Source organism: Euphorbia lathyris, chromosome 2 (assembly GCF_963576675.1).
Source record: "Euphorbia lathyris chromosome 2, ddEupLath1.1, whole genome shotgun sequence".
In the NCBI taxonomy this organism is placed as follows: Eukaryota; Viridiplantae; Streptophyta; class Magnoliopsida; order Malpighiales; family Euphorbiaceae; genus Euphorbia; species Euphorbia lathyris.
The window spans coordinates 132,725,195-133,301,910 of NC_088911.1; the positions used below are offsets into that span (position 1 = coordinate 132,725,195).

General features: G+C 38.1%; 10 protein-coding genes, 3 long non-coding RNA genes, 2 other non-coding genes and 2 pseudogenes across 28 annotated transcripts; 3 read left to right on the forward strand and 14 right to left on the reverse strand.

The window, feature by feature from the left end:
• Nucleotides 1–32,543: 32,543 nt before the first annotated feature.
• On the reverse strand, nucleotides 32,544–37,972 carry LOC136216885 (uncharacterized). 3 transcript variants are annotated; one of them, XR_010683394.1, is made up of 5 exons: nucleotides 37,721–37,972; nucleotides 37,600–37,647; nucleotides 36,850–36,945; nucleotides 36,656–36,721; nucleotides 32,544–33,211 (listed from the first exon to the last, which is right to left on the reverse strand). It is a non-coding gene; the product is annotated as an uncharacterized lncRNA (long non-coding RNA). The 3 variants fall into 3 exon arrangements; XR_010683393.1 differs by lacking the exon at nucleotides 32,544–33,211 and adding an exon at nucleotides 34,107–34,174; XR_010683392.1 differs by lacking the exon at nucleotides 32,544–33,211 and having other exon boundaries at nucleotides 36,456–36,721.
• Nucleotides 37,973–127,592: 89,620 nt separating this feature from the next.
• On the reverse strand, nucleotides 127,593–129,172 carry LOC136217503 (putative pectinesterase/pectinesterase inhibitor 28; annotated as a pseudogene).
• A 13,684-nt stretch (nucleotides 129,173–142,856) lies between these two features.
• LOC136217504 (uncharacterized) lies at nucleotides 142,857–365,777 on the reverse strand (the record flags this gene model as incomplete). The annotated part of the gene is made up of 8 exons (XM_066004096.1): nucleotides 142,857–142,947; nucleotides 143,152–143,339; nucleotides 143,487–143,799; nucleotides 150,749–150,847; nucleotides 156,700–157,765; nucleotides 203,150–203,860; nucleotides 364,526–365,271; nucleotides 365,407–365,777. Coding segments are annotated over 8 exons (3,585 nt in total), but the record flags the coding sequence as incomplete, so codon positions are not given.
• Nucleotides 181,318–184,779, forward strand: LOC136216889 (steroid (22S)-hydroxylase-like). 2 transcript variants are annotated; one of them, XR_010683395.1, is made up of 7 exons: nucleotides 181,318–181,549; nucleotides 181,951–182,272; nucleotides 182,347–182,809; nucleotides 182,886–183,033; nucleotides 183,407–183,537; nucleotides 183,791–183,913; nucleotides 184,577–184,779. XR_010683395.1 is itself a non-coding variant. In XM_066003432.1 (7 exons), exons 2-5 carry the CDS (start codon nucleotides 182,102–182,104, stop codon nucleotides 183,475–183,477), a joined length of 543 nt encoding a protein of 180 aa, XP_065859504.1. In that variant the 5' UTR covers nucleotides 181,318–181,549; nucleotides 181,951–182,101; the 3' UTR covers nucleotides 183,478–183,537; nucleotides 183,791–183,913; nucleotides 184,577–184,779. The 2 variants fall into 2 exon arrangements, 1 of the variants encoding a protein (XP_065859504.1); XM_066003432.1 differs by having other exon boundaries at nucleotides 182,347–182,499.
• LOC136220234 (putative pectinesterase/pectinesterase inhibitor 28) lies at nucleotides 194,228–202,813 on the reverse strand (annotated as a pseudogene).
• On the reverse strand, nucleotides 234,838–236,624 carry LOC136220235 (putative pectinesterase/pectinesterase inhibitor 28). Its single transcript, XM_066008021.1, has 2 exons — nucleotides 235,611–236,624; nucleotides 234,838–235,526 (listed from the first exon to the last, which is right to left on the reverse strand). Exons 1-2 carry the CDS (start codon nucleotides 236,620–236,622, stop codon nucleotides 234,838–234,840), a joined length of 1,701 nt encoding a protein of 566 aa, XP_065864093.1. The 5' UTR covers nucleotides 236,623–236,624.
• LOC136220236 (putative pectinesterase/pectinesterase inhibitor 28) lies at nucleotides 270,180–271,966 on the reverse strand. The gene is made up of 2 exons (XM_066008023.1): nucleotides 270,953–271,966; nucleotides 270,180–270,868 (listed from the first exon to the last, which is right to left on the reverse strand). The coding sequence occupies exons 1-2, from the start codon at nucleotides 271,962–271,964 to the stop codon at nucleotides 270,180–270,182; spliced, it is 1,701 nt and encodes a 566-aa protein (XP_065864095.1). The 5' UTR covers nucleotides 271,965–271,966.
• LOC136216891 (putative pectinesterase/pectinesterase inhibitor 28) lies at nucleotides 315,261–317,277 on the reverse strand. Its single transcript, XM_066003434.1, has 2 exons — nucleotides 316,348–317,277; nucleotides 315,261–316,158 (listed from the first exon to the last, which is right to left on the reverse strand). Exons 1-2 carry the CDS (start codon nucleotides 317,258–317,260, stop codon nucleotides 315,470–315,472), a joined length of 1,602 nt encoding a protein of 533 aa, XP_065859506.1. The 5' UTR covers nucleotides 317,261–317,277; the 3' UTR covers nucleotides 315,261–315,469.
• Nucleotides 345,916–347,818, reverse strand: LOC136216893 (putative pectinesterase/pectinesterase inhibitor 28). Its single transcript, XM_066003436.1, has 2 exons — nucleotides 346,871–347,818; nucleotides 345,916–346,709 (listed from the first exon to the last, which is right to left on the reverse strand). The coding sequence occupies exons 1-2, from the start codon at nucleotides 347,781–347,783 to the stop codon at nucleotides 346,021–346,023; spliced, it is 1,602 nt and encodes a 533-aa protein (XP_065859508.1). The 5' UTR covers nucleotides 347,784–347,818; the 3' UTR covers nucleotides 345,916–346,020.
• Nucleotides 365,778–368,939: 3,162 nt separating the features above from the next.
• On the forward strand, nucleotides 368,940–369,046 carry LOC136221027 (small nucleolar RNA R71). Its single transcript, XR_010684819.1, has one exon. It is a non-coding gene; the product is annotated as a small nucleolar RNA R71 (small nucleolar RNA).
• Nucleotides 369,047–379,364: 10,318 nt separating this feature from the next.
• On the reverse strand, nucleotides 379,365–379,471 carry LOC136221190 (small nucleolar RNA R71). The gene has a single exon (XR_010684972.1). It is a non-coding gene; the product is annotated as a small nucleolar RNA R71 (small nucleolar RNA).
• A 23,841-nt stretch (nucleotides 379,472–403,312) lies between these two features.
• Nucleotides 403,313–404,475, reverse strand: LOC136219989 (uncharacterized). The gene is made up of 2 exons (XR_010684350.1): nucleotides 403,942–404,475; nucleotides 403,313–403,850 (listed from the first exon to the last, which is right to left on the reverse strand). It is a non-coding gene; the product is annotated as an uncharacterized lncRNA (long non-coding RNA).
• Nucleotides 404,476–442,508: 38,033 nt separating this feature from the next.
• LOC136216897 (putative pectinesterase/pectinesterase inhibitor 28) lies at nucleotides 442,509–445,274 on the reverse strand. Its single transcript, XM_066003441.1, has 2 exons — nucleotides 444,134–445,274; nucleotides 442,509–443,270 (listed from the first exon to the last, which is right to left on the reverse strand). The coding sequence occupies exons 1-2, from the start codon at nucleotides 445,131–445,133 to the stop codon at nucleotides 442,579–442,581; spliced, it is 1,692 nt and encodes a 563-aa protein (XP_065859513.1). The 5' UTR covers nucleotides 445,134–445,274; the 3' UTR covers nucleotides 442,509–442,578.
• A 21,051-nt stretch (nucleotides 445,275–466,325) lies between these two features.
• On the forward strand, nucleotides 466,326–470,836 carry LOC136216898 (transcription factor MYB35-like). 8 transcript variants are annotated; one of them, XR_010683400.1, is made up of 8 exons: nucleotides 466,326–466,668; nucleotides 466,788–466,882; nucleotides 467,220–467,827; nucleotides 467,992–468,033; nucleotides 468,207–468,301; nucleotides 468,870–469,004; nucleotides 469,127–469,411; nucleotides 470,277–470,836. XR_010683400.1 is itself a non-coding variant. In XM_066003442.1 (5 exons), the coding sequence occupies exons 3-5, from the start codon at nucleotides 468,292–468,294 to the stop codon at nucleotides 469,318–469,320; spliced, it is 339 nt and encodes a 112-aa protein (XP_065859514.1). In that variant the 5' UTR covers nucleotides 466,326–466,668; nucleotides 466,788–466,882; nucleotides 467,220–468,291; the 3' UTR covers nucleotides 469,321–469,554. The 8 variants fall into 8 exon arrangements, 1 of the variants encoding a protein (XP_065859514.1); XR_010683396.1 differs by having other exon boundaries at nucleotides 467,220–468,033; XR_010683398.1 differs by having other exon boundaries at nucleotides 467,992–468,301.
• Nucleotides 470,837–480,521: 9,685 nt separating this feature from the next.
• Nucleotides 480,522–484,207, reverse strand: LOC136217505 (putative pectinesterase/pectinesterase inhibitor 28). Its single transcript, XM_066004097.1, has 2 exons — nucleotides 483,068–484,207; nucleotides 480,522–481,213 (listed from the first exon to the last, which is right to left on the reverse strand). The coding sequence occupies exons 1-2, from the start codon at nucleotides 484,077–484,079 to the stop codon at nucleotides 480,522–480,524; spliced, it is 1,704 nt and encodes a 567-aa protein (XP_065860169.1). The 5' UTR covers nucleotides 484,080–484,207.
• Nucleotides 484,208–501,988: 17,781 nt separating this feature from the next.
• On the reverse strand, nucleotides 501,989–509,380 carry LOC136219990 (probable acyl-CoA dehydrogenase IBR3). Of its 2 annotated transcripts, none has more exons than XM_066007626.1 (17): nucleotides 509,112–509,380; nucleotides 508,897–509,031; nucleotides 508,678–508,818; nucleotides 508,440–508,571; nucleotides 508,057–508,242; nucleotides 507,766–507,843; nucleotides 507,474–507,593; nucleotides 506,792–506,890; nucleotides 506,580–506,697; nucleotides 505,684–505,940; nucleotides 505,371–505,565; nucleotides 504,879–505,021; nucleotides 504,482–504,566; nucleotides 504,188–504,397; nucleotides 503,753–503,905; nucleotides 503,091–503,195; nucleotides 501,989–502,459 (listed from the first exon to the last, which is right to left on the reverse strand). In XM_066007626.1, the coding sequence occupies exons 1-17, from the start codon at nucleotides 509,247–509,249 to the stop codon at nucleotides 502,268–502,270; spliced, it is 2,487 nt and encodes an 828-aa protein (XP_065863698.1). In that variant the 5' UTR covers nucleotides 509,250–509,380; the 3' UTR covers nucleotides 501,989–502,267. The 2 variants fall into 2 exon arrangements, with proteins under 2 accessions (XP_065863698.1, XP_065863699.1); XM_066007627.1 differs by having other exon boundaries at nucleotides 508,897–508,988; nucleotides 509,112–509,248.
• Nucleotides 509,381–529,063: 19,683 nt separating this feature from the next.
• Nucleotides 529,064–535,479, reverse strand: LOC136219992 (uncharacterized). Of its 3 annotated transcripts, none has more exons than XR_010684353.1 (3): nucleotides 533,593–535,235; nucleotides 529,898–533,445; nucleotides 529,064–529,827 (listed from the first exon to the last, which is right to left on the reverse strand). It is a non-coding gene; the product is annotated as an uncharacterized lncRNA (long non-coding RNA). The 3 variants fall into 3 exon arrangements; XR_010684354.1 differs by lacking the exon at nucleotides 529,064–529,827 and having other exon boundaries at nucleotides 532,844–533,445; nucleotides 533,593–534,699; nucleotides 534,779–535,233; XR_010684352.1 differs by lacking the exon at nucleotides 529,064–529,827 and having other exon boundaries at nucleotides 532,844–533,445; nucleotides 533,593–535,479.
• Between the last annotated feature and the right edge of the window lie 41,237 nt (nucleotides 535,480–576,716).

Sequence of the window (576,716 nt, forward strand, 5' to 3'; positions counted from 1 at the left end):
TTTAGACATTAAGAGTAAAAATGTTCCTGCATGTAAACATTAGTTATAAAAACAATACATATCCCTATAAATATTAAAGAAATATTTTATAATTTCATACGATACGAGTAAATTTACACTTAAAAACAATAGTGACAAATTTACACTTCCTATGTCTTTTTACCTAATATATTAGTCATAAAATACCAAATTTACTCTATAATTTATATTTTAATAACAAAATATATATTTTTCTATTTTATGTTGTAGCGTCGAACTTATTTATTAAAAAATAAATAAATAATATTTTAAAAATTATCAAAAGAGGAGTGAGAGTATATAAAATTGTAACGATGATTTTTTTATCTTTAATAAATTATATGAATGAAATGAATAAAAAATATATTTTTGTAAATTGTTTTATAAATAATTTATAATTATATTTAATGTTAGTTTAAATATGATACTAAGAATAAATAAAAATGTTAATAAAAACTGAAAGGAATATATATATATATATATATATATACTTCATTTATTTTGATTAAATTTGAAAACTAAAATATAAGTTTTCTTATTTATATAACTAGAGACAATTATGTAGTTTCACATATAAAAATAAATAAAAGAATTAAATAGTTGTTTAAGATAAAATTTAAGGACCTTATAATCACATAATTGATTTAATAAACAGAAGATTTATTTCTTCAAAAAAAAAAAATAAACAGAAGATTTATAATTATAAAATCTTTGCGGGCTATCGGACCTTGGTGCGGCTGGCCACAAGTTCACATGGAAAAGGAACAACGTGTTTGTTCGGTTGGATAAAGTGTATGCGAATGTAGCGGCGATCTATAGATTTCCTGAGGTAAACGTGCTGAACCTCCCTTTTCGCCACTCGGACCATAGTCCTATCCTCGTTAAGCTGGTTAAAGGTCATCGGCCCAAAGGGAATAGACCGTTTAGGTACCTTGTTGCTTGGGACATCCATCCTGAGTTCAGGAACTTTGTTAAGGATAATTGGAAACCCCATTCTAATGTTCTCCTTGCTGCTGAGGAGTTTAGAAGAAATGTGGTGGGATGGAATAAAAACATCTTTGGCCATATTATCCGAAGGAAAAATAAACTCTTAAGGAGGATGGAAGGCATTCAACACTGTTTGGAGATCCGTTTTGACCACAGTATGAATTGTCATCTTAGATCTCTCCAGAACGAGCTGGAAGCGGTCCTTAGACAGGAAGAGCTCCTTTGGTTCCAGAAATCTAGGAAGGCTTGGATTAAGGATGGTGACCGGAACACCAGATTCTTCCACCTTTCTACTATTATTAGAAGGCAAAGGAACCAGATCGATGCTATTAAAGATTCTAATGGTGACTAGATTTATGAGGAAGAAGATATTCGTCGCCTTGCTCTTGAGTTCTATAAAAACCTCTTTAAAGAGGAAGTTGTGGATCTGGACAAAGCCCACTCTGGGGTCACCTTTCCTAGGCTGGAGGAGGAGGTAATTGTTGATGCCTTTCATCCTATCGACCGGAAAGAAATTGATCTTGCCTTCACCAGTATTGGAGCTACTAAAGCTCCAGGGATCGATGGTATCCCTGCTAATTTCTACCATAAACACAGAGCCTTTAATTCGAGAAGATGGACCAGTTCCGCCTTCAATTGTAATTCCCCCTAAATTAGAACTTAAAGAGTTACCAAACCATTTGAGGTACGCTTTCTTAGGCGAAGGCGATTCTCTACCTATAATTATCTCTAACAAATTAACACATGTTCAAGAAGAAAAATTGAAAGAAGTTGTTAGAAATAGAATAGGAAGTATGGGATGGCAAATTTCAGACTTAAAAGGAATTAATCCTAGTATTGTAATGCACAGAATTCACTTAGAAGAAGATAAGCCACCTAAAGCGGATAGGCAAAGACGCTTAAATCCGAACATGAAAGAAGTAGTAAAAAATGAGATTACTAAACTTTTAAACAATGGAATCATTTATCCTATTTCAGATAGTGAATGGGTTAGTCCAATCCACTGTGTACCTAAAAAGGGAGGCATAATTGTTGTAAGGAATGACGAAGGTGAATTAATACCTACGCGAACCACAACCGGTTGGAGGGTTTGTATAGATTATAGGAACCTTAACAAAGCAACTAGGAAAGATCATTTTCCTCTACCTTTCATTGATCAAATGATCGAAAGGATAGATGGTCATACTTTCTATTGTTTTCTAGACGGTTACTCCGGATTCTTTCAAATTTATATTTACCCGGATGACCAAGATAAAACAACCTTCACATGTCCTTATGGAACATCTGCATATAGGAGAATGCCTTTTGGTCTATGTAATGCACCAGCAACATTTCAACGTTGTATGACTGTAATTTTTAACGATTTCATTGAAGACATCATGGAAGTTTTTATGGATGATTTTTCCGTTTATGGAGATTCTTTCGATGCATGTTTACAGAACTTGGATAAAGTTTTATCTAGATGTGAAGAAACGAATTTAGTGTTAAACTGGGAAAAATGTCATTTCATGGTCGACGAGGGAATTGTTTTAGGTCATAAAATATCTGAAAGAGGTTTAGAAGTGGATAGAGCAAAAACCTCATTGATAGAAAAACCCCCTCCAACTACTGTTAAGGGAGTAAGGTCATTTTTAGGACATGCAGGTTTTTACAGACGATTTATTAAAAACTTTTTTGTAATCTCCAAACCACTTACTAATCTACTCATGAAAGACTCAACCTTTGATTTCAATAAAGATTGTGTCAAAGCTTTCGAAGCATTGAAAACAGCTTTAGTCAGTGCACCCATTATTGCTAAACCCGATTGGGATTTACCTTTTGAAATCATGTGTGATGCAAGTGACTTAGCCGTCGGATGTGTTTTAGGTCAAAGGAAGGATAAGAAACTTCATGTTATTTATTATGCAAGTCACACACTGTCAGGTGCACAATTAAATTACACCACAACCGAGAAAGAAATGCTAGCGGTAGTTTTTGCATGTGATAAGTTTAGGTCATACCTGTTAGGTTCTAAAGTTATTATTTATATCGATCACGCAGCTTTAAGGTATTTATTTGCTAAAAAAGATGCAAAACCGCGTCTGATTAGATGGGTTTTGTTGTTACAAGAATTTGATATAGAAATTAAAGACAAAAAGGGAGTAGAACACCTTGTCGCCGATCATCTATCAAGACTCGAAGATGAAAACGGTCCTATAGGTGAAACTATCGGTATACGAGATGATTTCCCTGATGAATATCTCTATCAAATAAAAAGTGTCATGTCACCATGGTATGCGGATATAGCAAATTATCTCGCAGCCAACGTTGTTCCAGAAGGATTAAATTTCCATCAAAAGAAAAAATTCTTTTCTGACGTTAAACAATATTTTTGGGAAGGTCCTTTCTTGTTCAAAACTTATGGTGATGGAATGATTAGGAGATGCGTTAGTGAAAATGAATACGGGTCTATAATGTCAGAATGTCATTCTAGCTCTTATGGAGGGCATAACGGCGTTAGTAAAACAGTGGCCAGGATATTAGAATGTGGATTCTTTTGGCCTACGTTGTTTAAGGACGTCCGTTCATTTATTATTCGTTGTGACAAATGTCAAAGAACCGGGAATTTAGGAAGGAAAGATGAGATGCCTCTCACAAACATGTTAGAAGTTGAAGTCCTTGACATGTGGGGAATAGATTTCATGGGACCTTTTCCCCCTTCTTTTGGTAAAACTTACATATTAGTAGCCGTAGATTATGTTTCAAAGTGGGTTGAAGCAATTGCAACCCCGACAAATGATTCTAAGGTTGTTATTAGGTTTCTTGAAGATATATTTTGTAGATTTGGTTGCCCTAGAGTCATTATAAGTGATGGAGGTACCCATTTCATAAACCGAAGTTTTGATGCACTTATGAGAAAATATGGAGTACACCACCGCGTATCTACGCCATACCATCCTCAATCGAATGGTCAGGCGGAGATAGCAAATAGAGAACTCAAATGGATTCTAGAGAAAACAGTTTCGTCTTCAAGAAGAGACTGGTCTTGTAAACTTAACAATGCGTTATGGGCATACCGTACTGCATTTAAAACACCAATAGGAATGACACCATACCGATTAGTGTATGTGAAAGCATGTCATTTACCAGTAGAATTAGAGCATAAAGCCTATTGGGCTATTAGAACACTTAACTTTGATTTACAATAAGCAGGTAAGAAACGTTTGCTCAACTTAAATGAGTTGGATGAGTTACGTCATCTATCCTACGAAAATGCAAAAATATATAAAGAAAAAGTGAAAAAATGGCACGACGCCAAGATTAAAGTCAAAAGTTTTAACATTGGGGATAAGGTGCTATTATTTAATTCACGACTCCGATTGTTTCCAGGTAAACTTAAGTCTAGATGGACAGGACCATATTTAGTCGTTAAAACATTCGACTATGGGTCTTTAGAACTAGAAGGACCTAACGGAGTTCGCTTCAAGGTTAACGGTAATAGATGCAAAGTTTATTACGAAAATGTTCCAATTAAGGAAATTGAGTTCATAACACAATTTCCTGAAGATTAATTCGTTAAATTTCGTATACTTTTTCTTCATTTTTGTTTTGTTTGAATTTTTATTAGTTTAAATTTTTCAATTTTTAGTTTTATTTTCGTTTTTATTTTTACACATGTCAATTTTATGATTTTTAGTTATTAGATGACTTTATATTAGGATTTAGATACACGAAAATATGTTTAAGTCATGTTTTTAATAGGATTTTAGGTCAATAGTTCGACTAGGAATAAATTCAGTGATTCTCACCCGAGAATTTGGAATTCTCAGTTGAGAATTTACATTTTCAGAATTGTCCAAACAGGTAAGGGATTTTCTGATCTTACCGAGAATAAGAAATGTAGGGTTTCGACGCCTGATTTCCGCAAGGAAATCAGAGTGTCGCGACCGAGAATTGGGATTCTCGGTCGCGACACGGGTGTTTTCTACACCATCAGACCTGATTCTTCTTCATCCTGCAGACACAACCTTTCAAACTCGAAAAATTGAGTTTCTTCAACTTCCAGAGGTATGATTTTATGCCTTTTCGCATCAGAACAACACCTTCTTTCGTCCTATGATTCCTATAAACAAATCATAGAGGTTCAGATTTCTGTTACATCATTTTCTTTTCATCCCTGTCCGACCAAACTTCTGATATTCTAAACACACCATTATCAAATAAGTTACAGAAACATTTTTCGTTCCTCACAAACCATGACTGCCAAACACAAATCCCCCAAACAGATTGCTGCTTCACGCAATAAGCGTCCTGACTTATCAGAACGCTACGGTGCGCTGTTTCCTATTTACAATCATGACGAAGACAGACGCTAGTATAGATTTCGCTATACGTTCTTCTTTGGTATGCTATATATGGACGAGTTCTTAAATACTGAACTCGGGATAAGCGATGACATGAATCGGTATTTAGAGAGATTGGGATGGACCAAGTTCACCCACATGCGGTTTCCTATTATTGGAGACTGGATTCTCGAGTTTTTCTGTACAGTTCATTTCGTGAACAAACGAAGGGTGCGTCTCAGTTTTCGTCGAGATGGCGAAACCTTTACTTTCGGATACCCTGAATTACATGCCTGGTTTGGTTTTCCCCCGAGGGATACAATCAAACGTCATCCTGGCAGAGATATGACATCCACAGATATATGGAGGATGCTAACGAGATTTTGGCGTTTCAATCATCGACTCGCCTACAACCAATCCATCAACTCCAACTCGATGCTGTATCTACATAAAAATCTGTGTCACAATTTGTTCGGTCGCACATTTAGTAGTGTGGTCAAAGATACCGATTTATATGTCCTTGGAGATATATTCCAAGGCAATATAGTTGATACCTCCAAGATTCTGATGGAAGGTCTTGTTGCCGCTTCTCGATCCAAGGATAAGAAGATTGGTTTCGGCAATATAATATGTGGAATAATTCTCGGGACCAAGGGCACTATTTCTGTCCTTTGGAGCGAGGCTGAATCTTTTCCGACTTTGGACTATGAGTTCTTGGAATATGAAGGCCTCGTGAAGAGTATTTTTCGAGCAGGCCCGTATTTTCTTTCTGCACCAGAACGTCAAGCTTTCGTGCAATTGAAAATTGATCGCTATAGGGCTAGAGAAATCTCGATTGATAGGGATGAGTATATAGAATAGTTTTAGTTTATTAGTTCTCATTTTTGTAAATATTTGTGTGTTTTGTAAATACTTTCTTTGTTTTTACGTTTTGTTTAATTTTGTACATATTTGATTCAATAAAAATTTCTATTCATTTGATTCAATTTCTTATTTTGATCTTGGTTAAACTATCCTCAATCCATTTTTAATAAATCTAACTAAGGTTACTTATAGTCAGATACTGATGCTGGTAATGAACTCATATGTTTTTATAACAAATATGTCCATAAATTCATCACATTAATCCATTCATGCTCTGTACCAATCAATTAAGAATTAATAAGTACATGACTTTGTATTTATTAATGAAGATTCATTTAATTTACATGATTAAATGTACATTAATGTTTCATTAAATTCTTATTAAGAGGTAAACCTTTGGTTTTCTTAACTTACATGAATTTGTATTTATTAATGATTCATTATTTTTCCATTAATAAGGATAAACCTTTGGTTTTCCTTGAAATTTAATGTTTTACATTTATGTTTTTAAGTACAGGAACAGTTTTAATAAGGTTCAGGATGTAATTTCTCAGAAAATTACACGAACAGAGTCAAAATGCACAAAAACAAGTCATCAGGGACCGATTCTCGGCCGAGAATTATGAATTCTCGGTAAGTTCAGCAAGACAGGGCAAAATTCAGAGCAATTTGCTCTCTAAAATTGTCGTGTCGCGACCTGTAGGCAGAGTCATTCCGGATTTTTGCACTATTTTTGAGCCTATTCCTATTCCTATTCCTACTCTACCTATACTTAACTCTATCTGACCTTATATATACCTATTCCTTACACAAACCTCACATCACCTCCCTTTTTACCCAATCCCCTACTCTAAACTCTTCCCAATACATTACTTTTACTCTTCCCAATTTATTCTTTACCCTTTCTAATCACTTAACCCTTTTCAACTACCAAATTTCTCATTCAATTACACATTACAAATCCCAAGTCATCTTCAACCTTTGCTCTTCTCTCTTTTCCTCTCTTATTCATCTATTTTTCAAACCCTAAACACCATTAACATGCCTAGAATAAAGCGTGTTGGTCACAAGCCACAAGTTACGGTAGCTAATCGCCTTCGTATACGTTGCGGAGCCTATTTTGACATAGAAATGGAGGAGGAAGCCGCTCGATTCATTCATTTTTCGAACTCAAAGAGGGAGTTTGTGGATATGCACTTCCTTGACTTTGATTCGGTAAGAGAGTTGAATTTCTCCACTCGAATTAATGCTTTCATTGAGACTTTGGGTTGGCAAGCTTTTGTTTTTATGCGTTTTCCTAGCATTACGGAGTATATAGTAGATTTTTGGTCACTTTGACAATGAATAAGAAGAAAACATCAATCTCCTTTAGGAATAATGATGTGACTTACACCATAGATTATGAGGCTATGGGTAATATGTTTGGTTTCCTACTAGTAATTTCCATGACAAGCCTAAGGATTTTGATAATGACACGATATGGAACACTCTTTCGGGTCAAGATTATTTCAACTCGAAAAACACTTCAAGTAAGGTGATAAGAGACAATTGTGTGTTTTTCTTTCACAAATTTCTGAGTTTTTCCTTATTTTGTCGTGTTGAGAGCTCAAAGATTCAAGTTAGGGATTTGTTCGTTCTTGATTGCTTGTTTAAAGGTTTGCGGGTTGATAGCATAGGTATGCTATTTGATAATTTATATCGTGCTTGGGCTACTACCATTCAAGTACCTCTCGGTAATTTTATCACCACTATTGTTTTGGGTGCATGTGGAGAGCTAGCTGATTATGACATGTCTACCTACCATAGCTATGTACCAATTTTGAATATTTCTTCTCTTGAGAGGGCTCACTTGTTGCTTACTTCGGTTCCTCCCGTTTTTATTTCATATGAGTCCCGTATTGCCCATCTTCGTGGCACTATGGGTGGAGGAGCTTGGAGTTCACAATTTGTAGGTACCGAAGGTGGTGAAGAGGAGGAGGAAGCAGACATTGCACCACAAGCACAAGCACAACCCCAAGCACCTCAAGATGATGATCCGGTTGATTTGCGGAGGATTTTGAACCAAATCAATTCACATAATCGCCAAATGAATTTGCGGATTGATGATTTGGTGGAAAACAATATGGTGATGAATGACAACCTCAACAACTTAAGGAGGGAGCACAAGTCTACTCGTCGTCGGATGCTTTCCTTTTTCCGTCATCAAAATGTTGAAACCTCGCCATCTCCGACGGATTCGCCTCCACATGCTTAGGTTTTCTCCACTCTTTTATTCATTTCCTTCTCTTGTTATGTTGTTTTTCAATTTAAGTTTGGTACAATATTTTATCTTTTTTATTATGTTTGGTACAATTTTAATTTTATGTTGGATGATTTTAATTTGCTAATTTCTTTATTATTTCATGTGATTTATTTCGTACTAATTTTTCGTGTTTCATCAATTTTTGCACCAATGAGGACATGATCCAAATTAAGTGTGGGAGGAGATATACATATATATTATTTTTACACGTACGGATAAATGCAAAGAATAAATGTCATCCGATTTACCATAAAAAACATATTAATATTTATTAACAATATTTTCAAATGCAACACTTGTTTTATGAAAATGCAACATATATTGCAACACAATTTAAAACACAATTTATTTAAACTTTCCATTATTTTTCATATGTTTAAAAATATATAACTTATGATTATTTTTAGGTTATCATTATCGTTAGAAATAATATTTCTATACGGGCAACATTTTTGAAATTTTTCACAAATCTCCGATACGATTTTAAGTAAAATTGTTTCGAGTAAATGTATTTAAGTAAATAAATTCTTTATTTCAATCTCTATTTTATATCATGCAATTCATGATAAAATAAATCTTATTTTAAATTTTCAATTAGGTTTATAGGCATTAAATTGAACTAACAATTTTTAGCTCGGTTTGATTTCGTCTTACATTAACACCAATTGAAGTTTTTAAGGAAACTTTAGCCATAATACATGTTGAATTTCTAAGTTAATATAGGATGAATGTGCTATCTTTCTTTTTCCCAATTTTACAATTTCAATTTCATAAATTCATATTAATTAATCAATTAGTTGAAATCTTAACTTTTTGGCCACGATTGAGACCAACCTTATCACAATCGAGGTATGAAAGGGAAGAAAATTAAGTACAGTTTACTTTTGGCCATGATTGCGACCACCCTTATCACAATCGAGGTATGGAAGGAACGTTTAAAAGCAAAAAAAATAAGCGTGTTTAAGTTTAAAGTAACGATTGCGTCCACCCATGGCATGGTCGGTACCTCTTAAGCGAACACAAATAAAATGCAATAAAGTTATGATCAAGACCACCCTTATCTTGGGCGTAACTAAGCAAATAATTAACCCAAATACTTACTCATCTCATGTAATAGTTTAGGTTTTGGGAAAGAAAATTTTTGTACTTTGAAATGCCTTGAGACGAAAGACTCAATAATATGTGTGCTTATATCGTCCCGAATACTTCAATTCAAAATTAAAAAATACAAGACGAATGATATATCACCTTTATACTAGTTAGTTTAATATTTTACGTATAAATTTGCCATGCGAAGTTAGTCTTTTCGGCTTAACTAATTCAAAAAGTAATACAGAGATATATGTTTTATTTTCACAAAGAGATTAGTTAAAGAATAAATTCAGTGAAATTTTGCTCGGGACTAGCAAAAGATTAAGTGTGGAGATTTGTTAAGCCCAAAATATACCTAAAATATCATTATTATTTACATCAGTTTTGCTACAAATTCGTGCTATTTATGTCTGTTTAGCGTACTTTTACTTCTGAATATGTTTCTTTCATGCAAGGTACCTAAATATTTGGTAAAATCCAAATAAGAACGAAAAGAGGATAAAAATAGAAGAAAAACCCTACAAAAGGAGTCAAAGACGATGAAAATCAAACGCACCGAAACGAGGACGAGGACGAAGTCAGAAACGGAGTAAAAACCTCCGTGTCGCGACCGAGAATCCTCCATTCTCGGTCGCGACATGCGTCGACCAACAACTTCTCCCTTCTTTTCAAAGGCTAAAACCTGCTCCCCCATTCTCGGTAAGATCAGAATTTCCAGAAGAGCTATTCGTACACATTCATTTTCAAAGAAACGCGTCCGTTCGATTGGATAAAAACGCCTCTTCGCAGCAGACATGTTCCTTAAACCCGACTCTTCAACATCTATAAATAAAGAGTTGATTCAGAGTTGGAGATATATTGAAGAGAAGATTAGTATAGAATTAATGCAGAAATTCTGAGTCAAACGATTCAGAGTTAGAAATTCGATTTTGTAAAAAAGCAATATGATGTACACACATTGTTTATTAAATAATTACAAACACAGTAGCGTTTAGATTTGTTCATATTAGTTTACATTTTGGTAGTAGATAGACCAATCTCTATTCCGAAGATTCAGCGAGAAGATTTAGTAGAGGATTCGCCCCAGGAGCCTGACAAACTCTAAACGAGGTTCAAGGAAAGGATTGACAATCCGTTCGCTTGAAAGTCGTCGAAAGCTTACATGCTTCTTGTTCTCTGTAAACTTGTATCAAATTCATACTTCATCTAATAAAGTTTATTCTATTCGATAGATTTTTATGTAGCACTTATGGTAAATGATCCGAAGTGAGTTCTGGTGTTTTCATTAATACGTAGTTGAATTTAAAATCTTTACAAGGAAACTTTGTTGAACACTTAGACAAATTGGTATCTTGGATATAAGTATCAATTCGGTTAAGGAAGCAATCTAACTAGTTAGGGGATTGTTGCGTTCAAAGCCTTTTAATTGAATGAGTTCACATTATTACATTTATATAATTTGTATACAAAGTTTAAAGTTGTTTTCTTTGCTTAATGCAAACGAATACATTTATCCACTTTTCTAAAGCACTAAACGTTTCTGTTTTGTAAATTCATCCTTAAATCAGAAGTGATTTCTAACATTCTACATACTCTAGTCTAATTCTTATTCTAGCAATTTCAAAACCAAATCCAATTAAATGATTTTCCATATTATAAACCTTGAAAGTAAATCAAACCGATTTAAAATAAGTTTTCGTTAAAAAGCGTTCCCTGTGGGTTCGATATCTTTTATTACTACAAGCGTATACCGTGCACTTGTGGAAATCGCTTAACACATCGTACGGTCTTCGACTAGTTATATATCTATAATAGATTTGGATTAATTGAATTTAAAATTCTACTTCAATAAAAATTAAAGACCAATAAAAATATATATAAGTAAAATTAGTTACATTAATTAGTATCAACATTAGCTAACTTATACTAAATTGAAAATTTATTATAGGTAAAAATCATTCCTAAGCCCTTGATATTTAATTTTTTTTCTTGATTAAGCTCATGATCCTTATATTTTTATTGATTAAGCCCCTGACCTTTAACTTTCAGAAGCATTGAGTCAATTACTAACAGTTTAGCTAGCGAAACTGTTAGTGAGGAGCCCAATGTGTGTGAAAGTGAAAATTCAAGGGTTTGTCTGAAAAATAAATGATCATAGGCTCAATCCCTAAAACCATAGAAAGTTCAAGGACTTAATTATGGATTTAGCCTTAATTAAAGTTTGTGCTACGTTTACAACTCACAACTTGATGTTTCTAGTTTATGCATCTTGAAACCATTAACATCCTAAGTTAACATTACTTAGAGTCTGTTTGGTTCAACTAGTAGTTGATCGCAGTTACCGTTTGTTGTTACAATTCACAGATTGCTATTAATTGTTTGCTATTTATATGATTATTTATTCAGGAAACTTACAAAATTAGGCACCTGGAGAAGCCCATTTACATATGTAGACCCATTTTATTACATGTTACCTAATTAGACTTTTCACTTTCTACAATACCCATAACACCCATGAACTACCCCATCCTTTCCCATTCTTCTCCTATTGCGATCGGTAACGTCTATTTACGATCGATAAACGTCTGAATAGCGAAGAACACTCCAACTCCGGTGAAATGGCTAAACGGGAAAGAAGAAGGTAGATGAGAAACAGAAGAAGAAGGTATGTGATTTATTTCTTTATTTCTGTTATGTTTGTGTCGATATATGGTTGTAGATGTGTCAAAATATGTGTTGAGGTTATGTATGAGTGTTTATATATACATTGGTGATTTCTGGACTGATTTGTATTGTATGTATGTGAACCATGCTTAGTCGGGGCCAGTTCGTTCCAAAACAACCTGAGAAATATAATTACACGACGATCGCATTTTATGAATCCACATCGCATTTCGTAAATTGCGATCGCATTTTATGAATTTGAATCAGATTTCACAAAATGCGATCGTCGTGTAGCTAAACCCATATCAAATTTGATCGCTTGTGTTAATGCGACCGTCTTGTTTCTTAAACCCTATCGCATTTTACCTAAATGCGATCCAGTAAATCAAATGCGATTATCGCATTTGCTTAATTAGATCACATTTTGAGTAATGCGATGGGGGGTTTTATGTGCAATTTAAATGAAATTATTTAAAATTGTTTGAAGCTTAACTTGAATGCATGAAATGTAATTACAAGTGCCACCGGTGAAGATACAAGTGCCGCCCTCGCAATTGGAGATTATGTTTTACTTTTGCCCTCTAGGCTTGTAATAGAATTAAGGAATTGTTTATACGTTCCTGAGATGTCTCGTAACATTATTTCTATTAGCCGTCTCGTTGACGACGGTTTTTATATTTCAATAAAGAACAATAGTTGCAATTTTTATAAAGATTCGATCTTTTATTTTTCAGGAATATCACAAAATGGGATTTATGTGTTAGATGATAAAACTCCTGTTTTTGCAATTGATACCAAAAGACATAAGCTAGATAATTCAACTTACTTGTGGCATTGTCGTTTAGGCCATATAAAAAAGAGACGCATGCTAAAGCTACATTCTGATGGGCTTATAGATCCAATCGATTCTGAATCATTGGAAACATGCGAATCATGTTTAAAAGGTAAAATGACAAAGATACCCTTTAGCAATAAAGGTGAGCGTGTATCAGACACTCTAGGACTCATTCATTCAGATGTATGTGGTCCTATGTCAGTCCAAGCAAGAGGAGGATTCAGATACTTCATTAGCTTCATAGATGACCATACTCGCTATGGTTATATCTACTTGATGAGGCACAAATCAGAAGCTTTTGACAAGTTCAAATGCTTCAAGAATGAAGTGGAAAATCAATTAGGAAAGAAAATAAAAACACTTCGATCTGATCGAGGTGGCGAATATCTTTCTGATGATTTTCTGAATTATCTAACTGAATGTGGGATATGCTCACAATGGACACCTCCCTATACGCCACAACACAATGGTGTATCCGAGAGGAGAAACCGTACCCTATTAGATATGGTACGATCCATGATGAGCATGGCCTTACTTCCAAAGACGTTCTGGGGCTATGCCTTAGAAACTGCCCTCTTCACCCTAAATCGAGTACCAACTAAATCCGCTAGTTCCATGCCATATGAATTGTTCGTTGGTAGGAAACCTGTGTTCTCTTTCATGAGAGTATGGGGTTGTTCAGCATATGTCAAACGCGTTGCGTCCGACAAATTAGATTCTAAATCTGATAAATGTTTCTTCATTGGATACCCTAAGGAAACTATGGGATATTACTTCTATCATCCAGATGATCAGAAAGTGATCGTATCCAAACACGCAACCTTCTTAGAGAAAGAGTTTCTCGAAGAAACACAAAAGGGAAGCGTGATTGAACTCGATGAAGTTCAAGAGGAAGAAACACCGACTGAAACAACGGAGGCGGTCGAGGTACCCGAAGAAGTCCCATTAGATGAGACTCCAGTGGCACCTATTCGTAGATCACGAAGAGTTCGTGAACTCCCAGTTAGATATGGTTTTCTAGTGGGAGATGATGACGAGGTTCCCGTATTAGACGACGAACCCGAAAACTACGAAGAGGCTCTTACTAGTCCAGATTCTAAAGCATGGCTTGAGGCCATGGATTCTGAAATGGATTCCATGTATACTAACCAAGTTTGGACTTTGGTTGATCCACCCGAAGGGATAAAACCCATTGGGTGCAGATGGATCTTCAAAAAGAAGACTGACATGGATGGAAAGGTTAGCACCTACAAGGCTAGGTTGGTAGCGAAAGGATATCGTCAAAAACAAGGTGTTGATTATGACGAAACCTTCTCTTCCGTTGCTATGTCCAAATCAATCAGAATCATGCTTGCAATTGCCGCTCATTTTGATTATGAGATTTGGCAAATGGATGTGAAAACAGCTTTCCTAAACGGAAACCTGCTTGAGGATGTATACATGATGCAACCTGAAGGTTTCATATCAAAGGATGCAAATAAAGTTTGCAAACTTCAGAGATCCATTTATGGACTCAAGCAAGCATCTAGAAGCTGGAACAAGCGTTTTGACGAAACCATAAAACAATTTGGTTTCGAACAAAATTGCGAAGAAGCTTGCATTTACAAGAAAGCAAGTGGGAGCTCTATAGCATTTCTCATACTATATGTGGACGATATACTGTTAATGGGAAATGACATTGCTCTATTACAGTCAGTGAAAATATGGTTATCCGGTAACTTCTCAATGAAAGACCTCGGTGAAGCAGCCTATATACTTGGTATAAAGATCTACAGGGATAGATCACGTAGACTGCTTGGTCTTTCACAGGCTACATACATTGAAAAGGTGCTAAATCGGTTTAGCATGCTTGAATCGAAACGAGGTAACTTACCCATGGTACATGGAGTAAAGTTAAACAATCATCAATGTCCTAAAACTGATGATGACAAACAACGCATGGCTGTAGTCCCGTACGCCAGCGCGATCGGTTCGATTATGTATGCTATGCTATGCACTAGACCCGACGTAGCGTTCGCATTATCTGTAACGAGTCGTTACCAAGGGAATCCGAGAGACGAGCATTGGATTGCCGTCAAGAACATTCTTAAGTACTTGAGAAGAACTAAAGATATGTTTCTAGTGTACGGAGAAGGAGATCTGAAAATATAAGGATTTTCAGATGCTAGTCATCTCACAGATGAGAATGATTTTAAATCCCAATCAGGATACCTATTTATCCTAAATGGGGGCGCGGTCAGTTGGAAAAGTTCCAAGCAGGGAAGCGTAGCTTTCTCTACGACCGAGTCAGAGTACATCGCTGCTGCGAAAGCAGCAAAGGAAGCAGTTTGGATTAGAAAGTTCATTACAGAACTAGGTGTGGTGCCTGACATTGTCAATCCCATTACTCTGTACTGTGATAACAATGGAGCCATTGCGCAAGCAAAGGAACCACGGTCTCATAATGCATCCAAGCACTACCTAAAGCGATACCACATCATAAGAGAGATTGTGGCTAGAGGAGATGTGAGAATAGAAAGAGTACCTACAGATGACAACGTTGCAGATCCGTTGACAAAGCCTTTAACCCAGAAAGTACATGATCGTCATTTAACTTCTACTGGGATAAGTTTTAGAAACAGGCTTTAGTCCAAGTGGGAGTATGTTGGGGTTTTGTATCCTATAGTCAATTGTTGCAGGATACAAACTTATTGTAAATGAATTGTTCTTTATATCATTTGTTTTAATAAGATATATGTTTTATAACTATATAAAGGCAATCCCTTTTAAGCACTAAATAAAGTCTAATAAAAGGAAATCCGTAAGTTTGTTTAAAGTGATTATAAAGTGTTCATACAAGCATGAAGTGAGACAAAACTTTATAATAAACTAATAAACTTAAAACCACCCCAAGTCAAGTGATATGTTTAGGATTGATATATCACTGTTGAGACTTGTATGTAACAATGTCTTCTGTCCGACAGAAAACTGATCTCACAAGCTTCATATATACAGATATCTGGACAGTTACATAGATCCGATGAAACGTTGTTCATTAGGATTGGGGATCCGATTTGAGATAACAGGATGGGTAGATTCATCCTTCTCAACTGTTCATCTCATTGGTATTAATAGGTATAACTAATCCTCAGACTCAAAGGAATGTTAACTGGTCATCTTGAATTACTGAATGTGAGACTTTGATCCTGTGGTCCCACGATCCTTAACAGAGATGACTCTGGGGTGTGAACTACAAAGGTTGGGTGTCACAGGAAGTAATTTCAGGGTAGTTATACATTGGATTGAGCATTTATCACTCCCGATTAATGGGAGATACATCCAAGGATCGCTTGTGGAAGACTTGACTCTAAACCCTTGCAAGGTGATAGCTTAAGAGTAGAAATATAGATTTCACTTAACCTATCTTTTTGAGTTGACTCGGCCAATAACAAGTAAAATGAACGTCTCGCTATATGTGACTTGACATTAACCATAGTCATAAGATTCAGTTCAAGGATGTAGTTGATAAAGGATCGTATTATACTGTAACTAACACGGAAGGGTTAATGACAGAATCAACCTGTCTTCTTAACGGACTCTGGGGGAATGATTACAGACTTGCCAATAACATATTCTGTACATCATTCCGTTATGCAAGGGATTAAATATAATTCTTGAAGAAATTAATTTAATAGGTTGCATACGGCCAGAAGTAGTAAGGACCTAATGGATCACACATAAGACTTGGAACCAAAAGAGAGATGGATATGATTAATAGATGGAAGCCCAATTGAGCCCAGTAAGCCCAAATACAAGGAGGGGGCCGAAATTTGTATGTATTAGTAAGGGATTGATTTTATTCCATTAATCCTAATTTGATTAGGATTATGAATTAAATTAATTAAGAGATAATTTAATTAGGAGTTTTAATTAGATTAATATTCTCCTATTATTATCCAATTAGGTTATTTATCCTAAATATATTAGATATATAGTGAGATAATAATTAGGAATCCTTTTCCGAATTGGATTCCTATTAAGTAACCTATTCCTATCTAACTAGGGTTTAGATACAAGCTAATATATATACCCCTCCCTATAGTGAATTTCGACTAAGCCATAAGCCTCCCCACTTGTGATTTTCGAAATTGCTTAGAGAGAGAGAGAAAAGAATTCTATTCCCCAAGTTCGTGGACAAGAATTCATACGGCATTCCATTGATTGATTAATCTTATTCATCCCTCTTTCTCTTTGATCTTGTGTTGGTTAATTAGAGGCAATCTATTTTGGTTGTATCTCATAAGGGTTGATTTCATCTTAGCCTCACCGTATTAAACTTTGTGGTTGGAATCTCGGAGAAGAATTGTTGGCGCTTCTTTAACAACGGTAGATTGTTCATCGAAAGGTATTCCTTCTTATCCCTCTTTATATGAAATAACGATTAACGGATTCTATGGTTAAAAGGAAATAGGCTAAAATTTTTATATTTCCGCTGCTTTACCTTAGCCCTAATTTCCTTCAAGAGACTCCAAATGGATGCCAAGATGGTGCGCAAGACAAACCCTCATCGGAGGACTCACCTGAGAACCAAAAAAGATAGCAGATTTGTCACAACTAATCTGCTAACCGGAGATCTGTCCATAGAGCAGGAAGAAATCCTTGAGTGCGTGAAAGTTGGTCAATGATGCCACTCCAAAAATGAGCATGTCATCAGCAAAAAGAAGATGAGAGGCAAAATAATTTCCTCTAGAATAATAAATGGGAGAATAAGTACCCTCCCCCACCATCTTAGCAAGCCAACAAGAGAAAAAAACCTCAGCAATGTCAAGATAGAGGGGGTCCCCTTGCCTCACCCCTCTAGAATAAGAAAAGTAACCCTTTAGAGAACCATTAATCATCACAAAAATACGAGAAGATGCCAGAATGTTTAGGATCCAATCCCTGAAAGTGAGAGAAAAAACAAAGGAATCCAACACAGCCAAGAGGAAGTTCCAATCTAAAGTATCAAAAGCCTTACGAACATCAATTTTTAAGGCCATGTGTCCACCAAAACATTTTTCTGTCAAGCATATTAACTCCCTCAGAAGCTAAGGCAATGCACTGATGAATGCTTCTACCTTTAAGGAAACCATACTGGTTGGGAGAGACAATTCTTGTTGCAATAACTGCAAGGCGATCTGCAAGAATTTCTGAGATGATTTTAAAACCAAAGTTACTCATCACAATTGGACGAAAATTCTCAATGCTGTCAGCTTCAGCAACTTTAGGAATTAGAGCTATAATACTAGAGTTTAAACCAGGCAGGATGCAACCATGATCAAAGAAAGCCTGAACCATATTGCAAACATCCTTCCCTACAATATCCCAAAAGAAACTATAAAAAATTCCCCCAAAACCATCAAGGCCAAGGGCATTGTCAGGATCCATGGAAAAGACTGTGTCTTTAATAGTTTCAATGGAAGGTTTAGAAGTTAATTCCTCATTTTCCAAAGAAGTTACTAAGTTGAGAATTACCTCATTAATTAGAGAAATATCAATATGTTCCCTAGAACTACGAAAGATATTAGAGAAATACTCAATTACATGATCAGATAATCTAACTGTGTCAGAAGTGGGACCCTCATCACCGATCCTCAAATGATGAATACCGACCCAATTTCTTTCTAACTCTAGTAGGCCTTTGGAAAAAAACTAGTGTTCTGATCCCCCTCTTTAAGCCACTTAACATGGCTTTGCTCTCTTTACATCATCTCCTACCGAAGAAGCTGTAAATCAAGGTTGGAGCAGGCGGCAGAAGCAGCACTACTCAACTCCGGAGAATCTCCTTGTTTTGAAATTTGCTTTTGAATATCTACAAGATGAACTTCTGCCAGGTGGATATTAGAATCAATTCTGCCAAACACGTTTTATTCCAATCCCTAAGAATAGGCCTAAGAGTGCGAAGTTTATGACATAATAGTTGTGCAGGAGGGAGAGAGATGTGGGATGTTGTCCAGTGATTATCCATTACCCCCTTTAAAGAATCATTAGTGCTCCACATGGCATAGAATCTGAACTTAGCCATCCTAGGTTCCCCAATTCTATAATGAAGGAGCATCGGGCAATGATCAGAACTATACCTTGCCAAAGCCATGCAAGAGATAGAGGCCCAAGAATCTAAAAAGGCCTCTGACACCAAAGCTATATCCAGACGACATTCAACATGAGCCGTCCCATGTCGACCATTGGACCAAGTAAACCTCTGACCTAAAGTATCAATATCAATAAGATCACAATCATCAATAAAATTCCTGAATTCCCTATAGGATCTAGCAATAGGAGGGGAACCAAGCTTCTCATAAGAGCCCATAATAGCATTGAAATCCCCAAACACCAACCAATTATTATGTGGAAAGGCACAACTATAAAGACAAGACCACAACTCCCTTTATTTCGAAGCCAGGTTACTACCATAGACAAAAGAAAGCAGAAAAGACTTATCACCCATCTGGTGTTGAACAGTAACATGTTGGACATGAGAAGAATGAAGAGAAAGGGAAGAAGCATCCCTAGAAAGAAGCCAAAGAGCCAGCGAATCCTTATCATTCCAGGCAAAGAGAGAAAGACCCAAAGATCTCCAAAACCGATCTGAAGTATCACTAAAACAAACAAGAGGTTCTGCAAGACACAAAAAATCAGGACGATGTTGTTGGCACAGAAGCTTCAGGGCTCGTTGAGTGCAATCATTACCGATGCCCCTACAATTCCAAAATAACATAATCATTGAAACCGCACAGGAGGCTTGCTATGCCGTTTACCACTGACCTCAAGGGGAATATTGTTATTTTTGTGTTTCTTACTTTTCTGGACTTTAGACCAAGTCTTTTCCTCAGGATCATTAACCACCTGCAAACTGTCACTGTTTTTTGAATGCTCAATGATTTGCAAATTAGGAATTTCAGAAACTGGAGGATTGGGGTGAGAGGTTTGCAAACCCAAGATTCCTAGCTCATTATCAAGTTGATAAGATGGAAAGCCAAGAGAAGGAGAGGCGGGGGCCGTGCCAGAATTAGAGTCAAGAATCGACTCACTAATCTTGACTGAACTGTGAAGTGTTGAAACACCTTTCCACATGATTTTGATTTGACAAAATTATTTAAGTATATGATTAAAAAATATTCTAAACACACTAAGTTTAAATGCTTTGATTTATTATACTAATGTGTTTGTTCAATGTTAAGTTACTTGTTTATAAGACACAAATATTAAAAGGCTAAAGGCCCAAAAGAAAGTCAAAGGCCCAAGTCAAAACAGATCAAGACCACTCGGCCCGTGTAAGCAAAACGCTGTCGTTGTTGATAAAACGCAGCTCAGCATGAGAATGATCGAGAAGACCTTCCTTGACTACTTCAGAACAAAGCTGCTGAGTTGAACGACAAAGAGTACAAGACAGCAGCTGAGCAAGAGCAACTTCCAGACAAAGTATTTCCACTTCGGGTAAAGTTCAGAAGACACAGAAAGCTGTCTGGTTGACTTTGCCATAAAAGGAGAGACATTCTGCTGGACTGACCAAAAGCTGCTCATCCCTGACCGAAGACAGAAGATGCAAGAATCTGATTGGCCAACGACACTGAGCGTGTACTGAGTGACAACGACATCAAGCCGTTTCCTTCCAACGGTTATTTCGAAATTCGAAATCACCGAATGCCTCAAGTGTCACTATAAATAGGCCTTTCAGTTGCTTCATTCGATGCAGATCTTCAACTAGCCATTACGCTGACCAAATTCACACTTGAAGTTCTGTGAGAAAAAGCAAAGCAAATACTTACACCAATTTCCAGATTATTGTGTAAAAGTCTAGAGTGATTTCCAATCATCTAAAGTGTCTTAGCAATTGTTGTTTAGGACAATCTTATTATCAATTCTATAAATAGAAAGGAGAGGCTGAGTACTCGGTTATAGTACTCAGTGGTAGAATAGGAGTGAGTAGAGGTATAGAGAAAGGTACTCTTGTTATACTCAGCTTCTAGTTGTAAAAGGTTTGGTGCTCTACCTTTAAAGAGCTCAGTAGAGAATTCGAAAGCTCGGAACGTGTTCCGGGGATAGGACGTTGGCATAGAGGCCGAACCTGGATAAATCTACTGAGTAACTTCTTTCTAACCTTAAACTCCTTTGATATATATATATTGCTTGCTTAAAAACTGACTAAGTAAAGAGGTCATGCTGAGTTGTGTGCATTGAGTATCTGAGTTCAGGAATAGACTCAAGTGCTATCTCCTGACTCAAGGAAAGAAGCTGACTTAGTCACCAGTTGACTAAGCTAGTGTCTTAAGTTCACTCAGCGCGCTGTGTAAACCTTTTTCAAAGAAAAAAAAGTCAGCCTCAACGTACAAAATTTTAAATAGTTCCTATCCCCCCCCATGGAACTAACTTGTTACGTTATAAGGGACCAACAAGTGGTATCAGAGCCTAAAAGCTCACTATGGAAGGTTTAACTACCTTGAGCTGATCCCCACTATGGCTGAAAACAGCACTCGGTTACTCTCAGGAAATCTGACAACTCAGATTCTTCCTGAGGGTCTGTCCATAACTCGGCCTCCCCTATTCTTCGGGTCTAACTATACCTTCTGGAAGAATAGGATGAAAAATTTCATTCAGGCTACAAATATGAGTGCATGGCTATCTATAGTCCAAGGCCCGTTTGTTCCTGTTGAAACTATTGATGGCCAAACGGTTGTCAAATCTGAGACCAAATGGACAGAGGATGATCTCAAGAAGCTACAAAATCATGCTTCGGCTATAAACATGCTTCACTGTGCGCTAGATGCTGCAGAATACAATAAGATTTCAGGTTGAAAGAATAAAGGTGAAAGAATCCAATAAAGGTGAAAGAATCCAAGGTGAACCAGCATATGAGATTGTACGAGCTGTTCGAAATGAACGATGATGAAGGGATCTCAGACATGAATGCAAGATTCACAAACATCATCAACGAGCTCAAGAGACTTGGGAAGATCTTCACTGAGGAAGAACAAGTCAAGAAGATTCTTAGGAGTCTTCCTAAAAGCTGGCAAGCAAAGAAGACCGCTGTTGAGGAAGCTCAAGACTTAACCACCTATAAGTATGATGAACTCATTGGCTCACTGCTGACCCATGAGATCTCGATGAAGAATTTTGAGGTGAAGGAAAAGTCTGAAGACAAGAAGCAAAAGTCTCTTGTCATGAAAGCTGACTCCACTGATGGGAGCTCAACAGACGATGAAGAGATGGCTATGTTTACCAGAAAGATGAAAAGGCTGTTCAAAAAGAATGACAAATATTCTAAGAAGCCTTATAAGAAGTTTGACAAGTACAAAGCTGACTCCAGCGACAGCAAGTACAAGAAGGACAGCTCAAAGCCCATTACATGCTTTGAATGTCATCAAACTGGCCATATCAAGTCAAGTTGTCCCTCGCTGAGAAAAGAAAGGAAGAACGGCAAGAAAGCAATGGTGGCAACCTAGAGTGATAGTGATGATTCATCATCATCTGAAGTTGATGCCACTGAGTCAGCAAAGATTTGTTTTATGGCTGACGAACTTGCTGAGCCATGTGTTTCTGAGCATGCTGACCCCTCCATTGCATCTGACGATGAGGAACATTCAACTGAGGTAATATCACTACCCTTGCTCAGAAATGAAATGGTTAATGCCCTGAGTGACCTCTACACACTTGTCAAAAAGTGTAATAAAAAGGTTAGAGCACTCAGCAGGCGATGTGACGAGGTTGAGGAGGTCAAACTGAGTGACCTTCGATATCTTCTTCAGGACAACTCAGATTTGCATAGTAACATAGGAATTATGCAAAAGTTTGTCTCTGAGGTCCAATCAGATTCTAAGAAACTGAGAAAGGACGTCACATCTATTCAGAACCAACTAAAGGTTCTAAACAAAAGAAATAATCCTCTGAACACTGAGTACCGAAGTACTAGTCAGCATAGATGGAATCCTTAGCGGAATGTCCAGTGTGACTTCTATGGGAAGAAAGGACACACCACAAAGGTGTGCTGGCACGCTCAGCACTAGGGTGCTGACCAGTCAGTGAGACATCCTAAACGGAAGGTCAGCTGTGACTTCTGTGGAATGAATGGCCATACTATCCAAGTATGTCGCCATAAAATAAAATATGATGTTTTACCTGTTGAACCTAACAAGCCAGGACCCAAAAAGAATTGGGTACCTAAAAGTAACTAGTTACATTGCAGGTAAGCCTGAGGTGTGCTGAGAAGTAAAAAATGTGGTATATTGACAGCGCATGCTCGAGGCATATGACTGGTGATGAAACTCAGTTCATCACATTTGAGCGTAAACGAGGAGGAAGCGTAAGTTTTGGAGACAACAAGAAGGGTAAGATAGTAGGGTCAGGAACCATTGGAGGTAATGGGAGAAAAGTTATATTTGATGACACTAGTCAGCGGACTCAAATATAACTTACTCAGCGTAGCTCAGCTATGTGACAATGGGAGAAAAGTTATATTTGATGACACTAGATGTAAAATATTCGAGGGTAAAACAAATGAGTTAATTTTAACTGCCCCTCGTATTGATAATGTCTTCATGCTGAACTTAGAGAAAAAGTTTTCAAAAACTGTATGCTTAGTGTCAAAGGAAGAAAATTCCTGGCTATGGCATAGGAGACTTGGTCATGTAAGCATGGACCTCCTGGCCAAATTAGCAAGAAAGCAATTGGTTGAGGGACTGCCAGAACTTAAATTTGAAAAAGATCAATTATGCCACGCTTGCCAAGCTGGAAAACAAACCAACCAATCTTTTCATAGTAAAAACATTGTCTCAACTAAGCGTCCATTAGAGTTACTACACTTGGATCTCTTCGGTCCAGTCCAGCCGCTGAGCTTGGATGGAAGAAGATTTTCCTTGGTCATTGTAGATGACTTTTCTCGGTACACTTGGATCATCTTGCTGAGTAGCAAGGATGAGACCTTTGAGACATTTTCGAATTTGGTAAGAAAACTTGAAAATGACAAAGACCTAAAACTGGCTCACATCCGAAGTGATAATGGTGGAGAATTCAAGAACCAGCAGTTTGTTGAATTCTGTGAAACCAACGACATTGACCATAATTTTTCTGCTCCTAGAACGCCTCAACAAAATGGGGTTGTTGAAAGGAAGAACAGAACCTTGGTTGAAATAGCCAGGACAATGCTGAGTGAGCATAGGCTTCCAAAGTACTTTTGGGGAGAAGTTGTCAACACAGCATGCTATATTCTTAATAGGGCTCTTGTTAGACCTATACTAAAGAAAACTCCCTACGAACTTTGGAAAGGAAGAAAGCCCAATATTGGATACTTTTGTGCCTTTGGATGTAAATGTTTTATTTTGAATACCAAAGATAGCTTAGCTAAATTTGACTCAAAAGCTGATGAAGCTATCTTTTTAGGCTACTTAACAAACAGCAAAGCATACAGAGTTTTCAATAAACGAACTCAAGTTTTAAAAGAGTCAGTACATGTTGAGTTCGACGAAACTAACCCTGCAGGAAAATATCAGCCGCTGACTGAGGATGATTCCCACTCAGTACCCGCTGATCAAGATTCATCCACTGAGTCATTCCCTCAAGGACTGACCAAAGGTAAAAGTGAACCTAAAATTTTTTTCACTGACCAGCCTACACATGCAGAGATTATTGAAACACAGACAGCACAGGACATCAATCTACCAAAGGAGATAAGGATACCAAGAGGACACTCAGAGAGTGCTATTCTTGATGCCGCTGAGAATACCCTGATGACGAGAAATCAACTCAGGAGATACCTCAACAACGTAGCATTCGTCTCAATCCAGGAACTAAAGAATTTCGCTGAAGCTGAGTATGACGAATTTTGGATGAATGCAATGCAAGAAGAACTTGATCAGTTCAGACGAAATGAAGTATGGGATCTAGTGCCAAAACCAAGAAGCCAGAAGACCATAGGAACAAGATGGGTCTTCCGCAACAAGCTGGATGAACAAGGGAACGTGGTAAGAAACAAAGCAAGACTTGTAGCTCAGGGCTACAGTCAGCAAGAAGGTATTGACTATGGTGAGACCTTTGCCCTAGTGGCAAGGCTAGAGGCTATTAGAATCTTATGTGCATATGCATCCTATATGAACTTTAAATTATTTCAAATGGATGTTAAGAGTGCATTTCTTAATGGAGTTATAAACGAGGAAGTTTATGTTAACCAACCTCCAGGGTTTGAGGACCCTAAGTTCCCAAACCATGTTTATAAACTCAAAAAGGCTCTGTACGGCCTCAAGCAAGCACCACATGCTTGGTATGAAAGGCTGACCAGTTTCCTGCTGACTAGAAATTATGTCAGAGGCAAAGCTGATACAACCTTATTCATTAAGAGAAAGGGGAAAGATACCCTGCTGGCTCAAATTTATGTTGATGATATTATTTTTGGTGCAACTAACGAGTCAATGTGCAAGGAATTTAGCAAACAAATGCAGACTGAGTTTGAAATGTCAATGATGGGAGAACTCAACTTCTTCCTTGGACTTCAAATTAAACAAGGAAAAAATGGCATCTTCATCAGTCAAGCTAAATATGCCAAGGAGATATTGAAGAAATATGATCTTGAAAATTGCAAGCCAATATCCACTCCTATGGGCACTGACACTGTCCTATGCGCTGACGAGAATGGTAAGTCAGTAGACAGCAAATTGTATCGAGGTATGATTGGCTCTCTACTTTACTTAACAGTGAGTAGACCGGACATTTAGTTCTCAGTATGCTACTGTGCTAGATATCAATCTAACCCTAAGGAATCTCATTACATAGCTGTAAAAAGAATTCTTAGATATTTGCAAAGCTCAGTGAACGCAGGTTTATGGTATCCCAACACGCATGATTTCACACTCGTTGGATACACTGACGCTGACTATGGACGAGACAAGCTTGAACGAAAAAGCACCTCTGGAGGATGCCACTTCCTAGGGAGCTGTCTTGTATCCTAGTTCAGCAAGAAGCAGGCGTCAGTAGCCTTGTCTACCACTGAAGCTGAGTACATTGCTGCTGGAAACTGTGTTGCTCAAGTCCTATGGATTAAGCAACAGCTTGAAGACTATGGTGTTCAAACAAAGACAATTGAGGTCAAATGTGATAACAAAAGTGCAATTGGTCTATCAAAGAACCCAATTCAGCACAGCAGGATGAAGCATGTCAGCATCAGACATCACTTCATTAGAGACCATGTACTCAAGGGTGAGATCAAGCTGACCTATGTCCCAACGGATGAGCAGCTTGCGGATATCTTCACGAAGCCACTGGCTCGTGAGCAGTTCAGCATACTGAGAGAAGCCATTGGTATGTTTAATCCTCTTCAGTAAATTCCAGTTCTAAAATATATTCATGCTGAGTGAATTATCATGCTGAATGATTTATGCTATTACTTGTTGAGTGAATAGATGTATGCTGAGTGTTTAATGTTAAATGAATGAATATCACATGCTGAGCAAATATGCGCACTCTCAAACTGAGCAACCAATTACTTAAACCATTCGTTTGTATAAAACTGACTACTCAGAATATAGAACGATTAGGATTCTCACACTGAGTAAATTGATCCGTTGCATTAAATGCAAAAGCACGCATATAGCCACCTAGGATGACGTATGCGCCGAATGTGTCATAAATGCCAGGATTCTTGTCGGTTGAATATCCCAAGGGCAAAACTGACACATGGATTCGATAAGATCCATCTCTCACCTCTATAAATAGTGGGCAAATCCCCACCTTTATTTCTTTACGCTTACAGAATTCTCTGCCATTAATACTTTCTCTCTCAAAAACTTCAAATCCTTCAAATCTTCTCTGCGAAAATGACGAACGTCTCTGTAAACATCTCCGATGCTGGTCACCAATCTACTGGAAACCCTAAGCCTCCTACCCAGCATGATCAAACCAAAGCTACCACACCGAGCAAGCAAACCCAGACTGACCAAGGTACCTCCTCCAAAGGGAAGAAACCTAAGCAACGAACATATACTAGGGTCTATGAGAACGTCAGGGAATACAAGATAGACCACTCAAGGTGGTTCTCGAAAGAATTTGTGGAAACTCTGCAACCATTCTGTGAGTGGATCTCAAAGAATGGCTGGACCGAGCTGTTCTCAATAAGAGATCCTACCTACCCTGACTTGGTGAGGCAATTCTACCACCACCTTCGTGTCGCTGATGACAACCAGGACCGCTTAGTCACCAAGGTGAAGGACAAAACCATCGTCATAAATCCCACCTACTTAGCCAGCCTTCTGAAACTTAAGAATGAAGGAGCCATTCTTAGGAAGTCTGGAGATCAGGATAACACTCGGTACTCCACTACGTTCTGCAAACCTACTGGCCATGCTGGAGAAATCTCCAGTACTTCAATGGGCCAACACCAAAAGATGGCACACTACCTGCTGACCAATTATATCTTCCCGAAGATAAATTGCACCAGCTCAGCGACAAATTTTGAGCAATGCTTCATATGGCATATGCTGACGTACAAGCCCATCAACATGCCAGTATTCTTAATCGCCGGCTTTCAAAGGAGCACTGAAACTCTAAGGCTGGGCTCACTCATCACCAAAATCCTCCTGGACCACCAAGTGGACCTATCGAGGGAAACTAAGGCCCAAGGATCAGAGATCACTGCCGCTGCCCTATTTGCTTTGAAATTTGATCAGCCAATTAAGAAAGCAAAAGGTGCTGCTGATCAAACCGCTGAGGGAACAGTGGTTAAAAAGAGCAGAAGAACCAAAGCTCCCACTGACAGGAAAAGGAAAGCTGTGCAAAGCACCTCTAAGGGAGCTGTTCCTCCTCCAAAGAAACTGAGGGTTATATCTAAAGAACAGATGCTCAGCCCCAACAAGGTCAACCTGAGCCCAAGTCAGCTGAGAAAAGACCTAGGCAAGATGTGCCTGAGGCAGAAGAAAGAGAAGACGCTGATGAGGAATCACTGAGTAAGAAACAGAAGAACTCTTCGGAGTTAAGACCAATTGATGCTCTACCTACTACCTTCTTCGTACCCATCAACTCTCATTATGTCCAGAGTCAAGGAGTTGACCCTGAGCAACAGAACGATGAAGTTGAACTGGATGATCAGTTCATTGACCAGCTAGAAGAAGAATTAGAGGAAGAAGAGCAGGATGATGAGCAAGAACAATCTGACGAAGAAAGTGGTCAGGATGACACTGAGTTAGAAAGTGAAGAGGAAGATGCTGAGCCAACTAACACTGAGTTGGCTGCAGACGAAGAAGCTGAGCACACAAAACAGGACAATACTGATCAGGGAGAACCTTCTCCATCTCAATCAATTCCCGCTGATCCCACTCCTCCAAGGACTCGGGGAAAAAGACGAAGACTTGTAAAGGCACATCAGACTACAGTCTTGGACTTTACTGAAAACCAACCTGAGCTGACCCATGATCCTTCACGTATCAAGCTAAAGTTCTTCAGAAAACCTTCTACTCCTCTACCAGAGCAAACTGAAAAGCAAGCCTCTGTTTCTCTTCCACAGGAACAAGCCGACTTAAATGCCTCTGAAAATCAGACCAACACCGAGCAAGTTCTCAATGCCGCTGCTGAACCTAGTACTCAGCCGACTACGGAAATTCCTGCTCCAGGCAACACTGAACCTATCCCACCTTCACCTACAAGTAAGCTTCAGAATGACTTTGAACCTATCATCAATGCTGCTGTTCAATCACTTCCCAAACCAACAGAACAAGTGCAGGTTGACACACCAAGACCAGTCACTAACCCCGCTGGCACTTCAAATGTTGAATTAAACCTAACACCTCCACCAACTGGTCAAACTGATGAAAGATCATACAACTATCTCACTGCCACTGAGTTTGGTAGAAGGATAATTAATTCGGCGCAGGCCTTGATCGACGACCTTCATCAAACCTCAGAAACTGCTGCTGGGTCTGCCGATAATGAGTCCACTCAGCTCTCACAAGTCACTCAACTTCTCAACGAGGTTCGAGGTCTCAAAGACCTGCTGAGTGTCATGACCAATATCCAAGCTCAACAACCAAAGCAGGAGTCCATCACAAAGCTAGCTGAACTCCAGCTGACTATGGTTCAACACCTTGACTCCCTTCAGGGACAATTCCAAACCTTGTCAGCTACGAATTATGGGTATGCCACTTCAGCTGAAGTCCACCATCTATTCAACCAGCTGCAAACTGAGCAAGCAAAGACTAACGATCAGCTGGCTTCCTACTCTCAATGCTCAGTTGAGCAGATCGGCGAAGCTGTTTGCTTGCTTAATCTAAACAAGGAAGAGATGGAAACTGACCAACTGAAGAAGAACGAAATTCTCCAGTACTCACAACGTACCTTCACCCATATACATCATTCCAACGTCCAGCGTCAGTACTATGACATAGCATTACTGAGAATGTTTCATCAGGCATTTGCTGCGCTAACAGACACCATAACTTGGGTAGGCAAATCACAAGAATAGGTGCTGAGCATGCTCAGCTCATCCAACATCGAGGTTGATAAAGATGTACTGGAAGAGGGTGTCATTATTTTTGATGGCATAAATGCAAGCACCCTCAAGCTTAAAAACATGTCAGCTAAAATTACTGAAGCTGTCCAAACAAGCTCCTTCAGGCCTCCTCCTCCTCCCGATGCTGCCAAAACGGGGGAGAAAGAACAAGCTAGAAGAACTCAGGAAGAGGATGCTATTGGAAGCAGTCAGTAAAAGCCTAAGAGCAAAAAGAAATAGAACTAGCTAGCTCAACTTTCTTAGTTTTATCTTCTATGTTTATTTTGCTTATGTATGCTGACTACCTTAAACTTAATACAATGCCTGCATTAATTTCTCAACTTGATTAAAATCTTATGTGATGCTGAGTTATTATGTTTTATGTTTTGCATCTTCAAATACATCAACCATGTTTATCATTTATAATGTTTGTTGATTGTATGATGTTAACACTGTCTTGCATGCTATAAAACATTGTCTTATAAGACTCATTGAACAACAATATACTCAGCGCTCTTTGATAGTTAAATCTTCCGCTTAAAACTGAGTTAATAGAATATGTTCCATGTGCTGACCTTTATCTGAAAAACTGACCTAGAACTTACTCAATTAAACCTTAAAATGTTTAGAGTAAAACTGAGTCAGTAGCTCAACCCTTACGGGGGAGTTTACTAAGTTATAAAAGGTCAACTATCATGGGGGAGCTCAATACTGAGTTCTTCACTGAATAGTTTTGCCAACATCAAAATGGGGGAGTTTGTTGAAACACCTTTCCACATTATTTTGATTTGACAAAATTATGTAAGTATATGATTAAAAAATATTCTAAACACACTAAGTTTAAATGCTTTGATTTATTATACTAATGTGTTTGTTCAATGTTAAGTTACTTGTTTATAAGACACAAATATTAAAAGGCTAAAGGCCCAAAAGAAAGTCAAAGGCCCAAGTCAAAACAGATCAAGACCACTCGGCCCGTGTAAGCAAAACGCTGTCGTTGTTGATAAAACGCAGCTCAGCATGAGAAGGATCGAGAAGACCTTCATTGACTACTTCGGAACAAAGCTGCTGAGTTGAACGACAAAGAGTACAAGACAGCAGCTGAGCAAGAGCAACTTCCAGACAAAGTATTTCCACTTCGGGTAAAGTTCAGAAGACACAGAAAGCTGTCTGGTTGACTTTGCCATAAAAGGAGAGATATTTTGTTGGACTGACCAAAAGCTGCTCATCACTGACCGAAGACAGAAGATGCAAGAATCTGATTGGCCAACGGCACTGAGCGTGTACTGAGTGACAACAACATCAAGCCGTTTCCCTCCAATGGTTATTTCGAAATTCGAAATCACCAAATGCCTCAAGTGTCACTATAAATAGGCCTTTCAGTTGCTTCATTCGATGCAGATCTTCAACTAGCCACTACGCTGACCAAATTCACACTTGAAGTTCTGTGAGAAAAAGCAAAGCAAATACTTACACCAATTTCCAGATTATTGTGTAAAAGTCTAGAGTGATTTCCAATCATCTAAAGTGTCTTAGCAATTGTTGTTTAGGACAATCTTATTATCAATTCTAGAAATAGAAAGGAGAGGCTGATTACTCGGTTATAGTACTCAGCGGTAGAATAGGAGTGAGTAGAGGTATAGAGGACAGTACTCTTATTATACTCAGCTTATAGTTGTAAAAGGTTTGGTGCTCTACCTTTAAAGAGCTCAGTAGAGAATTCGAAAGCTCGGAACGTGTTCCGGGGACAGGACGTAGGCATAGAGGCCGAACCTGGATAAATCTGTTGAGTAACTTCTTTCTAACCTTAAACTCCTTTGATATATATATTGCTTGCTTAAAAACTGACTAAGTAAAGAGGTCACGCTGAGTTGTGTGCATTGAGTATCTGAGTTCAGGAATAGACTCAAGTGCTATCTCCTGACTCAAGGAAAGAAGCTGACTTAGTCACCAGTTGACTAAGCTAGTGTCTTAAGTTCACTCAGCGTGCTATGTAAACCTTTTTCAAAGAAAAAGAAGTCAGCCTCAACGTACAAAATTTTAAATAGTTCCTATCCCCCCCCTTGGAACTAACTTGTTATGTTATAAGGGACCAACATGAAGTACTATCTACAAGTCACGGTTATTAGGTTTGTCAAACTCTCCTTTGGCAGGAGCTCCTTTAGAGGATTCACCAGTATCAATGTGAACTCCTCTCTTCTGTTTCCAAATCTGAGTAACAGACCTACCTCGGGGCTCGAGAGATCCCATTTCTTTACTTTATGTCAACATGTTCTTCACGATAAAGGTTCCTCCTACAAGCTCCAGCAGAATGACCAATGGAATGGCAAATGGAGCATAAGTCAGGAAGCCTTTCATATTCAAGGGAAATCCAATACATTGAGGTGTCAGTATCCACCGTTAGTTTGTATTGAATTTCCTTAGAAAGCTCCACATCAATCAATATATGAGCATAATGACCCATTTCACCCTCCACAATATTCTTGTCAAAACGAAGGGGCACCCGAATCTCCCTTGCAATGCTTGCCATGATTCTCTTATCCCAGAATTCCCAAGGAAGATTGTAGAATCGGACCCAAACTTGAGCAGATGTGGATTTGTGAGAGTTCGGATTAAATCCTGGGCTCCAAGGAATGAAACGCATAATCCCATGCCTAAGAGCAATGGCACCACGACTCCAACCGGATTGGAGAGCCTCTGCGGACGAAAGAATGATGTGGTAAAAATCTCTACCCAGAGAAATCAATTTCCAGTTAGGTAAATTCTAAGCGTAAACTCTAAGCTTAACTCTTTTTTATGTATGAGGTGGATAAGTGTAACGGTTTCATATGGATTTCCTTTTATTAGACTTTATTTAGTTCCTAAAAGGGATTGCCTTTATATAGTTATAAAACATATATCTCATTAAAACAAACGATATAAAGAACACTTCATTTACATTAAGTTTGTATCCTAGAACAATTGTCTATAGGACACTAAACCCCAACAACAGAACCATCCAGATTTAGCTTGCGACGAAATACCCACAGACATCCAATTTTATTTTTAGCTTCAGTTGTCGGAACAAGTTGCCATGTCCCGTTAGTAATGAGAGTGTTATACTCTTCCTGCATCGTATTTCGCCACTCAAGACTCATCATAGCCTTTGTGTAACAAGTCGGGGTAGGTTGGTCAGTAGAGGCTTGAAGGGATTTAGGGGGAAGCGAGCCGGATTGTTTTCTAGTAACCATGGGGTGATTGGGAGCAAGTAATTTTCTGGGTTTTTTCGCTGAGCGGGAGGGGCAGAAAATATAGGAGTTGATTCATTAATGGGAGAAGGTGAATTAATTTGTGCAGGGCGTGAGTGAGCAGTAGGTAAGTTATATGAGGATAAATCAATGTGAATAGGTGAAGTGGGAAAGGTTGAGAGATTGGGGCGTGAGGTAGATGGGCATGATGTATTGTTGGGCCAAATTAGAGTAGGTGGATTAAAAGGGTATAATGTCCTGATTAGGATTAGTGGGCGGTGTTGTTCTTGGGGCAGTGGGAGGGATTGCAGTAAATGGTTGATGTGTAGCTGGAAAAGAGACTGATACTGGCACTTCAAGCTGATTGGTAATAGACTCAATATGCCCTTCACGTACCAACATTGGGTAGGGAAATTCCTGTTTGTGAAAAACAACATAGCGTGAGATAAATAGTTTATTGTTAAGTAAGTCATAGCATTTATATCCATTGTGAACTTTGCTATAGCCAAGAAAAATACATTTACGAGAGCGTGGAATCAATTTGTTGGAATTATAAGGCCTAAGCCATGGATAACACAAGCAACCAAAGGGGAAAAACATGTTATAGTCAGGAACACTGCCAAATAATTTTTCATATGGAGTGGTATAATTGAGAAGTTTGGAAGGTAACTGATTAATTATAAACATGGCACATTCAAAAGCATAAGTCCAGAATTGATTAGGCAATTTAGCATGAGATAATAAAGAAAGACCGGTTTCAACAATATGACGGTGTTTTTGCTCCGCACACCCATTTTGTTCGGGAGTGTAGGGACATGAAATACGTTGATTTATCCCATTTTTACTAAGATATTCTATTAATGCTTGAAATTCTCCACCCCAATCGGATTGAAAATTAAGAATTGGACGGTTAAAGTATTTTTCAACGAGAGTGCGAAACTTAATAAAGACATTTAACACTTCTGATTTGTATCGAAAAAAAAATAGCCAAGAGAATTTGCTATAGTGATCATAGAAGAGTACATAGAACCTGTAGTTGTCATGTGAAGTAATTGGAGAAGGACCCCAAACATCAGAACATATTAACTCAAGTGGATTAGATACAACAAAAGAAGAAAAAGGAAAGGGAAGGCGATGAGCCTTACTAACACAACAAGCATCACAAGGAGAAACAATATTTTTATTAAGATCAGCAGCAAGATTATTCAAGGCAATAGTTTTCTTAACAATCAGAAAACTAGCATGTCCTAATCTAGCATGCCATAAAGGAAGACTAATATTGAAAGCTTTTATTTCAGATTGCTTTGGACATGGAAGCGACATGGTGTAGAGCCCATTTTTAGTGGTTCCCCGATAGATCTCCTTCTTTGTCTTCAAATCCTTCAAAACAAAGTGATTAGCAAAGAATTCAATGGAAATAGGGTTCTAACGAGTTAAGGAAGAAACTGACAACAAATTGTTAAGAGTTTAAGGAACATGAAGAATATTTTGAAAATTAACAGGAGTATAGGAAATTGAAAGAGAGGAATGACCAACATGAAAAATTGGGATAGAATGACCATTACCTACAATAACTTCTTCAAGGCCATTGTATTCACTGTGAACATGGAGATTTTCCAAATCCGATGTGAGGTGGTGAGTTGCACCTGAGTCTAAAAGCCAATCAGTGGAACTGGAGTGCGAGGTAGCAGCCATATTAGAGGATGGTTTGAAGGAGCCTCTTGTATTACGGTTGAATCGGGGAGAGGGACATTGCCTGGAGATGTGACCATTACCCTTGCAGTTATGACAAACTATTGTGGAAGTATCAAGAGAGGCAGAAATGTTCCCATTTACACGACTAGTCTGTGGAAGTGGCAATAGGCCTTAGCCAAGAGAAGGTGATGAAAAATTATTACGTCCTCGGCCCCTTCCACGCCCATAGGTGCGAGTAGTGAAATGGACAGAAGGAGTAAAGGAGGCAGTTAAATTATCTCGCTCCAATTGTCGTTCCTCAGAAAGGAGAAGACCGGTAAGATCATCGAATGAAATCAGTTCGTGACGAGCACTTAATGCGCGAGTGAAAGGCCTGTAGACAGGACCAAGGCCCTCCAAAATTGCTACAATGAAATCTTCTTCAGCAACAGGTTTCTGTAAAGTAGCAAGTTCTTCATAAATGGATTTGGCCTTTTGGAGATAGTTCGAGATACTATCATTCTCTCGGCTGAGATGAAAGAGACGTTGCTTCAGGTCTCGGATCTGAGTTTGGGAACCAGCAGCATAGGCTTTAGTGATCTTATCCAAGCGGCAGCCGCAGTCTCGGCTCCGACAATCTACGGAATTAAAGCAGGGGGAAGAGATGAGATTATGAGAGAGAGGACTTGTTGATCCTTTTGTTCCCAGGAATCAAAAGTAGGATTATCGGCACCGGTAGATAATTCTTTTGGAGGAATAGCAGAGGAGGAGGGATAGGGGCATTTTGTCCCTATCTTTTAGCGTGGATTACGGTTCAATTATGGACTAAATAAGTGAGTTTAATTACAAAAATAATGTGTTTTTAATAAAATAACAAAATAAAAATAAATTTTATGCTTTTGATCAAATTCTTTTGTTTTCAGTTAATTTCGAAAAAATAAGCGTCAATCTAACTCGGCTGTCGAGAATTGTATTTCACAGGTACAAGCAAAGAAGTAAAATCCACCGACACATGCGGGGCGTCTCTATTAATACGCGAGGCATACAGGAGCAATTTTTCAATCTAAGTTTCAGAAGCTCAAGTACGCGGGGCGCCGAAGACATGATTCAAGCGATTAAACCCCAGAGACTCAATCACGTGGGGCGCACTCCAACCTACACGGGGCGTGGTTATGACCACTAGTTTGATTCTGATCCACACACAATCAATTATCAACGGAATGGGAAAAGACGCGGGGCGCCTGTCTGTCCACGCGGGGCGTGTTCATGACATCAGGCCTGAATCTGGCCCTCATGCAGGAAATTGTCAACGGAATGGGAAAACACGCGGGGCGCCTGCCTGTCCACACGGGGCGTGACCTGGGAAAAATGTAGAAATAATGCAACTTGTGTATTTATGATTCTACCCCCGAGCTTGATGTATAAGTAAGAGTGATTATCACTCATTTCAGTATTCAATTTTCCATGTATTAGAGTTCCTTACACCTTGAGAGCTTGTATAATCCTCCCGTTACTCCGCTGAAGTTCCGCTCCATCCGCATTCACCAAGCTCGAGAGTTCCACCTCCAAGTCCTAAGAGACGACTTTGAGTCCGGTTAGCTAGTCTTAAGGGCCGATTCTTCTTCCCTTTCTACTTCTTAATTAGCTTGTACTCTTTCTATGTACTAGGCTTGGTTGTATCCCATATTTTCGTATTCCATATTTATAATACATGATTTACGATTCCGTTTTCACTATACGTGTTAATGTTTATTGCTTGCTTTGATACTTATAATTGATTGTTGTGTAGGTCGTTTACGAGCTCCGAAATCTATTAGGAATCACATAGGTGTTGCCTCACCGGAATTGACAAATCGGAAACCGTAGGAATTGACACTATTCGTATCAAATTCCTTCGAGAAGAATAACTCATGTTAATGAAAAAGAATATGAAATAAAGCTTTACATATAATTTATTGCATATAATTTCTGTTATCCCCTACTCAAGTAAATCAAACGGTTTTTTTATCAACAAAAACTAGTTGGTTTAACAAATTTTTTGTCACACCTAAAAAAACCATTTAGTGAAATCAATCTGCCAATGTGATTATATATTCCCAATCAGACAACATCCTATAAGAGTAAAATCTGTCCATGATCACTAAACTGAAAGATAAAAAGCAATATCATAAAGATATAAGATACTACCTCAAATATATAATACGTCATTTTTCAAGGTCTTTACAATAAAATTCTTGGATTTCTTCAGAATTCCTACAAGAAAACAGAACATCATTCACAATAGTTAAGAGTTAAAAACATCAGTGCGTAATATTAATAAAAATAATAGAACTATATGAGCTAATGAAAGAACATTCCCCAGCAGACTTAAGTATGACTACCTTCTGAATCATGGAGGCATAGATGTTTCACACAAACAGCTTCAAGCCACTACAAAAGTTGCAAAACTTAAGAGAGTTGATGAGCATCCTTGCTTTCTACAAAAAAAAAACAAAAAATTGGCAAGGTACTTAAGCTTGGAAACATCAAAGGTTTGTAGCATCTTAATATATATTCTACTAGAGATTAAATAGCTTTCTGCCACTTTCACTAAGCAAACTGCATGGTTCCATATTTCAATTAGACAATGAAAAAAAAGCCACAGATATCAAAGGCCATGATCACAAATCTACACAGACCTTAAAAAATTATTCAACTTACCAGAACAAAAGGATATGGAATGAATAACTAATTATATTTTTTTGTTTTTTATCACACTAAAAAATAGAAGCATAGCAAACGGAAGCATATTCTACCTTCTCAATTAAGTTAGGCAGACAACAAGGCAATTAACAGATTTAATAAGCCAGTTATCTCTTAATATCCAAACTAATAGCAGATCAATTTCCAGAAAATTAGTTTTACATTTGATACCCAACTCCTATCTCATGGAGTATCATCCTCAGCAAACATAACCACTTCAGAATGCAAGATGATAAACTAAAACAACAATAACAAAGGTAATCCAAAAATAGTGAAAAATGCTCCAAAGAAATAAACTTGGATTCTTTAATTTCAATATAAAAAGAAATGCAATAGAGACAGTAAATATACTATCATGTAATCTAACAGTACAAAATCGTGTTGTTTACCTCAATAATCTGGCGAAGGCTTGGCATCCAACCCCATCAACTCACCATCTGAGAACCAAGGAAGTATCGCTATTATTAAAGCACAACAACTATTAATTAGCAACTACAAACTATGACTTACCTCATCGAAGTACTGACCACAGACAGTTGGAGAAACCGATTCCACAAGGGGACGGGTTTCGAGATGAACCCACTAGAAATGGAAACGAAACGACGCTGTTGAGACGGACTAGCAGTTCGGAAGATAGAACAAAAGGAGAACGACAAAAACCTGAGAGGCTTTGTAGGAGACGGGTGTTGACTAGAAGAAGAAGAAGAAGAAACTTAAGGGTTGAGAGAGGATCCATCTTTTCTTCTCTGCTGAAAAAGAGAGGCGGGCGTAAATGACCTAGGAAAAGAAAAACTAGTATATATATATATGGTTAATTTAGGGTTTGAAATCCATGGCATTGTTAATCGAATGGTCAGCTACAATTACAAAAAAAAAATACAAATAAATGATAGTAATAGCTACTGTCCAAGTGGTAAAGCAGCTGTTAGTTTTCCCTGAGTTCAAGTGTTTCGAACCACTAACACACCATATTTTTAGTTTTTCATTTTTTTTCAAAATTAGAAAATGTTAACTTTTTGTTTGCTATATTTTTTTCTGTACACATTTACTAAACTAATAAAATTATAAAAAAGAAAAAACTCCATTCATTAATAATTTGTTATTAATGAACTTCATTTTTGTTTTTTTCTTTAAACTTCATTTTTTATATTAATATTATTTGATTGAAAATAGTATTTTGACAAAAATTCTCATCCATGTGACTTCTCTAATCGCACATAGACTCTCAAGCATTAAGCCAAGATATTAAATATAAAGAAATATATATAATTACATATATTATTTTCGTAAATTTATCGATAACTGAAATAAAAAAAATATTTATGATTTTCGGTTTTAAAATGTGAAAATACACTAATTTTCTAAGATATTAATGGTTCAAAATTTTGACGGAATTCCGTCAATATATTCTGTCAGAATGTATTTGACGGAAATAAATCCATCACCCAACTCCGTTAATAAAATGGCGGGAATCTTCCCGCCCAGCTATTCTGACGGAATGAAAATACCGTCAGAATAATCCGTCAGATATGTTGACGGAATCATTTCCGTCAGAAATACCGTCAGCATTGTTTGACGGATTTGTTTCCGTCAGTAAACAGGTATTTTCTAGTAGTGAATGCCTCAAAAAAATGAGGTTGTTGAAAGGAAGAACATAACCTTGGTTGAAATAGCCAGGACAATGCTGAGTGAGCATAGGCTTCCAAAGTACTTTTGGGGAGAAGCTGTCAACACAGCGTGCTACATACTTAATAGGGCTCTAGTTAGACCCATATTAAAGAAGACCCCCTACGAACTTTGGAAAGGACGAAAGCCTAATATTGGATACTTTCGTGCCTTCGGCTGTAAATGTTTTATTTTAAATACCAAAGACAGCCTAGCTAAGTTTGACTCAAAAGCTGATGAAGCTATCTTTTTAGGCTACTCAACAAACAGCAAAGCATACAGAGTTTTCAATAAACGAACTCAGGTCTTAGAAGAGTCAGTACAGGTTGAGTTCGATGAAACTAACCCTGCAGGAAAAGATAAGCAGCTGACTGAGGATGATCCATACTCAGCACCCGCTGACCAAGAAATAGCCGCTGAGTCACTACCTCAAGGGCTGACTAAAGGTAAAAGCGAAACTCAAATTGTTTTCACTGACCAATCTACACCTGCAGAGATTGTTGAAACACAGCCAGCTCAAGACATCACTCTTCCAAAAGAGATCAGAATACCAAGAGGACACTCAGAAAGTGTCATTCTTGATGCTGCTGAAAACACCCAGATGACAAGAAATCAACTCAGGAGATACCTCAGCAACGTAGCATTTGTCTCAATTCAGGAACCAAAGAACTTCGATGAAGCTGAGTACGATGAGTTCTGGATGAATGCAATGCAAGAAGAACTTGATCAGTTCAGAAGAAATGAAGTATGGGACTTAGTGCCAAAACCAAAAAGCCAGAAGACCATAGGAACAAGATGGGTCTTCCGCAACAAGCTGGATGAACAAGGGAATGTGGTCAGGAACAAAGCAAGACTTGTAGCTCAGGGCTACAGTCAGCAAAAAGGTATTGACTACGGTGAGACCTTCGCCCCAGTGGCAAGGCTAGAGGCTATAAGAATTTTATGTGCTTATGCAAGTTATATGAATTTTAAATTATTTCAAATGGATGTTAAGAGTGCATTCCTTAATGGAGTTATAAACGAGGAAGTCTATGTTAATCAGCCTCCAGGGTTTGAGGATCCCAAGTTCCCAAACCACGTTTATAAACTCAAAAAGGCTCTGTATGGCCTCAAGCAAGCACCACGTGTTTGGTATGAGAGGCTGACCAGTTTCCTGCTGACTAGAAATTATGTCAGAGGTAAATCTGATACAACCTTATTCATTAAGAGAAAGGGTAAAGATACCCTACTGGCTCAGATATATGTTGATGACATTATTTTTGGTACCAGTGCAAGGAATTTAGTAAGCAGATGCAGACTGAGTTTGAAATGTCAATGATGGGAGAACTCAACTTCTTCCTTGGACTTCAAATCAAACAAGGGAAAAATGGCATCTTCATCAGTCAAACTAAGTATGAACTTGAGAATTGCAAGTCAATATCTACCCCTATGGGCACTGACATTGTCCTCTGCGCTGATGAAAATGGTAAGTCAGTAGACATCAGATTGTAGCGAGGTATGATTGGTTCTCTACTCTACTTAACTGCTAGTAGGCCGGACATTCAGTTCTCAGTATGTTATTGTGCTAGATATCAATCTAACCCTAAGGAATCTCATTACATAGCTGTAAAAAGAATCCTTAGATATTTGCAAGGCTCAGTGAATGCAGGTTTGTGGTATCCCAATACTCATGATTTCACACTCATTGGATACACTGACGCTGACTATGGACGAGACAAGCTTGAACGAAAAAGCACCTCAGGAGGATGCCACTTCCTTGGGAGCTGTCTTGTGTCCTGGTTCAGCAAGAAGCAGGCGTCAGTACCCCTGTCAACCACTGAAGCTGAGTACATTGCTGCTGGAAGCTGTGTTGCTCAAGTCCTATGGATTAAGCAACAGCTTGAAGATTATGGTGTTCAGACTAAAACAATTGAAGTCAAATGTGACAACAAGAGTGTCATTGACCTATCAAAGAACCCAATCCAGCACAGCAGGATGAAGCACGTCAGCATAAGACATCACTTCATCAGAGATCATGTACTCAAGGGAGAGATCAAGATGACCTATGTCCCAATGGATGAGCAGCTTGCTGATATCTTCACAAAGCCACTGGCTCGTGAGCAATTCAACATACTTAGAGAAGCCATTGGTATGTTTAATCCTCTTCAGTAAATTCCAAGTATAATATGTGATATATGCATGCTGAGTTGATTACCATGCTGAGTGATTTATGCTAAATCAATAACTATCACATGCTGAGTAAATATACATGCTGAGTGTATATCTTAAGCTGAGCTACTAAGCATATGAATTACTCCTTTGCGTAACACTGACTACTCAGAACTTTAAACGTTTGAAATCCTTAACACTGAGTAAAAATCCGTTGCAAAACTTAATGCAAAACACGCGAATTAAATAGCCACCTAGGATGACGTAAGCGCAATAATTAGAATATACATGCGCCGAATGTGTCATAAATGCCAGAATCCTTGTCGATTGAGTATCTCGAGGTCAAACGGCCACCTCAACGTTTCAGATCAACTCGACACCTCTATAAATAGTGGATGATTTCCCACTTTTATCTCTTTATGCTTAGAAATTTCTGGTATTCAAATACTCTTCTCTAAAAATTCCCAAACTTCTCAAACTTCTCTAAGAATCATGACAAAAGATTCTCAGAATGTCTCCGGTGCCGGTTACACCGATAATCGCTCCGATGAAAACCCTCAATCCCCTGCTCAGCAGGAACATAGAGAGACTCCCACCAAGTCTCAAGAAACTAATCAGCGTGACTACTCAAAGGTCACCACACCGAGGAAGCAAACCAAGGCTGACCAAGCCACCTCCTCAAAAGGAAAACAACAGAAGGATAAGGCAAAGAAGCCCGTGGAACGCACCTACTCTCTGGTTTACAAGAGTGTGAGGGGGTATAAGGTTGACCACTCTAGATGGTTTTCAAAGGGTTTTGTGGAAGCTGAGCAACCCTTCTGTGAGTGGATCAAAAAGAACGGCTGGACCGAGCTGTTCTCAGTTCGTGACGCTACCTATCCCGAGTTAGTAAAGGAATTCTATGCTAACCTAAGAGTCGTTGATGATAACCGGGACTATATGGTCACCAAGGTTCGAGGGAAGGATATCTTCATCAACCCTGCTTACCTTGCCTCACTACTCAAGCTGAAAAACGAAGGAGCAATACTTCGTAAATCAGGTGACCAAGATAAAACCAACTACTCCGTTGAATTATGTAAACCTCCTAGTCATATAGGGGAAATTTCGAGTACCTCCATGGGTCAGCATCAGAAGATGGCCCATTACATACTGACCAATTTCCTCTTCCCCAAGATGAATGCACCAACTCAGCGACAAACTTTGAGGAGTGCTTCATCTGGCACATGCTGACCTATACGCCGATCAACATGCCTGTCTTTATAATCGGTGGGTTTCAAAGAAGTACGGGAACCCTTAGGTTAGGCTCCATCATTACCAGGATCCTCAAAGATCACAAGGTGAGTTTGGTTGAGGAAATCCACATGTGGGGCACAGAGATCACTGCAGCTGCACTGTTTGGTCTATTCTACGATCAACCAATTGTGCCCAAGAAAGGGAAAGCAGCCGCTGTCTAGGAAACCGATGGGATGCAGACCCGTAAAGGAAAGAAGGAAAGAAAGAGGAAAGATGTTCAAAGCCCCTCTAGAGACGCTGTTTCTCCACCTAAAAAGCTTAAGTTCATGTCCAGAGGAACTAAGCCCCAAATTCAACAAGGTCAGGTTGGACCTAAGTCAACGGAAAACCTCAAAAGGCAAGCTGAGCCTGAGGTAGAAGAGAAAGAGGACGCTGATGAGCAACCACTGAGGAAGAAGAAGAAGATCTCTTCTGAGTTAAGTCCTATCAATGTAGCACCACTAGGAGTTGTCATTTCTGAAGACTCTCATTATGTGCGAAGTCTTGGTGTTGATATTAACCAACCACAGGGTGAACAAGATGATGAAGAACTGGGTCGTCAGTTTGATAATGAGGAGACCGAAAATGTTGAGGAACATGAGTCAAATGTTGACCAATATGAAACAACCTACACTGAGCAGGTTGAAGAAGAAGAAGCTGAGCCAACAGCAGTGGATCACACTGATCAAAGAGAAACTTCACCTACTGACTCTATTGAGTCCATCCCTGCTGACCCCTCTCCTCCAAAGACAAAGAGACTGAGAAGACTTAAGAAGAAGGCACATAGATCCCCCGTCATTGATCTAATGAGTGACTCACCTCTGAGGGATGAGATCACTGGCCTATCAGATGTGCAGTTTAGGTTCTTCTCTAATCCTATTGAGTCTCCACCAGAGCAACATGAAAAGCAAGCCTCTGTTTCTCAGCCTAAGGAATATGCCGACTTAACTGCTTCCCCAAGCCAAGATGATCCCGAGCAAGTGCTCGAAGTTCCTCCTCCTCAAAATATTGAGCAAGCTAAGGAAATACCTGCTCAGGTCAATACTGAACTTCCTCAACTTCCCAAATCCAGTCAGCTTCAGCCTGACTCTGAGGAAGTAACACATTCTGCCGATCATCCTCTTCCACAAATACAAGTGCAGAATATAATCCAGTCAGCTTCTACTGGAAATCAAAACTCAAGTCCAGCCGCTGATCATGCTGGCACTTCTAACATTGAGCAGAACCAAACACCTCCTCCATCCGGTTCTACTCATACTCCGGCAACTGGGCCAAATGATGATGGATCCTTCTCGTATCTGAATGCCTCTGAGTCTGGTCGAAGAATTATTGACTCAGCTCAAGCTTTGCTCCAGGACCTCCATCAAACAAATATCGATGCCGCTGGGTCAGTTCCTGTTGAGCCAACTCAGCTTTCGTCTGTCACTCAGCTTCTCACAGAAATCAAAGGTCTGAAGGATCTTCTGAGTGTCATGACTTCATTACAGTCTCAACAGCCCAGGCAGGAATCCATAACCAAGCTGGCCGAACTCCAGCTGACAATGATCAATCACTTGAACTCTCTTCAGGGTCAATTTCATTCACTGTCAGCTGCGAACTCAATGTATGCAACTTCTGCCGAAGTTCATCAACTCTTCAACCAGCTTCACACTGAGCAAGAGAAAACCAATCACCAACTCTCTTCCTCCTCCCAATGCTCCATTGAGCAAATTAGTGAGGTTGTACGTCTGCTAAACTTAAGCAAGGAAGAGATGGAAACTGACCAGCTAAAGACGAATGAAATTCTGAAGTACTCTCGAGTTACTTTCAACCACGTGCGCCATTCAAATTCTCAACATCAGTATTCTGACACGTCCCTGTTAAAGTTGTTTCATCAAGCATTTTCCATTTTCACTGACAGTATACACTGGGTTGGAAAGTCTCAAGCATACATCCTGAGTATGCTCAGTGTCGCGGCTATCAGGATTCCACGTTCTGTCTTGGATGAGGGTGTTCCCATTTTTTATGGCATCAATGAAAGCATGCGCAGGCTTAAGGCATTCTCTAAACGCTTAACTCATGTTGCCCTTGACGACACCTTCATTCCTCCTCCTGCCGATGGTGGCAAAACGGGGGAGAAAGAACAAGCTCAAGCTGAAAGAACTCAACAATCAGAGGAAGCTTCAGGAAGTCAGCAGAAATTCAAGGGAAAGGGAAAAGCTAAAGAGCATGAAGCCCAACTCAACTACAAGAAAAATAGCTTGGCTAGGATTGCTAGACTTAGATTTTAAAAGCTTGTAGTCTTTCCTTTATGAATTTTGCTGTGCTGACCCTGAATACAAAACTATGCATGCATCTACTTTTTTAAATTTGACCAATCTTATGTGATGTTTACTTATGTTTTGTTATAAACTCTAACGCATCTTCATTAAATCACTTGTGTTAATTATCTACATTGATCTATGATTGTATGCTGTGTTGATCTATAAGTTGACCTCCTTGATATTGTTGAAACACCTTTCCACAAGATTTTGATTTGACAAAATCATTTAAGTTTAATCCATGATTAAGAGACAAATAAAGTTAAGTGCTTTGATTTAATTGTACTAATCAGTTTGTTCAATGTTAAGTTTAAATATATATATCAAAGAGAAAGACGGGATAAAAGACAGCATGATACTGCACAAGTTGAAGTAAAACACAACTCAGCATCACAGTAGGAAAATAATCTTCAAGAGAAACGTACGAAGATAAAGCTGTGTGAAGATTGGAACTCAGCATCAAAGAAGAGAACTCTGCTTCAGTACAAAGTCTTGTAGAACGAAGCTGACCGAGGAAGCTGAGTGAAAGAAAACTCAGCATGAAGTTTGGCAAGCAAACAATGACAGTTTCTATCAGAGTAAAGCTGAGTGATCAAAAAGACAGCATGAATAATCCGTTAGCTAAAAGACAAATTCGACAACTGTCTGGACCAATATTAGTGGCTTTGAATTACGCAAAAGCCAAATTCCAAGATGCATGGGTCAACTGTTCGTTGCTAAAAGACAACTGCCGCAAGAAAACAAAGTCTGCAGGAAAAAGACAAATCTGACGTCTGGAGAATTCAGAAGACAGGATTGGCCTGCACATCTAAAGCTGACCAGAAGTTTGTCCCCCCAAAAGAGCCGTTTTGGACTCAACAGACAAATCAAATTCAAATGATTTGTCCCTCACATTTCAACTATAAAAGGGACAAGGATTTCATTTGGAAGATTGCCAATTTACAGAAAATTACTAGTGAGAAAGATACAAATTCAAAGCACTCAAAACAAAAGAGAAAGCTTACACCAATCTTCTATTCTTTGTGTAAATGCTAGATTGATTGTTTGTAATCATCTAAAGTGTTCTTTATCTTAAAAAGGAACAAGTGTGTGATCAATTGTAATATTGAGAGTGTACGTGCTGAGTACTTGTTATTTAGTACTTAGTGGTAGAGAAATCTAAGTGCTGGGTTGTAGCATTTAGTAGGAGTTGAGTAGACGAATAGAGGAAGGTACTCTTGCATATTCAACTGCCTGTAATCGGTTTGTGCTCTACCCTTAAAGAGCTCAGTATTGGATTCTGAAAGCCCGGAGGATTCTGGGGACTGGACGTAGGCGGAGAGGCCGAACCAGGATAAGTAATACTGAGTAATTTCTAACTCTCAAATATATATATACATTTGCTTGTGTTGCTTGTAATATTTACTCAGCATATAAACTGTTAGAAGCTGACACTGAGTAAATTGGAGTGCTGAGTTGGAAGCTGACCACATAAGCTGTCTTACATTAAGTTCGGCCAAGCTGACCAAAGCTGAGTTAATAAACTCACCAAAATAATTAAGTCAGCAAGATTAATTAGCGAAAAAAATTGTATTAGTTCCTAACCCCCCCCCCCTTGGAACTAATCACACGGGACCAACAAGTGGTATCAGAGCCTAAGCTCACTACTCAAAGATATAACTATCTTGAGCGGATCCCCATAAATGGCTGAGAACAGCACTCGTTTCCTTCCCGGAAACCAAACAACACAGATACTCCCTGAGGGATTATCTACTAGTAGGCCTCCCCTATTCTTTGGATCCAACTATACATTCTGGAAGAATAGGATGAAGAACTTTATTCAAGCCACAAACATGAGTGCATGGCTTGCAATAGTTCAAGGCCCATACGTGCCATATAAAACTGTTGACAATGAGAAAGTTGTTAAGAGTGAAGCTGAGTGGTCAGAAGATGACCTCAGAAAACTTCAAAACAATGATTCGGCTATCTATATGCTTCATTGTGCTCTAAATCCTGCAGAATACAATAAAATATCAGGTTACGAGTCAGCACATGAGATATGGAAAAAGCTCGAGGTGACCTATGAAGGCACAAGCAAGGTCAAAGAGTCAAAAGTGAACCAACATATGAGATTGTACGAGCTGTTCGAAATGAACGACAACGAGGACATCTCTGGAATGAATGCTAGGTTCACTAATATTATAAATGAGCTGAAAAGACTCGGCAAGAACTTCACTGAAGAAGAGCAAGTAAAGAAAATCTTGAGAAGCTTACCCAAGAGTTGGCAAGCTAAGAAAACTGCTGTAGAAGAAGCTCAGGACCTGACCACATACAAGTATGACGAGCTGATCGGATCTCTGCTGACTCATGAGATCTCAATGCAAAACTTTGAGGCTAAAGAGAAAGAAAAGTCAGAAGACAAGAAACAAAAATCACTTGTCATGAAAGCTGACTCGACTGAAGCTGACTCATCAGACGATGAGGAGATGGCCATGTTTACACGAAAAATGAAGAAGCTGTTTAGGAAGAATGAGAAGAACAGCAGAAGGCCATTCAGAAAAATGACAGATATAAAGCTGAGTCCAGTGACAAATACAAGAAGGACAGCTCCAAGCCTGTCACATGTTTTGAGTGCCACCAAACTGGGCACATCAAGTCAAGCTGCCCAAACCTCAAGAGAGATAAGAAGGGAAACAAGAAAGCAATGGTAGCAACATGGAGTGACAGTGATGAGTCAACATCATCCGAAGCTGATGCAAATGAAACGGTAAACATATGCTTTATGGCCAATGATGCTGATCACTCTCAATCTGAGCAAGCTGACCTCTCTGATGAAACTGACCAGGAGGTACACAATGAGGTAACATCCCTACTTTTGCTTAGAAATGAGATGGTAAATGCCCTGAGTGACTTATATGCACTAACTAAAAAGTGCAATAAGAAAGTAAAGGCACTCAGCAGGCGGTGTGATGAGATTGAAGAGGTCAAGCTGAGTGACCTCCGATATCTTCTCCAAGACAACTCAACTTTGCATAGTAACATGGAAATTAGACAATGAAAAAAAAGCCACAGATATCAAAGGCCATGATCACAAATCTACACAGACCTTAAAAAATTATTCAACTTACCAGAACAAAAGGATATGGAATGAATAACTAATTATATTTTTTTGTTTTTTATCACACTAAAAAATAGAAGCATAGCAAACGGAAGCATATTCTACCTTCTCAATTAAGTTAGGCAGACAACAAGGCAATTAACAGATTTAATAAGCCAGTTATCTCTTAATATCCAAACTAATAGCAGATCAATTTCCAGAAAATTAGTTTTACATTTGATACCCAACTCCTATCTCATGGAGTATCATCCTCAGCAAACATAACCACTTCAGAATGCAAGATGATAAACTAAAACAACAATAACAAAGGTAATCCAAAAATAGTGAAAAATGCTCCAAAGAAATAAACTTGGATTCTTTAATTTCAATATAAAAAGAAATGCAATAGAGACAGTAAATATACTATCATGTAATCTAACAGTACAAAATCGTGTTGTTTACCTCAATAATCTGGCGAAGGCTTGGCATCCAACCCCATCAACTCACCATCTGAGAACCAAGGAAGTATCGCTATTATTAAAGCACAACAACTATTAATTAGCAACTACAAACTATGACTTACCTCATCGAAGTACTGACCACAGACAGTTGGAGAAACCGATTCCACAAGGGGACGGGTTTCGAGATGAACCCACTAGAAATGGAAACGAAACGACGCTGTTGAGACGGACTAGCAGTTCGGAAGATAGAACAAAAGGAGAACGACAAAAACCTGAGAGGCTTTGTAGGAGACGGGTGTTGACTAGAAGAAGAAGAAGAAGAAACTTAAGGGTTGAGAGAGGATCCATCTTTTCTTCTCTGCTGAAAAAGAGAGGCGGGCGTAAATGACCTAGGAAAAGAAAAACTAGTATATATATATATGGTTAATTTAGGGTTTGAAATCCATGGCATTGTTAATCGAATGGTCAGCTACAATTACAAAAAAAAATACAAATAAATGATAGTAATAGCTACTGTCCAAGTGGTAAAGCAGCTGTTAGTTTTCCCTGAGTTCAAGTGTTTCGAACCACTAACACACCATATTTTTAGTTTTTCATTTTTTTTCAAAATTAGAAAATGTTAACTTTTTGTTTGCTATATTTTTTTCTGTACACATTTACTAAACTAATAAAATTATAAAAAAGAAAAAACTCCATTCATTAATAATTTGTTATTAATGAACTTCATTTTTGTTTTTTTCTTTAAACTTCATTTTTTATATTAATATTATTTGATTGAAAATAGTATTTTGACAAAAATTCTCATCCATGTGACTTCTCTAATCGCACATAGACTCTCAAGCATTAAGCCAAGATATTAAATATAAAGAAATATATATAATTACATATATTATTTTCGTAAATTTATCGATAACTGAAATAAAAAAAATATTTATGATTTTCGGTTTTAAAATGTGAAAATACACTAATTTTCTAAGATATTAATGGTTCAAAATTTTGACGGAATTCCGTCAATATATTCTGTCAGAATGTATTTGACGGAAATAAATCCATCACCCAACTCCGTTAATAAAATGGCGGGAATCTTCCCGCCCAGCTATTCTGACGGAATGAAAATACCGTCAGAATAATCCGTCAGATATGTTGACGGAATCATTTCCGTCAGAAATACCGTCAGCATTGTTTGACGGATTTGTTTCCGTCAGTAAACAGGTATTTTCTAGTAGTGAATGCCTCAAAAAAATGAGGTTGTTGAAAGGAAGAACATAACCTTGGTTGAAATAGCCAGGACAATGCTGAGTGAGCATAGGCTTCCAAAGTACTTTTGGGGAGAAGCTGTCAACACAGCGTGCTACATACTTAATAGGGCTCTAGTTAGACCCATATTAAAGAAGACCCCCTACGAACTTTGGAAAGGACGAAAGCCTAATATTGGATACTTTCGTGCCTTCGGCTGTAAATGTTTTATTTTAAATACCAAAGACAGCCTAGCTAAGTTTGACTCAAAAGCTGATGAAGCTATCTTTTTAGGCTACTCAACAAACAGCAAAGCATACAGAGTTTTCAATAAACGAACTCAGGTCTTAGAAGAGTCAGTACAGGTTGAGTTCGATGAAACTAACCCTGCAGGAAAAGATAAGCAGCTGACTGAGGATGATCCATACTCAGCACCCGCTGACCAAGAAATAGCCGCTGAGTCACTACCTCAAGGGCTGACTAAAGGTAAAAGCGAAACTCAAATTGTTTTCACTGACCAATCTACACCTGCAGAGATTGTTGAAACACAGCCAGCTCAAGACATCACTCTTCCAAAAGAGATCAGAATACCAAGAGGACACTCAGAAAGTGTCATTCTTGATGCTGCTGAAAACACCCAGATGACAAGAAATCAACTCAGGAGATACCTCAGCAACGTAGCATTTGTCTCAATTCAGGAACCAAAGAACTTCGATGAAGCTGAGTACGATGAGTTCTGGATGAATGCAATGCAAGAAGAACTTGATCAGTTCAGAAGAAATGAAGTATGGGACTTAGTGCCAAAACCAAAAAGCCAGAAGACCATAGGAACAAGATGGGTCTTCCGCAACAAGCTGGATGAACAAGGGAATGTGGTCAGGAACAAAGCAAGACTTGTAGCTCAGGGCTACAGTCAGCAAAAAGGTATTGACTACGGTGAGACCTTCGCCCCAGTGGCAAGGCTAGAGGCTATAAGAATTTTATGTGCTTATGCAAGTTATATGAATTTTAAATTATTTCAAATGGATGTTAAGAGTGCATTCCTTAATGGAGTTATAAACGAGGAAGTCTATGTTAATCAGCCTCCAGGGTTTGAGGATCCCAAGTTCCCAAACCACGTTTATAAACTCAAAAAGGCTCTGTATGGCCTCAAGCAAGCACCACGTGTTTGGTATGAGAGGCTGACCAGTTTCCTGCTGACTAGAAATTATGTCAGAGGTAAATCTGATACAACCTTATTCATTAAGAGAAAGGGTAAAGATACCCTACTGGCTCAGATATATGTTGATGACATTATTTTTGGTACCAGTGCAAGGAATTTAGTAAGCAGATGCAGACTGAGTTTGAAATGTCAATGATGGGAGAACTCAACTTCTTCCTTGGACTTCAAATCAAACAAGGGAAAAATGGCATCTTCATCAGTCAAACTAAGTATGAACTTGAGAATTGCAAGTCAATATCTACCCCTATGGGCACTGACATTGTCCTCTGCGCTGATGAAAATGGTAAGTCAGTAGACATCAGATTGTAGCGAGGTATGATTGGTTCTCTACTCTACTTAACTGCTAGTAGGCCGGACATTCAGTTCTCAGTATGTTATTGTGCTAGATATCAATCTAACCCTAAGGAATCTCATTACATAGCTGTAAAAAGAATCCTTAGATATTTGCAAGGCTCAGTGAATGCAGGTTTGTGGTATCCCAATACTCATGATTTCACACTCATTGGATACACTGACGCTGACTATGGACGAGACAAGCTTGAACGAAAAAGCACCTCAGGAGGATGCCACTTCCTTGGGAGCTGTCTTGTGTCCTGGTTCAGCAAGAAGCAGGCGTCAGTACCCCTGTCAACCACTGAAGCTGAGTACATTGCTGCTGGAAGCTGTGTTGCTCAAGTCCTATGGATTAAGCAACAGCTTGAAGATTATGGTGTTCAGACTAAAACAATTGAAGTCAAATGTGACAACAAGAGTGTCATTGACCTATCAAAGAACCCAATCCAGCACAGCAGGATGAAGCACGTCAGCATAAGACATCACTTCATCAGAGATCATGTACTCAAGGGAGAGATCAAGATGACCTATGTCCCAATGGATGAGCAGCTTGCTGATATCTTCACAAAGCCACTGGCTCGTGAGCAATTCAACATACTTAGAGAAGCCATTGGTATGTTTAATCCTCTTCAGTAAATTCCAAGTATAATATGTGATATATGCATGCTGAGTTGATTACCATGCTGAGTGATTTATGCTAAATCAATAACTATCACATGCTGAGTAAATATACATGCTGAGTGTATATCTTAAGCTGAGCTACTAAGCATATGAATTACTCCTTTGCGTAACACTGACTACTCAGAACTTTAAACGTTTGAAATCCTTAACACTGAGTAAAAATCCGTTGCAAAACTTAATGCAAAACACGCGAATTAAATAGCCACCTAGGATGACGTAAGCGCAATAATTAGAATATACATGCGCCGAATGTGTCATAAATGCCAGAATCCTTGTCGATTGAGTATCTCGAGGTCAAACGGCCACCTCAACGTTTCAGATCAACTCGACACCTCTATAAATAGTGGATGATTTCCCACTTTTATCTCTTTATGCTTAGAAATTTCTGGTATTCAAATACTCTTCTCTAAAAATTCCCAAACTTCTCAAACTTCTCTAAGAATCATGACAAAAGATTCTCAGAATGTCTCCGGTGCCGGTTACACCGATAATCGCTCCGATGAAAACCCTCAATCCCCTGCTCAGCAGGAACATAGAGAGACTCCCACCAAGTCTCAAGAAACTAATCAGCGTGACTACTCAAAGGTCACCACACCGAGGAAGCAAACCAAGGCTGACCAAGCCACCTCCTCAAAAGGAAAACAACAGAAGGATAAGGCAAAGAAGCCCGTGGAACGCACCTACTCTCTGGTTTACAAGAGTGTGAGGGGGTATAAGGTTGACCACTCTAGATGGTTTTCAAAGGGTTTTGTGGAAGCTGAGCAACCCTTCTGTGAGTGGATCAAAAAGAACGGCTGGACCGAGCTGTTCTCAGTTCGTGACGCTACCTATCCCGAGTTAGTAAAGGAATTCTATGCTAACCTAAGAGTCGTTGATGATAACCGGGACTATATGGTCACCAAGGTTCGAGGGAAGGATATCTTCATCAACCCTGCTTACCTTGCCTCACTACTCAAGCTGAAAAACGAAGGAGCAATACTTCGTAAATCAGGTGACCAAGATAAAACCAACTACTCCGTTGAATTATGTAAACCTCCTAGTCATATAGGGGAAATTTCGAGTACCTCCATGGGTCAGCATCAGAAGATGGCCCATTACATACTGACCAATTTCCTCTTCCCCAAGATGAATGCACCAACTCAGCGACAAACTTTGAGGAGTGCTTCATCTGGCACATGCTGACCTATACGCCGATCAACATGCCTGTCTTTATAATCGGTGGGTTTCAAAGAAGTACGGGAACCCTTAGGTTAGGCTCCATCATTACCAGGATCCTCAAAGATCACAAGGTGAGTTTGGTTGAGGAAATCCACATGTGGGGCACAGAGATCACTGCAGCTGCACTGTTTGGTCTATTCTACGATCAACCAATTGTGCCCAAGAAAGGGAAAGCAGCCGCTGTCTAGGAAACCGATGGGATGCAGACCCGTAAAGGAAAGAAGGAAAGAAAGAGGAAAGATGTTCAAAGCCCCTCTAGAGACGCTGTTTCTCCACCTAAAAAGCTTAAGTTCATGTCCAGAGGAACTAAGCCCCAAATTCAACAAGGTCAGGTTGGACCTAAGTCAACGGAAAACCTCAAAAGGCAAGCTGAGCCTGAGGTAGAAGAGAAAGAGGACGCTGATGAGCAACCACTGAGGAAGAAGAAGAAGATCTCTTCTGAGTTAAGTCCTATCAATGTAGCACCACTAGGAGTTGTCATTTCTGAAGACTCTCATTATGTGCGAAGTCTTGGTGTTGATATTAACCAACCACAGGGTGAACAAGATGATGAAGAACTGGGTCGTCAGTTTGATAATGAGGAGACCGAAAATGTTGAGGAACATGAGTCAAATGTTGACCAATATGAAACAACCTACACTGAGCAGGTTGAAGAAGAAGAAGCTGAGCCAACAGCAGTGGATCACACTGATCAAAGAGAAACTTCACCTACTGACTCTATTGAGTCCATCCCTGCTGACCCCTCTCCTCCAAAGACAAAGAGACTGAGAAGACTTAAGAAGAAGGCACATAGATCCCCCGTCATTGATCTAATGAGTGACTCACCTCTGAGGGATGAGATCACTGGCCTATCAGATGTGCAGTTTAGGTTCTTCTCTAATCCTATTGAGTCTCCACCAGAGCAACATGAAAAGCAAGCCTCTGTTTCTCAGCCTAAGGAATATGCCGACTTAACTGCTTCCCCAAGCCAAGATGATCCCGAGCAAGTGCTCGAAGTTCCTCCTCCTCAAAATATTGAGCAAGCTAAGGAAATACCTGCTCAGGTCAATACTGAACTTCCTCAACTTCCCAAATCCAGTCAGCTTCAGCCTGACTCTGAGGAAGTAACACATTCTGCCGATCATCCTCTTCCACAAATACAAGTGCAGAATATAATCCAGTCAGCTTCTACTGGAAATCAAAACTCAAGTCCAGCCGCTGATCATGCTGGCACTTCTAACATTGAGCAGAACCAAACACCTCCTCCATCCGGTTCTACTCATACTCCGGCAACTGGGCCAAATGATGATGGATCCTTCTCGTATCTGAATGCCTCTGAGTCTGGTCGAAGAATTATTGACTTAGCTCAAGCTTTGCTCCAGGACCTCCATCAAACAAATATCGATGCCGCTGGGTCAGTTCCTGTTGAGCCAACTCAGCTTTCGTCTGTCACTCAGCTTCTCACAGAAATCAAAGGTCTGAAGGATCTTCTGAGTGTCATGACTTCATTACAGTCTCAACAGCCCAGGCAGGAATCCATAACCAAGCTGGCCGAACTCCAGCTGACAATGATCAATCACTTGAACTCTCTTCAGGGTCAATTTCATTCACTGTCAGCTGCGAACTCAATGTATGCAACTTCTGCCGAAGTTCATCAACTCTTCAACCAGCTTCACACTGAGCAAGAGAAAACCAATCACCAACTCTCTTCCTCCTCCCAATGCTCCATTGAGCAAATTAGTGAGGTTGTACGTCTGCTAAACTTAAGCAAGGAAGAGATGGAAACTGACCAGCTAAAGACGAATGAAATTCTGAAGTACTCTCGAGTTACTTTCAACCACGTGCGCCATTCAAATTCTCAACATCAGTATTCTGACACGTCCCTGTTAAAGTTGTTTCATCAAGCATTTTCCATTTTCACTGACAGTATACACTGGGTTGGAAAGTCTCAAGCATACATCCTGAGTATGCTCAGTGTCGCGGCTATCAGGATTCCACGTTCTGTCTTGGATGAGGGTGTTCCCATTTTTTATGGCATCAATGAAAGCATGCGCAGGCTTAAGGCATTCTCTAAACGCTTAACTCATGTTGCCCTTGACGACACCTTCATTCCTCCTCCTGCCGATGGTGGCAAAACGGGGGAGAAAGAACAAGCTCAAGCTGAAAGAACTCAACAATCAGAGGAAGCTTCAGGAAGTCAGCAGAAATTCAAGGGAAAGGGAAAAGCTAAAGAGCATGAAGCCCAACTCAACTACAAGAAAAATAGCTTGGCTAGGATTGCTAGACTTAGATTTTAAAAGCTTGTAGTCTTTCCTTTATGAATTTTGCTGTGCTGACCCTGAATACAAAACTATGCATGCATCTACTTTTTTAAATTTGACCAATCTTATGTGATGTTTACTTATGTTTTGTTATAAACTCTAACGCATCTTCATTAAATCACTTGTGTTAATTATCTACATTGATCTATGATTGTATGCTGTGTTGATCTATAAGTTGACCTCCTTGATATTGTTGAAACACCTTTCCACAAGATTTTGATTTGACAAAATCATTTAAGTTTAATCCATGATTAAGAGACAAATAAAGTTAAGTGCTTTGATTTAATTGTACTAATCAGTTTGTTCAATGTTAAGTTTAAATATATATATCAAAGAGAAAGACGGGATAAAAGACAGCATGATACTGCACAAGTTGAAGTAAAACACAACTCAGCATCACAGTAGGAAAATAATCTTCAAGAGAAACGTACGAAGATAAAGCTGTGTGAAGATTGGAACTCAGCATCAAAGAAGAGAACTCTGCTTCAGTACAAAGTCTTGTAGAACGAAGCTGACCGAGGAAGCTGAGTGAAAGAAAACTCAGCATGAAGTTTGGCAAGCAAACAATGACAGTTTCTATCAGAGTAAAGCTGAGTGATCAAAAAGACAGCATGAATAATCCGTTAGCTAAAAGACAAATTCGACAACTGTCTGGACCAATATTAGTGGCTTTGAATTACGCAAAAGCCAAATTCCAAGATGCATGGGTCAACTGTTCGTTGCTAAAAGACAACTGCCGCAAGAAAACAAAGTCTGCAGGAAAAAGACAAATCTGACGTCTGGAGAATTCAGAAGACAGGATTGGCCTGCACATCTAAAGCTGACCAGAAGTTTGTCCCCCCAAAAGAGCCGTTTTGGACTCAACAGACAAATCAAATTCAAATGATTTGTCCCTCACATTTCAACTATAAAAGGGACAAGGATTTCATTTGGAAGATTGCCAATTTACAGAAAATTACTAGTGAGAAAGATACAAATTCAAAGCACTCAAAACAAAAGAGAAAGCTTACACCAATCTTCTATTCTTTGTGTAAATGCTAGATTGATTGTTTGTAATCATCTAAAGTGTTCTTTATCTTAAAAAGGAACAAGTGTGTGATCAATTGTAATATTGAGAGTGTACGTGCTGAGTACTTGTTATTTAGTACTTAGTGGTAGAGAAATCTAAGTGCTGGGTTGTAGCATTTAGTAGGAGTTGAGTAGACGAATAGAGGAAGGTACTCTTGCATATTCAACTGCCTGTAATCGGTTTGTGCTCTACCCTTAAAGAGCTCAGTATTGGATTCTGAAAGCCCGGAGGATTCTGGGGACTGGACGTAGGCGGAGAGGCCGAACCAGGATAAGTAATACTGAGTAATTTCTAACTCTCAAATATATATATACATTTGCTTGTGTTGCTTGTAATATTTACTCAGCATATAAACTGTTAGAAGCTGACACTGAGTAAATTGGAGTGCTGAGTTGGAAGCTGACCACATAAGCTGTCTTACATTAAGTTCGGCCAAGCTGACCAAAGCTGAGTTAATAAACTCACCAAAATAATTAAGTCAGCAAGATTAATTAGCGAAAAAAATTGTATTAGTTCCTAACCCCCCCCCCTTGGAACTAATCACACGGGACCAACAAGTGGTATCAGAGCCTAAGCTCACTACTCAAAGATATAACTATCTTGAGCGGATCCCCATAAATGGCTGAGAACAGCACTCGTTTCCTTCCCGGAAACCAAACAACACAGATACTCCCTGAGGGATTATCTACTAGTAGGCCTCCCCTATTCTTTGGATCCAACTATACATTCTGGAAGAATAGGATGAAGAACTTTATTCAAGCCACAAACATGAGTGCATGGCTTGCAATAGTTCAAGGCCCATACGTGCCATATAAAACTGTTGACAATGAGAAAGTTGTTAAGAGTGAAGCTGAGTGGTCAGAAGATGACCTCAGAAAACTTCAAAACAATGATTCGGCTATCTATATGCTTCATTGTGCTCTAAATCCTGCAGAATACAATAAAATATCAGGTTACGAGTCAGCACATGAGATATGGAAAAAGCTCGAGGTGACCTATGAAGGCACAAGCAAGGTCAAAGAGTCAAAAGTGAACCAACATATGAGATTGTACGAGCTGTTCGAAATGAACGACAACGAGGACATCTCTGGAATGAATGCTAGGTTCACTAATATTATAAATGAGCTGAAAAGACTCGGCAAGAACTTCACTAAAGAAGAGCAAGTAAAGAAAATCTTGAGAAGCTTACCCAAGAGTTGGCAAGCTAAGAAAACTGCTGTAGAAGAAGCTCAGGACCTGACCACATACAAGTATGACGAGCTGATCGGATCTCTGCTGACTCATGAGATCTCAATGCAAAACTTTGAGGCTAAAGAGAAAGAAAAGTCAGAAGACAAGAAACAAAAATCACTTGTCATGAAAGCTGACTCGACTGAAGCTGACTCATCAGACGATGAGGAGATGGCCATGTTTACACGAAAAATGAAGAAGCTGTTTAGGAAGAATGAGAAGAACAGCAGAAGGCCATTCAGAAAAATGACAGATATAAAGCTGAGTCCAGTGACAAATACAAGAAGGACAGCTCCAAGCCTGTCACATGTTTTGAGTGCCACCAAACTGGGCACATCAAGTCAAGCTGCCCAAACCTCAAGAGAGATAAGAAGGGAAACAAGAAAGCAATGGTAGCAACATGGAGTGACAGTGATGAGTCAACATCATCCGAAGCTGATGCAAATGAAACGGTAAACATATGCTTCATGGCCAATGATGCTGATCACTCTCAATCTGAGCAAGCTGACCTCTCTGATGAAACTGACCAGGAGGTACACAATGAGGTAACATCCCTACTTTTGCTTAGAAATGAGATGGTAAATGCCCTGAGTGACTTATATGCACTAACTAAAAAGTGCAATAAGAAAGTAAAGGCACTCAGCAGGCGGTGTGATGAGATTGAAGAGGTCAAGCTGAGTGACCTCCGATATCTTCTCCAAGACAACTCAACTTTGCATAGTAACATGGAAATTAGACAATGAAAAAAAAGCCACAGATATCAAAGGCCATGATCACAAATCTACACAGACCTTAAAAAATTATTCAACTTACCAGAACAAAAGGATATGGAATGAATAACTAATTATATTTTTTTGTTTTTTATCACACTAAAAAATAGAAGCATAGCAAACGGAAGCATATTCTACCTTCTCAATTAAGTTAGGCAGACAACAAGGCAATTAACAGATTTAATAAGCCAGTTATCTCTTAATATCCAAACTAATAGCAGATCAATTTCCAGAAAATTAGTTTTACATTTGATACCCAACTCCTATCTCATGGAGTATCATCCTCAGCAAACATAACCACTTCAGAATGCAAGATGATAAACTAAAACAACAATAACAAAGGTAATCCAAAAATAGTGAAAAATGCTCCAAAGAAATAAACTTGGATTCTTTAATTTCAATATAAAAAGAAATGCAATAGAGACAGTAAATATACTATCATGTAATCTAACAGTACAAAATCGTGTTGTTTACCTCAATAATCTGGCGAAGGCTTGGCATCCAACCCCATCAACTCACCATCTGAGAACCAAGGAAGTATCGCTATTATTAAAGCACAACAACTATTAATTAGCAACTACAAACTATGACTTACCTCATCGAAGTACTGACCACAGACAGTTGGAGAAACCGATTCCACAAGGGGACGGGTTTCGAGATGAACCCACTAGAAATGGAAACGAAACGACGCTGTTGAGACGGACTAGCAGTTCGGAAGATAGAACAAAAGGAGAACGACAAAAACCTGAGAGGCTTTGTAGGAGACGGGTGTTGACTAGAAGAAGAAGAAGAAGAAACTTAAGGGTTGAGAGAGGATCCATCTTTTCTTCTCTGCTGAAAAAGAGAGGCGGGCGTAAATGACCTAGGAAAAGAAAAACTAGTATATATATATATGGTTAATTTAGGGTTTGAAATCCATGGCATTGTTAATCGAATGGTCAGCTACAATTACAAAAAAAAATACAAATAAATGATAGTAATAGCTACTGTCCAAGTGGTAAAGCAGCTGTTAGTTTTCCCTGAGTTCAAGTGTTTCGAACCACTAACACACCATATTTTTAGTTTTTCATTTTTTTTCAAAATTAGAAAATGTTAACTTTTTGTTTGCTATATTTTTTTCTGTACACATTTACTAAACTAATAAAATTATAAAAAAGAAAAAACTCCATTCATTAATAATTTGTTATTAATGAACTTCATTTTTGTTTTTTTCTTTAAACTTCATTTTTTATATTAATATTATTTGATTGAAAATAGTATTTTGACAAAAATTCTCATCCATGTGACTTCTCTAATCGCACATAGACTCTCAAGCATTAAGCCAAGATATTAAATATAAAGAAATATATATAATTACATATATTATTTTCGTAAATTTATCGATAACTGAAATAAAAAAAATATTTATGATTTTCGGTTTTAAAATGTGAAAATACACTAATTTTCTAAGATATTAATGGTTCAAAATTTTGACGAATTCCGTCAATATATTCTATCCGAATGTATTTGACGGAAATAAATCCATCACCCAACTCCGTTAATAAAATGGCGGGAATCTTCCCGCCCAGCTATTCTGACGGAATGAAAATACCGTCAGAATAATCCGTCAGATATGTTGACGGAATCATTTCCGTCAGAAATACCGTCAGCATTGTTTGACGGATTTGTTTCCGTCAGTAAACAGGTATTTTCTAGTAGTGAATGCCTCAAAAAAATGAGGTTGTTGAAAGGAAGAACATAACCTTGGTTGAAATAGCCAGGACAATGCTGAGTGAGCATAGGCTTCCAAAGTACTTTTGGGGAGAAGCTGTCAACACAGCGTGCTACATACTTAATAGGGCTCTAGTTAGACCCATATTAAAGAAGACCCCCTACGAACTTTGGAAAGGACGAAAGCCTAATATTGGATACTTTCGTGCCTTCGGCTGTAAATGTTTTATTTTAAATACCAAAGACAGCCTAGCTAAGTTTGACTCAAAAGCTGATGAAGCTATCTTTTTAGGCTACTCAACAAACAGCAAAGCATACAGAGTTTTCAATAAACGAACTCAGGTCTTAGAAGAGTCAGTACAGGTTGAGTTCGATGAAACTAACCCTGCAGGAAAAGATAAGCAGCTGACTGAGGATGATCCATACTCAGCACCCGCTGACCAAGAAATAGCCGCTGAGTCACTACCTCAAGGGCTGACTAAAGGTAAAAGCGAAACTCAAATTGTTTTCACTGACCAATCTACACCTGCAGAGATTGTTGAAACACAGCCAGCTCAAGACATCACTCTTCCAAAAGAGATCAGAATACCAAGAGGACACTCAGAAAGTGTCATTCTTGATGCTGCTGAAAACACCCAGATGACAAGAAATCAACTCAGGAGATACCTCAGCAACGTAGCATTTGTCTCAATTCAGGAACCAAAGAACTTCGATGAAGCTGAGTACGATGAGTTCTGGATGAATGCAATGCAAGAAGAACTTGATCAGTTCAGAAGAAATGAAGTATGGGACTTAGTGCCAAAACCAAAAAGCCAGAAGACCATAGGAACAAGATGGGTCTTCCGCAACAAGCTGGATGAACAAGGGAATGTGGTCAGGAACAAAGCAAGACTTGTAGCTCAGGGCTACAGTCAGCAAAAAGGTATTGACTACGGTGAGACCTTCGCCCCAGTGGCAAGGCTAGAGGCTATAAGAATTTTATGTGCTTATGCAAGTTATATGAATTTTAAATTATTTCAAATGGATGTTAAGAGTGCATTCCTTAATGGAGTTATAAACGAGGAAGTCTATGTTAATCAGCCTCCAGGGTTTGAGGATCCCAAGTTCCCAAACCACGTTTATAAACTCAAAAAGGCTCTGTATGGCCTCAAGCAAGCACCACGTGTTTGGTATGAGAGGCTAACCAGTTTCCTGCTGACTAGAAATTATGTCAGAGGTAAATCTGATACAACCTTATTCATTAAGAGAAAGGGTAAAGATACCCTACTGGCTCAGATATATGTTGATGACATTATTTTTGGTACCAGTGCAAGGAATTTAGTAAGCAGATGCAGACTGAGTTTGAAATGTCAATGATGGGAGAACTCAACTTCTTCCTTGGACTTCAAATCAAACAAGGGAAAAATGGCATCTTCATCAGTCAAACTAAGTATGAACTTGAGAATTGCAAGTCAATATCTACCCCTATGGGCACTGACATTGTCCTCTGCGCTGATGAAAATGGTAAGTCAGTAGACATCAGATTGTAGCGAGGTATGATTGGTTCTCTACTCTACTTAACTGCTAGTAGGCCGGACATTCAGTTCTCAGTATGTTATTGTGCTAGATATCAATCTAACCCTAAGGAATCTCATTACATAGCTGTAAAAAGAATCCTTAGATATTTGCAAGGCTCAGTGAATGCAGGTTTGTGGTATCCCAATACTCATGATTTCACACTCATTGGATACACTGACGCTGACTATGGACGAGACAAGCTTGAACGAAAAAGCACCTCAGGAGGATGCCACTTCCTTGGGAGCTGTCTTGTGTCCTGGTTCAGCAAGAAGCAGGCGTCAGTACCCCTGTCAACCACTGAAGCTGAGTACATTGCTGCTGGAAGCTGTGTTGCTCAAGTCCTATGGATTAAGCAACAGCTTGAAGATTATGGTGTTCAGACTAAAACAATTGAAGTCAAATGTGACAACAAGAGTGTCATTGACCTATCAAAGAACCCAATCCAGCACAGCAGGATGAAGCACGTCAGCATAAGACATCACTTCATCAGAGATCATGTACTCAAGGGAGAGATCAAGATGACCTATGTCCCAATGGATGAGCAGCTTGCTGATATCTTCACAAAGCCACTGGCTCGTGAGCAATTCAACATACTTAGAGAAGCCATTGGTATGTTTAATCCTCTTCAGTAAATTCCAAGTATAATATGTGATATATGCATGCTGAGTTGATTACCATGCTGAGTGATTTATGCTAAATCAATAACTATCACATGCTGAGTAAATATACATGCTGAGTGTATATCTTAAGCTGAGCTACTAAGCATATGAATTACTCCTTTGCGTAACACTGACTACTCAGAACTTTAAACGTTTGAAATCCTTAACACTGAGTAAAAATCCGTTGCAAAACTTAATGCAAAACACGCGAATTAAATAGCCACCTAGGATGACGTAAGCGCAATAATTAGAATATACATGCGCCGAATGTGTCATAAATGCCAGAATCCTTGTCGATTGAGTATCTCGAGGTCAAACGGCCACCTCAACGTTTCAGATCAACTCGACACCTCTATAAATAGTGGATGATTTCCCACTTTTATCTCTTTATGCTTAGAAATTTCTGGTATTCAAATACTCTTCTCTAAAAATTCCCAAACTTCTCAAACTTCTCTAAGAATCATGACAAAAGATTCTCAGAATGTCTCCGGTGCCGGTTACACCGATAATCGCTCCGATGAAAACCCTCAATCCCCTGCTCAGCAGGAACATAGAGAGACTCCCACCAAGTCTCAAGAAACTAATCAGCGTGACTACTCAAAGGTCACCACACCGAGGAAGCAAACCAAGGCTGACCAAGCCACCTCCTCAAAAGGAAAACAACAGAAGGATAAGGCAAAGAAGCCCGTGGAACGCACCTACTCTCTGGTTTACAAGAGTGTGAGGGGGTATAAGGTTGACCACTCTAGATGGTTTTCAAAGGGTTTTGTGGAAGCTGAGCAACCCTTCTGTGAGTGGATCAAAAAGAACGGCTGGACCGAGCTGTTCTCAGTTCGTGACGCTACCTATCCCGAGTTAGTAAAGGAATTCTATGCTAACCTAAGAGTCGTTGATGATAACCGGGACTATATGGTCACCAAGGTTCGAGGGAAGGATATCTTCATCAACCCTGCTTACCTTGCCTCACTACTCAAGCTGAAAAACGAAGGAGCAATACTTCGTAAATCAGGTGACCAAGATAAAACCAACTACTCCGTTGAATTATGTAAACCTCCTAGTCATATAGGGGAAATTTCGAGTACCTCCATGGGTCAGCATCAGAAGATGGCCCATTACATACTGACCAATTTCCTCTTCCCCAAGATGAATGCACCAACTCAGCGACAAACTTTGAGGAGTGCTTCATCTGGCACATGCTGACCTATACGCCGATCAACATGCCTGTCTTTATAATCGGTGGGTTTCAAAGAAGTACGGGAACCCTTAGGTTAGGCTCCATCATTACCAGGATCCTCAAAGATCACAAGGTGAGTTTGGTTGAGGAAATCCACATGTGGGGCACAGAGATCACTGCAGCTGCACTGTTTGGTCTATTCTACGATCAACCAATTGTGCCCAAGAAAGGGAAAGCAGCCGCTGTCTAGGAAACCGATGGGATGCAGACCCGTAAAGGAAAGAAGGAAAGAAAGAGGAAAGATGTTCAAAGCCCCTCTAGAGACGCTGTTTCTCCACCTAAAAAGCTTAAGTTCATGTCCAGAGGAACTAAGCCCCAAATTCAACAAGGTCAGGTTGGACCTAAGTCAACGGAAAACCTCAAAAGGCAAGCTGAGCCTGAGGTAGAAGAGAAAGAGGACGCTGATGAGCAACCACTGAGGAAGAAGAAGAAGATCTCTTCTGAGTTAAGTCCTATCAATGTAGCACCACTAGGAGTTGTCATTTCTGAAGACTCTCATTATGTGCGAAGTCTTGGTGTTGATATTAACCAACCACAGGGTGAACAAGATGATGAAGAACTGGGTCGTCAGTTTGATAATGAGGAGACCGAAAATGTTGAGGAACATGAGTCAAATGTTGACCAATATGAAACAACCTACACTGAGCAGGTTGAAGAAGAAGAAGCTGAGCCAACAGCAGTGGATCACACTGATCAAAGAGAAACTTCACCTACTGACTCTATTGAGTCCATCCCTGCTGACCCCTCTCCTCCAAAGACAAAGAGACTGAGAAGACTTAAGAAGAAGGCACATAGATCCCCCGTCATTGATCTAATGAGTGACTCACCTCTGAGGGATGAGATCACTGGCCTATCAGATGTGCAGTTTAGGTTCTTCTCTAATCCTATTGAGTCTCCACCAGAGCAACATGAAAAGCAAGCCTCTGTTTCTCAGCCTAAGGAATATGCCGACTTAACTGCTTCCCCAAGCCAAGATGATCCCGAGCAAGTGCTCGAAGTTCCTCCTCCTCAAAATATTGAGCAAGCTAAGGAAATACCTGCTCAGGTCAATACTGAACTTCCTCAACTTCCCAAATCCAGTCAGCTTCAGCCTGACTCTGAGGAAGTAACACATTCTGCCGATCATCCTCTTCCACAAATACAAGTGCAGAATATAATCCAGTCAGCTTCTACTGGAAATCAAAACTCAAGTCCAGCCGCTGATCATGCTGGCACTTCTAACATTGAGCAGAACCAAACACCTCCTCCATCCGGTTCTACTCATACTCCGGCAACTGGGCCAAATGATGATGGATCCTTCTCGTATCTGAATGCCTCTGAGTCTGGTCGAAGAATTATTGACTCAGCTCAAGCTTTGCTCCAGGACCTCCATCAAACAAATATCGATGCCGCTGGGTCAGTTCCTGTTGAGCCAACTCAGCTTTCGTCTGTCACTCAGCTTCTCACAGAAATCAAAGGTCTGAAGGATCTTCTGAGTGTCATGACTTCATTACAGTCTCAACAGCCCAGGCAGGAATCCATAACCAAGCTGGCCGAACTCCAGCTGACAATGATCAATCACTTGAACTCTCTTCAGGGTCAATTTCATTCACTGTCAGCTGCGAACTCAATGTATGCAACTTCTGCCGAAGTTCATCAACTCTTCAACCAGCTTCACACTGAGCAAGAGAAAACCAATCACCAACTCTCTTCCTCCTCCCAATGCTCCATTGAGCAAATTAGTGAGGTTGTACGTCTGCTAAACTTAAGCAAGGAAGAGATGGAAACTGACCAGCTAAAGACGAATGAAATTCTGAAGTACTCTCGAGTTACTTTCAACCACGTGCGCCATTCAAATTCTCAACATCAGTATTCTGACACGTCCCTGTTAAAGTTGTTTCATCAAGCATTTTCCATTTTCACTGACAGTATACACTGGGTTGGAAAGTCTCAAGCATACATCCTGAGTATGCTCAGTGTCGCGGCTATCAGGATTCCACGTTCTGTCTTGGATGAGGGTGTTCCCATTTTTTATGGCATCAATGAAAGCATGCGCAGGCTTAAGGCATTCTCTAAACGCTTAACTCATGTTGCCCTTGACGACACCTTCATTCCTCCTCCTGCCGATGGTGGCAAAACGGGGGAGAAAGAACAAGCTCAAGCTGAAAGAACTCAACAATCAGAGGAAGCTTCAGGAAGTCAGCAGAAATTCAAGGGAAAGGGAAAAGCTAAAGAGCATGAAGCCCAACTCAACTACAAGAAAAATAGCTTGGCTAGGATTGCTAGACTTAGATTTTAAAAGCTTGTAGTCTTTCCTTTATGAATTTTGCTGTGCTGACCCTGAATACAAAACTATGCATGCATCTACTTTTTTAAATTTGACCAATCTTATGTGATGTTTACTTATGTTTTGTTATAAACTCTAACGCATCTTCATTAAATCACTTGTGTTAATTATCTACATTGATCTATGATTGTATGCTGTGTTGATCTATAAGTTGACCTCCTTGATATTGTTGAAACACCTTTCCACAAGATTTTGATTTGACAAAATCATTTAAGTTTAATCCATGATTAAGAGACAAATAAAGTTAAGTGCTTTGATTTAATTGTACTAATCAGTTTGTTCAATGTTAAGTTTAAATATATATATCAAAGAGAAAGACGGGATAAAAGACAGCATGATACTGCACAAGTTGAAGTAAAACACAACTCAGCATCACAGTAGGAAAATAATCTTCAAGAGAAACGTACGAAGATAAAGCTGTGTGAAGATTGGAACTCAGCATCAAAGAAGAGAACTCTGCTTCAGTACAAAGTCTTGTAGAACGAAGCTGACCGAGGAAGCTGAGTGAAAGAAAACTCAGCATGAAGTTTGGCAAGCAAACAATGACAGTTTCTATCAGAGTAAAGCTGAGTGATCAAAAAGACAGCATGAATAATCCGTTAGCTAAAAGACAAATTCGACAACTGTCTGGACCAATATTAGTGGCTTTGAATTACGCAAAAGCCAAATTCCAAGATGCATGGGTCAACTGTTCGTTGCTAAAAGACAACTGCCGCAAGAAAACAAAGTCTGCAGGAAAAAGACAAATCTGACGTCTGGAGAATTCAGAAGACAGGATTGGCCTGCACATCTAAAGCTGACCAGAAGTTTGTCCCCCCAAAAGAGCCGTTTTGGACTCAACAGACAAATCAAATTCAAATGATTTGTCCCTCACATTTCAACTATAAAAGGGACAAGGATTTCATTTGGAAGATTGCCAATTTACAGAAAATTACTAGTGAGAAAGATACAAATTCAAAGCACTCAAAACAAAAGAGAAAGCTTACACCAATCTTCTATTCTTTGTGTAAATGCTAGATTGATTGTTTGTAATCATCTAAAGTGTTCTTTATCTTAAAAAGGAACAAGTGTGTGATCAATTGTAATATTGAGAGTGTACGTGCTGAGTACTTGTTATTTAGTACTTAGTGGTAGAGAAATCTAAGTGCTGGGTTGTAGCATTTAGTAGGAGTTGAGTAGACGAATAGAGGAAGGTACTCTTGCATATTCAACTGCCTGTAATCGGTTTGTGCTCTACCCTTAAAGAGCTCAGTATTGGATTCTGAAAGCCCGGAGGATTCTGGGGACTGGACGTAGGCGGAGAGGCCGAACCAGGATAAGTAATACTGAGTAATTTCTAACTCTCAAATATATATATACATTTGCTTGTGTTGCTTGTAATATTTACTCAGCATATAAACTGTTAGAAGCTGACACTGAGTAAATTGGAGTGCTGAGTTGGAAGCTGACCACATAAGCTGTCTTACATTAAGTTCGGCCAAGCTGACCAAAGCTGAGTTAATAAACTCACCAAAATAATTAAGTCAGCAAGATTAATTAGCGAAAAAAATTGTATTAGTTCCTAACCCCCCCCCCCCTTGGAACTAATCACACGGGACCAACAAGTGGTATCAGAGCCTAAGCTCACTACTCAAAGATATAACTATCTTGAGCGGATCCCCATAAATGGCTGAGAACAGCACTCGTTTCCTTCCCGGAAACCAAACAACACAGATACTCCCTGAGGGATTATCTACTAGTAGGCCTCCCCTATTCTTTGGATCCAACTATACATTCTGGAAGAATAGGATGAAGAACTTTATTCAAGCCACAAACATGAGTGCATGGCTTGCAATAGTTCAAGGCCCATACGTGCCATATAAAACTGTTGACAATGAGAAAGTTGTTAAGAGTGAAGCTGAGTGGTCAGAAGATGACCTCAGAAAACTTCAAAACAATGATTCGGCTATCTATATGCTTCATTGTGCTCTAAATCCTGCAGAATACAATAAAATATCAGGTTACGAGTCAGCACATGAGATATGGAAAAAGCTCGAGGTGACCTATGAAGGCACAAGCAAGGTCAAAGAGTCAAAAGTGAACCAACATATGAGATTGTACGAGCTGTTCGAAATGAACGACAACGAGGACATCTCTGGAATGAATGCTAGGTTCACTAATATTATAAATGAGCTGAAAAGACTCGGCAAGAACTTCACTGAAGAAGAGCAAGTAAAGAAAATCTTGAGAAGCTTACCCAAGAGTTGGCAAGCTAAGAAAACTGCTGTAGAAGAAGCTCAGGACCTGACCACATACAAGTATGACGAGCTGATCGGATCTCTGCTGACTCATGAGATCTCAATGCAAAACTTTGAGGCTAAAGAGAAAGAAAAGTCAGAAGACAAGAAACAAAAATCACTTGTCATGAAAGCTGACTCGACTGAAGCTGACTCATCAGACGATGAGGAGATGGCCATGTTTACACGAAAAATGAAGAAGCTGTTTAGGAAGAATGAGAAGAACAGCAGAAGGCCATTCAGAAAAATGACAGATATAAAGCTGAGTCCAGTGACAAATACAAGAAGGACAGCTCCAAGCCTGTCACATGTTTTGAGTGCCACCAAACTGGGCACATCAAGTCAAGCTGCCCAAACCTCAAGAGAGATAAGAAGGGAAACAAGAAAGCAATGGTAGCAACATGGAGTGACAGTGATGAGTCAACATCATCCGAAGCTGATGCAAATGAAACGGTAAACATATGCTTCATGGCCAATGATGCTGATCACTCTCAATCTGAGCAAGCTGACCTCTCTGATGAAACTGACCAGGAGGTACACAATGAGGTAACATCCCTACTTTTGCTTAGAAATGAGATGGTAAATGCCCTGAGTGACTTATATGCACTAACTAAAAAGTGCAATAAGAAAGTAAAGGCACTCAGCAGGCGGTGTGATGAGATTGAAGAGGTCAAGCTGAGTGACCTCCGATATCTTCTCCAAGACAACTCAACTTTGCATAGTAACATGGAAATTATGCAAAAGTTTGTCTCGGAGGTCCAATCAGATTCAAAGAAACTGAAAAAGGACGTAACTACCTTACAAAGCCAAATAAGAGGCTCAAATAAAAATAAACCCCATGCTGAGTACTCAAGTACTAGTCAGCATAAACAGCTCATACAGTGTGACTGTTGCGGGAAAAAGGTACACACAAGAGAAGTGTGCTGGTACAATAAGCGGATTGTCCAATGTGACTTCTGCGGAAAGAGAGGACATACCACAAAGGTATGTTGGCATGCTCAGCACAACAATGCTGACCACCCCCAAAGGGTAATTCATTGTGACTTCTGTGGCAAAAGTGGCCACACTATCAAAGTATGCCGTCACAAATTAAAATATGACTTTGCACCTGTTTATGCTAACAAACGAGGACCCAAAAGGAATTGGGTACCTAAAAATGAATAGTCTAAAATGCAGGTAAGCCTGAGATGCGTGGAGAAATCAAAACTGTGGTATATAGACAGCGCATGCTCGAGGCACATGACTGATGATGAAACTCAGTTCATCACACTAGAGCTTAAACAAGGTGGAAGTGTAAGCTTTGGAGACAATAAGAAGGGTAAGATAGTCGGCTCAGGTACTATCGGAGGTAACCATCTATTGAGTCAGTCTCCTTAGTTAAAGGTCTCAAATACAATCTGCTGAGTGTAGCTCAGCTTTGCAAAAGCGGCAGAAAGGTTGTATTTGATGATACTAAGTGTCAAATACTCAAGGGAAAAACAAACGAATTAATTTTAATTGCCCCTCGTGTAGACAATGTATACATGCTGAGTTTAGAAAAACAGTTTTCTAAAAATATATGCTTAGTGTCTAAAGAGGATAACTCCTGGCTATGGCATAGAAGACTTGGTCATGTAAGCATGGATCTTCTTGCCAAATTAGCTAGAAAGCAACTAGTTGAGGGATTACCCAAACTTAAATTTGAAAAAGATCAATTATGTAAAGCTTGTCAGCAAGGCAAACAAACTAAGAAGTCATTTCAAAGTAAAAATATTGCCTCAACCAAGAGACCATTGGAATTACTACACTTGGATCTTTTCGGACCTATCCAGCCACTCAGCTTGGGTGGTAAGAAATTTTCCTTAGTAATTGTAGATGATTTCTCTCAGTACACTTGGATCATCTTGCTGAGTAGCAAGGATGAAACATTTGAGATGTTTACCACATTGATTAAAAAGCTAGAAAATTACAAAGACCTAAGAGTAGCTCATATTAGAAGTGACAATGGTGGAGAATTCAAAAACCAACAGTTTGATGAATTATGTGAAACCAGTGGTATTGACCACAATTTCTCTGCTCCTAGAACACCTCAACAAAATGGGGTTGTTGAAAGAAAGAACAGAACAATTGTCGAAATAGCTAGGACTATGCTGAGTGAAAATAGGCTTCCAAAGTATTTCTGGGGTGAAGCTGTCCACACAGCATGCTACATTCTGAATAGGGCTTTAGTTACACCTATTCTCAAGAAAACCCCATATGAACTTTGGAGAGGATGAAAGCCCAACATTGGCTACTTTCGTGCCTTTGGGTGTAAGTGTTTTATACTCAACACAAAAGATAATCTTGCAAAATTTGATGCCAAAGCTGACGAAGCGATCTTTTTAGGGTACTCAACTAACAGCAAAGCATATAGGGTATATAATAAACGAACTCAGATTGTAGAAGAGTCTGTCCATGTTGAGTTCGATGAAGCTGACCCTACAGGAAAGACAACTCAGCCCACTGAAGATGAACCAAGCTCAGCTTCCGCTGATCAAAATGAAGCCTCTGAGTCATCTATACAAGGGCTGACCAAAGGTAAGCAAGAGAATGAAATAACATTTGCTGAACAATCTATTCCTGCAGAGATTGTAGAAACACCTGTTCCAACCAACTCAACATTACCCAAAGAAATAAAAATTCCAAGAGGACACTCGGAGAAGTCCATTCTTGATGCTGCTGACAACAAGCTGATGACAAGAGATCAGCTTAGAAAGTATCTCAGCAATGTTGCCTTCGTCTCAGTACATGAGCCAAAGAATTTTACTGATGCTGAGCACGATGAATATTGGATCAACGCTATGCAAGAAAAGCTTGATCAATTCACAAGAAATGAGGTATGGGATTTAGTACCTAAACCTAGGAATCAAAAGACCATATGAACTAAGTGGGTCTTTAGGAATAAACTAGATGATCAAGGCAATGTAGTCAGAAATAAAGCCCGACTTGTAGCCCAAGGCTATAGTCAGCAAGAGGGCATTGACTATGGTGAAACTTTTGCACGCGTTGCTAGGTTAGAAGCCATACGAATACTGTGTGCCTATGCTAGTTTCATGAACTTCAAACTATATCAAATGGATGTTAAAAGTGCATTTCTTAATGGATTTATAAACGAAGAGGTATATGTTAGTCAGCCTCTAGGGTTTGAAGATCCAAAATTTTCAAACCACGTTTATAAACTCAAAAAGGCCCTATACGGCCTAAAACAAGCTCCAAGAGCTTGGTATGAGAGGTTGACCAACTTCCTGCTGACCAGGAATTATGTCAGAGGCAAAGCTGACACAACCTTGTTCATTAAGAAAAAGGGTAAACATATCCTACTTGCACAAATTTACGTAGATGACATAATTTTTGGTGCTACTGACGATTCTATGTGTAAAGAGTTTAGCAAACAGATGCAAATTGAGTTCGAAATGTCTATGATGGGCGAACTCAACTTCTTCCTTGGACTTCAAATTAAGCAAGGTAAGAATGGCATCTTCATAAGTCAGTCTAAGTACGCCAAAGAAATGTTAAAGAAGTTTGATATGGAAGAATGTAAGCCCATATCAACCCCAATGGGTACTGACACGGTCCTTTGTGCTGACGAGAAAGGTAAGTCCGTAGACAGCAGGTTATATCGAGGTATGATAGGCTCTCTACTTTATCTTACTACCAGTAGACCTGATATTCAGCACTCAGTATGTTATTGCGCAAGATATCAAGCTGACCCCAGGGAATCTCACTTAATTGCTGTAGAAAGAATTTTCAGATATTTGCAGAGCTCAGTTAATGCAGGTTTATGGTATCCAAATACAAGTGACTTCACACTAATTGGATATACTGATGCTGACTATGGACGAGATAAGCTAGAACGAAAAAACACTTCAGGAGGATGTCAATTCCTAGAAAGCTGTCTGGTTTCGTGGTTTAGTAAAAAGCAGTCATCAGTGGCCTTGTCTACAACTGAAGCTGAGTACATTGCTGCTGGAAGCTGTGTGGCTCAAGTCCTATGGATTAAGCAACAGCTTGAGGATTATGGCATCAAAACAGAAACAATAGAAGTCAAGTGTGACAACAAGAGTGCCATTGACTTATCTAAGAATCCAATCCAACACAGCAGGATGAAGCATGTCAGCATAAGACATCACTTCATCAGAGATCATGTACTAAAAAATGAGATCAAGCTAACTTACGTTTCAACAAATGAACAGCTTGCGGATATCTTCACGAAGCCATTGGCTCGTGAGCAATTCAACATACTAAGGGAAGCTATCGGTATGTCTAATCCTCTATAATGAATTCTATATGCTAAATTGAATGTTGACTGATTGCCATGCTGAGTGATTTGTGAAAATTTAGTAACTGTTGCATTCTGAGTTAAGAATGACATGAAATCACCCTAAGCTGAGTAGACACACATACTGAGTGATTCTCCCTAAGCTGAGTTACTAAAATCCACAACTATCCTACGTAAAACTGACTACTCAGAAATCACAAACGTTTGACATTCTCTATGCTGAGTGAAACACATTTAAAACATTAAATGCTGGCACGCGCATTAATGGCCACCTAGGATAACGTAAGCAATAATGAGAAATCCCATGCGCCGAATGTGTCATAAATGACAGAATCCCTGTCGGTTGATAATCTCGAAGGTAAAACGGCTAGTTCAAAATTTAGGATTCATTAGCACCTCTATAAAGTGGAAGCTTTCCCACTTATCATTCTTTACACGCGAAAACCCTTGGCATTCGAATCCATCTCTCTCAACCTCAAAATCCTTTCAAAAAGTTCATAACAATGGCGAAAACCCAAAATCCTTCCGGTGGCGGTAACAATGATGACCACGCCGATGAAAACCCTAAATCTCAACAAGGTCAGCATGACCTAACTCCAAACAGAAGCCCCAAAACTGACCCAACAACCTCTTCAAAGAAGAAGAAGGATAAGCAGCCGAATGAGAAATTCTTCATCAAGGTGTACCCAAGTGTGAAGAATCATGAGGTTCTTCGATGTAGGTGGTTCTCCCCAAGCTTCATAACACATGAGCAACCCTTTTGTGAATGGATTGCGAAAAATGGATAGGCTGGACTCTTTTCGCTTCCTGGAAAAACCTACCCTAGGTTAGTACGTGAATTCTACTCCAACCTCTGTGTTGATCGAAGCGATGCTGACCATCTAGTCACTCACGTTAAAGGTAAAAAGCTCACCATTACTCCTTCCTATCTCGAAACCTTGCTAAACCTTCCAAACACCGGAAAGGAATTTAGAACCACTAAAGAGAAGCGTGACCATACAGTCACTTTCTGTAAACCTGCTGGACACAAAGGGGAAATACCCAGCACGTGCATGGGGAAAAACCAGAAAATGGCGCACTATATACTTACCAACTTCATCTTCCCGAAATTCAACGCAGCATCATCCGCTTCCAACTTCGAGCAGTGCTTCATTTGGCACATGCTGACCTACACCCCCTTCAACATGCCCGTATTTCTGGTAGGTGCAGCACTATCAAACTCAGGCTGGGTTCCCTAATAACCCGAATCCTTGAAGACCACCAAATCGACGTAACAACTGAAATACAAACGGTGGGAACAGAAATTACAGCTCCGTTATTGTTTCGGTTAGTATATAACCAACCTATCAAGCCCAAGAAGGGAAAAGGGGTCATCGAGGCAGCTCAGGGGGAAGCTGAGGGAGAAGCTGAGGAGGAAGCTAAGGAGGAAGAGGATGCTGAGCTACCTCAGGATGAGGATATAGCTGCAGTCAAAGTTGCTATCCAAACTAAGCAAGAAAAGAAACGCAAGGCAATCCAAACCAGCTTAAAGGATGTTGATGATGTCCCCAAGAAAATTCGGGTTGTCTCCAAAGGGAAGAAAATTGATGCTGACCAAGGTAAGTCAGCAGAGAAAAGAAAAAGGCAAGATGAGCCTGAGGAGCTAGAAAATGTGGAAACCCCGCTGAAGAAGAAGAAGAAAACTGCTGAGCTGAGTCCGGCTGAAGCTATTCCTCTTGGTTTTGCTGTTCCTGATGATGCTCACTTTATCAAAAGCCAAGAAATTGACCTTGAGCAAACCCCAGCTGATCAAGAAGATGATGAAGAAGAACAAAATGATAATGAAGGTCAGCATAATCATAATGAGGATGTTGAGCAACATCAAGAAACTTATGTTGAGCAAGAACAAACAGAGCATGCTGAGCAAGTTGAAAGTCCAGCTGAACAGAATGTGGCAGGTGATGCTGAGCTCCCAGAGCAAGAAATAGTCAGGGAAGGACTCAATGCTAATCTTGGAAGTGAATCATCACTCGATTCCATTCCTGCTGACTCACCTCCTCCGAAGGCCATAAAGTTAAGAAGGCTTAAGAAGAAGGCCTACAAATCTCCAACTATTAACCTCCTGGATGACTCACCTCCAAGGGATGACATCATGGATCTCACAACCACTCATTTTCGGTTCTTCTCCTCACATCCTGAGCCTTCCATACAGGAAAACCAAGCCTCTATTACTCATAACAAGCAACACGCCAAGACTCCAGAAAATCCAAACCAAACCGAGCAAACACTCGAAGTCCTAGCTACTCAGGGAGAAAAGCAAGCTAAGGAAAATCCTACTCAGCCTGAAATGCCTCTCCCTGCACCAACTCAAGACCATGTTGAGCAGGTAATTCTCTCTGCTGATCCACCTCCTTCCCATCCTATTGTGCAGAACATTGAGCAGTCAGCTCCTGCTGCTCATCCATATCAAAGTCCAGTTGCTGACCAAGCTGGAACTTCAACTCATGGACAGCACCAAACCCCTCCACCTGGTGGTACCAAAACTCCGGCAGCTGAGCCAAGTTCTGAAACCTAGTATGCTTATCTTTCTGCCACTGAGTCTGGACGTCGCATCATAGACTCCGCTCAACATCTTCTTCAGGACTTAAACAAATCCAATACCGATGCTGCTAGGACGGCCAATGCTGAGTTCCAAGAACTCCCATCTGTCACTCAGCTTCTCAATGAGATAAAAAATCTCAAAGACTTGGTTAGTGTCATGACCACCATGCAAGCCCAGCAGTCCAAACAAGAATCGATTGATAAACTAGCTGAGCTACACCTTTTGATGGTAAATCACATTGACTCTCTCCAAGGTCAGATCCACGCTCTCCAAAGTCAGCTCAATGCTCTCCCCACAATCAACACATGCTATGCTACCTCTGCTGAGTTAGATCATTGCTTCACCAAACTGACTTCTGAGCTGATTGGAGCTCGTGATCTTCTTTCTTCATCTTCCCAATGCACGATGGATGAAATAAGTGAAGCTGTCCGTCTTCTGAATCTGAGCAAAGAGGAGATGGAAACTGACATGGTCAAGACCAATACCATTCTCCAAACCACTCAAAGCCTGTTTCGCCATGTCTGTCATACAAACGCTCAGCGTGACATCTATGACAAGGCTATCATCAGAATGCACCATCAATCCTATGCCCAGCTCGCAAAAGCAATGTCCTGGTTCGCTAAATCTCAAGAATACATGCTCAGCATGATCACCTCTTCCATTCGAGTCCCAGGTTCAGTTCTCGATGATGGAGTTCCGGTACTTGATGGGTTGTTTGAAAGCACAAAACGTCTCAAGGCATACTCTATCAAACTGACTCGTGCTGCTCTCAATGACACATTCATTGCTCCTCCGCCTGATGGTGGCAAAACGGGGGAGAACAGACGAGATGATGGAACTCAGTAAGAAACAGGTGAAGCTTCAGGTAGTAAGCAGCGAAAAGACAAAGGCAAGGGAAAATTGTATCAAGCTGCCCATAGAAAGTAATAGCTTAGTCGGCTTAGGACTTAGCTTATTCTGTATGTATGCTTGATAACTTGAATATATGTTAAGTATCCTTTCTTTCAAATTGACTTAACTATTTGCGATGCTTATTTATATGCTGACCTGTCTAATAATTGAACAAACAAAATTAATATACTCAGTACTTACTCTAATCATGTATCAAACTGAGTGAACATTTAAACTCTTCTGAAAATTGAAATAAGTCAGGATAAACATGTCATTCTCTAAAAATTTAAAGCCAAGGCAATACATGCAACCCTTACGGGGGAGTAATTTCAGAAGAATAAAATATAATTCAATCATAGGGAATTCCAATACTGAGTTCCATAAATTAAATATTTTGCCAACATCAAAATGGGGGAGTTTGTTGAAACACCTTTCCACAAGATTTTGATTTGACAAAATCATTTAAGTTTAATCCATGATTAAGAGACAATTAAAGTTAAGTTCTTTGATTTAATTGTACTAATCAGTTTGTTCAATGTTAAGTTTAAATATATATATCAAAAAGAAAGACAAGATAAAAGACAGCATGATACTGCACAAGTTGAAGTAAAACACAACTCAGCATCACAGAAGGAAAATAATCTTCAAGAGAAACGTACGAAGATAAAGCTGTGTGAAGATTGGAACTCAGCATCAAAGAAGAGAACTCTGCTTCAGTACAAAGTCTTGTAGAACGAAGCTGACCGAGGAAGCTGAGTGAAAGAAAACTCAGCATGAAGTTTGGCAAGCAAACAATGACAGTTTCTATCAGAGTAAAGCTGAGTGATAAAAAAGACAGCATGAATGATCCGTTAGCTAAAAGACAAATTCGACAACTGTCTGGACCAATAATAGTGTCTTTGAATTACGCAAAAGCCAAATTCCAAGATGCATGGGTCAACTGTTCGTTGCTAAAAGACAACTGCCGTAAGAAAACAAAGTCTGCAGGAAAAAGACAAATCTGACGTCTGAAGAATTCAGAAGACAGGATTGGCCTGCACATCTGAAGCTGACCAGAAGTTTGTCCCCCCAAAAGAGCCGTTTTGGACTCAATGGACAAATCAAATTCAAATGATTTGTCCCTCACATTTCAACTATAAAAGGGACAAGGATTTCATTTGGAAGATTGCCGATTTACAGAAAATTACTAGTGAGAAAGATACAAATTCAAAGCACTCAAAACAAAAGAGAAAGCTTACACCAATCTTCTATTCTTTGTGTAAATGCTAGATTGATTGTTTGTAATCATCTAAAGTGTTCTTTATCTTAAAAAGGAACAAGTGTGTGATCAATTGTAATATTGAGAGTGTACGTGCTGAGTACTTGTTATTTAGTACTTAGTGGTAGAGAAATCTAAGTGCTGGGTTGTAGCATTTAGTAGGAGTTGAGTAGACGAATAGAGGAAGGTACTCTTGCATATTCAACTGCTTGTAATCGGTTTGTGCTCTACCCTTAAAGAGCTCAGTATTAGATTCTGAAAGCCCGGAGGATTCTGGGGACTGGACGTAGGCGGAGAGGCCGAACCAGGATAAGTAATACTGAGTAATTTCTAACTCTCAAATATATATATATATACATTTGCTTGTGTTGCTTGTAATATTTACTCAGCATATAAACTGTTAGAAGCTGACACTGAGTAAATTGGAGTGCTGAGTTGGAAGCTGACCACATAAGCGTCGATTCCCAACTCTCAAGTAAAACATTCTTAGTCAGCAACTGACTAAAGCTGTCTTACATTAAGTTTGGCCAAGCTGACCAAAGCTGAGTTAATAAACTCACCAAAATAATTAAGTCAGCAAGATTAATTAGCGAAAAAAATTGTATTAGTTCCTAACACATTGAACAAAGATATACTCAGCGTTCTCTGATATCTAAATCTTCCGCATAAACTGAGTCAAAAAGAATATGTTCCATGAGCTGACCTATTTCTGAAAACTGACCTTAGACTTACTTGATTAAACCTTGAAATGTTTAAAGTAAAACTAAGTTAGTAGCTCAACCCTTACGGGGGAGTATCCTGAGTAAAATAAGGTCAACTATCATGTGGGAGCTCAACACTGAGTTCTTCAACTGAATATTTTTGCCAACATCAAAATGGGGGAGTTTGTTGAAACACCTTTCCACATGATTTTGATTTGACAAAATTATTTAAGTAATTGATAAAAAATATTCTAACACATTAAATTTAAATGCTTTGATTTATTCACACTAATGTGTTTGTTCAATGTTGAGTTTATTGATTTATAAGACATTAAGATATAAAGTCTAAAAGGCCCATAAGTGAAAGTCAAGCCCAAGTCAACACATCAAGACCTCACGGCCTAAGAAGATAAAACGCTGTCGTATCAAGTGAAACGACGACTCAGCATGAAGAAGGATCGAGAAGACTTCTAACAAAAGCTTCAAGAGGAAGCTGCTGAGTCAAGCGACAATGTGGTCAGGTCAGCGGCAGAACAGAACCAACTTCTAGACAAAGTATTTCTACTTTAGGTAAAGTTCAGAAGGCGCAGGAAGCTGTATGGAAGACTTTGCCATAAATATCGAAACATTCTGTTTATCTGACGAAAAGCTGATGGGCACTCCCGCAGATAGAAGATGCAAGAATCTCATTGGCCAACGAAACTGAGCACGTCTTGAGTGACAATGACAGGAAGCCGTTTCCCTCCAACGGTTATTTCGAAATTCGAAATTACCGGTGCCTCAAGTGTCACTATATAAAGGCCTCTCAATTGCTTCATTCGATGCAGATCTTCAATTAGTCAAAACGTTGTCCAAATTCATACTTGAAGTTCTGTGAGAAAAGCAAAGCAAAACATCTTACACCAATTTCCAATCATTGTGTAAAAGTCTAGGGTGATTTTCAATCATCTAAAGTGTCTTAGCAATTGTTGTTTAGGATAAACACTTTATCATTTCTAGAAGAATAGAAAGGAGAGGCTGAGTACTCGGTTATAGTACTCAGCGGTAGATATAGGAGTGAGTAGAGGTATAGAGGAAGGTACTCTTGTATACTCAGCTTCTATTGTAAAAGTTTCGTGCTCTACCTTTAAAGAGCTCAGTAGAGAATTCGAAAAGCTCGGAACGAGTTCCGGGGACTGGACGTAGGCGGAGAGGCCGAACCAGGATATGTCTGCTGAGTAACATATTTCTAACCCTTAAACTCCTTTATATATTGCTTGCTATAAAACTGACTAAGTAACGAACTCACGCTGAGTTGAGTGCACTAAGAAGCTGAGTTCAGGAATAGACTCTAAGTGCTATCTCCTGACTCAAGGAAAGAAACAGACTTAGTCACAAGTTGACTAAGCTTGTGTCTCAAAACTACTTAGCGCCGCTGTGTAAACCTTTTCTTAAGAAAAGAAGTCAGCCTTAACGGACAAAATTTTAAATAGTTCCTATCCCCCCCTTGGAACTAACCTTGTCACGTTATAAGGGACCAACAATGTCTCCAATTTCATGTCAGCTACTGCCGTAGTTTCGTTTCTACAACTTGAGAAGATAACCCACATTCGAATTTATGATGCTGACCCGGAAATCCTCAAAGCATTGGCAAAAACGAAGATCCGGGTCATAATCAGTGTACCCAATAACCAGATTCTTGCAATTGGATCTTCTAATTCAACAGCAGCTTCATGGATTGGTCGGAATGTTGTTGCTTACTTGCCAGAGACTTTAATTACTACAATTGCCATCGGAGATGAGGTTTTAACTACTGTTCCTTCTTCAGCTCCTTTGCTTATGCCTGCTATTGAATCACTTTATAGTGCTTTAGTTGCAGCAAATTTGCATACCCAAATCAAAATTTCAACTCCTCGTGATGCTTCAATCATACTTGATCCATTTCCACCTTCTCAATCTTACTTTAACCAGACATGGAGTAGTTCAGTAATGCTTCCTTTACTTTAACCAGACATGGAGTATAATTCTTCGAATTAGCTACTTAATCTCTTTCAATTCAGATTCTATATCATACTTGAGCTTAGAATTGAATGAAATGAGATTTCGGATTTCTGAGAAAACATATGATCAAAGTCAGCCAAAAAGTTTGCTCAACACAAAGCATAATCTGAAATTCAAAATCAAGAGAAATTAAGAGAGAGGTGAGAGAAAGAAGAAAAAAAATAAGAAATTAAAGAGAGAGGGAGGAGATGATATATTTGATTTTTATTTTTTATTTTGGGGTTTGTTTGTGATAATTAGATAATAAGAGGGTCAATTTATAAAAATAAATAAATATAAGGACCAAATTAACTCTTTTCCCTTTGACTTTTAACACCGTTAGTCAATTTGGTATGTGTTTGCTAACGGAATGAAGTACATGGTACCACTTTGCAAACTTTTAAACCACATGGGTGTTGTTCGAAAATGAGTGTAACCACAAGGTTTATTTTTGTACTTTTCCCTATTTTATTTTTATTTTTGTTTTTGTTAGTGCAAAACAAACTGTAAGTGCGGGGTTGCACGACCCTCCGCGGGATTAAAATGACGTGTATTCTAAAGACGTCGCAAAAGAAATGAAAACAAAAACAAAATAGGAAAATAAAGATGAATTTAAAGAGAAACAAGGACTTTATAAGTCTGGTCTTACGCGAGGCATACCCAAGGGGGCGCTCCGCGTAAAAGATGTATTTTGTGTGATTTTTCGGCAGAGACTCGGATACGTGGGGCGTAGACAGGGGTACGCTCCGCGTAAGAGGTGTATGTTGTGTGCTTTTTGGGCAGAGACTCGGATAGGCGGGGCGTGCCCAGAGGGGCGTGCCCAGAGGGGCGCTCCGCGTGATCCGAGTTTCCGGCCAATATGTAAAACAGAAGGTTGTTCACGCGGGGCTGGCCGAAAGAGGCGCTCCGCGTGAACCTTATTATTTGAGCAAAAACTTGAAAGAAGATGCACACGAAGAGAAATAACTGGAAAAACGTATATGATACATATAGGAAAAAGGTTTGGAGAATGCAAACCGGTTCTACGTTTATAATCGGAGTAGCTCGACTTTTTGTGCGTGCATGCTTATGGAGTCCAGAGATGCGCGGTTTCGCCAGGTTGTGGAAGAGCTCCGCCTCGATATATTTTCAATCGGTGGCCGTTTACCCGTTGGATTGTGTTGTCGGGATGTTGGATTTCTACCGCTCCGGATGGGTGTGCATTGACGACCGTGTACGGCCCCGACCATCGACTTTTGGAAAGATCTTCACTGAGGAAGAGCAAGTCAAGAAGATTCTTAGGAGTCTTCCTAAAAGCTGGCAAGCAAAGAAAACTGTTGTTGAGGAAGCTCAAGACTTAACCACCTACAAGTATGATGAACTCATTGGCTCGCTGCTGAGCCACGAGATATCAATGAAGAACTTCGAGGTGAAGGAAAAGTCTGAAGACAAGAAGCAAAAGTCTCTTGTCATGAAAGCTGACTCCACTGATGGGAGCTCAACAGGCGATGAAGAAATGGCTATGTTCACTAGAAAGATGAAAAGGCTGTTCAGAAAGAATGACAAATATTCTAAGAAGCCTTACAAGAAATTTGATAAGTACAAAGCTGAGTCCAGCGACAGCAAGTACAAGAAGGACAGCTCAAAGCCCATTACATGCTTTGAATGTCATCAAACTGGCCATATAAAGTCAAGCTGTCCCACGCTGAGGAAAGAAAGAAAGAACAACAAGAAGGCAATGGTGGCAACTGTGGGTCCCTTATAACGTAACAAGTTAGTTCCAAGGGGGGGGGATAGGAACTATTTAAAATTTTAATACGTTAAGGCTGACTTCTTTTTCTTTGAAAAAGGATTACACAGCGCGCTGAGTAAATTAAGACACTAGCTTAGTCAACTGGTGACTAAGTCAGCTGCTTTCTTTGAGTCAGGAGATAGCACTTGAGTCTATTCCTGAACTCAGATACTCAATACAACACAACTCAGCTTGACCTCTTTACTTGGTCAGTTTTGTTTAAGCAAGCAATATATATATTAAGGAGTTTAAGGTTAGAAAGATGTTACTCAGCAGATTTATCCAGGTTCGGCCTCTAAGCCTACGTCCTATCCCCGGAACACGTTCCGAGCTTTCGAATTCTCTACTGAGCTCTATAACGGTAGAGCATCAAACCTTTTACAACTTAGAAGCTGAGTATAACAAGAGTACCTTCCTCTATACCTCTACTCACTCCTAATCTCTCGCTAAGTACTATAACCGAGTACTCAGCCTCTCCTTTCTAATCTCTAGAAATGATAAAGATTTGTCCTAAACAACAATTGCTAAGACACCTTAGATGATTGAATAATCACTCTAGACTTTTACACGAAAGATATAGAATTTGGTGTAAGTATTTGCTTTGCTTTTTCTCACAGAACTTTGAGTAGAATTTTGGTCAGCGTAATGGCTTGATAAAGTTCTGTCTAGAAATGAAGCAACTGAAGGGCCCTATTTATAGAGACGTCTGAGGCATCAGTCATTTCGAATTTCGAAATAACCGTTGGAGGGAAACGGCTTCCTGTCGTTGTCACTCAGTCCTGCTCAGTGCTCTTGGCCAATCAGATTCAAGTATCTTCTGTCTTCGGTCAGTGTTGAGCAGCTTTTAGTCAGTCCGGCAGAATGTCTCTCCATTTATGGTAAGGTCAACTAGACAGCTTTTTGTGTCTTCTGAACTTTACCCAAAGTAGAAATACTTTGTCTGGAAGTTGTTCTTGCTCAGCTGCTGTCTTGTACTCTTTGTCGATACAACTCAGCAGCTTCGTTCCGAAGTTGTTCAACGAAGGTCTTCTCGATCCTTCTTTTGCTGAGCTGCGTTTTGTACACAACGGCAGCGTTTTGCATACGCGGGCCGAGTGGTCTTGATCTGTTTGACTTGGGCTTTGACTTCCGTATTGGGCTTTAAGCCTTTTAGTCTTTATGTCTTATAAACAATTTAACTCAACATTGAACAAACACATTAGTGTAATAAATCAAAGCATTTAAACTTAGTGTGTTTAGAATATATTTAATTTTTACTTAAATAATTTTGTCAAATCAAAATCATGTGGAAAAGTGTTTCAACAAACTCCCCCATTTTGATGTTGGCAAAACTATTCAGCGAGGAACTCAATATTGAGCTCCCCCATGATAGTTGACCTAATATAACTTAGCAAACTCTCCCGTAAGGGTTGAGCTACTGACTTAGTTTTACTTAAACATTTTAAGGTTTAATCGAGTAAGTCTAAGGTCAGTTTTTCAGATATAGGTCAGCTCGTGGAATATATTCTATTTTACTCAGTGTTTAATAAGCATACAAGATGATGTCAAACATTTTGTCAACATAGCATACAATCAACGAGTATTATAAACAGTAAACACAGTTGAAGTATTTGAAGATACATAATAACATAATACTCAGCATCATATAAAATAACTCAAGGTTGGATAAAAGATGCAAGTATTGTATTGAAATAAAGTAGTCAGCATATACAGCAAAAAGAAACATAGAAACTAAAGAGTAAAAAGCATGACTGAGTTAGCCTATTTATATTTCTTCTTCTTTTGCTTAGACTGACAACTTCTAGCAGCCTCCTGCTGAGTTCTAGCTTGAGTTCTAGCTTGAGTTCTAGCTTGTTCTTTCTCCCCCGTTTTGTCAGCATCGGGAGGAGGAATTCTAAAGGAGTAGGTTAAGACCGCGTTGGTCAGTGTGCCGGACAACTCCTTAAGCTTGTCGGCGCTTTCATTGATGCCATCGAAGAAAACAACACCTAGACCTCTTGAGGTATACCGAGTTCAGCTGCGCTGAGCATGCTCAGTATGTAGGCTTGAGACTTACCCACCCAAGTAATTGTATCTGACAGTGCAGCAAAAACTTGATGAAATATCTTCAGCAAGGTTGAGTCATAATATTGACGCTGAATATTGTAGTGACGCACATGGGTGAAGGTCTTTTGGGTAGTGACCAGTATCTCATTCTGCTTTATCTGGTCAGTGTCCATCTCTTGCTTATTCAGGTTCAGCAAACGAACGGCTTCACTAATTTGCTCCACCGAGCATTGAGAGTAAGAAGCCAGCTGATCATTGGTCTTGTTTTGCTCAGTATGAAGCTGGGCAAATAGCATCTTAACTTCAGCAGAAGTGGCATATTAAGTGTTCGACGTTAACAAGGTCTGGAATTGCTCTTGAAGAGTGTTTAGATGTTGAGCCATTGTCAGTTGGATCTCAGCCAGCTTCGTGATGGAGTCCTGCTTGGGCTGTTGTGTTTGGATGGAGATCACAACACTTAGCAAATCCTTCAGTCCTTTAACTTCATTTAAAAGCTGAGTGACTTGGGACAGCTGAGTTGACTCATTGTTGGTAGACCCAGCAGTAGGTTCAACATTTTGATGAAGATCCTTGATTAATGACTGCACCGAGTTGATGAGTTGACTACCAAACTCGGTGGCATGCAGATAGCTGGGTGATGCTTCATTAGGTTGCCGAATTTCCTCAGTGTGACCAGTTGATGGAAGAGTAGGATTTTTCTCAGGGATGACATGGTCAGTGACTGGAAAGGGGTTGTCAATCTGCATTTGGTTGTCTTGTAGAGATGATGGATCGGCAGGAATGATTGTTGTTGTAGAAGTAGGCTGAATGGGTTCAGTGCTGACAGGGGCAGGAATTTCCTTAGTCAGCACAGTGCTTGGAGCATCAGCATTAGCGAGAACTTGCTCGGTTTGGCTTGAAGGGTTGGTAGAAGCATTCAAGCCGGCTTGTTCCTGTTGTGAAGAAACAGAGGCTTGCTTTTCAAGAGAAGCTGGTTGAGAAGAAGAAGTTTGTTTACTGAAAAACTTTAGCTTAAGTGTAGAAGGATCTTTGGTCGGCTTCGGAACAGGAAGATCAATGACAGTTGTCTGATTTGCCTTTACTAGTCTCCTTCTTCGAGGAGGTGCAGTGTCAGCAGGGATAGACTCTACTAAGTGAGGAGGAGAAGTCTCTTCTTGTTCAGCATTGAGCTGGTCAGCTTGTTCTTGTTCTTCATCTGCAGCCAACTCAGTATTAGTTGGGTCAGCAGCTTCCTCTTCACTGGCTATCTCCTCAGTGTCATCCTGACCACTGTCTTCTCCTTGTTCTGCTTCTTCATCATCCTGATCTTCGTTATCTAATTCGTCTTCCACCTGAGTGATGAATGTTGGGGTTTAGTGTCCTATAGTCAATTGTTGCGGGATACAAACTTATTGTAAATGAATTGTTCTTTATATCATTTGTTTTAATGAGATATATGTTTTATAACTATATAAAGGCAATCCCTTTTAAGCACTGAATAAAGTCTAATAAAAGGAAATCCGTAAGTTTGTTTAAAGTGATTATAAGTGTTCATACAAGCATGAAGTGAGACAAAACTTTATAATAAACTAATAAACTTAAAACCACCCCAAGTCAAGTGATATGTTTAGGATTGATATATCACGGTTGAGACTTGTATGTAACAATGTCTTCTGTCCGACAGAAAGCTGATCTCACAAGCTTCATATATATAGATATCTGGACAGTTACATAGATCCGGTGAAACGTTGTTCATTAGGATTGGGATCCGATTTGAGATAACAGGATGGGTAGATTCATCCTTGTCAACTGTTCATCTCATTGGTATTACTAGGTATAACTAATCCTCAGACTCAAAAGAATGTTAATTGGTCATCCTGAATTACTGAATGTGAGACTTTGATCCTGCGGTCCCACGATCCTTAACAGAGATGACTCTGGGGTGTGAACTGCAAAGGTTGGGTGTCACAGGAAGTAATGTCAGGGTAGTTATACATTGGATTGAGCATTTATCACTCCCGATTAATGGGAGATACATCCAAGGATCGCTTGTGGAAGACTCGACTCTAAACCCTTGCAAGGTGATAGCTTAAGAGTAGAAATACAGATTTCACTTAACCTATCTTTTTGAGTTGACTCGGCCAAGAACAAGTAAAACGAACGTCTCGCTATATGTGACTTGACATTACCCATAGTCATAAGATTCAGTTCAAGGATGTAGTTGATAAAGGATCGTATTATACCGTAACTAATACGGAAGGGTTAACGACAGAATCAACCTGTCTTCTTAACGGACTCTGGGGGAATGATTACAGACTTGCCAATAACATACTCAATACATCATTCCGTTATGCAAGGATTAAATATAATTCTTGAAGAAATTAATTTAATAGTTGCATACGGCTAGAAGTAGTAAGAACCTAATGGATCACACATAAGACTTGGAACCAAAAGAGAGATGGATATGATTAATAGATGGAAGCCCAATTGAGCCCAGTAAGGCCCAAATATACGGAGGGGGGCGAAATTTGTATATAGAGATAAGGAATTGATTTTATTCCATTAATCCTAATTTGATTAGGATTATGAATTAAATTAATTAAGAGATAATTAAATTAGGAGTTTTAATTGGATTAATATACTCCTACTATTATCCAATTAGGTTATTTATTATTATCCTAAATATATTAGATATATAGTGAGATAATAATTAGGAATCCTTTTCCGAATTGGATTCCTATTAAGTAACCTATTCCTATCTAACTAGAGTTTAGATTCAAGCAACTATATATACCCCCTCCCATGTGAATTTCGACCAAGCCTAATCCCTCCCCTTATAGTGATTTTCGAAATTACTAATTAGAGAGAGAAAAAGAATTCCCATCCCCTAGTTCGTGGACAAGAATTCATACGGCATTCCATCGATTGATTAATCTTATTCATCCCTCTTTCTCTTTGATCTTGTGTTGGTTAATTAGAGGCAATCTATTTTGGTTGCATCTCATAAGGGTTGATTTCATCTTAACCTCTCCGTGTTAAACTTTGTGGTTGGAATCTCGGAGAAGAATTGTGGGCGCTTCTTTAACAACGGTAGATTGTTCATCGAAAGGTATTCCTTCTTATCCCTCTTTATATGAAATAACGATTAACGGATCCTATGGTTAAAAGGAAATAGGCTAAAATTTTTATATTTCCGCTACTATACCTTAGCCCTAATTTCCTTCAGTGGTATCAGAGCCATCGTTAAATCCGTTATTTCATATATGAAAATATAGAAGTTTTCAATAGGATTGAATAAATATTTATGGTTAGGATTAATTGACAAATAGTTTTGATTAATTAATTCTAAAGATAAATAAAGTTTTGATTAATTGTTAATTAAAACTGATTATGCTTATGTTCCTAATTATTTCGGTTGATAATCGTTATAACAAAATCTATTAGTTTTATAGTTAGGTTGATAAAATTAGTTTTATTAATTCTAAATGATAAAACGGAAATCTATTGTAGTTTTTCCTATTTCTGAAAATCGTTTTAAAATTGTTTTAGAACTGATATATATACATATATATATATATATATTTTAAAAATATATATATATATATATATAACGACAGCAGCCCGAGTCGCGCCTCACGGCGCGACTGGCCGCTGTCGCGCGACTGCTGCCTCGCGGCCGGGCCCGGCTCGATACCCACTTGATTTTAAATGGTTTAAAATCGTTTTATATTAAATGTATATATATGTTTCAGAAATTAATAGTTTTCTGTTTTGATTATCGAATAAAAATTCGTTTAAATGTTTGTTTTTACCAATATGTAAATCAAAGTGTTAAATGAATTGAAATCAAAATAATTGGGACGTGCATAATCAACGTTTTATATGGTTATATTAATCTAAGGATTAATATAAAGATACAAAACGATTAGAAGTAAAATTGGATGAAAGTTAATTTGACGAGTTAATGTGATTAACCTTAATATTACATAAGCCGGTTATGTAATCAACCAATTAAATTTATTTAATTGAGTCTATGCATGTTTGGAGTTATAGACATATTTGGACCCTCTTTTAGTCTTTTGGTATTTTTGAAATAGGGCATGCGCGTCCTGCCTTTCTACTATCTATTGTAATTTCTCCTCTCATCTGATTCCCTTCAATTCAATTGAAGTTTTCTTATAGTAGTATAGAAATTAATATGTAATTTCAAGGCGCCATGGAGAAGACGGAGGACCTAAAGAGAAATATGTAATAGTTAGTATTTCCTTAGGTTTGGCCTTTTATTCCGTCTCTGGCTCGACGGAATAATTTAGATGATATGTCCATAACGCCAATGTATGTGAATGTATGTATGTCTGATGTGTGCTAAAGCAAATCAAGACTAAGTTAGATTATGAGACTTAAATAAAATCCCTCGTTAAAAAGTTAAGTAAATAAGCAAGTTATTAAAATCGGTTGCCCCTCCCTAATATTATAATTCAGCCGGCAATACTGGGGGCCTTTGGGTTGTTGAGCAAACTCAAGCTCGGGGTCTTATGGTAACACCTGAATTATCGAAAGTTATTCTTTCATGAATATGGGGTAATACTTAAATTAGATTATGATAATTGGATGAGCAAACTCATGTTGTCATAAACTAATGGGCAATATGGTTGGGATTAATGTGAATAACATATTAGTTACTAATGTGGTTAGTAACCCAATAACCTAGGAATCACATTCAAGATGTGATTGATTACATGAATCTACCTAACAAATGGGACTAGCTTGTTGAGCAAACTCAAGGTGAAATCTCAGGAGTTAGGATCCTAGCTCACTAAAGGATTTGTGAAATTCTTCGAATTAATATGGAGGACTATTAATTTGACAAAATAGTGGGAGCAATCTGAAATAAATTAAAAGGCCTATAATTTTAGATTGTTATACTTTAAAGCAAATGAATGACATACGTTTACTCTTTCTCACTCTCAGGTTTTGTTTAAACACACACTCTTAAAATCATGACTAAAACTAATCTGCAAAACATTCTTACCGATAACAAATTGAATGGTTCAAACTTCACCGACTGGTTTCGTAACCTCAAAATTGTTTTGAAGTTCGAGAAAATTGGGTATGTACTTGATACATCGATACCCCCTGTCCCTGAAGATGATGCTCCCATCGAGGAAATTGATGCTTATCAGAAGCACAAGGCTGATGATGATCATGCCGCTTGCATCATACTTGCATCGATGACATCTGAATTACAAAGGCAACATGAGGAGATGAATGCCTATTCCATCATCATGCACCTAAAGGAATTGTTTGGGAAACAAACCAGGTGCGAACGCTACGACATATCAAAATTGTTATATCGTTGCAGGATGCAAGAGGGCACATCTGTCATGACACATTGTGTCAAGATGATAGGCTATATTACCAAACTTTCTAGTATTGGATTTGTGATGGACAACGAATTAAGTACCGACTTGGTTCTTTAGTCCCTCCCAGAGAGTTATTCACAGTTCATCATGAACTACCAAATGAATGACTTGCAAACCTCTCTTGAAGAGCTTGCAAACATGCTCAAATCAGTTGAGCCCAATATGAAGAAAGACAAGGCCATACCGGCTCTTGTAATCGAGGGATCGAAGAAAAGGAAAGGGAATTTTCCCAATCCTAAACATCCCAAGAAAGGTAAGAGAGATGTGTCCAAGGGAAAGGAAGTGAAGAAGCCCAAAGGAGAATGCCACTTCTGTGGTAAAGACGGGCATTGGAAGAGAAACTGCAAGGAGTATCTAGCCACCCTCAAGAAGGGAAAAGGCGGTGCTTCTACGTCTAGTATGTTCTATATTGAAATAAATACGGTTTCATTGTCTGAATCTTGGGTACTTGATACCGGATGTGGATCTCATATTTGTACAAATATGCAGGAGCTAAAACAGACTAAGGAACTAAAGAAAGGAAGCATAAACTTGCGAGTGGGAAATGGAGCAAGAGTTGCCGCCCTCGCAATTGGAGATTATGTTTTACTTTTTCCCTCTGGGCTTGTAATAGAATTAAGGAATTGTTTACACGTTCCTGAGATGTCTCGTAACATTATTTCTATTAGCCGTCTCGTTGACGACGGTTTTCATATTTCAATAAAGAACAATAGTTGCAATTTTTATAAAGATTCGATCTTTTATTTTTCAGGAATATCACAAAATGGGATTTATGTGTTAGATGTTAAAACTCCTGTTTTTGCAATTGATACCAAAAGACATAAGCTAGATAATTCAACTTACTTGTGGCATTGTCGTTTAGGCCATATAAACAAGAGACGCATGCTAAAGCTACATTCAGATGGGCTTATAGATCCAATCGATTTTGAATCATTGGAAACATGCGAATCATGTTTAAAAGGTAAAATGACAAAGACACCCTTTAGCAATAAAGGTGAGCGTGTATCAGACACTCTAGGACTCATTCATTCAGATGTATGTGGTCCTATGTCAGTCCAAGCAAGAGGAGGATTCAGATACTTCATTAGCTTCATAGATGATCATACTCGCTATGGTTATATCTACTTGATGAGGCACAAATCAGAAGCCTTTGACAAGTTCAAATGCTTCAAGAATGAAGTGGAAAATCAATTAGGAAAGAAAATAAAAACACTTCGATCTGATCGAGGTGGCGAATATCTTTCTGATGATTTTCTGAATTATCTAACTGAATGTGGGATATGCTCACAATGGACACCTCCCTTTACACCACAACACAATGGTGTATCCGAGAGGAGAAACCATACCCTATTAGATATGGTACGATCTATGATGAGCATGGCCTTACTTCCAAAGACGTTCTGGGGCTATGCCTTAGAAACTGCCCTCTTCACCCTGAACCGAGTACCAACTAAATCCGCTGTTTCCACACCATATGAATTGTTCGTTGGTAAGAAACTCGTGTTCTCGTTCATGAGAGTATGGGGTTGTTCAGCATATGTCAAACGCGTTGCGTCCGACAAATTAGATTCTAAATCTGATAAATGTTTCTTCATTGGATATCCCAGGGAAACCATAGGGTATTACTTCTATCATCCAGATGATCAGAAAGTAATAGTATCCAAACACGCAACCTTCTTAGAGGAAGAGTTTCTTTAAGAAACACAAAAGGGAAGCGTGATTGAACTCGACGAAGTTCAAGAGGAAGAAACAACGACTGAAACAACAGAAGCGGTTGAGGTACCCGAAGAAGTCCCATTAGATGAGACTCTAGTGGCACCTATTCGTAGATCACGAAGAGTTCATGAACTCCCAGTTAGATATGGTTTTCTAGTGGGAGATGATGATGAGGTTCCCGTGTTAGACGACGAACCCGAAAACTACGAAGAGGCTCTTACTAGTCCAGATTCTAAAGCATGGCTTGAGGCCATGGATTCTGAAATGGATTCCATGTATACTAACCAAGTTTGGACTTTGGTTGATCCACCCGAAGGGATAAAACCCATTGGGTGCAGTTGGATCTTTAAAAAGAAGACTGACATGGATGGAAAGGTTAGCACCTACAAGGCTAGGTTGGTAGCGAAGGGATATCGTCAGAAACAAGGTGTTGATTATGACGAAACCTTCTCTCCTGTTGCTATGTCCAAATCAATCAGAATCATGCTTGCAATTGCCGCTCATTTTGATTATGAGATTTGGCAAATGGATGTGAAAACATCTTTCCTAAATGGAAATCTGCTTGAGGATGTATACATGATGCAGCCTGAAGGTTTCATATCAAAGGATGCAAATAAAGTTTGCAAACTTCAGAGATCCATTTATGGACTCAAGCAAGCATCTAGAAGCTGGAACAAGCGTTTTGACGAAACCATAAAACAATTTGGTTTCGAACAAAATTGCGAAGAAGCTTGCATTTACAAGAAAGCAAGTGGGAGCTCTATAGCATTTCTCATACTATATGTGGACGATATACTGTTAATGGGAAATGACATTGCTCTATTACAATCGGTGAAAGTTTGGTTATCTGGTAACTTCTCAATGAAAGACCTTGGTGAAGCAGCCTATATACTTGGTATAAAGATCTACAGAGATAGATCGCGTAGACTGCTTGGTCTTTCACAGGCTACATACATTGAAAAGGTGCTAAATCGGTTTAGCATGCTTGAATCGAAACGAGGTAACTTACCCATGGTACATGGAGTAAAGTTAAACAATCATCAATGTCCTAAAACTGATGATGACAAACGACGCATGGCTGTAGTCCCGTACGCCAGCGCGATCGGTTCGATTATGTATGCTATGCTATGCACTAGACCTGACGTAGCGTTCGCGTTATCTGTAACGAGTCGTTACTAAGGGAATCCGGGAGACGAGCATTGGATTGCCATCAAGAACATTCTTAAGTACTTGAGAAGGACTAAAGATATGTTCCTAGTGTACGGAGAAGGAGATCTGAAAATACAAGGATTTTCAGACGCTAGTCATCTCACAGATGAGAATGATTTTAAATCCCAATCAGGATACCTGTTATCCTAAATGGGGGCACGGTCAGTTGGAAAATTCCAAGCAGGGAAGCGTAGCTTTCTTTACGACCGAGTCAGAGTACATCGCTGCTGCGGAAGCGACAAAGGAAGCAGTTTGGATTAGAAAGTTCATTACAGAACTAGGTGTGGTGCCTGACATTGTCAATCCCATTACTCTGTACTGTGATAACAATGGAGTCATTGCGCAAGCAAAGGAACCACGGTCTCATAATGCATCCAAGCACTACCTAAAGCGATACCACATCATAAGAGAGATTGTGGCTAGAGGAGATGTGAGAATAGAAAGAGTACCTACAGAGGACAACGTTGCAGATCCGTTGACAAAGCCTTTAACCCAGAAAGTACATGATCGTCATTTAACTTCTATTGGGATAAGTTTTAGAAACAATTGGCTTTAGTCCAAGTGGGAGTATGTTGGGGTTTAGTGTCCTATAGTCAATTGTTGCGGGATACAAACTTATTGTAAATGAATTGTTCTTTATATCATTTGTTTTAATGAGATATATGTTTTATAACTATATAAAGGCAATCCCTTTTAAGCACTGAATAAAGTCTAATAAAAGGAAATCCGTAAGTTTGTTTCAAGTGATTATAAAGTGTTCATACAAGCATGAAGTGAGACAAAACTTTATAATAAACTAATAAACTTAAAACCACCCCAAGTCAAGTGATATGTTGAGGATTGATATATCACGGTTGAGACTTGTATGTAACAATGTCTTCTGTCCGACAGAAAGCTGATCTCACAAGCTTCATATATATAGATATCTGGACAGTTACATAGATCCGGTGAAACATTGTTCATTAGGATTGGGGATCCGATTTGAGATAACAGGATGGGTAGATTCATCTTTGTCAACTGTTCATCTCATTGGTATTACTAGGTATAACTAATCCTCAGACTCAAAAGAATGTTAATTGGTCATCCTGAATTACTGAATGTGAGACTTTGATCCTGCGGTCCCACGATCCTTAAGAGAGATGACTCTGGGGTGTGAACTGCAAAGGTTGGGTGTCACAGGAAGTAATGTCAGGGTAGTTATACATTGGATTGAGCATTTATCACTCCCGATTAATGGGAGATACATCCAAGGATCGCTTGTGGAAGACTCGACTCTAAACCCTTGCAAGGTGATAGCTTAAGAGTAGAAATACAGATTTCACTTAACCTATCTTTTTGAGTTGACTCGGCCAAGAACAAGTAAAACGAACGTCTCGCTATATGTGACTTGACATTACCCATAGGCATAAGATTCAGTTCAAGGATGTAGTTGATAAAGGATCGTATTATACCGTAACTAATACGGAAGGGTTAACGACAGAATTAACATGTCTTCTTAACGGACTCTGGGGGAATGATTACAGACTTGCCAATAACATACTCAGTACATCATTCCGTTATGCAAGGATTAAATATAATTCTTGAAGAAATTAATTTAATAGTTGCATACGGCCAGAAGTAGTAAGAACCTAATGGATCACACATAAGACTTGGAACCAAAAGAGAGATGGATATGATTAATAGATGGAAGCCCAATTGAGCCCAGTAAGGCCCAAATATATAGGATTATGAATTAAATTAATTAAGAGATAATTAAATTAGGAGTTTTAATTGGATTAATATACTCCTATTATTATCCAATTAGGTTATTTATTATTATCCTAAATATATTAGATATATAGTGAGATAATAATTAGGAATCCTTTTCCGAATTGGATTCCTATTAAGTAACCTATTCCTATCTAACTAGGGTTTAGATTCAAGCAACTATATATACCCCCTCCCATGTGAATTTCGACCAAGCCTAATCCCCCCTATAGTGATTTTCGAAATTACTAATTAGAGAGAGAAAAAGAATTCCCATCCCCTAGTTCGTGGACAAGAATTCATACGGCATTCCATCGATTGATTAATCTTATTCATCCCTCTTTCTCTTTGATCTTGTGTTGGTTAATTACAGGCAATCTATTTTGGTTGCATCTCATAAGGGTTGATTTCATCTTAACCTCTCCGTGTTAAACTTTGTGGTTGGAATCTCGGAGAAGAATTGTTGGCGCTTCTTTAACAACGGTAGATTGTTCATCGAAAGGTATTCCTTCTTATCCCTCTTTATATGAAATAACGATTAACGGATCCTATGGTTAAAAGGAAATAGGCTAAAATTTTTATATTTCCGCTACTATACCTTAGCCCTAATTTCCTTCAGTGGTATCAGAGTCATCGTTAAATCCGTTATTTCATATATGAAAATATAGAAGTTTTCAATAGGATTGAATAAATATTTATGGTTAGGATTAATTGACAAATAGTTTTGATTAATTAATTCTAAAGATAAATAAAGTTTTGATTAATTGTTAATTAAAACTGACTATGCTTATGTTCCTAATTATTTCGGTTGATAATCGTTATAACAAAATCTATTAGTTTTATAGTTAGGTTGATAAAATTAGTTTTATTAATTCTAAATGATAAAACGGAAATCTATTGTAGTTTTTCCTATTTCTGAAAATCGTTTTAAAATTGTTTTAGAACTGATATATATACATATATATATATATATATATATTTAAAAAATATATATATATATAACGACAGCAGCCCGAGTCGTGCCTCACGGCGCGACTGGCCGCTGTCGCGCGGCTGCTGCCTCGCGGTAGCAGCTGCGTGCGGCGGCTGCCTCGCGGTAGCAGCTGCGTGCGGCGCAGGGGCACCGCTGCCGTAAGGCAGTGGCGTCCCACGTGCCCTAAGGGCTGCTGCCAATCGGCAGCAGCCCGCTCTCGGGCCCGGCTCGATACCCACTTGATTTTAAATGGTTTAAAATCGTTTTGTATTAAATGTATATATATGTGTCAGAAATTAATAGTTTTCTGTTTTGATTATCGAATAAAAATTCGTTTAAATGTTTGTTTTTACCAATATGTAAATCAAAGTGTTAAATGAATTGAAATCAAAATAATTGGGACGTGCATAATCAACGTTTTATATGGTTATATTAATCTAAGGATTAATATAAAGATACAAAACGATTAGAAGTAAAATTGAATGAAAGTTAATTTGACGAGTTAATGTGATTAACCTAAATATTACATAAGCCGGTTATGTAATCAACCAATTAAATTTATTTAATTGAGTCTATGCATGTTTGGAGTTATGGACATATTTGGTCGGTTTTCCTTTAGAGGAGGTGGCTTGGCCAGCTTTGCCTTTGCTCGGTGTAGTGGCCTTAGTCGTTTCAGGCAGACTAGTATGCTTGGAAGGTTCATCGAAACTGGTCTTAGGGTGGTCGGCACCGAAGATGTTCACGGAAACCTTAGTCATAGTTTCAGAGAGGGATCTGGAAGTTTGAGAGTTTTTAGAGAGAGAGTACTTGTGCCAGAGAATTCGGTAAGTGTAAAGAGATAAAAATGGGGATTTGCCCATTATTTATAGCGGTGTGAGGTGGATCTTATCGAATCCATGTGTCAGTTTTGCCTTGGGATTGTCAACCGACAATGATCCTGGCACTTATGACACATTCGGCGCATACGTCATCATAGGTGGCTATTCGCGTGCTTTAGCATTAAATGCAACGGATCTTGTACTCAGCGTTTAGAATTCTAAACGTTCTATATTCTAAGTAGTCAGTTTTATACAAACGGATGGTTCAAGAAGTTGGTTGCTCAGTTTGAGATAACTACTCAGTGCACATATTTGCTCAGTATGTGATGTTCATTCATCTAGCATTAAACACTCAGCATGCATCTATTCACTCAGCAAATAATAGCATAAGTCATTCAGCATGGTAATTCACTCAGCATGAATCTATATTAAGAGCTGGAATTTACTGAAGAGGATTAAACATACCAATGGCTTCTCTCAGTATGCTGAACTGCTCACGAGCCAGTGGCTTTGTGAAGATATCCGCAAGCTGCTCATCCGTTGGGACATAGGTCAGCTTTATCTCACCCTTGAGTACATGGTCTCTAATGAAGTGATGTTTGATGCTGACATGCTTCATCCTGCTGTGCTGAATTGGGTTCTTTGATAGATCAATTGCACTTTTGTTGTCACATTTGACCTCAATTGTCTTTGTTTGAACACCATAGTCTTCAAGCTGTTGCTTAATCCATAGGACTTGAGCAACACAGTGTCCAGCAGCAATGTACTCAGCTTCAGTGGTAGACAAGACTACTGACGCCTGCTTCTTACTGAACCAGGATACAAGACAGCTTCCTAAGAAGTGACATCCTCTAGAGGTGCTTTTTGGTTCAAGCTTGTCTCGTCCATATTCAGCGTCAGTGTATCCAACGAGTGTGAAACCTTGAGTGTTGGGATACCATAAGCCTGCGTTCACTGAGCTTTGCAAATATCTAAGGATTCTTTTTACAGCTATGTAATGAGATTCCTTAGGGTTAGATTGATATCTAGCACAGTAGCATACTGAGAACTGAATGTCCAGTCTACTTGCTGTTAAGTAAAGTAGAGAGCCTATCATACCTCGATACAATTTGCTGTCTACCGACTTACCATTCTCGTCAGCGCAGAGGACAGTGTCAGTGCCCATAGGAGTAGATATTGGCTTGCAATTTTCAAGATCATATTTCTTCAATATCTCCTTGGCATATTTAGCTTGACTGATGAAGATGCCATTTTTCCCTTGTTTGATTTGAAGTCCAAGGAAGAAGTTGAGTTCTCCCATCATTGACATTTCAAACTCAGTCTGCATTTGCTTGCTAAATTCCTTGCACATTGACTCATTAGTAGCACCAAAAATAATATCATCAACATATATTTGAGCCAGCATGGTGTCTTTACCATTTCTCTTAATGAATAAGGTTGTATCAGCTTTGCCTCTGACATAATTTCTAGTCAGCAGGAAACTGGTCAGCCTCTCATACCAAGCACGTGGTGCTTGCTTGAGGCCCTACAGAGCCTTTTTTGAGTTTATAAACGTGGTTTGGGAATTTAGGATCCTCAAACCCTGGAGGTTGATTAACATAGACTTCCTCGTTTATAACTCCATTAAGGAATGCACTCTTAACATCCATTTGAAACAGTTTAAAGTTCATATAACTTGCATAAGCACATAAGATTCTAATAGCCTCTAGCCTTACCACTAGGGCAAAGGTCTCACCGTAGTTAATACCTTCTTACTGACTGTAGCCCTGAGCTACAAGCCTTGCTTTGTTCCTGACTACATTTCCTTGCTCATCCAGCTTGTTGGGGAAGACCCATCTTGTTCCAATGGTCTTCTAACTCCTTGGATGTGGCACTAACTCCCATACATCGTTTCTTCTGAATTGGTCAAGTTCCTCTTGCATTGCGCTCATCCAGAATTCATCTTCCTCAGCATCAGCGAAGTTCTTTGGTTCCTGAACTGAGACGAAGGCTACGTTGCTGAGGTATCTCCTGAGTTGATTTCTTGTCATCAGGGTATTCTCAGTGGCATCAAGAATGGCACTCTCTGAGTGTCCTCTTGGTATCCTTATCTCCTTTGGTAGATTGATGTCTTGTGCTTTCTGTGTTTCAACAATCTCTGCAGGTATAGATTGGTCAGTGAAAACAATTTGAGGTTCACTTTTACCTTTGGTCAGCCCTTGAGGGAATGACTCAGCGGCTGGATCTTGATCAGCGGATACTGAGTGTGGATCATCCTCGGTCGGCGGGAGATATCTTCCTGCAGGGTTAGTTTCGTCGAACTCAACATGTACCGACTCTTCTAAAACTTGAGTTCGTTTATTGAAAACTCTGTATGCTTTGCTGTTTGTTGAGTAGCCTAGAAAGATAGCCTCATCAGCTTTTGAGTCAAACTTAGCTAAGTTATCTTTGGTGTTTAAAATAAAACATTTACAGCCAAAGGCTCGAAAGTATCCAATGTTGGGCTTTCGTCCTTTCCAAAGTTCGTAGGGGGTTTTCTTTAGTATAGGTCTAACAAGAGCCCTATTAAGAATATAGCACGCTGTGTTAACAGCTTCTCCCCAAAAGTACTTTGGAAGCCTATGCTCACTCAGCATTGTCCTGGCTATTTCAACCAAGGTTCTGTTCTTCCTTTCAACAACCCCATTTTGTTAAGGCGTCCTAGGAGCAGAAAAATTATGGTCAATGTCGCTGGCTTCACAGAATTCAACAAACTATTGGTTTTTGAATTCTCCACCATTATCACTTCGGATGTGAGCCAATTTTAGGTCTTTATCATTTTCAAGTTTTCTAACGAAATTTGAAAATGTCTCAAAGGTCTCATCCTTGCTACTCAGCAATATGATCCAAGTGTACCGAGAAAAGTCATCTACAATGACCAAGGAAAATCTTCTTCCACCCAGACTCAGCGGCTGGACTGGACCGAAGTGATCCAAGTGTAGTAACTCTAACGGACGCTTAGTTGAGACAATATTTTTACTATGAAAAGATTGTTTGGTTTGTTTTCCCGCTTGGCAAGCGTGGCATAGTTGATCTTTTTCAAATTTAAGTTCTGGCAGTCCCTCAACCAATTGCTTTCTTTCTAATTTGGCCAAGAGGTCCATGCTTACATGACCAAGTCTCTTGTGCCATAGCCAGGAATTTTCTTCCTTTGATACTAAGTATATAGTTTTTGAAAACTTTTTCTCTAAGTTCAGCATGAAGACATTATCAATACGAGGGGCAGTTAAAATTAACTCATTAGTTTTACCCTCGAATATTTTACATCCAGTGTCATCAAATATAACTTTTCTCCCATTGTCACATAGCTGAGCTACGCTGAGTAAGTTATATTTGAGTCCGCTGACTAGGGAGACAGACTCAATAGTAGGATTACCTCCAATGGTTCCTGACCCTACTATCTTACCCTTTTTGTTGTCTCCAAAACTTACGCTTCCTCCTCGTTTACGCTCGAATGTGATGAATTGAGTTTCATCACCAGTCATATGCCTCGAGCATGCGCTGTCAATATACCACATCTTTGACTTCTCAGCACATCTCAGGCTTACCTGCAATGTAACTAGTTAGTTTTAGGTACCCAATTCTTTTTGGGTCCTTGCTTGTTAGGTTCAACAGGTAAAGCATCATATTTAATTTTATGGCGGCATACTTGGACAGTATGGCCATTCTTTCCACAGAAGTCATAGCTGACCTTCCGTTTAGGATGTCTCACTGACTGGTCAGCACCCCAGTGCTGAGTGTGCCAGCACACCTTTGTGGTGTGTCCTTTCTTCCCGCAGAAGTCACACTGGACATTTCGCTGAGGATTCCATCTCTGTTGACCAGTACCTCGGTACTGAGTATTCAGAGGAATATTTCTTTTGTTTGGAACCTTTAGTTGGTTCTGGATAGCTGTGACGTCCTTTCTCAGTTTCTTAGAATCTGATTGGACTTCAGAGACAGACTTATGTATGATCTCCATGTTATCATGCAAAGTTGAGTTGTCCTGAAGAAGGAATCTGAGGTCACTTAGCTTGACCTCTTCAACCTCGTCACAACGCCTGCTGAGTGCTCTAACTTTCTTATTACACTTTTTGACAAGTGTGTAGAGGTCACTCAGGGCATTAACCATTTCATTTCTGAGCTAGGGAAGTGATATTACCTCATTTGATTGCTCCTCATCGTCAGATGCAATGGAGGGGTCAGCATGCTTAGAGACGCACGGCTCAGCAAGTTCGTCAGCCATAAAACAGATCTTTGTTGACTCAGTGGCATCAACTTCTAATGATGAAGACTCATCACTGTCGCTCCATGTTGCCACCATTGCCTTTTGGCCGTTCTTCCTTTCTTTCCTCAGCGTGGGGAAGCTTGACTTGATATGGCCAGTTTGATGACATTCAAAGCATGTAATGGGCTTTGAGTTGTCCTTCTTGTATTTGCTGTCGCTGGACTTAGCTTTATACTTATCAAACTTTCTGTAAGGCTTCTTAGAATATTTGTCATTCTTTCTGAACAGCCTTTTCATCTTCCTAGTGAACATAGCCATCTCCTCATCATCTGTTGAGCTCCCATCAGTGGAGTCAGCTTTCATGACAAGAGATTTTTGCTTCTTGTCTTCAGACTTTTCCTTCACCTCGAAATTCTTCATTGAGATCTCATGGGTCAGCAGTGAGCCGATGAGTTCATCATATTTGTAGGTGGTTAAGTCTTGAGCTTCCTCAACAGCAGTCTTCTTTGCTTGCCAATTTTTAGGAAGACTCCTAAGAATCTTCTTGACTTGTTCTTCCTCAGTGAAGATCTTCCCAAGTCTCTTGAGCTCGTTGATGATGTTTGTGAACCTTGCATTCATGTCAGAGATTCCCTCATCATCGTTCATTTCGAACAGCTCATATAGTCTCATCTGCTGGTTCACCTTGGATTCCTTTACTTTGTTGGTTCCTTCGTAGGTGACCTCCAGCTTCTTCCAGATCTCTTGCGCTGACTCACAACCTGATATTTTGTTATATTCTGCAGCATCTAGCGCACAGTGAAGCATGTTTATAGCCGAAGCGTGATTTTGTAGCTTCTTGAGATCATCCTCTGTCCATTTGGCCTCAGCTTTAACAACTGTTTGGCCAGCCACAACTTCAACAGGAACAAATGGGCCTTGGACTATTGAAAGCCATGCACTCATATTTGTTGCCTGAATAAAGTTTTTCATCCTATTCTTCCAGAAGGTGTAGTTAGACCCGAAGAATAGGGGAGGCCGAGTTATGGACAGACCCTCAGGAAGAATCTGAGATGTCAGATTTCCTGGGAGAAACCGAGTGCTGTTTTTAGCCATAGTGGGGATCAGCTCAAGGTAGTTAAACCTTTCACAGTGAGCTTTTAAGCTCTGATACCACTTGTGGGTCCCTTATAACATAACAAGTTAGTTCCAAGGGGGGGATAGGAACTATTTAAAATTTTAATACGTTAAGGCTGACTTCTTTCTTTGAGTCAGGAGATAGCACTTGAGTCTATTCCTGAACTCAAATACTCAATACAACACAACTCAGCTTGACCTCTTTACTTGGTCAGTTTTGTTTAAGCAAGCAATATATATATTAAGGAGTTTAAGGTTAGAAAGATGTTACTCAGCAGATTTATCCAGGTTCGGCCTCTAAGCCTACGTCCTGTCCCCGGAACACGTTCCGAGCTTTCGAATTCTCTACTGAGCTCTTTAACGGTAGAGCATCAAACCTTTTACAACTTAGAAGCTGAGTATAACAAGAGTACCTTCCTCTATACCTCTACTCACTCCTAATCTCTCGCTGAGTACTATAACCGAGTACTCAGCCTCTCCTTTCTAATCTCTAGAAATGATAAAGATTTGTCCTAAACAACAATTGCTAAGACACCTTAGATGATTGAATAATCACTCTAGACTTTTACACGAAAGATATAGAATTTGGTGTAAGTATTTGCTTTGCTTTTTCTCACAGAACTTTGAGTAGAATTTTGGTCAGCGTAATGGCTTGATAAAGTTCTGTCTAGAAATGAAGCAACTGAAGGGCCCTATTTATAGAGACGTCTGAGGCATCAGTCATTTCGAATTTCGAAATAACCGTTGGAGGGAAACGGCTTCCTGTCGTTGTCACTCAGTCCTGCTCAGTGCTCTTGGCCAATCAGATTCAAGTATCTTCTGTCTTCGGTCAGTGTTGAGCAGCTTTTAGTCAGTCCGGCAGAATGTCTCTCCATTTATGGTAAGGTCAACTAGACAGCTTTTTGTGTCTTCTGAACTTTACCCAAAGTAGAAATACTTTGTCTGGAAGTTGTTCTTGCTCAGCTGCTGTCTTGTACTCTTTGTCGATACAACTCAGCAGCTTCGTTCCGAAGTTGTTCAACGAAGGTCCGATCCTTCTTTTGCTGAGCTGCGTTTTGTACACAACGACAGCGTTTTGCATACGCGGGCCGAGTGGTCTTGATCTGTTTGACTTGGGCTTTGACTTCCGTATTGGGCTTTAAGCCTTTTAGTCTTTATGTCTTATAAACAATTTAACTCAACATTGAACAAACACATTAGTGTAATAAATCAAAGCATTTAAACTTAGTGTGTTTAGAATATATTTAATTTTTACTTAAATAATTTTGTCAAATCAAAATCATTATGCAAAAGTTTGTCTATGAGGTCCAATCAGATTCTAAGAAACTGAGAAAGGATGTCACATCAATTCAGAACCAACTTAAGGTTCTAAATAAAAGAAATATTCCTCTGAACACTCAGTACCGAAGTACTAGTCAGCAGAGATGGAATCCTCAGCGGAATGTCCAGTGTGACTTCTGTGGGAAGAAAGGACACACCACAAAGGTGTGCTGGTACGCTCAGCACTGGGGTGCTGACTAGTCAGTGAGACATCCTAAACGGAAGGTCAGCTGTGACTTCTGTGGAAAGAATGGACACACTGTCCAAGTATGTTGTCATAAAATGAAATATGATGCTTTACCTGTTGAACCTAACAAGCAAGGACCCAAAAAGAATTGGGTACCTAAAAGCAACTAGCTATATTGCAGGTAAGCCTGGGGTGTGCTGAGAAGTCAAAGATGTGGTACATTGACAGCGCATGCTCGAGTCATACGACTGGTGATGAAACTCAGTTCATCACGTTTATGCGTAAACGAGGAGGAAGTGTAAGTTTTGGAGACAACAAGAAGGGTAAGATAGTAGGGTCAGGAACCATTGGTGGCAATCCTACTATTGAGTCAGTCTCCCTAGTCAGCGGACTCAAATATAACTTACTCAGCGTAGCTCAACTATGTGACAATGGGAGAAAAGTTATATTTGATGACACTGGATGTAAAATATTCGAGGGTAAAACAAATGAGTTAATTTTAACTGCCCCTCGTATTGATAATGTCTTTATGCTGAACTTAGAAAAGAAGTTTTCAAAAACTGTATGCTTAGTATCAAAGGAAGAGAATTCCTGGCTATGGCACAGGAGACTTGGTCATGTAAGCATGGACCTCCTGGCCAAATTAGCAAGAAAGCAATTGGTTGAGGGACTGACAGAACTTAAGTTTGAAAAAGATCAATTATGCTACACTTGCCAAGCTGGAAAACAAACCAAACAATCTTTTCATAGTAAAAACATTGTCTCAACTAAGCGTCCATTAGAGTTGCTACACTTGGATCGCTTCGGTCCAGTCCAGCCGCTGAGCTTGGGTGGAAGAAGATTTTCCTTGGTCATTGTAGATGACTTTTCTCGGTACACTTGGATCATCTTGCTGAGTAGCAAGGATGAAACCTTTGAGACATTTTCAAATTTAGTAAGAAAACTTGAAAATGATAAAGAACTTAAGTTAGCTCACATCCGAAGTGATAATGATGGAGAATTCAAGAACCAACAGTTTGTTGAATTCTGTGAAACCAACGGCATTGACCATAATTTTTCTGCTCCTAGAACGCCTCAACAAAATGGGGTTGTTGAAAGGAAAAACAGAACCTTGGTTGAAATAGCCAGGACAATGCTGAGTGAGCATAGGCTTCCAAAGTACTTTTGGGGAGAAGCTGTTAACACAGCGTGCTACATTCTTAATAGGGCTCTAGTTAGACCTATATTAAAGAATACCCCCTATGAACTTTGGAAAGGACGAAAGCCCAACATTGGATACTTTCGTGCCTTTGGTTGTAAATGTTTTATCTTGAATACCAAAGACAGCCTAGCTAAGTTCGACTCAAAAGCTGATGAAGCTATCTTTTTAGGCTACTCAACAAACAGTAAAGCATACAGAGTTTTCAATAAACGAACTCAGGTCTTAAAAGAGTCAGTACACGTTGAGTTCGATGAAACTAACCCTGCAGGATGAGACATGCACCTGACTGAGGATGATCCACACTCAGCTCCCGCTGACCAAGAAACAACCGCTGAGTCATTGCCTCAAGGGCTGACCAAAGGTAAAAGTGAAACTCAAATTACTTTCACTGACCAAACTACACCTGTAGAGATTGTTGAAACACAAACAGCACAAGACATCAACCTACCAAAGGAGATTAGAATACCAAGAGGTCACTCAGAGAGTGCCATTCTTGATGCCGCTGAGAACACCCTAATGACGAGGAATCAACTCAGGAGATACCTCAGCAACGTAGCATTCGTCTCAATCCAGGAACCAAAGAATTTCGCTGAAGCTGAGTATGATGAATTCTGGATGAATGCAATGCAAGAAGAACTTGATCAGTTCAGAAGAAATGAAGTATAGGACTTAGTGCCAAAACCAAGAAGTCAGAAGACCATAGGAACAAGATGGGTCTTCCGCAACAAGCTGGATGAACAAGGGAACGTGGTCAGAAACAAAGCAAGACTTGTAGCTCAGGGCTATAGTCAGCAAGAAGGTATTGACTACGGTGAGACCTTTGCCCTAGTGGCAAGGCTAGAGGCTATTAGAATTTTATGTGCATATGCAAGCTATATGAACTTTAAATTGTTTCAAATGGATGTTAAGAGTGCATTCCTTAATGGAGTTATAAACGAGGAAGTTTATGTTAATCAGCCTCCAGGGTTTGAGGATCCTAAATTCTCAAACCACGTTTATAAGCTAAAAAAGGCTCTGTATGGTCTCAAGCAAGCACCACGTGCTTGGTATGAGAGGCTGACCAGTTTCCTGCTCACTAGAAATTATGTCAGAGGTAAAGCTGATACAACCTTATTCATTAAGAGAAAGGGTAAAGATACCATGCTGGCTCAAATATATGTTGATGACATTATTTTTGGTGCCACTAACGAGTCAATGTGCAAGGAATTTAGTAAGCAGATGCAGACTGAGTTTGAAATGTCAATGATGGGAGAACTCAATTTCTTCCTTGGACTTCAAATCAAACAAGGGAAAAATGGCATCTTCATCAGTCAAACTAAGTATGCTAAGGAGATATTGAAGAAGTATGAACTTGAGAATTGTAAGTCAATATCTACCCCAATAGGCACTGACACTGTCCTTTGCGCTGATGAAAATGGTAAATCAGTAGACAGCAGATTGTACCGAGGTATGATTGGTTCTCTACTTTACTTAACTGCTAGTAGCCCGAACATTCAGTTCTCTGTATGTTATTGTGCTAGATATCAATCTAACCCTAAGGAATCTCATTACATAGCTGTAAAAAGAATCCTTAGATATTTGCAAGGCTCAGTGAATGCAGGTTTGTGGTATCCCAATACTCATGATTTCATACTCATTGGATACACTGACGCTGACTACGGACGAGACAAGCTTGAACGAAAAAGCACCTCAGGAGGATGCCACTTCCTTGGGAGCTGTCTTGTGTCCTGGTTCAGCAAGAAGCAGGCGTCAGTAGCCCTGTCAACCACTGAAGCTGAGTACGTTGCTGCTGGAAGCTGTGTTGCTCAAGTCCTATGGATTAAGCAACAGCTTGAAGATTATGGCGTTCGGACCAAAACAATTGAAGTCAAATGTGACAACAAAAGTGCCATTGACTTATCAAAGAATCCAATCCAGCACAGCAGGATGAAGCATGTCAGCATAAGACATCACTTCATCAGAGATCACGTACTCAAGGGAGAGATCAAGCTGACCTATGTCCCAACGGATGAGCAGCTTGCTGATATCTTCACAAAGCCACTGGCTCGTGAGCAATTCGACATACTTAGAGAAGCCATTGGTATGTTTAATCCTCTTCAATAAGTTCCAAGTATAGTATGCATGCTGAGTGAATTACCATGCTGAATGACTTATGCTTGCTGAGTAGATATATATATGCTGAGTGTTTATCTTAAGCTGAGCTACTAAGCATAAGAACTGCTTCTTTGCATAACACTGACTACTCAGAATTTTAAACGCTTGAAATTCTTAACACTGAGTAAGGATCCGTTGCAAAATTTAATGCAAGCACGCGAATTAAATAGCCACCTAGGATGACATATGCGCTATAATTAGAAAACACACGCGCCGTATGTGTCATAAATGCCAGAATCTTTGTCGATTGAGAATCTCGAGGTCGAATTGACAACCCAACGCTTTAGATCAACTCAATACCTCTATAAATAGTGGACGAATTCCCACTTTTATCTCTTTACGCTTAGAAAACTTTGGCATTCCAATTACTCTCTCTAAAAATTCCCAAACTTCCCAAAACTTCTTTGAGAATATGACGAACGTTTCTCTGAATATCTCCGGTGCTGGTTTATTCGACAACCGCTCCGATGAAAATCCCAAATCTACTACCCAGCGTGACCACACTAAAGTCACTACGCCGAGCAAGAAAGCTCAAACTGTCCAAGCCACCTCTTCAAAGGGAAAACAATAGCAAAAGGACAAGGGCAAGAAAGTAGTGGAATGCACCTACTCTCAGGTCTTCGAGAGTGTGAAGGGGTGTAAGATTGATCACTCGCGATGGTTTTCAAGGGGATTCGTGGACGCCGAACAACCCTTTTGTGAGTGGATCAAGAATAATGGTTGGACCGAGCTGTTCTCAGTTCGTGATGCTACTTACCCTGAGCTGGTAAGAGAATTCTACGCCAACCTAAAGGTCGCCGATGATAACCGGAACTACATGGCTTCTAATGTTCGAGGGAAGGACATCTTCATCAACCTTGTGTATCTTGCCTCACTGTTCAAACTGAAAAACGAAGGAGCTATACTTCGTAAATCAGGTGACCAAGATAAAACCAACTACGTTCACACCTTCTGTAAACCTGCTGGTCATGTAGGTGAAATCTCGAGTACCTCCATGGGTCAACATCAAAAGATGGCCCATTACATTCTGACCAATTTCCTTTTCCCTAAAATCAACTGCACCAACTCAGCAACCAATTTTGAGCAGTGTTTTATATGGCACATGCTGACCTACACACCGATAAACATGCCCGTCTTCATAATCGGTGGGTTTCTACGAAGTACAGGAACCCTTAGGTTAGGCTCTTTTATCACCCGAATCCTCAAGGATCACAACGTGGATATGGTTGCGGAAATCCACACTTGGGGAACCGAGATTACAGCTGCTGCCCTATTCGGTTTGGCATATGATCAACCAATTGTGCCGAAGAAAGGAAAATGGGAAGCTGTCCCGAACGCTGAGGGGGCAGTGAATCGAAAGGGAAGAACTCAAAGGAAGAGGAAAGCTGTGCAAAGCACCTCTAAAGGAGCTGCCTCTACACCTAAGAAGCTCAAATTTGTATGCGGAGGAACTAAGCCTCAAATTCAACAAAGTCAGGGTGGATCTAGGTCAGCTGAGAAAAGAACTAGGCAAGCTGAGCCTAAGATAGAAGAAAGAGAGGTTGATGAGCAACCATTAAGGAAGAAGAAGAAGCTCAATTTTGAGTTAAGACCTATAGATGCACTTCCGACTGATGTCGTCGTACCTCCTAACTCACATTATGCACAGAGTCAAGGCATTGACGCTGAGCAACAGTTAGATGACTAAGAAGAACAAGACCAATTGGGTGGTCAGTTTGTCGAGGAAGAAGAACTGGATGAACAGTTTGAGGAAGGAGAACTGGATGAACATTTTGAGGAAGAAGAACTGGATGATGAGTCTGATGAAGAAGAAAGTGGTCAGGATGACACTGAGGAAACAGCTGATGATGAGCACCTTGAACCAATCAACACTGAGTTGGTTGACGAAGAAGAAACTGAGCAAACAGCAAATGCTCCCGCTGTTCAAAGGGAAGCTTCACCTACTGACTCTATTGAGTCCATTCCTTGTGACCCTACTCCTCCAAAGCTAAAGAGACTGAGGAAGAAGAAGGCATTTCGAGCACCCGTCATTGACCTAATGGGTGACTCACCGCTGAGGGATGAGATATCTGACCTTACAGATGTACATCTTAGGTTCTTCTCCAACCCTCCTGAGTCTCAACCAGAGCAATAAGAAAATCAAGCCTCTGTTTCTCAGCCGAAGGAACATGCCGACTTAACTGCTTTCCCCAGCCAAAATGATGCCGAGCAAGTGCTCGAAGATTCCGCTCCTCAACACGTTGAGCAAGCTAAGGAATTACCTGCTCAGGTGAACACTGAACTTACTCAGCTTCCACAATCTAGTCAGCTTCAGCCTGACCCTGAGTAAGTAACACACTCTGTCGATCCTCCACTTCCACAACTCCAAGTGCAGAATCCAATCCAGTCAGTTTCTACTGGAAATCCTAACTCAAGACCAGCAGCTGATAATGCTGGCACTTCAAATGTTGAGCAGAACCAAACACCGCCTCTATTCGGTTCTACTCCTCCTCCGGCATCTGGGCCAACAAATGATGGATCCTTTAGCTATCTAAATGCATCTGAGTCTGGTCGAAGAATCGTTGACTCAGCTCAACCTCTTATCGAGGACATCCATCAAACAAGTACCAATGCCGCTGGAACAGTTACTGTTGAGCCTACTCAGCTTTCATCTGTCACTCAACTTCTTACTAAGATCAAAGGTCTGAAAGATCTTCTGAGTGTCATGACTTCATTACAATCTCAACAGCCCAGGAAGGACTCTATAACGAAGCTGGCCAAACTCCAGCTGACCATGGTAAATCACATAAACACTCTACAGGGTGAAATTCATCAATTGTCAGCTGCGAACTCAATGTATGCAACTTCTGCCGAAGTTCATCATCTATTCAACCAGCTTCATACTGAGCAAGAGAAAACCAATCACCAACTCTCTTCCTCCTCACAATGCTCCATTGAGCAAATTAGCGAGGCTGTGCGTCTGCTAAACTTAAACAAGCAAGAGATGGACACTAACCAGCTCAAAACAAACGAGATACTGAAGTACTCTCGCATAACTTTCAACCACGTACGACACACCAACGCTCAGCATGAGTATTTTGATTCGTCCTTGCTGAAGATGTTTCATCAAGCTTTTGCAATGCTCACGGACAGCATACACTGGGTTGCAAAGGCTCAAGCATATGTTCTAAGTATGCTGAGTGCTGCTGATGTCAGGATTCCTCACGCTATTTTGGATGATGGTGTTCCCATCTTTGATGGCATAAATACAAGCACACACAAGCTGAAGGCATTCTCTAAACGCCTAACTAAAGCTGCCATTGAAGACACTTTCATTGCTCCTCCTGCTGATGGTGGCAAAACGGGGGAGAAAGTACAAGCTCAAGGAACCCAGCATTCAGAAGAAGCTTCATGTAGTCAGCAAAGACAAAAGGGAAAGGGTAAAGCTAAAGAGCATGAAGCACAACTCAACTACAAGAAGAAATAGCTTTAGCTTTACTAGGACTGACTAGATGTCTTTTTGTTAAATCTTGTAGTCTTTCCCTTGTGTACTGATAGGGGTAAAAAACCCCTATCTTTGGGTACGGTTTTAGGACGGGTTTTAGCGTTATTTTGTTAATAAGCGAGCAATTCTCGCATTTAAATGCTTTTGTGTGAGTTAGTTAGAAATTGGAAACGTTTTATTTACTTTTCATTGTTTAGGCTCGTTTTATGATCAATTTAGGCAAATCCGGCCAAAATGGCATGCATATTATAATTCCGTTATCTTTTGAAGCTAATTGATCCGTCAAAAGTCGCACCAAACGAAGCGTTTGCTCAAATAAGCGATTGGCGGGTCAATTTAGCCCTTGGGCTAATGTTGTTTGGAGTTTATGTGCGTGTGCAGGTTAAAACATGATCAATTTCAGGCAAAAATCGTGTCTCGGGGACCCCCGGCAGTCGCTCGGCGAATTGAGCATCGACGCGCAGCCCGGGCGCTGCTCGGCGAGCAGCCCAAGCACTGTGCCTGCTCGCCGAGCAGGCCGCCAGGCGCCTGCTCGGCGAGCAGGGGGCTGCTCGTCGCGAGTAGCCCTGCTCGCCGAGCAGCTCGCCCTGCTCGACGAGCAGACCTGCGGGAATTGGTCAAAAAGACCAATTCCGCCCCCACGAAGCCACGATGGACCCCACGTCTTCCTACACCAATAAGGACACGAAAATAGGTCAAAAAGAGGGCTGAGCCGCGTCTATAAATAGGGTTTTTCCAATGTAAATTAGATATCTTTCATTTTTGTAAATTATTTTAGCTTTCCCCTTGTAATTCCTCTCCATCTTCTCCATCTTCCTCAACCTCCATTGAAGCTCCTTCAAAGCTTTTTCTCGAGGAATTATCAAGGCCCGTCCTTAAGATCAAGTCGCCGACTGCAGAGTAAACAGGTTCCCTGAAAGGGATTTTTGTATCTCCTTTTATCTTTCCATGTTTGTACTCTTTGATACAGTTGCCGAACTTGACTTATTGTATCTTGTGACAATTATCTTCGCCTTTAATAATAATTTGGCTCTTGTTTTGTTCTATGATTATTTGTCTAATCTCTGTCTTACGCTTTATTCAATTGGTTTAACTCATTCAAAAGCCCCAAAATCTAGTAGGCACATATTGCGAGCTGAATCTGACCTAGTCAGAGCCTAGGAGATTGACGACCTCTTAGTTGATTAAGCGCCAATTTACTGAGCCTTAGACCTAGTTTCGGCCTTAGGGAATCACGCGCTAGGAACCTCAGGAGGGTAAGTAGGGTTAATCGCCTTGAATACAAGTGACTCAGATTAGGTTTTTATTCAATAGACTTGATAATCTATCTTTATTATTATCGTTCATACCATGTTCCTTCGAATAGTTTCATTAATGAAAGATCAATTAGGGGTAGAGTAACTTAGTTAGGCGTAGAATAACTTAGTTAGAATTAGATAACTTAGCTAGGATTAGCATAATTCAACCTAGGAGTAGATTAATTAAAACAAACAAGCTGAAAACCCCCTAAGCCTAGATAACATCCGAGATCGAGTAGCTCGGTACTTGCAGAAATAAATCCTGTGGACGATAACCTAGACTTAAACCAGAAATTTATTACTTGATAACGACGGGGTACACTTATCCCTTAGTGAGTTCTCATCTCGAGTTAGGTGAGGGCGCATCATGTACTTTTGTTGTGCTGACCCTGAATACAAAACTTTGATGCATCTATCCTTTTAAATTAACCAATCTTATGTGATGCTTACTTATGTTTTGTATTGAATAGTTAATCGCATCTTCACTAAATCAAATGTGCTACTTGTCTAAATTGCTTTATGATTGCATGCTGTGTTGATCAAAATGTTGACCGCTTTTACATGTCTTCTTAAACACATTGAACAAAGAAATACTCAGCGCTCTCTGATATATAAATCTTCCGCATAAACTGAGTTAAATAGAATATGTTCCATGAGCTGACCTAATTCTGAAAAACTGACCTTAGACTTACTTGAAATGTTTAAAGTAAATCTAAGTCAGCCGCTCAACCCTTACGGGGGAGTATACAGAGTAAGATAAGGTCAACAATCATGGGGGAGCTCAACACTGAGTTCTTGACTGAATATTTTTTCCAACATCAAAATGGGGGAGTTTGTTAAAACACCTTTCCACATGATTTTGATTTGACAAAATTATTTAAGTAATGATAAAAATATTCTAACACATTAAATTTAAATGCTTTGATTTATTACACTAATGTGTTTGTTCAATGTTGAGTTTAATTGTTTACAAGACATTAAGATTAAAAAGCCCAAAGGCCCTTAAAGTGGAAGTCAAGCCCAAGTCAACACATCAAGACCATTCGGCCCAAAACGAAGCCGTATCAAGTAAAACGACGACTCAGCGAAAAAAGGATCGAGAAGCCTTCGAAGCAAAAGCTTCAAGTGGAAGCTGCTGAGTTGGACGACAATGCAGTCTGGACAGCGGCAGACAACGATCAACTTCCAGACAAAGTAATTCTACTTTAGGTAAAGTTCAGAAGGCGCAGGAAGCTGTCTCGTGGACTTTGCATTAAATGTCGAAACATTCTGTTTCAAGGACGAAAATCTGCCGTGGACAGAAGATGCGTGAATCCTATTGGCCAACGACGCTGAGCACGCCTAGAGTGACAATGACAGGAAGCCGTTTCCCTCCAACGGTTATTTCGAAATTCGAAATGACCAGGTGCCTCAAGTGTCACTATATAAAGGCCATCCATTTGCTTCAATCGATGCAGATCTTCAATTAGTCGAAACACTGACCAAATTCATACTTGAAGTTTCTGTGAGAAAAGCAAAGCAAATACCTTACACCAATTTCCATATTATTGTGTAAAAGTCTAGAGTGATTTTCAATCATCTAAAGTGTCTTAGAAATTGTTGTTTAGGACAAACACTTTATCATTTCTAGAAGAATAGAAAGGAGAGGCTGAGTACTCGGTTATAGTACTCAGCAGTAGATATAGGAGTGAGTAGAGGTATAGAGGAAGGTACTCTTGTTATACTCAGCTTCTATCTGTAAAAGGTTTCGTGCTCTACCTTTAAAGAGCTCAGTAGAGAATTCAAAAAGCTCGGAACGAGTTCTGGGGACTGGACGTAGGCGGAGAGGCCGAACCAGGATAAGTCTGCTGAGTAATATCTTTCTAACCCTTAAATTTTAAATATCTTTCTAACCCTTACCACTACGGAGTGTAATCGCTTGCGCAGTCTCCCAATTCTTAGACCTTGGGTTTTGCTCGGTATTGGTTGGGAGAGGACCGAGTTGTCTCTCTTGTTGTTGGCGATTCAATTGGGCCACTTGATGCCCCAAATCCCTACAAAAAGCCTCATTGTCAGCAAGACAGGAAGATATTTCCTTAAGGAGATTAATTACCATAGAGTCGTGCGTGTTGCTAGGAGGTTGAGAAGTTTTTCCTCCTTGGGCGTTGGAGAATTGACCCAAACCTTGCTCCTTGTATTCATTATTAAATCCGGAAGGGGGCTTCAACACATTTTGATTGTTGCCATAAGACAAATTCGGGTGTTGGTGTTGAGGCCTCCATCTGTTGCTATTATTATTACAGTGGTGATAAGCATTAGGGTTATGATAGGAGTTATAATTAGAATTGTACCTTGGTTGTCCCCCCTACATAACTTACGCTCTCGGCATCGCCGGCAAAAGGGCTACCGACGTGGCACTCTTGACCATGATGGTCACCATCGCAATGCGAGCACATAAGGACTTGTGCGGATTGTTTGAGGCTCATTTGTGCCATTAAGGCATCTAGCTTCTTATTCATCTCAACCATGGAGATTTTGGGAGCCTCGTCTTCCACGGAAAATGTTTGATGTCGCGAGGGTTCGGCAAGCCGATCTTCATGCTATTGGATGCTTTTTCTTGCTAATTCGTGGATAAGTTCATAAGCCTCGCTTGCCGATTTCCTAAACAAATCCCCACCTGCAGCGGAATCCACGGTTGCACGATTAGTGGGACTTAAACCATGATAGAAGGTACTTACAAGATCATGCTTGGGGATGTCATGATGTGGGCAATTTCGGAGCAACTTTCGGAACCTAGCCCAAGCTGAGTGAAGGGCCTCACATTCAAGTTGCCTAAAGGAAGTGATATCATTTTTCAACTTAACCATTTTGGACGGCGGGAAGTAGTAGGAAAGGAACTCCTTCTCAAGCTCCTCCCACGATGTAATTGATCCCGCCTCCAACGAGTGCAGCCATTCGAACGATTGGCCTGTCAAAGAGAAAGGAAAAAGTTTTAGACGTACAGCCTCAACCGGGACACCATTTTGCCGAGAAGTATCGGCGCACATAAGAAATTTATCAAGATGTTCATTAGGATTCTCATGAAGTTCCCCTCCGAATTGACCGAGTTGTTGGATCAATTGGATCATTCTAGTCTTTATCTCATATGTGTTAGCCGGGATGGCGAGGGCGACAATTCCATTGCGATTTTGTGGTCGGTGCGGAGCTAGGATCTCCATCATTGTTCGGGTGTCGTTTCCCCCTCCATCGGGGACGTTGTTCACCGGTGGGTTGGTTTTGAAGGAAAATAGGCAAATGTTTGGCAGCGGAAATATAAAAATTTTAACCTTTTTCCATTAACCCAAGTTCCGTTAATCGTTATTTCATATAAAGAGGGATAGAAGGAAATACCTTTTGATGTTCTATCTACCGTTGCAATCGAAGTGCCCACAACTCTTACTTCGAGTTCCCGAGCACAAGACAAAAACACAATTCAAAAGCAAGTTTAGAATTCAACCGTATGAAAGCAATCAAGAATAGATTGCCTCTAATTAATCAACACAAGATCAAGGAATAGTGAAAGAGATTAATCAATCGAAACGGAAGGAAGCGGTGAATGATCTCGTCCTCAACAAGGGGTCGAAATTTCTCTCTCTTCGGTAGACAATAGCCTTGGCCGAAATTTACATGTAAAGGGGGTATATATACTCTCTTGTATCTAAACCCTAGTTAGATAGAATTAGGTTACTAAATAAGAATTTAATTCGGAATATAATTCTTATTTATTATCTATAATTATATCTAAATATAAAGATAATAATAATAACCTTTTAGGATAATAATAGGAGCAATTTAATCTCATTAAACCTCCTAACTTATTTATCCTTTAATTAATTTAATTCAGAATCATAATCTAATTAGGATTGCTTAAAATCAAATTAATTTCTTTATGTATTTTATACATAAAAATCGCCCTCTTTACTTACTGGGCCTTAGTGGACTCAGTTGGGCTTCCATCAATTAATTAACATATGTTTCTCTTTTGGGCTCCAAGTCTTATGTGTGACCCATTAGGTTCTTATTGCTTCTAGCCGTATGCAACTATTAAATTAATTTTCTCAAAATTATATTTAATCTTTTCATAACGGAATGAGTACGCGAAATGTGATTAGCAAATCCGAAACATTCCCCTAGAGCTATAAGAAGACAGGTTGATTCTGTCGTTGACCTTTCCGTATTAGTTACAGTATAATTCGATCCTTTATCAACTACATCCTTGAACTGAATCTTATGACTATGGATAATGTCAAGTCACATATAGCGAGACGTTCATTTTACTTGTACAGGCCGAGTTAACTCCAATTAGATAGGTTAAGTGAAATCTGTATTTCAAGTCTTAAGCTATCACCTTGCAAGGATTTAGAGTCAAGTCTTCCACAAGCGATCCTTGGACGTATCTCCCATTTATCGAGAGTGACAAATGCTCAATCCAATGTATAACTATCCTGCAATTACTTCCTGTGATACCCAACGTCTGCCGTTCACACCCCAGAGTCATCTCTGTTATGGATCGTGTTACAATAGGATCAAAGCATCACATTCCATAATCCAGAATCACTAATTAACATTCCTTTGAGTCTGAGGATTACTTATACCTATTAATACCAATGAGATGAACAGGTGACAAGGATAAATCTACCCATCCTGTTATCTCAAGTCGGGTCCACAATCCTAATGAACTCCCTTTCATTGGATCCATGTAACTGTCCAGATATCGAGCCACGGAACTTATGGGCCCTAGTTTCTAATCCTAAGAATTAGAGTCGCCTTAAGGGGAAATCATGACTCTAGAACCTCACGGAGTTGTTCGGTCTATAAATAGTCGTCTTTGCAAGAGTAAATCATTAATTGTATATATTTCATGTTGTTTGTCAAAGGTTATAACTCATCATCACCCTTATCATTCTAAGAGGGCTTGAAATACATGAAAATTATCTCACCCATAGTTTAGGAGTAGTTTATAGTTGTCACCAAAACCCAATCTAAAGTACTCACTGCTTAGATAACGTATAAAATCGAGTAGTTTAATACTTGTAGTTATAAATCCCGTGGATTCGATACCCGATCTTAACCGGATTATTACTTGATACGACGGGGTACACTTGCCCCTATGAAGTAGCATCCAGTAGAGTTAGAGCACTTAGAAAGATCATATCCATAGCCCTAGCACACACTTATCATTATATTTTACCGCTCTACCGGATATGCCCATCAAGTTTTTGGCACCGTTGCCGGGGATTTATATGTTTTTGCAATATTAGACCAAAACGTTTTATTGTTAGTCTAAGCATTATCTTTGTATAAATTTTTTATATACACTTTTACCGACAATATTTTTTGTTGTTCATATTTTCTTTGTTTATTTTTTTTTAGTTTATGCACACCCGATCTCGGAGTGATACTCTCGTTCCTATTGATCTTGAAATTGAACGAACTCTTAGTAGGATTCGGAGAGAAAAGATGGCCAACGTCAACAATGAAACCTGTTGGGGTTTAGTGTCCTATAGACAATTGTTCTAGGATATAAACTTAATGTAAATGAAGTGTTCTTTACATCATTTGTTTTAAATAGATATGGTTTCATAAACTATATAAAGGCAACCTCTTTTACGAACTAAATAAGTCTAATAAAAGGAAATCCCTAAGTTTGTTTAAAGTGATTATAAAGTGTTCATAAAAGTATGAAGTGAGACGAAACTTTATAATAAATTAATAAACTTAAAACCACCCCAAGTCAAGTACTATGTTTAGAAATAGGATTGACATATCACTGTTAAGACTTGCATGTAACAATGTCTTCTGTCGAGACAGAGAGCTGATCTCACAAGCTTCAGATATGCAGCTAGAGCATTGGATGCACTTAACAGTTCAAACTAGTTGGGAAAATTACAATCAATAGTTGTGCTCAAGCATCTAAATGTGATAGCAAAAGCTGGAGATTGGGGGTGAAGTGGGGATAATTAGAGGGGGCATTGGCTAGTTTGTTTATATAATTATAAAAGTAACAGCAAGTTTCAGTTGCCAGACAAGCCCAAATCTTCTCCTCCTACAATTTGTCAACCTACCTATGATTTATATTAAAAAAAAGTAATAAGAAACAGGTGCAGTGGTGGTCCGTGGTAGCCGTTGAATATTTAAAAAGCCAAAGAGGGAGGGTAATTAGGAATTTTTTTCCATTAATATATCTTCTGTCTTTATTTATTACTATCTTCTATGTTTATATAAATTATAGTGATATTTAATATTATTGTAATTCCAACCTTAACTGGATTAGTGAAGTTAAAATAGGTCTTATTCTTGGCTAGATTATTGAAGTTATAATAGGTCTTGTTCCAATCTTGAAAGCATTCCACTTCTCTTAAATTTAGGTTGGATAAAACGTCAATATTGTCATTTGAAATGTGAGCATGTGTTAATTTAGTTTATCAAGTAGAAAATGTGACATATGTATCTGACAAGTCGTGATAATGAACAAATTATCTTTTTAAATATTACTACTTACAGAAATAAAATGACTATCAAGTGGTAAATGTTAAAAGTAACTAGCACTAGCAAATATTGAAGTTTGAGATTTGTGACTGCTGTTGAAGCAATGCGGATAAGCCGTATGATGTTATTCGATTTACGAATCATGCGTTTCATTGTGTGATTTGTTTAACAGTCTCTAAACTAGTTTGAGATTTTTTGTTTCTTTACCATGTCGTTACCATGTTTTTGCCACATACACTTCTTCAACCTACCAAATTTAGAGAATTCATTATTATTTAATAGTATATTTTTAGTTTATTTTGCAATTTGGTTCATGTTCATGTTCATGTTCATGTTATTATATAATATGTAATTATGTTATCTTTTTTTACAGGTATATAATCTACCCTTGTGAAGAAGGGCTAAGGGCCACCAATATCAACGTATTTTGGTAGTTGAAACATGTTGATGTATGGTGTATTTTTTGGACTTTTTTGTACATGAGCTAAGACTTAAGATTACTATAGATTTAGTTCATTAGGTTACTTTTGTAATTATGAATGTACTTTTGAATTTATAATTATTAATATATACAAGTTCAGTTTATATTAATCATATTTTTGTTTATTTATATTTATAAATCTAGAAGTAATTTTACTGCAATAAAATGTAGCTAGTAACGGATCGGAATTCCATCCTAAACCAAGAATTTTAAATTTTTTATTTTTTCAAATTTTATTTTAACAATTGACGGATGTTTATGTCAGAATATTACCTTCTGACGGAAAATATATTCTGATGGAACATATTTTCGTCAATATATCCGTCAAACCTGTTAACGGTTAGTAATGTCAGTCAAAACGTCAAAAAGTGTTGACGGAAAATCCGTCAGTCAACCGTCAGGCCATTCCGTCAGAGAACCGTCAAGATAAATCTTTGACGTGAATTTTATCCACGGATTTCATTCCGTCAGAGTTCCGTCAGTAAATCAAGTTACTGACGGAATTTAGCTGTTTACTGATGGAATATTCCGTCAGTAAACAGTTATTTTCTAGTAGTGATTCTAGGAGCAGAAAAATTATGGTCAATGCCGTTGGCTTCACAGAATTCAACAAACTGTTGGTTCTTGAATTCTCTACCATTATCACTTCGGATGTGAGCTAACTTAAGGTCTTTATCATTTTCAAGTTTTCTTACTAAAGTTGAAAAAGTCTCAAAGGTTTCATCCTTGCTACTCAGCAAGATGATCCAAGTGTACCGAGAAAAGTCATCTACAATGACCAAGGAAAATCTTCTACCACCCAAGCTCAGCGGATGGACTGGACCGAAGAGATCCAAGTGTAGCAACTCTAATGGACGCTTAGTTGAGACAATGTTTTTACTATGAAAGGATTGTTTGGTTTGTTTTCCAGCTTGACAAGCGTGGAATAATTGATCTTTTTCGAACTTAAGTTCTGGCAGTCCCTCAACCAATTGCTTTCTTGCTAATTTTGCCAGGAGGTCCATGCTTACATGACCAAGTCTCTTGTGCCATAGCCATGAATTTTCTTCCTTTGACACTAAGCATACAGTTTTTGAAAATTTCTTTTCTAAGTTCAACATGAAGACATTATCAATACAAGGGGCAGTTAAAATCAACTCATTTGTTTTACCCTCGAATATTTTACATCCAGTGTCATCAAATATAACTTTTCTCCCATTGTCACATAGCTGAGCTACGCTGAGTAAGTTATATTTGAGTCCGCTGACTAGGGAGACTGACTCAATAGTAGGATTACCACCAACGGTTCCTGACCCTACTATCTTACCCTTTTTTTTGTCACCGAAACTTAGACTTCCACCTCGTTTACGCACAAATGTGATGAACTGAGTTTCATCACCAGTCATATGCCTCGAGCATGCGCTGTCAATGTACCACATCTTTGACTTCTCAGCACACCTCAGGCTTACCTGCAATATAGCTAGTTATCTTTAGGTACCCAAGTCTTTTTGGGTCCTTGTTTGTTAGGCTCAGCAGGTAAAGCATCATATTTAATTTTATGACGACACACTTGGACAGTGTGTCCATTTTTCCCACAGAAGTCACAACTGACCTTCCGTTTAGGATATCTCACTGACTAGTAGCACCCCAGTGCTGAGCATGCTAGCACACCTTTGTGGTGTGTCCTTTCTTCCCACAGAAGTCACACTGGACATTCCGCTGAGGATTCCATCTCTGCTGACTAGTACTTCGGTACTGAGTGTTCAGAGGAATATTTCTTTTATTCGGAACCTTGAGTTGGTTCTGAATAGATGTGACGTCCTTTTTCAGTTTCTTAGAATCTGATTGGACCTCAGAGACAAACTTTTGCATAATTTCAACATTGCTATGCAAAGTTGAGTTGTCTTGGAGAAGATATCGAAGGTCACTCAGTTTGACTTCTTCAATCTCATCACATCGCCTGCTGAGTGCTCTAACCTTCTTGTTACACTTTTTGACAAGTGTGTAGAGGTCACTCAGGGCATTAATCATTTCATTTCTGAGCAAGGGTAGTGATATTACCTCAGTTGAGTGTGCCTCATCGTCAGATGCAACGGAGGGGTCAGAATGCTCAGAAACACAAGGCTCAGCAAGCTCATCTACCATGAAGCAGATCTTTGCTGACTCAGTGGCATCGTCTCCTGATGATGATGACTCATCACTATCACTCCAGGTTGCCACCATTGCCTTCTTGCTGTTCTTCTTTTCCTTCCTTAAAGTAGGACAGCTTGATTTGATATGGCCAATTTGATGACATTCAAAGCATGTGATTGGCTTTGAGCTGTCCTTCTTGTACTTGCTGTCGCTGGACTCAGCTTTGTACTTATCAAACTTCTTGTAAGGCTTCTTTGAATACTTATCATTCTTTCTGAACAACCTTTTCATTTTTCTAGTGAACATGGCCATCTCTTCATCGTCTGTTGAGCTCCCGTCAGTGGAGTCAGCTTTCATGACAAGAGACTTTTGCTTCTTGTCTTCAGACTTCTCCTTCACTTTAAAATTCTTCATTGAGATCTCATGGGTCAGCAGCGAGCCAATGAGTTCATCATACTTGTAGGTGGTTAAGTCTTGTGCTTCCTCAACAGCAGTTTTCTTGGCTTGCCAGCTTTTAGGAAGACTTTTCAGTATCTTCTTGACTTGCTCTTCCTCAGTAAAGATCTTGCCAAGTCTCTTGAGCTCGTTGATAATGTTTGTGAACCTTGCGTTCATCTCAGGGATTCCTTCATCATCATTCATTTCAAACAGCTCGTACAACCTCATGTACTGGTTCACCTTGGACTCCTTAACTTTGTTGGTTCATTCGTAGGTGACCTCCAGTTTCTTCCAGATCTCCTGCGCTGACTCACAACCTGAAATTTTGTTGTACTCTGCAGCATCTAACGCACAGTGAAGCATGTTTATAGCCGAAGCATGATTTTGTAGCTTCTTGAGATCATCTTCTGTCCACTTAGTCTCAGCTTTAACAACCGTTTGGCCGTCAATAGTTTCAACAGGAACAAATGGGCATTGGACTATAGAAAGCCATGCACTCATATTTGTTGCCTGAATGAAATTTTTCATTCTATTCTTCCAAAAGGTATAGTTAGACCCGAAGAACAGAGGAGGCCGAGTAATGGACAGTCCCTCAGGTAAAATCTGAGTTGTCTGATTTCCTGGGAGGAAATGAGTGCTGTTCTCAGCCATTGTGGGGATCAGCTCAAGATAGTTATATCTTGCTCAGTGAGCTGTTAAATTCGGATACCACTTGTTGGTCCCTTATAACGTGACAAGGTTAGTTCCAAAGGGGGGGGATATGAACTATTTAAAATTTTATCCGTTAAGGCTGACTTCTTTTCTTAAGAAAAGGTTTACACAGCGGCGCTAAGTAGTTTTGAGACACAAGCTTAGTCAACTTGTGACTAAGTCTGTTTCTTTCCTTGAGTCAGGAGATAGCACTTAGAGTCTATTCCTGAACTCAGCTTCTTAGTGCACTCAACTCAGCGTGAGCTCGTTACTTAGTCAGTTTTATAGCAAGCAATATATAAAGGAGTTTAAGGGTTAGAAATATGTTACTCAGCAGACATATCCTGGTTCGGCCTCTTCGCCTACGTCTAGTCCCCGGAACTCGTTCCGAGCTTTTCGAATTCTCTACTGAGCTCTTTAAAGGTAGAGCACGAAACCTTTTACAATAGAAGCTGAGTATACAAGAGTACCTTCCTCTATACCTCTACTCACTCCTATATCTACCGCTGAGTACTATAACCGAGTACTCAACCTCTCCTTTCTATTCTTCTAGAAATGATAAAGTTTTTGTCCTAAACAACAATTGCTAAGACACTTTAGATGATTGAAAATCACTCTAGACTTTTACACAATGATTGGAAATTGGTGTAAGATTTTTTGCTTTGCTTTTCTCACAGAACTTCAAGTATGAATTTGGACAGCGTTTCGACTAATTGAAGATCTGCATCGAATGAAGCAATTGAGAGGCCTTTATATAGTGACACTTGAGGCACCGGTAATTTCGAATTTCGAAATAACCGTTGGAGGGAAACGGCTTCCTGTCGTTGTCACTCAGGACGTGCTCAATGTCGTTGGCCAATGAGATTCTTGCATCTTCTGTCTGCGACAGTGCTCAACAGCTTTTCGTCAAATAAACAGAATGTTTCGATATTTACGGCAAACTCTTCCAGACAGCTTCCTGCGCCTTCTGAACTTTACCCAAAGTAGAAATACTTTGTCTAGAAGTTGGTTCTGTTCTGCCGCTGACCTGACCACATTGTCGCTTGACTCAGCAGCTTCCTCTTGAAGCTTTTGTTAGAAGTCTTCTCGATCCTTCTTCATGCTGAGTCGTCGTTTCACTTGATACGACAACGTTTTATCTTCTTGGGCTGTGAGGTCTTGATGTGTTGACTTGGGCTTGACTTTCACTTATGGGCCTTTTAGACTTTATATCTTAATGTCTTATAAATCAATAAACTCAACATTGAACAAACACATTAGTGTGAATAAATCAAAGCATTTAAATTTAATGTGTTAGAATATTTTTTATCAATTACTTAAATAATTTTGTCAAATCAAAATCATGTGGAAAGGTGTTTCAACAGACATCTGTGCCTATATTCAAACCCACAAATGGTTCGCTATCTAGGTCTTTAGCTGCATAAATTTGTAAAAAAATGTCAGAATTGGGGTTTCAGAAATTGGGGGTTTCTGAAATTGGGGGAAATTCAAATTTCAAATACCTTGAGTTGAATTGAAAAGTTCAGTGGAGAAGAGGAGTAGAAAAATGGCGGTGGTGGTGGTGGTGAATAGGATACTGGAATTAGAAGCTGCCATTGATGAAGTGAGAAAGCTTTATTTCTTCATCCTTTGGTTCTGGTTCAGCTACAGATTCTTGCATTACTATTTTTTCAGAAAAGGAGAGAGCTTTTTGGGGAAATCTTGGTGGTTTTGATTTTGGGGGGTTTTCGTGAGAGAGAGAGAGAGGAGAGAAAGAAGAAAAAAATAAGAAATTAAAGAAAGATGGAGAAGATGGTATATTTGATTTTTAAATTTTATTTTAGGGTTTGTTTGTGATAATTAGATAATAAGGGGGTCAATTTATAAAAATAAATAAATATAAGGACCAAATTAACTCTTTTCCCTTTGACTTTTAACACTGTTAGTCAATTTGGTATGTGTTTGCTAACGGAATGAAGTACATGGTACCACTTTGCAAACTTTTAAACCACATGGGTGTTGTTCGAAAATGAGTGTAACCACAAGGTTTATTTTTGTACTTTTCCCAATAAAATAAACAAAAATAATTAAACTCATTTATTGGCTCATAAATTACCCAACACACCACCTTCTATGGACAATAATTAAAAGTTCCGTTATTTGTCGTCAAATGTAAATACATCGAAACATAAAAGATCGGTTTAATTAAGAAATTTAAGTCTTGATTTCGAAGTTATGGAATTTATGCAAAGCCAAGGCTCGTATTAAACAAAAGCATTGAGTCCTAACCCACAAGTTATCTCTATAATGAAATTTTAAAAAGCAATAAAATTTGGATTTTTGAAAATTTTATGAGAACTTGAAAGTACACAATTTAACCCGAAATTCTTGTGAAGAATTTTTTGAGCCTAAAAGAGTTCGTACGAGAACTCTACTTCTTTCACAACATTTCGAGAGCTTTGACTTCACTCAACTCATAGAGTTTGCATCTAATACCGGGTTAAGTACACTTATTTTGGTAAGAAGGGTAATAAATGATAAAATGATCCCACTTAGGCTAATTCCTTTCTTAATTATTTTTCTCGTTTTCATTAACCTTTAGGAAGCCCCCTCCAGCCTATTAAACGACTTCTTTGCTAACACCTTTTTAACATTTAACCCTTTTTCCTCTTGTTCAAATACCAATAAAATCAACCGCATCGGAATTACCCGAAACAAACCAAGGCCTTAAAGCACAATAAGTCTTCGAAATCGTTTTTGTGCCGCTCTCAAAATAAAAAGAAAAAAATATATATGAAAATAAAGAGCAAAAAGGCATTCTCAAGCTCTACCCGAGCAATTTCAAGTTTTATTTTACAAGCTTGCTAAGGCCAAAATGGAAAAAATGATGCATCAAAATGGTGTTTGGACTCGAGTTTCTAAAAATGAACCACTAAAAAAGCCACCCACATTACAACCCCCCTCCGAGTTCATTTTTAATATTGCCTAAACCATAACATAGGAGGAAAAACCCGGATGAAAATGCAAACTCAAAGTGACTTCGAGTAAGTATAAAGGAGAGCGCAAAAACACCGACCCACCAAAATTTGAGCGTAAGAGTGAAATCCTTTGGTGAGGTGCAATCGGGTTCTCAAAAGATAATCGATCCCCGTTAGTATTGCCTATTAAGTTTGATCATGCAGGTTTCAAATAAGTTTTGGTCACTCATTCGCTTGCGTAAGTACTTGCCGAAAACTTTTCGTAAAACTTTAGCTTCGAAATCACGCACTTGGTAAAACTAACCGAAAGTTTGTTTCTTAATTGTCTCAATCCCTTGTCTTTCGATTTCTTTTACTTGAGGACAAGTAAAACTTTAAAGTCCGACGAGGTTGATAGAGGCATTTTGTCCCTATCTTTTAGCGTGGATTACGGTTCAATTATGGACTAAATAAGTGAGTTTAATTACAAAAATAATGTGTTTTTAATAAAATAACAAAATAAAAATAAATTTTATGCTTTTGATCAAATTCCTTTGTTTTCAGTTAATTTTGGAAAAATAAGCGTCAAGCTAACTCGGCTGTCGAGAATCGTATTTCGTAGGTACAAGCAAAGAAGTAAAATCCACCGACACACGCGGGGCGTCTCTATTAATACACGAGGCGTACAGGAGCAATTTTTCAATCTAAGTTTCAGAAGCTCAAGTACGCGGGGCGTGTCCCAAGCCACGCGGGGCGCCGAAGACATGATTCAAGCGATTAAACCCTAGAGACTCAATCACGTGGGGCGTACTCCAACCTACGCGGGGCGTGGTTATGACAACCAGTCTGATTCTGATCCACACACAGTCAATTATCAACGGAATGGGCAAACATGCGGGGCGTCTGTCTGTCCACGCGGGGCGTGTTCATGACATCAAGCCTGAATCTGACCCTCATGCAGGAAATTGTCAACGGAATGGGCAAACACGCGGGGCGCCTGCCTGTCCACGCGGGGCGTGTCCTGGGAAAAATGCAGAAATAATGCAACTTGTGTATTTACGATTCTACCCCCGAGCTTGATGTATAAGTAAGAGTGATTAGCATTCATTTCACTATTCAATTTTCCATGTATTAGAGTTCCTCACACCTTGAGAGCTTGTATAATCCTCCCGTTACTCCGCTGAAGTTCTGCTCCATCCGCATTCACCAAGCTCGAGAGTTCCACCTCCAAGTCCTAAGAGACGACTTTGAGTCCGGTTAGCTAGTCTTAAGGGCCAATTCTTCTTCCCTTTCTACTTGTTAATTAGCTTGTACTCTTTCTATGTACTAGGCTTGGTTGTATCCCGTATTTTCATATTCCATATTTATAATACATGATTTACGATTCCGTTTTCACTATACGTGTTAATGTTTATTGCTTGCTTTGATACTTATAATTGATTGTTGTGTAAGTCGTTTACGAGCTCCAAAATCTATTAGGAATCACATAGGTGTTGCCTCACCGGAATTGACAAACTAGAAACCGTAGGAATTGATGAGCCACGGAACTTATGGGCCCTAGTTTCTTATCCTAAGAATTAGAGTCGCCTTAAGGGGAAATCACAACTCTAGAACCTCACGGAGTTATTCGGTCTATAAATAGTCGTCTTTGCAAGAGTAAATCATTAATCGTATATATTTCGTGTTGTTTGTCAAAGGTTATAACTCATCATCACCCGTATCATTCTAAGAGGGCTTGAAATACATGAAAATTGTCTCACCCATAGTTTAGGAGTAGTTTATAGTTGTCACCAAAACCCAATCTAAAGTACTCACCATTTAGATAACGTATAAAACCGAGTAGTTTAATACTTGTAGTTATAAATCCCGTGGATTCGATACCCGGTCTTAACCGGATTATTACTTGATACGACGGGGTACACTTGCCTCTACGAAGTAGCATCCAGTAGAGTTAGAGCACTTAGAAAGATCATATCCATAGCCCTAGCACACACTTATTATTATATTTTACCGCTCTACTGGATACGCCCATCAAGGAGTCAATGTGATTTCCTAATTTGTGACCTTTTAGTAAAGGTAAGATTTGTGTTTTCCATATAAGAAAATTTGTGGGAGTTAATTTGTTGGAGATTTGGGAGGTAACGGAAGAAAATGGGAGAGAATCAGATTGAGGAGTAGAGCAGGTGCCGTTAGCCATGGAAGCGTAACAGAGATTTTGAGGGAAAGAAAAAAAAAGAAACGGAGATAGAACAGAGTTGTTAAACCTCAACAGCTCTTAATACCATGTAGAAATCAAATACTCAGTGGAATTCTCATTGATGTTGGCTAAATATAAAGGTTGTACATGAAGTATCAGTTACATGAAAATAGGAAGTATCAGTTACAACAAAATAGGAAGAGATAAGTTTTTGAATTCAAAATACAAGTGCGTTTAATTCTTGCTTATCTACAGCTTAAAGAGGAATGACTATAATATCCTTATCATTCTGGCCATTCTCTTTTTTTAAAACCTCTAGGAATTGGATCTATTGTGCGGTGTACCATTTCAACATACAGTGGCATCACATTACTCGGATTCATCGAGCAATAGGCTATGAAGCATCGTAGATCATTGTGATCTACAATAGATACTTTGATTGGACTGTCTTTTGCTTGCATAGGCATTCATAAGTCATATAAAGGTTGAATCAACACCTGCACATGTGTAAATTCTCTCTTTTAACTTCTCAAATTTGATTTTTTTTTTGCAAACCGGAGCAACTTTGATTCACCACCAATGTACGTCGTGGTATTTGCTACCTTTTTCCATTTGTCATTCCAAGATACCATACAAATAATAATATATGTAGACATATCTGTGAAAAATGTAGTTTGAAAATGAGTGAAAATGGGTGAAAGTTCATGAAATTGAGTGATCACAATTGATCAAATGCGATCGCATTTATCTCATTGCGACTCACAATTGATCAAATGCGATCGCATTTGATAAAATGCGCTTCGCAATAAGATAAATGCGACCGCATTTGATTAATTGCGATTGATCGCATTTGTTTCAATCAGATTGCATTTTACGATTTGCAATCCGCGGACCCTAAATATGTAACTGTTATATACATCAAAAATTTGAATGAGATAAATCGCATATATGTTTTCATCAACAAGAAAATAAATTACCTTATGTTTAGAGACAAATGTCGCACTGATTTGGAGCAGATGTTGCAAGTGATTTAAAGACAAATGTTTGAGAGTGATTTGGAGATAAATGCAAACTCATGTTATTAAATGGTCTTCTGAATTTAGTATTATTTAAATATATTTTTTAGGCATCCTAAAGTTGTATGTCACTTAAGTAAACTTGTTTATTGGTTATGCCAGGGTTCGAGTAGGATTTATTCATACTTAATATGTAACTATATTGACTAATCTAATCTAGCCCACATTATATTTATATGGGCTTTTATCGAGTTGACTAGGCAAAAAGAATTAATTCTCAAATCCAATCAATCAAACTAATATTTATATTAAAAATAAAGTAACATTAATGTATAGTTATGAACAATAAAAAATATAGCAAACACAAAATTAATTAGTTAATATATATATATATATAAATTAATTAATTAATACCAAATTTGGATAAAAAAGGTAAGAAAATATATAATATAAGAGTGGGGCAGGGAGGGGTAAGCCGAGCTCATATTTTGAGGTAAATCCTAAGTCGTAAACTCTAAACCTAACTCTTTTTTATGTATGAGGTGGATAACGGTTTCATATACAGATTTACAATTGAGCGACAAATATAATAATATGTTCATTAATATATTATTTATTAGACCATTTATAAAATATATTCGTCAACTTAAAAAAACTAAACATGACCATAGGGGAAGAAGAAATTAACATGACGAAATGTTTCTCTATAAATGAAAATAAAAATATTGAAATGTTATTTTGTATTTTCAATAAATAAAAAAATAATAATTAATTAACATAAAATAGTTATTATTGATAACATGGCATTTATTATTATTTTTTGAATGTTGCTAAAATACAAATTCATATTTAAATACCGGAAGAATAAGGTACCCCAGAGGAAGTAATCCAACTATCTCCATCAATAAATTTTCCGACAGAAAATCCGGCAGCCTCTTGAGCAGTAATCTTCTTAACACCCTTCCAAGTAACACTCTTTGATGTATCAGCACCAAGTCCTTTGTTCTCATACTCAGCATAGAAACAAGTTTCGGTTCCATATGTTCCCATCCATGGAGACCATCTTTTTGCATTGATCACATTTTCAATATTAGTGTGCATAAAAATAGTCCTTGAATAAGGATTCCTTGGGCGGCCTAGGAAAGCCGGATTTGTCTCCTTGACGGTGAGGTAGTCCTTTTCAACTGTAATGGTGGAGTTTTGAATGATGAAACCAGTTGTTTGCCTTGTGTCATTCCTTCCTTGTGCTGTGATCGTGCATTTCTGAAGATCAATTGGTTTTCTGATCAAGAACTTACAGTTTTGGAAAACTGCGGCGGCGTCCCCGAAAACCATGTCGATGGTGCCAGAAATTGTGGTGTCACGGTAGAATTGGCGGTAAGTGTGGGTAAAAAGGGAGTTTTGGTAGCCATTTATATGGCAGTTGTAGAAGATGGACATATCAGATTGCACCTTGAGTGCTATTGCTTGATGTCCGATGGCTCCGGCTGTGTTTTCGAACCCGATATCCTTTGCTATGAAGTGAGATCCATTAACAGATGCACCAAATAAATGGAAACAGATTAGGATAAAAAAAAAGAAAAAATATATGAAACATTAAAACTCAAACTCGTGAGCTACTTACAGACTGTGGCGGTCATGATAGGGGCAACACCACTAGCAAAGCTAGCATTTCCAGTGATCTTAGTCTTAGTCGGACCATCTCCAATCAACATGACATGAGTCGCTGCTCTTTTAAAAGTGATATTCTCCTTGTAAACTCCAGCCTTAACCTAAACAACAAAAGGTTCAGTTCTGAAATCAGGAATCTTCTTAATAGCTTCATCAATGGTTTTAAATTGGCCACTTCCATCCTGAGCAACAGTAATATCAGGCTTAATCGTTGCCGGAGTAGCAGTAAGAAGTCTCTTTCTAGCAGGAGAAAGCCACGTCGGCTCGGCAGCCATATTGGTTGAAAGAAGTTTCCGGCCTGTAATTACTGATAAATTGAAATCACCGAGAATAGAAGAAAGTCCGGCGACCATCGCAAGTCCATTGCTTGAAAGCTGACTAGAAGTTAACAAAATTCCCTTCATTTTCTCACCGGCTTTTCCTGTGGTGTTATCAAAGCCATTGATGCAAGTCTGCTGATAAGTAATTGTAGCACTAAGCCAGATTTTGAGGTTATCGAGAAGTTCATCGAGTTTCGTCAGATCAATATCTCTGACCTGTTTAATAGAAACTCGGAGATCTTTAATGGCGGTTTTCATCAATATTTTGCAATTAGCAAGAGCTTGTTTCGACATTGGATCTTTAGCAGCATCTCGCACGGTGGTGGAATTTTCAATTGCCTTTTCAAGAGCTTTAACCGCAGCTTCAAATCCAGCCATAACTAGCTGGTTCGGTGACGTCGCATTTCCGGCGACTTTTGTAAGACTCTGCTCACATGTTTGTTTTTACCTAATACATTAGTCATAAAATACCAAAATTACACTTTAATATTTTAATATATTTTAATAACAATATATATATATATATATATTATTTTAATGTAGTAATGTCGAACTTATTTGTCTCTAAGAATCTGTGGGGATGAGATGAAAAAAAAAATATAATTTTGTGAAAAAAAAAATACCAATATATTTTATAGAAGTTTATAGAATTGGCATGTTTGTTATTAGTTCTGATTCGTGTATTATATTTCTTGCATTTAATTTTAATTACTTAAACTCCTATTTTAAGTCACCAAACTCTCTGTTCTAAGAATCTGATTGTTCTATTTAAATATCAGTGATTTTTTTCTTGTTCTATCCCTGTGGAGACGATAATTTACTATCACTTTGTTACTTGTACCTAGTGCACTTGATAGAGTCACACCTTTTGGGGGACAACAGGTTTTTGGCACCGTTGTCGGGGATAGAAAAGTTAAAGTCGTTGTTTTTTTATATATAATAGTCGGTTCTCACTTATTTGTTAAGTGTGAATTTGTTCAGTCAGAACAAGCAGCCGAAGAAGAAGAACAAGCAGAGGGACAACCAAAAAACACATGGAGGAAAATGTTCCACCCTTACGAATGAAAGAGTATTGAAAGCATTCATTTATGACACATATGTCATGCATCGTGATGTTGGATGAAGAAGAAAATGAATTTGAGATTAAAGCCTCCATGATAAAAAAGAATAGTGTAAGCAATTGTTCAATTTAGTGGATTGCCAAATGAGGATCCTAATGACCATATTTATGATTTTCTTAATATTTGTAATACTTTCAAATCTAAAATGGGTGTTTTTGACGATGTGATCAGGTTGAAGCTATTCTCATTCTCTTTAAAGGACAAAGCAAAGAGGTGGCTCTATTCTTTGCAACCGGGATCCATCACAACTTGGGATCAAATGCTTGGAGCCTTTTTGACAAAATATTTTCCACCTTCCAAGGTTGTTCGCATGAGAAATGAGATCTCCAAATTCACCCAATATGATGATGAGTCACTTCCAGAAGGTTGGGAGAGATTTAAAGAGTTATTGAGAAGAGTACCAAATCACAAGATACCCAAATGGATGCAAATGCAAATATTTTACAATGGGTTGAGCAATGCATGTAAAATTCAAATTGATTTAGTGGCAAATGGTGATCCGGATGAGAGAGGCGGAAGAGTTCTATGACTTGATTGAAAAATTGGTGAGAACAAGACATAAATGGCATTCGAGGAGTAATGGTGGAAACGAGAGGATTCATGGAGCAAAAATTATGTTGGAACTTTCAGAACAAGTTGAAGCATTGTCCAAAAAACTGAAGAAAATGGAAATGACTTTCGGTTGTTCAAAACATACCTTTGAGTTGTGAGTTTTGTGGAGGAAATCATCAAGGCATTGAGTGTGGAAAGAAGAAAAGTGCAAAATTGTATCCAAGAACAATTTTACCTTTTGGGAAATTCTTTAAAGCGATAAGAGAATTCATTTTCTAACACTTATAATTCTGGTTCTAAAAATGATTTCAATTTTTTTCAGGAATAGCCAAAAGACATTACCAGCCACCTTGTTCTCAAACAGAAAGAACAACCAGAAATTGTTCAAAAGTATGCAAAACCTCTACCACCAAAAGAAGAGCACAAATCCAACATAGAGGAGATGATGATGCAATTTATGCAACAACAGCAAAATTCAATCAAGAGCTTGTAGACTTGCATGCAACAACTAACCGACATGGTCATCTGATAGGGGGTCAAAAACCCCTATCTTTGGGTACGGGTTTAGGACGGTTTTTAGCGTTATTTTATGAATAAGCGAACAATTCTTGCATTTATATGCTTTTGTGTGAGTTAGTTAGAAATTGGCTATGTTCTGTTTACTTTTCGTTGTTTAGGCTCGTTTTCTGGTTATTTTAGGCAAATATGGCCAAATTGGCATGTACGTTAAATTTCCACTATCTTTTATAGCTAATTGATCCGCCAAAAGTCGCACCAAACGGAGTGTTCACTCCAAATAAGCGATTGGTGGGTCAATTTAGCCTCGGAAACTAATGTTATTTGGAGTTTTCGTGCACGTGCAGGCTAAAACAGGAACGAGTTTGGGTGAAAGTTGCGTTTCGGGACATCCAGCAGTCGCGCAACGCGTTCTGGGCAATCCCGCTCGTCGAAATTGCCTTTTTAGGCCGGATCGGCCAGCTGGCACTGCCAGCCCATCGAGCAGGCCTCTAAGGGGCAAGCTCGGCGAGCTGGCGAGCTGGCCCTCAAGGGCCTACTCGAGCGAGCTGGCATGGCCAGCTCGCCAAGCTGGCATGGCCAGCTCGCCAAGCTGGCTCGCCCAGCTCCGCGAGCTGCCCTGCGAGAATCAGTCAAAAGATTGATTCCCGGTCCCACAAAGCCACGATTGACCCCACGACTTCCCACCTGCCAAATGATACGAATTAGGTCAGAAAGAGGGCCTGAACCGCATCTATAAATAGGAATTTCCAATTGTAAATGAAACATCTTTCATTCTTGTAATTACTTTAGCCTTCACCCTTGAAGAATCCTCTCCACCTCCTCCATCTCCTTCAACCTCCATTGAAGCACCTTCGAAGCTCCGTCCAACGAGGATTATTCAAGGTCCATCCTTAAGACCTAGGAAGCCGGCTGCAGGGTAGACATGTTCCCTGAAAGGGATTTTCTTATCACCTTTCATCTAATTATGTTTGTACCCTTTGATACAGTCTATAAATCCTAGGCTAATTGTATCCCGTGACAATGTTCTTTGCCTTTAATAATATTTTAGCTCTTATTTTGTTCTATGATCTATTTATTTAATCTTTGTCTTACGCTTTATTCAATTGGTTTAACTCATCCAAAAGCACCAAAATCTAGTAGGCACATATTGAGAGCTGAATCTGACCTAGTCAGAGCCTAGGAGATTGAGGACCTCTTAGTTGATTAAGCCCAAATTGCTGAGCCTTAGACCTAGTTTCGGCCTTACAAGGGAATCACGCACTAGGGACATCAGGAGGGTAAGTAGGGTTAATCGCCTTGAATACAAGTGACTTAGATTAGGTTTTTAATCTATTGACCTAATAACCTATCTTCATTATTATCATTCATACCATGTTCCTTCGGGTAATTGCATTAGTGAAAGATCACCAAGGAGTAGTTTAACTTACTTAGGAGTAGAATAACTTAATTAGGAGTAGAATAATTCAACTAGGAGTAGATTAACTTAATCATAACAACTCAAAACCCACACAGCCTAGATAACACCTGAGACCAAGTAGCTCGATACTTGCAGGAATAAATCATGTGGATTCGATACCTGGACTTGTCCAGATTTTATTACTTGATAACGACAGGGTACACTTATCCCTTAGTCAGCCTCATCGGTGACCGACGCCGCTGAGGCGCGTCAAGTTTTTGGCGCCGTTGCCGGGGATTTATTTCTTCTGCAATATCGAACCAAAGGTTGATTTGTTAGTTTAGGCATTCCTTTGTGAATATTCTTTGTTTATATCGTTTATACCTGTTTATACAAATACCTGTTTATACAAATACCTGTCTATACCAATACTTGTTTATATACGATTCCTTTGTGAATATTCTCTGTTTATATCGTTTATACCTGTTTATACAAATACTTGTTTATATACGTTTCCTTTGTGAATATTCTTTGTTTATATCATCTATACTTGTTGATAGGGGTCAAAAACCCCTATCTTTGGGTACGGTTTTAGGACGGGTTTTAGAGTTATTCGGTTAATAAGCGAGCAATTCTCGCATTTAAATGCTTTTGTGTGAGTTAGTTAGGAATTGAAAACATTCTATTTACTTTTCGCCGTTTAGGCTAGTTTTGTAATCAATTTAGGCAAATACGGTCGAAATAGCATGCGTATTAGAATTCCGTTATCTTTTTGGCTTTTTGGACTAATGTTTTCCGGAGTTTTTATGCGTATGCAGGTGTGAAGTCGGACGAAAAAGGTCGCGGAACTCATCGAGCTTGGATCGAGCATGCTTCGGGCGAAAACGCTCGGCGAGCAGGGCCCCACGGGCCATTTCTGCTCGCCGAGCAGGCCGCCAGAGGCTTGCTCGGCGAGCAGGAGCCTGCTCGGCGAGCAGCGCGCCAGGCGCATGCTCGGCGAGCAGGGGGCTGCTCGGTGCGAGCAGCCCTGCTCGCCGAGCAGCCTTCCCTGCTTGGCGAGCAGCCCTACGGGAATTGGTCAAAAAGACCAATTCCGCCCCCACGAAGCCACGTTCGGCCCCACGTCTTCCTACACCAACTAGGACACGAAAATAGGTCAAAACGAGGCCCGAGACGCGTCTATAAATAGGATTTTTCAATTGTAATTAGATATCTTTCGTTTTTGTAAATTATTTTAGCTTTCCCCTTGTAATTCCTCTCCATCTTCTCCATCTTCCTCAACCTCCATTGAAGCTCCTTCAAAGCTTTCTCCCGAGGAATTACCAAGGTCCGTCCTTAAGATTAAGTCGCCGGCTGCAGAGTAAACAGGTTCCTTGAAAGGGATTTTTGTATCTCCTTTTATCTTTCCATGTTTGTACTCTTTGATACAGTTGCCGAACTTGACTTATTGTATCTTGTGACAATTATCTTCGCCTTTAATAATAATTTAGCTCTTGTTTTGTTCTATGATTATTTGTCTAATCTCTGTCTTACACTTTATTCAATTGGTTTAACTCATTCAAAAGCCCCAAAATCTTGTAGGCACATATTGCGAGCTTAATCTGACCTAGTCAGAGCCTAGGAGATTGACGACCTCTTAGTTGATTAAGCGCCAATTTACTGAGCCTTAGACCTAGTTTCGGCCTTAGGGAATCACACGCTAGGAACCTCAGGAGGGTAAGTAGGGTTAATCGCCTTGAATACAAGTGACTCAGATTAGGTTTTTATTCAATAGACTTGATAATCTATCTTTATTATTATCGTTCATACCATGTTCCTTCGAATAGTTTCATTAATGAAAGATCAATTAGGGGTAGAGTAACTTAGTTAGGCGTAGAATAACTTAGATAATTTAGTTAGGATCAGATAACTTAGCTAGGATTAGTATAATTCAACCTAGGAGTAGATTAATTAAACAAACCAAACTCAAAACCCCCTAAGCCTAGATAACATCCGAGACCAAGTAGCTTGATACTTGCAGAAATAAATCCTGTGGACGATAACCTGGACTTAAACCAGAAATTTATTACTTGATAACGATGGGGTACACTTATCCCTTAGTGAGGATTCTCTGGAATCCGCATCAAGTTTTTGGCGCCGTTGCCGGGGATTTATTTCTTCTGCAATATCGAACCAAAGGTCGACTTGTTAGTTTAGGCATTCTTTGTGAATATATTCTTTGCTAATATCATTCATACTTGTATATATAAATACTTGTTGATATACTATTACTTAAATTCGATCGTTCTTCCAGCGACTATGGACAACAGAGCGTCGAACCCGTCCATGAACGATCTTAACACAAAAATGGACTTCCTTGTGGCTTCATACAACCAAAATAACCAGCCAAGGATACCATTCTGCGAGAGATGCGGCCAGAATCACCCCGGTAGGGTATGCCACATCAACTATTACGTACCTAGAGGTGAGAATGTAAGTTATTTGGGTAATCATCAAAGGTATAATTCTGAACCTTCAACTTACAACTACTACGATCAGGAGCATACACGATATCCACCGGCGCCCTACATGGCACCCATGGATACCCTTCCATGTCCTCATTCTAACTCTGATTTTTATGGCAGGCAAACAGAGTACTCAGAAGGAATAATGACTCTCCTAAAAGAGATATCCGTCCGATTGGCAGCCAACGAGGAGGCATGCAGGACCCTGAGTAACCAGCTCGCCACAATCAGACAAGAAGAAAGGGAATGTCACGAGGCGTTCCTCTTGCAAGAAGAGGCGGTTCAAGCCATCGCCCTAAGGAGCGGCAAGGAAGTGGACACACTCGTGGCACCTCCATCGCAAATGTCTCCGTCACCTCAGGTAAGTAGGGAACCGGAAGTGGTAAGCAACCCCGGTCCCGCATCTGAAACCTCAGCTTCTGAAATAGCTGTAGAAAAAGTGGTTAGGCCTTATGCACCAAAACTGCCATTCCCTCAGAACCAGAAAAAGGCCAACCTAGATAAGAAATTTGCCCGGTTCTCGGAAATCCTTAGTAGATTAGAAATAAACATTCCATTAATGGAAGCACTAGAGGAGATGCCGAACTATGCAAAATTTCTTAAAGACATGTTGTCGAAAAAGAAGAAGTTTGGGGAAAATGAGATAGTGGCTTTAACAGAACAATGCTCGGCCATAATAACCCATAAATTACCCCCCAAGCTTAAAGATCAAGGGAGCTTTACCATCCCGTGTAGGATAGGCAACATGCACATAGATAGGGCATTATGCGATTTAAGAGCAAGTATTAATCTTATGCCTCTATCAATTTTCAGGAAATTGGGGCTCGGAGAACCTAAACCAACAAACATGACACTGCAGCTAGCGGATAGGTCAATTGCACTGCCTAGAGGCATAGTTGAAGATGTGTTGGTAAAGGTGGATAAACTGATCTTTCCGGTCGATTTTGTGGTCCTCGACATGGAAGAAGATGACTCCGTCCCCATTCTTCTTGGGAGACCGTTTCTTGCAACCGGTAGGACACTAATAGACGTCCATGGAGGTAAATTGGTCCTAAGGGTGCAGGACGAAGAGGTAACATTTAACGTTTATGAGTCCATGAAATTTCCTCAAGAACGCTCCAAAAGTTGTAACTTTGTGGATGCACTAATAGATGAATGTGTTGAGGAAGTTGACCTTGATATAAGAAATGCCTCTTTAGAACTCGGTCTAGGTGGTGAGGAATGTGAAAACTCGAGTGAGCCATTTGAAGATCTCCCACCTGAAAAATGTTATTGGGTTAAGGGTAGAAAAAAGGACCTTGATCGTGAGATCAAACCTAAGCCTAAGACCTCGTTAGAGGAACCTCCAAAATTGGAGCTTAAGCCCTTACCCAATAATCTGAAATATGTTTTTCTTCAACCTCCCACAGATTTACCCGTTATTATTTCTTCTTTGTTGACAGTTGAACAGGAAGAAAAATTGGTGGAGGTGCTGATGGAACATAAAGGAGCCTTTGGATGGTCAATCCACGACATCAAAGGCATCGACCCCAAAATCTGCAGGCATAGAATTTTCCTTGAGGAAGAGATCAAGCCATCTGCCCAACCTCAACGACGGCTCAACCCTAACATGAAAGAGGTGGTAAAAGTCGAGGTTATAAAACTCCTCGACGCAGGTATCATCTTTCCGATTTCTGATAGCCAATGGGTAAGCCCGGTTCAATGCGTCCCTAAAAAAGGGGGAACAACGGTAATGGAAAATGAAAAAGGGGAATTAATCCCAACTAGAAAGGTTACGGGTTGGCGTGTATGCATAGATTATAGGAAATTAAACGAGGCCACCCATAAAGACCACTTTCCCTTACCGTTTATTGATCAAATGTTGGAACGATTAGTAGGGCACGAATTTTTCTGTACTTTAGATGGACTATCCGGCTATATGCAAATTCCTGTGGACCCTTTGGATCAAGAGAAAACCACATTCACTTGCCCCTATGGGACTTTCGCATATAGGCGGATGCCTTTCGGATTGTGTAATGCCCCTGCCACATTCCAACGTTGTATGATGGCTATGTTTTCTGACATGGTCGAGGAGTTCCTAGAAATTTTCATGGATGATTTTAATATTGTAGGACCTACTTTCGACCAATGTCTTGAAAACTTGGACCGAGTCTTAGAACGTTGTGAAGACAAGAACTTGGCACTTAATTGGGAAAAGTGCCAGTTCATGGTCCAAAATTGTATAGTGTTAGGACACAAGGTGTCGGGAAAAGGGATCGAGGTCGATCCGGCAAAAATTGGGGTAATTGAGAAACTGCCACCTCCTACCAATGTAAAATTGGTTAGGAGCTTTTTAGGACATGCGGGGTTTTATAGACGTTTCATAAAAGACTTTTCAAAAATCACTAAACCCCTCACTCAATTATTACTAAAAGATGCTGATTTTAATTTTAATGAAGAATGTATGTCTGCATTCAAATTACTGAAAAAGAAATTAATCGAAGCACATATTATGGTAAGCCCGGATTGGTCCCTTCCCTTTGAGTTAATGTGCGATGCCAGTGATCTGGCCGTAGGAGCCTGTCTTGGGCAGAGGGTGGATAAACTTTTTCGCCCAATCTTCTATGCTAGCAAAACCTTGAACGATGCACAGCAAAATTATTCAATAACTGAAAAGGAATTGCTAGCCGTAGTCTTTGTCTTTGACAAATTTAGGTCCTATTTGGTACTATCTAAGGTAATTGTTTTTACTGACCATGCAGCCTTGAGATATCCGATGAGCAAGCAGGATGCAAAACCTAGGCTGATCCGTTGGATCTTACTACTCCAAGAGTTTGACATCGAGATCAGAGACAAAAAAGGAGTGGAAAACGTAATAGCAGACCACCTATCCCGGTTAGAGTCAGATCAACAAACCTTAGAGCACGAGGTAATCAAGGAGGTATTTTCGGATGAAACATTGTTTCGGTACGATCTCTCCCCTGGTTTGCAGACATCGCGAACTATAAAGTCGGTAACATTCTTCCCCCTGATTTAGATGCAAGCAAAAAACGTAAGTTTATGTTTGAAAACAAGCAATATTTTTGGGAAGAGCCATATTTATTTCGATTCTGCACTGATGGCATAATTAGGAGATGTATACCTGAAGAGGAGGTAGATTCAGTGATTAATATGTGTCATTCTAGGGAACCAGGTGGCCACTTCGGGCCAGATAGGACAGTGGCAAAAATCCTCCAAAGTGGGTTTTGGTGGCCACAAATGCATAAAGATGTTAATAGCTATATTAAATATTGTGATGCATGTCAGAGAGTGGGGAATATCTCTAGGAGAAATGAGATGCTTCAACAAGGTATACTCGTGTGTGAGCTATTTGATGTTTGGGGCATAGATTTCATGGGACCCTTCCCCATGTCACACAACAACCAATACATTCTTGTGGCGGTTGATTATGTTTCCAAATGGGTAGAAGCAGAAGCTCTACCCACAAATGATGCTCGAGTAGTGATGAGATTTCTGAGAAAGAATATTTTCACCAGATTCGGGACCCCCCGGACCATCATCAGTGATGGGGGATCCCATTTTTGCAATAGGCAATTTGACATGTTGCTCCAAAAGTATGGCGTAGCTCATAGGGTCGCAACACCCTACCACCCTCAGACGAGTGGCCAGGTAGAAGTGTCAAATAGAGAGTTGAAACGTATTCTTGAAAAAACAGTAGGGAATGCTAGAAAAGACTGGAGCCTTAAGCTGGATGATGCTCTTTGGGCATATCAGACAGCTTTCAAGACTCCAATAGGAATGTCCCCCTATCGTTTAGTTTTCGGAAAATCTTGTCACTTACCGGTTGAATTAGAGCATAAGGCTTATTGGGCGCTAAAATATTTGAATTTTGACCCAAAACTTTCAGGTGAACTACGGCTAACTCAGCTGCACAAACTGGATGAACTCCGGTACAACTCTTACGAAAATGCCAAGCTATACAAAGAACGAACCAAAAGGGTGCATGATAGGAAAGTACAAAAGAAAACCTTTGAAATAGGTGACCAAGTACTACTATACAACTCCCGACTGAGATTCTTCCCGGGCAAACTCAAAAGTAGATGGCACGGACCATTCTCGGTCATCAACGCACACCCCTGCGGAATGGTTGAAATCAAAGGGAGGGATGGAGCCACCCAAAAGGTAAATGGGCACCGCCTAAAGCTTTATCTTGGTAAGAACGATTCGGACGTACAAGTTCTGCGCCTACATGTTAGGGATTATAGCCAGTTAATCAACTGTAGTGCAGCGGAATTACGGTTTAAAATTTATTTCTAATCCCTTTAGTTTGATCTTTGTCCGTTAACCATTGATTGAATAAAACCTTTTGGATCCGTTTAGGGATAAAAACTTACCCGGACTGTCTCTTCTAGAGACGGCTGAAGAATCCACAAAGTAGTAAGATCTCCGTAGTCAAGTGCACGAACAGCTATCGAGCTAAAACCGGTGCTAGCCGAAGAACGGAGGAAGAACTGGAGAGAAAAGGAACTTTTACAAAAATCCCACTTTCTCAATTTTGGTGGTTTTGCCGAAAATCCAAAGTGATTTTCTATGGTGGCCGAATGTGTGTGTTGGTTAATTAGGTTTAGAGTGTTTTAATTTATATATATAGTGTATTCCTAAACCTAATTGGTTTAGGGTTAATTGGTTAATTACAAAACTAATCCAATCCTAATCTAATTACATAAATAAATACCAATAATATTTATTCTATGCAATTAATTATGATTAGATTGAATTTAATTACCCCAATCAAATGAATAACACTAATTAATAAATTGACGTATTAATCTAATTAATTATTCACCGAATGCAATTTCATTAATTTACAAATTAACTAATTACATCCCGCAAACTAATTAATCAATTAAATACTCAACACTAAAGACCATTAACCAATTACCTTGATACAAAGTATCAATTAATCAATTAATTAACCACCAATTAATTACCTTGACATTTTACTGTCAATCAATTAATTAATTCTATCTCTCCAATGTACCGTTCTATAAGTTCTAGCTCAGATGTTCGATGTGCACGATCCTATGGGACTGTCCTTAGCTAGCAGTAGGCTTATGGATCACAGACAGTAAGTGGGTTCTAGCAAACCATTACTGCCCCTAACTAAGACAGAGTTTCAGCAGTCTAAAGATGCAGAGACCCTGTAGTTATCTCTTAACTTCTTTTACCATTTGATATCGATATTATAAACTAGAGGCATGGCGGCTGTCATCCTCTCTGATGTTTATGATATTTCTTGATCTTAAGTAGATTGATGAAACAGATAAGTAAACTACTTATCAGGGTGTGGCCACACACTTATCAATCTCACTTATCAAGTGGCCTGTGATATCATCTCACTATTACATGAGTGGTAATTCCATCACTTCAATATCAATACCAACATGTTCACCTGTTCACCCAATCATACCCGTATTTGGCTTCCTGTTACAGACCTGTTAGGCGTATGTCAAAGTGAACCGGATCCCATATTGATATTATAATGAAATCTGGTCTGAAGATAGTTAGAGACCTACTTAAGAAAACTAATGACACAACCACCATGTAGTTTTCTCGGGCGGATCGATCCAGTCACATGTATACAACATGTACCCATATTCACAACTGACTTATCAAGTGCTATGGCTAGTATCAATTACTACCATACAGTCGTCGAATATACAAGTCTATGGTCCTAATCATTCCCATGATAGAATAGACTTGGGATATGGTTTTACGATTATCAATCAATGGATTCTCTATTCATATTATAGCACAAGATATAAATGAACTAGATTAATGCCTTTATTAATGTGACACAAATACATTTTATAAGAACCAATGCCTATGAACTAGGGCACACCAACAGTCTCCCACTTTAACTAGTTCAAAGCGGGTATTGCCCTAAACACTATAGATCTAGTACTACCAATTGCCTCGGTAAACTGACCAGCGGCATTGTTCTCAGTGTCAACCCTCTACAATGTAATGTCACCGGGTAAGGTGTTACTATCTAAGTATGCGTTTGGATCTCTTGTTTGACATGGGATCCAGTGTTTGTGCTATGGCCTCATTATTGTCACAGAAAACATCAACTGATCTTAGGAGAGTTTGACCTACTCCTAAATCAGTTATGAACTTCTTAATCCAAACTTTTCATCTGCATCATCGCATGCAATGATGTACTTATCTTCCGTCATAGAATCGGCAATGGTTGGCTAATTTAAGGATCTCCAACTAATGGCATCACCATTCAGGAGAAATCTATACCCAGTATGTGGCTGGTTATCATCCTTAAAACCTCGGTCAGTGTAACCTGATATTGCCATTCCTCCTACCCATCAAATACTAAGAAAAACATCCTTGGTACAGTTGAGGTACTTCAGGATTGCCTTGACTATCTTCCAGTGTTCCTTATCGGGATCTGACTGGCACCGACTAGTCATGTTTGGTGCAACACACAACATCTGGCCTTGTACATAACATAGAGTACATGATGGATTCTTGTATATGTACGATGCCTGACTCAAGCCTAGAAGTCGGTTGGATCTAACCTTGTAGATCTTGATCGGCTTCTCCTAAGTCTTTCATTGTGAAGCATTTACTCAACCACTGCTTGATCTGGCAGTGTTAATATATTGCCTCCAATGAACAGTATGTCATCGACATACAATATTAGGAAAGTGGATATGCTCCCACTGAATTTCATATACACATAGGGTTCATCAGAATTCTGTACGAATCTACTTGAAACACCACCTGTATAACCGATTTAGCCTCCTCATTATTTAGAGGATCTATATCGGTTCCTAAAGCATCCTCAGCATAAGCTGCAGGAGTTTGTGAGTCTTAAATCTCAACGAGATCAATATCACTCCCACTGTCTACTTTGGAAAGGAATTCCTTTTCCAAAAGGATTGCAAACCTAGCCACAAATGTTTTATTCTCAGCTGGGTTGTAGAAGTAATAACCCTTAGTTTCCTTAGGGTGACCCACAAACTGGCATTTAACAGATCTGGACTCTAGTTTGCCATTTATCAATTTCTTGACATGTGCATCAAAGCCCCAAATCTTCATGAAGGAAACGTTGGGCTTTCGGCCTGTCCATAATTCATATGGTGTTCCTTCAACTGCCTTGCTCGGTGTATTGTTAATTATATGAGTAGCAGTTTCCAAAGCAAATCCCCAAAAGGAGATAGGGAGAGAAGCTTGACTCATCATTGAGCGGACCATGTCGAGCAGGGTCCTATTCCTCCTTTCTGACACTCCATTCCATTAGGGCGTACCAGAAGGAGTGAGTTGGAATACAATCCCACACTCTCTCAAGAATGAGACAAACTCTTGGCTCAAGTATTCGCCCCCTCTATCAGACCGGAGCGCTTTTACTTTCTTGCCAAGTTGATTTTCTACTTCATTTTTAAAATCTTTGAATCTCAGAAGAGTTTCAGATTTATGTTTCATCAGATACACATACCCATACCGGCTATAGTCATCTGTGAAGGTAACAAAGTACAGAAAACCAGATCTAGCACTTGTGCTCATTGGATCGCATACATCTGAGTGTATCAGCTCCAACAGCTCTATGGCCCTTAAACCAGTCTTAGTGAAAGGCGCCTTTATCATCTTCCCTCTTAAACAAGATTCACACGTGTCATAAGATTGCATGTCGAATGACCCTAGCGCTCCACTAGAGTAAAGCCTAGTTATGCGTTTCTCATTTATGTGGCCAAGACGTAAGTGCCAGATATATGTAGGATTTAGTTCATTAGTCTTAATCCTTTTAGCGTTTATGTTATAGATTGATTCACTATGTTTTAGATCAAGGATATTCAAACCATTTTCTAGAAATGCGGTTCCATAAACAATATTGCCACGATGTATAGAAATCATACCACGTCCAATATTAAAATTAAAACCATAAATATCCAACATAGAAACTGAAATAATATTCCTGCGCATTGCAGGTACAAGATAACAATTTCTAATTTCTAAAACTAATCCACTAGGTATCTCTAAGAATAATCTTCGATCTTTAAGGCCTCTACATGAGCACCATTGTCGACTCGAAGATCCACTTCACCAGATCCCAGCAATCTCCTATTTCTTTATCCATACACATTTGAACAAATGTGAGTGCCACATCTAGTGTTTACAACCCAAGATGTAGAAATAGCCAGATTAAATTCAACAACATAAATACCTGAACCAGAAGCTTCATCCTTCTGTTTCTCCCTTAGCTTTGGACACACATTTTTCCAGTGTCCCTTCTCATTACACTCATGGTAGATATCATCTGTTGAGGCCAACCTCCCTTTAGAAGCTGCGGCCTTCCTAGCCTTGGGCTTGGCCTTTTGGGCCTTCGCTTTGGACTCGGACTTGGCCTTTCCCATAGGCACATTCCCTTTGTTAACCAGCAACACTTCTGGAGTCCTCTTGCAGGATTGCTCAGCAAGTTTCAACATGCCATGCAATTCTACTACAGACTTATCAACGCCCTGCATGTGGTAGTGCATGATAAACTGATTGTAGGATGCCGGAAGTGATCCAAGAATGATGTCGACTGCTAATTGTGCAGGCACTGGTGAGCCAAGCCTTGACAATGTGTCAATAAAACCCTTCAACTTTAGCACGTGTGTGCTAACAGAAGTCCCGGCTTGCATCGCAGTGCTGCACAATGCCTTTGTTGTCAAGTATATTTCCTGACGAGCTTGATCTTGGAACATCCTTTTGAGTTGATCCATAATCTCAAAGGCGTGCTGCTCCATGAACTGTTTCTGAAGATCAGGAACCATGGTACCTAGCATAATGCACGCCACATCTCTGTCATCCTTAACATGTCGGTCGTACCCCGCTATTTGGTCAGCGGTTACACCCCGACCTGCAGGACGAGCTGCTGGTAAGGCATCAGTCAGCACATATTCCTTCGACTCGTGTCTAAGAACTATTTGCAAGTTCCTGGACCAGTCAAGGAAATTAGTCCCTGAAAGCTTTTCCTTTTCCAGGAGTGGTCTGAGTGAGTTGTTGCTTGTTGCAGCCATTTAATTTTATTTTCGTGTAATTTTGATGTGGAGTTTAATCTACGTGGAAAAATTACATTAGCGTTAGAATAAAGGGCTTAAGCCAAAGATCGAATTAACAATCCATTTTAATTCGTTATTGGTGATATATATTTGGCTGTCTTGACCAAGATCCACAATCCATCAATAATCGACCGAGCTAGGGCTCCGCCGTCGACCATTGACGATTTGGTAGGATAGACTATCCAATCCTACACAAGGACTCTTGGTTTGATGGGCTTTATGACACTTAGCATATCTGTGCTTAGGGCCCGCTCTGAGCTAATGCTACCCACGTTGAGTCCAACCACCATACACGTGTTAGCCATACCGAAGTATCCTAACCTTCGACGGCCCACTAATTACTACAGCATACCTGCTAGGGCACGTCATACACTGTAGCACTACTTGGGAGGAAGAGGTGTGAATCTGGAAAGCACTTTTAAGCGACTCAATATTTCATTATCCGGATTAATTAAGTGATACGGCTTTAACATATAATTATCGCGGGTGATGATCTGGTGATCGTTGCTACTTATATTTCATGTTATACTAAGCAATTGTATAATCAAAATAAACATAGAGACTCTATGGGCCTTATAATACATCCTAGTGAAACTAGATATACTATCTAATCTTCACGGGCTTGCTACAAGTCTCCTTGGGCTCCCACCATGGGCTTGGACCATCTGGGCTTCTTCACGACCAATTACAATTTTATGAATAGAACCTATTCTAAAATTACATTAATGAAAGAATGGCACGCAAGCCATATTTCTCAAAATAAATTAAATTACAAACCGACTTTAATTTAGGGCCCACAGAACTCTATAACACATTGCTGCACGGTAAGACATATAAATATAATGCATGATCATGGCATTCCAAAATCATCTAATAATGTTAAGCCGAGTTACTTAGGGTGAAATCGCCAATTTTACCATATGTGACTAAGACCCATAAAGGCCCAAACGGTTAACATCCATTTGTATGCAAAATTACAATTTCGCTCCCACTGAATTTTAGGATCGTCACATATCTAAAATTTAGCCCTCCCAATTTAAACCGGTGTCACGGTCTATTAGGCCAATTTCACAAATTAACTATATTCAATTTTATACAAATTATCAATTCGATCAAAAATTAAATATGCATGCCAATCAAAAATATTTTAATACCAATTAGTTTTTATTAAAACATGTTTCATAAATTAAACGGTATTAGGGCCCTGATTTTATTAAAATTACCCGTGAAAAATTTTAAAGATTAAAATCAGTCCCGTTAAATCCAAAATTAGACTAATTCTGAATTTGACGGACCCGAGACAGCCCCGCGGCTGCTGTCCACGAACAGCAGCCCCGCGGCTGCTGTTGGGCGGATAGCAGTTGCTGCTGTCCGCCCAACAGCAGCCGCGGGGCTGCTGTTCGCGGACAGCAGTCCCGCGACTGCTATTCCGTGTCCGAAACTATTTTTTTTCTTTTTTTAACAAAAGAAACGCTGCTGTATTTTTTTTTTAATTTTAAATTATTCTAAAAACAATTTCATAACCAAACACACCAAAAAATACAGACAGAAATAAAATTGAAAACTTCCTAGAACAATTTCTACACAAGGAATTAATAGGAAATTTCAAAAACTTGATTTGGAAAAATAATAAAACCAAATCATATTAATTTTTCAATCAATCAAAACGGACTAAACCATAGCTCTGATACCACTGTTAGGGATTATAGCCAGTTAATCAACTGTAGCGCAGCGGAATTACGGTTTAAAATTTATTTCTAATCCCTTTAGTTTGATCTTTGTCCGTTAACCATTGATTGAATAAAACCTTTTGGATCCGTTTAGGGATAAAAACTTACCCGGACTGTCTCTTCTAGAGACGGCTGAAGAATCCACAAAGTAGTAAGATCTCCGTAGTCAAGTGCACGAACAGCTATCGAGCTAAAACCGGTGCTAGCCGAAGAACGGAGGAAGAACTGGAGAGAAAAGGAACTTTTACAAAAATCCCACTTTCTCAATTTTGGTGGTTTTGCCGAAAATCCAAAGTGATTTTCTATGGTGGCCGAATGTGTGTGTTGGTTAATTAGGTTTAGAGTGTTTTAATTTATATATATATAGTGTATTCCTAAACCTAATTGGTTTAGGGTTAATTGGTTAATTATAAAACTAATCCAATCCTAATCTAATTACATAAATAAATACCAATAATATTTATTCTATGCAATTAATTATGATTAGATTGAATTTAATTACCCCAATCAAATGAATAACACTAATTAATAAATTGACGTATTAATCTAATTAATTATTCACCGAATGCAATTTCATTAATTTACAAATTAACTAATTACATCCCGCAAACTAATTAATCAATTAAATACTCAACACTAAAGACCATTAACCAATTACCTTGATACAAAGTATCAATTAATCAATTAATTAACCACCAATTAATTATCTTGACATTTTACTGTCAATCAATTAATTAATTCTATCTCTCTAATGTACCGTTCTATAAGTTCTAGCTCAGATGTTCGATGTGCACGATCCTATGGGACTGTCATTAGCTAGCAGTAGGCTTATGGATCACAGACAGTAAGTGGGTTCTAGCAAACCATTACTGCCCCTAACTAAGACAGAGTTTCAGCAGTCTAAAGATGCAGAGACCCTGTAGTTATCTCTTAACTTCTTTTACCATTTGATATCGATATTATAAACTAGAGGCACGGCGGCTGTCATCCTCTCTGATGTTTATGATATTTCTTGATCTTAAGTAGATTGATGAAACAGATAAGTAAACTACTTATCAGGGTGTGGCCACACACTTATCAATCTCACTTATCAAGTGGCCTGTGATATCATCTCACTATTACATGAGTGGTAATTCCATCACTTCAATATCAATACCAACATGTTCACCTATTCACCCAATCATACCCGTATTTGGCATCCTGTTACAGACCTGTTAGGCGTATGTCAAAGTGAACCGGATCCCATATTGATATTATAATGAAATCTGGTCTGAAGATAGTTAGAGACCTACTTAAGAAAACTAATGACACAACCACCATATAGTTTTCTCGGGCAGATCGATCCAGTCACATGTATACAACATGTACCCATATTCACAACTGACTTATCAAGTGCTATGGCTAGTATCAATTACTACCATACAGTCGTCGAATATACAAGTCTGTGGTCCTAATCATTCCCATGATAGAATAGACTTGGGATATGGTTTTACGATTATCAATCAATGGATTCTCTATTCATATTATAGCACAAGATATAAATGAACTAGATTAATGCCTTTATTAATGTGACACAAATACATTTTATAAGAACCAATGCCTATGAACTAGGGCACACCAACACTACAGACAAGCACAGAATGGGCGACCGATTAGTAAGTTGCCTTCTCCACCCTAACTCTTTACACTCGTACTTCATGATTTGTGATGCAATGTTGGAACTTATTGCATGTTTTAGTGTGAGGAGGAGGGGTAGACAAACTTACAAAATTTTAAATTTTTGTTGCGTCGTGTCTAGTTTAGTTTAGCGTTTTTAGGTTTTGTTTATGTTTTTGCATGTTTAGGACCTAAAACCGTGAACCTCCTTCGAATCTAAACTTCGTTATTTGTCTTTGAGGGCTGAGAACCGAATCTAAAATTGCATGACAACTAGTTTAGGCGTAGGACACAACTCTTGTATCTGTAAAAGCATGAGCTACAGTTTGCATTTAGACCCTACTTTTGAAGAAATGCTAAAATCATTACTTAGGTAGATAACTTAAGAATTGAAGGCATGTGATATTAAACTTGAGTTTGGGGAAAACTAATAAACACAAAATTGAAACCCAAAGAATTGTGAGCTGAATTTGAGCCTAAGAGCGAACATCAAAAAGCTCTTTTTCTTGACATTTTTGTGTGAATGCTTTGACTTGTGGAAGATTACAGATTTTGCACCTAATACTGTGTTGAACCTACATGCAATGATTTGAGATGATAAACGATGAATCAACCTCATTAGAATTAATCCTTTTCTTTACCTTATTTTTTTTTCTTTTTCATCAACTCTAGGAAGCCTCTTTGAGCCGACATTTTTGTAGTTTGTAGATTTTTCTTTCGTTCTAACCCGTTTTTGCAAACCACAACTTGGTTCACTATTTAACCTTTGTTTTTGCAAAGCTCGAAATTGAGCATTTGCTTTCCTCTAGCGCTTTACCTTTGTTTATGGCATTTCAGTAGCAAGCCAAAAGGCTAAGAAGTGAATGAGCATCACTACCCCAAAAAGAAAAAGAGAAAAACAGAAACAGAAAAAGAAAAGAAAAGAGACGAACAAAAGGGGAAAAACTTCATTCCCCAGTTCCTAAAAATAAAAAACGTCTCAAGAAAACATCCCAAAAGAAAAAAAAAATATAAATATAAGGGATGAATAAAAAGCTCAGTCACTTCGTATTTGCTAAAGCCATTTTAACTTTGTTTTTGTAGCGCTAGAACTTTTAACCCTTGTTGTACCTTTAACCCTCTAACCACATTACAACCCCAATTAGAGGTTGTTTTTGATATCATCGGAGTCATATAGCATAGTAGAGGAACTCAGATGAACGTGCAAAATCAACGTAATCCTAAGCAAGAACATAAGCCGAGAGTAAACACTTTAGCCACCAAAATTGTGTGAATGAGTGAACTACCTATGGTGAGGTGTTTTACCTAGAGATCCCCTTAAACTCGTTTAATTGAACATGTGTCCATTTGCTTAAAACTATGACCCATGATAATTGAAATGCAGCTTTTGGATATCGTGTCTCTACTTTGTATTTCCGAATGAATGTAATTACAGATGCTCGAAATTGTGTCAAGCACCTAGTCAAACTGGGAAGTTTTCTAGCTTGCTTGTGATGGCGGGTTTAGTTTTTTAGTTTACTTGGGGACAAGTAAAGTTTTAAGTGCGAGTAGGTTTGATAGGGGTCAAAAACCCCTATCTTTGGGTACGGTTTTAGGACGGTTTTTAGAGTTATTCGGTTAATAAGCGAGCAATTCTCGCATTTAAATGCTTTTGTGTGAGTTAGTTAGGAATTGAAAACATCCTATTTACTTTTCGCCGTTTAGGCTCGTTTTGTAATCAATTTAGGCAAATACGGCCGAAATAGCATGCGTATTAGAATTCCGTTATCTTTTGAAGCTAATTGGTCCGTCAAAATTCACACCAAACGAAGCGTTTGCTTAAAATAAGCGATTGACGGATCAATTTGGCTTTTTGGACTAATGTTTTCCGGAGTTTTTATGCGTATGCAGGTGTGAAGTCGGACGAAAAAGGTCGCGGAACTCATCGAGCTTGGATCGAGCACGCTTCGGGCGAAAACGCTCGGCGAGCAGGGCCCCACGGGCCATTTCTGCTCGCCGAGCAGGCTGCCAGTTGCCTGCTCGCCGAGCAGGCCACCAGGCGCCTGCTCGGCGAGCAGGGGGCTGCTCGGCGCGAGCAGCCCTGCGGGAATTGGTCAAAAAGACCAATTCCGCCCCCACGAAGCCACGCTCGACCCCACGTCTTCCTACACCAACTAGGACACGAAAATAGGTCAAAACGAGGCCCGAGACGCGTCTATAAATAGGATTTTTCAATTGTAATTAGATATCTTTCGTTTTTGTAAATTATTTTAGCTTTCCCCTTGTAATTCCTCTCCATCTTCTCCATCTTCCTCAACCTCCATTGAAGCTCCTTCAAAGCTTTCTCCCGAGGAATTACCAAGGTCCGTCCTTAAGATTAAGTCGCCGGCTGCAGAGTAAACAGGTTCCCTGAAAGGGATTTTTGTATCTCCTTTTATCTTTCCATGTTTGTACTCTTTGATACCGTTGCCGAACTTGACTTATTGTATCTTGTGACAATTATCTTCGCCTTTAATAATAATTTAGCTCTTGTTTTGTTCTATGATTATTTGTCTAATCTCTGTCTTACGCTTTATTCAATTGGTTTAACTCATTCAAAAGCCCCAAAATCTAGTAGGCACATATTGCGAGCTGAATCTGACCTAGTCAGAGCCTAGGAGATTGACGACCTCTTAGTTGATTAAGCGCTAATTTACTGAGCCTTAGACCTAGTTTCGGCCTTAGGGAATCACGCGCTAGGAACCTCAGGAGGGTAAGTAGGGTTAATCGCCTTGAATACAAGTGACTCAGATTAGGTTTTTATTCAATAGACTTGATAATCTATCTTTATTATTATCGTTCATACCATGTTCCTTCGAACAGTTTCATTAATGAAAGATCAATTAGGGGTAGAGTAACTTAGTTAGGCGTAGAATAACTTAGATAATTTAGTTAGGATTAGATAACTTAGCTAGGATTAGTATAATTCAACCTAGGAGTAGATTAATTAAACAAACCAAACTCAAAACCCCCTAAGCCTAGATAACATCCGAGACCAAGTAGCTTGATACTTGCAGAAATAAATCATGTGGACGATAACCTGGACTTAAACCAGAAATTTATTACTTGATAACGATGGGGTACATTTATCCCTTAGTGAGGATTCTCCGGAATCCGCATCACTTGTCTATACTTGTTTAAATATTATTATATACCTGTTCAAATGTTGAATAAATTAGGTTATACATTCTTAATCTCTATATATATGCCATACGAACGTGGCGTGTTGTCGTGTAAAAATTTATATTACTTGTTTCACCAAAAACGAACTCATGTAAGACTATATAACATTGTACGATGATACTGTATGATAAACTTGTATATTCGGTAGTTATACTTTCCTTCTTTAAGGAAAACATTTTTATTTATTTTTATTTATCTTTTCTTTTCAGCATATGCATACTCGATCGGCGGAAATACCGTGTGTCCCTCTTAACGTTGAACTTGAACGTACTCTTCGCAGGAGCAAGCAAAACAGGACTATCAAGCCAGACGAAATCATTGAGCCTATCAAGATGGCTGAGACCAACAATAATAGGAACAATCAGAACACTGAACCAGGACCTGACACCCGCTCGATGAGCGAGATCTTAGAGCCTCACCGACACCAGCACCTGGCTGGGATTGTCGCCCCAAATATTTTAGCTAACTCTTATGAGATCAAGTCACGCATAATTCACTTGATTCAGCAGACGGGATTGTTCGGAGGGGAAGTGCATGAGAGCCCAAATGATCATCTGGATCGCTTCTTGATGTGTGCAGACACTGCAAGGACGAACGGGGTTCCCCAAGATGATGTCAGATTGAAGCTATTCCCATTCTCACTAACTGGGCAAGCTTTGGAATGGCTGAGAACATTAGAACCCGGGTCAATCACCACATGGGCAGGTTTGGAGAAGGAGTTCTTATCCTACTACTTTCCTCCCTCGAAGACAGTGATGCTGAGGGGTGAAATTACTTCATTCCACCAAACTGAGCACGGAGCACTCCATGCAGCTTGGACCCGATTCAGAAAAATGTTGCGCATGTGCCCTCATCATGACATACCTAAACATCAATTGGTGAGCGTCTTCTATTATGGTTTGACGCCCACTAACCGAGCTACTGTGGACCCCGCCGTGGGCGGAGATTTGTTCAGGAAGACCGCAACAGAAGCGTATAACATGATCAATGAGCTGGCAAGGAAGAGTGTGCAGTGGCAAGAGGAGAAACTCGCTAGCCCCTCAAGGCAGTGGGTGTTTACTGTGGAAGATCAGGAACCAAACCCGGTTGTTGCGGATCTGAGTAGGAAGATGGATGTCATGTTGGCTAAGTTTTGCCAACCTCCCACATGTGTGCATTGTGGCAGCGACCACCATGGAAAGGATTGTCAAGCAGGTAGCCCTTTTGCTGGAGATGGGGTGGAGATGGTTAATTATGTTGGGGGACAACCGAGGTACAACCAGAACTATAACAACTACAACCCCAACAACAACAACTACAACTCCTACAACAACAACAACAACTACATGAGGCCTCAGCACCCGAACCTATCCTACGGGAATTCAAATCAAAATGTGCTTAGACCTCCCAACGGTTTTGTTCAAGAGCACAGAGAGCAGGGGCTTGCCATGCCCCTGATAGCGCGTAAACGGCTAGGTAGAGCTCTACGATGATATATATTATGATGAGTGTGTTACGACTATGGATGCGATCTTCCTAAATGCTCTATCTCTACTAGACGCCACTACTTAGGGGCAAGTGTACCCCGTCGTATCAAGTAATAATCCGGTTAAGACCGGGTATCGAATCCACGGGATTTATAACTACAAGTATTAAACGACTCGGTTTTATATATTATCTAAGCGGTGAATACTTTGAGTTGATTCGGGGAACAACTACAAACTACTCCTAACTACGGGTGAGACAAATTTATATAACAAAAACTCTACGAAATGATACGGATGGCGATGAGTTATAAATATGACAAACAATGACTCCCAATACATATACGGTTAATGATTTACTCTTGCAATGACGACTACGTGTAGTGTGATCGACCCGTGAAGTACTTAGACTACGTGGTTCCTAGTCAAGGCGTGTCTAATGCTCGGGATCAGAAATTAGGGCCCGTAAGTTCCGTGGTTTGTCAATTCCTACGGTTTCCGGAGCGTCACTTCCGGTAAGGCAACACCTATATGAATCCCTAAAGATAGCCCGAATGGCATCGGAAATCGCGTTCCCCTACACAATAATCAATTACGAGTATCAAAACAAGTAACAAACATCAACACATATATAGAAAAAGAGATTATGAATCATAAATTATAAATATGGAGAATGTCAATATGAAATACAACCATGCCTAGTACATAGGAAGAGTACAAGCTAATTAGCAAGTGAAAAGGGAAGAATCCACCCTCGGAACTAGCTAACCGGACTCAAGGCCGTCTCTTAGGACTTGGAGGTGGAGCTTTCGAGCTTGGTGAATGGAGATGGAACGGAACTTTGACGGAATGCCGGAATCAACGAACAAGCTCTCAAGATGATAGAGTTTTGCTATGTAAACTAAAATCTAAAACTAAGAAACAAGAACTTAATCTATATCAAGAATTGTATATCAAAAGGTGTCCTAAATGAGTGCTAGTCACTCCTATTTATACACATCAAGCTAGGGGTAGAATTGTAATTTCATAAGATACAAGCATGGAGGAACATGATTTTCTACAGATTTCCCATGATACGCCTCGCGTATGGTGGAGTACGCCCCGCGTATTTGCCCATTCCGTCAGAAATCTTCTGCATGTGGACCAAATCCAGATCTTGTTGTCTCAACCACGCCCCGCGTAGACTGGGGTATGCCTCGCGTGGTTGAGCTTCTGAGATTTTATTGCTTGAATTAGGTCTTTTACGTCTCGCGTGGCCTGGGGGACGCCTCGCGTATATGAGTTCTTGGAATTTTATCTTGAAGAACTTCCCATACACGCCCCGCGTATTGTCAGTTGACTTAGAAGATCCTGCAGTCTGACATTCATGATTGAGACATTATTGCTGATCATTGCTCATACGCCCCGCGTGGAAGGTGGGACGCCCCGCGTGGCAATGGGTGAGTTCCATGTGGTGCCTGCGGATAGAGCAATTATTTCTGACAGTGTGTTCCACGCCCCGTGTGGAGGGTGATACACCCCACGTATGTCGGTGGATTTTTCCTCCTTGCTCGTACCTGAAATGCAATTCTCGAGAGCCGAGTTAGCTTGACGTTTTATTTTCTAAATTTACTCAAAATAAAGACAATTAACCGAAAGTGCGGAATTTATTTTTATTTTGTTATTTTTATTAAAATCTACTTATTTTTGTAATTAAACTTATTTATTTAGTCCCAAATTAAACCGTAAATCACGCTAAAAGATAGGGACGAAACGCCCCTATCAAACCTCCTCGGACTTTAAAGTTTTACTTGTCCTCAAGTAAAAGAAATTGAAAGACAATGGATTGAGATTATTAAGAAACAAACCGTCGGTTGGTTTTACCAAGTGCATGATCCCAAAGCTAAAGTTTTACGCAAAGTTTTCGGCAAGTACCTACGCAAACAAATGAGTGACCAAAACTTGTTTGAAACCTCCATGATCAAATTTAATAGGCAATATTAACGGGGGTCGATTATCTTTTGAGAACCCGATAGTACCTCACCAAGGGATTTCACTCTTACGCTCAAATTTTGGTGGGTCGGTGTTTTTGCACTCTCATTTGCACTTACTCGAAGTCACTTTGAGTTTGCATTTTCATCCGAGTTTTTCCTCCTATGTAATGGTCTAGGCAATATTAAAAATGAACCCGGAGGAGGTTGTAACGTGGGTGGCTTTTTAGTGGTTAATTTTTGGAAACTCGAGTTCAAACACCATTTTGATGATCGCACCGTGTTTTTATTTTGGCCTTAGTAAGTTCGAAATATAACTCGAAATTTCTCGGGTGGAGCTTGAGAATGCCTTTTGCTCTTTATCTTTTTCTTTTTGTTTTGAGAGCGGCACAAAAACGATTTCGACAGCTTATGGTGCTTACTTAACAAGGCTTTGGCTTATTTCGGGTAGCTTTGGTGCGATTTGATTTTGTTGGTGTTTAGACAAGAGGAAAAAGGGTTAATTGTTAAAAGGGTATTAACAACAAAATGAGGTTAATAGGCTCGAGGGGGTTTCCTAGAGGTTAATGAAAACGAGAAAAATAATTTAAGAAAAGAATTAGCCTAAGTGGGTTCGTTTTTTCACCTATTGCCATTTATACCAAAATAAGTGTACTTAACCCGGTATTAGGTGCAAATTCTTTGAGTCGAGTGAAGTCAAAGCTCTCAAAAAATTGTGAAAGAAATAGAGTTCTCGTACGAACTCTTTTAGGCTCAAAAATATCTCACAAAATTTCGGGTTAAATTGTGTACGTTCAAGTTCTCGTCAAATTTTCAACTATCCCATTTTTATTGCCTTTTAAGATTTCATTATGGAGATGACCTGTGGGTTAGGACTCAATGCTTTTGTTTAGTACGAACCTAGGCTTTGCATAAATTCTATAACTTTAGAATTAAGACTAAAATTTCTTACTAAAACCGATATTTTGTGTTAACGTCTTTACATTTAGGAAGAAATAACGGAACTTTAATTAATTTCCGAGGGAGGTAGTGTGTCGGAAAAAATTTAAGAATCAATAAATTAGTTTAATTATTTTGTTGTTTATTTGATTTTTATTTTTGTTTTTGTTAGTGCAAAACAAACGGTGAGTGCGGGGTTGCACGGCCCTCCGCGTTATTAAAATGACGTCTATTCCAAGGACGTCGCAAAAGAAAAGAAAAACAAAAACAAAAATAAAGATGGAATTGAAAAATGGACCCTGAAGGTCAGGTCCTACGCGAGGCGTGCCCAGGGGGGCGCCCCGCGTAGGAGATGCGTTTTAAGTGTACTTTGGCCAGAGACTCAGATACGCGGGGCACACTAAGAGGGGCGCCCCGCGTGGCCATTCATTTGAACTTAGTAAAAAGATCAGAAGCTTGGCTACGCGGGGTGCACTGGTATGTACGCTTCGCGTGAATTGTAAAAATAGTGCCAGAGACTCGGCTGCACGGGGCGTGATGGTGTGTACGCCCCGCGTAAGAAATTTGGATTAGTATGGGATTTGTTTTTTCGTTGATTTTAATTGAAGAAGCCTATGAAGGAAAGAATAAACAGATATGATACATATATACAAAGGGTTTGAGGAACGCAAACTGAGGCTACGTTTAGAGTCGGAGTAGCTCGACTTTCTCGTGATGTGTGCATGCTTACGGTGTTTGGAGGGATGTGGCTTCGCCGTGTCGTGGAAGAGTGCCTCCGCAGTATATTTTCAGATGGTGGCCGTTCACCCGGTGGGTTACGTTGTCGGAACCTTGGATGTCGACCGCTCCGGACGAGTGGGCATTAATAATGATGTATGGTCCCGACCACTGACTTTTTAATTTTCCTGGGAACAGGCGGAGGCGAGAATTATATAGGAGGACTTGGTCCCCCTTGTTGAATTCCCTGATTTGCACGTGCTTGTCGTGCCATTTCTTCGTACGTTCCTTGTAAATCTTGGCATTGTCGTACGAACCGAGATGAAGTTCATCAAGGGTATTGAGTTGGAGGAGACGTTGTTCCCCTGTGGCCTGCACATCAAAATTTAAAAATTTCAGAGCCCAATAGGCCTTATGTTCCAATTCCACCGGTAAATGACACGATTTCCACGATAAGGAGACATCCCGATAGGCGTTTTAAACACCGTGCGGTAGGCCCAAAGAGCGTCATCGAGCTTTAGGCTCCAGTCTTTCCTAGAGGAACTAACCGTTTTTTCCAAGATATGTTTTAGTTCGCGGTTAGAAACCTCGACCTGTCCACTAGTTTGCGGATGGTAGGGCGTGGAGACTCGGTGTGCAACCCTGTATTTTTGTAAGAGTTGGTCGAATTGGCGATTGCAAAAATGGGAACCTCCGTCGCTAATGATAGCTCGAGGGGTTCCAAACCGAGTAAAGATGTTTTTCTTTATAAATTTCCCTACCACCTTAGAGTCGTTTGAGGGTAAGGCGACGGCCTCCACCCATTTGGACACGTAGTCAACCGCCACGAGAATGTAGGAGTTGTTATGCGACTTAGGGAAAGGTCCCATAAAGTCTATCCCCCAAACATCAAAGAGTTCGCAAACTAGGATCCCTTGTTGGAGCATTTCATGTTTACGAGAGATGTTCCCGCTCCGTTGACAAACGTCACATGATTTGACAAAGTCTTGGGAATCCTTGGACAAGGTAGGCCAATAAAAGCCACATTGTAGAACCTTTGCCATAGTCCGACTTGGGCCGAAGTGGCCCCCCGGCTTTGTAGTTCGCCATATCGACATACCAAGGTAAAGGTGTTACCGCATAGAGAGTTTCGTCGGGAAAGGTCTCCTTGATCTCCACAACTTCCAGAGATGTGGCTTGCTCACTTTGTAACCGGGAAAGATGGCCGACCACGACATTCTCCACTCCTTTTTTATCCCTGATTTCGATGTCGAATTCTTGTAGGAGTAGAATCCACCGTATCAACCGTGGTTTGGCATCCTGCTTAGTCATTAGGTACTTGAGAGTTGCATGGTCAGTGTATACGATAATTTTGGATAACATGAGATATGATCTAAATTTATCGAAAGCAAAAACTACAGCAAGCATCTCTTTTTCCGTAATGGAATAGTTTTGTTGGGCTTCATTGAGCGTTTTGCTCGCATAAAAAATGGGTCGGAAAATTTTATCCACCCGTTGGCCCAAACAAGCACCTACAGCCAAATCACTCGCATCACACATAAGTTCAAAGGGAAGACTCCAATCGGGTTTTACCATGATGGGTGCATTAATTAGTTTTTCCTTTAGCGTATTAAATGCAAGCAAACACTCGGATGAAAAACTAAACTTTGCATCCTTTAAGAGGAGTTGGGTCAAGGGGGTCGCTATTTTAGAGAAATCTTTAATGAATCGCCTATAAAACCCCGCATGACCCAAGAAACTCCGAATTCCTTTAACATTTACTGGAGGAGGCAATTTCTCAATCACCTCAATCTTGGCCGGATCGACCGCGATTCCCTCCCCGGACACCTTGTGTCCTAAAACGATACAATCTTGAACCATAAATTGACACTTTTCCCAACTAAGAGCTAGGTTAGTGTCCTCGCAACGTTGAAGGACTTTATCAAGATTGCTTAAACAAATTTCAAAGGACGACCGAAAAACAGAAAAATCGTCCATGAAGACTTCCATGAAATCCTCAATCATCTCGGAGAATATAGCCGTCATGCACCGTTGAAAGGTGGCGGGGGCATTACAAAGCCCAAACGGCATCCGCCTATATGCAAATGTCCAATATGGATAAGTAAACATCGTCTTTTCTTGATCCGAAGGATCAACGGGGATTTGCATATAGCCGGATAGGCCATCGAGGGTACAAAAGAATTTATGCCCCGCCATTCTTTCCAACATTTGGTCAATGAACGGCAAGGGAAAATGATCTTTTCGGGTGGCTTCATTAAGTTTCCTATAATCAATGCATACTCGCCACCCCGTTATTTTTCGTGTGGGAATTAATTCCCCTTGATCATTTTCCATCACCGAAGTGCCCCCCTTTTTGGGAATGCATTGGACCGAACTAACCCATGGACTATCGGAGATAGGAAAGATTATACCTGCGTCGAGGAGTTTGATTACCTCAGCCTTCACTACCTCTTTCATGTTGGGGTTAAGTCATCGTTGCGGCTGCACGGAGGGTTTGACTTTGTCCTCCATGAAGATGCGGTGTGTGCAAATGGTGGGGCTAATCCCTTTAATGTCGTGAATGGTCCATCCAAATGCGCCTTTGTGTTTTTGTAACACCGCAATCAATGCTTCCTCCATTTCCTCTGTCAAAAGTGAAGATATAACAACGGGTAAGAAATTAGGAGGTTGCAAAAACACATATTTCAAATTAGGAGGCAAGGGTTTAAGTTCCAAAGTCGGAGGCTCTTCGAGAGATGACTTTGGTTTTGCTTTGCTATCCTGGTCCAAACCCTCGAACCGGCTCCTTGCCAACAGACATTGTTCTATCTCGGAGGAGTATTCAAACGGCTTGTTCAATGGATCCTCATCCAAATGCTCATTACCATCTATTTCTGAAGAGGTTCCCGCAGAAGACCTATCACAAAAATCCTCAACAAAAAGATCAATAGAGTCTACGGAATTTAAAAAATTGCAATCCTCCATGGTATGAGACGGGAATTTCATGGAGTTGTATACGTTAAACTCTACCTCTTCGTCTTGCAACCGTAGGATGAGCTTACCTTCATGGACATCAATGAGAGTCCTACCCGTTGCAAGAAATGGTCGTCCTAGGAGGATCGGTACCGAATCGTCTTCCGCCATGTCGAGCACCACAAAATCGGCGGGGAAAATGAACTTGTCCACTTTCACTAAGACATCCTCCACAACTCCTTTTGGCCGGGCAATGGATCTATCGGCCAATTGAAGCGTTATATTGGCAGGCTTTGGCTCTCCCAAGCCGAGCTTCCTAAAAATAGACAAAGGCATTAGATTGATACTAGCACCTAAATCACATAAAGCTCTACTAAACTCAACATTACCAATCGTGCATGGGATAGAAAAACTTCCTAAATCCTTGAGTTTAGGTGGGAGTTTATTCGTTATAATCGCGGAGCATTCCTCCGTAAGCACTGCCATTTCGTTGTGTTCTAACTTCCTCTTTTTGGCGAGGATTTACTTAATAAACTTCGCATAGGTGGGCATTTGTTCCAATGCCTCCGCAAGTGGGATGTTAATGTGAAGTTTCTTAAAGATTTCCAAAAACTTGCCATATTGATGGTCCAATTTTTCCTTTTTAAGTCGTTGTGGAAAAGGGAGCTTCGGTACGTAAGCCCCAATTGGATCACACACATTCTTATTCTTATCCGAGGAAGTTGTGGGTTTCGGATCCGAACCGGGGTTGCTTACCACTTCCGGTTCGTCACTTACCTTTGGAGCGGTTGGAGTCGCCTTTGGAACTAGTGGTTCTAAACCCTTACCACTACGGAGAGTTATTGCTTGTGCGGTCTCCCGGTTCTTTGGTCTCGGGTTTTGTTCAGTGTTAATCGGGAGAAACTCATGTTGTCTCTCTTGTCGTTGGTGACTTAATTGGGCCACTTGATGTCCCAAATCCCTGCAAAAAGCCTCATTGTCAGCAAGACGGGAAGATATTTCTCTTAAGAGATTAATTACCATAGAGTCTTGCGCATTGCTAGGAGGTTGAGAACTTTGTCCTCCTTGGTTATTGGGGAATTGGCCCAAACCTTGCTCCCTGAACTCATTATGGAATCCGGATGGGGGCTTCAACACCTTTTGATTGTTGTCGTGAGACAAATTCGGGTGTGGATGTTGAGGCCTCCATCCGTTGTTATTATTATTATTACGGTGGTGATAAGCATTCGAGTTATGGAAGGAGTTGTAATTAGAATTATACCTCGGTTGTCTCCCTACATAACTTACGCTCTCGGTGTCGCCGGAAAAAGGGCTTCCGACTTGACAATCCTTACCATGGTGGTTACCACCGCAATGTGATCTGGAGGCTCAATTGTGCCACTAAGGCGTCTAGATTTTTATTCATCTCGATCATAAAGATCTTGGGAGCCTCATCTTCTTCGGCAAAAGTTTGATGTCGCGAGGGTCTAGCAAGCCGATCTTCTTGCCATTGGACACTTTTCCTAGCTAATTCGTGGATGAGCTCGTAAGCCTCGCTTGCCGATTTTCGAAACAAATCCCCACCTCCGGCGGAATCAATAGTTGCACGATTAGTGGGAGTTAAACCATGGTAGAAGGTACTTACCAAATCATGCTTAGGGATGTCATGGTGGGGGCAGTTTCGGAGCAACTTCTGGAACCTAGCCCAAGCTGAATGGAGAGCCGCGCATTCAAGTTGCCTAAAGGACGTGATATCGTTCCTCAACTTAACCGTTTTGGAGGGCGGGAAGTAGTAAGAAAGGAACTCCTTCTCGAGCTCCTATCATGATGTGATCGATCCCGCCTCCAACGAGTGCAACCACTCCAACGCTTGTCCTGTCAAAGAGAAAGGAAACAACTTTAGTTGGATGGCCTCAACCGGAACACCGTTTTGCCGAGAAGTTTCGGCACACATAAGAAATTTATCAAGGTGTTCGTTAGGTTTTTCATGGGGTTCCCCTCCGAATTGACCAAGTTGTTGGATTAGTTGGATCATGCTAGTCTTTATTTCATATGTGTCGGCCGGAATGGTGGGGGCAATGATTCCATTGCGGTTTTGAGGACGATGCGGAGCAAGAATCTCCATCATCGAGCGCATGTCATTGCCTCCACCATTGCGGTTGTTATTCACGGGTTGCACCGGCGGCCTTTGGTTGACCTCGGGTTGGTTAGCTTCATTGTTGAGGTTTGCCATTTTCTCTCTCCGAATCTTATAAAGAGTACGTTCAATTTCAAGATCAATAGGAACGAGAGTATCACTCCGGGATCGGGTGTGCATAAAATAAATAAATGAAATAAATTATAAACAAGGAAGAATGTTGTTGGTAAAAAGTATATAAAAAGTATATATAAACAATTTATACAAAAATAATGCTTAGACTAACAATAAAACATTTTTGTCTAATATTGCAAGAAATTATAAATCCCCCGCAACGGCGCCAAAAACTTGATAGCGCGTAAACGGCTAGGTAGAGCTCTACGATGATATATATTATGATGAGTGCGTTACGACTATGGATGTGATCTTCCTAAATGCTCTATCTCTACTAGACGCCACTACTTAGGGGCAAGTGTACCCCGTCGTATCAAGTAATAATCCGGTTAAGACCGGGTATCGAATCCACGGGATTTATAACTACAAGTATTAAACGACTCGGTTTTATATATTATCTAAGCGGTGAATACTTTGAGTTGATTCGGGGAACAACTACAAACTACTCCTAACTACGGGTGAGACAAATTTATATAACAAAAACTCTACGAAATGATACGGATGGCGATGAGTTATAAATATGACAAACAATGACTCCCAATACATATACGGTTAATGATTTACTCTTGCAATGACGACTACGTGTAGTGTGATCGACCCGTGAAGTACTTAGACTACGTGGTTCCTAGTCAAGGCGTGTCTAATGCTCGGGATCAGAAATTAGGGCCCGTAAGTTCCGTGGTTTGTCAATTCCTACGGTTTCCGGAGCGTCACTTCTGGTAAGGCGTCGGAAATCGCGTTCCCCTACACAATAATCAATTATGAGTATCAAAACAAGTAACAAACATCAAAACATATATAGAAAAAGAGATTATGAATCATAAATTATAAATATGGAGAATGTAAATATGAAATACAACCATGCCTAGTACATAGGAAGAGTACAAGCTAATTAGCAAGTGAAAAGGGAAGAATCCACCCTCGGAACTAGCTAACCGGACTCAAGGCCGTCTCTTAGGACTTGGAGGTGGAGCTTTCGAGCTTGGTGAACGGAGATGGAACGGAACTTTGACGGAATGCCGGAATCAACGAACAAGCTCTCAAGATGATAGAGTTTTGCTATGTAAACTAAAATCTAAAACTAAAAAACAAGAACTTAATCTATATCAAGAATTGTATATCAAAAGGTGTCCTAAATGAGTGCTAGTCACTCCTATTTATACACATCAAGATAAGGGTAGAATTGTAATTTCACAAGATACAAGCATGGAGGAACATGATTTTCTGCAGATTTCCCATGATACGCCTCGCGTATGGTGGAGTACGCCCCGCGTATTTGCCCATTCCGTCAGAAATCTTCTGCATGTGGACCAAATCCAGATCTTGTTGTCTCAACCACGCCCCGCGTAGACTGGGGTACGCCTCGCGTGGTTGAGCTTCTGAGATTTTATTGCTTGAATTAGGTCTTTTACGTCTCGCGTGGCCTGGGGGACGCCTCGCGTATATGAGTTCCTGGAATTTTATCTTGAAGAACTTCCCATACACGCCCCGCGTATATGGTTGTACGCCCCGCGTATTGTCAGTTGACTTAGAAGATCCTGCAGTCTGACATTCATGATTGAGACATTATTGCTGATCATTGCCCATACGCCCCGCATGGCAGTGGGTGAGTTCCACGTGGTGCCTGCGGATAGAGCAATTATTTCTGACAGTGTGTTCCATGCCCCGCGTGGAGGGTGATACGCCCCACGTATGTCGGTGGATTTTTGCTCCTTGCTCGTACCTGAAATGCAATTCTCGAGAGCCGAGTTAGCTTGACGTTTTATTTTCTAAATTTACTCAAAATAAAGACAATTAACCGAAAGTGCGGAATTTATTTTTATTTTGTTATTTTATTAAAATCTACTTATTTTTGTAATTAAACTTATTTATTTAGTCCCAAATTAAACCGTAAATCACGCTAAAAGATAGGGACGAAACGCCCCTATCAGCCCCCATATCAACAGCAAAACTAAGGGCCAATGCAACCTCCTAAGGAATCTGACGAAGTGGTGACTCTCCTGAAGGAGATTTCGGCTAGGCTTGCTAATAATGAAGCCTTCTGAAAGGATCTGAGCAATCAGGTAGCTCAGATCAATAGGGACAGACAGGAAAGGCCGCATGGCTCTCTCCCAAGCACAACGGAGAAGAACCCAAAGATCCTGAGAAATGATTGAGTAAGGGGGAAAAATCGGATTTTCCCCGGTTTAAATTCAAAAGTTGAACAATCATTTAAGTTTGCGTTTTTCCTTTTTATGAATTTTTGTTAGCTGTTTTCATCGTTTCTGTTTCTTTTCATTTAGATTGTCAATTTTTGAACCTCCGTATATGCGTCCTGTTTTCTTTACTAAAAAAAACAAATCGCAGAAATTTGCCCCGGGAGGCCCAGCTCGGGCGAGCTGGGCGCTGCCGCCCAGCTCGCCGAGTTGGCCAGCTCGGCCGAGACGAGTAAGGGTTCGGGATTTTTAAATCCCGAACTAAATATATATATATATATATATATATATAAGGGGGATGAACATTCATCCCCCTTCTTCATCTTCTTCCACTCTTCTCTCTTTTTCTTTCTCACAACCCTAACCCCAAATTTTCGTTTCTAACCCGAAATCAACAAACAAGGTATGGATTCTTACCTATTTTTGATTTCTCACATGATTCTAGGATTAGATTTTAGTTTAGAGCATTGGTTTTTGAGTATTGGGTAACCCTAGGTTTTGGGAATTTTTACTTTTTTTCAAATAGATCAATTGCTTGCTTGTTTTTCTTAATTTTCTTGCAATTTATGACATTGTTATTATCAATATGTGCTTTAGGAATGATTTGAGTTCTTAATTTGTGAGTTTTTAGAGGAATTGCTCAAATTGGGTAAAAACTCCATTGTTGCTCAAAACTCAACTATGCAGTTTATAGTTGAAAACTTGTTAATAGGACCCCTTTTCGCATTCTTAACACTTTTTGGTCGCCGGGCCTCGTTGATTTTGCACGGATTAAGAGTTATGGGTTAATTACTTCATTTTAGGGACCAAAACCTTACATTTTGGTCCCTAAGTCTCTAAACTTCAATCATGTCTATAGGGTGGATATTTGGGTATTTAGGTATGATTATGTGAGTGTATTCTGACTAGTCCGTTTTGGTCTCCTTTCTTATTTTCAGGAACTATGGGCAGAAAAGGCAAAGCCAAGGTTGTTGTTGACAACGAGGCCGACTCCGACATCGAGTTCAGTGACGCCTTGCAAGATAAGTATGGTTCTCCTTTTGGGTTAATCGATGAGAGCGAGGGGAAATTATATGATCGTTTTTCCAAACAAGACCACTCCCCTCGAATCATCATTGACCAAAAGTACTTTGCATCTATAGGATTGGACAAGGATTTCAAGGAAATCCTAAAGTTCCAAGGCTGGTATCACCTAGCCACAAAAAAAAACTGTCGCCTATGATAACTACACTATAGAGTTTCTAAGTACCCTGAAAAAGGAGACACCCATAGGTACTGATAAATACTCCTTCCGACTGAATGGTAGACCTTATCGCCTCAGTGATACAATCATAACAGCTTGCATGGGAGTTTATAGCCCAAGTGATGCAGTCTCGGGTTTTAAAAAACCCATGACTTTGAGCGATGCCTGGTACGAATTGACCGGGTTGTCAGATTATGACTCCAGCACTGTGATGCGCGTGGCACCTAGGTAGAGCTTATGAAATATATATTATGATAAGTAAGTTATGACTACGGATGTGATCTTCCTAAATGCTTTATCTCTACTAGACGCTACTTCTTAGGGGCAAGTAATAATCCGGTTAAGACCAGGTATCGAATCCACGGGATTTATAACTACAAGTATTAAACAACTCAGTTTTATACGTTATCTAAGCGATGAATACTTTGAGTTGATTTGGGAAACAACTACAAACTACTCCTAACTACGGGTGAGACAGATTTATGTAACGAAAACTCTACGAAGTGATATGGATGGTGATAAGTTATAAGTATGATAAACAATGACTCCCAATATATACGGTTAATGATTTACTCTTGCAATGATGACTACGTGTAGTGTGACCGACCCGTGAAGTACTTAGACTACGTGGTTCCTAGTCAAGGCGTGTCTAATGCTTGGGATTAGAAATTAGGGCCCGTAAGTTCCGTGGCTTGTCAATTCCTATGGTTTCCGGTGCGTCACTTTCGGTAAGGCAACACCTATATAAATCCCTAAAGATAGCCCGAATGGCATCGAAAATCGCGTTCCCCTACACAATAATCAATTACGAATATCAAAACAAGTAGCAAGCATCAACACATATAAAGAAGTAGAAATTGTAAATCATAAATTATAAATATGGAAAATGTAAATATGGAATACAACCAAGCCTAGTACATAGGAAGAGTACAAGCTAATTAGCAAGTGAAAAGGGAAGAATCCACCCTCGGAACTAGCTAACCGGACTCAAGGCCGTCTCTTAGGACTTGGAGGTGGAACTCTTGAGCTTGGTGAATGAAGATGGAACGGAGCTTTGACGGAATGGCGGAATAAACGAATAAGCTCTTAAGGTGAAAGAGTTTTTTCTATGTAAAATCTGAATGCCTAAATGAGTGCTAATCACTCTTATTTATACATATCAAGCTAGGGGATAAATTGTAAATTCACAAGATACAAGCATGGAGATACATTATTTCTGCAGAATTCCCATGACACGCCCCGCGTATGGTAGAGGACGCCCCGCGTATTTGCCCATTTCGTCAATAATTCCTGCATGTGGACCAAATTCAGATCTTGTTGTCTCAACCACGCCCCGCGTAGACTGGGGTACGCCCCGCGTGGTTGAGCTCCTGAGATTTAGTAGCTTGAATTAGGTCTTTTACGCCACGCGTAGCCTGAAGAGCGCCCCACGTATATGAGTCCCTGGATCTTTTAGGTTGAAGAACTCCTATATACGCCTCGCGTGTAAGGTGGGATGCCCCGCGTAGGAGCAGTTGACTTAGAAGATCATGCAGTCTGACATTCATGATTGAGACTATTATTGCATACGCCCTGCGTATCAGTGGGTAAGTCCCACGTGGTGCCTGTGGATTGCTCAATCAGTTCTGACTGGATAACACGCCCCGCGTGGAGGTGCATACGCCCCGCGTATGTCGGTGGGAATTTGCTCCTTACTCGTACCTGAAATACAATTCTCGAGAGCTGAGTTAGCTTGACGTTTTATTTTCTAAATTTAATCAAAAATAAAGACAAAGAACGAAAAACACGGATTTTATTTTTATTTTGTTATTTTATTAAAAACTCGTTATTTTTGTAATTAAACTTATTTATTTAGTCCTAAATTAAGCCGTAAACCACGCTAAAAGATAGGGGCGAAACGTCCCTATCAACCTCCTCGGACTTTAAAGTTTTACTTGTCCTCAAGTAAAAGAAGTCGAAAGACAAAGGATTGGGATGATTAAGAAACAAACCTTTGGTTAGTTTTACCAAGTGCGTGATCCCAAAGCTAAAGTTTTATGCAAGATTTTCGGCAAGTACCTACGTAAACAAATGAGCGACCAAAACTTGTTTGAAACCTCCATGATCAAATTTAATAGGCAATATCAACGGGGGTCGATTATCTTTTGAGAACCCGATAGTACCTCACCAAGGGATTTCACTCTTACGCTCAAATCTTGGTGGGTCGGTGTTTTTGCAGTCTCCTTTGCACTTACTCGAAGTCACTTTGAGTTTGTATTTTCATCCGGGTTTTTCCTCCTATGTTATGGTCTAGGCAATATTAAAAATGAACCTGGAGGGGGGTTGTAATATGGGTGGCTTTTTAGTGGTTAATTTTTAAAAACTCGAGTTCAAACACCATTTTGATGATCGCACTGTGTTTTTATTTTGGCCTTAGCGAGTTCGTAAGATGTAACTCGAAATTGCTCGGGTGGAGCTTGAGAATGCCTTTTTGCACTTTATTGTGTTTTTTCTTTTTCTTTTTTGTTTTGAGAGCGGCACAAAAATGATTTCGAGAGCTCATGGTGCTCACTTGTCAAGGTCTTGGCTTATTTCGGGTAATTCTGGTGGGATTTGATTTTGTTGGTATTTAAACAAGAGGAAAAAGGGTTAGATGTTAAAAAGGTATTAACAAAGAGGTCGGTTAATAGGCTCGAGGGGGTTTCCTAGAGGTTAATGAAAACGAGAAAAATAATTTAAGAAAAGAATTAGCCTAAGTGGGTTCGTTTTATCATCTATTGCCATTTTTACCAACATAAGTGTACTTAACCCGGTATTAGGTGCAGACTCTATGAATCGAGTGAAGTCAAAGCTCTCGAAAAATTGTGAAAGAAATAGAGTTCTCGTACGAACTCTTTTAGGCTCAAAGATACCTCACAAAAATTCGGGTCAAAAATGTGTACGTTCAAGTTCTTGTCAAATTTTCAACCATCCCGTTTTTATTGTCTTTTTAAATTTCATTATAGAGATAACCTGTGGGTTAGGACTCAATGCTTTTGTTTGGTATGAACTTAGGCTTTGCATAAATTCTATAACTTCAGAATCAAGACTAAAACTTCTTAATTAAATCGATCCTTTGTTTCAACGTCTTTACATTTAAGAATAAATAACGGAACTTTTAATTAATTTCCGAGGGAGGTAGTGTGTTGGAAAATTTTTGAGAATCAATAAATTAGTTTAATTATTTCGTTATTTATTTGATTTTTATTTTTGTCTTTGTTAGTGCAAAACAAATTATTTTGTTATTTATTTGATTTTTATTTTTGTTTTTGTTAGTGCAAAACAAACGGTGAGTGCGGGGTTGCAGGGCCATCCGCGTTATTAAAATGACGTCTATTCCAAGGACGTCGCAAAAGAAAAGAAAACAAAAAAAAATAACGGTAGAAGTGAAAAAGGACCCTGAAGGTCAGGTCCTACACGTGGCGTACCCAGGGGGGCGCCCCGCGTAGGAGGTGCAAATTAAGCATTCGGAGGCCAGAGATACGGATACGCGGGGCGCACTTAGAGGGGCGCTCCGCGTGTTCCGAGTTTTAGGCCAGTTTGGAAGGCAGAAGTTTGGGCACGCGAGGCGTGGAATGGGGCACGCCCCGCGTGTACATTATTACTCATGCATAAACAGAAAAACGAACACGGAAAGCGGAAATAAACAAAACCAAACACAAAGAAAAATTTTAAGAAGGGAAAAAGAGATAGATATATAAAAAAGAAAAAGAGGGTACAAGAAAAACATAAAAGATAACAAAAACAAAAGAAACATAAAAAAAAAAACGAACTAAAAACATAAACACGAAAAGGAAAAAAAACATAAAACAACGAAAAACAGAAAAACAAATGGAAACTAGGGTGGAGGCAGAGGAGGATGCCCGTGGATGTTGAAATGGGTGAAGAAGGAGTGGGTAAAGGAATCAAAGTTGGCCCTATCCGCTTACCGTTGAGCCTCGGAGGCATCGAGGCGAGCATCGAGGGCGTCGAAGCGTGAGTCAAAGTGGGTCCGATCACGTCGTTGGTTTCCCTCCAAAATATCCAACCGGGCGTAGATGGAGTTGAAGTCGTGGTTGGGGGGTAGACTAAAGTTGAGTCCGAGGTCAGAGTCCCAACCTTCTTTCGCTTGTTGCTCGCCCACCCCCAAACTCTCACCCAGGCTGGAGGCACAGCGTTTGAGGGACTTGAAGGCGTTTTTCTCCAAGTGGCGGGGTTCTAGGTGGCGAAGGCGGTCAAGGGCGGCGCCGCCAAGGGCGGTAGTGGCAAAAATAGTGACAAGATGGCCGAGCCCAAGTTTGGCACGCTTTCGGGTTGGCATGTGATGGATCATAGTAGCAACAAAGAAAGAGAGGTCGAATGTGAGACCGTTGGCGGAACAATACAAAGCCAAGAGCTCGAGCTTATTGACTTTGTTAGACTCAGACTTCCCCGTAAAATAATAGCTGATGAAGAGGTGGAGGAGGTAGAGGATGGGGTCGCGGATGGGGTCGCGGATGTTTCCCGTGTGGAGGTTGGATACATCATAGGTGTCCGAGCCGGTGATAGTGGCCCAGAATTCACGGGCAGTGTCATCGGAGGGCCAATGGGTGGTGCCTGGTTCCGTTTGCTTGGTGAAATGGGAGCGGATCCAGGCCGTGTCAATGGAGTAAGGATGGTTATGAAGGCGGAAGTTGAAGAGGGCGGCCCCGGGGACACCATTAGAGTCAAGGGTGGAGAAGAATTCCTGAACTAGTGATGGGTACACAAGATGGCAGGCACGAAAATGGTCGTGCCAACCAAGGGCTCGTAGATGATCTTCGAACGCATTACCAAGGTCGTAGTGGTCGAGAATACTACGATCGATAAAAGGAAGGGCCATGATGGTGGAAGTAGAGACGGTGAGGTATTAGACCACCTCCGCTTTGGTGTGGAGGTGAAATGGGGCGTTGTATTTTTGGGTGAGTGGTGGTGTGGCTTCCCTTTCGGGTGGTGGTGGTGATTGGTGTTGTTGGGAGCGAGAGGAGCGGGCATGAGTGGACCACGGGGGACGGTCACTAGCGGGTCTCTTACTACGAGTCATGATTTGGGAAGAGTGGGAAGAGTGTAGGAGGAATATGGGGAGGTAGAGTGAGTGTAAGGGAGTTAGGTAGGAAAGGGGGAGGAGTATAAATAGGGGAGGAGTGGGAATCCAAGTGAAATGCGGATTCCTAGAGGGATACGCGGGGCGTGAAGGGGCCACGCCACGTGTATCCCACCGCCTGATCTTATTTGACGTAGAAATAGGCATGGCATGCGGGGCGTGTAGGGAGGCACGCCACGCGTATCACACCTTCTGGGTAAAATTACGTGGGAGAATGGCGAGGACGCGGGGCGTGCCTAGGGGTACGCCCCGCGTGGAAGAAGGAAGTGGAAGCATTTTTGTTTTTGGTTTTTTCAAAGTGTTTGTGAATTTTTATGGATTTTAATTGCTATTTAATGTTTTTATTATTTTAATAAGTAATTAAGAGGGTGGTTAAAGGAAAAGTAATGAAGAGGGAAGTTAAAGAAGTTTGAATTTGAAAAGGTGAAGGGTGATTGGATGTTAGAAGAGGTGGAGTAGAGAAGTGGGAAAGATATTTGGGGAAAAGGAAAGAGTGATGGGAGAGGTGGAAGGGGAAAAGCTGTCATGGGGGTTTGCAATTCGAAACTCCCTCAGGATACGTGGGGCGTGCCCTAGGGGGCGCCCCGCGTGTCCTTACACGTGGCGTTTATTTGGGAAAAGACCTAACGGTCGAAGGTTACGCGGGGCGTGGCAGTGTGTACGCCCCGCGTGGCCGTTATTTTTGGTGGCGAATTGGCTGGACCAAGGACGCGGGGCCTGAAAGGTACGGTGCCCCGCGTAGCCATGTGTTTGAACACACTTAATAGAATCAGAGACTTGTCTACGCAGGGCATACTGGTGCGTACGCTCCGCGTAAGACTTTGGATGTTAATGAGATTTGTTTTTTCGTGGATTTTTATTTAAAAGAAACAAAAAGATAGAAGGGAAAAATAAAGAAAATGGAAAGAAAAAGACAATGCATACGAAGAAAAAGAGAGAAAATAAAAATACGGTAAAAAAAACGGATATGATACATATAAACAAAAGGGTATGAGGGATGCAAACCGAGGCTACGTTTAGAGTCGGAGTAGCTCGAATTTCTCTTGCGGTGGCTTATTGTAGACTGCCCGAGTTAGAACTCGATGGGTCCGAACTTCTACTGTTAAGAAGAGTTATTGCTTGTCCGGACTCTCTATTTTTGCCCCGCGGGTTTTGCTCGGTGTTTGCCGGGAGAGTTCCTAACTACCTCTCCTGTTGCTGACGATTCAAATGGGCTACCCGGCGGCTAAGGTCCCTGCAAAACTCCTCACTATCGGCAAGACGGGTTAGGATATCCTTTAACAAGGAAGTTACCGATTGGCCATGCATGTTGTCGGGAGGCTGAGTGTTCCGACCACCGGGCATGGTTTGTGATTGCCTTAGCCCATTTTCCTGGTATTCTTGATGAAAGTCGGGTGGGGGCCTCAATACATTGTTATTATTGCCGTACGACAAGTTAGGGTGTTGGTATCGAGGCCTCCATCCGCTGTCATTATTATTGTGGTGGTGTGAGTAGGAGTTCAGGTTAGGGTTGTACCTTTGATTGCCTCCCACGTAACTTACATTTTCGGTGTCGCCGGCGAAAGGGCTACCGGCATGGCAATTAAGTCCGTCATGATCTCCACCACAATGATTGCACATCAGGACATGTGCATCTTTGTTGAGGCTCAACTGTGCTATCAAAGCGTCAAGTTTCTTATTCATTTCCGCCATGGAACTTTTTGGAGCCTCTTTCTCCATGTCGAACGTTTGATGTCGTGGCGGTCCGACAAGCCGATCTTCTTGCCACTGTACGCTTTTCCTTGCCAGCTTGTGGATGAGCTCATATGCTTCGCTGGCCGACTTCCTAAACAGGTCCCCACCTGCTGCAGAATCCACGGTAGCACGGTTAGTAGGCGTTAATCCGTGATAAAAAGTACTTACCAAATCGTGCTTAGGGATATCCTGGTGCGGGAAGCTTCGAAGCAACATTCGAAATCTTGCCCAAGCCGCATGAAGGGCTTCGTATTCAATCTGCCGAAAGGTAGTGATGTCGTTCCTCAACTTAACCGTTTTGGAAGGCGGGAAGTAGTAAGAAAGGAACTCCTTCTCAAGCTCCTCCCATGATGTAATCGATCCTGCCTCCAACGAGTGCAACCACTCCAACGCTTGTCCTGTCAAAGAGAAAGGAAACAACTTTAGTCGGACGGCCTCAACCGGAACACCATTTTGCCGAGAAGTTTCGGCACACATAAGAAATTTATCGAGGTGTTCGTTAGGGTTTTCATGGGGTTCCCCTCTGAATTGACCAAGCTGTTGGATCGGTTGGATCATGCTAGTCTTGATTTCATATGTGTTGGCTGGAATGGTGGGGGTGACGATTCCGTTGCGATTTTGAGGGCGATGCAGAGCAAGAATCTCCATCATCGAGCGCGTGTCATTGCCTCCATCATTGTGGTTGTTGTTCACGGGTTGAACAGGCGGCCTTTGGTTGGCCTCGGGTTGGTTAGCTTCATTGTTGAGGTTTGCCATTTTCTCTCTCCGAATCCTACAAAGAGTACGTTCAATTTCAAGATCAATAGGAACGAGAGTATCACTCCAAGATCGGGTGGACATAAAATAAATAAAGGAATAAAGAACAATTTAAGTATACAAAGAATAGTGTTAGTAAAGTATATATAAACACTTTATAAACAATTTATACAAAAAGAATGCTTAAACTAACAATAAAACGTTTTTGTCTAATATTGCAAGAAATTATAAATCCCCGGCAACGGCGCCAAAAACTTGATGCGCGTGGCGCCTAGGTAGAGCTTATGAAATATATATTATGATAAGTAAGTTATGACTACGGATGTGATCTTCTTAGGGGCAAGTGTACCCCATCGTATCAAGTAATAATCCGGTTAAGACCGGGTATCGAATCCACGGGATTTATAACTACAAGTATTAAACGACTCGGTTTTATACGTTATCTAAGCAGTGAATACTTTGAGTTGATTTGGGAAACAACTACAAACTACTCCTAACTACGGGTGAGACAGATTTATATAACGAAAACTCTACGAAGTGATATGGATGGTGATAAGTTATAAGTATGATAAACAATGACTCCCAAAATATACGGTTAATGATTTACTCTTGCAATGACGACTACGTGTAGTGTGACAGACCCGTGAAGTACTTAGACTATGTGGTTCCTAGTCAAGGCGTGTCTAATGCTTGGGATTAGAAATTAGGGCCCGTAAGTTCTGTGGCTTGTCAATTCCTACGGTTTCCGGTGCGTCACTTCCGGTAAGGCAACACCTATATGAATCCCTAAAGATAGCCCGAATGGCATCGGAAATCGCGTTCCCCTACACAATAATCAATTACGAATATCAAAACAAGTAGCAAGCATCAACACATATAAAGAAGTAGAAATTGTAAATCATAAATTATAAATATGGAAAACGTAAACATGGAATACAACCAAGCCTAGTACATAGGAAGAGTACAAGCTAATTAGCAAGTGAAAAGGGAAGAATCCACCCTCGGAACTAGCTAACCGGACTCAAGGCCGTCTCTTAGGACTTGGAGGTGGAACTCTCGAGCTTGGTGAACGAAGATGGAACGGAGCTTTAACGGAATGCCGGAATAAACGAACAAGCTCTTAAGGTGAAAGAGTTTTTGCTATGTAAAATCTGAATGCCTAAATGAGTGCTAATCACTCTTATTTATACATATCAAGCTAGGGGTAAAATTGTAAATTCATAAGATACAAGCATGGAGATACATTATTTCTGCAGAATTCCCATGACACGCCCCGCGTATGGTAGAGGACGCCCCGCGTATTTGCCCATTTCATCAATAATTCCTGCATGTGGACCAAATTCAGATCTTGTTGTCTCAACCACGCCCCGCGTAGACTGGGGTGCGCCCCGCGTGGTTGAGCTCCTGAGATTTAGTAGCTTGAATTAGGTCTTTTACGCCACGCGTAGCCTGAAGAGCACCCCGCATATATGAGTCCCTGGATCTTTTAGGTTGAAGAACTCCTATATACGCCTCGCGTGTAAGGTGGGATGCCCCGCGTAGGAGCAGTTAACTTAGAAGATCATGCAGTCTGACATTCATGATTGAGACTATTATTGCATCTAAGCCCCGCGTGGTGGTTGATACGCCCCGCGTGGTGGTTGATACGCCCCGCGTATCAGTGGGTACGTCCCACGTGGTGCCTGTGGATTGCTCAATCAGTTCTGACTGGATAACACGCCCCGCGTGGAGGTGGATACGCCCCGCGTATGTCGGTGGGAATTTGCTCCTTACTCGTACCTGAAATACAATTCTCGAGAGCCGAGTTAGCTTGACGTTTTATTTTCTAAATTTAATAAAAAAAAGACAAAGAACCGAAAACACGGATTTTATTTTTATTTTGTTATTTTATTAAAAACTCGTTATTTTTGTAATTAAACTTATTTATTTGGTCCTAAATTAAGCCGTAACCCACGCTAAAAGATAGGGGCGAAACGTCCCTATCACACTGCTAGCCTAATCTCTCTTCGAGACCCACTCTTAAATCTTGCACACAAATTTGTAGCACATAACCTATTAGGCAAGAACGAGAGTAACAAGGTCTCTAGCACAGAAGTGCTTGTATTGTGGTGTGTGGCAAATAATAAACCTATTGACAATGTTAAAACCATCTTTGAAGGTTTCCAGAGCCAAACAAGTAAGAAACGCGGCTCCATTGGGCTTGGTTATTTGGTGACCCACTTCCTTGAGGACCAGTTCAAAGGCTTGGTCATTACCGAAGATGGTTTCCATCCTACACTACTTAACGCTAATTTTTTAGGGAGATCTACTTTTCATGCAGTTTTGAATAGGGATCCATCTGCAGGAGCAAGCTCAAGCAGCCAGACACGGAAACGGGCACGGAGACCACCACAACAAAGAGAGGAAGAGCAAGTAGAAGCTGAGGGGGAAGGAGCTGCAGCTGCAGCAGAAGGGTACCAAACGGAGTACCAAGAGCCGGGGGTGCAGGCTCAATTCCAAGCTATGAACACGATGATGGCAGAAATGCGGGATCTCAACCTCCGAACCTTCAACACTATTCAGCAAATGGACCAACGGTTCACTAATTTTGAGCAAAACATGGATCGGAGGCTCACGGGTCTCGAGTACGTAGCGGCAAACTACTATGAGCGCTACAACATGCCATGGCCATATCCCACGGCCGATCAGTAAGTTGTCTTCTCCACCCTAACTTTTTACACTTGTGTTTTATGTTTTTAGATGCAATGTTGGAACTTATTGCATATTTTAAGTGTGAGGAGGAGGGGTAGACAAACTTACAAAAATTTGTATAAATTTTAAATTTATGTTGCGTCGTGTCTAGTTTAGTTTAACGTTTTCGGGTTTTATTTATGCTTCATTTATGTTTTTGCATGTTTAAGACCTAAAACTGTGAACCTCCTTCGAACCTAAACTTCGTTATTTGTCCGTGAGGGTTGAGAACCGAATCTAAGATTGCATAACAACTAGTTTAGGTGTAGGACACAATCCTTGTATCTGTAAAAGCATGAGCTAAAGTTTGCATTTAGACCCTAGTTTGGAAGAAATGCTAAAATCATTACTTAGGTAGATAACTTAAGAATTGAAGGCATGTGATATTAAACTTGAGTTTGGGGAGAACTAGTAAGCACAAATTTGAAACCCAAGAACTGTGAGTTGAATTTGAGCCCAAGAGCGAACATCAAAAAGCTATTTTTCTTGACATTTTTGTGTGAATGCTTTGACTTGTGGGAAGATTACAGATTTTGCACCTAATACTGAGTTGAACCTACATGCGATGATTTGAGATGTTAAACGATGAATCAGCCTCATTAGAATTAACCTTTTCTTTACCTTATTTTCTCTTTTTTCATCTACTCTAGGAAGCCCCTTTGAGCCTGTATTTTTGTAATTTGTATATTTTTCTTTCATTCTAACCCAATTTTTGCAAACCGACACTTGGTTTGTTACTTAACCCGAGTTTTTGCAAAGCTCGCATTGAGCCTTTGTTTTCTTCTAGCGCTTTATCTTTGTTTATGGCACCATAGTAGCAAGCCAAAAGGCTAGGATGTGAATGAGCATTACTATCCAAAAGAAAAAAAATAGAAAAGAAAAAGAAAAGAGACGAACAAAAGAAGGAGAACCCTATCTCCCAGTTCTCAAAATTAGAACGTCTCAGAAAAAAATATGTGAATAAAAAGCTCAACCACTTCGCAATTTGCTAAAGCCATTTTTAAACTCTGTTTTTTTTCTAGCGCTAGAACTCCTAACCTTTGTTGTACCTTTAACCCTCTAACCACATTACAACCCCAATTCGAGGCTGTTTTTGATATCATCGGAGTCATATAGCATAGTAGAGGAACTCGGATGAACGTGCAAAATCAACGTAATCCTAAGCAAGAACATAAGCCGAGAGTAAACACTTTAGCCACCAAAATTGTGTGAATTGAGTGAACTATCTATGGTGAGGTGTTTTATTTAGCTATCCTCTTAAGCTCGTTTAATTGAACATGTGTCCTTTTTCTTAAACATATGACCTGTGATAATTGAAATGCGGCTTTTGGATATCGTGTCTCTACTTTGTATTTCCGAATGCATGTAATTACAGATGCTCGAAATTGTGTCAAGCACCTAGTCAAACTAGGAGGTTTTCTAACTTGCTTGTGATTGCGGGTTTAGTTTTTAGTTTACTTGGGGACAAGTAAAGTTTTAAGTGCGAGGAGGTTTGATAAGGGTCAAAAACCCATATCTTTGGGTACGGTTTTAGGACGGTTTTTAGCGTTATTTTATGAATAAGCGAGCAATTCTCGCATTTATATGCTTTTGTATGAGTTAGTTAGAAATTGGATATGTTCTGTTTACTTTTCGTTGTTTAGGCTCGTTTTCTGGTTATTTTAGGCAAATATGGCCAAATTGGCATGTACGTTAAATTTCCACTATCTTTTATAGCTAATTGATCCGCCAAAAGTCGCACCAAACGGAGTGTTCACTCAAAATAAGCGATTGGCGGGTCAATTTAGCCTCAGAACTAATGTTATTTGGAGTTTTCGTGCACGTGCAGGCTAAAACAGGAACGCGTTCGGGTGAAAGTTGTGTTTCGGGACATCCAGCAGTCGTGCAAGGCGTTCTAGGCAATCCCGCTCGTCGAAATGGCCTTTTTGGGCCGCATCGGTGAGCTGGCACTGCCAGCCCGTCGAGCAGGCCTCTAAGGGGCCAGCTCACCGAGGCCAGCTCGCATCGAGCTGGCCTTCATAGGCCAGCTCGCCGAGCTGGCTATGCAGGGGCCAGCTCGCGACGAGCTGGCCTGCGCAGGCCAGCTCCCCGAGCTGGCTCGCCCAACTCGGCGAGCTGCCCTGCGGGAATCAGTCAAAAGACTGATTCCCGATCCTACAAAGCCACGATTGACCCCACGACTTCCCACATGCAAAAGGATATGAATTAGGTCAGAAAGAGGGCCCGAACCGCGTCTATAAATAGGAATTTCCAATTGTAAATTAAACATCTTTCAGTCTTGTAATTACTTTAGCCTTCAACCTTGAAGAATCCTCTCCACCCCTTCCATCTCCTTCAACCTCCATTGAAGCACCTTCGAAGCTCCGTCCATCGAGGATTATTCAAGGTCCATCCTTAAGACCTAGGAAGCCGGCCGCAGGGTAGACAGGTTCCCTGAAAGGGATTTTCTTATCACCTTTCATCTAATTATGTTTGTACCCTTTGATATAGTCTATGAATCCTAGGCTAATTGTATCCCGTGACAATGTTCTTCGCCTTTAATAATATTTTAGCTCTTATTTCGTTCTATGATCTATTTATTTAATCTATTTATTTAATCTATTTATTTCGTTCTATTATCTATTTATTTTAGCTTTGACGACCTCTTAGTTGATTAAGCCCAAATTGCTGAGCCTTAGACCTAGTTTCGGCCTTACAAGGGAATGACGCACTAGGGACTTCAGGAGGGTAAGTAGGGTTAATCGCCTTGAATACAAGTGACTTAGATTAGGTTTTTAATCTATTGACCTAATAACATATCTTCATTATTATCATTCATACCATGTTCCTTAGGGTAATTGCATTAGTGAAAGATCACCTAGGAGTAGTTTAACTTACTTAGGAGTAGAATAACTTAATTAGGAGTAGAATAACTTAGTTCAAATTAGTATAACTTAGCTAGGAGTAGAATAATTCAACTAGGAGTAGATTAACTTAATCAAAACAACTCAAAACCCACACAGCCTAGATAACACCTGAGACCAAGTAGCTCGATACTTGCAGGAATAAATCCTGTGGATTCGATACCTGGACTTGTCCAGATTTTATTACTTGATAATGACAGGGTACACTTATCCCTTAGTCATCCTCAGTGGTGACCGACGCCGCTGAGGCGCGTCATTATCCCGAAGAACAATTAAGTTTCTCCAAGTAAGATCGAACCAAATCCAAGAGAATGGGTGAAAGCATTCATGCTTAGGAATGGTGAAAAACTGCTTGAGCCAAAGAGAACAACCACAACAGTTGTTCCGACAGAGAACAAATGGATAGAAGAACAACTAGAGATTGTTTAGATTAAAAATAACGTTGTTCTAGCACAAACACGAGTTGTTCAAGAAGTTGTTCCTGAAATCATTCTAGAGAATCTGATTGTTCCTGCATACATACCAAAAATTCCATATCCGGGGAGATTAAAGCATCATCAATTGGAAAAATAATTTGATAAATTTTTAAATTTTTTCATAAAGTTTCATGTTGATGTACCTTTTATTGATGCTTTGATGCAGATGCCCATGTATGCTAAATTCATGAAGGAGCTCTTGGAGAACAAGCAGAAACTTGAAAGTGTGGCCATAGTACAATTGAATGCAGATTATTCAGCAATTTTGCAGAACAAGCAGTCTTTTCCCCCAAAAGCTAAAAGATCCATGGGGTTTTTCTATCACATGCTCTATTGGACATTTGAAAATTGATGCATTATGTGATTTGGATGCTAGTGTAAATTTGATGCCATATTCCATTTATAAACAATTTGGTTTAAGAAAGCCACAATCCACTAAGGCTCTTTGCAACTAATGGATAGATCCATCAAGTACCCTAGGGGAATTGTGGAAGATGTGCCCATAAAAGTTGATAAATTTATCATACCAGTTGATTTTATTATCATGGATATGGATGAGGATTCTCATGTTCCTATAATCTTAAGTAGACCATTCTTAACCACAAGTAGAGCTTTAATAGATGTGCACAAAGGCAAATTAATACTGAACATACATGATGAGAAAGTGGAATTTAAAATGAATGGGTTCATGAAAAAATCTTCTTCTTCTTTGCAAGATTTGATCAAGAAAATTTTTTTAAAAAAGGAAAACAATTTCAGGATACCAAAGAAGAATGCGAGGAAGGTTCAGAGCAAATGCCTGACTTTTCTGAAAACTATTGGTGGAAACAGGAGAACAATCTGGAAAAGCAGCCTACCATAGTTAAATCCTTAGTGGAAGAACAATCACAAGTTATTCCATGGCAAGAAGTGGACGGTTCAGCTCAAAAGGTTCCATATATTAGCCCACCATGTGCATCATTTGTATATCAACCACCATGAAGAGCAGCCAAAACCAGTGTCCGCTCTAAACACCAATTGGAGCATGGTCGAATAAGTTGATTTGTTGTTTTATTTTGTGGAATCTCTCTCTTCTAGTAATGTTTCTAAGTCAAAAAGTCCTCGCATGCATCTTGAATGGATTATTGAAAAGAGAACATTGTCCTTTTATAGGCAGACTTGTCTGCTTGTGCTGTTTTATCCTTTACTGTATGTTATTTTATCTTTTGCTACAAAACGTTTATCTGTTATCCGAGACTGTTTTGTCTGTTTCGGCAGACTGTTCTCAGCTGCTGATTTCTATGTAGTTGCCTTTCCTTTAGTATTTTATTATTTTTCTTGTTTATTTAAACCCACTTTAGGGTGTTGTATCAAAGGAGATCAGAACTCCAATTTCAGAATCATCAATAAGAGAAGGTCTAATATAGACCAAACTTAAGCTTCCTTTCTTCTTGTATTGCATGGTGATAAAGAATGAGTAGTCACTCTACGGGCTGAAGCCAACCTTAGTTTGGTGGATGTAAGTGGTTTTTCTTCCCTATTATATGCAAGAATATCTTTAGATGATTGTTAGGTTGGGTGTTTAATTCATTATAAGTCTAGCTAGCCTATACTTTAGTCGAATAATTACGGAGGAGACTTGGGTTAGACACCAAAAAATACCATCTGACACGCATTACTTAACGATGGAGACATGATTAACTAATGTGCCAAGGGTTTTTAGCTTCACCGTTAAAATGCTTTCGTGTTCTTAATGCATAAGAGTCTTTGTGAGCCTACGTTTTACACTAGTTTGCGTACTCTTAGAAGAATCTCTGGAACATGGGAGACCTGACCTTAGTGAGATTAGTTGAAGCTAGCTTGGATCTATGTGCATGATATTGTTCATTAGGGAGAAATCTGCTTGTTCACTAGCCGCCTGGTTGTGCTTCCAGCCTATCCTCTATTATCCTGACCCACCCTAGAATTACTTTGCATGTTTGTTATTAACTCTGATTCGTGTATTATATTTCTTGCATTTAATTTCACTATACCATAAAACCCCCTAATGCAACCAAATTTGAATTTGTTGCTTGAAAATTGATGCATTAAATGAGTTTATTTTGTTGTATTTTAATAATGTTGCATTTTTGTTGCAATAATCTTCAAATTAGCAAAATTATAAAAAATTATGCAACAAAAATATTAATTGTTACTTTTCATGTTGCTTTTAAGCAAGTTAATACAACAATTTGTTTAAATTGTTACAAAAAATAAGGTAAAATCGGAAAAGCAACAAAATTATAATTGTTGCATTGACATTTAAGTGATCCAATGCAACAAAAATAAAGAAAAACTAACAAATATATAATGTTGCAATTAAGATAATTTATTATTTTATTAATATATATATATATATATATATATAAATATTAATTTTTGAAAATAATTATATAGTATTAATTTTTCGAAACAATTAAATATTAATTTTTTTTATTAATATATAAACTTATAAAAGAAATTTTCTAATTTTTATTAGACTTGGGCATGGGCCGGGCTTTTAATAAAGCCTGACAAGCCCAAACTAGCCTAGCCCAGCCCGTAAGAAATTTAATCGTGCTCGGGCTGGGTTCGTGCCTAAGATATGAATCCCAAACCCGTCCATCCAAACCCATTTATATTTATATATTATAATTAAAATAAATATATATATTATAATTTATATAAATATCATAGCTAAAACTTAAGTTATAATTTATAAATTTATATAAAATAAATAAATAAATAAATATATATATATATATATATATATATATATCGGTCTGGGTCGGACCTGTCTGATGTAAAATTCGTAAAGTTCAAGCTCGTCCAGTTTTTGGCGGGCTTATACGCGCTTGGACCGGGCCGGACTTGGCAATATCACTGTTCATTATGAGAAAAATTAATCGAGAAGAACTAGGGATACAACTGGGTGGGGCAGGGAATACCCGTATCCGTCGGGGCCCCGTCCCGTTTTTTGGCAGGGACGGGAATGGTCCCCGTAGGCAGGTACGGGGCAGGGCCAGAAAATGGTATCCTCGTACTAGTAAAGACCCGACAAGTAATTCCCGTTTATAAATGAAATACAAAAAAATTTACTTAAAATGTAGAAGTGGAATATTGAACCTCTAACCAATTAATACAACATCATACGTCTTAATCATTTGGATTTATTCTATTTCTTGTTAACCATTCACTAATTAAGTAACAAAATTATAATTTTTAAATATTATAATTTTTAAGCAATTGATAAAATGGAATCTTTTATTTTGTTAAACATTCGCTAATCGTCTTCTTTACCCATATCCTCTTCTCCCTTTCTTATTTTCTAGGGTTTAATCTCCACCGAGTCCACTCCATCGCCGCCTCCACTCCACTCCATCGCCACCTCCACCTTGCACACCGCCGTTCGTATCTCCAGTCATTCCGCTTCTCACGGTGCCAGAAACAGGGAGCGGCTTCTCCACCATCGCCTCCACCTCCTCCACCTCTCGATCTCCACCGCGGCCCCCATCTCCTCCACTTCTCACGGCACATGTGATATAATTTTAAAGGTTTTGTCATTTTCCCCCAATATTTGCTCCCTCAAGGTTTACATGTTAACTTAATAAAGCTATGGATAATAATTTATGTTAACTGTGTGAGTGAATCTTTTACTGTTATTTTCAACACTAGTAGCTTCCTATCAATAGATTATACATTTATAAAGGAAGTGTGCAGATTTATTTATTTGTCTAATTTCTCTAGAGATGTAATTAAACTTGTGGGTATGGTTTAATGCTTGTCTAAATTCATCATCTTCTTGTCTATAACTTCTATATATTTTAATGGTTTAATGCTTGTTGGCTATTTTATGTCTTTTAGTTCATATTTCAAGGTTACTTCTCTTAATAACTAACTCTTATCTACTGCTAATTAATTAATTAATTAATTGTGTTTTGAATTGAATATTCAGGTATGGAAACATCTATAAATCGAATTTATTTGGGGAGCCAACGGTGGTGTCTGCAGATCCTGGATTGAATAGATTCATACTGCAAAAAGAAGGGAGATTATTTGAATGTTATTATCCAAAAAGCATAGGTGGAATTCTTGGGAAATGGTCTATGCTTGTTTTAGTTGGAGATATGCATAGAGATATGAGGATTATATCTCTTAATTTTCTAAGTCATGCTAGGCTTAGGAATCTATTAAGAGAAGTTGAGAATCAAACTTTGCTTGTTCTTAATTCATGGTCCGACAATTCTACATTTTCAGCTCAAGATGAGGCCAAAAAGGTATTAAATATTATTATTAATTTAATTAAACCAATACAATACAATCAAATTAATTATATATATATACTGTATAGTTCACATTCAACTTGATGGCGAAACATATAATGAGCATGGATCCTGGAAAACCAGAGACTGAAAAGCTGAAGAAAGAATATGTTACTTTCATGAAAGGAGTTGTTTCTGCTCCTATTAATTTGCCTGGAACCGCCTATAGAAGAGCATTACAGGTATTCTATTAATTAATTAATTAATTTCCTAATCCAGAAAATGAAACTAATTAGTAATTTGTAGTCTCGATTGACCATATTGAAGTTCATAGAGAAGAAAATGGAGGAGAGAATTGAAAAAATGAAAGGAGGATTAGAAGAGGAAGATGATCTGCTTGGATGGGTTTTAAAGCATTCTAATCTTTCTACTGAGCAAATTCTAGATTTAGTGTTGAGTTTAATGTTTGCTGGACATGAAACTTCATCAGTAGCCATATCTTTAGCTATCTACTTTTTGCAAGCTTATCCCAATGCTCTTCAATAGCTAAAGGTAAGCATATCATTAATTAATTAATTTTTGTAATGCTTAATTAACGTTGATAAATCATGATTATTTCTATATTTAGGAGGAACACAGGGAAATTGAAAAAGCTAAGAAGCAGTCAGGAGAGAAGGGATTGAACTGGATGATTATAAAAATATGGAATTTACTGATGCTTATTTTATGGTTCTCTCTTCCAGTTCAAACTCAAGATACTGAAACTAGCCAAGAAGGTATCTGTTTTTCCTTCGTTATTTATGTAACTTCTATTATTGTAATCTAAAAAGAGAGTTCAGTTTACCAAAATAAATAAATAAAAAGGAGAGAGTTCATAGGGCCAACCTAGAATTAGGGAGATGAATACTTTCTTTATTTTCCATATGCTTTAATCAATTATGTCTGATGGCTTCAAGTTCTATCGTTTTTGGTTAAGTTCTATGTGTTTATTTTCTTCTAACTATTTTCTTATTATTTTAACTTTTTTTAAAAACAGATAGATTTTTTGTTGGGTCAATTGTCCTTAGTCGAGTTCCAAAAGTATGAGTCTCTTCATAAGTCTGATTAAATTAGAATCTGATCTGAATGAACTTGTGGTTGTTGGTTCAGAATTAACTCAGGAAACTACATCTTCCATGAAGGAGGATAGTGAATCAAGCACAAAAGAAGAAACTCCTTAAGCTCAAGAGCCCACATTGCCAATATTCCAGAAAATTATCAATTTGAGCAAGCAAATTCAGGTAAGATTTTTCTGTCTTTTGAACTTTCTCAATTTGGTGGTTGTATAAAATAAGGACAGGAAAAAAAATATATCAGTTTTATCATTTCGTTCTACGAAAATTTAGTCCCTTGGATGTTTAAGCTGAATGATTCAATTGAAGTACTTGTTCTCCTACAATAAATTCAAGTAGACTTTAGTTTAGCTGCAGACTTCTGATATTTGTTTACTGATTTTCCTTAAATCTAATGTTTTTTTATTTCCTTTATTTTCAGTCGTTCGAAAAGAATCCCGTGACCCGAATGCATGGCATAGGCGGAGGAGCTGAACGGCTTCTGGCGGCGGGTTTATTGAGGATCAGAATTCCATTAAATCGAAAGTTCTGGGGACGTCTTTAGGTATTTCTCAGACGAACTATTAATTTCTGATGTTCTTTCTTCCTTTTGTCGACCATTATCTGAGATGAAATGACTATATAACGTGATTGAAATATTGTGAATTATTTATGAGTGGATCTAGATTGTGAACCTACTGGTTTAGTGAATTGTTAGTTAAGGTCTATCAAATGGATTTGCTTGGCAGATGTTCTAAGTCAGCTCTAATGCTCTGCTCTTTTTTAACAAAACTATAACAATACCTCTTAACTTGAGAATTTAAAAACTTAAAATGTTTGATTTTTAATTTCAAACAGATTGAAGAAATCAAATGAATTTGTAAACAGTCCTCATTTCCTTTGTTCATGTTCAGTTTGAATAAAAACCGTGTTTGATCTGTTCCAAAATTGAACATCGAATATGTTGTATATTTGTTATTAAGAAGATGAGGGCTAAAACTTATTCCCTCGTTTTGATTTTGTGTGATTCGAAGGAAATCTTATCTTTTCCTTTCAGCATCATTTTGAACTCCCAACCAAGGGAAATCTTCAATCTTTTCATCAATCTTTCATATCCCTGCTTATTCCTTCATCAAAACTTTGGGGTCATGTTTCGTTTGTAATATTATGGTGAATTGTAAATAAAATTTAAAAAGTGCATTAACTTAAATGATTTCTGGTCATGCAGGTCTTATACTGCTTGTCAATCATTCATACTCTTAGCTGATCCTGAGTTGAGGCTTGCTGTCGAGCTTTTTGGTCTAGAGGGACCTGCCTGGGAAAAGGAGAAGCTAACGAGTGACATTGATGAAAGATTGTTGTTTCTTAGAATTTGAAAACTATGTACTGGACATATATTATGATACTCTTATCTTATTTTGTAAGAGATTGTGCATGTATGATTTGGATCATTGTTTGTAAATATATTTGTCATATTTTATATTACACTTTTCGAAATTAGTCAAGATTTGCATTTATTACTTGTTGAAATTATTAAAAGGAAATGCAACAAAAAAGATGCAGATTACAATTATTGCAAAATTCAATTATAAATGTTGCAAAAAGCGATCAAATATGTTGCAAGTTTCACTTAGAATTGTAGCAAAAGCTAATAAATATGTTGCAGATGCTAGTTAAAATTGTTGCAATTTCAACCAATTATGTTGCAAATTCGAACTAAAATTGTTGCAAAGTATAATATCAATGTTGCAATTGAAGCAATATTCGTGTTGCAGAAACTATTAAAATTGTTGCAAAAATTAAATAAATTAGTTGCATTAGATTAAATGCAACAATAATTACATGTTGCATTTTTTTGTAAATTTGTTGCTTTAATCAAAAATTTGTTGCAATTAATTAAAAAATATCCAACAATGGTTAATTGTTGCTATTGTTTATAAATTGTTGCATTAGCAAATAATGCTACAGGAGCACCCGCAACAATTGGATTTTTGTTGCGTTAGGCCTATTTTTGGCCTACTGCAACTCAAAAAGGGGTCTAAGCCAACAATTTCACTTGGTTGCAGTAGGGGTTTTATGGTGTAGTGTTTTAATTACTCAAAGTCCAATTTTAAGTCACCCAACTCTCCGTTCTAAGAATTTGATTGTTCTATTTAAATATCAGTGACTTTTGCTTGTTCTATCCCTGTGGAGACGATAATTTACTATCACTTTATTACTTGTACCTAGTGCACTTGCTAGAGCCACACCTTCTAGGGGACAAAAATACTAAAGAATAAATAAAAATTATAACAAAAACTAAAAGGAATAAATATAGGAATTAAACTTCCATTGAACTATTTTGATTAAATTTGAAAATTAAAATACAAGTTTTCTTATTTATATAACTAGAGACAATTGTGTATTTTCATATATAAAAAATAAATAAAGATATTAAATAGTTTATTAAGATACAATTTAAGGACTTTATAATAACATACTTGATTTAGTAAAATATAGAAAATTTATAATTATTTACCTTTATTTTTTTTTGGTAGAACAATTATTTACCTTTATAAATATACAATAAAATATATAAAAATATATTGAATGATTTTAATGCCAAATATAGAAATAGTAAAAGAAAAAAGTTTTGATACATAATTGTATACTTTTTTTTTTAATATTTTGAAGTTAATTATACTTAACTTATCACACTCAAATTTGTATGTTTTTTTCCATTTAATACCCTGAAATTGTAAACTTTGAGATCATAAAACATTTATTTGCTAATTTATCAAAATGCCAATGAAATTTATATTGCATATCTGATAAATTTAATGTGCGTCAAATCAATAAATAACATCTGGTAGACTTAAAATTTGGAAAGTTCAATTTATTAAATAATAAAAAGTTACAAATTTAATTGCATAATAGGTTCAAGAAAAAATACATAGCATTTTAGATGGGTCATTACATAATTAAGTTTAGGATAAACAATTTATTAGTCTCCACATTTTTACATCACACACTGTTTAATCCTACTATTTTGAAAAACAAATTATAAGGTCCATTTTTTTTATCACCGTCAACCCTTTAATGATTTTGTCTATTTTTTTAGATTTTAAACAAATATATCTTAGCTTTCAGGACAACTATATAGTGCGATGCAAAATGACCTTACTCCTTTATTTTCAATTTGCATGTTTATAGTGAATATAATGGTTAAAAATCTAAAATATATAGATAGAAGGACCAAAAGATTATCAATGATAAAAGATATGGACCTTATAATATGTTTTCTAAAATATGAAGGTTAAACAATCAGTTAGGTAAAAATCAGAGGACTAATAAATCATTACCCTAAATTTTATATAATTAAAATGTACATTTTGTGTAAAAAAACCAGTATATTTATTTAAAATGTACATTTTATATAATGCTTTCCTGCATTATTATTTATCACAATGAGATTTTATTTAGACGCTAAACTGGTTTTAGGCCAACATCTAAAATGGTTAGCCCAAGTTTATTTTAGCTCACATAACTTTTTACGACTCGAATCTGAATGGACTCGAATTTTAATAACAACTAAAGAAGTTATCCTTATTACATTTCGAATTTACACGTTTCATATTGACAAATTGTGAAAAAGGCGCCAGTATAGATGTGAATTGGAAAATGGTAATGTAGTGGTTTACATATCTACTTAAGATAGGAAGAAATGGGGCCCCCTACCTCAATCCTCTCTCCGGAACAAGACGAGCTCTCGATTGACCATTCACTAAAAAGGAGAAAGAGACAGTCGAGATACACTACATTATCAAAAAACAAAAATGATCCGAGAAGTCCAACTACTTCATAACTCTATCTAGGAACTTCCATTCCACTATATCACATGTTTTACTCATATCCAGCTTTAGACAAAACTGACCAACTCTTCCTTTCAACCGCATCTTCATTGAATGAGAAATCTCAAAAGCTAATAAAGCACAATATACGATCAATCTACTAAGGACAAATGCAATATGTGTGTGGTAAATAACATCAGGCAGCACAAATGTTAGTTTATTAGTAAGGACCTTTTATATCACCTTATATAGAACACTGTAAAGACTAATCAATCTTGAATCATTCACTAAAGTGGGTTGTTTTACCTTTTGGAAAAGAGTAATATGAGTATGATTTTTTTTTGTAATTCATCTATATCAATGAATTTCAAAATAAAATCGATCACCTCGTCCCCAACCAAGTCTTAGTTTGCCTGATAAAAAAACCATGTCATCTTATCAGGTCCAAAAGCTTTATTCGGAATTCCTTAATTGTTACCTTCACCTTACTCCGATGATATGGGGGCTACTAGCACTGCATTCCCATCCATCTCTACCCTGCTCGTCATCTTTTGAAATATAGCATCAACATTAGAAGGATTAGATTAGCGAAAAGAGTGGAAAAATAATTCCACATTAGCACTACTATTTTATCATCCCTAGCGAACCAATTTCCATTTTCATCTTGCAGTTTAGAAGTGAATTTGTCTTCCTTAAAGTAGACACCTTCGAATGAAAGAAGGTTGTATTCACATCACCCCCCAATAGCCATTGAACTCGAGAATGTTGCTGCTAGATAACTTCATCCTATAAAAGTAGCTCTCCTAATGCATCAGATTCATGTTTAATTTGGCTTCTAACCGAATCAGTACCCCAATCATTCTGTATATATGCTCTCGCTTCTGCTTAATTTGCCTTCCAATGGGAGGTTTCGTTGGGTTCAGTGGGGGAAACTCTGATGCCAAAGTCAGAAATAATTCCAAGAATAAACTCAAAAGCAGTATAGTAAAGATTAAGAATGCATACCTAATACTCCTTGGGATTGGTGTTTTTATACTAGATTCTCTAACCATATTTGTAGTACATGCAAAATCTATGATTTAGTGCTCTTTAATGTATTTATTGCACATTCTTCAGGCTTGTTAATGAACTATTTAATGGTACTGATTATGGAGGTTCCTAAAAACGGCTTAGTCGTAATGGTGGCGTATCAACCTTAATTGGTGTATCTATCCTCTTTTAGCGAGTCTAGTTCTCACTTGGCGTATGCCTTATTTTCATATCCGAGGTTTTTACCACGTGGCCGTGTTTTATGCGAACATGTCCTTTTATATGTGGGGTTTTACTAGTTTTCCCTAGAGATGCGGATCTTATCAGAAGCCCCCCAAAATGACATTCAGGTCATTTACGACTTTTCACCTTCATGGCGTGCTTGCGCTTTGATTGCGCTGTGTGGGAACATTTTTGTTTGCCATTCAGAGGAAGACATGTGGCACATCTATACCCATTTCCCTAGGTACCAACGCCCTTTCTTTTATAAGGGTGGATTTTCCCTTTATAGAATTCTCACTTCGTATTCTTCCTTACTTCTTACTCCCAGAATTCCTTCTTTTCGCTCTCAGACCTTCATCTTTGATTTTCTCTTTTCATGTAAATGCCCATTTCCTATTGACAACTTCATGTACTTCGTTTGTTTTGAATATGAGTCTAGATTCTTCTGTTGAGTCATCTGAGAGGACTTTGGGTTTTGAGAAGCCCCAAAGGGTATCTCAGAACATTCATCAGCCTCCTCCGGTGACAACTCCGGTCGTGACGATGGAGGCACATAATCCCCTTTCCAGGGAGGGGGAAGAAGTCAGTTCTTCGGCCCCCAAAAAGAAGAAGAAGGGAGCAAACGCTCCTAAAATGGAAATTACCTAGTCAAAAATTGACTTTGAGGTGATTGTCGCCCTGAAGAGTTTGTATCCTTGGCTGCAGGCGGCTGAGTGTGTAGTCCCAGGGCCTTATCACCATCCTGCTCAACCCCAATGAGGTGCTTCACGGTGTATATAAGCCACATAGAAAGGGGATTTTAATACCCTGTCCCCGAAGTGGTAGGCAACATTTGAGATTTCTTTGGAATCCCTATTTGCCAGCTTCGTCCTAACGGGTGGCTAGATATATATCATATGTGATTCGTACCTTGTGATGAATCTAGGAATAGTTTTGAGTCCATGGGTCTTCCATTCCCTGCATACGCTAACCAAGCGTGAGGTGGAAGATCACCTCACCTTCCAACGGCTGTGGGGTTATTCCCGTTTTGACTGTAAGATGTCAAACATCCATAACTAGGGGAGCAAGTACTTTTTCATCAAGGAGGCGAATGGCGTTTCCTTAGGGTTTCCCAGGTCATGGAACTATAACCCTAAGGAACATGCGAATAGAAAGTTCTATCTGAACCTCGAGTTGGAAAGCAATGTGAATTTGATGAGGTCTATCAAGGCCAATTTTTGGACATGCGATTAAGTTTTGGAGTTCAAGAAGGTGGGTGTCCCTCTAGTGGAGATCCGTGATGGCATTCTTTATTACCGTTCTTATAAAGACTTTAGTGAAGGTATGTTTGTTTTCTCCTTTTGCGTATCTAATGCTTTTCATCCTTTGACAGGGACGCGAATTCTCTGATTGCAGAGTGTAGAAAACAAAGAAAAGCCCATGCGGCTCTAGAGAAGGCTAAGGCGGCCTTGAATAAGAAGGAGGGCAAGTGCTCAGCAGCTGAGGTCGAGGTTATACCTTCTGCCAACAAGCTCAAATCTGGGGCTTTATCCATTGGCAAGAAGGTGCCTTTATGCCATTCTCCGTCCAGCAGCACAAGCAGCTCTTCTCTAGTTGAGGGCTTGGTTTCCACCCATTCAAATGTGTCTATTTTGGCACCCACTTCTTATCATTCCTCTCGATTTTAGACTTTATTTTTTATGCTTACATTTTCCATGTCTTTGTAGCTAGAGAAGCCAAATCTTGGCGAATACTGGTGTGCTAAATATGCACAGTCTTTAACATTGGAATCTTACATCATGCTCAATGATGTGGATAAGATGATTCGTCAGATGCCAACTGTTCATGTGAATCGACGAAAATATCCGCCTTCAAGCCATCTAAAGCAAGCCAAGAGAAAAGCTATGCCGGTGCGTATCTTATGAATCTTTCCTTTTAGTTTTTCATTTTTCATTTTTCTAACTCTTTTCTTTTTCAGCTTTTCAACCATCTCCAGTCCATAGAGGTTGGTCTGGTTGAAGGTGTAGCTCATGAGACTCGTGTTAAGGAGCTCGAATCAAAGTAGGCAAATCAGAAAGCAAGTAACAGTGTTGCTCGAGCAATATTGGATTCCTTCGAGGGAAAGATCCACAACCTCGAGGCTAAGCTGGCACAACAAAAGGCTAATTCTGAGAATGTTAATGGTGAGCTAGTCCCTAGAGGCGGCTGAGAAAGGGCGTAAGCAAGATAAAATCGACCTGGAAAGGGCGTATGGTCTTCACGCATACTACTACAGCGAACGGATCTGTTCCGTCGTAAAGAGAGACTATCCGCAGGGCCGGCTGAGCTTCTAGGCAACCTAGGCAATTGCCTAGGGCCCCTAAAAATTAGGGCCCCATATATATTATTATAGTAATATATAGGTTAGTTTGGTTAATTGGTAAAAGAAGAGAGCTGGGATAAATTTGCTACATATATAAGATTTTAAGTAAAAAAAAATTGTCAGTTTCATTTAATGTGGAGATTGGAAAGTACAAAATATTGCCATATTTTATTTTTGGAGGGATAAAAGAGGCCCCACTCAATTGACTAAATGCTAGTAAGTAGATCATTATCTCATCTTTTTGTGTTTGATCAGAGACTTGGAAAAGAAAACAGATTCCATTGTATCAGTTTTCTAACGTTCAAAAACTTGAAAAGACAAGATCAGTCCTTATAAATTGAGTTTTTTACAATTAAATTTCTCTACTACAAGTTCTTCTTTATATTCACTTACAATTGTGCTCAACTATAATTATTCTAATCTGGTTCTCTACAAGTTCTTCTTCATACTCACTTACAATTTTGCTCAACTATTCTAATCTGGTATTATTTGGTATGATATATTATTTGCAGTAAATACAGTAAGCAAAACTTTGCAATCTAATGACATGCAAATTGATATTGCTATTGATAAATTGAAGTGTCTTATTTCCTTTTTAGAAAATTATAGGGAAAATGGATATGCATCAGCTTTAGATTTAGCTAAAAAACTTGCAATTGAAATTGATTCTCATCCGGCATTTTGTGATAAACGTTTTATTAAAAGAAAGAAATTTTTTGATGAAAATCAAGATGATGAGATAGTGAGAACATGTGAGGAATCTTTTCGGGTTGATTATTTTTTGTACATACTTGATCAAGCAATAGCCTCTATGAAAACAAGATTTGAACATTTTTCTTATTATGAGCAAAAGTTTGGATTTTTGTTTACTTCAGAGAAATTAAAATCTTTAAATGACAATGATTTGGAGAAAAAATGTCATGAATTAAGTGATTTATTTGAGCATAATGGACAATTTGATGTTGATGGTTATGATTTATTTTCTGAGTTAAAAGTATTGAAAGTAGTTTTAGAAATAGAAAATGATTCTCCTTTAAAGATACTATCTGTTATTAAAAGAATAAACTCGTTTCCTAATTCTTTTATTATTTATCGACTTTTACTAACAATACCTGTAACAGTTGCGTCTGCAGAAAGAAGTTTTTCAAAATTAAAGTTGATTAAAAATTATTTATGTTCTACTATGTCGCAGGAAAGATTAAATGGATTAGCTTTATTGTCTATTGAAAATGAGACATTAAAGGATATTGAATATAAAAGTTTAATTAGTGATTTTGCATCTCAACGGGCTAGAGCAATTTTTAGATGAATATTAAATTTGTAATTTCATGTATATAAATATATATATATTCATGTATTTGTAAAAGTTGTAAGGTATTCCTCCGCCAAAAGAGAGGATGATATTATACTTAAATACATCTATTTATTTTTATAGTTTTACTTGTATATAAGGGCCAATATTTTATATTTCGCCTAGGGCCTCAAGTAGTCCCGAGCCGGCCCTGACTATCCGGAGCTAGACTTTGAGGATCCAGAATTCAAAGTCCCTTCGATTGAAGAAGCTCTTCATTATGATACCTTGGAGAATGCTTCTAAAGTCATATATGAAGAAATCCTAGCTGCGGAAGATCGAAAAGCTTCGTCGGATGCGGAGGGCGAGACTTCAGAGCTACCCGCCAATAATGTTGAAGATGTCATAATCATTGATCCAGCAGCTGTGGATGCGAAGGATGCGTAAAATTCCACGTCTTTTCAGGTTGAAGTGGACAAAGGCAAGGAAGACTCTGCCACTTCTTGAGACCTTTAAATGTAAACATTTTTGTCTAAAGAAATAGTGTTTCCTTAGTTTTATTTGTAATGATAGCATTCACTTTTATATATATCTCTATTTTTGCTTGTTTTATTCGAATCTGCTCTTTATTCGCATTTTATGTTTCAGAATCTGTTTGTTTTTTCCATGTGTTTGCTAGTCCAGAATCTGTTTTTTAGGATAGGTGGCCAGTTGTATCCTTTGTTTTTGTCTTCCTATCTCTGAGGAAGACTTTTAGCCTTAAAGGCTTTTTTGTGTTATCTTCCTATCTTTGAGGAATATGATTCGCCTCAAGGGACTTTTGATGTTGCAGTTAATAGTTTGTTGTTAATTGTTTGCTATTATTTGATTATTTATTAATGTCTGATAAAATTGTGATGAATTATTAATGTTAGTATGTAAAATCACTAATATGGGAATATTTTAAATTAATCAATAAATAAATTATGAAAAATATGATATATAGATTGATAAAATAACCTAAATAACTAAATAAAAATTAAAAAAATAATTTATTGAATAAAGAAAAATCTTGTTCTTTCGATAATGATAGGAATAACGTTTAAAATGAAACGTGTTTTGTGAAAATAAGAATAATAAATTTGGCAAAATTTAATAAATACAAACAACTTATCTTGAAAAGCTAAAAAATGCTACTATTTCTAACAAAAAGAACAAAAATTGTTGTTTTATTAACCTAAACAAACACTATATTTGCTTAATATGGTTTTGAGTGAAGTGCTAAAAACTGCATCGACAAACATGATTTCCACGTTAAGGTTAAAGTTAAATCGGATTCTAATCTATATCTTAAATATTGATTGACCTGCTAATTAGATACATAACCTGTGCAACTCATGTTATTAAATGCTCTTGTGAATTTAGTATTATTTAAATATATTTTTTAGGTCTCCTAAAGTTGTATGTAACTTGAGTAAACTTGTTTATTGGTTGCACCAGATCGGACTCGAGTAGGATTTATTCGTGCTTAACATGTAACTATATTGACCAATCTAATCTAGCCCATATGGGTTTTGATCGATTTGGACAAGGCGGAGAGAATTAATTCTCAAACCCAACCAATCAAACTAATATTTATATTAAAAAGTAAAGTAACATTAATGTATAGTTATGAAAAATAAAAAAAATACAACAAACGCAAATTTAATTAGTTTATATATATATATATATTAATTAATTAAAATATCAAAGTTGGATAAGAAATGTAAGAAAATATATAATATAAGACTAGGGCGGGGAGGGGTAAGCCGAGCTCATATTTTGAGGTAAATTCTAAGCATAAACTCTAAGCTTAACTCTTTTTTATGTATGAGGTGGATAAGTGTAACGGTTTCATATATAGATTTACAATTGAGCGACAAATATAATAATATGGTCATTAATATATTATTTATTAGACCATTTAAAAAATATATTCGTCAACTTAAAAAAGACTAAACATAAACATAGGGGAAGAAGAAATTAACATCACGAAATGTTTCTCTATAAATGAAAATAAAAACATTGAAATGTTATTTTGTATTTTCAATAAATAAAAAACAATAATTAATTAACATAAAATAGTTATTATTGATAACATGGCATTTATTATTATTTTTTGAATGTTGCTAAAATACAACTTCATATTTAAATACCGGAAGAATAAGGTACCCCAGAGGAAGTAATCCAACTATCTCCATCAATAAATTTTCCGGCAGAAAATTCGGCAGCCTCTTGAGCAGTAATCTTCTTAACACCCTTCCAAGTAACACTTTTTGATGTATCAGCACCAAGTCCTTTGTTCTCATACTCAGCATAGAAACAAGTTTCAGTTCCATATGTTCCCATCCATGGAGACCATCTTTTTGCATTGATCACATTTTCAATATTAGTGTGCATAAAGATAGTCCTTGAATAAGGATTCATTGGACGGCCTAGGAAAGCCGGATTTGTCTCCTTGACGGCGAGGTAGTCCTTTTCAGCTGTAATGGTGGAGTTTTGGATGATGAAACCAGTTGTTTGCCTTGTGTCATTCCTTCCTTGTGCTGTGATTGTGCATTTCTGAAGATCAATTGGCTTTCTGATCACGAACTTACAGTTTTGGAAAACTGCGGCGGCGTCCCCAAAAACTGTGTCGATGGTGCCAGAAATTGTGGTGTCACGGTAGAATTGGCGGTAAGTGTGGGCGAAAAGGGAGTTTTGGTAGCCATTTATATGGCAGTTGTAGAAGATGGACATATAAGATTGCACCTTGAGTGCTATTGCTTGATGTCCGATGGCTCCGGCTGTGTTTTCGAACCCGATATCCTTTGCTATGAAGTGAGATCCGCTAACAGCTGCACCAAATAAACGAAAACAGATTAGGATAAAAAAAGAAAAAATATATGAAAAATTAAAACTCAAACTCTAGAGCTACTTACAGACTGTGGCGGTCATGATAGGGGCAACACCACTAGCAAAGCTAGCATTTCCAGTGATCTTAGTCTTAGTCGGACCATCTCCGATCAACATGACATGAGTCGCTGCTCTTTTAAAAGTGATCTTCTCCTTGTAAACTCCAGCCTTAACATAAACAACAAAAGGTTCAGTTCTGAAATCAGGAATCTTCTTAATAGCTTCATCAATGGTTTTAAATTGGCCACTTCCATCCTGAGCAACAGTAATATCAGGCTTAATCATCGCCGGAGTAGCAGCAAGAAGTCTCTTTCTAGCAGGAGAAATCCACGTCGGCTCGGTAGCCATATTGGTTGAAAGAAGTTTCCGGCCTGTAATTACTGATAAATTGAAATCACCAAGAATAGAAGAAAGTCCGGTGACCATCGCAAGTCCATTGCTTGAAAGCTGACTAGAAGTTAACAAAATTCCCTTCATTTTCTCACCGGCTTTTCCTGTGGTGTTATCAAAGCCATTGATGCAAGTCTGCTGATAAGTAATCGTAGCACTAAGCCATATTTGGAGGTTATCGAGAAGTTCATCGAGTTTCGTCAGATCAATATATCCGACCTGTTTAATAGAAACTCGGAGATCTTTAATGGCGGTTTTCATCAATATTTTGCAATTAGCAAGAGCTTGTTTCGACATTGGATCTTTAGCAGCATCTCGCACGGTGGTGGAATTTTCAATTGCCTTTTCAAGAGCTTTAACCGCAGCTTCAAATCCAGCCATAACTAGCTGGTTCGGTGACGTCGCATTTCCGGCGAATTTTGTAAGACTCTGCTCACATGTTTGTTTATAATCGGTACGGCTGACAAATGGACTGAATTGATTTTTTGGAGATAAATATAAGGTTCATATGTTTTTACCTAATACATTAGTAATAAAATACTAAAATTACTCTTTAATATTTTAATATATTTTAATAACAATATATATATATATATATATTTTATTTTAATGTAGTAATGTCGAACTTATTTGTCTCTAAGAATATGTGGGGATGAGATGAAAAAAAAAATATAATTTTGTGAAAAAAAAATTACCAATATATTTTATAGAAGTTTATAGAATTGGCATGTTTGTTATTAGTTCTGATTCGTGTATTATATTTCTTGCATTTAATTTTAATTACTTAAACTCCTATTTTAAGTCACCAAACTCTCTGTTCTAAGAATCTGATTGTACGATAATTTACTATCACTTTGTTACTTGTACCTAGTGCACTTGATAGAGTCACACCTTTTGGGGGACAATAGGTTTTTGGCACCGTTGTCGGGGATAGAAAAGTTAAAGTCGTTGTTTTTTTATATATAATAGTCGGTTCTCACTTATTTGTTAAGTGTGAATTTGTTCAGTCAGAACAAGCAGCCGAAGAAGAAGAACAAGCAGAGGGACAACCAAAAAACACATGGAGGAAAATGTTCCACCCTTACGAATGAAAGAGTATTGAAAGCATTCATTTATGACACATATGTCATGCATCGTGATGTTGGATGAAGAAGAAAATGAATTTGAGATTAAAGCCTCCATGATAAAAAAGAATAGTGTAAGCAATTGTTCAATTTAGTGGATTGCCAAATGAGGATCCTAATGACCATATTTATGATTTTCTTAATATTTGTAATACTTTCAAATCTAAAATGGGTGTTTTTGACGATGTGATCAGGTTGAAGCTATTCTCATTCTCTTTAAAGGACAAAGCAAAGAGGTGGCTCTATTCTTTGCAACCGGGATCCATCACAACTTGGGATCAAATGCTTGGAGCCTTTTTGACAAAATATTTTCCACCTTCCAAGGTTGTTCGCATGAGAAATGAGATCTCCAAATTCACCCAATATGATGATGAGTCACTTCCAGAAGGTTGGGAGAGATTTAAAGAGTTATTGAGAAGAGTACCAAATCACAAGATACCCAAATGGATGCAAATGCAAATATTTTACAATGGGTTGAGCAATGCATGTAAAATTCAAATTGATTTAGTGGCAAATGGTGATCCGGATGAGAGAGGCGGAAGAGTTCTATGACTTGATTGAAAAATTGGTGAGAACAAGACATAAATGGCATTCGAGGAGTAATGGTGGAAACGAGAGGATTCATGGAGCAAAAATTATGTTGGAACTTTCAGAACAAGTTGAAGCATTGTCCAAAAAACTGAAGAAAATGGAAATGACTTTCGGTTGTTCAAAACATACCTTTGAGTTGTGAGTTTTGTGGAGGAAATCATCAAGGCATTGAGTGTGGAAAGAAGAAAAGTGCAAAATTGTATCCAAGAACAATTTTACCTTTTGGGAAATTCTTTAAAGCGATAAGAGAATTCATTTTCTAACACTTATAATTCTGGTTGTAAAAATGATTTCAATTTTTTTCAGGAATAGCCAAAAGACATTACCAGCCACCTTGTTCTCAAACAGAAAGAACAACCAGAAATTGTTCAAAAGTATGCAAAACCTCTACCACCAAAAGAAGAGCACAAATCCAACATAGAGGAGATGATGATGCAATTTATGCAACAACAGCAAAATTCAATCAAGAGCTTGTAGACTTGCATGCAACAACTAACCGACATGGTCATCTGATAGGGGGTCAAAAACCCCTATCTTTGGGTACGGTTTTAGGACGGTTTTTAGCGTTATTTTATGAATAAGCGAACAATTCTTGCATTTATATGCTTTTGTGTGAGTTAGTTAGAAATTGGCTATGTTCTGTTTACTTTTCGTTGTTTAGGCTCGTTTTCTGGTTATTTTAGGCAAATATGGCCAAATTGGCATGTACGTTAAATTTCCACTATCTTTTATAGCTAATTGATCCGCCAAAAGTCGCACCAAACGGAGTGTTCACTCCAAATAAGCGATTGGTGGGTCAATTTAGCCTCGGAAACTAATGTTATTTGGAGTTTTCGTGCACGTGCAGGCTAAAACAGGAACGAGTTTGGGTGAAAGTTGCGTTTCGGGACATCCAGCAGTCGCGCAAGGCGTTCTGGGCAATCCCGCTCGTCGAAATTGCCTTTTTAGGCCGGATCGGCCAGCTGGCACTGCCAGCCCATCGAGCAGGCCTCTAAGGGGCAAGCTCGGCGAGCTGGCGAGCTGGCCCTCAAGGGCCTACTCGAGCGAGCTGGCATGGCCAGCTCGCCAAGCTGGCTCGCCCAGCTCGGCGAGCTGCCCTGCGGGAATCAGTCAAAAGATTGATTCCCGGTCCCACAAAGCCACGATTGACCCCACGACTTCCCACCTGCCAAATGATACGAATTAGGTCAGAAAGAGGGCCTGAACCGCATCTATAAATAGGAATTTCCAATTGTAAATGAAACATCTTTCATTCTTGTAATTACTTTAGCCTTCACCCTTGAAGAATCCTCTCCACCTCCTCCATCTCCTTCAACCTCCATTGAAGCACCTTCGAAGCTCCGTCCAACGAGGATTTTTCAAGGTCCGTCCTTAAGACCTAGGAAGCCGGCTGCAGGGTAGACAGGTTCCCTGAAAGGGATTTTCTTATCACCTTTCATCTAATTATGTTTGTACCCTTTGATACAGTCTATAAATCCTAGGCTAATTGTATCCCGTGACAATGTTCTTTGCCTTTAATAATATTTTAGCTCTTATTTTGTTCTATGATCTATTTATTTAATCTTTGTCTTACGCTTTATTCAATTGGTTTAACTCATCCAAAAGCACCAAAATCTAGTAGGCACATATTGAGAGCTGAATCTGACCTAGTCAGAGCCTAGGAGATTGAGGACCTCTTAGTTGATTAAGCCCAAATTGCTGAGCCTTAGACCTAGTTTCGGCCTTACAAGGGAATCACGCACTAGGGACATCAGGAGGGTAAGTAGGGTTAATCGCCTTGAATAAAAGTGACTTAGATTAGGTTTTTAATCTATTGACCTAATAACCTATCTTCATTATTATCATTCATACCATGTTCCTTCGGGTAATTGCATTAGTGAAAGATCACCAAGGAGTAGTTTAACTTACTTAGGAGTAGAATAACTTAATTAGGAGTAGAATAACTTAGTTCGAATTAGTATAACTTAGCTAGGAGTAGAATTCAACTAGGAGTAGATTAACTTAATCATAACAACTCAAAACCCACACAGCCTAGATAACACCTGAGACCAAGTAGCTCGATACTTGCAGGAATAAATCATGTGGATTCGATACCTGGACTTGTCCAGATTTTATTACTTGATAACGACAGGGTACACTTATCCCTTAGTCAGCCTCAGCGGTGACCGACGCCGCTGAGGCGCGTCAAGTTTTTGGCGCCGTTGCCGGGGATTTATTTCTTCTGTAATATCGAACCAAAGGTTGATTTGTTAGTTTAGGCATTCCTTTGTGAATATTCTTTGTTTATATCGTTTATACCTGTTTATACAAATACCTGTTTATACAAATACCTGTCTATACCAATATTTGTTTATATACGATTCCTTTGTGAATATTCTCTGTTTATATCGTTTATACCTGTTTATACAAATACTTGTTTATATACGTTTCCTTTGTGAATATTCTTTGTTTATATCATCTATACTTGTTGATAGGGGTCAAAAACCCCTATCTTTGGGTACGGTTTTAGGACGGTTTTTAGAGTTATTCGGTTAATAAGCGAGCAATTCTTGCATTTAAATGCTTTTGTGTGAGTTAGTTAGGAATTGAAAACATTCTATTTACTTTCGCCGTTTAGGCTAGTTTTGTAATCAATTTAGGCAAATACGGCCGAAATAGCATGCGTATTAGAATTCCGTTATCTTTTGAAGTTAATTGGTCCGTCAAAAGTCACACCAAACGAAGCGTTTGCTCAAAATAAGCGATTGACGGATCAATTTGGCTTTTTGGACTAATGTTTTCCGGAGTTTTTATGCGTATGCAGGTGTGAAGTCGGACGAAAAAGGTCGCGGAACTCATCGAGCTTGGTTCGAGCATGCTTCGGGTGAAAACGCTCGGCGAGCAGGGCCCCACGGGCCATTTCTGCTCGCCGAGCAGGCCGCCAGAGGCTTGCTCGGCGAGCAGGAGCCTGCTCGGCGAGCAGGGCGCCAGGCGCCTGCTCGGCGAGCAGCCCTACGGGAATTGGTCAAAAAGACCAATTCCACCCCCACGAAGCCACGTTCCGCCCCACGTCTTCCTACACCAACTAGGACACGAAAATAGGTCAAAACGAGGCCCGAGACGCGTCTATAAATAGGATTTTTCAATTGTAATTAGATATCTTTCGTTTTTGTAAATTATTTTAGCTTTCCCCTTGTAATTCCTCTCCATCTTCCTCAACCTCCATTGAAGCTCCTTCAAAGCTTTCTCCCGAGGAATTACCAAGGTCCGTCATTAAGATTAAGTCGCCGGCTGCAGAGTAAACAGGTTCCCTGAAAGGGATTTTTGTATCTCCTTTTATCTTTCCATGTTTGTACTCTTTGATACAGTTGTCGAACTTGACTTATTGTATCTTGTGACAATTATCTTCGCCTTTAATAATAATTTAGCTCTTGTTTTGTTCTATGATTATTTGTCTAATCTCTGTCTTACACTTTATTCAATTGGTTTAACTCATTCAAAAGCCCCAAAATCTAGTAGGCACATATTGCGAGCTGAATCTGACCTAGTCAGAGCCTAGGAGATTGACGACCTCTTAGTTGATTAAGCGCCAATTTACTGAGCCTTAGACCTAGTTTCGGCCTTAGGGAATCACGCGCTAGGAACCTCAGGAGGGTAAGTAGGGTTAATCGTCTTGAATACAAGTGACTCAGATTAGGTTTTTATTCAATAGACTTGATAATCTATCTTTATTATTATCGTTCATACCATGTTCCTTCGAATAGTTTCATTAATGAAAGATCAATTAGGGGTAGAGTAACTTAGTTAGGCGTAGAATAACTTAGATAATTTAGTGGGTTAGGACTCAATGCTTTTGTTTAGTACGAACCTAGGCTTTGCATAAATTCTATAACTTTAGAATTAAGACTAAAATTTCTTACTAAAACCGATCATTTGTGTTAATGTCTTTACATTTAGGAACAAATAACGGAACTTTAATTAATTTCCGAGGGAGGTAGTGTGTCGGAAAAAATTTAAGAATCAATAAATTAGTTTAATTATTTTGTTGTTTATTTGATTTTTATTTTTGTTTTTGTTAGTGCAAAACAAACGGTGAGTGCGGGGTTGCACGGCCCTCCGCGTTATTAAAATGACGTCTATTCCAAGGACGTCGCAAAAGAAAAGAAAAACAAAAACAAAAATAAAGATGGAATTGAAAAATGGACCCTGAAGGTCAGGTCCTACGCGAGGCGTGCCTAGGGGGGCGCCCCGCGTAGGAGATGCGTTTTAAGTGTACTTTGGCCAGAGACTCAGATACGCGGGGCGCACTAAGAGGGGCGCCCCGCGTGGCCATTCATTTGAACTTAGTAAAAAGATCAGAAGCTTGGCTACGCGGGGCGCACTGGTATGTACGCTTCGCGTGAATTGTAAAAATAGTGCCAGAGACTCGGCTGCACGGGGCGTGATGGTGTGTACGCCCCGCGTAAGAAATTTGGATTAGTATGGGATTTGTTTTTTCGTTGATTTTAATTGAAGAAGCCTATGAAGGAAAGAATAAACAGATATGATACATATATACAAAGGGTTTGAGGAACGCAAACCGAGGCTACGTTTAGAGTCGGAGTAGCTCGACTTTCTCGTGATGTGTGCATGCTTATGGTGTTTGGAGGGATGTGGCTTCGCCGTGTCGTGGAAGAGTGCCTCCGCAGTATATTTTCAGATGGTGGCCGTTCACCCGGTGGGTTACGTTGTCGGAACCTTGGATGTCGACCGCTCCGGACGAGTGGGCATTAATAATGATGTATGGTCCTGACCACTGACTTTTTAATTTTCCTGGGAACAGGCGGAGGCGAGAATTATATAGGAGGACTTGGTCCCCTTTGTTGAATTCCCTGATTTGCACGTGCTTGTCGTGCCATTTCTTCGTACGTTCCTTGTAAATCTTGGCATTTTCGTACGAACCGAGATGAAGTTCATCAAGGGTATTGAGTTGGAGGAGACGTTGTTCCCCTGTGGCCTGCACATCAAAATTTAAAAATTTCAGAGCCCAATAGGCCTTATGTTCTAATTCCACCGGTAAATGACACGATTTCCCAAAAACTAAATGATAAGGAGACATCCCGATAGGCGTTTTAAACGCCGTGCGGTAGGCCCAAAGAGCGTCATCGAGCTTTAGGCTCCAGTCTTTCCTAGAGGAACTAACCGTTTTTTCCAAGATATGTTTTAGTTCGCGGTTAGAAACCTCGACCTGTCCACTAGTTTGCGGATGGTAGGGCGTGGAGAATCGGTGTGCAACCCTGTATTTTTGTAAGAGTTGGTCGAATTGGCGATTGCAAAAATGGAAACCTCCATCGCTAATGATAGCTCGAGGGGTTCCAAACCGAGTAAAGATGTTTTTCTTTATAAATTTCCCTACCACCTTAGAGTCGTTTGAGGGTAAGGCAACGGCCTCCACCCATTTGGACACGTAGTCAACCGCCACGAGAATGTAGGAGTTGTTATGCGACTTAGGGAAAGGTCCCATAAAGTCTATCCCCCAAACATCAAAGAGTTCGCAAACTAGGATCCCTTGTTGGAGCATTTCATGTTTACGAGAGATGTTCCCGCTCCGTTGACAAACGTCACATGATTTGACAAAGTCTTGGGAATCCTTGGACAAGGTAGGCCAATAAAAGCCACATTGTAGAACCTTTGCCATAGTCCGACTTGGGCCGAAGTGGCCCCCCGGCTTTGTAGTTCGCCATATCGACATACCAAGGTAAAGGTGTTACCGCATAGAGAGTTTCGTCGGGAAAGGTCTCCTTGATCTCCACAACTTCCAGAGATGTGGCTTGCTCGCTTTGTAACCGGGAAAGATGGCCGGCCACGACATTCTCCACTCCTTTTTTATCCCTGATTTCGATGTCGAATTCTTATAGGAGTAGAATCCATCGTATCAACCGTGGTTTGGCATCCTGCTTAGTCATTAGGTACTTGAGAGTTGCGTGGTCAGTGTATACGATAATTTTGGATAACATGAGATATGATCTAAATTTATCGAAAGCAAAAACTACAGCAAGCATCTCTTTTTCCGTAATGGAATAGTTTTGTTGGGCTTCATTGAGCGTTTTGCTCGCATAAAAAATGGGTCGGAAAATTTTATCCACCCGTTGGCCCAAACAAGCACCTACAGCCAAATCACTCGCATCACACATAAGTTCAAAGGGAAGACTCCAATCGGGTTTTACCATGATGGGTGCATTAATTAGTTTTTCCTTTAGCGTATTAAATGCAAGCAAACACTCGGATGAAAAACTAAACTCTGCATCCTTTAAGAGGAGTTGGGTCAAGGGGGTCGCTATTTTAGAGAAATCTTTAATGAATCGCCTATAAAACCCCGCATGACCCAAGAAACTCCGAATTCCTTTAACATTTACTGGAGGAGGCAATTTCTCAATCACCTCAATCTTGGCCGGATCGACCGCGATTCCCTCCCCGGACACCTTGTGTCCTAAAACGATACAATCTTGAACCATAAATTGACACTTTTCCCAACTAAGAGCTAGGTTAGTGTCCTCGCAACGTTGAAGGACTTTATCAAGATTGCTTAAACAAATTTCAAAGGACGACCCAAAAACAGAAAAATCGTCCATGAAGACTTCCATGAAATCCTCAATCATCTCGGAGAATATAGCCGTCATGCACCGTTGAAAGGTGGCGGGGGCATTACAAAGCCCAAACGGCATCCGCCTATATGCAAATGTCCCATATGGACAAGTAAACGTCGTCTTTTCTTGATCCGAAGGATCAACGGGGATTTGCATATAGCCGGATAGGCCATCGAGGGTACAAAAGAATTTATGCCCCGCCATTCTTTCCAACATTTGGTCAATGAACGGCAAGGGAAAATGATCTTTTCGGGTGGCTTCATTAAGTTTCCTATAATCAATGCATACTCGCCACCCCGTTATTTTTCGTGTGGGAATTAATTCCCCTTGATCATTTTCCATCACCGAAGTGCCCCCCTTTTTGGGAACGCATTGGACCGAACTAACCCATGGACTATCGGAGATAGGAAAGATTATACCTGCGTCGAGGAGTTTGATTACCTCAGCCTTCACTACCTCTTTCATGTTGGGGTTAAGTCATCGTTGCGGCTGCATGGAGGGTTTGACTTTGTCCTCCATGAAGATGCGGTGTGTGCAAATGGTGGGGCTAATCCCTTTAATGTCGTGAATGGTCCATCCAAATGCGCCTTTGTGTTTTTGTAACACCGCAATCAATGCTTCCTCCATTTCCTCTGTCAAAAGTGAAGATATAACAACGGGTAAGAAATTAGGAGGTTGCAAAAACACATATTTCAAATTAGGAGGCAAGGGTTTAAGTTCCAAAGTCGGAGGCTCTTCGAGAGATGACTTTGGTTTTGCTTTGCTATCCTGGTCCAAACCCTCGAACCGGCTCCTTGCCAACAGACATTGTTCTATCTCGGAGCAGTATTCAAACGGCTTGTTCAATGGATCCTCATCCAAATGCTCATTACCATCTATTTCTGAAGAGGTTCCCGCAGAAGACCTATCACAAAAATCCTCAACAAAAAGATCAATAGAGTCTACGGAATTTAAAAAATTGCAATCCTCCATGGTATGAGACGGGAATTTCATGGAGTTGTATACGTTAAACTCTACCTCTTCGTCTTGCAACCGTAGGATGAGCTTACCTTCGTGGACATCAATGAGAGTCCTACCCGTTGCAAGAAATGGTCGTCCTAGGAGGATCGGTACCGAATCGTCTTCCGCCATGTCGAGCACCACAAAATCGGCGGGGAAAATGAACTTGTCCACTTTCACTAAGACATCCTCCACAACTCCTTTTGGCCGGGCAATGGATCTATCGGCCAATTGAAGCGTTATATTGGCAGGCTTTGGCTCTCCCAAGCTGAGCTTCCTAAAAATAGACAAAGGCATTAGATTGATACTAGCACCTAAATCACATAAAGCTCTACTAAACTCAACATGACCAATCGTGCATGGGATAGAAAAACTTCCTAAATCCTTGAGTTTAGGTGGGAGTTTATTCGTTATAATCGCGGAGCATTCCTCCGTAAGCGCTACCATTTCGTTGTGTTCTAACTTCCTCTTTTTGGCGAGGATTTCCTTAATAAACTTCGCATAGGTGGGCATTTGTTCCAATGCCTCCGCAAGTGGGATGTTAATGTGAAGTTTCTTAAATATTTCCAAAAACTTGCCATATTGATGGTCCAATTTTTCCTTTTTAAGTCGTTGTGGAAAAGGGAGCTTCGGTACGTAAGCCCCAATTGGATCACACACATTCTTATTCTTATCCGAGGAAGTTGTGGGTTTCGGATCCGAACCGGGGTTGCTTACCACTTCCGGTTCGTCACTTACCTTTGGAGCGGTTGGAGTCGCCTTTGGAACTAGTGGTTCTAAACCCTTACCACTACGGAGAGTTATTGCTTGTGCGGTCTCCCGGTTCTTTGGTCTCGGGTTTTGTTCAGTGTTAATCGGGAGAAACTCATGTTGTCTCTCTTGTCGTTGGCGACTTAATTGGGCCACTTGATGTCCCAAATCCCTGCAAAAAGCCTCATTGTCAGCAAGACGGGAAGATATTTCTCTTAGGAGATTAATTACCGTAGAGTCTTGCGCATTGCTAGGAGGTTGAGAACTTTGTCCTCCTTGGTTATTGGGGAATTGGCCCAAACCTTGCTCCCTGAACTCATTATGGAATCCGGATGGGGGCTTCAACACCTTTTGATTGTTGTCGTGAGACAAATTCGGGTGTGGATGTTGAGGCCTCCATCCGTTGTTATTATTATTATTACGGTGGTGATAAGCATTCGAGTTATGGAAGGAGTTGTAATTAGAATTATACCTCGGTTGTCTCCCTACATAACTTACGCTCTCGGTGTCGCCGGAAAAAGGGCTTCCGACTTGACAATCCTTACCATGGTGGTTACCACCGCAATGTGAGCACATCAGGACCTGTGCTGTATTCTGGAGGCTCAATTGTGCCACTAAGGCGTCTAGATTTTTATTCATCTCGATCATAGAGATCTTGGGAGCCTCGTCTTCTTCGGCAAAAGTTTGATGTCGCGAGGGTCTGGCAAGCCGATCTTCTTGCCATTGGACACTTTTCCTAGCTAATTCGTGGATGAGCTCGTAAGCCTCGCTTGCCGATTTTCGAAACAAATCCCCACCTCCGGCGGAATCAATAGTTGCACGATTAGTGGGAGTTAAACCATGGTAGAAGGTACTTACCAAATCATGCTTAGGGATGTCATGGTGGGGGCAGTTTCGGAGCAACTTCCGGAACCTAGCCCAAGCTGAATGGAGAGCCGCGCATTCAAGTTGCCTAAAGGACGTGATATCGTGCCTCAACTTAACCGTTTTGGAGGGCGGGAAGTATTAAGAAAGGAACTCCTTCTCGAGCTCCTCCCATGATGTGATCGATCCCGCCTCCAACGAGTGCAACCACTCCAACGCTTGTCCTGTCAAAGAGAAAGGAAACAACTTTAGTTGGATGGCCTCAACCGAAACACAGTTTTGCCGAGAAGTTTCGGCACACATAAGAAATTTATCAAGGTGTTCGTTAGGGTTTTCATGGGGTTCCCCTCCGAATTGACCAAGTTGTTGGATTAGTTGGATCATGCTAGTCTTTATTTCATATGTGTCGGCCGGAATGGTGGGGGCAATGATTCCGTTGCGGTTTTGAGGACGATGCGGAGCAAGAATCTCCATCATCGAGCGCATGTCATTGCCTCCACCATTGCGGTTGTTATTCACGGGTTGCACCGGCGACCTTTGGTTGACCTCGGGTTGGTTAGCTTCATTGTTGAGGTTTGCCATTTTCTCTCTCCGAATCTTACAAAGAGTACGTTCAATTTCAAGATCAATAGGAACGAGAGTATCACTCCGGGATCGGGTGTGCATAAAATAAATAAATGAAATAAATTATAAACAAGGAAGAATGTTGTTGGTAAAAAGTATATAAAAAGTATATATAAACAATTTATACAAAAATAATGCTTAGACTAACAATAAAACATTTTTGTCTAATATTGCAAGTGTACCCCGTCGTATCAAGTAATAATCCGGTTAAGACCGGGTATCGAATCCACGGGATTTATAACTACAAGTATTAAACGACTCGGTTTTATATGTTATCTAAGCGGTGAATACTTTGAGTTGATTCGGGGAACAACTACAAACTACTCCTAACTACGGGTGAGACAAATTTATATAACAAAAACTCTACGAAATGATACGGATGGCGATGAGTTATAAATATGACAAACAATGACTCCCAATACATATACGGTTAATGATTTACTCTTGCAATGACGACTACGTGTAGTGTGATCGATCCGTGAAGTACTTAGACTACGTGGTTCCTAGTCAAGGCGTGTCTAATGCTCGGGATCAGAAATTAGGGCCCGTAAGTTCCGTGGTTTGTCAATTCCTACGGTTTCCGGAGCGTCACTTCTGGTAAGGCAACACCTATATGAATCCCTAAAGATAGCCCGAATGGCATCGGAAATCGCGTTCCCCTACACAATAATCAATTATGAGTATCAAAACAAGTAACAAACATCAACACATATATAGAAAAAGAGATTATGAATCATAAATTATAAATATGGAGAATGTAAATATGAAATACAACCATGCCTAGTACATAGGAAGAGTACAAGCTAATTAGCAAGTGAAAAGGGAAGAATCCACCCTCGGAACTAGCTAACCGGACTCAAGGCCGTCTCTTAGGACTTGGAGGTGGAGCTTTCGAGCTTGGTGAATGGAGATGGAACGGAACTTTGACGGAATGCCGGAATCAACGAACAAGCTCTCAAGATGATAGAGTTTTGCTATGTAAACTAAAATCTAAAACTAAGAAACAAGAACTTAATCTATATCAAGAATTGTATATCAAAAGGTGTCCTAAATGAGTGCTAGTCACTCCTATTTATACACATCAAGCTAAGGGTAGAATTGTAATTTCACAAGATACAAGCATGGAGGAACATGATTTTCTGCAGATTTCCCATGATACGCCTCGCGTATGGTGGAGTACGCCCCGCGTATTTGCCCATTCCGTCAGAAATCTTCTGCATGTGGACCAAATCCAGATCTTGTTGTCTCAACCACGCCCCGCGTAGACTGGGGTACGCCTCGCGTGGTTGAGCTTCTGAGATTTTATTGCTTGAATTAGGTCTTTTATGTCTCGCGTGGCCTGGGGGACGACTCGCGTATATGAGTTCCTGGAATTTTATCTTGAAGAACTTCCCATACACGCCCCGCGTATATGGTTGTACGCCCCGCGTATTGTCAGTTGACTTAGAAGATCCTGCAGTCTGACATTCATGATTGAGACATTATTCCTGATCATTGCCCATACGCCCCGCGTGGCAGTGGGTGAGTTCCACGTGGTGCCTGCGGATAGAGCAATTATTTCTGAGAGTGTGTTCCACGCCCCGCGTGGAGGGTGATACGCCCCACGTATGTCGGTGGATTTTTGCTCCTTGCTCGTACCTAAAATGCAATTCTCGAGAGCCGAGTTAGCTTGACGTTTTATTTTCTAAATTTACACAAAATAAAGACAATTAACCGAAAGTGCGGAATTTATTTTTATTTTGTTATTTTATTAAAATCTACTTATTTTTGTAATTAAACTTATTTATTTAGTCCCAAATTAAACCGTAAATCACGCTAAAAGATAGGGACGAAACGCCCCTATCAGCCCCCATACCAACAGCAGAACTAAGGGCCAATGCAACCTCCTAAGGAATCTGACGAAGTGGTGACTCTCCTGAAGGAGATTTCGGCTAGGCTTGCTAATAATGAAGCCTTCTGAAAGGATCTGAGCAATCAGGTAGCTCAGATCAATAGGGACAGACAGGAAAGGCCGCATGGCTCTCTCCCAAGCACAACGGAGAAGAACCCAAAGATCCTGAGAAATGATTGAGTAAGGGGGAAAAATCGGATTTTCCCCGGTTTAAATTCAAAAGTTGAACAATCATTTAAGTTTGCGTTTTTCCTTTTTATGAATTTTTGTTAGCTGTTTTCATCGTTTCTGTTTCTTTTCATTTAGATTGTCAATTTTTGAACCTCCGTATATGCGTCCTGTTTTCTTTACTAAAAAAAAACAAATCGCAGAAATTTGCCCCGGGAGGCCCAGCTCGGGCGAGCTGGGCGCTGCCGCCCAGCTCGCCGAGCTGGCCATCTCGGCCGAGACGAGCAAGGGTTCGGGATTTTTAAATCCCGAACTAAATATATATATATATATATATATATATATATATATATATATAAGGGGGATGAACATTCATCCCCCTTCTTCATCTTCTTCCACTCTTCTCTCTTTTTCTTTCTCACAACCCTAACCCCAAATTTTCGTTTCTAACCCGAAATCAACAAACAAGGTATGGATTCTTACCTATTTTTGATTTCTCACATGATTCTAGGATTAGATTTTAGTTTAGAGCATTGGTTTTTGAGTATTGGGTAACCCTAGGTTTTGGGAATTTTTACTTTTTTTCAAATAGATCAATTGCTTGCTTGTTTTTCTTAATTTTCTTGCAATTTATGACATTGTTATGATCAATATGTGCTTTAGGAATGATTTGAGTTCTTAATTTGTGAGTTTTTAGAGGAATTGCTCAAATTGGGTAAAAACTCCATTGTTGCTCAAAACTCAACTATGCAGTTTATAGTTGAAAACTTGTTAATAGGACCCCTTTTCGCATTCTTAACACTTTTTGGTCGCCGGGCCTCGTTGATTTTGCACGGATTAAGAGTTATGGGTTAATTACTTCATTTTAGGGACCAAAACCTTACATTTTGGTCCCTAAGTCTCTAAACTTCAATCATGTCTATAGGGTGGATATTTGGGTATTTAGGTATGATTATGTGAGTGTATTCTGACTAGTCCGTTTTGGTCTCCTTTCTTATTTTCAGGAACTATGGGCAGAAAAGGCAAAGCCAAGGTTGTTGTTGACAACGAGGCCGACTCCGACATCGAGTTCAGTGACGCCTTGCAAGATAAGTATGGTTCTCCTTTTGGGTTAATCGATGAGAGCGAGGGGAAATTATATGATCGTTTTTCCAAACAAGACCATTCCCCTCGAATCATCATTGACCAAAAGTACTTTGCATCTATAGGATTGGACAAGGATTTCAAGGAAATCCTAAAGTTCCAAGGCTGGTATCACCTAGCCACAAAAAAAACTGTCGCCTATGACAACTACACTATAGAGTTTCTAAGTACCCTGAAAAAGGAGACACCCATAGGTACTGATAAATACTCCTTCCGACTGAATGGTAGACCTTATCGCCTCAGTGGTACAATCATATCAGCTTGCATGGGAGTTTATAGCCCAAGTGATGCAGTCTCGGGTTTTAAAAAACCCATGACTTTGAGCGATGCCTGGTACGAATTGACCGGGTTGTCAGATTATGACTCCAGCACTGTGATGCGCGTGGCACCTAGGTAGAGCTTATGAAATATATATTATGATAAGTAAGTTATGACTACGGATGTGATCTTCCTAAATGCTTTATCTCTACTAGACGCTACTTCTTAGGGGCAAGTAATAATCCGGTTAAGACCAGGTATCGAATCCACGGGATTTATAACTACAAGTATTAAACAACTCAGTTTTATACGTTATCTAAGCGATGAATACTTTGAGTTGATTTGGGAAACAACTACAAACTACTCCTAACTACGGGTGAGACAGATTTATATAACGAAAACTCTACGAAGTGATATGGATGGTGATAAGTTATAAGTATGATAAACAATGACTCCCAATATATACGGTTAATGATTTACTCTTGCAATGATGACTACGTGTAGTGTGACCGACCCGTGAAGTACTTAGACTACGTGGTTCCTAGTCAAGGTGTGTCTAATGCTTGGGATTAGAAATTAGGGCCCGTAAGTTCCGTGGCTTGTCAATTCCTATGGTTTCCGGTGCGTCACTTTCGGTAAGGCAACACCTATATGAATCCCTAAAGATAGCCCGAATGGCATCGGAAATCGCGTTCCCCTACACAATAATCAATTACGAATATCAAAACAAGTAGCAAGCATCAACACATATAAAGAAGTAGAAATTGTAAATCATAAATTATAAATATGGAAAATAAATTATAAATATGGAAAATGTAAATATGGAATACAACCAAGCCTAGTACATAGGAAGAGTACAAGCTAATTAGCAAGTGAAAAGGGAAGAATCCACCCTCGGAACTAGCTAACCGGACTCAAGGCCGTCTCTTAGGACTTGGAGGTGGAACTCTCGAGCTTGGTGAATGAAGATGGAACGGAGCTTTGACGGAATGGCGGAATAAACGAATAAGCTCTTAAGGTGAAAGAGTTTTTTCTATGTAAAATCTGAATGCCTAAATGAGTGCTAATCACTCTTATTTATACATATCAAGCTAGGGGATAAATTGTAAATTCACAAGATACAAGCATGGAGATACATTATTTCTGCAGAATTCCCATGACACGCCCCGCGTATGGTAGAGGACGCCCCGCGTATTTGCCCATTTCGTCAATAATTCCTCATGTGGACCAAATTCAGATCTTGTTGTCTCAACCACGCCCCGCGTAGACTGGGGTACGCCCCGCGTGGTTGAGCTCCTGAGATTTAGTAGCTTGAATTAGGTCTTTTACGCCACGCGTAGCCTGAAGAGCGCCCCACATATATGAGTCCCTGGATCTTTTAGGTTGAAGAACTCCTATATACGCCTCGCGTGTAAGGTGGGACGCCCCGCGTAGGAGCAGTTGACTTAGAAGATCATGCAGTCTGACATTCATGATTGAGACTATTATTGCATACGCCCTGCGTATCAGTGGGTAAGTCCCACGTGGTGCCTGTGGATTGCTCAATCAGTTCTGACTGGATAACACGCCCCGCGTGGAGGTGCATACGCCCCGCGTATATCGGTGGGAATTTGCTCCTTACTCGTACCTGAAATACAATTCTCGAGAGCTGAGTTAGCTTGACGTTTTATTTTCTAAATTTAATCAAAAATAAAGACAAAGAACGAAAAACACGGATTTTATTTTTATTTTGTTATTTTATTAAAAACTCGTTATTTTTGTAATTAAACTTATTTATTTAGTCCTAAATTAAGCCGTAAACCACGCTAAAAGATAGGGGCGAAACGTCCCTATCAACCTCCTCGGACTTTAAAGTTTTACCTGTCCTCAAGTAAAAGAAGTCGAAAGACAAAGGATTGGGATGATTAAGAAACAAACCTTTGGTTAGTTTTACCAAGTGCGTGATCCCAAAGCTAAAGTTTTATGCAAGATTTTCGGCAAGTACCTACGTAAACAAATGAGCGACCAAAACTTGTTTGAAACCTCCATGATCAAATTTAATAGGCAATATCAACGGGGGTCGATTATCTTTTGAGAACACGATAGTACCTCACCAAGGGATTTCACTCTTACGCTCAAATCTTGGTGGGTCGGTGTTTTTTCACTCTCCTTTGCACTTACTCGAAGTCACTTTGAGTTTGCATTTTCATCCGGGTTTTTCCTCCTATGTTATGGTCTAGGCAATATTAAAAATGAACCTGGAGGGGGGTTGTAATGTGGGTGGCTTTTTAGTGGTTAATTTTTAAAAACTCGAGTTCAAACACCATTTTGATGATCGCACCGTGTTTTTATTTTGGCCTTAGCGAGTTCGTAAGATGTAACTCGAAATTGCTCGGGTGGAGCTTGAGAATGCCTTTTTGCACTTTATTGTGTTTTTTCTTTTTCTTTTTTGTTTTGAGAGCGGCACAAAAATGATTTCGAGAGCTCATGGTGCTCACTTGTCAAGGTCTTGGCTTATTTCGGGTAATTCTGGTGCGATTTGATTTTGTTGGTATTTAAACAAGAGGAAAAAGGGTTAGATGTTAAAAAGGTATTAACAAAGAGGTCGGTTAATAGGCTCGAGGGGGTTTCCTAGAGGTTAATGAAAACGAGAAAAATAATTTAAGAAAAGAATTAGCCTAAGTGGGTTCGTTTTATCATCTATTGCCATTTTTACCAACATAAGTGTACTTAACCCGGTATTAGGTGCAGACTCTATGAATCGAGTGAAGTCAAAGCTCTCGAAAAATTGTGAAAGAAATAGAGTTCTCGTACGAACTCTTTTAGGCTCAAAGATACCTCACAAAAATTCGGGTCAAAAATGTGTATGTTCAAGTTCTCGTCAAATTTTCAACCATCCCGTTTTTATTGTCTTTTTAAATTTCATTATAGAGATAACCTGTGGGTTAGGACTCAATGCTTTTGTTTGGTATGAACTTAGGCTTTGCATAAATTCTATAACTTCAGAATCAAGACTAAAACTTCTTAATTAAATCGATCCTTTGTTTCAACGTCTTTACATTTAAGAATAAATAACGGAACTTTTAATTAATTTCCGAGGGAGGTAGTGTGTTGGAAAATTTTTGAGAATCAATAAATTAGTTTAATTATTTCGTTATTTATTTGATTTTTATTTTTGTTTTTGTTAGTGCAAAACAAACGGTGAGTGCGGGGTTGCAGGGCCATCCGCGTTATTAAAATGACGTCTATTCCAAGGACGTCGCAAAAGAAAAGAAAACAAAAACAAAAATAACGGTAGAAGTGAAAAAGGACCCTGAAGGTCAGGTCCTACACGTGGCGTACCCAGGGGGGCGCCCCGCGTAGGAGGTGCAAATTAAGCATTCGGAGGCCAGAGATACGGATACGCGGGGCGCACTTAGAGGGGCGCTCCGCGTGTTCCGAGTTTTAGGCCAGTTTGGAAGGCAGAAGTTTGGGCACGCGAGGCGTGGAATGGGGCACGCCCCGCGTGTACATTATTACTCATGCATAAACAGAAAAACGAACACGGAAAGCGAAAATAAACAAAACCAAACACAAAGAAAAATTATAAGAAGGGAAAAAGAGATAGATATATAAAAAAGAAAAAGAGGGTACAAGAAAAACATAAAAGATAACAAAAACAAAAGAAACATAAAAAACAAAACGAACTAAAAACATAAACACGAAAAGGAAAAAAAACATAAAACAACGAAAAACAGAAAAACAAATGGAAACTAGGGTGGAGGCAGAGGAGGATGCCCGTGGATGTTGAAATGGGTGAAGAAGGAGTGGGTAAAGGAATCAAAGTTGGCCCTATCCGCTTGCCGTTGAGCCTCGGAGGCGTCGAGGCGAGCATCGAGGGCGTCGAAGCGTAAGTCAAATTGGGTCCGATCACGTCATTGGTTTCCCTCCAAAATATCCAACCGGGCGTAGATGGAGTTGAAGTCGTGGTTGGGGGGTAGACTAAAGTTGAGTCCGAGGTCGGAGTCCCAACCTTCTTTCGCTTGTTGCTCGCCCGCCCCCAAACTCTCACCCAGGCCGGAGGCACGGCGTTTGAGGGACTTGAAGGCATTTTTCTCCAAGTGGCGGGGTTCTAGGTGGCGAAGGCGGTCAAGGGCGGCGCCGCCAAGGGCGGTAGTGGCAAAAATAGTGACAAGATGGCCGAGCCCAAGTTTGGCACGCTTTCGGGTTGGCATGTGATGGATCATAGTAGCAACAAGGAAAGAGAGGTCGAATGTGAGACCGTTGGCGGAACAATACAAAGCCAAGAGCTCGAGCTTGTTGACTTTGTTAGACTCAGACTTCCCCGTAAAATAATAGCTGATGAAGCGGTGGAGGAGGTAGAGGATGGGGTCGCGGATGGGGTCGCGGATGTTTCCCGTGTGGAGGTTGGATACATCATAGGTGTCCGAGCCGATGATAGTGGCCCAGAATTCACGGGCAGTGTCATCGGAGGGCCAATGGGTGGTGCCTGGTTCCGTTTGCTTGGTGAAATGGGAGCGGATCCAGGCCGTGTCAATGGAGTAAGGATGGTTGTGAAGGCGGAAGTTGAAGAGGGCGGCCCCGGGGACACCATTAGAGTCAAGGGTGGAGAAGAATTCCTGAACTAGTGATGGGTACACAAGATGGCGGGCACGAAAATGGTCGTGCCAACCAAGGGCTCGTAGACGATCTTCGAACGCATTACCAAGGTCGTAGTGGTCGAGAATACTACGATCGATAAAAAGAAGGGCCATGATGGTGGAAGTAGAGACGGTGAGGTATTAGACCACCTCCGCTTTGGTGTGGAGGTGAAATGGGGCGTTGTATTGTTGGGTGAGTGGTGGTGTGGCTTCCCTTTCGGGTGGTGGTGGTGATTGGTGTTGTTGGGAGCGAGAGGAGCGGGCACGAGTGGACCACGGGGGACGGTCACTAGCGGGTCTCTTGCTACGAGTCGTGATTTGGGAAGAGTGGGAAGAGTGTAGGAGGAATATGGGGAGGTAGAGTGAGTGTAAGGGAGTTAGGTAGGAAAGGGGGAGGAGTATAAATAGGGGAGGAGTGGGAATCCAAGTGAAATGCGGATTCCTAGAGGGATACACGGGGCGTGAAGGGGCCACGCCACGCGTATCCCACCGCCTGATCTTATTTGACGCAGAAATAGGCATGGCATGCGGGGCGTGCAGGGAGGCACGCCACGCGTATCACACCTTCTGGGTAAAATTACGTGGGAGAATGGCGAGGACGCGGGGTGTGCCTAGGGGTACGCCCCGCGTGGAAGAAGGAAGTGGAAGCATTTTTGTTTTTGGTTTTTTCAAAGTGTTTGTGAATTTTTATGGATTTTAATTGCTATTTAATGTTTTTATTATTTTAATAAGTAATTAAGAGGGTGGTTAAAGGAAAAGTAATGAAGAGGGAAGTTAAAGAAGTTTGAATTTGAAAAGGTGAAGGGTGATTGGATGTTAGAAGAGGTGGAGTGGAGAAGTGGGAAAGATATTTGGGGAAAAGGAAAGAGTGATGGGAGAGGTGGAAGGGGAAAAGCTGTCATGGGGGTTTGCAATTCGCAACTCCCTCAAGATACGTGGGGCGTGCCCTAGGGGGCGCCCCGCGTGTCCTTACACATGGCGTTTATTCAGGAAAAGACCTAACGGTCGAAGGTTACGCGGGGCGTGGCAGTGTGTACGCCCCGCGTGGCCGTTATTTTTGGTGGCGAATTGGCTGGACCAAGGACGCGGGGCGTGAAAGGTACGGTGCCCCGCGTAGCCATGTGTTTGAACACACTTAATAGAATCAGAGACTTGTCTACGCGGGGCATACTGGTGCGTACGCTCCGCGTAAGACTTTGGATGTTAATGGGATTTGTTTTTTCGTGGATTTTTATTTAAAAGAAACAAAAAGATAGAAGGGAAAAATAAAGAAAATGGAAAGAAAAAGACAATGCATACGAAGAAAAAGAGAGAAAATAAAAATACGGTAAAAAAAACGGATATGATACATATAAACAAAAGGGTATGAGGGATGCAAACCGAGGCTACGTTTAGAGTCGGAGTAGCTCGAATTTCTCTTGCGGTGGCTTATTGTAGACTGCCCGAGTTAGAACTCGATGGGTCCGAACTTCTACTGTTAAGGAGAGTTATTGCTTGTCCGGACTCTCTATTTTTGCCCCGCGGGTTTTGCTCGGTGTTTGCCGGGAGAGTTCCTAACTGCCTCTCCTGTTGCTGACGATTCAAATGGGCTACCCGGCGGCTAAGGTCCCTGCAAAACTCCTCACTATCGGCAAGACGGATTAGGATATCCTTTAACAAGGAAGTTACCGATTGGCCATGCACGTTGTCGGGAGGCTGAGTGTTTCGACCACCGGGCATGGTTTTTGATTGCCTTAGCCCATTTTCCTGGTATTCTTGATGAAAGTCGGGTGGGGGCCTCAATACATTGTTATTATTGCCATACGACAAGTTAGGGTGTTGGTATCGAGGCCTCCATCCGCTGTCATTATTATTGTGGTGGTGTGAGTAGGAGTTCAGGTTAGGGTTGTACCTTTGATTGCCTCCCACGTAACTTACATTTTCGGTGTCACCGGCGAAAGGGCTACCGGCATGGCAATTAAGTCCGTCATGATCTCCACCACAATGATTGCACATCAGGACATGTGCATCTTTGTTGAGGCTCAACTGTGCTATCAAAGCGTCAAGTTTCTTATTCATTTCCGCCATGGAACTTTTTGGAGCCTCTTTCTCCATGTCGAACGTTTGATGTCGTGGGGGTCCGGCAAGCCGATCTTCTTGCCACTGTACGCTTTTCCTTGCCAGCTTGTGGATGAGCTCATATGCTTCGCTGGCCGACTTCCTAAACAGGTCCCCACCTGCTGCAGAATCCACGGTAGCAAGGTTAGTAGGCGTTAATCCGTGATAAAAAGTACTTACCAAATCGTGCTTAGGGATATCGTGGTGCGGGAAGCTTCGAAGCAACTTTCGGAATCTTGCCCAAGCCGCATGAAGGGCTTCGTATTCGATCTGCCGAAAGGTAGTGATGTCGTTCCTCAACTTAACCGTTTTGGAAGGCGGGAAGTAGTAAGAAAGGAACTCCTTCTCAAGCTCCTCCCATGATGTAATCGATCCTGCCTCCAACGAGTGCAACCACTCCAACGCTTGTCCTGTCAAAGAGAAAGGAAACAACTTTAGTCGGACGGCCTCAACCGGAACACCATTTTGCCGAGAAGTTTCGGCACACATAAGAAATTTATCGAGGTGTTCGTTAGGGTTTTCATGGGGTTCCCCTCTGAATTGACCAAGCTGTTGGATCGGTTGGATCATGCTAGTCTTGATTTCATATGTGTTGGCTGGAATGGTGGGGGTGACGATTCCGTTGCGATTTTGAGGGCGATGCAGAGCAAGAATCTCCATCATCGAGCGCGTGTCATTGCCTCCATTATTGTGGTTGTTGTTCACGGGTTGAACAGGCGGCCTTTGGTTGGCCTCGGGTTGGTTAGCTTCATTGTTGAGGTTTGCCATTTTCTCTCTCCGAATCCTACAAAGAGTACGTTCAATTTCAAGATCAATAGGAACGAGAGTATCACTCCAAGATCGGGTGGACATAAAATAAATAAAGGAATAAAGAACAATTTAAGTATACAAAGAATAGTGTTAGTAAAGTATATATAAACACTTTATAAACAATTTATACAAAAAGAATGCTTAAACTAACAATAAAACGTTTTTGTCTAATATTGCAAGAAATTATAAATCCCCGGCAACGGCGCCAAAAACTTGATGCGCGTGGCGCCTAGGTAGAGCTTATGAAATATATATTATGATAAGTAAGTTATGACTACGGATGTGATCTTCCTAAATGCTCTATCTCTACTAGACGCTACTTCTTAGGGGCAAGTGTACCCCATCGTATCAAGTAATAATCCGGTTAAGACCGGATATCGAATCCACGGGATTTATAACTACAAGTATTAAACGACTCGGTTTTATACGTTATCTAAGCAGTGAATACTTTGAGTTGATTTGGGAAACAACTACAAACTACTCCTAACTACGGGTGAGACAGATTTATATAACGAAAACTCTACGAAGTGATATGGATGGTGATAAGTTATAAGTATGATAAACAATGACTCCCAAAATATACGGTTAATGATTTACTCTTGCAATGACGACTACGTGTAGTGTGACAGACCCGTGAAGTACTTAGACTATGTGGTTCCTAGTCAAGGCGTGTCTAATGCTTGGGATTAGAAATTAGGGCCCGTAAGTTCTGTGGCTTGTCAATTCCTACGGTTTCCGGTGCGTCACTTCCGGTAAGGCAACACCTATATGAATCCCTAAAGATAGCCCGAATGGCGTCGGAAATCGCGTTCCCCTACACAATAATCAATTACGAATATCAAAACAAGTAGCAAGCATCAACACATATAAAGAAGTAGAAATTGTAAATCATAAATTATAAATATGGAAAACGTAAACATGGAATACAACCAAGCCTAGTACATAGGAAGAGTACAAGCTAATTAGCAAGTGAAAAGGGAAGAATCCACCCTCGGAACTAGCTAACCGGACTCAAGGCCGTCTCTTAGGACTTGAAGGTGGAACTCTCGAGCTTGGTGAACGAAGATGGAACGGAGCTTTGACGGAATTCCGGAATAAACGAACAAGCTCTTAAGGTGAAAGAGTTTTTGCTATGTAAAATCTGAATGCCTAAATGAGTGCTAATCACTCTTATTTATACATATCAAGCTAGGGGTAAAATTGTAAATTCATAAGATACAAGCATGGAGATACATTATTTCTACAGAATTCCCATGACACGCCCCGCGTATGGTAGAGGACGCCCCGCGTATTTGCCCATTTCATCAATAATTCCTGCATGTGGACCAAATTCAGATCTTGTTGTCTCAACCACGCCCCGCGTAGACTGGGGTGCGCCCTGCGTGGTTGAGCTCCTGAGATTTAGTAGCTTGAATTAGGTCTTTTACGCCACGCGTAGCCTGAAGAGCACCCCGCATATATGAGTCCCTGGATCTTTTAGGTTGAAGAACTCCTATATACGCCTCGCGTGTAAGGTGGGATGCGCCGCGTAGGAGCAGTTGACTTAGAAGATCATGCAGTCTGACATTCATGATTGAGACTATTATTGCATCTACGCCCCGCGTGGTGGTTGATACGCCCCGCGTGGTGGTTGATACGCCCCGCGTATCAGTGGGTAAGTCCCACGTGGTGCCTGTGGATTGCTCAATCAGTTCTGACTGGATAACACGCCCCGCGTGGAGGTGGATACGCCCCGCGTATGTCGGTGGGAATTTGCTCCTTACTCGTACCTGAAATACAATTCTCGAGAGCCGAGTTAGCTTGACGTTTTATTTTCTAAATTTAATAAAAAAAAAGACAAAGAACCGAAAACACGGATTTTATTTTTATTTTGTTATTTTATTAAAAACTCGTTATTTTTGTAATTAAACTTATTTATTTGGTCCTAAATTAAGCCGTAACCCACGCTAAAAGATAGGGGCGAAACGTCCCTATCACACTGCTAGCCTAATCTCTCTTCGAGACCCACTCTTAAATCTTGCACACAAATTTGTAGCACATAACCTATTAGGCAAGAACGAGAGTAACAAGGTCTCTAGCACAGAAGTGCTTGTATTGTGGTGTGTGGCAAATAATAAACCTATTGACAATGTTAAAACCATCTTTGAGGGTTTCCAGAGCCAAACAAGTAAGAAACGCGGCTCCATTGGGCTTGGTTATTTGGTGACCCACTTCCTTGAGGACCAGTTCAAAGGCTTGGTCATTACCGAAGATGGTTTCCATCCTACACTACTTAACGCTAATTTTTTGGGGAGATCTACTTTTCATGCAGTTTTGAATAGGGATCCATCTGCAGGAGCAAGCTCAAGCAGCCAGACACGGAAACGGGCACGGAGACCACCACAACAAAGAGAGGAAGAGCAAGTAGAAGCTGAGGGGGAAGGAGCTGCAGCTGCAGCAGAAGGGTACCAAACGGAGTACCAAGAGCCGGGGGTGCAGGCTCAATTCCAAGCTATGAACACGATGATGGCAGAAATGCGGGATCTCAACCTCCGAACCTTCAACACTATTCAGCAAATGGACCAACGGTTCACCAATTTTGAGCAAAACATGGATCGGAGGCTCACGGGTCTCGAGTACGTAGCGGCAAACTACTATGAGCGCTACAACATGCCATGGCCATATCGGTCGATCAGTAAGTTGTCTTCTCCACCAATTTTTACACTTGTGTTTTATGTTTTTAGATGCAATGTTGGAACTTATTGCATATTTTAAGTGTGAGGAGGAGGGGTAGACAAACTTACAAAAATTTGTATAAATTTTAAATTTATGTTGCGTCGTGTCTAGTTTAGTTTAACGTTTTCGGGTTTTATTTATGCTTCATTTATGTTTTTGCATGTTTAAGACCTAAAACTGTGAACCTCCTTCGAACCTAAACTTCGTTATTTGTTCGTGAGGGTTGAGAACCGAATCTAAGATTGCATGACAACTAGTTTAGGTGTAGGACACAATCCTTGTATCTGTAAAAGCATGAGCTAAAGTTTGCATTTAGACCCTAGTTTGGAAGAAATGCTAAAATCATTACTTAGGTAGATAACTTAAGAATTGAAGGCATGTGATATTAAACTTGAGTTTGGGGAGAACTAGTAAGCACAAATTTGAAACCCAAGAACTGTGAGTTGAATTTGAGCCCAAGAGCGAACATCAAAAAGCTATTTTTCTTGACATTTTTGTGTGAATGCTTTGACTTGTGGGAAGATTACAGATTTTGCACCTAATACTGAGTTGAACCTACATGCGATGATTTGAGATGTTAAACGATGAATCAGCCTCATTAGAATTAACCTTTTCTTTACCTTATTTTCTCTTTTTTCATCTACTCTAGGAAGCCCCTTTGAGCCTGTATTTTTGTAATTTGTATATTTTTCTTTCATTCTAACCCAATTTTTGCAAACCGACACTTGGTTTGTTACTTAACCCGAGTTTTTGCAAAGCTCGCATTGAGCCTTTGTTTTCTTCTAGCGCTTTATCTTTGTTTATGGCACCATAGTAGCAAGCCAAAAGGCTAGGATGTGAATGAGCATTACTATCCAAAAGAAAAAAAATAGAAAAGAAAAAGAAAAGAGACGAACAAAAGAAGGAGAACCCTATCTCCCAGTTCTCAAAATTAGAACGTCTCAGAAAAAAATATGTGAATAAAAAGCTCAACCACTTCGCAATTTGCTAAAGCCATTTTTAAACTCTGTTTTTTTCTAGCGCTAGAACTCCTAACCTTTGTTGTACCTTTAACCCTCTAACCACATTACAACCCCAATTCGAGGCTGTTTTTGATATCATCGGAGTCATATACCATAGTAGAGGAACTCGGATGAACGTGCAAAGTCAACGTAATCCTAAGCAAGAACATAAGCCGAGAGTAAACACTTTAGCCACCAAAATTGTGTGAATTGAGTGAACTATCTATGGTGAGGTGTTTTATTTAGCTATCCTCTTAAGCTCGTTTAATTGAACATGTGTCCTTTTTCTTAAACATATGACCTGTGATAATTGAAATGCGGCTTTTGGATATCGTGTCGAATGCATGTAATTACAGATGCTCGAAATTGTGTCAAGCACCTAGTCAAACCAGGAGGTTTTCTAACTTGCTTGTGATTGCGGGTTTAGTTTTTAGTTTACTTGGGGACAAGTAAAGTTTTAAGTGCGAGGAGGTTTGATAAGGGTCAAAAACCCATATCTTTGGGTACGGTTTTAGGACGGTTTTTAGCGTTATTTTATGAATAAGCGAGCAATTCTCGCATTTATATGCTTTTGTATGAGTTAGTTAGAAATTGGATATGTTCTGCTTACTTTTCGTTGTTTAGGCTCGTTTTCTGGTTATTTTAGGCAAATATGGCCAAATTGGCATGTACGTTAAATTTTCATTGTCTTTTATAGCTAATTGATCCGCCAAAAGTCGCACCAAACGGAGTGTTCACTCAAAATAAGCGATTGGCGGGTCAATTTAGCCTCAGAACTAATGTTATTTGGAGTTTTCGTGCACGTGCAGGCTAAAACAGGAACGCGTTCGGGTGAAAGTTGTGTTTCGGGACATCCAGCAGTCGTGCAAGGCGTTCTGGGCAATCCCGCTCGTCGAAATGGCCTTTTTGGGCCGCATCGGTGAGTTGGCACTGCCAGCCCGTCGAGCAGGCCTCTAAGGGGCCAGCTCACCGAGGCCAGCTCGCATCGAGCTGGCCTTCGTAGGCCAGCTCACCGAGCTGGCTATGCAGGGGCCAGCTCGCGACGAGCTGGCCTGCGCAGGCCAGCTCCCCGAGCTGGCTCGCCCAACTCGACGAGCTGCCTTGCGGGAATCAGTCAAAAGACTGATTCCCGATCCTACAAAGCCACGATTGACCCCACGACTTCCCACCTGCAAAAGGATATGAATTAGGTCAGAAAGAGGGCCCGAACCGCGTCTATAAATAGGAATTTCCAATTGTAAATTAAACATCTTTCATTCTTGTAATTACTTTAGCCTTCAACCTTGAAGAATCCTCTCCACCTCCTCCATCTCCTTCAACCTCCATTGAAGCACCTTCGAAGCTCCGTCCATCGAGGATTATTCAAGGTCCATCCTTAAGACCTAGGAAGCCGGCCGCAGGGTAGACAGGTTCCCTGAAAGGGATTTTCTTATCACCTTTCATCTAATTATGTTTGTACCCTTTGATACAGTCTATGAATCCTAGGCTAATTGTATCCCGTGACAATGTTCTTTGCCTTTAATAATATTTTAGCTCTTATTTCGTTCTATGATCTATTTATTTAATCTTTGTCTTACGCTTTATTCAATTGGTTTAACTCATTCAAAAGCCCCAAAATCTAGTAGACACATATTAAGAGCTGAATCTGACCTAGTTAGAGCCTAGGAGATTGACGACCTCTTAGTTGATTAAGCCCAAATTGCTGAGCCTTAGACCTAGTTTCGGCCTTACAAGGGAATGACGCACTAGGGACTTCAGGAGGGTAAGTAGGGTTAATCGCCTTGAATACAAGTGACTTAGATTAGGTTTTTAATCTATTGACCTAATAACATATCTTCATTATTATCATTCATACCATGTTCCTTCGGGTAATTGCATTAGTGAAAGATCACCTAGGAGTAGTTTAACTTACTTAGGAGTAGAATAACTTAATTAGGAGTAGAATAACTTAGTTCAAATTAGTATAACTTAGCTAGGAGTAGAATAATTCAACTAGGAGTAGATTAACTTAATCAAAACAACTCAAAACCCACACAGCCTAGATAACACCTGAGACCAAGTAGCTCGATACTTGCAGGAATAAATCCTGTGGATTCGATACCTGGACTTGTCCAGATTTTATTACTTGATAATGGCGGGGTACACTTATCCCTTAGTCATCCTCAGTGGTGACCGACGCCGCTGAGGCGCGTCATTATCCCGAAGAACAATTAAGTTTCTCCAAGTAAGATCGAACCAAATCCAAGAGAATGGGTGAAAGCATTCATGCTTAGGAATGGTGAAAAACTGCTTGAGCCAAAGAGAACAACCACAACAGTTGTTCCGACAGAGAACAAATGGATAGAAGAACAACCAGAGATTGTTCAGATTAAAAATAACGTTGTTCTAGCACAAACACGAGTTGTTCAAGAAGTTGTTCCTGAAATCATTCTAGAGAATCTGATTGTTCCTGCATACATACCAAAAATTCCATATCCGGGGAGATTAAAGCATCATCAATTGGAAAAATAATTTGATAAATTTTTAAATTTTTTCATAAAGTTTCATGTTGATGTACCTTTTATTGATGCTTTGATGCAGATGCCCATGTATGCTAAATTCATGAAGGAGCTCTTGGAGAACAAGCAGAAACTTGAAAGTGTGGCCATAGTACAATTGAATGCAGATTATTCAGCAATTTTGCAGAACAAGCTGTCTTTTCCCCCAAAAGCTAAAAGATCCATGGGGTTTTTCTATCACATGCTCTATTGGACATTTGAAAATTGATGCATTATGTGATTTGGATGCTAGTGTAAATTTGATGCCATATTCCATTTATAAACAATTTGGTTTAAGAAAGCCACAATCCACTAAGGCTCTTTGCAACTAATGGATAGATCCATCAAGTACCCTAGGGGAATTGTGGAAGATGTGCCCATAAAAGTTGATAAATTTATCATACCAGTTGATTTTATTATCATGGATATGGATGAGGATTCTCATGTTCCTATAATCTTAAGTAGACCATTCTTAACCACAAGTAGAGCTTTAATAGATGTGCACAAAGGCAAATTAATACTGAACATACGTGATGAGAAAGTGGAATTTAAAATGAATGGGTTCATGAAAAAATCTTCTTCTTCTTTGCAAGATTTGATCAAGAAAAATTGTTTAAAAAAGGAAAAAAATTTCAGGATACCAAAGAAGAATGCGAGGAAGGTTCAGAGCAAATGCCTGACTTTTCTGAAAACTATTGGTGGAAACAGGAGAACAATCTGGAAAAGCAGCCTACCATAGTTAAATCCTTAGTGGAAGAACAATCACAAGTTATTCTATGGCAAGAAGTGGACGGTTCAGCTCAAAAGGTTCCATATATTAGCCCACCATGTGCATCATTTGTATATCAACCACCATGAAGAGCAGCCAAAACCAGTGTCCGCTCTAAACACCAATTGGAGCATGGTCGAATAAGTTGATTTGTTGTTTTATTTTGTGGAATCTCTCTCTTCTAGTAATGTTTCTAAGTCAAAAAGTCCTCGCATGCATCTTGAATGGATTATCGAAAAGAAAACATTGTCCTTTTATAGGCAGACTTGTCTGCTGGTGCTGTTTTATCCTTTACTGTATGTTATTTTATCTTTTGCTACAAAACGTTTATCTGTTATCCGAGACTGTTTTGTCTGTTTCGGCAGATTGTTCTCAGCTGCTGATTTCTATGTAGTTGCCTTTCCTTTAGTATTTTATTATTTTTCTTGTTTATTTAAACCCACTTTAGGGTGTTGTATCAAAGGAGATCAGAACTCCAATTTCAGAATCATCAATAAGAGAAGGTCTAATATAGACCAAACTTAAACTTCCTTTCTTCTTGTATTGCATGGTGATAAAGAATGAGTAGTCACTCTACGGGCTGAAGCCAACCTTAGTTTGGTGGATGTAAGTGGGTTTTCTTCCCTATTATATGCAAGAATATCTTTAGATGATTGTTAGGTTGGGTGTTTAATTCATTATAAGTCTAGCTAGCCTATACTTTAGTCGAATAATTACGGAGGAGACTCGGGTTAGACACCAAAAAATACCATCTGACACGCATTACTTAACGATGGAGACATGATTAACTAATGTGCCAAGGGTTTTTAGCTTCACCGTTAAAATGCTTTCGTGTTCTTAATGCATAAGAGTCTTTGTGAGCCTACGTTTTACACTACTTTGCGTACTCTTAGAAGAATCTCTGGAACATGGGAGACCTGACCTTAGTGAGATTAGTTGAAGCTAGCTTGGATCTATGTGCATGATATTGTTCATTAGGGAGAAATCTGCTTGTTCACTAGCCGCCTGGTTGTGCTTCCAGCCTATCCTCTATTATCCTGACCCACCCTAGAATTACTTTGCATGTTTGTTATTAACTCTGATTCGTGTATTATATTTCTTGCATTTAATTTTTAATTACTCAAAGTCCAATTTTAAGTCACCCAACTCTCCGTTCTAAGAATTTGATTGTTCTATTTAAATATCAGTGACTTTTGCTTGTTCTATCCCTGTGGAGACGATAATTTACTATCACTTTATTACTTGTACCTAGTGCACTTGCTAGAGCCACACCTTCTAGTGGACAAAAATACTAAAGAATAAATAAAAATTATAACAAAAACTAAAAGGAATAAATATAGGAATTAAACTTCCATTGAACTATTTTGATTAAATTTGAAAACTAAAATATAAGTTTTCTTATTTATATAACTAGAGACAATTGTGTATTTTCATATATAAAAAATAAATAAAGATATTAAATAGTTTATTAAGATATAATTTAAGGACTTTATAATAACATAATTGATTTAGTAAAATATAGAAAATTTATAATTATTTACCTTTATTTATTTTTTTTGGTAGAACAATTATTTACCTTTATAAATATACAATAAAATATATAAAAATATATTGAATGATTTTAATGCCAAATATAGAAATAGTAAAAGAAAAAAGTTTTGATACATAATTGTATACTTTTTTTTTTAATATTTTGAAGTTAATTATACTTAACTTATCACACTCAAATTTGTATGTTTTTTTCCATTTAATACCCTGAAATTGTAAACTTTGAGATCATAAAACATTTATTTGCTAATTTATCAAAATGCCAATGAAATTTATGTTGCATATCTGATAAATTTAATGTGCGTCAAATCAATAAATAGCATCTGGTAGACTTAAAATTTGGAAAGTTCAATTTATTAAATAATAAAAAGTTACAAATTTAATTGCATAATAGGTTCAAGAAAAAATACATAGCATTTTAGATGGGTCATTACATAATTAAGTTTAGGATAAACAATTTATTAGTCTCCACATTTTTACATCACACACTGTTTAATCCTACTATTTTGAAAAACAAATTATAAGGTCCATTTTTTTTTATCACCGTCAACCCTTTAATGATTTTGTCTATTTTTTTAGATTTAAACAAATATATCTTAGCTTTCAGGACAACTATATAGTGCGATGCAAAATGACCTTACTCCTTTATTTTCAATTTGCATGTTTATAGTGAATATAATGGTTAAAAATCTAAAATATATAGATAGAAGGACCAAAAGATTATCAATGATAAAAAATATGGACCTTATAATATGTTTTCTAAAATATGAAGGTTAAACAATCAGTTAGGTAAAAATCAGAGGACTAATAAATCATTACCCTAAATTTTATATAATTAAAATGTACATTTTGTGTAAAAAAAACCAGTATATTTATTTAAAATGTACATTTTATATAATGCTTTCCTGCATTATTATTTATCACAATGAGATTTTCTTTAGACGCTAAACTGGTTTTAGGCCAACATCTAAAATGGTTAGCCCAAGTTTATTTTAGCTCACATAACTTTTTACGACTCGAATCTGAATGGACTCGAATTTTAATAACAACTAAAGAAGTTATCCTTATTACATTTCGAATTTACACGTTTCATATTGACAAATTGTGAAAAAGGCGCCAGTATAGATGTGAATTGGAAAATGGTAATGTAGTGGTTTACATATCTACTTAAGATAGGAAGAAATGGGGCCCCCTACCTCAATCCTCTCTCCGGAACAAGACGAGCTCTCGATTGACCATTCACTAAAAAGGAGAAAGAGACAGTCGAGATACACTACATTATCAAAAAACAAAAATGATCCGAGAAGTCCAACTACTTCATAACTCTATCTAGGAACTTCCATTCCACTATATCACATGTTTTACTCATATCCAGCTTTAGACAAAACTGACCAACTCTTCCTTTCAACCGCATCTTCATTGAATGAGAAATCTCAAAAGCTAATAAAGCACAATATACGATCAATCTACTAGGGACAAATGCAATATGTGTGTGGTAAATAACATCAGGCAGCACAAATGTTAGTTTATTAGTAAGGACCTTTTATATCACCTTATATAGAACACTGTAAAGACTAATCAATCTTGAATCATTCACTAAAGTGGGTTGTTTTACCTTTTGGAAAAGAGTAATATGAGTATGATTTTTTTTTTTGTAATTCATCTATATCAATGAATTTCAAAATAAAATCGATCACCTCGTCCCCAACCAAGTCTTAGTTTGCCTGATAAAAAAACCATGTCATCTTATCAGGTCCAAAAGCTTTATTCGGAATTCCTTAATTGTTACCTTCACCTTACTCCGATGATATGGGGGCTACTAGCACTGCATTCCCATCCATCTCTACCCTGCTCGTCATCTTTTGAAATATAGCATCAACATTAGAAGGATTAGATTAGCGAAAAGAGTGGAAAAATAATTCCACATTAGCACTACTATTTTATCATCCCTAGCGAACCAATTTCCATTTTCATCTTGCAGTTTAGAAGTGAATTTGTCTTCCTTAAAGTAGACACCTTCGAATGAAAGAAGGTTGTATTCACATCACCCCCCAATAGCCATTGAACTCGAGAATGTTGCTGCTAGATAACTTCATCCTATAAAAGTAGCTCTCCTAATGCATCAGATTCATGTTTAATTTGGCTTCTAACCGAATCAGTACCCCAATCATTCTGTATATATGCTCTCGCTTCTGCTTAATTTGCCTTCCAATGGGAGGTTTCGTTGGGTTCAGTGGGGGAAACTCTGATGCCAAAGTCAGAAATAATTCCAAGAATAAACTCAAAAGCAGTATAGTAAAGATTAAGAATGCATACCTAATACTCCTTGGGATTGGTGTTTTTATACTAGATTCTCTAACCATATTTGTAGTACATGCAAAATCTATGATTTAGTGCTCTTTAATGTATTTATTGCACATTCTTCAGGTTTGTTAATGAACTATTTAATGGTACTGATTATGGAGGTTCCTAAAAACGGCTTAGTGGTAATGGTGGCGTATCAACCTTAATTGGTGTATCTATCCTCTTTTAGCGAGTCTAATTCTCACTTGGCGTATGCCTTATTTTCATATCCGAGGTTTTTACCACGTGGCCGTGTTTTATGCGAACATGTCCTTTTATATGTGGGGTTTTACTAGTTTTCCCTAGGGATGCGGATCTTATCAGAAGCCCCCCAAAATGACATTCAGGTCATTTACGACTTTTCACCTTCATGGCGTGCTTGCGCTTTGATTGCGCTGTGTGGGAACATTTTTGTTTGCCATTCAGAGGAAGACATGTGGCACATCTATACCCATTTCCCTAGGTACCAACGCCCTTTCTTTTATAAGGGTGGATTTTCCCTTTATAGAATTCTCACTTCGTATTCTTCCTTACTTCTTACTCCCAGAATTCCTTCTTTTCGCTCTCAGACCTTCATCTTCGATTTTCTCTTTTCATGTAAATGCCCATTTCCTATTGACAACTTCATGTACTTCGTTTGTTTTGAATATGAGTCTAGATTCTTCTGTTGAGTCATCTGAGAGGACTTTGGGTTTTGAGAAGCCCCAAAGGGTATCTCAGAACATTCATCAGCCTCCTCCGGTGACAACTCCGGTCGTGACGATGGAGGCACATAATCCCCTTTCCAGGGAGGGGGAAGAAGCCAGTTCTTCGGCCCCCAAAAAGAAGAAGAAGGGAGCAAAGGCTCCTAAAATGGAAATTACCTAGTCAAAAATTGACTTTGAGGTGATTGTCGCCCTGAAGAGTTTGTATCCTTGGCTGCAGGCGGCTGAGTGTGTAGTCCCAGGGCCTTATCACCATCCTTCTCAACCCCAATGAGGTGCTTCACGGTGTATATAAGCCACATAGAAAGGGGATTTTAATACCCTGTCCCCGAAGTGGTAGGCAACATTTGAGATTTCTTTGGAATCCCTATTTGCCAGCTTCATCCTAACGGGTGGCTAGATATATATCATATGTGATTCGTACCTTGTGACGAATCTAGGAATAGTTTTGAGTCCATGGGTCTTCCATTCCCTGCATACGCTAACCAAGCGTGAGGTGGAAGATCACCTCACCTTCCAACGGCTGCGGGGTTATTCCCGTTTTGACTGTAAGATGTCAAACATCCATAACTAGGGGAGCAAGTACTTTTTCATCAAGGAGGCGAATGGCGTTTCCTTAGGGTTTCCCAGGTCATGGAACTATAACCCTAAGGAACATGCGAATAGAAAGTTCTATCTGAACCTCGAGTTGGAAAGCAATGTGAATTTGATGAGGTCTATCAAGGCCAATTTTTGGACATGCGATTAAGTTTTGGAGTTCAAGAAGGTGGGTGTCCCTCTAGTGGAGATCCGTGATGGCGTTCTTTATTACCGTTCTTATAAAGACTTTAGTGAAGGTATGTTTGTTTTCTCCTTTTGCGTATCTAATGCTTTTCATCCTTTGACAGGGACGCGAATTCTCTGATTGCAGAGTGTAGAAAACAAAGAAAAGCCCATGCGGCTCTAGAGAAGGCTAAGGCGGCCTCGAATAAGAAGGAGGGCAAGTGCTCAGCAGCTGAGGTCGAGGTTGTACCTTCTGCCAACAAGCTCAAATCTGGGGCTTTATCCATTGGCAAGAAGGTGCCTTTATGCCATTCTCCGTCCAGCAGCACAAGCAGCTCTTCTCTAGTTGAGGGCTTGGTTTCCACCCATTCAAATGTGTCTATTTTGGCACCCACTTCTTATCATTCCTCTCGATTTTAGACTTTATTTTTTATGCTTACATTTTCCATGTCTTTGTAGCTAGAGAAGCCAAATCTTGGCGAATACTGGTGTGCTAAATATGCACAGTTTTTAACATTGGAATCTTACATCATGCTTAATGATGTGGATAAGATGATTCGTCAGATGCCAACCGTTCATGTGAATCGACGAAAATATCCGCCCTCAAGCCATCTAAAGTAAGCCAAGAGAAAAGCTATGCCGGTGCGTATCTTATGAATCTTTCCTTTTAGCTTTTCATTTTTCATTTTTCTAACTCTTTTCTTTTTCAGCTTTTCAACCATCTCCAGTCCATAGAGGTTGGTCTGGTTGAAGGTGTAGCTCATGAGACTCGTGTTAAGGAGCTCGAATCAAAGTAGGCAAATCAGAAAGCAAGTAACAGTGTTGCTCGAGCAATATTGGATTCCTTCGAGGGAAAGATCCACAACCTCGAGGCTAAGCTGGCACAACAAAAGGCTAATTCTGAGAATGTTAATGGTGAGCTAGTCCCTAGAGGCGGCTGAGAAAGGGCGTAAGCAAGATAAAATCGACCTGGAAAGGGCGTATGGTCTTCACGCATACTACTACAACGAACGGATCTGTTCCGTCGTAAAGAGAGACTATCCGCAGGGCCGGCTGAGCTTCTAGGCAACCTAGGCAATTGCCTAGGGCCCCCTAAAAATTAGGGCCCCATATATATTATTATAGTAATATATAGGTTAGTTTGGTTAATTGGTAAAAAAAGAGAGCTGGGATAAATTTGCTACATATATAAGAATTTAAGTAAAAAAAAATTGTCAGTTTCATTTAATGTGGAGATTGGAAAGTACAAAATATTGCCATATTTTATTTTTGGAGGGATAAAAGAGGCCCCACTCAATTGACTAAATGCTAGTAAGTAGATCATTATCTCATCTTTTTGTGTTTGATCAGAGACTTGGAAAAGAAAACAGATTCCATTGTATCAGTTTTCTAACGTTCAAAAACTTGAAAAGACAAGATCAGTCCTTATAAATTGAGTTTTTTACAATTAAATTTCTCTACTACAAGTTCTTCTTTATATTCACTTACAATTGTGCTCAACTATAATTATTCTAATCTGGTTCTCTACAAGTTCTTCTTCATACTCACTTACAATTTTGCTCAACTATTCTAATCTGGTATTATTTGGTATGATATATTATTTGCAGTAAATACAGTAAGCAAAACTTTGCAATCTAATGACATGCAAATTGATATTGCTATTGATAAATTGAAGTGTCTTATTTCCTTTTTAGAAAATTATAGGGAAAATGGATATGCATCCGCTTTAGATTTAGCTAAAAAACTTGCAATTGAAATTGATTCTCATCCGGCATTTCGTGAGAAACGTTTTATTAAAAGAAAGAAATTTTTTGATGAAAATCAAGATGATGAGATAGTGAGAACATGTGAGGAATCTTTTCGGGTTGATTATTTTTTGTACATACTTGATCAAGCAATAGCCTCTATGAAAACAAGATTTGAACATTTTTCTTATTATGAGCAAAAGTTTGGATTTTTGTTTACTTCAGAGAAATTAAAATCTTTAAATGACAATGATTTGGAGAAAAAATGTCATGAATTAAGTGATTTATTTGAGCATAATGGACAATTTGATGTTGATGGTTATGATTTATTTTCTGAGTTAAAAGTATTGAAAGTAGTTTTAGAAATAGAAAATGATTCTCCTTTAAAGATACTATCTGTTATTAAAAGAATAAACTCGTTTCCTAATTCTTTTATTATTTATCGACTTTTACTAACAATACCTGTAACAGTTGCGTCTGCAGAAAGAAGTTTTTCAAAATTAAAGTTGATTAAAAATTATTTATGTTCTACTATGTCGCAGGAAAGATTAAATGGATTAGCTTTATTGTCTATTGAAAATGAGACATTAAAGGATATTGAATATAAAAGTTTAATTAGTGATTTTGCATCTCAACGGGCTAGAGCAATTTTTAGATGAATATTAAATTTGTAATTTCATGTATATAAATATATATATATTCATGTATTTGTAAAAGTTGTAAGGTATTCCTCCGCCAAAAGAGAGGATGATATTATACTTAAATACATCTATTTATTTTTATAGTTTTACTTGTATATAAGGGCCAATATTTTATATTTCGCCTAGGGCCTCAAGTAGTCCCGAGCCGGCCCTGACTATCCGGAGCTAGACTTTGAGGATCCAGAATTCAAAGTCCCTTCAATTGAAGAAGCTCTTCATTATGATACCTTGGAGAATGCTTCTAAAGTCATATATGAAGAAATCCTAGCTGCGGAAGATCGAAAAGCTTCGTCGGATGCGGAGGGCGAGACTTCAGAGCTACCCGCCAATAATGTTGAAGATGTCATAATCATTGATCCAGTAGCTGTGGATGCGAAGGATGCGTAAAATTCCACGTCTTTTCAGGTTGAAGTGGACAAAGGCAAGGAAGACTCCGCCACTTCTTGAGACCTTTAAATGTAAACATTTTTGTCTAAAGAAATAGTGTTTCCTTAGTTTTATTTGTAATGATAGCATTCACTTTTATATATATCTCTATTTTTGCTTGTTTTATTCGAATCTGCTCTTTATTCGCATTTTATGTTTCAGAATCTGTTTGTTTTTTCCATGTGTTTGCTAGTCCAGAATCTGTTTTTTAGGATAGGTGGCCAGTTGTATCCTTTGTTTTTGTCTTCCTATCTCTGAGGAAGACTTTTAGCCTTAAAGGCTTTTTTGTGTTATCTTCCTATCTTTGAGGAATATGATTCGCCTCAAGGGACTTTTGATGTTGCAGTTAATAGTTTGTTGTTAATTGTTTGCTATTATTTGATTATTTATTAATGTCTGATAAAATTGTGATGAATTATTAATGTTAGTATGTAAAATCACTAATATGGAAATATTTTAAATTAATCAATAAATAAATTATGAAAAATATGATATATAGATTGATAAAATAACCTAAATAACTAAATAAAAATTAAAAAAATAATTTATTGAATAAAGAAAAATCTTGTTCTTTCGATAATGATAGGAATAACGTTTAAAATGAAACATGTTTTGTGAAAATAAGAATAATAAATTTGGCAAAATTTAATAAATACAAACAACTTATCTTGAAAAGCTAAAAAATGCTACTATTTCTAACAAAAAGAACAAAAATTGTTGTTTTATTAACCTAAACAAACACTATATTTGCTTAATATGGTTTTGAGTGAAGTGCTAAAAACTGCATCGACAAACATGATTTCCACGTTAAGGTTAAAGTTAAATCGGATTCTAATCTATATCTTAAATATTGATTGACCTGCTAATTAGATACATAACCTGTGCAACTCATGTTATTAAATGCTCTTGTGAATTTAGTATTATTTAAATATATTTTTTAGGTCTCCTAAAGTTGTATGTAACTTGAGTAAACTTGTTTATTGGTTGCACCAGATCGGACTCGAGTAGGATTTATTCGTGCTTAACATGTAACTATATTGACCAATCTAATCTAGCCCATATGGGTTTTGATCGATTTGGACAAGGCGGAGAGAATTAATTCTCAAACCCAACCAATCAAACTAATATTTATATTAAAAAGTAAAGTAACATTAATGTATAGTTATGAAAAATAAAAAAAAATACAACAAACGCAAATTTAATTAGTTTATATATATATATATTAATTAATTAAAATATCAAACTTGGATAAGAAATGTAAGAAAATATATAATATAAGACTAGGGCGGGGAGGGGTAAGCCGAGCTCATATTTTGAGGTAAATTCTAAGCATAAACTCTAAGCTTAACTCTTTTTTATGTATGAGGTGGATAAGTGTAACGGTTTCATATATAGATTTACAATTGAGCGACAAATATAATAATATGGTCATTAATATATTATTTATTAGACCATTTAAAAAATATATTCGTCAACTTAAAAAAGACTAAACATAAACATAGGGGAAGAAGAAATTAACATCACGAAATGTTTCTCTATAAATGAAAATAAAAACATTGAAATGTTATTTTGTATTTTCAATAAATAAAAAACAATAATTAATTAACATAAAATAGTTATTATTGATAACATGGCATTTATTATTATTTTTTGAATGTTGCTAAAATACAACTTCATATTTAAATAGCGGAAGAATAAGGTACCCCAAAGGAAGTAATCCAACTATCTCCATCAATAAATTTTCCGGCAGAAAATTCGGCAGCCTCTTGAGCAGTAATCTTCTTAACACCCTTCCAAGTAACACTCTTTGATGTATCAGCACCAAGTCCTTTGTTCTCATACTCAGCATAGAAACAAGTTTCAGTTCCATATGTTCCCATCCATGGAGACCATCTTTTTGCATTGATCACATTTTCAATATTAGTGTGCATAAAGATAGTCCTTGAATAAGGATTCCTTGGACGGCCTAGGAAAGCCGGATTTGTCTCCTTGACGGCGAGGTAGTCCTTTTCAGCTGTAATGGTGGAGTTTTGGATGATGAAACCAGTTGTTTGCCTTGTGTCATTCCTTCCTTGTGCTGTGATTGTGCATTTCTGAAGATCAATTGGCTTTCTGATCACGAACTTACAGTTTTGGAAAACTGCGGCGGCGTCCCCAAAAACTGTGTCGATGGTGCCAGAAATTGTGGTGTCACGGTAGAATTGGCGGTAAGTGTGGGCGAAAAGGGAGTTTTGGTAGCCATTTATATGGCAGTTGTAGAAGATGGACATATCAGATTGCACCTTGAGTGCTATTGCTTGATGTCCGATGGCTCCGGCTGTGTTTTCGAACCCGATATCCTTTGCTATAAAGTGAGATCCGCTAACAGCTGCACCAAATAAACGAAAACAGATTAGGATAAAAAAAGAAAAAATATATGAAAAATTAAAACTCAAACTCTAGAGCTACTTACAGACTGTGGAGGTCATGATAGGGGCAACACCACTAGCAAAGCTAGCATTTCCAGTGATCTTAGTCTTAGTCGGACCATCTCCGATCAACATGACATGAGTCGCTGCTCTTTTAAAAGTGATCTTCTCCTTGTAAACTCCAGCCTTAACATAAACAACAAAAGGTTCAGTTCTGAAATCAGGAATCTTCTTAATAGCTTCATCAATGGTTTTAAATTGGCCACTTCCATCCTGAGCAACAGTAATATCAGGCTTAATCATCGCCGGAGTAGCAGCAAGAAGTCTCTTTCTAGCAGGAGAAATCCACGTCGGCTCGGTAGCCATATTGGTTGAAAGAAGTTTCCGGCCTGTAATTACTGATAAATTGAAATCACCGAGAATAGAAGAAAGTCCGACGACCATCGCAAGTCCATTGCTTGAAAGCTGACTAGAAGTTAACAAAATTCCCTTCATTTTCTCACCGGCTTTTCCTGTGGTGTTATCAAAGCCATTGATGCAAGTCTGCTGATAAGTAATCGTAGCACTAAGCCAGATTTTGAGGTTATCGAGAAGTTCATCGAGTTTCGTCAGATCAATATCTCCGACCTGTTTAATAGAAACTCGGAGATCTTTAATGGCGGTTTTCATCAATATTTTGCAATTAGCAAGAGCTTGTTTCGACATTGGATCTTTAGCAGCATCTCGCACGGTGGTGGAATTTTCAATTGCCTTTTCAAGAGCTTTAATCGCAGCTTCAAATCCAGCCATAACTAGCTGGTTCGGTGACGTCGCATTTCCGGCGACTTTTGTAAGACTTTGCTCACAGGTTTGTTTATAATCGGTCGGCTGACAAATGGACTGAATTGATTTTTTGGAGGTAGAAATATGGGGGGCGGAACCTGATTCACCAGAGGAACCGCTACCTTTAACTCCGACGGTTACGGCCACAACCATAGCTACCATAATCAAGGAAGAAATGCCGATCACGGCGATCTTCTTCTTCTTGGCCGCACCGTCTTCGTTTCCGTATGCCATTGTTGAATTGATCTGGTGAATACTTTTTCTGAAAAACATTTGGGGTTTTATAGCTATTATCAGAGGGAATTATTTTTCATTAGAGTTACTAATTATAGCTATTACTAATTAGTTTATGGTTTAAGCTTAATTTAAGAAAAACCTGTTTGTTTTAGCTTAAATTTTCCTTTATTACAAAATCCATTATTATCTTGATTCATCTTTCTTAATTTAATCCATTATATATATATATAAATGTTTTTCGATAAATTTGTTCAAAAATTTAATGTTAAATCATTCCGTCTAAATTTTAATGTTCGTAAAATTGATCTTGATTAAAAACGCTAAAATATCCCTAAAATATCCATTATTTAGTATTTGATCCAACTTGTCAACATTAGGGGTAAAATTACACCATTTTAAATGTTAAGTGTAAAATTACTCATGCATGTAAACGTTAAGGTACCTTATATCTATAAATATTAAAGAAATATATGAGTAAATTTACACTTCCTTAAAAACAACACAGCAAATTTAAATTTTATAACAAGTATTTATAAATAGGGTAAATAAATATAAGGTTCATATGTTTTTACCTTATACATTAGTCATAAAATACCAAAATTACTCTTTAATATTTTAATATATTTTAATAACAAAAAATATATATATATATATATATATATATATATATATATATATTTATTTTAATGTAGTAGTGTGGAACTTATTTGTCTCTAAGAAACTGTGTGGATGAGATGAATAAAAAATATAATTTTGTGCAAAAAAAAATACCAATATATTTTATAGAATTTTATAGAATTACTTTGCATGTTTGTTATTAGTTCTGATTCGTGTATTATATTTCTTGCGTTTAATTTTAATTACTTAAACTCCTATTTTAAGTCACCCAACTCTCTGTTCTAAGAATCTGATTGTTCTATTTAAATATCAGTGATTTTTGCTTGTTCTATCCCTGTGGAGACGATAATTTACTATCACTTTGTTACTTGTACCTAGTGCACCTGCTAGAGTCACACCCTTTGGGGGATAGCAGGTTTTTAGTGCCGTTGCCGGGGATAGAAAAGTTAAAGTCGTTTTTTATATATAACAGTCGGTTCTCACCTGTTTGTTAAGTGTGAATTTGTTCAGTCAGAACAAGCAGTCGAAGAAGAAGAACAAGCAGAGGAACAACAAAAAAAACATGGAGAAAAATGTTTCACCCTTACGAATGAAAGAGTATTCAAAGCATTCATTTATGGTACATATGTCATGCATCGTGATGTTGGATGAAGAAGAAAATGAATTTGAGATTAAAGCCTCCATGATAAAAAAGAATATTGTAAGCAATTGTTCAATTTAGTGGATTGCCAAATGAGGATCCTAATGATCATATTTATGATTTTCTTAATATTTGTAATACTTTCAAATCTAAAATGGGTGTGTTTTGACGATGTGATCAGGTTGAAGCTATTCTCATTCTCCTTAAAGGACAAAGCAAAGAGGTGGCTCAATTCTTTGCAACCGGGATCCGTCACAACTTGGAATCAAATGCTTGGAGCCTTTTTGACAAAATATTTTCCACCTTCCAAGGTTGTTCAAATGAGAAATGAGATCTCCAAATTCACCCAATGTGATAATGAGTCACTTCCAGAAGGTTGGGAGAGATTTAAAGAGTTATTGAGAAGAGTACCAAATCACAAGATACCCATTTATATGCAAATATTTTACAATGGGTTGAGCAATGAATGTAAAATTCAAATTGATTTAGTGGCAAATGGTGATCTGGATAAGCTAGAGGTGGAAGAGTTCTATGACTTGATTGAAAAATTAGTGAGAACAAGACATAAATGGCATTCGAGGAGTAATGGTGGAAACGGGAGGATTCATGGAGCAAAAATTGTGTTGCAACTTTCAGAACAAGTTGAAGCATTGTCCAAAAAACTGAAGAAAATGGAAATGACTAATGTTTCGGTTGTTCAAAACATACCTTTAAGTTGTGAGTTTTGTGGAGGAAATCATTAAGGAATTGAGTGTGAAAGAAGAAAAGTGCAAAATTGTATCCAAGAACAATATTACTTTTTGGGAAACTCTTTAAAGCAACAAGAGAATTCATTTGCTAACACTTATAATTCTGGTTGTAAAAATGATTTCAATTTTTTTTCAGGAACAACCAGAAGACATTACCACTCACCTTGTTCTCAAACAGAAAGAATAACCAGAACTTGTTCAAAAGTATGCAAAACCTCTACCACCAAAAGAAGAGCACAAATCCAACATATAGGAGATGATGATGCAATTTATGCAACAACATCAAAATTGAATCAAGAGCTTGTAGACTCGCATGCAACAACTAACCGATATGGTTATCCCAAAGAACAATTAAGTTTCTCCAAGTAAGATCGAACCAAATCCAAGAGAAGGGGTGAAAGCAATCATGCTTAGGAATGGTGAAAAACTGCTCGAGCCAAAGAGAACAACCACAACAGTTGTTCTGACAGAGAACAAGTGGACAGAAGAACAACCAGAGATTGTTCAGATTAAAAATAACGTTGTTCCAGCACAACCACAAGTTTTGATGCAGATGCCCATGTATGCTAAATTCATGAAGGGGCTCTTGGAGAACAAGCAGAAACTTGAAAGTGTGGCCATAGTACAATTGAATGCAGATTGTTCAGCAATTTTACAGAACAAGTAGTCTCTTCCCCAAAAGCTAAAAGATCCATGGGGGTTTTCTATCACATGCTCTATTGGACATTTGAAAATTGATGCATTATGTGATTTGGATGCTAGTGTAAATTTGATGCCATATTCCATTTATAAACAATTTGGTTTAAGAAAGCCACAATCCACTAAGGCTCTTTGCAACTAATGGATAGATCTATCAAGTACCCTAGGGGAATTGTGGAAGATGTGCCCATAAAAGTTGATAAATTTATCATACCAGTTGATTTTATTATCCAGGAGGATTCTTATGTTCCTATAATCGTAACTAGACCATTCTTAACCACAAGTAGAGCTTTAATAGATGTGCATAAAGGCAAATTAATACTGAACATACATGATGAGAAAGTGGAATTTAAAATGAATGGGTTCATGAAAAAATCTTCTTCTTCTTTGCAGGATTTGATCAAGAAAAATTGTTTAAAAAAAGGAAAACAATTTCAAGATACCAAAGAAGAATGCAAGGAAGGTTCAGAGCAACTGCCTGACTTTTCTGAAAATTATTGGTGGAAACAGGAGAACAATTTGGAAAAGCAGCCTACCCTAGTTAAATCCTTAGTGGAAGAACAATCGCAAGTTATTGCATGGCAAGAAGTGGACGGTTCAGATCAAAAGGTTCCATATATTAGCCCACCATGTCCATCATTTGTATATGAACCACCATGAAGAGCAGTCAAAACTAGTGTCCACTCCAAACACCAATTGGAGCATGGTCGTGTCTGCTCCAAACACCAATTGGAGCATGGTCGAATAAGTTAATTTGTTGTTTTAGTTTGTGGAATCTCCCTCTTCTGGTAATGTCTCTAAACTCTTTTCTCTTTGATTGCATAAGTAGAACATGGTAAACAGATTCTCTATCTTTTGTTAGCATTGAGGAAACTGCTAGTTTTATTTTGGGGGTGACTTAGCATGCAAAATGCACCTACATTCATTCAAATTATGTTGCATGTTGAGCACCTAAATGTTATGTGGCTATAGTTGATATCAATTTTAGTGGTCCCCTGTCTTTGGACCCCCCTAAAAACTTTTGCTTGCTCACATAATGACTTTGTAAAGCCTTATTTTCACTAGTGGAAAAAAAGCCATTTGCATCGGTTTTTTGGGCGATGCAAAAGCCCTCTATGCAAATTCATTTGCATCGGTCGGTGGCCGATGCAAATAGTCGAAGCATTTGCATCGGCCCTTTAGAAGGGCCGATGCAAATTAGACTGCATTTGCATCGGTCCTTTAAAAGGGCCGATGCAAATGAGACTGTATTTGCATCGGTCCCCTGTCTTTGGACCCCTTGTGCAAATTGATATGATGGCTTAAGCAATTATTTTGTGGGTCCCCTAGGCCTGATTCGTTAACTTGTCCTTAGTTGTTTTAATTTCAATTGTTTTGCATTTCTCATATGTGTATTAAACTGTTCAATTTAGTTGTTCCGTGCGACTTTCTGCGTAATAGAACAACATGGCCAAGCTGTTCTGTGCGACGACATGTGTAATAGAACAACCTGGAAAAATTGTTTTATGTCGTAATTTATTTATCTTTTCGTCTGATCTTTTCTATTTTTGCAAAAAAAATGATTTTTTTTGAACTTTAAGTAGAAAATCTATGGATCCTTTAACTTCAATACAATCAATCAATTGAAAAATCCAATGAGCTTAAGCAATTGATCCTTTCAAGTGTTATTCACAATGTTATATCTTGAAAATGAACTTTGGCTAATTTTAATTAATGCAAATAGAAGTCAAAATGCAAATTACCTACTTAAGTGAGCTTTGAGCCAATGGCTAGAAAATTTAAATTGCTTTTATTTCTTCTGAGTGAGCTTGCTTGAGTGGTTAAGTCTAGAACTTGCTTTGGTTGCCTTTTCAAAACCACATGATTGATTGATGAGCACAAAATGATTTGGGCATTAGGTTTTTCCGAACTTAGCTTAAAAAGCCACCCTTGTATTTATTTTATTTCACCATGTTTTAGAAAAACCCAACTGTTGAAACACCTTTCCACATGATTTTGACTTGACAAAATTATTTATGTGAATGATAAAAATATTCCAACACATTAAATTTAAATGCTTTGATTTATTCATACTAATGTGTTTGTTCAATGTTGATTTATTTGATTTATAAGACATTAAGATAAATGGCCCAAATGCCCAAAAGAGGAAGTCAAGCCCAAGTCAATAGATCAAAGCCTCACAGCCCAAGAAGACTCAAAACGCCGTCGTACTGAGTGACAAGGTAGTCAGGTCAGCGGCAGAACAGAATAAACTTGGAGACAAAGTATTTCTACTTTGGGTAAAGCTCAGAAGGCGCAGGAAGCTGTCTGGGAGACTTTGCCATAAATGTGGGAACATTCTGTTTCATCTGACGAAAAGCTGCTGAGCACTGGCGAAGATAGAAGATACAAGAATATGATTGGCCGAAGACACTGAGCACGTACTGAGTGAAAGCGACAGGAAGCCGTTTGACTCCAATGGTTATTTCAAAATTCGAAATCACTGGTGCTTGAAGTGTCACTATAAATAGGCCTCTCAGTGGTAGTTATAGAAGTGAGTAGAGGAATAGAGGAAGGTACTCTTGTATACTCAGCTTCTGTTGTAAAAGGTTTCGTGCTCTACCTTTAAAGAGCTCAGTAGAGGATTCAAAAAGCTCGGAACGAGTTCCGGGGACTGGACGTAGGCGGAGAGGCCGAACCAGGATATGTCTGCTGAGTAACATATTTCTAACCTTTAAACTCCTTTATATATTGCTTGCTATAAAACTGACTAAGTAACGAACTCACGCTGAGTTGAGTGCACTAAGAAGCTGAGTTCAGGAATAGACTTAAGTGTTATCTCCTGACTCAAGGAAAGAAGCAGACTTAGTCACCAGTTGACTAAGCTTGTGTCTTAAAACTACTTAGCGCCGCTGTGTAAACCTTTTCTCAAAAGAAAAGAAGTCAGCCTTAACGGATAAAATTTTAAATAGTTCCTATCCCCCCCTTGGAACTAACCTTGTCACGTTATACAGGACCAACAAGTGGTATCAGAGCCTAAAAGCTCATTGAGCAAGATATAACTATCTTGAGCTGATCCCCACAATGGCTGAGAACAGCACTCGTTTCCTCCCAGGAAATCAAACAACTCAGATTCTTCCTAAGGGACTGTCTATTACTTAGCCTCCTCTGTTCTTCGGGTCTAACTACACCTTTTGGAAGAACAGAATGAAAAATTTCATTTAGGCAACAAATATGAGTGCATGGCTTTCTATAGTCCAAGGCCCATTTGTTCCTGTTGAAACTGTTGACGGCCAAACGGTTGTTAAAGCCGAGACTAAGTGGACAGAAGATGACCTCAAGAAGCTACAAAACCATGCTTCGGCTATAAACATGCTTCACTGTGAATTAGATGCTGCAGAGTACAATAAAATTTCAGGTTGTGAGTCAGCACAGGAAATCTAGAAGAAACTAGAGGTCACCTACGAAGGAACCAACAAAGTTAAGGAGTCCAAGGTGAACCAGCACATGAGGTTGTACGAGCTGTTTGAAATGAATAATGATGAAGGAATCTCTGAAATGAACTCAAGATTCACAAACATTATCAACGAGCTCAAAAGACTTGGCAAGATCTTTACTGAGGAAGAGCAAGTCAAGAAGATACTGAGGAGTCTTCCCAAAAGCTGGCAAGCCAAGAAAACTACTGTTGAGGAAGCTCAAGACTTGACCACCTACAAATATGATGAACTCATTGGATCTCTGCTGACCCATGAGATCTCAATGAAGAACTTCAAGGTGAAGGAGAAGTCTGAGGACAAGAAGCAAAAGTCTCTTGTCATGAAAGCTGACTCCACTGATGGGAACTCAACAGACGATGAAGAGATGGCAATGTTCACTAGAAAAATGAAAAGGATGTTCAGAAAGAATGATAAATATTCAAAGAAGCCTTACAAGAAGTTTGACAAGTACAAAGCTGAGTCCAGCGACAACAAGTACAAGAAGGACAGCTCAAAGCCCATCACATGCTTTGAATGTCATCAAACTGGCCATATCAAATCAAGTTGTCCTACCTTGAGGAAGGAAAAGAAGAATAGCAAGAAGGCAATGGTGGCAACCTGGAGTGATAGTGATGAATCATCATCATCAGGAGTTGATGCCACTGAGTCAGCAAAGATCTGCTTCATGGCAGATGAGCTTGCTGAGCCTTATGTTTCTGAGCATGCTGACCCCTCCATTGCATCTGACGATGAGGCACACTCAACTGAGGTAATTTCACTACCCCTGCTCAGAAATGAAATGATAAATGCTCTGAGTGACCTCTACACACTTATCAAAAAGTGTAACAAGAAGGTTAGAGCACTCAGCAGGCGATGTGACGAAATTGAAAAGGTCAAACTGAGTGACCTTGGATATCTTCTCCAAGACAACTCAACTTTGCATAGTAACGTAGAAACTATGCACAAGTTTGTCTCAAAGGTCCAATCAGATTCTAAGAAACTGAGAAAGGGCATCACATCTATTCAGAATCAACTCAAGATTCTGAATAAAAGAAATATTCCTCTGAACACTCAGTACCGAAGTACTGGTCAGCAGAGATGGAATATTCAGCGGAATGTCCAGTGTGACTTCTGTGGGAAGAAAGGACACACCACAAAGGTGTGCTGGCATGCTCAGCACTGGGGTGCTGACTAGTCAGTGAGATATCCCAAATGGAAGGTCAGCTGTGACTTCTGTGGGAAAAATGGACACACTGTCCAAGTGTGTCGTCATAAGATTAAATATGATGCTTTACCTGCTGAGCCTAACAAACAAAGACCCAAAAAGACTTGGGTACCTAAAGATAACTAGCTATATTGCAGGTAAGCCTGAGGTGTGCTGAGAAGTAAAAAATGTGGTACATTGACAGCGCATGCTCGAGGCATATGACTAGTGATGAAACTCAGTTCATCACACTTGTGCGTAAACGAGGTGAAACCGTTGGTGGTAATCCTACTATTGAGCCAGTCTCCCTAGTCAGTGGACTTAAATATAACTTACTCAGCATAGCTCAGCTATGTGATAACGGGAGAAAAGTTATATTTGATAACGCTGGATGTAAAATACTCAAGGGAAAAACAAATGAATTGATTTTAACTGCCCCTCGTATTGATAGTGTCTTTATGCTGAATTTGGAAAAGAAATTTTCGAAAAATGTATGTTTAGTGTCAAAGGAAGAAAATTCCTGGCTATGGCACAGGAGACTTGGTCATGTAAGCATGGACCTCCTGGCCAAATTAGCAAGAAAGCAATTAGTTGAGGGACTGCCAGAACTTAAGTTCGAAAAGGATCAATTATGCAATGTTTGTCAGGCTGGAAAACAAACTAAAACATCTGTTCATAGTAAAAACATTGTCTCAACCAAGCGTCCACTAGAGTTACCACACTTGGATCTCTTCAGACCAGTCCAGCCGCTGAGCTTGGGTGGTAGAAGATTTTCCTTGGTCATTGTAGATGACTTTTCTCGGTACACTTGGATCATCTTGCTGAGTAGCAAAGATGAAACCTTTGAGACGTTTTCAACACTAGTAAGAAAACTTGAAAATGATAAAGACCTAAAGTTAGCTCACATCCGGAGTGATAATGGTGGAGCATTCAAAAACCAACAGTTTGTTGAATTCTGTGAAGCCAGCGGCATTGACCATAATTTTTCTACTCCTAGAACGCCTCAACATAATGGGGTGGTTGAGAGGAAAAACAGAACCTTGGTTGAAATAGCCAGGACAATGCTGAGTGAGCATAGGCTTCCAAAGTACTTTTAGGGAGAAGCTGTCAACACAGCTTGCTACATACTTAATAGGGCTCTAGTCAGACCCATATTAAAGAAGACTCCCTACGAACTTTGGAAAGGACGAAAACCCAACATTGGATACTTTCGTGCCTTCGGCTGTAAATGTTTTATTCTAAATACTAAAGACAGCCTTGCTAAGTTTGATTCAAAAGCTGATGAAGCTATCTTTTTAGGCTACTCAACAAACAGCAAAGCATATAGAGTTTTCAATAAACAAACTCAGGTCTTAGAAGAGTCAGTACACGTTGAGTTCGATGAAACTAACCCTGCAGGAAAAGACAAGCAGCTGACTGAGGATGATCCATACTCAGCACCTGCTGACCAAGAAACAGCCGCTGAGTCACTACCTCAAGGGCTGACCAAAGGTAAAAGCGAAACTCAAATTGTTTTCACTGACCAATCTATACCTGCAGGGATTGTTGAAACACAGCCAGCTCAAGACATCACTCTACCAAAAGAGATCAGAATACCAAGAGGACACTCAGAGAGTGCCATTCTTGATGCTGCTGAAAACACCTTGATGACAAGAAATCAACTCAGGAGATACCTCATCAATGTAGCATTCGTCTCAGTTCAGGAACCAAAGAACTTCTATGAAGCTGAGCACGATGAGTTCTGGATGAGTGCAATGCAAGAAGAACTTGATCAGTTCAGAAGAAATGAAGTGTGGGACTTAGTGCCAAATCCAAGAAGTCAGAAGACCATAGGAACAAGATGGGTCTTCCGCAACAAGCTAGATGAACAAGGGAACGTGGTCAGGAACAAAGCAAGACTTGTAGCTCAGGGCTATAGTCAGCAAGAAGGTATTGACTATGGTGAGACCTTCGCCCCAGTGGCAAGGCTAGAGGCTATAAGAATTTTATGTGCATATGCAAGTTACATGAACTTTTAATTATTTCAAATGGATGTTAAGAGTGCATTCCTTAATGGAGTTATAAACGAGGAAGTCTATGTTAATCAGCCTCCAGGGTTTGAGAATCCCAAGTTCCCAAACCACGTTTATAAACTCAAAAAGGCTCTGTATGGTCTCAAGCATGCACCACGTGCTTGGTATGAGAGGCTGACCAGTTTCCTGCTGACTAGAAATTATGTCAGAGGTAAAGCTGATACAACCTTATTCATTAAGAGGAAGGGTAAAGATACCCTACTGGCTCAGATATATGTTGATGACATTATTTTTGGTGCCACTAATGAGTCCATGTGCAAGGAATTTAGTAAGCAGATGCAGACTGAGTTTGAAATGTCAATGATGGGAGAACTCAACTTCTTCCTTGGACTTCAAATCAAACAAGGGAAAAATGGCATCTTCATCAGTCAAACTAAGTATGCTAAGGAGATATTGAAGAAGTATGAACTTGAGAACTGCAAGTCAATATCTACCCCCATGGGCACTGACACTGTCCTCTGCGCTGACGAAAATGGTAAGTCAGTAGACAGCAAATTGTACCGAGGTATGATTGGCTCTCTACTCTACTTAACTGCTAGTAGACCGGGCATTCAGTTCTCAGTATGCTATTGTGCTAGATATCAATCTAACCCTAAGGAATCTCATTACATAGCTGTAAAAAGAATCCTTAGATATTTGCAAGGCTCAATGAATGCAGGTTTATGGTATCCTAACACTTATGATTTCACACTCATTGGATACACTGACGCTGACTACGGACGAGACAAGCTTGAACGAAAAAGCACCTCAGGAGGATGTCATTTCCTTGGAAGATGTCTTGTGTCTTGGTTCAATAAGAAGCAGTCGTCAGTAGCCCTGTCAACCACTAAAGCTGAGTACATTGTTGCTGGAAGGTGTGTTGCTCAAGTCCTCTGGATCAAGCAACAGCTAGAAGATTATGGTGTTCAGACTAAAATGATTGAAGTCAAATGTGACGACAAGAGTGCCATTGACCTATCAAAGAACCCAATTCAGAACAGCAGGATGAAGCATGTCAGCATAAGGCATCACTTCATCAGAGACCATGTACTCAAAGGAGAGATCAAGCTGATTTATGTCCCAACGGATGAGCAGCTTGCTGATATCTTCACCAAGCCACTGGCTCGTGAGCAATTCAACATACTTAGAGAAGCTATCGGTATGTTTAATCCTCTTCAATAAAATTCTATGCTTAAATTAAACGTTGAGTGATTACCATGCTGAGTGATTTGTGCTAAATTAGTAGATATTGCATGCTGAGTACAACATGATATGAAATCCTCCATGCTGAGTAGATGTACACACTGAGTGTTTATCTTAAGCTGAGTTACTAAGCACACGAGTAATTATACTACGTAAAACTGACTACTCAGAATACCAAACGTATGACATTCTTAGCGCTGAGTAAGAGATCCGTTGTAGAATTAATACTAGCACGCGCATTAAGTAGCCTCTAGGATGATGTAACGTCATCATTAGTAATAGCACGCGCCGTTTCTCGAAATTAATGTTAGTAATAACTGACTTTCGACGGTTCAAATACCCACCGTTCCATCCAACCTATCAAGCCATCATCAATCATCTATAAATAGTGAACGTTTTCTCACTATTCAATCTCTACGCTTGAAATTCGCACTCGAACCTTCATTCTCTCTAAACTTCTGAAATTCAAATCTTCTTAAAGAAACTCTCAAGAACACCATGTCTGATTCCCAGAATCTCTCTGATGACCAATATGAGGATAATCACTCAGACATCAATCCTACCTCCCCACCTGAGCAACAGTATGTTGATACTCCAGAAGATGAAGCCAATACTGGACATGGTCAGCATGACCAACCCATGGACGAGGTCAGCATTCTGGGTGTTGATCCTCACACTGAGCACTCAACTCCTTCTAAGAAAAAGAAGAAGGAAAAGGGTAAGAAAACTGAGGAAACTGAGGAGAGAACATTTCGATCCGTATATTCCGATGTTGAAGGCTTAGACGTTGTAGCTTCACGATGGTTCTCGAAAAGCTTCGTAGAAACGGTGAAACCTTATAGTGACTGGATATCTAAGAACGGATGGACCAAAATATTCTCCCTAAACGGGCTGACCTACCCAAGGCTTGTAACTGAGTTCTACTCTAATCTGTTGGTTGCCACGGACGATATTGATTTTATGGTCACTTATGTCAACAAGAAGCAAATCATCATCGACCGCTCGTATTTAGCTACTCTTTTAGATTTGAAGGACGAGGGAGCTGAGTTGAGAAGAACAAATGACTACAAAAAGGTTAAGTACACCGATACCTTCTGTAAACCTGAAGGGAATGTAGGGGAAGTCTCTTGCACTTCGCTTACTCAGCATCAGAGGCACGCCCACTACTTACTAACCAACTACATCTATCCAAAGGTCAACTCCACATCCTCTGCCTCCAACTTCGAGCAATGCTTCTTATGGCATATGCTCAACTATTAACCCTTGAATATGCCTATGTTCCTGATCGGGGCTATGCAACGAAGCACTGGAGCACTTCGATTGGGCTCACTCATTACCGAAATCCTTAGGGATTACAGAATCAGCTTTAAGAATGAGGAAAGCATATTAGGGACGGAAATCACCATTGAGGACCTCACTAAACTTGCACACAGTCTTCCTTTTAAATTAAAGAAAGGAAAGGATGCGGTGACTGAAGCTAAAGAGGAAGCTGAGCCGACCGGTAAAGGCAAGAAGAGAAAGGCAGCACCCACACTCCAAAATGTCAAACGCCTAAAAGTTATTATGGCTAACCCATCTCCCGCTGAGTCAATCAAAAAGAAACCTCAACCTACCAAAGCTGCCCAAAAACGACTTGCCATTGTTCAAGAAGCTGAGGATGAACAAGAAAACACTGAGTCACCCCTAAAGAGGAAGAGGGTTTCTGAAGTTACACCGTTGGATGCAATTCCTCTGGATGTATCCGTGCCAAAAGATTCCTTCTTTCTGCGAACTCAGGAATCTGCTGAAAGAACTCCACCTTCAAACACTCAACAAAAACAATCTGTCTCCGCTGAGCAGATGAAGAATTCAATCACTGAGCCAAGAGATAAGTCAATTGTTGACACCACTACTACAAAAACTGAGCAAGCTCAGTTTGAGTCATCTGATCTACTTCCATCCTCAAACCCCTCTAAAGATGGCAGTGACAAACGGTACAAGAAGAAGGCATTCAAACCTCCAGTTTTTGACATACTGGATGACTCACCTCTCCATGAGCCTATTGTAAATCTGACTGACTTGGACTTCAACTTCTTCTCTAAGCCTATTTCCAAGCCCTCACCAGTCAAGGAAAAAGAAGCCTCTATTCCTTGTGGCCAGGAACATGCCAAGTCTGCCGACACCGCTGCTACTAGCTCCTCAAAGCAAGTGATCGATGAACCCGCTGTTCAAGAGAAGGAACATACACTGGAGAAATCTCCTGCTCAGGACAATCTCGAGCTGACTCCTCCTCAAGTCAATGTTCAGCTCTCGACTGACACTGAGCATGTAGACAATGCTACGGCACCACTCACCTCTCTTCTGGAACAGTCAGAAAATGTCTCAATTCCTGCAGTTGACCACAACACTCCATCTGCAACTCAAGTTGCTCAAACTTCACCTGATCCAAAGGACAACTCTACTTCTGGTGTGCATTCAGATGAACAACCACCTGTCGCTAACCAAAACTCAGTTCCTGAACCTTCTCCAACTGATCCTATGCAGTTCTTGACTTCTTCCCAATCTGGGAAACGAATCTTACAAGCTGCCCAAGAACTCATCGCAGAAATACAAAGCACTCATGGAACTGAAACTGAGCACAGTTCAGCGGAGCCTACACAATTGAGCACCCTCACTCAACTCCTCACTGAACTAAAAGGCCTCAAAGAGCTCTTATGTGTGCTGACCGAAATGGTAGCTCAACAGCCAAAGCAAGAGTTCGCTACCAAAATGGCAAACCTTCACTTGCACATGGTGCACCATATGGACACAATTGAAGGGAAACTCAACGCCTTAATTGCCGCCAACTCTGATGTGGCTACATCAGCTCAACTTACTCAAGTCCAAACTGAGTTGACCACAACTCGAGAATTAGTTGGCTCTACCTCTCAATGCACAATCGAGCAAATTGCTGAATCACTTCGCATGCTGAATTTATCAAGAGAAGAGATGCAAACTGAACAGGCCAAGACATTTGAAATTTTTCAACTTGCCAAGGCCACCTATGATCATGTCACACATCAGTCTAACCAATGACACCATTATGACGCTGGCCTACTCAAAATGTACCATCAGTCTTACGCCATGATGACGGACACCATGAGCTGGATGGGTAAGTCCCTTCAGTTTATACTCAGCGTCATCAGTTCTCATATGGACATTCCGGCGTCCAACATGAATAGTGGGATCAAGGTCTTTGACGGGCTCAAGCACAGTACGGCTCAAATCCAGCAGTATTTCGCCCTACCGACTCGTGCTGTTGAGTAGGGGAAGTTTTATGAAGCTGTCCCTCAGCCCGTTGATGCTGGCAAAAAGGGGGAGAAAAGCAAAGATAAACATCCAGCTGGAACTCAGCAAAAGAACCAACATCCTGGTTCCACTTCCACTTTGTCAGTTGTCCCCCCTAGCACTCAACCAAAGCCTCCTAGCACTCAACCTCAGCAACAAAACAAGACCAAGCCTAACCAAGTCTCCTTCAATATTAGGCGATAGATTTTTTTGTGTGATCTTGCTTACTTGCTTATGTTGTGTTGTGTGCTAAATATCAATATAAACGTATCTTCACTAAATCAACCTTGTTATTTAATTTTCTTCGCTTTAATGCATATCTGCTGTGTTGATCTAAATTCACAACTTGTCTCAAAATGTCTTAATTGAACAAAGGATCTAAGGATTCACAAACATTGAATTAATCATATACTTGGCCACTGAGTAAAATTACTCAGCCTCAATTAACTCACTCAGCTAACTCCAATATTCGAACTTAATCTTCCGCTTAACTTTGTATCGAAACTGAGTGAAATAAGCCTAGTCCAAGAACTGACCTAACTCTGAACACTGACTTTAGACTTACTTGATTAAACCTTAAAATGTTTAAAGTAAAACTAAGTCAGCGGCTCAACCCTTACGGGGGAGAATCTTAAGAAGTTAAGAATAGGTCAATCATCATGGGGGAGCTCAACACTGAGTTCCTTATTGAATATTTTTTCCAACATCAAAATGGGGGAGTTTGTTGAAACACCTTTCCACATGATTTTGATTTGACAAAATTATTTATGTGAATGATAAAAATATTCCAACACATTAAATTTAAATGCTTTGATTTATTCATACTAATGTGTTTGTTCAATGTTGAGTTATTTGATTTATAAGACATTAAGATAAATGGCCCAAAGGCCCAAAAGAGGAAGTCAAGCCCAAGTCAATAGATCAAAGCCTCACGGCCCAAGAAGACTCAAAACGCCGTCGTACTGAGTAAGGCGTTAGCCCAGCAACAAGAAGGATCGAGAAGCCTTCGACCAAATAGCTTCAAGACGAAGCTAATGAGTTGAGCGACAAGGTAGTCAGGTCAGCGGCAGAACAGAATAAACTTGGAGACAAAGTATTTCTACTTTGGGTAAAGCTCAGAAGGCGCAGGAAGCTGTCTAGGAGACTTTGCCATAAATGTGGGAACATTCTGTTTCATCTGACGAAAAGCTGCTGAGCACTGGCGAAGACAGAAGATACAAGAATATGATTGGTCGAAGACGCTGAGCACGTACTGAGTGAAAGCGATAGGAAGCCGTTTGACTCCAACGGTTATTTCGAAATTCGAAATCACCGGTGCTTGAAGTGTCACTATAAATAGGCCTCTCAAATGCTTCATTCGATGCAGATCTTCAATCAAGTCGAAACGCTGACCAAATTCATACTTGAAGTTCTATGAGAAAAGTAAAGCAAATCTTACATCAATTCCAATCATTGTGTAAAAGTCTAGAGTGATTTTATTCATCTAAGGTGTCTTAGCAATTGTTGGTTAGGACAAACACTTATCATTTCTAGAAGAATAGAAAGGAGAAGCTGAGTACTGGGTTATAGTACTCAGCGGTAGTTATAGAAGTGAGTAGAGGAATAGAGGAAGGTACTCTTGTATAATCAGCTTCTGTTGTAAAAGGTTTCGTGCTCTACCTTTAAAGAGCTCAATAGAGGATTCAAAAAGCTCGGAACGAGTTCCGGGGACTGGACGTAGGCGGAGAGGTCGAACCAGGATATGTCTGCTGAGTAACATATTTCTAACCTTTAAACTCCTTTATATATTGCTTGCTATAAAACTGACTAAGTAACGAACTCACGCTGAGTTGAGTGCACTAAGAAGCTGAGTTCAGGAATAGACTTAAGTGCTATCTCCTGACTCAAGGAAAGAAGCAGACTTAGTCACCAGTTGACTAAGCTTGTGTCTTAAAACTACTTAGCGCCGCTGTGTAAATCTTTTCACAAAAGAAAAGAAGTCAGCCTTAACGGACAAAATTTTAAATAGTTCCTATCCCCCCCCCTTGGAACTAACCTTGTCACGTTATACGGGACCAACACCAACTTGATCCAAGTCTTTCTTTGTTTAACCCCCAAACTATTCCTTAGCCTTTCACTCTTAGTTTCCAAAAATGTCCCTTGAAGTCTACAAGGCTTGCTAATTAATTGTCTTGAGCTAAAGTTGAAATTTTTTTAGAATGTGTATAATTTTTAACAGTGCTTTATTAGAAAAAAAAGAAAAAAAAAAGAAAAAAAAGAAAAAAAAAAGAAAAGAAAAGCTAAGTCTAGATGACTGTTCTTTGTGCTTTTCCAAAAGTAAGCAATATTCCTATTTCTTCATTGTCTACTTGCACTAACTACTCTTCAACTTACAACTTTACTCAATTATCTTTAGCTTGGTAGTCTTTTTTAGCTTAATATTATCCCTTTCCTACCCATTCACCTAAGCCCCGATTCAACCCTTTTAAGGACCATTTGATTGTGCTTATTTTCAATTCAAAGCAGTAGAGTTTTGGCCAATTTGTAAGCTTATGGTTCTTAATTTCAAATGAAGTATCTGTTGAGTGAAAAGAAAAACACATTAAACCTAAATGCTTTGAGAGACTTGCATGTTTACTCCAGTAAGGCATTCTAATTTCAAGTTGTTTTAATTAAGCTATTTAAAGTTGAGGCTCATTACATGCTTTACAACTTCGGTTGAAAAACAAGAACTTTTGATTGAATGGTTGAAGTTGAAATTGCTTGGTTACTTATCTTTTTCTTGAGACTGAAAGTATCTCAACGTTTTTAGGATCCTTGCATTTACTTTTTCCGGTTCTCTAAAATTGTGTCTACTTTCACATTAGTGTTTCTAGTTTACCTTTGGTGTCTTTTTGTTATGTCTTAGTGTTTGATTGAGGACATGCAAAGCCCATTTTGGGGGTGTTTGATCAGTGCAATTTATACCTATATATTTATGGGATGTAGACTCAAATTAGAAATAAACCAAGTATTGCCCCTAAAGTCTTATAAATTGCCTTATTTGTGTAGGTTGTTCTCTAATGCTTTTGCTTGTTCGAAAAGAGTCAAGAACAGTCAAATCAGGAGAGAGAAAGAGAGATCATGTGCAGCAGGCTTGGGAAGGAGGAATGAGAAGTCCCAATGCTGATACAACAAGTTTCTAAGTCAAAAAGTCCTTGCATGCATCTCGAATGGATTATTGAAAAGAGAACATTGTCCTTTTTATAGGCAGACTTGTCTGCTTGTGCTGTTTACTACATGCTATTTTATCTTTTGCTGTAGAACGTCTGTCTGTTATCCCAGACTGTTCTGTCTGTTTCGGCAGACTGTTCTTAGCTGCTGATTTCTATATAGTTGTCTTTACTTTAGTATTTTATTATTTTTCTTGTTTATTTAAACCCAATTTGGGGTGTTGTATCAAAGGAGATCAGAACTCCAATTTTAGAATCATCAATAAGAGAAGGTCTAATATAGACCAAACTTAAGCTTCCTTTCTTCTTGTATTGCATGGTGATAAAGAGTGAGTAGTCACCCTACGAGCTGAAGCCATCCTTAGTTTGGTGGATGTAAGTGGTTTTTCTTCCCTATTATATGCAAGAATATCTTAAGATGATTGTTAGGTTGGTTGCTTAATTCATTATAGGTCTAGCTAGCCTATACGTCGAATAATTGCGGAGGAGACTCGGGTTAGACAACGAAAAATACCATCTAACACGCATTACTTAAGGATGGAGATATGATTAACTAATGTGCCAAGGGTTTTTAGCTTCACCGTTAAAATGCTTTCGTGTTCTTAATGCATAAGAGTCTTTGTGAGCCTACGTTTTACACTAGTTTGCATACTCTTAGAAGAATCTCTGGAACACGGGAGACCTGACCTTAGTGAGATTAGTGGAAGCTAGCTTGGATCTATGTGCATGATATTGTTCATTGGGGAGAAATCTACTTGTTCGCTAGCCGCCTGGTTGTGCTTCCTGCCTATCCTCTATTATCCTGATCCACCTTATAATTACTTTGCATGTTTGTTATTAACTCTGATTTGTGTATAATATTTCTTGCGTTTAATTTTAATTACTCAAACTCCAATTTTAAGTCACCCAACTCTCATTCTAAGAATCTGATTGTTCTATTTAAATATCAGTGACTTTTGCTTGTTCTATCCCTGTGGAGACGATAATTTACTATCACTTTATTACTTATATCTAGTGCACTTGCTAGAGCCACACCTTCTGGGGGACAAAAATACTAACGAATAAATAAAAATTATAACAAAAAGTAAAAGGAATAAATATAGGAATTAAACTTCCATTGAACTATTTTGATTAAATTTGAAAACTACAATATAAGTTTTCTTATTTATATAACTAGAGACAATTGTATATTTCCATATATAAAAAATAAATAAAGATATTAAATAGTTCATTAAGATACAATTTAAGGACTTTATAATAACATAATTGATTTAGTAAAATATAGAAAATTTTATAATTATTTACCTTTATAAATATACAATAAAATATATAAAAATATGTTGAATGATTTTAATGCCAAATATAGAAATAGTAAAAGAAAAAAGTTTTGATGCATAATTGTATACTTTTTTTATATATTTTGAAGCTAATTATACTTAACTTATCACACTCAATTTGAGTGTATGTTTTTTTTTCCATTTAATACCCTGAAATTGTAAACTTTGAGACCATAAAACATTTATTTGCTAATTTATCAAAATGCCAATGAAATTTATGTTGCATATCTGATAAATTTAATGTGCGTCAAATCAATAAATAGGATATTAGTCTCCATATTTTTGCATCACACACTGTTTAATCCTACTATATTGAAAAACAAATTATTAGGTCCATATTTTTTTTATCACCGTCAACCCTTTAATGATTTTGTCTATGTTTTTAGATTTTAAACAAACATATCTTAGCTTTCAGGACAACTATATAGTGCGAAGCAAAATGACATTGTTACTCTTTTATTTTCAATCTACATGTTTATAGTGAATATAATGGTTAAAAATCTAAAATATATAGATAGAAGGACCAAAAGATTATCAACGATAAAAGATAGAGACCTTATAATATGCTTTTTAAAATATGAAGGTTAAACAATGAGTTAGGTAAAAATCAGAGAACTCATAAATCATTACCCTAAATTTTATATAATGAAAATGTACATTTTGTGTAAAAAAACCAGTATATTTATTTAAAATGTACATTTTATATAATGCTTTCCTGCATTATTATTTATCACAATGAGATTTTCTTTAGACGCTAAACTGGTTTTAGGCCAACATCTAAAATGGTTAGCCCAAGTTTATTTTAGCTCACAGAACTTTTTACGACTCGAATCTGAATGGACTCAAATTTTAATAACAACTAAAGAAGTTATCCTTATTACGTTTCGAATTTACACGTTTCAAATTGAGAAATTGTGAAAAAGGCGCCCGTATAGATGTGAACTGGAAAATGGTAATGTAGTGGTTTACATATTTACCTAAGATAGGAAGAAATGGGGCCCCCTACCTCAATCCTCTCCCCGGAACAAGACGACCTCTCGATTGACCATTCACTAAAAAGGAGAAAGAGACAGTCGAGATACACTGCATTATCAAAAAACAGAAATGATCTGAGAAGTCCAACTACTTCATAACTCTATCTAGGAACTTCCATTCCACTATATCACATGTTTTACTCATATCCAGCTTTAGACAAAACTGACCAACTCTTCCCTTCAACCGCGTCTTCATTGAATGAGAAACCTCAAAAGCTAATAAAGCACAATTTATGATCAATCTACTAGGGACAAATACAATATGTGTGTGGTAAATAACATCACACAGCACAAATGTTAGTTTATTAGCAAGGACCTTTTATATCACCTTATATGTAAAGACTAATCAATCTTGAATCGTTCACTAAAGTGGGTTGTTTTACCTTTTGGAAAAGAGTAATATGAAGATGAATATTTTTTTTTTTTGTAATTCATCTATATCAAGGAATTTCAAAACAAAATCAATCACCTCGTCCCCAACCAAGTCCTAGTTTGCCTGATAAAAAAACCATGTCATCCTATCAGGTCCAAAAGCTTTATTCGGAATTCCTTAATTGTTGCCTTCACCTTACTCCGATGATATGGGACTACTAGCGCTGCATTCCCATCCATCTCTACCCTGCTCATCATCTTTTGAAATATAGCATCAACATTAGAAGGATTAGATTAGCAAAAAGAGTGGAATAATAATTCCACATTAGCACTGCTATTTTATCATCCCTAGGGAACCAATTTCCATTTTGATCTTGCAGTTTAAAAGTGAATTTGTCTTCCTTAAAGTAGACACCTTCGAATGAAAGAAGGTCGTATTCACATCACCCCCAATAGCCATTAAACTCGAGAATGTTGCTGCTAGATAACTTCATCCTATAAAAGTAGCTCTCCTAATGCATCAGATTCATGTTTCATTTGGCTTCTAACCGAATCAGTACCCCAATCATTCTGTATATATGCTCTCGCTTCTGCTTAATTTTCCTTCCAATGGGAGGTTTCATTGGGTTCGGTGGGGAAAACTCTGATGCCAAAGTCAGTAATAATTCCAAGAATAAACTCAAAAGCACTATAATAAAGATTAAGAATGCATACCTAATACTCCTTGGGACTGGTGTTTTTATACTTGATTCTCTAACCATATTTGTAGTACATGCAAAATCTAGTATTTAGTGCTCTTTAATGTATTTATTGCACATTCTTCAGGTTTGTCCGTTAATGTCATTAATGAACCATTTAATGGTACTGATTATGGAGGTTCCTAAAAATGGCTTAGTGGTAATGGTGGCGTATCAACCTTAATTGGTGTATCTATCCTCTTTTAGCGAGTCTAGTTCTCACTTGGCGTATGCCTTATTTTCATATCCGAGGTTTTTACCACGTGGCCGTGTTTTATGCGAACATGTCCTTTTATATGTGGGGTTTTACTAGTTTTCCCTAGGGATGCGGATCTTATCAGAAGCCCCCAAAATGACATTCAGGTCATTTACGGCTTTTCACCTTCATGGCGTGCTTGCGCTTTGATTGCGCTGTGTGGGCACATTTTTGTTTTCCATTTAGAGGAAGACATGTGGCACATATGTACCCATTTCCCTAGGGACCAACGCCCTTTCTTTTATAAGGGTGGATTTTCCCTTTATAGAATTCTCACTTCGTATTCTTCCTTACTTCTTACTCCTAGAATTCCTTCTTTTCGCTCTCAGACCTTCATCTTCGATTTTCTCTTTTCATGTAAATGCCCATTTCCTATTGACAACTTCATGTACTTCGTTTGTTTTGAATATGAGTCTAGATTCTTCTATTGAGTCATCTGAGAGGACTTTGGGTTTTGAGAAGCCCCAAAGGGTATCTCAGAACATTCATCAGCCTCCTCCGGTGACAACTCCGGTCGTGACGATGGAGGCACATAATCCCCTTTCCAGGGAGGGGGAAGAAGCCAGTTCTTCGGCCCCTAAAAAGAAGAAGAAGGGAGCAAAGGCTCCTAAAATGGAAATTACCTAGTCAAAAATTGACTTTGAGGTGATTGTCGCCCTGAAGAGTTTGTATCCTTGGCTGCAGGCGGCTGAGTGTGTAGTCCCAGGGCCTTATCACCATCCTGCTCAACCCCAATGAGGTGCTTCACGGTGTATATAAGCCACATAGAAAGGGGATTTTAATACCCTGTCCCCGAAGTGGTAGGCAAAATTTGAGATTTCTTTGGAATCCCTATTTGCCAGCTTCATCCTAACGGGTGGCTAGATATCATATGTGATTCGTACCTTGCGATGAATCTAGGAATAGTTTTGAGTCCACGGGTCTTCCATTCCCTGTATATGCTAACCAAGTATGAGGTGGAAGATCACCTTACCTTCCAACAGCTGCAGGGTTATTCCCATTTTGACTGTAAGATGTCAAACATCCATAACTAGGGGAGCAAGTACTTTTTCATCAAGGAGGCAGATGGCGTTTCCTTAGGGTTTCCCAGGTCATGGAACTATAACCCTAAGGAACAGGCAAATAGAAAGTTTTATTTGAACCCCGAGGTGGAAAGCAATGTGAATTTGATGAGGTCTATCAAGGACAATTTTTGGATATACGATCAAGTTTTGGAGTTCAAGAAGGTGGGTGTCCCTCTAGTGGAGATCCGTGATGGCGTTCTTTATTACCGTTCTTATAAAGACTTTAGTGAAGGTATGTTTGTTTTCTCCTTTTACGTTTCTAATGCTTTTCGTCCTTTGACACGGACGTGAATTCTCTGATTGTAGAGCATAGAAAACAAAGAAAAGCCCACACGGCTCTAGAGAAGGCTATGACGGCTTCGAATAAGAAGGAGGGCAAGCACTTAGCAGCTGAGGTCGAGGTTGTACCTTCTGCCAAGAAGCTCAAATTTGGGGCTTTATCCATTGGCAAGAAGGTGCCTTTATGCCCTTCTCCGTCCAAGAGCACAGGCAGCTCTTCTCTAGTGGAGGGATTGGTTTCCACCCATTCAAAGGTGTCTATTTTGGCACCCACTTCTTATCATTCCTCTCGATTTTAGACTTTATTTTTTATGCTTACATTTTCCATGTCTTTGTAGCTAGAGAAGCCAAATCTTGGCGAATACTGGTGTGCTAAATATGCACAGTCATTGACATTGGAATCTTACATCCAGCTCAATGATGTGGATGAGGTGATTCGTCAGTGCCAGATGCCAACCGTTCATGTGAATCGGCGGAAATATCCGCCCTCAAGCCATCTAAAGTAAGCCAAGAGAAAAGCTATGGCGGTGCGTATCTTATGAATCTTTCCCTTTAGATTTTCATTTTTTCCAACTCTTTTCTTTTTCAGCTTTTCAACCATCTCCAGTTCGTAGAGGTTGGTCTGGTTGAAGGTGTAGCTCATGAGACTCATTTTAAGGAGCTCGAATCAAAGAAGGCAAATCAGAAAGCAACTAACAATGTTGCTCGAGCAATATTGGATTCCTTCGAGGGAAAGATCCACAACCTCGAGGCTAAGCTGGCACAACAAAATGCTAATTCTGAGAAGGTTAAGGGTGAGCTAGTCCCTAGAAGCGGCTGAGAAAGGGCGTAAGCAAGATAAAATCAACCTGAAAAGGGCGTGTGGTCTTCACGCATACTTGATAGGGGCATTTCGTCCCTATCTTTTAGCGTGGTTTACGGTTTAATTTAGAACTAAATAAATAAGTTTAATTACCAAAATAAGGAGTTTTTAATAAAATAACAAAATAAAAATAAAATCCGTACTTTCGGTTAATTGTCTCTATTTTTTATTAAATTTAGAAAATAAAACGTCAAGCTAACTCGGCTCTCGAGAATTGTATTTCAGGTACGAGTAAGGAGCAAAAATCGCACCGACATACGCGGGGCGTATAAACCTCCACGCGGGGCGTGTGATATCTAGTCAGAACTGACTGCTCAGTCCACAGGCACCACGTGGGACTTACCCACTGATACGCGAGGTGTATGAACCACCATGCGGGGCGTATAAGCAATAATAATCTCAATCATGAAGGTCAGACTGCATGGCCTTCCAAGTCAATAGGTCCTACGCAGGGCATCCCACCTTACACGTGGGGCGTATATGGAAAATCTTCAATCTAAAGATCCAGGGACTCACATACGCGAGGCATTCTCCAGGCTACGCGTGGTGTACAACGCATAATTCAAGCTATTAAATCTCAGGAGCTCAATCACGCGGGGCGTATCCCAGTTTACGCGGGGCGTGGTTGAGACAACAAGATCTGAATTTGGTCCACATGCAGGAGATTATTAACGGAATGGGTCAATACGTGGGGCGTCCTCAACCCTACGCGTGGCGTATCATGGTGCAACTGCAGAAATAATGTATCTCCATGCTTGTATCTTGTAAATTTACAATTCTACCCCTATCTTGATGTGTATAAATAAGAGTGATTAGCACTCATTTAGGTATTCAGATTTTACATAGCAAAACTCTATCACCTTGAGAGCTTGATCGTGTATTCCGTTACTACGTAAAGGTTCCGTTCCATCCTCGTTCACCAAGCTCGAGAGTTCCACCTCCAAGTCCTAAGAGACGACTTTGAGTCCGGTTAGCTAGTTCCGAGGGCTGATTCTTCCCTTTTCACTTGCTAATTAGCTTGTAATCTTCCTATGTACTAGGCTTGGTTGTATTCCGTATTTACGCTTTCCATATTTATAATATATGATTTACAATTTCTGTTTCTCTATACGTGTTGATGTTTGCTACTTGTTTTGATATTTGTAATTGATTATTGTGTAGGGGAGCGCGATTTCCGACACCATTTGAGCTATCTTTAGGGATTCACATAGGTGTTGCCTTACCGGAAGTGACGCACTGGAAACCGTAGGAATTGACAAGCCACGGAACTTACGGGTCCTAGTTTCTAATCCCCAGCATTAGACACACCTTGACTAGGAACCACGTAGTCTAAGTACTTCACGGGTCGGTCGACCTACACGTAGTCGTCATTGCAAGAGTAAATCATCAACCGTATACATTCGGAGTCATTGTTTATCATACTTATAACTTATCGCCATCCATATCACTTCGTAGAGTTTCCGTTATATAAATCTGTCTCACCCGTAGTTAGGAGTAGCTTGTAGTTGTTTCCCAAACCAACCCAAAGTATTCACCGCTTAGATAACGTATAAAACCGAGTCGTTTAATACTTGTGGTTATAAATCCCGTGGATTCGATACCCGGTCTTAACCGGATTATTACTTGATACGACGGGATACACTTGCCCCTAAGTAGTAGCGTCTAGTAGAGATAGAGCATTTAGGAAGATCACATCCATAGTCGTAACGTCCTTATCATAATATATATTTAGAGCTCTACCGGACACTCATCAATACTACTACGGCGAATGGATCTATGCTATCGTAAAGAGAGACTATCCGGAGCTAGACTTTGAGGATCCAGAATTCAAAGTCCCTTCCATTGAAGAAGCTCTTCATTATGATACCTTGGAGAATGCTTCTAAAGTCATATATGAAGAAATCCTAGCGGCGGAAGGTCGAAAAGCTTCGTCGAATGTGGAGGGCGAGACTTCAGAGCTTCCCGCTAATAATGCTGAAGATTTCATAATCATTGATCCAGCAGCTGCGGATGCCTAGGATGCGCAAAATTCCACGTCTTTTCAAGTTGAAGTGGACAAAGGCAAGGAAGACTCATCCACTTCTTGAGACCTTTAAATGTAAACATTTTTGTCTAAAGAATAGTGTTTCCTTAGTTTTATTTATAATGATAGAATTCACTTTTATATATATCTCTATTTTTTCTTGTTTTAATTAGAATCTGCTCTTTATTCGCATTTTATGTTTTAGAATCTGTTTGTTTTTTCCATGTGTTTGCTAGTACAGAATCTGTTTTTTTAGGATAGGTGGCCAGTTGTATCCTTTGTTTTTGTCTTCCTATCTCAAAGGAAGACTTTTAGCCTTAAAGGCTTTTTTGTGTTATCTTCCTATCTTTGAGGAATATGATTCGCCTCAATGGCCTTTTGATGTTGCAGTTAATAGTTTGATGTTAATAGTTTGCTATTATCTGATTATTTATTAATGTCTGATAAAATTGTGATGAATTATTAATGTTAGTATGTAAAATCACTAATATGGGTATATTTTAAATTAATCAATAAATAAATTATAAAAAATATGATATAGAGATTGATGAGCCTTGGCGCAACGATAAACGTTGTTGTCGTGTGACCAAGAGGTCACGGGTTCGAGTCTTAGGAGCGGCCTCTTGCCAAATAAATTGGTAGGGGAAGACTTGCTCCCAGTACACCCTTTATGATATACAGATTGATAAAATAACCTAAATAACTAAATAAAAATTAAAAAAATAATTTATTGAATGAAGCAAAATCTTGTTTTTTCAGAAGATTGAGAGTTTTGAGATCTATCTCTTCTCTTTTATATCTTTCCCTCTCTTTTAGATCTATCTTCTTTTTTTCAGATCTGTCTTCTCTCTCTCAGATCTGTTGTCATGGTGAAGAATTTTTATGAAGATTGAGAGTTTTGAGATCTATCTCTTCTCTTTTAGATCTTTCTCTCTCTTTTAGATCTATCTTCTCTTTTTCAGATCTGGCTTCTCTCTCTCAGATCTGTTGTCATGGTGAAGAATTTTTATGAAGATGGAGAATTTTGAGATCTATCTTCTCTCTCTCAGATCTATTTCTCTCTTTTAGATCTATCTCCTCTCTTTCAGATCTCTCTTCTCTCTCTAAAACACAGGATCAATTTTATAACTCAATTTTTCTCTCTCTCTCTCTCTCTCAATTAGTTATAACTAAATTAACTATAACTAATAGTAGAATTTAAGAAAAGTAAATCTCTCTCTCTCTCTCTCGGCGATGACCAAGGCGATCGTGAAGGTTAAGGGGGATGGGTCGGTGAAGGCAGGCGGCTGGCCTGTGTCGGATCTGGTGGTGGCGGGGCGCGGGCGGGGCAATGTCTCCGAGATCGATGAGGCGTGGGCGGCGGCGGATGATGGGAGATCCGAGGGATCTCCTCAGGGGAGGAGGCGGAGCAGCGGGATTCGGAGGGATCGGTCGAGGGATAGGAGTAGATCGGAGTGGGTGGATGGTGGGGAGGCAGATTCGGCGGTTTCGACGGGGGGTGCTAGGGGTGCGTCGGTGCCGTTGGGGGCTTCTAGGGATGCGGCGGCCGATCGGGGGCTGGAAGGTGTTGGTGCCGCGGCCGCGGCCTTGGACTCGTTTTTCGCGGAGGGACGCGCGTATGATTCCGGAGTTAGAGGGCCGCTTCCGGTGCTTGGGCCACAGGGAGTACCGGCCGTCTCTCCCCAGCAGGATGAGCATGTCGTGCGACTTTCGTTGGCCACGCAGGCCGTGCTGGCCGCGTAAGCCGCGCAAGCCGCACAGACTACGCAAGCCGCTCAAGCGGAAGTTTCCGTGGATTTGGGAGGCCCCTCCTGGAGGGATAAGTTGCTAGGGGTGTCAAAGGAGGATCCCATGATGGAGGTGGATGCTTTTGAGAATGATTCCGGGGATTTTCTCTCTGATTCCGATTCTGAGGATGGAGAGCCTGATAACCCGCTGTGTCCTAGGATCCGGCTGTCCTCAGATGACAAGCGGGTCATGAGATCGAAGTGGAAATTGTCGTTAATCGTCACTGTGTTGGGGAAAAGGATCAGTTTCAATTATTTTGCCCAGAGGATCCAGGCTCAATGGGCAAAGAAAGGAAAGGTTACTATCACAGACCTTGAAAATGACTATTATGTCATTAAATTCACAAGGGCTGAGGATTTCAATGCTGTTGTGAATGGTGGTCCGTATATTATCTCCAATCATGTGTTGGCTCTGAGACCTTGGGTCCCAAATTTTGATCCCCATGATTGCTCTGTTAACAGGATCCTTACTTGGGTTAGGTTCCCGGGCCTACCTCTTGAATACTACAGTGATAGGTTCCTGAACAAGATTGGTAGCCTTGTTGGGAAAGTCCACCATGTTGATAAGACTACCATTGGGGCAGTGAGAGGCAAGTTTGCCAGGGTCTGTATCGATATTGATCTCGCTAAGCCTCTTCTTTCTCAGTTCTGTACTCAAAACAAGGTCTATCATATTGAATATGAAGGTATACACAACATCTGCTATGAATGTGGTATGTTTGGCCATACCCTTGAGGGTTGTCCTAAGAGGAGGAAGGACGTGGAGGAGTTGGTGCAACCTATCATAGGCGAAGCTGAGAAGAGTCAAGGGGAAGTAAGGAGCTTTGGCCCATGGATGCTTGCCAAGAGGCCAGTGAGAAGGAAGCCACGGGCTAATGTTAATGCTAATCATTCACCAGATATCAGTACGAAGATGACTACTCTCCAGATTGCTCCTGAGATCAAGGTCAGACCCCCGGATATTAAGAAGGGGATTGAGACTGGAGTGGACTCAGCTTCGGGTTCCGGGTCAAGGTTCGGTGTTTTGTCTATGGAGGAAGATCAAGACTCGGATCCTTCTGATAAGCAGATTGATTTAAGCATGCCTGGTCTAGAGTCGGTAGAGCATGCCTCTAGTCTGGGTAATTCTATTAATCCTCTCTTTGTCTCTAATGCTTCTGCTAAAGGCAAAGAGATTCCCCAGTCTATCCTGTCAGCTGGGAAGGGTTTGAGTAGGGAGGCGGGTACTCTACATCCTCCTGTTGATGCTCCTATTGGTAAGACTATAGGAGTGAGTAAGTTAAACATGAAGAATCCCAAAGGGAAACCTAAAAAGAACCTTCATGGTTTGAATTCTTTGGATAAAAGGGGTCCTTCTGGGACCGCCTCTAGGCTCTCCGGAGCCCCAAACAAATACCTGATCTAGGGTTTGGGCCTGCGTCTGTAGTCTCCCCCTCTGATGGACTTCTTCGTTTGGAATGTTAGAGGTGCGGCGAGCAAGGCTACCCGCATTCATGTCAATGATCTCATTAAACAGTTTAACCCTTCCTGCTTTGTCCTTCTTGAGACCAAGGTTAGTGGAGCCAAAGCAGATGAGGTGGTTAGAAAGTTTAAGAATTGGAATTGCGTCAGGTCGGAGGCTACTGGCCGGGCAGGGGGGATTTGGCTCTTTTGGAAGCCAGGTCAAGTCAATATTGATATTGTTACTATGGACAGTCAATTCATCCATAGTAAGGTGTGTTACCCGGGTAATAAACCCTTCTTTATTACCTTCGTCTATGCTGATCCTGTTTCGACTAACCGAAGAAGGCTGTGGGAGATCCTTCATTCTTTTAGCTCTAACATGGTGGAGGCGTGGTTGGTTGCCGGGGATTTTAATGACATTGCCCTCTTGAGTGATCAGAGAGGAGGGGGTAATCATTATGTGAACCGGTGTCTTAATCATAAGCAAAGTATGGATATGTGCGGGCTTTCGGACCTAGGTGCTGCTGGCCACAAATTTACCTGGAAAAGGAATAGTGTGTTTGTTAGGTTGGATAAGGTGTACGCTAATGTTGCAGCGATTTATAGGTTTTCTGAGGTCAAGGTACTTAATCTCCCTTTTCGTCACTCAGACCATTGCCCTATCCTCATTAATTTGGTCAAAGGAAATCGGCTGAAAGGTAATAGACCTTTTAGGTATCTGGTGGCTTGGGAGTCTCACCCCGAGTTTAAGGATTTCGTTAAAAGCAATTGGCATCCCCACTCTGATGTTCTCCTCGCTACTGAGGAATTCAGGAGGAATGTGGCTGTTTGGAATAAAAATACTTTTGGTCATATTATTAGGAGGAAGAACAAACTCTTGAGGAGAATGGAAGGTGTTCAGCGTTGCTTGGAGGTTCGTTTTGATCATAGCCTGAATGGTCACCTAAGAGCTCTTCAGAACGAGTTGGAAGCTGTGCTTAGACATGAAGAGCTTCTGTGGTTCCAGAAATCTAGGAAGGCTTGGATTCAAGATGGGGACCGGAATACCAGGTTTTTCCACCTCTCAACGATCATTAGGAGACAGCGAAATAGGATCGAGGCTATTAAAGACGCCAGTGGTGAGTGGATTTTTGAGGAGGAGGACATTCGGCGCCTTGCCCTTGATTTCTACAAGGACCTGTTCAGAGAGGAAGCTGTGGACCTAGAGAGTGCCCACTCTGGCATTTCCTTTCCTTGTTTGGGGGAGGATGCTATTAATAATGCTTTCCATCCCATTGAGCTTAAAGAGATTGATCTGGCCTTCTCCAGCATCGGTTCCACTAAGGCTCCTGGTATTGATGGTATCCCCGCTAGTTTCTATCATAAACACTGGGACACTGTTAAAGAGGGTATATACAGCTTTGTGTTAGGTGTCTTTGGTGGTTCGAACGATATCAGTTTGGTTAATAAAACCCTCCTTGTCTTGATTCCTAAGGTTGCCAAGCCTTCTTCCTTTCTCCAGATGAGACCCATCAGTCTTTGTAATGTCTTGTATAAAGCTATTACTAAGATTGTGGCTAATAGAATCCGGAAGATCCTTCCGGATATTATCAGCCAAAATCAAGGGAGCTTTATTCCTGGAAGACAATTGATGGATAACGTTGTTATTGCCCAGGAGGTTGTCCATTCTATGAAGATTAAGAAAGGCAAGAAAGGGATCGTGGCTCTCAAGCTGGATCTGGAGAAAGCCTATGATAGGTTGAACTGGAGCTTTCTTCTGGATAGTTTAGCCAAAGCTGGTATCCCGGAGAACTGGAGGAATTTGATTGGAAAGTGTATCTCCTCTCCTGTTTTCCAGGTTATGATCAATGGGGATATGTCGGATGAGTTCTCTCCATCCAGGGGTATTCGTCAAGGGGATCCTATGAGCCCCTTCCTTTTTGTTATTGCCATGGAATGATTGTCTCACCTGATCCAAGAGGCGGTGAGCAAAGGGACTCTCCACCCTGTTTCCATCAACAGACATTGCCCCCCTGTTACCCATTTACTCTTTGCTGATGATGTCATGCTTTTTGTGGAGGGTAATGAGGAACAAATTAAGGCTGTGATGGATATCCTCGACTGCTTTTGTGAGGCTTCTGGCCAGAAGATTAACATCCATAAATCCCGTATGCTTTGTTCCAAGAATATGGATAATAGCTTGTGTAGAAGACTGAGTGAGATGTCTGGCATTCCCCTGACTCAATCGTTTGGGAAATACCTTGGGGTCCCTCTTCATAGTGACAGGGTGTCCAAAGCCTCTTTTAAAGACATTTTGGACAAATCTAACGGTTTGTGTGCTAGCTGGAAAGCTAATTCTCTTTCACTTGCAGGTCGCCTTACTTTAATCCAGTCTATCAACTGCGCTGCTCCAAATCACATCATGCAAGCCTGTAAGCTCCCTGAGCCGGTCCTCAACGACCTTGATAAAATTAATCGGCGTTTTCTGTGGGGAGAGTCTGGGGATGGGAGGAAGATTCACCTGGTCTCTTGGAAGGAAGCCTGCCAGCCTAAGAGCAGGGGGGGTCTTGGTATAAGGCAAGCTAAGGACAATAATAAAGTCCTGTTAATGAAGCTTCTTTGGAGAATGTGGCAATCCCCCTCCTCCCTTTGGGTTCGTCTTCTGTGCGGCAAGTATAGGAAAGATAGAATCTTTGGTGGCCCGAAGGAGAGGGTTGTCAGCTGTTCCTTCCTCTGGAAGGGGCTTAGTGCTGTTTTTGCTGAGTTCTGTACGGGGATTGGCTTGGAGGTGGGTAATGGGAGATCCATTAGTTTCTGGTATGACACCTGGATTGGTGACAAACCGTTGATTGAGGTGTGCATCGCCCCTCCGCCGAATGATCTCCTCTCCTGGAGAATTGCTGATGTGGTGGACTCGGAGGGAGACTGGATCTGGTCTAAGTTCGACTCCTTTCTTAGCCTGGAGACCCTCCTTAATATTAGAGGTGTGAAGATTAGTAATCAGGAGGAGGATAAGGACAGACACTGCTGGGCCTTGACTAATAATGGTTCTTATTCTTGCAAATCGGCCTATGAAGCTTTTACCCCTAATAGGGCTAATCCTCCTTTGGAAATTTGGAAGTCCATTTGGGCCCTCAAAGTCCCCTACCGCATTAGGAGTTTCCTATGGCTGGGAGTCAAAGACAGGCTCCTCACGAATGCAGATAGACACAGAAGGCACTTGGCTGTATCTGGTGCCTGTAGCAGATGCAGCGGCCATGTGGAAACCTTGTGCCATGCTTTGAGGGATTGCCCGAATAGTAGAAAGGTTTGGGAAGGGGTCCTTCCTCACCACATCCTTCCTTCCTTTATGGGGTTCTCTGATATTGACTGGTTCTCTGAAGGCGTTAATGGGAATTTGTTGGCCAGTATGGAGCACGGGGCTATTCTCTTCGCTATTATTTGTCACCAAATGTGGAAATGGAGGAATGAAGAGTTATTTGCTGAGAAGACTGTCTTTATTCCTGACCTCCGGTTTTACTTCTCGAAAAAAATCTCTGTTATTACAAAGAGTTTTGAAGGAGAGCCCCTGGTTCACCCCTCCCCGGTTAAAGAGGTCCAGTTAGTTGGTTGGAGGAAGCCCAGGGAAGGGGTTGTCAAGTTGAATACGGATGGCTCCTGCCTTAGTAATGGCAGAATTGCTGCTGGTGGAGTTCTTCGGGATGCTGGTGGCGCCTGGCTGGCTGGGTTTACCCATAACTTAGGTACGGGCTCCTCCTTTACTGCAGAGCTCTGGGGGATCTTGTCTGGCATTAAACTCGCCATTCGCATGGGTGTTAAAAGACTTTCGGTGGAGTCTGACAATTTGGAGGCTATCAACAGGATTTCGGATAGACAGGTTGTTTGTCTTAAGAGTCAGAATCTCATTAAAGCCATCTTGAGGCTTCGTCCTGCCTTCGATTCTCTTACCTTCTCCCATATTTATAGGGAGCAAAACCGCGTGGCGGATCGCTTGGCAGCTGCTGGGCATGGGGGGATGTTAGGTGTTTCTACCCTTTCCGTTCCTCCTTCTTTTCTGTTACCTTCTCTTCTTGAGGATAGGATTGGGGTCAGTCTTCCTAGACTGATCCCGGGTTAGGTTTTTGTTTGTTTGTTTTTTTTCTTCCCTTCTTACCAAAAAAAAAAAATCTTGTTTTTTCGATAATGATAGGAATCACGTTTAAAATGAAACGTGTTTTGTGAAAATAAGAATAATAAATTTGGTAAAATTTAATAAATACAAACAACTTATCATGAAAAGTTAAAAAATGCTACTATTTCTATCAAAATGAACAAAAATTGTTGTTTTATTAACCTAAACAAATACTATATTTGCTTAATATGGTTTAGAGTGAAGTGCTAAAAACTACAGCGACAAACATGATTTCCACATTAAGGTTAAAGTTAAATCAGATTCTAATCTATATCTTAAATATTGATTGACCTGCTAATTAGATACATAACCTGTGCAATACATGTTATTAAATACTCTTCTGAATTTAGTATTATTTAATATATTTTTTTAGGTCTCCTAAAGTTGTATGTATAACTTGAGTAAACTTGTTTATTGGTTGCGCCAGATCGGACTCGAGTGGGATTTATTCATACATAACATGTAACTATATTGACCAATCTAATCTAGCCCACATTATATTTATATGGGCTTTCATCGAGTTGGACTAGGCAAAAAGAATTAATTCTCAAATCCAATCAATCAAACTAACATTTATATAAAGTAACATTAATATATAGTTATGAACAATAAAAAATACAGAAAACACAAAATTAATTAGTTAAAATATATATACTAATTAATTAATATCAAATTTGGATAAAAAAATGTAAGAAAATATATAATATAAGAGTGGGGCGGGGAGGGCGAGCTCATATTTTGAGGTAAATTCTAAGTCGTAAACTCTAAGCCTAACTCTTTTTTATGTATGAGGTGGATAACGGTTTCATATGCAGATTACAATTGAGCGACAAATATAATAATATGATCATTAATATATTATTTATTAGACCATTTATAAAATATATTCAACTTAAAAAAACTAAACATGAATATAAGGGAAGAAGAAATTAACATGATAAAATGTTTCTCTATAAATGAAAATAAAAATATTGAAATGTTATTTTGTATTTTCAATAAATAAAAAATAATAATTAATTAACATAAAATAGTTATTATTGATAACATGGCATTTATTATTATTTTTTGAATGTTGCTAAAATACAACTTCATATTTAAATACCGGAAGAATAAGGTACCCTAGAGGAAGTAATCCAACTATCTCCATCAATAAATTTTCCGGCAGAAAATCCGGCAGCCTCTTGAGCAGTAATCTTCTTAACACCCTTCCAAGTAACACTCTTTGATGTATCAGCACCAAGTCCTTTGTTCTCATACTCAGCATAGAAACAAGTTTGAGTTCCATATGTTCCCATCCATGGAGACCATCTTTTTGCATTGATCACATTTTCAATATTAGTGTGCATAAAGATAGTCCTTGAATAAGGATTCCTTGGACGGCCTAGGAAAGCTGGATTTGTCTCCTTGACGGTGAGGTAGTCCTTTTCAGCTGTAATGGTGGAGTTTTGGATGATGAAACCAGTTGTTTGCCTTGTGTCATTCCTTCCTTGTGCTGTGATTGTGCATTTCTGAAGATCAATTGGCTTTCTGATCACGAACTTACAGTTTTGGAAAACTGCGGCGGCGTCCCCGAAAACCGTGTCGATGGTGCCAGAAATTGTGGTGTCACGGTAGAATTGGCGGTAAGTGTGGGCGAAAAGGGAGTTTTGGTAGCCATTTATATGGCAGTTGTAGAAGATGGACATATCAGATTGCACCTTGAGTGCTATTGCTTGATGTCCGATGGCTCCTGCTGTGTTTTCGAATCCGATATCCTTTGCAATGAAGTGAGATCCACTAACGGCTGCACCAAATAAACGGAAATAGATTAGGATAAAAAAAGAAAAAATATATGAAACATTAAAACTCAAACTCGAGAGCTACTTACAAACTGTGGCGGTCATGATAGGGGCAACACCGCTAGCAAAGCTAGCATTTCCGGTGATCTTAGTCTTAGTCGGACCATCTCCGATTAACATGACATGAGTCGCTGCTCTTTTAAAAGTGATCTTCTCCTTGTAAACTCCAGCCTTAACATAAACAACAAAAGGTTCAGTTCTGAAATCAGGAATCTTCTTAATAGCTTCATCAATGGTTTTAAATTGGCCACTTCCATCCTGAGCAACAGTAATATCAGGCTTAATCGTCGCCGGAGTAGCAGCAAGAAGTCTCTTTCTAGCAGGAGAAAGCCACATCGGCTCGGTAACCATATTGGTTGAAAGAAGTTTCCGGCCTGTAATTACTGATAAATTGAAATCACCGAGAATAGAAGAAAGTCCGACGACCATCGCAAGTCCATTGCTTGAAAGCTGACTAGAAGTTAACAAAATTCCCTTCATTTTCTCACCGGCTTTTCCTGTGGTGTTATCAAAGCCATTGATGCAAGTCTGCTGATAAGTAATTGTAGCACTAAGCCAGATTTGGAGGTTATCGAGAAGTTCATCGAGTTTCGTCAGATCAATATCTCCGACCTGTTTAATAGAAACTCGGAGATCTTTAATGGCGGTTTTCATCAATATTTTGCAATTAGCAAGAGCTTGTTTCGACATTGGATCTTTAGCAGCATCTCGCACGGTGGTGGAATTTTCAATTGCCTTTTCAAGAGCTTTAACCGCAGCTTCAAATCCAGCCATAACTAGCTGGTTCGGTGACGTTGCATTTCCGGCTACTTTTGTAAGACTCTGCTCACAGGTTTGTTTATAATCGGTCGGTTGACAAATGGACTGAATTGATTTTTTGGAGGTAGAAATATGGGGGGCGGAACCTGATTCACCAGAGGAACCGCTACCTTTAACTCCGACGGTTACGGCCACAACCATAGCTACCAGAATCAAGGAAGAAATGCCGATCACGGCGATCTTCTTCTTCTTGGCCGCACCGTCTTCGTTTCCGTATGCCATTGTTGAATTGATCTGGTGAATACTTTTTCTGAAAAACATTTGGGGTTTTATAGCCATTATCAGAGGGAATTATTTTTAATTAGAGTTACTAATTATAGCTATTACTAATTAGTTTATGGTTTAAGCTTAATTTAAGAAAAACCTGTTTGTTTTAGCTTAAATTTTCCTTTATTACAAAATCCATTATTATCTTGATCCATCTTTCTTAATTTAATCCATTATATATATAAATGTTTTTCGATAAATTTGTTCGAAAATTTAATGTTAAATCGTTCCGTCTAAATTTTAATGTTAGTAAAACTGATCTTACTTAAAAACGCTAAAATATCCCTAAAATATCCATTAGTTAACGTTTGACCCAACTTGTCAACGTTAGGGGTAAAATTGTTTTTGCCTCACAGTATTAGGGGTAAAATTGCACCATTTTAAGCGTTAAGGGTATTTTTACACCTTATCCCTATAAATATTAAAGAAATATACGAGTAAATTTACACTTCCTTAAAAACAATACAGACAAATTTAAATTGTATCCCAGTATTTATAAATAGGGTAAATAAATATGAGGTCCCTATATTTTTACCTAATACATTGGTCATAAAATACCAAAATTATTCTTTAATATTTTAATAACAAAAATATATCTATTTTTTTTCTATTTTAATGTAGTATTGTCGAACTTATTTGTCTCTCAGAAACTGTGTGGATGAGATGAATAAAAAAATATAATTTTTTAAATTTTTTTTTATAAACAATTCATATTTATATTTAACGATAGTTTAAATATGATACTAAAGAATAAATAAAAATGATAATAAAGATTTCAAGGAATAAATATAGAATTTTTTTAATTAATATACATAAGTATATGCATTTTGGTATATATATATATATATATAATGTACAAACTTCCTTTAAACTATTTTGAGACAATTTTGTAAACGTACTTAAATTTTTAATGTTTTTAAGTTCTGTATTTGTAATTATACTTAACCTATCACACCTAAACTGTTAAGTTTTTGCCATTTAGTATCCTGAATTTGACAATTTTGAGACTTGGAAACTTTTATTTGCTAATTTGTCAAAATACCAATGAAATTTTTATTCTATTTCTGATCAAATTTAATTAATGTGTGTCAAATCAATAAATAAGAGTCTGATAGACATAAAATTGAAAAGTTCAATGTATTAACTAATAAAAAGTTAATTACAAATTAATTACTTAATAGATTCAAGAAAAAATATAGAGCATTTTAGATGTGTAAATACATAATTAATTTCAGGATAAATAATGTTGGCAGATTCACAAAAGCGGGCTGAAATGCTTGTATCAATGCTCCATGATGGAGATTGCGGTTTCCCACATCTTCTGGGAGGGCAATCGCGCTGCTGATGTGTTTGCCAGATTCGGTGTCTTGGCCACTCGCATTCAATGGTGGCACTCTGCTCCGGCTTTCTGTCATGACTTCATTTTGGAAGATATTTGTAATTCTACGCAGTTTCGTTTTCCTGATTTATTTTCATCCTTCTTTTGCTTTTAAGACATTTTTATTATTCAATTCATTTTGGGTTTCTGTGCCGGGGCCCGGGGGTGCCAGCCTGGCTGGGATGTCCGGTGCCTTACCTCACTCGCCCTGACTTTTATTCAAAAAAAATTTAGGATAAATAATTTATTAGTCTCCATATTTTTACATATCATACTGTTTAATTCTACTATTTTAAAAAACACATTACAAGATCCATATCTTTATCATCGTTAACCCTTGGTGATTTTGTCTATTTTTTTTAGATTTCTAATCAAAATATCTTAGCTTTCAGGACAGCCATAATGCGATACAAAATGACTCTGTTACTCTGTTATTTTCTATCTGCATGTTTATACCGAATATAACTATTAAAAATCTAAAAAATACCATATAATGGGCACCAAAGACTTGGAGGCAAGGTTCCGAGGATTATCCCATACTGACACCAAAGTGGCCAAAGCATCCGCTGCTTGGTTCTGTGCTCGAGGAATGTGATAAAAGCGGCACTCGCTGAATCTCTGCGCCAACCCCTCTAGCTGGTCTAGGTATGGACGCAACCTTTCTTCCCTTACTTCCCAGTTTCCCTGTGCCTGCTCGATAATCAGTTTTGAGTCGCCCCAAATTTCAACATATGATGCTCCCAGCACTGCCAACGACTCTAACCCGTAGATGCACGCTTCGTACTCGGACATATTATTGGTGAGAGGGAAGGATAACTTCTTCACCATAGGGATCCTTTTTCCTTCCGGTGAGATAAGTAGCACTCCTACCCCGGCTCCATTTGAGTTAACTGCTCCATCGAAGAACATTTTCCATGGTATAACTTCTATTGCGTTCAAGTGTTCATCAGGGAAATCATAGTTTATCTCCTCCTCTTCCGCATTTAGAGGCTGATTAGCCAGAAATTCCGCTACGGCTCTCCCCTTAATAACCTTTTTCGTTACATATTCGATGTCGAATTCGGACAATAGCAACAACCATCGGGCTAGCTTCCCTGTTAGAGATGGAGTTCGGTACAGATACTTCACTGGATCCATCCGGGAAATGATGATGACTTTGTAAGATTGAAAATAGTGCCGCAGTTTCTTTGTTAGCCATACTACTGCCACGCACGTCTTTTCGATCATGTTATACTTAAGCTCATATTCCAGGAACTTCTTACTCAGATAATAAACCGCGTGCTCCACACCGGTGTCCCCTTCCTGGGCCAGCATTGCCTCAATTGATCGCTCCTCGATCGCTACATAGAGGAGAAGCGGTTTTCCGAGTTTAGGCGGTCTTAAAACCGGTGGATTAGACAAATAGTTCCGGACACTCTCCAATGCTTGCTGGCACTTATCATTCCAAACCGTGGGTTGATCTTTCCGTAGCAGCTTAAAGATAGGCTCGCAGATCGCAGTGAGTCGTGATATGAACCGACTGATATACTGAACCTGCCCTAGAAATCCTCTCACTTCTTTCTCTTTTTTGGGTGTTGGCATTTCCTGTATGGCCTTTACCTTGTCGGGATCCACCTCAATCCCCTTGTTACTGATCACATAGCCTAAGATCTTCCCCGATGAAACGCCAAAGAAGCACTTCTTCGGGTTCAACCTTAGCTTGAATTCTGCGATTCGGGACAAAAACTTCTCAAGTGTAGGGAAATGCCCCTCTCTCATCTCCGACTTGACCATCATGTCGTCCACATAAACTTCCACCTCTTTGTGTATCATATCATGGAACAGTGCCGTAGCCATCCGTTGATAAGTTGCCCCGGCATTTTTCAAACCAAACGGCATTACTCTATAACAGTACGTTCCCCACTCAGTTGTGAACGAGGTCTTTGCCTTGTGCTTTTCTGCCATCTGAACTTGCATGTAGCCCATGAAGCCATCAACATTCGTGTGCAAGATGCTCGATGCTGCACTGTCGATTAATACGTCGATGTGAGGCAATACGAATTCATCTTTGGGGCAAGCCTTGTTGAGATCTCTATAATCGACGCACATTCTCACTTTACCGTCCTTCTTCGCGATTGGCACTACATTTGCGACCCAGGGGGGATAGTCGATTACTTCGATGAACCCTGCTTCTAACTGTTTCTTCACTTCCTCTCTGATCTTATCTGCCCATTCCGGCATCATGCGCCGGAGTTTCTGTTTCACGGGCTTAGCATCGGGGTATGTTGGAATACGGTGAGTTACGATTGATTGATCGATTCCTGGCATGTCTTCGTATGTCCAAGCAAACACTATTTCGTATTTTTTAATTATTCTCTCAAATTCTTTCCTCTCTTCAGTAGTTAATTCTTGAGCAATTTGTATAAGTTTAGGATTTTCATCCGTGCCAAGATTGAAAGTTGACATTTCTATTGTATTGATTTCAAATGTAGGCATGTTATATGAATGAGAATGCATGGAATGATCAGAATCAACATCAAGCAAGTAAGCAAAATCAGAATTCATTTCATTGATAGTATTGGCGAGTACATCATCGGATTCAAATAAAGCAGTAATACAATTATCATCATCGGGATTCTCAGGTTTCTCATATGCCTTGGAGGTACCGGGATCGTCCACCACTCCCACAGTGGCTTCCATTGTGATGACCTGCTCCTCGGCATTCAGATCTAACATCATGATCTCCTCGACGAAGCAGCTTGCTTCTCCTTTGCCTCAGCTGGTGACATCATTGAAGATCTCAAAGCCCGATAGAATCTTTCCTTCGGTGCCCACAGCCATTTCCAGCTCATCCTCAGACTCATCCCAGATATTGATCGGAGCCCTCTGATTGATACCTTCCTCGTCCGAGGAACTTCCCCAAATATCTATGACCATTAGGTCCATCATGTGAGGGACATTCGGATTCACATAGGAGGGGTCCGATGATCCATACAAAGCCCAGCCTATCAGCTCATTGTAGTCCCTGAGGAACACCCCATTCATTCTTCTAGCCACAAGTGGAATGGCACCCTTTCGAATGCACATGAGTTGCTCCTGATCGCTCAAGGTGACCCGACATGAGGCATACTTGAACCTCCATCTTCTAGCATAATCCACGAATGCTTCCTCGAGAAATTGCTTGATTCTTTCTAAATCCTCCAATGACCCTGTCCACGGAATGTACATCTCATACCTTTACACAAAGGCCTCCATGAGGGATCCCTAGTCCCCTTTTGTCTTTGCCGAGAGCATTCGGTGCCGCATCAAAGCTTCTCCTATGAGTGTCTTTGGAAAATGCTGGATCAACTCACTTCGGTAGAGTCCCGCGTCAAACATGTAGGCACGGAAACGGTTTATGTGATCAATGGGGTTCTCATCTCCCTTGTACTTAGACATAGCTATTACTGCCCCAGGTGTCTCCTCTTCGGGTAACGCAGGCATTTCCTCTGGACATTCCCATGCGGCGTATTTCTTGATGAATCTCTTAGTCATTTTTGCCCAATCTGCTTTAACGTGCATTGGAAGAGACATGTACCACACCAGTGACTCTCCTGCCAATGAGTTGCAAAACAAGCTCGTAATCTCCTCCTCTTTGAAACCTAGAGGACCCATAGCCGACAGATAAAAATGCAGGTGTTCCATGGGGTCCTTCCCTTCATTATACTTGCTGACAGTCGGAAACGGACGTTTGATAGGCCCAATTTGCATCGCGCTATGTTCCCCTGTCTGTGTTTTGGCTTTTCGATACTTCATCAAAAACAAGCTTGACATTAGTGACCAATCATGCTTAGTCGAGTTAGGTAGCGATTGAAACCACTTCAAAGGTTCGCCCACCAGCGAAAGATAGAACCATGGAGCGACTTCTTCTACTTTGTGTGGCTCCCCAAACATAGCACATACATATCCATACAAATGAGCTTCGGGGTCTTCTACCCCACTGAACAATTTCAGCATAGGCATGATCTTCCGAGAGGATACTTCCTCAGTTTCCTCAGTTTTATTTCCATCGTCCATCACTTCTTCCATAGGCTCTTCCTCCAAAATAGACACGTACAAACCATTTCCCACACTCCTCTTCTCGTCGGATTCCAACAACTCCTCCTCGTCTTCCCCGAAGGATTCCATAACTAAACTCTCTTTGAGCCTAGACCCGATCATGCTCACCCTATGATTAGGAAATGGATTACGCCTGGTGGAAGGGTTCGCTGACGAAGGATCAGCTATTTTCTTCTCCTCAATCAAATCTTGGATCTCGTGCTTCAACCTCTCACAGTTCTCAATATTGTGCCCATAATTACTGTGGAACTCGCAGTACCCCCTAGCTTGTATCTGCGGAGTAGGCGGTGCTTTGTTATAAGGAGTGAGGGCTTTCAACAATCCCTTTTTCTGCAATCGTTCGAAAACTTTTGCGTAGGTCTGATCAAACTTGGCAAACTGCCTTTTCTCGATAGCATTAAGTTCAAGCACTTTCACCGCAGCAGATTCTGTACTCGTGCTTGGCCCTCCGGCACTATATCCAGACTTCATCCACTTGGTATAAGCTTTCTTCGGCTCACCATCCCCTTCGACTGTCAAGGCGCAACTATACATCTGGTTGAAATCGGTAAAGGGCATATACCGCAGCTCATTCTTAATATACGACAAGGTGTTGCCAATTACCATTCGGATCTGATCTTGCTCAAGCGGCTTCTGCTTCATAACTACCGCCTTGGCTCTCCACCTCCTCACAAAATCGGACAAAGACTCCCCAGTCTGCTTCTTAGTACTCTCTAGCTCTTTCAGAGTAACCTCAAGCATAGTGTTGAAACTATATTGGGCGATAAATGACTTTGCCAACTCCTTCCAATCCCTCTTTGTTACCAACAGCAACGCATGAAACCACACGAGGGCAGCCCCCTCTAGATAAGTATTGAATATTCCAAGAACTTGATCCTCAGTCAGGATCGTGTGCTTCATCACGGCCACGTATTGATTCATGTGAGCGGTAGGATCCCCAGTTCCATCGAACTTCTTTATGTCAGGGAGTCGGAATTTCAAAGGCAAAGCAGTTGCCGATAAACAGTTCTTCAAGTTATAAAAGTCCTGACTCCCGGAGCTTCCCCCACGCAGATCCTGCACCTCCTGAGTGATGTGCTGCTTCCATTCCTCTTCCTTAGCTTTCTCCTTCTCAAGCTGTTTCTAGATGTAATCCTGATAGTCATCCTCATTCCCGAAGCGGGAACTAGTGTTCACCTCATTCTCAACGCGTTTACTGCCACTCTTGTTATCCTTCAACGCCAGCTCAGCTAGCTGGGCCAAAATTGCGGCTAACTGATCATTAATGTTGTTCACAGAGTTCTCCAATTCGGCCACCTTTTCGTCGGTCGCATACATACTGGGCGAAGATTGAGTATACTCGGACGAAGATGATTCAGAAGCCACAACTGCCGATTCGGAACTGTCAATCTATAGCTGATCAACCTGCCTGACTAGCCGATTACTCTCGCGAAACCACAACCGCTTAATGATGAAGTCTGCGCGAACGTCATCCATTAGTATGTATGCATGATTTTATATGCATGATTCATGGTGTGTGCGTTTATTTATTTACGGATATATAAGATAAGAAGAACAAACGTCAGTCTAATTACATATCTCACAACATCTCTCTTCCACCCTTATTCCTCCACGCACTCGATGGTCCAAGTCTCTTTCCTAGGATTTTGGTTTGGGGCTCACATTGCGGTCCAGGGGACGCGTGATGCCGACGATTATTGCGGAAAAGTAAATCATCCATCAGACAATACAGTTCGTTTTGACGTATCAACGTTCAGTGACTAAGATATCGACCAAATTGGATTGTCCTTTCGGAATAACTCGTCTTTTGTCATTTTGCGAGATACGTTAGTCTGGGTTTTAACTTCCTTCTGAGCGTATCTCGGATTTTAGACGCGTGATAGGGGTCAAAAACCCCTATCTTTGGGTACGGTTTTAGGACGGGTTTTAGCGTTATTTAGTTAATAAGCGAGCAATTCTCGCATTTAAATGCTTTTGTGTGAGTTAGTTAGAAATTGGAAACGTTTTATTTACTTTTCGTTGTTTAGGCTCGTTTTATGATCAATTTAGGGAAATACGGCCAAAATGGCATGCATATTATAATTCCATTATCTTTTGAAGCTAATTGATCCGTCAAAAGTCGCACCAAACGAAGCGTTTGCTCAAATAAGCGATTGGCGGGTCAATTTAGCCCTTGGACTAATGTTGTTTGGAGTTTATGTGCGTGTGTAGGTTAAAACACGATCAATTTCAGGCAAAAATCATGTCTCGGGGACCCTCGGCAGTCGCTCGGCGAATTGAGCATCGGCGCACAGCCCGGGCGCTGCTCGGCGAGCAGCCCAGGCACTTCCCAGGCACTGTGCCTACTCGCCGAGCAGGCCCCCAGAGGCCTGCTCGCCGAGCAGGCTGTGCCTGCTCGCCGAGCAGCTCGCCCTGCTCGGCGAGCAGACCTGCGGGAATTGGTCAAAAAGACCAATTCCGCCCCCACGATGCCACGATGGACCCCACGACTTCCTACCTGCATAAGGACACGAATTAGGTCAAAAAGAGGGCCGAGCCACGCCTATAAATAGAGTTTTTCCAATGTAAATTAGTATCTTTCAATTTTGTAAATTATCTTAGCTTTCCCCTTGTAATTCCTCTCCATCTCCTCCATCTTCTTCGACTTCCATTGAAGCTCCTTCAAAGCTTTTTCTCGAGGAATTATCAAGGTCCATCCTTAAGATTAAGTCGCCAGCTGCAGAGTAAACAGGTTCCCTGAAAGGGATTTTTGTATCTCCTTTTATCTTTCCTTGTTTGTACTCTTTGATACAGTTGCCGAACTTGACTTATTGTATCTTGTGACAATTATCTTCGCCTTTAATAATAATTTAGCTCTTGTTTTGTTCTATGATTATTTGTTTAATCTCTGTCTTACGCTTTATTCAATTAGTTTAACTCATTCAAAAGCCCCAAAATCTAGTAGGCACATATTGCGAGCTGAATCTGACCTAGTCAGAGCCTAGGAGATTGACGACCTCTTAGTTGATTAAGCGCCAATTTACTGAGCCTTAGACCTAGTTTCGGCCTTAGGGAATCACGCGCTAGAAACTTCAGGAGGGTAAGTAGGGTTAATCGCCTTGAATACAAGTGACTCAGATTAGGTTTTTATTCAATAGACCTAATAATCTATCTTCATTATTATCGTTCATACCATGTTCCTTCGGATAATTGCATTAGTGAAAGATCAATTAGGAGTAGTTTAACTTAATTAGGGGTAGAGTAACTTAATTAGGCATAGAATAACTTAGTTAGAATCAGATAACTTAGCTAGGACTAGTATAATTCAACCTAGGAGTAGATTAACTTAGCAAAACAAACTCAAAACCCCCTAAGCCTAGATAACACCTGAAACCGATAGCTCGATACTTGCAGAAATAAATCCTGTGGACGATAACCTGGACTTAACCAGAAATTTATTACTTGATAACGACGGGGTACACTTATCCCTTAGTGAGTTCTCATCTCTAACTTAGGTGAGGGCGCATCAACGCGGTACGAGTTATTCTTCTGGTTCAATCGTTCGTTATTGACAATGACTCGTTCCCTTTTATTCGCGTGTGTTCGTGTCTCGATTTTTGGATTATGGCAGGATCTTTTGGATCTATCGAGAGACGTAACCACGTGTTCGTTCAGTGATGAAATCATTTTTTTTGGATTTTATTTTAGGGAACGGACTCATCGCGTAACGTGTTTGTTTTTAGCGTCAAGAATCCGTTTGCTCGTTTTGGCTACGTGTAAAGACGGCGAGTCTTATTTGAGCGCACTGTGATCTTTCGGCTAGCAACAAATTTTTATTTCTTCCAATTTACGGGATATATCATCCTAGCGTGGTTATAGAAAATCAACATTTCGTTTAATCGCATGCTTATTCGAAGCAGGGATATTACCATTCTTTTTCATTTAGGCACGAGTTTAAGCAAACACACATGTCGGGCCATATTTCTAGTAGTTTGGTAACGGTCGAAATGATCGAGCCATTAGTCAAACCCACAGTCTCGTCCATATGGTGCAATCATGCGGTTTCTTAGCTTAATTCGGCTTCGTGATTTTAAACGGCGTATATACCAGTTCGAGGCACGTATTTAACGGTATTGGTTTATTTCCTTTAGCTCGATACTTGCAGAAATAAATCCTGTGGACGATAACCTGGACTTAACCAGAAATTTATTACTTGATAACGACGGGGTACACTTATCCCTTAGTGAGTTCTCATCTCTAACTTAGGTGAGGGCGCATCAAGTTTTTGGCACCGTTGCCGGGGATTTATTTCTTCTGCAATATCGAACCAAAGGTCGATTTGTTAGTTTAGGCATTCATTGTGAATATCCTTTGTTTATAATCGTTTATACTTGTTTATATATAATCCTTTATACTTTTCTTTTTGTGAATATTTGTTTTTAATTTTTATTGTTATTTCTAATGATTCTTCTTTTTTGAGAAAATGGCTAGAAACAATGGAAATAAGGAGTCTATTACGCATTTGCTTAACTTTCTATCTACTCACGAAGATCAAACTGACGATTTGTATGCCTCAATTAAAAATTTATGCATACAAAAAGGGATCCTAGTTGATTCAACCGCGGACGAATCAATTAAAGAACCCAATTTGGTAGGTCAGGTTGATAAGGTAATATCTTTTCCCATTAACAATGAAGAACTGATCCCTAATTATGAGAAACCAAAAGTTTCAATATTAATTGAGGAATCAGTTGAAATTGAGCCTCTAGAGAAGAATCCAAAAATAGAAGAGTTCGGTTTTGCTCCAAGTCCAGAAATTTTCATTCTCTTTGATTTACCAAGGGAATCAAAAAGGGAGCAAACTAAATTTTTTCATAACTTATTTAAATTTTATCCTTTGTTTTATTAAAATTCTTTGAAACTGATAATTCGTTTTGCAGGTATGGACTATTTATTCAGGAATTTGAATTCCTAACGCGAATGTCAGCATACACCTAGGCGGGAATTCTATGTCGAGCTCACCGACTATAACGTAGCGCTTCTTGGGAGGCAACCCAAGTTTTAATAAAACTTTTCAGGTTTATTTTATTTAGATTACACATTGATCTTTTAGTTTAGTCTTTTTAGTTTTCCTTTACGCTTTTTTTAAGTGTTCGTTAAAAAAAAAAGTAAAAAAATAAAAAATAAATAAATATTTTTTTTTTAGTTGTTTAGTTTTATTTTATTTTATTTTATTTTTATTTTTATTTTTATTTTATTTTTTTTAAGTGTTTAGGTTTAAAATAAAAAAAAATGGCCCCAGGAGGCCCAGCTCGCCGAGCTGGGCACTCCAGCTCGGGCGAGCTGGGCGCTGGCGCCCAGCCCGCCGCTGGGCAATGCGCCCAGCCCACCGCTAGGCACTGCGCCCAGCCCGCCGCTGGGCACTGCCGCCCAGCACGCCGCTGGGCACTGCGCCCAGCCCGCCGCTGGGCACTGCCGCCCAGCCCGCTGCTGGGCCGCGATAAGCAAACTGTTCGGGATTTTTAAATCCCAAACGGAGCTGAAAAATAATAATAATAAAAAAAAAAATTTGTCGCGTTGTTTTATTTTAATTTGTTTTATTTTGTTATAATCCCAAGAATTGTACACTCTATCCGAAGTTAAGGTTTCATTATTTGTCCTTGATGGCTGAAAATTGGCACCGCAAATCATCAAATTTTTGGCGATTGCGATAAAATTAGTAAGTTGTCTTCTCCACCCTAACTTTTTGCACTTGTACTTTATGGTTTCTGATGCAATGTTGGAACTTATTGCATATTTTTAGTGTGAGGAGGATGGGTAGACAAACTTACAAAAATTGTATAATTTTTAAAATTTTTGTTGCGTCGTGTCTAGTTTAGTCTTGCATTTTTCGGGTTTTATTGTTTTGCATGTTTAGGACCTAAAACCGTGAACCTCCTTCGAATCTAAACTTCGTTATTTGTCATTGAGGACTGAGAACCGAATCTAAAATTGCATGACAACTAGTTTAGGTGTAGGACACAATCCTTGTATCTGTAAAAGCATGAGCTAAAGTTTGCATTTAGACCCTACTTTTGAAGAAATGTCAAAATCATTACTTAGGTAGATAACTTAAGAATTGAAGGCATGTGATGTTGAACTTGAGTTTGGGGAAAACTAGTAAACATAAAATTGAAACCCAAAGAATTGTGAGTTGAATTTGAGCCTAAGAGCGAACATCAAAAAGCTCTTTTTCTTGACATTTTTGTGTGAATGCTTTGACTTGTGGGAAGATTACAGATTTTGCACCTAATACTGTGTTGAACCTACATGCAATGATTTGAGATGATAAACGATGAATCAGCCTCATTAGAATTAACCCTTTTCTTTACCTTATTTTCTCTTTTTCATCCACTCTAGGAAGCCCCTTTGAGCCTATATTTTTGTAGTTTATAGATTTTTCTTTCGTTCTAACCCAATTTTTGCAAACCATCACTTGGTTTGTTACTTAACCCTAAGTTTTTGCAAAGCTCACATCGAGCCTTTGTTTTCCTCTAGCGCTTTGTCTTCGTTTATGGCATCATAGTAGCAAGCCAAAAGGCTAAGAAGTGATTGAGCATCACTATCCAAAAAGAAAAAAAAAAGAGAAAAACAGAAAGAGAAAAGAAAAGAGACGAACAAAAAGGAGAACTTCATTCCTCAGTTCTTAAAATCAAAATGTCTCAAGAAAAAAAAAGAAGAAAAAAATAATGAATAAAAAGCTCAGTCACTTCACATTTGCTAAACCCATTTTAACTTTGTTTTTCTAGCGCTAGAACTATTAACCCTTGTTGTACCTTTAACCCTCTAACCACATTACAACCCCAATTCGAGGTTGTTTTTGATATCATCGGAGTCATATAGCATAGTAGAGGAACTCGGATGAACGTGCAAAATCAACGTAATCATAAGCAAGAACATAAGCCGAGAGTAAACACTTTAGCTACTAAAATTGTGTGAAATGAGTGAACTACCTATGGTGAGGTGTTTTACTTAGCGATCCCCCCAAGCTCGTTTAATTGAACATGTGTCCTTTTTCTTAAAACATATGACCTATGATAATTGAAATGCGGCTTTTGGATATCATGTCTCTACTTTGTATTTCCGAATGCATGTAATTACAGATGCTCGAAATTGTGTCAAGCACCTAGTCAAACCGGGAGGTTTTCTAGCTTTCTTGTGATTGCGGGTTTAGTTTTTTTAGTTTACTTGGGGACAAGTAAAGTTTTAAGTGCGAGGAGGTTTTGATAGGGGTCAAAAACCCCTATCTTTGGGTACGGTTTTAGGACGGGTGTAGACACCGAGTCGGAGGACCTGTGACGAAAACCTTTAACAAAGCGGTCGAAGCGGTTGGTTCCGGGAAAATTTTGAAAGAGAAAAACGTATAATAATAAAACGGTGAGTCAACGAGAATCGCGATCGTTGAGTGAACGGCTCGTGGACGCTCCGCGACATAGAGCGAGCGCCTAGCGGCAGCCGACGTGTGTCCGACGACAGTCGGACGCATGTCCGGCAGCGCAAGCCGTGCGCTCGGCGTCCGCGGGACGCCCGACGGCCGTCGGGCATGCACCCCCGACAGCCGTTGGGCGAGCGCCCGACGGCCGCTGGGCAGGCGCCCAACGATGGTTGGGCGAACGCCCAATATCAGTTGGGCGTACGCCCAACGATTGTTGGGCGTTCGCCCAACCAGGGTGGGCGATCGCCCAACCCCCTTTGGGCGACGCCCAATTTTACTCGGGCGTCGCCCAAAGTTCCGGGGATCCGTTTGCCTATATAAGGCACGGATCCCGATGCATTTGGGGAGAGGACTTTTGGAGGAGGAGCTTCTCACTCTAAACATTTTTAGAGAGAGAAAATCTTTTTTTGGGAAAAAACATTTTTTTTCCTAAAAATTCCAAATTTCCTAAAAGTTAAAATTTTACCAAAAACACAAAAACACCGGAAAAGCACGATTCGTGGAATCAATCGACTTCAACCGTCAATACCGAACTTGAGGTATTATCCGAGGACTAGACTCGTTTTATTTATTTCATTTATTTTATTTTCTTTATTTATTTTTATGTTATAATTTTATTTATTTAGTTATTCATTTATTTATCACGTTTTATTTAGTTCTTCGTATTTATTTATTTTTATCCCGTGTTAAATAAAAATTCGGTTTTGTTTTAAAATAAAAAACCTCATTTTAATATCCCAATACGAACCGTGATCCGATTAAAAGGTAGTTCGGGTATTAAAAACGTTGTAATTATAAGTTTGGAAAAGATATTTCCAAATAACGTTTTAAAAAAAAAATCGTTTTAGGAAACTCCGATATAGACTATGATCCATTTTTGGTAGTTCGGAGATCCCAAACGATCGAATTAGATTTAATTTAAAGCTTTTGAACGAATCTAGAAAGTTTTGATGTGCTGCTGTAATTCTACCTTTTCTGTCACTAACAGCAGATTGGCGACGGATTTTCCGTCGGTAATCTGCTGGAAACCGAAAATCACCATTTTTACCCTCCTTTCCCCACTTTTTGACATTTCTACTTGTATATATATGTATATTATTGTGTAATATGTTTATAAAAATTATTTTTTACTCCTATAACTATTTATTATGTACTATATATTTATTTATTTCATGTTGAAATTTAATTCGTTTGGATTTAATGTTATAAAGTAGTATATAGGTATATATATAGTTTTCTTTGGCATTTGAATTATATTAGCTATCATAGGGTAAAACTATTTTGGAAATTAAATGTTATTTTAAGTTTTTATAGTCTCCCTTATTTTTACATAGTTGTAATTAGGATAAAAAAGGTATTATATGTATTACTACTTTCCTTATCCTACATTTAATCTATATATATATTACCATTTTTACTATTCTTACATATATGTATAAATATGTATATTCATTCTCCATTTGGATTTCCTATAGGTATATATTCTTTAAACATGTTTGGTTAGGTGAAGTTGAATTTAATTTGTTAGTTGTTGTAATTATATTCAAGTAAGGATTAATTGAGTGAAAAAAGGGAAAATAAAATCACAAAAAGAGACTTTAATTTGTTTATTTAAACTTAAGTTTTCTAGACATTCTTAAAGTGTAAATAACGTTTTCCTGACATTTTTAAACTATTTCCAAAATATCACATGTTGAAACCTTAATCTGTTCCAACGACGGATTAGGCGAACCTTGTAATTAAAATCGTTTTTATTGTAAATAATAAAGTTTTGAATCGTTTCCTTAAATGATTTGTACAAAATAAATTGACTTGTACGCCTAACCACGTTTTTGGGTTAACATTCTTTATTCCACGTCTTCAAACGCTCGAGTCGTTCCAATGGCGATTCGAGTAGAGGCCATGTAAATTAACAGGGTTTTGAAACATACCTAAATCGTTCCAACGTCGATTAAGGTACGAACCATGTAAATAAACTCGTTTTCGGGGAGTGAGTTTAGTGTAGAGTTAACATACGAATCGAGGCATAAGACACACTGTAAATAAATCAATTCTTCCTTCTCCCCTCTCTCTTTTATACTTAGCATCAATGTAAATGGGTGATTCTTTACCAAAGTGGCTTTCAATAATATATGCTCAAAACGGTTTTCAAAACGAGAAAGAAAAGGTTTCAAATGAATTTTAAACTTAAAGAAATATGCGATTAGTCCGTTATCGCCTAACACGCTGAGTAGGAGGCCGGTGGTTCATAACCAGGCGATGTCGGGGTGCCTAGTAGCCTTTCTCTAGAAAGGAGCTAGCCTTCTCGGCTCGTACCTAAGTTTCCCGAACCCTCACCGGTCTCCCGCAAGGGATCGGTGTTCATTTTCCCATTCGTGGGTGGCGACTCTTCCATACTCCGAGCTCCGGTCCTGCCGAGCAGCTTGATTCCACGATTGGTTGCTTTCGGCGCCAATCACCGCTTACGTCGCCATGAGGTGTCCACCCCCCGGTCTGCCCGGGAGATTAGGCCGCGGCACCTTATCTAACAAGTGGCGACTCTGCTGGAGAAGCGAGAAATTTGATTCCGGAAGGCGTGTATTAAGCCCTTAACGGGGACGGATCGTATTATTTCTTTTCGTATGCATTCATGTGCATTATTGCAAACCTTTTGGGTAATTTCCGCGAAACCTCTAACGAGAGTCCATTCGTCGCTCGAAAGAGGCTAGTGTAAGTTCCCCCTTACAGTAAGGTGCCAAAGGGTCCCCATCCATTCGTTAGGGGCGAATTTGTGCGGTCCTGTGAGGTCCCGCGATCAGCCGTGTCAGCATATAGTAGCCTTAGAAGTTGCCATAGGATTACCCGTTACCATTTTTGATGTGATAAATGAATCAGTTCGTGTTTTCAAATTGCCATGATACGTGTCTAATCCTAAAATATGTAAAGAAAATGAAACGATGCGTTAATATATACTCTTAAACCGATATACAAACTACCCCAAAACATCGAAACGATTCGAACTAAAGACGACTTAGTCATCTCGTATGAATGAACTTGTGCGACCCGCCTGGTCCCTTTCCGTGTCCCGAATAAGGCACATGTTCAGGAAATGCGCTATGACGTAAGCACGTATTAGTATGAATTGGTTTGGTATTTAGGATAGTTATATCTCGATTCAAAAGACTATATTAACAGTAGCCGTTATTCACATTCTTTAAATAGGTTGGGATAAAACGAGATTATGACGAAACGAAAACGAAGAGCATTTCTGTTTTGAACGACCCCATTGTAACGTAAAGAGTTTTGCAAACATGGCCCGCCCCTTCCGAATAAAAGACGAGCTCTTACGTTATGCCTTGCGTTGTTCTTAAGAGAAATGGATGTATCCGCAAAAGTGACTAAAGAAAATAAAAGAAAATAAACAAACGACCAAAGTCATTCTGTATCTACGATGTATATCCATCCCGAGGGTAGTTAAAGAAAATGAACCAATGCCGTTAAATACGTGCCTCAAGCCGGTATATACGCCGTTTAAAATCATAACGCCGAATTAAGCTAAACTGCATAATTGCGCTGTATGGACGAGACTGTGGGCTTGACTAATGGCTCGATCATTTCGACCGTTACCAAAACTACAAGAAATATGGCCCGATCTGCGTGTTTTCTTAACTCGTGCCTAAATGAAAAAGAACGGTAATATCCCTACTTTGAATAAGCATGCGATTCAACGAAACGTTGATTTTCTATAACCACGCCAGGATGGTATATCCTGTAAATTGGAAGAAATAAAAATTTGTGGCTAGCCAAAAGATTATCGTGCGTTCGAATAAGACTCGCCGTCTTTTCACGTAGCCAAAACGAGCAAGCAGGATTCTTGACGCTAAAAACAAACACGTTACACGATGAGTCTGTTCCCTAAAACAAAATCCAAAAGTGATTTCATCACTAAATAAACACGTGGTTGCGTCTCTCGATAGATCCAAAAGATCCTGTCGTAATCCAAAAATCGAGACACGAACCCACGCGAAGAAAAGGGAACGAGTCATTGTCAATAACGAACGATTGAACCAGAAGAATAACTCGTACCACGTCTAAAAACCGAGATGCGTTCAAAGGGTGTCAAAACCGGAATTGAAGCATCTCGCAAAAATAACGAGGGACGAGTTATTCGGAAGAACAATCCATTTGATCGATATCTTAGTCACTAAACATTGATATGTCAAAACGAACTGTATTGTCTGGTGGATGATTTACTTTTTCCGCAATAATCGATGGCATCACGCATCCCTTGGACCACAATGTGAGCCCCAAACCAAAATCCTAGGAAAGAGACTTGGACCATCGAGTGTGTGGAGGAATAAGGGTGGAAGAGAGATGTTGTGATACGTGTAATTAGACTGACGTTTGTTCTTCTTATCTTATATATCCGAAAATAATAAACGCACACACCACGACTCATGCATATAAATCATGCATACATACTGAAATGAGTGTTGCTTACGCAGACGTCACCATTAAGAAGTCTTGGTATCTCGAGAGTAGCCGGCTGGTTAGGCAGTTTGATCAGTTACAGATCGTCAGTCCCGAATCAGCAGTTGTGGCGTTCGAATCATCGTTGTCCGAATCAGCTCAGTCTTTGGTCAGTATGTCTACGCCGGATGAGAGAATATCAGGGTTAGAAAGAGTGGTAAACAACATCAATGATTAGTTAACCGCAATTTTAGTCCATCTGGATGAGCTTGCAATTGAGAGTAACAAGAGTGGCAGTAAACCAGCTGAGAACAGGGTGAGCACGGGTCCCCGTTTCGGAGATAACTATCAGGATTGCGTAACAAGCAGTTTGGGGAAGAGAAAGCAAAGGGAAGAGGAATGGAAGTAGCACATCACTCAGGAAGTGCATGATCTACGTGGGGTAGGCTCTGGAGGTCAGGACTTTTATGATTTGAAGAGCTATTCGTCGGCAACTGCTTTGCCTTTGAAGTTCAAACTCTCGGACATGAAGAAGTTCGATGGAACTGGGGATCCTACCGCCCATGTGAACCAATATGTGGCAGCAATGAAGCACATAATTCTGACGGAGGAACAGATCCTAGGGCTGTTCAGTGCCTATCTGGAAGGAGTTGCCCTTGTGTGGTTTCATGCATTGCCGCTGGGAACGAAGAGAGATTGGAAAGAACTGGCGAAGGCATTCATCACCCAATATAGCTTCAACACTATGTTTGAGGTTACTTTGAGGGAGCTAGAAAGCACCAAGCAGCAGGTTGGGGATTCTTTGTCCGAATTTGTGAGTAGGTGGAGAGCTAAGGTAGCAATTATGAAACAGATGCCGTCGGAGCAGGATCAGATCCGGGTGGTAATCAGCAATACTTTGTCGTATGTTAAGAATAAGCTGTGGTGTATGCCTTTCACCGATTTCAATCAGATGTATAGTTGCGCCTTGACAGTTGAGGGGGATGGTGAGCCGAAGAAAGCTTATACCAAGTGGACAAAGTCTGGATATGGTGCCGGAGGGCCAAGCGCGAGTACAGAGTCGGCCGCAGTGAAAGTGCTTGATCTTAATGCTATCAAGAAGAGGCAGTTCGCCAAGTTTGATCAGACCTACGCAAAAGTTTTCGAACGATTGCAGAAAAAGGGATTGTTGAAAGCCCTCACTCCTTATAGCAAAGCACCGCCTACTCTGCAGATACAAGCTAGGGGATACTGCGAGTTCCACAGTAATTATGGGCACACTATTGAGAACTGCAAGAAACTGAAACACGAGATTCAGGATTTGATTGAGGAAAAGAAGATAGCTGATCCTTCGTTAGCAAACCCTTCCACTAGGCGTAATCCCTTGCCTAACCATAGGGTGAGCATGATCGGGTCTGGGCTCGAAGAGAGTTTGATTGTGGAACCCTTCGGGGAAGACGAGGAGGAGTTGTTGGACTCCGATGAGAAGAATAATGTGGGAAATGGTTTGTATGTGTCGGCTTTGGAAGAGGAGCCAACGGAAGAAGTGATGGATGATGGAACTAAAACTGAGAAAACCGAGGAAGTATCATCTCGGAGGATCATGACTGTGTTGAAACTGTTTAGTGGGGTAGAAGACCCCGAAGCTCATTTGTATGGATACGTGTGCGCTATGTTTGGGGAGCCATACAAAGTGGAAAAAGTCACTCCATGGTTCTATCTCTCGCTGGTGGGCGAACCTTTGAAGTGGTTTCAATCGCTACCTGACTCGACTAAGCATGATTGGTCACTGATGTCAAGCTTGTTTTTGGTGAAGTATCGGAAAGCCCAAACATAGGTGGGGGAACATAGCGCGATGCAAATTGGGCCTATCAAACGTCCGTTTCCGACTGTCAGCAAGTATAATGAAGGCAAGGACCCCATGGGGCACTTGCATTTTTACCTATCCGCTATGGGTCATTTGGGCTTCAAAGAGGACGAAATCACGAGTTTGTTTTGCAACTCGTTGGCGGGAGAGTCACTAGTGTGGTATATGTCTCTTCCGATGAACGTTAAAGTGAATTGGGCTGAAATGACTAAGAGATTCATCAAGAAGTACACCGCAGGGGGATACCCAGAGGAAGTGCCGATGTTACCCGATGAGGAGACACCTGAGGCGGTGTTAACCATGGCTAAGTACAAAGGAGGTGAGAACCCCATCGACCACATAAACTGTTTCTGTGCCTACATGTTTGATGCAGGACTCTATCGAAGTGAGTTGGTTCAGCATTTTCCAAAGACACTCGTAGGAGAAGCTTTGATGTGGCACCGAATGCTCTCGACAAAGGCAAAAGGGGACTGGGGGTCCCTCATGGAGGCTTTCGTGCAGAGATATGAGATGTACATCCCGTGGACTGGGTCGTTGGAAGATTTAGAAAGGATCAAGCAATTTCCCGAGGAAGCATTCGTGGATTATGTTAGGAGGTGGAGGCACCGCTATGAGCAATGTCATGAAACAATGAGTGATAAGGTGCAGCTTATGTGCATACAGAGAGGTGCTATTCCGTTGGAGGCAAGAAGGATGAGTAGAGTGTCCCTCCGGGATTATGATGATTTGATAGGCTGGGCTTTGTATGGATCAGCGGATCCCTTCTATTTGAATCCGAACGTCCCTCACGTAATGGATCTAATGATTGTAGACATTTGGGAAAGTTCTTCGGACGAGGAGGATGCTAATCGGAGGATTCCTATCAATATCTGGGATGAATCTGATGATGAGCCGGAAATCGCCGTCATGACAAGATCAGGTCGAGTGGCCGAGGGAAAGGCACCTATGGTGGACACTGAGATAGGAGAAGGATCGGCTCCCAAGCCAGATGACCAAGTCCTCGAGCAGTTGAAGAAAACACAAGCTAAGTCCACGGTGTGGGAAGTCCTATGCCATTCCAGGTACCACCGTGAAAATCTGATGAAAGAACTGCAGAATTTGGTTATTTCTACCGATACTGAGCCGGCAGCGTTAGTGGGGGCAATTATGGCTCGAAAGAAAACCGAAATCACGTTTACTGACGAGGATCTCCCAGAAGAGGGGAAGGCTCACAACAAGCCTTTGTACATCCGAGCTGAGATTAACGGGAAGAAGACTAGCTGTGTGATGGTCGATGATGGATCGGCCATTAATGTTTGCCCGCTGAAACTCTTGTCTAAATTGGGAGTAGAAAGAGGAGACCTGACGGCCTTGGAAACTGTGATCAGGGCTTATGATGATAGCCGTAGGCACATCAAAGGAGTTTTTAAGGCCAAGCTGAAAGTGGGGCCGCATGAAGAAGAAACAGAGTTCACGGTGCTGGATATCCCGGTAACCTTTGCTGTATTGTTGGGATGCCCATGGTTCCACAAGTTAGGAGGTGTGCCCTCCATGCTCCACCAAATGATCAAATTCCCCTTCGGGGAGGAGATAGTGACGATCAGAGCAGAAAAATTAAGCTCGGTGGCGGCATTGGGAATTGAGCCTCAGCTTTTCTCCGGATTCCAAGTTTCTGGGATTTACGAGTCTAGCATGACCACCGATGTGGTGAAGATGATGAAGGGGGGTTTCATCCCCGGTATGGGCTTGGGAGCACACCATCAAGGGTTGCCAGAATTTCCGGATTTCAAGAGCCAAAAAACCCGGAGGGGTTTAGGATATGAGCTGGGAGGTCCGTCCAACACAGGGGGTGAAGGAAAAGTGGGCCTAAAGAAGTATTTTGTGAATGAGGGGCACGGAAAGGCTTATTCAGGGACTCCCGAGTCATGGACTAGAACCGAAGGAAAGATTCTGCCAGGTTTTGAGATCTTCAATGATGTTGCCGACTGGGGCAAATGAAAGGCAAGCTGCTTCGTCGAGGAGATTATGATGTTAGATTTGAATGCCGAGGAGCAGGTCGTTACTATTGAAGCAACTGCGGGAGCGGTGGACGAGCCCAGTACCTCCAAAGCTTATGAGAAACCCGAGAACCCCGATGATGAAAATTGTATTACTGCTTTATTTGAATCTGACGATGTACTCGCCAACACTATCAATGAAATGAATTCTGATTTTGCTTACTTGCTTGATGTTGATCATGATCATTCCATGCATTCTCATTCATATAACATGCCTACATTTGAAATCAATGCAATAGAAATGTCAACTTTCAATCTTGGCACGGATGAAAATCCTAAACTTATACAAATTGCTCAAGAATTAACTATTGAAGAGAGGAAAGAATTTGAGAGAATAATTAAAAAATACGAAATAGTGTTTGCTTGGACATACGAAGACATGCCAGGAATTGATCAATCAATCGTAACTCACCGTATTCCAACATACCCCGATGCGAAGCCCGTGAAGCAGAAACTCCGACGCATGAGATCGGAATGGGCAGATAAGATCAGAGAAGAAGTGAAGAAGCAGTTAGAAGCAGGGTTCATCGAAGTAATCGACTATCCCCCTTGGGTCGCAAATGTAGTGCCCATCGCAAAGAAGGACGGCAAAGTGAGAATGTGCGTCGATTATAGAGATCTTAACAAGGCGTGCCCCAAAGATGAATTCGCGTTGCCTCATATTGACGTGTTGATCGACAGTGCAGCATCAAGCGTCTTACACACAAATGTGGACGGTTTCATAGGCTACATGCAAGTTCAGATGGCTGAGAAACATAAAGCGAAAACCTCGTTCACAACTGAGTGGGGAACATACTGCTATAGGGTGATGCCGTTTGGTTTGAAAAATGCCGGGGCAACTTACCAGCGAATGGCTACAGCACTGTTCCATGATATGATACACAAGGAGGTAGAAGTTTATGTGGATGACATGATGGTCAAGTCGGAGACAAGAGAGGGGCATTTCGCTGCACTCGAGAAGTTTTTAGCCCGAATTGCAGAATTCAAGCTGAGGTTGAACCCAAAGAAGTGCTTCTTTGGCGTTTCATTGGGGAAGATCTTAGGCTATGTGATCAGTAACAAGGGAATCGAGGTAGATCCCGATAAAGTGAAGGCCATATAGGAAATGCCGGCACCAAAGAATGAGAAAGAAGTGAGAGGATTTCTGGGACAGGTTCAGTATATCAGTCGGTTCATAGCACGACTCACTGCGATCTGCGAGCCGATCTTTAAGCTGCTACGGAAAGATCAACCCACGGTTTGGAATGATAAGTGCCAGCAAGCATTAGAGAGTGTTCGGAACTATTTGTCTAATCCGCTAGTTCTGAGACCGCCTAAACTGGGAAAACCGCTTCTCCTCTATGTGGCGATCGAGGAGCGATCTATTGGGGCAATGTTGGCCCAAGAAGGAGACACCGGTGTGGAGCACGCGGTATATTATCTGAGTAAGAAGTTCCTGGAATACGAACTTAAGTATAACATGATCGAAAAGACGTGTGTGGCAGTAGTATGGCTAACAAAGAAACTACGGCACTATTTTCAATCGTATAAAGTGATCATTATTTCCCGGATGGATCCCGTGAAGTATCTGTACCGAACTCCATCTCTAACAGGGAAGCTAGCCCGATGGTTATTGCTTTTGTCCGAGTTTGATATTGAATATGTAACGAAGAAGGTTATCAAGGGGAGGGCCGTAGCAGAATTTCTAGCCAACCAACCTTTGAACGCAGAAGAGGAAGAGATAAACTATGATTTCCCCGATGAGCACTTGAACGCAATAGAAGTCATACCATGGAAAATGTTCTTCGATGGAGCAGTTAATTCGAATGGAGCCGGAGTAGGGGTGCTACTTATCTCACCAGAAGGAGAAAGGATCCCAATGGCAAAGAAGCTATCCTTCCCTCTCACCAATAATATGGCCGAATATGAAGCGTGCATCTACGGTTTGGAGTCATTAGCAGCACTGGGAGCATCATATGTTGAAATTTGGGGCGACTCAAAGCTGATCATCAAACAGGCACAAGGAAACTGGGAAGTGAGAGAAGAAAGGTTACGTCCATACCTAGACCAGCTAGAAGGGTTGGCACAAAGATTCAAGGAATGTCGTTTTTATCATATTCCTCGAGCACAGAACCAGGCAGCGGATGCTTTGGCCACTTTGGTGTCCGTTTGGGACAACCCTTGGAACCTGGCCTCGAAGCCTTTGGTATTGAGGAGGTCTCACAAACCATGCTACAAAGATGTAATGTTATTAGGGGCAGATGAAAAGCCGTGGTATTTCGATATCGTAAACTTCATGAAGAGCGGAACATACCCGGTAGAATCGGAACTTAGGGATCAAGCTGTGATTAGAAGGTTAGCTCAGCAGTTCGTCATCCACAACGACTTGTTTACAAAAGGCACACCGATGGTTTACAACTGAGGTGCTTGGATGCGGGAGAAGCCCACGAGGCAATGGAGTCAGTACACTCAGGAATTTGCGGGGCCCATATGGGAGGGGCGGTATTGGCAAAGAAAATCATAAGGCAAGGCTTCTATTGGCTCACCATGGAAAGAGATTGTAACAAATATGCGAAGAAATGCCATGATTATCAAATCCACGGAGATTATAATCATTTACCAGCTATGGAACTGCACGTGTTAGCACCCATTTGGCCGTTTGTGGCTTGGGGCATTGATATTATCGGAGAGGTGAGGCCTAATGCTTCGAACGGGCACAAATTCATTGCAGTCGCTATTGATTATTTCACCAAGTGGGTGGAGGCAGAATCATTTAGCAAGTTGGGGTCTAAACAGACGAGGAAGTTCATTGAAAAGCACTTGATCACCAGGTTCGGGGTGCCTCATCATATGATCACGGATAATGGGGTCCAGTTTCAAAGAGAAGTGAAAAGTCTATTCCAAGAGTACGGTATTGAACATCATAGGTCTTCTCCGTATCGTCCGCAAGCTAATGGCGCAGTAGAGGCAGCTAATAAGAACCTTAAAAGGATTCTCGTAAAGACAGTAGAATCGCATCGGAACTGACACGAACAGCTTCCGCTCGCTTTAGGGGCTTATCGCACGACAGTTAGAACGTCAACTGGGGAAACGCCGTTCTCCTTGGTATACGGTGCAGAAGCCGTTCTCCCGATTGAGGTTGAAAAGCGATCATTGAGAATCGCAGTAGAAGCAGAGATTCCCGAGACGGAATGGGTGAAGAAGCGGTATGAACAGTTAGCATTGGTGGATGAGAAAAGGATAGAGGCCCTTTACCACGTGCAGTTATATCAGCGAAGGATGGCCCGGGCCTTCAACAAAAAGGTCAAGGCCAGCCCTATCAAAGAAGGGGATATGGTGCTAAAACATATCCGTGTGACGCACACCGACCCGAGGGGCAAGTTTAGGCCAAACTGGGAAGGGCCGTTCTTCGTGAAGAAGATACTAAGCAAAGGAGCGGTGAAGTTAACTACTATGGACGGCATGGAATTCTCCGAACCTACCAATCTGGATAGGCTTAAGAAATACTTTTCGTAAAAAAAAAAAAAGAAAAATTCCCGATGGGTCGAAAACCCGCAAAGGGCGGCCTATGCAACAATAAGGGACATCCCAATGGGTGAAAACCCGAAAGGGCACTCATTTGAAAATTCTGGGATAGAAAAAGGAGAGACGAAAAATCGCTGGGACCTGAAAACCGAAAAAAGGCAGGTCCTGGTAACGGTAGTTATATCTTGAGCAATTACAAAAATAATGTATAAGAGGCTAAGTATTTCTGTTGTTTGTAAATAAATAAAGGCATGAATATATTTGAAGAGAATGATTGGAATCATCATAATCTACTGAATGCATGGCAATACGAATCATGAGTTATACATTTCCTACTTTACTTTTCACAATAAAAAGCCTACATACTATCCACCCCACTCCCTATACATCAGCTATACATCGGGGTAATCCTAATAAAAACTACAAAGTTATACATGATGAGCCTAATAAGGAGGGACATCCCAGTAGGCCTCAAAATCCCTCAGATGTCACGCCCGCTCCGCAGATAGGGCCTCCTCGGCGGCTCGAAGTCTCTCCTCGGCAATGCGCGCCCTCTCCTCAGCAGCAAGGCGTCCGGTAGTCTCCTCCCGCACCCTCTCCTCAACAGCAAGGCGTCCCGCAGTCTCTCTCCGCATCACCTCTGACCAGTGGTCGTTCCTCTCCCGATAAACTTGGCCAACCCTGGCATCGGACTCCTGCACCGACTCGCTCCATCTCCGCTCATGTGTGTGAATATCACTCTGAAAAGAAAAAAAACAAATATGAAAAAAAAGAAATACTGGCAAGAATAAAAATCATACATACATATATGCATACATCCCACTACACTAAAATAAAGTAATAATACATACCAGATGGTCAGCGCAGCGCAAGCTGAGTCGATCTCGGAGGTAACCAGACAGCCCCACATAATCGGTGCAAGTCTCTCTCGAGGTCTGGGAAGCGTCTGAGGGGTCAAACGGTACCCTCGATGTAAAGATCGGAGGAGCCATCTCGACACCGGCATAGGCCACCCCGGACTCGTCATAACAAATAGTCGCGAAATCCCTCCCAAAATCCGGGACGGGTACGCCCAAAGGGGACCTCTCCGGACGGGCGGCGCTGGAGGACTCGCCCACGTAATATGGCGGCTCACTCGCAGACGTCTGAGCTCGGGCGTCGTCGAAGAAGTCTGACAGATGAGCACTCCTCCAGGAACCCTCCTGCAAATAGAGACACAATAAATACCACTAACTATCTCGTAAATAAAGATAAATAGGCCGAACCACTCACCGGGACCTCCTCCCGACCAAAGACTGCAGCGATAGCCTCCCGCGAAAACACGTCTGCCACAGGGTCCACCTCCATCGCCGCCGCTGGGGCATCCGTCGCACTCAACAAGGTCGATAGGTAAGGAGCACGGCCCCCGGTATGAACCCACACATCTCTACCAACAAAGCGGCGGGTCAAATCCTGACGAATGACCGACAAGGGCATGGTCTGCACCGCAAACATAGAGATAGGAATCTCGCCTGGTGACCAGTGCGAGGCCCTAACCCCGGTGATGCCCCGGTCACCCAAATACCAGGCCCGCACGGAAGGGCCGGTAAGCACACTCTGCTGCTCCTGGATCAGGGTAACATACGCGTAATCGGGACCGAAGTCAAGGTCGTCCCACCTGAATTTAATCTAAAAACACAAAGAAAAGTCAGGTCTGATCAAACAAGAATCTAGCACGACTAGAAGATATTTACCTGTCCCAAAGTCCGCGAATCAATCCAATCCAGGAGCTGTGCCACCGTCGGCCTCTCCTCGGTACCTAAATCAAACTCTCTCCATCGAGCCATGAGTGGGGGCTTCGGCACCTGTGGCCTGCGCCGATGCTCGCTAGGAAGAATCCGCCTCTCGTAGGCCCAAACCTGCTCGTGAAAACAAAGGTTACGAATAGAAAGCGCGAAGAAGATAAAAAGGGCAAGACAAGGATGCACCACGTACCAGAAGAGCAAAGGTGTAGCCGTCGAAATCCTTGCGCTTCCGGCAAGTCAAATCCAAAAACTTATACAGGAAAGCTAGACCCGCTCCCGCCCAATCATAGGACGCCACCGTATCCATATCGCTGAAAGCCTGAATGAGACCTGCATGAATCGTTCCGCTTTTAGTGCGGAAGATCGTCTCGCTCAAAGCATATATCAGGAAGCTGCGGACGGCCAAATCGGTGTCGTCGGTCCCGCAAAAGTCCCTACGACTCAAAAGCCCCGATGTAGTGATGAACTTCGCCGGGGTAGATTTGGCGCCTGGATAAACTCCCGGCCCAATCAAAGCAGCCAATCTAGCACGGTCAACCCGCGGGCGTATCGCATCAAAGGAAAGGGGAATCGGAGTGCTACTCCCCCGCAGCCCAGTCAATAAAGAGAAATCTCTGGGCGAGATGGTCATCTCCCTGAAGGAAAGGTGGAAGGTGTGAGTCGAGTCTACCCATCTCTCGCATAAGGCTCGTAGGCCAAAGCGGTCGCACACCCCGTTGGCGCGGGGCAGCGCCAAAATAAAGGGCTCAAAGCCCAGCTCTCGCACACGGGCCCTCGCCGCGGCGCCTAACATAGAGTACCACGTGTGAATATCCATTGTAGTCCCGAAAATACCGATAAACTGGAAAGAACGGAACAGGTAAGTTTAAAGGTTGTTCCTAGGCTTGCATCTGATGAAAGCACGTTAATCTAGCTATTCTTTCGGTCAAATCTAACCTAGAGACGTCTTGTCAATTTAGACCGTCATTGTGTGAAATCTCTACCTTGGGGTTGTCTGCATAGGATTAGATTAATTCTTTATTCATTGGCCTATTCGCGTACATTAGTCAAGTTTTTACTATTCACGTACATTAGTCAAGTTTTTACTATTCACATGCATTAGTCAAGTTTTTACTATTCACGTGCATTAGTCAAGTTTTTACTATTCATGTACATTAGTCAAGTTTTTACTATTCACGTACATTAGTCAAGTTTTTTACTATTCACATGTACTATTCACGTGCACTATTCATGTTTGTTCTTACTGTTGGCATGCATCGTTTGTAGTTTTACTATTCACATGCATATAGTTCGCATGCTTACAAAAGATAAATAAAGGTTACTTGCAAGCGAAGAAATTCATGTTTTCTAACTAAAAGTATTCTAAGGAAATTTAGAAGTTAGCATGCAAATCATGTTTAAATAGGGATACTAAAGCCTAGAATTTTAGTCAAAAGACGAGGAAGTAAGAAAGTACTTACCTGGTTACAGCGGGTCCGGCTCAGATGCGTTGCGGTGTCCTGAAAAGGGTCCACTGTAGTAAGGTTCACGAAACCCGCTTCCATGCCCTTCGTGCCATCATATTGGTCCAAATCCATCCCGAGAACAATCCAAATCAAAAGTTAGAGAGAGAGAGAGAAGAGAGAGAAGCTGTGGGGTTGAAATGAAACCCCACCACCTTATATAGGAAATGGGAATGGCATTTCCGTAGATAGTGAAAAAGGTACGATGTGACATAAAGGTAAAAAAGTAAATAATCATTTACCAGGTGTACAGACCTCCGATTTGCAGTCCGTTTCAGCCTGCGCTTCTGCCAGACAGTGACCGATAATATCAAGATGAAACTCCAGACGACAGACAATTTTTACAGAGAAGTGGCACCAGCCAAAATACAGACGACAGTCAACAGAAAAATGATTGTTAGTTGGAATCATTCCGGACTAAAAAGACGTTCCTATCGAACCATTCAAACCTCCAAGATACTAGCTTCAGCGAGAAAATACAGACAACAATGTTTTAAAAGAATTCAGAATCGTTAGAAAGAACCTCCGCTTTTGAGCCATTTTTACCCGCAGTCGTAGACTAGGGTTGCTTTTGAGCCATTTTTACCTGCGGTCGTGGACCAGGGTTGCTTTTGAGCCATTTTTACCCGCGGTCGTGGACCAGGGTTGCTTTTGAGCCATTTTACCCCGGTCGTGAACCGGGGTTGCTTTTGAGCCATTTTACCCGTGGTCGTGGACCAGGGTTGCTTTTGAGCCATTTTTACCCGCGGTCGTGGACCAGGGTTGCTTTTGAGCCATTTTTACCCGCGGTCATGGACCAGGGTTGCTTTTGAGCCATTTTACCCTGGTCGTGAACCGGGGTTGCTTTTGAGCCATTTTACCCGCGGTCGTGGACCAGGGTTGCTTTTGAGCCATTTTCACCCGCGGTCATGGACCAGGGTTGCTTTTGAGCCATTTTACCCGCGGTCGTGGACCAGGGTTGCTTTTGAGCCACTTCCCCCCCGGTCGTAGACCAGGGTCGCTTTTGAGCCATTTCCCCCCGGGTCGTAGACCAGGATCGCTTTTGAGCCACCTTACTCGCGGTCGGGCACCAAGGTTGCTTTTGAGCCATTTTTACCCGCAGTCAACTTAGGCTAGGGTCCGTGAGAAGAACATCCGCCGGCGACCGATTCAAAGGCAAGGACAGAAAGGATCGAGAACGATGCCGGAACGCACAGCGCAAAGGTCAGGTATTCTTCCTCCTACTCTTTACGTGTTTCTTACTTTTATATGTTTTACATTGCATGTGTTGCGTTAGCAAAAAACGTTTTCGAAACACACACATCACTGTCAAAATAGGAAAGTAGGGGCAACTGTAGACACCGAGTCGGAGGACCTGTGACGAAAACCTTTAACAAAGCGGTCGAAGCGGTTGGTTCCGGGAAAATTTTGAAAGAGAAAAACGTATAATAATAAAACGGTGAGTCAACGAGAATCACGGTCGTTGAGTGAACGGCTCGTGGACGCTCCGCGACGTAGAGCGAGCGCCTAGCGGCAGTCGACGTGTGTCCGACGACAGTCGGACGCACGTCCGGCAGGGCAGGGCGTGCGCTCGGCGTCCGCGGGACGCCCGACGGCCGTCGGGCATGCACCCCCGACAGCCATTGGGCGAGCGCCCGACGGCCGCTGGGTAGGCGCCCAACGACGTTGGGCGGACGCCCAACGATGGTTGGGCGAATGCCCAACATCAGTTGAGCATACGCCCAACGATTGTTGGGCGTTCACCCAACATAGGTTGGGCGTTCGCCTAACCAAGGTGGGCGATCGCCCAACCCCCTTTGGGCGACGCCCAATTTTACTCGGGCGTCGCCCAAAGTTCCGGGGATCCGTTTGCCTATATAAGGCACGGATCCCCATGCATTTGGGGAGAGGACTTTTGGAGGAGGAGCTTCTCACTCTAAACATTTTTAGAGAGTGAAAATCTTTTTTTGGGAAAAAACATTTTTTTCCTAAAAATTTCAAATTTCCTAAAAGTTAAAATTTTACCAAAAACACCAGAAAAGCACGATTCGTGGAATCAACCGACTTCAACCGTCAATACCGAGCTTGAGGTATTATCCGAGGACTAGACTCGTTTTATTTATTTCATTTATTTTATTTTCTTTATTTATTTTTATGTTATAATTTTATTTATTTAGTTATTCATTTATTTATCACGATTTATTTAGTTCTTCGTATTTATTTATTTTTATCCCGTGTTCTATAAAAATTCGGTTTTGTTTTAAAATAAAAAACCTCGTTTTAATATCCCAATACGAACCGTGATCCGATTAAAAGGTAGTTCGGGTATTAAAAACGTTGTAATTATAAGTTTGGAAAAGATATTTCCGAATAACGTTTTAAAATAAAAACATCGTTTTAGGAAACTCCGTTATAGACTATGATCCATTTTTGGTAGTTCGGAGATCCCAAACGATCGAATTAGATTTAATTTAAAGCTTTTGAACGAATCTGGAAAGTTTTGGAGTGCTGCTGTAATTCTACCTTTTCTGTCACTAACAGGAGATTGGCGACGGATTTTCCGTCGGTAATCTGCTGGAAACCGAAAATCACCATTTTTACCCTCCTTTCCCCACTTTTTGACATTTCTACTTATATATATATGTATATTATTGTGTAATATGTTTATAAAAATTATTTTTTAATCCTATAACTATTTATTATGTACTATATATTTATTTATTTCATGTTGAAATTTAATTCGTTTGGATTTAATGTTATAAAGTAGTATATAGGTATATATATAGTTTTCTTTGGCATTTGAATTATATTAGCTATCATAGGGTAAAACTATTTTGGAAATTAAATGTTATTTTTAGTTTTTATAGTCTCCCTTATTTTTACATAGTTGTAATTAGGATAAAAAGTATTATATGTATTACTACTTTCCTTATCCTACATTTAATCTATATATATATTACCATTTTTACTATTCTTACATATATGTATAAATATGTATATTCATTCTCCATTTGGATTTCCTATAGGTATATATTCTTTAAACATGTTTGGTTGGGTGAAGTTGAATTTAATTTGTTAGTTGTTGTAATTATATTCAAGTAAGGATTAATTGAGTGAAAAAAGGGAAAATAAAATCACAAAAAGAGACTTTAATTTGTTTATTTAAACTTAAGTTTTCTAGACATTCTTAAAGTGTAAATAACGTTTTCCTGACATTTTTAAACTATTTCCAAAATATCACATGTTGAAACCTTAATCTGTTCCAACGACGGATTAGGCAAACCTTGTAATTAAAATCGTTTTTATTGTAAATAATAAAGTTTTGAATCGTTTCCTTAAATGATTTGTACAAAATAAATTGACTTGTACGCCTAACCATGTTTTTGGGTTAAAATTCTTTATTCCACGTCTTCAAACGCTCGAGTCGTTCCAACGGCGATTCGAGTAGAGGCCATATAAATTAACGGGGTTTTGAAACATACCTAAATCGTTCCAACGGCGATTAAGGTACGAACCATGTAAATAAACTCGTTTTCGGGGAGTGAGTTTAGTGTAGAGTTAACATACGAATCGAGGCATAAGACACATTGTAAATAAATCAATTCTTCCTTCTCCCCTCTCTCTTTTATACTTAGCATCAATGTAAATGGGTGATTCTTTACCAAAGTGGCTTTCAATAATATATGCTCAAAACGGTTTTCAAAACGAGAAAGAAAAGGTTTCAAATGAATTTTAAACTTAAAGAAATATGCGATTAGTCCGTTATCGCCTAACACGCTGAGTAGGAGGCCGGTGGTTCATAACCGGGCGATGTCGGGGTGCCTAGTAGCCTTTCTCCGGAAAGGAGCTAGCCTTCTCGGCTCGTACCTAAGTTTCCCGAACCCTCACCGGTCACCCGCAAGGGATCAGTGTTCATTTTCCCATTCATGGGTGGTGACTCTTCCATACTCCGAGCTCCGGTCCTGCCGAGCAGCTTGATTCCACGATTGGTTGCTTTTGGCACCAATCACCGCTTACGTCGCCATGAGGTGTCCACCCCCCGGTCCGCCCGGGCGATTAGGCCGCGACACCTCGTCTAACAACGAGTTTTAGCGTTATTTAGTTAATAAGCGAGCAATTCTCGAATTTAAATGCTTTTGTGTGAGTTAGTTAGAAATTGGAAACGTTTTATTTACTTTTCGTTGTTTAGGCTCGTTTTATGATCAATTTAGGCAAATACGGCCAAAATGGCATGCATATTATAATTCCGTTATCTTTTGAAGCTAATTGATCCGTCAAAAGTCGCACCAAACGAAGCGTTTGCTCAAATAAACGATTGGCGGGTCAATTTAGCCCTTGGACTAATGTTGTTTGGAGTTTATGTGCGTGTGTAGGTTAAAACACGATCAATTTCAGGCAAAAATCGTGTCTCGGGGACCCCCGGCAGTCGCTCGGCGAATTGAGCATCGGCGCACAGCCCAGGCGCTGCTCGGCGAGCAGCCCAGGCGCTGCTCGGCGAGCAGCCCAGGCACTGCCCAGGCACCGCCCAGGCATTGCCCAGGCACTGTGCCTGCTCGCCGATCAGGCTGTGCCTGCTCGCGATGAGCAGTGCCTGCTCGCCGAGCAGCTCGCCCTGCTCGGCGAGCAGACCTGCGGGAATTGGTCAAAAAGACCAATTCCGCCCCCACGACGCCACGATGGACCCCACGACTTCCTACCTGCATAAGGACACGAATTAGGTCAAAAAGAGGGCCGAGCCACGCCTATAAATAGAGTTTTTCCAATGTAAATTAGTATCTTTCAATTTTGTAAATTATCTTAGCTTTCCCCTTGTAATTCCTCTCCATCTCCTCCATCTTCTTCGACTTCCATTGAAGCTCCTTCAAAGCTTTTTCTCGAGGAATTATCAAGGTCCGTCCTTAAAATTAAGTCACCGCATGCAGAGTAAACAGGTTCCCTGAAAGGGATTTTTGTATCTCCTTTTATCTTTCCTTGTTTGTACTCTTTGATACAGTTGCCGAACTTGACTTATTGTATCTTGTGACAATTATCTTCGCCTTTAATAATAATTTAGCTCTTGTTTTGTTCTATGATTATTTGTTTAATCTCTGTCTTACGCTTTATTCAATTGGTTTAACTCATTCAAAAGCCCCAAAATCTAGTAGGCACATATTGCAAGCTGAATCTGACCTAGTCAGAGCCTAGGAGATTGACGACCTCTTAGTTGATTAAGCGCCAATTTACTGAGCCTTAGACCTAGTTTCGGCCTTAGGGAATCACGCGCTAGGAACTTCAGGAGGGTAAGTAGGGTTAATCACCTTGAATACAAGTGACTCAGATTAGGTTTTTATTCAATAGACCTAATAATCTATCTTCATTATTATCGTTCATACCATGTTCCTTCGGATAATTGCATTAGTGAAAGATCAATTAGGAGTAGTTTAACTTAATTAGGGGTAGAGTAACTTAATTAGGCATAGAATAACTTAGTTAGAATCAGATAACTTAGCTAGGACTAGTATAATTCAACCTAGGAGTAGATTAACTTAGCAAAACAAACTCAAAACCCCCTAAGCCTAGATAACACCTGAAACCGATAGCTCGATACTTGCAGAAATAAATCCTGTGGACGATAACCTGGACTTAACCAGAAATTTATTACTTGATAACGACGGGGTACACTTATCCCTTAGTGAGTTCTCATCTCTAACTTAGGTGAGGGCGCATCAACGCGGTACGAGTTATTCTTCTGGTTCAATCGTTCGTTATTGACAATGACTCGTTCCCTTTTATTCGCGTGTGTTCGTGTCTCGATTTTTGGATTATGGCAGGATCTTTTGGATCTATCGAGAGACGTAACCACGTGTTCGTTCAGTGATGAAATCATTTTTTTTGGATTTTATTTTAGGGAACGGACTCATCGCGTAACGTGTTTGTTTTTAGCGTCAAGAATCCGTTTGCTCGTTTTGGCTACGTGTAAAGACAGCGAGTCTTATTTGAGCGCACGGTGATCTTTCGGCTAGCAACAAATTTTTATTTCTTCCAATTTACGGGATATATCATCCTAGCGTGGTTATAGAAAATCAACATTTCGTTTAATCGCATGCTTATTCGAAGCAGGGATATTACCATTCTTTTTCATTTAGGCACGAGTTTAAGCAAACACACATGTCGGGCCATATTTCTAGTAGTTTGGTAACGGTCGAAATGATCGAGCCATTAGTCAAACCCACAGTCTCGTCCATATGGTGCAATCATGCGGTTTCTTAGCTTAATTCGGCTTCGTGATTTTAAACGGCGTATATACCAGTTCGAGGCACGTATTTAACGGTATTGGTTTATTTCCTTTAACTACTCCCGGGATTGACATATATCGTAGATACATAATGATTTTGGTCGTTTGTTTATTTTTGCTTTTCTTTTATTTTCTTAGTCACTTTTGCGGATACGTCCATTTCTCTTAAGAACAACACAAGGCGTAACATAAGAGTTTTTATTCGGAAGGGACGGGCCACGTTTATGAAACTCTTTACGTTACAACGGGATCGTTCAAAGCAGAAATGTTCTTCGTTTTCGTTTTGTCATAATCTCGTTTTATCCCAACCTATTTAAAGAATGTGAATAACGGCTACTGTTAATATAGTATTTTGAATCGAGCTATAACTATCCTTAATATCAAACCGATTTGAACTAATACGTGCTTACGTCACAACGTATGTCCTGAACATGTGCCTTCTTCGAGACATGGAAAGGGACCAGGCGGGTCGCACAAGTTCACTCACACGAGATGACTAACTCGTCTTTAGTTCGAATCGTTTCAATGTTTTGGGGTAGTTCATATATCGGTTTAAGAGTATATATTAACGCATTGTTTCATTTCCTTTACATATTTTAGGATTAGACACGTATCATGGCATTTTGAAAACACGAACTGATTCATTTATCACATCAAAAATAGTAACGGGTAATCCTATGGAAACTTCTAAGGCTACTATATGCTGACACGGCTGATCGCGGGACCTCACAGGACCGCACAAATTCGCCCCTAACGAATGGATGGGGACCCTTTGACGCCTTACTATAAGGGGGAACTTACACTAGCCTCTTTCGAGCGACAAATGGACTCTCGCTAGAGGTTTCGCGGAAATTACCCAAAAGGTTTGCAATAATGCGTATGAATGCATACGAAAAGAAATAATACGATCCGTCCCCGTTAAGGGCTTACTACACGCCTTCCGGAATCAAATTTCTCGCTTCCCCAGCAGAGTCGCCACTTGTAGGTGCCGCGGCCTTGCCCGGGCGGACCGGGGGGTGGACACCGTTGACGACAGATGCTGTGATTGGCGCCGAAAGGAACCAATCGTGGAATCAAGCTGCTCGGCAGGACCGGAGCCTGGAGTATGGAAGAGTCGCCACCCACGAATGGGAAAATGAACACCGATCCCTTGCGGGAGACCGGTGAGGGTTCGGGAAACTTAGGTACGAGCCGAGAAGGCTAGCTCCTTTCCGGAGAAAGGCTACTAGGCACCCCGACATCGCCCGGTTATGAACCACCGGCCTCCTACTTAGCGTGTTAGGCGATAATGGACTAATCGCATATTTCTTTAAGTTTAAAGTTCATTTGAAACCTTTTCTTTCTCGCTTTGAAAAACCGTTTTGAGCATGTTTATTAAAGGGAAAATTACAAAACTAGGTCAAATGGGAGGCCCATTTACATATTAAACCCATTTACTCAACCTACTACATATCTAGACTGATTTTGTGTGACTTTCCCATAATACCCCTAACCTTCCCACTTCCTCCCTTACGCGAACGTTCTCTCCCCTCTTCTCCTTGGTTGTGCGAAACGGTGGCAGCTCCTCCATTAATGATTCTAAGACTTTTGATCTTCCTATCTTCCTTTAAATTCCATGAAATCTGGTTCATTTCTCCAAATCACAATGAATTTCTCTTCTTCCTCTCTTCATCTCTTGATTCTGCAACTTCCTAATCCTAGAAAACGAAGTCATGGTTCTTCATCTTCCATTTCCTGCTCGTTCGAAAAAATGGTGAATCTACGTTATTTTCATCGTTTTTCCCAGTTTATCATATTGGGTTCATCAAAAAATGTAAGTATATGCTGTTTTTTCTGCGTTTTCCCCCATAAATCCACTTAGCATATGCGGTTATCGCGAGGTCTTCGGGGAGAAATTTATCGATTTCACTTCGCGAAACGTTGATTACGTGAAGTTTGCGAGGTAATTCGATAAATTTCTCTCGCAGACTCCGCGAATTCTGCGTTTTGCGAAGCCAGAGCGTCACATTTCTCCTCGCAGACTCCGCGAAATCATTGTTTCGCGAAGTCAGAGCGTCACATTCCTTGCACATTTATGTTCGCATACTTAGCGAATCGTCGTTTCGCGAAGCCAAATCTTCCTTTTTTCTGACTAACACGATTAAATTTTTCTGAAGGTGGTTGAATACGTAATATTCATTCCTGGAAGCCGGTGTGTTAGGGTGCCATGAGAGACATCCATTCGAAAACGCCTGGACTTCCATCCCTCTGTGGTGAATAAAAGGCTATGTATAATGAAGTGATTTGTTAGGAGTTTATTGTGGCAATCTTAGTGAATAGTAGCCTATGTATTATGAGATGATTTGTTATGAGTTTGCAATCTTATTGTAAATTTTGATAATGTTATGATTTTAATGTTGGAATCCTTTGTTGTTTGCCATTTTTTGTTATATACCACTTCGCGAATTAGCTACAAAACATATCCAGGCTTCGCATATGCGAATTAAATTCATCAAATAAATCAAACTCTAGCTTCGTAGGCTTCACATATGCGAACTAAATTCATCAATTATTATGAACATTAGCTTCGCAGGCTTCGCATAATATGGAATTTGCGAAGTCAGACGGGAGGGGGCGAGACGCGCGTAAATATTGAGGGTATTATGGGAAAGTCACACAAAATCAGTCTAGATATGTAGTAGGTTGAGTAAATGGGTTTAATATGTAAATGGACCTCCCATTTGACCTAGTTTTGTAATTTTCCCTTTATTAAAAGCCATTTTAGTAAAGAATCACCCATTTTGCATAAATTTAAAATACATAGGAGAGAGGGGGGGAGAAGAAAGAAATGATTTATTCACAGTGTGATTTATGCTTTACACCAACTCTAAACTAAGCTCACTTCCCAAAAACGAGTTTATTTACATGGTTCGTACCTTAATCGCCGTTGGAACGATTTAGGTACGTTTCAAAACCCCGTTAATTTACATGATATCGACTCAAATCGCTGTGTTTGAAAGTGTGAGATAAAAAGCTTTAACAAGAAAACGTGATTAAGCATACAAGTCCATTTATTTTTGTACAAAACCATTTGAATAGGAAAACGATTCAAAACTCTATTATTTACAATTTAAGAAACAATTTTAATTACAAGGTTCGCTTAATCCGTCGTTGGAACGAATTAAGGTTTTAAAACATGATATTTTGGAAATCAATTGAAAGTGGTAGAGAATCAAAAACCTTTTATTTACATTTGGAACCTCTAAAAACCTTTTAGTTTAAATAAACAAATTAAATTCTCTTTTTTGTGGCTTATTTCCCCTTTTTCACCCAATTAGCCTCCATTTGGACATAATCACAACAATTAACAATCTAATCTCAAATTCACCCAACCAAATACATTTGAAAGAATATATATATATATATATATATATATATATATAAGTGTGAAAATAGAGTAAATATACATAGATTTACATATATATACAAAAAGGGTAGTAATAATACTCATTAAAACAAAATTGAGAAAATAATACATATTAATAAGTAGAAGGAGTAATGAAAATAATATAGGATATAATACACTTTCATTCCAATTAAAACATATAAAATGATTAACATAGTTCATAAATTTAGTTCAAAAATAATATTTACATAATAACCCAAAAATCAATTAATCATCCCAAAAGTCAAAAAAACTATACATATATACCTATATATAATTTACGAAACCAAATCAATATGGATTAAGTTTTTAACATAAAATAAGTGGATATATAATATGTAGCTAATAGTTATATAAACCAAAAATACATTTACCAAATATATTACATAGTTATATATATATACATTTAAGAACAAATGTCAAAAAGGTAAGAAAAAGGTTCATCAATGGGCTTTTTAAAGTTCCAGCAGATTTACCGACGGAAAATCCGTCGGTAAACTGCTTTTAGTGACAGAAAAGGGAGAATTACAGAAACAGTTCATAACTTTCCAGATTTATTCAAACACTTTAGATTAGATCTATTCTATCATTTTGGATCTCCGAACTACCCGAATTGGATCATAGTCTATAACGGAGATTCCTAAAACGATGTTTTATTTTAAAACATTATTTAGAAATATTTTCAAAATTTATAATAATTACAACGTTTTTTAATCCCGAACTACCTTTGAATCGGATCACGGTTCGTATTGGGATGTTAAAAATGAGGTTTTTTATTTCAAAACAAAACCAAACATTTATTTAATACGAGACAAAAAATTAAATAAATGCGGAAGGTTAAATAAAACGTGATGAATAAATAACTAACTAAATAAAACTATCACCTAATAAATAACATAAATAAAATGAATAAATAAAGGAAATAAATAAAACGAGTCTAGTTCTCGGATAATACCTCGAGATCGGTATTGACAGCTGAAGTCGGTTGATTCCACGAATTTATCTTTTTCGGTTTTTTGTGTTTTTGGTAAAATATTTAACTTTGGAAAATTTGGATTTTTTTGGGAAAAAAAATATTTTCTCCAAAAAATAGACTTTCTCTCTCTAAAAATGTTTAGAGTGAGAAAGCTCCAAAAATTCTCCTCCCCTCTTTTATGCATATGGATCCGTGCCTTTTATAGGCACGGATCCCGAAACTTTGGGCGACGCCCGGCTAAAGTTGGGCGTCGCCCAAAGTGGGTTGGGCGAACGCCCAACTTAAGTTGGGCGACGCCCAACGAAAGTTGGGCGTCCGCCCAACCCCTGTTGGGTGTTTGCCCAACGTCGTTGGGCGTCCGCCCAACGAGCTTCGTCGGGCGTTCACCCGACGTCGTTGGGCGCCCGCCCAATGTGAGTTGGGCGTGCGCGCCCAGCTGCCGCTGGGCGTGCACCCTGCGCTACCGGGCGCGCATCCAACTGTCGTTGGGCGCGCGCCGGCTGCCACTAGGCGCTCGCCCAACGCCGCTGAGCACTCGCGGGTCGTCCACCTGACGATACGCAATCCTCACGGACCCTTTCGTGATTTTTGTTTTAAATTATCGGAATCAACCGTTTCAACCGTCTCGTATGGGTTTTCGTCACAGGTCCTCCGACTCAGTGTCTACAGCCGATATAACTCGTATGATCATGCTTTATACACATTACTCAATGAATATATAAAGTATAAGAGCATGGCCAATCATTTAATACCTATTCAACCATAAACAAAACATCAAACCATAAATAGGATCATGCTTCATACACATACTCATATCTGACTAAGGTATACAAACAAAATCAACCATTCAATACATATTCATATCTGGTTAAGGTATTCAACCAATCAGTTTATACCAATATAACGCACTATGATTCATACACAATCCTTCACTATATGACTATACTTCATACATGCAAGTTCACTATATGACTATGCTTCATACACAACTATGGCCAATCAGTTCATATATATTCAACCATAAATAGGACATCAACCTTAAACAGGATCATGCTTTATACACATACTCATAGTCAGTTCTAGCTTCCTAAACAGAACATCAACCATAAATAGGATCAGTTCATAGCAATATAACCCACATATATGTCAATGAAACATATATGTTTCTTTACTATATATGCTTCATACCTATCTCAGCATTACCCACAACAACATCATATATTGCAGCCAATCAGTTCATACCAACATAACAATATATATACTCAATAAGTTAAAGAAATCTTCCGATATCTTATAGACATGAACTGATTGACCATCTCTTCAATCAACATTCCCATGTACTTAAGCATTCTTACTATCCCTGCAAATATTATGTTCAAATAAAAAGGAATCGAATGAGTTTACAATCCCTAATGTTAGTAATATTTGCAAATAAAAAGAGCAAGATCTACCTATCTCAGCATCAGCCACAACAGCATCACGAAGTATATTGTCCTAGGTTAAAAAAAGATAAAGACCCAAGCTTTTCATTAGTGAATCTAACAATGAATACAGTAACATATGTGTATCTAAGCGAGAGATCTAATCTTTTCAACTATACGTCTGAAAATTAATAGATCCTTATTCCAGATGCTGAAATCCACATACGCAAGAATAAATCGGATGAGGAAAAGATAAGGAACAATGAAACTCTAATGCATCAAGGAACAAAGTAAATATGGCTTACCATTACCATGTTTCGACCCAATGATTTGCATGTAGAAAGCAACCAGAGAAAGCTAAAGAGCGAGGTGACAGAGATAAAGCCTGAGCCGTAGGCAAAACTTAGTTAGGGATTTGGGATGAGAGAGATGGTTTATATATGAGCTGAAATTTCAATCAAACGTATTGAACGCCTTAAATTTGTTTTCTGAATACAATGACAGTCATTTATCATAAGTGTCATATGATGATTAAGTAAATTTTGACTTAAACGTGCATTTTCTTTAGATGACAGAATTGTGTCATCGAAAGGCCACATGTGAATTGAGCTGGTTTACATTTAAGCTTTCAGATGACATAATTTTAATATACTGTCACGAAAAATAATCAGACGACACGAAAACAAATGTTTGTCATGTATAGTATGACTGCAATCCACGTAAGTTTACCATTTCTCCACGGACAACTTTAAGTTCAACTTCTACGCTTGTGTCATGTAAAAGGGAAAATGGCATAGTGCTTCCAAGTCCTGTACCGAATTGGTTTATTTCTCAGATCTTATCATCGTCTTTAACCTAAGTCTTTGTTGTTAAGATTTGTTTTTTTTATTCTATGCTTCTTGAATCAATCTTCACGTTCTTGTAATGACCTTATAACTTCATCAACAGTCATGGCATTTATGTCCCGAGATTATTCTATCGCCACCACTGCATAATCGAATTTCGATGGTAGTGATCACAAAATTTTCTCGATAATTTTTTACTCTTCAATTTTCTAGCTATAAACGTGTACAAAAAAAACTAATCACAAGTCTTCATTATATATCTATACAAAATTATTTTGCAGAGTATTGGATTTTTATTTTTTTGTTTCAATCGACATGTCTTAATTTATTTTCTTTAACAATGCATTCGCATGATGCATTAATAACTTGTCTCTTTCTTTTCTTTTTAAATATTAAATTAATTTTAATATTTTATTTTAACAAGGGGCTGACCTATATCATCAAGAAGTGCAGTCAGTTCTATCTGTTAGAAAAAACAGTCAATACTTAGATAAATATTTGCAATATAAGAATACAATTAGCGGTGAATACGAATTCGCAGATAGTACATATAGGTTTTTTTCCAAAAAAATAAATGTGTGGTTTCTTCCATTAGCAAAATCACAACAACTGGCTTAATACAGTCAGTTTGATGACATGGTAAGGGGTATTTTGGTAATAAAAAATTCTCTCACACATTTGACAAAATATATTAGATTTCATTTTTAATTAATTTTTTCTCTATTGTCTCTCCTTTCTCCTCCATCTCTTTCGTCATTCTTCTTCAAAGTTTCTTCAATGGCTTCTCTTCTCTTCTCTTTCTCCTCCGAAACAAACAAATTAAGTTAGACTATATTTCTGGAAGGTTAGGGGATGATCTATATCATGAAGAAGTGCAACAAGTTAATGTATAAAACTACTTGAAGAAAGGCAGATAAAAAGAACGGTTTTTGGATATAAGTTCGTCTTTCACACAGACTCCATCAAAGACTTTACCAAAAACACTTGTGATTACAAGAATTTTCTATCAAATATCAAACTAGATATTTAGCAGTTAGCACGCAAATCTGTTAATTCGAGAAGTAGGCCTAAGGTCAGTATGAGGAGAAACAAAAACTAGAAGGGAGGAGGATTAGGACTGCCTTGGAATCCGGATTAGAAGAGAGGCCTTCATCACGAGCAAGCTAGAGAGCGAGGTCCCGGACTCTCCAGACATGCCAATACCCTTGCATTTTAACGGGGTCAAGAGTTTTGCCTCGTTTTTTCTATCGGCAGAAACCACAAGATTTGTTATGGGCAGAAACCACAAGATTTGTTTTGGGTAAAAAAAAACCACACTTAGGGAAACCACGTTGATTCTTTTTTGAATTAACCCTATAAAAATCTAAAACCAATAATTATTTCTGTTTTGTCAGCATGTTAGAGACTTTTATATCGAAGTCTCAAAACGTGTTAGGTAAATTTATTGATTGCTACAAAAGTAAATGATTTCCTAGAAAGTAAAATGTGGGTTTTGACTTCTTAGTAGAGGATAGTGAAGGATGAAAGGACGGAAATAAATCTGTCATTGGCATATGAATTAAACGAAGGCAGTAAACGTAAAAACAAAACGTTGTATGGAAAAGGTGCTAGAAATGTAGGCTGTGTTTGAAAAATAAATGACTTATAAGGAAATGTAAATGAACGCTAAAGTAAATTCAATTCGTTATCGAATTGAATTTAATGAGAGCTAAATTGACTAAAATAGAGCTAAAGATAATTTGTCGTTGTTACTCTACGTCGGTTGGTCTAATTGTTGGATTGGATGGGGCTCGTAAATGACGCCTAAGATCTCGTTTTATAGATTTAAGAAATAACCGCTCTCAGGAAGTTACAGAATATGGTACATACAATTTTTCCACCTCTCCATTTGTTGTAACTTCCTTTATATTCTAAGCTTCTCTCGGCTCCTTTCACTTCCTTTCCTTTTCTTTTTAAAAAGAAAACTATAAAAATATATCACGGGATAAAAATACACTTGGATGAATAATAAAATTACAAAAATACCTTTGGATCACCCGTTTCCCGAACTTGACCCGATTACTAAAAATAAAATTATGATGGAAAAAAATGCCCCCACATACGTGATTATTTATTAAAATAAAAAAGCAGATATAAAGCCTCTAACTATAATAATTAAAAAAGAGAACGATAATTGAATTCAAATAATATCGGATAATTCTGATTCTGAATTCAAAGACATAATAATCTATATATATTTTATTGAGATGGATTCAAATTAATGACAAAAAAAATTTAAAAATAACAAGTATTTCTTTCCCATATTATATAACTAACAAAAATTTAAATCATTGATGCCGATGTTTAGGGCACCGTTGCCTCCTGGCTACCGTCATTCACGGTGGTTCCGCCACCCTTCCTCTTTGTCAAGAAATTCCTCAAGATTTTTGTGCATTGGGAGACTCTTTCTTGAAGAAATTAAAAGAACAAAAAAAAAAAATTCAACTATTAATGTAATTACCAAACATTTGCTTTATATACCTGAAGAATAAGGAACGCCAGAGGAAGTAATCCAAGTATCTCCATCAAGAAACTTTCCGGCAGAAAATCCGGCAGCCTCATCCGCAGTAATTTTCCTAATACCCTTCCAAGTGACCCTCTTTGATGTATCCGCACCAGGTCCTTTGTTCTCGTACTCACCAAAGAAACAAGTATCGGTTCCATATGTTCCCAACCATGGAGCCCATCCTTTTGGATCGATGGCACCGTCAATATTAGTGTGCATAAAGATAGCCCTTGAAAAAGGTTTCGCTGGACGGCCGAGGAAAGCCGGGTTTGTCTCCTTCACGGCGAGGTAGTCTTTTTCAGCTGTAACGGTGGAGTTTTGGATGATAAAACCACTTGTTTGCTTTGTGCAATTTCTTTCTTGTGCTGCGATTGTGCATTTCTGGAGATCAATTGGTTTTCGGATCATGAACTTGCAGTTCTGGAAAATCGCGGCAGAGTCCCCGAAGACCATGTCGATAGTGCCGGAAATTGTGGTGTCACGGTAGAATTGGCGGTAAGTTAGGGCATAGAGGGTGTTTTGGTAGCCGTCAATTTGGCAATTGTAGAAGATGGACATATCAGATTGCACCTTGAGTGCTACTGCTTGATGTCCGATAGCTCCGGCTGTGTTTTCAAATCCGATATCCTTTGCTATAAAGTGAGATCCGTCAACAGCTGTATCAAATCATTAGAAAAATATATTGGATTAGGAGAATTTGAGAAAACATTTTACTAACTTTCCACCTAAAATTTTCTGTTAACTTATTTTTCTAATCAAACAAACACCGAAAATCAGAAAAACTTTTTTCGACAAACAAAAACGCCTTAATTTAAAAGACTAATTCATGGATTATATGTACTTACAGACTGTGGCGGTCTGGAGAGTGGAAACACCACCGGCAAAGTTCTCACTTCCGGTGATCTTAGTCTTAGTGGGACCGTCTCCGATCAACATGACATGAGACAATTCTCTATCAAAGATGAGTTTTTCCTTGTAAACTCCAGCCTTAACATAAACAACAAAAGATTCAGTTCTTTTTTTAGGAATCTTCTTAATTGCTTCACCAATGGTTTTAAATTGGCCACTTCCATCCTGAGCAACAGTAATATCAGGCTTAATTGTGGCCGGAGTAGCAGCAAGAAGTCTCATTTTGGTAGAAGAAAGCCAATGCGGGCCGTCGCCAGCGTTGGCTGAGAGAAGTTTCCGGCCAGTAATAGCTGAGATATTGAAATCACCGATAACAGAAGAAAGTCCGGTGATCATTGCAAGTCCATTGCTTGTCATCTGACTTGAAGTTAACAAAATTGCCTTCATTTGCTCACCGGCTTTGCCGGTGGTGTTATCAAAGCCATCTATACAAGTCTGCTGATAAGTAATGGTAGCACTAAGCCAGATTTTGAGGTTATCGAGAAGATCAGCCATTTTGGCGATTTCAAAATCTCCGACCTCTTTACAAGAATCTTTGAGATCTTCAATGGCGGTGTTCATCAAACTTTTGCAATTATCAAGAGCTTGTTTCGCCATTGGATCTTCAGCAGCATCTTTCACAGCGGTGGAATTTTGAATTGCGTTTTGAAGAGCTACAATTGCAGCTTCAAATCCAGCATGAACTAGCTTGTTCGGTGCCGTCACATTTTCGGAGACTTTTGAAAGACTTTGCATGCAGGTTGTTTGAAAATCGGTCGTCTTACACATGGTTTCAACTGATGCTGAGGCAGGATCAGATTCGACAGCCACCACCATAGCCATCAGAATCAAGGAGGAGACGCCGATCATGGCGAGCTTCTTCTTACCGTAAGCCATTGTTGAATTGAATTGATGACTGATACACCATGGAAATTGGGGTTTTATAAGGTTATAGTTTTAATCAGAGTTACTAATTATAGTTTTGTTAATTACTTGCCACAAAAAAATCCATTCTTATCGTGATCCTTCTTTTTTGTATGAAAGGTTTAAGAAGAGATTTCTTGGATTAATTCTAGTCAAACCATAAATTAATTTAGATAAACAATGTATTTATGGATATACAAGGTCCAAATTAGCTTCTATGATTTTATCAATCAGAATTGTAGATCTACACTTAATACAGGAAATAGTAAAATTTTACATCTACTTAATAATTTTTTTGGCAAAAAGCATGATTAGGCATCCGACCTTTCATTTTTTAGTTCATTCAGCCTTTGATCTTTTATTTGGACACATTAAGTCCGTGATCATTTATTTTTGGTCTCATTAAGCCTTCATGACGAAATTAGTAAGTTGTGAATATCTAATTCTGCTAACAAACTGTTGTAAAATATATTTTTTACAGTTCGAATTAAGTTTTTTAGAGTTCTCCTACATCCACATTACACATCCAAAACTGCTTTCAAACAGTGAAAAAATATAAATTTCGAATGCAGATGCAATGAACAACAGTTTGTTAGCAGAATTAGATGTTCACAACTTACTAATTTGGTCATGAAGGGCTTAATGAGGCAAAAAAACAAAAAATCAGGGGTTTAATGTATCCAAATAAAAGATTAAGGGCTTAATGAACCAAACAATGAAAGATCATGGACCTAATAATGCTTTTTGCCTAATTTTTTTGAAAAGATTAGGTTATACTACAATTTAATAGCCACGTAAAATACATAAATATGATAGCCACAAATCACACGGTTAGAATGACGTTAAATATCTTAATTACCATTTTCCGCGGAATGAAAGATTTTCCTTTTGATGTAAACTTTCTCCTACATGAGATTAAGAGGTGAAATTCGAGCTCCCTCTATATTCACACTAACTGAACAAGCATTCGGTTTAGCTTGCAATGGCCGAAACAAACCATCGTACACGAAATTAATCCTAGGCTGAAATCAATAGGATAACAACTTCTCTTGCTTGAGTTTTAGGTGTTTTTAGTTCTTAGATTAGGAAAAGATGACTTGCATTCACATAATCCTAGGTTTCATTAACCTAAAATTTCTCTACTAACCTAGAATTAATTAACTACCGGGGGGGAGGGCCTTAATCATATCTTAATGAAATTCCATTTAATTAATATGTGTAGGTAAATGTATATAATATAAATGTTAATAATAATATTCAATATAGATAAATGTATTTAATCATATATATTATCCTTGTTACATTAAATTTTATATATATATATATATATATGACTTTATATTTTCAATTTAATCAAATTAAAATGAAGTTTCTATTCATGGATCAGGCTGAACTTAATTTCAATCCAATTGAATATTCCTCCATTCATTTTGGCCCATATAATACTGATATAATGTTCTTAGATTCATGTAATCGTTTACATGCATCCTATGACATTCAGATAAACATTTTGTTTCATCCAGTCTCTTCGACGAGCGACTCTCGTAGGCTTATCTAGAGATGATAGTCAGACCGAAGATACGAGTTGTCTTACCAATCGTATAAGGCTTTAACTGACCTTTATGATAATCCAAGTCATACAATAATCTCGTGTGTAATCTTTGAGAACCTAATAGTAAACTCTTAAGTAATCCATTTCAATACGATATCAAGTCTAGCACGATGTACAATTAAGTCACCATCATCTGTTGCTCAGAGATTTCTTGATCTCTAGTGAACTGCTGAAATTGCTGACTTCGTTCTTAGGGGAAGATGACTGCGTGAAATGCTGAAACTAGTTTCGTTGTTCCGGTTTCTGGACCGACTCCAGTTTCTTCCGACCAGTTCAACTCAAACTAGAAATCTGACTGATTTTTGGTTCAACCGATTGAACCGAACGATCCGCTCCGAGTTTTATAATCTTGATTATTATACTATAATTATAGTATAAAATTATACTATGATCTTATTATGCAGAACTCCCTCTATAAAATTACAAATGTTCTGTTAGAAAAGAGAATTAAGGATGTTACATGATATCCGTCAACATTAGGGTATTAACTAAATATTATTAATAAAGAAAATTACTTCTTAATTTGTCTTCTAAAATGTGGATTAATTAATAAATATTTTACTATAATATAACAATCTGAAACAATTAATTTGAAACCTAGACAAAAAAAATGAATTCAAAGAATTTTAAAATTATCAACATCCTGCACAAAAAATAAATAAAACCAAAATTATCATTCAAATGAATTCCAAAAGTTTATCTAATATAATATATCATTAATATTCACTAAAACGATTTCCACCAAAATATAAATGTATATACCTGAGAATTTTGAAGCCATATAGTTCATTTAGAACCAAAGAGCTCATCTAATTTGGTGTTCATTTTTTTTAGATAAAGGAAGGCTAAAAGCCCAAAAGAACAAGGAAAAAAAAGAAAGCAAAAAGCTTAGAGACGAACTAAACGGTTAAGAACAGAATCTCTACAATCGGCTGCAAGAGTTTCCTGGAGAGGAGGCGCACCAAATTCATGGTGACCTAAAGAAAAACTCTCTGCGAAATTCGTCAACCAGTCTGCTGCCCTGTTAACTTCACGGTTTGTATGTATAAAAAGAACACTCCACTGTCTGTCCCAGACATCACTGGATTAGTCAAGAAAATGGATGGTACATCTCCATATCCCCTGCCATATATTGTAAGATGACTCTCGAGTTCAATTCCACAATGAGCTTCCTGATTCCCCGCTCTTAGGCCAGCAGTGGTGCAGGTACAATGTCCAATGTTTGCACCATGTCCCTGCTTGTCTCTGAGTAGACCACCTGTTGACGACATGACAGGATTTCCTTTACAGGTCCCGTCGGTGTTCAATTTCATCCATCCCGGGTCAGGAGGATGCCACGAAACCCATATCAGATGCTTCGGAAGTAACAAGTCAGTGTGCAGAAACTTTTGTGCTATCAGAAATTCCTCACAGAAGTAGACAATTTTGTCGATAGCATAGGCATTTGGAGTGACAGACATGAAGACCCTCTCCTTTCGCCATTTCCAAAGCCACCAGATATTGAAAGCAAAAAAAGTAGGCCACGGGATATAACGGAAAGTCCCAGCCTGTCCTAGGTTCGTCTTTAACCATCGATCAAAGGGAGAAGTATAGAACGCCATTTGCAAACTCACTGGAATCGCTTTGTCCCAGATAAGCCGTGGGAGTCGAAAGTCCCGAAGAAGATGAACTTGAGTTTTAGGTTCATGGCAGAAAGGGCATTCTTCATTGCTCGATATGTGCCTTCGAACCCGGTTAACATTGCAAAGGATGGCATTATGTTGAAGTTGCCAAACAAAGCATTAATGTTTCTTCGGAATTTCTAAAGACTAGATCACAGGCCAATTCGAGTTCGGGTTTCGACACCGAGGAAGGGAGATTAATGCAGTCGTAACCGGTCCGAACGGAATATTCTCCGGAGGACACGAAGAACCAATACCAGCAGTCTTCCACATCCAATATGGTTGGCGGATCTTTGATGGAAAAATAGCAATTGGGTTTCTTTTTGGTGTATCTCTATAGATTTAAGTATGGTTCAAAGCAGTGTTACAAAAATCCGCCAACTAAAAAAAATTTAAAATATCTTTCCAATTTGTTCAATTGGGATGGTATAAATTAATTTATTAATTTTTACTCGTCTGAATGGTCACAAACATATCCATGTAGATCTGACAATTATCGTGTTTGAGTCGTGTTCATGTCGTGTCATTTTGGGTTCTTGTCAAAAAAGAGTAAACTCAAACTCAACCAAAAAACTTTCGTGTCACAATCTTGTTAACATGTTCGTGTTAGTGTCGATTTCGTGTCGTGTTTTCGGGTTACATGTAATTTTTTATGCATATATATTAATGATAACTTGTAAAAATATAAGAAGATGTGATACTATTTTGAAAAGTTTGCTAATATTATGTTAGAGGGTCATATAATGTGTTTATAACAATTTTAGGAGGTTCGAATCAATATTTATAAGTAATAATTATAATTTTATTATGTTTATTAATAAAATGACATAAAAAAAACATGAGAGAATATAACAATAATTTTTAATATTCGTGTCATTTCGTGTCGTTTTCGTGTTAAAATGTCAACTCTAACCCAACCCAAAAATTTGCGTGTCAATTTTATGTCAACCAAAAAATGATACATTACCTGATATACTAAACCCAAACATTAAAATTACGTGTCGATTTTATGTTGTGTAATAGTGTCGTGTGTAACTTTGCCACCTCTAGATCCATGTGACCTTTTTTAAAAAAAACGGTATTTAAATTTTATATCAATTTTTTTTAATTTGAAATAAAATATTAAATCACTAAAAACTAAAAAAAAAATCTAAGATTATCAAATATTATTTTTAACGATATTAATATTATTTTGTTGCTTCAAAAAAATATATTATTTTTTTATAGACTTTAACGATATCATATATTTCTATCATAAATATTTTTCTTTCTACATTATAATTCTTAGAATCTTCAAATATATTTTTCTTTATAATTCTTTGTCATAGTTCTCTCAATAAATATATACTATTTTTAATAATGATATTTATTTTTTTTTATAAAAATGAGTACATAATTTACAAGGGTAAATTACATATGTGGTGTACAACTTTTACCCATAATCACACTTTGGTGTACAACCAAAATTTTGTCACACTAAACTGTACAACATTTTAGGAACCTTCCACTAAAGTGTAAAGCCGGTAATTTTGACCGGTCAACACCTGGTCAACGCGCCACCTCATCACTTTTAACCTCCTAAGAAATAAAAGTGGACTCACTTAATATTAAATTACTAATTTACCTTTAATTAAATTTTTTTATTTTTTATTTTTCTCTAATATTAATTACATCTTTTCTCTCTCCTAAATTCTCTCCCCAATCTCTCTCTTTCACGTCCGTCACCCAACCATTTCTGCTAAAAAATAACCTTCCTCAATAGTTCTCTCTCCATCATTTTTCATGTATAAAGAATAACCCTTCACCTTCTTCTTTCTCATCTCCCTCATCTCCCTCTCCATTTTCTCTCTCTTCTTCTTCTCCCAAACTCTCAAAAACCTCAACTCCCCCAAATTCAAAATGGAAATGCTCAAACTTTGGGATGGTACTGCTGGTTCTATCGGGGGGTTTCAGTGGAAAATACATTTAAGGAAAATCGTTTGTACCTCAAAGCTTGCACCACATATAAGCTTAACCCAGTTGTCATTATGCAGTGATTTCTCTAGAGAAGAAACCATTGATGGAACCTCAATTTCTCTCACAAGATTTCTTACACTGCTGAGATATTTGTTCTTAAAAATTACTTTAACTAAAAATTCTTAAAAATTTGGAACCAGGTCTCTCAAATTTTCGCATAAAAAACAAATATCATAAATTGTTCAATCCTTTTATAGGAAAATAATAAAAAAAAGCTTAGAAATGAAACAGAGTAAAACAACTTTTATGATGAAAATAAGAAATTGAAAGTCTAGACTTGTCTTACATGTAAAAGAAAAAAAAACATTCCACCATTGATGGGGAATTTGGTGGAGTTGAGGTTTTTAAGAGTGAGAGAGAATAAGTAGAGAGAGAAATTGGAGAGAGGGGTTGAAGGAAGAAGATGATGATATTTTAGTAATTTTATAAATAATAAGGCTATATTAGTCATTCCATAAAAGTGGGCCCCACTTTTTTTAATTCTACAATGTAAAATGTTGACATGGTATAGTTGATCAGTGTTGACAGATCATAAAAACCGGCTATACACTTTAGTGGGAGGTCACCTGAAGTTCGTACGGTTTAGTGTGCTAAAATTTTGGTTGTACACCAAAGTGTGATTTGGGATAGAGGTTGTACACCACGTATGTAATTTTCCCTAATTTACAACAACAAAAGTTATGAATGAAATCTTGCATAATGTTATGCCTCAAACCGTACATATAGTTGGGAAAATGACCGGAAACAGGAAAACAAACTATTACATGTACTAATAACACAAACAAATGAAACATATATTTCTTCAAACTCTAAATTCGCATAGAAATATCTGGAATCCAATAGTCATCATTTAAACTTGTCTGAATTTTTAGATCAGAGTCTTTTCTTTTACAACCACGTAGATATGTAATGTTCTATATATAAGATCTATCATTTTTGTTCCTACTAAATAAGCAAATATTATAAATAAAAAGATGATAAACAACAGATAGAACTGAAGCGGATTAAAATATATCCGATAAAATATATCAAATCCAAAAACAAGTTTTTTTTTTTTGCGAGATTACAAGTCTGCTTCTACTATTTGTGATCTCACTATAGTCTCGTATTCAGTTACAAAATTACATAGGTATATACTTTGTTATAAGGGTTCCCATTTTTAAAGCCCTAAGGGTTGTAACTAAAATTCTGAAAAGTTTTATTATTGATGTTAATTTTGTTTTTCTATATATAAAATTTATTGATACTTTAATGTTTAAATACTTAGATGTATTTGTTATAATATATTGTTATATTTCCAATATAAATAAATGTTTATTTTATAAATTAAATTCTCTTTTTTATTGAAAATATAAGAAAATACATAGATAATCAATGCTTATACCGTAAGGATTGTATATATCAATTGCGTTGTTATAATAAATTTCAGGCATTTTCAAAAACTAAAAATGTATTTTCACAATAAATACAATTCCAAATTCAAAGTTACATTATAATCTGCGAATTCAAATTAATAATTAAACTAACAATTACTCCATTCCGATTCTATAGTTAACAGAAAGCTAAATCATCCATTATTTCTTCAATTTTCAATATCAGTATTAAAAGCTCATTTTATTTCAAATTTTATGTTACTATAATGATGCGGACATCCTAACTGGGATCACTGATAAAACGCACCTTGGCGGATCCCCTTTCATCAGTCCCACAGAGGTTGTATCTAGGAGGGCGGATCCCCTGGACAGACAAGCGGGGCGGATGTAGGCGTACGCCAAGAGGCGTATCAACAACTACCCTAGGCGGATCTCTCGGTTTACTTCCTGCCGAAGGAATTCACCAACAACCCCTGACGCTCCGTACCTGCACCTTTTGTACTATCTGTCTGGGCGTATGGCCCATTTTACCCTTTGATTTTAACCTTAGCGTAACCCTAATAGGGGTATTCCTTGTCCTTTACTCATCTTCAAGGGGATGTATTTAAACCCTCATTTTGTAAGGATAAGGCAACTTTTATCAATCAAATATATCTTTCTCTTTGAGAATTAAGGTTTAAACCTTGTTTATCGGGATTCACTCCTTCTAGTTTAGCTAGAGAAAAACATCTTTGTTGGTTTACGACTAAAACCTCCATTTATCGCTTTCAATCTGTATCAGTTGGTATCAGAGCCAATCGTTTCCTGACCCGAAACTTCTTTTGGCAATGGTTCAACCCCGACAACCGCAAGATTCCATGGAAACCAGTGACCGGAGATATGAGGAGCTGAGAGAGCACCTCGCGGAACAAATCCAGGCCAGCCTTGAGCGGCAGAAACAAAACGACCAACGGTTCCAGGAGCTAACCGCTTCCCTAGAAAACCTCAGATTGGAGATCCGTGCAGTGTTCAGACCAGCCGCTGGGGAGTCCGACCAGAGGAGGGAAGGAGTCCTTGAACCACGACCCCAAAGGCAACCCACGCCACCTCGACTACCATTGGCAAATGTCCAACTTCCACGAATGGGTCCTAGGGATCCTGAGGTAAGAAGACCCAACTTTGTCCTTGTACATAACGCTGATAGTGATAGTGATGATTTTAAGGATATTGGGGATAATGGTGCCTTTAGAACTGTGAGGAATGGTGGTCCGATTGACGACAGACGTGTGGGTATTGCTAGGGCAGAACCAGATCTAGGGAACTTTGATAGAGATGATGCCTTTAAGCTTAAAATAGACTTACCGTCTTTCGGGGGCGAACTGGATATAGAAGGGTTCTTAGACTGGATCTCGGAAGTTGAACGTTTCTTTGAGTATGCTGGGATTCCTGATGAGAGGAAAGTAAGGCTGGTGGTGTATCGCCTGAAGGGTGGTGCATCAGTTTGGTGGGATCCGATGAGGGAAGAGAGAAGAAGAGGGGGCAGAGATCCGATTCGATCTTGGCTACGGATGAAGGCGATGTTGAGGGAGCGGTTCTTACCACCGGATTATGAGCAGTATATCTACAGCTCCTACAGGGGATGTTCTCAAAGGACCCGAAGTGTCCATGAGTATACTTCTGAGTTCTTAAGGCTTTCGGCGAGAGCCAACCTGTCTGAAACTGAAAGCCAAAAGACCTCTAGGTATCTAGAAGGGTTGAGATACAATATCCAGGATCGTATTGGCACACAGATGGTGGTTAGAGTACAAGATGCTAGGAATTTAGCCCTCAAGTCTGAGTCCCAACTGACCGAGAGATCCAGGAGATCCGCCACTACTGAGTATACGCCTGGAGGAAGAGATAACGTGAAGTCTTACGACAAAGGCAAGCAGGTGGCGAGTGCCAGTGGGGCGAAGGTTAACAGTGTGGGAAGGGGATCCGTTGGAGATACTAGACCATACAAAGAAGCACCTATACCACCCAAGAGCAACAATTCGTATGCAAGGCCAGCACCTTTCAAATTTTTTCGGTGCAATGAGCCAGGACATAGATCCAACGAGTGTCCTAGAAGGAAGAGCGCCAACATGGTGGAGAGGTATGAAGATGACTATGACGAAGAGGATGAAGTTGTTTTGTGAACCCTTGGGAGAAGATGATGAGGTGGCAGGTGAAGAGAGGTACGCCATTCATGTGGTACGGTGTTTGTTAGTCTCCAGCCGGATAGAGGGCGATCAGAGGCACCGACTATTCAGGACCCGCTGTCTTATGAAGGGCGGGCGATGTAATGTGATAATAGATAGTGGGAGCCAAGAGAACATTGTGAGTAGCAGCGCCGTTCAGAAGTTCGGGTTGTTGGTAGAGGCGCACCCTGATCCCTACAGGGTGGGATGGATCAAGAACGTGGGCGAGTTGAGGGTGACCCAGAGATGCAAGGTACCGATTGAGATTGGTAACTATCATGATGAAGTCTGTTGTGATGTGGTCGACATGGACGCATGCCACCTATTGTTGGGCCGACCCTGGCAGTTTGATAACAACGCCACCCACGCCGGAAGAGAGAACACTTACAGATTTGTGAAGAATGGGGTGAAGTTTGTCCTTACGCCAATGGTGAGAGAGCCAAAGGCCGACGAGAAGTCTACCTTGGTAGTCTGTCCTACACACAAATCGTTCGTCAGCGAATGTGAGGAGAGCCAAATAGTGTATGTGGTGATGGTTAAGGCGAATCACGAGGCCACCCGAAGGGGCGAAAGAGAGATGCCGAATGAAGTGACCCGCCTACTTGGCGAGTATCAAGATCTGTTCCCCGACGAACTGCCGAGTGGGTTACCACCTTTGAGAGATATCCAACATCATATCGATCTGGTGCCTGGGGCTAGTTTTCCAAGCCTCCCACATTATCGAATAAGCCCAAAGGAGAATGATGTCATGAGACAAAAAGTGGAGGAACTCATCGAGATGGGATACGTTAGGGAGAGTATGAGTCTTTGCGCTGTTCCAGCTTTACTTACACCGAAGAAGGATGGGTCTTGGCGGATGTGTGTTGACAGTAGGGCTATTAACAAGATCACCATCAAGTATAAGTTCCCGATTCCAAGGTTGGATGACATGTTGGACCAACTTGGCGGATCTCGAGTCTTCTCCAAGATTGATCTCAGGAGTGGGTATCACCAGATACGAATCCGATCTGGGGATGAGTGGAAGACTGCCTTCAAGACAAAGAGATGGATTGTATGAATGGTTAGTTATGCCCTTTGGGATGACCAACGCCCCTAGTACTTTTATGAGACTGATGAATCAGGTGCTTCGCCCGGTGATTGGGAAGTTCGTAGTTGTGTATTTTGACGACATTTTGATCCACAGCCAGACCTTGGCGAAACATAAAGAGCACTTGCAGACAGTGTTTGACCTGTTAAGGAAACACCAGGTATACGCCAACACCAAGAAGTGTGACTTTGTCATGGAGAGCTTAGTTTTCCTTGGATTCGTGGTCAGCGGGAATGGAATCCAAGTTGATGGGGAGAAAGTAAGAGCCATTCGAGAATCGCCTACTCCGAGGAACGTGGGAGATATCAGGAGTTTTCATGGGCTAGCAACGTTTTATCGCCGATTCATTAAGAACTTCAGTTCCATAGTGGCCCCATTGACGGAATGTTTGAAGAAGCGAAAGGGGTTCGAGTGGGCGGACGCCCAAGAAGAGAGCTTCGCCTTGATCAAGGAAAAGCTGAGTACAGCGCCAGTGCTGGCGTATCCCGATTTTGATAAACTGTTTGAAGTTGAGTGTGATGCTAGTGGAATTGGGATTGGTGGGGTCTTGATGCAAGAAAAGAGGCCCATTGCATACTTCAGTGAGAAGCTCTGTGAGGCATGGCAAAAGTGGGCAACGTATGATCAAGAGTTTTATGTTGTAGTGAGGGCGTTGAAAGTATGGGAACATTACTTGGTGGGAAAAAAGTTCATCATCTACACTGACCATCAAGCTCTCAAATACCTGGGAAGTCAGAAGCAACTTCGAATCTCCATGCACGCCCGGTGCTCTGCCTTCATAGATAAGTTCCCCTATAAGCTTATCCATAAGGCGGGAAAACAGAACATAGTGGCGGACGCCTTGAGTCAAAGGGTTGCACTAATAAAAATAGTCAACTGGAGACCGATTGTTTCGAACACATCAGAGGAGAGTACTGATGCAGCTTCTCGCGAAACCTCACTAAGGGATAAGTGTACCCCGTCGTTATCAAGTAATAAATTTCTGGTTTAAGTCCAGGTTATCGTCCACATGATTTATTTCTGCAAGTATCAAGCTACTAAGTCTCGGATGTTATCTAGGCTTAGGGGGTTTTGAGTTATGTTTTGTTAAATTAATCTACTCCTAGGTTGAATTGTGCTAATCCTAGCTAAATTATCTAATTCTAACTAAGTTATCTAATTCTAGCTAAGTTATTCTAAGCCTAACTAAATTACTCTACCCCTAATTGATCTTTCATTAATGAAACTATTCGAAGGAACATGGAATGATCGATAATAATTAAGATAGATTATCAAGTCTATTGAGTAAAACCTAATCCAAGTCACTTGTATTCAAGGCGATTAACCCTACTTACCCTCCTGAGGTTCCTAGCGCGTGATTCCCTAAGGCCGAAACTAGGTCTAAGGCTCAGTAAATTGGCGTTTAATCAACTAAGAGGTCGTCAATCTCCTAGGCTCTGACTAGGTCAGATTCAGCTCGCAATATGTGCCTACTAGATTTTGGGGCTTTTGAATGAGCTAAACCAATTGAATAAAGCGTAAGACAAGAATTAGACAATAAACATAGAACAAAACAAGAGCTAAATTATTATTAAAGGCGAGATGATTGTCACAAGATACAATAAGACAAGTTCGGCAACTGTATCAAAGAGTACAAACATAGAAAGATGAAAGAAGATACAAAACTCCCTTTCAGGGAACCTGTTTACTCTGCAGCCGGCGACTTGATCTTAAGGACGGACCTTGATAATTCCTCGGTAGAAAGCTTTGAAGGAGCTTCAATGGAGTTTGAGGAAGATGGAGAAGATGGAGAGGAATTACAAGGGGAAAGCTTAAATAATTTACAAAAACGAAAGATGCCTAATTTACAATTGGAAATTCCTATTTATAGACGCGTCTCGGGCCTCATTTTGACCTAATTTCGTGTCCTTATTGGTGTAGGAAGACGTGGGGCCGAACGTGGCTTTGTGGGGGCGGAATTGGTCTTTTTGACCAATTCCCGCAGGTCTGCTCGCCGAGCAGAATTGCGACGAGCAGCCCCTGCTCGCCGAGCAGGCGCCTGGCGCCCAGCTCAGCGAGCAGGCTCCTGCTCGCCGAGCAGAAATGGCCCGGGGGGCCCTGCTCGCCGAGCGTTTTCGCCCGAAGCGCGCTCGATCCGTGCCGGATGACTTCCAAACCCTTTTTCGTCCGAACTTACACCTGCACACGCATAAAAACTCCAGAAAACATTAGTCCAAAAGCCGAATTGATCCGTTAATCGCTTATTTTGAGCAAAACGCTTCGTTTGGTGCGACTTTTGACGGACCAATTAGCTTCAAACGATAACGGAATTTTAATATGCGTGTTATTTCGGCCGTATTTGCCTAAATTGATCACAAAACGAGCCTAAACGACGAAAAGTAAATAGAATGCTTCCAATTTATAACTAACTCACACAAAAGCATTTAAATGCGAGAATTGCTCGCTTATTAGCCAAATAAACCTAAAAACCGTCCTAAAACCGTACCCAAAGATAGGGGTTTTTGACCCCTATCAAACCTCCTCGCACTTAAAACTTTACTTGTCCCCAAGTAAACTAAAAAACTAAACCCGCCATCACAAGCAAGCTAGAAAACTTCCCAGTTTGACTAGGTGCTTGACACAATTTCGAGCATCTGTAATTACATGCATTCGGAAATACAAAGTAGAGACACGATATCCAAAAGCCGCATTTCAATTACAATAGGTCATAGTTTTAAGTAAAAGGACACATGTTCAATTGAACGAGCTTGAGGGGATCGCTAAGTAAAACACCTCACCATAGGTAGTTCACTCATTCACACAATTTTGGTGGCTAAAGTGTTTACTCTCAGCTTATATTCTTGCTTAGGATTACGTTGATTTTGAACGTTCATCCGAGTTCCTCTACTATGCTATATGACTCCGATGATATCAAAAACAGCCTCTAATTGGGGTTGTAATGTGGTTAGAGGGTTAAAGGTACAACAAAGGTTAAGTGTTCTAGCGCTACAACAACAAAGTTTAAATGGCTTTAGCAAATATGAAGTGATTGAGCTTTTTATTCGTCCCTTATTGTTTTCTTTTTGGGATGTTTTCTTTGAGACGTTTTTTATTTTTCTAAGAACTGGGGAATGGAGTTCTTCCCTTTTGTTCGTCTCTTTTCTTTTCTTTTTCTTTTTCTGTTTTTCTTCTTCTCTTTTTTTTCTTTTGGAATAGTGATGCTCATTCACTTCTTAGCCTTTTGGCTTGCTACTATAATGCCATAAACAACGATAAAGCGCTAGAGAAAAACAAAGGCTCAATTTGAGCTTTGCAAAAACAAAGGTTAAGTAGCGAACCAAGTTGTGGTTCGCAAAAACGGGTTAGAACGAAAGAAAAATCTACAAACTACAAAAATGTCGGCTCAAAGGGGCTTCCTAGAGTGGATGAAAAAGAAAAACAAGGTAAAGAAAAGGTTAATTCTAATGAGGCTGATTCATCGTTTATCATCTCAAATCATTGCATGTAGGTTCAACACAGTATTAGGTGCAAAATCTGTAATCTTCCACAAGTCAAAGCATTCACACAAAAATGTCAAGAAAAAGAGCTTTTTGATGTTCGCTCTTAGGCTCAAATTCAGCTCACAATTCTTTGGGTTTCAATTTGTGTTTACTAGTTTTCCCCAAACTCAAGTTTAATATCACATGCCTTCAATTCTTAAGTTATCTACCTAAGTAATGATTTTAGCATTTCTTCAAAAGTAGGGTCTAAATGCAAACTGTAGCTCATGCTTTTACAGATACAAGAGTTGTGTCCTACACCTAAACTAGTTGTCATGCAATTTTAGATTCGGTTTTCAGCCCTTAAAGACAAATAACGAAGTTTAGATTCGAAAGAGGTTCACGGTTTTAGGTCCTAAACATGCAAAAACATAATAAAACGCCAAAACGCAAACCTAAACTAGACACGACGCAACAAAAATTTAAAAATTTATACAATTTTTTTTTTTTTTAAGTTTGTCTACCCCTCCTCCTCACACTTAAAATATGCAATAAGTTCCAACATTGCATTATAGATCATGAAATACGAGTGTAAAAAGTTAGGGTGGAGAAGACAAATTACTGATCGGCTGGGGGGTAAGGCCAAGGCATGTTGTAGCGCTCGCAGTAATCAGCCGCTACGTATTCAAGACCCGAAAGCCTTCGGTCCATATTCTGCTCAAAGTTGGTGAACCGTTGGTCCATCTGTTGAACAGTGTTAAAAGTCCGAAGGTTAAGATCCCGCATTTCTGCCATCATGGTGTTGATGGCTTGGAACTGGGCCTCCGTCCCCGACGCTTGGTGTTCCCTTTGGTCTCCTGCCGTTGCAGGTTCTTCTTCCTCAGGTTCTTTATCCATTCTCTGTTGTGGAACTCGTGCTCTTTTTCTTCCTCCTCCGCTGGAGCTCGCTCCTCTAGTTGGGTTCCTGTTTAAAACTTCTTGAAAAGTAGATTTTCCCAAAAACTTGGAGTTTAACAGAGTAGGATAAATAGCAATTTCGGGATTATCTAAGTTCTTGAATTGGCTCTCAAGCAGGTTGGTCACTAGATGCCCAAGGCCTAGGGAACCACGTTTTCTACTTGTTTGGCTCGAGAAGCCTTCAAATACGGCCTTGACAGTGTCCACGGGTTTGTGGTTGGCCACACACCATAATATGAGCAATTCCGTCTTTGAGACTTTATTGCTCTCGTTTTTGCCCAACAAGTTATAGGCCACAAACTTGTGGACGAGATTGAGAAGCGGGTCTCTAAGAGCGCCCGGGCTAGCAGTCTGGGAGTTAAAGCTTGATATGCCTGTGAGTTGCTCCCAAGCTATATCTTTTGTTAGAGGCAATTCAAAGTCTGAGATTGCCTCTGGGTGATTATAAACCCCCATTAAGGCTGCTAGTGTGGTAGCATCAATGCGGTAAGGTTTACCGTTTAACCTAAAGGAATGCTTCCCACCGCCCAAGGGTAGCTCCTTTTTCCAAGTTGTCAAGAATTCTATGGTGAAATTGTGATAAACCGGAGTCTGGGTTGTGGCTAGTCTATACCAGCCGTGGAATTTGAGGAGTTCATTCAAATCCTTCTTTAGACCTAGACTCGATAAATAGGTTTGATCGACAATTATATGTGTAGCAAGGTCTTGCTTGGAAAACCTATCATACAAAAGACCCTCACGCTCATCAATAAGGCCAAAGGGTGGATCATACTTAGCTTGGAGGCTTTCATCGAACTCGACCTCCGATTCGGCTTCGTTCTCGACGACGATCTTAGCTTTTCCTTTCCGACCCATATTTCCTGAGGAATAGACCAAAAATGGGAGAGTTAGAAAATATTCTCAAGCTTCAACATAAACCCCCAATAAATCATTCATAGGCATAATCATAGCTGTAGGCACTTAGGGACTAAATCATAAGCATTTGGTCTTCTAAGTGTTTTACCCGAAATTCACAAAATTCATGCAAAATTGGAGATACCCAATGACTAAAACACAAAAAGAATGCAATTCCCAACCTTTTTGACAAGTTTCTAACTATAAATTGAATAGTTGAACTTTGAGCTTAAATAGGGATTTTGCCCAAATTGAGCAATTTCTCCAAATATTCACAAATTAGGAATAAAAATCACACCCAAACTATAGATTAATCATTATGTTAACATAAATTGCAAGGAAATCAAGAATTTAGAAGCAAACAAGACATTAATTTGAGAAAAGGGGAAAGAACCCAAAACTTAGGTTTTCCTTAAATCTCAAAAATTATCACCCTAAGCTAAAATCTAGGCCTACAAACATGTTAGAAATCAAAAATAGGTAAAGATTCATACCTTATATCTTGAATTCGGGTTAGAATGAAGGATTTGGGGGGTTAGGTTTTGAAGAAGCAAAAGAGAAGGAGAAGAGAAGAATGAAAAGAAAAAAATTGTGATAAAAAGAAAAGAAAGAAGAGAGAAGGGAAGAAGAAGGTGGGGAAGGGGATGATGAGTCATCCCCCCCTTTTTTTGTTTTTGTTTTTTTTTTTTTTTCTTATTCTTTTCCTTCTTTCATATTTTTTTTGGCTCGGGATTTTTAAAATCCCAAACAGCCCTTGTCGGCTGAGCCGGTTGGCTCGGCCGACCAACCCGGTGAGTTGGGCAGTGCCCAATTCGCCTAGGCTGGGCGAAATTTTTTTTTTTTTTTTTGTTTTTATAGAGTGCGGGGGAACAAAGTTTGACAGTAAACACAAACGAGATCAAAATTTAATTAACCAAAAATAATAAAAGGAAATAAGAGCAAAAGATAAAAACGAGAAAAGAAAATGCAGAATCAAATTGTTCAAACTTTGGATTAAAACCGAGGGGAACCCGATTTCTCCCCCTTACTCAATCCTTTCTCAGGATCTTTGGATTCTTCTCCGTTGTGCTCGGGAGAGAACCCTGTGGCCTTTTCTGCCTGTCCCTATTAATCTGAGCCACCTGATTGCTCAAGTCCTTGCAGAAGGCTTCGTTGTTGGCAAGCCTAGCTGAGATCTCCTTCAGAAGAGTGATCACTTCGTCAGATTCCTTAGGGTGTTGCATTGGCCCTTGATTTTGCTGTTGGTATGGGGGCATGCCAAGCCCTTGCTCTCTATGCTCTTGAACAAATCCGTTAGGAGGTCGGAGCACATTCTGATTTGAATTCCCGTAAGAGAGGTTCGGGTGCTGAGGCCTCCTGTAGTTGCCATTGTTGTTGTAGGAGTTGTAGTTGTTGGGGTTACCGTTGTTGTAATTCTGATTGTATCTTGGTTGCCCCCCAACATAATTTACCATTTCCACCCCATCTCCAGCAAAAGGGCTACCTGCTTGACAATCCTTACCATTGTGGTCACCGCCACAGTGCACACAGGTGGGAGGTCGGCTAAGCGTAGCCAACAGTACATCCATCTTCCTACTCAAATCTGCAACAACTGGATTTTGCTCCTGTTCTTCCACAACAAATACCCGCTGCCTAGTGGGGCCGGCGAGCTTCTGTTCTTGCCACTGCACACTCTTTCTGGCCAGCTCATTGATCATGTCATATGCCTCTGCTGCTGTCTTTCTAAACAAATCTCCACCCGCTGCGGAGTCAACAATGGCTCTGTTGGTGGGTGTCAGTCCGTGATAGAAGACGCTCACTAATTGATGCTTGGGTATGTCATGATGAGGGCACATGCGTAGCATTTTCCTGAATCGAGTCCAAGATGTGTGGAGCGCCTCATGTTCAGGTTGGTGGAAGGATGTGATCTCACCCCTGAGCATTGCTGTTTTTGAGGGAGGGAAGTAGTAGGACAAGAATTCCTTCTCCAACCCTGCCCATGTTGTGATTGAACCAGGCTCCAGTGTTCTCAGCCATTCCAAAGCTTGCCTCGTCAGAGAGAATGGAAAAAGTTTCAGTCTAGCAGCATCTTGGAGGACCCCGTTGGTCCTTGCAGTGTCTGCGCACATTAGGAAGCGATCCAGATGATCATTCGGGCTTTCATGTGCTTCTCCTCCAAACAATCCAGTCTGTTGGATCAAGTGAATTATACCAGACTTGATTTCGTATGTGTTTGCCGGAATGTTTGGAGCAGCTGATGTGATATCAAAAGCACAAGAGCATGGAACAAAGGAGCTTGGAGTTAAGGAGCCTAGTAGAAGCATGAGGGATCCATTGGAGCTGTCAATTGGACCTATGACGAAGAATCGTGCAAAGAAAGACCAACAAATGCTTAATGGACTCATCTTGAGCTTCTTTAAACAAGGAATGAATTCTAGCAAAGTCATTAAAGATGGTGTGTTTTTGTGTTGTATCCAAGCCCAAGCCCATAATAGTGATATGTAAAAAGGTTGATCATATTTTAAGAGAAGCTTTGGACTTGCATGTGTTTGGCATGTGCAAAACCCATTGGGACTCATTAAAATTAATGCTATAACCTTATAGGTTTGATTGGGCTTATTTCTAGCTAATTAAAAGGCCCAAATAATGTTAATTAGTGGGCTGAAATTGGGCTCTAAAGGACAAAAGCGAATTTAATGTTTTTCCTTGTCTAATTAGGATTTCTTTTACCTTGGTGCACTAGGATTCAACTTCCTTTTTAGTTTAGGTTTAGGTTTATTTTGTAGCCTATATAAAGGCTTGTATTCTTCATTATTTTGATGGATCAGAAATCAATATTTTTATGAACAAAAGTTCTTCTTTTCCTTTGGGAATTATTTTCAATCCGGGATTGAATTCTTTATTGTGAGCTTGAGAGACCGGGTCATCATTCTTGCAATATTATCTTGATCGTGAACAAGTATTTTGGTAAGGTACTTGTGAATCGCCAAACACTCAGGTTCCAATTTAATTATTCGAAGGTGTAAGGTCAGATCTCCTTTCATTGTCTTTAATTCTTTGAGATTGGTTTGTTATCACCAATTTATGTTTGTTATTTGATTCTATTAATTCCTTAAGATAGATCGGGAAAACTTGTTGATTTGGTTATTATCTCTTTTTCATAACCAATATCACATCAATTGGTATCAGAGCTTTGGCTCTTAAGGAATTTGTTGTTTTTGTTTTGTTTGTCGAAATTAAAAAAAAAAAAAATTACCCCAATCTAGAGTCTTTAATTATTGATCGAGTTCCTCATATCTTTGCATCTAGTTATTTAGGTTCTTAGTTGTAGCGAACTGATTATTTTTGGATTCTATTCTTACTAGCCAAACCCATTTATGTGTGTGAATTTCTTCAATTTTTTTTGCATGCTAAATCATTAGTGCAAGTTTAATTTGTTAATCAATTCCAATCTAGTTTAAAAAAAGGAAAAAAAAAAGAAAAAAAAAGGAAAAAAAAGGAAAAAAAGAGGAAAAAAAAAGGAAAAAAAAAAGGAAAAAAAAAAAAAAATCGGCTCATTGTTTGTACTAAAGTTACAAGTTTTCTAGAATTTGCATGCTAAACACACATTCTTAAAATTTCTTTCAAACATTTGTCTCTTCTTCGAAAATCGTCTTTTATTCTATTCTTATGTGCTAAACTTTGGTTATCGTTACAATATTAGTCTTCTTTGCTTCTAGTTTCTGCTCTACTTTATTTTGTCATTCTTTTGCTTCATTGGCATTTATATTACCCGAGATAATCCTTGTGATCTATCAAGATAATATAAAAGAGTGATTGAACCGGTTGTGAGGTACTTCTTTTACTTTCTTTTTCTTCTTTTCTTGCTTTAGACTAGATTTCACTTTTCTTTCATTCTTTATATATTTTGTCATGTCTAACGAACCTAAAAAGGACAACGTTAACGATGTTGATTCTAAAGAATGGCAACAAGCTATTGTAGGTGAGATGAAGAGGTTAGGGGCTATTGTGGCTGATTTGGTTTCAAACCAAAAGAAATCAAGCCAAAAGAAAGGAGGACGCGGGAGATTGAATTTTGATGATGAACTATCCGAGTCTGAAGAGGAGGAGCAGTTTGGATACCGAAAAAGGGGTAACGATCGAAAAGATAGTAATCTTAATGCTATCAAACTTAAAATGCCTACTTTTCGAGGAGCTAGTGACCCAGAGGCGTATCTTGATTGGGTACGAAAGGTTGAAACAATCTTTGACATACATGAGTATTCCGAGGAGAAGAAGGTGAAACTTGTAGTATCCGAACTAACTGAATATGCGGCTGTTTGGTGGGACCAATTAAAGCGCACAAGAAAAAGAGATGGTGATGAACCCATAAGAACATGGGGTGAATTGAAGAAGGTCATGAAAAAGAGATTTGTGCCGGCTCACTATTATAAGGAGTTGTTGAAAGAACTCCAATCCATGTCTCAAGGTAACCAATCTGTTGAAGATTATCACAAACAATTGGAGATGGCACTAATCCGAGCTGATATACAAGAAGATGAGGAAGCTACCATGGTTAGATTTCTCATGGGAATGAAGAGGGAGATTCGCAACCCTCTTGAGCTACAAACTTATTTCCACATGGACGAGATGCTCCATAAAGCGATAAAAATTGAGAGACAACTTCAAGAGGTTGAGAAAGGGAGATCAAAGTTCAAAGGCACTACTTCCACTCCATGGAAGTCAGATCCAAGAGGTAATTTCAAAACTAAATCTGAATTTAGCTCTAAAAGTGACCAAACGCCTCAGGTTGATTCAAAAGCATTTGGGAAGTTGCAAATTGGTGGAACTACTCCAAAATACAAAACTACTGAAAAACCCACAAGAACTCATGAAATTGTGTGTTTTAAGTGCCAAGGGAGAGGGCACTATGCAAGAGAGTGTTCGAATCAAAAGGCGATGGTTATGAAGCATGGTGAGTTAATATCCGAAAGTGAGTCCGAACATGAATCAGATGATATGCCCACCTTAGAAGATTGTAGTGATATAGAAGAGGTGGATAGTAAAGGAGGACATGGAGTTAACTTAGTCACTCGTAGAACATTGAAGATGGGAGTGAGTGGTGACATTGAGCAACGAGAGCACATCTTTCATGCTCATTGCAACATACTTGGAAAAACATGCTTACTAATTATTGATGGAGGAAGTTGTTGCAACGTGGTAAGCAATGTGTTAGCAAGCCGATTAGGGATATCAACAATTCCACATCCCAATCCTTATCGGTTACAATGGTTGAATGATAGTAACGAACTCAAAGTTACTAAACAGGTGCTTCTGAACTTTTCTATTGGTTCTTTTTCTGATGAGGTATTATGTGATGTAGTACCTATGCAAGCATGTCATGTGTTATTGGGGAGGCCTTGGCAATTCGATCGATCAGCACTACATCATGGTCGAACAAATAAATTTACTATTGCTAAGGATGGGAAGAAGTATATTTTGCCACCTTTATCACCTGCTGAAGTGTTTAAAGATCAGCTCTACATGCAAAGAATGTTACAAGAACAATCTGTGAGAAGGGAAAAGGTTAAGGCGAGAGAAAATAAGAGTGATAAAATCAGTGAGGGTGTGAAGAGAGAAGAGGTGAGTGAAAAGGCATTAGTGAGGTCGAGAAATGAGGGTGAGAGGAGAGAAAAAGAGAGGAGCATTAACAAAAGCCAAAATCTATCTTTATATGCTAAATTGAGGGATGTAAAGCAAGCTGATTTTGAAAACAAAAATTTATTATTATTTTATTGTAAGAGTTTTTGTTTATCTTCTGTAAGTCAGTCTAACCTTCCTTCTAGTATTTCCCCTCTTTTGCAGGAATTCAAGGATTTATTCCCCGAAGAGATGCCTAATAAGTTACCCCCGATTCGAGGAATTGAGCATCAAATTGACTTTGTTCCCGGAGCACAAATTCCAAATCGACCAGCCTATAGAAGTAACCCTGAGGAGACAAAAGAACTACAAAGGCAAGTCGAGGAACTAATGGCAAAAGGGTTGATTCGTGAATCTATGAGTCCGTGTGCTGTACCAGTCATCCTAGTACCAAAGAAAGATGGAACTTGGCGGATGTGCATCGATTGTAGAGCCGTCAATAAAATCACGGTAAAGTATCGTCATCCTATCCCTAGGTTAGATGATATGTTGGATGAATTAAATGGGGCTGTTATTTTCACTAAAATAGATCTTAAGAGTGGGTACCATCAGATTCGCATGTCATTAGGAGATGAATGGAAAACGGCTTTTAAGACTAAGCATGGTTTATATGAGTGGTTAGTTATGCCTTTCGGTTTAACAAATGCACCTAGTACTTTCATGAGATTAATGAATCATGTTTTGAGAGAGTTTATAGGTAAATTTGTTGTTGTTTATTTTGATGACATTCTTATCTATTCTAAATCTGAGGCAGAACACATAGAACATGTTAAGGTTGTATTAGATGTTTTGAGAGAACAGAAATTATACGCTAACCTTTCTAAGTGCTCATTTTGCATGGAGAAAGTTGTGTTTTTGGGTTTTATTGTTTCAGCACAAGGAGTTTCTGTTGATATTGAAAAGGTGAAAGCCATTCAAGAGTGGCCAACGCCAAATTCAGTTACCGAGGTGAGGAGCTTTCATGGCTTGGCGAGTTTCTATAGGAGGTTTGTGAAGAACTTCAGTACCATTGCCGCACCACTAACCGAGGTAATAAAAAAGAATGTTGGCTTTAAGTGGGGCAAAGCACAAGAGGATGCTTTTGAGATGCTTAAGGCAAGACTAACTTCTGCCCCCATTTTAGCACTTCCAAACTTTGATAAATCGTTTGAAATTGAGTGTGATGCGTCGGGAGTAGGGATTGGTGCTGTTTTAATGCAAGAGGGTCGACTTATAGCCTTCTTTAGTGAAAAACTTAGTGGTGCAACCTTAAACTATCCCACTTATGATAAAGAACTCTATGCATTAGTTAGGGCTTTGCAAATGTGGCAACATTATTTATGGCCTAAAGAGTTTGTGATCCACACCGATCATGAATCCTTGAAACATCTTAAGGGTCAACAAAAATTGAACCAAAGACATGCCAAGTGGGTGGAATTTATAGAGACGTTTCCTTATGTGATTAAGTATAAGCAAGGGAAGGAAAACGTAGTTGCTGATGCATTAAGTAGGAGAGTTAGCTTATTGAATGTGATGCATGCTAAGTGTTTAGGATTTGAGTATATCAAAGAATTATATGTTGATGATCTAGACTTTGCATCTATTTATAAAGCTTGTGAACTTACTGCTTTTGGAAAATTTTATAGACATGAGGGCTACTTATTTAGAGATAATCGATTATGCATGCCTAAATGTTCACATAGAGAATTTCTTGTGAGGGAAGCCCACGGTGGAGGCTTGATGGGGCATTTTGGGGTTGCTAAGACTTTGGACATGATTTCTGAACATTTCTTTTGGCCTCATATGAAACGTGATGTGGAAAGAATATGTGCTAGTTGTATTAATTGTAAGAAAGCTAAGTCTAGAGTTATGCCTCATGGTTTATACACTCCATTACCTGTGCCGAATGAACCTTGGACTGCTATATCCATGGATTTTGTGATGGCTTTACCTAGGTCTAAGAGAGGTAATGATTCCATATTTGTGGTTGTAGATCGCTTTTCTAAGATGGCACATTTCATACCATGCCATAAAACTGATGATGCTATTAATATTGCTAACTTGTTCTTTAGAGAGGTTGTTCGTCTGCATGGGATGCCAAAGAGTATAGTTAGTGATAGAGATCCTAAGTTTTTAAGCTATTTTTGGAAGACTTTGTGGAATAAATTGGGGACTAAACTGTTGTTTTCTACTTCTTGTCACCCTCAAACTGATGGTCAAACCGAAGTAGTAAATAGAACTTTAGGACAACTTCTTAGGGAAGTTATTCAAAAGAATCTTAAGTCATGGGAAGAATGCCTACCATTTATTGAGTTCGCTTATAATAGGGCTATACATTCATCTACTAACTTCTCACCATTTGAAATTGTTTATGGTTTTAATCCTTTGACACCATTAGACTTGATCCCTTTGCCTGTTGATGAAAGGAAAAGTTTAGATGGAAAGAAAACGGCAGAAATGGTGCTTAAGTTACATGAACAAGTGAAACAACAACTGGAGAAGAAGAATGAGCATTATGCAAAGCAAGCTAACAAGGGTCGACAATGTGTTCTATTTGAACCCGGTGATTGGGTGTGGTTGCATATGCGCAAGGAAAGGTTCCCCGCTCAGAGAAAATCAAAGCTACATCCTAGAGGCGATGGTCCATTTCAAGTAGTCGCACGAATTGGGGATAATGCCTACAAGCTCGACTTGCCAGGTGAGTATAGTGTGCATGCAACTTTTAATGTGGCTGATTTATCTTTGTTTGATGTAGGAGATGAAGATTTGAGGACAAATCCTTTTCAAGAGAGAGGGAATGATGTGATATCAAAAGCACAAGAGCATGGAACAAAGGAGCTTGGAGTTAAGGAGCCTAGTAGAAGCATGAGGGATCCATTGGAGCTGTCAATTGGACCTATGACGAAGAATCGTGCAAAGAAAGACCAACAAATGCTTAATGGACTCATCTTGAGCTTCTTTAAACAAGGAATGAATTCTAGCAAAGTCATTAAAGATGGTGTGTTTTTGTGTTGTATCCAAGCCCAAGCCCATAATAGTGATATGTAAAAAGGTTGATCATATTTTAAGAGAAGCTTTGGACTTGCATGTGTTTGGCATGTGCAAAACCCATTGGGACTCATTAAAATTAATGCTATAACCTTATAGGTTTGATTGGGCTTATTTCTAGCTAATTAAAAGGCCCAAATAATGTTAATTAGTGGGCTGAAATTGGGCTCTAAAGGACAAAAAGGAATTTAATGTTTTTCCTTGTCTAATTAGGATTTCTTTTACCTTGGTGCACTAGGATTCAACTTCCTTTTTAGTTTAGGTTTAGGTTTATTTTGTAGCCTATATAAAGGCTTGTATTCTTCATTATTTTGATGGATCAGAAATCAACATTTTTATGAACAAAAGTTCTTCTTTTCCTTTGGGAATTATTTTCAATCCGGGATTGAATTCTTTATTGTGAGCTTGAGAGACCGGGTCATCATTCTTGCAATATTATCTTGATCGTGAACAAGTATTTTGGTAAGGTACTTGTGAATCGCCAAACACTCAGGTTCCAATTTAATTATTCGAAGGTGTAAGGTCAGATCTCCTTTCATTGTCTTTAATTCTTTGGGATTGGTTTGTTATCACCAATTTATGTTTGTTATTTGATTCTATTGATTCCTTAAGATAGATCGGGAAAACTTGTTGATTTGGTTATTATCTCTTTTTCATAACCAATATCACATCAGCAGCAATGCCTGACAGATGCTGATGTCGGTGGGGTGCCAGGATCTCACTCATCAGACGAGTGTCGCTCTCTGGTCCGGTGTTCTCATTGTTCCGTTCATTGTCAGTCATCTTGACGGGCTCGATAGGCTCGATGATCTCGTCTTGCTTCAGCTTTCCGATCTATTTGCTCCTGCGAAGAGTACGTTCAAGTTCAGGGTTAAGAGGGACAACCGGTATTTTTGCTGATCTCGTAGGCATACGCTGAGAAAAGATAAATACAGAAATAAATGAAAGCTGAAAGAAAATCATCCAAATCATACAGTTTTGTACAAGTATAAGAATGGTACAGATAAACATATACAGACACGTATAGGTGAAGTTGATAGCTACATATTCGTACAAACGAATATACACAAGCGTAAGTATAAATAAGGATGGCTATCATAAATGAGTATATATAAATAAGTGTATACAAACAAATATAATCGGTATAGGTATGTAGTACAAAGAATCATGATTATAAACAAGTATATATGATATTAACAAGGAAAGTATTCACAAAGAGTGCCTAAACTAACAAGTTGACCTTTGGTTCGATATTGCAGAAGAAATAAATCCCCGGCAACGACGCCAAAAACTTGATGCGGCTTCTCGCGAAACCTCACTAAGGGATAAGTGTACCCCGTCGTTATCAAGTAATAAATTTCTGGTTTAAGTCCAGGTTATCGTCCACAGGATTTATTTCTGCAAGTATCAAGCTACTAAGTCTCGGATGTTATCTAGGCTTAGGGGGTTTTGAGTTTGGTTTTGTTAAATTAATCTACTCCTAGGTTGAATTGTGCTAATCCTAGCTAAATTATCTAATTCTAACTAAGTTATCTAATTCTAGCTAAGTTATTCTAAGCCTAACTAAATTACTCTACCCCTAATTGATCTTTCATTAATGAAACTATTCGAAGGAACATGGAATGATCGATAATAATTAAGATAGATTATCAAGTCTATTGAGTAAAACCTAATCCAAGTCACTTGTATTCAAGGCGATTAACCCTACTTACCCTCCTGAGATTCCTAGCGCGTGATTCCCTAAGGCCGAAACTAGGTCTAAGGCTCAGTAAATTGGCGTTTAATCAACTAAGAGGTCGTCAATCTCCTAGGCTCTGACTAGGTCAGATTCAGCTCGCAATATGTGCCTACTAGATTTTGGGGCTTTTGAATGAGCTAAACCAATTGAATAAAGCGTAAGACAAGAATTAGACAATAAACATAGAACAAAACAAGAGCTAAATTATTATTAAAGGCGAGATGATTGTCACAAGATACAATAAGACAAGTTCGGCAACTGTATCAAAGAGTACAAACATAGAAAGATGAAAGAAGATACAAAAATCCCTTTCAGGGAACCTGTTTACTCTGCAGCCGGCGACTTGATCTTAAGGACGGACCTTGATAATTCCTCGGTAGAAAGCTTTGAAGGAGCTTCAATGGAGTTTGAGGAAGATGGAGAAGATGGAGAGGAATTACAAGGGGAAAGCTTAAATAATTTACAAAAATGAAAGATGCCTAATTTACAATTGGAAATTCCTATTTATAGACGCGTCTCGGGCCTCGTTTTGACCTAATTTCGTGTCCTTATTGGTGTAGGAAGACGTGGGGCCGAACGTGGCTTTGTGGGGGCGGAATTGGTCTTTTTGACCAATTCCCGCAGGTCTGCTCGCCGAGCAGGAAAGGCTGCTCGCCGAGCAGAATTGCGACGAGCAGCCCCTGCTCGCCGAGCAGGCGCATGGTGGCCTGCTCGGCGAGCAGAAATGGCCCGGGGGGCCCTGCTCGCCGAGCGTTTTCGCCCGAAGTGCGCTCGATCCGTGCCGGATGACTTCCAAACCCTTTTTCGTCCGAACTTACACCTGCACACGCATAAAAACTCCAGAAAACATTAGTCCAAAAGCCGAATTGATCCGTCAATCGCTTATTTTGAGCAAAACGCTTCGTTTGGTGCGACTTTTGACGGACCAATTAGCTTCAAAAGATAACGGAATTCTAATATGCGTGTTATTTCGGCCGTATTTGCCTAAATTGATCACAAAACGAGCCTAAACGACGAAAAGTAAATAGAATGCTTCCAATTTCTAACTAACTCACACAAAAGCATTTAAATGCGAGAATTGCTCGCTTATTAGCCAAATAAACCTAAAAACCGTCCTAAAACCGTACCCAAAGATAGGGGTTTTTGACCCCTATCAAGTACCTGGCGGATCCTGACTTTGGAAGTATCTGGGAGAAGTGCCAGCGCCAACCTGGGGATGGGGCGTATCACTTGATGGATGAGTATCTAATGATGGGCAACCAACTTTGCTTACCCTGCACTTCTATCCGCGAGAAGGTGGTCCGAGATCTACATGGCGGATCCCTGGGGGGACATTTTGGGCGAGACAAGACATATGAAGCAGTGAGCTCCCGTTATTTCTGGCCCAAAATGAGAAGAGATGTAGCGTACTTGGTAGAACGATGTTATATCTGCCAGACCGCCAAGGGACACGCTACAAATGCTGGCTTACAGCTACCCTTGCCTGTACCAGAAACCATATGGGAGGATCTGTCCATGGATTTTGTCCTAGGGTTACCCAGAACTCAGAGAGGCATGGATTCCATCTTTGTGGTTGTTGACCGGTTTTCGAAAATGGCACACTTCATACCATGCCGTAAGACTAACGACGCCTCAGCAACTGCCAAGTTATTCTTCAGAGAGGTTGTCAGACTACATGGTGTACCAAAGAGCATTATCTCAGACCGTGACACAAAGTTCCTGAGTCACTTCTGGTGGACCTTGTGGGCTCTTTTTGATACTTCTCTGAAGTTTAGTACCACCGCCCACCCTCAGACAGACGGACAGACAGAAGTGGTCAATCGGACTTTGGGAAACTTACTGCGCAGCAAGTGTAAGGATAAGCCCAGGATGTGGGACGTGGTTTTAGCACAAGCTGAGTTCGCCTACAATGGATCTGTACACTCGGGAACTGGGAAGTCACCCTTTGAGGTGGTATACACTAAGACCCCGAATCACGTCATTGATATAGCCCATCTTCCTAAAGGAAACGTGACTGTGAACCAGCTAGCCAAAGACTATGTCCAAATGCACCAAGAGGTGAAGGAGACTCTTGAGGAGAGAAACCAGAAACTAAAAGCTAACTGATAAAACGCACCTTGGCGGATCCCCTTTCATCAGTCCCACAGAGGTTGTATCTAGGAGGGCGGATCCCCTGGACAGACAAGCGGGGCGGATCTAGGAGTACGCCAGGAGGCGTATCAACAACTACCCTGGGCGGATCTCTCGGTTTACTTCCTGTCGAAGGAATTCACCAACAACCCCTGACGCTCCGTACCTGCACCTTTTGTACTATCTGTCTGGACGTATGGCCCATTTTACCCTTTGATTTTAACCTTAGCGTAACCCTAATAGGGGTATTCCTTGTCCTTTACTCATCTTCAAGGGGATGTATTTAAACCCCCATTTTGTAAGGATAAGGCAACTTTTATCAATCAAATATATCTTTCTCTTTGAGAATTAAGGTTTAAACCTTGTTTATCGGGATTCACTCCTTCTAGTTTAGCTAGAGAAGAACATCTTTGTTGGTTTACGACTAAAACCTACATTTATCGCTTTCAATCTGTATCATATAATAAATACACGAATAGAATAATATTATGAACCAGTTTCGCCTTTCAGACATTTTTCAAACTCTTATATAAGAAAATACATAGATAATCAATGCTTATACTGTAAGGGTTGTATATATCATTTGCGTTGTTATAATAAATTTCAAGCATTTTCAAAAATTAAAAATGTATTTTCACAATAAATACAATTCCAAATTCAAAGTTATATTATAATCTGCGAATTCAAATTAATAATTAAACTAACAATTACTCCATTTCGATTCTATAGTTAACAGAAAGCTAAATCATCCATTATTTCTTCAATTTTCAATATCTGTCTTAAAAGCTCATTTTATTTTATGTTACTATAATAAATACACGAATAGAATAATATTACGAAACTGGTTCGTCTTTCAGAAATTTTTCAAACTCTTAATCTAATTGACAAACATTATATTTATATGCCGGAAGAATAAGGCACACCGGAGGAAGAAATCCAACTATCTCCATCAATAAACTTTCCTGCAGAAAATCCAGCAGCCTCTTCAGCAGTAAGCTTCTTAATACCCTTCCAAGTGACTCTCTTTGATGTATCCGCACCAGGTCCTTTGTTCTCATACTCAGCAAAGTAACAAGTATCAGTTCCAAATGTTCCAAAAAGTGGAGACCATCCTTTTGGATCGATCGCATTATCAATATTAGTGTGCATAAAGATAGTCTTTGCGTAAGGATGTCGTGGACGACCGAGGAAAGCCGGGTTTGTCTCCTTCACAGCGAGGTAGTCTTTTTCAGCAGTAACGGTGGAGTTTTGGATGACGAAACCAGTTGTTTGTTTTGTGTCATTCCTTCCTTGTGCTGTGATTGTGCATTTCTGTTCATCAATTGGCTTTCGGATAACAAACTTGCAGTTTTGGAAAACTGAAGCGGAATCCCCGTAGATCATATCGATAGTGCCTGAAATTGTGGTGTCGCGGTAGAATTGGCGATAAGTGTGGGCGTAAAGGGTTGATTGGTAGCCGCTTATATGGCAGTTGTAGAAGATGGACATATCAGATTGGACCTTTAGTGCTACTGCTGCATGTCCGTCGGGTCCTGCTGTGTTTTCGAATCCGATATCCTTAGCAATGAAGTGAGATCCGCTAACAGCTGCACCAAACAAATACAATATATATCGAATTAGTATTATATACAGTAAAACTTTCATAAATTAATACTCGATAAATTAATAACCTCTTTAAAATAATAATTTTTTCTGGTACCAACTTGGACCATATCACTAATTTTATACTCGAGATATATGTACTTACAAACTGTGAAGGTCATGAGGGTGGCAATGCCACCGGCAAAGCTATCATTCCAGGTGATCTTAGTCTTAGTCGGACCGTCTCCGATCAACATGACATGAGTCAATGCTCTATCAAATTGTAACTTCTCCTTGTAAACTCCAGCCTTAACATGAACAACAAAAGCTTCAGTTCTATGATCAGGAATTTTCTTAATAGCCTCACCAATGGTTTTAAATTGGCCACTTCCATCCTGAGCAACGGTCATATCAGCCTTAATAGTCGCCGGAGTAGCAGCAAGAAGTCTCTTTCTCGCAGGAGAAAGCCATGTCGGCTCTTCGGCAATATCGAGTGAGAGAAGTCTCCGGCCAGTAAGAGCTGTGAGATTGAAATCGCTGATAATAGAAGAAAGTCCGGTGATCATTGCAAGTCCATTGCTTGTCATCTGACTTGAAGTTAACAAAATTCCCTTCATTTTCTTACCGGCTTCTCCGGTGGTGTTATCAAAGCCATCGATGCAAGTCTGCTGATAAGTAATGGTAGCACTCAGCCAGATTTTGAGGTTATCGAGAAGATCATCGATTTTGGTGAGATCAAAATCTCCGACCTCTTTAATAGAAGCTCGGAGATCTTCAACGGCGGTGTTCATCAATACTTTGCAATTAGCAAGAGCTTGTTTCGACATTGGATCTTTAGCAGCATCTTTCACGGTGGTGGAATTTTCAATTGCGGTTTGAAGAGATTTAATCGCAACTTCAAATCCAGCCATAACTAGCTGGTTCGGTGCCGAGACATTTCCGGCGACTTTTGAAAGACTTTGCTCGCAGGTATTTTTATAATTGGTCGGCTGACAAATGGATTGAATTGATGCTGAGGCAGAATCAGATTCGACAGACACCACCATAGCCATCAGAATCAAGGCAGAGACGCCGATCATGGCGAGCTTCTTCTTACCGTCTTCATTTCCGTAAGCCATTGTTGAATTGAATTGAATTGATGATTGATACACCAGTGAATTTGGGGTTTTATAAGGTTATCGTAGGGAATTAGTTATAATTAGGGATACTAATTATATCTATTATTGTTGCTAAGTTGAAGGATTTAAGCTAAATTTAAGAAAAACTTGACTATCTTGGTTAAATTTTCTTTAATTAGTTACCACATTAAACTCCATTATTATCGTGATCTACTATTACAAAGGAGATTTCTTCCACTAAATCGTTTGCCATACATTAATTTAGAAATACAAAGTCTTTATGAATAAGGTAAACTTTTTTTTTTACAATAGGATAAATTGTAAAAATAACCTTAACGTTTATAGTTAGAAGTAATTTTATCCCTAATTTTACTCATAATGTTGGTAGCTAATAACAATTTTACCCTTAATCTTGGCAAGTTATGTCAATTTGACATATTAATGTAATACACACATATTTTGTTCATTAATATACAGCAATTGCATATGAGTTCGTTCTAAAAAAACAATTTCATATTTTTTATAATTTAATAATAGAATGAAAGATTAATATTTATAAATATAATGAAATTTTTTGAAATTTTTGTCCAACTCGTACAATAGATAGTATATTTCTTAATTTCTTAATTTTTTTTTCACGTCTAATCATATTTTTATGATCCGTTACAAAATGATTTATGAAATAAATTATGTGAAATGTAAATAACAAGATTCATAACCAAGAAGACAGTTTGATGAATTATTTCTCAAATTGGTTGCCTTCTACGGTTAATTTGTTTTTGACAAAGTACCATTACTTAGTGTGTTTTCACCATTGGATGATTGATTAGAAAATTAATCCAATGGTGAAAACACACAAAGTAAGGACTTACTTTGTTAAAACAAAGTAAGCATAGCTTTTACCCTCAAAATTGACCCAACTTGACAACGTTATGCGTAATATTGTTCTTCTGCTGCCAATATTAGGGGTAAAATTGTTGATGAATGTAAACGTTAAGGATATTTTTGTACCTTATCCCTTTTACAATCAATTGAACTCTTACTTATTTAAACATATTGATTTACGGTTATTTAAATGTCGTATTAAACCTTCCAAAAGAAAATTACATTAAAGAGAAAGAGAAGCCCTCAACCCACCCAACCCCATGTGATTCGAACCCATGACCTCTAAGATCATAGGTAAGCTCTCAACCAACAGGATACTAGTTAGTCGCAAAAATTGCCTAAAATGTTTATTTTATTATTAATACAGTTATGTTAGACTTTCTCAACAAATTTATCACTAAACTTAATTACTTTTCAAACATTACATTTATAAACATATGTTAAAATGCACGAAACTAATTCAGTTTATTGATAAAATTATTTAAAAAGTCTAATATGACAGTGAAGAAAATCAATAGATTCATGATAAGTTTTTCACATAAAAAAAGTTAATGATATAATTATTTCAAATCCTAATGCAGCTGCATGAGCCCTCTTCACATGTCATAAATGACCTTACGAATAGGAAGTAACCTAGAAAAAAAGAGAGGTAGCTAACCAACTTCGAGGGGAGATATAATTGACTACATTGATCTCAATAGCTACGACATCTGTATAGTTTAATGAACATAAAGGCGTATGGATCATATATTCCACGGAACAACATTTATTACAAATTCATACCCATCCACAGAAGAAAAAAAATCATTTTTACGCAAAAGATTACAAGAAGGGTGAGACAGTTTGGTCCATATCTGTTGGCGTTAGAGCATTGAAAGGACTTTTACCTAGTACGAGAGGATCAGGAAGAACACAACTTTGGTGTACCAGTTAGCATTCTCATGGTCAATGTTCAAAACTAAGGTCACCTGGATTATTTGGACGCCCAAAATCGAGAATCTACCTCAATTTTCTCTAAATAGTCTCTCTCAGCGTTTTTTTGTCCTATATGCGCTTTTTAGCCATTTGGGCTCCACATGGACACCGCCTAAACGATAATGAATAACATGTTTTTTTATTATTAATGTTTTTTCTTTATTATAATTCACTTTTAAACATTGTCGTATGATTATTCACTGTGTTTATTATGTTTAGATATTTTTATTTAATTATATGCTCTAGCTATTTCCATGATATATACTAAGACTTTAAGGATATTGTTTCGAAGCTTTTGGTGAGTTGCATTACTTGTGAACATTATAATTTTTTTTTTGGCAAAAAGCATCCTGAGGTCCCTGGTCTTTCATTGTTTGGTGCATTAAGCCCTCGATCTTTTATTTAGACACATTGAGCCCCTGATCTTTCACCATTTGGTACATTAAGCCCTCGATCTTTCATTTAGACACATTGAGACCTTGATCTTTCATATATGGGTGTATTAAGCCCTTCCGTAAATCAATTAATATATAGGTTTATTAAAGGCATGTTTGGTTAGGTTTATATAACTGCAGCGTTTCGCATTTTCTCTGGACACTGCAACAGTTTGGAGCTTTTCACGAAAAGCTCTTTTCATGAACAGTTGTTTGTAGTTACTTGTTATTGATAAAATTACCCTTCTTATTTCCACAAAATATGCTTCAATTTTAACATTATTTTTATTTTTAGAACATAATTATCGAAAAACAAGGTTTTATTGTGTTCAATAAATTTTTTATTTTTTATTTAAATTATTTTTATTAATTTGTATAATATATTTTTTATTTTAGAATTTGTTATTTTTAGAACATCATTTGTTGTCACACCAACCATGCCCTTAATAAAGCTATATATTAATTGATTTATGGAAGGACCTAATACACCCATATATGAAAGATCAAGGGCTCAATGTGTCTAAATGAAAGATCGAGGACTTAATGCACCAAATGATTAAAGATCAGGGGCTTAATGTGTCTAAATAAAAGATCAAGGGCTTAATGCACCAAACAATGAAAGATCAGGGACCTCAGGATGCTTTTTGCCTTTTTTTTTAGTTGTTCCAATGATATTATTGTTAAAAGGTTGATGTGTTTGCATATTTTTAAAGATATATGTTACAAATATACATATTATTCTATATTAAATAATTTTATATTATTAGTTTTGGATAATATAATACATATTTTAATTGAGTTTATATAGCTATTTGTTGATTAACAAATAAAAAATACAAATTTTATTAATCTCCAACTAATCTCCGATTAATCTTTAATAGCTATGTTCGTCTGACTAGCACCTTGCGGTTTTTATAACCTTGCCTGTGGTAAATGATGGGTAGCCAAGTGTGGAGCGGATAACTACTGAAAGTACATTTCAAGAGAACAAGGGACTTGTGTCATTTTATATCAAATGAGTGACTGAATGGGATGAGCTGGACTTGAAACTCATCTATTCAAATTTTGTGACATGTAAAAATATTAAGGTGTTCTTTGATAAAACTAAAAATTAAGTGTTGAAAAAATAAGTACTGAATTTTAAATGCTGCTGAAAGTATTGAATGATTTAATTTTTATAAAATATTAGTTGATAATATTTAACTTTAAAAATGTTAAGTTAAATATTTTAACTTATTTTGATTTTTAACTTCATTAACTAATTTAAGTGGTGAAAAAACAATTGTTATCAAACGCACTTAAATTAAATAAGTGTTTAACGTTTTAATATAAGTGGGTAAATGGGCTATCAAACAATGCCTTATATGCATAATTTATAATTAAAAAAATCACTGGGAAAATTTCAATGTTATGCCATGTATTTATAAGGGTTAAATACATTAAGAGCTTCATGAATCTGTTCTAAAAGTTTGATTGATCTCTAAACTTATAAAGTGTTTCGTTAGCACACTTGACTTGCTTAAAATAACCTATTGACCACCTGAAATTGTTTAAAGTGACCTACTACTCCTGAACTTGCTTATGATGATCCACTAACCTCTTGAACTTGTTTAAAGTGATATACATTTCAACTTTCGGAATCTTTAATTCATCATTCTAAATCATTAAACAGGTTAACTTTCTCCTTTGTAGACCATTACAGTGTATTTCCAGATTTAGGACTTGATCATGACATTTTAAAGACCGGTTTGTTTTACCTACTGTCTATTGGTGGTGTTTGCTGTTGGAAAATTTTGTTTTTCCAAAAAACATGGATTTCTGGTTTATGGAAATAGCTACTTTTCATGTGTATTATATAATATATAATATATTATTAGCAATCTAAGTTTAATGTACTTCATCCAACATTTAGCATCATATTTTATTATTAGTAAAAAACTAAAAAAAATTATTGTTGAAATATATTTTTATGGATTATAAAAGACCTAAATTATAGTATGTGTATATGCCATTTTTTAGAACGTGATTAAGAGTATGAACTATAAAAAAATAAAATAATAGTCATAAATAATTAATATGTTTATTTGTCATTTTACACAAATAGTTATTAGCAATAATATTGTTTTGTTCCTAATTACTACTCTTTATCCAAGTAAACATTGTTTTGTTCATTTACTAAGAATAAACTAATAATATGATAAATATGTTCATCTAGCTTCATTTTAGTGGTAATGTCAATTAATAAATCTAAATTTACTATTATAATTTTAGAAATCATATTTCTATTCAAAATTATATGGTGTTAAGCCCAAAATATACCTAAAAAGTCATTAGTATTTACATCAGTTTTGCTACGAATTCGTACTATTTATACCTGTTTAGCGTACTTTTACTTCCGAATATGTTTCTTTCTTGCAAGGTACCTAAATATTTGGTAAAATCCAAATAGGAACGAAAAGAGCTTAAAACAGAAGAAAAACCCTACAAAAGGAGTCAAAGACGACGAAAATCAAACGCACCGAAACAAGGACGAGGACAAAGTCAGAGACAGAGGAAATCACTCCGTGTCGCGACCGAGAATCCTCCATTCTCGGTCGCGACACGCGTCGCCAGCTTCTCTCCCTTATCATTTCGAAGGCTTAATTTCTGCTCCCCCATTCTCGGCCGAGAATTTGGATTCTCGGTAAGAGCAAAAATTCTAGAAAGGCTATACGTACACATTCGTTCACAAAGAAACACGTTCGTTCAATTGGATAAGAACGCCTCTTCGTAGCAGACACGTCCCTTAAACCCGACTCTTCAACATCTAGAAATAAAGAGTTGATTTCAGAGATGAATATATAGAAAATTGAAGAGAAGATTAGTATAGAATTAATGCAGAAATTCTGAGTCAAGCGATTCAGAGTTAGAAGTTCGATTCTGTAAAAAGCAATATGATGTACACACATTGTTTATTAAATAATTACAAAGACAGTAGCATTTAGATTTGTTCATATTAGTTTACATTTTGGTAGTCGATAGACCAATCGCTATTCCGAAGATTCAGCGAGAAGATTTAGTAGAGGATCCGCCCCTGAGTCTGACAAACTCTAAACGAGGTTCAAGGAAAGGATTGACAACCCGTTCGCTTGAAATTCGTCGAAAGTTTCCATGCTTCTTGTTCTTTGTAAACTTGTATCAAATTCACATTTCATCTAATAAAGTTCATTCTATTCGATAGATTTTTATGTAGCACTTTGGTAAATGATCCGAAGTGAGTTCTAGTGTTTTCATTAAAACGTAGTTGAATTCAAAATCTTTACAAGGAAACTTTGTTGAACACTTAGACGAATTGATATCTCGGAAGAGTATTAATTTGGTTAAGGAAGCAATCTAAAGCAATTAGGAGGATTGTTGCGTGTTGGTCCCTTATAACGTGACAAGTTAGTTCCAAGGGGGGGGGGGGATAGGAACTATTTAAAAATTTGTCCGTTGAGGCTGACTTCTTTTCCTATGATAATCTTTACACAGCGTCACTAAGTAGATTCAAGACACAAGCTTAGTCAACTTGTGACTAAGTCTGCTTCTTTACTTGAGTCAGGAAATAGCACTTAGAGTCTATTCCTGAACTCAGCTTCTTAGTAAACTTAACTCAGCGTGAGTTCTTTACTTAGTCAGTTTTATAGCAAGCAATGTATAATAAAGGAGTTTAAGGGTTAGAAAGATATTACTCAGCAGACTTATCCTGGTTCGGCCTCTCCGCCTACATCCAGTCCCCGGAACTCGTTCTGAGCTTTTTGAATTCTCTACTGAGCTATTTAAAGGTAGAGCACGAAACCTTTTACAAATAGAAGCTGAGTATAACAAGAGTACCTTCCTCTATATCTCTACTCACTCCTATATCTATGCTGAGCACTATAACCGAGTACTCAGCCTCTCCTTTCTATTCTTCTAGAAATGATAAAGTGTTTGTCATAAATAACGATTGCTAAGACACTTTAGATGATTGGAAATCACTCTAGACTTTTACACAATAATATGGAAATTGGTGTAAGGTATTTGCTTTGCTTTTCTCACAGAATCTTTGAGTATGGATTTGGTCAGCGTTTCGACAACTTGAAGTTCTGTGTTGATTGAAGCAAATGGATGGCCTTTATATAGTGACACTTCAGGCACCTGGTCATTTCGAATTTCGAAATAACCGTTGGAGGGAAACGGCTTCCTATCGTTGTCACTCTAGGCGTGCTCAGCGTCGTTGGCCAATAGGATTCTTGCATCTTCTGTCTTCGTCAGTCTTCAGCAGAATGTTTCGCCATTTAAGGAAAAGTCCACGAGACAGCTTTCTGCGCCTTCTGAACTTTTCCCAAAGTAGAAATACTTTGTCAAGAAGTTGAACATTGCCTGCCGCTGTCCAGACTGCTTTGTCGTCCAACTCAGTAGCTTCTCCTTAAAGCTTTTGCCACGAAGGCTTCTCGCTCCTTCTCTTGCTGAGTCATCGTTTTAGTTGATACGACTTCGTTTTGAACTTTTAAGCCGAATGGTGTTGATGTGTTGACTTGGGCTTGACTTCCACTTCCTGGGCCTTTGGGCTTTTTAATCTCAATGTCTTATACACAATTAAACTCAACATTGAACAAACACATTAGTGTAAATAAATCAAAGCATTATAAATTTAATGTGTTAGAATATTTTTAGCATTACTTAAATAATTTTGTCAAATCAAAATCATGTGGAAAGGTGTTTCAACAAACTCCCCCATTTTGATGTTGGCAAAAATATTCAGTCGAAGAACTCAGTGTTGAGCTCCCCCATGATAGTTGACCTTATTTTATCAAATAACTCCCCCGTAAGGGTTGAGCTACTGACTTAGTTTTACTCTAAACTTTTCAAGGTTTAATTGAGTAAGTCTAAGGTCAGTTTTCAGAGATAGGTCAACTCATGGAACATATTCTTTTTAACTCAGTTTTACGCGGAAGATTTAAATATCAGAGAGCGTTGAGTATGCTTTGTTCAATGAGTTTTAGTTAAGTGGACATATAAGAAATGGTCAACATGCATGATCAACACAACAGACATATCATCAATTAATATAGACAGTGTAGCATAGTCGATTCAATGAAGATGTGTTTTAACAAATTATATCAATCACTTAAGTAGGCATCGCACAAGAGTAGTCAATATGAAAGAGAGAGAGATGCATATAATTTGTTTTGAATTTAAAGTCAGCACAATACAAAAAGAAAACAGATATAAGGGTTCAGAACAAAATCTATCCTAGACAATACAAGTTAAGCTACTTTTGTTTGCCCTTTCCCTTATGTTGCTGACTAACTGAAGCTTGCTGAGTTCTTGGGGCTTGTTCTTTCTCCCCCGTTTTACCATCATCGGGTTTTGGAATGAAGGTGGCTTCAATTGCAGCTTGAGTTAGGCGTTGAGAGAAGGCCTTTAGCTTTTTCGTGCTTTCATTCATTCCATCGAAGATAGGAACACCATCATCCACAATGGATCGAGGAATTCCAATAGATGCAGCACTCAGCATACTCAAAACAGCGGCTTGAGACTTGCCAATCCAGTGCATGGTTTCAGTGAGCATGGCAAAGGCTTGATGAAACATCTTGAGCAATGAGGAGTCATAATACTCACGCTGATCGTTGATTTTGTGCACATTGCTGAAAGTTGCTCGAGAATACTTGAGAATCTCGTTAGTCTTAAGCTCGTTAGTTGCCATCTCTTGTCTGTTTAAGTTCAGCTGATGCACAGCTTCGCTGATTTGCTCAATGGAGCATTGAGAGGAGTTGGAAATCTGGTGATTGGTTTTCTCTTACTCGGTGTGAAGCTGGCTGAAGAGATTGTGTACTTCGGCGGAAGTGGCATATGCTGAGTTCGCAGCTGACAGTTGATGAAACTCTATTTGTAGTGAGTTTATATGGTTGACCATGGTCAGCTGGAGTTCGGCCAGCTTCAGTATAGAGTCCTTCCTGGGCTGTTGAGATTGTAGTGTAGTCATGACACTCAGAAGATCCTTCATACCTTTGATCTCGGTGAGAAGCTGAGTGACAGACGAAAATGGAGTTGTCTCAACAGCGGTAGATTCAGCGGCATTGGCACTTTGTTGATGGAGGTCCTGGATGAGAGCATGAGCTGAGTCAACAATTCTTCGACCAGACTCAGAGGTAATGAGATGGCTAAAGGATCCATCGTGTGTTGGCCCAGATGCTGGAGGTGGAGTAGAACCGGATAAGGGCAATGTGTGGTTCTGCTCGTTATTGGAAGGCCCAGCATTGTCAGTGGCTGGCCTGGTATTAGTATTGTCAGTGAAAACTGACTAATTTTGAGTCTGCTCATTTAGTTGGGGAAGTGGTAGATCGACAGAAAGAGTTTCTTGCTCAGTGTCAGGCTGAAGCTGACCTAGATCCACCCAGACTTTGCTGAGTTTGCTTTGTTCCTTTACACACAACTTTGATCCTCTTTGGGGTAGAGACAGTTCCTTTAGACGTGCTTTGCACAACTTTTCTCTTCCTTTGTGTTATGCCCTTTCTAATCACAGCCCCCTCAGCATTTTCCCTTTCAGCGTTCTGGACAGCTCCTCCTTTTCCTTCCTTTACCATAATGGGTAGGTCATGTGCCAAACCAAATAGGTCAGCAGCTGTAATTTCGGTTCCCTGAACTCGAATTTCCGAAACTGTGTCCACTTTGTGATCCTGGAGGATTCGCGTGATGAAGGAGCCCAGCCTAAGGGTTCCAGTACTTCGTAGAAACCGACCGATGATGAAGATAGGCATATTGATCGGTGTGTAGGTCAGCATGTGCCATATGAAGCACTGCTCGAAGTTGGTTGCTGAGTTGATGCAGTTGATTTTGGGGTAGAGGAAATTTGTCAGTATGTAATGGGCCATCTTTTGATGCTGACCCATGGAAGTGCTTGAAATTTCACCTACATGACCCTCAGGTTTGTAGAAGGTCTTAACGTAGTTTGTTTTGTCATGGTCACCTGACTTACTAAGTATAGCTCCTTCGTTTTTTAATTTGAACAGTGAGGCAAGGTACGCTGGGTTGATGGAGATGTTCTTTCCTCGAACATTAGTTGCTAGGTAGTTCCTGTTGTCATTGGCGACTCTCAGGTTGGCGTAGAATTCTCATACCAACTCAGGGTAAGTAGGATCCCGAACTGAGAACAGCTCGGTCCAGCCATTGTTCTTGATCCATTCACAGAAAGGCTGCTGTTGAGCGATTTCCGCAAGTGCACGGTTTCGCTTGTAGTAATAAAAATATCGATCCCACAGAGATACGTTTTTTAACGAAAAACTTATTTTTGAATCTTTAATTTCGAACTTGTTAGATTTATAAAATGTAATAAAAAGTGAAAATTGGATTAATTGAATTTAGGAAATTTATTTGATTGAATTTGAAAACTTTGAGTATTTGAAAATGCTGGAATAAGATTATATATTTAGAATAAATCGATTGTTAGAAAGATCTTCTGATTTTAAGGATGAATTTTACAAAACAGGAACATTTAGAACTTATTAGAAAAAGGAATGAATTTGTTCATTTGCATTAAGCAAAGAAAACAACTTAAACTTTGTATTATTATGATGATGAAATAAATGACGGAACCTCTAATTAATTGGCTTTGAACGCGACAAAACCCTTTCGGGATAGTTGCCCTTACTCAAATTAACACTCTTTCGAGATGATAATTTGCCTAAGTGTTCAACAAAGTTTCCTTGTAATGATTTTGAATTCAAGTGCATATTAATGAAAACACCAGCCTCACTTATATTGGATTGGTTACCATAAGTGCTGCATAACGATTTGTCGAATAGAACGGACTTTATTAGATGAAATGTAAATTGATACAAGTTTACAGAGAATAAGGAGCATCGAGTTCTTCGAGGGCGTGCAAGTGAAGGGCTTGATCGGTTCCGCTTCCTTGGGTTTCCTAGGAGGTTGTCAGGCTCGGGGGCGAACACTTTACTCAATCTTCTCGCTGTAACTTCGTAATAGGGATTCGGTCGGCCACTACCATGATGCAAACTAAAACTGGAACAATGTCTAAACGCTACTGAGTTGTAATTAAACTATAAACAATATGTGTACCTCATCTTGTTTTGTACAGAATCTAATTTCTAACTCTCGAAATGTTTTTACTTAGAACTTCGACATAAGTTCTACGCTCTGATTTCTATATCTATATTATAGCATTTCATTACACTTTTTCTCAACATCAACTCTTTATTTATAGATGTTGAAGGGTTGTGTTTGAAGTGATGTATCCGTTGGTTAAGAGTCATGTCCGTTGTGAAAGGACGTCTTTATCCACTTGAACGAACGCGTTTCTTGGATTTTCAGCATGTGTTAAATGCTCTTGGTGAATTTCTGCACTTACCGAGGATAGTAATCCGCGGCCGTGAATGACGTAGCACTGAGCTGAGCGACGGACGAAGGGGAGAATTGGTTGTACCGCGCGTGTCGCGGCCGCGGGTCTGGGATCCTCTGTCGCGGCCCGGCAGGTTTTCTTACTTCTTGCTTTCGTTCGTGTCCTCGACTTGGCGCTTTCGATTTACGTCGTCTTTGACTCCTTTTGAAGGGTTTTTCTTCTGTTTTAGATCCTTTTTCGTTCCTATTTGGATTTTACCAAATATTCAAGTACCTTGCAAGAAAGAAAGATATTCAAAAGTAAAAGTAATCTAAACAGATATAAATAACACAAATTCGTAATAAAAATGATGTAAATGTTAATGATATTTTAGGTATATTTTGGGCTTAACAAATCTCCACACTTAATCTTTTGCTAGTCCCGAGCAAAATTTCACTGAATTTATTCCTTAACTAATCTCTTTATAAAAAATAAAACATATATCTTTGTGTTTACCTTTTAAATTAGTTAAGCCGAAAAGACTAACTTCACATGGCAAATTTATACGCAAAATATCAAACTAACTTAGTATAAATACGATATATCATTCGTCTTGTATTTCAATTTTTAAATTGAAGTATTCGGGACGATGTAAGCACGCATGTTATTGAGTTTTCCATCTCAAGGCATTTCAAAGCACCAAACTTCCTTTCCCAAACTTGAATTATTATATATGAGTATTTAGTTTAATTTATTTGCTTAGTTACGCCCGTGATAAGGGTGGTCTCGATCGTAACTTTATATGTAATTGTTTTGTGTTCGCTTAAGAGGTACCGACCATGCCATGGGTGGACGCAATCGTTACTTTAAACTTTAAACACGCTTAATTTTTCTAATTTAAACGTTCCTTTCATACCTCGATTGTGATAAGGGTGGTCGCAACCGTGGCCAAAAGTACGCTTTACTTATTAATATCTTCCCTTTCATACCTCGATTGTGATAAGGTTGGTCTCAATCGTGGCCAAAAGTTAAGAATACGATTTATTGATTATAACTTGGGAAAAAGAAAATTAGCACATTCATCCTATATTGACTTAAAATTCAACATGTATTATGGCTATAGTTTCCTTAAAAACTTCAATTGGTGTTAATGTAAGACAAAATCAAAACCGAGCTAAAAATTGTTAGTTCAAATTTAATGCCTATAAACCTAATTGAAAATTTAAAATAAGATTTATTGTATCATGAATTTCATGATATGAAATAGAGATTAAAAATAAAGAATTTTTACTTAAATACATTCACTCGAGACAATTTTACTTAAAATCGTGTCGAAGATTTGTGAAAAATATATTTTGAAAAATATTACCCGTATAGAAATATTTATTTCTATCGATAATGATAACCTAAAAATAATCATAAAAATTTTAACTTATGATATTTATAAATGTAAAAATGATATTTCATAAAAAATAAATGTTAAGTTTTTTCATTTGTTGCAATATATTTAAAAGTGTTGCAATATACGTTGCATTTGTATTTTGAAAAACAAGCGATGCATACATTCATTCATTCATTTGCATACATTCATTCATTCGTTTGCATAAAATGATATATGTATATATCTCCTCCCACACTTAAATTGGACCATGTCCTCATGGGGGCAAAAATGGAGATAAAACACTAAAGATAAAACAAACGGAAATAAACGAAAGATATAGCAAAAACATTCATCATAAAATTAAAGTGAAATTAGAAATTGTACGAAACATAATAAATATAAAAATGTACGAAACTGAAATTGAAATAAGATAAGATAAAAATAAAAGATAAAACCTAAGCATGTGGCGGGGAATCCGGAGGTGTTGGTGAAGTTTCCACATTTCGGCGTCGGAAAAATGAAAGCATCCGATGCCGAGTTGAACGATGCGCACGCCTCAAAGTATTGAGGTTGTCATTCATCACCATATTGTTCTCCACCAAATCATCAATTCGCAAATTCATTTGTCGATTATTTGCGTTGATTTGGTTCAAAATCCGCCTTAAATCCACCGGATCAGTGTCTTGGGTTGCTTGGGCTTGTGGGGCAGCTTCTCCACCTTCCTCCGCTCCTTCTTCATCGGTACCTACATTATGAGAACTAGAAGCACCTCCACCCATAGTGCCACGAAGATGTGCAATACGGGTAGCATACGAAATAAAAACAGGAGGAGCCGCAGAAACCAATAAATGAGCCCGCTCAAGAGCCGCAATGTCCAAAACCGGAACATATCCATAGTAGGTGGACATATCAAAAGTAGTCAATTCATCCCGTGCTCCCAAAACAATAGCGGTGATCAAATTACCGAGAGGGACTTGAGTGGTGTGAGCCCTCGAAGCACGATACAAATTATCAAAAAGCATTCCAATGCTATCCACCCGCAAACCCTTGAACAAACAATCCCAGACAAACAAATCCCGGACTTGAATCTTGGAACTCTCAACACGACCAAAAAGTGAAAAGCTCAAATACTTGTGAAAGAAGAACACACAATTATCCTTAATCAACTTGCTCGAAGTGTTCTTAGAATCAAAAGAAGTTTGGTCAGACAGAGTTTGCCAAAAAGAGTTATTATCAAAATCCCGAGGCTTATCATAAAAATCACTAGTAGGGAAACCAAACATGTTACCCATAGCCTCATAATCAACTGTATAGGTAATACCCTTATTCCGAAAAGAAATTTCTGTCCTCTTCTTGTTCATTGTTAAAGTAACCAAAAATTCAACCACATACTCTTGAATTTGTGGAAAACGCATAGAAGCAAAAGTTTCCCATCCCAAAGTTTCAATAAAAGCAGTAATTTGTGTAGTGAAGTTCAACTTCCTTACCGAATCAAAGTCAAGAAACTGCATATCCACGAACTTACGATTGGCGTGTGAAAAGTGCTGGAAACGTCCAACTTCTTCTTCAGAATGAATGTCGAAATAAGCTCCGCAACTAATCCTAAGGTGATTAGCCTCAGTGACAGCTGGCTTGTGTCCAACACGCTTTGCTCTAGGCATGGTTATGGTGTTTAGGGTTTAGAGAAAAAGATGAAAAGAGAGAAAAGCTTGAGGTTGAAGATGAAGTAGAGTGGTTGTGAATTCTTGAGGTTGAAAGGTGTAGGTGATTGAAAAGGGTAATGATGAAATTGGGAAAAGTAAAAGTAAGGTATTGGGAAGAGGTAAGAGTAGGGAATTGGTTAAAATTGGAGGTGGTGTAAGGTTTGTGTAAGGAATAGGTATATATAGGGTTTGAATAACAAGGTAAATAGTTAGAGTAGGAATAGGAATTGGAATAGGTAGAGTTGAAATAGGAAGAGTAATTAATATAGTTAGAGGTTGAATAGGAAAAGGTGTAAATAGAGGATGAATAGGAAGAAGAATAGGTATAGGTTAAATAGAAAAGGAAAAGGTATAGGAAGAATGGAAAAATAGGTCGAAAACCGGACCTGGAGTGCCTGAATTACGCGTGTCGCGGTCGTGGATGTATATCCGCGGTCGCGGATCGCGTTTTTCAACCAACATATCCTCTGAAATTTGAGAAGAAAAATCTGAAGTTACCAAGAATCCAACATTCGCGGCCGCGAATCGCGCTGGGCAGCGAATCTTGTGTCTGAAATTTTCTGGAATTTTTCTGATGTTACCGTGGAAGCGCATCCGCGATCGCGGATCACCTCGTAGCTACCCAAATTCAGCTTATTTACTTCATTTCGTGCATTTTCTTGATAAATTATATCCTGAACTTCTTGAAAAATGAAATCTGTACTTAAAACATAAATGAAAATCATTAAATGATAAGGAAAACCAAAGGTTTATCCTTATTAATGAAAAAAAATAAATGAAAATGCTTTAATTAATGAATGTTAAAATTAGAAATATGAAAGGGTTGGAACTAAAATTAATTGAAACATTTATATGCATTCATTAAGTTAAGTTAAATGAATCTTATGTTAGGAACTTGAAATTTAATTATTAATCAATTAATTAGTTAATGAAATGATTAAGTTTGCATTTAATTGATTCATTGGTCTAAATTTATGAAATTAAAATGTAACCATATAATAAAAAACAAAGTATAATGCAAAAGAGAAATTTTTTATTTATTAACATTTATTTACAAACAAACAAAACACAAGCTATGCTAAAAATTCGTCCCCTTCAATCGGGATTTTCTTAGCCCTATATCGTTCTATTTTCAACTGCACGAAGGCTTGACGTTCTTGTGCAGAAAGAAAATTTGGTCCTGATCAAAAAACTCGCTTCACTAGACCTTCAAATTCTAAAAATTCATAGTCTAGCATCGGGAAAGATTCAGCATCACTCCAAGGAACAGAAATACTTCCCTTAGTCCCTAGAATTATTCCACATATAATATTCCCGAACCCAACCTTCTTAGCCTTGGATCTAGATGCTGCAACAAGACCCTCCATCAGAATTTTTGAAGAATCAACCACGTTGCCTTGAAATATATCGCCAAGGACATAAAGATCAGATTCTTGGACGACACTACTGAAAGTGCGACCGAACAGGCTGTGACTCAGAAACTTATGCAAATATAGTATAGAGTTGGAATAGAAAGACTTATTATAGGCAAGTTTTGGGTGAAAAGGCCAGATACCGGTGAGCATTCGCCAAATATCAGTGGACGTCATATCTCTTCCATGATGGCGTTTGGTAGCATCCTTCAAAGGAAAACCAAACCAAGCATGCAATTCAGGATATCCAAAAGTGAAAGTTTTGCCATCCCGACGAAAACTGAGACGCACCCGACGTTTGTTAACAAAACGCACAGTGCAGAAAAACTCTAACACCCAGTCTCCAATTATAGGAAACTTCATATCGACAAATCTGGTCCATCCTAGTCGCTCCATGTAACGACTCATATCTTCCTTAATTCCTAATTGATCATTAAGAAAATCGTCCATGTACAGCATTCCGACAAAGAAAGTGTATCGAAGTTTCAGGAAGCGCCTTCCCTCATCGTGATTGAAGATGGGAAAGTTACATCCATAACGCTCTGATATATCCACATGTTTATTGCGTGAAGCAATAACTTTCTTAGATGAAGTGTTTGAGGAAGTCATGGTGTTTGGAATGAGTAAGGAAGAAAGGTTCTGAACTTAATTTCTGGGTTGTTGAATGGTAAGAAAATCAGAGATAGTTCTGATAGAGATGAAAAGAAAGTGACAGAAAACTGAACATCTAGAACCTATTTATAAGATCCTAGGACGAAAAGAGGTGTTGTTTCGAAGTGAAAAGGCATGAAACAAACCTTTTAGAAATGAGAAAAACTTAGTGTTTCATTCTGAATAGTTACAACTGCTGAGAAAAGGTTCAATCTGGGCAAAATTTCCCCCGTGTCGCGACCGAGGATGATGACCCGCGGTCGCGACACGCTGATTTTCCTGCGAAAATCAGTTGTCAAAACTCTAAACTCCTGATCCTCTACCGAGAATCCTCATCCTCGGTAAGTTCAGAAATTTTTCCCTTCAATTTTCAATCAGAATTCTCAACTGAGAATCTGAAATCCTCTACAAGTCCAGAAATTTTCCTGACTTCTAGCCATGCCTAAATTCTCAACTGAGAATTTGAAATTCTCTATAAGTCCAGAAATATTTCTACCTCATTAAGAATTTCATATATGTGAATTCTCAACTGAGAATCTGAAATTCTCAACTGAGAATCACTGAATTTTCTAATTTTTATGAAATTCCTAAAAATTAATCATGACTCGAATATATATTTCTATATCTAAAATTCTAAAATGATATAATCTAAAACAAAACAAAAATAAAAATAATAAAAGAAAAATGAAATGATTTAAATGTCAGGAAATCTTGTTACGAAACTAGTTCCTATTTCGGAAATATTTTCGTAATAGATTTTACATTGATTACCGTTAACTTTGAAACGCTTACCATTAGTTTCCTCAAGTTCCAAAGAACCATAGTCGAACGTTTTGACGGCTAAATACGGTCCGTCCCATCTAGACTTAAGTTTTCCCGGAAATATACGAAGCCGTGAATTGAATAACAGCACCTTATCTCCAACATTAAAGTGTTTGACTTTAATCTTGGCATCGTGCCATTTTTTCACTTTTTCTTTATAAATCCTCGCATTTTCATACGCTAGATGACGTAACTCATCTAACTCATTTAAATCGAGCAAACGTTTCTTTCCTGCTTGTTGTAAATCAAAATTAAGTTTTCTAATAGCCCAATAGGCTTTATGTTCTAATTCAACTGGTAAATGACATGCTTTTCCATACACCAAACGGTACGGAGTCATTCCTATTGGTGATTTAAATGCAGTACGGTATGCCCATAGCGCATTATTGAGTTTTTGTGACCAATCTTTTCTTGATGACGAAACAGTTTTCTCTAGAATCCATTTGAGTTCTCTATTTGAGATCTCCGCCTGACCATTCGACTGAGGATGGTATGGCGTTGACACGCGGTGGCGTACTCCATATTTTTTCATAAGCATATCGAAATTCCGATTTATGAAATGGGTACCGCCATCACTAACAACGTACCTAGGACAACCGAATCTACAAAATATATCGTCAAGAAAAGTAATAACTACTTTAGAATCATTCATAGGGGTTGCAATTGCTTCAACCCACTTCGAAACATAATCAACGGCTACTAATATGTAAGTTTTACCATTGGAAGGCGGAAAAGGTCCCATGAAATCAATTCCCCACATGTCGAAGATTTCGACTTCCAACACGTTTGTGAGGGGCATCTCATCTTTCCTTCCTAAATTTCCCGTTCTTTGGCATTTATCACAACGAGTAATAAATGAACCAACGTCCTTAAACATTGTAGGCCAAAAGAAACCACATTCTAATATTTTAGCTACTGTTTTATTAACTCCATTATGTCCTCCATATGAGCTGGAATGACATTCTGTTATTATAGATTCATATTCATTTTCTCCAACACATCTCCTAATTATCCCGTCACCACATGATTTAAATAGAAAGGGATCTTCCCAAAAATATTGTTTAATATCGAAGAAAAATTTCTTCCTCTGTTGGGGAGATAATCCTTCCGAAACGATATCGGTTGCAAGACAATTAGCAAAATCTGCATACCATGGTGACATGATACTTTCTACTTGATAGAGATGTTCATCGGGGAAATCATCTCGTATACCGACAGTTTCACCTATAGGACCGTTTTCATCTTCTAGTCTTGATAGATGATCGGCGACAAGGTTTTCTACTCCCTTTTTATCTCTAATTTCTATATCAAATTCTTGTAACAACAAAACCCATCTAATCAGACGCGGTTTTGCATCTTTCTTAGCAAACAGATAACGTAAAGCTGCATGATCTGTATAAATAATAACTTTAGATCCTAATAAGTATGACCTAAACTTATCACATGCAAATACTACGGCTAACATCTCTTTTTCTGTTGTTGTGTAATTTAACTGTGCACCGGACAATGTATGACTTGCATAATAAATAACATGTAATTTTTTATCCTTTCTTTGACCTAAAACACATCCTACTGCTAGGTCACTTGCATCACACATGATTTCAAAAGGCAAATCCCAATCGGGTTTAGCAATTATGGGCGCACTAACTAAGGCTATTTTCAATGTTTCAAAAGCTTTAATACAATCTTCATTAAAGTCGAAGGTTGAATCCTTCATAAGTAAATTAGTAAGTGGTTTGGAAATCACAGAAAAGTTTTTTATAAATCTTCTGTAAAAACCTGCATGTCCTAGAAAAGATCTTACTCCCTTGACAGTTGTTGGTGGGGGTAATTTTTCTATTACTGAAGTTTTTGCTCTATCCACTTCTAATCCCTTTTCAGATATTTTATGACCTATTTCAATTCCTTCGTCGACCATGAAATGACATTTTTCCCAATTTAATACCAAATTCGTTTCTTCGCATCTAGAAAGAACTCTATCTAAGTTTTTTAAACATGCATCAAAAGAATCTCCATAAACTGAAAAATCATCCATAAATACTTCCATGATATCTTCGATGAAATCATAAAAAATTGCAGTCATGCAACGTTGAAAAGTTGCTGGTGCATTACATAAACCAAAAGGCATTCTTCTATATGCAAATGTTCCATAAGGACAGTGAAGGTTGTTTTATCTTGGTCATCCGGGTAAATATATATTTGAAAGAATCCGGAATAACCATAGAGAAAACAATAAAATGCATGACCGGCTATCCTTTCGATCATTTGATCGATGAAAGGTAAAGGAAAATGATCTTTCCTAGTTGCCTTATTTAGGTTCCTATAATCTATACAAACCCTCCAACCGGTGGTGGTTCGCGTAGGTATTAATTCACCTTCATCATTCCTTACTACAGTTATACCTCCCTTTTTGGGTACACAATGGATTGGACTAACCCATTCACTATCCGAAATAGGATAAATGATTCCATTGTCTAAAAGTTTAGTAATCTCATTTTTGACTACTTCTTTCATGTTCGGATTTAAACGTCTTTGTCTATCCGCTTTAGGTGGCTTATCTTCTTCTAAGTGAATCCTATGCATTACAATACTAGGATTAATCCCTTTTAAATCTGAAATCTGCCATCCCATACTTCCTATTCTATTTCTAACAACTTCTTTCAATTTTTCTTCTTGATTTTCTGTTAATTTGTTAGAGATGATTATAGGTAGAGTGTCACTTCCGCCTAGGAAAGTGTATCTCGGATGGTTTGGTAGTTCTTTAAGTTCTAATTTAGGTGGAACTATTACTGAAGGCGGAACTGGTCCATCTTCTCGAATCAAAGGCTCTGGATCCTTATCTTCTAATTCTTCGCCCATTACAGGTTCTATTATTTCTTCTCTTTGAACAATGTCATTAACACATTCTTCAATTAAATCAAGCTTCATACAAGCGAAATCCTCCATAGGATATTTCATCTCTTGATTCATATCGAACTCGATCTTATCGTCACCTATTCGTAAAACTACTTTTCCTTCCGACACATCAACTAGAGCACGTCCCGTGTTCATGAACGGTCTACCAAAGATTAGCGGACAATTAGCATCATAAACAAAATCTAAGATAACAAAATCAGTAGGAAAAATAAATTTGTCAACTTTTACCAAAACGTCTTCAATTATACCATATGGTCTTTTAGTGGATTGATCCGCTAATTGCAAAACCATATTGGTACGCTTGATGTCTTCTTCTAAACCTAATTTTTCAAAAATAGACAATGGCATCAAGTTTATACTAGCTCCTAAATCACAAAGACAACTTGGGAATTCCATATTTCCCAATGTACACGGAATGGTAAAGCATCCGGGATCTTTGAGTTTAGTAGGTAATTTGCTTGATACTATCGAACTACATTCTTCAGAAAGAGAAATGGATGAAATTCCTTCCCAACTAATCTTTTTTGAAATTAAATCTTTCAAGAATTTTCCATAATTAGGAATTTGCGTAATTGCATCCATGAATGTTAAATTTATATGCAAATTTTTAAGTTTGTCTAAAAATGATAAAAGTTGTTTATCATGGTCCTTATTTCGGACCCTGTGTGGAAAAGGTGGCTTTGGTACAAAGGGTTTCGGATTAGAGTCAATTGGTGTATCTTTTTGTTTTAATGTATCTTCTTTGGATTTTGGTAAATCATTTCCAGGTAAAGTTGAAATTCCGGGCATTTCCGGACCTAAATAGTTTTTCCCCGATCGAAGAGTGATAGCCTTAACATGCTCTTTCGGATTTTCTTCCGTTTGGCTGGGAAGACTTCCCTCTTTGCGGGATGGAATTGATTTAGCAAGTTGTCCAATTTGAATCTCCAAATTATGGATGCTAGATGATTGGTTTTTGATAAGCTGATCGAATTTATTTTCGATCCGTTTAAAACCATCGTCTTGATTACTTACCTTTCCATTCATAGCATCTATAAATTTATCGATTTTTGAAGATAAAGTGCTAATCGTATCTCTTGTTTGATTTTGATAATTGTTTATATGATATTGATTAGCATTTGCATTATTATTATTATTACCATCTTTCCAGTTAAAGTTAGGATGATTTCTCCATCCAGGATTATAAGTATTAGAATAAGGATTAGTAGTTTGGTTTTGTCCTTGGACAAAATTTACCTGTTCTATCTCGTTCATACCTTCGTAGTCAATGTCTCTCTGGATCGGATCATTAGGATCACATGGTGCCATAAATTTATCAATTTTGTGCGATAAGGCAGAAAATTGGGCTTGTAACATTGCTACAGGATCAAGATTCATTATACCTTTAACCGATGATGTACATGAGGATGATGGTTTCGCCGTTGGTATATGTCCACGCTCTGCGGGCCACATACTGCTGTTGATTGCCATTTCCTCCAAAAGTTCTCTTGCTTGGGCGGATGTCTTTTTCATAAATAACCCTCCAGACATAGCATCTAATGAACCTCTAGTCGTAGGATTTAATCCATTATAGAATGTCTGCATTAAAAGTGCATCTGGCAATTGGTGGTGTGGGCATAAACGTTGAAGTTCTTTAAAACGTTCCCAAGCTTCATAAAGAGTTTCATTATCATTTTGTGTAAAAGATGTCAACTCTTTGATGACTCTTGCGGTTTTTGCTAAGGGAAAATATTTTTGTAAAAATGCTTGGGCTAATTGGTCCCAAGTTTCAAATGTTGCAGCAGGCATAGAAGTTAACCAAATTTTTGCCTTATCCTTCAAAGTGAAAGGAAAGAGGCGAAGTTTGATTGCTTCGGCTGTTACATCAGTAATTTTAAAAGTGTCACAAATTTCTAAGAAATTTGTCAAATGTGCATTAGGGTTTTCGTTAGGCAATCCGTAAAACGTTACGTTGTTTTGCAACATATTAAGCAAAGCAGGCTTAATTTCAAATTGATTTGCGTTTATACGGGGTCTAACTACACTATTAGTTACACCGGCCATTCCTGGCCTAGCATAATCCATAAGTGTCGGTGGATCGGCCATGATTTCTGGACTACTTTGGTTTTTAAGGGTGTTTTGTCTTTGTTTTTGTTGTTTTTCTTGTTTTTCTTAAGTGTTCTTTCAATTTCTGGATCAAAAGGATCTGGTGGCGTGCCCGAATTTCGTGAACTGCGCATCAACTTGAAATTGTAACACGAGCCAAACTACCTTCAAAACAAAATTGAAAGCAAATATGTTATAAAATTGAAAATAAATAAAATATAAAAGTTGTATAAAAATAATGTATAAACCTAGATTCGAAAATAAAATGCGAAAAATAAAAATTTTGTCAAAAATTTTGGCGTATCCCCGGCAACGGCGCCAAAAACTTGTTGAGCGATTTCCGCAAGTGCACGGTTTCGCTTGTAGTAATAAAAATATCGATCCCACAGAGATACGTTTTTTAACGAAAAACTTATTTTTGAATCTTTAATTTCGAACTTGTTAGATTTATAAAATGTAATAAAAAGTGAAAATTGGATTAATTGAATTTAGGAAATTTATTTGATTGAATTTGAAAACTTTGAGTATTTGAAAATGCTGGAATAAGATTATATATTTAGAATAAATCGATTGTTAGAAAGATCTTCTGATTTTAAGGATGAATTTTACAAAACAGGAACATTTAGAACTTATTAGAAAAAGGAATGAATTTGTTCATTTGCATTAAGCAAAGAAAACAACTTAAACTTTGTATTATTATGATGATGAAATAAATGACGGAACCTCTAATTAATTGGCTTTGAACGCGACAAAACCCTTTCGGGATAGTTGCCCTTACTCAAATTAACACTCTTTCGAGATGATAATTTGCCTAAGTGTTCAACAAAGTTTCCTTGTAATGATTTTGAATTCAAGTGCATATTAATGAAAACACCAGCCTCACTTATATTGGATTGGTTACCATAAGTGCTGCATAACGATTTGTCGAATAGAACGGACTTTATTAGATGAAATGTAAATTGATACAAGTTTACAGAGAATAAGGAGCATCGAGTTCTTCGAGGGCGTGCAAGTGAAGGGCTTGATCGGTTCCGCTTCCTTGGGTTTCCTAGGAGGTTGTCAGGCTCGGGGGCGAACACTTTACTCAATCTTCTCGCTGTAACTTCGTAATAGGGATTCGGTCGGCCACTACCATGATGCAAACTAAAACTGGAACAATGTCTAAACGCTACTGAGTTGTAATTAAACTATAAACAATATGTGTACCTCATCTTGTTTTGTACAGAATCTAATTTCTAACTCTCGAAATGTTTTTACTTAGAACTTCGACATAAGTTCTACGCTCTGATTTCTATATCTATATTATAGCATTTCATTACACTTTTTCTCAACATCAACTCTTTATTTATAGATGTTGAAGGGTTGTGTTTGAAGTGATGTATCCGTTGGTTAAGAGTCATGTCCGTTGTGAAAGGACGTCTTTATCCACTTGAACGAACGCGTTTCTTGGATTTTCAGCATGTGTTAAATGCTCTTGGTGAATTTCTGCACTTACCGAGGATAGTAATCCGCGGCCGTGAATGACGTAGCACTGAGCTGAGCGACGGACGAAGGGGAGAATTGGTTGTACCGCGCGTGTCGTGGCCGCGGGTCTGGGATCCTCTGTCGCGGCCCGGCAGGTTTTCTTACTTCTTGCTTTCGTTCGTGTCCTCGACTTGGCGCTTTCGATTTACGTCGTCTTTGACTCCTTTTGAAGGGTTTTTCTTCCGTTTTAGATCCTTTTTCGTTCCTATTTGGATTTTACCAAATATTCAAGTACCTTGCAAGAAAGAAAGATATTTGAAAGTAAAAGTAATCTAAACAGATATAAATAACACAAATTCGTAATAAAAATGATGTAAATGTTAATGATATTTTAGGTATATTTTGGGCTTAACAGCTGCTCAGCATCCACGAATCCTTGTGAGAACCACCTCGAGTGGTCAATCTTCCATCCCCTCACACTCTCGAAGACTTGAGTGTAGGTGCGTTGTACTACTTTATTACCCTTATCCTTTTGCTGCGGTTTCCCTTTGGAAGAGGCAGCTTGAGCTCTCTTGCTCGGCGTAGTAGATCCAGCGAGATTACGCTGAGTAGGAGAAGTGGGATTGTCATCGGAGCGGTTATGGGAAAGACCGGCACCAGAGATATTTAGAGAAACTCTTGTCATATTCTCAGAGAAGTTTTGGGAATTTTGGGAATTTTGAGAGAGAGAGTATAAATGCCAAAGATTTCTAAGCGTAAAGAAATAAAAGTGGGAATTCATCCACTATTTATAGCGATGTTGAGTTAATCCAAGGCGTTGGGTAGTCCGTTTTGTCTCAAGATTCTCAATCGACAAAGATTCTGGCATTTATGACACATACGGCGCGTGTGTTTTCTAATTATAGCATATACGTCATCCTAGGTGGCTATTTAATTTGCGTGCTTTGCATTTAAGGTTTGCAACGGCTCTTTACTCAGTGTTAAGAATTTCAAGAGTTTAAAATTCTGAGTAGTCAGTGTTATGCAAAGGAATAGATATAATGCGTAGAAGCTCAGCTTGAGGTAAATACTCAGCATATATATTTATCTACTCAGCATGCAATATCACAAATCATTCATCATGGAAATTCACTCAGCATGCATACTATACTTGGAATTTATTGAAGAGGATTAAACATACCAATGGCTTCTCTAAGTATGTTGAATTGCTCACGGGCCAGTGGCTTTGTGAAGATATCAACAAGCTGCTCATCCGTTGGGACATAGGTCAGCTTGATCTCACCTTTGAGTACATGGTCTCTAATGAAGTGATGTCTGATGCTGACATGCTTGATCCTGCTGTGCTGGATTGGGTTCTTTGATAGATCAATTGCACTTTTGTTATCACATTTGACTTCAATTGTTTTAGTCTGAACACCATAATCTTCAAGCCGTTGCTTAATCCATAGGACTTGAGCAACACAACTTCCAACAGCAATGTACTCAGCTTCAGTGGTTGATAGGGCTACCGATGCCTGCTTCTTGCTGAACCAGGACACAAGACAGCTCCCAAGGAAGTGGCATCCTCCTGAGCTGCTTTTTCATTCAAGCTTGTCTCGTCCGTAGTTAGCGTCAGTGTATCCAAGAAGTGTGAAATCTGAAGTATTGGGATACCATAAACCTGCATTCACTGAGCCTTGCAAATATCTAAGGATTCTTTTTACAGCTATGTAATGAGATTCCTTAGGGTTAGATTGATATCTAGCACAATAACATACTGAGAACTGAATGTCCGGTCTACTCGCTGTTAAGTAAAGTAGAGAGCCTATCATACCTCGATACAATCTGCTGTCTACTGACTTACCATTCTCATCAGCGCAGAGGACAGTGTCAGTGCCCATTGGAGTAGATATTGGCTTACAATTTTCAAGTTCATATTTCTTCAATATCTCCTTAGCGTACTTAGTTTGACTTATGAAGATGCCATTTTCCCTTGTTTGATTTGAAGTCCAAGGAAGAAGTTGAGTTCTCCCATCATTGACATTTCAAACTCAGTTTGCATCTGCTTGCTGAATTCCTTGCACATTGACTCGTTTAGTGGCACCAAAAATAATGTCATCAACATATATCTGAGCCAGTAGGGTATCTTTACCCTTCCTCTTAATGAATAAGGTTGTATCAGCTTTGCCTCTGACATAATTTCTAGTCAGCAGGAAACTGGTCAGCCTCTCATACCAAGCACGTGGTGCTTGCTTGAGGCCATACAGAGCCTTTTTGAGTTTATAAACGTGGTTTGGGAACTTGGGGTCCTCAAACCCTGGAGGCTGATTAACATAAACTTCCTCGTTTATAACTCCATTAAGGAATGCACTCTTAACATCCATTTGAAACAATTTAAAGTTCATATAAGATGCATATGCACATAAAATTCTTATAGCCTCTAGCCTTGCCACTGGGGCAAAGGTCTCACCATAGTCAATACCTTCTTGCTGACTGTAGCCCTGAGCTACAAGTCTTGCTTTGTTTCTGACCACGTTCCCTTATTCATCCAACTTGTTACGGAAGACCCATCTTGTTCCTATGGTCTTCTGGCTTCTTGGTTTTGGCACTAGATCCCATACTTCATTTCGTCTGAACTGATCAAGTTCTTCTTACATTGCATTCATCCAGAATTCTTCATACTCAGCTTCAGCGAAATTCTTTGGTTCCTGGATTGAGACGAATGCTACATTGCTGAGGTATCTCTTGAGTTGATTTCTCGTCATCAGGGTATTCTCAGCGGCATCAAGAATGGCACTTTCTGAGTGACCTCTTGGTATCCTAATCTCCTTTGGTAGATTGATGTCTTGCGCTGGTTGTGTTTCAACAATCTCTGCAGATGTAGATTGGTCAGTGAAAGTAATTTGAGTTTCACTTTTACCTTTGGTCAGCCCTTGAGGAAATGACTCAGCGGCTGTTTCTTGGTCAGCGGGTGCTGAGTGTGGATCATCCTCGGTCAGTGGCTGGTATCTTCCTGCAGGGTTAGTTTCATCGAACTCAACATGTACTGACTCTTCTAAGATTTGAGTTCGTTTATTGAAAACTCTGTATGCTTTGTTGTTTGTTGAGTAGCCTAAAAAGATAGCTTCATCAGCTTTTGAGTCAAACTTAGCTAGGCTGTCTTTGGTATTTAAGATAAAACATTTACAGCCAAAGGCACGAAAGTATCCAATGTTGGGCTTTCGTCCTTTCCAAAGTTCGTAGGGGGTTTTCTTTAGTATAGGTCTAACAAGAGCCCTTTTAAGAATATAGCACGCTGTGTTGACAGCTTCTCCCCAAAAGTACTTTGGAAGCCTATGCTCACTCAGCATTGTCCTGGCTATTTCAACCAAGGTTCTGTTTTTCCTTTCAACAACCCCATTTTGTTGAGGCGTTCTAGGAGCAGAGAAATTATGGTCAATGTCGTTGGTTTCACAGAATTCAACAAACTGTTGGTTCTTGAATTCTCCACCATTATCACTTCGGATGTGAGCTAACTTAAGGTCTTTATCATTTTCAAGTTTTCTTACCAAATTTGAAAATGTCTCAAAGGTTTCATCCTTGCTACTCAGCAAGATGATCCAAGTGTACCGAGAAAAGTCATCTACAATGACCAAGGAAAATCTTCTTCCACCCAAGCTCAGCGGCTGGACTGGACCGAAGAGATCCAAGTGTAGTAACTCTAATGGACACTTAGTTGAGACAATGTTTTTACTATGAAAAGATTGTTTGGTTTGTTTTCCAGCTTGGCAAGCGTGGCATAGTTGATCTTTTTCAAATTTAAGTTCTGGCAGACCCTCAACCAATTGCTTTCTTGCTAATTTGGCCAGGAGGTCCATGCTTACATGACCAAGTCTCCTGTGCCATAGCCAGGAATTTTCTTCCTTTGACACTAAGCATACGGTTTTTGAAAACTTCTTTTCCAAGTTCAGCATAAAGACATTATCAATACGAGGGGCAGTTAAAATTAACTCATTTGTTTTGCCCTCGAATATTTTACATCCAGTGTCATCAAATATAACTTTTCTCCCATTGTCACATAGCTGAGCTACGCTGAGTAAGTTATATTTGAGTCCGCTGACTAGGGAGACTGACTCAATAGTAGGATTTCCACCAATGGTTCCTGACCCTACTATCTTATCCTTCTTGTTGTCTCCAAAACTTACACTTCATCCTCGTTTATGCACGAACGTGATGAACTGAGTTTCATCACCAGTCATATGCCTCGAGCATGCATTGTCAATGTATCACATCTTTGACTTCTCAACACACCTCAGGCTTACCTGCAATATAGCTAGTTGCTTTTAGGTACCCAATTCTTTTTCGGTCCTTGTTTGTTAGGTTCAACAGGTAAAGCATCATATTTTATTTTATGACGACATACTTGGACAGTATGTCCATTCTTTCCACAAAAGTCACAGCTGACCTTTTGTTTAGGATGTCTCACTGACTGGTCAGCACCCCAGTGTTGAGCGTGCCAGCACACCTTTGTGGTGTGTCCTTTCTTCCCACAGAAGTCACACTGGACATTCCGCTGAGGATTCCATCTCTACTGACTAGTACTTAGGTACTCAGTGTTTAGAGGATTATTTCTTTTATTCGGAACCTTAAGTTGGTTCTGAATTGATGTGACGTCCTTCCTCAGTTTCTTAGAATTTGATTGGACCTCAGTGACACACTTTTGCATGATTTCTACATTACTATGCAAAATCGAAGTGTCCTGGAGAATATATCGAAGGTCACTCAGTTTGACCTCCTCAACCTCGTCACATCGCCTGCTGAGTGCTCTAACCTTTTTATTACTCTTTTTGACAAGTGTATAAAGGTCACTCAGGGCATTAACCATTTCATTTCTGAGCAAGGGTAGTGATATTACCTCAGTTGAGTGTTCCTCATCGTCAGATGCAATGGAGGGGTCAGCATGCTCAGAAACACAAGGCTCAGCAAGCTCATCTGCCATGAAGCAGATCTTTGCTGACTCGGTGGCATCAGCTTCAGATGATGATGAATCATCACTATCACTCCAGGTTACCACCATTGCCTTCTTGACGTTCTTCCTTTCTTTCCTCAGCGATGGACAACTTGACTTGATATGGCCAGTTTGATGACATTCAAAGCATGTAATGGGCTTTGAGTTGTCTTTCTTGTACTTGCTGTCGCTGGAGTCAGCTTTGTATTTATCAAACTTCTTGTAAGGCTTCTTAGAATATTTGTCATTCTTTTTGAACAGCCTTTTCATCTTTCTAGTGAACATAGCCATTTCTTCATCGTCTGTTGAGCTCTCATCAGTGGAGTCAGCTTTCATGACAAGAGACTTTTGCTTCTTGTCTTCAGACTTTTCCTTTACCTCAAAATTCTTCATTGAGATCTCATGGGTCAGCAGTGCGCCAATGAGTTCATCATACTTGTAGGTGGTTAAGTCTTGAGCTTCCTCAACAGCAGTTTTCTTTGCTTGCCAGCTTTTATTTAGACTCCTAAGAATCTTCTTGACTTGCTCTTCCTCAATGAAGATCTTTCCAAGTCTCTTGAGCTCGTTGATGATGTTTGTGAACCTTGCGTTCATGTCAGAGATTCCTTCATCATCATTCATTTCGAACAGCTCGTACAACCTCATGTGCTGGTTGACTTTGGATTCCTTCACCTTGTTGGTTCCTTCATAGGTAACCTCGAGCTTCTTCCAGATCTCCTGCGCTGACTCACAACCTGAAATCTTATTGTATTCTGCAGCATCTAACGCACAGTGAAGCATGTTTATAGCCGAAGCATGATTTTATAGCTTCTTGAGATCATCCTCTGTCCATCTAGTCTCAGCTTTGACAACCGTTTGGCCATCAATAGTTTCAACAGGAACAAATGGGCCTTGGACTATAGATAGCCATGCGCTCATGTTTGTTGCCTGAATGAAATTTTTCATTCCATTCTTCCAAAAGGTATAGTTAGACCCGAAGAATAGAGGAGGTCGAGTTATGGACAGACCCTCAGGTAAAATCTGAGTTGTCAGATTTCCTGGGAGAAACCGAGTGCTGTTCTTAGCCATAGTGGGGATCAGCTCAAGGTAGTTAAACCTTGCACAGTGAGCTTTTAAGCTCTGATACCACTTGTTGGTCCCTTATAACGTGACAAGTTAGTTCCAGGGGGGGATAGGAACTATTTAAAAATTTGTCCGTTGAGGCTGACTTCTTTTCCTATGAAAAGGTTTACACAAAGTCACTAAGTAGATTCAAGACATAAGCTTAGTCAACTTGTGACTAAGTCTGCTTCTTTACTTGAGTCAGGAAATAGCACTTAGAGTCTATTCCTGAACTCAGCTTCTTAGTAAACTTAACTCAGTGTGAGTTCTTTACTTAGTCAGTTTTATAGCAAGCAATGTATATCAAAGGAGTTTAAGGGTTAGAAAGATATTACTCAGCAGACTTATCCTGGTTCGGCCTCTCCGCCTACATCCAGTCCCCGGAACTCGTTCCGAGCGTTTTGAATTCTCTACTGAGCTCTTTAAAGGTAGAGCACGAAACCTTTTACAAATAGAAGCTGAGTATAACAAGCGTACCTTCCTCTATACCTCTACTCACTCCTATATCTATGCTGAGCACTATAACCGAGTACTCAGCCTCTCCTTTCTATTATTCTACAAATGATAAAGTGTTTGTCCTAAACAACGATTGCTAAGACACTTTAGATGATTGGAAATCACTCTAGACTTTTACACAATAATATGGAAATTGGTGTAAGGTATTTGCTTTGCTTTTCTCACAGAATCTTTGAGTATGGATTTGGTCAGCGTTTCGACAATTTGAAGTTCTGTGTTGATTGAAGCAAATAGATGGCCTTTATATAGTGACACTTGAGGCACCTGGTCATTTCAAATTTAGAAATAACCGTTGGAGGGAAACGGCTTCCTGTCATTGTCACTCTGGGCGTGCTCAGCGTCGTTGGCCAATAGGATTCTTGCATCTTTTGTCTTCATCAGTCTTCAGCAGAATGTTTCGCCATTTAAGGAAAAGTCCACGAGACAGCTTTCTGCGCCTTCTGAACTTTTCCCAAAGTAGAAATACTTTGTCAAGAAGTTGAACATTGCCTGCCGCTGTCCAGACTGCTTTGTCGTCCAACTCAGCAGCTTCTCCTTGAAGCTTTTGCCACGAAGGCTTCTCGATCCTTCTCTTGTTGAGTCGTCGTTTTAGTTGATACGGCTTCGTTTTGAACTTTTAAGCCGAATGGTGTTGATGTGTTGACTTGGGCTTGACTTCCACTTTATGGGCCTTTGGGCTTTTTAATCTCAATGTCTTATACACAATTAAACTCAACATTGAACAAACACATTAGTGTAAATAAATCAAAGCATTATAAATTTAATGTGTTAGAATATTTTTAGCATTACTTAAATAATTTTGTCAAATCAAAATCATGTGGAAACGTGTTTCAACATTGCGTTCAAAGCCTTTTAATTAGAGGAATTTACGTTATTTCATTTTTATAATTTATACAAAGTTTAAAGTTGTTTTCTTTGCTTAATGCAAACGAATACATTTGTTTACTTTTCTAAAGAACTAAGCGTTTCTGTTTTGCAAATTCACCCTTAAAACAGAAGTGAATTCTAACATTGTCATACTTTAATCTAATTCTTATTCTAGCAATTTCAAAACCAAATCCAATTAAACGATTTTCCATTTTATAAACCTTAAGAGTAAATCTAACCGATTCAAAATAAGTTTTCGTTAAAAAGCATTCCATGTGGGTTCGATATCTTTTATTACTACAAGCGTATACCGTGCACTTGCGGAAATCGCTCAACAAGTTTTTGGCACCGTTGCCGGGGAACGCCAAAAATTTTGACAAAATTTTAGATTTTTCATGTTATATTTCGAATCTAGGTTTATTCATACTTATTCAGACTTTTATATTTCATTTATTTCAAATTACTAACATATTTATTTTTCATATTCTGTTTTGAAGGTAGTTTCGGTTCGTGCAAGATTTCAAGTTCATGCGCAGTTCTCGAAGTTCGGGCACGCCACCAAACCTATTAGACCCAGAAATTGAAAGAACCCTTAAAAAGAACAAGAAAAACAAAAATAAAACTCCAATAAAAACTAAAGATACCGAGCCAGAAATTATGGCTACACTTATTGATTACGCTAGGCCAGGAGTGGCCGGTGTAACAAACAGCATAGTTAGACCCCAAATAAATGCAAACCAATTTGAAAGTAAGCCAGCATTGCTTAATATGTTGCAAAATAATGTAACATTTTACGGGTTGCCTAACGAAAATCCTAACACCCATTTGACAAATTTCTTAGAAATTTGTGACACTTTTATAATAACAGATGTGACTGCCGAAGCAATCAAACTTAGCCTTTTTCCTTTTACTTTGAAGGATATAGCCAAAGAATGGTTAACTTCCATGCCAGCCGCAACATTTGCAACTTGGGAACAATTAGCCCAAGCGTTTTTATCAAAATATTTTCCTTTAGCAAAAATCGCAAGAGTCATAAAAGAGTTAACATCTTTTTCTCAAAATGATAATGAAACTCTTTATGAGGCTTGGGAACATTTTAAAGAACTTCAACGTTTATGCCCACACCACCAACTGCCCATTGAACTTTTAATGCAAACATTTTATAATGGATTAAATCCTACAACTAGAGGTTCACTCGATGCTATGTCTGGAGGGTTATTCATGAAGAAAACATCAGCCCAAGCAAGAGAACTTTTGGAGAAAATGGCAATCAACAGTAGTATGTGGCCCACGGAGCGTGGACATATACCAGTGGCGAAACCATCATCCTCAACTACATCATCGGTTAAAGGTATAGTGAATCTTGATCCAGTTGCGATGTTACAAGCCCAATTTTCTGCCTTATCGCACAAAATAGATAGGTTTATGGCACCGTGCGATCCTAATGGTAATACAATCCAAACGGACGTGGATTATGAAGGTATGAGCGAGATTGAACAAGTAAATTTTGTCCAAGGGCAAAACCAAACTAATAACCCTTATTCCAATACTTATAATCCTGGATGGAGAAATCATCCTAACTTTAACTGGAGAGATAATAATAATAATACAAATGCTAATCAAAATCGTACCAATAATTATCAAAATCAATCAAGAGATACGATTAGCACTTTATCTTCTAAGATCGACAAATTTATTGATGCTATGAGTGGAAAAATAAGTAATCACGACGATGGTTTTAAACGGATCGAGAATAAATTCGATCAGCTTATTAAAAACCAATCATCTAGCATCCATAATTTGGAGGTTCTAATTGGACAACTCGCTAAATCAATTCCATCCCGCAAAGAGGGAAGTCTTCCCAGCCATACGGAGCAAAATCCGAAAGAGCGTGTAAAGGCTATCACTCTTCGCTCAGGGAAAAACTACTTAGGTCCGGAAATGCCCGGAGATTCAACTTTACTAGGAACTGATTTACCAAAAACTTTTGTACCCAAACCACCTTTTCCACACAAGGTCCGAAATAAGGACTATGACAAACAAGTTTTAACATTTTTAGATAAACTTAAAAAAATTTGCACATTAATTTGACATTTATGGATGCAATTACGCAAATTCCCATTTATGGTAAGTTTTTAAAAGATTTAATTTCAAAGAAAATCAGTTGGGAAGGAATTTCATCCATTTCGCTAACCGATAGTGTCAAGTAATTTTCCTACTAAACTCAAGGATCCCAGATGTTTCACCATTCCGTGTAAGTTGGGAGATATCGAATTCCCAAGTTGTCTTTGTGATTTAGGAGCGAGTATAAACTTAATGTCACTGTCCATTTTTAATAAATTAGGTTTAGAAGAAGATATCAAACGTACCAATATGGTTTTGCAATTAGCGGATCAAACCACTAAAAGACCATATGGTATAATTGAGGATGTTTTAGTTAAAGTTGACAAATTTATTTTTCCTACCGATTTTGTTATATTAGATTTTGCATATGACGTTAATTGTCCACTAATTTTTGGTAGACCGTTCATGAACACGGGACGTACTCTAGTTGATGTGTCGGAAGGGAAAGTAGTTTTAAGAATAGGAGAAGATAAGATCGAGTTTGATATGAACAAAGCAATGAAATATCCTATGGAGGATTTCGCTTGTATGAAACTTGATTTAGTTGAAGAATGTGTTAATGACATTATTCAAAAAGAAAAAGTAATAGAACCTATAATGAGTGAAGAATTAGAAGATAAGGACCCAAAGCCTTTGATTCGAGAAGATGGACCAGTTCCGCCTTCAATTGTAATGCCACCTAAATTAGAACTTAAAGAATTACCAAATCATTTGAGGTACGCTCTCTTAGGCGAAGGCGATTCTCTACCTATAATTATCTCTAACAAATTAACGCATATTCAAGAAGAAAAATTGAAGGAAGTTGTTAGAAACAGAATAGGAAGTATGGGATGGCAAATTTTAGACTTAAAAGGAATAAATCCTAGTATTGTAATGCACAGAATTCACTTAGAAGAAGATAAGCCACCTAAAGCGGATAGGCAAAGACGCTTAAATCCGAATATGAAAGAAGTAGTAAAAAATGAGATTACTAAACTTTTAGACAATGGAATCATTTATCCTATTTCGGATAGTGAATGGGTTAGTCCAATCCATTGTGTACCTAAAAAGGGAGGCATAACTGTTGTAAGGAATGATGAAGTGTTGGGGTTTAGTGTCCTATAGACAATTGTTCTAGGATACAAACTTAATGTAAATGAATTGTTCTTTATATCATTTGTTTAAAGAGATATATGTTTTATAACTATATAAAGGCAATCCCTTTTAAGCACTAAATAAAGTCTAATAAAAGGAAATCCGTAAGTTTATTTAAAGTGATTATAAAGTGTTCATACAAGCATGAAGTGAGACAAAACTTTATAGTAAACTGATAAACTTAAAACCACCCCAAGTCAAGTGATATGTTTGGGATTGACATATCACTGTTGAGACTTGTATGTAACAATGTCTTCTGTCCGACAGAAAGCTGATCTCACAAGCTTCATATATACAGATATCTGGACAGTTACATAGATCCGATGAAACATTGTTCATTAGGATTGGGGATCCGATTTGAGATAACAGGATGGGTAGATTCATCCTTGTCACATGTTCATCTCATTGGTATTAATAGGTATAACTAATCCTCAGACTCAAAGGAATATTAATTGGTATTCTGGATTACGGAATGTGATGCTTTGACTCTGGTGTAACACGATCCTTAACAGAGATGACTCTGTGGTGTGAACAGTAGACGTTGGGTATCATAGGAAGTAATTGCGGAGTCGTTATATATTGGATTGAGCATTTATCACTCCCGATAAATGGGAGATACATCCATGGATCGCTTGTGGAAGACTCGACTTTTAATCCTTGCAAGGTGATAGCTTAAGAGTAAGAAATACAGATTTCACTTAACCTATCTTTTTGAGTTGACTCGGCCTGTATAAGTAAAATGAACATCTCGCTATATGTGACTTGACATCACCCATAGTCATAAGATTCAGTTCAAGGATGTAGTTGATAAAGGATCGAATTATACTGTAACTAATACGGAAAGGTTAACGACAGAATCAACCTGTCTTCTTATAGCTCTGGGGGAATGATTACGGACTTGTTAATCACATACTCTGTACATCATTCCATTATGCAAAGATTAAATATAATTCTCTGAAAATTAATTTAATAACGTTGCATACGGCTAGAAGCAATAAGAACCTAATGGATCACACATAAGACTTGGAACCTAAAAGAGAGATAGATGTTAATTAATTTATAGAAGCCCAATTGAGCCCAATAACGCCCATAGACATAAGGAGGTCGAAATTCATGTAGTGATATACATGAATAATTAATTTGATTTTGTTAATCCTAATTAGATTAGGAATATGAATTAAATTAATTAATAGATAATTAAGTTAGGAGTTTTAATTAGATTAATATACTCCTATTATTATCCAATAAGGTTATTATTATTATCCTTAATATATTAGATATATAGTGAGATAATAATTAGGAATTCTATTCCGAATGGAATTCCTATTCAGTAACCTAATTCTATCTAACTAGGGATTAGATACAAGAGATTATAAATACCCCTTCCCTTGAGATTTTCGAAATCCAAGCAAGCCTTACCCTACTTGTGATTTTCGAAATTCACCTAGTCCAAGAGAGAGAAAATTTGACACCCCTAGTTCGAGGACGAGATTTCTCTACGGCTTCGTTTGATCAATTAATTTTCATCTATTTCTTTTATCCTTGATCTTGTTTTGATTAGTTAGAGGCAATCTACTTTGGTTGCTATTCAACGATTGATACTAAATTAATCTTCCCGTGTTTTATTTCGTGTTTGGGAACTCGAAGAAGAAAAACAAACAAAAGGGAGAAATTCGTTTTACTACTCCTACATCAGGCCAGTTCACGATTTCGCGGATTCCCGGAGATTGAACCGTCGGATCGTCGCGATTTTTGGACAGGAGCTTCTAGACATATTCTTCCACGTTTTCACCGAAGGGATTGTCGTTCGGAGGTGTGGCAGGTCTGTTTCGGATAGGAGCAGATTGGTAGACAGTTTCTATCTCTTTTGAAGTTGTGGGCACTTCGTTTGCAACGGTAGATAGAACTTCTAAAAAGGTATTTCTTCTTATCCTTCTTTATATGAAATAATGGTTAACGGATCTTGTAGTTAAATGGAAATATGTTAAAATTTGTATATTTCCGCTGCTATACATTAGCCTAATTTCCAACATTGGTATCAGAGCCATCGTTAAATCCGTTATTTCATATATGAAAATTTAGAAGTTTTTCAATAGGATTGAATAAATATTTATAGTTAGGATTAATTAACAAATTGTTTTGATTAATTGATTCTAAAGATAAATAAGTTTTAATTAATTATTAATTAAAATAGATTATGCGTATGTTCCTAATTATTTTGGTTGATAATCATTATAACGAAATCTATTAGTTTTATAGTTAAATTGATAAAATCAGTTTTATTAATTCTAAAGATAAAATGGAAATCTATAGTAGTTTTTTCTATTTTCTGAAAATCGTTTTAAAACCGTTTTAGAAATGATATATATATATATTTAAAATCATTTTTATATTTAAATATATATGTTTCAGAAATTGATAGTTTTCTGTTTTGATTATCGAATGAAAATTTGTTTACAAGTTTGTTTTATCAATTTGTAAATCAAAATGTTAAATGAATTAAAATCAAAATAATTAGGACGTGCATAATTAAAGTTTTGTATAGTTATATTAATCTAAAGATTAATATAAAAGATACGAAACTATTAGAAGTAAAATTGGATGAAAGTTAATTTGATATGTTAATGTGATTAACATAAATATTACATAAGATAGTTATGTAATCAACCAATTAAATTTATTTAATTGAGTCTATGCATGTTTGGAGTTATGGACATATTTGGACCCTCTTTAGTCTTTTGGTATTTTTGAAATAGGGCCTGCGAGTCCTGCCTTTCTACTATCTATTGTAATTTCTCCTCTCATCTGATTCCCTTCAATTCAATTGAAGTTTTCTTTAGTAGTATAGAAATTAATATGTAATTTCAAGGCGCCATGGAGAAGACGGAGGACCTAAAGAGAAATATGTAATAGTTAGTATTTCCTTAGGTTTGCCCTTTTATTCCGTCTCTGGCTCGACGGAATAATTTAGATGATATGTCCATAACGCCAATGTATGTGAATGTATGTGTCTGATGTATGCTAAAGCAAATCAAGACTAAGTTAGATTATGAGACCTAAAATAAAATCCCTCATTAAAAAGTTAAGTAAATAAACAAGTTATTAAAATCGGTTGCCCCTCCCTAATATTATAATTCAGCCGGCAGTACTGAGGGCCTTTGGGTTGTTGAGTAAACTCAAGCTCGGGGTCCTTTCGGTAACACCTGAATTATCGAAAATCATTTTTCATGAATATGGGGTAATACTTAAATTAGATTATGATAATTGGATGAGTAAACTCATGTTGTCATAAACTAATGGGCAAGACGGTTGGGATTAATATGAATAGCATATTAGTTACTAATGTGGTTAGTAACCCAATAACCTAGGAATCACATTAAAGATGTGATTGATTACATGAATCTACCTAATGAATGAGACTAGCTTATTGAGTAAACTCAAGGAGAAATCTCAGGAGTTAGGATCCTAGCTCACTAAAGGATTTGTGAAATTCTTCGAATTAATATGGAGGGCTATTAATTTGGCAAAATAGTGGGAGCAATCTAAAATAAACTAAAAGGCCTATAATTTTAGATTGATATACTTTAAGCAAATGAATGACATACGTTTACTCTTTCTCACTCTAAGGTTTAATTAAACCCACTCTTATAATCATGACTAAAACCAATCTGCAAAACATTCTTACCGATAACAAATTGAATGGTTCAAACTTCACCGACTGGTTTCGTAACCTCAAAATTGTTTTGAAGTTCGATAAAATAGGGTATGTACTTGATACGTCAATACCCCCTCTCCCTGCTGATGATGATCCCATTGAGGAAATTGATCTTTACCAGAAGTATAAGGCTGATGATGATCATGCCGGATGCATCATACTTGCATCGATGACATCGGAATTACAAAGGCAACATGAGGAAATGGATGCCTATTCCATCATCATGCACCTAAAGGAATTGTTTGGGAAACAAACCAGGTGCGAACGCTACGAGATATCCAAGTTGCTATATCGTAGTAGGATGCAAGAGGGCACATCTGTCATAACACATTGTGTCAAGATGATTGGCTACGTTACCAAACTTTCTAGTATTGGATTTGAGATGGATAACGAATTAAGTATAGACTTAATTCTTCAATCCCTCCCAGAAAGTTGTTCACAGTTCATTATGAACTATCAGATGAATGACTTGCAAACCTCTCTTGAAGAGCTTGCAAATATGCTCAAGTCAGTTGAGCCCAATATGAAGAAAGACAAAGCCATACCGGCTCTTGTCATTGAGGGATCAAAGAAAAGGAAAGGGAGCTATCCCAATCCTAATTATCCCAAGAAAGGTAAGAAAGCCGTGCCCTACAAAGCAAAGGGAAAGGAAGTGAAGAAGCCCAAAGGAGAGTGCCACTTCTGTGGTAAAGACGGGCATTGGAAAAGAAACTGTTGGTGTACCTAGCCTTCCTCAAAAGGGGAAGAAGCTGGGACTTCAACATCTGGTATGTTTTATATTGAAATTTCACAGTCTGAATCTTTTGGTACTTGATACCGGATGCAGCCTGAGGATATTCCAGGAATATCTAGAAATATTATTTCTATTAGCCGCCTTGTTGACGACGGCTTTTCATATTTCAATAAAAGACAAGAGTTGCAATTTTTATAAAGATTCGATCTTTTATTTTTTAGGAATTTCACAAAATGGGATTTATGTGTTAGATAACAAAATTCCTGCTTTTGCAATTGATACCAAAAGACATAAGCTAGATAATTCAACTTGTTGGGGTTTAGTGTCCTATAGACAATTGTTGCAGGATACAAACTTATTGTAAATGAATTGTTCTGTATATCATTTGTTTTAATAAGATATATGTTTTATAACTATATAAAGGCAATCCCTTTTAAAGCACTAAATAAAGTCTAATAAAAGGAAATCCGTAAGTTTGTTTAAAGTGATTATAAAGTGTTCATACAAGCATGAAGTGAGACAAAACTTTATAATAAACTAATAAACTTAAAACCACCCCAAGTCAAGTGATATGTTTAGGATTGATATATCACTGTTGAGACTTGTATGTAATAATGTCTTCTGTCCGACAGAAAGCTGATCTCACAAGCTTCACATATATAGATATCTGGACAGTTACATAGATCCGGTGAAACGTTGTTCATTAGGATTGGGGATCCGACTTGAGATAACAGGATGGGTAGATTCATCTTTGTCACCTGTTCATCTCATTGGTATTAATAGGTATAACTAATCCTCAGACTCAAAGGAATGTTAATTGGTCATCCTGAATTACTGAATGTGATACTTTGATCGCGTGGTCCCATGATCCTTAACAGAGATGACTCTGGGGTGTGAACTGCAAAGGTTGGGTGTCACAGGAGGTAATGTCAGGGTAGTTATACATTGGATTGAGCATTTATCACTCCCGATGAATGGGAGATACATCCAAGGATCGCTTGTGGAAGACTCGACTCTAAACCCTTGCAAGGTGATAGCTTAAGAGTAGAAATTCGGATTTCACTTAACCTATCTTTTGAGTTGACTCGGCCAATAACAAGTAAAATGAACGTCTCGCTATATGTGACTTGACATTACCCATAGTCATAAGATTCAGTTCAAGGATGTAGTTGATAAAGGATCGTATTATACCGTAACTAATACGGAAGGGTTAACGACAGAATCAACCTGTCTTCTTAACGGACTCTGGGGGAATGATTATGGACTTGCCAATAACATACTCTGTACATCATTCCGTTATGCAAGGGATTAAATATAATTCTTGAAGAAATTAATTTAATAGGTTGCATACGGCCAGAAGTAGTAAGGACCTAATGGATCACACATAAGACTTGTAACCAAAAGGAGAGATGGATATGATTAATAGATGGAAGCCCAAAATTAAGCCCAGTAAGGCCCAATTAGATGGAGGGGCCGAAATTTATATGTATTTGAGTAAGGAATTAATTTATTCCATTCATCCTAATTTGATTAGGATTGTGAAATTAAATTAATTAAGAGATAATCAAGTTAGGAGTTTTAATTAGATTAATATACTCCTATTATTATCTAACTAGGTTATTTATTATTATCCTAATTATATTAGATATATAGTAAGATAATAATTAGAAATCCTATTCCGAATTGGATTCCTATTAAGTAACCTATTCCTATCTAACTAGGGTTTAGATACAAGCAAATATATATACCCCTCCTACATGTGAATTTCAACACAAGCCTCTACCCTCCCCTAAAGTGATTTTCGAAATTGCTTAGTTAGAGAGAGAAAAGAATTCCCATCCCCAAGTTCGTGGACAAGAATTCATTCGGCATTCCATCGATTGATTAATCTAATTCATCCCTCTTTCTCCTTGATCTTGTGTTGGTTAATTAGAGGTAATCTATTTTGGTTACATCTCATAAAGGTTGATTCTAATTTAACCTCACCGTGTTCACGAAAGAAGAAAAACAATCAAAAGGGAGAAATTCGTTTTTCTTCGCCTACATCAGGTCAGTTCACTATTTCGAGGATTTCCGGAGATTGAACCGTCGGATCGTCGCGATTTTTGGACAGTAGCTTCTAGACATATTCTTCCACGTGTCCACCGAAGGGATTGTCGTTCGGAGGTCTGGAAGGTCTGTTTCGAATAGGGGCAGATTGGTAAACAGTTTACCTCTCCTTTGAAGTTGTGGGCACTTCGTTTGCAACGGTAGATTGATCAACGAAAGGTATTTCTTCTTATTCCTCTTTATATGAAATAACGATTAACGGATCCTATGGTTAAAAAGAAGTAGGCTAAAAATTTTATATTTCCGGTGCTATACCTTAGCCCTATTTCCAACAGTGGTATCAGAGCCATCGTTAAATCCGTTATTTCATATATGAAAATATAGAATTTTTCAATAGGATTGAATAAATATTTATGGTTAGGATTAATTGACAAATAGTATTGATTGATTAATTCTAAAGATAAATAAAGTTTTGATTAATTGTTAATTAAAACTGATTATGCTTATGTTCCTAATTATTTCGGTTGATAATCATTATAACAAAATCTATTAGTTTTATGGTTAGATTAATAAAATTAGTTTTATTGATTCTAAAGATAAAACGGAAATCTATTGTAGTTTTTTCTATTTCTGAAAATCGCTTTTCAACCGTTTTGAAAATCTGATATATATGTGTTTAAAATTAGTTTTGAATATAAAATATATATACATGTTTCGGAAATTAATAGTTTTATGTTTTGATTATCGAATGAAAATTCGTTTAAAAGTTTGTTTTTACCAAGTTGTAAATCAAAGCGTTAAATGAATTGAAATCAAAATAATTGGGACATGCATAATCAACGTTTTGTATGGTTATATTAATCTAAGAATTAATATAAAGATATAAAACGATTAGAAGTAAAATTGGATGAAAGTTAATTGGCCTAATGCATACCCAGCCCCCTAAAATTGTCCGTTTTATTCATTTAACCCCCTCACCTTACGGGACAACCCTTTAACCCCCTAAACTCCATAAAAATGGTATTTCTCACCCCATTAACTTGTCCATTTATCCCCCAACTCATAGAATGTTCTATTTACCCCCTTAACTCCATAAAAGTGGTATTTTTCACCCCTTACAATCCGTTATCGAAGCCTAAATTGATAACTTTTTTTAAACGTTAAACCTATATTTATGTTTTCCATAAAAGTGGAACCTAAATTGATACTTCCCCAAAAATCATAGGCCCATTTCGGTACATTATCCCTACATATAATGTATTTAACTTGTTTATATTAATATTCTTGTTATTTGTATTTTTTATTCGTTCTTTCTCCATTCAACTTTTTTTACTACTATAAAGGGATAAGAAATACCATTTTTATGAAATTAAGAGGGTAAATAGGATCATAAGTGGTGAGAAATACCACTTTTATGGAGTTAAGGGGGTAAATAGGATATTCGATGAGTTGAGAATGGGTAAAATGATAAATTTGGACAAGTTAAGGGGGTGAGAAATACCATTTTTATGGAGTTTAGGGGGTTAAAGGGTTGTCCCGTAAGATGAGGGGGTTAAATGAACAAAACGGACAACTTTAGGGGGCTAGGTATGCATTAGGCCAAGTTAATTTGATAAGTTAATGTGATTAACCTAAATATTACATAAGACAGTTATGTAATCAACCAATTAAATTTATTTAATTGAGTCTTTGCATGTTTGGAGTTATGGACATATTTGGACCCTCTTTAGTCTTTTGGTATTTTTGAAATAGGGCCTGCGAGTCCTGCCTTTCTACTATCTATTGTAATTTCTCCTCTCATCTGATTCCCTTCAATTCAATTGAAGTTTTCTTTAGTAGTATAGAAATTAATATGTAATTTCAAGGCGCCATGGAGAAGACGGAGGACCTAAAGAGAAATATGTAATAGTTAGTATTTCCTTAGGTTTGCCCTTTTATTTCGTCTCTGGCTCGACGGAATAATTTAGATGATATGTCCATAACGCCAATGTATGTGAATGTATGTGTCTGATGTATGCTAAAGCAAATCAAGACTAAGTTAGATTATGAGACCTAAAATAAAATCCCTCATTAAAAAGTTAAGTAAATAAACAAGTTATTAAAATCGGTTGCCCCTCCCTAATATTATAATTCACCCGGCAGTACTGGGGGCCTTTGGGTTGTTGGCCAAAGTCAAGCTCGGGGTCTTATGGTAACACCTGGATTATCGAAAATCGTTCTTTCATGAATATGGGGTAATACTTAAATTAGAGTATGATAATTGGATGGGCAAACTCATGTTGTCATACACTAATGGGCAAAATGGTTGGGATTAATATGAATGACATATTAGTTACTAATGTGGTTAGTAACCCAATAACCTAGGAATCGCATTTGAGATGTGATTGATTGAATGAATCTACCTAACGAATGAGACTAGTTTGTTGGCTAAAGTTAAGGCGAAATCTCAGGAGTTAGGATCCTAGCTCACTAAAGGATTTGTGAAATTCTTCGAATTAATATGGAGGGTTATTAATTTGGCAAAATAGTGGGAGCAATCTGAAATAAATTAAAAGGCCTATAATTTTAGATTGTTATACTTTAAAGAAAATGAATAACATATGTTTACTCTTTTTCACTCTCAGTTTAATGAAACACTCTTAAAATCATGACTAACACCAATCTGCAAAACACATTTACCGATAACAAGTTGAATAGTTCAAACTTCACCGACTAGTATCGCAACCTCAAAATTGTTTTGAAGTTCGATAAAATAGGGTATGTATTTGATACATCGATACCCCCTATCCCTAATAATGATGCTCCAAATCGAGGAAATCGATGCTTACAAGAAGCACAAGGCTGATGACGATCATGCCGGATGCATCATACTTGCATCGATGACATCGGAATTACAAAGGCAACTATGCATGTTCCATCATCATGCGCCTAAAGGAATTGTTTGGGAAACAAACCAGGTGCAAACGCTACGAGATATCCAAATGGTTATATCGTTGCAGGATGCAAGAGGGCACATCAATCATGACACATTATGTCAAGATGATTGGCTATATTACCAAACTTTCTAGTATTGGATTCGCGATGGATAACGAACTAAGTGTAGACTTAATTCTTCAATCCCTCCCAAAGAGTTATTCATAGTTCATCATGAACTATAAGATGAATGACTTGCAAACCTCTCTTGAAGAGCTTGCAAATATACTCAAGTCAGTTGAGCCCAATATTCAGAAAGGCAAGGCAATACCGGCTATTGTCATATAGGGATCAAAGAAGTGGAAAGGGAATTCTCCCGATCCTAAACATCCCAAGAAAGGTAAGAAAGCCATGCCCACTAAAGTTAAGGGAAAGGAAGTGAAGAAGCCTAAAAGAAAGTACCACTATTGTGGTGACATGGGGCATTGGAAGAGAAATTGTTCTTTGTACCGAGCTACCCTCCAGAAGGGAAAAGCCGGTACTCCAAACATCTGGTATGTTCTATATTTCGATAAAGAACAAACATTGCGATTTTTATAGAGATGGGATTTTCTTTTTTTCAGGAATATCACAAAATGGGATTTATGTGTTAGATTTCTGTTTTCGCAATTGATACTAAAAGACATAAGCTAGATAATTCAACTTACTTGTGGCATTGTCATATAAACGAGAGACGCATGCTAAAGCTACATTCAGATGGGCTTATAGATCCAATCGATTCTGAATCATTGGAAACATGCGAATCATGTTTAAAAGGTAAAATGACAAAGACACCCTTTAGCAATAAAGGTGAGCGTGTATCAGACACTCTAGGACTCATTCATTCAGATGTATGTGGCCTTATGTCAGTCCAAGCAAGAGGAGGATTCAGATACTTCATTAGCTTCATAGATGACCATACTCGCTATGGTTATATCTACTTGATGAGGCACAAATCAGAAGCTTTTGACAAGTTCAAATGCTTCAAGAATGAAGTGGAAAATCAATTAGGAAAGAAAATAAAGACACTTCGATTTGATCGAGGTGGCGAATATCTTTCTGATGATTTTCTGAATTATCTAACTGAATGTGGGATATGCTCACAATGGACACCTCCCTATACACCACAACACAATGGTGTATCCGAGAGGAGAAACCGTACCCTATTAGATATGGTACGATCCATGATGAGCATGGCCTTACTTCCAAAGACGTTCTGGGGCTATGCCTTAGAAACTGCCCTCTTCACCCTGAATCGAGTATCAACTAAATCCGCTAGTTCCACGCCATATGAATTGTTCGTTGGTAGGAAACCCGTGTTCTCTTTCATGAGAGTATGGGGTTGTTCAGCATATGTCAAACGCGTTGCGTCCGACAAATTAGATTCTAAATCTGATAAATGTTTCTTCATTGGATACCCTAAGGAAACTATGGGATATTACTTCTATCATCCAGATGATCAGAAAGTGATCGTATCCAAACATGCAACCTTCTTAGAGAAAGAGTTTCTCGAAGAAACACAAAAGGGAAGCGTGATTGAACTCGACGAAGTTCAAGAGGAAGAAACAACGACTGAAACAACGGAGGCGGTCGAGGTACTCGAAGAAGTCCCATTAGATAAGACTCCAGTGGCACCTATTCGTAGATCACGAAGAGTTCATGAACTCCCAGTTAGATATGGTTTTCTAGTGGGAGATGATGACGAGGTTCCCGTGTTAGACGACGAACCCGAAAACTACGAAGAGGCTCTTACTAGTCCAGATTCTAAAGCATGGCTTGAAGCCATGGATTCTGAAATGGATTCCATGTATACTAACCAAGTTTGGACTTTGGTTGATCCACCCGAAGGGATAAAACCCATTGGGTGCAGGTGGATCTTCAAAAAGAAGACTGACATGGATGGAAAGGTTAACACCTACAAGGCTAGGTTGGTAGCGAAAGGATATCGTCAAAAATAAGGCGTTGATTATGACGAAACCTTCTCTCCCGTTGCTATGTCCAAATCAATCAGAATCATGCTTGCAATTGCCGCTCATTTTGATTATGAGATTTGGCAAATGGATGTGAAAACAGCTTTCCTAAACGGAAACCTGCTTGAGGATGTATACATGATGCAACCTCAAGGTTTCATATCAAAGGATGCAAATAAAGTTTGCAAACTTCAGAGATCCATTTATGGACTCAAGCAAGCATCTAGAAGCTGGAATAAGCGTTTTGACGAAACCATAAAACAATTTGGTTTCGAACAAAATTGCGAAGAAGCTTGCATTTACAAGAAAGCAAGTGGGAGCTCTATAGCATTTCTCATACTATATGTGGACGATATACTGTTAATGGGAAATGACATTGCTCTATTACAATCGGTGAAAGTATGGTTATCCGGTAACTTCTCAATGAAAGACCTTAGTGAAGCAGCTTATATACTTGATATAAAGATCTATAGAGATAGATCGAGAAGACTGCTTGGTTTTTCACAGGCTACATACATTGAAAAGGTGCTAAATCGGTTTAGCATGCTTGAATCGAAACGAGGTAACTTACCCATGCTACATGGAGTAAAGTTAAACAATCATCAATGTCCTAAAACTGATGATGACAAACGACGCATGGCTGTAGTCCCGTACGCCAGCGTGATCGGTTCGATTATGTATGCTATGCTATGCACTAGACCTGACGTAGCGTTCGCGTTATCTGTAACGAGTCGTTACCAAGGGAATCCGGGAGACGAGCATTGGATTGCCGTCAAGAACATTCTTAAGTACTTGAGAAGGACTAAAGACATGTTCCTAGTGTACGGAGAAGGAGATCTGAAAATTGAAGGATTTTCAGACGCTAGTCATCTCACAGATGAGAATGATTTTAAATCCCAATCAGGATACCTGTTTATCTTGAATGGGGGCGCAGTCAGTTGGAAAAGTTCCAAGCAGGGAAGCGTAGCTTTCTCTACGACCGAGTTAGAGTACATCGCTGCTGCGGAAGCAGCAAAGGAAGCAGTTTGGATTAGAAAGTTCATTACAGAACTAGGTGTGGTGCCTGACATTGTCAATCCCATTACTCTGTACTGTGATAACAATGGAGCCATTGCGCAAGCAAAGGAACCACGGTCTCATAATGCATCCAAGCACTACCTAAAGCGATAGCACATCATTAGAGAGATTGTGGCTAGAGGAGATGTGAGAATAGAAAGAGTACCTACAGAGGACAACGTTGTAGATCCGTTGACAAAGCCTTTAACCCAAAAACTACATGATCGTCATTTAACTTTTACTGGGATAAGTTTTAGAAACAATTGGCTTTAGTCCAAGTGGGAGTATGTTGGGGTTTAGTGTCCTATAGACAATTGTTGCAGGATACAAACTTATTGTAAATGAATTGTTCTTTATATCATTTGTTTTAATAAGATATATGTTTTATAACTATATAAAGGCAATCCCTTTTAAAGCACTAAATAAAGTCTAATAAAAGGAAATCCGTAAGTTTGTTTAAAGTGATTATAAAGTGTTCATACAAGCATGAAGTGAGACAAAACTTTATAATAAACTAATAAACTTAAAACCACCCCAAGTCAAGTGATATGTTTAGGATTGATATATCACTGTTGAGACTTGTATGTAACAATGTCTTCTGTCCGACAGAAAGCTGATCTCACAAGCTTCACATATATAGATATCTGGACAGTTACATAGATCCAGTGAAACGTTATTCATTAGGATTGGGGATCCGATTTGAGATAACAGGATGGGTAGATTCATCCTTATCACCCGTTCATCTCATTGGTATTAATAGGTATAACTAATCCTCAGACTCAAAGGAATGTTAATTGGTCATCCTGAATTACTGAATGTGAGACTTTGATCGCGTGGTCCCACGATCCTTAACAGAGATGACTCTGGGGTGTGAACTGCAAAGGTTGTGTGTCACAGGAGGTAATGTCAGGGTAGTTATACATTGGATTGAGCATTTATCACTCCCGATGAATGGGAGATACATCCAAGGATCGCTTGTGGAAGACTCGACTCTAAACCCTTGCAAGGTGATAGCTTAAGAGTAGAAATTCGGATTTCACTTAACCTATCTTTTGAGTTGACTCGGCCAATAACAAGTAAAATGAACGTCTCGCTATATGTGACTTGACATTACCCATAGTCATAAGATTCAGTTCAAGGATGTAGTTGATAAAGGATCGTATTATACCATAACTAATACGGAAGGGTTAACGACAGAATCAACCTGTCTTCTTAACGGACTCTGGGGGAATGATTATGGACTTGCCAATAACATACTCTGTACATCATTCCGTTATGCAAGGGATTAAATATAATTCTTGAAGAAATTAATTTAATAGGTTGCATACGGCCAGAAGTAGTAAGGACCTAATGGATCACACATAAGACTTGGAACCAAAAAGAGAGATGGATATGATTAATAGATGGAAGCCCAAAATTAAGCCCAGTAAGGCCCAATTACATGGAGGGGCCGAAATTTATATGTATTTGAGTAAGGAATTAATTTATTCCATTCATCCTAATTTGATTAGGATTGTGAAATTAAATTAATTAAGAGATAATCAAGTTAGGAGTTTTAATTAGATTAATATACTCCTATTATTATCTAACTAGGTTATTTATTATTATCCTAATTATATTAGATATATAGTAAGATAATAATTAGAAATCCTATTCCGAATTGGATTCCTATTAAGTAACCTATTCCTATCTAACTAGGGTTTAGATACAAGCAAATATATATACCCCTCCTACATGTGAATTTCAACACAAGCCTCTACCCTCCCCTAAAGTGATTTTCGAAATTGCTTAGTTAGAGAGAGAAAAGAATTCCCATCCCCAAGTTCGTGGACAAGAATTCATTCGGCATTCCATCGATTGATTAATCTAATTCATCCCTCTTTCTCCTTGATCTTGTGTTGGTTAATTAGAGGTAATCTATTTTGGTTACATCTCATAAAGGTTGATTCTAATTTAACCTCACCGTGTTCACGAAAGAAGAAAAACAATCAAAAGGGAGAAATTCGTTTTTCTTCGCCTACATCAGGTCAGTTCACTATTTCGAGGATTCCCGGAGATTGAACCGTCGGATCGTCGCGATTTTTGGACAGTAGCTTCTAGACATATTCTTCCACGTGTCCAACGAAGGGATTGGCGTTCGGAGGTCTGGAAGGTCTGTTTCGAATAGGGGCAGATTGGTAAACAGTTTACCTCTCCTTTGAAGTTGTGGGCACTTCGTTTGCAACGGTAGATTGATCAACGAAAGGTATTTCTTCTTATTCCTCTTTATATGAAATAACGATTAACAGATCCTATGGTTAAAAAGAAGTAGGCTAAAAATTTTATATTTCCGCTGCTATACCTTAGCCCTATTTCCAACACAACTTACTTGTGGCATTGTCGTTTAGGCAACATAAACAAGAGACGCATGCTAAAGCTACATTCAGATGGGCTTATAGATCCAATCGATCCCGAAGCATTGGAAACATGCGAATCATGTTTAAAAGGTAAAATGACAAAGACACCCTTTAGTAATAAAGGTGAGTGTGTATCAGACACTCTAGGACTCATTCATTCAGATGTATGTGGCCCTATGTCAGTCCAAGCAAGAGGAGGATTCAGATTCTTCATAAGCTCCATAGATGACCATACCCGATATGGTTACATCTATTTGATGAAGCACAAGTCAGAAGCTTTTGAGAAATTCAAATGCTTCAAGAATGAAGTAGAAAATCAATTAGGAAAGAAAATAAAGACGCTTCGATCTGATCGAGGTGGCGAATATCTTTCAGATGATTTTCGGAATTATCAAACTGAATGTGGGATATGCTCACAATGGACACCTCCCTATACACCACAACACAATGGTGTGTCCGAGAGGAGAAACCGTACCCTATTAGATATGGTACGATCCATGATGAGCATGGCCTTACTTCTAAAGACGTTCTGGGGCTATGCCTTAGAAACTGCCCTCTTCACCCTAAATCGAGTACCAACTAAATCCGCTAGTTCCACACCATATGAATTGTTCGTTGGTAGGAAACCCGTGTTTTCATTTATGAGAATATGGGGTTGTTCATCCTTTGTCAAACGCATTGCGTCTAACAAACTAGATTCGAAATCTGATAAATGTTTCTTCATTGGATACCCTAAGGAAACTATGGGATATTACTTCTATCATCCAGATGATCAGAAAGTAATCGTATCCAAGCACGCAACCTTCTTAGAGAAAGACTTTCTCGAAGAAACACAAAAGGGAAGCATGATTGAACTTGACGAATAAACACCGACTGAAACAACAGAGGCGGTTGAGGTACCCGAAGGAGTCCCATTAGATGAGACTCCAGTGCCACCTATTCGTAGATCACAAAGAGTTCGTGAACTCCCAGTTAGATATGGTTTTCTAGTGGGAGATGATAATGAGGTTCCCGTGTTAGCAAGGAATTGATTATGATGAAACTTTCTCTCCTGTGGCTATGTCCAAATCAATCAGAATCATGCTTGCAATTGCCGCTCACTACGATTATGAGATTTGGCAAATGGATGTGAAAACAGCTTTCCTAAACGGAAACCTGCTTGAGGATGTATATATGATGCAGCCTGAAGGTTTCATATCGAAGGATGCAAATAAAGTTTGCAAACTTCAGAGATCCATTTATGGACTCAAGCAAGCATCTAGATGCTGGAATAAGCGTTTTGACGAAACCATAAAACAATTTGGTTTTGAACAAAATTGCGAAGAAGCTTGCATTTACAAGAAAGCAAGTGGGAGCTCTATAGCATTTCTCATACTATATGTGGACGATATATTATTCATGGGAAATGACGTTGCTCTCTTACAGTCAGTGAAAGTATGGTTATCTGGTAACTTCTCAATGAAAGACCTTGGTGAAGCAGCTTATATGCTTGGTATAAAGATCTATAGAGATAGATCGAGAAGACTGCTTGGTCTTTCACAGGCTACATACATTGAAAAGGTGCTAAATCGGTTTAGCATGCTTGAATCGAAACGAGGTAACTTACCCATGTTACATGGAGTAAAGTTAAACAATCATCAATGTCCTAAAACCGATGATGATAAACGACGCATGGCTGTAGTCCCGTACGCCAGCGCAATCGGTTCGATTATGTATGCTATGCTATGCACTAGACCTGACGTAGCGTTATCTGTAACGAGTCGTTACCAAGGGAATCCGGGAGACGAGCATTGGATTGCCGTCAAGAACATTCTTAAGTACTTGAGAAGAACTAAAGATATGTTCCTAGTGTACGGAGAAGGTGATCTGAAAATAGAAGGATTTTCAGACGCAAGTCATCTCACAGATGAGAATGATTATAAATCCCAATCAGGATACCTGTTTATCTTGAATGGGGGCGCGGTCAGTTGGAAGAGTTCCAAGCAGGGAAGTGTAGCTTTCTCTACGACCGAGTCAGAGTATATCGCAGCTGCGGAAGCAGCAAAGGAAGCAGTTTGGATTAGAAAGTTCATTACAGAACTAGGTGTGGTGCCTGACATTGTCAATCCCATTACACTGTACTGTGATAACAATGGAGCCATTGTGCAAGCAAAGGAACCACGGTCTCATAATGCATCCAAGCATTACCTTAAGCGATACCACATCATTAGAGAGATTGTGGCTAGAGGAAATATGAGAATAGAAAGAGTACCTACAGAGGACAACGTTGCAGATCTGTTGACATAGCCTTTAACCCAGAGAATACATGATCGTCATTTAACTTCTACTGGGATAAGTTTTAGAAATAATTGGCTTTAGTCCAAGTGGGAGTATGTTGGGGTTTAGTGTCCTATAGACAATTGTTCTAGGATACAAACTTAATGTAAATGAATTGTTCTTTATATCATTTGTTTAAAGAGATATATGTTTTATAACTATATAAAGGCAATCCCTTTTAAGCACTAAATAAAGTCTAATAAAAGGAAATCCGTAAGTTTATTTAAAGTGATTATAAAGTGTTCATACAAGCATGAAGTGAGAAAAAACTTTATAGTAAACTGATAAACTTAAAACCACCCCAAGTCAAGTGATATGTTTGGGATTGACATATCATTGTTGAGACTTGTATGTAACAATGTCTTCTGTCCGACAGAAAGCTGATCTCACAAGCTTCATATATACAGATATCTGGACAGTTACATAGATCTGATGAAACGTTGTTCATTAGGATTGGGGATCCGATTTGAGATAATAGGATGGGTAGATTCATCCTTGTCACCTGTTCATCTCATTGGTATTAATAGGTATAACTAATCCTCAGACTCAAAGGAATATTAATTGGTATTCTGGATTACGGAATGTGATGCTTTGACTCTGGTGTAACACGATCCTTAACAGAGATGACTCTGGGGTGTGAACAGTAGACGTTGGGTATCACAGAAAGTAATTGCGGCATCGTTATATATTGGATTGAGCATTTATCACTCCTGATAAATGGGAGATACATCCATGGATCGCTTGTGGAAGACTCAACTCTAAATCCTTGCAAGGTGATAGCTTAATAGTAAGAAATACAGATTTCACTTAACCTATCTTTTTGAGTTGACTCGGCCTGTACAAGTAAAACGAACGTCTCGCTATATGTGACTTGACATCACCCATAGTCATAAGATTCAGTTCAAGGATGTAGTTGATAAAGGATCGAATTATACTGTAACTAATACGGAAAGGTTAACGACAGAATCAACCTGTCTTCTTATAGCTCTGGGGGAATGATTACGGACTTGCTAATCACATACTCTATACATCATTCCGTTATGCAAAGATTAAATATAATTCTCTGAAAATTAATTTAATAATGTTGCATACGGTTAGAAGCAATAAGAACCTAATGGATCACACATAAGACTTGGAACCTAAAAGAGAGATAGATGTTAATTAATTGATAGAAGCCCAATTGAGCCCAATAAGGCCCATGGACATAAGGGGGTCGAAATTTATGTAGTGATATACATGGAGAAATTTTACGGTACTCCCGGAGTAATACACCCGACCAATGAAATTCATGTTATCTACCACTACATGAAAGATGATTGGTGTAATGTCTAAAATATATACATGTGGCACACCTTAATTGGTAAGGAGTATTACTCCAGGAGTACTCTAAAATTTTCCGATATACATGAATAATTAATTTGATTTTGTTAATCCTAATTAGATTAGGAATATGAATTAAATTAATTAAGAGATAATTAAGTTAGGAGTTTTAATTAGATTAATATACTCCTATTATTATCCAATAAGGTTATTATTATTATCCTTAATATATTAGATATATAGTGAGATAATAATTAGGAATTCTATTCCGAATGGAATTCCTATTCAGTAACCTAATTCTATCTAACTAGGGATTAGATACAAGAGATTATAAATACCCCTTCCCTTGAGATTTTCGAAATCCAAGCAAGCCATACCCTACTTGTGATTTTCGAAATTCACCTAGTCCAAGAGAGAGAAAATTCGACACCCCTAGTTCGAGGACGAGATTTCTCTACGGCTTCGTTTGATCAATTAATTTTCATCTATTTCTTTTATCCTTGATCTTGTGTTGATTAGTGAGAGGCAATCTACTTTGGTTGCTATTCAACGGTTGATACTAAATTAATCTTCCCGTGTTTTATTTCGTGTTTGGGAACTCGAAGAAGAAAAACAAACAAAAGGGAGAAATTCGTTTTACTACTCCTACATCAGGTCAGTTCACGATTTCGCGGATTCCTGGAGATTGAACCGTCGGATCGTCGCGATGTTTGGATAGGAGCTTCTAGACATATTCTTCCACGTTTCCACCGAAGGGATTGTCGTTCGGAGGTCTGGAAGGTCTGTTTTGGATAGGGGAAGATTGGTAGACAGTTTCTATCTCTTTTGAAGTTGTGGGCACTTCGTTTGCAACGGTAGATAGAACTTCTAAAAAGATATTTCTTCTTATCCTTCTTTATATGAAATAACGGTTAACGGATCTTGTGGTTAAATGGAAATAGGTTAAAAATTTTATATTTCCGCTGCTATACCTTAGCCTAATTTCCAACACGAAGGTGAATTGATACCTACGCGAACCACCACCGGTTGGAGGGTTTGTATAGATTATATGAACCTTAACAAAGCAACCAGGAAAGACCATTTTCCTCTATCTTTCATTGATCAAATGATCGAAAGGATAGATGGTCATGCTTTCTATTGTTTTCTAGATGGTTACTCCGGAGTCTTTCAAATATATATTTACCCGGATGACCAAGATAAAACAACCTTCACATGTCCTTATGGAACATTTTCATATAGGAGAATGTCTTTTGGTCTATGTAATGCACCAGCAACATTTCAACGTTGTATGACTGCAATTTTTAATGATTTCATTGAAGATATCATGGAAGTTTTTATGAATGATTTTTCCATTTATGGAGATTCTTTCGATGCATGTTTGCAGAACTTGGATAAAGTTTTGTCTAGATGTGAAGAAACGAATTTAGTGTTAAACTAGGGAAAATTTCATTTCATGGTTGACGAGGGAATTGTTTTAGGTCATAAAATATCTGAAAAAGGAATAGAAGTGAATAGAGCAAAAACTTCAGTAATAGAAAAATTACCCCCTCCAACTACTGTTAAGGGAATACAATTATTTTTAGGACATGCAGGTTTTTACAGGAGATTTATTAAAAACTTCTCTATAATTTCCAAACCACTTACTAATTTACTCATGAAAGACTCAACCTTTGATTTCAATGAAGATTGCGTTAAAGCTTTTGAAACATTGAAAACAGCCTTAGTCAGTGCACCCATTATTGCTAAACCCGATTGAGATTTACCTTTTGAAATCATGTGTGATGCAAGTGACTTAGTTGTAGGATGTGTTTTTGGTCAAAGGAAGGATAAGAAACTTCATGTTATTTATTATGCAAGTCACACACTGTCAGGTGCACAATTAAATTACACCACAACCGAGAAGGAAATGCTAGCGGTAGTTTTTGCATGTGATAAGTTTAGGTCATACCTGTTAGGTTCTAAAGTTATTATTTATACCGATCACGCAGCTTTAAGGTATTTATTTGCTAAAAAAGATGCAAAACCGCGTCTGATTAGATGAGTTTTATTATTACAAGAATTTGATATAGAAATTAAAGACAAAAAGGGAGTAGAAAACCTTATCGCCGATCATCTATCAAGACTCAAAGGTGAAAACGGTCCTATAGGTGAGACTATCGGTATACGAGATGATTTCCCTGATGAATATCTCTATCAAATAAAAAGTGTCATGTCACCATGGTATACGGATATAGCAAATTATCTCGCAGCCAACGTTGTTCCGGAAGGATTAAATTTCCAACAAAAGAAGAAATTCTTTTTTGACATTAAACAATATTTTTGGGAAGATCCTTTCTTGTTCAGAACTTGTGGTGATGGAATGATTAGGAGATGCGTTAGTGAAAATGAATACGGGTCTATAATGTCAGAATGTCATTCTAGTTCTTATGGAGGGCATAACGATGTTAGTAAAACAGTGGCCAGGATATTAGAATGTGGATTCTTTTGGCCTTCGTTGTTTAAAGACGCCCGTACATTTATTATTCGTTGTGACAAATGCCAAAGAATAGGGAATTTAGGAAGGAAAGATGAGATGCCTCTCACAAACATATTAGAAGTTGAAGTCTTCGACATGTGGGGAATAGATTTCATGGGACCTTTTCCACCTTCTTTTGGTAAAACTTACATATTAGTAGCCGTAGATTATACTTCAAAGTGGGTTGAAGCAATTGCAACCCTGACGAACGATTCTAAGGTTGTTGTTAGGTTTCTTGAAGATATTGTAGATACCCATTTTGTCCGGGGTAAATTTTCATCTTTTTTTAAATTTTCCTTTTTAGCCAATTTATTTCATAAAATACTTACATTGCCGTGTTTACTAGATAAACCGATATTTTGCTATATTTAGTACATATATTTTATTATAGATCATCCTTAATTATATTTTTACAAAAAAAAGAAAAATATATTCGTGAAATTGGTTAAATATTTATGTTATAAAGATTTAATCAATTTGAGTAGGATATTATTTATTCATTTAAAAGGATGTTATTTGTGTATTTAGTTAAGTAGGTACAAAATGATATTCGATTTTGGTGATAAATTAATAAAAAAAAAAGAACAGATAATTGAAAATAATAAAAACATTGTTAATAAGTAATATTTATGATATATATTTAATTAGTTTAGCTAGAATTATTAAGATAAAAAATGATTAGATAAAAGAAAAGGAAAAGGAAAATGATTTTCTTTTTTTATCATTATTATTATTAAAAAAGGAGGTCCAGAGGCCCCAACCATTCCAACAGGCATCACATCATAAAAATACAAAAATATATAATAAAATGAATAAATTATGGTGGGCAATCAGATGCCACACCACGTTGCTTGGCCACCAGTTGGCCACTGAGCAAGCTTTGTTGTACAAATAGAGAGCCAAAATCAGACAGCAAAAGGGGGGGATTTTTTTTCTATTTTTTCTCAGAAGAAAAAGCTCTCAGGGACTGGATCTTCTTTAGCTGATGATAGCTTTTTCCATCCTTCCATTCGAAGTTTTGTTGAAGGGGAGTTGAGAGTTTCTCGGGAAGGGCCTATGCTATAGGGACGACCCAGAATTCTTTAAACAAACCTAGAAATCCTTAAGTGAATGCAGGGATATGTTATATTCATGCAAATCACCTAAGGATTTTTAAACTCTGTATTAGCAATTCATTAGGTTAAGAGCTTGATCTTCTGTTCCTGATTTAAACTTCCATGGCTTCATTAAATCTATTAATAAAGCAAAACAAACAGATCAGTGGATAGAAACATTGAGAATAGAGTTTAAAGAGTTGATCAAATAGAAGTAGCAGAATTTTACCTTTGAGAAAGAATCGATGTCGGTGCGAGGTTGAACGGAATTGAAACAATGAGTAATAGGAGGCATCGTTTAGGGTAAACCGAGCATAACTCCGACTCAAGATCTGTCACCGTCGTAGGAAAGCCTCAGGCCACCGGAGATCAGTAGATCTGGGAAAAAATATTAAGGAGAAAATACGAGAAGGATCATACACAAAAGGGAAAAATATCTTACAGCTACTCTATCCTTCCTCCATAAATTACCAGAGACTGTGAGGGAGTTTTCCATGAAGATCGATGAAGCAACGAGGGGAGTTGTCCTTGGAAACGTCGAGAGAGAAACCACAGCCGCCATGACTCGATCCCTGACATTTTCATCGAAATAGAATGCATCCGGTGAGCAGATCGGTGAAGGTAGAAGAACCTTGGGGTTCTCTGGTTTTCAAAGAAAAAAGAAGGAAAGAAGATGAAGTAGGCGGCTGGAATAAAAATTGGACTTGAGTGTGGGGATTACTAACTCTTGTTTGGGTTTGGATAATGGCTTTAACCCTTTTTATTTGCTCCTGGGCCGAGATCAGGTAAATTTAATTTTGTTTTGGTGCCTTTGATTTGTTTAAATTGATTAGTATATCCTTTTTCTAATTCAACTTTTAATAATTATTTGGTTGTATCATGGAATAATTTGGTTAAATTTAATCCATCTTTTTATTATGAAAATAAAACGACTTACGTCTATGTTATATGGGTATGAAGTCGGTCAAAATCAAATTAATTTAAATTAATCGGCTCAATTCATACGTCTATGTTATAGGGGTATGAAAGCGGTCAAAAATAAAATTAATCAAAAGAAAACGGCTCAATTCATACGTCTATTCTATAGGAGTATGAAAGCGGCCAAAAATAAAATAAATTAAAACGAAACAGCTCAATTCATACGTCTATGCTATAGGGGTATGAAAGTGGCCAAAAATAAAATTAATTAAAATGAAATGACTTACTTTATATGTTTATGTTATAGGAGTATAAAGTCGATCAAAAATAGTAAATAAATTAAAACGAATGACTCAATTCGTACGTCTATGCTATAGGGGTATGAAAGCGGTCAGAATAAACTAATTAAAATTAATCGGCTCAATTCATACGTCTATGCTATAGGGGTATGAAAGCGGTCAAAATAAAAGGAATTCAAACAAAACGGTCCATTTCATATGTCTATGTTATAGGGATATGAAATCGGTCTGAAATAAAGTTACTTCAAATGGAACAACCAAATCCATACGTCTATGTTATAGGAGTATGGAATCGGCAAAACCATAATTAATTTAAATAAAACGGACCAATTCGTATGTCTATGTTATAGAGATATGAATCAAAATAAAATTAATTCAAAATGAAATAACCTAATTTATACCCCTATGTTATAGGGGTATGAAAAATAGTCAAAATGTAATTAATCAAAGTAAACGGTTGAAAATTATATATCTTTATCATAAAAATATATAAAATAAACAGAAATGAATCAGATAAATCAAGTAAGTTTAATAAAAAAAATCACATCTTTTAGTACCAATTTTGGGCGGGGTAGGGTGATTACTCAATGTTTTCTTCCCTATACGTAACCGACAAACGAACCAAAAATCTCCATTTCGCAGACCCCCTTATCCATTAAAATTTTACCCAATTTCGGTGTCCAATCACACCTTAATTTTGATTGGTGGCGACTCTAAAAAATAGTCTAAAAACGTAAAACTAATTAACTAGTTAAAGTTTTAACGTCCGGCATCCGCGTCCGGGAAAATCCGGTTGCGACAGATATATTTTGTAGATTTGGTTGCCCTATAGTCATTATAAGTGATGGAGGTACCCATTTCATAAACCGAAGTTTTGATGCGCTTATGAGAAAATATGGAGTACACCACCGCGTATGAACGCCATACCATCCTCAATCGAATGGTCAGGCAGAGATATCAAATAGAGAACTCAAATGGATTCTAGAGAAAACAGTTTCGTCTTCAAGAAAAGATTGGTCTTGTAAACTTAACAATGTGTTATGGGCATACCGTACTGCATTTAAAACACCAATAGGAATGACGCCATACCGATTAGTGTATGGGAAAGCATGTCATTTACCAGTCGAATTAGAGCATAAAGCCTATTGGGCTATTAGAAAACTTAACTTTGATTTACAACAAGCAGGTAAGAAACGTTTGCTCAACTTAAACGAGTTGGATGAGTTACGTCATCTATCTTACGAAAATGCAAAAATATATAAAGAAAAAGTGAAAAAATGGCACGACGCCAAGATTAAAGTCAAAAGTTTTAACATTGAGGATAAGGTGCTGTTATTTAATTCACGGCTCCGTTTATTTCCAAGTAAACTTAAGTCCAGATGGACATGACCATATTTAGTCATTAAAACATTGAACTATGGATCTTTAGAACTTGAAGGACCTAACGGAGTTCGCTTCAAGGTTAACGGTAATAGATGCAAAATTTATTACGAAAATGTTCCAATTAAGGAGATTGCGTTCATAACACAATTTTCTGAAGATTAATTCGTTTAAATTTCGTATACTTTTTCTTTGTTTTGTTTTGTTTTGTTTTAGTTTTTGTTAGTTTAAATTTTTCGTTTTTAGTTTTAATTTAGTTTATATTTTTACACATGTCAATTTATGATTTTTAAAATTATTAGAAGACTTTATATTAAGATTTAGATGCATGAAAATATGTTTAAGTCATGTTTTTAATTGAATTTTAGGTCAATAGTTCGAATTAGAAGAGATTCAGTGATTCTCAACCGAGAATTTGGAATTCTCAGTTGAGAATTCACATTTTCAGAATTGTCAACCACATAAGGAAATTTCTGAACTTACCGATAATTTATATTCTCGGCCGAGAATCAGAAATATAGGGTTTCGACGCCTGATTTCCGCAAGGGTGTTTTCTGCACCATCAGACCTGTTTCTCGGTCGCGACACGGGTGTTTTCTGCACCATCAGACCTGTTTCTTCCTCATCCTGCAGACATAGCTTTTCAAACTCGAAAAATTGAGTTTCTTCAACATTTTGATGTATGAATTTATGCCTTTTCACATCAAAACAACACATCTTTTCGTCCTATGATTCCTATAAATAACTCTTAGAGGTTCAGATTTCTGTTACAACATTTTCTTTTCCTCTCTGTCAGAACAAAATTCTGATTTTCTCAAACACTCCATTAACAGAAAAGTAACAGAAACATTTTTCTTCTTCATTCCTCACAAAAAACCATGACTACCAAACACAAATCCCCTAAGAAAATTGCTGCTTTAAGCAATAAGCGTCCCGACTTATCAAAATGTTATGGTGCGCCATTTTCTATCTTCAACCATGACGAAGGCAGGCGCTACTATAGGCTTCGTTACAAGGTTTTTATCGGTATGCTATATATGGACGAGTTCTTAAATAAACAACTCGGAATAAGCGATGACATGAATCGCTATTTGGAAAGATTGGGATGGACTAAATTCGCCAACATGCGGTTTCCTATAATTGGAGACTGGATTCTTAAGTTTTTCTATACAGTTCGTTTTGTGAATAAACAAAGAGTGCATCTTAGTTTTCGTCGAGATGGCGAAATCTTTACTTTTGGGTATCCTGAGTTACATGTCTGGTTTGGTTTTCCCCCGAGGGATACAATCAAACGTCATCCTGGCAAAGATATGACATCCACAGATATATGGCGAATGCTAACGGGATTTTGGCATTTCAATCCTCGACTCGCCTACAACCAATCCTTTCACTCCAACTCGATGCTGTATCTACACAAATTTCTGTGTCACAGTCTTTTCGGTCGCACATTTAGTAATGTGGTCAAAGACACCGATTTATATGTCCTTGGAAATATATTCCAAGGCAATATAGTTGATACTTCCAGACTTCTGATGGAGGGTCTTGTTGCCGCTTCTCGATCCAATGATAAAAAGATTGGTTTCGGCAATATAATATGCGGAATAATTCTAGGAACCAAGGGAACTATTTCTGTTCCTTGGAGTGAGGATGAATCTTTTCCGACGCTGGATTATGAGTTTTTAGAATATGAAGGTCTCGTGAAAACGTGTTTTTCGAGCAGGCCCGCATTTTCTTTCTGCACCAGGACGTGAAGCTTTTGTGCAATTGAAAATTGATCGCTATAGGGCTAGAGAAATCCCTCTTGATAGAGACGAGTATATAGAATAGTTTTAGTTTTTCGTTTTCGTTTTCATATTGTAAATATTTGTGTGTTTTGTACATACTTTCTTTGCTTTGCTTTGTTTTGTTTTGTAAATATTTGTTTCAATGGGAATTTCTATTCATTTGCTTAACTTTCTTATTTTTATCTTGGTTTATTTTCAATCCAATTCATTTTGAACAAATAATAATAATAATAGAAACTCTAACTCATATTGTTTTCAATCAAATGAAACTTTTAGTAATAAACTATTAAGATGTTTTATCTTTGAATTATGTCCATAAATTCATCACATTAATCCATTAATGTTCTGTATAACTCACTTATGAATTAATAAATCCATGACTTTGTATCTATTAATATTGATTCATTTAACTTATATGATTTAATGTACTTTAATGTTTCATTCAATTCTTATTAAGAAGTAAAAATCTTTGGTTTTCTTAACTTACATGAATTTATATTCATTAAGTGATTCATTATTTGTTCATTAACAAGGACAAACCTTTGGTTTTCCTTTGACATTTTATGCTTTACATTTATGTTTTTAAGTACAGGAACAGTTTTACTAAAGTTCAGGACATAATTTCTCAAGAAATTACACAAACAGGGTCAAAATGCACAAGAACAAGTCACCAGGGACCGATTCTCGGCCGAGAATTATAAATTCTCGGTAACTTCAGCAAAAACGGGCCAAATTTCAAAGAGAAATTTCTCTGAATTTGCCGTGTCGCGACCTGTATGCACACTAATTCCGGATTTTTGCCATAATTTTGAGCCTATTCCTATTCCTAATCTACCTATACTTCACTCTATTTCACCCTATATATACATATTCCTTACACAAGCCTCACATCACCTCACTTTTTACCCAATCCCCTACTATAAACTCTTCTCAATACATAACTTTTACTCTTCCCAATTTATTCATTACCCTTTCTAATCACTTAACCCTTTCAACTACCATATCAATTCATTCATTACCCTTACTATTCCCAACTCATCTTCAACCTTTGTCTATTCTCTCAACCTTTCTTCTTCTTTGTTTTCCAAACCCTAAATACCTAAGTCATGCCTAGAACAAAACGTGTTGGTCACAAGCCACAAGTTACGAAAGCTAATTGCCTCCGTGTCCGTTGTGGAGCTCCTTTTGACATCAACTCGGAGGAAGAAGCAAGTAGATACACTCATTTTTCAAGCTCAAAGAGAGAGTTTGTGGTATGTCGTTCCTTGACTTTGATACGATAAGGGATTTAGACTTCTCTACTAGGATTAATGCATTTTTGGATACTTTGGGTTGGCAAACCTTTGCCTCTATGCGTTTTCCTAGTATTGCAGAGTACATAGTGGAGTTCTTGGTCACTTTGGAAATTGATAAGAAAAAGACTTCAATTCGATTCCGCAATAATAGTGTCACTTACACTATTAATTATGAAGCCATGGGAAACATGTTTGGTTTTCCTACTAATAATTTCCATGAAAAGCCTCGTGATTTTGATAATGATGCTATTTGGCATATTCTTTCGGGGCAATCTTCTTTCAATTCAAAGAACACTTCTAGCAAAATGATTAGGGATAATTGTTTGCTCTATTTTCACAAGTTCTTGAGAGCTCAAAGATTCAAGTTCGGGATTTGTTTGTGTTTGATAGCTTGTTTAAAGGATTGAGGGTTGATAGCATATGAATGCTTTTTGATAATTTGTTTCGTGCTTCGAGGGCTCACACCATTCAAGTCCCTCTTGGTAATTTTATTACCGCTATTGTTTTGGGTGCCCGTGGCGAATTAGAAAATTATGACATGTCTACATACCATGGATATGTTCCGGTTTTGGATATCTCTGCTCTTGAGCGAGCACCCTTGATGCTTACTTCGGTTCCTCCGGTTTTTGTATCTTATGAATCCCGAATTGCTCATCTTTGTGGCACTATGGGTGGAGGAGCTTCTAGTTCTCAATTTGCAGGTACCGAAGAGGCCGAAGCGGAAGCAGAAGAGGAGGATGCACCACAAGCACAACCACAACCCCAAGCACCTCAATATGATGATCCGGTGGATTTGAGGCGCATTCTGAACCAAATCAATGAAAATAATCGTAATATGAATTTAAGGATTGATGATTTGGTAGAAAACAATATGGTTATCAATGACAACCTCAACAACTTAAGGAGGGAGCATAAGTCCACCCGACGTCGGATGCTTTCATTCTTCTGTCGCCAAAATGTAGAAACTTCACCAACCCCTCCGGACTCACCACCCAATACTTAGGTTTTATCTTATCCTTTTATTCACTTATCTTGTTATGTTGTTTTTTTTTTCAGTTTGGTACAATTTTATTTTTATTATGTTTGGTACAATTTTTAATTTTATGATGGATGATTTTCATTTGTTTACATTCTCTTTAATTTCGTATGATTTATTTCGTGCTCATTTTTCATGTTATATAAATTTTTGCACCAATGAGGACATGGTCCAATTTAAGTGTGGGAGGAGATATACATATATCATTTATACACGTACGAATAAATGCAAAGAGTACGAACAATTGTCATCTGTTTTACCATAAAAAACATATTAATATTTATAAAGAATATTTTCAAATGCAACGCTTGTTTATGCAAATGGAACCTATATTGCAACACAATTTAAAACATAAATTATTTAAACTTTCCATTTTTTTTCATATGTTTTAAATGTTTAACTTATGATTATTTTTGGGTTATCATTATCAATAGAAATAATATTTCTATATGGGCAATATTATTTTTCAAATTTCACAAATCTTCGATATAGTTTTAAGTAAAATTATCTCGATTGAATGTATTTAAGTAAATAAATTCTTTATTTTTATCTCTATCTTATATCATGAAATTCATGATACAATAAATCTTATTTTAAATTTTCAATTAGGTTTATAGGCATTAAATTGAACTAACAATTTTTAGCTCGGTTTGATTTCGTCTTACATTAACACTAAATTGAAGTTTCTAAAGAAACTTTAGCCATAATACATGTTGAATTTTAAATCAATATAGGATGAATGTGCTCTCTTTCTTTTTCCCCCAATTTTACAAAATTCATATTAATTAATCAATTAGTTGAATTCTTAACTTTTGGCCACGATTGAGACCAACCTTATCACAATCGAGGTATGAAAGGGAAGACAATTAAGTACCGTTTATTTTTGACCACGATTGCAACCACCCTTATCACAATCGAGGTATGGAAGGAACGTTTAAGCAAAAATTAAGCGTGTTTAAGTTTAAAGCAACGATTGCATCCACCCATGGCATGGTCGGTACCTCTTAAGCAAACACAAAATAATAAAATACGTATAAAGTTACGATCGAGACCACCCTTATCTCGGGCGTAACTAAGCAAATAAATTAATCCAAAGTACTTACTCATTTAATATATTCCATATATTAGTTTAGGTTTGGGGAAGGAAGTTTTTGTGCTTTGAAATGCCTTGAGACGAAAGACTCAATAACATGCGTGCTTATATCGTCCCGAATACTTCAAATCAAAAATTGAAATACAAGACGAATGATATATCGCCTATTATACTAAGTTAGTTTGATATTTTGCATATAAATTTGCCATGCGAAGTTAATCTTTTCGGCTTAACTAAATTAAAAAGTAAAACCAAGATATTTGTTTAATTCTCAAAAAGAGGTTAGTTAAAGAATAAATTCACTGAAATTTTGCTCGGGACTAGAAAAAGATTAAGTGTGGAGATTTATTAAGCCCAAAATATACCTAAAAAGTCATTAGTATTTACATCAGTTTTGCTACGAATTCGTACTATTTATATCTGTTTAGCGTACTTTTACTTCCGAATATGTTTCTTTCTTGCAATGTACCTAAATATTTGGTAAAATCCAAATAGGAACGAAAAGAGCTTAAAAACAGAAGAAAAACCCTACAAAAGGAGTCAAAGACGACGAAAATCAAACGCACCGAAATGAGGACGAGGACGAAGTCAAAGACAGAGGAAATCACTCTATGTCACGACCGAGAATCCTCCATTCTCAGTCGCGACACGCGTCGCCAGCTTCTCCCCCTTATCATTTCGATGGCTTAATTTCTGCTCCCCCATTATCGGCCGAGAATTTGGATTCTCAGTAGGAGCAGAAATTCTAGAAAGGCTATACGTACACGTTCGTTCATAAAGAAACGCGTTCGTTCGATTGGATCAGAACGCCTCTTCATAGCAGACACGTCCCTTAAACCCGACTCTTCAACATATGTAAATAAAGAGTTGATTTTAGAGATGAATATATAGAAAATTGAAGAGAAGATTAGTATAGAATTAATGCAGAAATTCTGAGTCAAGCGATTCAGAGTTAGAAGTTCGATTCTGTAAAAAGCAATATGATGTATACACATTGTTTATTAAATAATTACAAACACAGTAGCATTTAGATTTGTTCATATTAGTTTACATTTTGGTAGTCGATAGACCAATCGCTATTCCGAAGATTTAGTAGAGGATCCGCCTCTGAGTCTGACAAACTCTAAACGAGGTTCAAGGAAAGGATTGACAACCCGTTCGCTTGAAAGTCATCGAAAGTTTTCATGCTTCTTGTTCTCTGTAAACTTGTATCAAATTCACATTTCATCTAATAAAGTTCATTCTATTCGATAGATTTTTATGTAGCACTTTGGTAAATGATCCGAAGTGAGTTCTGGTGTTTTCATTAAAACGTAGTTGAATTCAAAATCTTCACAAGGAAACTTTGTTGAACACTTAGACGAATTGATACCTCGGAAGAGTATTAATTTGGTTAAGGAAGCAATCTAAAGCAGTTAGGAGGATTGTTGCGTTCAAAGCCTTTTAATTAGAGGAATTTACGTTATTTCATTTTTATAATTTATACAAAGTTTAAAGTTGTTTTCTTTGCTTAATACAAACGAATACATTTGTTTACTTTTCTAAAGAACTAAGCGTTTCTGTTTTGCAAATTCACCCTTAAAACAGAAGTGAATTCTAACATTCGTCATACTCTAATCTAATTCTTATTCTAGCAATTTCAAAACCAAATCCAATTAAACGATTTTCCATTTTATAAACCTTAAAAGTAAATCTAACCGATTCAAAATAAATTTTCGTTAAAAAGCGTTCTTTGTGGGTTCGATATCTTTTATTACTACAAGCGTATACCGTGCACTTGCGGAAATCGCTCAACATATGGATTAAGACTAACAATTAAACTAATGAATATTATTGTAACTCTTAAAAAGAATATAAAGATATTAAGTTTTTGTTTTATTAAAATGTTAAATTATAAATTAATTGGTATATATTAAAAAATGAAATAATAAAAATTTGTAATGATAACTACAAGAAAACAGCTTGTTAGCTATCGCAATTTTGGTAGCTGATGCGGTAGCTAAAATGGTTTACCGACTGAATTAGCAATTTACCGACCGAAAACATTCAGTCAGTAAGTCCTTAGTCGCTAGAGAAACGCTGACTATTTCTGACGACAGTCGCAGACTATAGCGACTGTTCGATTTAGTAGCAGCACAACGTTTACAGACCATATTTTGCGACCAAAAGTAGTCGCTAATGGCTAGGTCGACACCTAGTCTGATCGGAGTACCGGCGAATTTCGATAGAAAATTTGTCCGTAATGGATGTGATGACAAATATCTTTATTTGATTGTAATGATAAATTTTATATATAATAATAATTGTAATTACAATTAAAATTATTAAATACAATTGTAAACATATTTTAACATTCATAATAAGTTAACCACAATAAACATGAAAACTATAAATATATTTAGAAATAATTAATATTTGAAGTTTAAATATGTCAAAATATATAATGAAACTCACAAGATATCATAATCAAAATTAACCTAACATATTAGGTCAAAAATTTACATCAAGTTAACCTATAAAATTAATTATGTCAAAATATATGTAAGAGCTATATGAGCTAGTAAATTGGTTATGTCCGCATTTAACTGTCAATCAGTCTTATCTTTCACTTGTTGTAGATGTGGTTTTGTCCGCATTAAAGCCATCAAGGAGCTCCTCTATGGTCTCATATGTGTTTCTTATCCCTTGAATTTCAGTAAGATGATGCTCTTGAACAAGTAGCAGCAATAACAGCAAGCAATAACAAGGAAACATATAATTACCAGCTTATAAAGTTACACTATCAACATAACAGAAAATGCATGAAAGCTGAACAGAATATGTTGAAATAGAAACTTGTAAGACCAATTAACGAGTACAAAATTGAAAGAAAATGTTGAGCACTTAGATCTATCTTTAATTTTCTATTCTAATTTTTGTAGCATAATTGTATTCTGGTGTAGTGAATCTGGGCATTATGGAAGAACAAAGGGTTAAGGTGCAATTTTACTCCTAACGTCTAAAATGGTGCAATTTTGCCCCTAACATTTGTAGCCAAGAACAATTTTACCACTGATGTTGGTAATTTGGGTCAATTTCATATACTATTATAAAACATATATATTTTTGTTCATTATTTTGCATCAATTGCATATCAATTCATTCTAAAAGGATTTCATGTTTTTTATAATTTAATAATAGAATTGGAGATTAATATTTATAAATTCGGTAAATTTTTTGATTTTTTTTGTCTAATTCGTACAAAAGACAGTATTTTTTTTTTCACACCCCAACATATGTTTATGATTTGTTAATAAAATAACGCACATGTGAAGTGTAGATGATAAGATTCATGACCGAGAAGATAATTTGATGAATTATTTCTGAAATTGGCCCAATTTATCAACGTTAAGGGTAAAATTGCTTTTGGCTACAAACATTAGGGGTAAAATTGCACCATTTTAGACGTTAGGGATAAAATTGCTCCTGATTCAAAACGTTAGGGGTATTTTTGCACCTTAACCCAGAAACAAAAGAATATCATTCAACATCAAAAGAGTTCCAACATAATAATTATCAAAACTTCAAACTAAATTTAGAATTCAATTAAACCTTCATGAAAAACAGAAAAATATATTCAGAACTAATTATAATCAAATTAATGAACATGATTCAACTTCACACAAACCAATGTAACAAAACAAAATCATGCTAATCATGTTCCTTCCAATACATATTAAATCAACATACCAATCATAAATAAAAAAGAAAAATCACTCTGCCGTTGAAAGCAAAATTCCGGCAAACATAAGTGCAATAGCCTTGGAACAACAAGTTTAAAACCTAAAGTATAGAATAATTTTTTTCCTATCTTCATAAGATAATTCGCAGCTCAATTTATAGATTGAAGAAAAAACTGATCGAGATTCAAACTTGTAGCAGACAAAAACGGGTAGATAACATTAATACAAAACAGATTCAACTGATTAAATTGAAACTTGCACACTTAAATCTGAAAAAAATTGAACCCGTGCACAACACAGGTCCATCCCGCCATGTGTTTTTAATTCCACAAATTTATGAGGTTGCTGGGACTCAACCCTCGACCGTTTGGTCCTAGCGGCTCTGATACCATGTCATGGAACCATTGAACTAAAAGTTCGAACTTATAGTTAAGGTCCAGTCATATATCTTATATTAATCTCCGACACATATGAAGCAAAAGCTTTCAAAATTACCAAAGCAAAAGCTTTCAAACTTACCAAAAATCATACGAAAAAGATATCAAACAATCGTCTTCAAATTGAGGTAAACATCAAAGTATAAAAGAAGACATCAGAGAGGGACTAGGAAAGATGTATTGATGTTGAACACTTGCCCGAAATTGAATTCAGATAAGTTTGCAATCAATGACAAGTCAACCAGACTTTATTAACATCGACCATCTGAAAATTCAATTCAAAAGTACCAAATTTCAAAAGCAAAATTCATGTGAAGGAAAATAAAATAGAAATTAAGAATATGCATAAACATAAATGAATTGAGACAGAGGTAGCAAGCATTTACCTTGGTTTAGCAGAGCCGAATAAATGTACTATCTATCAGAAATAATCGCTTTCTTCCTACTTGACTCCCTCAACAAACACTCTCCTTCCTGGAGATTTTTCTGTTGCTTAAATTAAATACAGAATCATTCCAACCGGTTTGATTCAGAATCATTCCTGTTATGGGTACCGCCCATATTTAAAGTCCATTTATTATTAATTTTGGCTTCTTTGAGAAGCTATATTAATGTGTATTTATTGGAATGAGTTGTATTCATTTAATATAAGTGAAGGAAGAAGAAAAGACACACACCAAAAGGAGATTTTCGGATTTGGCCTTTTCTCTCATTAGGTCAGTTCACGTTTTTGTCGATTCCCGGAGATTGAACCGTCGGATCGTCACGATTTTTGGACAGGAGCTTCTAGACATATTGTTCCTTGTTCTCACCATTGGGATTTCCGTTCGGAGGTCGGGAAGGTCTGTTCGGAGTTGGGGCAGATTGTAGACTGATTTCTTCTCTTTCTTGGTATTTGTCTACTTCTTCAAATCTCTTATTGTTTCATGATTGTTGGTGGGTTATAAACCTTTTGTAAGACTTTATTGAGTTTGTTTTGCCCTCAATTTTATCATAATAAGAGAAGTAGAGTGGACTCCTCAAAGGTCCCGTGGTTTTTACTCTTCACACCGAAGAGGTTTTCCACGTATAAATCTTGTGTTGTTGATTGTGGTTTTGGATTTCCATTCTTGTGGTTATAGTTGCTATTTTGATTTGGACTTGGGTTGTGCTTTGGTTGATTGTTTATTAGATTGATCCTTGTGGTGTTGTTATTGGTATTCCGCGTATTTGATTGTTGTTATTGGTAACCCGTCTTTTGGGTCCTTCAATTGGTATCAGAGCAAGGTTAATTTTGGAGTTAGCTATGGAATCTAATAGCAATAATAGTTCTATGGTTAAATTGACATCAACCAATTATTCTATATGGAGACCTATGATGGAAGATTTGTTATTTTGCAAAGATTTGTATGACCCAATTGATGCAGAAACCAAAGAGGATGGTAGTGTGTCTAAACCGGTTAAACCTGAAAAGATGGAAGATAGAGAATGGGAAAAGTTGAAAAGAAAGACTTTGGGGACTATCAGACAATGGGTTGATATTAGCATTTTCAACCATGTTTCTCAAGAGTCTGACCCATATGATTTGTGGAAGAAATTAGAAGGTCTTTATGAAAGAAAGACTGCTCATAATAAGGCTTCTTTGATTAAGAGGCTTGTTAATTTGAAGTTGAAAAGTGGGAAGTCAGTTTCTGAGCATCTTAGTGATTTTCAAGATATAATCAACAAACTTACCACTATGAAGATTATTCTTGATGATGAGTTGCAGGCTTTATTTCTATTGAGTTCATTGCCAGATAGTTGGGAAACTCTTGTTGTGACTATTAGTAACTCTGCTCCTGATGGTGTACTTTCTTTGGATGTGATTAAAGAGAGTATGTTTAATGAAGAGATAAGAAGAAAGGAGATGGGAGTTGATAATTCACAAGCTCTTGTTGTTGAGAACAGAGGTAGAGGCAAGAGTAGAGGTCCAAAGAGGCGTGGTAACTCAAGAGGTAGGTCTAAGTCCAGAGATGGGAAAGAGCCTATGGTATGTCATCACTGCAACAAACCGGGTCACATAAAGAAATATTGCTACCGTTGGAAAAGAGAACAAGGCAAGAAGCAAGATTCTCAGAAGGAGGGAGATGACAAAAATACTGCAGCTGTCACTTCTAAAAGTGATGATGGTGTTTCTTTGATTTGTGCAACTAGTGAGTGTCATCATGTTGATGGTTCAGGCACAGAGTGACTTGTTGATACAGGAGCTTCCTATCATTGTGTTCCTAGAAGGGAATACTTCTTGAACTACAAAGTAGGAGATTTTGGTAGTGTCAAGATGGGAAATCAGAGTTCGACAAGCATTGTTGGCATGGGTGATATTCGGGTGAAGACAAGTGTTGGGTGCATGCTTATATTGAAGAATGTGCGCCATATTCCCGATATATGCCTTAACTTGTTGTCTGCAAATGTTCTTGATCTAGAAGGATTCAGACATACGTTTGGAGATGGCAAATGGAGATTGTCCAAGGGTTCATTGACAGTTGCCCGAGGTGATTTGTGTTACTCTTTGTATAAAACATATTTGAATGTATGTTCTGGTGAGCTAAATGTAGTTGAAGAAAAGAACTCTCCAAATTTGTGGCATAGAAGATTGGGACACATGACAGATAAAGGGTTAAAACTTTTGGTAGGTAAATCTCTTATTCCTGTTGATAAATCTGTTTCTTTTGACCTTTGTGATTATTGCTTAGCGGGAAAGCAACATAGAGCTTCCTACGGGAACCCTAGCATGTTGAGGCCTCCAAATAGGTTTGTTAATGAGCACAGGGAAAACGAATTGGGAATGTTCCCTTACGAACAAGCAAGCCAAGTTCCTCCACAACCCTCTAGCTCACGAGATGAGGTGCTGTCCCTTTTGAAAGGAATATCAGCCCGACTTACAATCAACGAGGAGGTTTGCAAGGACTTGAGCAACCAACTGGCTCAAATAAACCAAGAGATGCAAAAGCAATCCCGAGATGCTCTCCCAAGCATAAAGGAAAATATAAAAATCCCACAAAGGGAATCAGCTCAAGCCATCGCTTTAAGGAATGACAAAAAGGTAGAACCAAGTCCACTATCACATGCATCACACAAGGTAAGTGAAGAACCGGAAGCGGTAAGCAACCCCGGTTCAAAATCTGAAATTCTAAATCATGTGGTAGAGATAAAAGATCAAATCAAAACTTGTGTATCTCAATTACCTTTTCCTCAAACATTAGAAAAGTTTAGGTTTGTTTCATGCTCAGAAGTTTTCATTCTCTTCGACCTACCAAGAGAATCCAAAAGGGAGCAAACCAAACTTTTTCATAATATGTTTAAATTCGGCCTCCTGCTTTCATTAAACTTATTAGAGGCTCTTAATCCGTTTTGTAGGTACGGATTATTTATTCAGGAATTTGAATTCCTAATGCGAGTAGAAGCATACACCTAGGCGAGAATTCTATGTCGAGCTCACCGACTATAACGTAGCGCTTCTTGGGAGGCAACCCAAGTTTTAATAAAACTTTTCAGGTTTGTTTTATTTAGATTATACATTGATCTTTTAGTTTAGTCTTTTTAGTTTTCTTTTACGTTTTTTTTAAGTGTTCGTTTAAAAAAATAAATAAATAATAAATAAATAAATATGTTTTTTTTAGTTGTTTAGTTTTATTTTATTTTATTTTATTTTTATTTTTTATTTTTTTTTAAGTTTTCAGGTTTAAAATAAAATTAAAAAAAAAAAAAAATTGGCCCCAGGAGGCCCAGCTCGCCGAGCAGTGCCCTACTCGGCGAGCAGGGCACTGCCGCCTAGCTCGGCGAGCAGGGCACTGCTCGCCGCGAGCTGGGCGCTGGCGCCCAGCCCGCCGCTGGGCACTGCGCCCAGCGGCAGTGCCCAGCTCGCCGCTGGGCACTGCGCCCAGCGGCAGTGCCCAGCCCGCCGCTGGGCACTGCGCCCAACACGCCGCTGGGCACTGGCGCCCAGCACGCCGCTGGGCGCTGGCGCGCAGCCTGCCGCTGGGTGTCACGGGCGGAGATTTGGCCGTAGGCAAATCTCAGCCCGTGGCTCAGACCAAGGTGTTAATATGGGCACAACAAAGGCATCGCAGAAGGGTTGCGGCAGAATTGTGGAAAATCTGGCCATCGGCGGGGAATTGCGGCAGCGGCGGGAAGATCGGGCCCGTGGAGAACGTCCATGCCAATTCTCCCAAATGGGCCAACTTTCCCCGCATGATCCAAAGGCTATAGGCTTAATATATTATATAAGGGATCTCCATAAAAGATTAGAACAAACGGGAACCTCTAGACGTACCTTTGGAATATTTGTGGTGTGTGGGGCTTATGTATGTCTGGCGACAGCAGGACCCGAGTTGGTATAAGACACACTATAGGGGGGACAGGGTCTCAGGCGTCGGATCTCCGCCAACCCCTGGGCCAGTTTTCGGGACTGGTTTAAGTGATCCACCCTAGTCCACTAGGGACTAGGAGAGTCGGGCATCCGGCCTTCGGGAAGGGAGGCGGATGTCTCCGTTCGGGTGGAATCCCGGCGGACACTTTGGGTGGGCCCATAGTGCGAGTTGTTTCTATGTCGAGGTTTAACCACAATAAACCCCCCCGGGACGGATTACGGATATATGAATTGACGGAATGTCTTCAGTAAAAAGGGGATAGACCCCTTCGGATGGTGTTGGCTGGCCGAGACTCGGGGAAACCTCGGCGCCACACAGGACATTGGCTAGGCCTTCGGATGTGCCCCGTGATAAGTGGTGTCAGAGCCCAAACCTTGCAAAGGCTTTACGAAGTGGGCAATATGGCCTTAACTATGGAAGCTCTTTGTCGGGTAGGCGATCGAATTAAGCGATTTATTTGCGAAGTAGTCGAGCGATATCGAACTTCCCCAATGAGTTGACGGACAATATTTTTACGATGCTTTTAACTGAAATTATTTTGAGATGCTTTTCAGATTAATGTAAAGCCGTGGATTGCCAGGGCTATCCTGTGAAGCTTTTACCCAATTTGTTGGAATGCGGAAATGACCAACGGGAATTGGAAAATGATACGAGATACCACCCCTTTAAGTGGGGGAGAGTCCGTAAGCGGATTGTCAGAATGTGAAATTTCGGAAATCGGTTTGAGACGAAGTGTCGCAAGAATGGACTGTTGGGTCCTGGTTTGACGAAGTAGGATTTTGGGTAGTCCGAATTCCGGCCTACCAGGATTCAATGGAAAATTGCTTGTGCCTTCTCGGGTAATCGTTAAAACTCGTTAATGAGTTACGGATAAATCGGAAACTATCCATACGGTGAAAATTGACGCTAATACGGAATATATGTATATCAAATGGGCATTATTGCCTCGTCTATCGTTACGAAAGATAGACTTCGGAAGTGATTGTGGGAATCGGATAGAATATTCGAGTGGGATACTCAGTGGCCTTGTAAGGCCTCATATGAATAAATATTCGGAAGTTTATATTTGACCTAAGAAGGTCGTGAAATCAAGTTGCGTAAACTCGGTCGACCCAAAGTGGTCCTATAACGGAATGTGTTGATTTTAATGCCCCGGGGCCCCGATGGAAATGGAAATATTGTGAATTTGGCCGTGATCACTCGAGTAAATTGTTGGCGGGGGCCAACTTGTGAATATAAGTATATAATCGTATAAGATATGGAATACTCGGATAAATGATATTAGAAACACTAGAAGAAATTTTTCACATTTTTCAAACTTTTGATGAATTTTCTTTTTTTTTTATTTCTGTTATTGTGGAAGTGTAATCTTTCAAGTGCAGTGGCTAGAGTTCTTAATCAGTTGGAGGTTTGGCAAGTCGCGGAATGGTGGTTGGAATTGAGTCAAGTTTTCAAAGGGTAAAGGTCGAAGAACTCGAAGCAAGCGGAGTTTAGTGGGGATAATGAAGCGGGGGTCGATTATTGTTGAACCTTGATTGTTGTTCGGGGTGAAGTGAATTTCTCCTTTCGAATCCATCAACGAGGTCGTTGATAATCCAAGTGGGGGAGAGTGTCATGGGCGGAGATTTGGTCGTAGGCAAATCTCAGCCCGTGGCTCAGACCAAGGTGTTAATATGGGCACAACAAAGGCATCGCAGAAGGGTTGCGGCAGAATTGTGGAAAATCTGGCCATCGGCGGGGAATTGCGGCAGCGGCGGGAAGATCGGGCCCGTGCAGAATGTCCATGCCAATTCTCCCAAATGGGGCAACTTTCCCCGCATGATCCAAAGGCTATAGGCTTAATATATTATATAAGGGATCTCCATAAAAGATTAGAACAAACGGGAACCTCTAGACGTACCTTTGGAATATTTGTGGTGTGTGGGGCTTATGTATGTCTGGCGACAGCAGGACCCGAGTTGGTATAAGACACACTATAGGGGGGGACAGGGTCTCAGGCGTCGGATCTCCGCCAACCCCTGGGCCAGTTGTCGGGACTGGTTTAAGTGATCCACCCTAGTCCACTAGGGACTAGGAGAGTCGGGCATCCGGCCTTCGGGAAGGGAGGCGGATGTCTCCGTTCGGGTGGAATCCCGGCGGACACTTTGGGTGGGCCTATAGTGCGAGTTGTTTCTATGTCGAGGTTTAACCATAATAAACCCCCCCCCCCCCCGGGACGGATTACGGATATATGAATTGACGGAATGTCTTCGGTAAAAAGGGGATAGACCCCTTCGGATGGTGTTGGCTGGCCGAGACTCGGGGAAACCTCGGTGCCACACGGGACATTGGCTAGGCCTTCGGATGTGCCCCGTGACACTGGGCACTGCGCCCAGCCCGCCGCTGGGCATTGCCGCCCCAGCCCGCCGCTGGGCACTGCCGCCCAGCCCGCTGCTCGGCCGCAATAAGCAACGGTTCGGGATTTTTTCCCGAACGAAGCTGAAATAAATAAATAATAATAATAATAAAAAAGAAAAAAAAATTTGCCACCGCAATTCGTCAAGATTTTGGCGATTGCGATAAAACCCGTAAATTTGTCTTCTCCACCCTAACTTTTTGCACTTGTACTCTATGGTTTGTGATGCAATGTTGGAACGTATTGCATATTTTTAGTGTGAGGAGGAGGGGTAGACAAACTTACAAAAATTGTATAATTTTTAAATTTTTGTTGCGTCGTGTCTAGTTCAGTTTAGCGTTTTTGGGTTTTATTTATGTTTTGCATGTTTAGGACCTAAAACCGTGAACCTCCTTCGAATCTAAACTTCGTTATTTGTCTTTGAGGGCTGAGAACCGAATCTAAAATTGCATGACAACTAGTTTAGGTGTGGGACACAACTCTTGTATCTGTAAAAGCATGAGCTAAGGTTTGCATTTAGACCCTACTTTTGAAGAAATGCTAAAATCATTACTTAGGTATATAACTTAAGAATCGAAGGCATGTGACATTAAACTTGAGTTTGGGGAAAACTAGTAAACACAAAATTGAAACCCAAAGAATTGTGAGTTGAATTTGAGCCTAAGAGCGAACATCAAAAAGCTCTTTTTCTTGACATTTTTGTGTGAAAGCTTTGACTTGTGGAAGATTACAGATTTTGCACCTAATACTGTGTTGAACCTACATGCGATGGTTTGAGATGGTAAACGATGAATCAGCCTCATTAGACTTAACCATTTTCTTTACCTTATTTTTTCTTTTTCATCCACTCTAGGAAGCCCCTTTGCTCCTATATTTTTGTAGTTTATAGATTTTTCTTTCGTTCTAACCTGTTTTTGCAAACCACAACTTGGTTTGCTACTTAACCCAATTTCTTGTGCAAAGCTCAAATAGAGCCATTGTTTTCTTCTAGCGCTTTATCTTTGTTTATGGCATTACAGTAGCAAGCCAAAAGGCTAAGAAGTGAATGAGCATCACTATCCCAAAAAGAAAAAAAAGAGAAAAACAGAAAAAAAAGAAAGAAAAAGAAAAGAAAAGAGACGAACAAAAGGGAAGAACTTCATTCCCCAGTTCTTAAAAATCAAAAAACGTCTCAAGAAAACATTCCAAAAAGAAAATAATAAGGGATGAATAAAAAGCTCAGTCACTTCATATTTGCTAAAGTCATTTAAACTTAGTTTTTGTAGCGCTAGAACTATTAACCCTTGTTGTACATTTAACCCTCTAACCACATTACAACCCCGATTAGAGGCTGTTTTTGATATCATCAGAATCATATAGCATAGTAGACGAACACGGATGAACATGCAAAATCAACGTAATCCTAAGCAAGAACATAAGCCGACAACACTTTAGCCACCAAAATTGTGTGAAATGAGTGAACTACCTATGGTGAGGTGTTTTACTTAGCGATCCCCTTAAGCTCGTTTAATTGAACATGTGTCCTTTTGCTTAAAACTATGACCTATGATAATTGAAATGCGGCTTTTTGACATCGTGTCTCTACTTTGTATTTCCGAATGCATGTAATTACAGATGCTCGAAATTGTGTCAAGCACCTAGTCAAACCGGGAGGTTTTCTAGCTTGCTTGTGATTGCGGGTTTAGTTTTTTTTAGTTTACTTGGGGACAAGTAAAGTTTTAAGTGCGAGGAGGTTTGATAGGGGTCAAAAACCCCTATCTTTGGGTACGGTTTTAGGACGGGTTTTAGCGTTATTTTGTTAATAAGCGAGCAATTCTCGCATTTAAATGCTTTTGTGTGAGTTAGTTAGAAATTGGAAACGTTTTATTTACTTTTCGTTGTTTAGGCTCGTTTTATGATCAATTTAGGCAAATACGGCCAAAATGGCATGCATATTATAATGCCGTTATCTTTTGAAGCTAATTGGTCCGTCAAAAGTCGCACCAAACGAAGCGTTTGCTCAAATAAGCGATTGGCGGGTCAATTTAGCCCTTGGACTAATGTTGTTTGGAGTTTATGTGCGTGTGCAGGTTAAAACATGATCAATTTCAGGCAAAAATCGTGTCTCGGGGACCCCCGGCAGTTGCTCGGCGAATTGAGCATCGGCGCGCAGCCCGGGCGCTGCTCGGCGAGCAGCCCAGGCACTGCCCAGGCACTGCCCAGGCACTGTGCCTGCTCGCCGAGCAGGCCACCAGAGGCCTACTCGGTGAGCAGGAGCCTGCTCGCCGAGCAGGCCGCCAGGCGCCTGCTCGGCGAGCAGGGGGCTGCTCGTCGCGAGCAGCCCTGCGGGAATTGGTCAAAAAGACCAATTCCGCCCCCACGAAGCCACGTTCGGCCCCACGTCTTCCTACACCAACAAGGACACGAAAATAGGTCAAAACGAGGCCCGAGATGCGTCTATAAATAGGATTTTTCCATTGTAATTTAAATATCTTTTACTTTTGTAATTAGCTTAGCTTCCACCTTGAGAAATCCTCTCCACCTCCTCCATATCCTTCAAACCTCCATTGAAGATACCTTCGAAGCTCCGTTCACCGAGGATTACTCAAGCTCCATCCTTAAATCCTAGAAAGACGCCTGCATTGGTAGACAGGTTCCCTGAAAGGGATTTTTCTTCTTTTATACTCTGTCTAGCCTCTGATACATGCTATGAATTCTAGGTTTATTGTAACTTCGTGACAATACATTCATCTTTGATATATAATATAGTTTTTGTTCATTCTATTGTTTTGATGTTTTAACCTTTGTCTCACGCTTTGTCTGATTGGTTTAACTCATTCGATAATCCCAAAATTAGGTTGGCACATATTGCGAGCTGAATCTGACCTAGTCAGTGCCTATAGGATTGACGACCCTATAGAAGATTAAGCCCAAATTACTGAGCCTTAGAGCTAGTTTCGGCCTTACAAGGGAATCACGAACTAGGGACTCTAGGAGGATAGGTCGGGTTAATCGCCTTGGACACAAGCGACTTAGTTTCAATTCAATTGCTTAAACATTCTATCATTGTTATCATCGTATTCCTTCATGTTCATTCAGTTAATTGCTTTGGTAAAAGATCAATTAGGGGTAGAGTAACTTAGTTAGGGTTAGAATAACTTAGCTAGAATTAGATAACTTAGTTAGAATTAGATAACTTAGCTAGGATTAGCATAATTCAACCTAGGAGTAGATTAATTAAACAAACCAAACTCAAAACCCCCTAAGCCTAGATAACATCCGAGATCGAGTAGCTTGATACTTGCAGAAATAAATCCTGTGGATGATAACCTGGACTTAAACCAGAAATTTATTACTTGATAACGACGGGGTACACTTATCCCTTAGTGAGGATTCTCTGGAATCCGCATCACCAAGCCTGTTAATACACCTTTAGCAGCTCACTTCAAGTTGAGTAATAGAGCTTGTCCTAAGTCAGATGAAGAAAAAACGAGTATGTCTTCTGTTCCTTATTCATCTGCTGTTGGTTCTTTGATGTATGCTATGGTTTGTACTAGACCAGATATCGCACAGGCTGTTGGTTTGGTGAGTAGATACTTATCCAATCCGGGTAAGGTTCATTGGGAAGCTGTTAAGTGGATTTTCAGATATTTGCATGGTACTTCCAAATTGAGTTTGTGTTATGGATGTGGAAAACCGATTCTTGAGGGATATACAGATGCAGACATGGCTGGTGATCTTGATAATAGAAAGTCTACCTCAGGTTATGTGTTTACATTTTCAGGGGGAGCCATTTCATGGCAATCCAAGCTACAAAAGTGTGTAGCATTGTCTACTACTGAGGCAGAGTATATAGTAGCTGTGGAAGCATGTAAAGAGATGATTTGGTTGAAGAGGTTCCTTCAAGAGTTGGGTTTGAAACAATGTGAGTATGTGACATTCTGTGACAGTCAGAGTGCTATGGACTTGAGCAAGAATGCCATGTATCATGCTCGTACCAAGCACATTGATATCAGATATCATTGGTTGCGGAATGTGATTGAAGAGAAAGAATTGTTGTTAAAGAAAGTCCACACAGATAAAAATGCAGCAGACATGTTAACCAAGGTGGTTCCTGGAAGCAAGCTTGAGCTTTGTAATAAACTTTCCGGGATGAGATTCAAACGTTGAAGAATTTGAGTTTTTCTTCTCTCCGTGATGGGCTGGAGGGGGAGATTGTTATGGGTCCCGCCCATATTTAAAGTCCATTTATTATTAATTTTGGCTTCTTTGAGAAGCTATATTAATGTGTATTTATTGGAATGAGTTGTATTCATTTAATATAAGTGAAGGAAGAAGAAAAGACACACACCAAAAGGAGATTTTCGGATTTGGCCTTTTCTCTCATTAGGTCAGTTCACGTTTTTGTCGATTCTCGGAGATTGAACCGTCGGATCGTCATGATGTTTGGACAGGAGCTTCTAGACATATTGTTCCTTGTTCTCACCATTGGATTGCCGTTCGGGGGTCGGGAAGGTCTGTTCGGAGTTGGGGCAGATTGTAGACTGATTTCTTCTCTTTCTTGGTATTTCTCTACTTCTTCAAATCTCTTATTGTTTCATGATTGTTGGTGGGTTATAAACCTTTTGTAAGACTTTATTGGGTTTGTTTTGCCCTCAATTTTATCAGAATAAGAGAAGTAGGGTGGACTCCTCAAAGGTCCCATGGTTTTTACTCTTCACACCGAAGAGGTTTTCCACGTATAAATCTTGTGTTGTTGATTGTGGTTTTGGATTTCCATTCTTGTGGTTATAGTTGCTATTTTGATTTGGACTTGGGTTGTGCTTTGGTTGATTGTTTGTTAGATTGATCCTTGTGGTGTTGTTATTGGTATTCCGCGTATTTGATTGTTGTTATTGGTAACCCGTCTTTTGGGTCCTTCAATTCCAACTGGTTCGATATACCTGTTTCCCTAAAATGTTATACTCAGACCAATGCAGAAGACTTCCCATCAGCATCCATACAGAAACTGTTAAGAAGAGTACACGAAGCAAATAAGCAGTAACAGAATTCAGTTAGTATAGCTAACAGAGTTAGGTGCAAAAGGATACCAGCTGTCATAATTTGTGTATATTAAATACCCTTTATATCCCCATTCTACTGTGTATATAAACAGAGTGTAACTGATGCAATTGATCAATAAAAAAAATACATTCTTCATTCTGAATTTTACTTTAAACATGGTATCAGAGCGGGTTTATGATCAGACTGGGAAATTCTTGATCGATTTTTGACGGAATGCGTCCAAAGAAATCTCGATCGAAATCATACGCAGAGACTGTGCGTGATTCTCTTGTGAATTCAGAAATAAAAGATTCCGACGACGATTCCGGCAATATTTCACCTCGAAGTGTTCCAGAAATTCCCGATTCAATTCCTTCAACAACTCACAACATAGATCGGAGTTCAATTCCTCCGGTAACGATGACTACACCTCAACAGGTAACAAGCAATGACAACCCTAGCATGCTTTTGGTTTCTACTTTGTTGAATGGAAGTAATTACATCGCATGGAAACGAACAATGGTTTTGGCATTAAGTGCTAAGCGCAAGTTAAAATTCATTCAGAAGAATAGTAAACCTGATGATGAAGGTTTGGATGAATATTCTAAGTGGAAATGGGATGATGATCTAGTTTTCTCTTGGATTCGCAACTCTCTCACTAAAGAATTGGCTGATGTGTTCTTGTTTGCCAAATCCTCTTTCTCTTTGTGGAAGGAGATTGAACAGAGATATGGTGAGAGTAATGGTCCCTTAATCTTTCAGTTAAGGAGGGAAATTAGTATTCTAACTCAAGGGAATCTCAGTCTTGTTGATTTTTTTAACAAAATCAAGAGAAAATGGGATGAATTAGCTGAAATCAAGCCTTTACTCAGTTGTACTTGTGGAGAAGCGCGAAAGCAAGCTCAAGATCAACTTGAGGAAGAATAGTTAATGCAATTTCTTTCTGGTCTTCATTGTGATTTTGATCATGTGCGTGAGCAGATACTTCTAATGGAACCACTTCCTGCAGTAAACAAGGCTTATTCCATGCTGATGAGAATTGAAAGGCAGAGGAGCATAGAAAGTGAGGTGAAAGAGGATTTTGTCAATGCTTCTATGTCTAAATCTCAAAACAAGAAAGGTAGTAGAAAATCTAGTGGGAGTTATAATTCCAACCAGAATCGGAGTCAATCAAGTGATAACAGCAACAAAGATGAGAAGTTCTGTAAATATTACAGGAAATCTGGGCACGAAAAGGCTGATTGCTTCAAACTTGTAGGATATCCGGATTGGTATAAAGGGAAGAAGAACAACAATCACAAGCAGCATGCTTATATGTCAAAGGAAGAGTCCTTTCCACTAGTTGAAGGAGATTCTGATAGTGAAAAAGAAGAATCAATGCAAGTTTTGGTACAAAGAGAAGTTCAAAAGGCTTTAAGGAATAAGTTAGTGGCTGATAGCAGTAAGAATCATGAATTTTCTGCATTTGCTGGTATGAGTTCTGCAGGTAAAATTTCTAAATGCAAGTCAAAATTGTCAAACATTGAATTTGCTTGGATAATAGATTCTGGAGCAACCACGCATATGTCATTTGATGATAGTGTTATGCATAATGTGGTTAAATTGTCAAATGAGCACAGGAAAGTGTTCTTGCCTACAGGAGAGTCTCAGAATGTGTCCAAAAAAGGAGACATTGAACTTGGCAACAAATTTGTGTTGAGAAATGTGTTATATATGCCAGAGTTCCATTACCATTTGCTCTTTGTAGGGAAATTGTTGCAAGATCAGAATATTAGCATTAGATTTTTTGCTAAATACTGTATTTTGCAGGACCAAGCATCTGAAAGAATAATAGCCGTGGGATTCTTACAAGAAGGACTTTATTTTCTCACAAAGAGATCTTTCAATAAAGAGGTAATAAAAGAATATGCTAGTTTTAGTAGTACAATAAATCATAGTTTGGTTGCCAAAGAACATGATGTTTCAGAGAATATGAAAATTTGGCATCAAAGACTAGGACACTTGTCTACTAGTAGTATGAAGCATGTAAAAGCTATACAAAATAAAGAAATAGTACAGATTTCTGATTTTGAGCATTGTGATGTATGCCTGAGGAGTAAAGCAGTGAGGCAATCATTTTGTAATAGCTCTACTAAATCAATAAAACTGTTTGAGTTGATTCATATGGATGTATGGGGCCCCTACAAACAGGTTTCCTTAACTGGGGACAAATTTATATTGACAATTGTTGATGATTTTTCTAGAGCATTGTGGGTTGTGCTATTCAAATCCAAGGATCAAGTACCACGCTTGATTGAGAGTTATATAAGACTTGTACAAAATCAGTTTGACACAAACATTAAGACCATAAGGTCCGATAATGGTACAGAATTCACAAACCAGAATACTCAGGCATTGTTCAAGCAGTTGGGGATCATTCATCAAAGGTCATGTATTCATACTCCACAGCAAAATGGAACTGTGGAAAGGAGGCACATAAGTTTAACTACAGTGGCAAGGGCATTATTGAAACAAGGAAGTTTAACTCAAAAGTTTTGGGGTGAGGCAATGCTTCATGCTGCCACTTTGATTAATTTGTACCCCACCAAGGTATTGAATTGGCAGACACCATACAAAGTACTATATGGAAAGGAGCCTGATTACACAAGATTAAAGGTTTTTGGGTGCACTGCATATGCAGTAAACACAGATGCAAAGAGAGGAAAATTTGAAGACAGGGCTTCCAAATGTGTATACTTGGGAAGTTCACCTGGGCAGAAGGGATGGAAGTTATATAATCTCAAGACACATAGCTTGTGTGTGTCAAGAGATGTTCACTTTGTTGAGAAAGATTTTAATTTTTCTAACAATTTTTCTTCTGTATTACCAGGATCACAACAGAACAATATAGGTTTACCCATATATGAAGTTTAAAATGAAGAATCTCTCAGTCCTTTTCTTACAGAAAATGCGGATAATAGACATTCACCAACACTTCACCTTGATGTAGAGGATTCATCTTTGCCTGATGTACCTGTCCATCAAACACAGCCATCAAACAACATTATAGAAGGAGTGGAAGAACAAGAAGCAAGTACCCAAAGCGATCATGAGACTGAATAACAACATCTAAGAAGGTCAAGCAGGAACGTGAAACCTCCAGCTTGGACTTTAGACTTTGTTACTCATGTTATCTACAATGATAACAATGTGGAGATGCCACCATTTACTAATAATCATGCTGTTTTTTGAGCAACTTGGCTAAAATTCCAGAGCCTAGTTCTTATGCAGCAGCTATTAAAGATCCGAACTGGGTCAATGCTATGAAGATAGAACTGGAGGCATTAGAAAAGAATGGCACTTGGACAATGTGTTCTCTTCCAAAAGGTAAAAAGGCTATCTCTTCTATGTGGGTTCTTAAAGTGAAATACAAAGTAGATGGGAGTCTTGATAAGTACAAAGCAAGATTAGTAGCCGAGGGCTATAACCAGAAGTGGGGTATAGACTATCATGACAGTTTTGCCCCAGTTGCAAAAGTAGTCACAGTTAGGTTGATAATTGCTTTAGCAGCACATTTTGGATGGGAAATATATCAGATAGATGTAAACAATGCATATCTGCATGGATACATCGAGGAAGAGTTGTATATGGAACCGCCTGAGGGATATAATGCAAAGCCTGGAGAGGTTGGCAGACTTGTGAAGTCTATATATGGCTTGAAACAGGCTGGAAGACAGTGGAATAAGCAATTTACCAACACTTTGATAAGTTTTGGGTTCACTAGATCAGTCCATGACTATTGTATGTTCACCAAGAGGGTTGGGGAAGATTTCATAGTCTTGGTAGTATATGTGGATGACGTGTTAATAACAGGCACTTCCTTGAAGCTTATTACAGAAGTTAAAGATGCACTGCACAAAGCATTCACTATCAAGGATTTGGGTGCTGCTAAGTATTTTCTGGGAGTAGAATTATCCAGATCAGAAAAGGGATTTGTATTGTCTCAGCAAAAATACATCATTGATATGATCAATGAAGCTGGTTTACAAAATGCAGAGGCAGTTTCAAGTCCTCTCCCAGCAGGAATAGATTTTGCAGAAGATAGTCCTCTAATAGATAATCATGAGCAATACAGGAGAATAATAGGGAAGCTACTATATCTGGGCTTCACCAGACCAGACATAAGCTACATAACTCAGCAACTGAGTCAGTTCTTGCAAAGCCCAAGCAAGGTTCACTTCAATGCTGCTATCCATGTTTTGAAATATCTCAAAGGAACTGCAAATATGGGGTTATTGTATCCTAAACAGTCCAGTTTATCTTTGAGAGCATTTTGTAAAAATGACTTTGATGAACAAGTTGTTAAAGATAAAGTAAGGATGACAGCCTTTAGTGATGCAGATTGGGCTCGATGCAAAGAGACTAGAAGGTCTGTTGGTGGATACTGTGTGTTCTTAGGGGATTGCTTAATCTCTTGGAAGGCAAAAAAACAACCAACCGTGAGTAAATCTTCTGCTGAAGCAGAATACAGGTCCATGGCAATTACTGCATGTGAAGTAAAATGGATTTCGTTCTTGTTAGGGGAGCTGAAGTTGAGAGTTGAGAAACCAATACCATTGTATTGTGATAATACAGCAGCAATACACATAGCTGAAAACCCAGTGTATCATGAAAGGACTAAACATCTGGATATAGACTGTCATATCATAAGGGAACATATACAAAGTGGTTTACTCAAAACCCCTTTCATACATTCTAAAGATCAACTAGCTGATGTTCTCACAAAACCTCTATCCTACAAGCAGATGTTGCCAGTCATTTTCAAAATGGGAATGGTTTTACTGCAGAAGATTTCTGAAGACAAAAGTAAGATCAAACAGAAGAATTGCTTTCGTGAGGAGGGAGTGTTAAGAAGAGTACACGAAGCAAATAAGAAGTAACAGAATTCAGTTAGTATAGCTAACAGAGTTAGGTGCAAAAGGATACCAGCTGTCACAATTTGTGTATACTAAATACCCTTTATATCCCCATTCTACTGTGTATATAAACAGAGTGTAACTGATGCAATTGATCAATAAAAAAAATACATTCTTCATTCTGAATTTTACTTTAAACAGAAAGAAATATAAATCAACATAATAAGCAAAACAGAAATCTAAAGACAAAATTTCATTAAAATAAGAGAATCATTATAATGAGACAGAAGGAAATCTCACACAAAAATGATGAGAAGCACCAATCCCACACCCGACCCAAAAATTAATATATTAGGGCAGAGGAATTTCAAACAACACAAAAATATAAATTGAAACTTACATGCTAGAGTGAAGATCGAGCTTTTCAGAGGTCTAAAAGATGGATTAGGTCGGAGAAGAAGTGAGGAGACGGATTAGATCGGTGAAGAAAAGAGGACAGGATTAGCTTGAGGGATTAGATCGGAGAAGAAGTCGCCTGAAAAGAGCGTTATTAGGCCGGAACAGAAGAATGGTTAGGTCGGAGAGTACAGAAGAGTGAAACCGCCGCTTGTGGAGCTCGAAGAGGAGAAGATATAGATTTGGGGTTTTATCTTTATCTTTTCCCTTTTTATATTTACTATTTCTTTTTTCTTTATTTTTTCTGTTTTATTTACTTTTAATTACTTTTTTTATTTTTTTATTTCACTAAAACATGCGTCACTTTTATTTTCACGGCTGGCGACTGGGAAAATTCATTAGCGACCGAACCGGTCGCAATTTAGCAACCAATTTTGATCTGGTAGCTAAACGCAGTAGCTAACTAGCTGTTTTCTTGTAGTGGACGTACTAGTTTAACAAGGGGTAAAGGATCGTTGCTACCGCGTGCTGTACGCAATCGATCGGATCATATAGATATCCCTTCAACACAACATAGGGCATCGAAAGGATCTCGGAGATCCACCAAAGCACGAAAGCCAGGATCTTTCAGAAAATGGATTCCTATTCGAAAAGTGCATAACCACATGGATAAGCTCATACTAACCCGTCAATTTTGGATCCAATTCGGGATTTTCCTTGGGAGGCGTCGGGAAGGAATTGGAATTTAATGGACATCTTAAAAATCCTTCCAAATTCAAACTTGTGATTTTCACTTGACAGCAACATTATTCCTCAAACCTTGCAGATCCTAGAGTATGAAGCATATCGATTCACTATTTTCAACTTCACCAAAATGGTTTCCACAAATCACTACAGCAAAATCGAATTGCAGCTAGTGATTACTGCCTACTGAGGCTTCCCATATTTTGGTTATTGAATACAGACCTGACATTTTCCCCTAGAAGAAATTTACAAAATTCAGAGTTCTTCTGCAATTTCAATTTTCCCTTTAATAGACTAATTAATATCCAATGGGAGTTGAAATTGTTTTGGTAGCTGTAAATAGGCCATAAATTGAAGGGTGAGTAAATTATCCTATCTTTTTACTGGCTGTAATTTGATTTCTTTGTTTTTGGTAAATTTTACCCTAGATGTGGTATATATTTTTACCCCATAGGTGTTTCTTTAGCAAAGCAATGAACTTTGTATTTAAATTAGTAAATGCAATCTGTTACTCTCTTTTTTGCCATAGACACTAGTTATGCTAATTCTAATTATCTAGCAGTACATATGTAGTTTGAGAATATTAATTATCTAGGTACATTTACATATATGAATTATATTCATAAATAGTAAAAACCAAAGGAAAAATCATATTTAGCTTGAAGTTAAAAATGACAATTTCTAATATCAAATTCTTGTTAAAATGACAATTTGTACGTAAGTTTGTCTTTTGGTTAAACAAACATGTATGTTTATTATTTTTTCTTTAGTTTTTATATATTAGTAAAATTTTAAGAATAATTTTCATTATTTAAATATATTGTGGTCAGGGCCGATTCTGAGATTTTAGAGGCCCGAGGGCGAATTTCTAAATGAGGCCCTAATAAATAAGTGGAAATAAAAAAAAATAAGTAGAAAAGCAAATTGTATAAAAGAACATTATTTAAAAATGACACTTTTCTTGTTACATTTAACAAAATATCTAATAAAAACTTCTTATATTGTTTTAAGTATCCAATTTCTTATACAAAATGATATCTATGAGCATTTCTAAAAGTAAATTTCTTAAATTTAATAAATTATGAAATAGTTCTAATAGATTTTATGCTCTTTACGATACAAAGCATGATAATAGAAAAATGAAAAACTAAATTTGAAAATCACATCATTTAACGAGGTTTAGCGCCTAAGTTCTTGAAATTGGAAGATTTTGATACATTTTTCCCAAACTTCTTTTGAAGACCGAGTAAATCGAATCTGATAGAGTTTCTCAAAGACAACAAAAAAGGTTATTAGTAATTGGAAGTTTCACAGTGAGGTGATTAGAAAACATAATTGATTATATAGCTGATGAATTGAGAAGATGAACTGATGATGTAAGATAATATTACTGTTTAATATTCTTTGAGATTTGAGTGTGATTAAAAAATGGAGAGATAAATTATAAATTTTTGTTGGGATTGACAGGTGAGAAAGATAATTATAGAAATACTTTGAGATAAATTAGGGAATTGATGCCCAAAATTTTTATTAGGAAATTTGGAAAGAATCCGAGATAAATTAGAGAATTTAGAAAGACTATTTAATAACTGATGTCAGCGTTTTTTATTTGGAAAAACTAATTTGGAAAGAATTTAATGCCAACGTTTTTAATCAACTATAATTTTTTTTTTGAATTTAATGAAGTATAATTTAATAGATACTAATACATTACTATAATTGGGGTCCTTCTCATTCTTGGGCCCTAGGCAGGCGCCCCTCTTGCCCATGCTCAGGAACGGACCTGATTGTGGTGAAGCTCTTAGCCTAGTGGTTGAGAGCTTATCTATGCCTTGGGAGGTTATGGGTTCGAATCACATCCGGGTCTGGTGGGGATTTTTCTATCTTCTTTAATGTAATGTAAGCGCATTATGCGTAATTTTAAAAAAAAAATATAGTTATGTATTAATAGAGACCTAAGTTATATTAATGTAAGCGCATTATGCGTAATAATAAAGTTTTATTAATGAAACTCCTTTGGCGTATGTGGCAAAACCCCTCCTCTCTTTGGGTTCGCCTCCTTTGTGGTAAGTATCGGAAAGACAAAATCTTCGGGGGCCCGAAAGAGAGAGTTGCTAATTGTTCCTTCCTCTGGAAAGGACTTAGTGCTGTGTTTGATGAGTTCTGCTCGGGAGTTGGCCTGGAGGTGGGGAATGGTAAGTCCATTAGTTTCTGGTTTGATAACTGGATTGGGGATAAACCGTTAATTGAGGTGTGTTCTTTCCCCCCCCCCCCCCCCCGCCTAGTGATATACGCAACTGGAGGATTGCCGATGTGGTTGACTCGGAAGGGGACTGGATCTGGTCAAAGTTTGATACTTTCTTTAGCCTTGAGACTCTCCTTAGAATGCGGGGAGTGAAGGTGAGTAATCAAGAGGAAGACTTGGATAGGCACTGTTGGGCGCTGACTAACAATGGAGTTTATTCTTGCAAATCGGCCTTTGAAGCTTTCTCTCTCTTTAGATCTGATCCTCCCTCGGATGTGTGGAAGTCGATTTGGACCCTTAAAGTTCCTTTCCGTATTAGGAGTTTCCTGTGGCTGGGTGTTAAGGACAGGCTTCTTACTAATTCGGATAGGCACAGAAGGCACTTGACTGATTCTGGAGCTTGCAGTAGATGCAGAGGTCATGTTGAGACTTTGTGCCATGCTCTTAGAGATTGCTCTAATAGTAAAGAGGTTTGGAGGAAAATTCTCCCACACCATATTTTCTCTTCCTTCATGGCACATTCTGAGGTCGACTGGTTCTCTGATGGTGTTAGAGGAAAGTTGCTTCCATACATGGAGCATGGTGACATTTTCTTTGCTATTATCTGTCACCAAGTTTGGAAATGGAGAAACGAGGAGATTTTTGGAGATAAAACTGTTTTTATGACAAACTTAGCTGATTTCTTCTCGAAAAAACTTTTCTCTATTATCGATAGTTTCAAAGGAGAGTCCCTTGCCAGAGCCTCTCAGTGTTGTGATGTCCATCTCGTGGGATGGAGCAGGCCAAGAGAGGGGGTTGTGAAGCTGAATACTGATGGTTCCTGCCTCAATAACGGTAAGATTGCGGCTGGAGGTGTGCTTAGAGATGTAGGGGGCGTCTGGCTTTCTGGGTTCTCCCAGAATTTAGGGTTGGGTTCTTCCTTTTCTGCGGAGCTCTGGGCTATTCTTACTGGAATCAATCTTGCTAAAAGGCTGGGTGTTAAGAGGCTCTCTGTGGAGTCTGATAATTTGGAAGCAATCAAAATGATTTCTGAGAATCATTCTATGGGTCTTAATAGTCGCAACCTCATCAAAGCTATTATAAGGCTTTGCTCCTCCTTTGAGTTCGTAGAGTTCAGACACATTTTTAGAGAGCAGAATCGTGTTGCTGATCGCTTGGCGGCGGCGGGCCATGAAGGGACGTTAGGCGTTACTACCCTTCCTGTTTCCCCTAGTTTCATCTCTCATCTTCTCTTAGAAGATAGAATTGGGGTTAGCTTCCCTAGGCTAATTCCTGGGTAGTTTGTTGTTATTCGTTTTTCTTTTCCTTTTCTACCAAAAAAAAAAATAGAGACCTAAGTTATAGCACGTGTGTTAGACATCCCACATTGATAAATGAGGAAGCTATATGGCTCCTTAAATATGTGAGGCAATCCTCACCCTTTGAGGTACCTTTTGGGGTGAGTTAGACCTTTGTTTACATGGTATCAGAGCCATGGTTCAATGTTGGGGCTCCCGCTGATATTAGCGTCACGCACCAAATGAATTGGGCGTGAGGGAGGCGTGTTGGACATCCCACATTGCTAAATGAGGAAGCTATATGGCTCCTTAAATATGTGAGGCAATCCTCACCCTTTGAGGTACCTTTTGGGGTGAGTTAGGCATTTGTTTACAACGTGTCTTCTTCTTCATAAATAAATAAATATAGTATGTAGTTTTTTTAATACCGTGATTAACAATATGAATTACTAAAAAATAAAATAATAATCATAAAATATCAGTTATCTTATTTGTCATTTTACATAAATATCTGGTAGTAATCAGCCAAATTTTACCATATATGTTTAAACAAACAACTAATCAAATCAAATAAATAAAAAGTTAATTAACTAAGAGCTAATGTATCCGTTAAAAGATAACAACTAAATTTTATTTGCCAAACATTGACGATAATTAAAGAACCACATTCTAGATCGTTAAATGGTTAAATATTATTTTAAGCTTTAAATGTGTAATTATATACGTTTAATGTAATTCAGTTAGAATGTACATTTATGTAAAAAGAAAACAACCTAGGAAAACATAAAATATGTTTATAAATATTTATTTAAAATGTACATTTTAAGTAATATTTTCCTCCATTATTGTTTATCACAATTTACAATGGGACTAGACTCTAAGCTGGATTTGGGACCACATCTAAAATGGCTAGGCTAAGTGTAAGACTAGAGTCTAGCTCACATAAATTTTTTACGGCTGGAATCGGACTAGATCACTTTTAATATAAGTCCTAACCATAGCCTAGGTCTACCCATTATTTTTTTAATATAACAATATAAATATTAGGGTAAATAATTGGGTAATTAATTTACTAGTCCCTATATTTTGATAAAACACATTGTTTGGTCTCTATATTTTCAAAAACACGCGGTAAGGTCCCTAACCTTTTTCTCGATGACGCTGAACTGTTTAGTCCCTGCCGTTAGACTCTCATGAAGATTTTGTTAGTCAATTTGGATTAGCAGAAACATCTTTCGTCATCACTGAACCAGTTGAGAATATGGAGGAAATTAAACTCACCATTGAAAGTAAGAGGATTTCCACTTTCAATTCTAATAGGAAGAGTAAGCGAGAGAGATTTGAGTTGATTTCTGCCTTCAATTCAAACAGAAAGAGTGAGCATGAATGATTCAATTATGGATTAGAGATTCAATCATTTCTCCATTTTTTTGTGAGCGCGAGTTGCGAGAGAAAGATAGAGAGGTGTGAATTGCTTTTGATTGATAAATAATAAAGGGTAATTTAGTCATTTTTGAATTTATAAACGGTAAAAAATCTAACAAACAGACGGAAGGACTAAACAATTTATTGAGAAAAAGGTTAGGGACATTACCGTGTGTTTTTGAAAATACAGGGACTAAAAAGTGTGTTTTATTAAAATATATGGACTAATAAATTAATTACCCTAAATAATTCTTCTCATTTTTACCTCACACACTATTTTTAAAAAAGACATTATAAATCTACCGAAAAAAACATATTATAAAGAAAATAACAAAGTAACATTTTCATTTTGGATCGTATTATGATTATCTTGAAAGCTAAAATATTTTTAGTTAAAAAAATAGACAAACTGATTTTTTTATTGATGAGAAAATGATGATGATTTTGGAGGAACAATTTGGAGTCTTACTATATTAGGGTTAGAAAGAAAGTGAAACTATAAAGAAGAAAAAAATGAAAAAGCAAGAGCGATAGTTTCATCTAATTGAAATTAATAGCCAAAATTATATATAAAAATTTATTTTTTTAGACAAATTAAGGGGATAAATTAATTCAAAATGATCTTCCACTGTGAGGTTATCTGTTCAGTTGGATTAGGCATTGAGGGAAGCAAAATAAAGTTCAGGAGAAACTCGATAGATGTTTTATTTCAGAAAGTTGGATGGTTTAATTCCCTCCTGGTTCCTCTTACAATATCGTGGCACCGATTTCAGACCACTCTCCTATTATGCGGACGATCAAATTTTGTTGTGGCTAATACAAAATTTTAAATTTGGAACCAAGTGGCTTCGTGAGGAGGTCTTACGTGATATGGTGAAGCATGTTTGGCAAATTGAAGGTGTAGAGATGTTCAAGATTGCATTTTTTTTATTAGTGCATTTGCGTGGAAGTTCTTTTAGTATGGATGTTCGAGAGTATGAGATGGTTCGAAATAAATTGCTCAATATTTTATATTTTATTGCATGAAGAAGATCATTGGAGACAGAGAGCAAATATTATCTAGCTTCACAAGGGCGATAACAACACTCGTTTTTTCACTTGTTTGCCTCGGGTCGAAGGAAAATGAAATTTATCTCTAAGCTTCAGAATGAGGATGGTAATTGAGTTTCGAATTCGGAGGGTTTCAGTGATGTAGCTAAGCTTATTTCTCTAAGCTTTTTTCTAGTAGTAATAGTGGTTCGCAGCATGTGGTTTCGTTAATTTGTCCTAGAGTTCCGACTAAAGACAAAAATGGTCTTCTTGCACCGTTTACCAAGGATGAGTTTAGGGAAGATTTATTTGAGATGCACCCTTATAGGTTCAATCCGGGAATTTTTTAGAAGTTGTGGGGTGTTTTAGGGGATGATATTTTCACTGCTGGCCTCAGATGGATTTCTCAAGGTACTTTTCCTTATGACCCTAATAATACTATTACTACAATAATTCTGAAGTGTTTTGATCCCTCCACTTTGAAAGATTTAAGGCCGATAGCACTTTGCAATGTGATTTATAAAATTATTTCTAAGGCTTTTGCTAAGCGCATGAAGTGTCTCATGCTTAGAATTATATCTAAAAATCAATCGGCTTTCATTAAGGGTCGCTCAATCTATGATAACATTTTAATAGCATTTGAAATTATTCACAGTATGAAACATAATGTCAATAAGAAGAAAGGAAATGTTCCTTTAAAAATTCACACTAGTACATCATATGATCAATTGGAATTACCTTCCGACTGTGATGCTTAAAATGGGTAATGTTGCTCAATGGGTTTGACTCATAATGCTTTGTTTAACCACTATTACTTATTCAGTTTGAGTGAACAAACACTTAATGGGGCCGATTATTCTTTAATATGGTCTCGGGTAGGGTGACTCTCTTTCCCCTTATCTATTTCTTATTTGTGTTGAGAGGTTTTCTACAATGCTTTTTAATGCTGAACATCGAGGTTTGCTTCATGGTTATATGGTCGGAACGGGGCTCCTCCTATTTCTCACATTCTCTTTGCAGATGATTCTTTTCTATCTTTTCAAGCTGACATTGCTGAGTTTATAAAAACTTTGCTACTTGATTATGAGAAGGCATCAGGGCCAGTTGTTAATTTTGATAAATCAAGCTTTATGTGTAGCAGCAATGTGGCTCTAGATCTAGCGAATGGTGTATCTTATATTTTTAGCGTCTCTAATCCAATCAATACGGGTCGTTTTTTTTTTTTTTGCACTTTAAAGATAGATTGTGGCAGAAGCTCTAGACTTGGCGTAATAAACCTCTTTCAAAGTAGGTCGAGCTACTTTGCTTAGAGCGATGGGACATGCGATTCCAATCTTTTTTATGAGGTGTTTACGCTTCCTATTTCTACAGCTGATGAACTTGAAAAGATGTTGAATTCTTATTGGTGGGGAACAAAGTTTGAATTGGCTTTCTTGGCCTAAGCTGTCTATCTCCAAACATTTTGGTGAGTTAGATTTCTAAAATTTGACTGCTTTTAATTTAGTAATGTTAGAAAAGCAGGGTTGGAATCTTGTTACAGATTCCAAACCTCTTGTTAGTCGTGTTTTCAAAGTTAAATACTACCATAAGGAGGACTCCATGAATGCTCGATTGCGTTATTCACCTAGTTACATTTGGAGAACTATCTAGTGTTCCCAGTTATTGCTGAAAGAATGGTATATGTGGAAGATTGGAAATGGTACGGCTATTAATCTTAAGAAAGATCTTTGGCTTCGTGATAATAATCAACTTCGTGTTTAAACTCCTATGATCTCTAGGTTCGAAGCGATACAAGTTTACAATGTTTTTATTCCTAACTCTTTTGATTGGGATGTTAAGCTTATGGAAGAGCTATTGTTGTCTAAGTATATACAAGAGATGTTGAAACTTTCGCTACATTGGGGAAATGGGGGTGGTTGGAGTTATTTGACATGTTAACCTATCCGGTACCAATTCAATCAAAAGTGCTTATAAACTTGTCGTTTGTTTGGTTGTTACGGAGCAATATCACATTAAGGGGAGTGGGAATCTATTTAGAGAGCTGAAGTCCCTTATAAAGTTCGCATCTTCGTATTGAAACTTGCCCGAAATTGTCTTCCTACTAGAATCAACCTTCTTGAAAAAAGAGTTATGGCTGATAGTCTTTGTATGCATTGTAATGGAGATATTGAAGACTATTGGCACTTATTTATTGAATGTCCTATCGCTCGAGAGGTTTGGTCTAACAGATTCAGTATCGGGTGTTGCTTGGGATGTGGATAACTTTGCGTAATTCTTCTTCTCTTTACTCTCTAGTCAGTCCAAAGTAAACTTTGGCTTATTTTTGATGTTGTTGTGGAGCTTTTGGAGATTTCGTAATGACAAATTCAGGAATCATATCTCCACATCACCGGAATAGATCAAATTTGTTGGTCATGGATACACTATATTCTTGGTTTTATGCGAAACAAATTCAGCAGCTGCACTTCTCTACCTAACAGGTTACGGGCTGCCAAACTTGGCATCCTCCTCCTTCGCCTTTTTCAAATGCAATACTAAAACTGTATTTTTTGCAACGTCTGCTGAAGTGGGTCTTGGGGCTATTCCTTGTGATGCCCAAGGAAGTTTCATCGTTGCTCAGTCGACAATCCTTCCAAGTTTGATGGAAGTAAAAGAATGTGATGTTTTGGCATTGATTCAAGCAATGCGTAGCGGATCAAGGGTACCAACATGATGTTTTTGGGACCGATGCCAATACATTATTGATGATATTTATTTTAGTAATGAAGATCAATCGGGGTTCATTAACTTGGTTAGTTGGTGGCGGTCCTTAATTCTTCTAAATGACTCTTACACAATGAACTTCGTTCGGAGACAAGTTAATGAGACGGCTCATGCTATTGCTTAGTTGGCTCATTTATATCATTGTCCTATGTTCTTCACTAATTTTTCAAATTTTGTTACTAAAGTAATGTTATATTCTTACCGAGTTGAGACACATTAATAAAGCTCGGTTTCTAAAAAACACCCATAAATAAATATTGATAAATATTAATAAAGATTTACATTTTGTTCTCCTCTTCCTTATTCTCTACAATTCATCCAATTCAATGCATACCACTAGTATAAGGCACACCGGATTTAGGAATCCAAGTATCACCTACGATGAATTTTCCGGCAGTGAATTCAGCAGCATCTTGAGCATTAATCTTATGAATTCCCTTCCAATTAGCCCTCTTTGAAGTATCAGCACCAGCTCCTTTATTCTCAAACTCAGCAAAAAAGCAAGTATCTGTCCCATAAGAACCCATAAACCCTACCCATCCCTGAGGATCAATCACATCTTCAATCACAGATTGCATAACAATTGTTCTCGAAAATGGCTTTTGTGGTCTGCCGAGAAAAGCTGGATTTGTTTTTTTCATTGCTAAATATTCTTTAGCTGCTGTAATTGTGCAGTTTTGGATCACAAATCCAGTTGGTTCCCGTGATTCGTTTCTCTGTTGGGATGTGATTGTGGGTTTTTGGGTGTCAACTGGTTTTCTGATTGTGATTTTGGAGTTTTGAATTACGGTGGCTGAATCGCCGGAGATTATGTCCACTGTGCCGGAGATTTTGCAGCTACGGTAGAATTGACGGTAAGTTAGGGCATAGAGTGTGTTTTGGTAACCGTCGATGTGGCAATTATAGAAGATTGACATGTCGCTTTCTACTAGAAGTGCTACTGCTTGATGTCCGATTGCTCCGGCGGTGTTCTCGAATCCGATGTCTTTGGCGATGAAATGAGCTCCGGCGACAGCTGTAAAGATTGAATCATTATTAGATTAACCAAAATAGGTTTTAAGTTTAATATAATAAAGAGTTAATTTATCCAAAATGGTCTCGGACTACACTGGTTCGGGATCATTCAGATTGCACAACATAAGTGTTAATGTTGATGTTGATGTTGATGTGATGCAATCTGAGCGAATGAAACCCCTGTGAGTTAATTAGCGGTTCTTTTAATTAAGAATTTGAAGTTGAATAACCAATTTGATAATTAAAGCTCATTTTAATGTCTAGTCGATTGATATATCAACTTTTAATATTTAGTATTTGATTAAGAATTTAAAATAAAATAAATAACCCAATTGTTTCATATATCAATTTCTAATATTAAATATAGATGTGTTATTTTAGACTAATTTAACAAAAAAAAAAAAATATAAGGCTAAACAACCAAATTAGTCACTAAATTCATTTTGATACCACTTTATTCAATTCAACAAAATGATTTATGCTTTTGTTTAATATATATATATATATATATATATATATATATATATATATATATATATATATATATATATATATATATATGATATAATTTAGCCTAATTTGATAATATAAATTCATGTTAAAAAAAATAAATAAATAAATTTATTTTCATGTTAATTCAATCCAAAGAAGCTAATTTGTTAATATAATTTATATTATAGACTAATTTAATGGAAAAATTCAAATTAATAACTAAAAATCATTTTAATGCAAAGTGATCAAATGAGCGATTTTTTTACGAGTCATTTTTAATTTATGAATTAAGTTATTGAGAAATACTTTGAAACAACAAAAAAAACCATTATGAAAAACATTTAATATGAAACGGAAGGAATAGATACTTACTAACGGTTGCGGTGTTAATCATAGAAAAACCCTTAGTGACGGAAAGATCGCCTGAGATGACCGTCGTCTTCGGACCATCACCGATCAACACAATGTTAGTCATGTTCCTAGTGAATTGAATCTGCTCCTTATAAACTCCGGCCTTAACATGAATAACAAAAGCAGACTGTTTATTCATCGGAACATTCTTAATAGCCTCCTTAATACTCTTAAATTGACCACTTCCGTCCTTAGCAACAGTAATATCAGCCTTAATGGTCGCCGGAGTAGCAGCAAGAACTCTCCTCTTCGACTCAGAAACCCAAACCGGGAACTCATCAGTCTTAGTCTCAACAAGAAGTTTCCGGCCAGCAAGTGCCGAGATACTCAAATCATTAAGAATTGAAGAAAGTCCGGTGACCATAGCAAGACCGTTCGCCGTTAACATAGAAGAAGTTAATAAAATCTTCTTCATCTTCTTCCCCGTGTCGCCGGTGGTGTTATCGAAACTCTCTATGCAAGTTTGTTGATAAGTTATGGTGGCGCTTAACCAGATTTTCAGATTATCAACATACTCGTCGAGTTTACTGACGTCGAAATCGCCGACTTGTTGAAATGAAGCTTTTAGATCTTCAATTGCAATGTTCATCATGATTTTACAATTCTCAAGGGCTTGTTTAGCTAATGGATCTTTTTCAGCTTCAGCTATGGTTGAAGAATTTTCAATTGCGACCTTTAATGAATCGACGGCGACCTGGAAACCTGCCTGAACAAGGACGTGGGGGTCAGTTGTGTTTCCGGCGGCTTTTGACAGGGTGCTCTCGCAAGTCTGCCGGTAATCTGTCGGTTGACAAATTGCTTGAATTGATTTTGATGAGGTTGAAATTGCTGGGCCGCCGACCGGTGAAGGTTCGGGATCGGGTTTCTGATTGAGTCCGACTGCGACAGCAACCACCATAGCCACCAGGATCAAGGATGATGCGGCGATGATGGCGATTTTCTTCTTCCTTTCGACGTCCATTTTTTGAGAATGATAAAAGAAAGGAAGAAGATTTGATTGTGAGAATGGAAATGAAAAACAAAATTTGAAAAAATGGATTTAATTAATATTTATTTGATTTATTTGGGTGAATCCAAGCTCTTAATTTAGCTCCTAGAGCTCTGGTTTGATTATTCTGAGGAGATGGAAACTCCATTTATATGTGATTTAATCTCTAAAAATAGATTTATTTTGTTTTTCTGGTATTTTTTTTACGGAAGAAGATCATCTAAAACTGACTTTTTCTATAATTATCTTATCTATTTTTGGAACAACCTAAATAAAAATTGTTTTAGGATTTTGATATGAAAAATTACTAATATTTTTTTTATATATTCAGTGTTTAATGGTTCATTTTAAATAGTCAACATAAATATAATTAATCTTTTTAATTTTTATAGAGCATAAATAAACCCCATCCAAAAAAAATTTAAAGAATAGATAGAAAGAGGTAATTTTGTACTAATTTTTAATGAAAGATGATAAAAGAGTTGCGAATGAAAGTTCCGTTTTGATAATAAAGAATATCAAAACAATAAGAAAGTGAAATGGAACTTGATGCGGACATCCGAACTAGCCACACTGATCGCGCGGACTCTAGCGGGTCTTCAAGAATCAAGCTCACAGAGGATGCACCCGGAAGGGCGGATCCCCAAGACATGCGAGCAAGGCGGATCTAGGAGTACGCCAGAAGGCGTATCCACATATGAGCATGGGCGGATCGCCAAGATTACTTCCTCAGGAAGTCGACCAACAGACAGCCTGACAGTCCGTACCTGCGCCGACGTACTCCTTGTCTGAGCAGACTATCCATTTTGCCCTTTTGTCTTATGCCTTTTTATAACCCTAATAGGGGTAGCGTCGGTCATTAGGGGATGTATTTATACCCTCATTTTGTAAGAATGGAACAACTTTTTATGAATCAAATATCATTTCTCTTTGAGAATTAAGGTTTATACCTTGTTATCGGGATTCACTCCTTCAAGTTAAGCTTGAGAAGAACATCTTTGTTGGTTTACGACTAAAACCTTCATTTCTCGCTTTCAATCCGTATCAGTTGGTATCAGAGCCAATCGTTTCCTGACCCAAAACTTCTTTTGGCAATGGTTCAACCCCGACAACTGCAAGATTCCATGGAAACCAGTGACCGGAGGTATGAGGAGCTAAGGGAGCACCTCGCGGAACAGATTCAGGCCAGCCATGAGCGGCAGAGACAGACCGATCAAAAGTTCCTGGAGTTAACCACCTCCCTAGAAAACTTCAAACTGGAGGTTCGGTCCTTGATCCAATCCGCATCAGGAGGATCAACTCAGAGAAAGGAAGGAGCCCTTGAACAACCACGTCCACAAATGGGTCCTAGGGATCCTGAGGTAAGAAGGCCTGACTTTGTCCTTGTGCATAACGCTGATAGCGATAGTGATGATTTTGAGGATATTGGGGATAATGGTGCCTTTAGAAATATGAGGGGTGTTGGCCCGAATGATAACAGACGTGTGGGTATGGCTAGGGCAGAACCAGATCTAGGAAACTTTGACAGGGATGATGCCTTTAAGTTAAAAATAGACTTACCGTCTTTTGGTGGTGAACTGGATATAGAGGGGTTCTTAGATTGGTTATCGGAAGTTGAGCGCTTCTTTGAATATGTTGGGATTCCTGATGAGAGGAAAGTAAGGCTGGTGGCGTATCGCCTGAAGGGTGGCGCATCAGTTTGGTGGGATCAGATGAGGGAAGAAAGAAGAAGAGGGGGCAGAGATCCGATTAGATCTTGGCTACGAATGAAGGCGATGTTGAGGGAGCAGTTCTTACCGCCGGACTATGAGCAGTATATCTACAGCTCCTACAGAGGATGCTCTCAAGGTGCCCGAAGTGTCCATGAGTATACCTCAGAATTCTTAAGGCTATCGGCTAGGGCCAACTTGTCTGAAACTGAAAGCCAAAAGACCTCTAGGTACCTAGAAGGGTTGAGATACAACATCCAGGATCGTATTGGCACACAGATGGTGGTTCGAGTGCAAGATGCCAGGAATTTGGCCCTGAAGGCTGAATCTCAACTAAGCGGGCGAACCCGGAGATCCGTCGCTACTGAGTATACGCCTGGAGGAAGAGATAACGTGAAGTCTTATGACAAAGGCAAGCAAGTGGCGAGTGCCAGTGGAGTCAGGGTTAACAGTGTGGGAAGAGGATCTGTTGGAGATACTAGGCCATACAAGGAGGTACCTACACCACCTAAGAGCAACAATCCATATGCGAGGCCCGCGCCTTTTAAATGTTTCAGGTGCAATGAACCAGGCCATAGATCCAACGAGTGTCCTAGGAGGAAGAGTGCTAACATGGTGGAAAGATGTGAAGAAGACTATGAAGAAGGGGATGAAGTATATTGTGAACCCTTGGGAGAGGATGATGATGAGGCGGATGAAGGGAGATACGCCGTTCATGTGGTTAGACGCTTATTAGTCTCCAGCCGACTAGAGGGCGATCAGAAGCATCAACTATTCCGGACTCGTTGCCTTGTGAACAAAGGGCGATGCAACGTAATCATTGATAGTGGTAGTCAGGAGAACATTGTGAGTAGCAGCGCCGTTCAGAAGTTCGGGTTGTTGGTAGAGGCGCACCCTGATCCCTACAGGGTGGGATGGATCAAGAACGTTGGCGAGTTGAGGGTGACCCAGAGGTGCAAGGTACCGATTGAGATTGGTAACTATCATGATGAAGTCTGTTGTGATGTGGTCGATATGGACGCATGCCACCTATTGTTGGGCCGACCCTGGCAGTTTGATAACAACGCCACCCACGCTGGAAGAGAGAACACTTACAGATTTGTGAAGAATGGGGTGAAGTTTGTCCTTACACCAATGGTGAGAGAGCCAAAGGCCGACGAGAAGTCTACCTTGGTAGTCTGTCCTACACACAAATCGTTTGTCAGCGAATGTGAAGAAAGCCAAATGGTATACGTGGTAATGGTTAAGGCGAATCACGAATCCGCCCAAAGGGACGAAAGGGAAATGCCGAGTGAAGTGACCCGCCTACTTGGCGAGTATCAAGATCTGTTCCCGGAAGAGCTACCCAGTAGGTTACCACCTTTGAGGGACATCCAACATCATATCGATCTTCTGCCTGGGGCTAGCTTACCAAGCCTCCCACACTATCGAATGAGTCCGAAGGAGAACGACATCATGAGACAGAAAGTGGAGGAACTCATCGAGATGGGATACGTTAGGGAGAGTATGAGTCCTTGCGCCGTTCCAGCGTTACTTACGCCGAAGAAGGATGGGTCTTGGCGGATGTGTGTTGATAGTAGGGCCATCAACAAGATCACCATCAAGTACAAATTCCCCATTCCAAGGTTGGACGATATGATGGACCAGCTTGGCGGATCTAAAGTCTTCTCCAAGATTGATCTCAGGAGCGGTTATCACCAGATACGTATTCGAGCTGGGGATGAATGGAAGACTGCTTTCAAGACTAGGGATGGATTGTATGAGTGGTTAGTGATGCCATTTGGGATGACCAATGCCCCTAGTACTTTTATGAGACTGATGAATCAGGTGCTTCGCCCAGTAATTGGGAAGTTCGTAGTTGTGTATTTTGATGATATTTTGATTCATAGCCAGACCTTGGCGGATCATGAGAAGCATTTGCAGACAGTATTTGATCTGTTAAGGAAACACCAGCTATTCGCCAACACCAAGAAGTGTGACTTTGTCATAGAAAGTTTGGTTTTCCTTGGATTCGTGGTTAGTGGCGACGGTGTCCAAGTGGATGGAGAGAAGGTGAGAGCCATCCGAGAATGGCCGACTCCGAGGAATGTGGGGGACATCAGGAGTTTTCATGGGCTAGCAACATTTTATCGAAGATTCATTAAGAACTTCAGTTCCATAGTGGCCCCATTGACAGAATGTTTGAAGAAAGGAAAGGGGTTCGAGTGGGCGGACGCCCAAGAAGAGAGCTTCGCCTTGATCAAGGAAAAACTGAGTACAGCGCCAGTGCTGGCGTATCCTGATTTTGATAAACTGTTTGAAGTTGAGTGTGATGCCAGTGGAATTGGGATTGGTGGTGTTTTGATGCAAGAGAAAAGGCCCATTGCGTACTTCAGTGAGAAGCTATGTGACGCACGGCAAAAGTGGGCAACGTATGATCAAGAATTTTATGCCATAGTGAGGGCATTGAAAGTATGGGAGCATTACTTAGTGGGGAAAGAATTCATTCTCTACACTGACCATCAGGCCCTCAAGTATCTAGGAAGTCAGAAGCAACTTCGAAGCTCCATGCATGCCCGATGGTCCGCCTTCATAGATAAGTTCCCCTATAAGCTTATCCATAAGGCGGGAAAACAAAACGTAGTGGCGGACGCCTTGAGTCGGAGGGTTGCACTAATAAAAGCCGTCAATCTGGAAACCGACTGCTTCGAACATATCAGAGGAGAGTACCCGGCGGATCCCGATTTCGATAGCATTTGGGAGAAATGTAAAACCCAGCATGGAGATGGAGCGTATCACATCACGGATGAGTATCTAATGAGGGGTAACCAAATTTGTTTACCTTGCACTTCCATCCGCGAAAAAGTTATCCGCGATCTGCATGGCAGATCCCTGGGGGGACATTTTGGACGAAACAAGACCTATGAAGCAGTAAGTTCCTGTTATTTCTGGCCCAAGATGAGGAGAGATGTGGCTTACCTAGTAGAACGATGCTATATCTGCCAGACCGCCAAGGGACACCCCACTAATGCTGGTTTGCAACTACCACTACCTGTCCCAGAAACTATATGGGAGGATCTGTCCATGGATTTTGTCCTAGGGTTACCCAGAACTCAGAGGGGCATGGATTCCATCTTTGTGGTTGTTGACCGATTCTCAAAAATGGCACACTTCATACCATGCCGAAAAACCAATGATGCATCGGCAACTGCTAAACTGTTCTTCAATGAGGTCGTCAGACTACATGGCGTCCCAAAGAGTATTGTCTCAGATCGTGACACGAAGTTTCTGAGTCACTTCTGGTGGACCTTGTGGGCTCTTTTTGATACTTCTCTGAAGTTTAGTACCACTGCCCACCCTCAGACAGACGGACAAACAGAAGCGGTCAATAGAACTCTGGGAAACTTACTGCGTAGCAAGTGCAAGGATAAGCCCCGGATGTGGGATGTGGTTCTAGCCCAAGTTGAGTTCGCCTACAACGGCTCTGTACATTCGGGAACCGGGAGATCACCATTTGAGGTAGTATACACAAAGACCCCAAACCATGCCCTTGATATAGCATACCTTCCAAAGGGAAATGTGACTGCCAACCAGCTGGCCCAGGACTATATGCAGATGCACCAAGAGGTAAGGGAGACTCTTGAGGATATAAATCAGAAGTTAAAGGATAAGGCAGATGAGCACTGCAGGGACCTACAGTTTGAAGTTGGAGATGAGGTCATGGTATATTTGGGCAAGGAGAGGCTCGCCAACACCGCAAGCAGCAAACTTCGGCCTAGGAGGTATGGGCCATATAAAATCACCAAAAAAGATCAATGCCAATGCCTATCATATAGCATTGCCAAACTGGCTTGGCAAAGTCTCACCAGCGTTCAACATCCGTGACCTTAGCCCATGGAAATCGGATGGTCCTTTAAAGCTCAACAAAAACGAATCAGTGCCGGACTCTTTTAAAGAAGGAGAGAATGATGCGGACATCCGAACTGGCCACACTGATCGCGCGGACTCTAGCGGGTCTTCAAGAATCAAGCTCACAGAGGATGCACCCGGAAGGGCGGATCCCCAAGACATGCGAGCAAGGCGGATCTAGGAGTACGCCAGAAGGCGTATCCACATATGAGCATGGGCGGATCGCCAAGATTACTTCCTCAGGAAGTCGACCAACAGACAGCCTGACAGTCCATACCTGCACCGACGTACTCCTTGTCTGAGCAGACTATCCATTTTGCCCTTTTGTCTTATGCCTTTTTGTAACCCTAATAGGGGTAGCGTCGGTCATTAGGGGATGTATTTATACCCTCATTTTGTAAGAATGGAACAACTTTTTATGAATCAAATATCATTTCTCTTTGAGAATTAAGGTTTATACCTTGTTATCGGGATTCACTCCTTCAAGTTAAGCTTGAGAAGAACATCTTTGTTGGTTTACGACTAAAACCTTCATTTCTCGCTTTCAATCCGTATCAGAACTTATGACCGGTTAACATTTTGATGTGTTGGCATATAATACAATGTAATTTTTTTCTAATTTGCATGGTTAAATCCTTTTTAATAAATTGGTTTGAGAGAGAAAGAAGAGAGAGAGGGATGACCACGGAGAAGAGGTGTGAGAAAGAATTCGAACTAAAGTGGCTTGAGAGTGCTGAATCTTTTTCGATATCATATAGACATGGGCGGAGAATAAAAAAGAAAGTAGAAAAAAAGAGGGGGCCTAAAATTTGCTTCCCGCTTTTTCACAAAAATAAAATATTTATCATACCGATGGAATTCTGTCAGTATGATAAATTTTTCACCAGTGAATTCACCAGCGGAAAGTTTTACCAGCGGTTACGCTGGTGAGATTAGAAATCACCGATGGAAATTAAATTATGCTGCTGTTCCGCTAGTAATCTACATCGGAAATCAATCCGTTGTTATTTTGCCGGTGATTAGCAGCAGAAATTAGTCCGCTGGTAAATTCCGTTGGTAAATCGCAATTTTCTTATAGTGATAGTTCAATATGTTTTAAGGTTTGATTCATGTGAGAAGGTAAAAGGGTCAGTTCCTACTCATTCTATTTTTTTGGAACTTTTATGATACTTTGTGATGTTCTTCATTACTAAAAAATTTAGGTTACTCTTAGAGTAATACTCTAGAACAATCCAGGTTAACCCCATCACACTTTTGCAACAAAAAAGCTTTTCTAACTCCAGCAAAATTTTCATCTGATGAAGTAAAACACCAAATGTTATAAATATGAACGTGGCATGATCTATAAATTCAAACATAATAACTGAGTCGAGTGAATCGAAATATGAGATATAGGAGCAATGATGTCTATAAAATCTGAGTATTATGGAATTCAAACAGAGTGAGATTTCATAAAATCGAATAAATCAGATTCTATAAGCCCAACAATTTGAACTATATAAGGTTGAATCCGAATACAAGAAACGTGGAAAACTTGGTCACTGCCAATTATGTATTTGGACATATTCCCAAAATTTGATAATTGTGTCTTATGACCAGTAGGTTAAGGCGGCTGCCTAGATCGGGATTTTTAGAATACCGTCCGATTTCCACTAGTCGGGCGGCATAAATCGGTTGACCGATTTTTGGTCTCCTAGATGATCTCAAGCCATCCTAGGCGGTCCCAAACGGCTCATATGCGATCCTAGACGGCTCCCAAGCGGTCCCAGACGGCTCTTTTGAAAAAATTGACCCTTTTATGTCAATTTTTGTAATTTTAAATAAAATATGAAATGACAAAAAAAAACTTAAACTATCAAATGTATTTTTAAGGATATTAATTTTTATTTTATTTTGATACATTTGGTTATTAATGTAATTTTATTGATCCATTTTTAAAGACATTAATGTAAATTATATTAATATATATATATATATATATATAGGGGTGAGATCCAGCGTGACAATGGCTTAAGTTGTGACAATGAGCTTATTGTGTGACATAACAAAACTACGTCGTTTTGGCAATAAAATTCAAAAAAAAAACACGCGTTTCTCCTCTGTTCTTCACAGGAAAAACGCGCGAATCAAATATCTCAATTCTACTCTGTTCCTCACAGGAAAAATGCGATTTTATTCTCTCACAATCATCGATCGATTTCAAATCTGTATTCAGATTAAACTCTGAGTTTCTTCTCCGTTGAATTAAGGTTCGATTTTCTACTCTCAACATTACTGATCGATTCTCTTGAAATCAACATTATCGATCGATTTCTCATCTGCATTCATATAATTAAATCTTAATATGGAATACGAACACCAAAATATGGAATCTGAAGACAACAATCAGTGCAATATGGAACACAACACAACATCATCTCTAGGTATTTTGCTCATATCTGACACTTTACATTTTTGTTGATAATAGATTTATCTTAAATTTATCTGATATATATGGATTTCTTGATAATAGTTGATCTAAACTTATTCTCAGACTTGATAATAGATTTCTTATACTAATTATTAACAAAAACTGTACTGTAAATTCTAACAAATTGTAATTGTTATTCCATGTGAATATATCATTGGTTCCATAATAATATATTAGTTGTTCAAACTAGATATATTAATTGTTCCGAACTAATGTACCATTTGTTCAAAGTACATATTTGTCCTAATCTCAACTCTCTTACTTGTTTTGTAGATTTGCTTTCGCCTACTTACTCTTCTACTACAATTGTACCTTACACGCCAGAAGTAATCACAAGACTCAGCCCTAACGGAACAAAAATATGGATTCCTAATTGTTCAAATGAGTTAAAACCTGCTCTTGGAATGATATTTGAGAATTATAATAAAGCTCAAGAATTCTACAAATCATATGCATGTGCTGCTGGATTTAATAGTAGGATATCAACTTCAAGAAAGAAACAAGGTGTTATAAAAGAACAATTTTTGTATGCAATAAAGAAGGTTACAAATATCACAAAAGAAAAGCAATATCCAGTGATATAAAAACTAGAAAAAGGACACTCAGTCGCGTAGGATGCAGTGCTAAAATGATTATCAAACTTTCCGACAATGGAAACTATGAAGTGACACAGTTTAAAGAAGAACATAATCATCTTCTATACACTCCAGATGTGTACAATATCAAAAAGATGGCAGGAACATGAACCTTCTACTGAAAAAGATGGTAGTTAATAATGCAAAGGTAAAAAATCTTCTTCATAATTGTTATGCATTATAAATAATGTATTCTGTTTACTTATAGAATTTTACTCATTTCATCTAAAAATAAATGAATTCTGATTTGGTTGAACAGATGAATGTTGGTCCTCTAAGAACTTATAGACAAGCAAAGGAATTTTATGGAGGATATGAAAATATTGGTGCATCGAAGATAGATTTTACAAACTTCCAGAGAGACTTGAAAGCATATATTAAGGATTCAGATGCACAAATGTTTGTAGATAATTTTCAGAAAAAAAAGGAGTTATGGAGTGCATTATTTTTCGAATTTGAAGTAGATCAAGAAGGCAGACTCTGTAGAGCTTTATGGGCAGACCTTGTATGTATCAAAAACTACGCTCTTTATGGCGATATGATCTCATTTGACACAACATATAGCACAAACTGGTACTACATAATAATCTTTGGCATAAAATTTTAGCTTTCTGCATTTCATATACTGATTTTGAAACACAAAAATTGTATCATGTTCTTTAAATAGAAAACTTATTTTTATGTTACAATGAACAGGTATAATATGATATTTGGATCATTTACTAGGGTTGACAATCACAAAAAATGTATTACATTTGCATCTTGTTTCGTGGCTAACGAAGATATAGCATCATTTGAGTGGGTTTTTAAAACATTTCTGAAAGCAATGGACAACAATGAGCCGACTTGCTTGATAACAGACCAAGATCCAGCAATGATAGTTGCAATAAAAAATGTTTTAAAAAAACAGAACACAGATTTTGCATGTGGCACATTATGAAGAAGATGTCAGACAAAATAGGTATGAAAAATAATTCTATACTATTTATTTTCTATTGTCCCATTCAATAAATACAATGTTCAAATATAATACATGTGTTGTTCAATATGAATACATAAAATGTTCCAAAATGATATATGTGTTGTTCAATACGCATACATTAATTATATTCTAAACTCTATTCTTACAAATACAGGAAGACAAATAATGCAAGAAACAGATTTTATTACAAAGATAAATTCTTGCGTGTGGAGTGTAGAATTGGAACCAGAAGAGTTTGAACAAAAATGGATGGAAATTATTTTGGAATTCAATTTACAAGAACATGGATGGCTGAAACACATGTATGATATAAGATCAACATGGATTCCTGCTTATTTCAGAGACTCATTCCTAGCGGGCTTAATGAGAACAACCTCAAGGTCAGAAAGTGAAAATCACTTCTTCACTTCTTTCACAAAAAGTCATTTGACTCTCATTGAATTCCTCCTCCGGTTTGAGGGTGCAATGGAAGCACAAAGACATGCACAAGGAAAAAATGACAATGATTCTAAACACTCAATACCTATGACTCAAACACCAATTCCTATCGAAAAGCATGCATCAGAAGTATTTACAAGAACAATTTGCTATGAATTTCAAAAATAATTGATAGATGCTTCATTTAAATGTGGCGTTGATGATATACAGAAACACATTGACAAATGCAGAATCACTGTAAGAGAAAAAGGTAAAAAAACAACATATCAGGTTGTTTATAATACAGAAAACAGTGACACAACATGTTTGTGCAAGATGTTCAATAGAGCATGAATTCCCTGTAGACATATGGTGCTTGTATGGAAGGATAGGATGCTGGAAAAAATTCCTGACCAGTATGTGCTAAACAGATGGAAAATATTACCAGAGAGAACATTGCAAAATAATGTTATAGAAGAATGTGCTAGAACAATGGGAAAGAAAATAATGTTGAATAACTTATGGAGTGAGATTCACATGAATGTGTGTTTGGCTGAAGGGGATGAAGAGGACCTAAATAATCTCACAAGAAACATTCAAACATTGAGGACAGAGCTGGAAGCAAAGAAAAGAAAGAACATCAACAATTCTACTAAAATTCAAGACATAGAGATGTTGGTTGGAACAAGTCGGCCCTCTGAAGTTCTAATCAAAGAACCTAAAATTTCTAAAAACAAAGGAACTGGGATTCAGCTTACAAACAGTGAGAAAAGATTGAAGGGAGAAAAAGAGAAAACAATTGAACAATCACAAAAAAAAAACAAAAGATGTGCAAAGGATGTCACCAATTGTGCAACCATGACATTAGAAACTGCCCAGAAAAAGCAAAGAGATAAGGTAAACTCCCTATATCTAAACTTTCTTTACTCTAACAGTATATTTTGTTATTTCACTTCACTTTGAAACCTGTGATTTTTAATTGGAACAACTTGTTATTATATGTCTTGATAATACATTTCTTACAAAGATCAAATAAGATCATTATTGCAACCTAAAACATCATTGTTACATTGCTCATTCTTGTCTTTCAGATTCTTCTTCATTTCCTTCAGCTTCTCCTTCAATCCACTTTCTTCTACTCTCGTTTCAGAATAAAACACATCACAGACACACAAAATAAAGAAATAAAAGCGTTTATGCCCTTCAGCTTCACCATGATGCAATCAACATTCCCCTCCATAAACGTTTCCTCCATATCAACAATGACCTTAAAAAGTTCATCAGGAATATAACTACCTCCTTTACGTACTGAACATGTGTGTTAATTTCAAACAACATATCTTTACACTAACAAATATATGAACATCAATAATATATAGCAGTATAAAAAACATAACAAAAAAAATATATCATTAAATAAAAAAAAACATACAAACATAAACAAAAAAAACATAAAAACATAAAAATAAAAACAAGTGTTCACAATTATAAAAAAACATTAAAATAAACCATCATTAAGACCCGTAATATCATTGTTATATTTCTTAATCTGGTCCTTCAGATTCATCTTCACTTCCTCCAGCTTCTCCTGCAACTCCACCTTCTCCTCCACTTCTTTCTTAATGAAACACATCATTGAGTCACAAAATAAAGACATGAAAGCCTTCATGCCCTTCAGTTTCTTTATGATGGAGTCAATATCCCCTTCCATAAAAGTTTCCTTCATATCTTCAATAACTTTAAATAACTCATCAGGAATTTCACTCCGTTCTTTAGATACTAAAGGTTGAACAGGAGAATAAGACCTCGATCTCTTAGACGAACTGGAACTGCTTCCTGACATATTTCCTTCAATCCAAATTCTACTAAAAAAATACGATCAATAAAGAGAGCAATACTATTTATAGAATTTTATTTAGTCTCTTCAACTTCATACTATCAAACACGCTTTCTTTCATTCAAATGATTATCTATTGGGAAACTCAAAAGCTTTTATTAATTTAGACTCTTCAAATTCTACTTTTCCTGCAACGAAACACGCATTTTCATTAAAAGTAAATGTATATTGTAAATCTCAACAGTATTAAGAATATTACGTACATGAATATATTTATTAAATACAAACTAAATTAAAACTGTGAATCACTCTCTTAAACTATTGGTATTATTTCCTATATAAATATGTAAATCAGTCTCTTAAACTATTCGTATCAGAATCAATAAGTATTTCCTCATTTATTTATTATTGCAAAGGGGATGAATTAAAATCAGATTAAAATAAATCTGTATTCATTTTATTAACAATTATTCATTACAACGAAAGTATTTCCTCATGTATTCATTAAAACTTTAATGAAACATATACCATGTATTAATTATATTCAAACAAAAAGTGATTACTTATTGATCCCTTATTACTGAAAAAAATGTAACTATATGATTTTATTTTCTATTTTATAGGGTGAATCCTCAAAAGCAAACTTACTGATCAATTGGATATATTCTTATATTCTTCCAACGGTATACATACTATGTTCCATTCTATGAGTTGTATTGTTCAATCTGAATACATATGTTGTTCCGGAATAAATATTACATTGTTCCATCAGAAATATTTACATTCTTCTTATTTACTTTAATGTGATCTAAACTCATTTCTCATTCCAAAATAATTAGTACTATGATCCAACACAATTTGTTTAAATGGCTAATGTATATAAGGTGGTTGTGAGTCCAAACCATTGAATATGCTCTTATATTGATCCAAATGTATACATAAATTGTATAAATTCTTTAATATAACTATATCATTTGTGATGAGTATTGAAAAATGATCTATACTGAATTCTACAAAATTGTACCACTTGTTCAATGTAACTATATCATTTGTTCAGAAATATTTAACCATTTGTTCCATTCCATAAACTGAATAGTTCCATCGGAATATATATGTTTTTCCAGAATAAATATTACAGTGATCAATCAAAAATAGTTACATTCTATTTATTTACTTTAATGTGATCTAAAATCATTTCTCATACAAATATATAAAGTGGTTGTGAGTATGAACCATTGGATATGCTCTTATATTGATCCAAAACTATACATAAATTGTACAAATTGTTTAATATAACTGTAAAATTTGTTCAAACTTAATGTACCATTAAGGGGTTGGGAGTATTGAAAAAAGGCTGTGGATGAATTCTACAAAATTGTACGACTTGTTCAATGTAATTATATAGTTTGTTTCGAATCAATATACCATTTGTTCAAATAAAATGTAACATCTGTTCCAAATGAATTATATCTCCTAAATATTGAATATATTGACATCTGTTAAGAATAAACAAACATAATTTGAAAAACCTTTATAAATGTAAAATTTTATATACAAATTCTAAAGTATATTTACAAATTCTAAAATATATTTACAAATTTAACAAACAAAATATGTTATTCGAAATTTAATCCAGCACCAACAACTCATTCTTTTGACTTCTCATCAATTTCTTCAATAAGTTGATTTATTGGATTCAAAAGAATGCTCCAGCAATAAAAAATTCTAATCTTTCTAAACTCTTTTCCCTGCAAAAAAAAATGATATAATAAAATAGAATAATAGTAATACAAACTGTTACATAAAGAATTTACAACACATACCTTAGAATTCTTTGTCAATCCAATATTCCACTCCTTCACACTCTGACCAATGTAAGTTTCCATATGCTTTAAAAGAAAAACACCACAATCATTGTGCTTATTATTGCTTCTCCACTTCATCCTCAGGATTTGCACTTTGTATGCACACATTTGTTTTAATGAAGAAGCATCATTTTTGAAAACAAAATGAGCATAGGATTTTAACTACAACAAACAAATCAGAAAATATGTTATCACATATACAAGAAAAACAAAGAATGAAGTAAATCAAGTTACAACATACCAATTGTTCTGGACAATTATCATACTTATCAGCACGACTGATTTTTCGAGGAAGTGTCATATTATCCAATATTTGAACACTCTTTGAAAGATTGTTGACAACAATCAGATAAAAATGTCCATGAGAAATAACAGGGAAAAACACCTAATAAACACCAAAAAACATTAGTATCTCAATACATTTAACAGTATTCAACAGCTGCTGTTCCACCATAAAACTTACCAATTCAACATTAGCCAAGTTTTTAAATTTGAAAAACTTAAGTTCATTCTGAAGCCTTTCATGAAAATTATGTTCTCTTGTTCTACTAGCTCCAGAAAACAGAAGATTCTACAAAATAATCAAAACAACATTTAGCAAAACAATTATTTACAAAATAAAAACAAAAAACAAACTTACAAAGTTAGGAAAAATACAAAAGCATATGTACTGAAAAAAAATCTTTTCGGTTTTCCATTATATTTTTTCAATTCTTCAGTGTTCAAAATTGAACTCCAAGCATCCACAATATTATTGACAATATGATCATGACCAGACATTGATAAAATCTCCCGTTTATCAATAAAGGTTTGTCCGTCACTGAAAAATACATCACTTCAAAACAAGGAAAAAAACTATCAGTATATGCCAAAATAACATATAAATTCATATAACAAACATAACTTCAACTTCTTACCTGCTTAAAACAGGACTCAGAGCATATTCAACAATCCTCCTTTTACGACTATCCATGTTATCAACCAACTTTGGATGCCGAGAAATAAAAGGAGAACGGAGGTACTTCGATTCCTTAACAATCATCCTTAAACGATCTCCTCCACAACTTTCATTATCAACACCATATCTCAAAATAATATTTCCCAAATCTCGACGTAATTCATTCATCACATCTACACTGTAAGATGACCTCCTAGCATACTTATCCCACTAAAAAACAAATCACAATTAACATAATCCATCAAAACTAATTGTTCCAAAAATAAAAACCAATTGTTCCAAAAATAAACACCAATTGTTGCAAAAATAAACACCAATTGTTCAAAGAATAAACACTTACAATATTGTCAATTTTCAACACTTTCTCAGACACTATATCATACATATACTTCATTACATAATACCCACAGCTTTTTGTATCTTTCTGAGTTGGAATATTCTGCAAAATAAAATACAAACAACTTAAAAACAATAAAAAAAATTACACAAATATACATACAAATTAAACACGTACCACAAGGCAAATCCAATTTACCAAAAACTTCTTATGATAAAAAGAAAAAATAGATCCGCAAAACAATATCATATATATGTCAAGCTATTGCATTCAATAAATAAAATACATTATAAAAGAGCATTTGATTATTAAACATACTCATCAACAACATATCTCCATTCATCATTTTCCACGCCCAAACGAGTTTTCAATGGATCCAAAAGAAAAACACGTTTCCGCTCAAGATCAACGACAGTCAAAGTCCAATGATAACTGAAGAAAACAAACATATTAGCAAAACAAAAATACATTATTAAACAAATAAAATAAATCATCAGTATAGACAAATAATGCATACCGTTTGTTTCGTGGTATCAAATACAAACATTTGTTGCCAGACTGTTCATATCTCTCTGTCAAAAACTTGATCTTCTCCCCAATCTTATGAACTCTTTCAAAATGATTAGTTATGTTTGGATCAACAAGGGAGAAGGTGGTATCCAATCTATCATTATTCACAATCATATCATAAAGGTGCCTGTAGAAAACACACACAAAACATATACACTAAACATGCCATTCAAAAAAATAAAACAATATAACCACTAATACAAACATGCAATTATAGACAAAAAAAAAATACCTCATGTAATACAAAATTGGGCCACAGCCTATTGGATCTAGATCAGCCAATTCACGAATATCCTTCCTCAATATAACTGCTTTCACCGAATGACCAAAAATGTAATCTTCAAACGTGGTAAAAACTGTCCTCCTATTACATAAATAATTGTTAGCCCATCTACACATATCGGCAAATTCATCTGGAACATCTCCAGGCAAACACTCCAAGTCTATATCATCATCAGAATCAGAATCAGACACCTCTGACTCAATCGCATCATCGATATCACTGTGTGAAAATATAAAACAACTTAAATATATAACAAAAAAAATAAAAAAAATAAAAAAATAAAAATGTTCCATACATATACAAGAAAGGTTCCAAAAAACTGAACCATTTGTTCAACAAAATAATAACTTAAACAATTTCATCAGCAGGATCAACAAACTCGTCCCCTTCATCTTGATTTACACAAACTAAAGGACCAGCCCCAGAAACTATATCAGCAGCCCTACAAACAAAAAAAACATCAATTAAGCCACAAATATTAAATGACATGATCCAAAACAAAAAACAGGAATTATTCAAACATAAATAAATTACATTTCAGATGAAACAGATTGATCAGCCACACTCTGGCCTAACAACTCAAATTGAGGAGCAGAATTCATCTTTATTCTCAACCTCAGACTTTCAGATGACCCTACTTTCCCTCTAACTTTCTTCACTACTCCTCTCTTCTTTTTCTTATCCTTCTCCTTCTTTGCTCCTCCTCTCTCTTTTTCTAAACCTTCAGCTATCTTTCTCTCTACCTGCTTGTTATATTCTTCATTAACAGCATTATATTTTTCCCAAAAGCCAGGCAGATTAAAAAATTGATTATCCTCGTCAGATTCATTAGATAATCTTCCTGAATGCTCACTTGCTGGCATTCGCTCAGAACGCTGGCTCATCCTCTCTTCCTTACTAACTCTGTACTTAGTAAAAATGTTTTCAACAAATGTATTCATCCGTGCAGGTAAGTCATTCTCATCAAACATATTTTCAGTTTCATCCACCAACATAAACATCTCAGTTACAGCATTAGCTAACTTTCTAGCCACTGATTTAAACCTGACAGTGAATTCCTGCATTTATAAAAACACTATTTACTAATCTATCAAAACGAAACACAAACTTCTATATAAAAGAAAAACACATATGCATACCATGAAGGGACTGGGACAGCCAGAAACTCCTTCTTGAGTATCTTCTTCTTCTCCTTCTTCTACATGCTTCTTCTTCTTCTTTTCTTCTCTCTTCTTCTTATCTTCTTCTCTCCTCTTCTTCTTCTTACCTTCAACATTAGGGACTTCACATTCTACATCTGCTTCAGATGTAGATAATCTCTTTAATACAATGCCCTTGCCAAAACCACTGGCATTTTCCAACTTAATTCTTTCAGAAATAAGAACATTATTCCAAACAGAAGTTAGCGGAAAGGAACATGGCCTTAAATCAACCCCACGTTGCAACCGATCAAAATAACATATCTACAATAAAAAAATGAGAAAAACAAATTATAAGCTAATACATAAATTATTCAAAATAAATTCAAACATATTAAAACAATTACCAGAATAAATGGAAGAGGGCATGTGAAGAAATATGGATTGGAATCGTTCTTGAAAGAACGAACTGAATCGATAAGATGCTTAAAACAAAAATGGCACCAATCTAACTTTGAAATTTCATTCACATTCATATAACTAAATAAAAACTTATGGTACAATGCCCTGTTCTTGTTTGAACGAATGCAAGAATTAACAACAATAACGATAAAGTTCCAGATGAACTCATCACAAACATCAACTTCCAACAGACTTTTCAGCCTACAAAGCACATCCTTATCCTTCGGACTGCTAGTACTTAAACCAAAAGACTTCCTCCAAGTGTTTAAAAAATTACACCAAACATCCCCACTCTTACTATCAGCTTCCAGAATTTCCTTTCCTCCACAAGGCAGACCATAAACACAATTAAAATCCTCTGCACTCAAATCAATTCGGTCATTACCAGAAAGAATGAAACAGCATCTATCAGGATCAACAGAATCCACAACCTTGCCACAAAAAATTCCATTAAGCTTCCCAATATCCAAACACAAAAAACCACCAAAACCTATCTTCCTAATGGCAGCTTTGTGTGTCTCTGGCATAGTTTTCACAAATTTAATAAAGGCTGTTGGACGAACCCTTTGATTCAATACTACACCAGATAAACCTTGCTCTATCCTTCTTCCACAATCATTGTTCACAGATCTAGCAGAACCAACTCCTTTCACAACCTCAAATTTATTCCTTCTCAATCTAGAAGCAGCAGATACATTCAAAAAATCAACATTCTTCATCTTCAACCTATAAGAAACATCACCCTTCAAACTAACTCCAACTCTTCTTTTCTTTGCAACAGAACCAGAAATATTATATTCATTATCTGCTTGTTCTGATGGTGTACTTGCACTGATAACAAAATCAGGATCATTAATATTATCACGATCATCAGAAGAAGTCTCATCAGCATCAGAACAACTTTCAACATCCTTGAGAGCATCAGAAGAACTTTCATCAACACGAACACAACTATTTGATGACTTCTTCTTTAAAGAATGAGATTTCTTGACAAATTTCTGTTTACTTGCTCCTTCACTATTCTTTTCAGAGACCTTGAAACATAAAAAATAACAAAATTAACAACAATACTAGATAAGCAAAATACATATATAGTTACAAACGAACTTTACAAATGTTCCAGACGAATACATATATTGTTCAAAACGAATACATATATTGTTCGAAACGAATACATAAATAGTTCCATACAAAAACATAAATTGTTCCAGACGAATACATATATTGTTCATAAAGAATGCATATATTGTTCCATAAAAACATAAAATAGTACATGTCGTCATCAACCTCCATATAATCAGAGTTTATAGCATAAAGCAACGCAGGATCAATAACATGATCAGGCAAAATATCTTCCCTACTAGAAGTAGCTTTCGACATTCTGATATATACTGAAAAACAACAAAAAAAAAACACATATACAAGTCACAAAACTAACAAATGATAGACGCAAAGAATGAAAAAACACAAAAAAATGTCGTTGAAACCCTAAAAACAACAAACAAAACAAAAACAAAATACAAAACCGAAACAAAACATATAAACAAAAAAACGAAGAACATGCATAACACAAAATCTAAAATGAACAAAGAAAACACAGAGGAACTCACCGATAACTTCAAAAATACACAAACAGAGAGCCGAACCTACCGATAAAGAAAAAAATATAGGAAATCAGAGCCATAAATATTCAAAAAAAACGAAGGGAAATGAAAAAACATAAAAACGATCAAAACAAACAAAAAAACATACAGGAACTCACCGATATATTCCAACAAACACAAAATGCGAGACAGAACAAAGAAATCCAACCAAAAACTCAACAAAAACACGATCGAAAATGAAACGGCGAAACCGAAAAAACGAGAGAAATATCAGAGAATCACCGAAGAAGAAAGAACGAGAGAAATATATGAGATTACAAATTTACCCCTAACATAATAACTATTTATACTAGCGCGTAAAATTACAAATATACCCCTTCCTTTTTTACACAATTACTAAAAAGCCACTGTTGTCACACAATAAGCCTTGTCACATCATAAGCAATGTGTCACACCTGATCTCTCCTATATATATATATATATATATATATATATATATATATATATGTTTTTCTATCCTAAGTATTTTATATTATTAATTTTACATAGTATAATCCAAATTTTAATTGTATTTATATAATACTTTATTTAATAAAAAAATCCGATTAATCATCGATTAATCACCAAAGACCCTATCCGCTCGACTAGCGCCTAGCGTCTGTTAGAACCTTGCTTATAACACATATCGCATCTTTTCATACCAAGTCTATGCAAATGATGTGCTACTTTTTATTTGATTATACGGATCAATCCCTGTATCTTTCCCATTTCAATATACAAATATAAATTATTGGTCAAATTTTTTTTCCCATTTAATTCTCTAAACTGTATCAAGATATTCGGTTTTCGGTCAATTATTCATAATGAATCCTAGGTTGTTCCGTGGAACTCTATCTAGAAACTCGGTAAACTGAATAAAATGGATCTGGAGTAGTTCCTTTGTGTTGGTCACTTGTAAGGTTATATTAGTTCCAAATGGGGGGAAGGTGAATGGAACTATTAGTTAATTTTAACCTTCTATAAATTTTTCACTTCTCGTTCAAAGGCTAGCACAGAGGCAAACTTTAGAATCAGATGCAAGTTCAGTTTAGTGAGTTAATCAGTCTACTGAGCTTGATTTTGCTTCTGATGTATGCGCTCAGATGACAACTCGTTCAGTAGAGCTTCTGACTATTCTCAAGATAGATGACAGTTTAATTGATGCATAATAATCAAAGCATGTGTGTGTGATAAATACGTCAGAGCAAGCAATATAATCAGAAGTAATAACGATAGAGTTAAGAAATACTGGTTTGGACTCTCGCCTACGTCGAGTCCCCAGAATTCATTCTTCTGAGTTTTAATCCACTAAAGCACTCTTTAACGGGTAGAGCACAAACCTTTTTACAATAGATAGAGTTTATGTAAAGTACCTTCATTTACAATCACGCTCAGATATCTACCTCTTTAGTTATTCGCTTATAACCGAAGCAATAAGAGCTTCTGAATTACAATAGAATTTGGTTCTGATATATAAACCAGTTGAACTATTCTCTCTCTATTGATTTTACACAAATATGAAAATAAATGTGTATTAAAATTTGCTCTAATTTTCACTTGAAGATTTTCTCTTCTTCGTGTGAAGATTCACTAGTGGAAAAATGACCATTTGCATCGATGCATTTACATCGGCCCTTACAAAGCGCGATGCAAAAGGTTCATTTGCATCGGCCCTTTATTTGGGGCCGTTGCAAAAGGTTCATTTGCATCGGCTCTTTATTTGAGGTCGATGCAAAAAGTTCATTTGCATCGGCCCTTATTAAGAACCAATGCAAATAAACGTATTATTTGCATCGGTCCTTTTAAAAGGGCCGATGCAAATAGTAATTGAACTATTTGCATCGGCCCCTTAAGAAGTAACGATGCAAATAACTACATTATTTGCATCGGCCGTTTATAAAAAGCGATGCAAATAGGGTTCATATAAAATTTGGATTTTAGGGTTAATGTACATATTTGCAGCCGCCTCCCATCTCCCTCCTCTCCTTTTCACAAGATGGAAACTCAGCTCCCTTCCATGGCTGCCTTTTCCACATCCGACTAGGTCAAGGATTTATTCCATCTCTTTCTCTCTAAGTTGGGTTTCCCACTTGCTCTCAGTCTGTATCTCGTTGTAAGGACAGGATTGGTGAAAGGGAGTGTTGAATTAGCAAAATGGGAGTGCTGAACTAGGATTAGTCCGTAGTGGAGTAGCAGTTGCTCTTATTGGACCAATTAGCCCTTCACATCAGTTCGTTTCATCTCTCTTAGGCTGATTAGCTTCATTTGACACTCTGTCTGTACCGTCAAACGCTAGATTTTGATTCAATTTAGGTAAGCTAACTTATTATGTTTGAATGAGAATTTGATTTCATTTTGATGGGGTTTTCTTAAGTTTTGAATGGGTTTAGGGATTTTTCTCTTAATTGATATGAGTTTTAGTTATTTTATAGGTTACAGGTTTTATTGCAATTTGGTGGACTCAAAACCTACCTCACTGTCTCCCCGGATTCCAACCTTGCCATCCTTCTTATTTCTGATATTTTTGGTAAATTTCCCTTCAATCTAGGTCTTGTTATTTGGATTCAGCAGTTATTTCATTTCAGTTTGATATTGAATATGCAAAACTAGCAAATAATGGCTATGTTTTTCCCTCATATGTTTGTTTGATCATGCTTTGTGTTTTCCATTCTTAAAAGTCTGATTTAGATGAGGCTGAAATATAGGTTACTAATTTTGATATTCTGTTTAGCCTCCATTTCTGTGGACAAGCTTTCGTGCTTGTGGAATAAATTTAGACATGACCATAGTTGGCCCTGCTTCAAATTGGAAATTGGTTGGTAATTCAAGGCATAACTTGTGTCTTTATTTTTTTTATATCGCAGGTCCCTGAAGGATTTGAAATGTATGTTCGTCTAATGCTTCTTGGAGAGATAGCCTTTGTCACATTTCTGTTCGTTTGATGCTTCTCCATTAACACTTTCATTTCATGTTTCTTACATTATATGTCATAAATTAGGAAGCAACAATGTTGGACAAATTTTAATATCAGATGCTGCCAAACATTTAACTTCGGTTACTCTGGAATTGAGCAGAAAAATCCCTGCTGTCATTGATCTCAACTCCATTTCCTCTGATATGAAAGTAGTAGCCAAAAGAATTATCTTAAAGAAGCTTATAACTTTATATTTAACTTCGGTTACTCTGGAATTGAGCAGAAAAATCCCTGCTGTCATTGATCTCAACTCCATTTCCTCTGATATGAAAGTAGTAGCCAAAAGAATTATCTTAAAGAAGCTTATAACTTTATAATGAGTATGCCTCTCCAGCCTGATCCGATTGTGTGGAGGACATTGCTCAGCGCCTGCACTGTTCACAATGCCAAAGATAATACAGGTGTAGCTGATAAGGTGATGATGAAGGAATTGCTTCAATTAGAGCCTAGAAGAGCTGTGAATCTTGTGATGGTTGAAAATATGTATGCACTAAAAAGGTCTAAAATTTGAACCTTCACTCTCAAGCCTTTGTTTATCTCAGTGCAACTCTTTATCTACATATTTATAGAGCATGGTTTCCCATTTCTTCATTTATCCTTTATTTTTTTTATGTTTTAAGTAATCATGTATGGACTGTTAGAACCTAGTGCTCTGTATTTAGGAAGAACATAAAACATTCAATTTTGCTGGGAAAAAATCAGTTGTATCCATAATGAATGTTTCTTGAAGTATAGCAATAAACCAACTGTTAGTTTGTAGAACATAGTTTGGGGATATCGTTTTGTTCCGGGTTGCGGTTATATTGTTTGGTTGACCCTGTGTAATGGCTGTCATAAGTCTATTAATGTCTATGTGAACTTCCTTAATTGAAATTAGATGTTTATCTCATCAAGAAAAAGGGAGGTGGTGCTGAAAATGACGATTGGATGCACAAATTGCAGTTCAAAATGTTGTGAGGATTATGTGTGCAGGTAATTCATGTTCCAAGTTTAATTTGGTATTGCTAGGTCAATTGTCTTTTATTATTTTATCTTATTAGTTACTGGAATTTCTAGATGGTGCATTTTATCTAATTTATTATGCTATTGTTCTGCTACACGATGATGTTGCCATGTGTATTGCTTCTAGTAATTAAATTTTATCTCTTTGTTATCTAACAAATCAAATTTGAATAATCAATAATATATTAAATGTGAATTTATAAAGAAAAGGGAAGAAAGAAAAGAATGATCTTTCTATATTTTATATTTATAGATATACAAATATATTTGCTTGTTCAGCATATAGCATTAATTAAATTAGTTCCATGCTTTTCTTGTTTCCACACTTGTAATTATGCCTTTAAACCTAACTAAATATTAATTAGTAAATTCAGCTCTTGAGAAGAGCACACATGCATTTGTTAGCTAATTTACAAAAGTTTGAAGTTGCTCCATTCAGTACTCGTTTAACTATCATCATCAAATCTTTATTTTTCTTGTATTAATTTATATTGTGACTTTGAAAAACCGAAAGATATTAACTAGTGATAAATTGCAGGGATAATGAGACCTCCTTGTTGTGGTAAGCTGAATGTGAAAAAAGGAGTTTGGACTCCGAAGGAAGATGCTAAGATGGTTGCTTATGTGTCTAAGCGTGGCACTAGAAATTGGACTGATCTTCCCAAGAAAGCAGGTTGCTTCTTCTTCTTTTCTGTTTTTCTTTTCGGATTGAATATATCGATCGCATAATACCGTTATGAAACCACAATTCCAATTTGTTTTATTTAGAAAAAACTTGCATATGTGAAAGTGCAGGATTTAGGAGATGTGGGAAGAGTTGCAGGCTTAGGTGGATTAATTACCTGAGGCCTGATCTAAAGCATGACAACTTCACTCTCCAAGAAGAAGAGCTCATTGTTAGGCTTCATTCAGCCATAGGTAGCAGGTCGGCACAGAGTTTGATTCTTTTGGTACTTATTTTGAATTATTGGTACAGAGTTTGGCGATAGAAGCTTCAAGTTCCCCACATATTAGTTCTGCTGCACCAACTGCTATAGTGAGCAGCACAAGTTCAAGTGTGCCAATGGACTATTTTGAAGGGTACGTACTTTTTTAATGCCAGTGTGTTTTTTTGATTTGTATTGACCTGCTATTTGTAAGATGTTTCTATTCCTGAAATTTTTGTCAATTCCAGAATATAAGTGAATATGGTTCATGTGATTCACAATTGCATTTATCAAAAATTTAAATTTTATGTTTCTTGTAAGTTGATGATATTATTGTTTGTATAGAGCTCCATTCAATCCAAATTTAAATATTTCACTATTTACAAAAAAACCGTCACAAATTCTGTCAAAAAAAAGTCATTTGCGTCTGCTCTTTAAAAAGTGTGATGCAAATGATACAACATTTGCATCGGCCCTTTAAAGAATGTGATGCAAAAGCTAAATCATTTGCATCGGCCCTTTTAAAGGGCCGACGCAAATGCCACATCAATTGCATCGGCCATTTTAAAGGGCCGATGCAATTAAGATGCATTTGCATCGGCCCTTTTAAGGGACCGACGCAAATGCTACAATCATTTGCATCGGCCAACGGCCGATGCAAACGCATTTGCATCGAGGGCTTTTGCATCGGCCACTGGCCGATGCAAATGGCCATTTTTCCACTAGTGATTAGTTGTGAAAATGGACTCTTGGCTTGGCTTTTATAGTGGACCATTTGGAGAAGACCATTTGAAATTCAAAATAGAAGTTGGAGGGAAAATCCTCTTCTATCTCTTATCTTCTAAAATGCTTATGTCCACTATGCCAGTTTATCCATAAGGGGAAAGTTGTCATTGATAAAATCAAGCTTCTATCGATCGTTGAACAATGCGTCAATGATCGTCTTCTAACTTCTAGCATTGCAAACTTCCAGTTTGAATCTTTCCATTAATTGATAGAGAGAGACGTTTCTATGACAGGATCCTGTCTTCTGTCAGTTTTGCTTCTTTCTAGAAGGCTTCCAGAAGTATCTTTCCTAAAATATATATGTGACACACTTCTCACAGCATGTGAATTAAAATTCCAGAGGCATAATGTTTCGTAACTTTATGACACGTCGTGTCAGGACTCTGTAAGGCTGGTCAACAGATGAATAAGAGGTCAACACGAAGTGCCAAATAGTTACACGTCGTGTGACTCACTTTTTCAATATTGTGTAAACTCTCAATTCAAAGTGTAATTTATAGTTCACCCGTGGTAAATTTTTTGTATAAATACAGGTGATTAGCACCCGTTCAATATTTCATTATGATTTTCATGCTTTATAGTATCTTTAAACTTTAAGAGCTTCACTATTGTAAATTTCCTTCATCCTCCTGACAAAATTTTGAATCCACCATTCCCTCCTCATGCTCGAGAGATTTACCTCCAAGCCCAAAAGAGATGATTTGAGTCCAATTAGTTAGTTCTAAAGGGCCGCATTCTCTTCCTTTTACTTGCTTGTACTCACTCTAAGTGCTAGGTTTGGTTTTATTTCATCAATTTATCTTCACAATATAACACATATTTTACAATTTGATTTACATTACACTTGTTATTATCCTTTCTTGCTTTGATTCTCATAATTGATTATAATGTAGGTCAATTACAATCTCTAAAACTAACTAAGATTCATATATGTGTTGTCTTATCGGGTTTGACAACTAGAAACCTGTAAGAATTGACAAGTCATGGAACTTACGTGTCCTAATTTCTGAATTAGCTAGAGTTAGTGTCGCTTTTCCAAATGAATCACGAACTAAGAACTTAACAGAGTTCATTGGTTTATTCCTAACCTTCTTTGTAAGATTAAATATTACTTGTTGTATAGTTTGAAATATTGTTCTTTACGCATTCTAATTTATCATAACTTATTTCATCACATAAGGGTTTAAAGCTAAAATCTGTCTCACCATAGTATAGGAATAATTTTGTAGTACTTAATACACACAAAAGCCCAAAGTTATTTACCGCTTAGATAACGTGGTAAAGCCAAGTAGTTTGGTACTTGTGGTGTAAATCTTGTGGATTTGATACCTGGACTTAAACTAGATTTACGACTTGATAATGACAGGGTACACTTATCCTTTAGTTGAGCCGTTCGATCGCATAACTCGCAATTATCTCACCAGTAGGCCAACTGTAGTATGAAATATGTACATAACCTTACAACTACAAGTATTCTTAAATGCGTTCTATATTTATTATATATACATCGTCTAATGATATTTATCTTTATTCAATAACAAATAAATTACAATTATCAGTTTTTCCTCTGACGTTATTGGGAAGTTAAATTTTTTATCATTAGTGTAAGAAATAGTTAAATTTTATCCTCATATTAATCCTAGCTCAGTTTTACTGCTTTTTAGGAATGTAATATTATTGGGGAAAATGAGTAATATTCACTGCCATTTGAATCATCATCATTGTCCTTAATGAAAGATTCATTTGCATCTGCATCTAACTTTGAACTTTGTTCAGTGTGACCATCACTTTTTTATACTTCTACACTATGATCATCACTATTGATGTTACCAAGTTGATTTCTCGTCGGAGCTCCACCTGTGGGTGGCGTCGTTGGGTTCGGGGGGACTCCGATGATAAAGTCAGTAAAATGTATAAATGGATAAAACAAAAGCACGAAGGGAATGGTATTGGAAAGTGTGTACCTCAATAGCTTGGGGTGCAAGTCTATTTATACTAGGTTTAGTCGTAACCCTCGATTTGGTAACCAGAAAGTCCCCATTAATACCTCATTAATGGTGGTTACTGAGTTCATTCAAGTTCAGCCATAACAGCTCATTAATGGGCTTTTACTTGTCTTTAATGATGTCGGTTGTCCCAAGGAAATATCCTCCAAGAGGTGGTGATTACTAGCCTCTTTATTGCGTTTGACCATCTGAGGCGTATCCAGGACTCCATTGACCCGCCAGTTTCTACAGTTTGCTTCATACACCTTTATTCTGGCGTATCTCTGGTTCGTTGTCGTTTGGTTAATTTCCATTTTGGTCCTTCGATAATATCTGGATGTTATCAACTATCTGCACTATCAAGATCTGACTGTCCTGTTTCATTCTGTGCCTCTACTTGCATTGTTTGTAACTCTACTTTCTCTATTTCATCATCCCGTTGCGTTGTTTATGTGTGTTCTTTCTTCATTAATGAAGTTAAGTAATGTGTTAATTGGTGGTTTTCACCTGGTCAGAACTGACCAACCAAATTTGGTCAATCACTATTAGATCTAGTAAATGTGAATCTAAACCTTACCATAATAAATTTAAATCCAATGGTGATTGACCAAATTCACCTAGTCAGTCACTGACCAGGTGAACATTACTATTGTATTAAAACTTTTATTTGCGACACTGGCCATGTTGGCCCCATTTTCCATGTAACTCGTCAGTTGGGACCCACACGTATTTGCTTCTTCAGTTTTATCAATGTAAACACCAACAATTTTGACTTTTCCCTTACAAATTAACTATAAAGATCACACTAAATCATTATTCCCTCTGTTTCATAATATTTGTCTTTCTAGAGTTGTTCCATAATGTTTGACGTTTTGATTCAATACATGCACATTAATTGTTGTTTATCAAATATACCCCTATTTGAGTTTCCTTTTTATTTTAGGAATAGATAAAAATTAATTAATGGATGCAATTAATATAAGGATAACAAAGTCTTTTAGTTAACATTAATTGCATTTCTTAATTCTTGTACCTTAATCTTAAAAGACAACTATCATGGAACAGAGGAAGTATTTAACTGTATTAACCCACCACTCCGTACATTTTTATAGTAGATGGAACCATGTTTTATGTATCCCATATCTCTAACAATCCACAACAAATTAATGGTTGTTAACTTATCATTATATACGTTCCTCCTTTTCTATACTACCACCAATACATTTTAGTTCACTCAGTTCTTTCACTACCTTCCCACCATGATGTAAATCTAAATTATAATCGCCCTTTTTTAACTACTAATAAGTAGGAAAAAAACACAAAAAAACTAAGATTCTTAGTAGGCAAATCACACAAAGGGTGTTAGAATCTAAAATCCAAAGTGACAGAAAAAAGCATCTCACATATGCAAGAATGACACTTAGTTTAATAATCTAACACTTGCCCATATTGTTCACAATATATCATGAGAATACCTAGTTACTAAATTGCAGGTGATCAAACCAAAATAACACAACTAATTCATAGAACAAATAACTACAACACTAAGCTCATTAAATATGACTGCCTTGTTGAGAATTAATTCAAATCTGATTAAATCATTTGAGCAGCTGACTTAGTCTCTTAATAGTTGTATTATTTTAAATATCTGTTCCTTGATTTTTCGAGCTGTAGTTCCTCAAATATCTCTCCATTAGTTGAGAGTTTTAGCTTTTTAGTTTACTCTGCAATCCTATTTATAAGCACTTCTTTTCCTTTGATAATTAAGCAATAAAGGCACAAAGCTTCAGAATATATTCCAAGTTCCTGCATTTCTTCTTGCAATTCCTAACAAAAGTGGTATCAGAGCCACGTTCGGTTGTAACTGGGCGTGCTTATGGCAAAAAACAATACCCTAAATATTTCCCAACCAGCAATTCCTATTTTCAAAGGAGATTGCTATGAATTCTGGAGCATCAAGATGAAAACCTTGTTCAGATCTCAAGACTTGTGGGATTTAGTGGAAAATGGGTGTCCTAATGAAAATGATGATGCAAAGTTAAAGGAAAACAAGAAGAAGGATGCAAAAGCCATGTTCTTTATTCAGCAGGTTGTTCATGATTCAATCTTCACTAAAATTTCAGCAGCAAACACTGCCAAAGAAGCTTGGACAACCTTTCAGACAACCTTCCAAGGCTCCTCGAAGGTAATCACGGTAAAACTCCAATCCTTTCGTCGTGATTTTGAAACTTTACAAATGAAGAATAGAGAATCAGTACAGGACTACCTTACAAGGGTTGATGCTATTGTCAATCAAATGAGATCCTATGGAGAGGAAATTAAAGATCAAATCATTGTTGCAAAGGTGTTGAGGAGCCTGAATTCAAAGTTTGATCATATAGTGGCACCAATAGAGGAGTCTAACGACTTGGCAACTTACACATTTGATGAACTAATAGGATCTCTACAATCCCATGAGGTGAGACTGAAGAAATATGAACCAGATGAAGAAAAGGCCTTTCATGTGAAAGGCGTCTAGCAGAGGATGTGGAAGAGGAGGTTATCGTGGAAGAGGTGGCCGAGGCAGAGGACGTGAAAACAACAGAAGCAATATCCAATGTTATTATTGCCAACAATATGGGCATGTTCAAGCTGAATGTTGGAAAAGAGATCGAGAAACGCATGCAAGTTATGTTGTTCAAGAAGAGCATGAAGAAGAAGAGGAGGAGGCCAAGTTGTTCATGGCCTATCATGATGATACAAAGATCATTAGTGATATTTAGTGCCTTGATAGTGGGTGTTCCAATCACATGAATAACGAAAAGTCTTTATTCAAGGATTTTGATGATTCCTACAAGTTGAAGGTGAGAATTGGTGACAATAAGCAGATGCAAGTTGAAGGAAAAGGAACTGTGGCAATAAACAATGGGCATGGTAATGTCAAGTTTCTATATAATGTTTATTTCATTCCTTCTTTGTCACATAATTTGTTGAGTGTTGGGTAGTTAATTGGGAGCGGTTTTTCTCTTTTGTTTGATGATAATTCATGTGAATTAAAGAGAAAAATCTGGTCATGTTGTAGTTAATGTTTCTATGACTAGAAACAAATTATTTCCTCTTGCTATTTCTAGTGTAGAGTGTCATGCTCTTGTTGTCAAAGAAAACAATGAATCCACACTTTGGCACTTGAGGTATGGGCATTTAAATGTCAAGGGGCTGAAATTGTTGAGAGAAAAAGAAATGGTGAATGGGCTGCCTCAAATTTATTGACTTAAATTATGTGAGGGTTCTGTCTATGGAAAACAAAGCAAACGTCCTTTTCCTATAAACACGTCTTGGAGGGCGTCTAAAACTCTTGAATTAGTGCATGCGGACTTATGTGGTCCAATGAAAACTGCATCATTTAGCGGGAGTCGGTATTTTTTGCTTCTTACTGATGATTACAGCCGCATGAGTTAGGTGTACTTTCAAGAACTCAAGTCAGAAACATTCTCCAATTTCAAAAAGTTTAAGGCCTATGTCGAGAAGCAAAGTGGCACACTCATTAAGGCGCTTTGAACTAACAAAAGTGGTGAGTTTTTATCTAAAGAATTCTCTGCATTTTGTGAAGAAAATGGCATTCACAGGGAATTGACAACACCTTATACACCACAACAAAACGGTGTGGCCGAACGCAAGAACGACACAGTGGTAGAGATGGCAAGAAGCATGTTGACAGCAAAAAAATCTTCCAAATGTTTTTTAGGCAGAAGCAGTAGCCACATCAGTCTATCTACTAAATTTATCTCCAGCAAAAGTTGTCTTAAATCAAATCCCATATGAAGCTTGGAGAGGAAGAAAGCCTTCGGTAAGCCACTTACGTATATTTGGTTGTATTGCTTATGCTTTAATTGATTCTCATAATGGTAGTAAACTTGATGATAAATCAGCAAAATGCATTTTTGTTGGTTACTATGATCAATCTAAAGCATATAGGCTATATAACCCGATTAGTGGCAAAGTGATCATTAGCAGGAATGTTGTTTTTGATGAAGAGGAAAGATGGGTATGGAATGAAGAATCAAATTGTGTTAAGGATGTTGTAATTGAAAATGAAGCTCCACAGAACACATCTGGACTTGTCAGTTCAACTTCAACAACCTCTATATCCTCTAACAGCAGCAACTCATCAAGTAATTCCATTAATTCAGCATTAACAAGCTCCATTCATTCAGCCTCAACAAATTCCACATCCTCCCAATCAAGCAGTAATAACTCATCAGATGAAGAAACTGCACTAAGAAAATTCAGATCATTGAAAGATATTTATGAGGCTCCACAAGCTTTGTTAGTTGCTGATCCGACAAACTTTGGAGAAGCTATAGATAAAGAAGAATGGTGTAAAGCAATGAAGGAAGAATTGGAGGCAATTAAGTAAAATGCAACCTGTGAATTGGTGAAGCTGTCGGAAGGGAAAAACGTCATTGGAGTCAAGTGGGTGTTCAGAACTAAGTACAACTCTGATGGAGAAATTCAAAAACATAAGGCGAGACTCGTGGTCAAGGGATACAGCAGCAAGGTATCGACTATGAAGACACTTTTTCTCTTGTTGCACGTTTTGAAACGGCAAGAACTCTTCTAGCCTTGGCTGCTCAACTCAGATTAACTGTTTTATCAATTTGATGTTAAGTCTGCCTTTTTAAATGGTGAGTTGGAAGAAGAAGTTTATGTAGCCCAACCGGAACGCTTCATTCAAGGGGGAGAAGAAAAGGTGTATAGGTTGAAAAAAGCTCTTTATGGCTTAAAGCAAGCCTCACGTGCATGGTACAACAAGATTGATTCTTATTTCCAAAAGAATGAGTTTGAAAGAAGCAAGAATGAGCTTACACTTTATTTGAAGAAAGTTGGTAAAAACTTTCTCATTGTTTGCCTTTATGTAGATGATACTATCTATATGGGTTCCTCTTCCTTAATTGAAGAATTTAAAGTTTCCATGAAAAACAAATTTGAGATGTCAGATTTGGGTGAATTACATTATTTTCTTGGTTTGGAAGTGATACAAGCTGCTGATTGGATTTTTGTTCATCAAAAGAAATATGCTACTGATCTTCTCAATAGATTTAACATGCTCAATTGTAAAGTTGCTGCTACACCAATGAATTTGAATGAGAAATTGCATCTGGAAGATGGGACTGAACCAGCTGATGCAAGATATTTCAGAAGGTTGGTAGGAGGTTTGATATATCTAACTCACACTCGACCAGATATTGCTCATTTTATGGGAGTAATTTCCAGGTTCATGCATTCTCCATCAAAACATCATCATGGAGCAGTGAAAAGAGTCATGCGCTATATTGCTGGATCACTTGATTTTGGTTTATTGTATAATCATGTTGTTAATTTCAAATTGATTGGCTTTACTGACAGCGATTAGGTCGGGTGTTTGGATGATCGGAAGAGTACAACAAGCTATACATTCAATCTTGGTTCAGGTGCCATCTCTTGGAGCTCAAAAAACAACCAATAGTAGCTTTGTCATCTTTAGAAAGTGAGTATATGGCTGCAACTTCGACAGCATGTCAATCTGTATGGATGAGAAGAATTCTTGAAGAACTTGGTCATGAACAAAGGGAAGCAACTCAGATTTTCTGTGATAATAAAGCAGCAATTTTCATGACTAGAAATCCAGCTTTCCACAGTAGAACCAAACATATAAGCATTCGTGTTCACTTCATCAAAGATCTTATAGCTAAAGGGAAAATTGGTTTATTTTATTGCAACACAGAGCAGCAAGTTGCAGACATCCTCACTAAGTCTCTTCCTCGTGACAAGCATGTTTATTTCAGGTCTCGACTTGGAGTTTGTAGGTTTGAATTCAGGGAAGGTGTTGAGAATTAATTCAAATCTGATTAAATCATTTTAGCAGCTGACTTAGTCTCTTAACAGTTGTATTATTTTAAATATATATTCCTTGATTTTCTGAGTTGTAGTTCCCCAAATATCTTTCCATTAGTTAAGAGTTTTTAGCTTTTTAGTTTGCTCTGTAATCCTATTTATAGGCACTTCTTTTCCTTTGATAATTAAGCAATAAAGGCACAAAACTTCAGAATATATTCCAAGTTCCTGCATTTCTTCTTGCAATTCCTAACATGCCTCTCTTGATCTTGCATGTGTGGTTTCTTACAAATTGCCAAATCTTGCAATGCGCTATTACTGAGAGGAATAATTTGTACTCATTCTGTCAATTTTCAGTAATAATGCATGTAGGAAAAAAAATATCACTTTTGATTGAGACAAAATGAGACTTGAAAGAAAATTAAGATTCAGAGACTATGGAGAGAATCCATTTCAGAATTGCAAAATGAATGAGGGAGAAAAGTGGGTTTCTTCTTCTAACGGAAACAAATAAGTGCATTTTTGTCATTTCCTTGAAATTATTTAAGGGAAGCACGTTACAGATGGGTGAGTCAAACGAAAGATCTATGGTCACCTCTTTTTCGGTTGAGGCAAAATAAGGGACATATTATTTCACTTTAAGCAAGTTGGAGTGACTAATCATTTTAAGTTTAGGGGGGAGATAAAGTGACCAAATTGGAAAAGTTTATTATGTACTGACATTATTTTATTAGTTAAGATTGAAGTGATACGAATTAATTGGCTAGGTACATGGATGATGTGGTACGCAAAAAAATAATTGAATTATGTTAAGAACCTTATAACTTACCCTACAAGAATTCTTAAATGTGTTTCATATTTATTATATATGAGTGATTTTCATCTGGTCAGTGAAAACTATTGTTATTATATATACATCATCTAATAATAATTTTCTTTCTTCAATAAAAAAAAAGAAATGACAATATTCAATTTTGCCCTGGAAAGTTCCATTTTATCATTTATAGGTCTGTGTTGTGCACGCTATAAGCTCAATAGGCATTTGTATGTGGGGGTGTGTCACAAATTAATATGAGATCAATGATTGGACCTTAACTATAAGCTTGAGCTTTTAGTTCAATTTGCTCCATGACATGGTATCAAAGCCTCTTAGACCAAACTGTCAATTGGTGGGATGGGCATGTGTTGTGCACGCTACAAACTCAATTGACATTTGAGTGTGGGAGTGTGTCAGAGATTAGTATGAGATCTATAATTGCGTCTTAGCTATAAACTCGAGCTTTTAGTTCAATTAGTTTCATGACCTTCAAGCCCAACAGACATTTGCGTATGGAGGTGTGTCAGATCTTAATATAAGATCTATGATTGTACCTAACTATTATTTACTCCTTTTCAAGAATGTAATATTATTAAGAAAATACAAATTTAAGCTAATATTTATACTATTTTGTATTATAATAATATTAAGGGTAAATTTGACTATTATAAAAAAAAGTCTTTGTTAAGTAATTAATTTTAGAAAAAAAAATCAAAAGGTATAACTTACCCATTTATTTAAGAAATTGGAATTGGTTTATTTATTTGAATATAAATTCAATATTATCGGTAAAAAAATGAGTAATAAAGCCAACAAAAAAATGATAGTTTATACGATTTTTCGGTTTGAGATTCGTCGGGAATATAGGGCTGTAATAGAACTGAGCCGAACTGATATTTGGCCTACTCAAGCTCGGCTCGTCATAATGTTAACAAGCTCGAGCTGATCTTCGAGCTCAAATTTGTGTTTGAGCTCGGCTAGTTTTGAAGCTCGTTCGTTCACGAGTCAGCTCGTTTATCTTGTTCACGATCTTAGCTCGTGAGCTGCTCATTTATTTTATTCACGAACTTGATTGAGAGCAGCTCGTTTCTTTTTGCACTAACAAAATAATATCAAATAAAATAATAGTATATTTAGCAAATGAAATATAACTTTACATGCATAAACATAAATAACCTCATTTTAGTCACTAAATAAAAAAATACAGTAAGGAGAGGAATGTGAAAATGAAAAGAGACAGGTGAGGAGAAGAAGTGAATGTGATGAAAACATAAAGTGATCTGATGATGATTTAAAAAAAAAACTAAATCAATGTTGTTTGTCAACATTATAATTGACCTTAGTTATGAACTTGTTCACAAGTCTATAATTGAGTCTTCTCGCAAGCTTTCGAGCCGAACTTTTCCATGTCCAACCTCAGCTCATTTAAGAATCAAGCCTCTAAACCGTATTCGTTAGCGGCTCTTTCGTAAATCGAGCCGATTCTAGCCAAACTTTTATTGAGCCCACTAACGAGCGGCTCAGTCATTAAAACCCTAGCGGGGAACCTGAATTCTCTCTCAATTAAAGCTTTCTGCATATGCTAGGACATGAAGTCGATATCTAACTTAAGCGACTTGTGGTTCTTAACAACTCAAGCCACCTTAATTGGGTTAAGCCAAAATTTCTTCTCAAATAGTATTGCCATATAGAAAAATAATAAGCAACATATCCATAAACCAAAATTGAATTAACTAATCAACAACTCACACATATATATAAGAATAATTAATAATATCAAAAAGGATATAAATTTTGCTCTCCTCCTCCATGTTCTCTACAATTCAATGCATACCATTATTATAAGGCACACCGGATTTAGGAATCCAAGTATCACCTTCAATAAATTTTCCGGCCGTAAACCATTCAGCATCTTTAGCATTGATCTTATGAATTCCCTTCCAATTAGCCCTCTTTGAAGTATCAGAACCAGCTCCTTTATTCTCAAACTCACCAAAAAAACAAGTATCTTTCCCCCAAGAGCCCATAAACCCTAACCATCCCTCAGGATCAATCACATCTTCAATCAGCGTTTGCATAATAATTGTTCTCGCAAATGGCCGTTGAGGTCTGCCGAGAAAAGCTGGGTTTGTCTCTTTCATGGGTAAATATTCTTTAGATCCTGTAATTGTGCTGTTTTGGATCACAAATCCGGTTGGTTCCCGTGATTCGTTTCTCTGTTGGGCTATGATTGTGGGTTTTTGGAGGTCAATTGGTTTTCTGATTACGATTTCGGAATCTTGGATTACGGTGGCTGAGTCGCCGAAGATTATGTCCACTGTCCCGGAGATTTTGCAGTTACGGTAGAATTGACGGTAAGTTAGGGCATAGAGTGTGTTTTGGTAACCGTCGATGTGGCAATTGTAGAAGATTGACATGTCGCTTTCTACTAGAAGTGCTACTGCTTGATGTCCGATTGCTCCGGCGGTGTTCTCGAATCCGATGTCTTTGGCGACGAAATGAGCTCCACCGACAGCTGTAATGATCAAATTTTGATTACATTCACCAAATGAGTAAAGTTTAGAATTAAGAGTCCATTTATAGGGATTTTGCTCCCATTTTGGGTTTTATGAAAATTTATTCTTATTGCACATGGTTTGACATACTATCCACTGTCGGTCTCTATTAAGTAAGGTCGAAACCGGAAGCTTTTCTACCGATTTTATTTTATAAAGAAATCCGTAGATTAGTTACCGGTTTCATAAAAAAAATTAATTTTTTGTTTTGTTAATTTAACTGAAACGGGTAGTTAGGGCCCGTTTATTTTATCTACTGTTTGTTGTTGCTATTTGTTGTTTACTGTTACGGTTTGTTGTTTGCTGTTGCTGTTACGGTTTGTTGTTTGCTGTTGGAAAAAACTGCTTTTTCAAAAAGCAGAGATTCTTTGCTTTTGTAAAAAGCTGCTTTTCGGGTGTAAAAGGCAAACAAGAGATCACTAACCAAACACCTAATAATGCTTTTCAATTGTAAAAGGCAAATAGGAGGTCCCTAACCAAACACCTAAAACTCTCTATTTTGAAGTGAAAAGGCACACCCCCTTAGTCTACTAGTTTCACTTTTATATTAAAATCGATGCTAATGTAATCTTTGAAGGCTTTTCAAAATTTTAAATAAAAATTTCAGAAATGATATATTTTATAAATTTTAATTTAATTTTAGCTCTTAACTATATATTTTTAAATTCATTAATTAAATATTTTCTTGTCAAATTAGTTAATAGTGAACATCTAATTCCGTTAAAAATGTTTTATTCTTTTAAATTGTGAGTTTGAAATTATATTTTTTACGGGTTTTTTTATTGTCATGCTACAATTTGAATTATGGTTTTTACAGTTTGAAATTATAAATTTAACCATAACGTTTTCAAACAAGATCAATTTTAGCCTTACATTTTTTAAAATCGAAAAAAATGGTTTAACTGTTATTTAATTGTCACATCGAATCTTCCAAACGAGTCTATCGATAATTGATGTTTGGAATATCTGAAATAACGATTAAATAACAGTCAAAACAGTTTTTTCAAATTTCCGGTCACGTTAGGTTAAAATTGATTTTGCTTATAAATATTAGCTTTAAATTTATATTATTTCGTATATTAGGACTAAATAATTATTTTTTTAAAATTAAATAGTATAGTTTAAAGATTAATAGTTTGAAGTTAAATTAAAAAAAAAAAAAGTAAAAGTAAAAGGACTAACTTTAACTTTAAATTTTTCTTTTGAAAAATTTGAAAATCTTGTTATGGAACAATTGATCAAAAGCTTTGAAAAAAATAATATTAGATGAAACCGATAGACTAGCTACCGGTTTCAATAAAAAAAAATTAAAAAATTATGTTATTATGAAACCGGTGGATTTTTTTGCAATCTAAAATCGTGTACACAAACTATCGGTTTCCGTCTTAATTAGCAGAGACCTATAATGGATAATATGCTAAACCAGAACCCTTATTAGGATTAAATCCTCCTTAGGACCCCAAATGGAGGTAAAATATCCCATTTATAGAAAATGGTCTCAGACTAAGCTAGTTCAGGACTATGTTGTAAGAACAATTTTGATTATAGTGTTTCTGCGTTTCGTCTCCTTATCCATGTCCATTTTGTGTCCATATCTATTTTTGTTTCTGGGTTATTTTTTAAAAAGTTATGAATTAAAAATAATGTTTCCTATATCTGCGTATCCATCTCGGTTTCCGTATCCATATGCTTCCGGATTATTCAGATTGCACCACGTAATAAACTTTCTATTATGATTCGAGATTAACAGTTCATTTAATACGTGTAGTGTCATTTTAATTTATGAATCAAGTTATTGAGAAATAGATACTTACCAACAGTTGCGGTGTTAAGTGTAGGCAAACCCTTAGCAAAGCAAAGTTCGCCGGAGATAACCGTCTTCTTGGGACCATCTCCGACCAACACAATATTAGTCATGTTCCTAGTAAATTCAACCTTCTCCTTATAAACTCCGGCCTTAACATGAATAACAAAAGGAGTCTGTTTATTCATCGGAACAAACTTAATCGCCTCCTTAATACTCTTATATTGACCACTTCCGTCCAGAGCAACTTTAATATCAGCCTTAATGGTATCCGGAGCAGCAGCCAGAAGTCTCCTTTTCGACGGAGAAACCCAAGCAGGTAACCCATCATTATTACTCGTAGCAAGAAGTTTCCGGCCACCAAGTTCCGGGATATTCAACTCATCAAGAATTGAAGAAAGTCCGGTGACCATAGCAAGACCGTTAGCGGTTAACATGGAAGAACTCAATAAGAGTTTTTTCATCTTTTTCCCGGTTTCTCCGGTGGTGTTATCAAAACCTTCTATACAGGTTTGTTGATAAGTTATGGTGGCGCTTAACCAGATTTTCAGATTATCAATATACTCGTCGATTTTATTTATATCAAACTCGCCGACGCTTTGGAATGAAGCTTTTAGATCTTCAATTGCAATGTTCATCATGATTTTACAATTCGCAAGGGCTTGTTTGGCTAATGGATCTTTTTCAGCTTCGGCGATAGCCGAAGAATTAGCAAGTGCGACTTTTAGGGCATCGACGGCGACCTGAAAACCTGCCTGAACAAGGGCGTGGGGATCGGTTGTGTTTCCGGCAGCTCTTGACAGGCTGCTCTCGCAAGTCTTTTGGTAATCTGTCGGTTGACAAATTGCTTGAATTGATTTTGTTGAGGTTGAAATTGATGGTCCGGCTCCGTCGTCGTCGTCTTTTTCATCGCCGTTGCTGACACCAACTGTGACAGCAACCACCATAGCCACTAGGATCAAGGATGAGACGCCGATGATGGCGAATTTCTTCTTCCCGTCGTTGTCGTTGTTGTCCGTCATTTTTTTAGAATTTAAAAAATTGTGAGAATGGAATTGGAAAACAAAATTTGAAAAAATGGGAAATATTTATTTGGGTAAATTCAGAGCTCTCTTAGGGCTCTTTATTGAGTAAAAAGATGAAGATACTCTTTATATGCCCCAAGGGCTCTGGTTTGATTATTATCAGGAGATGGAAACTCCAATTTTTTTTTATATGGTTTGATTTCTCTAAAAATAGATTTTCTTTTTTCTGTTACTGAATTTGATTGGAGTGTTACGAGGGTGGTCTAATTTTTTGAATGATTTTCCAAGATTTGAGGAGCAAGAGAGACTTGGGTTATTTAAGGAACATGTCAGTTTTGACTTCTTCAATTCTGTCTTCGTCAGTTCGTTCGATATTCAGGACTGGAACTAATATCTTCGAGCAAGACATTCCTAGCAACCGGGACAGTTTCTCAGGCGGAATATCAGTGAAGACATCCAATGCTGGAATATTGTTGTTCCCGACAAAATGGAGATTTGGATGGGGTGGGAGAAGATAAACACAGATGACTCTAGGAGAGAAGAGGTTGACCGTATAGTAGCAGGTGGCCTTCTAATGGATGGTTGGGGAGGTGGCTTCGTGTATAATATTGGTCGAGAAAGCTCTTTGGTAGTATCGGAAATCATACACCCGACTAATAGAAATCGCATATACCAGTATATAGAAGATGATTGGTGTAACGGAAAAAATGTACATTTATGGTATGAATTGATCGGTAACGAGTATTACTATGGGAATATTCTAAAATTTCACAGAACTTTGGGACATCCCGACAAAGTAAAGGCCATACAAGAAATGCCGGCGCCAAAGAATGAGAAAGAAGTGAGAGGATTCCTGGGGCAGGTTCAGTATATCAGTCGATTCATAACATGACTCACCACAATCTGCGAACCAATCTTTAAGCTGCTACGAAAATATCAAGCCATGGTTTGGAACGATAAGTGCCAGCAAGCATTGGAAAGTGTCCGGACCTATTTGACTAATCCACCGGTTTTGAGGCTGCCTAAACTCGGAAAACCACTTCTCCTCTTTGTAGCGATCGAGGAGCGATCCATTGGAGCAATGTTGGCCCATGAAGGGGACACCGGTGTGGAGCATGCGGTGTATTATCTGAGTAAGAAGTTCCTGGAATACGAGCTTAAGTATAATATGATCGAAAAGACATGCGTGGCAGTAGTATGCCTAACGAAGAAGCTGCGACACTATTTTCAGTCTTACAAAGTGATCATTATTTCCCGAATGGATCCCGTGAAGTATCTGTACCGAACTCCATCCTTAATCGGAAAGCTGGCCCGATGGTTGTTGCTTCTGTCAGAATTCGACATCGAATATGTAACGAAGAAGGTTATCAAGGGGAGAGCCGTATCAGAATTTCTGGCCAATCAGCCCCTAAGTGCGGAAGAAGAGGAGACGAACTATGATTTCCCCGACGAGCACTTGGACGCAATCGAAGTGATACCGTGGAAAATGTTCTTCGATGGAGCGATTAACTCAAATGGAGCCGGGGTAGGAGTGCTACTTATCTCACCAGAAGGAGAAAGGGTCCCAATGGCAAAGAAGTTATCGTTCCCTCTCACTAATAATACGGCCGAGTATGAAGCGTGCGTCTATGGGTTAGAGTCTTTAGCAGCATTGGGAGCATCGTACGTTGAAATTTGGGGCGACTCAAAGCTGATTATCAAACAAGCACAAGGAAACTGGGAAGTAAGGGAAGAAAGGTTGCGCCCATACCTAGACCAGCTGGAGGGGTTGGCACAGAGATTCAGCGAGTGCCGCTTTTATCACATTCCCCGAGCATAGAACCAAGCAGCGGATGCTTTGGCCACCTTGGTGTCGGTGTGGGATAATCCACAGAATCTTGCCTCAAAGCCTTTGGTGCTAAAAAGGTCCCACAAACCGTGCTATGAAGATGTAATGTTGTTAGGAGTAGACGAGAAGCCTTGGTACTTCGACATTGTGAATTTCATGAAAAACGGGACTTATCCAGCAGAATCAGAACTTAGGGATCAGGCTGTGATCAGGAGGTTAGCTCATCAGTTCGTCATCCACAATGATTTGCTTTACAAAAGGCACACCGATGGATTACAATTGAGATGCTTGGACGAGGGAGAAGCCCGTGAGGCAATGGAGTCGGTACACTCAGGAATTTGTGGAGCTAATATGGGAGGAGCAGTATTAGCAAAGAAAATCGTAAGGCAATGCTTCTATTGGCTCACCATGGAAAGAGATTGAAACAAATATATGAAGAAATGCCATGGTTGTCAAATCAACGGGGATTATAACCACCTGCCAGCTATGGAACTACACATGTTGGCACCCGTTTGGCCGTTTGCAGCTTGGGGCATCGATATCGTCAGCGAGGTGAGGCTTAATGCATCTAATGGACACAAGTTCATCGCAGTTGCCATTAATTACCGCACCAAGTGGGTAGAGGCAGAATCGTTTAGTAAGATGGGATCAAAGCAGATGAGGAAGTTTATTGAAAAGCATCTAATCACCAGGTTCGGGGTGCCTCATCACATGATCACGGGCAATGGGGTCCAGTTTCAAGGAGAAGTAAAAAGTCTTTCCCAGGAGTACAATATCGAGCATCATAGATCTTCTCCATACTGTCTGCAAGCTAATGGGGCAGTAGAAGCCGCAAATAAGAACCTTAAGAGGATTCTCGTAAAGACAGTGGAGTCGCATCGGAATTGGAACGAGCAACTTCCGCTCGCTTTATGGGCTTATCGCACGACGGTTAGAACATCTACTGGGGCAACACCGTTCTCTTTGGTATATGGGGCAGAGGCCGTTCTCCCAATTGAGGTTGAAAAGCGATCGTTGAGAATCGCAGTAGAAGTAGAGATTCCCGAGACGGAATGGGTGAAGAAGCGATATGAACAGTTGGCGTTGGTGGATGAGAAAAGGATGGAGGCTCTTTACCATGTGCAGTTATATCAAAGAAGGATGGCCCGGGCCTTCAACAAAAAGGTCAAGGCCAGCCCTATCAAAGAAGGGGATATGGTGCTGAAACAGATCTGAATGACGCACACTAACCCTAGGGGCAAGTTTAGGCCAAACTGGGAAGGACCGTTCTTCGTGAAGAAGATCTTGAGCAAGGGGGCGGTGAAGCTTGCTACTATGGACGGCATGGAGTTCTCCGAACCTACCAATCTAGATAGGCTTAAGAAATACTTTTCGTAAAAAAAAAAAAAAAAAGAAACGAGAATTCCCGATAGGTTGAAAACCCGCAAAGGGCGGCCTATGCAACAATAAGGGACATCCCAATGGGTGAAAACCCGAAAGGGCACTCATTTGAAAATTCCGGGATAGTAAAAGGAGAGATGAAAAATCGCTGGGATCTGAAAACCGAACAGGCGGGTCCTGGTAACGATAGTTATATCTTGAGCAATTATAAAAATAATGTATAAGCGGCTAAGTATTTCTATTGTTTGTAAATAAATAAAGGCATGAATATATTTGAAGGGTATGATTGGAATCATTACAATTTACTAAATGTATCGTAATATGAATCATGAGTTATACATTTCTTATCTCTCTTTTCACATAAAAAGCCTACGTACTATCCACCCCTCTCCCTATACACAAGCTATACATCGGGGTAATATTAACGAAAAACCTATAAATAATGAGCCTAATAAGGAGGAAGATCCCAGTAATCCTCAAAGTCCCTCAGACGGGAAGCCCGCTCCGCAGATAAGGCCTCCTCGGCAACTCGAAGTCTCTCCTCGGTGGCAAGGCGCCCCGCGGTCTCCACTCGCGCCCTCTCCTCTGCAGCAAGACGCCCCTCGGTCTCCGCTCGTATCACCCCGGACCAATGATCATTTCTCTCCCGATAGACCTGGCCGACCCTGGCATCGGTATCCCGCTGTGACTCACTCCTCCTCTGCTCGTTTGCATGGAGATCGCTCTGTAAAAAAAAATAACATTGAAACAAGGCAACAACAGAAGTCATACATACATATGTGCATACATTTCACTACACTAAAATAAAATAAGAATACTCACCAGGTGACTGGTACAGCGCAGGTGGAGCCGCTCTCTGAGATAACCGGACAACCCCACGTAGTCAGTGCACGTCTCCCTCGAAGTCTGGAGGGCGTCCGGGGGATCAAACGGTATCCTCGATGTGAAAGCAGGAGGAGCTATCTCAACACCGGCATAGGCCACTCCGGACTCGTCGTAGTGAACTGTCGAGAAGTCCCTCCCAAAGTCAGGGATAGGTACGCCTAAGGGGGACCACTCCGGTCGGGCGGTGCCTGAGGACTCACCCGCATAATAGGAGGGCTCGCCCGCAGGCGTTCGAGCCTGAGCACCATTAAAGAAGTCGGACATCCGGGCACTCCTCAAAGAACCCTCCTGCATATGAAGACACAATAAGTACCCCTAACCACTTCGCAAATAAAGAATGAAAAGGGTCAAGCACTCACCGGGAGCTCCTCCCTACCAAAAATCGCCACGACGGCCTCGGCTGAAAACACGTCCGTCCTAGGATCCACCTCCATCGCAATCTCGGGAGCGTCCGCCGGGGTCAAAAAGGTCGATAAATAGTGAGCACGACCCCCTGCGTGGTCCCACACGTCTCGAGGGGCAAACTGGCGGGTCAGGTCGCGACGAATATCTGACAGAGGCATGGTCCTCACTGCAAACATGGACACTGGAATCTCGCCAGGTGTCCAGTGCGAGGAGCTAACCCTGGTAATGCCCTGATCGCCCAAGTACCATGCCCGCACGCAAGGGCCTGTAAGTACACACCGCTGCCCCTGGATGCGGGTAACATACGTGTAGTCAGGACCAAAGTCGAGGTCATCCCATCCGAATCGAATCTGAAAACAAAAAAGAAAAGTCAGGTCTGATCAAACAAAGATCTAGCGTAGTTAGAAGATGTTCACCTGCCCCAAAGTCCGCGAGTCGATCCACGCTAGGAATCGCGCCACTGTCTGCCCCTCCTCGGTGCCCAGATCAAAATCACTCCACCGAGCCATAAGTGGAGGCCTAACCACCCGCGGCCTGCGCCGACACGTGCATGGAAGAATCCGCCTCTCATAGGCCCAAACCTGCTCACAGGAACGAAGGTTACTAACAGAAATCGCGAAAAGAATAAAGAAACAAGTTAAGGATGAAAGACGTACCAAGAGAGCAAAGGTGTAACCACCGAAGTCCTTGCGCTTGCGGCAAGTCAGATCCAAAAACTTGTACAGAAAAGCCAAGCCGGCTCCTGCCCAATCATAAGACGACACCACGTCTAAATCACGGAAGGCCTGGATAAGACCCGCGTGTATCGTCCCGCTCTTGGTGCGTGTATCGTGCACTATTCACGTTTTTACTATTCACGTGCGCTATTCATGTTTTCACTATTCATGTGCTATTCACGTTTCTACTATTGACATGCATTGTTCGTGTTTGTACTATTCACATGCATATAATTCACATTCTTTCAAAAGATAAATAAAACGTTGCTTATGGGCGTAGAAATTCGTGTTTTCTAGCTAAAAGTCTTCTAAATGACTTAGAGGTTGGCATGCAAATCATGTTCGAAGTAGGGATACTAAAGCTTAGAAGTCTAGTCAAAGGACGAGAGAATAGGAGAATACTTACCTGGTTAGAGTGGGTCCGGCTCAGATGTGAAGCAGGATCCTGAAAAGGGGCCACTGTAGTCAGGTTCTCAAAACCCGCATCCATGCCTTTCGTGCCATCGTATTTATCCAAATCCATCACGGGAATGCTCCAAATTAGAAGTTAGAGAGAGAGAGAAGAGAGAGAAGGTGTGGGGTTGGAATGAAACCCCACCACCTTATATAAGAAAAGGGAATGGCATTCCCGTAAATAGCGAAAAAGGTACGATGTGACATAAAGGTAAAAAGTAAATAATTAATTACCAGGTGCACAAACCTCCGAGCTGCAGTCCGTTTCAGCCTGCGTTTCTGCCAAGCGGTGTCCGATAACATCAAGATATGACTCCAGACGACAGCCAAATTTTACAGAACAGTGGTGCCAGTCAAAATACAGACAACAGTCAACAGAAAAATAATTGTTAGTCTAAATCGTTCCAGACGAAAAGATAAGGACGCTCTTATCAAGCAACTCAAATACCCGAGATGATAGCTCCAGTAAAGATACAGACGATAGCGCTTTAGAATTCAGAATTGTTAGAAAGAACCTTTTGCTATTGAGCCATCTTACCCGCGGTCGTGGACCAGGGTTGCTTTTGAGCCATTTTACCCGCGGTCGTGGACCGGGGTTGCTTTTGAGCCATTTTACCCGCGGTCGTGGACCAGGGTTGCTTTTGAGCCATTTTACCCACGGTCGTGGATCAGGGTTGCTTTTGAGCCATTTTACCCGCGGTCGTGGACCAGGGTTGCTTTTGAGCCATTTTACCCGCGGTCGTGGACCAGGGTTGCTTTTGATCCATCTTACCCGCGGTCGTGGACCAGGGTTGCTTTTGAGCCCTTTTACCCGCGGTCGTGGACCAGGATTGCTGTTGAGCCATTTTACCTGCGGTCGTAGACCAGGGTCGCTTTTGAGCCATGTTACCCGCGGTCGTGGACTAGGGTTGCTTTTGAGCCATTTTTACCCGTGATCGATTTAGAGACTAGGGTCGCTAGAAAGAGTTTTTTTACCCGCAGTCAATTTAGGCTAGGGTCCTTAAGAAGAACATCCGCCAGCAGCCGATTCAAAGGCAAGGACGGAGAGGATCGAAGACGATGTTGGAGCGCGCAGCGCAGAGATCAGGTATTCTTCCTCCTACTCTTTACGTGTCTTTTACTTTAATATATTTACATTGCATGTGTTGCGTTAGCAAAAAAAAACTTTTCAAAACACACACATCACTGTCAAAATAGGAAAGTAGGGGCAACTGTAGACATCGAGTCGGAGGACCTGTGACGAAAACTTGTAACAAAACGGTCGAAGCGGTTGGTTCCAGAAGTTTTAAAACAAAAATATATAATAAAAATGGAAGAAGTTAGTGGGAGTCACGGTCGTCGAGTGGACGGCTCGCGAGTGCTCAGCGACGTGGTGCGAACGCCTAGCGGCAGCCGACGCGCGTCCGACGACAGTTGGACGCGCGCCCGACGGCGCGGGGCGCACGCTTGACGTCCGCTGGGCGCGCGCGCCCGACGGCCGTTGGGTGAGTGCCCAACGACGTGGGGCAAACGCCCAGCGTAGGTGGGGCGAGCGCCCAACGGACGTTGGGCGGACGCCCAACGTCCGTTGGGTGAACGCCCAACGCCTGTTGGGCGCGCGCCCAACGAGAGTTGGGCGTTCGCCCAACGCAAGTTGGGCGTTCGCCCAACATAAGTTGGGTGTTCGCCCAACCTGCTTTGGGCGACGCCCAATCTTAATCGGGCGTCGCCCAAAGTCTCCGGGATCCGTGCCTATATAAGGCACAGATCCCTATGCATTTTGGGAGAGGATTTTTGGAGCTTTCTCACTCTAGACATTTTTAGAGAGAGAAAGTTAATTTTTTGGAGAAAATATTTTTTTTCCCAAAAAAATCCAAATTTTCCAAAGTTGAATATTTTATCGAAAACACAAAAAACGCCGGAAAATCATAACTCGTGGAATCAAACGACTTCGACTGTCAGATACCGATCTTAAGGTATTATCCGAGGACTAGACTCGTTTTATTTTATTTATTTTTCTTTATTTATTTTTTATGTTATAGTTTTTTATTTATTTAGTCTTTTATTTATCACGTTTTATTTATTATTCCGTATTTATTTAATTTTCGTCACGTGTTAAATAAACGTACGGTTTTGTTTTGAAATAAAAACCTCGTTTTAATATCCCAATACGAACCGTGATCCGATTCAAAGGTAGTTCGGGGATTAAAAAACATTGTAACTATAAGTTTTTGAAAATATTTCTAAATAATGTTTTAAAAATAAAACGTTGTTTTAGGGATCTCCGTTATAGACTATGATCCAATTTTGGTAGTTTGGGGACCCAAAACGATAGAATAGATCTAATCTAAAGCTTTGGAATAAATCTGGAAACTGTTGGACTAAGTCTGTAATTTCCCGTTTTCTATCAGTAAAGGCTGTTTACCGACTGATGTTCCGTCGGTAAAGCTACTGGAATGTAAAAAATGCTGTTTTGGTCCTCCTTTCTCAACTTTTAGACATTAGGTTCTTTATATATATAGGTATAGTTATGTAATATTTACTTTCAACCTATTTTTAAATATTTTGTATATATATTACTCAATGTGTTTGTATATTGTTTTCATTTAATTTGGTTTAATAAAGTTATATGTATATATATATAGATTTTGCCATTTAATTCATTTAAACTATACATATTTGTTATTTTGGGGTTATTTTCTATACATATTCATCATAAACCATTTTGGGGGTTAAATTCTATTTTCTTGTTTATGAACCTTATTCATTTCATTTACATGTTTTTAGTTAGAATAAAAACATATTATACCTAGTAGTATTTTCATCACTATTTTTTTTTACTTATTAATGTGTATTATTTTCCCTATTTTATTTTAATGGGTATTATTACTCACTTTTTGTATATATGTATATCTATGTATATTTATTCTATTTTCCTACTTATATATATACTCTTTCAAATGTATTTGATGTGAGTGAATTTGAGATTTAATTCATTACTTGTTGTCATCTTATTTACATAAAGGATAATTGAGTGAAAAAGGGGAAAATAAACCACAAAAAGAGAGTTTAATTTGTTTGTTTAAACTAAAGCTTTTCTAGATATTCCTAAAGTGTAAATAACATTTTCTTGTCATTTTTAAACCGTTTCCTAAAACATCACGTGTTAAAACCTTAATTCGTTCCAACGACGGATTAAGCGAACCTTGTAATTAAAATTGCTTTTGTGAATAATGAAGTTTTGAATTGTTTTCCTAACTAAATGGTTTTTGTACAAAATAAATTGACTTGTATGCTTAATCACGCTTTTAGATTAAAAATGTTTGCTCAACGTTTTCAAACGCTCGAGTCGTTCCAACGGCGATTCGAGTGAACGTCATTAATGGGGTTTTGAAACGTGCCTAAATCGTTCCAACGGCGATTAAGGTACGAACCATGTAAATAAACTTGTTTTTGGGGAATGAGATTAGCTTAGAGTTAGTGTATAGTCTAAAGCATAAAATCGCACTGTGAATAAATCAAATTCTTCTCCCCCTCTCTCTCCTATATACTTTAAATTCATGCAAAATGGCTGATTCTTTACTAAAGTGGCTTTCAATGACATGCTCAAAACAGTTTTCAAAGCGAGAAAGAAAAGGTTTCAAATGAATTTTAAACTTAAAGAAATATGTGATTAGTCCGTTATCGCCTAACACGCTGAGTAGGAGGCCGGTGGTTCATAACCGGGCGATGTCGGGGTGCCTAGTAGCCTTTTTCCGGAAAGGAGCTAGCCTTCTCGGCTCGTACCTAAGTTTCCCGAACCCTCACCGGTCTCCCGCAAGGGATCGGTGTTCATTTTCCCATTCGTGGGTGGCGACTCTTCCATACTCCGAGTTCCGGTCCTGCCGAGCAGCTTGATTCCACGATTGGTTGCTTTCGGCGCCAATCACCGCTTACGTCGCCATGAGGTGTCCACCCCCCGGTCCGCCCGGGCGAGGCCGTTCGGCACCTTGTCTAACAATAGGGTACTGCTCTGACACAAGCAGTCCCCTTCTTCTTTGTTGGGTGCCCCCTACCCCTACACCTATATAGAAGAATTGGGGTTGGGCACTCTTTTTTTTTAGTTAAGTATCCAATTTCATCCTGACGTTTTTTAAAAAGTGCGAATTTAACCTTAATGTATGAGATAGTGCAAATATAACCCCGAATTTTTCAAACAAGATCAATTTTAGCCCTACATACTGAAAGTTTGAAAAGTTTGATTTTTAAACGATTTGCTCAACTAATTGTATATTGATTGTGAAAACCTATACTTATAGTTGTACAGAGATAAGGTTACAACTGATTACATTTGAAAATATACTGAAGTAAATTAAATCAGATATGGACAATCTGATAATAACAAATAATTAAATACTAATTTAAATATGCTTATGACACCCCCTCAAGTTAATGGTGGGTGAACCAATAACTTGTCACGAAGAAGTTGAAACCGAGACTTTGACAAAGGCTTTGTGAGAATGTCAGCAACCTGATCCAAGGTAAAGAGATAACACACGAAGCTGATGCTTTGCAACTTTGTCACGGACAAAGTGGAAATCGAGTTCAAGATGCTTCGATCGTTCATGGAAGATTGGATTGGCTGTGGCTCCCAAGTTATCAAACCAAATTGTTGGTGTTTTTGTGGATAGAATTTCGTTTTCTGTTATTAATATTTGAAGCCATGTAATTTCTGAAGCTAGAGCTGCCAATGCGCGGTACTCAGCTTTGGTGGAGGAACGAGAAATCGTTTTTTGTTTTCTAGATCGCCATGACATTAAATTAGAGCCAACAAAAACAACATAACCCGATGTTGATTTCCGATCATCTATATCCCCACCCCAATCTGCATCAATATAACCCATAATATCGAAATTTGAGCTAGGAGTAAAACGCAAACCATGGGTTGCAGTTGTGTGCAGATAGCGCAAAATCCGTTTTACTGCTTTCTAATGGGCTTTATTTGGTTGATGCATATATTGGCTTATCTTGTTGACAACAAATGAGATGTCTGTAATAAATTATAGTTAGGACTGTTAGGGACTGTTTTGTATTTAGTTATATTAAGTAAGGGTAGATTAGACTTTTACTAGAGGTTGAGTTAGCGTTTATATAAATGGTGTTCTTCTTCTTCTTCAATTACTTACTTTTTGGTATTCTCTCTTCCTCTATAGTTTTCTTCCTCCTGTTCATCAATGTTCTTCATTGACATTGTAATGCAATTCATGTAGTTCTTCTTCAATTCAGTAATACAATTTCATTTCATTCAATTCTTTCAATCTAATATGGTATCAGAGCGCTTTAATGCGTAACTTTTCATTTTCAAAGATCAGTCTGGTCTCTTCATCTTTGTTTGATCTGTCGATCTTTTTCCAGATTTTCTTGATCAATCTTTTGTGCGTTTTCAGATTCCAGAATCGCATCCATATTCAATCTTCAAATTGATCTCTTGATTGTTTGAATTCATTGTTTTAGAGTGATTTCTCATTTTTCTTCCGGAGGAACTTTCTCGATCTAGAGAAATTTTCTTGCTCATTTTTCCCAATTTTCAACTTTCTCGATTGTTATCTCAATTTCTTTGAAAAATGACAACCAGATTCAAGAGTCACAATTGCTTCTGCCATAGCAGTTGATCCTTCACTTAATCCTTCCAGTCATTATTTTCTTCATTCTGGAGAAAACCCTAGTTTGGTACTGGTTGCGTAATTGCTCACAGGAAACAATTATCATACATGGAGTAGAGAATTCAAGCGAGCTCTGCGTGCCAAGAACAAGATACCTTTTGTTGACGGAAGTCTGGTAATTCCTGCTATTGGCTCTCCTAATCGTGCCGCATGGGATCGTTGCAATACTATGATCTTTTCCTGGCTTAGTCGGTCTGTAAGTGCTCCTATTGCTCAAAGCATTCAGTATTTTGATAATGTCTATGATGCTTGGGTAAATCTTGAGAAAACATATTCTCAAGGTAATTCTATCAAAATCTCTGAGTTACAGGAACAACTATATTCATTTACTCATGGTAATTTGACTGTTCTTGATTATTACACTCAACAGATGATTGTTTGGGAAGAGTTGATCAACTTTAGGCCCTTATCTCTTTGTGTTTGTACTCCTGCTTGTACTTGTGCTCATTTACTGACTAAGGCCAAGACTTATCAAGAAGAGGATTTAGTGATTAGATTTCTTAAAGGATTGAACTCTAAATTCAATGCTGTTAGGTCACAAATCTTTCTCATTAAACCCATGCCTGATATTACCATTGTTTTATCAATGATTTTACAACAAGAGAGGCAAAATTTGGGTAACTCTATTCATATAGAATCTTCCATCAATCTGGCTAGTCATTATCAGGATAAGAAGAGGTCAAGTTCCAAATGTAGTCATTGTGACAAGTCTGGTCATACTATTGACCAGTGCTATAGGAAACATGGTTTTCCACTTAATTTCAAATTCACAAAGAGCAAGAAAGGCAATATGACTAACAATGTCATTTCAGAAGGGGGATCATTACAGGCAGATGGTGATCATTCTGTCTCACATTCTCAACAGATTATAGAATCTGCACATCAAGATGATGTTCATTCAGGAGGAATTACTCTTTCTAAGGCACAATATGTAAGGCTCATAGGATTAATTGATGCTGATGATTCTTCAAAAACCACTCATTCTTCACACATAGTTGGCAACGTGGTTTCAGGTTTGTCGAAGCCTTTGCATTTAGTTTCTAATTTACAATCTTTGCAGGATAAAAGTGATACTGTTTGGATTTTGGACAGTGGTGCTACTGACCATATTGGAAATAATATGGCTAGTTTTATTAGCTTGCATAAAGTATCAAATGTCACGGTTAATTTGCCTAATAACCAGCAGATTATAGTTAACCAAATTGGAAATGTCAGGATCAATGATCATATTGTTTTGCAGCAAGTGTTCTACATTCCCAGTTTTAAATTCAATATAATTTCAGTTAGTAGATTAAATGAACACTCTAAGGCAGCATGTGTTTTTATTGACAATGTATGTCATATACAGGACACACAACTTCAGCTGATGATTGGTTCAGCTAAATTGTGCAATGGTCTGTATATCTTGACTCAAGAGTGTTCAACTGCTTCTCCTAGTAATATTTCTGCTGTTTTCACACAGTCTGCTGCAAATGAATCTCAGCCTTTTCCTGGCAAGGAATTATGGCATCATAGGTTGGGGCATTTCCCTTTTTCCAAGTTAGGTTTAATAGATGGTTTACCTATTTCTGCTGATTGTAATAAAGACTCTCATTATGATTGTGGTGTTTGTCCTTTGGCAAAAATGAAAAGATTGTTTTTTCCTATTAGTACTTCTACTTCTAGTTCTATATTTGATTTAGTGCATATTGATGTTTGGGGTCCTTTTCATACTGAGTCTCATGCTGGTTATAAGTATTTTTTGACTGTCATAGATGACTTTAGTAGATATACTTGGATCTATCTTCTTAAAACAAAATCACAGGCTATTAATTGTATACAAGGTTTTTATTCTTATGTTCAAGTTCATTTTAATAAGTGCATTAAAATCATAAGAAGTGATAATGCACCTGAACTGAAATTAGAAGATTTTTGTCTTAAAAAGGGCATCATTCATCAGTTTTCATGTCCTTATACACCTCAACAAAATAGTATTGTTGAGAGGAAGCATCAACATTTGTTGAATGTGGCAAGAGCTCTTGGATTTCAATCTTCTTTACCTTTGTCTTTTTGGGCAGATTGTGTTATGCATGCTACATACTTGATAAATTTGTTTCCAACTCCTGTTTTGCAAAATAAAACTCCTTATCAAGTTTTGTTTAATAAAGAACCTGTTTATGATAATCTTAAAGTTTTTGGATCTCTGGTTTACATAGTTAATTTTCAAACAGAAAAGACAAAGTTTGATTCTAGAGCAGTGCCATGTGTTTTTGTTGGTTATAAAGCTAATGTTAAGGGTTACAAAGTTTTTAATCTCATTACTAATTCTTATGCTGTTTCTAGAGATGTGAAATTTGTGGAACACATCTTTCCTTATAAACAAGCATCCCATTTTACTTGTATTTCTGAGGTTCCTGAACAGGTTTTAAGTGACTCTTTCCTAGATAGCTTATCTTTTCAGAATGTAAGTGCTTCTCTTCCAGAGATCTCATCTACACAGGTGCCTTCTCATTCTCTCAGTAATTCTATTCCTACAGATACTTCTATTTTGCATGATGATGTTACTGCTGATCATTTTATTCCTGCTAATTTGATTGGTGATATGACGAATGAAATACCTGAAAATACTGATAGTTTACATTCAGTTTCTATTGATGCTATAACTGATGTGGTTAATGATATGGACTTGTCTAACACAGATGATTCTAATCATTCTGCTGAATCTCTTTCTGATGTTCCAGTTATAGATAACTCTTTACCTACTAGGCGGTCAAATAGAACTAGAATTAAGCCCACTTATTTAACAGATTATCATTGCAACCAACTTAGTTCTATTCCTGATTCCAATGGTTCTAATGTTGTTAAATATCCTTTATCTAGTGTTATTGGTTATCAATCTTTATCTGAATCACAAAGGACCTATATTCTAAATCTAAGCATTATTCCTGAACCAAAGAGTTATAGGGAAGCTGTTCAACATAATTGTTGGGTACAAGCAATGAATGATGAACTAAAGGCGTTAGATTTGAACAAAACTTGGGTTTTAGTTCCGTTACCACCAGGAAAGAAACCATAAGTAGGAGATGGGTTTGGAAAATTAAACTTAATAGTGATGGTACACTAGAAAGATATAAAGCCAGGTTAGTGGCAAAGGGTTACACACAGGTAGAAGGCATCGATTATCTAGACACTTTTTCCCCTGTTGTGAAATTAAGCACTGTTAGGCTTTTGTTAGCATTAGCAGTTACTCAAAATTGGCCTTTATATCAATGTGATGTTAATAACGCATTCTTACACGGAGAATTAGAAGAAGAGGTTTATATGGATCCTCCAGAAGGATTGGTTTTACCTCAAAAGGGTCTAGTTTGTAAATTATAGAAGTCTCTTTATGGCTTAAAGCAAGCCAGTAGACAATGGAATTCTAGACTTATTTCTTTCTTGACTGCACATAGTTATTTGCAATGTGAGTCAGACCATTCTATGCTTGTCAAATATAATGGTTCATTACTTACCATTTTTCTTGTTTATGTTGATGATATCATTATGACTGGTAATGATCATCATGAAATTGTTCATATTAAATCTGCATTGAATAATGAGTTTAAAATCAAAGATTTGGGTACTTTGAAGTACTTTCTTGGATTAGAGATTGCTAGGAACTCTACAGGGTTACATATTTCTCAAAGGAAATATGCCTTAGAGTTACTTGAGGATGCTGGTTTATTAGCTTCAAAAACTGCCGTAACACCCATGGATCCTACTTTGAGGTTGTCCAAAGATAAGGGCATTTTGTTACAGGATCCTTCAGTTTATAGAAGGCTCATTTATTTGACAAACACTAGGCCTGACATAACCTTTTCTGTAAACACATTAAGCCAATTTTTATCTAAACCAACTGATATTCATTATGCAGCTGCTAAAAGGGTGTTGTTATACATTAAGAACAATCCAAGTCAGGTCTTTTCTACTTAGCGGAGTCAGAGTTGCATCTTAAAGCCTTTTCTGATGCAGACTGGGCAACATGTGTAGATACCAGAAGATCAGTCACAGGTTTCTGTGTATTTCTTGGAAAATCTTTAATCAGTTGGAAAAGCAAGAAACAGGTGACTGTTTCAAAATCTTCCACTGAAGCAGAGTATAGGGCCATGTCTGCAGTGACAGCTGAAGTGCAATGGTTAACCTATCTTCTTAACTTCTTAAAGATCAAGCACAAGATTCTCATTCCTTTGTTTTGTGACAACAGTTCAGCCATTTACTTAACCAGTAATTCCACTTTCCATGAAAGAACAAAACACATTGAATTAGATTGCCATTTTGTAAGAGAAAAACACAAAGCTGGATTGGTACATCCTTTGGGCATATCTACTTCAGATCAACTGGCTGACATTCTTACAAAGGCTTTGACTTCAATACAATTCAACTTTTTTCTTAGCAAGCTTGGAATTCTCACAATATGTATTCCAGCTTGAGGGGGGTTAATAAATTATAGTTAGGAATGTTAGGGGCTGTTTTGTATTTACTTATATTAAGTAAGGGTAGATTAGACTTTTACTAGAGGTTGAGTTAGCGTTTATATAAATGGTGTTCTTCTTCTTCTTCAATTACTTACTTTTTGGTATTCTCTCTTCCTCTGTAGTTTTCTTCCTCCTGTTCACCAATGTTCTTCATTGACATTGTAATGCAATTCATGTAGTTCTTCTTCAATTCAGTAATACAGTTTCATTTCATTCAATTCTTTCAATCTAATAGTCTGGTCTTGTAATTGTAGCATATTGTAGACCGCCTACAAGTATAGCTCTAATCATTAAACGGATTTCCAACCGAGTGAGAGAGCTTGTGATGTGGGACCAAAGATTTTTATTTCATTTTACAAAGCTTTTTCTACTCGATACTTTGCTCATCCTGTTTTTCATATCACTACATTTTCTAGGCATAGCAAAAAAAAAAAAAAAAAAATTCAACATTACCATGTTTTTAGCCTAACATTAATTATTTTGGTATTGTGATTTTTTTTATCACATTTTGCTTCAGCCATATTTTGATAATATTCAATAACTAATATACGGTTTAACAAGTTTTCTAGTTGTGCAATTTACTCCAATATGGCACCACCTGCCTTCGATTCACAAGAGAATCAAAACCAGGAGCTCAACGCCAATGTTCCATAAGGCTTCGTTGTCGATAATGTAAACCAGATGGAAGGTAAAAGTCGACCGCCACACAACCACTAACGATGATGACCAGTGACGGAACCAGTACCCCGGATGACCCGGGGTTCAAACATATCAGTAAAAAAAAATTCAAAACGTTAAAAAAAATCGAAATTAACTGTGCGGTTGACGGTAAATTTTCAACGGGCTGGACAAATTTTTTTTAGCCTCCAACGCATTAAAACTGTAAAAATATTATCATTTTTTTAGAAACCAGCATTGAATTAATAGATAATTAAACATGTTTATTTTTTTTTAAATGGTAAGACATAATAAAAATGAATATTAAATGTCTATTTTTTTTAATGGTAAAGACATATTAAAAATGAATTCAAAAGTGTTATCTTTTTTTATCAATTCAAAAGTGTTATCAAAATAAAAATAAAGAGTCCATTTAAATTAATTAATAATGGTAACATGTTTTTACAATTATTGAAAATAAAATAAAAATAAACAAAAACTTTTTAAAAAAAATGAGGTTAAAGGGAGTCGAACATAGGACCTCTAAAATAAAAATAAGTATTCTTAACCATCTCATCTACCTTTAAACATTGAAATAATACTATATAGACTCAATATAATTCTTTCCAAAATGTTACCAGTATTTTTTTTCTCAATTCTCCGCCGCTTGCCGGGACTCGGAGAAATCAATACAACAGAGATAACCATGCTTGTAGTTTAGGAGGAAAATGGAGAAATCAATACTATGATAATACCACACTGTCTTTTAGTGCATGAAATGAAGAAAACAACAATGCAAATGATAGATAGCACATTGGGAACATTAAGCAAGAAATTTATGTACCAACCGGTCGTGAAGTGTATCGTCACGAGTTTCAAAGAGCCTATCCTAAGCAATATGATCAATTATATCATTTTCCTAATAATTTTAGAATTCCATATTTTGCTCTTTTTCAGGAGAAAATGGAAATCCAAAGTCAAGCACATCGCTCGATTTCGTTCTAGTGCAGCAGGAGCAAATGCAGATAAAATCTATTTAATATAAAAAAAACCCTAAACCTACTAATACCACATCACATTCATATGCTTATTTGTTTCTGACAAAGTAACCATTACTTTATTTGTTCTCACCATTGGATGGTGGAGTGTAAAATTAATCCAATGGTGAAACAAACAAAGTAATGATTACTTTGTAAGAAAACAAAGTAACTATAGAAGGCAACAAAAATTTTATTATCTCCATTAATTAGAATGACAAAGAAAAAATATGAAAAAATATAATATCACTTTCTAATTAAGAAAAAATATAACAAGCATCATTTTTAAATTAAGAGATCAACCCCAATCCTCTCCAAGAATTTAAATTTACGTATCAACCTAAAATGACCCATTTCTATTTAATAAAACATTCCCACTAAATTCATGCTGAATTCGCATTGTATATAAAGTCATGTAAATAATTATTACCTCTACAAATAAGTAATATCAGGTGAATTAATAGCACTAAGATTGAGCATCGTCCTGCCAATAATTATAATTACATCCTGCTATTATACTACTTTCCCAGTTCAGGTTTTTATTTTAATTTGTAAATTCCCCTTTTTTATTATATTATTGACAACAGAACAATTAACCAAAAATAATGAAGGCATTATTAAGATTAGTCTAGAGTTGAGTTGGAAAGGTTTCAAAGCTTAGCTCTTTGCAGTTCCAACTTGGCAATGGAACCCAAGTGGACTTCGTCAGGGCCATCTGCAAGTCTCAGAGTTCTTGCTGTTGCCCAAAGATGAGACAACACTGTGTCAGATGATACACCTGCTGCACCATGTACTTGTATTGCTGTGTCCAGCACCTTCAGTGCCATGTTTGGGGCTGCTACCTGTCGTAACGGATTTTCGTGTTATGTAATCTATATAACATTATTATAACTGATAAACTAAACAAAAATTACAGTGTCAAATGGGTTATATGAATTATCGTATTGTCGTGTCAGAAATTGACAACTCTAATTAAGAGATTCAACATCAACTCATTTGATCATCTTACTATCAGTATATACAAGGAGAAAAACATCAAGAGGTCCCGAAATTTTGTTGATCAAGCCCCTAATCTAAGTTGACGCATTGAACCATGAAACAAGTATAATTGTACAGATTAACCCTTTGGTCACCTTGACAACTAGATGTGAACATAAAATTTTATTCATTTTATTTTCATTTGAAAATGCTTTTTTAACATTTTGAGACTTTCTATGTCTAATGCGATTACTAAAAAATTGTAAAATCCTCATTTCTAATAGTAAAAATTGCAATTTCACACAAATAAAACTAGTAACACTCTTTTAACTGAATTTGATGTTCACAGCTAACTCTTCTAGTAACCAAGGACTTATAATGTATGCAATTATTTATTGCAGGCTCAATGTGTCAAATTGAAAAATCAAGAGCTTCAACAACAAAAACTGAAAAGATCAATGGTTTTCTACTTTGTACTAACAAGCCAAACATTACCTTAGCCATTGCAATGATTCCGTGAGCCTTTTTGTTTCCAAGCCTATCAAGCTGCTCAGCTGCCTCTAAAACCAACAATCTGGTTTGTTCCAGCTCTATTCGACACTGAGTAATGCAAAATAACTTAACATCAGTATAAACTAACAGAGAGTTGACACATTTAGACTCCATAAACCAGCACTGCTTTTTAATTGAAGATTCCTGGTACTATTGGTATCCATCTATTTTGCACTGAAACTTCAATTTTAAAGCTCAGAAACCGGAACCCGCGAACTAATTGAAAACTCATTTCCTAGGATGTAATGTTTTCAAAAGTGGATCAATGTTAATCACATGTACAGTAAATTTCTAATATTTTCTCGATCATCTTCTACAAGCTTTCAAAATGAAAAAACTTACTCTATATTAGGCGACTTGTATGTATTCTTTTTAAATATATTTCTATTATTTACACGTTACTCGAACGTTTCTGTTTCCAGTAATGTGTTTCCTGTAAAGTTTTCCAGTTTCCGTTTCAGTAACTGTTTCCGTTTCTATGCAACGTAAGTACCCACATTTTTATTTTATTTTTTTGAAGAGAGTACCCACATTTCTTGGAAGTACACAAATTTTCTTTCTGTAGATGTAATATTATACCCTCAATGAAAAGTTAAATAAAAAACCTTGGCAACATCTGAACGGAATGAGCCGTGCTCAGCAATTAGTTTCCCAAATGCTCTTCTGCTGAGAGCCCTTTGAACCATTAATTGCATCCCTCGCTCAGCTGCACCAATTAATCTCAAGCAGTGGTGCAATCTCCCTGGACCAAGTCTACCCTGGAAGGATATAGAATCACTATTATTGCATATCAATTAGCAAATGGTAAATTTATCAACATAGTGGACCATGCATGCTTTCAGTGCTCAATTCACCTATATCAACTTTCTCAATTAAACAGTAAGGATGTCAAAATAGGACCTCTCGTGTGTGATTCAACTTATTATCCAAAGTTCACTAGCTTAGAAATTTAATTAGAATATAATTCCAAGATCAACATGAAACGAAAGCGTTACTGCTGTTGTAATCCATTATACAGCTTGCAGATAAGAAAAGTGTACCTGAGCAATCTCGAATCCACGACCTTCTCCGAGTAAGATATTCTTTGCAGGCACGCATACATTTTCAAATGACATTTCAGCATGACCATGAGGTGCATCATCAAAGCCATAAACCAGGAGTGGTCTCTTTATATGCACACCTGGAGTCTGCATGTCCACTAAGATCATGGATTGCTGCTTATGCCTGGCGGCAGTGAAATCAGTTTTTCCCTGCATATCATTATAACTAAGTTTCTTAACTAAATGAACAACTAATAGAATCACCCTGGCCAACCATAGAGAGTAAATACTAACCATCAATATAAGAACTTTACACCTTGGATCCATGGCTCCACTTGTCCACCACTTTCTCCCATTGATGATATATGAATCTCCTTGCCTGTATAATAAAGGCAATTAGGTAGAAATCCAAAATAATTGCATATATCGTATCTTTATCTAGGGGTGTCAAAGTGGGTTATCGTGTCATAATCATGTTATGTGATATATATATACACACACCACATGATTATACATGATGTAAATGCAAGAAAAATGATAATTGTGTCGGACGGGTCTCTATTGTGTTATCATGTCAGAAGTTGACAGCCCTATGTTTATCACCACTCTGCTTTAACATACTGAGAAGCAAATACAACAGCATAATGTCAATCTACTTAATATCCAATAACAAGCCTTTTCAGGAAGCTACCTTCTAATAGAACACTCAATATTTGTAGCATCAGATGATGCAACTTGTGGTTCGGTCATTGCAAATCCAGAACGGATTTTTCCCTCAAGCAATGGGACGAGCCATTTGAGCAGTTGTTCTTTGTGCCCATATCGCAGTAAAACCTATATCATAAAGGACGTAACTGAATAGGTATGCATAAATATTCATGTGTAGTACAACAAACCATGACCATGTCATTCTACATGAAAATTTCAAAAATAATTTAAGATGCATGTTCTTTCAGCTATTTACCTAGATGGCATTGAAGCAGTGCAAAACTTACATAACACCTCATGCATCTTCCTATACTGCTATTGTGCCTTTTCACTTGTTTAATTAAGCAAGTTCTTGCTCTCTAAAAATTCCAATTCTAGAGTTTGGCAATGTGTTACCAGAGCTACTTATATGTGCAGATGTTCCACAGTTTTCAGAGGTATTACACACCTTAAAGAACATGAAACTGTTTCTTACCTCCATATTTCCGGTGTCAGGTGCACCACAATTGAACACCTGTGGAGCCCAGACAGAACGACCCATGATCTCACAAAGATATCCATATTCAAGGTTTGAGAGACCCGCACCAAGTAATTGATCAGGAGTATCATTAGAAACAGCAGAATTACTTCCATCAAAAATCAACTTTTTTGCTCTTTCAGCACTATCGAACTGCAGTAAAACAAAAGTTCACATATATCTCATATTTCAAGCACTTAGCTTATTACGAAGAACAGTAACAACAGAAAAAATCCAATCAAGGAGCCAACAAAGATGAGAAAAGAAATACAGGTATCCATAAGTTCCATAGCCCTTCTTTCTTTGCCAGCGCCTTCAACCTTTCTTCCTCTGGGTGCACTGTCCAACGCGAGGAAGACTGAGCAAGCTTGTAGAATTCATTTTCCAATGGGTAAATGTGATCTTCCATAAACTTAATTAATTTTTTCCTCAATTCCAACACCTTTTTGCTGGGCACAAACCTCCCACTTTCTTCTAGAATTTTGTTCTTACTGCTGATCTGTATTGCGTAATTGTGTGCTGTTAGGACTGCATGGTAAACAGAAAAGAATGCAGCTTAGATAACATGTTCACATAGAACAAATGAAGGGAATAACATGATGCTTCAAACATAATGTCTTCAATGCAACTAGTGCCTATAGCTTGTTATGGGTTTCTTTTAAGTAAAACCCTTTTATCTCCTGCACAGTTAAAGACACAATCGATAAACATCCTTCTCTTTATTGCTAATCGAAGCAAAATTCAAGTATTTATAACTCTTTTTAGACATTTCTCTGAGGGCGAGCCTTGGCGCAACGGTAAACGTTGTTGTCGTGTGACCAAGAGGTCACGGGTTCGAGTCTTAGGAGCGGCCTCTTGCCAAATAAATTGGCAGGGGAAGGCTTGCCCCAGTACACCCTTGTGGTGGGACCCCTCCCTGGACCCTCGCTCAGCGGGGACGCGTAGTGCACCGGGCCGTCCGCCCGTTAGACATTTCTCTAAACTTCCCCTCTCAAATTTTTGTTCGATGTTAGATAGGTCCCTTATGCTAAGCCAAGAATAATGTTATTCTAGTAACTCTACCGTCTTAACACAATATAGTCATAAAAATACTTCCTAAAATAGGGATGCATTATTATGAGAAAGATATCTGAGGAGACAAATAAAATTCTAAGTACTTAGAGATACCAGGTGGAGGGTGAGAAGGGAGGACAGATTTTCTTGCAATAAAAGCCCATGCGGAGTCTATGAGACCATTAGCTTGACCTGCAGCGTTTCGAGCACGCTCACCTCCAGAGGCATTACCCTGAATTTGGCGACAAAATGTATTCCGTGAAGAAGGCTTTTCATATAAGATTAGCATTTTTTTAAGAGATACTGTTTTATCTTTAATACATTACCATCATCCACCTACTATGTATCCCAGCATAGATAGATGCCCCTCGGAACATTGCCAAGGCAATATAGAACTTCCACTTATTGGCTGGCCATGGTTTTCCCTAGACATTCCACCATGAAAATTACTTCCAGTCAGTCGGACTAAAATTTATGAATTTATACAAATGCAAGCTTAAAATTTTAAAACTTATAAATATACTCTGACATTTTATTATTTGCACTGTTTCTGCATTTCTTATATTTATTTTTTGAAATATCATTTAAGGGTACCTGTTTCATTTCTGTGTTTCCATATTGCTAATTTAGCCGGTAGCAAAAATACCTTGTGCACTTGCACGTTTGTCCATGGAAGTTTCTTGCATGAATTACACATGCTATGGACTAACCACTTCCTTCGAATCCTTTAACTATTTACTTACATAATTCGTCCAATGGGGTTAGATAACTGGCCTTTGAATAAAAAATGTAATTGTACTGCTTTCAATGATCCAGCCACATGGTGTTATAATAGGTCAGTCCATAATCTATATGGAGGACTGAGTTCATGCAAGAAATTCTCTTCATCAACCAACTTCTGGACCACGATTATAGTAATCATTAATTAAACGTCCCCATAAAATTATTACCTTGAGTTTCACAAAATTGCCAGACAACATAATCAGAGAAATTCAGGGTGAAACTTACAGAAGCAGAGCAGTATTCCGCCAAATATTCTGCCAGTGGAGGAACCCCTTCTGGAATTCCAGTAAGTTCAAATCCTTTATTAAGTTCTTGACCATCAAGGTTATGATCCGCAATATACGCCTGCCAAGAAAGACCGAAGCATGAATAACCAGATGTAACCCATTAAAAAGTTAGACCTTTGCAAAATAGACATATCAAAATTAACCAGATCTTAGCAGAATAACACAGCATTTGTATCATTGGTTGACTGGAAAATTTGAAGAAAAAGTAGAAAGTGAAGAATGACTAGTACCAAACAGCTGTATGCAACATCACTCATCTGGTTCCCAAGGGTAGACAATTCCCAGTCAAGAATACCAATCACACGATCCTGCAACATCAAAAAAGTTTCTTACCCTATTAATGATTTATATCAAATCAAGTTATTCCAAACAATTAATAATGATCAGTAATGCATCCGTATAACTTTCTTAATCATGGACTTTAACAGAAAGGATGATATAATCAAATATTTAAGCTCCGGGATAAGTTTCACAAAGATAAAACATGTTCAAATCAATAAAAGCATTTAAAAGTTATGGACCTCCGTGGAATGAAATACAATGTTATCAATGCGGAAATCTCCATGAACGAGGCCTGCTGATGCTCCTGAAGCATCTTCAGGAGGAATATTTTGCCGTAACCAGTCAGACAGCTCCAACATCTTTGGATTTCTAGGGGACTTACCCTCACCAGTGGATGCAATGTACTGCTTGGTCCATCTCTCCACCTAAAAAATGAGGATGAAAAATGAACATCAGGACCACCATAGAGTTGTATAGTAAGACTTCATGCTAAAAGCTTCTATTGTACTTATCTACCAATACAGGCCCTCCCTAGTTCCGTCTATACCCAACAAGATAACCTCAAACTGAACTTTTTCGTGATAATAACAAATGTTAATATCTACAGTTATAAACCAAACACCTGTCGTTTGCAGTAGTTATCTCGACGTCCATATTTCCCTAGACCAATAGCATCCACATCAGCAGAATGTAGAGCAGCCAGCACTCTAGCAGTTTCTCTATATATTGCCTTCCTGCTCTCGGGTGTCACACCCTGATCAAACAAATTATCGCCTCAATTCCTCCACGCCTCATATTTATATCACAACTACCATCAAATTGGCAAATTAGCAAAACATAAACCAAATAAAATTCCACACCGGTAATTTGGGGTCAATGAAAATGCGTCCTTCCAAAAACTCCATAATGTAAAATTCAGTTCCAATTACGCTACGATCTGTGCACAAACAGAACACTTTTGGAACTGGAACTTGCGTGTGCTCACCAAGCCCCCGCAGAACCTGTCGCATAGAAAATATCAAAACAACCAGGGGGATTCGTTAAACCAAATTGAAGATTTCACTTATATCAGAAATTACCAGATATTCTCTTTCCACAGCATGAGCAGACTGGAGCAATTTACCAGGAGGCTTCTTCCTCAAAACGTACCGTTTCACGGAAGCACCAGAACCTGCTTCCAGTAGATACGTAGGGTTCGATTGGCCATGCCCGAACTAAATTTAACGCACACATTGAAATTAAAAAAAAAAATTAATGAAGTTCGAAGAGGATGAAAGTAGAGACGACAAATTACCTGTTTAACGAAGAAGGAAGAGGAAGAAGCGACGGGGAAGCCAGGCACATTAGCAGAGACATAACTGAACAAAGCATGACGATCAAAATCTTGAGCAGCTTCAACTTTCTTTAACAATTCAGATGTATGAATCGCCATTTTCGATTCCAATTTAGATCAGGAAGTAGAGATGAAAGCGAATGGCGAAGGAGGTGGAAGAAGAGGATGTGATGTTTGCTTCGATTTCCTCTGTTTAGGAATGGCGACTTTGCTTTGGAAAATCAATCAGCTAACAGACAGTCTGCCAAAACGACAATTAATGTTTTGTTTGTTATACGCTCGACTAGATGTGCGTTTGTGTCACGCTCTGACACGTGTACAAGATTTGTAAAAGAAAGTGAATTTCTATTTGGATAGGCTTACTAGAGCATGTTTAGTGGTTGTAACAAAGGTTTGTTATAATTGAGTGTCATCTAAGCATAGAAAACACTTTACTATAACTCTTTATTACTTCAAAATTTAATAGGATCCACTTATTATAAACACTATACACTATTTCAATTAATATATAATTAATAATTTTTTATAAATACTTATTATTCATAAATCAATAAAAAAAACAATTAAAATTTGAAGGACTAAAAACAATTGACAAATAAAAAAAAATTACTCTTAAAAGAAGAGAAAAATCTTTTAATAATATTTTTTGTTGTCCTTTTTTTTGTTACAAAATATAGTAACTTACTACATTTTGTAATAAGCAAATGATTACCCCTCTAGTGGTTGGGTGTTACAAGTGACAAACTTGTAACACCTACTAGAGGTGCTCTTATGAGTTGGATTAAACGGCCAAATATAATCATTTATTTTACATTTATAATTTTAAGGTTTAATACATCATTTTGACCCTCAACTTAAAAACAAACCAAAAAAATGATTGACCTTTAAACTTTTAAGTGTTTTGATATACCCTTTATATAAAATATTTGTTAGTCCTCTGAATTTATCTAAAATTCTAACCAATTAATCACTAACTTGAAAAAAAAAGTAAGTTAATTTCAAAAATATATTGCACGCGTCTTAAAAATTGTAAAACGATAAAAATCGAGGTATGCAGTTCTAATATTAGAGAATGTAAGTTTTACAATTGAGCAAGTAAGAACTTTCATTTTAATATATTCTGTGAATTATGTAATAACATTTTAAGGACATGCAACACATCTTCCGCATACATTTTAATTTTTTGCAACCGATTGATTAATTGGTTACATTTTACGCAAGTTCAGGACAATAATTAGATATTTTATACAAGTTAATGGAAATACGAGACACTTTGAAAGTTCAAATAGCCAATTAAACTTTTTAAACAATTGCTCGATCTCAAGAGAAGCTATACCTGATATATACGTGTCCCTACTTTATAAAGGCAGGATTCCAATTTGTGGGAAAGGAAAAAAAAAGGGTCTTCTTCTGGACAATTATAATTTTATTTCTCGACTTGAGAATTTTGTTGACAGGCTTAGAAAGGTGAGGACAACTTTGTGTCTTCCAATTCACGTGACAAGAGTTCTTATTCTTGATCGTTGTAGGGAAACCAATTGAGACTAAGTGATAAGAGTTATCTGTCTGAGGGCTAGGTTCAAATCTTGTAGGACTTCTCGAAAAAACAGTATCAAGGGAACTCAAAAATCACGCTCAAAGTGTGCCTCATAAAGTATAAAGATGTTATCATCCATTAAGCTTTTTGCTCGAACATCGGGCCTATATGGTCCTCTAATTTGATATACTACGTCAATCAATGTCAAATATTCAAGGGTAAATATAATAGCAACCTCGTCAGCTGGGTGGCGATTCTTATGAGGTGTGGGACGATAACAATGGTTGAATCTAGTGTTTAAAGTGCGTCGACAATTCTTTTCATACTTAAATAACTTTTTCTTTACTTTCTTATTATAGTGTACTTAGATTAATATTGGCATTGTTGAAAGCTTGAAAGACACAAAAAAAAAAAAAATTCATATATTGAACAAAAGTTTGGGAAGAATTTCCCATTATATCAGTGACAACTTCTTTTTTTTATCTCTCAATAGAGGGATTCATATATGCTTTACTAGAATCGCCAATACAAAATACGTTTAGAAAAGAGGAAAGTTTGGGCATTTCACAAGAACTGAAATAGAGAAGCAAGTTACAGATCTTCAAATATAAAAGATCAACAAATTTATATACCTTTTATGGTAAAGTTTTTTTAATTTGGGATTCAAATGTAAATGAAGTGTTGTCTTCATGCCTTATACCCGAGAACCGCGAAATGTGAAAAGGTTTTATATGACTCACCCCGAGTCTATATACCTTTTCACCACTATAGGTACCACTAATTTTACATCAAAAGTTAGACAAACCTCGATCAACAATAATAAACCCTTGGAAGAAGGGCATAGGGAATAAGTTATTAACCACCTTTTCAAATTAATGTTCGAAATGGAAGAAAGATGGGGCATCTGTTTCGGAACAAATCCTAGCATATGCCCAATTCACTTTCTAAATCATGTTCCACTTTAGAAGACCGACTAATAATAAAGGATAGAAGCCCAAAGTAGAATCCACCCCACCGGTCAGTCTAGGGGAAAATTGTATCTTCACATTAATAAAGACTTAAAAATATGTAGTATTTACTTTCTCTCTGTTCATGATGTAAGATACCACTTTCTATGCTCTAATTGATCACTAACTTTTGCATTTGTATCTATGGGGTCCACTCTGGTGCACGTCAACATATACCCAAAGAAGTTAGCTAAAAATGTTGGACCCCCTAAATTAATGAAATATCTTAGTTGAGAAGTTTAAAGCCATTAGAAAGTTGTTTCTTATTATGATTAGTTGTATATGCAAATTATAATTTAACTCGAGTATTATAAAAAATTTAGAGCTATTAAACTAGATCTCAATTTATGGGAGACGACTCCATATGTGAAAACTCGATGAAAGGAATGATCAATCCTAAGAGAAAACCTTTAAAACTCGGACCCGTGTGTACGGATGTAGGAGTTTCAAATGATGGAAATAAGGTTCGAATTATATATTTTAAGTTCGAAACCTCTCAGAGATATCAATGAGATAAAATCCGCACAATAAAATACAAAGGCCACATACCGAATTGACATGAATCTATATAAGGTTCGCCCTATCAATGCATGCTGATATGCGACCCAGTCTAGGGAAAACCCAAAATAAGTATGGATAGAAGTTGTGCATAATGTTTTAAATTCCACGCAGTAATGTTTGCCAATCATGCCTTTTGAATAAGGGTGAATGCACAATAATGATCGAAAAAATATGTATGTCATGAATACAATATAATGTCTTTTTACAATTGAACAATCAAAGGAGGCCTAAACCCATGGCTTTAGGGAACGATTGTATATTGTAAAAAGTTAGACGAGAGCACCCCATCTAGTTGGATAAATCATATTCGTCCATCTGGGTGGATATCACAGACACCATTTTCCCTTTCATGTTCTTCCTTCCTAAAGGGACTATGGTACTTATCTTAGTATCTTTAACTATATGGTCGACGAATACTTGGGATTCATGGATGTTTCAATAGGTGTAGTAGTCCATCAGGGATAGTTTAGACTGCTCCTCCTAAAAAATAATGAAACAAATCAGTTGATTGTCCAAGGTTAAGGAAAAAGCGCACAATGAGTCTAAAAAAACTTACCTTGATGGGCCATTTTCCATCAGATTTGGATAAAGTATGAAGAGGCTGACGATGTGTTGAAGGAACATATGCTGGTTCATTAAGCGTAATGCCTCCAGTCGCATTTTTAACCAGAGAAGATATGGTTACATCCCCGATAATTAGAGGCACAACATTTCCCCTCATTTGGAGGATGGTCCTTTTCTGCACTAAAAAATTAGCACGTAATATGTGTTATGGAACCGATTAAACTAAAAGCTCGAGCTTATAGTTAAGCTCTAATCGAAGATCTTATATTAATCTCTGATAATATGATCACAGTTCCATACATGAAGGGAAGCAAATGGTTATAAAAGCCAGAAATATACAAAAAGTACGCCTACTAAGAACTGGCTCGATGAATCTAAAGGTATTGTGGGCGATCGATCTCGTTATACCATATAACTAATTTATGATTGGTTAGATATGCGTAAATCCATCCAAGCATTCATATGAATTTGGGCTGGGAACAGACAATGTGTCTCTAGAATGGAGGCAATATGATCCGACAATGGGTATTTAAATCCTCTTTCTTTCTAGTCTACGCAGATGGTGAAGTACCTCGGTGGAGGTAAAAATGCTTTGGACCTGGATGACAAAATTAGGAAATTTACCACCCTCCATCTAGTTGTAATCAACATGCACTACAAAAAAAAAACACTTTCGGGGACCACAAAAATCGTCCCCGAAATCATAAAAACTCGTCCCCTATACTTTAGGGGACAAATTTTTCGTCCCCATTTTTTGTCCTTGTTTCCTCCGTCCTTGATTCTATAGAGGACAAAAAAAAAATGATGTCGTCCCCATTTAGAGGGACGACTGTCGTCTCCATTCTTAGGGACGACTGTTGTCCCCATTGAGAGGGACGATTGTCGTCCCCGTTTTGAGGGACAACATGTCGTCCACATTTTGAGGGACGACTGTCGTTCCTATTCCTAGGGACGACATGTCGTCCCCATTCTGAGGGACGACATCTCATCTGTCGTCCATGTTTTTAGAGACGACTATCGTCCCCGTTCATAGGGACGACATCTTATCCCCATTCATAGGGACGATTGCGTTTTTAGGAATGATTGTCGTCCCTATATAATAGTATCATATTATCTCTAAAAGCTAATTATTAATTAAAACCACTAAATTACTATATGTAATTGAAAGAATTACAGAACCACATATTATCTCTAAAAGCTAATTATTAATTAAAACCACTAAATTACTAATTTTCAACAAGTAATTTACTAGTTCATTCTTCAACATCAAACCATAACCTAATATGTAGACATAAATCAAACAAAAAATCAACACAAAATGATCTATTATGTAACAATAATATTCAACTCAAAATGATTAGAAAAATGTAACTAAACATTACAAGCTCATTGCGCCCATTCTTCCCAAACAACATCGGTTCTGATATGTTCTACAACAATTCCTAAGATCAAACAAACTATATTCCTCCTGAGATTTAAATCCTTTCATTCTTCTCAAATCCTTGTTAATCTGCAAACATGAAAATGTCATATAACATTTGCCTTCCTAAAACAAATAATTACTATCACCGTCAACACTCCCAAAATCAGAGGGTGCATAATTAATGTATTACTAACACCATACATCTAAGTTTTTTAGAGTATATTACCTCATTTTTAAAATAGCACATTGCCTATCTAACTAGCTAATTTGGGATATTTAACACATAAGAACTTGAATGGGAAGTTCAATTAAACTACCTGTAATAGTCTTAATTTGGTACGAAGTTCCTAATGTTGAGTAAACTTTAATCAGGAACAGAAACCTGAAGATTTTTTCACAAGAAAGAACTAAGCACAAAGGAAATAAGAAATAAGCATTTTCTTAAAAACTAATAACGAAAAATTTGAAATGACTATTCATTAGTAACAAGTATGGAGACATAGAAGAAACGAATACCTTGGGAACAAATCATCTTTTTTATGCTTTCACATTTCCAAATTTTTTACCTGATGAAATTTTCATACAAGGCTACAATTAATGCAGCAAAAGCGTTTCTAGCCACACTTGGAGACAGAGCTTTACCCAAAAACTTGAACCTCTAAGACTGATTCCTGCAAGAAATAAGATTTGCAGAACTGTCTGACAATCCTAAAACAACACTAGAAATCAATTATGTGTCAGAACAATTATACAAAGAAATCCCAATCATTTTTGTGAACATTGTGAATTGTGGAGAGAAAATAAGAGAAAGAAGAATCAGGAAATGTATTATTCGCTTGAATGAAAACTGATTACAGAGAGTGTTCTTATACAAGCTAGAAATGCCTAACCAACTAATCTAATTTTCCCGCCTAGAGTTGTTAGTCAGTTATGCTGAGCTGGCATTCTTTGTTGACTGCTTTGACTGAGTCTTCAGCATGTGTTGCTCACGTGCAACTTAATTCAACAGCCTCCCTTCACGTGAGCAATAAGTAAGACACCTCCCCTCACGTGCAAAATATGACCGTTGAAGGAAAATCCCTAATTGCATCTTCTTCAATTTGAAAACAATCACCGGAATGAAAAATCAATCACCCTTGCCGGATCTTTGAAGATTAACCACTCCCATTTGTCCCAAAATCGGTACCATTTGAGAATAACTGAGAGGTTTAGTGAGTAAGTCTGCCAATTGGTCACTAGAAGACACAAAGGGGGTCGTTAATAACCCATTTTGAAGATGATCTCTGACTATGTGACAATCAATATCCAGATGCTTCGTTCGCTCGTGAAACACCGGATTTTCTGCGATGTGGATTGCTGCCTTATTATCGCAGTACAGAGGGATGGGTTGTTGCACATGAACCTTAAACTCCTTCAATAAAAAAGTTAACCACTGAACTTCGCAGGAGGTTGTAGCCATGGCACGGTACTCTGCTTCTGCTGATGATTTGCTAACAGTAGCCTGCTTCTTCGCCTTCCAAGAAATCAAAGCACCTCCCAGAAATACACAGTATCCTCCAACAGATCTCCTGGTAAGCTTACATCGCGCCCAATCTGCATCACTGTATGCTGCTAGAGACATAGGTGCCTTATTTATCATATGAGAATAATCATTATGACAATAAGCACAAAGTTGCAACTCTGATCCACTAGGATATTGTAATCCCATTGTCATTGTACCCTTTAGATACTTAAGGACATGGAGGACTGCATTCATATGTAGAACAGTAGGCTCTTGTAGGAATTGGCTTAACTGCTGAGTAACATAACCAATATCAGGGCGTGTGAATCCCAAATACAATAGTTTCCCCACTATTCTCCTGTATTGTTCAGCATTTGGTATGAGAGGACTTGACTGAGAAAAGTCAATGCCTGCTGGGAAAGGACTAGAAGTTGGTGTTGCTTCTTGCAAGCCTGCTTCTAATAACATGTCCTTTATGTACTTATGCTGAGATATAACAATGCCTGTATCATTCCTGGATATTTCTATTCCCAAAAAGTACTTAGCAATTCCTAAGTCTTTAATTGTGAAAGACTCATGCAAAGTAAGTTTAATTGCATCAATCATGTCCTTAGAAGTCCCTGTAAGCAAGATATCATCTACATAAACCACTAGCACTATGAACTCTTGTCCCTCTGACTTTGTAAATAAACAATAGTCATGAATGGACCTGTGAAATCCCAGCTTAAGTAGTGTAGATGTGAGCTCTTTATTCCATTGCCTGCCTGCCTGTTTGAGGCCATAGATGGATTTTATGAGCTTACAAACTTCCCCTGGTTTGGTTTTGGTGTAGCCCTCAGGTGGCTCCATGTATAGCTCTTCTTCTATGAAACCATGTAGGTAAGCATTGTTAATATCTACTTGATATATATCCCATTTAAAATGGGCTGCCAATGCCAAAAATAACCTGACAGTAACAACTTTGGCCACTGGTGAGAAGCTATCACTGTAATCAATACCCATCTTCTGGTTGTACCCTTTTGCCACAAGCCTAGCCTTGTATTTATCCAAGCTTCCATCTGCAAGAAACTTCTGTTTAAAAATCCATCTAGACTTGATTGCCTTCTTTCCCTTTGGTAACTTAGTGATCTGCCAAGTACCGTTCTTCTCTAATGCTTCCACTTCAGCATCCATTGCTTTTACCCAATTTTCATTCTTGCAAGCAGCTTGGTAAGTAGTAGGTTCTGGCTCCTGCTCAACTTTGCTAACAAAAGCACAGTGTTGCTGATTGAATAATGGCATAGTGGGGACATCATCTGACATATAAATAACATTGCTGGTTACAAAATCCTTTTGCCATGTGGGTTTCTTGACTTGTCTACTTGATTTTCTGGCAGGTTGTAAGCATTGTGCAGGAGTTGTGTGCGTAATGGAAGTGGATTCAGCAGAAGAAAATGGAGAGGAAACTGCTTCAGGAAATTCCTCTACTGCTTCATGTACTCTTGGAGCAAGAGATGGTGATGATGATGATGGGACTTCATCAGCTGTAACCAGAGGGGTGTTGTCTTGACAAATTGGTGTATCCTGTAAAGAAGAAACATCAAAAACAACAGGTACTATAGGACCTGAAATGTCAATATTTTGCTGTGTAGCAGAAAATGGATAAGTTCTTTCATAGAACTTGACATCCCTAGATACAATGATTTGATGTGTAATTAAATCATATATTTGGTACCCTTTTGTGTTCTGTGCCAATCCCACAAAAACACCTCTATGTGCCCTTGCATCCATCTTGTCTTTGTGAGCATGAACATTTTTGTAGAAACAAAGGCAACCAAATACCTTAAGAGTAGTAAGGTCAGGAGGTTTGTTGTATAGTAACTGATAAGGACTTTTCCACCCTAGGACTTTTGTAGGCAGCAGGTTAATGACCTTAGTAGCATGTAAAACTGCTTCTCCCCAGAACTGTTTAGGCATGTGTGCTTGAAATAAAAAACTTCTAGCTACCTCTAGAAGATGCTTATGTTTCCTTTCTACCACACCATTTTGTTGAGGTGTGTAGACACAACTTTTTTGATGACTAATGCCCTTATTGTGAAACAGTTCTTTACACTTAGAGTTGACAAACTCTGTACCATTATCTGACCTTACAATTTTGACTGTTGCATTGTACTGTGTGTGAATCATGTTGAAAAATGTGGCTAGGTAGTCTGTTACTTGTGACTTGCTGTGCAATAATAGTGTCCAAGTACACCTAGTATAGTCATCTACCATTGTGAGAATGTATCTAGCTCCAGTAGAAGTAACTATTTGATATGGACCCCACACATCAACATGTAATAGCTCAAAAGCCTTTTGTGTGCTAATATGACTATCGGGGAATGACAACCTATGTTGCTTAGCATAATGGCAAATTTCACACACATAATCACAATTATTCAATTGAATTCCATTCAACAACTTTAACTTTTGTTTAGAGGCATGTCCACATCTCAAATGCCAAATATCCACATTATTAGTGTTTGAGCTAGCTATTACATTGAATGCACCCTGCAGTACATTAATCTCCATGCTTCTTCTTATGATATTCTCCTGTGAAAAGGAACTACTGTTGAGCTTGTAGAGTCCTTGCACCAATTCCCCAATTGCTAACAATTCCTTAGATCTCAGGTCCTGTAATATGCAGAACTTAGGCAAAAATACCACAAAGATCTGATTATCCATTAAAAGTTTCCCAACTGACAGTAAATTGAGTCTAAACTGAGGTAGGAATAGGACATCTTTTAACACAATAGATGCACTTAACTTTATCAGCCCTATGCTTTCAATTTTCTGAGTATTTCCATCAGGCAAATAGACTGATCTGCCACTATGAACCCTTTGAAAACTCAATATTTGACTCTTATCACAACACATATGAGTAGTAGCTCCACTATCTACCACCCAATCAGTCTTGGTAAAATGTTTTAACAAAGTTGAAGTTAGAGTATTACCTGCAACCCCAGCAAAAGCAGAAATATCTCTGCCTCCTGATGAATGACCAGGTAACTCCAATGCTTTGTTCTTCAGTATCTTCTGGACTTCTTGCTGTACGAGATAGTTGAAATTCTGTGGCATCTTGTTGTTGTGGGGACTGTCATCATCACTGTAGTCAAGTGGACTTTCTTCATGTTCTTGCACCATGTTTGCCTGCTGTGAATAACTGGGCTGATAGTTGCCCTGTCTCCTTCTATCATTCCTGCCATTGTTGCCTTTCCTTTCCCCTTTAGGTTTGTACCATTCTGGATAGCCATTGAGTTTGAAACAAGTCTCTTTCACATGACCTGGTGCTTTGCAATGCACACACCATCGATCAGATTTGTTGTCATAGCTCTTTTGCCACTTCTTCTTATCTTTTGACTGATCATTGCCTCCTCTTGCAAGTTTGTTGTGAGTAACTGCATGAGAAAATTCTAGTTGAGCCTCTTCAACAACAATCTCCTTTTGCTTAGCCACACGAAACACCATTGCATAAACCTTTGCCATAGGTTGGATTGGATCCATGATGAGTACTTGTGATTTTACACCTTCGAATTCCTCATTCAGCCCCATGAGAAACTTGATAACTTGATCTTCATCATCAAAGTTCTTAATTCTTTTAACTGCATCACAACTGCAAAGTCTGGCAGCTTCACATGAACACTTTGGAACAGGCCTCAAGAATGACAATTCCTCCCATAATTTCTTGAGTTTACTATAGTAAATGAACACATAACTATCTCCCTGCGTTAATTTGCTGATTTCTCTCTTGATTTGGTACAGCAAAGGACCATTACTTTCCCCAAAATGCTGCTCAATTTGAAGCCATATGCCTCTAGCAGTTGTGGCATACATGAATGTTTCAACGAGCTCTTTAGAAATTGCATTTAACAACCAAGATCTGACTAGACTATCAAGGCGTTTCCATTTTGCGTACTCAGTACTAGTCTTATCAGCAGGTATGTGATTTTCAGCATCAGCAGAAATAAAATCAATCTTCTCTTTGACTTCAAGAGCAAGAATCATACCTCTACGCCATGACAAGTAATTAGTAGCAGTTAACTGAGAACTAACCAGTAAAGATCCTGGATTCTCCATACCAGCGAACATCATTCCACTGTGATTCATCATGATTCCTTCAATCTCGTCGGAACTGAAATTATCTTCGTCGGAACTGAAATTATCTTCCTTACTCCGATTTACTTCTTCCGATTCTCTATCGATTTCTGTATTTCGATTTCGAGAATGTTGACTGTTTCTTCTCTCCTTTTCTGTAGATCGTAAGGCGTGAGCATAGCTTTTATACGCCATTGATGCGGATCGAAAATGAGCTCTGATACCATGTGAACATTGTGAATTGTGGAGAGAAAATAAGAGAAAGAAGAATCAGGAAATGTATTATTCGCTTGAATGAAAACTGATTACAGAGAGTGTTCTTATACAAGCTAGAAATGCCTAACCAACTAATCTAATTTTCCCGCCTGGAGTTGTTAGTCAGTTATGCTGAGCTGGCATTCTTTGTTGACTGCTTTGACTGAGTCTTCAGCATGTGTTGCTCACGTGCAACTTAATTCAACAATTTTAAAGTAGAATTTGCTTTATCATTTGTTGACCTGTATAACACGAGAGGACTCAGAATAAAATTCTCTAAACCACAGAAACCAAGATCCTTCAAAGTTGCAACAGTTACTGCATCAATATTAACTTTCATTTTACACATGTAAGATTTGACCTATGAAATATGTTACTTCATAACTAGCATATTAGAGGGCGAGCCTTGGCGCAACGGTAAACGTTGTTGTCGTGTGATCAAGAGGTCACGGGTTCGAGTCTTAGGAGCGACCTCTTAAATAAATTGGCAGGGAAGGCTTGCCCCCAGTACACCCTTGTGGTGGGACCCCTCCCCGGACCCTCGCTCAGCGGGGACGCGTAGTGCGACGGGCCGCCCTTTTTTTTTATATAACTAGCATATTAGACAAAATCCTTCGAAAAAAGTATATTAGACACAATAAGCTTTAACCAGCTTCCCTTGCATACGCAATTTCTGATACAACTGCAAAGATCCCAACAAATATTCAAATGACAAGTGGATACAAAACAAATTTCATTGTTCCATGTCGATTAACTATAGTTACCAAATCATCACATGTGCTCAATTATACTAAAAAAATTGGCCCGAAATAAGTGGTCGGATTGGCAATATGGTATATTGATATTCTTGTCCAATTACCTATAGTCCTAGTATCTTTCACACTAATAAATAAATAAATAAGAACCATGAGGTGTTGCAATTCTCCAATATGGAACTAATAAAGTTTCAGATGGCTTGAATCAAGAGTTCTGAAATGTCTAATATGTCCCAAACAATTATTGTATTATACTTAGAGAAGCATACAACTATGTAATCATAATAAATGAGCTATGAGACACAACATGTTCATTAATAAAGTTTCCAACTTAAGTTCTAGAGATGTTTACAGAGATTTGTTATTGAAGATGAGCAGGAGATCAGTTAAGGTAATATACCTAGTGAGCCGGGGAGATGTAATAAAGCATTCCTAGTGTTGCAGCTGCACTACATTGCTCTGCTGGAGTGAATAAACCAAATTGAAGCAAAAGGAGAAAAATGCTTTTCGCAAAAGGAAACTAGGGAATCAAACACTGCTTGAAAAAGAAAACGACTTTTCTGCTCAGAAATGAAATGTTATAAATGTTCCTGGAAATTCTTGCTCTCATATATTTAGTCTCAACGAACTCTATGATGATCACATATGGTAGAAAAGAAAAAAAAAAACCTCAAATTAAAGAGAAACTAATTTATACTAAAGCAAAGAAAAGTACACTTTTTAATAATAAAAAAAAAGTCGTTTTGTTGTAGGAATTATGTTAATAATGCTACAATAGCAATTATCCTACTATATCTTAGAGAAGTCTTGCAATTTCTATTATTTTGAAACTGAGTTTGCAATATTAACTTTATTAAAAACTTTTTTAAATTAAATTATACATCATTGATTTTATTAACTTTATTAAAAACTTTTTTATTCTTGTCAAATTAGTTATTCAAATTGGTTAAATAAAAAGATAATTATCTAACCAATAATGTCTTAAGCTAATTGCTGAACTCTAAACTCTATTAGTCAAACAAATATCTTTTTCGAATTCTCAAACTATTATAATTTGATAATAAAAGCTTATTTTGGTGATATATGTTTACTCCGTACTGGAATACACCTGTTTATAAACCCAATAACTTGCTCAACCTGCCCAAAGACAATGGATCAGATTTGATCAGATTAAATTTCTAATTAGTCCGGCCCGACCCAAACCAAGGATATCTATAATTTATGGATTAGGCTTGGATCTATTATAAAATTGAGAAATTTACATAGAATTACACAATTTAAGGAGTATTTATAATAAATTCACCATCCTTTATTAATGTTGTCAAATTAGATAAAAACTCTTTTACTTTAAGTACAAAATTACAACTACATCATATTACCAAATTTAATTCTTAATATATCATTGTTCTCTATATATATTATGATTTTACATCATAATTTAAAAATTATAGACTCTAATTCATAAATCATACACCCTAGAAAATATATTATAGACTTTTAATTTATAAATTATAATCTTTAAAATAAAGTAAAAGTACTTATTTTACTAGTTTGACATAATATAAAATTATGACTTAACATAGTTGTAAATAGTTTTTAAAAGATGAATTTCTGTGTAATTTTGCCATACAAATAACTCTTCCGTACAAGGCCTCAAATTTAAGAGGCCCAAATTTTTATTATTATAAAAATCTAACTAAATTATTATTATTATTATTTATTATGTGAAAAATTAAGTGAATAAAAAAAAATTATAAAAAAATTTAACCATTTAAAAGTTTTTTTTTTTAGAAAAATGCTTGTAATTTCATTTCATAAAAAATGAAGAAGTACAACAAGTATAAATGTAAGGAATAAAATCTCACATGATTACAAATTAAAGCAAATACAATATCCACGAAGGGATGAAAATGACTACAAAGAACAAAAAGAACCCATAAAAGGCACAAAAAACAAAAAACAAAAAACAACAGTATATTCCTCGTTAATCCAAATCTGTAGAAAGACACCTGCAATCCAAACTTCATCGTTTAGACCATTCCGAATATTCGGATCTGAATCCTTTTTTTTTGTTGTAACTACGTAGATTTATTGATCTACGGATAAGATAAACCATTTCCGCTCTGGCTAAATCCGAAAAAAATATTTTTTACTATATTTATTAGGTTAAAATTTAAGTTAAAGTATTAATGTTTTATTTTGTAGTAATATTATGTTTAAACGGCCCTGCCAAGGATTATTTAGTACGGGCTGGGTAAATTTTATACATAAGTTCGTTGTAGCCTGGCCCAGCCCATCACACATGTCTACACTGGAGTAAGCATATATCATAGAAAAAAAAAAGCCTTTTAGTTAATAGTTATTGATTGAATTTGATTTTATTTTGCTGTATTTGAACTTGTAAACCTGTGGTATTTAACTTTGTAATAGCTTGTTTTAGATAACATTAAAACAAGCGAAAATTACACAGAAATTCATATTTTAACAACTATTTACAATTATGTCAAGTCATAATTTTGGATTATGTCAAACTAGTAAAATCAGTATTTTTAATATATTTCAAGAATTAGAATTTATAAATTAGAAATCTAGAATATATTTTCTAGGGTTGATGATATATGAATTGAAGTCTAGAATTTTTAAACCATGGTGTAAAATCATAATATATAGAGAATAATAACATATTAAAAATTAAGTTTGGTGATATGACTTAGTTGTAATTTTGTACTTAATTATGATATTCATGTATTTGACCCTTAAAACAACAACAAAGCCTTACTCCCGAAATCATTCGGGGTCGGCTAACACATGAACCATCATATGAAACCGTGTAAATAACATTAAAACATTATAAAAAAAAATTGGAAAAATTACACAGAAATTCATCTTTTAAAAACTATTTACAACTATGTCAATCATAATTTTGGATTATGTCAAACTAATAAATTCACTATATTAATAAAAATATAATCTAATAATTACAATTAATGATATAAAGTTGCTATATAAATTAAATATTATTATTTTATTTTCACATTTACTTTAAACAATCTTTTTATAGATAAATATAATAATATAATTAAAATTAATATATTATATATTATATTATATTTTTTATCAATAAAAAAGGAGAAAGTGACATATCAGCTCCATCGTTACTATTTTATATTATATATAGACTAGAGTTTATAAATTAGGATCTAGAATATATTGTTTTTTTAGGGTTTAGAATTTATGAATTGAAATTTGAAAATTTTAAATTAGGGTGTAAAATCATATTTTTTTAAAAAAAAAAAGTTGTGCGCAATGCGCACCCATGACCTCAAGGAACATAGGTAGGCTCTCAACCAACAGGTTAAGAGCTTCATCACTAGTATAAAATCATATTTTATTTTTTATATATAGCAAATAATAACATATTCAGAATTAAGTTTTGATAATCTAATTTAGTTATAATTTTGTAGTTAAGTATGATATTTAGTAGGAAGCCCTTAAAAATTCTCATTGAATTTCGCAGACTTTTTAATTGATTAGCCCACTCAGTTATTCAAGCCCAATAAATTCGTTGGATCAACATGTCGTCTTTGACCGATAGTTGAGATTTAAATGTGATATAATTTCTTTTAAAAAAAGTGATATAATTTCACTTTGTTCTCTATCTAAATCCCTGCCATGACTAAGAGATAAGAGATAAGAAATTGTTATTTTTAATATATTTTGAGGATTATATTTTATAAATTAAAGGTCTAGAATATATTGTTTAAGATTTAGGATTTATAAATTGAGATTTAGAATTTTTAAATTATAATGTAAAAGTATTCTCCATTTCCTCTCGTTGTGTTCTATGTGGTAGGGATGCTGAGTCCATTAACCACTTATTCATTAGCTGTTCTTTTGCAGATTCTCTCTGGAGGGTCCTTGAAATTTATTTTGACTGCTCTTTGCCTCATCATTCCCAATTCATCTACTTCTTCAAGACTCTTCGTAGCATTTATTTTGGCTCACAAGTGTCGATGATCTGGCATGTTGCCGCTGTCACTTGCATCTGGTTAATCTGGCATTGCAAGAATGAAGCAATCTTTAAGGAAGTTTCTCCTTCTATTCAGCACTCGAAGATCACCCTCTTTCGAATGATTCGAGAGTCCTTTGCCACTTCTAAAGGTTTTTGCTCTTCGCGGAGAGATGTTGTTATCTTATCCCGTCTTTTGGCTTCTCCTAGGCTGCCTCTTGCTTCCAACATTATTCCGATCCATTGGCTTAAACCTCTTTCGGGCTGGGTTAAAGTCAATGTGGACGACTCTGCTTTTGGCACACCTGGCGAGGCAGGAGCGGGAGGTATTTTTCGCAACTATCGAGGCTTTTCCAAAGGTTGTTTTGCTTTTTCTACCCCTCATTCTTTTGCTTATATGACTGAATTGAGAGCCACTATTTTCACAATTGAACTTGCTTGGGAGAAAAATTGGTATCAGCTTTGGGTTGAGTCAGACTCAATGTACGTAGTTAATCTGCTTAGACATCTTTCCATGGATGTTCCTTGAAGTATTCGACCAGATTGGTTCATTGTCTCAGCATTTGCTCTAGGATGAACATTCTCTTTTCACACATCTTTAGGGAAGGAAATAGAGTTGCTGATGCATTGGCAAAGTTTGGAGTCTCTTCCTCAGTGATCAATTGGTGGCTTTCAACTCATGCTTTTTGCCACAGGTTTATCAATGATGACATTTGTAGTATTTCACACTTGCGTTTTTCTCGACTTTTCCTATCTATTCTCCTCCCCCCTTCTTTTTGTTTGTTCTCATTCCTCTTCTCTTGTTCAAACACTCAATTTTTTTATTAATATATTGCGGGTTTGAGAGTTCTTGGGCCATAGATGCTCACCCCACCAAGTTCTGTCTCGTCCAAATTTCTATCAATTTTTTTTTTTGTTATATATAGAAAATATTTACATATTGATAATTAAGTTTTTTTGAAAAGATATTGATAATTAAGTTTGATAATATGATTTAGTTGTAATTTTATAATTATTTATGATATCCATTTAAAAAGCCGTAAAACAAATTGTGCTAAAAAATTTAAAATAAAAATTTGAGCCAATTTTAAACCTAAAATATCATATTATTTGGTTTATTACTTAGACCTGAATAGATATTTAACAACATTTATAATAAAAAGAATGTAACATATATATTAGAAAAAATTTAGGCACCTTTTGATTCTGGGTCTTGACGGCCATACTCCTAAAATAAACAAAATACAATACATCATTACCACTAGTTTCAACCAAAAAGGAACATGAACAACCATTAAAATTAGGAATGTAAATAGGGCAAGAATTTCCCGTCTTCGTCGATGATCAACCTCAAAGGGCAATCTCCGATAAGAATATTTATAGGATGGGGATGAGATAATTTTGTCTCCCGTGAAGGAGATGAGACGGAAATGGGGAAAGATATCTATGCCATTGCGCTATTAATCTCCAACGGATATCCAATTATTCCTGTGATAATTGAATTTATAATTTTTATTATGTTTGTAATTTGTTATTATACAGTAATTAGGAGCATTCAAGATTTTTGTGGATAGACTTCTTTTATTTAATATAGAATATGATAGACCTTCTCTGAGATATTTTTCTAGATAGTGGGAAAAGGATGCTTAACTAGTAGTAGAAATACTAATTCCTCTCACCCTTTAGGGCCACTATATTAGTACCAATCGAATCATATCTTTGGGTCAAAATAATATAGTTGGCAACTTTGCAGATAATATAGTTTAGTTAAATTAAGATTTAGATATTAATTCAGACGGGCATGTGAAAATGATCTGGAAAGAGTTGAATTTGAGATAGACACGTTGGAAATAGCAAAGGGAGTAAATTCCAGTATTTATGATATTTATTTATTTGGAAATTTAATGGCTGATTGCAAGGAATTGATGCACAATAAAGCATTTAGGGTAAACCACTTTCCGAGACTAGCGAATAGAGCAGTTCATTTGGTAGCTAGGAATGCTCTTTCCCATACTAGCTCTTATTTTTTTTATAAGCCAAGTTGGCTTCAGGATGTAATCCGGGAGGATCTTTATGCTTCTTTAATATAAAGTTTTGTTTTCTTTGAAAAAAAAAAATTAATTCAGTTTTTAAGTTGGATAATATTACAACAAATTTAAATATTGAATTTAAATTCGAACTAATTTATTAAATATTATGAACTTTAGAATTGAGTTAATACCTAAATTTCAATTTAGTCTAAACTAATTTTAAAGTCCGTTTGACTATTCATTACAGATTTTATGATTTGGTTTTGGTTTCTTTGCTAGAAAACATTATCCATAAAAATATTTTCTTAATTTTTCAGGACTGGTTTGTTTAGAAAAAACTATAAGTCAACAAATTTATTTTAGGTTAGTAACTAGAAAAATTTATGAAGAATTTAAACTTTTAAGACTACTACATCGTATCATTTTGAAAATAGTAACTACTCATCATTTTTTTTCGTTTTTGGTATTCTAACCTAAGGAAGATTTGGTTCTCTAAGAAAATTAGTCTAAATGGATTAAGGTATAAATTTACCTTAACATTTTTTTAGAAAAATTGATATTAATTAAAAGTGGATCCATAATTAATTAGGGACAAATTAAAATATGTAAATAATTAGGTACAATATATTTTTAATGAAATCTCTTTTTAAAAAACAAAATCACCATATCATATATAGTTCTCATTACTAAAGATGAAATCTCAGGAATATATTTGGTACTTTTCGAAAAAAAATAATCTATTATTCTACTAATGTATATTCTTTTTTTTTTCAAATTAAAAAAAATAAAAAAAAGAATCTCCTTTTTGCTGGTATATATTTATTTGTATTTTACTTAGATCTCCCTTTATTCGAACATATCTTGTTTTATTATTTAGCTCTAATTAGTAACCAAATTTAGAGCGTGTTTGTTTCAGCTTTTCGGAGGAGCGTTTAGCATTTCACTCCAAACCGCAGGAAATATAGTGTTTGGTTAGGTTTTTATAACCGCAGCGTTTAGCATTTTCTCTAGAAACTGCAGCGTTCTGTAGCGTTTCACGAAAAGCTCCTATTTGGAGCTTTTCATAAACAGCTGTTTGTAGTTATATGTTATTGACAAAATTATCCTTCTTATTTCCATAAAATATATTTATTTTTTAACATTATTTATATTTCTACAACATAATTACCAGAAGAACAAGGTTTTGTTGCGTTCAATAATTTTTTTATTTTTTATATAGATTATTTTTATTAATCTGTGCAACATATTTTTTATTTTATAATAGGATAATGTGCAAAAATACCCCTAACATTTATAGTTAGGAGCAATTTTACCCTTAAAGTCTAAAATTGTGCAATTATATCCCTAATATTGGCAGCCAAAAGCAATGTTACCCCTAACATCGACAAGTTGGGTCAATTTGAGAAATAATTTATCAAACTGTTTTTTTGGTCATGAATATTGTCATCTACACTTCACATGTGCACCATTTTATCATTGTTAGTAAGAGATCACAAACATATGATTAGACATGAATTTTTTAAAAAAAATAAAAAGATATATATTATCTTTTGTACGAGTTGGATAAAAAAAATTCAAATATTTCGCCGAATTCATAAATATTAATTTTCAATTTTATTATTAAATCGCAAAAAAAAAAAAAATGAAATCTCTGTTTTAGAACTACTGATTATGTGCAATTGGTGTAGAATAAGAAATAAAATATCTATGTTTTCTAATAATATCTGAAATCGACCTAACTTGTCAATGTTAAAGATAAAATTGCTTGTAGCTGCCAGCATAATGGGTAAGATTGTATCATTTTAGACGTTAAGAGTAAAATTATTCCTAGTTGTAAACGTTATGGGCATTTTTTCATATTTTCCCTTTTATAATTTCATCGTTGATTAATTTAAAACATGTCCATTTTAGACATTTTAAATCCGAACAGCAACAATTCAATATAGTTTTACCAAACACTAGTAATTAAACAGCTAATAACAAACAGCTAACAGCTTACTGCAACTGCAAACAGCTAACAGCAACCGCAACAACTATTAGCTAACAGCTGAACCAAACAGGCCCTTAATATTAGGAAAAAAAATCATTACGCCCTGCTCTATTATATTTGTGTGGTTTTTTTTGAATCAAATAATGAATGAATTAATGAGCTATAATTTCACAATAGTGTAACAAAGCTGAAGGAATAAAACTCGTTAAAGAATTAAAAAATGAAGGACAAGTGTTGAAACGAGAGGACTATGCCAAAGCATGAGCAATCCCGTTAGCTTGCCGCCGTATATCCACTTGACTGAGTAAGAGTCGTTTGTGGTTAATATTGCTTGGATACGAGCAATCATATCGCCGAATTCAGAGTCATATGCAGAATGGCATCCACAACTTGTTTAGCGTCGGATTCAAAAATTACGTCTCAGATATTCTCGGAATCTAACCATAGCATAACATGTAGCAAGGCTTCCGCTTCACATTCCCTTACTGCCGGACAACATGTTATTTTTGCGCATCGCCCAGTCACGAAGCTACCATACCTGCACATCCCGACTCTACGAAGCGAGCAGCATCTGAACAACATGATAATAACCCTATCGTCGGAGGGTGCCAGTTCGAGAGACCGTAGCAGAACTCCGTCCGCCTGCAGAAATAGTGGCCGACAATTGTTTTAGGTAATTTGCTTTTGTGTCCAGTCGTGAAGGACGTTACATGCCATGGATGAAATCTGTTCCGTGGTACGGATCCCGTGCTACCAAAGGCGCTCATTTCTCGCCCGCCAAATGCGCTATAAGTGCATCAGAAAAACCACCGTGACCTATGCCATTGACGAGTCCAAAATCCAACTGAACCATGCAGCCTGATTAACAGCAACATCTGCTCCATTGCTTATCAAATTCAGTAAACCTGTCTTTTGCCACACCCGAACAACCCCTGCACATTCAATGAATACATGCCATTGATCTTCCCAAGGACCGTTACACAAGATATAGTTACTACATACCTGTAGGCCGCAGAATTGGAGGTTAACCCGTGTTGGAAGACAGTTGCGGGCTAGTTGCCAGCCAAAGTAGCGAACTTTGTGAGGTACCTCCACGTACCATAACTTCTTCCAAGCAATATGCACATAGAATCGCTCCCCATCTTCAAGTGTTGTTGCCAGCCGATATGCACTTTTAACCGTATTGCGGCCCGATGGGTGAAGTTGCCAAATCAATCGATCCTTAGTATTCAATAAACAGACATGTAGCTTGTACATCTCCCTAATATCCCTTTCCTCAATTTTTTTTCCAACATTTCATCATTCCAATCACTCTGAGTTCTGAATAAATAGATCACAGACTTTCAGTTGTTCAAGCCCATCGATCATTGGGGTATGTATGAACCCGTGATTCTCATCCCTCAACCACCTCTCTTTCCACACATTAACCGACTGATTCCAATTTTTATTTGTGATAATTAGATAATAACGAGGGTTAATTTATAAAATTAATAAATATAAGGATAAAATTAACTCTTTTCCCTTTAACTTTTGACTTTTTTTTTTAACATGGTTACTCAATTTGGCATATGTTTGCTAACATATAGAACCTCAAGATACATGTTTGCCAACTTTTAAACCACATGATCTATGTTTGAAAATGACCCACACCGCAAGGCTTATTTTTGTACTTTCCACTAATTTAATTATAGCTTGTTTTTATTTTATTTTACTTTTTGTAATAGAGGGAAATAAAATAAATATTGCCTCCAAACAAAAATTTACAATTTTATTTTATCTATACTAACACTTTAAAAATAGATCTACCAACACTTTAAAAATTATGTTGCAATAAATAGGAGTTAACAAATTTAATATATCAACTCCAACACATTTTAGAAAGTGTTGCAATAGATGAAATTTAATCACATCACTAGCAACACTTGAAAGTAACACATGTATTTTGTGTTGTAATAGTATCTACAACTTCGAGGTGAGCATACTGTTTCTATCTAAACTTGTTAATAAATCCATCTTCTGGATAGTTTGTTGATTGCATGTATACAACATAGTAACAATTTCCTTGAATAGGTGATTAATGCATATGAATTTGAGCATCATGCTAATTGCAAAACGAAAAACCCAAATAATCACATATATGGCATTGTCCAAGAGCTACGGAGCACACCTCAGCAGAATATGTTATTTGAAGTTATTCACACAATAACTCGATCTCCTATCAACCAGAAGTATTTCGTCTTTGGAAAGGTGATGCAGAAAATTCAATTCAGTTATCAATCCTTCATTTGCTTGCTTTTCCTTTTGATTTTTTCTATTTATTCACTATGCCTTCCATGTAACATGACTTTAATGCTGAAATTGGCACTTGGTTTATTTAGATATATGTATTTTTTTTTTCAATAGCTGGGTTATTTGTAATGATTTTTTTGTGTGTATAAAATCATTTTAGCTATTTACGTATATTATAGAGCTCCATTCAATCCAAATTAATTTTAAATTTTTTTAAATGAAAAAACATCATTTGCATCGATCCTATAATTGCGCGACACAAATGGTAGAAGCATTTGCATCGGCCCTTAAAAGGACTGATCCAAATGAAGTCTCATTTGCATCGGCCCTTTTAAAGGACTGACGCAAATGTAGTCTCATTTGGCCGATGCAAATTCATTTGCATCGAGGGCTTTTGCATCGCCTAAAAACCCGATGCAAATGACCTTAAATTGGCAATGCAAATGACATTTTTTCCACTAATGACTCTTTTATTGTAACTTCTTCGATCACTTGTCTTCCTTTACCCAACACGACTTGTTCACGCTCCTCTTTACCGTTTATGACACAATCATATTTTCCCACTCTACTGGGTTTGACTGCTCCTTGTTAGTCTCCAACCTACGATATCACCTCGACGTGTTGCATCCCTTAGATTTTCGTCGTTGGTTCTCTAACCAATATTGGCAAGTCTTTTCTAGCTTAACCAATTCTCTCAAGCTCTTGACTAGAGCTTCTAGCAGTACTATCTCTTTGATGATTGCCTTTTTGGTAAACCTTTATTGATTGTAAGCGCCTTGATTACATTTACCTGGTGTAATAACTCCACCTTTAGCTATGTTCATCTTGTGCTCCACTTTCTTCTGTGGCTGCTGATGCTCGCAAAATATATAGCAGTTAATAGGACAAATGTATCATATCGCAACAAGTAGTAATGTGCTAAGCACGAGATCGAACCACAAGGACTATTATCCTAATTAGTAAATCCAATAGGCTAATCTATCTAATTAGCGGAGTTGATGATAAAATGGTTTGAAAAACAAATAAATAAACAACTACTCTACTTAAAGCAGTAAACAGAACAATTCACAGGGTGGATTGTGATTCAATGTAGGTTACAACCTAGGATAGAGAATTCATTGATATTAACTCCTAAGTATGGGTTTAAGGATTTCAGGTTTATGTTCTACTAGTGATTGATGGTAATTGTCCTAACAAGAAAGACAAATGTGATCAAGATTTATCTAACCTATTCACATGCATTTAGCTAACCGCTTGATTAGGCATATAACTTAGGGCATGCAAAGCAGTAGGTTCCTTGACAATTAAGACTAAGCCGTAGCCCAGTCACGAAGCCACACTCCTAATGGTCTCTAGCGAGGCCAGATTTACACAGGTACAACATAGATAATTCTATGGTCAAGTTCTTATCTATCTATAATTCTATCTTTGTCACGTTTATAGGCATTAGGCGTAATTATATACATAAAGCAGGCTAGTTGATCGTCATCGAGTCTCATTCTAGCAGTAATCCTATTCCTAGCAATATCTAGGCATTAAGCATGCATAATCTGATCAATCAAAAGTAATTACATAAACCCTGGGTGCCTAATCATACATATTCATATAACCAATTTCATCCCCATCCTAGATTGGATGAGGATTAGTTCATAGACAAACTAATCACAACACATGGATAAATATGAACAATGGAAGACATCTTGATTAATAGCAAAATAGAGATAGAGGGAAGGAGAAAAGAATTTTTAAACCCGTTTGTCTGGATAAATATCATGAACAAGGTAGATCCTCCACCCGTTGAGCTTGTTCTTCAACAAAATAAAGCTAGACTAAAACTGAATTTAAATAAAACAGAGAAATAATATGCAGGAATGTCTTGAAAAATTAATCGCCCCCAAAGACTGAGATTAGCTCCCTATTTCTAGAGTTTGGGCGAAACCCTAGTGTCTCTGGGGGCAAAATAGGCGATTCATGCTGTCAAAGGTGGGTCCAGGGCTTAAATTCGCAGATTTTAGCAAAGGGGAAGGCGTTGGTGCGCCTTTCCCCGCCTCGTCTCGTCGAGACAAGGAGTGTCTCGACGAGACAGGTCCCAATTGGGGCGATTTTTCTCCGGCTTTTGTCTTAGGTCCCTGGGCTTCCGAAAGATGCTCTAATGGTCCCTGATGAATCCCAAAAGTGCTCCGATGGTCCCTGAATAGTCCGGAAATGCTCCAATGGGCTTTGGTCTTGTTCAGAAATGCTCAAATAGTCCCTAGAAATTCCTGAAAACACCGAAAATGCCATAAATAAAGGAAAATACTGATTTAACTAAAAATTAACAAAATGATACTAGAATTAAGTAAAAACGAAATAAAAACAATCTAAATTAATCCTAAAAACTCTATAAAATAGGGAGCTATCATCTGCACCTTCGACATATACATTGGTTTAGGCTTCACCACTCCATTGACTGGTGGCATCTCGCATGAAGCTGATGACTCCTTTCAGACATCTCTCTTGTTCCTTTTCTCATTGAAACGCCCATTGAGTTGTTCCACATGACCACCTAGATCTTCAATGATCCGTATAGAATTGATGAGCTGAACAGAATCCAGTCGCCTCACTAGTTCCTTCTCCTCTTGCTGCCCAACATCGAACACTTGCTCTTTCTTTCCATTTGTTATGGATGATTTGGCTGGATCGCATATCATAGGCCCTACCATGGAACTTGAAGCCTGGAAATCTCATTCTTCTTCACTTCCTTCTTGAGTGTGTGTGGATGTAACAACGTTTTGCCTTCTTGTACCAACAATCTCGTGCATAGTGACCTCGCTTGCCATAAACATAGCACTGATTGTTCTTTTGTCAATACACCTTGTCGCTCTCTTTATTATGGTTGGGTGTGTGGTGAGCTCCCTCTTGTTGCCAACTCCTTCTTTGTGGACTTTTCTACCATCTGTCTTTTTTAGATCTTTCTCCGAATCTCGATCTCGCAGTTTTTGGATCTCCTCTCTTTATTACTAAAAAGAGCTTTATCTTCATCATTAAGTGAGACCTTAGACATTTGTTTGTCCAGAGCCTCTTGAATAGCCAAAATATTTTCCAATTCATTTAAATTTGGCTCTTTAGCCCATCCACGGGTTGCTGTGACAAGAGCGTTAAATTCGGGATGCAACCCATGGACTATTATTCTTCTCATTCTCATTTCAGTAATTTTATTTTTTGGATCCAATTTTGAAATTTCTTTACATAAAGTTTTAGTAAAATATTCACTCACCGTCATATCTTGTTGCGAGACTGTCAGTAACTCGTTCTCGAGTTGTTGGAGCTTTGCATCATTTTCCTTGCAAATAATTCTGCTAGAGTGTCCCATGTTTCCTTCGGGGTTTTGGCATCCTTGATACGTTGCAGCAAATCGTCCTCCACCGAAATTGATAATGCATACATAGCTTTACCACACTTGACCTTCCACTTTTTAAGGTCATTTTGTTCCGTCAGAGGTGTTGTGTCATTACCTCCAACTGTCTCCCACAAATCTTGACCGAGCAAATAAAATTACATACGAGTACTCCAAGTACTATAATTATTATTATTGAGTTTTTCTAGAGTGCTTACCGAGGTAGACATGTCTGCCATGACGACTTGGTTATCTCCTTTAATTAACTAAATAAATTTGGTCACTGACAAATCATTTTCACAGTCCCGGACTGCGCACTAAAAATTACCTCGTAGCATCATGATCCCGGATCGCGAACTCCTAGCACTCGATAACTGGTTCCTGACCGCCTGCTCGTACTCGACCATGTACCAGTTCCTGACCGCCTGCTCTGATACCACTCGTTAAAGAAAACTCAATTTAATGAAATATGTATTCGTATAATTTTTGACCTTTCATTAAACTAATACCCACTTTTATTAATTTCTCACCAACACAAATGCTCATACAAGACAAATACCCATACAAGAGAATGAGTTTTCTCTTAATATTTTAGAAACCCACTACACCCACTACTATTTCTCACCAGCACACACACACTAAATTAAATATTGTTTCTCACTTCACTTACTCTCCTCACAATACATCTATTTATACTAAGATTGGCTAAATTCTAACCACAAACTAAGTCGGTGAATGTAGAAAATCTATCTCAATTATTTTAGATATTTTGCTAGAACTTTCAAGAAGTCAGTGGTGAATAATTGACTTTCTAATAGCAACGATGGAAGATGACCGTCTCAAACAAGTGGACTAATATGGAAGATAGACCATTTCCAAAGGGCTGTCATCCTGTGGTACAGGACTCATGGTTGGTACATGCCAAATATTAGAGGTTCCAGCGAAGGGTATACTCCCTCACATATCCTTGGAATCAGTATCAACTCGCACACAAAAATCAACATCTTCCCAAACTGTCCCTCACCATCTTATAAATAGAATAAGATAATATAGTGCTCATCAGTAAACTGTATAATTTACTTATTTCTCATTTTCATCATCTCAAACTTCACTAACTCAGACATCAGAGTGATGTCCCCAGTTCTCGATCCCTCAATTAACTCATTTTCTGTCTTATTGCATGAGATTGCAGTCAGGGGGAATCCAGTATGGGGGCACTGGGGCAGTTGTATTAATTTTGAAGTTTTAGAGCTTTGTCCCCTTCATGAGGTTTAGGATTTAGTGGTTCTATAATTAAGGATAAAGAATGATTTTAAATTTAATATTTTCTTTTTATTTTTTTAATACTGCTTTAAAGCAAAACAATGTCGTTTTATTTAATTAGAACTATGCCGTTTTGTTTACAACAAAAATAAAAAAAATAAAAAGTAAATATTTAAATGTAAAACTAAATAAGTCCTAAAACAAACCATCGGTCTCTCTTGCTCTCTTTAATCTCTTTAGTTCTTCGTCCTCAATTCCTCTTTCTTCTTAAGCCTAAATTGAAATCTCTAATCCTAACTAAGATTAAATCAAAATCGGCAGCCAATCCCTTCGTAGTTGGATCGTTGGTCCGACACTCCATCTCCGATCTGCCTCTCTGCTTTGGTATTTTTTTGATCCTACTTGAATTTTGATTTGATATTTCTGCTACTATTTTACTTGAAGTTGAGTTTTGATCTCTGATTTTCTATAATTATTATTTTTTGGATAAAAATTATTTTAGTCGTATTGTTTGCCCCCATGAAGGAGAAATCCTGTATTCGCCCCTGATTGCAGTCACAAACTCTATCCCAAAAGTTTCTCCTCGATATTTCCATATCACTTAAAAATTAATCTATTTTTCTTGTAATGTTAACTTCTAATAAATCAAGTTTAAGAATTCATCTTCATGAAAAATTAGGATTCTTACCCACTATTTCGAGATTTGATCAATTCTACCAAGTTTATAACTACTTCTTATGGAATTTCCCACTTGGGAGGAAAAAGCCAAAATGTGCCTAAAAATATTCTCTTCCCTCCTTAATACGTCACATTGATTACATCATATCATATACCTTCACTGATTGAGTTAACAATAATTGGTGAGAGGAATAAATCAGTTAAATTAGGTGTTACTTTTCTGAAGTGAATGTTTTTTAGTCTAAAATACTAATCTCATTAGGATATAATTTGTTCGGTTAATTAGGAATGTTGAATTTGGGATTAGATCGAATCAAATTATTGTGGAATCTGTAATTTACCCTCCAAATGTCATACTAATGCTCTCCTAGAGGGTAGTTTCCAAACCTTCATAAAATTCCAATTTGTATAAAGAAAATATCAAAAGTTCAGTTAGATTTTGCAAAACTTATATTATAATTAATTGAGTTAAATACATTATTGGTTACTGTTTCAAAATGGTCACCGAATTTTTATTTTTCTTAGTAAAATAATTCAATTTTAAATTTGGTTTCAATTAAGTAATTCCGGCAATTTCAAAAGCACTAGAAAATAACGTGGCTGCCACATCAATTGTAGCCAACTTTCATCACTTACTGCAACAACATGCGGCTGACAGAACAAAGACTCCTTAATCATAATAGAGAAAGAAAAGAGGCTTTTCAATAATAAAGAAAAAATTGAAAATTTTTAGTAATCTGATGATCAACTAACAAGTTCTTGGAGTTTAATTTTACCACAAACTCCTCAAAATTAAACTTAATAAATCAATCTATAAAAAATGCTTTATTAATAACCACAAAAATGATATACAATTAATCTTTTTTGTGTCTATCTACAATGAACAAAAAATAATTACAAAGAATATAGCCGCCCTCAATAATTGGAGTCTTGGATTGGAGATAAGGGTCAAGTCTTGTTGAAATGTTTGTTTTATAATTTGCTTGTTCATTCAATTGAAATTAGTATAAATTCAAAAAGAATCTATTCTTCTGCAACTTCTTTCAATGTTGATTATATGAGACACTTATGATTAGGGCTGTGCATCGGTTTAAAACCGAACCGAACCGAACCGAATTTACCGAATACAGCAAGAAAAAGGGTTCTACTGAAAGTCTAACTTCGTGAGACTTTTCTATTTCCTAAACATCGACACGAGTGTGTTAAAATGACTACTTTTCTTTTCTAAGAAGAAAGAGTAGGTTCATAAGCCGGGAAGGAAAGCAAAGAAATATCTAAAAATCTTGTACCGAACTGAACCGACGTAAGAACATAAACCGAACCGAACCGATTTTTTTCGGTTCGGTTCGGTTTTTCCCGAATTAACCGAATTAATATAAAACTTTACAAATAATCTAAAAAGCACAAACCTTTAATTCATATACTAAGTAAGAGCATAAATTAATGGTTATAGTAAATGTTTTTTAAGGTAAATAAGTGTTAGATTAGAATTTAATGGTTATATTAAATTCAAAGTTAAGGTAAATAGATGTCAAATTAGAATTTAATGATTATATTAAATGGTTTTTTTTTTTTTTTTTTTTTTTTTTTTTTTTTTGTAGAATCATAAAATTAGCAGGTTGTGTTATCATTAGATAGGTGATGTGTATAAATTTAGGAAGGATTAGAATTTTTTTCCAACCATAAATGTATAAAACGACATAGTAGCGACTAATCGGTGCGGTTCGGTTATTTCGGTTTTTATTAGAAACCGAACCGAACCGTACCGAAAACCGAAATTCTCTAAAATAACACACCGAATCCGAACCGTGTAATAATAAAACCGAACCGAAAAACCTAACAGTGTCGGTTCGGTTCGGTTTTGCGGTTTCAAACCACATAATGCACAGCCCTACTTATGATGATAGACTCAACAGTAAGATACCGAATCTTGTAGCATTTTACGTAAATTTGATTTTAGTATCCGTTGTTAGAGGGGTAAATTTCATCAATGGTGTACAAACTTTACCCTAAATCACACTTTGGTGTACAAATTTCAATTTATCACACTAATATATACGTACTTAGGGGTGACCTCCCACTATAGTATCTGACCGGTTAAAATGACCGGTCAAAGCTCAGTCAACGTGCCACCTCAGCTTTGACCGGTCAAAAAGTCAAAAAAAAAAAAATCAACCACTAATATAAAATTACTATTATACCTTCTTCTTCTTTCTTCTTCCTTTCCCTTCCCCTTCTCCTCTCCCTTTCTCTCACTAACTCTCTCCATCTTATTTCTTTTCTTAAGAAATCTGTAAAAAAATCAATTAACCTTGAAGCAGTATAAGAAATCTCCATTGATCTTTTGAAATCTCCATAAGGATCCTCCGATTCCATTGACATTACCACACTCTCTTCCAAATGGAATCCCTCATCTTTTGCCTTTCCTACTATCGAACTCGTATCGTCAGGCTCGTAAAACAACCTCTCAGATCTAACACTTCGCACAACAACCTCTAATGACGCACCCTCGAATTCTTCTGACTCGGTTGAGAAGCTAGTGGTTTCCGATGAGTTTGTGAAAACAAGTTGGGAGTTTCGACACCGTCGATCAGAGAATCGAAGAAAACAGAGTTTTTGTCTTGAAAATGTCCTCGCCAGCGGAGGCTCCGAAGGAACTAGTCTTGGGGTAATTGCAGGAAGGCCATTTCTGGCATGGATGATGATGTTTTTTTCAACCGTTCTCGTCGTCGTCTTCTTCATCTTCCCTCGGTCTCTCAGCCCCCATGGTCAGACCCAGAGAAAAACCCAAGCCAGCCCAAGTCCTTTTCTTTCTTTTACTCTATTGAGAAAAGAAATAAGATGGAGAGAGTTAGTGAGAGAAAGAGAGAGGAGAAGGGGAATGGAAAGGAAGAAGAAAGAAGAAGAGGGTATAATAGTAATTTTATATTAGTGGTTGAATTTTTTTTTGACTTTTTGACCGGTCAAAGCTGAGGTGGCACGTTGACTGAGCTTTGACCGGTCATTTTAACCGGCCATATACCATAGTAGGAGGTCACCCCTAAGTACGTATATATTAGTGTGACAAATTGAAGTCTGTACACCAAAATGTGATTTAGGGTAAAGTTTGTACACCATGAGTGAAATTTACCGGTGTTAGAGTCACCATAAGTGGAACAATATGTAAACTCTTTCATAAGTCTCTCTTACGTAAGTCTCTCTATGGCTTTGAGATTTTATCCATCCATGTGATGTAGATTAAATCGGGACGAGTTAGTTTTAATTAACAAATATGTTTTTCTCTAGCTAAACGAAGGAGTGAATTCCGGGTTTTACGGACTAAACCGTAGGAAATCAAAGATCTCCCATTGTTGAAGGTTAACAAACTTCAATGAAATATAAAAGACTAAAAAGTCTAACTAGGATTACAATTAAGGAGCTTATATAGCTTAACAAAAAGAAATATAAAAGACTAAAAAGTCTAACTAGGATTACAATTAACAAAGACGGGTAAGGGGTAAAATAGGAAGGAACTGCCAAAATGTGATTTAAGCAATTAAGATAAGAGTACAAACAATAGGGTTAAAATGACACATTGGTAATTAAAGGGTGCAAGAATTTGTGGTAGCCTTGGTCTCCTTATCTCCTAACCTTGGGGAGTTCTTATATTAAGCATCGGGTCTTCCATGTCACTCGGAGGACCTCCAATTCATATTTGGACACGTGTAATGTGACCCCACATAATAACTAAAATAGTGGGACCTTTTATAATATGTGTGGATCCATGTTACACGTGTCAAAATATGTATGGTAGGTCCTCCATTTGACATGGACAACCGGGTGCTTCTAATAATTTGCCAACCTTGGGTGTCTTTTCTTGGTTTGGAAAGCTGATTCGTCGTTACTGAAGATTAATATTTTGTCGCTACAAATTCTGTCGCCGAAAATAATCGCATCGTTGCAAAAGATGGAGCTGCTGCCACAAAGAGCTCAGAACTCAGCCAATTTGGGCAGAGGTATGTCCACACGCCATGTTACTTAAGTGGCACGCCCTGTGGATTAGTTTCTTACTCATCATGGTTTAAGACCTTTTTCTTCTCCTCTATACGTGGGATCTACTGTCTTTTTTTAATCTTTGGGCTGAGGAATGGACTTCTTTCGTGTGGTATCTTAGGTAATTGGTCGTCCATGTCTATGAATTTTTTTTAAGTTGTTCGGACTGAAGATCTAGAAGTTGCGGAGTAGAATCCACGCTAATTGCACCAAATGTTGGGGCTAGTCTAACCTTTGAGTTGACTTCACAAGTGCTTATTGACTTGCGCTAGGGTGAATCCTCTATGACACTCTCATGCCAAAGGCAGTGACTAATCAAAGTAAAGAAATCATTTATAAACTATGTTGGGTAAATTACATACGTGGTGTACAACCTTTACTCGTAATCACACTTTGGTGTACAACTAAAATTTTGTCACACTAAACTGTACAACCTTTTAGTGACCTCCCACTAAAGTGTACAGCAGGTAAAAATGACCGGTCAATGCTCAGTCAACGCGCCACCTCAGCTTTGACCGGTCAAAAAGTCCAAAAAATACAACCACTTAATATAAAATTACTTCTATACCCCTATCTCTCCATATCTTCATCTTCTTCCCCCTATTTCTTTCTCTCTCTTCAAATTTCTTTCTCTCTCTAACCTCTCTCTAAAAAAAATTTGCCCACCCCTTACGGACTGGACTTAAAAAAATTACTTAAAACGAAAATTAGACATCCAAATACGGATTCAGTGATCCTGGCTCCACCACTGAGACCGATAATATATAATTCCACTCATCACTAAATTATCTATATAAACAAGGCATCTCCTCAGCCCCTTCATAAGCTAGAAAAGCAAGCTAATCAACAAACACCGAAAGTTGTTTTTTTTTTTTTTTTTTTGATAAACACAAACACAGAAAGTTAGAGACATAAAAAGGAATCTATTCCTACTGCAACTTCTTGCAACAAAATGAACATAGGACCCATTACAAAAGACCAAACCCATCCCTAAAGTCTCTATATAAACAAACCATCCCTTCAACCCCTTCCATAGGCAAGAACAGAAAGCTAATTAGCAACAAACATAGAAAGTTAGAGACCTTAATTTTTTGGGTCAGAATCAAACAATGGCACCTCAATTCGATCGCCTGAAAAAGATTGGACAAGAAGGGTTTGCTCTGGTTGACGAGTGCTATGGGAGAAAAGGGTATCAAAATCCTCCTTATCGCCAGAAGCCATGTGTATATCATGGACCTCAAACTTCTACTGTTGTGACGATTATGCCATCCGTCGCTACTAGTTACGGAGTTTCTCAACAGTTCTATGACGGAATAGCGACGACTGGGCATTATATTCCTGCCATTACAAGTGACCAAGCTGCCGAATATTATGGTGGTATGGTCATTATGGAATATGGTAGGAGAAAACCTTCTCTCCGGGTTTGATCTACTTGATTACTTAGTGTTAATTTTCCAAGTACATAGGTTTGGGTTTACACGTTATAATCGTGTTATGTTATCTATATATGCTACTCAGTTATATATGATATAAAAGAAAAAAAAAAAAAAATTATAACAAGCAGATTGCGTCAGTTTGGATGTCTCTGTAGACCGTATATCATATCATATCCTATTCTTTTTTATTTTGTAAGAAAGGGTGTAGTCTGCGAGTCAAGCAAGCATACCGTAATGGAAGGAGAAGCTCGAGCTAGAATATGAGCTGTCGGATTTGATTTGGTGAGTAAACAAGAAGGAAGTGATGAAATAGCCTAGCTAAAGCCTAAAACTGTGTCAAACATAGTTTTAATGTGTATTTTAGAAGGCTAAACATACTTAGATGTTTTTATGAAGCTAAGTATACTGTTGATGAAAATAGGCAGAATGGTAAAAAATGTCATATTTCTGTATAATTATTACTTGTTTAATATAGTTATTATTAGTTTCTATCACTATACTTTTATGCATAAATATGGTTTAATGATAATTAAGTTCTCGTACACTCTCTAAAAATTTAATAAATAATTGACTTTTAGTGATTTAAGAGTGTCTAAGATATATCACCTCCATCAATATTCTTTATATTCACTCCTTATTTATTATTTTATCATTAAGATTATTATTTATTGTTATATTTACCAATAGTGTGAGGAGAGCATCTGTAAAGTATAATAAATAAATTTATCCATTATTTGTAACTGATACCGTTAGTTAGCTGCCTATATAAGTTAGGGATTGAGTCTATTGTTTACTTACTAAATCCATTACAAAAACAGTGTGTATAGTTCCACTTTCATTAAGATGGTATCAGAGCAAAATTCTTCAAGATTTCCACACAAATTCTTTCTCAATTCTTCTTCTTCTCTTCTTGATTCTTTCTAAATTCTTCTTCTTCTCTTCTAAATCTCTGTTTTCTTCTCTAAATTTCTATTCTCATCTTCGTTATGCTTCTTGTCTCTTTCTTCTTGTTCTGGGTTCGATAACTTAGTACGGTTGAAATTTTTGCAAGGTTTCTTTCATTTTTTTTTACTTCCAATGGCTCCTCCTAGAATTGATGAATCAAGCATCTATTATGTTCATTCCGGGGAAAACCCAACGCTAGTTCTTGTGACTCCAGTTCTAGCAAATTCTGGTTCTAACTACCATTCTTGGGCCAGAAATATGAAAATGGCATTGATGTCGAAAAATAAACTTGATTTTGTTGATGGGTCGATTGACAAACCAACAGAAACAGATCCAATGTTTAGAGCATGGAGAAGGTGTAATAATCTTGTACTTTCTTGGATTAATAGATCTTTAGCATCTGCTATTGGGCAAAGTTTGATATGGAGTGATAGTGCTAAAAGTGTTTGGGAAAATCTGAAAGAGAGATTTTCACAACCAGATGTCTATCGAATTGCTGATTTGCAAGGTGAAATATACAATTTTCATCAAGGAGAACGGTCAGTTACTGAATATTTTTCTTCTTTACAAGTTTTGTGGGATGAATATTTAGAGTTGAGGCCCTTGCCCAAATGTGTATGTGATGGCTGTGATTGTAATTTGTCTAATGCTATACATATTGTTCAAGAAAAGGATTTGGTAATTTGCTTCTTAAAAGGATTGAATGGTTCCTTTGCTACAATTAAGTCTCAGGTTATGGTGCTAGATCCGTTACCTACTATCAATAAAGTTTTTTCTCTAATCCTTCACCATTAACGTCAATTTGGTTTGCAAGATGGTCTTAATGTAAAGCAGGAAGTAGCTGCTTTTGTTCAGCAGAAAAATTCTTCTTATTCTATGACTAAGAAGCCACAAAATTCTTCAACTACAGTAAAGAAATGTTCTTATTGTGGATTTGATAATCACACTGTTGATTCTTGCTACAAGAAACACGGATATCCACCGGGGTATCAGTCGAAGAAGCACTTTCGTGGTAAAGCTAATGCTGTAATGAATTTTCAAGATGATTTGAGTCAGGCAGATCATTATCAACAAACTATGAATTCAGAAGGTATCTTGGGACAAGCACCAGTTGTTTTAGGAACTGTTCCTCAACATACAGCTTTTACTGCAGAACATGTGCAGCAATTTATGCAATTTCTTCAATTTCAGCAATCTGGGAAGTTACAGAATAATCAACAAATAGCTCATGCTGCCTCTGCAATAGGATCTTTTGATCAAGGCTTTGTTTCTCAAGATACACATGCTGCTAATTCAGGTAATGCTATTTTATCTGTTTTACATAATTCAAAATCTAAATCTGCTTGGATTATTGATACTGGGGCAAGTTGTCATATTTGCAATAATCTTTCTTATTTTGATACATATAAAGCAGTAAATAATTGGTCAGTTACTCTTCCAAATAATATTCGTTTACAGTCTCCTTATATGGGAACAATTAAATTGACAGATGCATTGGTTCTTAAAGATGTGTTGTTTATACCATCATTTGCTTATAATCTGATAAGTGTTACCAAACTAACTCAAGATGTTTCCTGTGAGCTAATTTTTTCGAATAATGTGTGTTTGATACAGGATACACGGAAGATGAAGATTGGTTTAGCTAGAGTTTTTGATGGATTGTATTATCTTGAAATGCATTTAATGTTTGTTAATTTGGTTGAAAGTTATGCTTGTCCTGTTGAGGCCATATGGCATTTTCGTTTGGGACATTTGTCCAAAACTTGTTTACTTGATATTCAAAAACAATTTCCAGATATACATGTATCTACTGATCATATTTGTGGCATTTGTCATCAAGCTAAACAAAAGCGTTTAGCATTTCCTGTTTCTAATTCACAATCTAAATCATGTTTTGATTTGGTTCATATGGACATTTGGGGTCCAACACATGTTTCTTTACAGGGATATAAGTATTTTTTGACGGTTGTTGATGATAAAAGTCGCTTTACATGGGTATATATGTGCAAAGCTAAATCTGAGATTCCAGAATTGGTGAAACAGTTTGTGAATATGGTATTAACACAGTTTGATGTTAAAATTAAAGTGATTCGTACAGATAATGGTCGTGAGTTTTTTCTGCCAAATTTTTATGCTAACCATGGTATATTGCATCAAACTAGTTGCGTAGAAACACCTCAACAAAATGGGTTAGTAGAGCGTAAACATCAACACATTTTAAATGTTGCTAGAGCTCTAAAATTTCAAAGTGGAATGCCCGTTAGTTTCTGGACGTATTTTATTGGGCATGCTGTTCATTTAATCAATAGGTTGCCCACACCTTTGCTTGAACATAAAACTCCTTATGAGATTCTATATAGTATCAAACCTGATTATTCTATACTTAGAGTTTTTGGTTGTTTGTGTTACATCAATACATTGCACAGGGATAGGAAAAAGTTTGATTCAAGATCAAATAAAGCAGTGTTTCTTGGTTTTGTTAGTGGTATAAAAGGATATAGAGTGTATGATTTAGTTGAGCATAAAATTGTTGTTTCTCGTAATGTTCAATTTTATGAAACCTCTTTTCCATATTATGAATCTAACCTTAGCAATCACAAAGACAATATAGAAATTGAAAGTGTAGATACTAACAATACAGAACCTGGAGTTGTTCATGAAAAATCAAGGCGACCAGCTCGTATACATAATCAACCGCAATACTTGAAAGATTATCATTGTGGTTTGCTTGCTCATAATTCACAGGAAAACACCGAAACAGGTATTTATCATCCTATTTCTACTTGTTTATCATATGATAAATTGTCCAGCAAACAGAAAGCTTTCTCAGTTCAACTTCAGATAGAAAAGGAACCTGCATCTTATAAAGAAGCAATTAAATATGATGGATGGCAAGAGGCTATGGATTTAGAGGTTCAGGCATTACAGAAGAATGAAACTTGGGAAATTTGTACATTGCCATCTAATAAACATAAAATCGGGTGTAAGTGGGTCTTTAAGATTAAACGCAAGAGTGATGGAACCGTGGAACGATTGAAGGCGAGGCTAGTAGCAAAGGGTTACACGCAACAGAATGGCATAGATTTTATTGATACGTTTTCACCAGTTGCCAAAATAACAACCATCCAAGTAATTTTGGCCTTAGCAGCAGCTAATGGGTGGGAGTTACAACAATTGGATATTAACAATGCGTTTCTTCATGGTGATCTTACAGAAGAAATTTACATGGCAGTTCCAGAAGGAATAAAAACAGACATTCCAAATGCAGCTTGTCGACTTAAGAAGTCTTTATACGGTCTCAAACAAGCGAGTCGACAATGGAATAGCAAATTGACAGAGGCTTTGTTAGAATTACAATTTAAACAATCAGTTTCTGATCCGTCTTTATTTGTTAGAGGCAATGGAGATGATTTTATTGCGTTAGCAGTATATGTGGACGACATAATATTGGCTAGCAAAACACAAAAGCATATTCAGCAGGTATATGATTATCTTCATGAAAAATTCAGCATAAAAGATTTAGGAAAACTGAAGTTCATCTTAGGATTGGAAATTATTCGTAATAAAGATGGAATTCATGTTAATCAGCAAAAATACACTCTGGATTTGCTTGCAGAATATGGTTTTTTGGAGAGTAAACCTTGTGAAACACCAGTAGTTATTAAATCCAAAGAAGTTGTTGATACATCTGTTCTTGAAGATTCTACACATTATAGAAAGTTAATAAGAAAGCTATTGTACCTCACTAATACCAGGCCAGACATAGCATATTCTGTACAACAATTATCTCAATATCTTGAACAACCACAACAACATCATCTTATTGCTGCACACAGAATTTTACGTTATCTTAAGCTTCATCCAGGGCAAGGTCTTTTTTTTTCCAGCTGATACTAATTTGCAAATCAGAGCCTTCACCGATTCGGATTGGGCAGTGTGCAAAGAATCTCGTAAGTCGATAACGGGATATTGTATTTTTCTTGGGAAATCATTAGTTTCATGGAAATCAAAAAAGCAGAATACCTTGAGTAGATCATCAACTGAAGCGGAGTATCGTGCAATGACAACTACAAGTTGTGAAATTACTTGGTTACTTTATCTTTTGAGTGATCTTCAAATTGCTCATTCTCAACCAGCAGTTCTATATTGTGATAATATTTCTGCAATTTATTTGGCAAAAAACGCTGCTTTTCACGAGCGAACGAAACACATAGAGATAGATTGTCACTTTATTCGATCAAAGGTTCAAGCTGGCGTTGTTCATCTTCTTCCAATCCGCACTGAAAATCAATTAGCAGATTCTTTCACAAAGCCTTTACATGCTCCATTGTTCAAATCTTTTTTACGAAGACTTGGATTGATCGATATTCACAACTACCAACTTGACGGGGGGTGTAAAGTATAATAAATAAATTTATCCATTATTTGTAACTGATACCGTTAGTTAGCTGCCTTTATAAGTTAGGGATTGAGTCTATTGTTTACTTACTAAATCCATTACAAAAACAGTGTGTATAGTTCCACTTTCATTAAGAGCATCAATAATAAATTATTAATAAAAAATAAAATTAAGAGGCATTAAGAGGTGGAGAGTGACTCTATATTAATAGAGAGGATAGACAGACTCTTAGTGATTCCAAGAACCACTAAAAAGCTGTTGGAGTTGATTTTTTATTCTTCTTCCTCAAATTTTAACTTAAGAGCCAATTTAAAAGGCTGTTGGAGATGCTCTTATATATTTTACCTCCTCTTTCAATTAAAACAACAACAACTAATTTTCTACTATATAGACCTCTAATATTATGCTATTACTAAATTTAGAATAAACTAATTAGAGTAAATTTTTCCTCCTCTTTCAATTAAAACAACAACTAATTTTCTACTATATACACCTCTAATATTATGCTATTACTAAATTTAGAATAAACTAATTAGAGTAAATTTTAATATTCTAATATTAGAATATTAAAGGCTTAATACATAATTTACCCTCTAAACTTGTCCAAAAAGATTGATTGGCTCCTTGAATTTTCAAAGTGTCCCAATAGCCCCTCAATTTACATAAAATGTTCAGTTAGCCTCCTGAAATTAATCACTCGGTTGCAAAAAAGTAAGTTAAATGCCGAAGATGTATTACATACGTCTTAGAATGTTGTTACATGATTCACAGAATAGATTAAAAATGAAGTTCTTCCTTGCTCAACTAGAACATGACCCCAATTCCGATGTACCATTGTTAATCAACGCATTATATACTCTAGATTAATAGCATCTCGCCATTCACGTTTTTTCATTGGCTTACTATAACACGGTTGAGTTTCAATTTCAGCAATGGGTTGAAGAATTTTGGGATGCAAAATACCAGTTTATGAATGGGTGGCCATTTTATGGCTTTTTATAAAATAAATAAATATAAGAATAAAATTAACTTTTTTTTCCTTTGATTTTTGACTTTTTTAATACTGTTATTCAATTTGGCATGTATTTGCTAACAGAATGAACCTCAAGGCACCTGTTTACCAACTTTTAAACCACATGGTCTATGTTTAAAAACGACAGAAACCATAAGATTTATTTTTATACTTTCTCCTAATTTAATTATAGCATTATTTTTATTTTATTTTTACTTTTTTTTTGTATTGGAGGGAAATAAAATAAATCTTCCCTCCAAACAAAAATTTACATTTTTGTTTTATCTATACTAACACTTTAAAAATAGTTCTACCAACACTTTAAAAATTATGTTGCAATAAATAGGAGTTAACAAATTTAATATATCTACTCTAACACTTTTCAAAAAGTGTTTAAATAGATGAAATTTATTCACATCTCTTGCAACACTTATAGGTAATACATATATTTTGTGTTGTAATAGACCATCTATGATGTAGTGTGGCAGGAGGCGTCTAAAGGAAAAATACTTTGATTAGAAACAACGTATACCAGCTAATGTGCTTTGTCAGTTACCCTCAACATGAGCATACTCTTTTCCATCCGCATCTGTTCGTAAGAAAAAATGGGAACCACACGTTCCATGTTTCATTTACATCAGATTTTAACCAGTTAGATTCCTCTTCTGCCCATGCCAGATTTCATACCTTAGAAAAGATCCTTCCGCTCTCCAAATCATTTGGCTGGCATTATTGGACCGAAGCCCTAAAGAACTTCAATGGATCGAATGGACAGGGGATATATGATAATAGACAAATAAAGGAGCATGTCACGTGGATCAATCTGATTGAAGATTGTCTCACACAAGTGGACAAATATGGAAGATAGACCAAAATGACTGTCATCCCGTGATACACGACTCATGGTTGGTACATGCCAAATATTAGAGGTCCCACCAAAGGGTATACTCCCTCACATATCCTTGGAATCAACATCAACTCGCGCACAAAAATCAACATCTCTCCAAACTGTCCCTCACCATCTTATAAATAGAACAAGATAATAGTGTTCATCACTAAACCGTAGAATGCACTTATTCCTTATTTTCATCGTCTCAAACTCCACTAACTCAGGTATCATAGTGATGTCCCGGTTCTCGACCCCTCAAGTAACTCATTTTATGTCTTATTACAAAAGTTTGCAGTCACAAACTCTACCCCAAAACTTTCTCCTTAATCTTTCCACATTAGGTAAAAATTAATCTCTTTTTCTTGTAATGTTAACTTCTAATAAATCAAGTTTAAGAATTCCTCTTCATGAAAAATTAGGATTCTTACCCACTTCTTATGGAATTTCCCACTTGGGAGGAAAAATCCAAAGAGGTGCCTCAAAATATTCTTTTCCCTCCTTAATACGTCACATTGATTACATCATATCATATAACTTCACTGATTGAGTTAACAATAATTGGTGAGAGGAATAAATCAGTTAAATTAGGTGTTACTTTTCTAAAGTGAATGTTTTTTAGTCTAAAATACTAATCTCATTAGGATATAATTTGTTCGGTTGATTAGGAGTGTTGAATTTGGGATTAGATCGAATCTAATTATTGTGGAATCTGTAATTTACCCTCCAAATGTCATACTAATGATCTCCTAGAGGGTAGTTTCCTAACGTTCATAAAATTCCAATTTGTACAAAGAAAATATCAAAATTCAGTTGATTTTTTAAAACTTATATTATACTCCCTCCATTCTTTTTTATATGTCGTTTAAGGTTTTTCATCAAGACCAATGCAATATTAATGAGACTATTAAAATGACTAATGTACTCTTAATACTTTTCTCCTGGATCTCTACTTTCTATGCAAAATTTCTCTCTCTTATTAATTTTTATGACTTAATTAAGATAATTTGCATTAATAACTATATCTCTCTCTTACAATAAATAGGGGCAAATTAGAGAAAGTATTGTAAAAAGTGCATTGGTAATACAAAACGACATATAAAAATGAACAAATTCAAAAGTCCAAAACGTCATATAATAAAAAACGGAGGGAGTAGTAATTAATTGAGTTAAATGCATTATATTGGTCAAGTAACTTGTATGGTTATTTCAAAATGGTCACTTAACTTCAATCTGTTTCAATAAAATAATTTAATTTTAAATTTTTTTCAATTAAACATGCAACTTCAAGAGCAAAAAGTAATTGGAAAAGTGATGCGACTGTCGTATTAGTATTAGTAGTAGTCAACTTTTATCACTGACTGAAACAAAACGCGGCTTCCAACTAAAGAACAAAGACTCCTTAATCATAAGTTATTAATAAAAAAATGAAATAGAGAAGTAAGAGAAACTTTTCAATAATAAAGAGAAAATTGAAATTTTTGGTGATTTAAGGATGACTGGCTCTTGGAGTTTGATTTAAGCTTAATAAATGGATCTCTTAAAAATGCTTTAATTCATTAACCCGATTAACTACCGACAAAAATGATCTACAATTATTATTATTATTATTATTATTATTTTTTTTGGTCTATCTACAATGAGCAAAAAAGAATTACTAAGAATATAGCCACCCTCAATAATTGGAGTCTTGGAGATAAGGGTCAAGTCTTGTTGAAATGTTTGTCTTATAATTTTTCTTGTTCATTCAACTGAAATTGGTATAAATTCAAAAAGAACCTATTCTTTTCCAACTTTTTGCAATATTAATTATAAGAGACACCTGTAATGATGGACTCAACGGTAAAATTAACCAATCTTATAGCATTTCACATAAATTTGGTTTTCCATAGCGGTTATTAGAGTAACCTTAAGTGGAATGATATGTAAACTCTCTCATAAGTTCCTATCTGACGAGATTTTCTCCATCCATAGGTTCCTCTAAACTTGCACATGTTCCTGGATAAAAAAAAAAAATTATTCTTCCATTAATAATATTGAAATAGTTTAATGGAAATTGAAATAGTAATAAACGTTAAGTTTAAAATTTCACTATTTTATCCTAATCTTTTTTTTAAGATGAGACCGACTAGTGGCGGAGCCAGCCCAGGGCTCGGGGAGCCGAAGCCCCCTCGGCCGCTGGCTACACCCTTGAGTACGGTTTATTTCTCCACTTGTAGCCCCTTCAAATATTATTTTATATTTACTGTATGTAGTATTATATTAGTATTATAGAGTGGTTGAGTTAGTTAAGATGCATGTTTTTAAGTTTTTAAGTAAGAAGTTATGTGTTTTGAGAAATTAATGTAAAAACATTATTAGTTTTGAGAAATTAGCATTGAACTTCTAAAAAATTAAATATGTCTAAGTTGAACATTTTTAATTTTTTAACCCACACATGAAAATGATAAAGTTTTAGGGTGTTGGAGGCTAAAAAAAATTTACCCAACCCTTACGGGCTGGACTTTAAAAAATTACCTAAAACGAAAATTAGTCCCCCAAATTCGAATTCCTGGCTCCGCCAATGAGACCGATAATATATAATTCCACTCATCACTAAATTATCTATATAAACAAGGCATCTCCTCAGCCCCTTCATAAGCTAGAAAAGCAAGCTAATCAACAAACACCGAAAGTTTTTTTTTTTTTTTTTTTTTTTGATAAACACAAACACAGAAAGTTAGAGACATAAAAAGGAATCTATTCCTACTACAACTTCTTGCAACAAAATGAACATAGGACCCATTACAAAAGACCAAACCCATCCCTAAAGTCTCTATATAAACAAACCATCCCTTCAACCCCTTCCATAGGCAAGAACAGAAAGCTAATTAGCAACAAACATAGAAAGTTAGAGACCTTAATTTTTTGGGTCAGAATCAAACAATGGCACCTCAATTCGATCGCCTGAAAAAGATTGGACAAGAAGGGTTTGCTCTGGTTGACGAGTGCTATGGGAGAAAAGGGTATCAAAATCCTCCTTATCGCCAGAAGCCATGTGTATATCATGGACCTCAAACTTCTACTGTTGTGACGATTATGCCATCCGTCGCTACTAGTTACGGAGTTTCTCAACAGTTCTATGACGGAATAGCGACGACTGGGCATTATATTCCTGCCATTACAAGTGACCAAGCTGCCGAATATTATGGTGGTATGGTCATTATGGAATATGGTAGGAGAAAACCTTCTCTCCGGGCTTGATCTACTTGATTACTTAGTGTTAATTTTCCAAGTACATAGGTTTGGATTTACACACTATAATCGTGTTATGTTATCTATATATACTACTCAGTTATATAAGATATAGAAACAAAAAAATATATTATATCAAACTGATTGTGTCAGTTGGGTTGTCTCTGAGTAAACAAGAAGGAAACGGAATAGCCTAACTAAAGCCTAAAACTGTGTTATACATAGTTTTAATTTTTATTATTAGAAGGCTGAACATACTTAGATGTTTTTATGAAGCTAAGTACTGTTGATGGAAATAGGTAAATTAGTAAGTAATGCCATGTTTCTGTATAATTATTACTTGTTTAATATAGTTATTATTAGTTTCTGTTACTATACTTTTATGTATGAATATGGTTTAATGATAATTAAGTCCTCATACATCTGGACTAAAGACTTTTTATTCTCATATATGGACTTACATATTTTTCCTCCTCTTTTAACTAAAACAACAACAACTAATTTTCTACTATACAGACCTCTAATATTATGGTATTACTAAATTTATAATAAACTAATTAGAGTAAATTTTAATATTCCAATATTAGAATATTAAAGGCTTAATACATAATTTGCCCAATTAAATGCGGAAGATGTATTACATACGTCTTAGAATGTTGGTACATGATTCACAGAATAGATTAAAAATGAAATTCTTTCTTGCTCAACTAATGATCCCAATTCGGATGTACCATTGTTAATCAACGCATTATACTCTAGATTCATAGCATCTATCCATTCACGTTTTTTCTTTGGCTTACTATAACACGATTGAGTTTCAATTTCAACAATGGGTTGAAGAATTTTGGGATGCAAAGTACCAGTTTATGAGCGAGTGACCATTTTATGCCTTTTGTGGTATTTGGTGGAGGTTCATGGAGTTAGGAAAGATTAGGAGGGGCTATTGGGTTTTCAATTTGTGGGGCATAATTTATATAAGTGTTGGGTGTAGCTGATCGATTGTGCAGGTTGTGAGTGATAGTGAACTTGAGGTGTAGGTTCTCTGTAACTAGAAAAATCAATAACTAGGCATGAAGTGGAGGACTGATTTTCTGAGGCAGATTCCGTTACAATCATCCTTTTCCGTCAATCATCTTAGGACAGAATAGTGACGTATTACAACCGTGGTTATATCGGTCGACGCAGATTCTGTTTACGTTTTTTTGTGTCAGATATTTGTGACGGACGACAGACGGAATTCCGTCTGCGCTTGAGACGATATAAACGTTAGGACGTACTTACGTATTCACTGACGTTTTTCCATCACAACATTATTACGAAATCCAAAGACGGAACTAAACGTCATAATACTTATTCCGTCAGAAAGCAACATTTCGAACGGAAATATCCGTCTTAAATATCAAATTACATTAAATGAGAATCTTGTCGCAAATTGTATTTACTGATGGCATTCCGTCGCAATATAATATTTTTTTAAATGCTGAATAATGTATTTAAAGGAATATTCAATCTAGAGTTCATTGATAGATATAATGTAAACGAAAATATATTAATATAAATCCAAAAATATAAATTTGTAATTACAAAATTAAACTAATTAATTAGTTGCATAATATTTTAGTCCAAAAGGTTTCTAGATACTAAAGGGTTCTTTGAGTGAAGAGCTTGACTTGATGTTGTGCGAGCCTCATTAGCTAAATCCTTATACATAAACTCCTATTCATTAAACACAATATCAAGTGATATTATTGTTCAACTAATCCTTGATATTAATTTTCGAAGAATCTGTCTATCTGACTAATGTCTTTTATTTTTTACTCTCGTATGTATGATATGGTCCACGATTTGGAAAAAACAAAAAATCTAAGAATAAAGATTAAAGAAGAAAAAGGTTGAGGTTCTTTGATATTATTGTTCTCCAATATCGGAGATGCTTTTTAACAATAATATATTACTTATTTCAAATTTTGAATATTCTCCATAGAAGTATAAACTATATAATATTTTCTTCATTTTACCCTTTTGTTTCGGGAGATTTAATGGAATATAATGTAATTGCATGCATAAAATATTCATTCAGTGAATTGAAATTCAATTAAACTAGCAATTATTAATGCATTCAACATCTTATCCTGCCATATTGCTGCTGGTAAAGTAACGATTTAATGGAATGTAATGATTCCGGATACGATTTGGGGCAAAACGTGGCACCTTGCCGTCCCACCTAAGGTCCGTGATTTCCTATGGCGAGTGTAGACTGACTGCCTCCCCTCAAGGATTGCGTTACAGTTCAGACGGGTTGCAGTTCCAGCATTACGCCAGGTTTGCCGGGCTGCGGAAGAGGACAGCTTCCACGCGTTGGTGAGCTGTGAAGTGGCTCGAAGGGTCTGGCGGAGATCTTTGCTAGGAGACGGGGCTTCCCAATTTGATAATTTTGTCGGTTTTTGGAAGTCCGTTCTTGCCGAGCCGAGTCCAGTTGCAGAACAATCAGCCGTGTTGGGTTGGTCGCTATGGCAGAACAAAAAGGAACTCACATGGAATAATGGTACAGTTTCGGACTCCCAAGTCTTTCATTTAGCCTGTCAATTTCTGGATTTGTGGCGGACAGCACAGCTGTTAAATAAAAAATAAACTTAATTATTTAAAATAAAATAAAAAAGACAAAAAGGAAAAAGAAAATCAATGAAGAAAAATGAGAGTGCCATACTCTTTAATTAAGAAGACAAAAAAGGAATGGGAGAGACAAGAAATTGTAATTGGGAAGATCATAAAAAATTAAAATAAAAGAAAAGTGGAGGCTAAATGTTTGCTAGAAGAGGGACAAAGTGTAAAAGAAGAGTTATTATACTTTGACAAAAAAGAAAAACCAAAATTTAGCCTTCTATTATATATATATATATAGAGAAGTATGGAGTTTTAGTAGATGAGAGTCCGAAGAAATAAATGTTTGTAATATTCAAGTTGTTATTGCTATGAAATATATATTCTAAATGTTATTTTATTGTTAGTATTACCCTCTTTTCTCAACAAAGTGGTATCAGAGACATATTATGAGAGTCAGTCTTCCGCCAAACAGACCCTATAAAAAATGTCAGACGGTCTCAAACTTCCTTATCAATACCCTCAGCTCACAAAAACCAATTATTCAAGTTGGTGTATTCGAATGAAGGCGTTACTCGGATGTCAAGATGTCTGGGATATAGTCGAAAAAGGCTACGTAGTACCAGGTAACGAGGCAGCGTTGACACAGGCAGAAAAAGATACTCTGCAGAAAAATCGCAAAAGCGATCAAAAGGCGCTTACTCTCATCCATGAAGGTTTGGATGAATTAATGTTCGAGAAAGTAGCCGAAGCTACGACCGCCAAACAAGCGTGGGAAATCCTACGAGTTTCTCTTCAAGGGGAGGAGAAAGTGAAAAAAGTTCGTTTACAGATGCTGAGAGGAGAATTTGAGATGATGAGGATGAAAGAGACGGAGGCCATTAGTGATTACTCATCCCGAGTAAAATCTGTCGTAAATCAGATGCGACAGTATGGAGAAAAAATTGAAGAGTCCAGAATTGTTGAAAAAATTCTGCGATCACTACTACCAAAATTTGATTATGTAATGGTGGCTATGGAGGAGTCTAGAGACATCAGTGAAATGTCAGTTGACGAAGTTGTAGGGTCACTACAAGCACGCGAGGAGCGGTTTGAGAAACGAAGAGAAGATTCCGCAGAACAAGTCTTAGCAACGAAGGTTGTGTTTAAAAATGGCGAAAGTAGTCAGTCCGGAAGAGGACGCGGAAGAGGTCGAGGAGGAAATGGTAGAGGAAGAGGACGTGGCAGAAGTCAAGGCAGATATGAAAACGGCAACAACAACAATGACAGAAGCACTCAATTCACCAGAGGCAGAGGAAGAGGTCAAGGAAGAGGAAACTGGAGGCCGAATGAAGGACGTGACAAGTCCAATATTCAGTGTTATAATTGCTCCAAGTATGGTCACTACGCGGTGGAATGTTGGAGTCCGCCTAAGGAGGTAGAAGAGACTGCCAATAATATTCAAGATGAGGAAGTAACTGGCACAGTGTTACTTACCTACGAAGGTGAAGAAAATCGCGAAAATAATATATGGTATCTTGACAATGCGACAAGTAATCATATGTGTGGTGACAGAAAGATGTTCGTGGAGCTCTATGAATCCGTTCGCGGTAATGTTGTATTTGGAGATTCCTCCAAGGTTCCTATTACAGGCAAAGGAACAATTCTTATTCGGCTAAAAAATGGCGCTCACCAGTTTATTGATAATGTTTATTATGTTCCTAGCATGAAAAGCAATATTTTGAGTTTGGAACAATTACTGGAGAAAAATTATAAAGTTCACATGGTAGACCGGAAACTACTCCTGTTGAATGAGAAAAAGGAGTTGATTGGACGAGTACCCATGGCGAGAAACAGAATGTTCACAATTAACATTCAAACGGACGTGGCCAAATGTTTGAAAGCTTGTGTGCAAAGTCCCCCCTGGCTTTGGCATTTACGGTACGGGCATCTCAATTTTGGAGGACTGAAGCAGTTGGGACAGAAGCAGATGGTAAACAGATTGCCTCACATTGACCAGCCTCATCAATTGTGTCAAGGATGTCTTGTTGGAAAACAATTCAGAACCAGTTTTCCAAAGGAGTCCATGTCAAGAGCAAAGGCGCCGCTTGAGCTAGTTCACACAGACGTGTGTGGACCGATCACTCCACAGTCTCTTGGTAAAAATAAATATTTTCTACTTTTCATTGATGATTATAGTAGAAAAACTTGGGTGTATTTTTTGAAGGAAAAAACAGAAGTATTTGAGACATTTAAAAAATTCAAAGTCCAAGTGGAGAAAGAAAGTGGTCATTTTATTAAGGCACTCAGATCAGACAGAGGCGGTGAATACATGTCCATCTCTTTCAAGCAATTTTGTGAACAACATGGAATCCGTCATTTTCTTTCAGTTCCCAGATCACCTCAGCAAAATGGCGTCGTAGAAAGAAAGAACAGAACGGTGCTCAACATGGTGAGGAGCATGTTAAAAAGCAAAAATTTACCGAAGGAGTTATGGGCCGAAGCAGTAGACTGTGCTGTCTACCTGTTGAACAGATCGCCAACTGTCAGTGTTTGGGATCAAACTCCACAAGAAGCATGGAGAGGAATAAAACCCAGTATTTCTCATTTGCGTGTTTTTGGCAGTGTTGCTCATGTCCATGTACCGGATGAAAAACGCAAGAAGCTAGATGATAAAAGCAAGAAATATTTGTTTGTGGGTTATTCAGAACATTCCAAAGGGTACAAAATGTTTGATCCTCAGACTCAAAAAATCGTCATCAGTAGAGATATCACCATTGATGAAGAAGCAGTTTGGGATTGGAAAGGTGAAAAAGAAAACAGCTACAGTTTTTATCCTTTCATGGATGAAGACAATGATCAGGAAGAACCAGCCACAGTCGCAGCCACTACACCAGCAACCAGTTCGACATTAGCAAGCTCATCCAGTTCGAGTTCATCCTCGAGTGATGGAGACAGTTCAGATGAACATCCGCCCGGAAAGCCAAAAAAATTCATACCTATTAAAGATCTCTATGATGTAACAAGAAATGTCGATGACGAATTAACTCTTTATTGTCATTTTGTTAATGATGAACCAACAGATCCAGAAGAAGCAATGAACGATGAAAAATGGAGAAAAGCCATGGAAGAGGAAATTCATTCGATCGAGAAAAATAAAACATGGGAGCTGGCATCACTTCCGGCCGGTCAAAAACCCATTGGAGTTAAATGGGTGTTCAAAGCAAAGAAAGATGCAAACGGTGAAATTGTCCGATATAAAGCAAGATTGGTGGCGAAAGGGTTCAGTCAACGATCCGGAATTGACTACAATGAAGTTTTTGCTCCTGTTGCCAGAATGGAGAGTATCAGACTGGTAATTTCTGTAGCTACTCAACACGGGTGGAGAATCCATCAAATGGACGTGAAATCCGCATTTCTCAACGGATATTTGGAAGAGGAAATTTATATCCAGCAACCACCTGGGTATGTTGTAAAAGGTCAAGAAAATAAAGTGCTAAAATTGAAAAAGTCACTTTACGGTCTCAAGCAAGCACCACGAGCCTGGAACAGTCGCATTGACAAATATTTTCAAGAAAATGGTTTTGTCAAATGCCCACATGAATATGCCCTGTATGCAAAGGTGAAAAATGGAGATATGTTACTTTTTGTTTGTATGTGGATGATCTCATTTTTATAGGGAACAATCCTAAGATGTTTGAAGAGTTCAAGAAGACAATGGCTCGTGAGTTCGAGATGACTGACATTGGTCTAATGTCATATTATATTGGCATTGAAGTGAAGCAGAATGACGGCGGAATTTTTATTTCTCAAAGTGGTTTTGCAAAGGAGATCTTAAAGAAGTTCAAGATGGAAAATTGTAATTCTGTTAGCACGCCAGTCGAATGTGGAATCAAATTGACAAAAGATGAAGGTGGAGACAGAGTCAACCCGACATTATTCCGAAGCTTGGTCGGAAGTCTCAGATATTTGACGTGTACGAGGCCGGATATTCTTTATGCAGTCGGCTTAGTAAGTCGATACATGGAAGCCCCAACGGTGTCACATTGGAATGCAGCAAAAAGAATTCCCCGTTACGTGAAAGGTACAACTAATTTGGGATTAAATTATTCAAAAACTGACGATTTCAAATTAGTTGGATATTGTGATAGTGATTGGGCCGGTGACAAGGATGACCGAAAAAGTACAACTGGTTTTTTATTTTTTCTGGGTGATACTGCATTTACATGGAGTTCGAAAAAGCAAGCGATTGTGACGTTGTCAACCTGTGAAGTTGAATATGTTGCTGCAACCTCGTGTGTCTGTCATGCAATTTGGCTCAGAAAATTGGTAAGGAATTTCAGATGACGCAAAATGATCCAACGCAGATTTTTATCGATAATAAGTCTGCACTGGCATTAGCAAAAAAAAAAAAAAAGGAACGAATTAATAAACTCTTATTTAGCCTATGACCTAAATAGTAATTAACCCTCTAACTAAACCCTAATCCTACGGCTTCTTAATTTGACGAAGGTTAAAAATCAACTAGAGAGTCTACTTTCCACCCTTTTTTTTTTTGAAACAAAGAATGTGTTATTAATCGGAAGCTACAGTGTTACACATGGTGGGCTTAAAAACCACTCCCTCTCAATAGTGCCTATTTAGTAATTTATTTTCCATCCCTTAGTATCTCTTTAATTCATTTTTTTAACAATTATTATTATAGAGTCTCGTCTCTCACTATTGGTAAATATAACAATAATTAATAATTTTAATGATAAAATAATAAATAATGAGTGAATATAAAAGTATTATTGGAGATGATATGTCTTAGTCACTCTTAAATCTCTAAGAATTAATTATTTATATAATTTTTAGATAGTGCACTAACAACATCTCCAAGGATCAAGTGGCCTTATTACTGAATAATGAATGAGTAAATATGAGAAATATTATCATTACATAATATAGCCACTCTTAAATAATAATAGATAAGGGTCAAGTGATCTTATTATTGAATGTTTGTATTATAATTTTGCTTGTTCTTTCAATTGGATAAGGTATAAATTCAAAAAGAATATATTCCTTCTGCAACTTCTTGCAACAAAAAGAAGATAGGGCCCATTACCAAGACCATACCTATCTCTAAATTCTATATAAACAGGCCATCCCTGCCACCCCTTCCATAAGCAAAAACACCAAGCTCAACAGCAACAAAACAGGAAGCTAGAGACCTTAAATTTGGGTCAGAATCAAACAATGGCACCTCAATTTGATCGCCTGAAAAAGATTGGACAAGAAGGGTTTGCTCTTGTTGACGAGTGCTATGGGAGAAAAGTGTATCAAAATCCTCCTCATCGCCAGAAACCATGTGTATATCATGGACCTCAAACTTCTACTGTTGTGACGGTCATGCCGTCCGTCGCTAGTACTTATGAAGTAGCCCGACAGTTCTGCGACGGAATAGCGATGGCTGGGCATCATGTTCCTGCCATTACAAGCGACCAGGCTGCCGAATATTATGGTGGCATGGTCATTATGGAATATGGTAGGAGAAAACCTTCTCGCTGGGCTTAACTTGATTACTTAGTGATACTTTTCCATGTACATAGGTTCGGGTTTCCTGTCATAATCGTGTTATGTTATCTATATATTCTACTAAGTTATGTATGATATAAAAGCACAAAAAAAAAGAGAAGTATGTCTAATAGATCGAGTCAGTCGGGTTGTCTCTCTGAATCTTATTATACTGGAAGGCGAGTTAAGCGATGTTCGAGCTAGAATATGAGCTGTCTGGCTAAAGCCCAAAACTGTGTCATACATAGTTTTAATGTGTATTTTAGAAGGCTGAACATACTTAGATGTTTTTATAAAGCTAAGTATTGTTTAAGAAAAGAGGTAGAATGGTAAAAAATGTCATGGTTCTGTATAATTATAACTTGTTTAATTATAGTTATAGTTTCTACTATTATAATTTTATGCATGAACCTACTACGTTTAATTATAGTTATTAATACATGTTTTTACTCCTCTTTTCACTACAAAAACAACTAATTTCTACTTTATGTACCTCTAATATTATGGTATGAAAGTACTAAATTTAGAATAAACTAATTGCTATATTATTCGTTAAATTATTTTACACTACAAAAAATGGCTCTAACAAGGTACATATTCTCACTAAAAGCCTAAATATCTTTATCAAAGTATTTTTAACGAAAATAATTACTCTCATGGTGTCCTTCATTACTTTGCATCAGTTACTAAAAGTATTAACGATGACAAATTGTTATAAACTTACAATTATAATAATTTTATCTCTATTAAGATAGTTTTTAATGATAAGTAAATATTCTCATTAAAAGATTTGTAATGATTTAAAATCTTTTCATTAAAGTGTTTCAAGTGTTTATAATCATATTTGACCCTCCAAAATCCAATCAAGTCATGGACATTTAACTATACATTCTCCAAAATCCAATCAAGTCATGGACATTTAACTATACATTCTCCAAATCTAGTCCGTCCCATCCCGCACTATATCTAATATGGTGTAGTTATTAGCGAATTTGATGATCGATGCACGATTATAACAAAGTAAAGTTGCCTATGCGAGTGGCTTTAACAGTAATGAGGAGATTTCTGTAGTACTCTCATTTGGATTCAATTCCGGCAACTGTTATTGGAGTTCCTATATGTGTAATAATGTACAAATTCTCATGTAAGTCCCTATGTAGCCTCGAGGTTTTCCCTAATTCTCGGCTGGAGATACCCCTCTCACCTCTCTCACCTCTAACTTTTTTTTTTGTTAATAATAATATTATATGTTTTTTTAGAAGAATAATAAATTGAAGTTTTTTTAGAAGAAAGGTTCTGTCATTAAAAAAAGTACATCTTGACGAAAGTAATTAAAAATTTATAATTCATAAATACATTAGATGAACTGAGCTTCATATATATATATATATATATATATAAAAGATAAACTCAGCTTCAATTTGCACCTTCAAATTCTGATGCAGCGGAATAAACAGACTTTCGTTCTAAACGAATGTTCGTGCACGAACAAAGCGTAAAACCGTCAACTATCATTGAATCGCGCACGACTAACAAAAATTGAAAGAAAGAGATTAAACTCTGAAAATTTTATTAATCGATGACTGCCTTACATAAGGTGGGGGTCGAGCCTTTATATAGGCTGACACATAAAACCTAATCCGAAACCTAAAAGGAAAACAACAAAACAGGAAAAGTGTGATAAAACACAAAAAGGCCGATTTGAGGCCCTAAACGACCTCGGATGGCTAAAAAACACGTCCGCAATGGGTTTGATTCAATGGGCCAAATCAAACAAAATTAGGGTCCGAAATCGCTAAATTCCAACAACCCGTTTTATCTTCAAAATCTCAGTTTCGGGTCCGCTTTCTCCAAATAGTTCAAGGCCCGCTCCACTTCATCATTCTCCCCTGGGTGAACAGAATTCGCCCTCGAATTGCCAGAAAAAGGAATCAGGTGCTTCACATTAAAAACATCTGCAGTGCGAATATGACTAGGCAACTTCAACCTGTAAGCATTTGGGTTGATTTTCTCCACAATCTCCACGGGCCTTATCTTCTTAGCAGACAGCTTGTTATAATCTCCCACAGAGTACCTTTCCTTAGTCAAGACAGCCCAAACAAAATCCCCAACTTCGAACTCCACTTGTCGGCGCTTCTTATCCGCATATTTCTTGTAATTGCTTGCTGCCGTCACAAGATTATCATGAACTTGCTTATGCACCTCTACCAAGCTTTTCACAAAAGTTTCTGCCTTCCCATGCATGCGTGTCTTATCTGGCAATGACACCAAATCAAGTGGGCCTCGAGGAACAACAGAATAAACCACAGCAAAAGGACTGAAACCCATACTGCGGTTAACAGCATGGTTGTGCGCAAACTCAGCTTTGCTCAACAATACATCCCACGTTTTAGCCTTGTCACCAATCAAACAACGCAACAGATTGCCTAAGGACCGATTCACAACTTCAGTTTGCCCATCAGTTTGAGGATGGTAGGCACTACTAAAATTCAATTGCGTATTGACCATTTTCCACAAACTCCGTCAAAAATGACTAACAAATCGAGTGTCCCGGTCAGACACAATGGTTGCTGGCAAGCCATGCAGCTTATAAACCTCTCGGAAGAACAATTGAGCTACTTGAACAGCATCAGTTGTCTTTTTACAAGGAATAAATTGTACCATTTTAGAAAAACGATCCACCACAACAAAAATAGAATCATTACCCCGTTGTGTACGTGGTAACCCCAACACGAAGTCCATACTGATGTCTGCCCACGGCTATGTAGGAACATGAAGTGGACGATACAACCCTGCATTAGTAGCTATTCCCTTCGACACTTGACACACGCGACACCTCTGTACCAATTTCTCCACTTCTTTCCTGATAGAAGGCCAGAAGTAATTGACTTGAACCAATTGCAAGGTACGATCCCGGCCTACATGACCTTCTCCGTGCAGCTCTTCAATAATTTTTAACCGCCAACTACAATCAGGGACACACAACTGGTTGCCTTTGAACAGAAAACCATCTTGAAGGTGGTAACCTGTACGCTCTCCAGCTCGTACTTTTGCCAATACACCAGCAAAATATGGGTCAGTATCATACAATTCAGCGAAAGAGTCGAATCCAAATACCTCAACCGACAATTTGGTGAGCAACCCTCTTCTCCTACTCAATGCATCTGCCACCTTGTTGGCAACCCCAGATTTATGTTTTAAAACAAAGGTGAACTGTTGCAGATACGCAACCCAACTCGCATGTCTGGCTGAAACTTTGTCTTGACTATGCAAATGCTTCAACGCTTCATGGTCAGTGAATAATACAAACTCCCGCTGGAACAAGTAATGCCTCCAATGCTTAATGGCCTGCACAACTGCGTAAAACTCAACATCATAAGTACTGTACCGCAGTTTCGCTCCTGATAGCTTCTCACTGAAATACGCCACTGGCCTATTATTCTGGCTGAGTACAGCTCCAATTCCCATCTTGGAAGCATCAGAATGAAGCTCGAATGGCTGTTGAAAATTAGGGAGGACTAAAATCGGAGTCGAAGTGAGGCGATCCTTGATGAGCTCAAAAGCTGACTCCGCCTCGTTGGTCTACACAAACTTCCCGTTCTGCTTCATACAATCAGTAATAGGAGCCATGATACTACTAAAATGAGGTATGAAACGCCGATAAAATGACGCCAGCCCATGAAAGCTCCGAAATTCAGTAATAGTATTAGGTCGGGGCTAGTGTCTGACAGCTTTAATTTTGGACTCATCTACCTGCAAACCCACATCTGAAACAACATAACCAAGAAACAGCACCCTGGTTGACATGAAAACACACTTTTTGACAGCAGCAATAAATTGCTCTCTCCTCAAAACAGTGAGAACCTCCCTCAAGATAGCCAAATGTTCAAGTGGATTTTTACTGTAAATCAGAATGTCATCAAAATAAACAACAACACTAGTACCAATAAAAGTTCTCAAGACCTGGTTCATAACTCGCATGAAAGTGCTAGGAGCATTTGACAATCCGAATGGCATCACCAGCCACTCATATAGCCCTTCGCGTGTTTTGAAAGCTGTTTTCCACTCATCTCCATCCCAAATACGAATCTGATGGTACCCGCTCTTCAAATCCAGCTTTGTAAACACAGTAGCTCCACTCAACTGATCCAACGGGTCATCTAAGCGAGGGATAGGAAAACGGTTCCTGATCGTGATTTTATTGATAGCTCTACTATCCACGCACATTCTCCAACTGCCATCTTTTTTTGGAATCAATAGGGCCGGTACTGCACAAGGGCTCAAACTCTCTCTAATGTACCCCTTTGCTAGCAACTCCTCTACCTGTCTCCTCAACTCTTCATGCTCACCCGGACTCATCCTATAATGTGGAAGGTTGGGTAATGCGGCCCCTGGCTCAAGATCAATCTGGTGTTGAATTTCCCGCATGGGTGGTAAACCATTGGGCAATTCTTCTGGGAACAGATCATAAAATTCTGACAGCAGCGGCTTAACTTCGTCTGGAATCACCCTTTCTTGATCTGCTCGCTTACCCATCAATAAATACACCACCTCAGTATCCCGAAGCTCTTCCTCCAGTTGTACCCGATTCACCAATAAGACGCTTCCGTTGGGCGCTGCTTTACTGATTTCCTCCTTCGTAGGTACCAACACAATTTTAGCACCATTGAAAACAAAACTGTAAGTATTGGCCCTACCATTGTGGAACGTGATCCGGTCAAACTGCCACGGTCTCCCCAATAGGAGATGGCACGCATCCATGGGTACCACATCACACCACACCTCATCTTTATATCTAGTTCCCACAGAAAAAGATACCAAAACTCGTTTGGTTACAGTCAACTCACCTCCCTGCTTCAACCAGGCCAACTTGTATGGTGCCGGATGTTTCTCGGGTACTAGTTCCAACTTCTTCACTGCCTCTATTGAGATGATATTCTCACAGCTTCCTGAATCAATAATAAACTTACACACCTTCCCCTTAATAGTGCAAGTGGACTGAAATATATTATTTCGTAGCCACCGTTCCTCCACAGCTCGGGGCGTCAAGCACGATCGCCTTACAACCAACGAAGTCCCAACATCTCCTATCACAATCTCTTCATCTACAGGCTCCTCATCATCAAAGACAGGTTCTCCATCTATTTCTCGATAATGGACATTCTCCTCTCCTTCTTCCGTATCAGCAAACATCGCTCTCTTTCCTGCCTTTCGACAATCAGCCTATCTATGCCCAACCTCACCGCATGAGAAACACTTCATAGAGCTACTGCTTGGTGCAGTTCTTCTATTAGCACTAGGTGCTGCTGCTGTTGTAGGGGCTGAAGTTTTCACAAATTCCCGCGTTCCTCCTACCGACTGCCCGAACCCGCCAGACTGCCCGAACCCGCTAACACGCCTCTTTTCCAGTTGGACTGCCCTTTGGTGAGCGGTAGAAATCGACATGGAATCAAACATACTGACGGTTTCCCTTATCTGTTCTCGCAAACCACCAATATACCTGGCCACCAATTGATCTTCTGTCTCATGTACCTCGTTCCGAGCAATGAGCTGGTAAAAGTCAGTCGTATATTCATCAACTAAACGACTCCCTTGCCGCAGATTCTGCAACCTCTGGTACATAATACGTTGGTAATTGTATGGCAGGAACGTCGCCCGCAACTACTTCTTCATCTTCTCCCAACTTGTAATTTTTGATTTGCCCAGTCGAACCCTAGTTTGCTTCAACTGCTGCCACCACGCCATCGCCCTATCTCTGAGCCGAGTAGCGACTAAAGGCACCCTTTTGTTTTCAGGAACACCCTTAAATTCTAGTATCTCTTCCACAGTGGTCAACCAATCAAGGAACTCTTCAGGTTGAAGGGAACCTCGAAACTCAGGAATCTCCGTCCTCATTCTAGCCTCCCAACGCCTATCGTCTCCCACATTACGTGGTGGACGAGGCCTCCTGACTTCTTCATAATACTCCTCATCAGTCCCTTCTTCGTCAAAATAAGCAGCGAACGGATTCTTTTGCTGATGATGATACTGTGGATTAGGGTTTCATTGTCCATGAGTTGCGAACATGTCACCCAACCTCCGTGTCAGCTGATCCACGATGTCATCAAATCGCTGTTCGAATCGTTGCCCTATCGCTTGCTCAACCCGCTGTCCAATCCTTTGTTCCAGCTGTTATTGATCCTCTCGCGCGTTAATCTCATCCACTCCTCTTCTTTTAGGCGGCATGACGATAACGGTTTAGGCTCTGATACCAACTGATGCAGCGGAATAAACAGACTTTCGTTCTAAACGAATGTTCGCGCACGAACAAAGCTTAAAACCGTCAACTATCGTTGAATCGCGCATGACTAACGAAAATTGGAAGAAAGAGATTAAAGTCTGAAAATTTTATTAATCAATGACTGCCTTACATAAGGTGGGGGTCGAGCCTTTATATAGGCTGAGACATAAAACCTAATCCGAAACCTAAAAGGAAAACAACAAAACAGGAAAAGTGCGATAAAACACAAAAAGGCCGATTTGAGGCTCTAAACGACCTCGGATGGCTAAAAAACACGTCCGCCATAGGTCCATGGACCTATGTGTTTGATTCAATGGGCCGAATCCAACAAAATTAGGGTCCGAAATCGCTAAATTCCAACAACCCGTTTTATCTTCAAAATCTCAGTTTCGGGTCCGCTTTCTCCAAATAGTTCAAGGCCCGCTCCACTTCATCAAATTCATAGATATAGTGAAAGAGAAATAGTAGATATGCTTGAACTGTTTTTGTCACAATGACCGATAAAAATATTTCACCTAAGGATTTCATGATCTTTGAAGACAAAAATCATCTTTATTTGTATGAAGGAAAACTTGATAACTCCCATAAAGAGAGAAAGAACACGCACTCTCATATATATATAAACACGAAAATACACTCCAAACAAATGAGAAATTATAAAAAAAAAAACATAAAATAGATCCATAAAAAGTTTTATTCAATAAAAATAAAAACTAAAAAAGAGATTTATCTTCCACCAAAAACCGAGAGAAAATACCAAAACCGAGGATGAAAGAGTTTGAGAGTTTTCTTGGCGAAGAGGGTCTTTTTTACTGGTAAAAAAATTATAATAATTTGAAGTTGATTACAATTACATCTTACATAAAATCATCTTTATTTTGCCACATATTCTTGAGAAAACAAAAGCATTACTTTTTTTTCTGAAAAATAAAAAAAAATATTTTCAATTGTTCCGGATGAGCAGGAATTTTACCAGCTAAAGATATATGGATGATATGGTATACAGGGAAAAGAGATATGAAAAAAGAAAGAGAAAAATCTAAGAATAAAGCATAACAGAAAGGGTTCATGTTCTTTCATAATTGAGATTCCATTTAGTATTATTGTTATATATCCATCTGAGATGCTTCTTCATCATAATATTATTTATTCCATATTCTGAATATTCTCAGCATAAAAATATAAACTATGTAATATTTTCTTCACTTTACCCCCTTCATTTGGTATTTAATGGCATTATTTTTTTGGTAAGAAAAAGGTTAGGTAAGGGTAGGTCTACCCACTCCCAAGGTCAGGGCAAACCACAGACCTCGATGAGCGTTTACAGTGGAATTTACAGATCACCTACCAATGAGGGCTAAATTTTGACCGAATGGGGAATCGAATCTCAATCAATTATTAATGCATCCAAAATGGCACCTGTCGGGATTAAAAAAAAAAAAACCATGCCACCTGTTAAAATATATACAAATTATTCAACCATATCTAACTTAAAGTGTTAGGTACATGTTTCTCCTACAATTAGTATTGAGGTAATTGGATAATTAAAACTACTTAAATGGACCGAAATTAGAGAAGATAGAAAAGAAAGGGTACAAGAGCTGAGACAAAATTTAATAAGAGACCGATGGCATAATTTTGGGAACCTACTGTCCGAATTAGCGCATCAATCTAAAAGATAGGGGCTGATATGGTAAATCCAACATGAATTAAGAGGAAAAGGTGTTATTTGCTTTAAATGAGAAAGTGTGCGTCAAAAGAGAGAAGAGGTGTAGTGGACAGTTATGGATTTTATTGGCTGACAACTAGGATGGTTACAGAACTTTTTGGACTAATTGGAACTTACCAAGAACGTGGGTAGTTACTGTACAAAGAAAGTGGGAACTGACAGTTATTGAATCAAGAGAAAGAGTATAAAGGATCAAAGGTAGAAAGAAAAACAACATAAAAATCAACAAAACCGAACACATTCGAAACAATTCTCCAAAATGGATTTTAGCTAAATTTGCAACCTTAGTTAATTCAATTTTATCAACTTTCCATTGTAATAGTTTTTATATATCTACATGATACATGATATTAAAAACAACTTTAAAAAATAGTTTTTATATATTGTTTATATCGCCTCACATATTTAAGTAGTCATATATCTTCTCAGTGGCGGAGCCAGGATTCCATCATCGGAGGGGCTCTACTGTATGTAAAAAAAAAAATTCGTACGACGATTTAAGGTTTTGATTCTGTAAAGGTATTTATATATAAAAGTTGTTTTGGATTTTTTTCCAGTATATTCACTATTCACGAGTAATTGATTGAGCTAAAATATAAAAATACCTAAACATCACCAATTCAATTCAATTTGTCAATTGATTCCAATTCAATTCGATTCACCAATTCAATTCAATCAAAATACCTAAAATCCCTAAATATCACTAATTCAACTCAATTTAATCAAAATCCCAAAACTAAAGTCCCTAAATATCACCAATTCAATTCAATTTCATTAAAACCCTAAACTATCAAATTATCAATTCAATTAAATCAAAACTCATAAATATCAACGATTCAATTAGGGAATTAAACCCTAAATAAGAAATCCCTAAATTAAATAGAATTACCAAAGAATCTTTAAGCAAACAACAGAGTAAATAAATCATAATTTAAATTAAAGTAAATAGAAATATTTAAATTATACCCTAAATTTGAAATCTCTAGATTAGAAACCATAAAACTAAATCTATAAATAAAATAATCAATAAAAAATAAAAAATAACTTATTTCCCAGCATTTTTCCATTTGAGTGTTTTTCAGTTGAAAATTGAATAAGAATAAAAAATAGTTGGATAATTGAAATTTTTAAAAACATGTGGAGCAATTTGGAAAATTTTCCCAAATCCCCACCTTTTATAGCCTCTCTCTCTCTTTTTATTTTTCTGCTGCGTAAAAGAGAGAGATGCAGATGCTATGTACGGTGGGTTAAGCTAACAAATGGAATGAGGGCAAAATTGCCTTTTCTATCCTTAAATTTAACCTACACAAAACGACGTCGTTTTATGTAGGTTAAGTTAAAAAAAAGTAAGGATGGAAAGGGCAATTTTGCCCTTTCCATCTGTAAGTGTATGAACGAAGAAGTGGATCTCTTCTTCTTAAGCCACCATGGCTGGAGGGGCTCCAGCCATGGCGGCCCCTGGCGGAGCCAGGGTTGCAAACCCCCTTCCAGGGGGTTTCCGGCGGGGCCGGAGGGTCGGCTGACCCTCCCCACCCCCTCTGGCTCCGCCCCTGTATCTTCCCCATCTAGCAATGTGAGATGTCTAACACCATTCCTCACGCCCAATTCATTTGGTGTGGGACGCTAATATCAGCGAGAGTGTCAACATTGAACCATGACTCTGATATCATGTAACCAAAGGTCTAACTCACTCCAAAAGGTACCTCCGATGGTAAGGATTGTCTCACATATTTAAGGAGTCATATGACTTCCTGATTTAACAATGTGGGATGTCTAACAGATACAATAGGTGGGCTAACATTAAATAAATTAATAGATAAAGTTTAAAAGTAATTTGGATATAGTATCTGAGACAGATTTCATACAAATTAATTAAGTATAGGTTGGGGAAAAGATCCTAATTATTGTTGTTAAAGAGTTGGTTAGAGAAGATCTCAATTTTAGGATTAGAACAACCTCCAACAAGCTGTCTTTGCTTTTATCCTAAAGAAACACTAATATATTATGTCGGACCATATAAGTTTTAATTAAAGAATAAGAACAAAATCTAGCTAGGGTTAGTTAATTCCAACAAAAGTGCCCCCAATTTCCATCTCTTGCATATATATATATATATATATATATATAGGAATATAAAGTGGATTAGAATTAATGGGTTAGGTTAATTGATATGTTTAATGTATAAACAAACTTATGAAAACATTAAGAGAATAAGGATATAGGAAAAACAAAGTAAACCTGATTGCAATGAATTGGAGAGTGTTCTCTCCCTCTCCTCTTATTATTGTTATCGGAATTACTTTTTTGCCTTTTAATTCTAAACATGAGTTAAAAAAATTGTTTTATAAATTCTGGAACAACCTCTTTAAGCAGAAAATAAGTAATATCTACTATGTATCAGCAAAAAAAAAAAAAAAATAGGAACATACAAATCAAACGGGCTCTTAGTCTCGTTCTCTCGTTTTTAGTTCTTAGATTATCATCTCACCTCCCGATGTTTTTCAGTGTCGTTGATTCACGATCGGTAATATGCAATTAAGATTTGTTCTTTTGTTGCTACAACAAATTTTGTGGTTTAAAAAGTAACTCGTTACTCCGTTATATATATATATATATATATATATATATATATATATATATATATATATATATGGGTGAGATCCACTGTGACAAGGGGTTAGGGTATGGCAATGAGCTTATTGTGTGACATAACAAAACTACGTAGTTTTGATGCTAATTGAAAAGGGCAAGGTGGCAAATTTGTAAATAAAATGAAAGAGGGGATATAGAAAATTGTTTTATTTCTTTTCTTTATAATACATTTTCCCGACATCTCTAACATCGTTTTTCGAAATTTTTTATACTATTAGACTCGTCTAAATTAGACAGTCATTTTAAGATCCCTGAAACTCAAGTAAAAAAAATTCCGGTGAACGGAATCCGGGTGGACATTTTCCGGCGAGAAAAAAGTGCCCAGCAAATTCTCAAAAAAATCTAGAAAATGTAAAACGTTATTCTAAGAAACTTTAATTCTTGGGTCAAAAAAGGATTTCTTACGGTTTAGTCCCAATAAAACTTTTTCTATTTTACATGCTTCAACAATTTATTGGGTCAAAACTATAAGCAATCTCGCTTTGAGCTAAGAATTAAAGTTTCTTAAAATTATGTTTTACATGTTTTGGAATTTTTTGATAATTTTCTAGATACGTTTTTTGTCCTACTTACATTGTTCCAAATCAGTGTACCATTTGTTCCAACATAATACTTATATTGTTCCAACAGAAAAATGTTTTATTTCTTTTCTTTAAAATACATTTTCCCAATATTTCTCACCTCGTTCTTCGAAAAAATTTATACTATTAGACTCTTCTAAATTAGACGGTCATTTTAAGATCCCTGAATCTCAAGTAAAAAAAATTTCGGTGAACGGAATCCGGGTGGCCGTTTTCTGGCGACAAAAAACGTGTCCAGAAAATTCTCAAAAAATTCCAAAAAATATAAAACATTATTCTAAAAAACTTTAATTCTTGGGCTGGATTGGGATTTCTAACGGTTTTGACCCAATAAATTGTTGAATGATGTAAAATGGATAAAATTAAGGAAAAAGTTTTATTGGGACTAAACCGTAAGAAATCCTACTTCGATACAAGAATTAAAGTTTCTCCAAATAATTTTTTACATTTTCTGGAATTGTTTGAGAATTTTCTGGACACTTTTGGGTTTTTTTTATCGGAAAACGTCTATCTAACCGCCGGATTCCGTTGATTTGGGACTAAACCGTAAGGAATCTCATTTTGAGTCAAGAATTAAAGTTTCTCAAAATAATGTTTTACATTTTCTGGTATTTTTTGAGAATTTTTTGGACATTTGTATCTCACAGAAAAACAGATCGCCGGATTCCATTCACCGGAATTTTTTTTTCCCGAGCTTCTGGGATCTTAAAATGGCCATCTAATTAAGACGAGTCCAACGATATAAAATTTTTTGAAAATAAAGGTTGGAAAAATGCATTTTAAAGAAAAAAATAAAATAATTTTCTCTTTTCTTTTATTTACAAATTTGCCACCTCCTTTTGGTTAATTACAAAATTGGTTCTTGTCACATAATAAGGCTTGTCACACCATAAAAAATGTATCACACCTGATTTCTCCTATATATATATATATATATATATATGGGAGGGCTAAAGTAAGAACACCTCATTGATGTGAGAATGATTTTTACGTGAAAACATTCATTAATGGCATTATTGTAAATACAAATATTTTTCAAATTGACCAAACTTGTCAATGTTAGAGGTAAAATTGCTTTTGACTACCAATGTTAGGGTAAAATTGCATCATTTTAGACGTTAAGGGTAAAATTGCTCATAGCTATAAATGTTAGAGGTATTTTTGCACCTTATCCTATTATAAAATAAAACACTTGTTACACAAATTAATAAAAATAATCTATATAAAAAAATAAAAAATAAAAATTTATTGAACGCAACAAAATCTTGTTCTTCCGGTAATTATGTTGTAAAAATATAATTAATGTTAAAGAAAAAACATATTTTGTGGAAATAAGAAGGACAATTTTATCAATAACAAATAACTAAAAACAACTGTTTAAGAATAGATCCAAAACGTTGCAGTTTTCAGAGAAAATGCTAAACGCTGCCGTTATATAAACCTAACTAAACGCTATATTTCTTGCGGTTTGGAGTGAAGCGCTAAACTCTATTCCGAAAAATTGAAACAACACCCTCTTAATCTAGCAGTGTAAAACAAAATCACCTTTATTTAATGGACCTAGATGGCCTTCTTATTATACTCATAAAAAAAGAAAACTATATGTTAAAAAAAAATTCCATTCAATTACTAATTAGCGACATTCGTGTCAAAAAAAAAAATAGCGATTCATATTCAAACCAAAGAAATAGGTAATCTAATGATAAAAATAAAGTATCCATGGAGCAATTAATTAGCATATCCATTAATTCAATATATAAATAGTATTAAATCCTAAACCACTCTTTTAATTTCTTGCTAATTAAAATGTTAATCTTTGTGTATAAAATTCAATCGGTTTTTAATTAAACCAAGTTGAGGGAATTAATTAAAATAAAAATGGGTAACGAAAACAGAGTTGTTGCATTTGCAATTCTTTTCGTATGTTTAGCAATGCTTATTTCTTGTGATGCCAAAAAGAAGCATGCTGCCGATGCGGCTGCCCCTTCTTCTCAAACATTCGTCGCTCGCCAGTTTGCTCCCACCGGTGACCCTAAAGCAGCATCTGAACTCATCAGTGATGATGATGAAGATGCCGGACCACCTCAATACTTTGATTTTGGCGCACCCGAATCCAGCCCGGACATTGCTACCCCAGCTAATTAGTTTAATTTATAAAGTTCAGAGATGAGTTAGGAGGGAAATTTTTGCAGTAGGGCAGGGTGCAGTAGAGCCGATCAATAAAAAAATGCATAACATTTTGGGGGAAATCATTTGTGTTATGAAAGAGTGACATCTTTATTATTTATTTGTTTGTTTATTACAAAATGTTTAGGTAAATGTCGATAGATTCACTCATTTTCAAGGTCATGATAAATCATAGATATTGACGGTGATTTATTGTAGAATTTACAGATCGACTGTAAAAGAGAGCTAAATTTTGGTTAAGTGAGAAATTGAATCTTCACAAATAGGGATATCGATATGATTTTTTTTTTCTAGATTTTAGGTACTAACCATAGACATATTTTTTTTTTGTAATTAATCCATTGATTGATGGATTAGTATAGTTAATTAATTTTATTTAATTTCTAAATTTGTATGAATATGTGGTTTACCAACAGCAATGCACTTTTATTTTTTGTCATAGAAGAATATATAAATATGTATTAATTTCTGATAAATCTCAAAGTTTATTAAATTTGTATTTTATATTAATCTGTTTGTTTAAAATGTTTCTAGACTGATCATATCATATTGAATAAATGAAGAATGAATTGTGTAATTATTACGTTGAAGATTGGATGATTGGGATACAACGGTACAGTAGTGTTCATATGGATTCTAACTAATCAAATTATTGATTTATTACGGTTAAAAATCAAGACTTATTAAATCTAAATTTTATGATATTTTAATTTTACGATATTGATCAGTTAATATTTATGGTAAAAAATCAAGGCTTGTTAAATCCAAAACTTTAGGATATTTTAATCTTATATTATTGATCGGTTAATATCTAGATCTGACTTATTAATCTAAATGTCTATTGATCACTTAAAAGATATTTTAAAGTTCAATAAAATTCTAATAAATTTAAATCTTACGATATTAAGAGAACTCTTTGCAGGTAAAATAAAAATATTTATTGGACTTTTGTACCTAGAGTAAAAAGAACATGACAGTATTAAGAGAACTCTTTGTAGATACCTTGCTGGGTTGCTAATGTTGAAGGATTGCAACATTGATTACACAAAGACAGCTAAATGTATAGTTTTCTCTACATATTAATTAACGAAATTTGATGTGTTTGTTGCAGTCTGCAGGTATAGTTTTTTCAGCTATGGTGCTGCCTTATCATTTGTATAGATAGTATATTGTCACTTATTCATTTGTATGGACTCGCTAAGACATTTGTACTCATTAGATATATAATATATGAAAGTATATTCTTAATCTTTGGATAAAAAATTTAGTTGATCTAATAAGATTTATTAAATATATTTTGTAATTATATATTTTATTATAAAAGGTATTTAAATATTATATATAAACTAGAAAAATTATTTTTTATAAAAAAATAACCTAAGAGGCTAAGAGGCCCTTAAACCGCCTCTATATGAACAATAATGTTGCTGAAAATTCACAAACCCATGCCACAACTGTCGCAAGTCCATCAAAACCGTTGCAGAATCGTCGTAAAAAATGACAAAACTAGCCATTCCAACAGACACTTATCCCGACGCCTTGTAAAAACCGTCGGTAGAATAGCGACACCTATTGTATGATGGTTTTCTGATGGTTTTGAAAACTTTTGGTAGAAACTGTAGTGACAATTAATACCGCAACTAAAGTGGATAATGCCGTCCGTAAACGCTCTTTTATGATTTCGAATCATTTATAAGTGCTTTTTTTTTTTGTTTCTGTTCATTCCTCTTAGGATTTATATTATCTAACAACTTCTATATTCTCTACTTATGAACAATGTTGTAGCTTGAACTGGTCCAACATCACTATGTAATTATAACTCGACGATATGGTTGTGCTCTACGCTTATGGCATTGTCCTCTACTCTTATACAATCTTAAGTAAGATCTAGAAGAGAGGATACCTCTCTCTTTTTTTTTTCATACTAACATTTCTCATTTAATTTTTGAGAACGAACGTGTTTTATATTAAAATAATAAGCATAATTATATATATATAGGAGAGATCAGGTGTGACACATTTTTTATGGTGTGACAAGCTTTATTGTGTGACAATGACCAATTTTGTAATTAACCAGAGGAATGTGGCAAATTTGTAAATAAAAGGAAAGAGAAAATTGTTTTATTTCTTTTCTTTAAAATGCATTTTCCCGACTTTTTCAACCTCGTTTTTCAAAAACTTTTATACCGTTGGACTCGTATTAATTAGACGGTCATTTTAAGATCCCAGAAGCTCAGACAAAAAAAAAATCCGGTGAATAGAATCTGGCGATTTGTTTTTCTGTGAGAAACAAAATGCCCAGAAAATTTTCAAAAAATTCTAAAAAATGTAAAGCATCATTCTAAGAAACTTTAATTCTTGACTCAAAGTGAGATTCCTTACGGTTTAGTCCCAAATCAACGGAATCCGGCGATTAGGTCAGCGTTTTCCGGCGAGAAAACTGAAAGTACCTAGAAAATTCTGAAAAAATTCCAGAAAATGTAAAACATTATTTTGAGAAACTTTAATTCTTGGGTAGAAGTAGGATTTCTTACGGTTTAGTCCCACTAAAACAATTTCCTTAATTTTATCCATTTTACATGCTTCAACAATTTATTGGGTCAAAACCGTAAGAAATCTCGTTTTGAGCCAAGAATTAAAGTTTCTTAAAATAGTGTTTTACATATTTTCTAATTTTTTGATAATTTTCTGGTTATTTTTTAGTTT

Coding starts and splice junctions, on each gene's coding strand:
- LOC136216897 (XM_066003441.1), bottom strand. CDS start 445,133: ATGGACGTCGAAAGGAAGAAGAAAATCGCCATCATCGCCGCATCATCC. Junction 443,271..444,133: donor GATTAACACCGCAACCGTTA/GTAAGTATCTAT, acceptor CAATCTTTACAG/CTGTCGCCGGAGCTCATTTC.
- LOC136219990 (XM_066007626.1), bottom strand. CDS start 509,249: ATGGCGATTCATACATCTGAATTGTTAAAGAAAGTTGAAGCTGCTCAA. Junction 508,243..508,439: donor ATAACTACTGCAAACGACAG/GTGTTTGGTTTA, acceptor CTCATTTTTTAG/GTGGAGAGATGGACCAAGCA. Junction 505,941..506,579: donor CCCTTCTCACCCTCCACCTG/GTATCTCTAAGT, acceptor TTTACCATGCAG/TCCTAACAGCACACAATTAC.
- LOC136220236 (XM_066008023.1), bottom strand. CDS start 271,964: ATGGCATACGGAAACGAAGACGGTGCGGCCAAGAAGAAGAAGATCGCC. Junction 270,869..270,952: donor TATCATGACCGCCACAGTTT/GTAAGTAGCTCT, acceptor TATTTGGTGCAG/CCGTTAGTGGATCTCACTTC.
- LOC136217505 (XM_066004097.1), bottom strand. CDS start 484,079: ATGACGGACAACAACGACAACGACGGGAAGAAGAAATTCGCCATCATC. Junction 481,214..483,067: donor ACTTAACACCGCAACTGTTG/GTAAGTATCTAT, acceptor TGATCATTACAG/CTGTCGGTGGAGCTCATTTC.
- LOC136220235 (XM_066008021.1), bottom strand. CDS start 236,622: ATGGCATACGGAAACGAAGACGGTGCGGCCAAGAAGAAGAAGATCGCC. Junction 235,527..235,610: donor TATCATGACCTCCACAGTCT/GTAAGTAGCTCT, acceptor TATTTGGTGCAG/CTGTTAGCGGATCTCACTTT.
- LOC136216891 (XM_066003434.1), bottom strand. CDS start 317,260: ATGATCGGCGTCTCCTCCTTGATTCTGATGGCTATGGTGGTGGCTGTC. Junction 316,159..316,347: donor TCTCCAGACCGCCACAGTCT/GTAAGTACATAT, acceptor GATTTGATACAG/CTGTTGACGGATCTCACTTT.
- LOC136216893 (XM_066003436.1), bottom strand. CDS start 347,783: ATGATCGGCGTCTCTGCCTTGATTCTGATGGCTATGGTGGTGTCTGTC. Junction 346,710..346,870: donor CCTCATGACCTTCACAGTTT/GTAAGTACATAT, acceptor TGTTTGGTGCAG/CTGTTAGCGGATCTCACTTC.
- LOC136216889 (XM_066003432.1), top strand. CDS start 182,102: ATGCTTGTTTTAGTTGGAGATATGCATAGAGATATGAGGATTATATCT. Junction 182,500..182,885: donor CCTATAGAAGAGCATTACAG/GTATTCTATTAA, acceptor TTCTATATTTAG/GAGGAACACAGGGAAATTGA. Junction 183,034..183,406: donor TACTGAAACTAGCCAAGAAG/GTATCTGTTTTT, acceptor TTGTTGGTTCAG/AATTAACTCAGGAAACTACA.
- LOC136216898 (XM_066003442.1), top strand. Junction 469,005..469,126: donor TGATCTTCCCAAGAAAGCAG/GTTGCTTCTTCT, acceptor GTGAAAGTGCAG/GATTTAGGAGATGTGGGAAG.